We start from the raw sequence: 501,323 nt of genomic DNA on the forward strand, positions 1-501,323 counted from the left end.
CTATGAATTAACACATGTGGAATTATATACTTAACAAAAAAGTGTGAAACAACTGAAAATATGTCTTATATTCTAGGTTCTTCAAAGTAGCCACCTTTTGCTTTGATGACTGCTTTGCACACTCTTGGCATTCTTTGATGAGCTTCAAGAGGTAGTCACTGGAAATGGTCTTCCAACAATCTAGAAGGAGTTCCCAGAGATGCTTAGCACTTGTTGGCCCTTTTGCCTTCACTCTGCGGTCCAGCTCACCCCAAACCATCTCGATTGGGTTCAGGTCTGGTGACTGTGGAGGCCAGGTCATCTGGCGTAGCACCCCATCACTCTCCTTCTTGGTCAAATAGCCCTTAAACAGCCTTGAGGTGTGTTTGGGGTCATTGTCCTGCTGAAAAATAAATGATGGTCCAACTAAACGCAAACCGGATGGAATAGCATGCCGCTGCAAGATGCTGTGGTAGCCATGCTGGTTCAGTATGTCTTCAATTTTGAATAAATCCCCAGCAGTGTCACCAGCAAAGCACCCCCACACCATCACACCTCCTCCTCCATGCTTCACGATGGGAACCAGGCATGTAGAGTCCATGCGTTCACCGTTTATGCGTTGCACAAAGACACGGTGGTTGGAACCAAAGATCTCAAATTTGGACTCATCAGACCAAAGCACAGATTTCCACTGGTCTAATGTCCATTCCTTGTGTTCTTTAGCCCAAACAAGTCTCTTCTGCTTGTTGCCTGTCCTTAGCAGTGGTTTCCTAGCAGCTATTATACCATGAAGGCCTGCTGCACAAAGTCTCCTCTTAACAGTTGTTGAAGAGATGTGTCTGCTGCTAGAACTCTGTGTGGCATTGACCTGGTCTCTAATCTGAGCTGCTGTTAACCTGCGATTTCTGAGGCTGGTGACTCGGATAAACTTATCCTCAGAAGCAGAGGTGACTCTTGGTCTTCCTTTCCTGGCGCGGTCCTCATGTGAGCCAGTTTCTTTGTAGAGCTTGATGGTTTTTGCAACTGCACTTGGGGACACTTTCAAAGTTTTCCCAATTTTTCGGACTGACTGACCTTCATTTCTTAAAGTAATGATGGCCACTCGTTTTTCTCAGCCCTCTGGCTGTACCTGGCTTCGGACGCCGACTGTCTGCTCCTCCACACTATGGCGGGGATCCTGCTCTATGTCGGGAATTCATAAATCAGTGCACGCTACACTTCGAGCTCTTGGCCCATCAGTTTCCTTGAGACTGGGCCAAAGTGGCCTTCACGTCACATCTCACCGGTGAAGCTTTGGCGTGGCTTAATCCCCTACAGGAGAAAGGGGACCCTCTGGTGTCTAACCTTCAGCCTTACCTAGAGGCCTTCCGGAGAGTTTTCGATGAGCCCGGCCATGCGTCCTTTTCTCTCCTTTGACTGCGTCAGGGGAACCCAACAGTGGGCCAGTACGCTGTACATTTCTGCACTCTCTCATTGGAACTCGCCTGGAATAACGAGGCTCTGGTGGCTACCTTTTGGGAGAGCTTTTCTGAGCGAATCAAAGACGAGCTGGCCGGTGGTGACATACTCACCTCACTAGATGACCTAGTGTCTCTGGCCACGCGAATTGACATCAGGTTCCAGGAGCATTCCAAGGAGGTGATCCGTGAGAGAAGACGTTTACGCCTGGCACCTACCTTTCAAAGTTTGGTCTGACAGCAAGCCCCTGCCTCGGCATACTCCCCAGAATCTATGCAATTGACCAGGTGACGATGGTCAAGCACCGCCAGGAAGCCCGTCGTGCCAAGGAAAGATGCTTTTATTGTGGTATTTCAGAGCATATAATCTGCTCCTGTCCGGAGACTGGAAAATTCCAGAGCCTAGGGTCTGTTGGAGAGGTCACCCTGGGTTAGAATCATTCCTCTCCATCGATGACACTGTCATTGTCCGTATCCTGCGGCAACACCCATTTTGTCGAGTCTGCCTATCTGAACTCTGTCGCTGCAGGTAATCTCATCCACAGGCCGTTGTGGAGAGGTATCAGATCCTGATCCAATGTCTCACAGATTCATTGGCGGTTTCTTCAGTGGATGGGAAACCCCTTTCCGAGACCATCCTGTTCGCTACCAAGCCCGTGGACCTCTAGGTAGGAATGCTACACTCGGAGACTTCCTTCTATGTGCTGTCCACCCTCTGCTACTATAAAGAAGTACCCCCTGCCTCTCATCTCTGAGCTGTTCAATCACCTTAAAGGCTCTAGAGTATTCACAAAACTCGACTTTCGAGGGGCATACAACCTAATCCGAATTCGCCAGGGAGATGAATGGAAAATGGCATTTAATACTCGGGATGGCCACTACAAGTATCGTGTAATACCGTTTGGACTCTGCAACACACCAGCAGTCTTTCAGGACCTTCTCTACACGTGCATAGTAGTATACCTGGATGAAATCCTGGTGTTCTCTCCCGACCTGCCCTCACACAGAAGAGATGTTCGCCAGGTTCTGCAGAAGCTTAGGAAGAACCATCTGTATGCCAAATTCGAAAAGTGCATTTTTGAGCAGACTTCTCTTCCATTTCTGGGATACATAATCTTGGAGACCGGTCTGAAAATCTGAAAATGGATCTCGAAAAGGTGTCTGCCGTTCTACAGTGGCCCCAGCCACACGGTCTGAAGGCTATCCAGTGGTTTCTCGGTTTTACAAATTACTACCGCCTGTTCATTGCCCATTTCTCTTCCCAGGCTGCTCCTATCTTAGCCCAGACTCACAAAGGGGCCAATCCAAAGATATGGACTCCTGAGGTCGAAAGTGCTTTAGTGTCCTTAAAACAAGCTTTCTCTTCTGCTCCTGTGCTGCATTGTCCTAAAAGCAATAAGCAGTTCTTCCTAGAGGTGGATGCTTCTTCCTCAGGGAACGGAGCTGTCCTCACCGAGAAGTCCTCATCTGGTCACATGGTGACCTATGCATTCTTTTCTAAACTCTTCTCTTCTTTGGAGCGCAATTATTTTAGTGGAGATCGGGAACTGCTTGAAATTAAACTGGCGATGGAGGAGTGAAGATACTTACTGGAGGGGGCTTCGCATCCGGTGGTAATCTACATGGACCATTAGAATCTTGCCTACTTGCAGTCGGCATAACAGCTTAATCCTCGACAGGCCAGATGGTCTCTGTTCTGTTCCAGCTTCACCTTCACTCTCCACTTCCGGCCGGTGGATAAAAATGTCAAGGCATATGCACTATTTAGATCATATCTGTTGTACGATCAGGAGGAGGAGCCTCAACATATTATGGAGCCCTCCAAAATAATTACAGTCACTCTGTTTGATTTGTCTCATCCTCCCCCTGGTAAGATGTACGTTGCTGCACTAGATAGGAAGCAGGTCCTTCTCTGGGCTCATTCGTCTAGACTGGCGGGCCATGCCGGACAAAAAAAGACAGTTCTCCTTATTTCCCGACATTATTGGTGCCCTGCCGTGCGCAAGGATGTTGCAAATGTAGTCTCTGCCTGCTCCTCTTGTGCCTGAAATAAAACTCCTAAACAACCTCTGATCTGTCGGTTACCTACAGTGCCAGTACCTCCCACTCCCTGGTAGCATACTGCAATGGATTTCATCACAGATCTTCCTGTATCGGCCAGTTGTACCATAATCTGGGTGGTTGTGGATCACTTCTCCAAGATGGCTCACTTTATTCCTCAGTCCGGTCTTCCATCTGTGCCAGTGCTTGTTGAGAAATTCATTCTTCATATTTTCCATCTCCGTGGCCTGCCTCTTCATATTGTCTCAGATAGAGATGTCCAGTTTACTTCACGGTTCTGGAGGGCGACATGCAAGCTTCTGAATGTCACATTGGATTTATTATCGGCGTTATTATTATCATCATCAGCTGCAGTCCAATGGCAAGGTAGAGCGAGTCAATCAGATCCTCACTAACTTCCTCCGACACTTCGTCAATGCCCACCACAATGACTGGGTCGAACTCCTGCCCTGGGCTGAATTTTCCCTAACCATGTGAATGAATCCTCTGCCAAATCTCTGTTCTTTGTGGTATACGGTCAACATCCCAATATTCCGTCCCCTGTCTCCACTTCCGCCGAGATTTCTGCTGCTGAATCCCTAGTCAAAAGCATCTCTGTCATCTGGGAGGACACCAAGTCTACATTACTTATGTCCTCTGAAAAGACATGCAGACAAGAGAGGTCTGGATCCGCCTGTTTCATCCTGGGGACAAGGTATGGTTGTCGTCCAAGTATGTCCGTCTCAAGGTACCCTCATATAAACTGGGCCCTCAAACCCCCTGTCTCTTTATGGATCCCCAATTCCTTTCATGTGTCTCTGAAGACCCTGGTACCACTCCTGCTCCAGTCAGCATGGAAGACGTTTTTGAGGTACAGAATATTCTGGCTACTGGAAGGGTAAGAGGAAAGACCTTTTTACTAGTAGATTGGAAGGGGTTTGGTCCTGAGGAGAGATCCTGGGAGCCCAGGGAGAACATCCATACCCCTCACCTCCTGGAGAGATTTCTTGTGGGCTTGAAAAAGAGGGGGCATAAAGGGGGGGGGGGTACTGTGGCACCGGTGTATCTACCTCCCTCCCCCGGCAGAGACGCTGACCCCCTCAGCGCCGCGGCCACCGGCCGGAGTGTCCCGCTCCTCCGTCCTCCTCGCACATCAATGCTGCCCGTGGTACGTGCACAGCTCGCAGATCCCTTAGCACTGTGCTTAGGGCATGCATGCCCCACCTCTAGTCCTAAAGTGTTCCCGGCCAATGGCTGGAGGACACTGACTACTTAAGGCACCTCCTTCAACAAGGAGGTGCCTGTGCAACGTTGTAAGTTTGTTTCCTAACACTCTTGTTAGTTCTCAGGTCCCAGTGCATGTATTTCCATTTACCTGCTTGTTTATCAGCTGTGCCCGCCTGCCTGTCTATCAGCTGTGCGCACCTGCCTGTTTACCAGCCGTGCCAGGCTGCCTATCAGCTGTGAGAGCCTACCTGTCCATCTGCCGTGCCAGCCTGCCTATCAGCTGTGAGAGCCTACCTGTCCATCAGCCGTGTGAGCCGACCTATCCATCAGCCGTGCCAGCCTGCGCCTGCCATCCACTCGAGGTTAGTCTCGGAGTAGCACCTGGTCCACCTTTCTCTGCGGATCATGGAGTCGTCAAGCCGCCATACATCTGAGGTCGAGTTTGGTGAGGTCCATAGTTACGCCCTTCGGGGGCTCTCCTCGCACCATGCACAGTGGTTCCACCACCCGCCCTGTTACACCTTGTACAGTGAATTCATTATTGATTGGCCGATAGCTATTCTCCTATTGACTTCCAGTGTCGTAACTGCATCTTGAGTTATCATTGATACGAGTAGGTTGAAGTCCTTTACAACTTCCAGTTCGTCATCGTCCATCTCAAATGTGTCCCGGTCGTACCTGGCAGTAGTCAATATCTTTGTTTTCTTTGTATTGAGTAGAAGTAACATGTTCGAGCTTTCTATCTTGACACTCTGTAATACGTCCTTCATTCCATCCACGCTAGTTGCTATCAATGTTGTATTGTCTGCATATTTAAGATTATTGATGATTCGTCCAGCAATTTTGATTCCTTTTTCTTTTACCAATAGTCAAATCAAAGGTCCTATCACTATTAGGGTTATCTCCAGAAAGGAAGGTCTATTTTCTGGGTGACGTGTGATTCACTTTTTGGCTATAAGCATAATAAAAAAAAAGAGTCTGGTTTTCATTCAGAAAAAGCTAACCAAGTTATTAAAATTTACAAGACCAAATACAGCTTCCTGTGATAAAGAATTGCAATGTATCCATCAAAATCAGATGCTTTACGGATGATCTATATGAAACTTTTTGGGTTTTATTTTGCACACCCACAGATTTGAATTAACAAGTCTAATCTGAAATATGGAAGAGACTAGTAGAGGCTGCAATTTTTCATGTGGATATACAGCCCTCTGAATAACATTGGTCCAAGTGCTCAGTTTTCTTCACAGACAGACTAGGATTAAAAATATGTGAATGTTGCATGTTCATCTGCCGTCCATTCTTTTGTCGGACTCTGACTGTGTCACCAGTGAGGCTCAAAGTTTGTCCTAGTCTCATCAGTTTTGTGGATTAGAAACGGCCATTAACGCATACCTGTCAGCAGGATTGTGCGCAGTAAACTACATACATTGTCAGGTGGGCGATATTACACTGATTAAAATGATACCTTGGTTGATGAAATCCGTCCTGTGGTTTTTGTGTAATCTTTGCTTTCAGTTTGGAGATAATGATATGCCTGTGCTCCGGGGCGGTCTGTGGGGGGGCTCCATCTGGTGCTCTGCTTACATATGCATCTATATATGCTCATATGACAGCTCACTGTGCCTTCACTGACCAGCCTCCTATTTTATCTAGCTCTGCACTACTAGGGGCATTATGTAAAATAGGAGGGAGGTCAGTGAAGACACAGTGAGCTGTTCTAAGAGTATACAATTGAATATGCAAGCAGAGAGTCAGATAGAACCGCCCCAAAGCACGAACATATCATTATCTCCAAACTGAAAGTAAAGATTACACAAGTTCCACAGGACAGATTTCATCAACCAAGGTATCACGGTAATCAGTATAATGTTGCCCACCTGACAGTGTATGTAATTTACTGAGCACAATCCTGCTGACAGGTGCAATTTAAAGTCTATAAGGATCCTTTAGACATGGATGAGTCAAGGAAGACTCACTTTGTACTTCACTGGTCTCACCAAGGTTCATCCATTGTTAACTGATCCATTGCTAGGAGTCAATGGAAAAAAAAAATGTAGACAGTCAATCTTCTCCAGTGAGAAAAAAACAGATGAGGAAAATAACGGATGCAACTAGGAGGACATCTGAGAAAAAAAAAAGTCAGAATATTGGTTCAAATTTAGGCATGCAGAGATTTTCTTAGTCCGAGGAAAAAATCTGATATGTGCACAGTGTGACATGCAGAAGTAGTGCTGTTGCAGAGTGTGACATGCAGAAGTAGTGCTGTTGCTTTAAAAGCATTCATCAACTATTAGAAGTAACACAAGCACATGAGACAGGAAGTGTTGTGCTCCAGAAGCATCCAGCAACTAGAGGGGTTAACACACTCACAGGAGAAGGGGAGTGTTTTAGCAGAGCCCCAGGGGGATTGTGGGGAAGTTGTTTACTGTCTGGCTGGAGCCAAAGAGAAAGGTGGTGTGTGTGTTCTGTATCTCACAGAAGCGCCCCTGCAAGTGAAAAGGATTCAAGTCAGGAGTGAAGCTAAGCACAGGTCAGGTAGAGTTCCTGAACTAACAGTGCAGAGTATTGTCAGGCAGAAAGATAAGGACTGGAAGAAATGGTGTCACAGGGATCATCTCCCTCAGCAAATCCCCCCCCCCATCTCACTGTGCTGTAAAGAATGCTGTGTTCATTAATATGCCTTTGCATTAGAACTGTGCTGTCTTGTACTACTGGTAAGACTGTGAACTGCTGTGCTGCTAAGGAAAATGAAGGAAACTGTACTGTTTATCACTGGAGCCTGTTGCTCATAAGACTTAACTTGCACTGGCTGTTAAATGCTACTGTTCTACCGTTTATGAGGATTCTTGTCAAGTGTGTCTGGTCAGCAACTGAAACAACCTATGTGTCTGTGCCTGAGGGTCAATACCCCTGTGTGTCCGAGAGAAGCTGCAGCACATGGTCTATGGTCGCCCTGAGTAACGGTTCCTCCAGGATTCCAAAGAATTCATGTAACCTGTCTCGCCCCTATCTGAACCTAGCAGTGTGCGTGTAACAACAGCTAAATAGAATAACATTGGTCCCAGTGCAATTTGATGTCGGATCGCACTTGGACTGAAAATATGGCCATGTACATGAGCCCTATCCCATAATATCTCGGTCTGTGTCACAAGCATAGCGGCAATTCCGATCTTATTTTGAATCTCAGCTTCAAAATGAGCTCTAGATCACTTCTTTAGCCGCAAACCAGGCTTTGATACAGCCTTCTAAAAAGGTAGAGGGGGTGGCAGACTGGCATGCTGCAGGGACTGGAGGGAGATGATGTGTGATCTCTTCCTATCCCTGTGAATGCAAAGTGTATATTACAGCTGCAAAACAAATAAAAAAAAAACGGTAAGAAAATAAAAAGTTTTTTATTTTGGATAAATTTAGTGATACAACTATTTTTTTCCATTAAATATCGCATTTTATTGAAAAAAAAATGATAAAAAATAAAAATATATAGATACATATTTGGTATTACCGTGTCAGTAATGACCCAAACTATAAAATGCTATTTATCTCACTTAATGTAGGCCAGAATCACTGTGCCAGAAAAGATGAAAAACAAAAAGTGATCAAAAAGTCTCATATATGCATACTTGCGTCACAAGTCTACTAGAATCTAACATTTCTCTCCTTGTGGAGAGTGACATGCCAGTGTAAGTGTTATATGTTTTATTGTGCCATTTGTTAGTAACACAAATTTGAAGCAAAAAGTAAATGTCTACTTCCCTGGGTGAGTTTCTTGATGCTTAAGAAATTGTTTTTCTGGGCAAAACATTTCCACACTCCGAACCTAAAAATAGATGTGTTTTTCGTTCAAAACATTTTCCACATTATAAACATGAATATGGCTTCTCCACTGTGTGACTCTGTTGATGTCTAATAAGGCATGATTTTTGGCTAAAACCTTTCCCACATTCTGAACATGAATGTGGCTTCACCCCCGTGTGATTTGTCTGATGTGTAAAAAGAGAAAATTTTCGGCTAAAACTCTGCCCACACTCTGAACATAGAAATGGCTTCTCCCCTGTGTGAATTCTTTGATGTCTAACAAGATCAGACTTCTGTATGAAACAATTCCCACATTCCGAACATGAAAACGGCTTCTCCCCTCTGTGACTTTTCTCATGTCTGATAAGATTTGATTGACGTTTAAAACAGGCTCCACATTCTGAACATGAGAATGGCTTGTCCCTCGTGTGACTTATCTCATGTGAAATAAGATACTCTTTCTTTGTAAAACATTTCCCACATTCCGAACAAGAAAACGACTTCTCCATTCTGTGACTTTTCTCATGCCTGATAAGATTTGATTGACGATTAAAACAGGTTCCACATTCTGAACATGAGAACGGCTTCTCTCCAGTGTGACTTATCTCATGTGAAATAAGATATGCTTTCTTTGTAAAACATTTCCCACATTCAGAACATGAATATGGCTTCTCCACCGAGTGAATTCTCTGATGTGCAACTAGATTTGATTTCCGTTTAAAACATTTCCCACATTCTAAACATGTAAATGCAATGTCTACGTAACATCTTCCATATGCAATTTGATTTTCTTCTTTGGGAGATCTTTCATGTTCAATATCCCTTCTGTTATTTTTATTTTTCTGAAAAGAAACAGGAGATAGGTCCTGTTGAAAAGGATTACACGATAAATCTTCACTCTGAAGGGAAGATGGTATATCTGGGATACGGACATGCTCTTCATATGTATCTTGTAGGATAACATGATGAAAGGCTTTAAAATCTGAAGACATCGCATATCTTTTGGGGCTTCTGATACAGTCACCTGGGGAGGAAAAAAACTTTTATTTTTTATTTTGTGTATTATAAGCGTTTATCATTTTTCTATATAAAAACCTCTCATATAAATTGCAGGGCATGTAGCAAAATTTTATAGGATATAGAAAAACGTGACAAACACAGCCTTCTGATAGAAAAATGTGTAATGTCATGGAAGGTTATTAAAGGGGTTGTCTAGGTTTTTAGTATTGATGGCCTGTACTTAGGATAGGTTATCAATGTCTGATTGGAGGGGACTCACCCCCCCCAATCAGCTGTTCCCGGTAGGGCCAGGACAAGGAGTAGGCAGGGTAGGCACCTGCCTAGGGCGCTACCTCCTGCCTCCCCAAGGGTGGGTGCACTTTGCAGAAAAAAGCCCTGACACTGCTGAACGCCTGTGGTCGCCTAGCACCTTCTTCCGGCCGAAGGCATTCAGCACAACGACGGCCAGGGAGCGGGCACACAGGGGAGCACTTTCAGTCACTGACACCGCTCATCCATCGCTGACTCCCTTCACTGGATTGTAGACGCAAATACAATTGCTGTGAGAGCCACCCAGGACAGGAGCAGAGGAGCCGTTGGAGACGACCCATGCAGAGGGCATCAGATGGTGCAAGAGGATGGGGAGCCTGGACTAGGTGAGCTGTGTGCAGAGACTTCCGATCATGTGCAGCGCGCCTCTCTGAAGCCGGCACGGCATCTGAATGAGGCTTAAGAATGAATGGAGCAGCAGTACACATAATCAGCCTCCACTCCACTGACACAAGACTCTTTGTATTCCCAGTTTTCAGGGTCTATTGAGGGTCAGACTGTTTGAGATAGGTGATAAACTTTCAAATGTGAGAATACACCTGTAATAAGTCACTTATGCCACACAGTCAAAAGTTCACTATATAAACTTTAATTGGTAATTTTTGCTGAAATTTTACTCATCTGCTGCACATTCATTTCTTGAAGACATTTTCAGATCAAAATTGTAACTATACTCCTTGATAAATGCCTTGATGGGTATGATTTATAAAATGGTCATTTCTGGTCAGTTTCTTTTATATTGATACCTCTGCAAATTTAATTTGGTGGCAGAAAACCAGTGCTCCTTCCCCTTTGAGCCTCACCGTACGCCCAACAGTAGTGTATAACCACATATAGGGTACTGCCAAACTCAGAGAAAACTGAGTAATACATTATGGGTGAAAAATGTTGAGCTAATTCTACATAATATGGGGAAAAAAAAAAAAATTTTGCATTTTACCAAGCCTATGGTAAAGAAATATAGGAAACACTTATGAGGTAAAAATGTTCACAACACCCCTAGATGGATTTCTTAAGTGGTATCGTCTACAAAATGAGGTCACTTCTGGGGGTGTTTTCTTTGTCCCAACAAGTCAGAGGTTCTGCAAAAACGATATGGCGACTGAATATCTATCCAGCAAAATTTGGACTCCGCGAGCCGAATAGCGCTCCTTCCCTGCTGGGCCATGCTGTGTGATGTACAACCACACAAGTGGTATTGCTATGCTTGCCAGAAATTAGCTAACAGATTGTGGAATTTATTTTTCTGCTATTACGCTTTGAGAAAAATCACCCTTTTAGCCATTCATATCAACATTTATGCATTTATTTATAATTTTTTTTTTTTATCTTTGAAGGTGACTGCATGTATAAAGTGCTGCGTAGCATTTTGACAATGTGCCAAGTGTCTATTTTCCAAAAATATATAGGTGGGTGTGAGAGAAGTTTAATACCAATTTTTTATTTAGAAATTAGATTTTATTTGTACATGTCAAAAGTGCAAAAATTGTTCTGCCTATCAAAAGGCGCAAAATGAAAAAAAATTACTGGCAGCGAAAGGCTTAAAGGATTTGTTCACCATGCTCATTATGCGGCAAAAACTGACCTGGCAATATGATTCCCCAAAACCCATCTTTTCTTGTGTTGCCATTTTCTGAAACCCGCAATGCTTTAAATTTTCCGGATATGAGTGATGGCTTTATACAATGTTTCGATTTCCTCTTATTGCAATGTTACTTTGGAAAAAGAAACTTAATTGTGGAGTTTCGATTTCTTTCTCGTTACGCCGTTTACCAATCTGATTAATTTGCTTTATATTTTGATAGATCGGACTTTTACAAACGAGGCAATACCAAATATGTGTATATTTCGTTTTTTTATTTTTAATAGTACAAAAGGGGGGTGATCTCAATTTGTTTATTTTTTTCATATTTTTAAAAACTTTTCCCACCCACTTTTTACTGTATTCAATAGTCCCCTTAGGGGACTTGGAAGCTGCGATCATCTGATTGCTTGCGCTATACATAGCAGTGCTCCGCTCCACCCGTGGCTGTTAAGGGCACATGATGGCTGATTAATTCAGCCATCATGCTTCAGAAAATATGCGTGCTCGGCGTGCAAGCCCGCATCAAACACAGGGACATGACTTTTGACGTACATGTATGTCAAAGGTCACGAAGGGGTTAAAAAAACAGAGATATTTTGCTGTATATTCACTTGAGGTAAATCGGCTGCATTTTACACTGCTACCATAAAATAACATCAGATTTTAAGCAATGTCATGCACATACTGCAAAATATATCTGCAATATAAACAGACAAGATGTGCAAGTGCACCTTCCCCACACCTTTTTTTTTGCAAAATTTGCAGTATTATATACCACTGTGTGTATCACTCCAGGACCTCCGCTGACAGCAGTCCACAACAAACATGTTCTGTGGGAAAATAGCCAAAATGTTATATGTTTTATTGTACCATTTATTAGTAAAAACAAATTTGAAGCAAAAAGTAAATGTCTACTTCCCTGGGTGAGTTTCTTGATGCTTAAGAAATTGTTTTTATAGGCAAAACATTGCCGCACTCCGAACATAAAAATAGATGTGTTTTTCGTTCAAAACATTTTCCACATTATAAACAAGAATATGGCTTCTCCACTGTGTGACTTTGTTGATGTCTAATAAGACATGATTTTCGGCTAAAGCCTTTCCCACATTCTGAACATGAATGTGGCTTCAACCCCATGTGATTTCTTTGGTGTGTAAAAAGAGAATATTTTCGGCTAAAACGTTGCCCACACTCTGTACATAAAAATGGCTTCTCCCCTGTGTGAATTCTTTGATGTGTAACAAGATCAGACTTCTGTATGAAACAATTCCCACATTCCAAACATGAAAACGGCTTCTCCCCTTTGTGACATTTCTTATGCCTGATAAGATTTGATTGACGGTTAAAACAGGCTCCACATTCTGAACACGAGAACGGCTTCTCCCCAGTGTGACTTCTCTCATGTGAAATAAGATACGCTTTCTTTGTAAAACATTTCCCACACTCAGAACATGAATATGGCTTTGCTCCGGTGTGAGTTCTCTGATGTGCAACTAGATTTGATTTCTGCTTAAAACATTTCCCACATTCTAAACATGTAAATGCATTTTCTTCTGTGTGACTTCTCTCAGGTTTAACAACATTTGATATGTCTACGTAACATCTTCCATATGCAATTTGATTCTCTTCTTTGGGAGATCTTTCATGTTCAATATCACTTCTGTTATTTTTATTTTTCTGAAAAGAAACAGGAGATAGGTCCTGTTGAAAAGGATTAGGTGATAAATCTTCACTCTGAAGGGACGATGGTATATCTGGGATACGGACATGCTCTTCATATGTATCTTGTATGATAACATGATGAAAGGCTTTACAATCTGAAGACATCACATATCTTTTGGAGCTTCTGATACAGTCACCTGGGGAGGAAAAATAACTTATTTTTTTTTTATTTTTGTGTAATATAAACTTTTAAGCGTTTATAATTTTTATATGTAAAAACTCCCATACAAATTGCAGGACATGTAGCAACATTTTATAGGATGTAGATAAATGTGACAAACACAGCCTTCTGACAGAAAAATGTGTAATGTCATGGAAGGTTATTGAAGGGGTTGTCTAGAGACTTTAATATTGATGGCCTGTCCTTAGGATAGGTCATCAATGTCTGATCGGTGGGAACGAGACACTCGCACCACCCGATAAGCTGTTCCTGGTAGGGCCAGGTCAAGGGGCAGGGAGGGTAGGCACCTGCCTAGGGCACTACCTCCTGCCTCTCCGAGGGGAGCGCACTTCGCAGAAAAAAACCCTGACAGTTCTGAATGCCTGTGGCAGCCTAGCACCTTCTTTCAGCCAAAGGCATTCAGCATAGTGACGGCCGGGATGCGGGCATACAGGGTAGCATTTTCAGTCACTGACATCATTCACCCATCACTCACTACCCTTCACTGGATTGTAAACGCAAATAAAATTGCTGTTAACGCCACCCGGGACAGGAGCAGAGGAGCTGTTGGAGACAACGCACACAAGGGACATGGGATGGCGTGAGAGGACGGGGAGTCTGGATTAGGTGAGGTGTGTGGCTGTGTGCAGATAATTCCGATCATGCGCAGTGCACCTCTCTGAAGCCGGCACGGTTACACTCGACTTCAGGAGATCAATGAGGGCATTCGCAAGGCAAGTATAGCACTAGCGATGACGCTCGTGCTTGTAAGTCATGTTATTACGCCTACAGGGGCGACTAGGGGACACTAATGCTCCCTCGACAAGTCAAAGCCCTCATTTACATATCTTAAACTGACTTTAGAAATACTTTTTCTAAAGATCTGTTTATGTGTGTAATGTAATAAAGGGACTGTTAGACAGGGTGTTTATATATCCAGACCCAACTGCTGGTGGTTCAGGGGGCACGAGGGACCTGACAGATTCCCTTTAAGCTACATTAGTTTGACTGTCCTTTGGTCTAAAATTTAAAATATAGGACCTCTATATCTGACTTTGAAAACACACCACCTGTTGAGCCTCACCCCTAAAATACACCACTTTTTTTTTTTTTACTTTTGCTGGTATTTTTAGGAGAAAAAGGTGACAATTCTAGTGGTAGTGGTCCCCAGAAAGGGAAAAGGGGGCATTATAGGACCTGTTACCTTAGTCTCTGACCCATTCCTTTAATAATAATAATTATATTTTTATAGCGCCAACATATTCCACAGAACTTTACATTTTACAGGGGACTTGTATAGACAATAAAAGACATTACAGAATAACAATAATCACATAAATCAGATACCAAGAGGAGTGAGGGCCCCGCTCGCAAGCTTACAATCTATGAGGAAATAGTGGGAGACAGGAAAGGTGTATGATAACAATTGTTTGTATTGTACAATTCGGCCATCAATATAAAAAAATAGGGTGTTCACGTAATGCTGCATGAACCAGTCACCAACCAGAGGACTATTAAGTGCATGTAGGGTGTGTGAACAGATGATACGAGGGTCCTGGTTTTGAAGACAATTTTGTGTAGGCAAAACAGGGATAGTTAGATAAGTATGTTGAGACAATAGGCCAGTCTAAAGAAATGCCTTTTTAGGGCACGCTTAAAACTGTGGGTAAAAGGGATTAATCAAAGTGTCCTGTGTAATGCATTTCAAAGAATTGGCGAAGCTTGCGAGAAGTCTTGGAGACGGGAATGGGAGGTTCGGATTAATGGGGATATTAATCTTAGGTCATTAACAGAACAGAGGGCATGGGTAGGACGGTAGACAGACGAGGGAAAAGATGTAGGGTGGTGCTAAAGCATGGAGCGCTTTGTGGGTGAGAGTGATGCGTTTATATTGAACTCTATATTGGATGTGCAACCAGTGCAATGACTGGCACAGGGTATCGGTGTAGTGGTTGGAAAAGAATATGATTCAGGATGGATTGGAGAGGGAAGAGTTTATTAAGAGGAAGACCGATTAGTACAGTTGCAATAGTCCAGACGAGAATGAATAAGAGCAACAGTAAGAATTTTTGCAGAGTCAAATGTAAGAAAAGGTTGAATTCTAGAAATGTTTTTGAGGTGTACATGACATGAGCGGACAAGTGATCGGATGTGGGGAGTGAAGGAAAGATCTCAATCAATTATGACACCAAGACAGCGAGCATGTTGCTGGGGAGCAATGGTAGAACCACACACGAAAATGGCAATATTGGGCATAGGTAGGTTAGTGGAGGGAGGAAACACAAAGAGCTCAGTTTTTGACAGGTTCAGTTTCAGATAAAGCAGAGCATAGTGAGGAGGAGCTGGTGATCCACTGTGTTGACTGATGCAGAGAGATCCAGGAGAATAAGCAGGGAGTAGTGACCATTAGATTAAGTTGTCAGTAGATCATTAAAGATTTAGTGAGAGCAGTTTCAGTAGAGTGTAAAGAGCAGAAACCATGATTGTAAAGGGTCAAGAAGAGAGTTATCTGAGAGAAAGTCTATAAATTGGGAGTGGATCAAGCGTTACAGGAGATTCGACATTAAGGGAAGATTAGAGACAGGTCTATAGTTACCAGCACAGTTTAGGTTTTTAAGTAATGGATGTATGCTGGCGTGTTTAAATGAGGAGGGAAAGATACCAGACGAGAGAGCGAGAGGTTAAATATTTTAGTTAGGTGAGTGATGACAGCTGGGGAAATGGACTGGAGGAGAAGTGAGAGAATAGGGTCACTGGTGCAAGTAGTAGGGCGAGAAGATGAAAGGAGCCTGATCACTTCTTCTACTGTGACGGGTTCAAAGACAGAGAGTGAGGTAGATGCAGTGGAGGAGGGGAGGGGGGAGGACAGTGCATGATATTAAGGGATTGTGAGAAAATTTCCTGTTTGATATGGTCAATTTTTCTTTTAAATAATTAGCCAGATCGTCAGTGCTGAGGTTGGTGGTGGGGGCCTGTACTCTTGGATTGAGGAGGGAATGAAAAGTGTCAAAGAGTCGTTTAGGATTATTGGACAGTGAGGTTATGTGGGTGTTGAAATAGGTTTGTTTGGAGAGGTGAATGGGTGAGTTGTATATTTTAAGCATAAACTTATAATGAATGAAATCTTTGGCCAGACTGGATTTTCTCCACATACCGCAGTAGGAAACCTGTTTGCAGCATGTCCTAGGGCTCAAGCGCGCACGGACATTGAGTCCTTGACAACTGAGATCTTCTCATGCAGGGGAGATCACATCCAGATGCCAGTGTGCACGCGCCAGCGTCTATTATAGTGCCTGGTTCCCTTTGTCTTTTTTGTTGTGTGTTTTTTTTGCTCTTCTCCAGTAGCAGGCTCTCATTGTGTGCACATCCCTCCCCCCCAGAACGTCATCACAATCACTGGTAACTAATTACCACTAATTATATTGGCATTCACTTCCTTTTCTCACACACTTTCCCTGAAGAAGCTGTGAACAACAGTGATACGCATGAGGTGTCTGAGTTTTACCCCAACTCTAGTCCTGTATGGGTAATATTCTTAGCCCTTTTGACTCTGTAAATCTACCATGATAAGTATTATGTATATCACTTGAATTGGGGCATATGCATGAGCTTTACCATGTTCATTACATGCATATCTTGATGTTATAATAGAGCTCTAGAGAGTTTTTAGTGCCTATATAATGTTCTATTGTAGTCGTAGGGAGGAGGGAAAGGGAGATTTGAAAGCTTACCACGCTGCCAATGATCATAGCAATCTTTCAGCTGGAGGGATGACCTGAAAAGTACATTTTGTTGACAGGAGCAGACCAACACCTCCAACTTGTCTGCTCTCAGGTCTTGGGGTATGTGAAAAATGTAGGCCACCATACGAAAGAGCAGCAGCGGCAGTGGTGTCCGACTACTGTATCCAGGTTTCCGTAAGAGCCAGAAGGTTAAGGGAATTTGAAAGGAAAAAATCATGGATGTAGGAGAGTTTGTTACACACCGAGTGTGAATTCCAGAGGGCACAATTAAAAGAGACAGAAGGCCTGCAAGGAATATTAATGAGATTTGCAGGTTTTCTGAGTATAGCGGGGAGGGGTTTGACCTACTATTACAAGAAGGGCCGAGATTAGGAGAGATGTCCTGGGACTAGGAGAATAGAGAGAGAGAGAGCAGATGGTTAAGTGATTTGTGAGAGCGTTTCTTGTGTTGTATGGTGGGTGTCAATGGATCTGTGCAGTTTAGGATTGTGAAAAGAGCATGAGTGCTGTACATAGGAGAGGAGAGCTTATGTGGATGGAGTGCAAAGAGTTTGTGCAAGGATGGTGGATGTGAGTGAGTGCGGTAGCCAGAATATAAAATTACACAAATACATGTGGTGAATATTTGTTGCAATGCAAGTGTTGAGGAAGTAGGTTTCTTTGAATCTCTTACCTGTCTCCTGTCCTGTCTAACTGCCATGTTCAACTGGCAGGCACTATGAAAAAATGCACTTGGAATAAAATGTGCATAAATGCTTTCCCAAAGCTCTGTCTGAATATATAGGCGTTTTGTTCTTAGATCTATCACTAATTTAACCCGGTAACAATCAATCAACTAAATTAAGACAGCAGGAGACAATAAATGCAGAAATAAATAAACAAGTTTGCAGGCCAACAAGGATCCTAAAACTAATTGAGCAAATGAAATGACCTTACAGCATCTGGGAACAGCTCAGTAAGATGAATGAAATATATACCATTAACAGTCTTGCAAAGATGGAAATGTTGGAAATCAGGTTGCTGGATGTATGCAGCAGATGAATGAAATATATAACATCAACAGTCTTGCAAAGATGGAAATGAGGTTGCAGAATATATGCTGCAGATGAATGAAATATATACCATTACTTGGGGGCTCAGGATTAATGGGGCAAAGGCACCATTGGCTCCATCTGCTAGGGCACCAAAATACCTTGTCCCGGCCTTGGTTCCCTGTGTTGGAGGTGACCAAAACTGCTCAGTTATGAAGCTGCACATCTCATTAGGTGGAATAGTGTCCACGGCTGGATACTGCATATCAGTGGCGGATGTATAGTACCCAGCCACGGCCACTATACAATTGACTGCCTATCATAAGGATAGGCAATAAATGTTAACCCTTTTACCCCCGAGGGTGGTTTGCGCGTTAATGACCGAGCCAATTTTTACAATTCTGACCACTGTCACTTTATGAGGTAATACCTCTGGAACGCTTCAACGGATCCCGCTGATTCTGAGATTGTTTTTTTGTGACATATTATACTTCATGATAGTGGTAAAATTTCTTCTAAATCACTTGCGTTTATTTGTGAAAAAATCTGAAATTTGGCGAAAATTTTTAAAATTTCAAACTTTGAATTTTTATGCCATTAAATCAGAGAGATATGTTGTTACACAAGATAGTTAATAAATAACATTTCCCATATGTCTTGTAAGGTAGCGCTATTCATCACGCTGGGGGACACTCGCTTCACGGGGTTAATTAAAGCACACCAGCCACGTTTTCTGATAACACGACATCCAGCAGTTTATTACACTTCATAACTGCACATAACATAGTCCATCTCAGTGGCTCACCAGCATGGTTATACACATAACATCCAGGAGACCTTTCCAATGGCAGACATGCCCGCTTGGCTTTAGATACAGACTTCTGCAAGGTACAACATCAATGTCCATATAAAGAACCATTTTTACCTTTGCTGGGTCTTAGCTGCTTCTCTCAGCTCTGTTCTGCCAAAGCTGTGGCTTTAAGGCTTCCCAGCCGTGGTCTCCAAGCCACGTGCCTTCCAGGGCTACTGCGTCCCAAACACAGGCATTTAGCCTCTTGCCTCACCAGGCCTCTCTATTCCAGCCTCTCCAGGCACTCTGGTGTCCCTCATGCCTTTCACACCTGTTTCAAAACTACCAGGGTTTATATATCAGTCTGTGCACATAGGACCTGTGATGATGTCACAGTCATGTGATCAGTCACCTGAGGGGAGGTACATGGTCAGCTAGAACACACCCCCTGGACATTTTAGCATCTTCATCTGGTATCCAGTCCTGACGATCACGTGGACTGCTTACTTTCATCACCCCAGACTTCTTTACCAACATTTGCATGGTTCAGCCATTCCTCCCAATGAGCTTTCTTACCAGAACATGAGGCACCCGGATGACCTCTTCACGCAGATTTTGAGCTTTTCTCATAAGCTCCAGTTGTCTAATGGCTTGTTCAGTCTTCAACCGGACAAACCGCTTTGTGCGAATACATCGCCAGTGCATGTCACTTAGGATAGTCACCCTCTTCACTGTGACTTCGGTTGTGGACAGGACCACCAGCCGTTTAGCTTCTGGTGTCGAGTACACCTTACAGGCTCCCACGGCCTTCTTAAACTCTTCATGCACTGACTCTCTGGTGCACTCTTCTCTCAAATCTTCGGGTACATCTACGAGGCACTTGTACCGAGACGTTTCTGTCTCACCAGAGGTTTCCAAGCAGTCATCCGGCTCAGGTTGCAGGGACAACTGACTCTCAGCTTCTTCTTCCTGTATGCTTCTCCTGAGCCGACTCACAGCTACGACCTCAAGAATTCTCGTCTTGACCACTTCTATTTCATATTTATCTTCTTTTAACACTTTCTCAGCTCTCCTGTGGTCCACCTTCTCATGGTATAAAAGGAGTAAGTGCCACTTGTTTGCCCTTTTCCTTCTCCAAGGAGGCCTCGTTCACTGAGTGGTGCTTTGCCAGGCAACCTTTGAGCTTAACAACTTCTTCCTCTAGCTCAGCTACTCGCCTCTCAGCAGCTCATCTCTGAAGCACTTCCTGCTTCAACTGCTCTTTTAATAGTAGAGTTCTCTCAGACCTCTCTGTCTCCAATGCGCCTACTCGGCTCTCAACAGCCAGTCTCTCAAGCTTCTCTTGCTTCAAATGGGCTTGTAGCGTGTCCTTGAGCTACTTGATCTCGGTTCTTACATCCACCGAATCATCCGAGCTCGCATTATTCGAGTAGGTATTTGTTTCATACCTCCCATCTCCAGTGGCCAACTCCTGGCCCTGGTCTGTGGTTTCTCCGACAGACTCCTCCATCTTTTTCCACTCAGCTTCCATCTTGCTGATTCTTTCCTTAAGGCACATCTCTGCCCTCAGGAGATCATCACAGAATGTCTGCAGATCCTTCACCTGAGCTTCCAGACCTAGGGTCTTTCTGCGGAGATCATCATTTTCATTACGGGTGTTCTGCAGAGTGGTCTCAACCACTTGGCGCATGTGTTCTGCATCCGCCTTATCATCCTCTAGTTTTTCTTTAACCCTGAGGAGATCCTCATAGTCTCTCTTAATTTGTTGCAGTTCCCTATTGAACTTTTCATGCCTCATTTCAGCCTCTTTCAGGGTGGATAGCTCCTGGTCTCGCTGGTACAGAGAGTCCACCAGCAGCTCCTTCTCCTGCATTAGAGGCTTTACTTGGTCCTGGAATTTCTGCAGCTCCCCTTTTAAGGCAGATAGCTCCCTATCCCTCTGGAGTAGACCCTCATCCAGCATTTGCTTCTCCTGCATCAGCTCTAACTGTACCAGGGAGAAATGATCTTTCATCTCGCAGAGCTCATCTTCAGACATAGCTCTGTCAAACTGTAACCGAACAACCTCCTCTTGGGTTCTGAAGAGGTCCTCAAATTTTCTGGAACATCTGCTTCCATTTGTTGATTTCCTTGCTGCTTTCCTCCAGTTTTTGCTGCCCATCACTCTGACACTGCTGCCTGATAGGCTCCAGCTGTTGGTCATGACTGGCCACCTCCTCTTCAGGGCTGTCAGATCCTGATCCTTCTGTCTCAGTACTGTACCGGAGGTTGCTATTGGCAACGTCACCTGAACTTCTGCCTCTAAAGGAGGATCCACACTTGGAACAAAGGCACACCGCAATACATTTTCTTTATTTTCACTTTCAGCGAAGACTACAGGAGCAACCTTTTTGTGGCCCTTACGACGTTGACGATGAGAGGGGGACTCTCTCCCCTCGTCTAGCCCCTCCTGACTGAACTCTCCTTCTACTTTCAAAGTGTCACCGTCAGCTACGGGGTCTGTGTTACTCCCCATGGTGTCGTGGACCAATAAGTCACCTCCCACTTTGACGTCACCCCCTTCTACTGGAGCTACCCCGTTATCAACGGTCAAATTGTCATTTTTAGGCGGTACCAACCCACAACCAGTAACAAATTTTGGTTTTCTATACTCCACGCTCTTTTGGAAATCCGCCCCCTTTTTAGACTCCGCCCCCTTTTTGACACCCACACCTGTAGGAGAATTTTTACAAAAAAAATCAACAATAAACTTAGGACTCAATTCACAACATCTCTTACCACCTCCCCGGGCACTCTGGGACAATACTGGCGCCCCCGGAGAGTCCACAGAATGGTTCACTGCCGCCATTCTATACGGTGTCCACAGCTCCTGCGGTTCCTCCACCATGTCCTGTAGACGTTTCTCACATTCCTGCTGCGGTTTTAACCGGCACTTTAACTGCGCAAAAGCTTCATTTTCTTTTGCTGCTCCGTTCACAGCCATCGCGGTACACTATTCACACACACCGCTCTCCCCGGAAAATTTTCGTGGCCCCGCCGAGCCACAGCAAACCAGGTTTGAGTGCGACGACAATTTTCGTAACCCCTGCCGAGTTACAGCAAGATGCTTTAATCTTCGTTACCCCGCCGAGTCACAGCAAGATGCTTTAATCTTCGTGACCCCGTCGAGTCACAGCAAGATGCTTTAATCTTCGTGACCCCGCCGAGTCACAGCAAGATGCTTGTATCCACACTCGTCGTCCTGTGCCGTTGCCCCTAGCAACCGGGCTACAGTTGCCCCTAGCAACCGGGCTGCAGTTGCCCGCATTCTCGAACCACATGTAAGGTAGCGCTATTCGTCACGCTGGGGGACACTCGCTTCACGGGGTTAATTAAAGCACATCAGCCACGTTTTCTGATAACACGACATCCAGCAGTTTATTACACTTCATAACTGCACATAACATAGTCCATCTCAGTGGCTCACCGGCATGGTTATACACATAACATCCAGGAGACCTTTCCAATGGCAGACATGCCCGCTTGGCTTTAGATACAGACTTCAGCAAGGTACAACATCAATGTCCATATAAAGAACCATTTTTACCTTTGTTGGGTCTTAGCTGCTTCTCTCAGCTCTGTTCTGCCAAAGCTGTGGCTTTAAGGCTTCCCAGCCGTGGTCTCCAAGCCACGTGCCTTCCAGGGCTACTGCGTCCCAAACACAGGGATTTAGCCTCTTGCCTCACCAGGCCTCTCTCTTCCAGCCTCTCCAGGCACTCTGGTGTCCCTCATGCCTTTCACACCTGTTTCAAAACTACCAGGGTTTATATATCAGTCTGTGCACATAGGACCTGTGATGATGTCACAGTCATGTGATCAGTCACCTGAGGGGAGGTACATGGCCAGCTAGAACACACCCCCTGGACATTTTAGCAATGCAGCAAGGCGCTACATTACAGTCTACATCAGCACAATTTTGGAACCCAAATTTTTTTGGTTAGGAAGTTAAAAGGGTTAAAAGTTGATCAACGATTTCTCATTTTTCCAAAAAAATGTACAAAACCATTTTTTTAGGGACCCCATCACATTTGAAGTGACTTTGAGGGGCCTTTATGACATAAAATACCCAAAAGTGACACCATTCTAAAAACTGTACCCCTCAAGGAGGTCAAAACCACAATCAAGAAGTTTATTAACCCTTCAGGTGCTTCACAGGAATTTTTGGAAAGTGGAAGAAAAAAATTAACATTTAACTTTTTTCACAAAAATGTTAGTTTAGACCCAATTTTTTTACTTTTGCAAGGGTAACAGGAAAAAATGGACCCCAAAATTTGTTGTGCAATTTATCCTGAGCACAGAAGTTTATAACATTGAGCTGTAAAAATAAAATTTTCAAATTTTTCCCACAAAAATGTTTTTCAGCCGCCAATTTTGCACTTTCATGAGAGTAACAGGAGAAATTGCGCCATAACATTTGTTGTGCAATTTCTCCTGAGTAAGCTGATACCCTATATGTGGGGGAAAACCACTGTTTGGGCACATGGCAGGGGTGGGAAGGGAAGGAGCGCCATTTGACTTTTTGAATGTAAAATTTGCTTGAATAATTAGCGGATTCTATGTAGCACTTGGAGAGCCCCTGATGTGCCTAAACAGTGGAAACCCCCCACAAGTGACACCATTTTGGAAACTAGACCCCTCAGGGAACTTATCTAGATGTGTGGTGAGCATCTTGAACCCCCAGGTGCTTCACAGAAGTTTATAACATGGAGCCGTGAAAATAAAAAAATCTAACTTTTTCCACAAAAATGATGTTTTTGCCTCAAATTTTTTATTTTCACAATGGTAAGAGGAGAAAATAGACCCTAAAAACTTGTGTGTAATTTCTCCTGAATACGCCAATACCCCATATGTGGGGAAAATACACTGGGCGCACAGCAGTCCAGAAGGGAAGGAGCACTGTGTGACTTTTTGAACACAAAATTGGCTGGAATTGAGAGCGGACGTCATGTCATGTTTGGAGAGCCCCTGATGTGCCTAAATAGTGGAAACCCCCCACAAGTGACCCCATTTTGGAAACTAGACCCCTCAAGGATTTTATCAAAGGGTATAGTGAACATTTTGAACCCAGAGGTACGACACAGAAATTGATAACATTAGGTCATCATATTGAATAAGTTGTTATTAGTCTTGAGTGCACGTGCTCGCTACTTGAGTTTGCATCGGGTACTCAGGTATGCACCATGTATCTCGGGTGCTCGAGTGACATGCTCGAGTCCCCACCCCGCATGTTTCACGGTTGTTAGACACCCAAAAAAAAACATGCAGGGATCGCTCGTGCATGGCAGGTAATCCCCGCCAGTTTTTTTGGCTGCGAAGCATATAGGGCGGACACTCGAGCACATCACTTGAGCACCCGCGATACTCGGTGCATACCCAAGCACTCGATGCAAACTCAAGTAGCGAGCACTTGTGCTCAACACTAGTCTCCATATGGTCTTTTTTTTTCTTTACTTTTGAAAAAATCCCAATCCCAACACAACCCTATCCCTAGAACAACCCTAACCCTAGCACAACCCTAACCCTAGCACAACCCTAACCCTAGCACAATCCTAACCCTAGAGTTTATTTTTTACGCCTTTCCCTGTGCCGTATAAGTGATTAGATGACTTTATTCTTTGGGACGGTGCGATTACAGCGATACCAGATTTATAGCGGGTTTTTATTATTGACAGCTGTCACACACTAAAAGACGCTTTTTTTTTTTTTGCAAAGACTAGTTTTTGCATCGCCATATTTTGAGAGCTATAATTTGTCCATATTTCGGCCGACAGTCATGTGACGGCTTGTTTTTTGAAGGGACAAGTTGACGTTTTATTAGTACCATTCTCAGGCACATGATATTTTTTGATCGCTTTCCATTCCGATTTTTGGGAGGCAGAATAAACAAAAACCAACAATTCAGGAATAGTTTTTTTGTTTATGCCGTTCTGCGTGTGGTAAAATTGATTATTCTTCGGGTCAGTACGTTTACAGTGGTACCACATTTATATAGTTTTTTTATGTTTTGGTGCTTTTACACAATCAAAACTATTTTACAGAAAAAAAGAATATTTTTTGCATAGCTTTATTCGGAGAGCTATAACTTTTTTATTTTTCGTCTGGTGGAGCTGTATGGCAGCTTGTTTTTTGCGGGACAAGATAACGTTTTCAGCGGTACCATTTGTATTTACATTCGTCTTTTTGATTGCGTTTTATTCCATTTTTTGTTCGGCAGCATGATGATAAAGCACCGTTTTTTGCTTTTTTTTTTTTTTTTTTACAGTGTTCACTAAAAGGGTTAACTAATGGGACAGTTTTATAGGTCAGGTGGTGCCCTATGCGGCGATACCAAATATGTGTACTTTTATTGTTTTTTTTCATAATATTTATTGATGGGTACAATATATTTTTATTTTTTGGGGATTATTTTTTTAATTTTTTTTTAAATATTTTTAATATTTTTTTTTTTTCACTTTCTGATTCTTTTTTAACTTTTACATGTTGTCCCACTATGGGACTTTCACTTTATGCAGGCTGATCACCTGTATAGCGCAGGAATGCAGCACCAACCCTGTGCTATACATCCTGACAGCGCTGCAAAGGCAGAAGATACTGTGATCGTGCACTGCGCATGACACCCAAGGGACCCGGCCACAGACAGCACGGGATGCCGGTGAGGAGGTAAGTAACGGCGCTTACCTCCCCGTGCCACCGGAATGCTGCGATCAACTTAGATTGCAGCATTTCGGGGGTTAATGTGCAGGGAGCGGTGCGGGTCCGCTCTCTGCACATAGCACCGGGTGTCAGCTGTGACAATCAGTTGACACCCGGCGACGATTCCGCCCACACAACCTGTGTGTGGGCGGAATTGCCGACGCGTACTAATAAGTATCTGGTCCATAAGGCCCAGGGCGCAGATAAGTATTAGTAAGTATTATGTCAGAAAGGGGTTAAAGTCTCAGACAACCCCTTTAAGGCATATCCTACTAATCATGTAACACAAGTTTATATTTCTTTGAAACCACGGTTAATATGAATATGAAATGTATAAGAATTCCAAGCTCCGCTGCTCAGTTCTGTGCACTAGTTCATGGAAAAGATGTACTGAAGCTAGAAAAGGTACAGAGTCGCAAAGCTGATAAGAAGCATGGAGGATCTTGGTTATGAGGAAAGACTAAAAGAATTAATTTTATTTGTTTTGAGAAGAGACATCAATGTGGGAATATGAATAAATTGTACAAGTGCATAAACGGCCCATAGAAAAAGTATTGTCAAAAGCGGTTTCATATAAACCCCCTCAAAAGACAAGGGGGGAACACCCCATGCCTGGAAAAGTATAGGTTCAATCTCAGAGGAGACAAGACTTTGTCACCATAAGAACTATAAATCTGTGGAATACTCTACCTCAAAAGCTGGTCATAGCAGGAACTGTTGAGTATTTCAAAAAAGGTTTAGTGTGACACTGGGTCACTTCTCACAGGAAAGCCGTGAGGTGGGGAAGTCAAGGAGTCTGAGGTCAAAAGCCAGCAGGGTATGTCAAGAACAAAGGGATAAGACAAACGCATAGTCAGAGGCAAAGTCAGGCGTCAGGTAACTAAGGTCAGAGTGTGTCAAAGGCAAAAGAGGCAAAACAAATGAGTAGTCAAAATGCAAATACAAGGTCCGGCAACAAAGAGCAGAAAATCAGAAGACAGAGTATAGAGCAAACACACTATTGAGCAAAGATACAACTGGCAATGGTCTATCCATTGCCAACTAGCTAAATAGCAAGGTAATCACCCTGATCACCCAGAGGAAACCTCACGGGCCCGGCCAGATTGGACAGCTGGGCTGTCATTCATAATGCTGACAGTCTAGCGTAAAAATTGTGGAATCATGTCCAATTTTGATCTTAGCGTCTGATCAAAATCGGCAATGCAAGTCCACAGGTCCATGAAAACAATCGGACAGCACTCTGATGTCATTTCGTGTGTGTGGTCCGATTTTCACGTATTGTTAGATAGGAGAAGGTGGGGAAATGCTTGTTTGTTTTTTTACACATATGAGGTAAAGTGATGTAACTAGGATCAAACTGTGATGATACTGACCAAAATCACTGATGAAACTTGGTCAGTTTTTCTTGTACATGAAAAAAACTTGACGTGTGAATGAGGCCTAAGAGTGTTAACACACCAGAAATATGTCAGGTTCTTTATCTACCATGTGAGACTTTTTCTTTTTATGAATAAAGAGTATACATATTTTTAATCAAGTGAAAGTGTCAGTGACCCCTGTTATTTTTTCTCAAGCTTTGATGCTAATCACCAGCAGGATCTGGTTCCCATTAAAGGACTCCCAATTTAAACCAAATGCGGTAAGCTCACTACTATTTTTCACTTATCCATGGTTACCTGATCGCCTTAGTTACTTACTAATTGACTGACTAAAAAGTGTATGGGGGCTTCCGAAATCGCCTGTGACAGATAAGGTCAGGGGAGATAAGGCACTGTCATGCCAATCTTTTTGTTCTTAGTTGGATAAGCTGCCACCAGAGGATAGACAACAGGGGTATTCTGCAGAGCGGCAGAGATAGCTGCAGTCAATCAACCTCACTATTATGCTATGTGCCCACGATGCAGAAATGCTCGGGATTTTTTCCTGAGCGTTTCTGCATCTCCCTGGCAGAAAAAACGCATGCGGATTGTACATGCGGATTGTACATGCATTTTTCCTGCCAGGGACATGCGGATGTGAAGCGTTCTTCACATGGATTTATGCATGCGGGTTGACAAGCGCTTTCCAAGCGATTTTAGCATCACTTGGAAAGTGCTTGTCAACTTGGTCACACTATATAAATCCATGCAGCCGGCATGGATTTATATACTGTGACCTTAAAGAATGGTAAAAAATAAAAAAATAAATCTATACTTACCTTCTGATGGCCCCCGGAGTCTTTATTCGATCCGCCCTGGCTTGCCGGCAGCTCGCGGTACACTACACTGAAGGACCTGCCGTCACATGACTAAATGACATCAGCGCAGGTCCTTCAGTTCACCGCGATCTGCTGGCAAGCGAAAACAAGTGCACCGCGGGCCATCAGAAGGTAAATATAATATTTATTTTTTATAGGTTCTATGGTACCCGGGTCCGGAGGGGAGTCTCCTGTCCTCCAGACCCGGGTACCATCCGCACATTGAAACGTTTAGATTCCGCATGTACAGATCCAGTGATGCGGAATCCAAGCGTTCCAATGCAAGTCAATGGCCCCGAAAACGCAGCGCTTCCGCAAAATAATTGGTAGTGCTGCGGATTTTTCCGCAATGATAATCCGCAGCGGAAATTTCCGCAGCATGTGCATGCATTTTTTTAAGCATTTCTGCAGCGTTTTTGCCGCTGCGGAAACGCTTAAAAAACGCATCGTGGGCACACAGCCTAATTGTCCAACAGCTATCTATTGTGTATGGGATGCTTGGGATATATCAAAGTCATTAAACTATGACATCAAAAGGTCTATTTACTGTATCTTAAACAAACTTTTGCTTTAGTTTTTGATAAGCCCTATTTTAGCTTGAAAACCATTGAGCATTAATTAAAAGCACGAATTAAAAAGAAAACAGCTTGTTCCGGTCAACTTATCCAGCACATTTTGCTCCGTCTATTGATAAATTTCAGTAAATCCCTTATTTTATCGTCAATAACTATAACACATTTTCACCCATATTTATTTAGCATTTTGGCAGAAGAGGTGAATGTAAAGATGAAAAACATTGAAAGACCAAAGAGCTCACAACAAGTAATACAAAATGGTATTAGCCCGTGACTGGGAAGAATCTGTGTTTTCTCTGCATTTAGTGGTTACTACTCACCTGGGTAGTCATATGTAGGAATCTCCTCTTTACACCACTCATCACCCATCACATATGTCTCTGTAGTATTAATATGGGTCAGATCTTTACCCTGAAGGAAATATTGTAAAAGTCACAGACAGATGGAGATAATACTGTCTATAACAGTGGTCCCCAACCTTTTTTGCACCAGGGACCGGCTTGAAGCAAGATCATTTTTCCATGGCCCAGCAAGGAGGGGGTGGGGTGGGCGGGGCTTTGGTCATATGGGGGCGGGGTAATGGAGGGATTTGGAGTTTAGTGCATACTTATCATATAGTGTAGACCAGGTCCCCGCCAGGAGCTATGCCAGGAGCCCCACATAATGTGCTGTGCCAGGAGCCGCATCACTGAGGCCCCATCACGCCCTGCAGCAGGACAGGGCAGCTGTCCTGACAGCTGCTGTTCAGCTGCATTTACTTCATCCCAGGGGCGGACACAGACTGTAGTGGGCCCCTGTGCAAGAAATTTTTTGGGGCCCCCCCCGCCCTTCATAAGGCAACAAAGTTATGTAAACATAACCCCCCCATGTGCATCTCTCACCCCCCCATGTGCAGCTCACCCCCGTGCATCTCTCATCCCCCTCCGTGCATCTCTCATCCCCCTCCGTGCATCTCTCATCCACCCCCCGTGCATCTCTCATCCCCCCCGTGCATCTCTCACCCACCCCCCGTGCATCTCTCACCCACCCCCCGTGCATCTCTCATCCACCCCCCGTGCATCTCTCATCCACCCCCCGTGCATCTCTCATCCACCCCCCGTGCATCTCTCATCCACCCCCCGTGCATCTCTCATCCCCCCCGTGCATCTCTCATCCCCCCCGTGCATCTCTCATCCCCCCTCGTGCATCTCTCATCCACCCCCCGTGCATCTCTCATCCACCCCCGTGCATCTCTCATCCCCCCCGTGCATCTCTCACCCCCCCGTGCATCTCTCACCCCCCCCGTGCATCTCTCACCCCCCCGTGCATCTCTCACCCCCCCGTGCATCTCTCACCCCCCGTGCATCTCTCATCCACCCCCCGTGCATCTCTCATCCCCCCCCGTGCATCTCTCATCCCCCCCCGTGCATCTCTCATCCCCCCCGTGCATCTCTCACCCCCCCGTGCATCTCTCACCCCCCCGTGCATCTCTCACCCCCCCGTGCATCTCTCACCCCCCCGTGCATCTCTCACCCCCCCGTGCATCTCTCACCCCCCCGTGCATCTCTCATCCCCCTCCGTGCATCTCTCATCCCCCTCCGTGCATCTCTCATCCACCCCCCGTGCATCTCTCATCCCCCTGTGCATCTCTCATCCACCCCCCGTGCATCTCTCATCCACCCCCCGTGCATCTCTCATCCACCCCCCGTGCATCTCTCACCCCCCCGTGCATCTCTCATCTCTCCCCTCCCCCCATGTGCATCTCTCATCTCTCCCCTCCCCCCATGTGCATCTCTCATCTCTCCCCTCCCCCCATGTGCATCTCTCATCTCTCCCCTCCCCCCATGTGGATCTCTCATCTCTCCCCTCCCCCATGTGCATCTCTCATCTCTCCCCTCCCCCCCCATGTGGATCTCTCATCTCTCCCCTCCCCCATGTGCATCTCTCATCTCTCCCCTCCCCCCATGTGCATCTCCCATTCCCCCCACTCCTAGTTAATTGTATTTAAAAAAAAATAAAACTTGTTATACTTACCCCCATGCGATCCCTGCAGAATCCTGGCGCTCGTCCAAATCGCTGACACCAGGTTCTCCTGACTTCCGGCCATGTGACGGCGCCGTCACATGACTGGAAGTCAGGGGAATCATGAAGGTGCTGCCGCAGCAGCGCAGCGCTAAGATGTCCCGGACCCGGCGCTTAGCATGCGGCCGGGGGCCCCATGAGGAGAGAGACGCACAAGAGGGGGGCTCCGAGGGGGCTCCTACCGGCCGGGCCCCATACTGGAGTCAGGGCAGTCATGCCCTGATGGCGGCCCTGCTGGAGGCTGGAGGGGCCCCCTCTCCCCGCGGACCGGCTGAAAAACCCCAACGGCCCGGTCCTGGTCCGCGGACCGGCGGTTGGGGACCTCTGGTCTATAATACTGGTGAATACAACAAGACTGAGCACAAGACATTCACAGCCGTCTACACATCACAGGGGAGATCTCATGACACCTTCTCTCCATCTACCTGATGATCCTGAGGAACATTGGGATCTTCTTCTGTATAGTCCTGAGGAAGAAGAGGTCGGGGACATCTCTCTGGTGTTGTCCTCTTACTGGATACAACTGGAGGAAACACATACAGGGACTGAATTCATTCTTTACATACAGATAATTATAGGCCGTGTGTATATAGTCCTGTCTATTACCTGGTGATATGGAGGGCTGGGGAACCTCCATCATGACGTCCTTGTACAGATCTTTGTGTCCTTTTAAATACTCCCACTCCTCCATGGAGAAATAGACGGTGACATCCTGACACCTAACAGGAACCTGACACATACAATGATACCGTCATCCCCCCGATCCCTTCATAGTGTTACTGTGTTCCCAGCATTCCCAGCAGTGTCACCTCTCCAGTCAGCAGCTCAATCATCTTGTAGGTGAGTTCTAGGATCTTCTGGTCATTGATGTCCTCATGTATCAGGGGGTGAGGTGGAGGCCCCATGATTGAGCTCAGGGGTCTTCCCCATCCCTCAGACATAGAGGCCTGACAGCGCTCACTAGAGGTCTTCTTCACTACTGTGTAATCCTGGTTATGGAGAGACACATTAATAAATCTCACAGCAGACATTTCCAGAGTCCTCACCTCTCCAGTTCTGTCCATCTGTTATTACCATAGATAAGAATGATGTAATGTGACGTCATCAGAATCTCTCACCTCTCCAGTAAGCCGGAAGAGGATCTCTAGGGTGAGGTGTAATATCCTCTCCGACATCTTGTTCCTGTCTCTATCCATGATTTAGGGGTCAATCAGGACAATCCGAAATTGTAGGGATCTGAATGGGAAGAAGATAAGCTGATGGAAAATCCTGAAGATCCCATATAATAACACAATTACTGGAGAAAATAAGGGGAAACATATCAAGAATTAAAATGTGTAGATGTTGGATTCTCTCTTTTTGTTTGAACTGGAACATGAATTGAATATATTATCAGGGCAGCTCCTTCATGTTTAGGGTCACTGCACGACACTTCTTCGCATGAACACTACCGTTAATCCCTTGCTGCAAACATAATGCCATCATTTAATGGCACATGATCACTGAAGACTCCCAAGTCGTACATTCTGACATCACCACTGAAACCAATATTGTCTTTCCAGAAAAAAAACTTAATGGCACTACGGACTTGTGTAATAAATAAGTGATCTGTTGTTATGTACTGTAGAATGCAACCACCTTCACCACAGGTAAAAATCAAGGATGAACAACCTCACTTCTTTCAGGAGGAAAAGCTCTAATTCAGCTTTAAAGGGGTTTTCTCACGAACAAAAGTTCATTTTAGTCAATAGATCTTGGAATAATAATAAGTTCCACAATTGGATGTGTTTAAATAAAATGTTCCTGTGCTGAGATAATCTTATAAATGTGCCCCTGCTGTGTACTGTATAATGGCTGTGCCTGACTATACAGGAACATGGTCTGATCATACCAAATCTACTGGGCAGGGGAGGAAGCAAAGGAGTATACAGACATTACAGCAGGGGAACACAGCTGATTCTTTTTGTGAGGTAAAACATTTCCCTGCCTGTTTTACACAATGTTTTACTTCAAAGAAAGAATCAGCTGTGATCCCACGCTGTAATATCTGTATATTCTCTTGCTTCCTCCCCTCCCTAGGAGATGTGGTATGATCAGACCATGTTGCTGTATGGTCAGACACAGCCATTACACAGTACACAGCAGGGGCATATTTATAAGATTACCTCAGCACAGGAACATTTTATTTAAACACATCCAATGGTGGAAATTATTATTATTCCAAGATCTATTGATTAAAATCAACTTTTGTTCGTGGGAAAACCCCTTTAAGGGCTCAGAGTCAACAAGCATGGTAGGTCTTGTTCAGAACCCACACCTCCATTGATGGCCAAACTGTGACTGAAATTCTGCTCTGGCATTTGAAAGCACACAGGCCTCCCATGCGCCTTCTCATGATAATGACCCTTTTCCCAGGCGTCTCCTCATGATAATGACCCTTCTCCCAGGTGCCTCCTCATAATAATGACCCCTCTCCCAGGTGCCTCCTCATGATAATGACCCTTCTCCCAGGTGCCTCCTCATGATAATGATCCTTTTCAGTCTCAGGCACTCCCCATGATAAATAACCCTTCTCCCAGGCACCTCCTTACAATAATAACCCTTCTCCCAGACGCCTCCTCACGATAATAACCCTGTTCCCAGGTGCCTCCTCATGATAATGACCCTTCTCCCAGGTGCCTCCTCATGATAATGATCCTTTTCAGTCTCAGGCACTCCCCATGATAAATAACTCTTCTCCCAGGCACCTCCTTACAATAATAACCCTTCTCCCAGACGCCTCCTCACGATAATAACCCTGTTCCCAGGTGCCTCCTCATGATAATGACCTTTCTTTCAGGCACCTCCCCATAATAATGGCCATTCTCCCAGGAACCTCCTCATGATAATGACCATTCTCCCAGTGTCACGCAAGGTGTGGGAAAGACTAAGTGCAACACAAAGGGAAGAGGAGAAGGGAGCCCAGACTCTAGGGAAAGGGGGAAGTGGAGACCTCCTAGGCTGATCTGATATCACCCTGTCTCCCCTACCGTCCCTATATTGGTTCTTCAATCGCTGCACAGGAACCTACCCCTGTATTTCCCTAGCGCTTGGCCCTGGGTAGGGAAGGGGGGGATGAGCACTAGTCGATCCACACGGACAGCTAAAGACAACAAGGTAGACAGACACGAAGTAAACAGAATGCACTCGCTCCAAGCTTTCACAAAGAAACATGTGAATATCACCGGCACCACCCTGCAGCAAAGTGAAACAATTTAAACACCCAGGCTCGGGTGTCAATTAGAGAAGGAGGGAGGTAGCCGCTGGGTCCTAGAGTGAAACAGCTAAGAAGTGGTCTGTAATACCAAACGAAGAGATCTTCTGCAACCAACTGCAGGGCAACTGTCTATCACACCTGACACACCCGTGACACCCAGGTGTCTACTCACGATCTTGACCCTTCTACCAGGTGCCTACTCATGACAATAACCCTCTCCCAGGTGTCTCATGATAATGACTCTTCTCCCTCCCCGGCGCTCCCCATGATAATAACCATTCTCCCGAGATACTTCCTCATGATAATGACCCTTCTCCCAGGGGCTTCCCCATGATAATGACCATTCTCTCAGACACTTCCTCATGATAATGACTCTTCTCCCAGGCACCTCCTATAATAACCCTTCTTCTAGGCACAGTCTCATGATAACAACCCTTCTCTCAGGTGTCTCTTCACAATAATAACCCTTCTCACAGGTGCCTCCTCAAGGGAATAACTCTTCTCCCAGGTGCCCTGTCATGATAATGACCTTTCTTTCAGGCGTCTCCTCATTATAATGACCCTTCTCCCAGGGATCGCCTCATGAAAATGATGCTCCTCCCAGGCATCTACTCAGAATCATGACCCTTCCCCCAGGCACCTCCACATGATAATGACCCTACTCCCAGGCATCTACTCACAATAATGACCATTCTCCCAGGCACCTCCTCATGATAATGATCCTCCTCCCAGGCATCTACTCACAATAATGACCCTTCTCCCAGGTGTCTCCTCATGATAAAAGCCTTTCTCCCAGGTGCTCCTTATGATAATAACCTTTCTCTCCACTTGTGGCCTGTCTGAGTAAGCAGCAGAGTAGGAAGCCAATGGCTCTCTGCTCCTGTATAGTTTTAACTGTATCAGCTTCCTGAAGATGTACTGACAGTGTAACAGGACGATGCTGGACAGGCCCATGTAGCATTTGCCAAAATTGTCAGGTGGCCATTCAAACCCTGCTTCAATTCATCAAGGAACAAAACCCTACAGCAGTCTTTTCTTACATCTTTTTTTTCCTCATTTGTTTACATGTTGGTAAGTCTGTCTGACTCTTTCAACCCAAAAAGACTAGGTCAGACAGATTTGGCTTTAGCCACTCCCGTTGCAGAACTCAAAGGAACTTTGGCCTTCACCCTGTAACCTTTACACAGAGATCATCTGGACTGACAACGAAGACCCCTGGAGTTGAGTCCACAAAGTGGTTGCTGAACAGAGGATCAGCCTAAGGCAAGAGCATTCTAACTAATCTGGTCACTATCCAGAGGGACAGAATCAGGAGACAAAACTGTAGTCACGGAAATAGCTGGGTTCAGATACCAGGTGATCAGTAATTGTAGTCCAAGGAGATATCTAGGCATAATATCTAACAACTCCCAGCAGTAAGTGGTACTACCTCATTGGCTACAGCAGGAAGCAGATTATACCTGCTGGACAGTGTTTGCCCCAAAGAAGCGGCACACTTCATCTGGTAAATCTATACTCCAAACAGCTGTAGAGACTGGGGTCCAGAAAGGATCCTCTGGAGGGCCGGTCCGATGCTGTCTGTAACTGATAAAGCCCATGCACCACCCCGATGACTGCAAGTGAACGGCTGCAGGGAGGATATAATATATTTTTCTCCTGTAGTCGGTGTTCCTTTTCCATTCTTATATATGATTAATCTGCAGATAACACTAAGGGGGTAAGGGGGCGATTCTTCAAAGCTTTTTCGCCAGATCTCTGCACAAAAAAAAGCAACTATTGGCATGTTCATACTATTCTCGCCCCAGCTATGATGGAGTGGGGGGGAAGGGTGGGAGGCGAGCCCCACTCGTTAAATTCATGATGAATGGTGGAGTTTGCTACGTCACAAATCTTACTCTAGCATATGCTGGAGTAAGGTTTGTGGCGAAATGCACAGTGTCACAACCCTCTAAGCACCTCACTGCTTCAGCCTCTTAAAGAATCAGGAGTATCTGCTCCAAAACCAAGAGAATCGCTGGTCTTGATGAATCACCAGCAATGCCTTTAGAAACGTCTCATATTACTGTAAATATACACAGCTCTGGGGGGAAGGGGGCACCATCTCCAGGAATGGAGGGGTTAATGTCCCCTGTATACATGAGCACATCCAGCGTTATATGACTGTACATATACCCATGGCAGAACTGGGGGAAGGGTGCACTATCTCCGGGAATGGAGGGGTTAATGCCCCCTGTATACATGAGCACATCCAGAGTTATATGACTGTACATATACACATGGCAGAACTGGGGGAAGGGGGCACTATCTCCGGGAATGGAGGGGTTAATGTCTCCTGTATACATGAGCACATCCAGCGTTATATTACTGTACATATACACATGGCAGAACTGGGGGAAGGGGGCACTATCTCCGGGAATGGAGAGGTTAATGTCCACTGTATACATGAGCACATCCAGCGTTATATTACTGTATATATACACATGGTAGAACTGGGGGATGGGGGCACTATCTCCGGGAATGGAGGGGTTAATGTCCCCTGTATACATGAGCACATCCAGCGTTATATTACTGTACATATACACATGGCAGAACTGGGGGAAGGGGGCACTATCTCCAGGAATGGAGGGGTTAATGCCCCCTGTATACATGAGCACATCCAGCGTTATATTACTGTACATATACACATGGCTGAACTGGGGGAAGGGGGCACTATCTCCAGGAATGGAGGGGTTAATGCCCCCTGTATACATGAGCACATCCTGCGTTATATTACTGTACATATACACAAGGCAGAACTGGGGGAAGGGGGGCACTATCTCTGGGAATGGAGGAGTTAATGCCCCCTGTATACATGAGCACATCCAGCGTTATATTACTGTATATATACACATGGCAGAACTGGGGGAAGGGGGGCACTATCTCTGGGAATGGAGGGGTTAATGTCCCCTATATACATGAGCACATCCAGCGTTATATTACTCTACATATACACATGGCAGAACTGGGGGAAGGGGCCACTACCTCCGGGAATGAAGGGGTTAATGCCCCCCGTATACATGAGCACATCCAGCGTTATATTACTGTACATATACACATGGCAGAACTGGGGGAAGGGGGCACTATCTCCGGGAATGGAGGGGTTAATGCCCCCTGTATAAATGAACACATCCAGAGTTATATTACTGTACATATACAGTACAGACCAAAAGTTTGGACACACCTTCTCATTTATAGATTTTTCTGCATTTTCATGACTCTAAAAATTGTACATTCACACTGAAGGCATCAAAACTATGAATTAACACATGTGGAATTATATACTTAACAAAAAAGTGTGAAACAACTGAAAATATGTCTTATATTCTAGGTTCCTCAAAGTAGCCACCTTTTGCTTTGATGACTGCTTTGCACACTCTTGGCATTCTCTTGATGAGCTTCAAGAGGTAGTCACCGGAAATGGTCTTCCAACAATCCTGAAGGAGTTCCCAGAGATGCTTAGCACTTGTTGGCCCTTTTTCCTTCACTCTGCGGTCCAGCTCACCCCAAACCATCTCGATTGGGTTCAGGTCTGGTGACTGTGGAGGCCAGGTCATCTGGCGTCGCACCCCATCACTCTCCTTCTTGGTCAAATAGCCCTTACACAGCCTGGAGCTGTGTTTGGGGTCATTGTCCTGTTGAAAAATAAATAATGGTCCAACTAAATGCAAACCGGAAGGAATAGCATGCCGCTGCAAGATGCTGTGGTAGCCATGCTGGTTCAGTATGCCTTCAATTTTGAATAAATCCCCAACAGTGTCACCAGCAAAGCACCCCCACACCATCACACCTCTTCCTCCATGCTTCACGGTGGGAACCAGGCATGTAGAGTCCATCCGTTCACCTTTTCTGCGTCGCACAAAGACACGGTGGTTGGAACCAAAGATCTCAAATTTGGACTCATCAGACCAAAGCACAGATTTCCACTGGTCTAATGTCCATTCCTTGTGTTCTTTAGCCCAAACAAGTCTATTCTGCTTGTTGCCTGTCCTTAGCAGTGGTTTCCTAGCAGCTATTTTACCATGAAGGCCTGCTGCACAAAGTCTCCTCTTAACAATTGTTGTAGAGATGTGTCTGCTGCTAGAACTCTGTGTGGCATTGACCTGGTCTCTAATCTGAGCTGCTGTTAACCTGCGATTTCTGAGGCTGGTGACTCGGATAAACGTATCCTCAGAAGCAGAGGTGACTCTTGGTCTTCCTTTCCAGGGGCGGTACTCATGTGAGCCAGTTTCTTTGTAGCGCTTGATGGTTTTTGCAACTGCACTTGGGGACACTTTCAAAGTTTGTCCAATTTTTCGGACTGACTGACCTTCATTTCTGAAAGTAATGATGGCCACTCGTTTTTCTTTACTTAGCTGCTTTTTTCTTGCCATAATACAAATTCTAACAGTCTATTCAGTAGGACTATCAGCTGTGTATCCACCAGACTTCTGCACAACACAACTGATGGTCCCAACCCCATTTATAAGGCAAGAAATCCCACTTATTAAACCTGACAGGGCACACCTGTGAAGTGAAAACCATTTCCGGTGACTACCTCTTGAAGCTCATCAAGAGAATGCCAAGAGTGTGCAAAGCAGTCATCAAAGCAAAAGGTGGCTACATTGAAGAACGTAGAATATAAGACATATTTTCAGTTGTTTCACACTTTTTTGTTAAGTATATAATTCCACATGTGTTAATTCATAGTTTTGATACCTTCAGTGTGAATGTACAATTTTCATAGTCATGAAAATACAGAAATATCTTTAAATGAGAAGGTGTGTAAAAACTTTTGGTCTGTACTGTACACATGGCAGAACTGGGGGAGGGGACACGCTCAGGGAATGGAGGGGTTAATGCCCCCTGTATACATGAGCACATCCAGCGTTATATTACTGTACATATACACATGGTAGAACTGGGGGAGGGGACACGCTCAGGGAATGGAGGGGTTAATGCCCCCTGTATACATGAGCACATCCAGCGTTATATTACTGTACATATACACATGGCAGAACTGGGGGGAGGGGGCACTATCTCCGGGAATGGAGGGGTTAATGACCCCTGTATACATGAGCACATCCAGCGTTATATTACTGTACATATACACATGGCAGAACTGGGGGAGGGGGCTCTATCTCCGGGAATGGAGGTGTTAATGCCCCCTGTATACATGAGCACATCCAGCGTTATATTACTGTACATATACACATGGCAGAACTGGGGGAAGGAGGGCACTATCTCCGGGAATGGAGGGGTTAATGACCCCTGTATACATGAGCACATCCAGCGTTATATTACTGTACATATACACATGGCAGAACTAGGGGGAGGGGGGCACTATCTCCAGGAATGGAGGGGTTAATGCCCCCTGTATACATGAGCACATCCAGCATTATATTACTGTACATATACACATGGCAGAACTGGGGGAAGGGGGCACTATCTCCGAGAATGGAGGGGTTAATGCCCCCTGTATACATGAGCACATCCAGCGTTATATTACTGTACATATACACATGGCAGAACTGGGGGAGGGGCCACTATCTCCGGGAATGAAGGGGTTAATGCCCCCTGTATACATGAGCACATCCAGCGTTATATTACTGTACATATACACATGGCAGAACTGGGGGAAGGGGGCACTATATCCGGGAATGAAGGGGTTAATGCCCCCTGTATACATGAGCACATCCAGCGTTATATTACTGTACATATACACATGGCAGAACTGGGGGGAGGGGGGCACTATCTCCGAGAATGGAGGGGTTAATGCCCCCTGTATACATGAGCACATCCAGCGTTATATTACTGTACATATAGACATGGCAGAACTGGGGGGAGGGGGCACTATCTCCGGGAATGAAGGGGTTAATGCCCCCTGTATACATGAGCACATCCAGCGTTATATTACTGTACATATACACATGGCAGAACTGGGGGAAGGGGGCACTATCTCCGGGAATGAAGGGGTTAATGCCCCCTGTATACATGAGCACATCCAGCGTTATATTACTGTACATATACACATGGCAGAACTGGGGGAAGGGGGGCACTATCTCCGGGAATGGAGGGGTTAATGACCCCTGTATACATGAGCACATCCAGCGTTATATTACTGTACATATACACATGGCAGAACTGGGGGAAGGGGGCACTATCTCCGGGAATGGAGGGGTTAATGCCCCCTGTATACATGAGCACATCCAGCGTTATATTACTGTACATATACACATGGCAGAACTGGGGGGAGGGGGCACTATCTCCGGGAATGGAGGGGTTAATGTCCACTGTATACATGAGCACATCCAGCGTTATATTACTGTACATATACACATGGCAGAACTGGGGGAAGGGGGCACTATCTCCAGGAATGGAGGGGTTAATGTCCCCTGTATACATGAGCACATCCAGCGTTATATTACTGTACATATACACGGCAGAACTGGGGGAAGGGGGGGGCACTATCTCCGGGAATGGAGGGGTTAATGCCCCCTGTATACATGAGCATATCCAGCATTATATTACTGTACATATACACATGGCAGAACTGGGGGAAGGGGGGCACTATCTCTGGGAATGGAGGGGTTAATGCCCCCTGTATACATGAGCACATCCAGCGTTATATTACTGTACATATACACATGGCAGAACTGGGGGAGGGGGGCACTATCTCCGAGAATGGAGGGGTTAATGCCCCCTGTATACATGAGCACATCCAGCATTATATTACTGTACATATACACATGGCAGAACTGGGGGAAGGGGGCACTATCTCCGAGAATGGAGGGGTTAATGCCCCCTGTATACATGAGCACATCCAGCGTTATATTACTGTACATATACACATGGCAGAACTGGGGGAGGGGCCACTATCTCCGGGAATGAAGGGGTTAATGCCCCCTGTATACATGAGCACATCCAGCGTTATATTACTGTACATATACACATGGCAGAACTGGGGGAAGGGGGCACTATCTCCGGGAATGAAGGGGTTAATGCCCCCTGTATACATGAGCACATCCAGCGTTATATTACTGTACATATACACATGGCAGAACTGGGGGAGGGGGGCACTATCTCCGAGAATGGAGGGGTTAATGCCCCCTGTATACATGAGCACATCCAGCGTTATATTACTGTACATATAGACATGGCAGAACTGGGGGGAGGGGGCACTATCTCCGGGAATGAAGGGGTTAATGCCCCCTGTATACATGAGCACATCCAGCGTTATATTACTGTACATATACACATGGCAGAACTGGGGGAAGGGGGCACTATCTCCGGGAATGGAGGGGTTAATGCCCCCTGTATATATGAGCACATCCAGCGTTATATTACTGTACATATACACATGGCAGAACTGAGGGGAGGGGGGCACTATCTCCAGGAATGGAGGGGTTAATGCCCCCTGTATACATGAGCACATCCAGCATTATATTACTGTACATATACACATGGCAGAACTGGGGGAAGGGGGCACTATCTCCGAGAATGGAGGGGTTAATGCCCCCTGTATACATGAGCACATCCAGCGTTATATTACTGTACATATACACATGGCAGAACTGGGGGAGGGGCCACTATCTCCGGGAATGAAGGGGTTAATGCCCCCTGTATACATGAGCACATCCAGCGTTATATTACTGTACATATACACATGGCAGAACTGGGGGAAGGGGGGCACCATCTCCGGGAATGGAGGGGTTAATGACCCCTGTATACATGAGCACATCCAGCGTTATATTACTGTACATATACACATGGCAGAACTGGGGGAAGGGGGCACTATTTCCGGGAATGGAGGGGTTAATGCCCCCTGTATACATGAGCACATCCAGCGTTATATTACTGTACATATACACATGGCAGAACTGGGGGGAGGGGGCACTATCTCCGGGAATGGAGGGGTTAATGTCCACTGTATACATGAGCACATCCAGCGTTATATTACTGTACATATACACATGGCAGAACTGGGGGAAGGGGGCACTATCTCCAGGAATGGAGGGGTTAATGTCCCCTGTATACATGAGCACATCCAGCGTTATATTACTGTACATATACACGGCAGAACTGGGGGAAGGGGGGGGCACTATCTCCGGGAATGGAGGGGTTAATGCCCCCTGTATACATGAGCATATCCAGCATTATATTACTGTACATATACACATGGCAGAACTGGGGGAAGGGGGGCACTATCTCTGGGAATGGAGGGGTTAATGCCCCCTGTATACATGAGCACATCCAGCGTTATATTACTGTACATATACACATGGCAGAACTGGGGGAGGGGGGCACTATCTCCGAGAATGGAGGGGTTAATGCCCCCTGTATACATGAGCACATCCAGCGTTATATTACTGTACATATACACATGGCAGAACTGGGGGAAGGGGGCACTATCTCCGGGAATGGAGGGGTTAATGCCCCCTGTATATATGAGCACATCCAGCGTTATATTACTGTACATATACACATGGCAGAACTGAGGGGAGGGGGGCACTATCTCCAGGAATGGAGGGGTTAATGCCCCCTGTATACATGAGCACATCCAGCATTATATTACTGTACATATACACATGGCAGAACTGGGGGAAGGGGGCACTATCTCCGAGAATGGAGGGGTTAATGCCCCCTGTATACATGAGCACATCCAGCGTTATATTACTGTACATATACACATGGCAGAACTGGGGGAAGGGGGGCACTATCTCCGGGAATGGAGGGGTTAATGCCCCCTGTATACATGAGCACATCCAGCGTTATATTACTGTACATATACACATGGCAGAACTGGGGGAAGGGGGGCACTATCTCCGGGAATGGAGGGGTTAATGACCCCTGTATACATGAGCACATCCAGCGTTATATTACTGTACATATACACATGGCAGAACTGGGGGAAGGGGGCACTATCTCCGGGAATGGAGGGGTTAATGTCCCCTGTATACATGAGCACATCCAGCGTTATATTACTGTACATATACACATGGCAGTACAGGGGGAAGGGGGCACTATCTCCAGGAATGGAGGGGTTAATGTCCCCTGTATACATGAGCACATCCAGCGTTATATTACTGTACATATACACATGGCAGAACTGGGGGAAGGGGGCACTATCTCCGGGAATGGAGGGGTTAATGCCCCCTGTATACATGAGCACATCCAGCGTTATATTACTGTACATATACACATGGCAGAACTGGGGGGAGGGGGCACTATCTCCGGGAATGGAGGGGTTAATGTCCCCTGTATACATGAGCACATCCAGCGTTATATTACTGTACATATACACATGGCAGAACTGGGGGAAGGGGGCACTATCTCCAGGAATGGAGGGGTTAATGTCCCCTGTATACATGAGCACATCCAGCGTTATATTACTGTACATATACACGGCAGAACTGGGGTAAGGGGGGGGCACTATCTCCGGGAATGGAGGGGTTAATGCCCCCTGTATACATGAGCATATCCAGCATTATATTACTGTACATATACACATGGCAGAACTGGGGGAAGGGGGGCACTATCTCTGGGAATGGAGGGGTTAATGCCCCCTGTATACATGAGCACATCCAGCGTTATATTACTGTACATATACACATGGCAGAACTGGGGGAAGGGGGCACTATCTCCGGGAATGGAGCGGTTAATGTTCCCTGTATACATGAGCACATCCAGCGTTATATTACTGTACATATACACATGACAGAACTGGGGGAAGGGGGCACTATCTCCAGGAATGGAGGGGTTAATGTCCCCTGTATACATGAGCACATCCAGCGTTATATTACTGTACATATACACGGCAGAACTGGGGGAAGGGGGCACTATCTCCAGGAATGGAGGGGTTAATGCCCCCTGTATACATGAGCACATCCAGCGTTATATTACTGTACATATACACATGGTAGAACTGGGGGAGGGGGCACTATCTCCGGGAATGGAGGGGTTAATGCCCCCTGTATATATGAGCACATCCAGCGTTATATTACTGTACATATACACATGGCAGAACTGGGGAAAGGGGCCACTATCTCCGGGAATGGAGGGGTTAATGTCCCCTGTATACATGAGCACATCCAGCGTTATATTACTGTACATATACACATGGCAGAACTGGGGGAAGGGGGCACTATCTCCAGGAATGGAGAGGTTAATGCCCCCTGTATACATGAGCACATCCAGCGTTATATTACTGTACATATACACATGGCAGAACTGGGGAAAGGGGCCACTATCTCCGGGAATGGAGGGGTTAATGTCCCCTGTATACATGAGCACATCCAGCGTTATATTACTGTACATATACACATGGCAGAACTGGGGGAAGGGGGCACTATCTCCAGGAATGGAGAGGTTAATGTCCCCTGTATACATGAGCACATCCAGCGTTATATTACTGTACATATACACATGGCAGAACTGGGGGAAGGGGGCACTATCTCCGGGAATGGAGCGGTTAATGTTCCCTGTATACATGAGCACATCCAGCGTTATATTACTGTACATATACACATGACAGAACTGGGGGAAGGGGGCACTATCTCCAGGAATGGAGGGGTTAATGCCCCCTGTATACATGAGCACATCCAGCGTTATATTACTGTACATATACACATGGTAGAACTGGGGGAGGGGGCACTATCTCCGGGAATGGAGGGGTTAATGCCCCCTGTATATATGAGCACATCCAGCGTTATATTACTGTACATATACACATGGCAGAACTGGGGAAAGGGGCCACTATCTCCGGGAATGGAGGGGTTAATGTCCCCTGTATACATGAGCACATCCAGCGTTATATTACTGTACATATACACATGGCAGAACTGGGGGAAGGGGGCACTATCTCCAGGAATGGAGAGGTTAATGCCCCCTGCGCCCAGTAATGGGGGAATCTCCACATACCTCCACCTGCAGAGCCGCCACCACATATATGGCTGTTCTGTGCGCACAGGACCTGTGATGAGGTCACAGGAGGGGAGGAGTCAGGGGTCACATGATCAGGGGCCTCAGTGGATGCAGGACTCTGCTGTGCTGGTTGTCATGGTGCTGGATGAGGTGAAGGTTATGTGTGGGGTCAGGAGGGGTTTACAGTGTGGATGTAGCAGAGCCGCGTGTGTACGAGGTGTACGGGGCGGAGCCGCGTGTGTACGAGGTGTACGGGGCGGAGCCGCGTGTGTACGAGGTGTACGGAGCGGAGCCGCGCGCGTACGAGGTGTACGGAGAGGAGCCGCGCGCGTACGAGGTGTACGGAGCAGAGCCGCGCGCGTACGAGGTGTACGGAGCAGAGCCGCGCGCGTACGAGGTGTACGGAGCAGAGCCGCGCGCGTACGAGGTGTACGGAGCAGAGCCGCGCGCGTACGAGGTGTACGGAGCAGAGCCGCGCGCGTACGAGGTGTACGGAGCAGAGCCGCGCGCGTACGAGGTGTACGGAGCAGAGCCGCGCGCGTACGAGGTGTACGGAGCAGAGCCGCGCGCGTACGAGGTGTACGGAGCAGAGCCGCGCGCGTACGAGGTGTACGGAGCAGAGCCGCGCGCGTACGAGGTGTACGGAGCAGAGCCGCGCGCGTACGAGGTGTACGGAGCAGAGCCGCGCGCGTACGAGGTGTACGGAGCAGAGCCGCGCGCGTACGAGGTGTACGGAGCAGAGCCGCGCGCGTACGAGGTGTACGGAGCAGAGCCGCGCGCGTACGAGGTGTACGGAGCAGAGCCGCGTGCGTACGGAGCAGAGCCGCGTGTGTACGAGGTGTACGGAGAGGAGCCGCGCGTGTACGAGGTGTACGGAGAGGAGCCACATGTGTACGGAGCGGAGCCGCGCGCGTACGAGGTGTATGGAGCAGAGCCGCGCGCGTACGAGGTGTACGGAGCAGAGCCGCGCGCGTACGAGGTGTACGGAGCAGAGCCGCGCGCGTACGAGGTGTACGGAGCAGAGCCGCGCGCGTACGAGGTGTACGGAGCAGAGCCGCGTGCGTACGGAGCAGAGCCGCGTGTGTACGAGGTGTACGGAGAGGAGCCGCGCGTGTACGAGGTGTACGGAGAGGAGCCACATGTGTACGGAGCGGAGCCGCGTATGTACGAGGTGTACAGAGCCGAGCCGCGTGTCTACGGAGATTAACCAGCGTGTGTACGGAGATGAGCCGTGTGTATAAAAGGTGTACGGAGCGGAGCCACGTGTGTACTAGGTGTACGGAGCAGAGCCGCGTGTGTACTAGGTGTACGGAGCAGAGCCGCGTGTGTACTAGGTGTACGGAGCAGAGCCGCGTGTGTACTAGGTGTACGGAGCAGAGCCGCGTGTGTACTAGGTGTACGGAGCAGAGCCGCGTGTGTACTAGGTGTACGGAGCAGAGCCGCGTGTGTACTAGGTGTACGGAGCAGAGCCGCGTGTGTACTAGGTGTACGGAGCAGAGCCGCGTGTGTACGAGGTGTACGGAGCAGAGCCGCGTGTGTACGAGGTGTACGGAGCAGAGCCATGTGTGTACAGTCCGTGCGTTTCCGATACACTATGAGGTAATATGAATTAACTCATTCAAAAGTAGAACTCATCCCACAAAACACAATCCCTCATACTGCTATTTGGACAGAGAAATAAAAAGGCCCAATCTTTCCCTGCAACTCGACAAAAGCTGCTCATACATTATTTTTACTTCCCTTTTTTCTTAAAACAATTTCTCCCTTTCCAAAAAGGAGTGATAAAAAAATGCTAGCTAAACTAAACTCATCACCCAACAGGACCTCCTGTATACCGGGGGCACACCATAAGACCCACCATTTTAGAGTTGCTCTGTCCCAATCTTCCTGCCATCTGAACCTTATCAAAAAGTGTCAGATTTTTTATTTTTCTTGCTCATCACGACATCTTTCAGGAACAAATGAATGCTCATCCCAAGAACAAATACTAAATGTGCCCTCTGTAAGGATTATTTTTAGGTATAACATGTTGCCCCTTCAGAGAGGAAAATAACTTAAATTCTAGAGCCACCTATAGGAAATAGCGATCCTAAAAGTCAGTAGCGACCCTTTAAGAGCCTTGCTGCATGACTTAAGTATAACATGTTCAGAGTTGGCTACTGAAGCTTCATTATCCTCTCCTTCAGACAAGTCAGACATCCAGAGTAAATGAGTTAACAGCCGTAGACCGCCGGCATGGGACAACACTCCCCGAGGAGGGCGATTGCGCCCCAATGTGGTTGGTCCCTGTTCCGGTCTTGGCCAGGGAAGTCCCCGAGGATGAGCAGAAAAAGGTCAGGCCTGATGCCAGCAGGGCGGAGGTTAGACCAGGTGAGAGAAAAGTCCCTCATATTAACTAGTGGGGGATAGAGTGGGATATACTCAACTCCCCACCGACTGACAGCCCCCGACTACTGAACGCGGTGCTTGACCAAACGTCCACCCGAGATTAACGACTTGATGGCCCGTCGAAATTGGACCGATCTTTACCTGAGGGGGTGGCTGGAAAGGTCCAACAGTGCCCGACAGGAGGCAGTGGAAGATGTGCAGTCCAGAAGTCGAGTAATATAGTTTGACATCAAGAGGGGGTTTGGGTTCCTAGAAGAGGAGAGGACTGGGCACGAGGTCTGTGTGGGCCACGATGTGGTGAAACGAAAGTACCTGCCCTCCCGACTCCACAGTGTGTATCCGGGCAAGATTGTGGAGTTTAAGTGTGAGTGCAGAAGGGGCTGGTACGCGGCAGCCCTAGTAACATAGGTTGAACAAAGACATAGGTCCACCAGTTCAACCATTCTCTGTCAATTGTACTTCCTTCACTAACTTGCTGGGACTAGACCTCACAAATGTATTATTACCATTTTTATTATTGTTGCACTATTACAATTAAAAATGAACCCGTTTATAATTTTTGATTAGTTTTATATTTTGTATTACTCTTATGATTCCAATAATGATATTACTAAAATCCCTATGCCTAAATCTGTTGATTCAGAAGAAGGCCAAAAACCCAGGACACATTCAGCCAATTTGCATTACGGGGAAAAAATTCCTTCTTGACCCCAATAAAAGGCGATCAGTCCAAGAACCCTGGATCAAACCTAATTATGTTACTAGTTATGTAATTACTATTATTGTATTAAATGTACTACTATAGGTGTAAATTAACTGTAGCCCACAATGTTATATATATTGAGGAAATCGTCCAGCCCTTTCTTGAAAGCAGTTATAGTGTCGACCATTACTACCTATTGTGGTCGGCATTCCGCAATCCAACTGCTCTGACTGTAAAGAACCGTTTCCTATTGAGGTGCCGGAATCGCCTTCCTTCCACCCGTAATGAGTGCCCCCTGGTCCTTAGTATGGTCTTTGGAAGGAATAAGTCCTGTGCTAGTCCTTTGTACTGACCACACATACAGTGGTGGCCAAAAGTATTGGCACCCCTGCAATTCTGTCAGATAATACTCAATTTCTTCCTGAAAATGATTGCAATCACAAATTCTTTTGTATTATCTTCATTTAATTTGCTTGCAAGGAAAAAACACAAAAGAGAATGAAGCAAAAATCAAATCATTGATCATTTCACACAAAGCTCCAAAAATGGGCCAGACAAAAGTATTGGCACCCTCAGCCTAATACTTGGTTGCACAATCTTTAGCCAAAATAACTGCGAACAACCGCTTCCGGTAACCATCAATGAGTTTCTTACAATGCTCTGCTGGAATTGTAGACCATTCTTCTTTGGCAAACTGCTCCAGGTCCCTGATATTTGAAGGGTGCCTTCTCCAAACTGCCATTTTGAGATCTCTCCACAGGTGTTCTATGGGATTCAGGTCTGGACTCATTGCTGGCCACCTTAGACGTCTCCAGTGCTTTCTCTCAAACCATTTTATAGTGCCACAGGTAAGTTACAGGTGCTGTTAATTACACGAATTAGAGAAGCATCACATGATTTTTCAAACAGTGCCAATACTTTTGTCCACCCCCTTTTTTAGGTTTGGTGTGGAATTGTATCCAATTTGGCTTTAGGACAATTCTTTTTGTGTTTTTTCATTGAAGACAAATTAAATGAAGATAATAATACCAAAGAATTTGTGATTGCAATCATTTTCAGGAAGAAACGGAGTATTATCTGACAGAATTGCAGGGGTGCCAATACTTGTGGCCACCACTGTATATTTATACATGTAAATGAGATCTCCTCTGAGGCATCGTTTTTCTAAGCTAAACAGACTTAACTATTTCAACCTCTCATCATATGAGAGGCCTTCCATCCCTTGTAATAATTTAGTTGCCCGCCTTTGAACTGACTCTAACTTCTGAATATCTTTTTTAATATGTGGAACCCAAAACTGGATCCCATATTCCAGATCTGGCCTCACCAGTGATATATAAAGGGGTAACAATACTTTGGGATCGCGGGATTTTATTTCTCTTTTTATACATCGTAAAATCTTGTTTGCAACCAGAATACCCAAGTCCTTCTCCTGTTCTGTAGTCCCGAGTATACTCCCATTTAATGTGCATGCAGCAGGATTACTCTGTCCTAGGTGCATTACTCTTCATTTATCTACTGTACATTAAACCTCATATGCCAAGTGTTTGCTCATTTAGTCATCTTATGCAGATCGTTCTGCAATATCGTAATGTCAGGATTAGATTTTAATATCCTACATAGTTTAATGTCGTCAGCAAAAACTGACACTTTATTCTCCATCCCATCCCCAAGGTCATTAATAAAAAGGTTGAAAAGAATTGGTCCAAGCACAGGTCCCTGCGGCACCCCACTGCTGACTACATTCCATTTAGAGAACGTACCATTTATGACGACTCTTTGCTTCCTATCATTTAGCCAATTCCTTACCCATCTACATATAGTTCCTCCAAGTCCTTGCTTCTGTAGCTTCAGTATAAGGCTGTTATGTGGTACAGTGTTAAATGCCTTTGCAAAGTCCAGATAAATCTCATCAGTTGCATTACCAACATCCAGATTTTCACTCACCTCCTCATAGAACCCCAACATGTTGGTTAAACACGACCTATTTTTCATGAATCCATGCTGATTATCATTTATTAAATTATTCTCTGTGATATAACTCTGCAGGTCATCTCCTATGATGCCCTCAAAAACCTTGCACACTACTGATGTCAGACTTACCGGACGGTAGTTACCTGGATCCACCTTCTTACTTTTCTTAAAGAAGTTGTCCACTACTTTCACTTGATCAATGTATGATGGGCACGCGGCACCCCCGATCAGCTGTTATCGGTGCCGGCTGTGGCGGCGGTCGGAAGTCCTTACCTGCAGTGCTTGGCCGTCCATCTGTAGTGACCGCAGCGGGGTAGTACACATCCGCCTCCCATTCACATGAATGGGATGCGGATGTGCAGTAACAAGCGACGGCCACTGCAACTTGACGGCCAAGCACCGGAGGTAAGGACTTCCGGCCGGCAGCCGCCACCGCCAGCACCGATAACAGCTGATTGGCGGGGTTGCCACATGCGGGACCTCGGCCGATCAATGTGAAAGTAGTGGGACAACTCCTTTAAATATTGGTACCAATGGGCTATCCTCCGATCCCAAGGCACCACCCCTGTTACCAGAGAGTCTAAGAAAATGAGATTCAGTGGTTTGTCAATTACTGAGCTTAATTCCCTCAGTATCCGTGGATAAATAACATCTGGGACCGGGGGATTTGTCAATGTTCAATTTGCTCAGACGCAGGCGTACTTCTTTTTATGTTAAACTAGTTATATTAGGTGGTGAACTTTGATTTTTGCCCTGTTGAAAGATCTCTGGAACAGACTGTTTGTTGGTGAACATGGATGAAAAGTGCCTGTTTAATATCTCAGCCTTTTCTTTGTCCTCTATAAATATCTTATCGATAGATATAATTATGAGGATGTGAAGGAGAGGGACCGAGACGTCCTATGGCGGAGAGGTCAGAGGGAGGCTCAGCAGATGCGGGCAAAAGAAGTCCCTGAGGGGTTTGTGAAAATCATGAATACCAGTGACTCCAGTGGTGAGAAGAGGATGACCTCTGAAGAATCTATGACATGGCCAGGGCAGACCCAACAAGATCTCCCAGAGGGCTGTGAATCGGCTAAACTGCCTGATCAGGCGGGATCAAAGAGTTTGGGGAAGTCGTGAGCTGAAAGGTTAGGTCCGATGAAGCAGGGGCCAACTGAAGGAAACAGGGCCACAGTAGAACAGGTGGTCCAGAATTTCTAAGTAACTAGTTATGCCCCACTCAAGTGGGCTGTGGGAGTGCCATGTCCGGAGATGATCCTGGACCAACTAAGTTTCCAGACCAGCCCTGGAACAGGAAGAGGCCGCCTTTATGAAGGAGAGGCAGGATGCTGTGAAGACCCGGGGTCTTCCGTGGGCGTAACACTACTCAGACAAAACAGGGTGATGGTAAAACAGTTGGGCAATACTTAATTGAATCACAAAACAGGACAATAAACACAGAACAGTCCCAGCATATACCCAAGATGGTATAACATTACACAGTCTCACCCTTCCGCTCCGCCCGCCTGGGATAGAACAGCTGTGACTTTGGGACTTCCAGGGTCAACTACCTCAACCAGTGACCCGCTTCTGGTGGGCCCCCACAGAGAGAAGGTAGCAGCAAGCTTAGGAAGCTAGCAGTCCATAGAGATACAAGGCCAAGAGACCGGAAAGTCCCACCCTGGCCTCTCCGAGAGTTTCCATGGGCCCAGATGACTGGTGGGACCCAATATGGCTTCTTCGAATGTCTCCATGGGTTCCAGGTGACCGGATGGTCCCACCTGGCAACCCCAAACAACATATCCATGGGGCAAGGTCACTTCATTGTCCCAACCTGGTCTCCCCAAATGTATCCATGGTCTCTCTGATGGTCAATGGAACAGATCACTATCTTTCCAGTCAGGGCTATATACCCTTAGACTAGAATCAAGTAGAATCCAAATCTGTGTCTCTTTGGGTAAAGCCATACTACTAAGCTGATGGTGTGAAGAGAGTCTGAGTGTCCTCTTGCTTCTCCTTGATTCTCTGTTTTTAGTCTCTCTGCTACAGAAGCACATGTCCCTTAAATAGTTACAGATGTCCTTCAAGTACACATTCACCAGTAAGAGGATAGGGAGGGTGTGAAGACCCGGGGTCTTCCGTGGGCGTAACGCTACTCAGACAACATAGGGCGAGGTTAAAACAGCGTGGCAATACTTTATTGAACCACAAAGTGGACATTAAACAAGTAGAACAGTCCCAGCAAATACCCAAGATGGTGCAACAATACAGTCTCACCCTTCCGCTCCGCCCGGGATAGAACAGCTGTGACTTTAGGACTTCCAGGGCCAACTACCTCAACCAGTGGCCCCTCGATTCTGGTGGGCCCCCACAGAGAGAAGGTAGCGGCAAGCTTAGGAAGTTAGCAGTCCATAGAGGTACAAGGCCAGGAGACCCGAGAGTCCCACCCTGGCATCTCTGAGAGTTTCCATGGGGCCAGATGACTGGTGGGTCCCAATCTGGTTTCTCCGAATGTCTCCATGGGTTCCAGGCGACCGGTGGGTCCCTGCTGGCAACTCCAAACAACATATCCATGAGGCCAGGTGTCTTCATCGTCCCAACCTGGTCTCCCCAAATGTATCCATGGTCTCTCTGATGGTCAAATGGAGCAGATCCGTATCTTTCCATTCAGGGCTGTACGCCTTAGACTAAAATCATGTAAAATCAAAATCTGTGTCTCTCTGGCTAAAGCCATACTTCCAAGCTGATGTTCTCAAAGAGTCTTATCCTTTACTCTCCCTGAAGTGGAGCCATGCATGTACAATGTGTACAGGGTGGAGCTGTGTATGCATAACGTGTCTGGGGCAGAGCCATGCATCGACGTCATGTATGGGGTGGAGTTGTGTGTCTGAATGACATCTACAGGGTGGAGCCTTGTGTGTGTACAATGTGTATGGGGCGGAGTCATGTGTGTGTATGAAGTGTACAGGGCAGAGCTGTTTGTGTACAACATGCACAAGGTGAGGCAGTGAATCCATGGTTCCTATAGAACCGTGTGAGTGGAGTCGTGTGTATACAGATCTGATCTGTGTGTGAGTTTATGATGTGTACGGTGCGGAGCCGTGCGTGTGTACGGAGCAGAGCTGTGCAGATTTGATGCGTCTTTTATCCCCTTCTAGTGTTTTAATTTTTCCTCCTCTTTTTCCCAGAGCGACTTTGACACAGCCATATGTAGACTTGTTATTTGCAATGCGAGGTGCAGTTTTGTATGACACCATCTATTTTTCCTTATATTGTACTGGAAAAATGTAAAACATTTCCCATTGAGTTGAAATGGTGAAAAGCAACGTAATTCTGCTATTGTATTTGTGAGCAGCTTGGCTTGTTCTAAAGACTATTGGACCAAAGCACGTAGAGCGGAATCCACAACTCTAAAGGATGCAGACTTTTTCCAGCAAAGAGCACCGGCACATCGATCTTATTGTTGTGTTTTATTAGAGATGTGCTTGCTCATCAGTTTTAGGTGCATAAATCTCTCCTGGAAAGTGTTCAGCCTCACGAAGCAATGTTTCCATTCAGTGACAGTAAGCAGAGGAAGATATGCAGGCTGGATCTCATGTATACAAAAGGCTTACATGACCATTTCTGTCCTGCATCTGGTGGGGGCATGCGTGTTTTTGTTCTTCTCTGCAGAGGGCATCCATAATGCACAACCCTGTAGATAGGCAGGAGACTGGGCTTCTGGATCATTCTTCAGCAATTGTTTAAGGGTGAGGGTGTGAACACTTCTGCCCATCCAGGGGGCTGATCCCAGGAGTGGGAGAACAATAAGCCTTATGTTTAGTGGGGAGTTGGTGCAGTGACATAGAGGGAAAAGGTTCTGTGGCTGAGGTCCTGGTGCCCGGGGATGGATGGCCTATGGAGATTGGAGAGAAGTTGCCAGCTGGAGCTTGATACATGTTTTACGGTCGTGATATCTATCGTCTGGATGTGAGGAACTACCTTAAGGACTGTTGTTGCTGGCTGGAGTGGGATTCACGTGCTACAGATGTGATATCCATCAGTTGGAGGAGCATGGACTGTAACTACAGACTAGACTGTGGGGACCCCCAACCAAACCCAGACGCTCAGCCCCCCTACCGCCACCCCCTCCTTAACAATACAATAATGTAACTCTTACAACTGGATGGGTGAGGATCGGTCACAGCTTTATTAACTCTTTAACGCATTCCATTAGAAAGGCATTTTATTTCCAAAAATAATTCCGCTTGTTGCAGCATGCCCTGTGTCTCCACACAGGCAAGTTGGCCAACAAGAGTAACTTTCCAACATGTCCTTTCTATTTCAGGCCGCTGTGACTTGAAAAGTTTATGACTGTCGTCCTTGCAGTCTTCACATTTTTACGTTCGACTGCGGGACCAACAAAGAAAGGAAGTAACGTGGGACGGCTTGTAGCAGCCGTCCCTTTCGCTTCATTGGACCCTTCTGGGGGGCTTCAGGATCACTGGTCAGTAAGGGGCAGCGAAGGGGGGTCACCAATCGCCACGGCCCGGGGAGGGGCCACCACAGTCAGTGACTCCTTCCTTATTTAGTATGGAGTCTACCATACTGGAAGGAGATACAAAAGCTGTGGGCCAACCAAAAGTTGGGAGACAGTGGGTATCGCCTGGTACAGGTGCAGTGGAACTACTGGCGCGGAGTTCGGATCTTGTGGACCGGGGGGCATTGTATTGTGGCCATCTACCCGGAATTGTTGTAAGAACATGGACGTAAAGAATAAAAAATAGTTGTATCCTTACCCTGCCTAGATGATTAATACAATCCACAACCTCAGATCTTCACAGTATTTTTTTATGTTATTTTGTGTTAAAATTCACCTTCAAATAGCATTCTCCAGGTCAGTATAATTTGAGTAATACCAAATTTATCACATTGATTTTATTTAAGGAGTAAATGTAAAAAAAATAAAAAACCCACATAAATGATGAATCATGCCCAAAGTATCCTAATACAGTTCAGAATCTATGGTCTGACTTTATTTTCACTTTATATAATGTGTGTGTATATATACACATACATACAGACCATGCTCACCAGCTCTCCCTCAAGCCTATGGTATCTGAGGAAATATTTTACAGGGAATCTGTCAATAAGATGAATCCCCTAAACAGCATATAGGGGCATGTAATTTTTTGAAATGTAAAAACATCTTCATGTCTGTTGCTGCATTGTCAAGTAAATAGTGTTTTCATTCATATGAAAATGAGGTATTAAATGCAATGGGTGAGACTTCTGAGAGTGTTTCCTCACCGCGCACCATCCTTTTTGCTTGATTGATACTGAGCATGGCTTCTCTAATACATTGAATTATCTGAAGTATAACAAGAGCAGTTTTCATGCTAAAACCTTCACGCATTCTGAATGAATATGGGTTTTCCCCTGTGTAAATTTAATATGCATCATAACTTCTGATGTCTGGTTACAAAAAAATTTGAAATGAAAATAGATTTTACCTGTGTAAGTTTGCTGATGTGTAACGCGATATGATTTAGGGCTATAATTATCACATTTTGAACATAAAAATTACTTGTCCATGTCTGAATTTTCTCATCAAAATAGGAGTCGGAGTCATTTAATTCAATAATACACGTAATACTTTTTGTAAAAATGTAATTGCAGAAAAATGCCTTTCTACTCTTGAACTGATCATTCACTCTCTGTTCACTGGTAAAATCTGTCTTTAGTGAAGACAGATTTTCAGCACACATAATGAGGGGATGACAATTGCTACTCATAAAAATATGGAGAAGAGCTGCAGTAAGACAGGGGCAGGCAAAAAAGTACTACTGCAAGTTCACCTGCATCAAGTTACACTTTACTGCTATGTTTACCATATTCTGAACATGAAAATGGTTTCTCCTTTGTGTGAATTCTCTGATGTCTAACAAGACGTAATTTCTCTGTAAAACATTTCCCACATTCTGAACATAAAAATGGCTTCTCTCCTGTGTGATTTCTCTGATGCGTGACAAGAGTAGATTTACAGCTAAAATACTTGCCACATTCTGAACATGAAAATGGTTTCTCACCAGTGTGACTTCTTTCATGTCTAACAAGATCTGACTTCTGGTTATAAGAATTTCCACATTCTAAACACGAATACGGCTTCTCCCCTGTGTGAATTCTCTGATGTCTAACAAGACGTAATTTTTCTATAAAACTTTTCCCACATTCTGAACATGAAAATGGCTTCTCTACTGTGTGAATTTTCCGATGTCTAACAAGATGTGATTTATCTATAAAACATTTTCCACATTCAGAACAAGAAAATGGCTTCTCCCCTGTGTGCATTTTCTGATGCGTAACAAAAGTAGATTTGACGCTAAAGAATTTACCACATTTTGAACATGAAAATGGTTTCTCCCCGGTGTGAATTCTTTGATGTATAACAACATTGTATTTGTCCTTAAAACTTTTCCCACATTCAGAACATGAAAATGGTTTTGCCTCTGTGTGACTTCTCTGATGTCTAACAAGATCTGATTTCTGGTTAAAACCTTTACCACATTGTACACATGAAAACGGTTTTTCCTCTGTATGACTTTTCTGATGTCTAACAAGCTGTGATTTATGGTTATAACATTTCCTACATTCTAAACACGAAAATGGCTTCAGCCCTCCGTGAATTTTTTGATGTTTTACAAGATTTGGTTTACCGGTATAGAATTTCCCACATTCTGATTCTGAAATTGTCTTTTCTCCCGTTTGACTACTTTCAGATTTAAAAAGATTTGATTTGGTACTATTAGGTTTCTCACAATCCAGAAATTTATATGGCTTTTCCCCTGTATGAGCTCTTTTGTGATCATCACCAATTCTTGGACTTTTACTTTGCTTAAAAATCTGTGATGAATCAGAAGGTATAACATGTTTTAAAGTATAAGATGATAAATCTTCATTGTGAAGGGCTGATTGTATATCTAGTATACTGACATGCTCTTCATATGTATCTTGTGTGGTACCACGATCAGATGCTTTAAAATCCGAAGATATTGGATTTCTTGTTATCCTCTTGATGCAGTCATCTGCCAAAAGTAAACCTGATTTTTATTAATTTTGAATAATATAACTGAAATAGAAATAATCGCAAATCTATAAGCCATCTCAAGTGAATACTGAAGCAAGGCTATGCACTGCAGATGACCCCGGTGCAAGGCAGGACTGACAGAGGAATTCTAGGATACAACAGATTTATGACCAGTAGGGATAACCTATCACCTCTAGCATCAGCTTTGAACAGAAAGGCAAGAGGGTTACTTTAGAATCCTTTGGCCTCATTTTAGAGATTTTTATGAAGGCATAGATATGACAGATATGAAAGATCGTGATGAAGTGGCGAATGTAATGCATTGTCTTACGCTACAGGACGGTGGCGACAACAACTCCCAAATTAATACCGGTCAGATGGATGACGAACTGTATGCCATGTTTCCTCTCTATGGGTAGATAAAATCGTGATATGAAACATGACAGTAATATCTCCCGCCTGGGACCTCCAGGGGTGATGATATCGTGAAAGTTGGGGATCTCATCATTTTTTAAAGTCCAGCCACATCTCATCATTTTTTGAAGACCAGCCCTGTTATAGGTCACAAGAGGGGAGTTATGTGGGTGTTACCTGTGTTAATAAAAGCAAATGCCAAACTATAATCTTTGTCAGTCCCGGGAGATGCAGTTCACTTGTTCATAAAAGGCAGAGCCAATCCTGCAACATCAGCTTCAATACATTTCTTCTGTTTATCCTTTTTATTTTATGTAATTGTATATACTGTATTGTTTTGTCCATTTTTTAACATCTTTTGTATATTTTTATACACACAGCCTACTTTGTGGATTAAATATATAAAATTTAACAGCTTCATTCCTCTTGCTCTATAAACCGCACCCGTGAAGCAATACGCTATCTCAATGGATGTCCAATCGGCCTGTATAAACGATTGTGGTGGCAGCAAGTAGTTCCTTTTGTTATTGTGGAGTTGGCAATGATCGTATCTTGGATATATATTTTATGCATTGAAATCGGAGGTGTATATAGTATGCGCTCACTGTGATTTTGCCAATAACTGGCCTAGTAGGGAAAACAGCCATGGTCTCGTCCATCACTGGTTGGTCAATTGCGTAAATGTCCTGATGATTGGAGGCAGCGGAGTGTTGTTCCCTGACATATTGGTGTCCTTGATAAATTGATACCAGCCAGGAGATCTGTGTGATTCCCCCTGTTGGTTCCTTGACAATAACCTTTCAATTATATTGATTTTTTTTAACATTTCTAGATTTCAATAATAATTGTAAGGCATGTGGCAAAATTCAGCTAGCAACTGATTAAAGGTATCCTGTCATCTGGTTCATATTGCACAAAGTGTGGGCAGCATGAATCAGAGCCTGGCTGCTCAATTGTATCCTGATATTTTTTTTCTGAAACACTGCAGCATTTCAGATAAAATGTATTTTGAAGAGCCTGCCCAGAAATAAAGCCAGAGAAAAACTAGTTTGGCGCAATCCTTGGATGGCTTTTCCCAGCGCAGCTTCAGGTGATTATCAGGTCTCTTCCATTCTACACAAAGGGGACAGACCAGTCAATCAAATACAGCGATACAGAGAAAAGTAAGTTGGTTGGTGACAGACTAGTCACTTCTCTGGCTATTTTACCCCTCCAGCTCTTTAAACTATACCTTCTCTGAAATGCTGCAGCGTTTCACAGAAAAATATATCATACAACCAGGTTCTGCTTCATGCTGCCCGTGGTTAGGGCAACATGAATTAGGCGATATGTTCCCTTTAACATAGTTGTGGCTCAAGAGATCACAATCTAAGGTGAGATCTCACTGCAAGACAATGAGACTTCTGCATTTTTCCATTTTTGGGCTGAAGACAGCTTATTCATAAGTTCATGTTTTGATGTGCCGGTTACCAAAGCATTCTAGTAAAAATCTCACTAGAGAACAATAAAAGGGGCCTGTAACTCAATACTATTAGGTGGTGTCCATCTCACAGGATGTTTGTAAAGTACAGCTGAACAATCTTGCCCAGCTTCATGTGGATTCAGTATTTTATTTGAAGAAATATTAGGCAGTGGAGCTTGAAATTCTATTCTAATGATCAAGAACATGTAGTGCATCTGAAATATTCAAGCATTTGTGAACTCCTGAAACCAGTGTCTGTGGATTTTAATGTTCCTACAAATTGACACTATGGTGCAAAGACTTTCTCTGGGCTAGAAAGCCTTGTTTTACTCCTGTATGGTGTACACTTGGCTAGAGTAAGTTGCACACAATTTGAGCAAATGTAACTACAACAATATGTTTTTTTCTACCTCCCCGTATAAAAAATATGCATTTTGGAAATTGCAGATCTATAAGACAGATCTTAGAAGTCATCAGTCTAATATCCGGCTTCTCCACTCTGTATGTACATCACCATCAAATAAAGGTCAGTTACATCCATTGACCCACAGAAGCCACCTTCTTTGATTGCCTACTTTCCCTTTTCTTCTCTATCCCACCTAGACCATTATGAAGACTTTTCAGTCATTACTCTGCCCAAAGATTCCTCATTTTGCTGCCTCTACTAGTGCCCTTTCAGTATCTCATGAACATCAAATTGGCCACAAAAGGGTTCATTAGCACTGTACTACATTACAAAGTAATGATACAAAAAATTAATCCACAGATATGTCTCTAATCGATTAGGCTTAATTCATTCTTTACATATGTATAGGTTGTATGTATTTAGTCTTGTCTATTACCTGGTGATGTGAGGGGCTGGGGAACCTCCATCATGACGTCCTTGTACAGATCTTTGTGTCCTTCTAAATACTCCCACTCCTCCATGGAGAAATAGACGGTGACATCCTGACACCTTATGGGAACCTGACACATAGAATGATACAGTCATCACCTCAAACCGTTAATAGCATTACTGTATAATGTCCCAGCATTCCCAGCAGTGTCACCTCTCCTGTCAGCAGCTCAATCATCTTGTAGATGAGATCTAAGATCTTCTGGTCATTGATGTCCTCATGTACCAGAGGGTGAGGTGGAAGCCCCGTGATAGGGTTCAGGTTTCTTTCCCATCCTTCAGACACAGGGGCCTGACAGTGCTCACTAGAGGTCTTCTTCACTACTGTATAATCCTGTTTATAGAAAGTCACATTAATAAATCTTACTACAGACAATTCCAGGGTCCTCACCTCTCCAGTTCTGTCCATCTGTTATTCTCACAGATAAGAATGATGTAATGTGACGTCATCAGAATCTCTCACCTCTCCAGTTTTATCCATCTGTTATTACTAGAGATAAGTGGATCTTTTGAAACTTGAATTTGCCAGCTTCATCAAATTTTCCCCCCAAAAAATTGAGTTTGTGGGGAATAAATTTGCGCAAATTGCATAATTAAAAAAGCCTCTAATTGCCTGGAAAATATATATAGAACACTGAGTTACCTTTGGAGTCAATTGAACACATGTTGAGCTCTGTAATGCAAACATAGTCATTTTGGAGTTCAAATAACTTCAATCTATCTGGCGAGGAGAAAATAGATAGTAACCAGAGGTAACTAACAGCGTTTTTAACAACACTGTACAGTATCAGACACTTTAGGCTACCTTAATTGCATAAATGGTCTAAACATTATCCATCTTGTATGGGGTAAATTCATGCATTATTGTTGTATTTAAACTGGTGGTGCAAACGGAAGAAACCATGGCATTTTCACATGGTTCGGTGCAACAATTATCCCTTTTTGGGGTGCATAAACACTTTGCTAAATTAAGAAGAGATAGATTTTTCATAAGCCATCAAAAAATTATCCTTTTAAGTAGGAGACAAAAAAGGCGTACTGTACTATTTTAAATAGGAAAAAGTGATGGTCTCAACTGAGAGTGAAAAAATTATCCCTTTTTGGCAGTCTGCAACTGTTTTTCTAATCACCACATGATTAGGCAATTACAAAGGCTTTTTATCATGCCGTCCAAAAATTATTCTGAGACAAAAACTGTTGCTCTGTTTTGAACATCAACATGTTATGGCTTGTTGTTACCTGCCTTTTCAAACACTAGCCCTATTATCAAAGCTCTTTCTTGAGGGTACAAAAACATGAGTAGGTTTCCCAGCATCAGTAATACTGTCTAGCACTACAAAACACAGTGGGTGGCCACAAGTTGTGTAGGTGGCGTGGCTGCCGCATTAGAGGCACGGTAGAGAGTTAAGATGGGGCAGATAAAGAAGATGCTTGGCTGTTTAGGGCCAACAGCAGCAGCCCTGGCAGCAGCAGTACGTTTAACACTATGAAACACAGTGGGCAGCCAGAAGGTGTGTGGCTGTTAAGTGATTGGGGCAGGAGCAGCACAGTAGAAAGTTAGGATGGGGTGGGCCATGATATGCATTTTTTCCTTTCTGGATTTGCGATGTGCAGGGGCCAAACACTTAGGTAAGGGTTGACTCTGCCGGGAATGCATTATGAGCACCTGGTAATACATGCGGTTGGCAATTTTCGAATGTGCAAAAGCTTTTATCGATTATGGAAAGACAGATTTTCTTGCTAATATGTAATTTACACGTCCCCAAAAAATTTCTTTCTAAATAATTTTAGAAAAAAAATATTATTATTTTTTTTAAATTCCACTTATGAAGAAGGTCAAAGAATTTCGGTTGTATCATTTTCAAAAATATTGGTTATATAATTTTCAACAATTTTGCTCTTCCTGACCAGCCATGTGCAGGGGGCACACACACAAGGAAGTGTTAACTTTGCAGAGAGTGAAAGAATTCCCCTGGTCAGATATACTGTCAGCAAGAGTTCTATGCACAAAAACGTCACCGATTAGAGAACACATATTTTCCAGAAAATATGCCAATTCCATCGCCCTTAAAATTTCTGAACAATTTTGTAAAAAATGTATAATTAAAAAAAAATAATTCAAAGGGTCAAAGAATTTTGCTTGGATAATTTTCAACAATTTTGCCCTCTCTCACAATCCTGATTGAGTGCTACTGGGAAAATTCAACCCAGACGCAGTCACAATAATATTTATTTTCATTTTCACGTAAAATTTGAAAGAAAGGTGAGTTTGTTGTGTCGAAAAATTGATGCAGGTAATACGATAAATTTTGGTAAATAAAATGTTGCATTTTGTGGCCAAACCTGGCAGGGACGGCTTTTTGGTACAATAAATAATGTCGGCGAGGTATCTTTCATGGAGTCTGAGTGCATGTGCAATTCTTTTGCAAAGGACAATACAATCCAGGTGGCCTAGCATCAATTGGGGCGAGATTGGAAATATGGGAGTACAATTTCCATGGAATTGGACGACTGTACGCTCCTTTCTTGTGCACATAAAAGAAGAACTGAACATGCAATGGAGGAAGTGTATGGAAAGCAGTAGGTGAGGATCATCATGATGGGGCTGATGACAATGCCAATTGCGGATGCAGAATCGTTACCAAAAAGATGAGCATAAGGAGAGGAAGGAGTACAGCTTGGGTCTTTCTCATCTTCCTGGTCAGTTTGCTGTCTCCACATGAGCACGTAATGCTGTTTCACATGCTGACGAAGTATCATAGTTCCTATTTGATGTGTGCCAGGATGTATCCGGCTTATGTTCCAACAGCACAGCCGGTACAATGCAATAGACTGGTTCCTCAGCATTATGAATAAGAAGCCCACAAGTACGACTCGAACCACTGTGACTAGACCTTTCAGGTAGAAACTCCTCACCAACTGCGCCTTTACTGGCTCCAGAGCTGACGGCAGGAAAAGCTGATTTGGCCCCAAAGAATATTTTTGATGCACTTTGCCTGTGCTGTGCATTGCCGATGGCAGCAACCTTCTCCTATGATCCTCTCAACTCCTCGTCACTCGTCTGGTTCCCAGGTTTTGGCAAACACAGAATCAAAATCATCATCATCTTCACCCATTATTTGGCTGACAGATCCCTCTGTGTGTAAAATGGCCAGCGCTCCTTGCCTCCCCCTGTCCCTTGCTTATCTCACACCCTGAGGTTTGTCCTGACTCACAGTACTACTACCATGGTCAGTGTCCTACCACCTCGGCTTGTGGAGCCTGCAACACAGATTGGAATTAGAATGGGATTATCCATCTCCTACAGCACCATGTCTTCCAAGAGCAAAGGCTGACTGTTTAAGCTTTCCAAAATATCAACTGGAAGAAGTTTTTCTGGTTTAAATGACAAATGTCATTAACGAATTGCAAAATTCTGCTATGTACAACATTAACTGCTATGGTGACGGAGAAGGAGGACTGAGCAAATCTTTGACTCCAGCTGATGGTGTCGCTGTCAGAGGAATGATAATCCTGCTGTGATTGAGATGAGCAATGGGACAGATACTCCATTTTGCCCTCCACTTCCTCCCCGCTAATGCACTTACCAGAGTTTACAAAGGAGGCCAAATATGACTTTCGATTGGTACTACTACTGCCATGATGGTTGCTGCCAGCAACAACCACATTCTTATCCATGATATTAATTTTGTTTCTATCGCACTGCCATGTCCGTTGCACCTACCATGTTTGAGTTTAGCATACAAAATTATAACGTTTAATTTGTTTACAAACATTCTTAACAAACTTAATAAATTTTTGGTTTAAAATTCTCCCACCTTTCACAAAAAAAGCTAAAACCTAAATAAAGAGGTGGTTATATAAGTAAAAATATGAAAAGTAATTTGCTGCAATAGCCAGCAGTAATGCTGTGTTGCCTATAATTGTTAAATGTGACAAGTCAAACAGTTGCAGAACCATAACCACATATTGTTTTTTTTTTTTTAAATAATGTTGTTCAACCGAACTTAAAAGTAATTTAATGAAATCTAAAATGCCAGGTTGTTAAAGGGAATCTGTCACCACTTTGGAGTTATCAGACCTCTACTATGGGCATACAGGTTATAGAAAAGTAAGTCTATCCATACCTGTATGGCCCATAGTAGAGGTCTGATTGCAGAGAAATGTAGTTTTATCTCCTTGGTTTTTCACAGGCTATCCCCGCCCATCTGCTTATTATTCCACCAATTCCCCGCCTATGTCCACATTTACCATATTTCCCCCCCTCCCCGCATGTCACAGGGACAGTGCTCTAATGAGAATGCGCTAGGGAGTGTGACTGTGACTCCCCGGCGCCTAAGCAATAGAGCACTGCTGCACTGTGCTCAGTCAAACGGGCCCAGGAGGAAACAAAGCGTGCTCCCTGTGAGCCACGCTTTGTGCATGAGCCCGGAGGTAAGGGAAAAAAGCACACGTCACACGGACCTGTGATGTGCAGGGAGGGGGAAAATATGGTAAGCGTGGAAATAGGCGAGGAATTGGTGTAATAATAAGCAGATGGGCGGGGATAGCTTGGCGTCCAGGGGACGCCAAGACTGTGAAAAACCAAGGAGATAAAACTACATTTCTCTGCATTCTGACCTCTACCATGGACCATACAGGTATGTATAGATTTACTTTTCTATAACCTGTATGCCCATAGTAGAGGTCTGATAACTCCAAAGTGGTGACAGATTCCTTTAAGTTGCTACATGTAGGTCCACAAACAGTAACAAAAATGCAAAAACAAGGGCAGTATCGTCGTGGGGTGCACGGTATCTAGAGTAGATAATTAATACAAGTGTATTAAAAAATACAGAGATATTTTATATTAAACGTGGAAAAAAAGGCCCTGCAGCAATGCAATCACATGGAGTGACACAGCCAATCAGGGGGCTATCACAGGCAGTATAAAACATGGGGGCTAGCCAAGTACCTGTAACACGGGTACTTTAGATGCAGTGACACAGAAACACAGAGCAGCCAATACGGGTTAATAAACAGAGGAGGTTTATGATAACAGGGTCAACCTCCACGCAGGGAGTAACAGGGGAAAATATGGGGGAAAACAAGGGAAGTAGCAGGTAAAAGTCTATTACTGGCAGTTCACAGTTTAACTAGATGTAGCAGAGTCAAATCGGTTGTAATCGACAGTTTTTACACTTAGCTGACTCTTATCCTCCACAAGGCAGTTGCCAGCTGATGTCGGTGTTGATTTCTTCAGGTATCCCCACCCAAACAATGCTCCGTCTTCTGGTGGCAGCTGGCGGTCTCCGGTTTTACCCGCTGAGCCCCTAGTCCATAACACGGCACCTCACGTGCTCGGCTCCACAGACCCTGCGTCTCTTCTCCCTCGAGTCGGCTTGACTCCTCCGGTCCACTGCACTTGGATCTTGCTCCAAGTACTGTAGCCAGGAGCCTGGACCCTCTCACACTGCTCTGCTGAGCAGGACCCAGCTCCGCTTTTCCGCGCAAACGTCCTCGTCTCTTCCTCTCTCTAGCCACGCCACACCACCAGTTCCCCGGTCACCTGACCTCCCAGCTCTCACTCTGGACACACCCCCAGCTTCCCAGTCACCTGACTCCTGTGCTCGAAGTCTGTCTTCCCCCTGCAACCAGAGGCACGGCCCCGGCAGTTCCGGATCCCTTGCTCTGAAAGTACTTACACCCCGGTCTTCCCCCTTACATACCTAATCAAATTGCAGATTGTTTGAATTTGCTTTAAGCCGCAGATTTCAGAAAATTTAACTTAAATTCAATCATGCGCAGATCGATCCGCTCATCTCTAGTTATCACCAAAATCTCTCACCTCTCCAGTAAGCCGGAAGAGGATCGCTAGGGTGAGGTGTAATATCTTCTCCGCCATCTTGTCCCTATCCATCCTTGATGGGTTAGTCAGGAAAATTTTCTTATACAGAAGATCTCCACTGACAGGATCCGATATTGTAGAGACCTGAATGGGAAGAAGATGACGATGTAACATCATAAAGATCCCATGTAATAATGCAATTACTGGAGATAATAAGGGGAAACATGAGGAGATGGAACATGTAGATGTTGTTATCAATCTCTGTAGATCACCATAGTTCACACGTCGTACATTCTGGCATCACAACTGTAAACAAAGACTGACCAATACCATAAGAGCTGAGGAGATGGAATCATGAGGAATTTAACATGCATTTAGATGACAGATTTATATCTTTTCTAACTCAAGCACATAGAAAACAGTTAGCAGATGTATTTATGTTGCCTATTTTCCATACAGCATAGACTTACACTCACAGTCTTAAAATGTGACAGGCTAATAAATTTGGTGCATTTGTGCAAGCTCCTATTTAGCTTAGTTGACTTACTTTACTAAGACTAATTGGGTGTCGAAAACTGGTGCACACCATTAAAAGAATCATAGAATGTTACAGTTGGTAGGGACCTCCTGGGACATTGTGACCAACCTCCTGGGACATCGTGACCAACCCCCTGCTCAATGCAGTATTCACCAAACCATTTCAGACAGATGTCTGTCCAGCCTCTGTTTGAAAACTTCCATTGAAGGAGAACTCTCCACCTCTCATGGCAACCTGTTTCACTCATTGATCACCATCACTGTCGAAAAGTTTTTTTTCTAATATCTAATCTGTATCTTCTGCCTTTCAGTTAGGTAAAGTAGGTATATTTTACAAATACACTTTGCTGCCCCCCCCCCGTGCTATATACTATATAAAAGTGACGATTAACTATACCTCCCAAATTTCACAGAACAGAAAGAATGACAAATCATGGGGCTAATTTTGGTCACACCCATTTACCAAATGTCAGAGGGGGCAATTATTATTGCATTTTTTGCTGCATTTTATGCCTTTTCTTACTTATTTGATGGTTTCTTTTGTGCAGATGTGAAGCAGCATTTGTAATGTGTTTTTATAGTACAGAAAAGCTTTGATTCTGCACTTAAAAAATGCAGCTTTGATTTTTTTCAGGCTCCACAAGCCTTTAGAGAAAAAAACAACCAAAAGCACACAGCTCAGCAGCGTCTTTATACTTACAGAGGGCGGCATTTTCATGAAATCACCTGCACTTCGATTGCACAGTTAAACACAGCAGAAGGGAGATTGGGTCTGGAAGGTGGTGTGAGTGTGAGCAGAGTTGCATGAGAGAGTGACCCTTAGTGAGAGGAGACTAAAGCTGAGGGATAGTGAGATCCTAAAGAAAAATGACAGAAAGAGACAGAGTGGCCTTCCTGAGATGGGTCCTTGGAAAGAAAGCATTGCCACGAGACTTTGAGCTTTTAACACAGTAGGTAACTGGCCTTAGCAGGACTGAGAGACAGGGAATAGTGAAGGGTCCCGAGCGGTAGATCCAGAGCACCAGTAGTGGAAGAAATAGGACACGGAACAGCTGAGTAAGTAAAGGAGACTGGTGGGTGTGACCTGCTCTTGGCTGCTAGTAGTGGCCTGCCCTCTGTTTCTATTTGCTTGTTTGTGGTCCAATATTATCAGGGGGCTGGCTGCTGCTACTAACACCCCTTTAATCCTAACTGGAGATGAGCAAATCAATTTGAAGCTTTGAATTTTTCAAAATTAATGAAATACAAACTACTTTTGGAATTCAATTCACTTGAAATCAACAAAATAATAGTCATTTCTTTTTAGGGTCAGGAAGTAGAAATGAGTGAATAAATTTGCAGAACCCTGGTCCAACAGCCATGTGAATATCCTGTGGCTGCCAAAGACGCGCACTGGAAATCTACATGTTAGCATTCCCGGCCCATTTTCTGATTTGTAGGCCAGTCGTGCCGCAACAGTGATGTTGCACCGAGCCTAAAAATCAGAAGAGATGCTAGACACGCCAGTAATTAGTAGGTGGTTCACAGGACTCCCATCTAGTGACCACAAAATACTGAGTTGCTGCTCAACCAGAGTCCTGCAAATTTATTTGCTCATTTTCTGGAAGGAGTAAAAAAATAAGAAAAAATGCATTTACCTTTTCCCTCATCTGTCCCATTATCTTTTCTCCCCACCCGGTTCCCCTCTAGCTCCCATTGTCTTCTTTTCAGTCTTCAACAGTGCCTTAGAAGCTGAGGTCTAATCAGCACAGAGGATGATAAAGAATGAAGACTGCAGAGAAGAAGACCGGAGCAATAGGGAGAAAGCCAGTGGATGACAGGTGGGAAAAACCAAGTGAGGGGTGAGATGAAAATAATATTTTTTTATTTTTAAATGTATTTTACAAACAATCGGGGCACATTAAATTCACATTGCATAAATTTGATGCAAACTGAATGTCTGACTTGAATCTAAGCAAATCTGCAGAATTCAAACTTCTAAAGATTTGTAAAATTCTAGTCCCAACCCAATCAGTTATACTCAGAACCACAAAAGTCTGTCACTCTTCTCTCCAAAATTTCTAGAAATTGTTAAAAATCAACTACAGTGGGGAAAAAAAATATTTAGTCAGCCACCAATTGCACAAGTCCTCCCACTTAAAAAGATGATAGAGGCCTGTAATGGAGATCATAGGTAGACCTCAACTATGAGAGACAAAATAGGAAAACAAATCCTGAAAATCACATTGTCTTATTTGGAAAGAAATTTTTTTCAAATTTTGGTGGAAAATAAGTATTTGGTCAATTACAAAAGTTCATCTCAATACTTTGTTATATATCCTTTGTTGGCAATAACAGAGGTCAAACGTTTTCTGTAATTCTTCACAAGGTTGGCACACACTGTTGCTGGTACGTTGGCCCATTCCTCCATGCAGATCTCCTCTAGAGCAGTGATGTTTTGTGGCTGTTGCTGGGCAACACGGACTTTCAACTCCCTCCAAAGGTTTTCTATAGGGTTTAGATCTGGAGACTGGCTAGGACACTCAAGGACCTTGAAATGCTTCTTAAGAAGCCACTCCTTCGTTAACCTGGCGGTGTGCTTGGGATCATTGTCATGCTGAAAGACCGAGCCACATTTCATCTTCAATGCCCTTGCTGATGGAAGGAGGTTTGCACTCAAAATCTCACGATACATGGCCCCATTCATTCTTTCATGTACACGGATCAGTCGTACTGGTCCCTTAGCAGAGAAACAGCCCCAAAGCATAATGTTGCCACCCCCATGCTTCACAGTAGGTATGGTGTTCTTTGGATGCAACTCAGCATTCTTTCTCCTTCAAACACAAGTTGTGTTTCTACCAAACAGTTCTACTTTGGTTTCATCTGACCATATGACATTCTCCCAATACTCTACTGGATCATCCAAATGCTCTCTAGCAAACTTCAGACGGGCCCAGACATGTAATGGCTTAAGCAGGGGAACACGTCTGACACTGCAGGATCTGAGTCCCTGGCGGCGTAGTGTGTTACTGATGGTAGCCTGTGTAACGTTGATCCCAGCTCTCTGCAGGTTATTCACTAGGACCCCCCATGTGGTTCTGGGATTTTTGCTCAACGTTCTTGAGATCATTTTGACCACACGGGGTGAGATCTTGTGTGGAGCCCCAGATCGAGGGAGATTATCAGTGGTCTTGTATGTCTTCCATTTTCTAATTATTGCTCCCACAGTTGATTTCTACACACCAAGCTGCTTGCCTATTGCAGATTCAGTCTTCCTAGCCTGGTGCAGGGCTACAATTTTGCTTCTGGTGTCCTTCGACAGCTCTTTGGTCTTCACCATAGTGGAGTTTGGAGTGTGACTGTTTGAGGTTGCGGAAAGGTGTCTTTATACTGATAACAAGTTCAAACAGGTGGCAGTATAACAGGTAATGAGTGGAGGACAGAGGAGCCTCTTAAAGAAGAAGTTACAGGTCTGCGAGAACCAGAAATCTTGCTTGTTTGTAATTGACCAAATACTTACTTTCCACCAAAATATGAAAAAGATTTCTTTCCAAATCAGGCAATGTGATTTTCAGGATTTGTTTTCTCATTTTGTCTCTCATAGTTGAGGTCTACCTATGGTGTCAATTGCAGACCTCTCTTACCTTAAGTGGGAGAACTTGCACAATTTGTGGCTGACAAAATACTTTTTTCCCCACTGTATATCATGAAGTCACCTGACTGCAGCATTGTAGATCCATATACAGGAGTGCACCGACAGGCAGCTGCTGCCACCAGATCAAGGAAATTGTAATACAGCAATAATCACTATAATCTACAGAAAAAAAACAGTATAATACAGCAAGAAAAGAGACAAAGAACATGGTGGTTTATAGGGCAAAATTCAGAGGACAGGAGGCCGATAACTAATGGGGAGAATTTACAGTGAACCCAGGAAAAAGACTATGAAGGTGATTAGTATTTATACCACATTGTAATTAACATTGTTTTTTGCTCTTGTCTCCCATACTCTGCTCCACAATCTCCTCCTCCGGGATAAGTGTCCTCACTCCATGACTGGCGGCACAGACATTTCATGGGAAATCCCTTTATTCTAAACTATTACAGCTAAAATTAGGGAAATTTTACATTTCTCCTGATTTCTATGGATCTAAAAGCCAGACATTTCCATTCCCTCTAAATCCCCACCCCAGAGAGAAAGTGTCATCTGTCCCCAAACCAGAGTGACCTCCCCTGCATACATGAGCACATCCAGCGTTATATTACTGTACATATACACATGGCAGAACTGGGGGAAGGGGGGCACTATTTCCGGGAATGGAGGGGTTAATGTCCCCTGTATACATGAGCACATCCAGCGTTATATTACTGTACATATACACATGGCAGAACTGGGGGAAGGGGGGGCACTATCTCCGGGAATGGAGGGGTTAATGCCCCCTGTATACATGAGCACATCCAGTGTTATATTACTGTACATATACACATGGCAGAACTGGGGAAGGAGGCACTATCTCCGGGAATGGAGGGGTTAATGTCCCCTGTATACATGAGCACATCCAGCGTTATATTACTGTACATACACACATGGCAGAACTGGGGGGAGGGGGCACTATCTCCGGGTATGAAGGGGTTATTGTCCCCTGTATACATGAGCACATCCAGCGTTATATTACTGTACATATACACATGGCAAAACTGGGGGAAGGGGGCACTATCTCCGGGAATGGAGGGGTTAATGCCCCCTGTATACATGAGCACATCCAGCGTTATATTACTGTACATAAACACATGACAGAACTGGGGGAAGGGGGCACTATCTCCGGGAATGGAGGGGTTAATGCCCCCTGTATACATGAGCACATCCAGCGTTATATTACTGTACATAAACACATGACAGAACTGGGGGAAGGGGGCACTATCTCCGGGAATGGAGGGGTTAATGTCCCCTGTATACATGAGCATATCCAGCGTTATATTACTGTACATAAACACATGACAGAACTGGGGGAAGGGGGCACTATCTCCGGGAATGGAGGGGTTAATGCCCCCTGTATACATGAGCATATCCAGCGTTATATTACTGTACATATACACATGGCAGAACTGGGGGGAGGGGGCATTATCTCCGGGAATGGAGGGGTTAATGTCCCCTGTATACATGAGCACATCCAGGGTTATATTACTGTACATAAACACATGACAGAACTGGGGGAAGGGGGCACTATCTCCGGGAATGGAGGGGTTAATGTCCCCTGTATACATGAGCATATCCAGCGTTATATTACTGTACATATACACATGGCAGAACTGGGGGGAGGGGGCATTATCTCCGGGAATGGAGGGGTTAATGCCCCCTGTATACATGAGCACATCCAGCGTTATATTACTGTACATATAGAGATGGCAGAACTGGGGGGAGGGGGCACTATCTCCAGGAATGGAGGGGTTAATGCCCCCTGTATACATGAGCACATCCAGCGTTATATTACTGTACATATACACATGACAGAACTGGGGGAAGGGGGCACTATCTCCGGGAATGGAAGGGTTAATGTCCCCTGTATACATGAGAACATCCAGCGTTATATTACTGTACATACACATGGCAGAACTGGGGGAAGGGGGCACTATCTCCGGGAATGGAGGGGTTAATGTCCCCTGTATACATGAGCACATCCAGCGTTATATTACTGTACATATACACATGGCAGAACTGGGGGGGAGGGGGCACTATCTCCGGGAATGGAGGGGTTAATGCCCCCTGTATACATGAGCACATCCAGCGTTATATTACTGTACATATACACATGGCAGAACTGGGGGAAGGGGGCACTATCTCCGGGAATGGAGGGGTTAATGCCCCCTGTATACATGAGCACATCCAGCGTTATATTACTGTACATATACACATGGCAGAACTGGGGGAAGGGGGCACTATCTCCGGGAATGGAGGGGTTAATGCCCCCTATATACATGAGCACATCCAGCGTTATATTACTGTACATATACACATGGCAGAACTGGGGGAAGGGGGCACTATCTCCAGGAATGGAGGGGTTAATGCCCCCTATATACATGAGCACATCCAGCGTTATATTACTGTACATATACACATGGCAGAACTGGGGGGAGGGGGCACTATCTCCGGGAATGGAGGGGTTAATGCCCCCTATATACATGAGCACATCCAGCGTTATATTACTGTACATATACACATGGCAGAACTGGGGGAAGGGGGCACTATCTCCAGGAATGGAGGGGTTAATGCCCCCTGTATACATGAGCACATCCAGCGTTATATTACTGTACATATACACATGGCAGAACTGGGGGGAGGGGGCACTATCTCCGGGAATGGAGGGGTTAATGCCCCCTGTATACATGAGCACATCCAGCGTTATATTACTGTACATATACACATGGCAAAACTGGGGGAAGGGGGCACTATCTCCGGGAATGGAGGGGTTAATGCCCCCTGTATACATGAGCACATCCAGCGTTATATTACTGTACATAAACACATGACAGAACTGGGGGAAGGGGGCATTATCTCCGGGAATGGAGGGGTTAATGCCCCCTGTATACATGAGCACATCCAGCGTTATATTACTGTACATAAACACATGACAGAACTGGGGGAAGGGGGCACTATCTCCGGGAATGGAGGGGTTAATGTCCCCTGTATACATGAGCATATCCAGCGTTATATTACTGTACATAAACACATGACAGAACTGGGGGAAGGGGGCACTATCTCCGGGAATGGAGGGGTTAATGCCCCCTGTATACATGAGCACATCCAGCGTTATATTACTGTACATAAACACATGACAGAACTGGGGGAAGGGGGCACTATCTCCGGGAATGGAGGGGTTAATGTCCCCTGTATACATGAGCATATCCAGCGTTATATTACTGTACATAAACACATGACAGAACTGGGGAAAGGGGGCACTATCTCCGGGAATGGAGGGGTTAATGCCCCCTGTATACATGAGCATATCCAGCGTTATATTACTGTACATATACACATGGCAGAACTGGGGGGAGGGGGCATTATCTCCGGGAATGGAGGGGTTAATGTCCCCTGTATACATGAGCACATCCAGGGTTATATTACTGTACATAAACACATGACAGAACTGGGGGAAGGGGGCACTATCTCCGGGAATGGAGTGGTTAATGTCCCCTGTATACATGAGCATATCCAGCGTTATATTACTGTACATAAACACATGACAGAACTGGGGAAAGGGGGCACTATCTCCGGGAATGGAGGGGTTAATGCCCCCTGTATACATGAGCATATCCAGCGTTATATTACTGTACATATACACATGGCAGAACTGGGGGGAGGGGGCATTATCTCCGGGAATGGAGGGGTTAATGTCCCCTGTATACATGAGCACATCCAGGGTTATATTACTGTACATAAACACATGACAGAACTGGGGGAAGGGGGCACTATCTCCGGGAATGGAGGGGTTAATGTCCCCTGTATACATGAGCATATCCAGCGTTATATTACTGTACATATACACATGGCAGAACTGGGGGGAGGGGGCATTATCTCCGGGAATGGAGGGGTTAATGCCCCCTGTATACATGAGCACATCCAGCGTTATATTACTGTACATATAGAGATGGCAGAACTGGGGGGAGGGGGCACTATCTCCAGGAATGGAGGGGTTAATGCCCCCTGTATACATGAGCACATCCAGCGTTATATTACTGTACATATACACATGACAGAACTGGGGGAAGGGGGCACTATCTCCGGGAATGGAAGGGTTAATGTCCCCTGTATACATGAGAACATCCAGCGTTATATTACTGTACATACACATGACAGAACTGGGGGAAGGGGGCACTATCTCCGGAAATGGAGGGGTTAATGTCCCCTGTATACATGAGCACATCCAGCGTTATATTACTGTACATATACACATGGCAGAACTGGGGGGGAGGGGGCACTATCTCCGGGAATGGAGGGGTTAATGCCCCCTGTATACATGAGCACATCCAGCGTTATATTACTGTACATATACACATGGCAGAACTGGGGGAAGGGGGCACTATCTCCGGGAATGGAGGGGTTAATGCCCCCTGTATACATGAGCACATCCAGTGTTATATTACTGTACATATACACATGGCAGAACTGGGGGAAGGGGGCACTATCTCCAGGAATGGAGGGGTTAATGCCCCCTATATACATGAGCACATCCAGCGTTATATTACTGTACATATACACATGGCAGAACTGGGGGGAGGGGGCACTATCTCCGGGAATGGAGGGGTTAATGCCCCCTATATACATGAGCACATCCAGCGTTATATTACTGTACATATACACATGGCAGAACTGGGGGAAGGGGGCACTATCTCCAGGAATGGAGGGGTTAATGCCCCCTGTATACATGAGCACATCCAGCGTTATATTACTGTACATATACACATGGCAGAACTGGGGGAAGGGGGCACTATCTCCAGGAATGGAGGGGTTAATGCCCCCTGTATACATGAGCACATCCAGCGTTATATTACTGTACATATACACATGGCAGAACTGGGGGGAGGGGGCACTATCTCCGGGAATGGAGGGGTTAATAACCCCTGTATACATGAGCACATCCAGCGTTATATTACTGTACATATACACATGGCAGAACTGGGGGAAGGGGGCACTATCTCCGGGAATGGAGGGGGTTAATGCACCCTGCAATGGGGTCTCTCCACATACCTCCACCTGCAGAGCCGCCACCACATATATGGTTGCTCTGTGCGCACAGGACCTGTGATGAGGTCACAGGAGGGGAGGAGTCAGGGGTCACATGATCAGGGGCCTCAGTGGATGCAGGACTCTGCTGTGCTGGTTGTCATGGTGCTGGATGAGGGGAAGGTTATGTGTGGGGTCAGGAGGGGTTTACAGTGTGGATGTAGCAGAGCCGCGTGTGTACGAGGTGTACGGAGCAGAGCCGCGTGTGTACGAGGTGTACGGAGCAGAGCCGCGTGTGTACGAGGTGTACGGAGCGGAGCCGCGTGTGTTCGAAGCAGAGCAGCACGTGTACGAGGTGTACGGAGCAGAGCCGCGTGTACGAGGTGTACGGAGCGGAGCCGTGTGTACGAGGTGTACGGAGCGGAGCCGCGTGTGTACGAGGTGTACGGAGCGGAGCCGCGTGTGTTCGAAGCAGAGCAGCGCGTGTACGAGGTGTACGGAGCAGAGCCGCGTGTACGAGGTGTACGGAGCGGAGTCGCGCGTGTACGAGGTGTACGGAGCGGAGCCGCGCGTGTACGAGGTGTACGGAGCGGAGCCGCGCGTGTACGGAGCAGAGCCGCGCGTGTACGAGGTGTACGGAGCAGAGCCGCGCGTGTACGAGGTGTACGGAGTGGAGCCGCGCGTGTACGAGGTGTACGGAGCGGCGAGTGTACGTGGTGTGTACGGAGCAGAGCTGTGTGTGTATGACATGTACAAAGTAAAACAGAGTGTGTACGACTTGTACATCAATAAGTCCATCAAGGCGGTGGCTACCTCCAAGTCTCTGCACCCCTCCAACCAGGTGGAGGACCTCCAGTTGCCTCTTGAATCCTCCGGGGTGCTATCTGATAACAAATGGAGACAGACTTTTCTGCACCCTGTACCTGGTACTTCGCCCACTTCATTCAGTAAGCTTGGCAAAGTGTACGTCAAGGTGGTGGTTACCCCCGAGTCTCTGCACCCCTCCAACCCGGTGGAGGATCTCCAGTTGTCCCGTGAATCTTTTGGGGTGCTATCCGATGTTAACAAATGGAGAGAGACTTTCCTGTGTCTTGTTCCTGGTACTTCACTCACTTCATCTGTTGCTGAGGATGGCTCGATGGGAGGAAGCATCCTAGTCACCAAGATGGTGAGACCAGTTTCGTTCCCTCTAGTGGACAGAAGAGGTAATCGTCTTGAAGAGAAGGATCGGCCTCCAAATTCTCTGCAGAAAATCCTTGCAGGCTTGAAGAAGAGGGGGCGTAAAGGGGGGGTACTGTAACATCTCTGGCGGCGTGCTGGCATGGCTGGCTTACCACCTCCCACCATGCAAGACCGCCATCTTACCTATTAATCCAGGCTGCACACTTTGCTCCACTATCTGCTGTGTCTCTTGTCTGATTGCTTAGGGCGGCGGCGTGGCTACTGCCTGATTCTTATAGTTACTGTGTGTGCACTCCTAATGCCTCCCCAGCCTATTGCTGTGAGTCACTGGATACTTAAACCCCCTCCACCCAGTAGGGGGTGCCTGAGCAACACTTTTCTTCATTGTGTTCCTTGCAACTGAGTTTCTAGGTCCTGTCCTGTATCTTGTCTGTTCCGCCCCTGGGGGCTGTATACCCAGGCCTGTTACTTGTATCTGTGACTTCTAGTCTGTCTCCGCCACCCTGGGGGCTGAGTTTCCAGGCTCGTTCCTGTATCTTGTTCCTGGTTCAGTCCCTGTCTGAACTGTGTCCTAGCCCGTTATCTGTTTGTCTCTATGTCCGAACCTTCCCTTTTCCTTCACTGATTGTACCTGCACCTAACTCCAACTCGTTGTCTCTGAACTTCTGTTTGTGAGTTTTGTGTACACTCGCTACTTCATTGTAAGTACCTTGTGTGTATCTGGTTCTGCTTATTCACCGCACCTGCGGTTTTGCTCTGCTCCGCTTGTCCACCGCACCTGCGGTTTCGCTCCGCTCTGCTTGTCCACCGCATCGGCGGTTTTGCTCTGCTACGCTCTGCTTGTTCACCGCACCGGCTGTTTCGCTCTGCTCTGCTTGTTCACCGCACCTGCGGTTTCGCTCTGCTCTGCTTGTTCACCGCACCTGCGGGTTTTGCTCTGCTCCGCTTGTATACCGCATCTGCGGGTTTTGCTCTGCTCTGCTTGTCTACTGCACCTGCGGGTTTTTCTCTGCTCTGCTTGTCTACCGCACCTGCGGGTTTTGCTCTGCTCTGCTTGTCTACCGTACCTGGGAGTTTTGCTCTGCTCTGCTTGTCTACCGCATCTGCGGGTTTTGCTCTGCTCTGCTTGTCTACCGCACCTGCGGATTTTGCTCTGCTTGTCTACCGCACCTGCGGTTTTGCTCTGCTCTGCTTGTCTACCGCACCTGCGGGTTTTGCTCTGCTTGTCTACCGCACCTGCGGGTTTTGCGCTGCTCTGCTTGTCCACCGCACCTGTGGGTTTTGCTCTGCTCTGCTTGTCTACCGCATCTGCGGGTTTTGCTCTGCTCTGCTTGTCTACCGCTCCTGTGGGTTTTGCTCTGCTCTGCTTGTCTACTGCACCTGCTGGTTTTGCTCTGCTCTGCTTGTCTACCGCACCTGCGGGTTTTACTCTGCTCTACTTGTCTACCGCACCTGCGGGTTTTGCTCTGCTCTGCTTGTCTACTGCATCTGCGGGTTTTGCTCTGCTCTGCTTGTCTACCGCACCTGCGGCTCCGTTTCTGTATCCCAGTCTGTACTGGTCCCCATCCTGCCTGCGTTCCTACCTGCCAATACCTGCCTGTCTGCATGCCAGCTGTGCCTGCCAGTGCCCACCTGTCTGCATACCAGCCGTGCCTGCCAATACCCACCTGTCTGCCTACCAGCCGTGCCTGTCTGTACCCACCTGTCTATATGCCAGTCTAACCTGCCTGTTCCTGCACTCCCCGGTGTGGGTCAACAGCTGTGACCGGGGTCTGACCTGGAGTAGTACCTGGATCCTCTGCTCGGTTCCTCCCTGGTTCACGGAGTCGACTGAGCTGCCGTGCGACCTTGGTCAGACCGGGTTGATACTTAGTCACGCCCCTCCAGGCACTCCTCGGTTCATGGTCCAGTGGGATCACTCATCACGCTCACGCCAGTCAGTCCGGGCGTGTGCGTAACATTTCAAAAAGTCAATTATCAAAGATATTGCTTGGTTATAAATCAACATACATCAGTAACTCTGGCAATGCAATCAGCCAGCAATATACACAAATAATACCGACTAGGTGGCATGTTTTCAATACCACATTGCCCAGTACCCCTATGCGCGTTTCGCGTGTCGCTTCATCAGTGGGTACTGAGGCAGTATGCTGTCCAACATACTGTATATAGTGGGGAGAAGGGGAGGGAGATGGAGCTAAGCATCTGACAGTCCTATTATAATGATTATATATATATATATATATATAAATAAAGGTGCCTTGCCCATTAACCATCCCTGTCTAGGGTACATGTACATCAACTCAATGCAGCGCTGGAAAGACGGGAGCAATCTGGAAGTGTCTCGTACACTATCTGTGTGAATAGGCGCATCCATGCTGCTCACCGCGCATCGCCCTCTGTGGCCAGTGTCCCGGAAGCGCATACACGTGTAGCACGACATCCCATTGGACGCCGGGCAGGGAGAGAGAGGCCGCAGCAACACAGCACAGACGTGCACCCACAGGAAGTGCCAAGACGCCATGTTCTTTATGGGCACACCTGTTCTCATAGCCGACAGCATCTAAGATATAAATAAATACTCAGAAGAACTAGAATACATCATATCAATATAACATCTAAAGTCCAGGTATCATTATTTTCTTCAGTATTCTCTCATTCTCCCAAGTTCTTCTTTATCATTTTCCATTTATTAGGTTTGGTTGCCCTCTGGTGGTGATTTCTATTATGGCAGGTTTTCAATATTAAGGATCATATAGACTGTGGTGGATTCAATTACATTACAATATCAGTTATTAATAGTATGTTAAAGCAACATTATATTCATTCATCTTATTATATTATATTATTACCACAATATATTTCCATATCGATTTATTTATATAAACAAGGCAGTCAAGTTTTAATCATCCCCAATTTCCATAGCCAAATGGGTACTGAATCCCCTCTATAGCGATTAAACCCTCATTAATGTGTGAAAACACACATTACAAAACATATATTAAAAGTTGCCACTGACAGGTGCATTATTTGAATCTCAGAATCCTCCACAATAATCTTTTTACCCCCAGCAGCAGTGACATAGTTCTTGTAAGGAATGGGTCAAAACTAACCGTATCGTTTAGCCCTTTGGGTTTTACCGTATCCAAGATGGTGATCCACTTTATTTCTTTTTGTTCTAACACTTTTTTGAAATTTCCCCCTATAGCGCCAAGGCTAACTTTGTCAATACTCCGAAAACGTAATAACCTCCAATTAGTCTCTGAAGTGTTTTGGGATGTTTTTTAAGGCTGCTACATATATTAAATCACAAGGGCATATTGCCCAGTACATTACTCCAGTGGATTTACAATTAATAATTTGAAAGATTTTATTTCTTTTAGAGAAATCAAAAAATTCCATGGATCGATCTATTTGTGGGTCCGCATCACAAGACCCGCATAAAAAACAACCGCTTCTTGGAGACAAGGATCCAGTTAGTGGATTATACGGTGGCGGTGGCATGTAGTGGCTCCTTACCAAAATATCATTCAGTGTTTTTGACCTCCTAGGTGTAATCGAGGGTCTCTGTGGTATGACTCGATTCAGAACAGGGTCAGAAAGGATGGACCAGTATCTATTAAAAATATCATACATATCTCTTCACTGAGCATGATAGGGAATAATAAGTAACACCTGTTGATTTACTTTCTTATATTTAGGTCTCAGTAGTTCATCCCTGGTGGTAGATTTTGCCCTCTCATAGCCCTGTTAAATAATATCATCACGGTAATTGCGAGCTTTAAATCGTTATTTCAAATCGTCAGCCTGCTTTTCAAACAGGAGGTCAGTTGAACATATGTGTCGAGCCCTCAGGAATTGTCCTGTTGGTATTGACTTGATGACCTTTGGGGGATGGGAACATTTTGCATCCAAAAAGGCATTTACAGCCGTTTTCTTTCTGTAAATATCAGTGGTAATGATACCCCCTTCTTCCTTTCTAATTCTCAGTTCCAGGAAATCTATTTCCTCAGGGCTAGACGCATAAGTCAACCTGATGTTGTGTGGGTTAGACTTTAACCCCTGAAGGAATATATTCAAGAGGTCAACTTCCCCCTGTCACACAATAAACAAATAATCAATAAACCTTACCCACATTTGGACCGCTTCTTTTTCATCTTCTGGGTAGATAATGTTTTGCTCCCAATAACCAAGAAAGAGGCACGCATATGAGGGCGCACAAGATGCCCCCATAGCGGTCCCTCTTCCCTGCAGATATATTTTATCTTTAAATAAGAAAAAGTTATGTCTAAGTACAAAGCTTAGCAGCTGCAATAGCAGCTTAATCAAGTGGGGGTCCAAATGTGTCATCCCAAGATAAAATTCGAATGCCTTCAAGCCATCCTTGTGATTAATTGATGTACAGTCATGGCCAAAAGTATTGAGAATGAGACAAATAGTAATTTTCCCAAAGTTTACTGCTTCATTTTTTGTAATGGCAATTTGCATATACTCCTGAATGTCAAAGAGTGATCAGCTTAACAGCAATTACTGTACTTGCAAAGTCAATATTTGCCCAGAAAATGAACTTTAACCCCCAAAACACATTTCAACATCATTGCAGTCCTGCCTTAAAAGGAGCAGCTAACATCGTTTTAGTGATTGATCCATTAACACAGGTGTGGGTGTTGATGAGGACAGGGCTGGCGATCAATCAGTCATGATTAAGTAAGAATGACATCACTGGACACTTTAAAAGGAGGCTGGTTCTTGGTATCATTGTTTCTCTTCAGTTAACCATGGTTATCTCTAAAGAAACACGTGCAGCCATCATTGCACTGCACAAAAATGGCCTAACAGGGAAGAGTATCGCAGCTACAAAGATTGCACCTCAGTCAACAATCTATCGCATCATCAAGAACTTCAAGGAGAGAGCTTCCATTGTTGTCAAAAAGGCTCCAGGGCGCCCAAGAAAGACCAGCAAGCGCCAGGACCGTATCTTAAAACTGTTTCAGCTGCGGAATCGGACTACCAGCAGTGCCGAGCTTGCTCAGGAATGGCAGCAGGCTGGTGTGAGTGCTTCTGCACGCACTGTGAGGCGGAGACTCTTTGAGCAAGGGCTGGTTTCAAGGAGGCCAGCAAAGAAGCCACTTCTCTCCAGAAAAAACATAAGGGACCGACTGATATTCTGCAAAAGGTACAGGGAGTGGACTGCTGAGGACTGGGGCAAAGTCATTTTCTCTGATGAATTCCCTTTTCGATTGTTTGGGACATCTGGAAAACAGCTTATTCGGAGAAGAAGAGGTGAGCGCTACCACCAGTCTTGTCTCATGCCAACTGTAAAGCATCCTGAAACCATTCATGTGTGGGGTTGCTTCTCAGCCAAGGGAATCGGCTCACTCACAGTCTTGCCTAAAAACACAGCCATGAATAAAGAATGGTACCAGAATGTCCTCCAAGAGCAACTTCTCCCAACCGTCCAAGAGCAGTTTGGCGCACAACAATGCCTTTTCCAGCATGATGGAGCACCTTGCCATAAAGCAAAGGTGATAACTAAATGGCTCATGGAACAAAACATAGAGATTTTGGGTCCATGGCCTGGAAACTCCCCAGATCTTAATCCCATTGAGAACTTGTGGTCAATCATCAAGAGACGGGTGGACAAACAAAAACCAACAAATTCTGGCAAAATGCAAGCATTGATTATGCAAGAATAGACTGCTATCAGTCAGGATTTGGTCCAAAAGTTGATTGAGAGCATGCCAGGGAGAATTACAGAGGTCTTGAAGAAGAAGGGGCAACACTGCAAATATTGACTTGCTGCATTAACTCATTCTAACTGTCAATATAACCTATTGGTACTCATAATATGATTGCAATTATATTTCTGTATGTGATATAAACATCAGACAAACACTAATAAAAACCAGAGGCCAGCAGATCATGTGAAAATATAATTTTGGTGTCATTCTCAAAACTTTTGGCCATGACTGTAGGTGTAGTGACAATTTTGACTATGGGTGTTTTCCAGAAACAAGCAGCAGTAGATGTTGTTGAGTGAAAATTGCAAATGTGCCATTATAGTGCCAGTACACTGTAGTGCTAGTACATTCTAATAAAAATATACCCCCATAATTATATACATGACATAGTCAAGTAATTACAAAGGTAGAAATATTTATTAACCACAGCAAACAGAAAACCATTTAAAATTTATGCCCATAAAAATCCCATTAATAACTAAGGGGCAGTGTGGTACATAGATGGTAAATGTAACAGCATGGGTTTTTTGGTATAAATGTAGACAATTATATATGGCTACCAATAGTCACTAAGATATATAGATGACAAAATATACAGCTTATTTCAAAGTCAATTATCAAAGATAATGTTTGGTTATAAATCAACATACATCAGTAACTCTGGCAATGTAATTAGCCAGCAATATACATAAATAATACCGACCATGTGGCATGTTTTCAATACCACACTGCCGAGTACCCCTATGTGCGTTCCACGTTTGTACTGACATCACAACCTTTTCCAGAGACTGTTTACTTATCGCTTATTGCCTATACCCGCCTGCTATAATATATACTTGCCTGCTTCAATATATCCTGTTACTACGATATATCGTGTTTGTCTTCACTCCGACCCACGCTATCGATCTCCATAAGTATAAAGTATATATTTGACAGAATACACAAGCCTCAAAAGAATGGAGTTCGCTGGGTCTGATACTGTGGAGGTGCGTATAAAGAAAGTATGCACATATATCACAGGACTTCATGGGGACCTGCAGGCTACTAAAACAAAACTAACGGCATTAGAGACTCAAATTCATCATAATGCTAATGTGGCCAACTCGTCCATTCACGCATTAGCAAATCGCCTGTCAACTCAAGAGACTGCTGCTGCAGCTCCGGTTCCAGTATCAATGCCAACTCCGGCTCCGGCTTTTCCTAACCTCCCGCCATTCAGGTTTGGTGGAGAAAGAGAAAAATTCCGTGGGTTTTTAAATCAGTGCCAACTGTATTTTTCTACACAGGCAGCTCACTTCCCAACTGAATGAGCAAAAGTATTAACCATGATAATGCTGTTAACTAACAAAGCTCTTGCCTGGGCAAATCCTCTGACTGAAACTGATGATTTGTGTTTAAATTCGCTGAAAGACTTTATTGCTGCAATGGGTCAATTGTTTGGTGACCCCAATCGGAGTGCCACAGCAGAAGCCGCACTATTGACACTCCAACAGGGAAAGCGCTCTGTCGTAGAATATGCAATGGAGTTTCGGAGGTGGGTGCTGGACACTACGTGGTGCGATTCGGCAAGACATGCAGTGTTTAGGAGGGGTTTATCCGCTGCAATTAAGGATGAGCTGGCGCGAGGGGAGTCACCTGTTGCCCTGGGAGACTTTATCAACCATTGTGTTCGGACAGATGTTCGCCTCACAGAACATCGGCAAGAGAAATGGGCAGATACTAATCGTAACAACTTGCTATCTTTTTCTCCTCCCTCCAGAGAAACTCAAAGTAAATCCTCTCTTCAGGTGGAGTCGGAACCTATGCAGGTGGATGCAATTCAAAGAACTCGTCCTGACGCACGCAAGGAACATCGTTTCAGAGAAAATTTATGCTTCTATTGCGGAAAATCGGGTCACTATATTTCAAATTGTCCCAGTAAAATTCGCAGGACTACAGCTGCAGTGATCGAATACGACGTCTCAGATGAAGCCTCAGTAATTTCTCATCAAAGTCCTCCTCGGGATAAAGAAACCGACCAGGATTACGATTTCTCCGACTGTGCTTCTGAAACATCTTCACCCGTGAATGCAGCCGTTCTTTCAGTAGGCTCCACTACTTCGGCCTCGGAGAGCTCAAAGAAAAATTCACACTGCTACATTCCTCTCAAGATAAAGATTCAGTCCGGCTGGGTTACTAGCTCTGCTATGGTTGACTCTGGAGCCAGTGGTAATTTCATGGACATTGCATTCGCTAAAAAACACGGTATACGTCCACAGAGGAGAATCGCACCGGTATTAATGGAGACCGTGGATGGGTCCCCGTTAGCATCCGGGCCTGTTGACCTTGAAACAGCAGCATTGAAGGTTCGTATGGGGGCGGACCATGCAGAAAGACTGTCGTTTTTGCTGATCTCTTCTCCCCACTTTCCTGTAATCTTAGGCTTACCGTGGCTACAATTACAAAACCCTACTATCAACTGGGCAACAAAGGAATTGCAGTTTCCAGAACGGCAGATATCTTCCAGGGAATCAGCTTTAATCGGGTCAGCATGTGTAAGTGATCTAAAACTACCAATGGAATATCAAGATTTTGCAGATGTATGTGATAAAAAGAACGCGGACAAGCTGCCACCACACCGGCAGTATGATTGCCCCATAGAACTCTTACCTGGCGCCGCGATTCCGTTCGGTAGCATTTATCCTCTGGCCGGACCTGAGCTAAAAGCTCTCAAAGAGTATATCGATGAGAATTTAACTAAAGGGTTTATACGACCATCTTCCTCTCCAGCCGGTGCCCCAATCTTCTTCGTGAAAAAGAAGGACGGTTCACTCCGACCATGTATTGATTATCGTGAGCTCAACAAAATTACTGTCAGAAATTCTTATCCACTTCCACTAATTCCTGAATTACTTGAGAGGATATGACATGCCAAAATCTTCACAAAATTAGACCTTCGTGGAGCTTACAATTTAGTACGGATTCGCCCTGGTGACGAATGGAAAACAGCTTTCCGGTCACGTTACGGACATTTTGAGTACCTTGTTATGCCTTTCGGACTTCGTAACGCACCGGCTACCTTTCAACACTTGGCAAATGATATATTTAGAGACCTACTCGATATTTTTGTTGTGGTTTATTTGGATGACATTTTAATTTTTTCCAGCAACTTCGAGGATCATCAGCGGCATGTGAGAATGGTGTTGGATCGTCTACGGCAAAATCAGTTGTACATCAAGTTGGAGAAATGCGAGTTTCACAAATCGGAGATTCAATTTTTGGGGTATGTTATTTCTCCCCAGGGTCTCAGCATGGATACAAGCAAGACTCAAGCCATTCAGGAGTGGCCAATTCCCAACACACTAAAGGAGGTGCAACGATTTATTGGGTTCGCCAATTTCTACAGACGGTTCATTAAAAATTTCTCGGAGATTGTCTCACCCATTACCCAACTGACACGGAAAAAGACGCCGTTGGTCTGGTCGCCACAAGCGCAGACAGCATTTGACAGGTTGAAGTCTAAATTCACGTCAGCTCCCATTCTCATACATCCGGACCCGGATCGGGCCTTCATAGTGGAAGTGGATGCCTCGGACTGTGCGTGAGGGGCTATACTTTCACAGAAAACAGGTGAGAAAGATCTTTTGCATCCCTGTGCTTTTCTTTCACAGAAGTTATCACCTGCAGAAAGGAACTACGACGTTGGAAACAAAGAATTGTTGGCCATTATAACGGCATTCAAAGAATGGAGACATTTGCTACAGGGGGCATCCCAACAAATTGTCGTACTTACAGACCATCGTAATCTTGAATTCATGAGGTCGGCAAGGTGTCTAAAACCCAGACAGGCTCGGTGGAATCTTTTTCTTAATCAGTTTGATTTTGTTATCTCCTATAGGCCGGGTTCTCGTAATGGGAAAGCAGATGCACTATCCAGAATTCATTCGGTTGATATAAACCCGGCTGCACCTCCAAGAACCATACTCTCGGAAAACAACTTTATAGGTCTGTTACACAATCAAGATCTACTAACAGCTATCAGGGAAGCGTATGCTGCAGACCCGTTCCTGATTCAACCGTCCAGCCAGGTAAATCTAACCTTGAAAAATAGACTTTGGTTCCAGGGACAACGTCTGTATATTCCGGAAATGGTTACATTAAGGGTGCTAAAATTAATGCATGACTCTAAGATCGCGGGTCATAGAGGAGTTCAGAAGACTCAGGAATTCTTGTCTCGCTTCTGGTGGCCAACTTATCGGAAAGATGTTCAGCATTACGTCTCATCTTGTGAGGTATGTGCAAGATCAAAGGTTCCTCGCTCCTCACCTACCGGACTGTTGCAACCCCTTCCTATTCCATCCCATCCCTGGGGGCCTATTTCAATGAATTTTATTGTAGAGTTGCCTATGTCAAAAGGAAAGAACACTATCCTAGTAGTAGTTGACCGCTTAACCAAGGCTGCTCATTTCATTCCCTGTACCGGCTTACCAACAGCGAACAGACAGCGGATCTTATTGTACAAGAGGTTTTTCGCCTACATGGGGTTCCTGATGAAGTGATATCAGATCGAGGGGTCCGATTTACTTCAAGATTTTGGCAAAGCTTTTGTGCTGCTCTCGACATTAAGGTAAATCTGTCATCTGCTTTTTATCCGCAGTCTAACGGCCAAACGGAAAGGACAAACCAGACTTTGGAGCAGTATCTGCGTTGCTACGTGTGTCATTTGCAGGATGATTGGGTAAACTTACTTCCTTTGGCCGAATTCACGTATAATAATTCACAGAGTGCATCCACCAAACAGTCTCCGTTCTTTGCTAACAAGGGGTATCATCCCAGCATTCTTCCACGGTTTCCAATAGATACATCCGTACCCGCAGTAGCCGATCAGATTACGCTTCTTCAACAGAATCTAGAGGTCTTAAAAGAAACGCTGGGCACAGCTCAAGAAAGATATAAGAAGGCGGCAGAGAGGTTCCGCAAGCCAGCACCAACATACAAGGTAGGAGACATGGTTTGGCTTTCAACAAAGAACTTAAAACGAAGAACTCCAACGTCTAAATTGGGGCAGAAGTATGTTGGGCCATACAAAATCGGCAAATTAGTAAGTCCTGTAGCCTGCCAACTCAAGTTGCCAAAATCCTTGAAAGTACACCCTGTTTTTCATGTCTCTCTGCTCAAACCGGTAGTACCAAATCTTTTTCCCGGACGCATACCTGTTCCACCCGATCCAGTTCTTATTGACGGGCAAGAGGAATTCATCGTGGAGGGGATCATCGATTCTCGGATTCATAGAGGACGGCTCCAGTACCTGGTGAAATGCAAGGCTATCCATCGGAGGAGAATTCTTGGGAACCTCGGGAAAACATCCACGCTGCTCGTTTGATTGAATGGTTCCACAGCAGATACCCCAACAAACCGGCTCCAAGGTTGTCCGGAGGACACCCTTTAAGGGGGAGTAATGTAAAGAGCTGAATCATGTATCTGTTCTGTCCGGTTTGTGCCCTTATCCAAGATGGAGCCGCATGTATTTGTATTGCCCTTATCCAAGATGGAGTTGCATGTACCTGTTCTGTTGGTTCTGCCCTTATCCAAAATGGAGTTGACAGCCTCGGGGGCCATCTTGTTTCCGGTCTGATATCTCCTGTTACCTGTTTGCTATATATATAAAGAGACTCTGGCCAACTATACTTTGCTTGTGTATCTTACCTGCTGCCAAGCTTGAAGGACTTGCATCTTGCCTGTTGCTTCTCTACACTGGGATTCCCCACCTGTTACCTGCCTGCCGTTTACCTGGACTCTCACCTGTGTGCAAAGACCCGCTCTGCATCCACCTGCAGTTCAGCCTGCTCTCTGCAAGGAGCCTGGTCCGGGCTCGGGACCCTGTGGACTGTGCGTTTCTGGACCTGGGACATCTATCGGTTTGTACTGACATCACAACCGTTTCCAGAGACTGTTTACTTATCGCTTATTGCCTATACCTGCCTGCTATAATATATACTTGCCTGCTTCAATATATCCTGTTACTACGATATATCGTGTTTGTCTTCACTCCGACCCACGCTATCGATCTCCATAAGTATAAAGTATATATTTGACACCAGGCCACATTTCAGCATAGAACATTGTTGTGCCAATACAGTGCACCATGTAGGAGTACACCTTTGAAACTCTCATTTTTTTCTGTTACTACCGTGCTACATAAACAAGGCCACATCTGAGCTTATAATTGTTTTTCGCTGAGATTTTGCTGTATCCAGGGCTTCACATTAGAAAATCTAATTGTTTCTGGTACTATCGCGCTGCATAGAGCAGGCCACATCTGAGCATGTAATTGTTTTGTGCTGAGATTCTAGTCCATCCAGGAGTTCACATAAAAATTTAGTGACAGGTGACTGACAGGTCTGGGCCTAGAGTTCTGAAACAGCAGGTTACAAGAGGGAAAAGGTACATCCAATATAAGTGGGAAAAAGCGAGGTCGTGGTGGTAGGGGGAATAGGCTTGGTGTTCAATACGTGGTATACGTGGGGTAGGTGGTAATGTTAGTGAAAGCTCTGGTGAACAAACACCATCACGTCCTACAACTGACAACTTCTGTTACCGAATGGGCTACTCCATCCCCTTTCTTTGGCAGCCGCACAGCAGTACGCCTTGTAGATGAGGGCCAGAAAGAGCATGTGCTGCAGTGGATAGCAAGCGCTACATCAAGTGGCCTCTCCTCCTCTTCCTCCACCTCAACATTACACACAGTACAGAGGTGGTATCGCAATTACCCTTGATTCCCCTCGTGTCACAACTCATCAACTGGCCAACTGACTGTAGGGAACCACAGATGGGTGAGTCTGTAGAGATGTTCACACATTCTATGTGTTGAGATCTGCTACAAGCACTAAGGAAAGACAGGAGATCTGTCCCTACAATAGAACTAAGCTAGATCCCTACGATGTAACGGGGAACCTGATCCTGCGATCAGACCCGCTAAAGTCCTCAGCTAGTCTTAACGAAGACCTATAGATGTGAGGAAGGGATCCCTACAAGAACTAGGGACTGGGAGAAAGATGGACACCTCCTAGCAGAAATTGTAGCAATAAAAAGACAAACAAACAACATAGAACATAGAGGTCAAAAGACCTAGCTAAACTGACTGAGAAAGGTAACAAAGCACCTGGCTAGCTTAAGAGTAGAAATTACAATGAAGTACAGCAAGGCCAGAAGGGCGGAGCAGGATTAAATAGGCAAAAACGGTCATGTGACCAGCATACTAGAAAAAAACTAACAGGAGAGTTCTAACACTATGCCATGGGAATCAGAGGTGTGCTCCAAAGATTCACAGACTCAAGAGGAGGAAAGAATCTGCACCATTTTTCTCTGTTGGATCTGGGGCTGGACGAAAAGGGTCCGAGCAGAATCCTGACACTCGTCACCAGACATTAACCCCCGGGGGGTGATCCTAATGAGACTCAGATTCCTGAGACACACGTGGACTGTACTGTGCTGTCCCTAAAAAATTGGCTTTGTAAATTTTGTTGGAAAATCTTTTAACTGTTTTAACAAAAAAAATATATGTTTCAAAAATGATGCTGATGTGAAGTAGACGTGTGTAAAATGTTATTTATTAACTATTTGGTTTGAGGGTATAAAAATTAAAGGTTTGAAAATTGTGAAATGTTTCTTTTTTTAAATTTTAAGATATTTTCATAAATAGATGCAAATCATATCAACCCAAATTTACTACTAACATGTCACGAAAAAAACAATCTCACAATCACTGGGATATGTTGATGAGTTCCAGGGTTATTAACTAGATAAAGTGACACAGAAAGGCAAAATGAGCAATTGTAAGTACACAGTGCCATATAATATAATGATTGCAATATATTAAGGGGATAAAAACTTTGATGGGAGGAGGAGTGCTTCTTTTATCTGAGAATAGAAGTTCCAGCAGATATCCAGTGATAAAAAAATAGAAATGTATTCACAAAAAAGTTACACGGCAGCAACACGGCCAGCAGGTATGAAAACCAACGCGTTTCGACCTAAGCGGTCTTACTCATGGTTGTTTCCCAGCAAACAACCATGAGTAAGACCACTTAGATCGAAACACGTTGGTTTTCATACCTGCTGGTAGTGTTGCTGCCGTGTATTTAACTTTTTTGTGAATAAATTTCTATCTTTTTATCACTGGATATCCACTGGAATTTCTATTCTCACCTTCGTTTCCAAGCCTAGTCCCGGGTTTTCGGATCGGATCCCTGCAGCTGTGTCCGAACACTTTCTTGCTGGTGAGCTGATTTCCATTCCCCATCCTCCTTGTATACGTCGCTTCTTTTATCTGCCCCATGTTTACTGCTCTACTGTTCTGGTGATGGTGTCCCACCTTGGTCAACACCACCGCCACAATCTGTTATTCGGCATTTGAATTTACCCCTTATTTGAAGATGAGTATTTCAAAGCGATGGCTCTCCCCTACCAATTTCTCTCTTGATACCAAAGTGTAGATTTAAAACATTACTTGATGATTGTATGTATTTGTTGCGTTAATTGAAACTAATATGAAACTTGCCCATGTTTGAAAAAACTACTTGTTTCTGTTTGTGGTGATGAATGTGGTTGGTTTATATCCTCTCTATAAAGCAATTCCTGTGAGTATGTGACGAAAGCAACATTTTCACAAGTTTTTTTTTCTGTTCTTTAGGTGTGTTCTTTTTCATATTGGGTGTAAAGAGCTGTTTTGATTTGGATAGTTGACCTACTCTAGAGGACACCGATTTGCCCCCCTTGTCCAAGTACTTGTCTGTCAGGGTCAATCACGCTGCTGTGCTCTGAACAAACAGAATATGACGCAGCGCTGCATAGGAGCAGGGGGAAGGTAAGTACAAGCGTTTTTTTTTTTTTTTTAATATGCATTGAATATATGTGGGAGCATGTACCAAGATTAAGGACATATACCAGGATGCACTATATGGGGCCATTATACTGTGGAGAACATTATACTGTGGCGCACTATATGGGGCCATTATACTGTGGAGCAATATGTGGGGCACATTATAGTATGGTGCACTATATGGGGCATTATACTGTGGGGCACATTATACTGTGCGTCACTATATGGGGCCATTATACTGTGGAGCAATACTGTGGACAGAGCAGTGTCACACATTACACGACTGCTCCCTTAGAAGTGCACGGAGTGGTGTCACACACTTCGCTACTACTCCCATAGATGTGGACAGAGCAGGGTCACATTTCTGAGGGGGCAGTGGTGTAATGTGTGACCCCGCTCTGTTTACTTCTATCGGAGGAGTAATATAGTGGACAAAGCGGGGGGTCACACATTACACCACTGCTCCCATAGAAGTGGACAGCGCGGGGTCACACATTACACCACTGCTCCCATAGAAATGGACAGAGCGGGGTCACACATTACACCATTGCGTCCATAGAAGTGGATGGAATGGAGTCACATCTTGCACACATTAGATACTGCGTCCCTCCTGTGTGATACACTCCGCTGAGCTCAATATCTAATCCCATCATGTGATAAACTACACTTAACCCTATATCTAATCCCAGCGTGTGTTACTCTAAGCCATCTACAGTGACTGTAAAGGGAGAAGCGCACAATAGGGTAAAACTCTAATATAGGAGGTCGTAAAAACAATGTCTGCTCACCTTGGATGATTGTGTGAAGAAACAACCACTATAAAAGTTTAAATAACCAGCTGCCGCTGCCCCGTGGCTGGGGGAAGGATCCGCCAGAGGGGAATTACCAAAGGAGATTAAAAACACATTTAAAAATTGGCTGCACTGCTGGAAATAAGTCTCTTGCTGCGATATTCATTAGAAGGTTATTTATTGTCCACTATGCATTTCAATGCCGTACTGGCATCTTTATCAAGTGTAAAAAAAAAAACAATAAGCGTATCTGATCGTGCATGTAATACACTTTGCATATCTTACCCCAGGTTATGATACAGTGAGCAGCACCAACTAACAAAATCAGTATCACTGGCAGTCACTGACAAAATGGCTCATCACTGTGATCCTAAACTTCATCCTTTCTTATCCTGTTGCAAACGCCCAGAAGGGGAGGAGAGGAGCGATGTCACACACATGTGAGAAGATCCTGCCCACATTTTCTGCAGTCGTAATGTGATCTAGTTGTACACTAGGTTTTCATGGCAAATTTCAGTGGCTGAAATGTTTAAAACTGGAAATACCAAACCTTTTTAAATTATTTTTCATATTTTACTCAATTAAAAACAAATGATAATAATTAAAAAAAAAATTAAAACAATAATCCTTGTTTAATTGTTTTGATGGCACCTTCCCTTTAAATTTTAGATTTACAGTGCTTAAAAAGTTTCCAAAAGATGAAAAAATAAAGACATATACAGGCAAAAAACAGTAAAAAGTAAAAAGGACATAATACAGATAAGTCTTACGAATTGGATCAGTAAGAGCTTCTGGTGGAGGAGAATGCTGCAGTAAATATGGACAGATCTACAGTACTCGTTGCTCCTCCTGAGGTGTGACACTGATATTCTGTAGATGAAATGTTATAAAGGGGGTCTATCAAACCCTTCACTCATTCTTCAGCTGAGGTCAGAGAAGGACGGCAGATTAAATTCGACTAAACCTCAGTTTTGTCCCTAATTTCTACTGTCTGTCATATCTCCCCCAAGGAACTTCAAGAGAAACAATATGGCCGTCAACTTACCGAACACACTTGAAGCATTCTATACATACCATATATTAATATGATGTATCCATAATTCAGGGCAATATTGCGCTCCTGTTGGTTGCCAGCTACCAACACTTGTAATTTTACCCACAGATGCGATTATGCTCCCCGATCATGGGTTTATCTATGGATTTTGTAAAGCTAGAATTGTAATAAAAAACGCTTTAAAATACTGTTTTACCTTGTCTTGTCTATGGTGTACAGTCAGAGCGAGGTGATGTTTCCGCATTTAACTGCTGTGTGCCAGAGGACACTCACAGGGACACATTTGCTGGCCCATATAGTTATCCAAAATTGACAGCTACTTTTTAATTACTCCGTGTACACACTATATGTCTTATCTCTCTCAGATAATCTGCTTCAATTACTTGTTCACAGCAGGAGGGTGCAGGCAGAGATCCAATACCCCCAGCCTTTGATCTGTATAACTATAACTACATTTATGACATTGTCCATTCCTGATTCCGCAGGGACCTATTGCAGTGTTCTGTTACAATTGCAGGCTGGGTCACATGATCTGTTAGTGTAATGACAAGTTTGACAATTGCAAGATTCTTTTAACTCATCGCTGCATGACATGATCTCCACTGTTGATTCCTTTTCCCCAGTAGAATACGGAATTTCCTTTCCTCGTTCATGGATGGGAAGTCCGGGATGTGAGTGGAGAGTCTCTGGAAATGGGAGGCCCTCACTGCTGAGTATTTGTTGCAGTGCAGCAGGAAGTGCGCCTCGTCCTCCAGGGCCCCCTGCTGGCACAGACTGTTCACTCGCGGCTTGTATGTCTGTCGGTGCCGCCCTATTCCCACCTCTAGGTTGTGGGCACTCAGTCTGTACAGACTCAGGGTCTGCCTGTCTTTGCAGTGGTGTAACCTCTCCAGATATGGGGCCAAAGTGTACTCTCTCTGCGGTGCCCGGTAGATGGTGAGTTTCTGGGTTTTCTCTAGTTCACTTTTCCATCCCTTTATATATTGCTTCTTTCAGCTCTCCAATGTCCCTTTTATTTGGCCTTTTGTCAGGGTGTGTTGCTGACTTTGGCTGGACTGGCTGCCGGGGTTCCTGGTTTGCTCTGGGCTCCGGCTCAGCAGGGCTTTATGATGGTAGGAGCTGGGGTTGCTGCTCTGTATGTGTGCCTGCAGTGATAGCGCCCTCTTGTGTATAGTGAGCCAAATGGGGAATCGGCCCAGCTCAGCCCTACAGGCTATGTTTGAGGTGCTACGATGGACCTGGAGGAGATATTTTCAGAACTCCAGGTGGAAGACTTCAGTTGGGCTGAGATCCCACTTTGTCTGATCTGGGTAGGTCTCTGGGCCCCATACTTCACTGCCATACAGCAGTATAGGGGTGATGATGCTGTCAAATATCTTGAGCCAGACTCTCACTGGTGGTTTGAGGTGGTACAGTTGTCTTCTGATGGCGTAGAAGGTTCTGCACACTTTTCTTTTCAGGGCTTCTGCTGCTTGCTTGAGGCTTCCGGTTTGGCTACGCTCCAGACCAAGGTAGGTATAGCTGCTGCTCTTCTCCAGCCTGGAGCCATTTAATGTGAGGGAGTGGGGGCTTTGTTCTCGTTCCTTCTCTGAAACACCATGACTTTGGTCTTCTTTTGGTTGATGAGCAGAGCCCATGTGGTGCTGAATGTTTCCAGCACTGCCAGGCTGTCTTGAAGGCCTCTCTTGGTTGGGGAGAGTAGCAGGAGGTCATCTGCGTACAGCAAGAACTTCACCTCTTGGTCGTGCAGACTGAGGCCTGGGGCGGAGAATTCCAGAGCTGCAGCCAGTCCATTTATGTAAATGTTGAATAGGGTTGGGCTCAGACTGCATCACTGAGTCCGCGGCCCTGTCTGAAGAAAGCAGTCCTTTTCCCATTCACTTTCATGCTGCAATGGTTCTCAGTGTACAAGCTCTTGATGACGTCATAGGTTCTGCCGCCTATTCCACTCTCTATGAGTTTCAGGAACAGGCCAAGATGCCACACTGAGTCAAACGCCTTCTTGAAGTCCACAAAACATGCAAATATTTTACCTTGTTTGTTGCTGTGGACATGGGTCTTGATGAGGCTCTGCAGGGTGTAGATGTGATCGGTGATGCGGTGGTTCGGCATGAACCCAGCTTGGCTTCTGCTGATGATGTCATGTTGGGTGAGGAAGGTGGTGATGCTTTTATTAATGATGCTGTTAAACAGATTTCCCAGAATGCTGTTGACACAGATCCCTCTCTAGTTTGCTGGATCGTATCTGTCCCCATTCTTGTAGATGGGCGTTATGAGACCTTGATTCCAGCTTTGAGGGAAGTAGCCGGCACTCAGGACGTAGGTGAATAGTTTTGACAGTGTTGCATGTATGTCTAGGGAACTGTATTTGATCATCTCTGGCAAGATGCCATCACTGCCCCCAGCCTTCGTGCATTTCATCAGTTTGATTCTGTCTTTTATTTCCATCACACTGATTGAGATGTCCAGAGGATTTTGGAAGTCCTTGATTGTCTTCTCCATGTCCCTCAGTTTTGTGATTAGGTGCTCCTGTTCTGGGGTTAGGTCTTCTTCTGGTATGTTCCTGTAGAGGCCCTCAAAGTAGCTGTGTCAGATGTTGCCATTCTGAACGTGGAGGGTGCGTTGCCTGGGCTTTGTGCCGATGTGACTCCAGGTCTCCCAGAATGAGTTGTCCTGGAGGGAGTCTTCAAGCTGCTGTAGTTTGTGGGAGATGTTTTTTCTCCTTGAGGATGCTCTTGTATTGCTTCTGTAGGATTTCATGGGCCGCTCTTAGGTCTTTGTTGTTGGGGGTCTCTGTGTATTTGGTTTGAGGCTACCCTTAGGGAGTTGTGTATTGTCTTGCTTTCTTTGTCATACCATTTTTGGCACTGTTTATTTGAAGGTCTCTTGGAGTTAGTCCTTCTGAGGTCTGCAAGTTCTGCCATGGTATATAGGATGTTATTAAAGTTGTTCACTGCCAGGTTGACCCCTTGCTGATTTGGTGTATAGAGACTTGTGTTAAAGTTTACAAGTAGCTCTTGAATCTTGATTCTGTTGGTCATGTTGTTGTATTCAGTGGCTAACTGTTTGTGCCACTTGAAGGATGATGGCAGGTTGTGTAGACAGCTCAAGTGGGGCTTTTGAGTGGGTGACTTGTCCATGGATCTCATGTACAGCAGTGTCTGGTTGTGGTCTGACAAGTGGGTTTCAGGAGTGACTATGAAGGCATTTGTTTGCTGGGTCCATGTCGGTAATGGCGTAATCTACCACACTGCTGCCTGTGTGGGAGTTTAGTCTAAATCTCCCTAATGAGTCCCCTCTGAATCGCCCATTCAGTATATACAGCCCGAGGCTCCGGCACAGGTTCAGCAGTGTCCTGCCGCTTTTGTTCACGATCCTGTCGTGGCTGTTTCTTGTTGTCTGTACTGAGTCGCTGTAAAAGGACTCGTCTCCCAGTACGTATGTATTGCCATCAGGTGACACGTAGTCTTTCTCTGTACCCGTCCTGGCGTTGAGGTCTCCACAGACGAGCACCCTGCCCTTGGACTGGAATTGGGCTGCCTCCCTCTGTAGGATCTCGAAGATGTCCGGCTTAAAGAATGGGGATTCTGATGGAGGGATGTAAGCTGCGCAGAGGTAGATGCCCTGCTGAGATGTGAGGATGGAGCTTCTTATCCTCATCCAGATGTAGCTATCTCCTCTTTTTATTGCCTTGATGTGTTCTTTGCTCTCCTCCTTGTACCAGATTAGCATGCCCCCTGAGTAGCGGCCCTGTTTCGTGTTCTTGTTTTTCTGGGCGGAGACAGATAATTCCCTGTATCCCATGGGGTGCAAGGGATTTCCCCTCTGCTTGGGTCCATGTCTCCAGGAGGATCTGAATGTCAATGTTTTTTAGCCTTTGTTTGAAGTCTGGGTCGTTTGTCTTGGACCCAAAAGCTGAAGCACTCAGTCCTTGAATGTTCCAGCTGCTGATAACGAAGGATGTCATGTTTTGTCGTTATACCTTATAATAGACATTTTCATAGGATATAACTGGTTTTAGTGGCGAGTTTGGGTGGCATATTTTACTGGGTGTCCCACAAGTTTGCTGCACAATGTGTTGAGCAATGTCCTTATTTCTGCCATGTTGCTGCCCTCTGTTACTTTGTGTTGCCATTGTGGGGTATGTGGACTCCTATACTTCTGTCCCCTCAGTGGGCTCTGTCAAGGGATCACTGTGGGTTGCCATCTGTTTGAAGGGTGTCTTGCTTGTGGCCTCGGAGGTCTGTTTAGAACCATGTCCTTTAGCTCTTTTGCTAGTTGGCTGACTCCTTGTTTATTGAGATGTTTGTCATCATATAGATGACGGAGCATTATTTCAGGGTGTCTTGCCAGCTGTATGTTTGGTGTTGAGATAATGCTGGCTGCCAGCTCTGTGTTGATTCGTTAGGCTACCTGTTGGCGTATGTCTTTCCTTGGGAGCAGGGCAGACAGGATTATTTTGCTTCTGGGGAAGTTTTGCTGGGCCACTATTGCGAGTTTTGATAGGTCTTGTGTGACTGCCTCTTCGTGGATATGGTTTAAACCGGTGTGTAGTGTGAGGTGTGTGGGCTCTGAGAAGTATGGTTTATTGATCACCTCCTCTGTTTATGGAATTGTTGAGCAGCGGATTTTTAGGACCCGTGCCCCTGGGAACAGTCTCTTAGTGTCCAGGTATTTCCCGTTTGAGTCTATTAATAGGACAATGTCAGGGTCTGGTGTTTTATTTGGACCATTGGCTTTCTGTGTGTCGTTGGGTCTTTGGGTATCGGTTGCCCTGGGTTGCTGTGATGATGGGACTGAATTTTCGTTGCTGGGAATGAGGGTAGAGTTTATTTTGGTGTTGTTGGGTCCAGGGGTGCTGGTTACCTTGGTTTCCTTTCCGTCTGTATTTTTATTGCTGATATATTGTGTAGAGTCCATCTGGCTGAGGCTGTCACAGGTCTGTGGTGTGTCAGGCACCGAGGTAGTTGGTGCAGGCATCAGGTTTTTTTTTTTTTGGGGGGGGGGGGGTGATTGTACTTTGTGGTGCCTTCTCCGGTTTTTGTTGCAGGTTTGATGATTTTAGCTCTGTTATTTCTTTTTTGAGCTGTGAATTTTCTTTCTGCAGCATTTGAAGGGATTGTTGCATTTCACACAGGTCTGTTTTCACCCTTGCTATTTCCTCCCTCAGTTGATCATTAGCATTTTTCGCACCTTGGCTTCTTTGAAATTCCTCTTTGAATTGGATAAACTTGCTTTCTATTTGGGAAAGGCTGTCTCTTGAGTATATCCATCTGGGGTTGTGATGTGGATGGGGCTGGGGGGGCGGCTGGAGACCTTGCCTGTTGTGATCTAATCGGGAGTGGTAGTGCTTTCTCTCTGCCTCAGGGTTATAACTTGGTTCTTAATGTGCTGGAATTGTGGATAAAATTCCTCCAATTTGGGTCCCGTTCCTTGTACAATGATTGTTCCGTTGCTATAAATATTTATGTAAAGATTAAAACTCTCAGGGTCCTCCTCATCCTGTACTCTAATTTGTTTGCCCCTGTTGATGCCACGCCTTTTGACATTCTTGTAATATTTGCTGAGAGTCGGGTCCCAGCTTTTGTGGTGCCCTGAGTAGAATAACACATTTGTTTTTCCCCCCTGTTCGTTAAGGTCTATCAATAGGATTTCTGGATTTTTCCTGATTGAGTCCATTTTTATGAGTTTTCTTGCTTTCCTGGATCTGGCATTTTCAAGGAAGGTTATCACTAGTGTGTCAGGCCCCCTGCTGTCTCCAGGTCTCCTGCCTTGCCTGCAGAGCTATCCCTGTGTTGTTTCATTTTGAAATGCTTTCTCTTATATTTTCTTGTGCGTAATATACGGTCAGTTCTTATTTTAGCAATGTTTTGTTTTTCTTTAGCTCCATTTTCACAACAGGAGACTGACCACTGTTTGCCGTGGTCACTTCAAAGAAAATTAGTTTCCAGTCCTGACAACTGCACTGCTCAGTCAGTGACACTGCAATATCAGTATCACAATCAGAACACAGCCAGACCTTAGCATCACCTATATGAGTAGTTACTTATCTCTTCTTTGTTTGCTGGCAGCAATGACTGACTCTTGGTGCCAGATTTTGTCGGGATTTGCTGGAAGAGCTTACAGTTTGTTTTCCCTCCAGTCTTGGCAGAGAACTATACCTTCTGCTTCTGTAGGTGGGTCCAGCACTGTCTCTGTGATGTACTCCTCAGGGGTGGTGAGTGATGATTGCTGGTGTACCTCCTCTGTGGATGTGCTCACTGTCAAAATGGCTTTCCTGTACTTTCTGTAAGAGGTGCAGTGACCTATTCTGATGGCGGCTGCCTCACAGTTCTCTGGTCGCAATCAGCCTCTGTGGACTTCGGAGTAGTTTTTGTACCCCTGTTGTGCACTTCTCCACCCTCTGGCTCACTTTTGATCGTTTTGAGTTATTTTAGAGAGTTACAGGAGCCATGATAAAATGTGGCCATCCATGGATACACCGTTTCCGGAAGTCACAGAACATCAATTAGTCTTTAGTCTACGTTGATCGACTATCTTATAAGATTTGGCCTCAGGCTTTGATGTAAAATGCTTCATATTATATTTTTGGGGTAGTGCAGATTTTCTCTGTATCTCACAGTTGTTTGCTACACTGGCTTATTATTTATTATTATTACCTCGAGCCATGGCGCCTTGATGAATGAGTGCTCTTGTAGGAAGATCAATCTTGTGCAAGCCTAGATAGGTCCACCAGGGTCTTCTCCGCCGTTATCTTGTATCAAGCCATCGGGTTGCTGGTCTTCCACGTCGCCTTGCTCCTTCTAGTCTACCGACCATGATGTCCTTTTCCAGTGATTGCTCTCTTTGTATGATATGTTCAAAGTGACAAGTTGTAGCTTGGTGATCCTTGCTTCGAGTGACATGTCTGGCTCGAAGGCGTTGATTCTTCTTCTGTCTTGTGTCTTTATTGTCCAGGTTTGACATCCATATGTTACTACAGAAAAAAAACAAACTATGTAAGAGTGTTGCCAGTGAAATGTTCCTTGATTTGAATACCTTGTCCAGTGACTTCATTGTTGATTTCCCCATAGCTATTCTCCAATTCACTTCTGGTGTCATAGCTGCATCTTGAGTTATCATTGATCCGAGTAGGTTGAAGTCCTTTATAACTTCCAGTTCATTGCCATCCATCTCAAATGTATCCCAGTCGTACTTGTAGTCAATATCTTTATCTTATAACATCTTTCTACATTTGTTGAAAATCCTTACTAAACCTTATTAAAAAAATTTATTACGTAAAACCAAGATTTTCCATCTCCTGTATGAGCACAGCAATAGCAAATTTATAAAGTTTTTTAATTGAATAGATTAAAAAGATTCAAAACTTTGTTAAAAAAAAAAAATGTTTGTGACCCCATTTTCATATCTTTTTAATACTTCTGCCACAAGGTGTTGTGGGCTCGTGTTTGCATGGCAAGCTGTTATTATTATTGATAAAATTTGGGGGTACATACAGTGGTGAACTGAGGTGCCAAGGCCCCATCAGTAACATTGACTCTGGGGGCCCACTATTCATTTACATGCAAATGTTACCTTACACTCAGTTAAGATATTTGCATATACTTCTAAATAATAATAAACTTGGCAATTACATTTTCTCTTATTTTACAGAGTTTACTGTATGTGATAATTTTCCATCTTCATACAACTACATAAGTTCAAAAAAGACTCAGGTCCATCAAGTTCAACCTTCTTCAACCAATTACACCTTCATTATCACTTGATTATTTATCACCCACAATTTCATTTGTGGGTTATAAATCCAGCCCTTCTATAAAAGCTGTTATAGTGTCGGCCATTACTACCTCTTGTGGTCAGGCATTCCACAGCCTGACTGTTCTAACTGCAAAGAACCTTTTCTTATTTATCAGCGAGAATCGCCTTTCCTCTACTCATAAAGCATGTCCCCTGGTCCTTGTATGGACTTTGGAAGAACTAAGTCATGTTCCAGGACTTTGGAAGGACTAAGTCATGTTCCAGTCCTTTGTATTAACCACACATGTATTTAGTATTTATACATATAAATGAGATCGTTGCTGAGGCGTTTTTCTTCTAATGTAAACACGCTCAACTTTTCTAACCTCTCATTGCATGATAGGCCTTTCCATTCCATGTACTAATCTAGCTGCTTTCCCTTGAATTGACTCTAGCTTTCCAATATCTTTTTTTAGAATATTGAGCCCAAAACTGGGACCCTTGAAGATGTGGCCTCACAAGTACCGTAATATTACACTAGGATCAAAGGATTTTATCTCTTTTTTTATACACTCCAAAAACGTATGTGCTTTTGTAATTGCTGCTTGACATTGAGTACTGTTGGTTATTAGCTGCCTTGTAGCCAGGATAAGTCCTTCTCCCGTTCTATAGTCCCGAATATATTTCTATTTAATATATGCGACCACGGTGCATTACTATACTTTTAGCAATATTAAACTTCATCTGCCATATTTTTGCCCATGCAGACATCTTAACCAGATTGTTTTGTAATATTATACAGTCAAGTTCAGTTTTTATTATCCTACAAACTTTTGGGTCATGAGCAAAGACTGACACTTTACTGTTTCATGACCCTTAACCAGTTTTTTACCCATGCACATATAGTGTCCCTACAGTATAGCCTGGAAATTTGTAAAGCCTTCAGAAATTTCAAAAATTTAGCATATATTTGACATAAAACTACATGGTATTTTAGCACAAGTCTCGAGCATAATGGAGCACACTATCACAAGGCAAAAGTGATAACTAAGTTATTGGGTATAGAAAACATTGAAATTTTGGAACTATCCCCAGATCTTAATCCCATCTGAAACAAAAACACAGATAAACTCCAGACAAGAATGCATTGCCATCAGTCAGGATTTTGGGCCAAAAGCTGATATCTTTGGACAAGACTGCATATGTTAATGTAGACAAATGCCTCGCTCTACCCCTGAACTGATCGTTCACTCGAAAAATGTGTGATTTATAAAGATTGGTTTTCAGCACACAGAGGGAGGAGATAACAGTTGTTGATAATAAAAATTTATGGAGAAAAGCTACAGTAGATTAGATGCGCAGCTGCCTGAAACAATAGTTACACTTTACTACTATGAACACCACATTCTGAAAATGGTTTCTCCTTTGTGTGAATTCTCTGATGTCTAACAAGACGTAATTTCTCTGTAAAACATTTCCCACATTCTGAACATAAAAATGGATTCTCTCCTGTGTGAACTCTCTGATGTGTAACAAAAGCAGATCTACTACTAAAATGTTTGCCACATTCTGAACATGAAAATGGTTTCTCACCAGTGTGACTTCTTTCATGTCTAACAAGATCAGACTTATCAATATAAGAATTTCCACATTCTAAACACGAATATGGCTTCTCCCCAGTGTGAATTCTCTGATGTCTAACAAGGCGTAATTTCTCGATAAAACACTTACCACACTCAGAACATGAAAATGGCTTTTCCACTGTGTGAGTATTCTGATGTCTAACAAGACGTAATTTTGTAATAAAACACTTTCCACATTTAGAGCATGAAAATGGCTTCTCCCCTGTGTGCATTTTCTGATGTGAAACAAGAACAGATTTAACACTAAAATGTTTCCCACATTCTGAACATGAAAATGGTTTCTCCTCTGTGTGAACTCTCTGATGTGTAACAAGATGTGATTTCTCTGTAAAACATTTCCCACATTCTGAACATGAATATGGCCTCTCTCCTGTGTGGCTCCTGTGATGTCTTACAAGATCTGATTTTTGGATAAAACATTTCCCACATTGTGAACATGAAAAAGGCTTTTCCCCAGTATGACTTTTCTGATGTCTAAGAAGCTGAGATTTATCGTTAAAACATTTCCCACATTCTGGACAAAAAAATGGCTTCAGTTTTCCATGATTTTTTTGAAGTGTTACAAGGCTTGATTTACCACCATAGCGTTTCCCACGGTCTGAATCTAAAATAAGCTTCACTCCTGTTTGACTATTCTCAGGTTTTCCAAGATTTGATTTGGTGCTATAATGTTTCTCACAATCTAAACTTGAATACAGCTTCTCCCCTGTGTGAGCTCTGTGATGATCATTAACTCTTCTGGGACATTTACTTTGCTTAGCAGTCTTTGATAAATCAGAAGATAGGACTTTTTCAAAAGGATCAGATGATAAATCTTTGCTGTGAAGGGATGATGGTAAATCTGTGATAATGGTATTCTCTTCATATGCATCTTGTGTTTTACCACAATCATCGCCTTTAAAATCTGAAGATATCAGATATCCCCCTGAACTCCCGATACAGTCATCTGCCAAGAATAAAACAGAATTTATTATTTTTCCATAATATAACTCTACAATTATACAGATATGTTATAACACTTCTATAAAAAACATTTTCAGAATAATTGATAAATATCTAGTAAAATGAATCTAGTAATAGATTAAGACAGCTGGCAAGCAACAGCTCACAATCTAAGAGTAGACCTCACTGCAAAACCACCAGGTTGATCTGCAGTTTTCCATGTCTGTGTTGATGTCAGGATCTTCAAAGGCTTGAGCTTCAATGTGCTGGTTACTGATGTTTAAATGCCAAAAAATTTGTGAAAAATTAAAAAGGGCCCTGTGATTTAAAGTTTTAGGTGATTTCCATCTTACAGCCTGTCTGTAACATACAGCCGAAGAAAAGGGATCTTGTCCAGCATCATGTGGATTCAAATATTTTATTTGTAGAAATATTAGGTTGTAGAGCTTGCAAATGATATAGCAATGAACAAGTGAGAAGGTATTTGTGAACCTCACAACCTGATGTCTATGGATTTTAATATTATTTCAAAATTAAACTTTGTATGAAGAATACTTACTGAGAATAGGAACGGGGGAACATACAGTACACAAAAACAGAATACAGATAGTAACACAGTTAACGTAACAAAGTAGAAGCCGGTGACTGAGCAGAATCTGTGACTCTGCATTTACTGGTTACTACTCACCTGGGTAGTCATATGTAGGAATCTCCTCTTTACACTGCTCATTATCCCTCACATATGTCTCCATAGTATTAATATGGATCAGATCATTACCCTGAAATGAATATTGTAACAGTCACAGACAGATGGAGAAGTCACATCTATGATCAGCTCTAATCCTGCCATCTCCACAGTACTCATTAAGTATAAAACATATACCATAATTTTAGGACTATAAGACGCACCGGACCATATGACGCAACTAGGTTTTTGAGGAGGAAAACAGGAAAAAAAATGTAAGAAAAAATGTGGTCATGACGCACTGTTATGGAGGGAGGGGGTCTGCTGCTGACACTGTTATAGGAGTAATGTCCCCCAATTCTGTACTAATATCCCCCATCCTGGTATATATGGCCCCCATCCTAATCATGGTATGCATGGTCCCCTAATCCCCATCCTGGCATGCATGGCACCCCTCTCCCCATGCTGGTATGCATGGCCCCCCTCTCCCCATGCTGGTATGAATGACCCCCCATCCCCATCCTGGTATCCATGGCCCCCCATCCTGATAAGCATGGCACCCCTCATATCCATCCTGATATCCACAGCCCCTCATCCCCACCCTAGTAAGATTTGCCCCCATCCTGGTATACATGGCTCCCCATCCCTATCCTGGTATGCATGGCACCCTCATCCCTAATCCTGGTATTCATGGCCCCCTCATCCCCATCCTGGTAAGATTGGCCCCCATCCTGGTATACATGGCTCCCAATCCCTATCCTGGTATGCATGGCACCCTCATCCCTAATCCTAGTATTCATGGCCCCCTCATCCCCATCCTGGTAAGCATTGCCCCCCATCACCAATCCTGGTATGCATGCCCCACCCCCATCCCTGTCCTGGTATGTATGGCCCCTAATCACTGCACACATGAAAAAGAAATAAACACTTCTACTCACCTTCTTTCCCTCTGCTCCACCGCTGCGTCCTGTTCTGCTGCCAGCAGTTGTTCTCAGCTTGCCAGCAGCACATGAAGTCACTGCCATGTGCTTTTACACTCTGATATCAGCTGCCGGAATATTCCCGCCTCTCCATGCCAGGACTATGGGCGTTGAGAGGAGTGCATATTCATTTTCTTTAATAGCGCACATTGTCAATCGCAACCACAGCTTCCAGCTGCGGCTCGGCGATGACGTGTGCCAGCTATTAAAGAGAATGCATATTCATTCCTCTCCACGCCCTTGGGAGTGGAGAGGAGTGAATATTCATTCTCTTTAGTAGTGGGCACATGTGATCGCTCCGCTGTCGCACCACTCCCCACCATCCACAGCCGGAATGTATTATCTGGACTATAAGACGCACTCTCCAACTTTCCTCTAAAATTTTGGAGGAAAAAAGTGCGTCTTATAGTCCAAAAAATACGGTAATAATGGTGGATAAAACAAAACTGAGCACAAGACCTTCACATCTGTCTATACATCATAGGGGAGATCTCGTGTCACCTTCTCTCCATCTACCTGATAATCCGGAGGAACATCGAGATTTTCTTGTTTACAGTCCTGTGGAAGAAGAGGTCGGGGACATCTCTCTGGTGTTGTCCTTTTACTGAATAGAACTGGAGGAAACACATACAGGGACTGGATTCATTCTTTACATACAGATAATTATAGACCGTGTGTATTTAGTCCTGTCTATTACCTGGTGATGTGGGGGGCTGGGGAACCTCCATCATGATGTCCTTGTACAGATCTTTGTGTCCCTCTAAATACTCCCACTCCTCCATGGAGAAATAGATGGTGACATCCTGACACCTTATAGGAACCTGACACATACAATGATACCGTCATCCCCCGATCCCTTCATAGCATTACTGTATAATGTCCCAGCATTCCCAGCAGTGTCACCTCTCCAGTCAGCAGCTCAATCATCTTGTAGGTAAGTTCTAGGATCTTCGCATCAATGTCCATATGTATAAGGGGTTGAGGTGGAGACCCCATGATTGGGTTCACGGGTCTTCCCCATCCCTCAGACACAGGGGCCTGACAGCGGTCACTAGAGGTCTTCTTCACTACTGTGTAATCCTGGTTATGGAGAAAAACCTTAATAAATCTCACTACAGACATTTCCAGAGTCCTCACCTCTCCAGTTCTGCCGATCTATTATTCCCATAGAAAAGAATGATGTAATGTGACGTCATCAGAATCTCTCACCTCTCCAGTAAGCCGAAAGAGGATCTCTAGGGTGAGGTGCAATATCCTCTCTGCCATCTTGTCCCTGTCCTTATCCATCTTTGACAGTCAACCAGGAAAATTCTCTCATACAGAAAATCTCCACTGAGAGGATCCAATATGGTCGGGACCTGAACAGAAAGAAGATGAGCTGATGTAACATCATAAAGATTCCATGTAATAATTCAATTATTGGAGATAATAAGGTGAAACAAGTGAGATATAATGTGTAGATGTTGTAATTGCTCTCTGTGAACCATCAGAGGTCACAATTTGGAAATTATAGCATCACCACTCAAAACAATTTAAATAGAGACTGACAGGGAGCACAAGGGTGTGGTGAGGTGAAAGATTTAACATGCATTTAGATTTTTCTTCAACAGCGTTACACTCGTAAGCCCTACCAAGTAGTAACCAAATCGATATGAAGCAAATCGAATCTGCTTCAAAGCTCCACAAAAAAAAAGTCAAATTCACTAGAATTCAGGTTTTTGATTTTTTTTTCCAATTTCATTCACTCCATCTGGTTGTAGTCTTATTCTCTTCAGTTTTAAGTGCCACGCTGAAGAATGAAGACTAAAGAGAAGAAGACCATATTCAGTGGAGGACAGGGTGGGGGTCTGCAGCTGGACAGGTGAGGGGTAATATGAGTAAAATATTTTTTATATTTTTTTTAAACCCCTTTCTGATGTGTGACCTAATAGTCCATCATGGTGACCTGGGTCGATTGGACCATTGACGTACTATTAGGTCATGGTCTTTAATGTGGTCCTGCGACTAAAGTAGCAGTGATCGCATTAAATTTCCACCGCCATCCTACCTCAGGGTAGATGACGCTGGCATCCCGGGGGGTGTCGCAGCGCCCCTCACCCACGATTGTGGTGATTGGTTGTTCAATTCTGAACAGCCAATCACAACATTCTCACGGTTTCCGGCAATCAGATTGCCGGAAATTGTGATGTGCAGCCTAGGATCGGTGCTCCTAAGAGTACCAATCCTAGCCTGTTGCTAGGAGACCCCAGCCCTGACCCCAAAGCGCTATGATCGGTGCGATCGCCAATCACATTGATCGCACCGATCATAGCGTGACCAAGCGTTGACAAGGCGGTCATGGGTCGGTGACCGGCTTGTGACCTGCCTGTCACCGCCCCATGACCCCCTGTAATATGATGAACACCCCCAGACTGTTCTGATTGGAGCAATCAATGATGGCATCGATCACTCCAATCAGAGTACCTGAATACAGGTGACTGGCCGGTCACAGGGAGGTGTCACCTCCCTCTGACCCCCTGTGGTGCATGCTCTGCCCCAGCCATGTCTGATTGGTGCAATCAATGTCACCAATCAGATGGCTGGGGCAGAGCATGCACCACAGGGGGTCACAGGGAGGTGACACCTCCCTGTGACCGCCCGGTCACCTGTACTCAGGTACTCTGATTGGAGCGATCAATGTCATCAGAGTACCTGACCAGGAGGTGACTGGGTGGTGACCGGCCTGTCACCACTCTATCACCCCCTGTGACCGCCCTGCAGACCCTCACACTTGGTGAGGATTTCTACAGAGAGGAAATCTGATCTGTCTGTCGCTAGGCCTTGTAGTGCCACAGAATCTTCTGTGACACTACAAGAAAGTCTTCTCACCTGCTCCAGTCGCTGCTTCTGCTGCTCTGCTCTCCTGGATCTTCTGCTCCGGCATCCTGGGTCTCCTGCTCCTGACCTGCTGCGGTTCCTGCTCCAGATCCTGCTTTGGTAAGTCCATCTCTGTTCTCCACCGCAATCCCCCCTCTCCCCTCTTTTTACCTCCCTTCCCACCAGTTTTTTTTTCGTGCGTCCTGCAGCGGCCGTGCGCTGACCAGTGACTACTTCACTGATCAACATCCGTGCTTGCTGCTTTTCAGGATTTTTTTTGTTAATTATCTTGGTTCTGGTCTCCAGCTCCAGCTTCGGTCCTGGTTTCTTGCTCTGGGCTCCAGTTCCTGCTCTGGGCACAGTCTCCTGCTCAGGGCACGGTCTCCAGCTCCTGTCGTCTTCCTCTTCTTCCTCCTCAGTCGTTTCAGGAGAGAAGATGAACCAGCGCCCCCCACTACTGACCCCATATGGACCTCGTCCCCTGAAAATTATGAGCCACTGATTCCTGATTTCGTGGCGGAATCAGGAATCAAGTTTGACACCAATGGCCTCACAGAAATAGACTTTTTCAAAGTCTTTTTCTCTGAGGATTTTATAAACCTCATGGTGGGCCAAACTAATTTGTACGCTCATCAGTTTTTGGAACAAAACTCCTCTTCATCATTTTCTAACTGGTCTCCTGTAGATGCAGTAGAAATGATGAAGTTTTGGGGCCTGGTGCTTCATATGGGGATCCTGAAGAAGCCAGAAGTTCGGCAATACTGGAGTGTTGAAGTTTTGTATAACACTCCAGTGTTCAGCATGGTCATGACCCGGACACGTTTTGAGGCCATCCACAAGTTCTTGCATTACAACGATAATGCAAGGTGTCCTACACGCGATGACTTGAACTTTGATCATCTTTTCAAAGTTCAGCCGGTCATCGAACACTTCAACAACAAGTTTGCTGAAGTGTAAATGCCCCAAAGGGACATCTGTGTGGATGAGTCCTTAATTGCTTTTAAGGGGCATCTGGGATTCCGGAAGTACCTGCCCAGTAAGAGGGCCAGGTACGGAATCAAGCTGTATAAACTTTGCGAGAGTACCTCAGGGTACACTCACAAGTTTAGAGTTTATGAAGGGAAGGACTCCCGTATTGAACCCCCTGAATGCCCCCCTGTTCTGGGAGTGAGCCTACTGTCCGGAAAAATCAGAGAGACCTCCCAAAGAGGCTAATTGGGCAGCTGCTCAGAAGGGGTGAGAGCAGAGCCCAATGAAGCGACCACCTACTGGTGGTCAAGTACAAGGACAAGAGGGATGTCCTTATCTTGACCACCATACATGGTGATGGCAGCCCCCTCAGAACTGTACGAGGTTCCACTACACAGATCGTCAAACCAGACTGTGTATTGGGGTACAACAAGTACATGGGGGGAGTTGATCTCACTGATCAAGTCCTCCAGCAATACAGTGCTTTGAGAAAGGCCAAGGTGTGGTACAAGAAGTTGGCAGTGCACCTTGTACAGATGGCAATGCACAACGCTTTCCTTCTGTCACAATATGCAGGCCAGACTTCTGCATCATACCTTCACTTCCAGGAGACAGTTATTAAGGCCCTGATATTTGGGAGCGGTGACGTAGCGGGCCCCAGTACTTCCGAAACTGAAGGACCTCGAATTGTACCAGGCCAGCATTTCCCAGGGGAGATCCCTCAAGCCGCAAAAACAGATAAGTCACAAAAGAGGTGCCGAGTGTGTTATAAAAGGGGAATACGCGAGGACACCATTTATCCATGTGACACCTGCCCCGACAAACCTGGCCTGTGCATGAAAGAATGCTTCAAAAAGTACCAAACTTCCATGGACTACTAAATTCATTTCTGATGTATGACAACCTGATGAACACTACACAACTGACGTAGTGTTCGTCAGGTTGTCATTCGTCAGTTGTGTAGTGTTCGCGAGGTTGTCCTACACAACTGATGTATGACGCTACATTATAAACTTCACAAATCAGGTATCCGTTCCAAAATGGGGTCACTTGTGGGGGGTTTCCACTGTTTAGGCACATCAGGGGCTCTCCAAATGCGACATGGGGTCCGCTGTCAATTCCAGGGAGTCTTGCATTGAAAACGTCAAATGGCGCTTCCGAGCCCTGCCGTGCGCCCAAAAAATTGCTTTCCCCCACATATGAGGTATCGACGTACTCAGGAGAAATTGCACAACAACTTTTGGGGTCCAATTTCTCCTGGTACCCTCGTGAAAATAAAAATATTGCGGAAAAAAGATCATTTTTGTGGAAAAAAAATGTTTTTTTTTTCCACGGCTCTACATCATAAACTTTTAAAACACACTTGGGGGTTCAAAGTGCTCACCACACATCTAAAGAAGTTCCTTAAGGCAGTGGTCCCCAACCTTTTTTGCACCAGGGACCGGCTTGAAGCAAGATCATTTTTCCATGGCCCAGCAAGGAGGGGGTGGGGTGGGCGGGGCTTTGGTCATCTGGGGGCGGGGTAATGGAGGGATTTGGAGTTTAGTGCATACTTATCATATAGTGTAGACCAGGTCCCCGCCAGGAGCTTTGCCAGGAGCCCCACATAATGTGCTGTGCCAGGAGCCGCATCACTGAGGCCCCATCACGCCCTGCAGCAGGACAGGGCAGCTGTCCTGACAGCTGCTGTTCAGCTGCATTTACTTCATCCCAGGGGCGGACACAGACTGTAGTGGGCCCCTGTGCAAGAAATTTTTGGGGGCCCCCCCGCCCTTCATAAGGCAACAAAGTTATGTAAACATAACCCCCCCCAATGTGCATCTCTCACCCCCCCATGTGCAGCTCACCCTCCGTGCATCTCTCATCCCCCTCCGTGCATCTCTCATCCACCCCCCGTGCATCTGTCATCCACCCCCCCGTGCATCTCTCATCCCCCCCGTGCATCTCTCATCCACCCCCCGTGCATCTCTCATCCACCCCCCGTGCATCTCTCATCCCCCCCGTGCATCTCTCATCCCCCCGTGCATCTCTCATCTCTCCCCTCCCCATGTGCATCTCTCATATCTCCCCTCCCCCCCATGTGCATCTCTCCCCTGCCCCCCATGTGCATCTCTCATCTCTCCCCTCCCCCCATGTGCATCTCTCATCTCTCCCCTCCCCCATGTGCATCTCTCATCTCTCCCCTCCCCCCCATGTGCATCTCTCATCTCTCCCCTCCCCCATGTGCATCTCTCATCTCCCCCCCCCCATGTGCATCTCTCATCTCTCCCCTCCCCCCATGTGCATCTCTCATCTCTCCCCTCCCCCCCATGTGGATCTCTCATCTCTCCCCTCCCCCATGTGCATCTCTCATCTCTCCCCTCCCCCCATGTGCATCTCCCATTCCCCCCACTTCTAGTTAATTGTATTTAAAAAAAAAATAAAACTTGTTATACTTACCCCCATGCGATCCCTGCAGAATCCTGGCGCTCTTCCAAATCGCTGACACCAGGTTCTCCTGCCTTCCGGTCATGTGACGGCGCCGTCACATGACCGGAAGTCAGAGGAATTATGAGATGTCCTGGACCCGGCGCTTTGCATGGGGACGGGGGCCCCATGAGGAGAGACACGCACAAGAGGGGGGCTCCGAGGGGGCTCCTACCAGCTGGAGTCAGGGCAGTCATGCCCTGATGGCGGCCCTGCTGGAGGCTGGAGGGGCCCCCTCTCCCTCGGGGCCCCCGTTCAATGAACCGGCTGCACGGGCGGTAGTTCCGCCCCTGCTTCATCCTGCTTCAGGACCTGTGGTGACATCACAGTTATGTACCTTGATGTCATCACAGGTCCTCTACAGGTCTACCCTGCGGGAGTCTAGAACAGCGGGCAGCATCCACCCCACACAGTGTGCTCTGAGCCACCGCAGACCAGAGCACACTGTCAATGTTTAGTGATTGTCTGTGGCGGTGCCGCGGACCGGCTGAAAAACCCCAACGGCCCGGTCCTGGTCCACGGACCGGCGGTTGGGGACCTCTGCCTTAAGGGGTCTAGCTTCCAAAATGGGGTCACTTGTGAGGGGTTTCCACTGTTTAGGCACATCAGGGGCTCTCCAAACGCGACATGGGGTCTGCTGTCAATTCAAGCGAGTTTTGCATTGAAAACGTCAATTGGCGCTCCTTCCCTTCCGAGCCTTGCCATGCGCCCAAACAATGGCTATCCCCCACATATGAGGTATCAGCGTACTCAATTGGGGTCCAATTTCTTCTGGTACCTTTGTGAAAATAAAAAAATTGGGGTAAAATAAAATTTTAGTGAAAAAAAGTTATATGTTAATTTTTTCCTTTCACGTTCAATTAATTGGTGTGATGCACGTGAAGAGTTAATAAACTTCTTGAATGTGGTTTTGAGCACCTTGAGGGGTGCAGTTTTTAGAATGGTGTCACTTTTGGGTATTTTCTGTCATACAGGCCCCTCAAAGTGACTTCAAATGTGATGTGGTCCCTAAAAAAAAGGTTTTGTGAATTTTGTTGTAAAAATTAGAAATTGCTGGTCAACTTTTAAACCTTATAGCTCCCTAACCAAAAAACATGTTGGTTCCAAAATTGTGCTGATGTAAAGTAGACATTTGGGAAATGTTATTTATTAAGTGTTTTGTGTGACATATCTCTCTGATTTAAGGGCATGAAAACTGGAAATTTTTCGACAAATTTCCATTTTTCACAAATGTGTTAACGAAGAAATTTTACCACTATCATGAAGCATAATATGTCACGAAAAAAACATCTCAGAATCGGGGATCCGTTGAAGCGTTCCAGAGTAATTACTTCATAAAGTGACAGTGGTCAGAATTTTAAAAATTGGCCTGGTCATTAACGTGCAAATCACCCTCGGGGGTAAAGGGATTAAATGTCTTTTGCAGGCAATTGGGGAACATTAGACTTGCACTGCAAAAATCTGACGTAAATTGAATTGCTCATCAAAATTGTAGAAAATTCGCAACATTTGAATTTCAGCAGTGATGCATCTGTACATACTCTTGCATAACTTTACACCAACACTTAGTTGAATTACACCATTTTTTTTGTCAAAAAACTAGCACACACCACTAGTAAAATTGGTATATTTGACAAATACATTTATCCACCAATTTTTTTCTTGCCATTTACAAAATCATCGAAAACCCTTTATAATTGAGGCTGATGGAACGTGTTAGAAATCTGAAGCAACTTGAGACATAATTCTAGTGCAAATATCATAGTAAATTAAATTAGCCCCAGAGTTCACCAGCATTAAGCACCTAAGTCTTAAGACTTAGATGACAGATTTGATTTGAATTCACTTAAAATTTAAAAATAAATTCCAATTTGCTAAATGGCCAACATTTATCTGAATTCTTCTTAGGATCAGGAAGATCTAAAAAGGAAAAAAAATAAATATACCTTACATTTTCTCTCACCTGTCTCCATGCCACAGCTCTCCGACCGGTCATATACTAGCTCATATCTGTTATGTCATCTGTCTCTTGTCTGTGTATCTGGACACTGTGAATGACAGTTTTGCTGTCCAATCTGGGAATGGCGCGTGCTGAGCTGTCAGTGTGGTGATAGACAGCTCAGCCGTCCAATCAGATGCTTGGGCGTGCTGAGCTGTCAGTGTCTGAAGTGACAGTTTAGCCGTCCAATCAGGGCTAGGGTGTAGCAGGGCTTCATCCATGTGTTCTTTGTCCAGAGTAACTACTTGACTATTTAACTGTCTCTCTGCCTTAGATTGCTTCCAATTGTAGCTTTGCTCATGAGGTGTGTGTTTTGTGAGCCTTGTCTGGTATTCTGATCTTTGATGCTCTACCTAGGATTTGCCTTGACCATTCGTTTGCCTAGCCCTTTTGTCGTGATCCGCTACCTTCTTGGAATATTCACCTTGGACTGTTTCCTACTTTCGTCTCACCCCTTTGTCTATGACGTACTCTCTTAGCTTTTGACCTCAGATCTCTTGACTACCCAGCCTCATGGCTTATCCGTGAGTAGTGACTAGCATCACACTTTCCTTTGGTATTCTCTTTATTCTTGATTTTTCGACGATGTCACGCCGTTGAGTAAGGGCTAATCAGCACATGAAGTACTGAAGAGCAGAAGATTGCAGCTAAAGGGAAAGATTTAGCGGATGACTAGGCGGGGAGCTGTGTCATCAAGATAGGTGATGTGTGAAGTAACTATAATCTATAAAAACATTTTTTAATTATTTTACAATTGGGGAGCATTCAATTCACATTGCATGTGAAATCAATTTCTGAGCTGAATTTAACTGAATCTGTCAAATTCAAAATTTCAGCAGATTTGCTCAGATCTAGTGCTAACCCACCAGCTCCCAATCAGTTATACTCAGAACCAGAAATCTTTGTCTGCCTCCTCTCCACATTTTTATGACTTTTTTTTTATGTTTTATTTACACACAATAAAATCTGAAGTATTTTCAAATTTTCTGTCCCTTTATTTGAATACAGTACATTCTTTTGTACCTTCAGATCTGTTTTAAGATGTGACGTGGCCCCGGCATTTTACACTGTGGGGAGATGGTCCTCTCCTTCATCTATATAACGTAGTCACATGATTGCAGCGGCGTAGACCAATAGAGAGGCGTTCATCCAAATCCAGCTGACAGGTTCTCGATAAATAATGATAAAAAGACTTCAGGAATTCAAATATTTATATCACATTGTGGTTAACAGTATCTTATACTCTTGTGTTTTCTCCCGTATACTGCTCCACAATCTCCTCCAGGACAAGTGTCCTCATTACAGGACTGACGCCACAGACATTTCATGGGAAATCCCTTTATTCTAAACTATTACAGCCAAAATTAGGGAAAAGGTTTTACATTTCTCCAGATTTCTATGGATATCAAAAAAGACATTTCCATTCCCAGCATCATCTGTCCCCAAACCAGAGTGACCTCCCCTGTATACATGAGCACATCCAGCGTTATATTACTGTACATATACACATGGCAGAACTGGGGGAAGGGGGCACTATCTCCTGGAATGGAGGGGTTAATATCCCCTGTATACATGAGCACATCCAGCATTATATTACTGTGCATATACACATGGCAGAACTGGGGGGAGGGGGCACTATCTCCAGGAATGGAGGGGTTAATATCCCCTGTATACATGAGCACATCCAGCGTTATATTACTGTACATATACACATGGCAGAACAGGGGGAAGGAGGCACTATCTCCGGGAATGGAGGGGTTAATGTCCCCTGTATACATGAGCACATCCAGCATTATATTACTGTACATATACACATGGCAGAACAGGGGGAAGGAGGCACTATCTCCGGGAATGGAGGGGTTAATGTCCCCTGTATACATGAGCACATCCAGCATTATATTACTGTACATATACACATGGCAGAACTGGGGGAAGGGGGCACTATCTCCAGGAATGGAGGGGTTAATATCCCCTGTATACATGAGCACATCCAGCATTACATTACTGTGCATATACACATGGCAGAACTGGGGGAAGGGGGCACTATCTCCAGGAATGGAGGGGTTAATATCCCCTGTATACATGAGCACATCCAGCGTTATATTACTGTACATATACACATGGCAGAACAGGGGGAAGGAGGCACTATCTCCAGGAATGGAGGGGTTAATGCCCCCTGTATACATGAGAACATCCAGCGTTATATTACTGTACATATACACATGGCAGAACTGGAGGAAGGGGGCACTATCTCCAGGAATGGAGGGGTTAATGTCCCCTGTATACATGAGCACATCCAAGGTTATATTACTGTACATATACACATGGCAGAACTGGAGGAAGGGGGCACTATCTCCGGGAATGGAGGGGTTAATGCCCCCTGTATACATGAGCACATCCAGGGTTATATTACTGTACATATACACATGGCAGAACTGGAGGAAGGGGGCACTATCTCCGGGAATGGAGGGGTTAATGTCCTCTGTATACATGAGCACATCCAGCGTTATATTACTATACATATACACATGGCAGAACAGAGGGAAGGAGGCAGGGCCGTAACTACAACCGGGGCACTGCCCCGGGGCCCCAACCACACAAGGGGCCCCAAACTGATGGTAAAAAATTGTATTTTAATACTTTAATTTCTCATAAAATACCCAGCTCCTATATTCCTGTCAGACAATGTCACCAAGAGGACAGGAGAGACTATCATTTCAATAATTTCCAGGAGCTCTGCCAGCTGTCAATGAATGGAAACCTGCACTGGCCTGGAGAGTCTCATAGCACAAGATTTGTAACAATATGTTAGTCTGGAGATCACAGAGAGTTGGCAAGGCCGGCACAGTGCACACTGACTGTAAGGCTGAGTTCACACGATGCGTTTATCATGCGTTTCCGCGGCGTTTTTGCAGTTGCGTAAACGCCGCGGAAACGCATGAAAAACGCATGGTAGAAGGGCAGCAATGTTCCCCAATGGAAATCCGCATGTGCTGTGCCCATGATGCGGATTTTTCCGCAGCGTAAATGCTGCGGTCAAAAATCCGCAGCATGTCAATTAATTTTGCGGAAACGCTGCTCTTTTGCCGCCATTGACTTGCATTAGACCGCATGGAATCCGCATCACTGTATATGTTGATGCGCTTTTCATGCGGTCTAATGTGCGGATGGTACCCGGGTGTGGATGAGAGGACTCTCATCCAGACCCAGGTACCAAAAGAATAAAATAAAAAAATATATATATTCTCACCTTCTGACGGCCCGCGCTGCGTCCTGCCGGCTTCCCGGGCACTTCGCGTTTGAATGAAGAAGGACCTTCGCTGACGTCAGAGTCATGTGACGGGTCACGTGACGCTGACGTCGGAAGGTCCTAAAGTCTTCACTGCCGGCAGCCGGGACCGATGAAGCAGGACACCGGGGGCCATCAGAGGGTAAAGTATAGATTTATTTTTTATTTTTTGACATCACACACTATATAAATCCATGCCGGTTGCATGGATTTATATAGTGTGAAGTTGACAAGCACTTTCCAAGTGATGCTAAAATCGCTTGGGAAGCGCTTGTCAACCCGCATGCGGAAATGAAAGTGAAGACCGCTTCATTTCCGCATGTCCCTGGCAGGAAACCGCATGTACAATCCGCATGCGTTTTTTCCTGCCAGAGAGATGCAGAAACGCTCAGGAAAAAATCCTGAGCATTTCTGCATCGTGTGCACATACCCTTACAAACTCTCAGCATCATTGAGAGGAGACAGTCTCAGCAGACACAAACTGTGAGAAGCCCTGCTATTTAATAAACATATACAGTTATTTGAAAATTGTACAAGATTTGGAATTATTCACCTTATTAATTTTCCAAACATATTTACTGAATATTTAACTTCTAAAACTTGCATCATAAACAACAAAATCTATTAAAGGTCTTGCGGAAAGTGGTGAAGCCTGTGTGTTGTATACAACAATGCGTAGCAGGCTTTACCACCTTCCGCACAACCTCTAGTAATTGAAATGTTGAGGGGCCCCACTATGAAGTTTTGCCGCGGGGCCCCGAAGTTTATAGTTACGGCACTGGAAGGAGGCACTATCTCCGGGAATGGAGGGGTTAATGCCCCCTGTATACATGAGCACATCCAGCGTTATATTACTGTACATATACACATTGCAGAACTGAGGAAGGGGGCACTATCTCCGGGAATGGAGGGGTTAATGTCCCCTGTATACATGAGCACATCCAGCGTTATATTACTGTACATATACACATGGCAGAACTGGGGGGAGGGGGGCACTATCTCCAGGAATGGAGGGGTTAATGTCCCCTGCATACATGAGCACATCCAGCATTATATTACTGTACATATACACATGGCAGAACTGGGGGGAGGGGGCACTATCTCCGGGAATGGAGGGGTTAATGATCCCTGTATACATGAGCACATCCAGAGTTATATTACTGTACATATACACATGGCAGAACTGGGGGAAGGGGGCACTATCTCCGGGAATGGAGGGGTTAATGTCCCCTGTATACATGAGCACAACCAGCGTTATATTACTGTACATATACACATGGCAGAACTGGGGGAGGGGGCACTATCTCCGGGAATGGAGGGGTTAATGTCCCCTGTATACATGAGCACATCCAGCGTTATATTACTGTACATATACACATGGCAGAACTGGGGAAGGGGGCACTATCTCCGGGAATGAAGGGGTTAATGCCCCCTGTATACATGAGCACAACCAGCGTTATATTACTGTACATATACACATGGCAGAACTGGGGAAGGGGGCACTATCTCCGGGAATGGAGGGGTTAATGCTCCCTGTATACATGAGCACAACCAGCGTTATATTACTGTACATATACACATGGCAGAACTGGGGAAGGGGGCACTATCTCCGGGAATGGAGGGGTTAATGCCCCCTGTATACATGAGCACAATCAGCGTTATATTACTGTACATATACACATGGCAGAACTGGGGAAGGGGGCACTATCTCCGGGAAAGGAAGGGTTAATGTCCCCAGTATACATGAGCACATCCAGCGTTATATTAATGTACATATACACATGGCAGAACTGGGGGAAGGGGGCACTATCTCCGGGAATGGAGAGGTTAATGTCCCCTGTATACATGAGCACATCCAGCGTTATATTACTGTACATATACACATGGCAGAACTGGGGGAAGGGGGGCACTATCTCCGGGAATGGAGAGGTTAATGTCCCCTGTATACATGAGCACATCCAGCGTTATATTACTGTACATATACACATGGCAGAACTGGGGGAAGGGGGCACTATCTCCGGGAATGGAGGGCTTAATGCCCCCTGTATACATGAGAACACCTAGCGTTATATTACTGTACATATACACATGGCAGAACTGGGGGAAGGGGGCACTATCTCCAGGAATGGAGGGGTTAATGCCCCCTGTATACATGAGAACATCCAGCGTTATATTACTGTACATATACACATGGCAGAACTGGGGGGAGGGGGCACTATCTCCGGGAATGGAGGGGTTAATGCCCCCTGTATACATGAGAACATCCAGCGTTATATTACTGTACATATACACATGGCAGAACTGGGGGAAGGGGGCACTATCTCCGGGAATGGAGGGGTTAATGCCCCCTGTATACATGAGCACATCCAGCGTTATATTACTGTACATATACACATTGCAGAACTGAGGAAGGGGGCACTATCTCCGGGAATGGAGGGGTTAATGTCCCCTGTATACATGAGCACATCCAGCGTTATATTACTGTACATATACACATGGCAGAACTGGGGGGAGGGGGGCACTATCTCCAGGAATGGAGGGGTTAATGTCCCCTGCATACATGAGCACATCCAGCATTATATTACTGTACATATACACATGGCAGAACTGGGGGGAGGGGGCACTATCTCCGGGAATGGAGGGGTTAATGATCCCTGTATACATGAGCACATCCAGAGTTATATTACTGTACATATACACATGGCAGAACTGGGGGAAGGGGGCACTATCTCCGGGAATGGAGGGGTTAATGTCCCCTGTATACATGAGCACAACCAGCGTTATATTACTGTACATATACACATGGCAGAACTGGGGGAGGGGGCACTATCTCCGGGAATGGAGGGGTTAATGTCCCCTGTATACATGAGCACATCCAGCGTTATATTACTGTACATATACACATGGCAGAACTGGGGAAGGGGGCACTATCTCCGGGAATGAAGGGGTTAATGCCCCCTGTATACATGAGCACAACCAGCGTTATATTACTGTACATATACACATGGCAGAACTGGGGAAGGGGGCACTATCTCCGGGAATGGAGGGGTTAATGCTCCCTGTATACATGAGCACAACCAGCGTTATATTACTGTACATATACACATGGCAGAACTGGGGAAGGGGGCACTATCTCCGGGAATGGAGGGGTTAATGCCCCCTGTATACATGAGCACAATCAGCGTTATATTACTGTACATATACACATGGCAGAACTGGGGAAGGGGGCACTATCTCCGGGAAAGGAAGGGTTAATGTCCCCAGTATACATGAGCACATCCAGCGTTATATTAATGTACATATACACATGGCAGAACTGGGGGAAGGGGGCACTATCTCCGGGAATGGAGAGGTTAATGTCCCCTGTATACATGAGCACATCCAGCGTTATATTACTGTACATATACACATGGCAGAACTGGGGGAAGGGGGGCACTATCTCCGGGAATGGAGAGGTTAATGTCCCCTGTATACATGAGCACATCCAGCGTTATATTACTGTACATATACACATGGCAGAACTGGGGGAAGGGGGCACTATCTCCGGGAATGGAGGGCTTAATGCCCCCTGTATACATGAGAACACCTAGCGTTATATTACTGTACATATACACATGGCAGAACTGGGGGAAGGGGGCACTATCTCCAGGAATGGAGGGGTTAATGCCCCCTGTATACATGAGAACATCCAGCGTTATATTACTGTACATATACACATGGCAGAACTGGGGGGAGGGGGCACTATCTCCGGGAATGGAGGGGTTAATGCCCCCTGTATACATGAGAACATCCAGCGTTATATTACTGTACATATACACATGGCAGAACTGGGGGAAGGGGGCACTATCTCCGGGAATGGAGGGGTTAATGCCCCCTGTATACATGATCACATCCAGCGTTATATTACTGTACATATACACATGGCAGAACTGGGGGGAGGGGGGCACTATCTCCGGGAATGGAGGGGTTAATGTCCCCTGTACACATGAGCACATCCAGCGTTATATTACTGTACATATACACATGGCAGAACTGGGGGAAGGGGGGTACTATCTCCGGGAATGGAGGGGTTAATGTCCCCTGTATACATGATCACATCCAGCGTTATATTACTGTACATATACACATGGCAGAACTGGGGGAAGGGGGCACTATCTCCGGGAATGGAGAGGTTAATGTCCTCAGTATACATGAGCACATCCAGCGTTATATTACTGTACATATACACATGGCAGAACTGGGGGAGGGGGCACTATCTCCGGGAATGGAGGGGTTAATGTCCCCTGTATACATGAGTACATCCAGCGTTATATTACTGTACATATACACATGGCAGAACTGGGGGAAGGGGGCACTATCTCCAGGAATGGAGGGGTTAATGCCCCCTGTATACATGAGAACATCCAGCGTTATATTACTGTACATATACACATGGCAGAACTGGGGGGAGGGGGCACTATCTCCGGGAATGGAGGGGTTAATGCCCCCTGTATACATGAGAACATCCAGCGTTATATTACTGTACATATAAACATGGCAGAACTGGGGGAAGGGGGCACTATCTCCGGGAATGGAGGGGTTAATGCCCCCTGTATACATGATCACATCTAGCGTTATATTACTGTACATATACACATGGCAGAACTGGGGGGAGGGGGGCACTATCTCCGGGAATGGAGGGGTTAATGTCCCCTGTACACATGAGCACATCCAGCGTTATATTACTGTACATATACACATGGCAGAACTGGGGGAAGGGGGGTACTATCTCCGGGAATGGAGGGGTTAATGTCCCCTGTATACATGATCACATCCAGCGTTATATTACTGTACATATACACATGGCAGAACTGGGGGAAGGGGGCACTATCTCCGGGAATGGAGAGGTTAATGTCCTCAGTATACATGAGCACATCCAGCGTTATATTACTGTACATATACACATGGCAGAACTGGGGGAGGGGGCACTATCTCCGGGAATGGAGGGGTTAATGTCCCCTGTATACATGAGTACATCCAGCGTTATATTACTGTACATATACACATGGCAGAACTGGGGGAAGGGGCACTATCTCCGGGAATGGAGGGGTTAATGCCCCCTGTATACATGAGTACATCCAGCGTTATATTACTGTACATATACACATTGCAGAACTGGGGGAAGGGGGCACTATCTCCGGGAATGGAGGGGTTAATGCCCCCTGTATACATGAGCACATCCAGCGTTATATTACTGTACATATACACATGGCACAACTGGGGGAAGGGGGCAATATCTCCAGGAATGGAGGGGTTAATGCCCCCTGTATACATGAGCACATCCAGCGTTATATTACTGTACATATACACATGGCAGAACTGGGGGAAGGGGGCACTATCTCCGGGAATGGAGGGGTTAATGCCCCCTGTATACATGAGCACATCCAGCGTTATATTACTGTACATATACACATGGCAGAACTGGGGGAAGGGGGGCACTATCTCCGGGAATGGAGGGGTTAATGTCCCCTGTATACATGACCACATCCAGCGTTATATTACTGTACATATGCACATGGCAGAACTGGGGGAAGGGGACACTATCTCCAGGAATGGAGGGGTTAATGTCCCCTGTATACATGAGCACATCCAGCATTATATTACTGTACATATACACATTGCAGAACTGGGGGAAGGGGGCGCTATCTCCAGGAATGGAGGGGTTAATGCCCCCTGTATACATGAGCACATCCAGCGTTATATTACTGTATATATACACATGGCAGAACTGGGGGGAGGGGGCACTATCTCCGGGAATGGAGGGGTTAATGCCCCCTGTATACATGAGCACATCCAGCATTATATTACTGTACATATACACATGGCAGAACTGGGGGAAGGGGGCACTATCTCCGGGAATGGAGGGGTTAATGTCCCCTGTATACATGAGCACATCCAGTGTTATATTACTGTACATATACACATGGCAGAACTGGGGGAAGGGGGCACTATCTCCGGGAATGGAGGGGTTAATGCCCCCTGTATACATGAGCACATCCAGCGTTATATTACTGTACATATACACATGGCAGAACTGGGGGAGGGGGGCACTGTCTGCGGGAATGGAGGGGTTAATGTCCCCTGTATACATGAGCACATCCAGCGTTATATTACTGTACATATACACATGGCAGAACTGGGGGAAGGGGGCACTATCTCCGGGATTGGAGGGGTTAATGCCCCCTGTATACATGAGCACATCCAGCGTTATATTACTGTACATATACACATGGCAGAACTGGGAGAAGGGGGCACTATCTCCGGGAATGGAAGGGTTAATGCCCCCTGTATACATGAGCACATCCAGCGTTATATTACTGTACATATACACATGGCAGTACTGGGGGAAGGGGGCACTATCTCCGGGAATGGAGGGGTTAATGCCCCCTATATACATGAGCACATCCAGCATTATATTACTGTACATATACACATGGCAGAACTGGGGGAAGGGGGCACTATCTCCGGGAATGGAGGGGTTAATGCCCCCTGTATACATGCGCACATCCAGCGTTATATTACTGTACATATACACATGGCAGAACTGGGGGAAGGGGGGCACTATCTCCGGGAATGGAGGGGTTAATGTCCCCTGTATACATGAGCACATCCAGCGTTATATTACTGTACATATACACATGGCAGAACTGGGGGGAGGGGGCCACTATCTCCAGGAATGGAGGGGTTAATGTCCCCTGTATACATGAGCACATCCAGCGTTATATTACTGTACATATACACATGGCAGAACTGGGGGAAGGGGGCACTATCTCCGGGAATGGAGGGGTTAATGCCCCCTGTATACATGAGCACATCCAGCGTTATATTACTGTACATATACACATGGCAGAACTGGGGGAAGGGGGCACTATCTCTGGGAATGGAGGGGTTAATGTCCCCTGTATACATGAGCACATCCAGCGTTATATTACTGTACATATACACATGGCAGAACTGGGGGGAGGGGGCCACTATCTCCAGGAATGGAGGGGTTAATGTCCCCTGTATACATGAGCACATCCAGCGTTATATTACTGTACATATACACATGGCAGAACTGGGGGGAGGGGGGCACTATCTCCGGGAATGGAGGGGTTAATGTCCCCTGTATACATGAGCACATCCAGCGTTATATTACTGCACATATACACATGGCAGAACTGGGGGAGGGGGGCACTATCTCCAGGAATGGAGGGGTTAATGTCCCCTGTATACATGAGCACATCCAGCGTTATATTACTGTACATATACACATGGCAGAACTGGGGGGAGGGGGCCACTATCTCCAGGAATGGAGGGGTTAATGTCCCCTGTATACATGAGCACATCCAGCGTTATATTACTGCACATATACACATGGCAGAACTGGGGGAAGGGGGCACTATCTCTGGGAATGGAGGGGTTAATGTCCCCTGTATACATGAGCACATCCAGCGTTATATTACTGTACATATACACATGGCAGAACTGGGGGAGGGGGGCACTATCTCCAGGAATGGAGGGGTTAATGCCCCCTGTATACATGAGCACATCCAGCGTTATATTACTGTACATATACACACGGCAGAACTGGGGGGAGGGGGCCACTATCTCCAGGAATGGAGGGGTTAATGTCCCCTGTATACATGAGCACATCCAGCGTTATATTACTGCACATATACACATGGCAGAACTGGGGGAAGGGGGCACTATCTCCAGGAATGGAGGGGTTAATGTCCCCTGTATACATGAACACATCCAGCGTTATATTACTGTACATATACACATGGCAGGACTGGGGGAGGGGGCACTATCTCCAGGAATGGAGGGGTTAATGCCCCCTGCGCCCAGTAATGGGGTCTACACATACCTCCACCTGCAGAGCCGCCACCACATATATGGCTGTTCTGTGCGCACAGGACCTGTGATGAGGTCACAGGAGGGGAGGAGTCAGGGGTCACATGATCAGGGGCCTCAGTGGATGCAGGACTCTGCTGTGCTGGTTGTCATGGTGCTGGATGAGGTGAAGGTTATGTGTGGGGTCAGGAGGGGTTTACAGGGTGGATGTAGCAGAGCCGCGTGTGTACGAGGTGTACGGAGCGGAGCCGCGTGTGTACGAGGTGTATGGAGCGGAGCCGCGTGTGTACGAGGTGTACGGAGCGGAGCCGCGCGTGTACGAGGTGTACGGAGCGGAGCCGCGCGTGTACGAGGTGTACGGAGCGGAGCCGCGCGTATACGAGGTGTACGGAGCGGAGCCGCGCGTGTACGAGGTGTACGGAGCGGAGCCGCGCGTGTACGAGGTGTACGGAGCGGAGCCGCGCGTGTACGAGGTGTACGGAGCGGAGCCGCGCGTGTACGAGGTGTACGGAGCGGAGCCGCGCGTGTACGAAGTGTACGGAGCGGAGCCGCGCGTGTACGAAGTGTACGGAGCGGAGCCGCGCGTGTACGAGGTGTACGGAGCGGAGCCGCGCGTGAACGAGGTGTACGGAGCGGAGCCGCGCGTGTACGAGGTGTACGGAGCGGAGCCGGGCGTGTACGAGGTGTACGGAGCGGAGCCGCGCGTGTACGAGGTGCACGGAGCGGAGCCGCGCGTGTACGAGGTGCACGGAGCGGAGCCGCGCGTGTACGAGGTGTACGGAGCGGAGCCGCGCGTGTACGAGGTGTACGGAGCGGAGCCGCGCGTGTACGAGGTGTACGGAGCGGAGCCGCGCGTGTACAACGTGTACGGAGCGGAGCCGCGCGTGTGCGAGGTGTACGGAGCGGAGCCGCGCGTGTGCGAGGTGTACGGAGAGGAGCCGCGCGTGTGCGAGGTGTACGGAGCGGAGCCGCGCGTGTACGACGTGTGCGAAGCGGAGCCGCGCGTGTACGACGTGTGCGAAGCGGAGCCGCGCGTGTACGACGTGTGCGAAGCGGAGCCGCATGTGTAAAGGTGAGCGGAGCCGCGTGTGCACGACGTGTACGGAGCGGAGCCGCGCGTGTACGAGGTGTACGGAGCGGAGCCGCGCGTGTACGAGGTGTACGGAGCGGAGCCGCGCGTGTACGAGGTGTACGGAGCGGAGCCGCGCGTGTACGAGGTGTACGGAGCGGAGCCGCGCGTGTTCGAGGTGTACGGAGCGGAGCCGCGCGTGTACGAGGTGTACGGAGCGGAGCCGCGCGTGTACGAGGTGTACGGAGCGGAGCCGCGCGTGTACGACGTGTACGGAGAGGAGCCGTGCGTGTAAGAGGTGTACGGCGCGGAGCCGCGCGTGTGCGAGGTGTACGGAGCGGAGCCGCGTGTGTACGAGGTGTACGGAGCGAAGCCGCGTGTGTCTACGACATGTGTGGAGAGGAGCCGCGTGTGTACGAGGTGTACGGAGCGGAGCCACGCGTGTACGAGGTGTACGGAGCGGAGCCGCGCGTGTACGAGGTGTACGGAGCGGAGCCGCTCGTGTACGAGGTGTACGGAGCGGAGCCGTGTGTGTACAACGTGTGCGAAGCGGAGCCGTGTGTGTACGACGTGTGCGAAGCGGAGCCGTGTGTGTACAACGTGTGCGAAGCGGAGCCGCATGTGTAAGAGGTGAGCGGAGCCGCGCGTGCACGACGTGTGCGGAGCGGAGTCCCGTGTGTACGAGGTGTACGGAGCGGAGCCGCGTGTGGCTACGACATGTGCGGAGAGGAGCCGCGTGTGTACGAGGTGTACGGAGCTGAGCCGTGTGTGTACGAGGTGTACGGGCGGAGCCGCGTGTGTAAGAGGTGAGCGGAGCGGAGCCGCGCGTGCTGTGCAGAGTCGCGTGTGGAAGAGGTTAGCGGAGCCACACGTGCATGAGGTTTGTGGAGCGGAGCCGCGCTTGTTGGTGTACGAAGCAGAAATGTGCTGGTTTAATGTATATATGTGAGTGTTTTATCCCCTTCCCGTGCTTTCATTTTTTCCCCTTTTTATAATTCCGTGCATGTCGCGATTTTATAGATTGTTATTTGTGAGATTACTTATTGTTTTGAATGACATCTTATTTTTATTACTGATAATATTTGGGGGAACATACATATCGTACAATGCTTTGATCTCCTTTTTATTGCATTTTCTGGCGGAAGGTGCAGGGACCCAAAAATGACAATTTGATTTCTTTTGCTTTATAACGTTTACTGTATGAGGTTATTTTAACCTCATTTTCATTTTATGGATGTGGAAATACCAAATATACTTATTTTTAATTTGGAAGGGAAAGGGGTATTCAAACGTTGGTTTTGTATTTTTTTCATACTTTCCTTAAACTTTTCTTTTTTTTTCAATTTTTACGCTAACGTTTAGAGTTTCTAGGACACTTGATAATGATTTTTTTTGTGATTATTTTTTCTATAGTATTACAGTATATAGTAAGATTTCCATATGTCCTATGAAGCCTTCAGATGGTCACAGGCTGCCATGTCAACCCATAAGTAACCCATGTACATGGAGTGGTGCTGGTAGTGAGGGGAAAATGGGAATTGGATCAACTGTGCCAGTGAATCGCTCCATTTAAATGCTGCTGTCAAAGATTAACAGCGGCGTTTAAATGTAGGTGCTGGCTGGATTACAAAATTGGCACCTGACTTATGTGGAGCAGGCTCAGCTCCTGAGCACGTTCCATACACCTGAATCCCACATAGGACTTAGAATTATTACCCATGCCATGATGGTGTTAAAAAGGGAACCGTTCACTTTTGAGAGAAACACCAAAAATAACAGAAGATGAAATTATAATATCTTTCTCAAATACAGTGGTGGTTAAAAGTCTGAACTAGTGATGAGCGAGCATGCTCGTTACTCGAGATTTACGAGCATGGTCGGGTGTTTTCCGAGTATGTTCAGCGTGCTCGGTGTTATGTTTGAATCACTCCCGTGTGCATGATTTGCGAGCGACTGTTTGACAGCTTTATTACATGTGAAAAATGCCTAAGAAACAGACATTCCTCACATGTAATAAAGCTGTCAAACAGTCGCAAATCATGCACACGGGAGTGATTCAAACATAACACCGAGCACGCTGTAAATACTTGGCGAGCACTTGTTCATGCTCGCCGAAAGGGTTAACAGAACATACTCACTCATCACTACTGTGAACCCTTCTGAATTTTTCATATTTCTACATAAATTGGACCTAAAACTACATGGGCTTTTTACACAAGTTTTGAAACTGGACAAAGTTTGCAAAATGAAACAAATGAGCCAAATAATAATTTCCATATATACTCGAGTATAAGCCGACCCGAATATAAGCCGAGGCACCTAGTTTTACCACAAAAAGCTGGGAAAACTTATTGACTCAAGTATAAGCCTAGGGTGAGAAATGCAGCAGCTACTGGTAAATTTCCCCATCCTGGTAAGTATTGTCTACTCATCCCAAATCCTGGTATGCAAGGCCCCATCATCCCCAATCCTGGTATGCATGGCATCCCTCATCCCCAATCCTGGTATGCATGGCATCCCTCATCCCCAATCCTGGTATACATGGCCCCCTCATCCCCAATCCTGTTATGCATGGCTCCCCTCAACCCAATCCTGGTATGCATGACCTCATCATTCCCAATCCTGGTATGCATAGACTCATCATCCTCAATCCTAGTATGTATGGCACCCCTCATTCCCAATCCTGGTATGTATGGCACCCCTCATTCCCAATCCTGGTATGTATAGCACCCCTCATTCCCAATCCTGGTAATGTATGGCACCCCTCATTCCCAATCCTGGTAATGTATGGCACCCCTCATTCCCAATCCTGGTATGCATGGCACCCCTCATTCCCAATCCTGGTATGCATGGCACCCCTCATTCCCAATCCTGATATGCATGGCCCCCCTCATCCCCAATCCTCGTATGCATGGCCCACCTTATCCCCAATCCTGGTATGCATGGCCCCCCTTATCCCCAATCCTGATATGCATGGCCCCCTCATCCCCAATCCTGGTATGTATGGCACCCCTCACCCCCAATCCTGGTATGCATGGCCCCCCTCATCCCCAATCCTGGTATGCATGGCCCCCTCATCCCAAACCTAGTATGTATGGTCCCCCATCACTGCACACATTAAAAAAAATAAACAACATACTCGCCTTCCTCCCCTGTACTCCAGCGCTGCTCCTGTTCTACCGTCACTGCCATGCGCTGTCAGACGCCGAGGTGAGCTGCGGGGATATTCACTCCTCTCCACGCCAGGACTATGTGCGTGTAGAAGAGTGAATTTCCCTGTTCTTTAATGACGTGTGCAGTGTCAGCAGCGCCGCAGCTACCGCTGCGGCTCAGCTGTCTCTTATACCCGCTACTAAAGAGAATGCATATTCACCCTTCTCCACGACCATGGGCGTGGAGGATGTATATACAGTACATTCTCTTTATTAGTGGGCACAGAGGATCACTGAGCTGCAGCGGGAGCTGCGGCACTGCTGACATTGTGCACACGCCATTAAAGAAATGAATATTCACCCCTCTCCACTCCCATCTGCTTGGAGAAGGGTGAATATTAATTTCCCTTTAGTAGCTGGCACATGTGGTAGCTGCAGCAGCTGGCCACTGCGTGTGCCCCGCTCCTCCGCCACTGCAAACCCCCCACTATCCACCACTGGACTATGTATATACTGAGTATAAGCCGAGGGGGGCTTTTTCAGCCTAAAAAATGGGCTGAAAAAGTGGGCTTACAATCGAGTATATACGGTACTTACCAGTAATTTGATTTTCCGGAACCCACGGTAGCACCACAGAGAGAGGATCCGCCCCAAGGACAAGAAGCCTACAGATTGAAAAGGCAGAGCCTCGCCTCCCACTTCAATGGTTTATAAAGAAGCACACACACATATTACATGATAAATTGTGTGTATATATTACATATACACAGAGTGGAGGAGATAAGTATTTGATCCCTTGCTGTTTTTGTAAGTTTGCCCACTGACAGACATGAACAGTCTAGAATTTTAAGGGTAGGTTGATTTTAACATTGAGAGATAGAATATCCCCAAAAAAAACAAAACAAGAAACACATTGTATAAATTAGATAAATTTATTTGCATTTTGCAGTGAGAAATAAGTATTTGATCCCCTACAAAACATTATGAGTTCTGGGTTACACGCTCCTAATCAACTCGTTACCTGCATTGAAAACAGCTGTCTTACATAGTCACCTGTATAAAAGACTCCTGTCCACAGACTCAATTAATCAGTCAGACTCTAACCTCTACAACATGGGCAAGACCAAAGAGCTTTCTAGGAATGTCAGGGACAAGATCATATACCTGCACAAAGCTGGAATGGGCTACAAAACCATAAGTAAGATGCTGGGTGACAAGGAGACAACTGTTGGTGCAATAGTAAGAAAATGGAAGAAATATAAAATGACTGTCAATCGACATTGATCTGAGGCACCATGCAAAATATCACCTGATGGGGTATCATGAGGAAGGTGAGAGATCATTGCTGTCTCCTCTTGGTTAGGTGAACAATGTTGTTTGTTACTATGCTAATTACATATTATACTAAGTCAGCTGAAAGTTTATTTACAATAGCCCCTGTGATGCCAACTATGTAAATTGATTAGCTCAAACAATGAGACCTGGTGAGCCATGCACCTTTACCTCGTACCTGTGACTGATGACCTTACACAGATGTAAATATAAACAGGGATGTCTGTAGTACTGCAAGCAGAATCAAGGATCATCAGAAAGACTTTACAAGGAGAATGAGAGACATCCTTCAGGAAAGCAAATAGATAGCATGGCATCCAAAGAGACACAGATTTGGATTTTACATGATTCTAGCCTACGGGTATTAGCCCAGACTGGAAAGATTCGGATCTGCGCCATTGACCATCAGAGAGACCACGGATACTTTTGGGGAGACCAGGGTGGGACGAGGAAGTCACCTGGCCCAATGGATATGTTGTTTGGGGTTGCCAGGAGGGACCCACCGGTCGCCTGGAACCCATGTAGACATTCAGAGAAGCCAGATTGGAACCCGCCGGTTATCTGGCCCCATGGAAACTCTCAGAAAGGCCAGGGTTGGACCCTCGAGTCTCCTGGCCTTGTACCTCGATGGACTGCTAGCTTCCTAAGCTTGCCGCTACCTTCTCTCTGTGGGGGCCTGCCAGAAGCAGGGGGCCACTGGTTGAGGTAGTCATTCCTGGAAGTCCCAAAGTGCAGCTGTTCTATCCCAGGCGGGCGGAGAAGGAAGGGTGAGACTGTAATGTGCCATCTTGGGTATTTGCTGGGACTGTTCTATGTGCTTATTCTCTGCTTTATTCCACCACAAAGTATTGCTATGCTGTTTTACCCTCACCCTGTGTTGTCTGAGTAGTGTTACGCCCACAGAAGACCCTGGGTCTTCACACCCACACTCCTATGGACTGTGCGATCGTTTATCTTTTGTTTTTCCGTTATGCCAGAAAAGCCATGCTTATTTTGTTGAACCTGCAGAGTTTTATGCTGTGCAATAAACCAGCAGAGGAAACAGTGTCCCAGTCTACTTCTGGAAGCAGCCGAGTGAGTCATCTTGCCACAGTTGATGAGAGAGTACATGTAAGATTCCAGGAACACGTGTATCTGCCACAGAGAACGGTGGATGTCCTGGGTAAAGACCGCCAGCCAGCCAAAGAAGCCCGGCAGCATGGAGGAGCTCATTAAGCACCTGGTGCAGAGCCAGCAGCACATGCAGCAGCAGCACCGAGAGCAGCAACAGCAGGTGTAACTAGTAGCAGGGGAGGTCCCCACCAGAGAAACCGCCCCTCCTCCAACTCCAGATGATATCTCATACGTACAGAAGGCGGTAAGGTGAGCTATGCAAAAGAAGACCCCAGGGGATGATGTTGACGTATTTTTGACTGTGTTCGAAAGGGTAGCAGAGCGGGAAAAGCTGCCGCTGGAGCAGTGGGCAGAGGTCTTGGCTTCCTATTTGACGGGTGAACCCTAAAAGGCTTATTATGACTTGGCCCTGCAGGATGCACAGGAATATTCCAAGTTAAAAACTCAGATATTGGCACACTCTGGAGTGACTATGTCTGTTAGTGCTCAAAGGGTCCACCACTGGGCGTATGCTGGCGACAAACCCCCTCGATCACAGATGTTTGACTTGTTACTACTAGTCCAAAAATGGTTGCAGCCAGAGTCTTCCACTCCTGCCCAAATGGTCAAGAGCATGTGGTGATGGACAGATTCATCCACTCCCTTCCCAGGCCGGTGCAGACCTGGGTTGCCCAGGGTGATCCTCGGAAAGTGGACGACCTGGTAGGCCTAATAGAGTGGTACCAGGTTGTCGAGAAATCCCACGGGAAACTGAAAATCGTCACTTCCCCGTACTGGAATACCCAAAGGGAGGGGAGTTCACAACGTAAGGGATTTAGAGTCACAAACTTGGGTCGTCCAAATTCCGCTGAGGGCTATGCAAAGACTGTTGTTAAGGACATGGTCTGTTGGTGTTGTCATAATCCTGGACACATAGCCGCTCGGTGCCATATCTCCCCTGAATCAATGGACTGCAGCTTAGGCCGGCGTTGTTCCTATTATGCCTATCCGGCCTGTAGCATGGATGGCCAACCTGGTGAGGAACCGCGGCATGTGCCGTGTCCATCAATGGGGTGATGGTGCTTGGACTATTGGACTCAGGGAGTCTGGTGACCCTAATCAGTGCCACCCTTCCCCACCAGCTGATCCCTGCCAAAACTGTAGGTGTACATTGCATACATGGGGACTACCCGGTGGCGAGAGTGACAGTGGGAACAGACAGTGGTGCCCAATCCCACGAGGCCGGGGTGGTCAAGGACCTGATACATCCCATCATACTGGGGTGCGATTTTCCTTTTTTCTGGGACTTGTGGGGAAAGGGGACCGGACTGAGTCACGTGAACCTGGCGTCCCTAAGGAAATACCCCGGTCGACATCTGAAGTGGACGAGTTCCCACTGTGTGTCCTTGCCGGAGACGATGATGAGGCTGTGACTGAGGAGGCCGGCCTCCCTGTGTTAGAAAGTGAAAGAACTTTGGGTCTGCTCAAGTTTGGGACTTGACCTTGAAGGTGGCGTGGGACAATGTTACTGTCTGTAATGGGGTTGCTCAGGAGCCGGGGGCAGACACCAGGTACCCACACTTTTCAGTTCAGGGGGAGCTATTATACCGGGTGACCAAATTAAAAGGTGAAGAGATAGTGGAACAGTTGTTAGTCCCAGGGCCATACCGACGGAGGGTATTATATATGGCCCACTCACATGTTCTTGGGGGACACCTGGGGGTTGAGAAAACCCAGGAAAGGATAACGAGGAGATTCTATTGGCCAGGATGTTACCGAAAGATCCTAAACTATTGTAGGTCCTGCCCCAACCCTGCCAGATAACCGCGCCCTCCTCCCACTTCCATAGTCCCTTAGTTCCACTACCAGTGATAGAGGTTCCCTTTGAGAAGATTGCCATGGACCTCGTGGGTCCCTTAGTTAAATCGGCCAGGGGCCACCAATACATCCTGGTGGTCATGGATTATGCGGCCCGGTACCCCGAAGCGATACCCTTAAGGAGCTCGTCCAGTAAGAGCATAGCCCGGGAGCTGGTCCATATTTTTGCTCGGACCGGTCTGCCAAAAGAGATTTTGACAGACCAGGGAACTCCCTTCATGAGCAAAATGATGAAGGAGCTATGTAGAGTCCTTCAGATTGCCCAGATACGGACATCAGTTCACCATCCACAGACGGACGGCCTGGTGGAACGCTTTAACAAAACCTTAAAAGCGATGCTCAGTAAGGTCGTTGAAAAGGATGGGCGAGACTGGGACTACCTACTTCCATTTCTACTTTTCTCCATCAGAGAAGTCCCTCAGCCTCCACTGGCTTCTCTCCGTTCAAGTTCCTATATGGCCGACATCCAAGAGGTCTCCTAGACATCGCTAAGGAAACCTGGGAGGCCGAGGTCACCTCCCCACCGGAGCATCATTGAACATGTCGCCCAGTTGCAGGAGAGAATGGTGAAAGTGATGCCCATTGTAGCGCCGGCGTCCCTGCCCTCTGCTAGGCAGGGACGCTGTTCCCCTCACCTCTCTGCTCCGTGCCCGGCGTCCTCCTCCCGCTCTGCTGGCAGCGCGCGCTCCTTCCCGGCCACTGTGCTTAGGGCGCGCGTGCTCTCCCTCCCTCTTAAAGGGGCCGCGCGCGCCGTCCTAAGGAGTCCCCGGCCAATGGCCGGAGGACTTCACCATATATAAGGCACCTCCTCCAAAATGGAGGTGCCCGAGCAATGTTGTTGCACTGTTCACTACTCTGCTTCAGCCCTCAGGTCCCGTTGCCAGTTACCTGCCAGATACCTGCCAGATTCCTGCCAGCTTGCTGTCTTATTCCTGCCTGATATTCTGCTACCTGCCTGCTAGCCTGAGGTCCGACGGTCTGCCTTACAACTCCTGTCAGTCTGTCTAAGGACCAGCTTGCCCGCTCACCTGGGAGCGCACATCAGCTACCTGCCTGCTTGCCTGAGGTCCGACGGTCTGCCTTCCAACTCCTGTCAGTCTGTCTATGAACCAGCTTGCCCGCTCACCCGGGAGCGCACATCTGCTACCTGCCTGCTAGCCTACCTGGAGGCTCCGCTGTCACGTGCTGTGACCACCTGCCTGTCCAGTGACTCCTGCCCGCTCACCTGGGAGCGCTCATCTGCTGCCTGTCTGCTAGCCTACCTGGAGGCTCTGCCGTCACGTGCTGTGACCACCCGCCTGTCCAGAGACTTCTGCCCGCTCACCTGGGAGCGCTCATCTGCCGCCTGTCTGTTGGTCTTCCTGGAGGCTCCACCGTCACATGCTGTGACCACCCGTTTATCCAGAGACTCTCGCCTGCTCACCTGGGAGCTCACGTCTACCATCAGCCGCCACAGGTCGTACCAACCCTTTACCCAGAGACTGCCCCGGTCACTTGCCGTGACCATCTGCCCGTTCATCCAGAGACTGCCCCGGTCACTTGCCGTGACCATCTGCCCGTTCATCCAGAGACTGCCCCGGTCACTTGCCGTGACCTCCTGCCCGTTCTTCCAGAGACTGTCCCGGTCACCTGCTGTGACTGACTGCCTGCCTGGTCGCCACCCGCTCCCTTACAAGGACCGCCCCCTTGTATAGTAGCTCAGAGGTTCCGCCTCCCAGACCCGTTACAGTTTGCTCGGGCCATGGAACCCGGTGGCACCCAAGCTCTCTCGCTCTCGGACCTGTGTCATGAACTGTCCCGTCAGAGGTCCCAACAGGAGTCCATCCTGGGTCACCTGCGGAATGTCAATTCTCGCCTGGACACTCTGACTGCTCCGCCAGCAACCTCCGCCAGTGCCATGACTCGCAATCCGGCAGCTCCGCTGCCCACTAATACCATGGTATCCTAACCCGGACCCCGGCTTTCTGCACCTCCTCGCTTCGGAGGCGACTCCGCCCAGGCTCGGGGCTTCATAAATCAGTGCACCCTGCACTTTGAACTATTGTCCCACCAGTTTAACTCCGACCGGGCCAAAATTGCCTTCATCATGTCCCATCTCACCGGGGAGGCCCTGGCCTGGCTAAATCCTCTATGGGAGAGAGGAGACCCCCTGGTGTCCGACTTGCCTGCCTTTCTCACGGCTTTCCGGAAAGTCTTCGACGAACCCGGACGGAAGACCTCATCCGCATCATCACTGCTACGCCTCCGTCGGGGAAGTCTCACCGTGGGCCAATATGCCATACGGTTCCGTACCCTTGCCTCGGAGCTGGCCTGGGATAACGACGCTCTGGTATCCGTCTTCTGGGAGGGTCTGTCCGGCCGTATTAAAGATGAACTTGCCGGTCGGGACATTCCTACCACTCTCGATGACCTAATAACTCTTGCCACCCGGATTGACCTACGGTTCCAGGAGCGTGCCAAAGAGGTCACCCGTGAGAGGAGGTTTCCACGTCTAGCTCCTACTTTTCAGAAACCCGTCACTCCCTCCATCTCTCCCCAGGTACACTCTCCTGAGCCTATGCAGGTCGACCAGACCAAGATGGTCAAAACCCGTCAGGACTTACGCCGTGCCGAGGGGAGCTGCTTCTACTGTGGCAGTAAGGAGCACCGGATCCGTGCCTGCCCGGAGAGGTCGGGAAACGCCTGTGTCTAGGTTCACTCAGAGAGGTCGACCTAGACAAGAATAAATCCTCTCCATCTCTGCTGCTGTCAGTCTCAATCGTCTGCGGGGAGAACCGTTATTTCGAACTAGCCCAACTTGACTCTGGAGCAGCCGGGAATCTTATTTCACAGTCCCTGGTAGAGAAATACCGCATCCCCACCAAACCTCTGGCTGTACCCTTGTCTGTTGCTGCTGTGGATGGGGGTCTCTTACCACGCCCCATCCAACTCATCACCGAATCCATTACTCTGCAGGTGGGAATGCTGCATTCTGAGAGTATCTCCTTTCATGTTCTGCCTGGACTCTCTCACGCCCTCTTGCTAGGTCTACCTTGGCTCCAGAGACATGCACCCGTGCTTGACTGGCAGACCGGAGAGGTCCTTCGCTGGGGACAGGACTGCCATAAGACCTGTCTGGTTCCCGTCCATCCCGTCCGTCCTTCTCCTACCCCAGCTAATCTACCTGGACTTCCGATTCCTTATTGGTCTTATGCTGAGGTCTTTAATAAAAAGGAGGCAGAGACACTACCCCCTCATAGACCATACGACTGCCCTATCGACCTGTTACCCGGTACTACTCCTCCCCGTGGGCGTATTTATCCATTATCCGCTGCTGAGACCCGGTCGATGTCCGAATATATTGAGGAGAATCTGGCCAGGGGATTCATCCGGAAATCTACCTCCCCGGCGGGAGCAGGCTTCTTTTTCGTCAAAAAGAAGGACGGCTCTCTCCGTCCCTGTATAGACTATAGAGGCCTTAACCAGATCACGGTGAAGAATAAGTACCCCCTTCCGCTCATTCCGGAGTTATTTGATCGTCTGAGGGGGGCTAGAATCTTCACCAAACTGGACCTCCGTGGGGCGTACAACCTGGTTCGTATCCGTCAGGGGGATGAATGGAAGACGGCATTCAACACCCGGGACGGCCACTATGAATATCTGGTAATGCCCTTTGGTCTCTGTAACGCTCCTGCCGTCTTTCAAGAGTTGGTCAATGACATCTTCCGGGACCTTCTCTACTCCTGCTTAGTGGTGTACCTGGACGACATCTTGGTCTTCTCTCCGGATCTCCAGACTCACCGGAGGGACGTTCGTCAGGTCCTGCTCAGGCTCAGGCAGAATCACCTCTTCGCTAAATACGAGAAGTGCCTCTTTGAGCAGACCTCGCTTCTGTTTTTGGGCTACATTATTTCTCAGACCGGCCTACGAATGGATCCAGAGAAACTGTCTGCCATCGAGAAATGGCCTCGACCAGAGGGGTTGAAGGCCATTCAGCGGTTCCTGGGCTTCGCCAACTACTACCGCCTCTTCATACCACACTTCTCTTCCCGGACTGCCCCAATTTCCGCGCTCACCCGTAAGGGTACTAATCCCAAAGAGTGGCCGCCCGAAGCAGAGGAGGCCTTTCTTTCCTTAAAACAGGCCTTCTCTTCCGCCCCGGTGCTGCATCGCCCGGACGGCAACAAGCAGTTCTTCCTGGAAGTTGACGCCTCCTCCTCTGGAGCCGGAGCGGTACTTACTCAAAAATCATCTTCCGGGAGGATGGTAACTTGCGGCTTCTTCTCTAAACTCTTCTCCTCCTCAGAGCGCAATTATTCCATAGGAGACCGAGAGTTATTGGCCATCAAACTGGCATTGGAGGAGTGGCGTTACCTGCTCAAGGGGGCTCTTCACCCGGTAATAATTTACACTGACCACAAGAACTTGGCTTACCTCCAGCATGCCCAGAGACTTAACCCGCGCCAAGCCCGGTGGTCCTTGTTTTTTGCTCGCTTTGATTTTGTTCTTCATTTTCGCCCGGCTGACAAAAACGTCAAGGCGGACGCCTTGTCTCGATCCTTTCTGGTGTCTGATCTCGAGGAAGATCCGAAACACATCATCGATCCCGCCAGAGTAATGCAGGTGGCTCCCGTGAGTCTAAATCGTCTCCCTCCCGGAAAGACGTTCGTATCAGTACCTGATCGGGAGAAGATCCTTCACTGGGGTCACTCGTCTAAACTGGCTGGCCATGCCGGTCAGAAAAAGACCCTCCAGCTTATTACCCGGCACTACTGGTGGCCTACCCTGCACAAGGACGTAATAGACTTTGTTTCTGCCTGTGTGTCCTGCGCCCGCAACAAGGTTCCGAGACATCTGCCAGCCGGTCGCCTCCTTCCGCTTTCTGTACCTGCTGCCCCCTGGCAGCATATAGCAATGGACTTTATAACTGACCTCCCAGTCTCTGCCGGTTGTACGGTCATTTGGGTGGTCGCTGACCGCTTCTCCAAGATGGCTCATTTCGTTCCCCTGCCAGGCCTCCCGTCTGCACCCGAGCTAGCTAAAGACTTTATTCGTCACAATTTTCGTCTTCATGGCCTGCCCCTCCACATCGTGTCGGATCGTGGGGTACAGTTCACCTCACGCTTCTGGAGAGCCACTTGTAAACTGCTAGACGTCACCCTGGACTTCTCTTCCGCTTACCACCCACAGTCCAATGGTCAAGTGGAGCGGATCAATCAGAACCTGACCAGTTACCTCCGGCACTTCGTTAATGCCCATCATTCAGACTGGGTGGATCTCCTACCATGGGCCGAGTTCTCTTATAACAATCACGAGAGCGAATCCTCCTCCAAATCCCCGTTTTTTGTAGTCTTCGGTCAGCATCCTCGGATTCCTTTTCCTGTCTCCACCTCTGTGGACAACCCGGCTGCGGAATCTCTCGTTAGCAAATTTTCCTCCATTTGGGAGAGTACCCGATCCGCACTCCTTCAGTCGTCCGAACGGATGGAAAGACACGCTGACAAAAAACGCCTGGATCCTCCACAATTTCGTCCTGGAGATAAAGTCTGGCTCTCATCTAAATATGTCCGACTCAAGATACCTTCTTACAAGTTAGGGCCTCGGTTCATCGGTCCTCTGGAGGTCATCAGTCAGATCAACCCGGTGGCCTATAAATTGAAACTCCCGGCCAACTTACGGATCCCTAACTCCTTCCATGTATCTCTCCTCAAACCTGTGGTACTTAACTCTTTTTCCAAGTCTACAGGTACGCCTCCTGCTCCGGTTTCTGCTGAGGACGAGTTTGAGGTAGAGAACATTCTTGCCACCAAAAGGGTAAGAGGAAAGACCTTTTTTCTAGTAGATTGGAAGGGGTTTGGTCCTGAGGAGAGAACGTGGGAGCCCCGGGAGAACATCCATGCCCCTCTTATCCTTGCTAAATTTCTGTCTGGCCTAAAAAAGGGGGGGCCTAAAGGGGGGGGGGGGGTACTGTAGCGCCGGCGTCCCTGCCCTCTGCTAGGCAGGGACGCTGTTCCCCTCACCTCTCTGCTCCGTGCCCGGCGTCCTCCTCCCGCTCTGCTGGCAGCGCGCGCTCCTTCCCGGCCACTGTGCTTAGGGCGCGCGCGCTCTCCCTCCCTCTTAAAGGGGCCGCGCGCGCCGTCCTAAGGAGTCCCCGGCCAATGGCCGGAGGACTTCACCATATATAAGGCACCTCCTCCAAAATGGAGGTGCCCGAGCAATGTTGTTGCACTGTTCACTACTATGCTTCAGCCCTCAGGTCCCGTTGCCAGTTACCTGCCAGTTACCTGCCAGATACCTGCCAGATTCCTGCCAGCTTGCTGTCTTATTCCTGCCTGATATTCTGCTACCTGCCTGCTAGCCTGAGGTCCGACGGTCTGCCTTACAACTCCTGTCAGTCTGTCTAAGGACCAGCTTGCCCGCTCACCTGGGAGCGCACATCAGCTACCTGCCTGCTTGCCTGAGGTCCGACGGTCTGCCTTCCAACTCCTGTCAGTCTGTCTATGGACCAGCTTGCCCGCTCACCCGGGAGCGCACATCTGCTACCTGCCTGCTAGCCTACCTGGAGGCTCCGCCGTCACGTGCTGTGACCACCTGCCTGTCCAGTGACTCCTGCCCGCTCACCTGGGAGCGCTCATCTGCTGCCTGTCTGCTAGCCTACCTGGAGGCTCTGCCGTCACGTGCTGTGACCACCCGCCTGTCCAGAGACTTCTGCCCGCTCACCTGGGAGCGCTCATCTGCCGCCTGTCTGTTGGTCTTCCTGGAGGCTCCGCCGTCACATGCTGTGACCACCCATTTATCCAGAGACTCTCACCTGGGAGCTCACGTCTACCATCAGCCGCCACAGGTCGTAACAACCCTTTACCCAGAGACTGCCCCGGTCACTTGCCGTGACCATCTGCCCGTTCATCCAGAGACTGCCCCGGTCACTTGCCGTGACCATCTGCCCGTTCATCCAGAGACTGCCCCGGTCACTTGCCATGACCTCCTGCCCGTTCTTCCAGAGACTGCCCGGTCACCTGCTGTGACTGCCTGCCTGGTCGCCACCCGCTCCCTTACAAGGACCGCCCCCTTGTATAGTAGCTCAGAGGTTCCGCCTCCCAGACCCGTTACACCCATCATGAAGGAACATCTCCAGGCGCAGGAAGCCCAGGCAAGGGTGTATAACCGGTTGGCAAGGCTGAGACAGTTCCAGCCTGGGGATCGTGTTCCGGTTCTCATTCCCACCGTCAAAAGTAAGTTCCTGGCCAAGTGGCAAGGCCTGTATGAGGTAGTGGAGAAACTTGGTGAAGTGAACTACAGAGTCCACCAGCCTGGCCGAAGAAAGTCGCATCAGGTGTACCATGTGAACCTTCTTCAGCTGTGGCGAGATCGGGAACCCATGGGAGCTCCTTGCCTGGGAGCCACTCCCGAAGGCCAGGTGGCAGATGTCACAATAGCAGAGACTATCACCAGCCCAGAAGCAACAGTGTCAAGAACTGCTACAGTGGAATCGTGACCTGTTCTCAGAGTTGCCGAGGCGTACACAGGTGGTAGAGCATTACATCCTAACAGAGCCGCACATAAGGGTGAACCTAAATCCCTACAGGATTCATAAAGCACGCAGAGAGGTGATCTTAATTGATCAGGTCGAGCCCCATCGTCCTCATGCCAAAACTCAAGGGGGAGTGGAGGTTTTGTAACAACTACCGCCGGCTGAATGAGGTGTCCAAGTGGGACGCATACCCGATGCCCCGCGTCGACGAACTCATCGAGAGGCTTGGACCGGCGAGGTATATTACCACCCTCGACCTGACGGGCTACTGGCAGATCCCCGTGTCCCAGACGGCGAAGGAGAAGACGGCTTTCTCGACAACTGAAGGTTGTTTCCAATACACTCGGATGCAGTTTGGACTGCAGGGGTCCCCAGCCACCTTCCAGAGCGCTATGGATTGGATCCTAGGCCCACATAAGCAGTATGCCGCAGCCTACTTGACAACATTGTAGTCTTTAGCCCAGACTGGGCTAGTCATCTGCCTAAGGTACAGGCGATTCTGGATGCTCTGGGGAAGGTGGGGTTTACTATAAATCCAAAAAAATGTGCTGTTGGAAAGGAGGAGGCCAAGTACTTGGGCTATGTTGTTGGGAGAGGCGAAATAAAGCGACAAGTCAATAAAGTGGAGGCAATCCAGAACTGGTCGCAACCGCTCTCCAAGAAGCAGGTGAGAGCATTCCTGGTAATTGTGGGATATTACTGGCGGTTTTATCCAAAATTTTGCCATGATGGCCGTGCCACTTACGCATCTCCTAAAAGGCACCAGATCAACGATGGTGAAATGGACGAAAGAAACAGAGATGGCGTTCCCACGGTTGAAGCTGGCACTATGTAAGCAGCCGGTCCTAGTCGCACCAGACTTAGAGAAAGAATTTGTGGTCCAGACAGACGCTTTAGAAGTTGGCCTAGGAGTCGTACTCTCTCAAGACATAAATGGGGAAGAACATCCCATTCTCTATCTGAGCTGGTAGCTCTCGTCTGGGAAGGCAGAGTGACTCTCCGGCGCCTGCGCACAAGTTCCCTGCTGCACAACACTACACTGACAGCAGGTAGAAGAGCGCCGTCCGTACAGAGGAAACAGGGCAGGCGCGGGATCCGGCTAGGAACTGCACGTCACAGGGCCCTGGATTGTGCAGGGGAGGTGGGGTGAATATGGAAATAGGGCTAGTAAGCAGGCATTTCTTGGCGTCTGGGGCTTAGCTTTTTTATTAAATTATTTCTGCTATTACACAGCAACCAGACCGCTAATATGGGCCATACAGGTAAGTATAGATTCACATTTCTATCACCTGTATGCCCATATTAGCGGTCTGAAAAGTCCCAGGGGATGACAGATTCCATTTAAAAGGGAATATATCACATATATATTCTATATCCTTAGAATAGCCGGTTCATTCCCATTTACACATTCCTTTAATCTCCAGACTCTGAGGCACCGAAAGGAAATATGGAATAGCGCAATTTGTATAATTCCGATTGTGATGGAATATATATTTTTAGTGGCAGGGCTAATTGGGGAACAGTATGCTTATTTTTTCATATCTGTGAGCCCTGCCGGTGAGCTGTAGCGCAATGGTGAAGAGATAAATGACTGCAGCCATGTCATGTTTGATGTCTAAGGAAAGGTAAAATCCCAATAAAAAACATGGCATCGCTTGCTAACTTCTGCGATCATCGAACGAGGAGATATCATAGAAATTAGAGATTTAATAAACCAATGAAGGGCGGAGACCAGCCCACGTGAGGTCATCACAGGGGAGTGTGTGGGCAGAGCCCAATTCGGCATAAAAGATCAAGCCGAATATTGATCTGCGTTCGTGCTGGGAGATACATATTTTCGTGTAAGCAAGGGCCACGTTCTCAGAACAGCCAAAATCGGGGTGCTCTCTTCCGGCTACACAGAATCGTCTCTGCGATCGGTATAGTAAGTGTCACGGTTCCACCCCTCACTGTGTCTGGGATATAGTTACTGACAGCTCAGACATCCAATCTTGTAGAGGGGCGTGCTGGAGCTGTCAGTACTGTGATTGACAGCTTGACCAACCAATCTGGCACAGGGGCGTGCTGTCCAATCTGAGACTGGGAGGCATTGGCTATCTTCAGGTGTTCAATATCCCAGTTGAATGCCTGGCTACTTAACTGAGCTGTTTCCCCCAGATCTCTGCCAGAGGTACATTCAGCTAGTGTGTGATTTGTTCTCTGTGCCTTGAGTTCTCTTTATTGATCTACTGTTGCCTGACCTTGGACCTTGTTCTGACCATCCGTCTGTTTTACCCCTTCAACTCTGATCTGCTTTTCTCCTGGTATTCTGATCTACGAACGTTACCTGACTTCGACTTTGCCTCTTCCCTCTGTTTATGACGTACCCTCCTGGCTTTGACTTTGGACTCCTTGACTATACCGTCTCACGGCCTGGCCGTGAAAAGCGACTCAGCGTCGCAGTAAGTTCTTCTGTAATCCCTTTTATTTTCTGTAACTGTATATGCTGTATTGTTTTGTTGCCCTTGTAAAATCTTTTGTATATTTTTTCATAAACACTGCCTCCCTTTGGAGTAAACATAAAATTTAATAGTTCTGTTTCTTTTGCTCTGTAATCGTGCCTCCCCCGAAGCCACACGCTACCTATAAGGCAGCCAATAGGCCCAAACTGATTGGTGGTGGCAGCTAATAATCTTCTTGGGTTATCGTGAAGTAGCAGCGATCGTACGAGGGCATATACATATATTCCATGTGTTGGAAGGTGGTGTGTATGTTGTACGCTCACTGTTAGCTTGCCGATAACTACTTAGTGAGAACATCCTGCAGCCTCCTATATTGATCGTCGGCCAATCGTGCAATTGTCCGGATGACAGGGGGCAGCAGAGAGCTGTTCGCCCCAGAGATCACAGTGGGTGGTCTCTGTGAGTAATCAGGATCATGTGAATCCTTGACACTAGTTTATCTGTATCTTCTGCTGAAAACAAGGACGGCCTTCATTATCATCTGAGGAGCAGGATGAAGATGAAACATCTGAATAGAATTCTTGTAATTCCCCATTTTTCAAGACCTCGTCGGAACTTGTATCCTGCTTCTCAGTAGGAACATAAGGGGTCTTACTCTTAAGTCCCTTAAGTGAATTCCTGCCCTCTGTTTTAATGCTGTTTATTGCTTTCAGGTTTTCATAAGGATGAGGATTCTTTTGGAAATACACTACCGTTCAAAAGTCTGGGGTCACCCAGACAATTGTGTTTTCCATGAAAACTCATACTTTTATTTATCAAATGAGTTGCAAAATGATTAGAAAATATAGTGCAGATATTGACAAGGTTAGAAATAATGATTTTTATTAGAAAGAATAATTTTCTCCTTCAAACTTTGCTTTCGTCAAAGAATGCTCCCTTTGCAGCAATTATAGCATTGCAGACCTTTGGCATTCTAGCTGTTAATTTGATGAGATAATCTTGAGAAATTTCACCCCATGCTTCCTGAAGCCCCTCCCACAAGTTGGATTGGCTTGATGGGTACTTTTTGCGTACCATACGGTCAAGCTGCTCCCACAACAGCTCAATAGGGTTGAGATCTGGAGACTGCGCTGGCCACTCCATTACAGATAGAAAACCAGCTGCCTGCTTCTTCCCTAAATAGTTCATGCATAATTTGGAGGTGTGCTTTGGGGTCATTGTCCTGTTGTAGGATGAAATTGGCTCCAATCAAGCGCTGTCCACAGGGTATGGCATGGCGTTGCAAAATGGAGTAATAGCCTTCCTTATTTAAAATCCCATTTACCTTGTACAAATCTCCCACTTTACCAGCACCAAAGCAACCCCAGACCATCACATTACCTCCACCATGCATGACGGATGGTGTCAGGCACTCTTCCAGCATCTTTTCAGTTGTTCTGCGTCTCACAAATATTCTTCTGTGTGATCCAAACACCTCAAACTTTGATTCGTCTGTCCATAAAACTTTTTTCCAATCTTCCTCTGTCCAATGTCTGTGTTCTTTTGCCCATATTAATCTTTTCCTTTTATTAGCCAGTCTCAGATGTGGCTTTTTCTTTGCCACTTTGCCCTGAAGGCCAGCATCCCGGAGTCGCCTTTACACTGTAGACGTTGACACTGGCGTTTTGCGTATACTATTTAATGAAGCTGCCAGTTGAGGAGCTGTGAGGCGTCGATTTCTCAAACTAGAGACTCTAATATACTTGTCTTGTTGCTCAGTTGTGCAGCGGGGCCTCCCACTTCTCTTTCTACTCTGGTTAGAGCCTGTTTGTGCTCTCCTCTGAAGAGAGTAGTACACATCATTGTAGGAAATCTTCAGTTTCTTGGCAATTTCTCGCATGGAATAGCCTTCATTTCTAAGAACAAGAATAGACTGTCGAGTTTCACATGAAAGTTCTCTTTTTCTGGCCATTTTGAGAGTTTCATAGAACAAACAAATGTAATGCTCCAGATTCTCAACTAGCTCAAAGGAAGGTCAATTTTATAGCTTCTCAAATCAGCCAAACCGTTTTCAGCTGGGCTAACATACTTGTGCAAGGGTTTCCTAAACATCCATTCTAAACATCCATTAGCCTTCTTACACAGTTAGCAAACACAATGTACCACTAAAACACTGGAGTGGTGGTTGTTGGAAATGGGCCTCTATACACCTATGTAGATATTGCAATAAAAACAAGATGTTTGCAGATAGAATAGTCATTTACCACATTAACAATGTAGAGCGTGTATTTCTGATTCATTTAATGTTAGAGTCATTGAAAAAAAATGTACTTTTCTTTCAAAAATAATGAAATTTCTAAATGACCCCAAACTTTTGAACGGTAGTGCATGTTTTTTCATTGCAATGTTGTCACAACTTTTTATCATATGATGGTAATAATTTAGCTCTACAAAGGGCACACTCTTTATTCTGTTTTATTCTGTGCTTTCCTAGGTCTGTTTTATAACAAAACCTATTCACAGGGAGAGAGCATTAGTCCTGAAGTCAGAAGGGAATTTGACTTACCCACGTCAGTAGGCAGGAACTACCATGCACGGAGGGGCTGCTTTCTTCACAGGATCCCTGGCTTGGCTTTCTTCTTCCATTCTGCAGGCGAATGCACGTATGCATTGACCTAGAAACCATTACCGCAGCCGTTGGGAAAGGAAGGGGAGACTTCACCGCATCTTCCTGAGCCAGGCCTCACTGGACACAGGCTCTGCAGCCGGCATCATGCAAGTCGCATCGTCTCACCTGGGTGTTCTGCCGAGAACCCCCGCGTTGACTGCTCCAGAATCCACCCTAAGTCCCGAATATCCCTGGCACTGGCAGGGGCTGTAGGTCTTCCTCCAAAGATAGGAAACCACTGAAGTGGGAGGAGAGGCCCCGCCTTTTAAATCTGTAGATTTCCTGTCCTTGGGAGCAATCCTCTCTCTCTCCCTCTCTGTGGTGCTGTTCTGAGGATGGGAAAATATTAGATTGTCATTTTTTTATTGAGGAAAATGATCCTATATCACGTTTGTGAGTGGCAAAAATTTGTGAACCTTTATACACCCTATGTGGAGTAGTTTTAACCCTTTCCCTCCCAAATCTCTAAAGCAGAACTGTGCACTCTGATATCCTCTCTAAAACATGTAACACTGCATTACCTGCCTCAGCTTTTATAATGGGTCTCATGATAGCTGCAAGACATTATGGGGAAGCCCTATGGCTGTGCTTGAAGTTACGTGAGCCCTCTCTAGCTGATGCAATCTTCAGCAATGTGGTAAATGGCACTGGGCTTTCTTTTTTGGGCAATTGCCACAAACTGAATTGCAAATTGTTCGAAATTGCCAGGACATGTGAATTTCAAGAAATTTGACATTAAGTCAATTATCATTGAATCACTTAGCTGAAGGACTCTGAAGCTACATGGTCCTTAAAACAAACATGACATGGCATAAGTAGAAAATAATCTGGTTTTCTGTGTCTGCTTACAAGGACTTCCAGTAAGTGAGAGGGAAGATATTAAACTGTAGCTTTTTCTGGTTTTGCACCATGAAAAATCAGGTGTCACAGAAAGTCTTAGTTCCTTACCGGTAACAGGATTTTTCGGAACCCATGACCGCACCACTAGAGAGGGGATCCGCCCACCAAGGAAACCTACAGGTTTAAAAGGGCGGCACCTGTCTCCTTGCCTCAGTTTGGTTTGCAGAGCATGAGAGGACCGCCAAGGTTAGTACAACAACAATCCAATTCACAACAATGTACATACCCATATATATATATACACATATATATTTTTTTTCATCCTATAAACGTGAGATATGATATACCTAAAGGAGTGCTCCCACAAATGTGAAGGGAGGGAATATAAGGGTGCTGTCATGGGTTCTGAAAAATCACGTTACCGGTAACTAACTAAGACTTTATTTGTTCACACATGACAGCACCACAAGAGAATTACAGAGAAGAAATTCCTAGGGAGGGACCACAATCTGGAGCACCCTTCTCCCAAAGGTGAGATCGGTAGAGACATCCGTATCTAACCTATAGTGCCTGTAAAAAGTAGAGGGAGAGGACCAGGTAGCTGCCTTACATATCTCCTCTATTAAGAAGTCTGTCTTCGCCCAGGAGGTCGCCACTGCCCCAGTTGAATCGGCTTTCAAACCTTCGGGTACTTCCTCACCAGTTGACGAATAGGCAAGAGCGATAGCGTCTCTTATCCATCTGGCAATAGTGGATTTAGAGGCCCTATAACCTTTCCTAACCCCCTGGTAACATAAGAAAAGGGACCTATCTTTTCTGTAACCCTCCGAGATTGCAAGATATTTAATAACGCATCTCCTAACATCCAATGTGTGTAATTTTTCTTCCTTCTGATTTTTAGGGTTTGTACAGAAGGAGGGCAAAACTATCTCTTGGGTTCTGTGAAAACGAGTTGTCACCTTAGGGAGATAGACCGGGTCTGGTTTGAAGATTATTTTATCCTCTAATATTTGAGTGAAGGGGGGATGCCGTGGAAAGTGCTTGGATATCTCCTACCCTTCTGGCTGAGGTTAATGCGACAAGAAGAGATGTTTTAAAGGGAGATCATTTTTAGGGATGCTAACTCTAAAGGTTCAAAAGGAGGGTTGGTCAGTGCATTTAGAACCAAGTTCAAGTCCCAAGGAGCAAGCTTAGATTTTACAACAGGCCTGGATCTAAATGAAGGTTTAATGAATCACGAGATCCAGTAGTTCCCTGCCAGATCACAGGAAAACAAGGTGCCTAATGCGGAGACCTGAACCTTTAGAGTACTAGTAGCCAAGCCCAATTCCAGGCCTTTTTGAAGGAATTCTAAAATCTTTCCTATAGGTGCCCTTCCTCTATTTTTGCACCTGAGAAAGATAGAAATTTTTTCCAGGTTCTAGCATAAATACGTGTGGTAACCGGCTCCTACTACACAAAAGGGTTTCTATTAGGCTGGATGAGAACACTTTTCTCTTTAATAATGCCCTTTCAAATTCAACGCCGTCAGAAGTAATCCTGGAGCTGGTGGGTGGAGAAAGGAGGACCGGGATCTCTGGCAGGATCCACGGATCTGTCACTGACATTTCCTTCAGACATGCAAACCAGGGCCTCTTGGGCCAGAAGGCTGCTATGAGCAATATTCGTGCTCTGTCTGTCCTGACTTTCCTTATGACCGCTGGAAGCAGGGACAATGGGGGAAAGGCATAGGCCAGACTGGATGTCCATGGAATTAGAAGAGAGTCCACAACCATGGGGATCTTCATTGGGATTCAGGGAGCAGAATTCTCTTACTTTCTACTTTTGTCTGGTGGCAAATAGGTCCACCACTGGAAGACCCCACATCTGGTTCATCTGAAAAAAGAGTTATTGACTCAATACCCATTCTCCCTCCCTTAACCCCTTTACCCCCGAGGGTGGTTTGCACGTTAATGACCAGGCCAATTTTTACAATTCTGACCACTGTCACTTTATGAGGTAATTACTCTGGAATGCTTCAACGGATCCCCCTGATTCTGAGATTGTTTTTTCGTGACATATTGTACTTCATGATTGTGGTAAAATTTCTTCGATATCACTTGTGTTTATTTGTGAAAAAAACGTAAATTTGGTAAAAATGTTGAAAATTTTGCAATGTTCAAAATTTGAATTTTTATGCCCTTAAATCAGAGAGATATGTTACACAAAATAGTTAATAAATAACATTTCCCACATGTCTACTTTACATCAGCACAATTTTGGAACCAACATTTTTTTTTTATTGGGGAGCTATAAGGGTTAAAAGTTGACCAGCGATTTCTAATTTTTCCAAAAAAATTTACAAAACAATTTTTTTAGGGACCACATCATATTTAAAGTCACTTTGAGGGGTCTTTATGACAGAAAATATCCAAAAGTGACACCATTCTAAAAACTGCACCCCTCAAGGTGCTCAAAACCACATTCAAGAACTTTATTAACCCTTCAGGTGCTTCACAGGAATTTTTGGAATGTGGAAGAAAAAAATTAACATTTAACTTTTTTCACAAAAATGTTACTTTAGACCCAATTTTTTTTATTTTGTAAGTAAGCAGATACCCCATATGTGGGGGAAAACCACTGTTTGGGCGCACGGCAGGGTTCGGAAGGGAAGGAGCGCCATTTGACTTTTTGAATGTAAAATTTGCTTGAATAATTAGCGGACGCCATGTTGCATTTGGGGAGCCCCTGATGTGCCTAAACAGTGGAAACCCCCCACAAGTGACCCCATTTTGGAAACTACACCACTCAAGGATTTTATCAAGGGGTATAGTGAACATTTTGAACCCAGAGGTACGACACAGAATTTGATGACATTAGGTCATCATATTAAATAAGTTGTCATTAGTCTTGAGCGCAAGTGCTCGCTACTTGAGTTTGCATCGGGTACTCACCATGCATGATGGGTGCTCAAGTGAAATGCTCGAGTCCCCGCCCGCATGTTTCACGGTTATTAGACACCCCAAAAAAAACATTCGGGGATCGCTCGAGCATGGCAGGCAATCCCCGCAAGGTTTTTTTGGCCGTGAAGCATATGGGGCGGAGACTCGAGCACCCGCGATACTCAATGCATACCCGAGCACCCGATGCAAACTCAAGTAGCGAGCACTTGCGTTCAACACTAGTTGCCATATCGTCATATTTTTTTTTTTTATAAAAAAAAACCAACCCTAACCCTACCCTGACCCCAACCCTAACATTAGCACAACCCTAACCCCAACCCCAGCCCTAGCGTTTATTTTTTACGCCGTTCCTCGTGCGGTATAAGTGATGAGATTACTTTATTCTTCGGGTCGATGCGACTACAGAGATACCAGAATCATATCGGGTTTTTATGACCGACAGCTGTCACACACTAAAAGACACATATTTTGTAAAATCTAGTTTTTTTCATCGCCATATTTTGAGAGCTATAATTTTTCCATATTTTGGCCGACAGAGTCATGTGACGGCTTGTTTTTTGCGGGACAAGTTGACGTTTTTATTGTTGCCATTTTCAGGCACATGACATTTTTTGATCGCTTTGTATTCCAGCTTTTCGGAGGCATAATAAACAAAAACCAACAATTCAGGAATTGTTGTTTTTTTTTTATTTTACTCCACGTGTGGTAGAATTGATAAGGCAGCTTTATTCTTCGGGTCAGTACGTTTACAACGGTACCACATTTATATAATTTTTCTATGTTTTGGCGCTTTTACACAATAAAAGCTATTTTATAGAAAAAATTATTTTTTTGCATCGCTTTATTCTGAGAGCTATAACGTTTTAATTTTTCGGATGATGGAGCTGTATGGCGGCTTGTTTTTTGCGGGACAAGATGACGTTTTCAGCGGTACCATTTTTATTTATATTCGTCTTTTTGATCGCGTGTTATTCCATTTTTTGTTTGGCGGAATGATGATGAAGCATTGTTTTTTGCTTCGTTTTTTATTTTATTTTTTTACCGTGTTCACTGAAGGGATTAACTATTGGGACAGTTTTATAGGTCGGGTCGTTCCGGACGCGGCGATACCAAATATGTGTACTTTTATTGGTTTTTTTTTTTCATAATATTTATTGATGGGTACATTATATTTTTATTTTTGGTGGATTATTTTTTTTATTTTTTTTTAAATATTTTTACAATTTTTTTTTATTTATTTTTTTTCACTTTCTGAGAGTTTTTACACTTTTTTACTTTGTCCCACTCTGGGACTTTCACTTTTTTTATTCTGATCGCCTGCATAGCATAGGGATGGAGCACCATCCCTGTGCTATGCAGGCAGTCAGTGCTGCACAGCGAGACGATTGTTTGCTCATGCACTGCGCATGAGCAAACAATCTTCCTGCTGTCTCGTGACCCGGATGTTGTCATGACGACATCGGGTCGTCATGGCAACACCCGGGAAGCCACGGCAGACAGCGCTGGAGGCCGGAAGAGGAGGTGAGTATTGCGGTCACCTCCCCTTAGCCACCGCAATGCTGTGATCGACTTCGATCGCAGCATTGCGGGGGTTAATGTGCCGGGAGCGGTGCGGGACCGCTCCCTGCGCATAGCTGATTGTCACAGCTGACACCCGGTACTGACACCCGGCGGCGATCGCACCCGCACAGCCTGTGTGCGCGCACTATCGCCATGACGTACTAATACAGGCTCTCAAGTCCCAGGGCACAGACGCGTATTAATACATCATGGGCTGTAAAGGGCTTAAAGTACTGCGGCTCAGGAAATCTGCCTTGGTGTTTTCGCTTCCCTTTATATGTAGGGCAGTAAGGGAGAGTAGATGTATTTCTGCCTTCTGCAACAGCTTGTCTGATACCTTCATTAGAGATTTTAATCGGTACCCCCTTGGTGGTTTATATAGGCCACACGGTTGTCCGAGAACATTCTGACGTCCTGGCCCTGCAAGGATACAAGGAATTTGCTTACTGCTTTATCAACTGCCAATAGCTCCTTGGCATTAGAGGAGAAATTTCTCTCTTCTTCTGACCAAACCCCCTGCACCAGTTCTTCTTCTAGATGGGCTCCCCAACCCAAAGGACTTGCATCAGTGACTAACACCCAGGAGAGGCTCACCCCCCCCGGGAACCCCTCTGGACAGGTTTTGATCATCCAACCACCAGCCCAGGGACTGTGTCGAGCTGGGGGATAAAGTTAATTTACCTTGTAATCCAGCTGCCCCCCTAGAACCGACTCATTATATAAACACATCCCACTGTAGCCCTCTCTAGTGGAATTGAGCCCATCAGACTGCAGGGAAACAAGATGTTAAGGTACCCAACAGGGACATGGCACTCCTAAGTGACAAAGAGGGGTCATCTATGGCATTTTTCACTTGCTGCCGAATCGCTTTGAATTTTTGAGGCGGTAGGTAAGATTCTTGCTTTTTAGAGTCTAGCATGACTCCCAGGAACTGCTGGACCCCTGAAGGAACTAGCTTAGACTTTTGTAAATTTAACAACCAACCCAAACTCTGCAAGGTCGACATTACTTCCTTCAAGTGAAGTTCACAATCATAGAAGGAACTCCCAACTACCAGGAAATCGTCCAGATAGGGGATGATGAGAATGTCCTTTTCTCTAACATGAGCCACAGCCTGGGCCACCACTTTAGTGAAAACACTGGATGCTATGACTAGCCCGAAGGAAGGGGATGTGTACTGGAAGTGTTTAATTACAGCCCCCATATTCACCGCCACCCTTAAGTACTTTTAGAAATCCGTATGAATGGTATGGCTGTGTGCGCACGAAGCGTTTTTTAAGCGTTTCCGCAGCGGCAAAAACGCTGCAGAAACACTTAAAAAACGCATGGTAGAAGGCCTGCCATGTTCCCAAATGATAATCCGCATGTGCTGTGCACATGCTGCGGAAGTTTCGGCTGCGGGTTATCATTGCGGAAAAAAACGCAGCACTACCAATTATTTTGCGAAAGCGCTGCGTTTTCGCCACCATTGACTTTCATTGGAAAGCATGGATTCCGCATCACTGCATCTGTACATGCGGAATCCAAACGTTTCAATGTGCGGATGGTACCAGGGGCTGGAGGACAAGAGACTCTCCTCCGGACCCGGGTACTATAGAACCTGTAAAAAAAAAAAGAATAAAATAAAAAATAAATATTATAATTTACCTTCTGATGGCCTCTGGTCAACTTGTCTTCGCTTGCCGGCAGATCGCGGTGGACTGTAGGACCTGCACTGACGTCATAGTCATGTGACGGCAGGTCCTTCAGTGTAGTGTACTGCGAGTTGCCGGCAAGCCAGAACGGAGCGAAGCAAGACTCCGGGGACCATCAGAAGGTAAGTATAGATTTATTTTTTACCATTTTTTAAGGTCACACTATATAAATCCATGCCGTTTGCATGGATTTATACAGTGTGACCAAGTTGACAAGCACTTTCCAAGTGATGCTAAAATCGCTTGGAAAGCGCTTGTCAACCCGCATGCATAAATCCATGTGAAGAACGCTTCACATCCGCATGTCCCTGGCAGGAAAAACGCATGTACAATCCGCATGTACAATCCGCATGCGTTTTTTCTGCCAGGGAGATGCAGAAAAGCTCAGGAAAAAATCCTGAGCATTTCTGCATCGTGGGCACATAGCCTAAAACGCATCTTTGAGATCTAAGACCGCCATATAACAACTGTTTTCAGCGTTTCCATTTTAAAAGTATACACCTTTAGGTATTTATTCAGGGCCTTCAGATTGACTATTGTCCTGAAGGAGCCATCGGTTTTGGATACCAGAAAAAGAGGGGAGTAAAACCCTTGCCCTCTCTCTGCCACCGAAACCTCCACCAGGACTGCCTTGACAACTAAGTCATAAACCTCCTGCTGTAGGGAATGCTGCTGATCTGGAGAGGAGCGATAGGGAGTAATCATAAATCTACCCCGGGGTAGAGAAGAAAATTCTAACTTCAGTCCCAACTTCACCAGACCGAGGATCCATCCGCACGCAGTGATGCACTCCCAGGCTGGGAAAAAGGAGGAGAGCCCCCCCCCCTCACCTGGGCGAAACGTCATTGACCTGACTTTCGGACTCCTTGGGAAGAGGATCAGTAGTCCTCTACCTCTCGGCTTGCACTCCTCGTACTTGTCCTGGTCCTTTGCTGGACTCCTGCGGATAAACTTCTTCCGAAATGACCGTTTGTAACTAGGCATACACACTGATGGAAACCCTTTTTTAGAATCTTCTGCCTCTATAGTATCTCATCCATCATAGGACCAAACAGATATTCTCCCTCACAAGGGATTGAACACAACCTGGACCTGGCCTAAATGTCCCCCGGCCAACATTTTAACCATAAGGCTCGACGAGCAGCATTTGACAGGGCGGCCGATCTAGCTGCTAATCTTACAGAGTCTGCTGACGCATGAGCAAGAAAGGCTGCAGTACCCTGAACAAGAGGTATTGAGGACAAGATCTGACTTCTTGCTTCTCCCTCCTTTAAAGGTGATTCCTACTGCTCCATCCAAATCATTAGAATCCTGGAAGTGCAGGTAGCTGCTACTGCTGGCTTTAAGGCCCCCGCTGAAGTCTCCCATGTGCCTTTTAGAAAGGTCCTTCTATCAAACGGATCCTTTAACGCCCCGTGTCATCAAAGGGTAGAGATGATTTCCTGGATGCTTTGGTTATGGCCACATCTAGCTTAGGGGCTTTGGACCAAGAGGAGCATGATGCTTCATCTAAGGGATATTTCCTCTTAAATGAAGGTGGAAGAGAGCCTTTTCTTTCTGGCTTCTTCCATTCTCTCTGGATTAACCCTTGAATTTTACTATTTAAGGGGAACCCTTTCTTCTTCTGGCCTAGACCCCCAAACATCCTATCCTCAACAGATTTCTTAGAGTTCACGATACCCATTGTGGTATGGACGGCTTTAACCAGGGCGTCAACTTCGTTCAGGGGAAAACAGTGACGGCCTGAGTCGGTATCTGAAGAGGATGCAGTAAGGGAAGAATCATCCGAATACTCGGGATTAATAGGAACTGAGGAGTCTTCGGATACCGGAGAAGGTTACCTTCTCTGTTGTCCTGATGTATTTTTGGAGAGCGCCTTGCCTATTTCTTCCTTAAATTAAGGATCTTAATCCTGAGGAGAAATCAGGGGTCTCTTCAGCCACAGTCTGATCAATACATGATCTACAGAGATTTTTAAAGGTAAGCGTCTGGTAGGGGAATTTTACATAAGGCACACTCCTTGTGCTTGGATTTTGTACCACATTTCTTTTCCTGGAAATTTAAACAAGGAGAAGGGACAATCACCAAGTGAACCTTCACGAAGATCACTTACCCTTTACTCAGACATACGGTACCAGGTTAGCCAAAGGATCTTTCTCAGCCAAAGGGTTCTCTCTTTGGGTTGTAGAAATTTTCCTCCTGCCTGAACTTTTCTCGCTGGACCTTGTAGATCCATGTCTGCTTGTGGAACGGCCGCTTACTCCATTACAACAAGGGCAACGCTGGACCACTAGTTCTTGGGGCTCTCCCCAGGCAGCAGCTGATCTTGTTGCTGCTTCTGCTCCGGCTGCGGTGGCGACTGCTGCTTACAATGGCTCCCCAGCAGTGGAGCCAACCTTTTTTATATTGGCCACTGCCCGGTACCATCGGGTCACTAGACCCTCTAGGTGGCCCTGGATAGGTTCCTTGGTGGGGAACCCCTCCCCCGAGCACACCCATCCGGCGTGTCTACAGCCGTCATCGTCCGGTACTTCCGGGTGACCATATGGGTTATCTTGGATTTGTGTCATCAGGCCGCACCCGCTGCATCACCCGGCCGCGCACTGCGTGACACGGCCTCCTGCGTCACCCGCCGACACGGCTCACCTTCCTGCTGTCTCACCGGAAGTAGATATTCTGATTGACACAAGCCGAGCTGCAACCCTGTAATACAGATCTGAGGTGGGAGAGAAGAGGGTGGGGAGGGAATCAAAGGCTCCCCCGCATCCAAGCCACGCTGAACGGTCCATCCCCAGGCACGGGAGGCCAGCTCATTTCGCCATCGCTCACGGAGCAGGCCCCCTTGAGCCCAACGTAGCGCCTCCAGGGATCCCGCACCGCCCGAGGCAGAGAATGCATCCCTGCCTGAACCGGCCTGTCGGGTCTGGGACAGGAAGGTCTTCTATCTTCTCACAGAAGCCTAACAAGTTCCCCCATCAATGACAGGAAACCAAACTGAGGCAAGTAGAGAGGTGCTGCCCTTTTAAGCCTGTAGGTTTCCTGTCCTTGGTGGGCAGATCCCCTCTCTCGTGGTGCTGTCATGGGTGAACGAATAAAATATGGTTGGCAAGCTTATGAGCACATGGCTAGGGAGTTTCATTTTTTATCATTTAGAAGTCTGAGTTGCTCACTCGGATGATCAGAGGAGCCCTCCCAAAGGCTGGTGGGATTTTGGGACCTCAGACAGTCCTCTATATGTGTAGCAGGATATTGCTGGAAGAGATGTATACATTTTGGAAGGCTCACATTCTATGAAGAAATTCATAATTGTCCCGCCTTACTCTTTCTGTTTTTAACCATCTCTGTTGAGATTTCGGTAGTAAGGGGTCCAAATTATGTTTTAGGATACAAATATTGACCTATATGCTTATTAGTAGCTATTTGCCTCCAGTTGAATGGATCTCTGAGATTGTAAATTCATCGTAGCTCCTTCTCAGTTATGCTCCACTTGTAACTTTCCACTTGAGTATGACTGTTTGGTATTCTTAACAAGCCGCAGGAAGCACATCATAACCATATTTTAAATATGCTCACATGCTCTTCTCCAATCATTATTGGACTGCAAAGGACGGGGGTAAAGTTATTTTCTCTAGGCGGGGAAGGGGGGGTGGTTGCTTGGCTGCAGTGTAGGAGGATGCCCTATGACTGAGCTCTGCTTCACAGGATTTAATCTATCAGAATCCTTCTTTCCTCTCGATCTAAAATAAAAAAAATCGGCAACAGATTCTTTACAAGCGAGGACTACACTACAATCTGAGCCCATGATTGTGCCAATTGGATAGCTTTGAAAATTGCAACCTACTGTCCAGAATGAGACTAAATTAGTGGCCTCAGCTTGATTGTCAGCTTGGAGGTTCCATAGGCTGTGAGAAACAGTCCTCTCCCTTTTGCAAAGAGCCCCAAGCACGTATTTGGAAGAGCTCTCTGCTGCATGGGCTGAAAGCCTTGACATCTATCGACCAATACCATACTCTTTGGGAAGGACTCAGTAGGGCTTGGTAGACATCAGGTACATTCATAAACTTAGGAAACCTATACCAGTGCAAGTCTCGGCATTTTCTACTCAAGAGCACATCATTTGAAGGAAAGGCAACAGCTTGGTCTCTATGCAGGTATTATTTCTGAACTAAATCTGTGCATACTATGCTGCCATCGTGTTGCGAATGTGAAACCTCCAGACTTTTTTGTCTCAGCATTTAAAATAAAACTCTCAGTATCCTAACCTGTGTGAAGTACTCCACTCCCATACTCTAATATATGTGATATTGGCTACATTGACTGCGACTCTGTGGGAATAATACTCCCCAATCCCTTGTTATTATTCAACTTATTATTTTTACTTTGGCTACACATGTCAGAAGTTAGAGTCAGTTCAAAGGCGGCAACAAGATTAATACAAGGGATGGAAGGCCTCTCATATGATGTCCTGTGTGATGAACCTGTAGCCGCCATCTTGGTAATGATAAATCATATCCAGGGATGGCCACACTTCAGCAGCCCCCACCCTTGGGACCTTCTGTTAAAACGTCAACTAGATAGTTTCCCCCCATCCAGGCTCCTGTAAGATAAGAAGCCTACTTAACACTTGAATGCTAGGAGCTTCAAAGACTTCGAGAGGAAACACAGCCAGCAGGGGGGGGTGCTTCGTCTATCTGTACCTGACCATTTGTCCCATAGGACTAGTTTCTTTGTCTGTCACAAGCATGGAGGCATAAGATATAGAAACATGAATAGTACACGCATGTTGCGTGGGATGGGCCAATAAAAAAATATCACGGCGTCCCGGAGCCATTGCGCACACAAGCCTCCGCGGTAGACGTTTGTACGTGCTCTGGAAGCCAAGATATAGCGCGGAGCCATTCCTGAGGACCGTATGGTATCATAATTGATATCAAAAGGTCGGTTACGGCGGCCCGAATCCATGGGAACCCCTGGGGGTATCATGAGACCATCCCAGAAGAAGTTATTGGGTTCCATAGAATTTGGGCTTCTGATCGAAGTTAGACCTGAGGGTGGAGACTGAGCCAGCTGACCTCACCAGCAGTGGGCGGGACGGGGCAGGTAAGATAGCAGGACAGACAAGAGACAAGTCAGTCTTGACCCAAGAGTGGTGTGCTGAACATCTGAGCACCAGCTGAGGCCACCAAGGGGAGGAGCAGTTTGACCATGCGGTGGTAGGCCTCAGCCTGTAACAAAGAACCGTGCCTGCGACCGCAGAATCCTCTCCCTGCGTCACAAGAAAATCAAGAAACCGGTAACTGATATGCTGTGGTGATTCTGTGTGTTGTATTCCATTGTTGTATAGTTTAGCCTGACCTTATACCTGTGTATATTTAGTTGTATATCGTGTATCTAGTGTATTATTATAATCAATTACCTCAAGTAATTGTGGGCCTGCCTTTTATTCTGCATAACGAACGCACGTCCGTGTGAGCTCGGCTCAAGCCAAAAACGCTACCCAGGGTTGGTTCCTGACCCGATATAGGCCCATTCACGGACTGGGCGTATATCTAAAATAGGGACTGGTGGCAGCATACCAACTGGGGATTGGGGAAGGCTGGTAGTGACGGTCGGAGGTTCAGATATATATATTCCTGGCGCGGCCAAGGAAGATATATATACCGCCCTCACTACAGAGGGCCCCGATACCCAGTAGGTTACAGGACAGTCTCCCTGGCGACCGCTTATCCTAGGTGCAGTACCTTGACTGACCTGAGAGGTAAGGGGGCGCCAGAGAGCTGCACCCACTGGGGATTGGGGAAGGCTGGTAGTGACGGTCGGAGGTTCAGATATATATATTCCTGGCGCGGCCAAGGAAGATATATATACCGCCCTCACTACAGAGGGCCCCGATACCCAGTGGGTTACAGGACAGTCTCTCTGGCGACCGCTTATCCTAGGTGCAGTTCCTTGACTGACCTGAGGCTAAGAGGGCGCTAGCGAGTTGTGCGGTGTAGTGACGTTGAAGGGATAACACACTACCGTGTTCCCTGCGCTGGTTGCAGCTACCTGGCACTACTTTCTCTAGGTGCAGTACCTTGACTGACCTGAGAGGTAAGGGGGCGCCAGAGAGCTGCACCCACCGGCCGGCTTTCATCACATTGGTGGCAGAGCGGTGGGATTGCAGAATAATAGTGTTGTGGGACCCCTACTCCCAGGCACTAAAGACTGCCAGTGGTAACTTCCACTGCTGGAGTCTTAAGGTCAGCCCAACGTTAGACGGTCAGGCTAAAAGTATAACAAGGTGTGTGCAAACTCAGGGTTGCAGCGGTGTCGGTTACCAAGATGGCAGACGGCACCAGGAGCAAGACCCTGCAGGAGGCTAATGCTACGGTCCGTGTGGCAGGAGGGGAGGACATTGTTACTCATGGCGAGGAGGAGTCCAGCCCGGGCACCTCAGGGAGCCAGTCCCCAGTATACGGTCCCGCAGTGGGCTGCCCACCACCTACCCAGCCCAGCCTGTCCAGATCACAAGCCCTTTTACAAGCGGCTATGGCAAGTCTCCAGTCTCATGGCGATGCCGTCTACAAAACCCTCCTGGCAGCATCAGAGAAGGCAGCGGAGGAGGAGCGTGAAGCTGCAGAGCGCCGGGAGGCTGCGGAGCGTGAAGCTGCAGAGCGCCGGGAGGCTGCGGAGCGTGCAGAGCGAGCTGCGGAGCGCCAGCACCAACTGGACCTGGCCCAGCGGGGGCTTCCGCTAGAGCAACCAACCCATCAGGAGACCAAGTCGTCCAAAGTCCGAGCTGAGGACTTCCCTCTACTGGAGAAGGATGGGGACCTGGACTCCTTTCTGGTGGCATTTGAACGGACCTGTCTTCAGCACCATCTGGCCCGGGATCAGTGGGCCAGATACCTGACCCCCCGTTTGAGGGGTAAGTCCCTGGATGCCTTGGGGGACTTACCTGCCGGGGAGGTACAGAACTACGACTGCATCAAGCGGGCCCTGATCCGGCAGTACAACCTCACTCCCGAGTCGTACCGCCAGAAGTTCCGGAGCCTGCTGCGTGGCCCCAATGACACCGGGACCGATCATATGCGGGCGCTGTTGAGAGCCGCAGAGCACTGGACCTCGGGTCTAGCGCTTACTACCCGCCAGGAGGTCCAGGAACTGTTCGTCACGGAGCAGTTCTTGTGGAACTGCCCAGAGGACCTCCGACAGTTCCTCCGTGACCGAAAACCAACAGGGGCTTCTGCTACAGCCGCCCTGGCAGACGAGTATGCCAATAACAGGGCGCCTGAGCTGAAGAAGTCTGCCAGCAGCACCTGGAGAGGGGGTAAGCCCAGTCATGCCCCTGTTTCCCCGGCCCCTAGAACACAAGGGGTGTATCCCCCTGTTGCCCTCTCCAGGCAAGGACCAGACGTAAGACGTTGTCATCTATGCAACAAACCAGGACACTTTAGGGCTGAGTGTCCCCAGCGCCAAAAGACCCCATCCCAGTCCCAGAGAGCGCCCAATGTTTTGTGTGTGGGAGGGGGTGGTGGTAGGTCCCTGGACAACATCCAACCCGTCACCATAGGCCGTTCTGCGGTCATGGGACTGCGGGACACGGGCGCTGAACGAACACTGGTACGGCCTGAGGTGGTGTCCCCCCAGGACTTGGTACCAGGAAAGACTCTTTCCGTCTCCGGGGTTGGAGGCGTGGAGCCGGCACTTCCCGTTGCCATGGTGTATTTGGACTGGGGTGCCGGAAGGGGGATGCGGGAGGTGGGAGTAACGCCAAATATTCCCGCAAATGTTTTATTAGGGACCGACTTGGGGCGTCTAGTATCGCAGTATGTACCCTCTGAACCCCCAAGTTCGGCCCCCCAAGAGTGTATTGATTTGTCTGCTGCTAATGCCAACCATGTTGTATGTAGTGTGTGTCCTGCTGAGGAGGAGGGAGTGAAACCTGAGGGTAACACCTGCACAGACACAACACAAACAGGGTTAGTGAAAGCAGGTGGGGAGTGTGGGGATGCCCGCAGAGGTGCTCAGCCGGCGTGCCGTGACCTCTTGTCCTCCGGTGAGGGAGGGGGCGGGCAGGATTCTGTAGAGGGAAGCTCAGGGATGGAGAGGGGGGCAGCTACCGGCAGTGTAGGGCTCCCAGGGGTATCCAGGCTGCTGAGTATAGGCCCACTGCAGGGGGAGGAACAGGCCATGGGAGGTGGGGGTGTCCCAAGAGAGGAGCCGCCAGGTAAGACCCCAGGGCAGGAGTTCCCCACATCCGAGATGTCCAAAGGCCTAGGAAGCCTGCCTGATCGGGCGGCTTGGTCAGAAACAGAGGGGAAGCAGGCACTACCCACGGTCACAGCGGTCATAGCCGCTGTCACCAGGAGTGGGAGCGCCGGAGCCCAAGGAGCCTTGCAGAGGTCCGACGGCTTCCCCACTTCTGACCAAGTGTCTGCCGGGTCAGACAGCGGCCAGGTGACATGCCCGGAGGGGCTGACAGAGGATGTGGCAGTTTCGTCGATTCTGGCCACATCAAGTCAGGAATTTCAGGCTGCGTTGGAAGCAGACGACAGCCTGAAAGCTCTCAAGGAACAGGCGGCACAGCCTCCCATGGAGTCAGACTGCGAGCGTGTGGTCTGGGACCAGGGACGGCTGTACCGGGTAACGGTCCAGCAGGGTTCACCGGAGGCGTGGCCCAGGGACCGACAGTTAGTGGTACCCTATCCGTTCAGGGCGGAATTGTTGCGGATCGCACACGAGATTCCGATGGCCGGACACCTAGGGATCGCTAAAACCAAGGCCAGGATAGCTCAGCATTTCTACTGGCCTGGGATGGGAGCCGCGGTGGGTGCCTACTGCCGTTCGTGTGACACCTGTCAGAGGGTGGGGAAGGCGGGGCCGCGCCCCAAAGCCCCACTGGTAACTCTGCCAATCATCGAAGAGCCTTTCTCGAGGGTCGCTGTGGATCTTATTGGACCTCTGTCCACTCCCAGCCACTCCGGGAAATGCTTCATACTCACGGTAGTGGACTATGCCACCCGGTACCCGGAAGCGGTAGCTTTGTCGTCCATTCGGGCCGACAAGGTGGCTACCGCCTTACTGGAGATCTTCTCCAGAGTGGGTTTCCCCCAAGAAATGCTCACCGACCGAGGGACCCAGTTCATGTCGCGGCTGATGGAGTCCCTCTGTAAGCAAATGCAGGTGCAACATCTGGTGGCCAGCCCGTATCACCCACAGACTAATGGCCTGTGTGAGCGGTTCAATGGCACCTTAAAGCAGATGCTTAAGATGTTGGTCGACTCCCACGGGAGAGACTGGGAGCGTTACCTCCCACACCTCCTATTTGCTTACCGGGAGGTTCCGCAGGCCTCAACGGGGTTCTCCCCCTTTGAGCTCCTGTACGGGCGACGGGTACGGGGCCCCCTGGCTCTGGTGAAGGAAGCATGGGAAGGGGATTTGGCCACCCCCGAGGTGTCGGTCATCGAGTATGTCGTGCGCCACCGGGACAGGATGATGGCCTTGGCAAAGCTGGTGCAGGACAATATGGCCCAGGCCCAGGCCGACCAGAAGCGGTGGTACGACCAGAATGCTTGTGAGAGGACCTACCAGGTGGGTCAAAAGGTGTGGGTACTGGTCCCCGTACCACAGAACAAGCTTCAGGCAGCCTGGGAAGGTCCCTACTTCGTGCACCAGAAACTCAATGCCGTCACCTATCTGGTCACCCTGGATCACGCCCGTGGAAGGAGGAAGGCCTTCCACGTGAACATGATGAAGGCTCATCATGAGCGGGAAGCGACTGCCCACCCAGTGTGCAACCTTCCCGAGGAAGGAGAGGTAGAAACCCTCCTGGATCTGCTCACCCAAGCCAAGGCGGGTGGGTCCATCGAGGATGTGGGGGTTGGCCACCAGCTCACGGAGGACCAACGGTCCCAGCTGGGGACCACCCTGCACCCCTTCCGGGGGCTGTTCAGCAGCCTGCCCGGAAGGACTGAGATGGCTGTCCACGACGTGGACACTGGCGATCACCCGCCGATCCGGCGTTCAGCATATCGGGTCTCTTTCGAGGTGCAGGGAAACATGCGCCAAGAGATAGACGAGATGCTGAAGCTGGGGGTGATCCAGGCATCCAGCAGCGCGTGGGCCTCGCCTGTAGTCCTCGTACCAAAGAAGGACCGAACTACACGGTTCTGCGTGGACTACCGGGGGCTCAACGCTGTAACGGCCACCGATGCGTTCCCCATACCACGCATCGATGACCTGCTCGATCGGATGGCCGGGGCTAAGTACCTGACCATCATGGATCTGAGCCGGGGGTACTGGCAGATTCCTCTGACCCCCGCGGCAAGGGAACGCTCTGCCTTTATCACCCCTTTTGGACTGTACGAGTCCACAGTGATGCCATTCGGCATGAAGAATGCCCCTGCCACTTTTCAGCGGATGGTCAATACGCTGCTTGAGGGACTTGAAGGGTACGCGGCTGCGTACTTGGACGATATTGCAGTCTTCAGTCCCACTTGGGAGGATCACCTAGAGCACCTGCGGCAGGTGCTCGGTCGGATCCACCGGGCAGGCTTGACCATCAAGCCGGAAAAGTGCCAGCTGGGCATGAGTGAGGTCCTCTACCTGGGTCACCGGGTAGGCGGGGGGGTTCTGAAGCCAGAACCGGGGAAAGTGGATGCCATCGCATCCTGGCCCACTCCTAGGACCAAAAAGCAGGTGATGTCCTTCTTGGGGACCGCCGGGTACTATAGGAGGTTCGTCCCACACTATAGCACCCTGGCCAAGCCCCTGACGGACCTCACCAAGAAGAAGCTGCCCGTCGCAGTCGACTGGACAGTCGCCTGCGAGACAGCTTTCGGGGCACTCAAAGCCGCCCTAAGTAGCTCCCCTGTACTGCAAGCTGCCGACTTCGACCGGCCGTTTGTGGTACAGACCGACGCCAGTGACTTTGGCCTCGGTGCTGTGCTAAGTCAGGTCAACACGACAGGCCAGGAACATCCTGTCTTGTACCTGAGCAGGAAGCTACTGCCCCGGGAGGTGGCTTACTCCACGGTGGAAAAAGAATGCCTGGCAATTGTATGGGCCCTGCAGCGTCTGCAGCCCTACTTGTACGGGAGCCATTTCACCGTGGAGACGGACCACAACCCCCTCAGCTGGTTACACACGGTCTCTGGGTCGAATGGCAGGTTGCTACGCTGGAGCCTCGCTCTCCAGCAGTACCACTTCTCCATTCGCCACAGAAGAGGCCGTGACCACGGTAACGCTGACGGGTTATCCCGGCAAGGGGAGGGTGCAGAAGGACGCACGGGGGAACACAGGAATGTGCTACCCCCTCGCGCCCTCGTATAGGGGGAGGTGTGATGAACCTGTAGCCGCCATCTTGGTAATGATAAATCATATCCAGGGATGGCCACACTTCAGCAGCCCCCACCCTTGGGACCTTCTGTTAAAACGTCAACTAGATAGTTTCCCCCCATCCAGGCTCCTGTAAGATAAGAAGCCTACTTAACACTTGAATGCTAGGAGCTTCAAAGACTTCGAGAGGAAACACAGCCAGCAGGGGGGGGTGCTTCGTCTATCTGTACCTGACCATTTGTCCCATAGGACTAGTTTCTTTGTCTGTCACAAGCATGGAGGCATAAGATATAGAAACATGAATAGTACACGCATGTTGCGTGGGATGGGCCAATAAAAAAATATCACGGCGTCCCGGAGCCATTGCGCACACAAGCCTCCGCGGTAGACGTTTGTACGTGCTCTGGAAGCCAAGATATAGCGCGGAGCCATTCCTGAGGACCGTATGGTATCATAATTGATATCAAAAGGTCGGTTACGGCGGCCCGAATCCATGGGAACCCCTGGGGGTATCATGAGACCATCCCAGAAGAAGTTATTGGGTTCCATAGAATTTGGGCTTCTGATCGAAGTTAGACCTGAGGGTGGAGACTGAGCCAGCTGACCTCACCAGCAGTGGGCGGGACGGGGCAGGTAAGATAGCAGGACAGACAAGAGACAAGTCAGTCTTGACCCAAGAGTGGTGTGCTGAACATCTGAGCACCAGCTGAGGCCACCAAGGGGAGGAGCAGTTTGACCATGCGGTGGTAGGCCTCAGCCTGTAACAAAGAACCGTGCCTGCGACCGCAGAATCCTCTCCCTGCGTCACAAGAAAATCAAGAAACCGGTAACTGATATGCTGTGGTGATTCTGTGTGTTGTATTCCATTGTTGTATAGTTTAGCCTGACCTTATACCTGTGTATATTTAGTTGTATATCGTGTATCTAGTGTATTATTATAATCAATTACCTCAAGTAATTGTGGGCCTGCCTTTTATTCTGCATAACGAACGCACGTCCGTGTGAGCTCGGCTCAAGCCAAAAACGCTACCCAGGGTTGGTTCCTGACCCGATATAGGCCCATTCACGGACTGGGCGTATATCTAAAATAGGGACTGGTGGCAGCATACCAACTGGGGATTGGGGAAGGCTGGTAGTGACGGTCGGAGGTTCAGATATATATATTCCTGGCGCGGCCAAGGAAGATATATATACCGCCCTCACTACAGAGGGCCCCGATACCCAGTAGGTTACAGGACAGTCTCCCTGGCGACCGCTTATCCTAGGTGCAGTACCTTGACTGACCTGAGAGGTAAGGGGGCGCCAGAGAGCTGCACCCACTGGGGATTGGGGAAGGCTGGTAGTGACGGTCGGAGGTTCAGATATATATATTCCTGGCGCGGCCAAGGAAGATATATATACCGCCCTCACTACAGAGGGCCCAGATACCCAGTGGGTTACAGGACAGTCTCTCTGGCGACCGCTTATCCTAGGTGCAGTTCCTTGACTGACCTGAGGCTAAGAGGGCGCTAGCGAGTTGTGCTGTGTAGTGACGTTGAAGGGATAACACACTACCGTGTTCCCTGCGCTGGTTGCAGCTACCTGGCACTACTTTCTCTAGGTGCAGTACCTTGACTGACCTGAGAGGTAAGGGGGCGCCAGAGAGCTGCACCCACCGGCCGGCTTTCATCACATCCTGGTTTTAGCTTAGAAAAAAGACATCTCATTTATATGTATAAATACACTGCTCAAAAAAATAAAGGGAACACTTAAACAACAGAATATAACTCCAAGTAAATCAAACTTCTGTGAAATCAAACTGTCCACTTAGGAAGCAACACTGATTGACAATCAATTTCACATGCTGTTGTGCAAATGAAATAGACAATAGATGGAAATTATTGGCAATTATCAAGACACACTCAATGAAGGAGTGGTCCTGCAGGTGGGGACCACAGACCACATCTCAGTACCAATGCTTTCTGGCTGATGTTTTGGTCACTTTTGAATGTTGGTTGTGCTTTCACACTCGTGATAGCATGAAACAGACTCTACAACCCACAGAAATTGCTCAGGTAGAACAGCTCATCCAGGATGGCACATCAATGCGAGCTGTGGCAGGAAGGTTTGTTGTGTCTGTCAGCGTAGTGTCTAGAGGCTGGAGGAGCCACCAGGAGACAGGCCAGTACACCAGGAGACATGGAGGGGGCCGCAGGAGGGCAACAACCCAGCAGCAGGACCGCTACCTCCGCCTTTGTGCAAGGAGGAACAGGAGGAGCACTGCCAGAGCCCTGCAAAATGACCTCCAGCAGGCCACAAATGTGCATGTGTCTGGGCAAACGGTTAGAAACCGACTCCATGAGGGTGGTATGAGGGCCCGACGTCCACAGATGGGGGTTGTGCTCACAGCCCAACACTGTGCAAGACGCTTGGCATTTGCCACAGAACACCAGGATTGGCAAAGTCGCCACTGGCGCCCTGTGCTCTTCACAGATGAAAGCAGGTTCACACTGAGCACATGTGACAAGAGTCTGAAGACGCCGAGAAGAGCGATCTGCTGCCTGCAACATCCTTCAGTATGACCGGTTTGGCAGTGGGTCAGTAATGGTGTGGGGTGGCATTTCTTTGTAGGGCCGCACAGCCCTCCATGTGCTCGCCAGAGGTAGCCTGACTGCCATTAGGTACCGAGATGAGATCCTCAGACCCCTTGTGAGACCATATGCTGGTGCGGTTGGCCCTGGGTTCCTCCTAATGCAGGACAATGCCAGACCTCATGTGGCTGGAGTGTGTCAGCAGTTCCTGCAAGATGAAGGCATGGAAGCTATGGACTGGCCTGCCCGTTCCCCAGACCTGAATCCCATTGAGCACATCTGGGACATCATGTCTCGCTCCATCCACCAACATCACGTTGCACCACAGACTGTCCAGGAGTTGGCGGATGCTTTAGTCCAGGTCTGGGAGGAGATCCCACAGGAGACCATCCGCAACCTCATCAGGAGCATGCCCAGGCGTTGTAGGGAGATCATACAGGCACGTGGAGGCCACACACAATACTGAGCCTCCTTTTGACTTGTTTTAAGGACATTACATCAAAGTTGGATCAGCCTGTAGTGTGTTTTTCCACTTTAATTTTGGGGGTGACTCCAAATCCAGGCCTCCATTGGTTAATAAATTTGATTTCCATTGATGATTTTTGTGTGATTTTGTTGTCAGCACATTCAACTTTGTACAGAACAAAGTATTCAATGATAATATTTCATTCATTCAGATCTAGGATGTGTTATTTGAGTGTTCCCTTTATTTTTTTGAGCAGTGTATATGTGTGGTCAGAACAAAGGAACATGACTTATTCCTTCAAAAAGACCTTACAAAGGACCAGGGGGCACTCATTATGTGTGGAGGAAAGACTATTTCAGCAGCTAAATAAGAAAGGGTTCTTTACAGATAAAGCAGCCAGACAGTGGAATGCTCTACCGCAAGAGGTAGTAATGGCAAACAATATAACAGCATTTAAAAAGGGCTGGATGCTTTTCTCACAACAAATGTCAATGCGGGTAATAAATGATCTAGTGTTAGATAATTTGTAACTGCTGGAGAAAGGTTGAGATTGATGGACCCAAGTCTTTTTCAACCTATATATGTAACTACGTCTGAATTATTGTGCACTCATTTCCATTGTGACTTCCTCCTCACCCCATCACTAACTTATTTGAGTTTTTAGTTGGTATTTATTCAATGGTGAGGCTTTCTCAGAGGAAACCTGTGAGATCCATTCTCTTGTTGTGGACTGACCTCCATTAAAAGGGGAGATGTGGTTGCAATTCTTTGTTGTGCTCCATTTGTATCCACATATTAGTAGCACAGTTATTATTCTTTTCTACATTTTTTAATTGATACTTTTGTGCCTTCTTAAAATGCCTGATAATGACCCAACCACTACCTCTTAGCATAGTAATCATTCAGACACAGATTAAGAGACCAGGAAAATATTGCAGAACCAATTCCACTGAGGGGACAGCGGTGTTCATATCCCCAAGCGAGCCCTCATGTAACTCACAGAATTATGCCCAAAAAGTCTTCTTGACTATCCATCAAATCCACATGGTGTTAACTAGAATTGATGAGCTCAAAGTTGACATATCTATTTTACGTCAAGATGAACAGAAAGAAAGAGAACAGGCGACAGAGGCAGAACACAGAATAACCAAAATGGAAGATCGTCTTTCTCCTGTGGATCAAACCTCTCATCCATCAAGAGTCAACTCGTTACTCTTCGTCTCTTCGTGAGAGAATACAGGACCAGGAAAACAGTATTTTCAGATGCTACCTGTGATTTGTGTGTCTTAATCAATGGGGAGAGGGGTGAGACACACATCTCTTCATTGAGAATCTTTTGATCTCCACCTATGGCCAGAATAGTTTTTAGCTACGTTCACAGATGAGAGAGTTAATCGTGTCTTTGCCCAATCCTTCTCCCAGGGGCTCAGCCTTGCGCCTTCATCATGACATTTTTTAACTACAGGAACAGAGATATCTACCTTCGGCTGTCATGGAGAAAAACGCTGTATCCTGTTAAAGAATTACAGGATTCATTTATGCCTAGACTTTTTGGTGGAGGTGCAGTATAAGAGGATTCAATTCCCTTTTGTCAAGAAATGCCTTATGAATTCAAACTTAAATATGTCATGTTCTATCTGTTTCACCTGAAGGTTACTACTGACATCCGATCTTATTTCTTTGAAACATCTTAGTAGGTGCATTACTAGCTGGAATGGAGGAGTCTCGGTAGAGTATCTCCTCGTCAGGGACAATAAGTTTGGTTGGGGCTTATGCTGGGGGGTTCTTGGCCCCTCCACAATTTTCATCTGTTTGACCATACCGTGACAGGCACTGTATCCTTTTTGTACTAAACTAGATATAATTGGATGCAACTGCATTATGCTGATTAACCTATTTCCTTTTCAATAAAAGTATAAAAGTGGACTTTATCAGCATGTCCTTAGTCCAGAATTATCATTGTTATCTTTGTTCTGTTGCAAACAAAAGAGGAAGAATCCAGCGGGGAGACATTATTCCAGGTAAATGTATAAAACTTGACTTTTATTTCACCATTAAAAATATCCAGGAGCAGTAACTGACTGGTCAGCTAGATAAAAAAGGTATCGGAACGGACATACAAGTTTCGGCGGTAAGCCTTATTCATGGTCCATGGATCCATAGGTCCATCCCGCTACCTATTTTATCTTGCTGACCAGTCAGTTACTGCTCCAGGATCACCTCTGGATTCCTCCTCCTTTGTATACATAAAGTTGTTGCTCTGACACTATCCGTGCGGGTCCATCCAGTGTTGGACAGAATTATCTCTGTGTGGTGATCAGACTAGCATTTTCTATTCTTATTTGTTTTGTTGCACTTATATTTGTTCATGAAGTGGGTCTTGCTTTGTTTGGGAAGTGAGACAGGGTGGGCTGGGAACTCTGTTTTTATCTCTACAAATTTTGCTGTCTTTGGCTTCTGTGATGCTGAGTCACTACTCACGGGCAGGCCGTGAGACAGGGTAGTCAGGAGGTCCGAGGTCCGATATCATGAGGGCTCGTAGTACAGAGGGGTAAGTCAAAGCTGTAGTCAGGAGACAGTGTGCCAGGGGGGTACATCAAAACCAGCGGGTACAACAAACGGATAGTCAGAGGTCAAGTTCAGGCTCAGATGCCAGGAGGTTACATCAAAACCAGAAGGGGGAATCCACAAGAATAGTCACAACAAATACAAGGTTCGACAACAAGGCCAGAGGAAAGAGACAGATCTAAGCAAAGCACAACTGACACAGACTACTTGCAGCTAGCCAGCTAAATACCTTGCAAATGATTAAGGATGGGAGACAACTGGGGGAAACGCCCAGAGCCTAAACCAGATACGACAGCAGGACTGTCAATCAAAATGCTGACAGCCCAGCACCCTACAGATTTCATAGGGCAGCTGAGCTGTCACTCACAGCGTCCTTAGGCCACAGTCAGTTATGAAGCCGTGACGGCTCCATTTTTTGTTATATGGCGGGGGGTTGTTCATGGTGTAAGCTTTATCCCGTTTATTCCTTCACTTCTATATCCCCACAGCTCATACATTGATATCAACTCAGAGAAGCACTGGATCGGTTACATGCCTATCCTGTAATCTGTTGGGATTGACAGAATTAAGAGACGCCTGGTGTTAAGGTGCCTACACACTAGACGTTTTGATGTCTCCAAGAGACCCATCCTATTAAATCCAAAATGACTATTCTGCAAAAACCATGTGTGGGCTCAGCTTACCATTAAGTATTCTCCACATATGCCTAGGGAATTTCATTCCTAGTAAATTGTATCCTAAATTTCACCCTTCATAGCACTGAAATCGATAAAGAGGGTACACATGTTTTTTATATGGTACAATGTTTACCTCTCCCATTATACTTCTGGGAATATATTTTCCTCCCACATTTAGAACATTAGTCATACATAAAGCTATTGCTTTCATCTTACAAAATAGTACCCAGCTAGTGTTCTGGCTCAGGGATTTTAACTGTACCTAGGACAAAAAGTAGGGACTGGGTATGGCCGACGAGTCCTGCTACTGACATAGATAACGCTTTGATGTTGCAAAGAATGGTGGCTGACCTGGGTCTATGGGACATCTAGCGTTCCCTTAACTGCTTATATACAAAATATTCTTGCTATACTGCCATACATGAGTCCCTCTCCTGCATAGACCTTGCCATTGCACCAGCCCTGACTAAGACCAGGTTTTCTTCCTGTGATTCCTCACTCGATCTCACATCACGCTTCACTTACTGTTTTCTTCTCATGGGAGGGCCCATTTTCAAGACCTCTGTGTTATATGAACCCTTTTTTCTTAAATTTCTTTGGGTTTAATGAAGAAAAAAAAAACAACATATACGCCATTTAGGGTTTTTTTCTTACACCATTTACCAATCTCTGTAATTAATCTGTTCACTGTATTGAACAGGTTGTTACGATTACAATATGTCTGTTATTTGCCGTTTATGATGTTTATTTAAAAGAAAAATAGGATTAAAAATGTCAATTTTAACAGTTTTTAATTATATTTTAGTAATTTTATAGGAAGAAAAAACTCTGATTTCTAGAACACAAGTAAATTAAAATGCACAGGTATACAGAGATGTATCTGTATATACCAATACATTGAACCTGTATTGAAGGCGCATGCATTGCACTTTCACATACAGAGATTTCTCCTGTCGTTCACAGGTTTTGCTGCTGCCTATAATGTTGCAGAATGGGGTTTGATTATCAGGAAGACCAGACTTCAAGAATTATTTATATAAAGGTCTGTAAATATAAAGAGAGAAGAAAGATGACAGCCGCGACACCTAGAGTGAGAGGAGGAGGAGGAAGAACAACGGAAAAGCAATAAACACACTGAAGACATGAGTAAAGCCTTCACTGTAGGAGACTTCGAGGACAGCATGACAGAAAGTTGAGACATAGCTCTGACCTCGTCGGACAGCTCCCCAAATCGGAACAGTCCAGCTGGATCCGGAACGATGAGGCGCTATGTTTATTGCAGAAAAATGCCTCATTCTACTCCTGAACGCATCATTCACTTTCAATTCCCTGTTAAAATTTGTCTTTAGTGAAGATACTTTCCAGCTCACAAAGGAAGATGATAGTTGCTGCTCATAAAAATCTATGGCGATGTTATGGCAATCACGAATACATAAAATAAGAGTTACACTTTATTGCTATGATTACCACATTCTGAAAATAGTTTCTCCTTTGTGTGATTTCTCTGATGTCTAACAAGACGTAATTTCTCTGTAAAACATTTTCCACATTCTGAACAAAAAAATGGCTTCTCCCCTGTATGAATTCTTTGATGTCTAACTAGACCTAATTTCTCTGTAAAACATTTTCCACATTCTGAACAAAAAAACGGCTTCTCCCCTGTGTGAGTTCTCTGATGTGTTAGAAGAACAGATTTACTACAAAAATGTTTCCCACATTCTGAACATGAATATGGCTTCTCCCCAGTGTGAATTCTCTGATGTGTAACAAGATGTGATTTCTCTGTAAAACAAATTCCACATTCTGAACATAAAAATGGCTTCTCTCCTGTGTGAATTCTCTGATGTCTAACAAGATGTGATTTTTCTGTAAAACATGACCCACATTCTGAGCATAAAAATGGCTTCTCTCCTGTGTGACTCCTCTGATGTCTAGCAAGATCTGATTTTTGGAGAAAACATTTCCCACATTGTGAACATGAAAATGACTTCTCTCCAGTATGACTTTTCTGATGTCTAGCCAGCTGAGATTTATCGTTAAAACACTTCCCACATTCTGCACAGGAAAATGGCTTCAGCTTTACTTGAAGTCTTTGATGTGTTACAAGATTTGATTTATCACTATAACTTTTCATACATTCCAAATCTAAAATTGGCTTCTCTTTTGTTTGACTAAACCTTAGTCTATCAAAATGTGATTTAGTACTATGAAGTTTCTCACAATCTAGAAATGAATACTGCTTCGTCCCTGTGAGAGCTCTTTGATGATCATCACGCTTTCTGGGACTTTTACTTTGCTTCACAGTCTTTGATGAATCAGATAATCTGACATGTATAAAAGGATTAGATGATAGATCTTCGCTGTGAAGGGCTGATGGTAAATCTGGGATAATGATATTCTCTTCATATGTATTTTGTGTGATATCACAATCATCACCTTTAAAATCTGAAGATATCACATGTCCCCCTGACCACCTGACACAGTCATCTGTCAAAAATAAAACTGTATTATTTTGGAATAATTTAACTTGAAAAATTATATAGATATTTTATAACATTTTTATATAGAACATTTCCATAATTAAAGTACCGTATTTTTCGGACTATAAGACACACCTAGGTTTTAGAGGAGAAAAAAAAAATGTAAGCAAAAAATGTGGTCATGATGCACTTTTAAGGGGGAGGGGGTCTTTCACTGATACTGGTATAGGGGTAATGTCCCCCAATTCTGACAATATCCCCCATCCTGGTATATATACCCCCCCCTTCCTTTTATACGTGGTCCCCATCCCCATCCTGGTATGCCTGGCATCCCTCCATTCTGGTATGCATGGAACCCCTCATCCCTATCCTGGTATGCATGGCACCCCTCATCCCTGTCCTGGTATGCATGGCACCCCTCATCCCTGTCCTGGAATGCATGGCACCCCTCATCCCTGTCCTGGTATGCATGGCACCCCTCATCCCTGTCCTGGTATGCATGGCACCCCTCATCCCTGTCCTGGTATGCATGGCACCCCTCATCCCTGTCCTGGTATGCATGGCACCCCTCATCCCTGTCCTGGTATGCATGGCACCCCTAATCTCTATCCTGGTATGCATGGCACCCCTAATCCCTATCCTGGTATGCATGGCACCCCTCATCCCTGACCTGGTATGCATGGCACCCCTCATCCCTATCCTGGTATGCATGGCACCCCTAATCCCTATCCTAGTATGCATGGTCCCCTAATCCCCATCATGCTGCACATAAAAAAAATAAACACTCCTACTCACCTCTCTTCTCTCCTCCAGCGCTGCATCCTGTCTGCCTGCACTGATCTCTCCATGTGACACTCGCATGACGTCACTGCCATGCGCGGCTCACAAGGAGAGAGATCAGCTGCCGGAAGTCACTGCTCCCCACGCCGGGACTGTGTGCGCAGGGAGCAGTGACTTCACTCTCCTTCATAGTCGGCACACAGCGGAGCCGCGCTGCGGCTCCTGCTGCTGCCGGCTATCGCGCGTGCCCGCTCATTAAAGGGCATGAATATTCACCCCCTCCCCACGCCCATGGGCGTGGAGAGAGGTTGAATATTCATACCCTTTAACAGCGGGCACAGGCGATTCCGGCAGCAGCAGGAGCCGCAGCTCGGCTACACTGTGTGCTGCTATTAAGGAGCATGAATATTCACTGCTCCCCACGCCCCATAGGCGTGGGGAGCAGTGAATATTCATTTTCTTTAGCTGCGGGGACAGTGTAGGCTGCAGCGGGTGGCTGATGCCTCCTGTGCCCCTCTCCTCCACCGCTACCGCTCCCCCCACACACACACACACACATTATATATATATATATATTATATACACACGCACCCCCCATTTTCCTCCAAAATTTTGGAGGAAAAAAGTGCGTCTTATAGTCCAAAAAATACGGTATTTTTAGGTGGTGTCCATCTCACAGCCTGTCTGGAAAGTAAATATTTTTCTTTGTAGAAATATTAAGTTAATATAGTCAACATAAAATTGTAGCAGCCAATAACTGGGAACAATCTGTGACTTCTCTGCATTTATTAGTTACTACTCACCTGGGTAGTCATATGTAGGAATCTCCACTTTGCACCACTCATCACCCATCACATATGTCTCCATAGTATTAATATGGGTCAGATCATTACCCTGAAACAAATATTGTAAAAGTCACAGACAGATGGAGAAGTCCCATCTATGATCAACTCTAATCCTACCATCTCCACTGTTCTCATTACACAAGTATAAAACATATAATACTGGGGGATAAAATAATACGGAGCACAAGACCTTCACAGCCGTCTACACATCATAGGGGAGATCTCATGACACCTTCTCTCCATCTACCTGATGATCCTGAGGAACTCTGGGATTTTCTTGTTTACAGTCCCGTGGAAGAAGAGGACGGGGACATCTCTCTGGTGTTGTCCTCTTACTGGATAGAACTGGAGGAAACACATACAGGGACTGAATTCATTCTTTATATACATATATTTATAGGCCAGAAGTATTTAGTCCTTGATATTACCTGGTGATGTGAGGGGCTGGGGAACCTCCATCATGACGTTCTTGTACAGATCTTTGTGTCCTTCTAAATACTCCCACTCCTCCATGGAGAAATAGACGGTGACATCCTGACACCTTATAGGAACCTGACACATACAATGATACTGTCATACACCCGATCCCTTCATAGCGTTACTGTATAATGTCCCAGCATTCCCAGCAGTGTCACCTCTCCAGTCAGCAGCTCAATCATCATGTAGGTGAGTTCTAGGATCTTCTGGTCATTGATGTCCTCGTGTATCATTGGGTGAGGTGGAGGCCCCGTGATTGGGCTCAGGGGTCTTCCCCATCCCTCAGACACAGGGGCCTGACAGCGCTCACTAGAGGTCTTCTTCACTACTGTGTAATCCTGGTTATGGAGAGACACATTAATAAATCTCACTACTGACATTTCCAGAGTCCTCACATCTCCAGTTCTGTCCATCTGTTATTCCCATAGATAAGAATGATGTAATGTGACGTCATCAGAATCTCTCACCTCTCCAGTAAGCCGGAAGAGGATCTCTAGGGTGAGGTGTAATATCCTCTCAGACATCTTGTCCCTGTCCCTATCCATCCTTGATGGGTCAATCAAGAAAATTCTCTGATATAGAAGATCTCCACTGAGAGGATCCGATATTGTATTGGCCTGAATGGGAATAATATATAATAATAATTTTTATTTTTATAGCACCAATATATTCTGCAGCACTTTACAATTTTAGGGAGAACATGTACAGACAATAAAGATGTTACAGAATAAGCATAACTCAGATATCAAAAGGAGTGAAGGCCTTGCTCATAAGCTTACAATCTATGATGAAATAGGGAAGACACAAGAGGTAAATGGTAAAATGTACTCATATTGTATGGACGGCATGGATTTATATAGTGTGACCAAGTTAAAAGTAAAAAAAAAAAGACTTTAAAATAAAAAATAAACATTATACTCACCTTCTGATGGCCCCCAGTCTCCTTAGCGATGCGTCCTGGCTCCCCGGCAGCTCGTTATGATCTAAAAGGACCTTCCATGACGTCAGCGGTCACGTGACCTGTCACATGACTAAATTATGTCATGGAAGGTCCTTTTAGACCATCGCGAGCTGCCGGGGAGCCAGGACGCATCGCTAAAGAGACCGGGGGCCATCAGAAGGCAAGTATAATTTTTATTTTTTATTTTAAAATCTTTTTTTTTTTTTTACAGGTACTATAGTACCCGGGTCTGGAGAAGAGTCTCCTCTTCTCCAGACCCGGGTACCATCCACACATTGAATTGCTTAATATCTGCATGTGTCCATGTAGTCATGCGGATATTAAGCGATTCAATGCAAGTCAATGGCGGCAAAAACGCAGTGCTTACGCAAAATAATTGGTAGTGCTGTGGATTTTTCCGCAATGATAATCCGCAGCGGAAATTTCCGCAGCATGTGCACAGCACATGTGGACTATCATTGGGGAACATTGCAGACCTTCTACCAAGTGTTTAAGCGTTTCTGTGGCGGAATTGCCACTGCGGAAACGCTTAAAAAACGAATAGTGGACACACAACCTTAGGTTTAGCTGTTAGTAGATCATTATAGAGACTTTAGTGAGTGCAGTTTCAGTAGAATGTAAAGAGCGGAAACCAGATAGTAAAGGGTCAAGAAGAGAGTTATCTGAGAGATAGCCGATTATATGGGAGTGGACCAAGCATTCCAGGAGTTTAGAGATAAAGGGAAGATTGGAGACAGCTCTGTAGTTAGCAGCGCAGTTCTGATTGAGGTATGTTTTTCAACCCCTTTTTGACGTGGGGTGTATTAGCATGCCCTACGTCAGATCCCCTGTTCAGTGCGGGTTCCGAATCTGAGCCCGCGCTAAACGTGCACATGTCAGCTGATCTATACAGCTGACATGTGCCTGCAACAGCTGCGGGTGAAATCGTGATCCACCCGTGGCTGTTAACTAGTTAAATACCGCTGTCGATCTCTGACAGCAGCATTTAACATCGCAGCACCGGAAGCGCATCACCCCGCCCATCGGTGACCCAGTCACATAATCGCGGGTAACCAATGGGTTGGCATGACAACCCGGGGTCTGAAGGAGACCCCTGTTGTAGTCATGTACAGATTGCTGTGAGCGCCGCCTAGTGGTCAGCGTTCATTGCAACTGAGGAAATCTGCTACACAGAGGTGATCTGATCATCGCCTGTATGTAGCAGAGCTGATCGGACAACTGCAGCTTCTAATCTCCCATGGAGACTATTGAAGCAAGCAAAAAGTTTAAAAAAAAAAAATTTTTTTTTAAATATTATATATATATATATATATATATATATATATATATATATATATATATATATATATATATATATATATATATATATATATATATATATATATATATGTTTAAATCACCCCCCTTTCGCCCCATTCAAAATAAAACAATAAAAAAAAACAACACATATTTGGTATCGCCGTGTTCAGAATCGCCGATCAATATATAAAAAAAAAAGAATTAATCCAATCAGTAAAGGGCGTAACGAGAAAAAAAATTCTGAACACCAGAATTACGTTTTTTTGGTCACTGCAACATTGCAATAAAATGCAATAGCGGGCGATCAAAACATTGTATCTACCCCAAAATGGTATCAATAAAAACGTCAGCTCGGCGTGCAAAAAATAAGCCCTCACCCGGCTCCAGATCCCGAAAAATGGAGACGCTATGGATCTCAGAAAATGGCACAATTTTTTGTTTTTTTTTAGCAAACTTTGGCTTTTTTTCACCACTTAAATAAAAAAGAACCTATACATGTTTTGTATCTACAAACTCGTTATGACCTGGAGAATAATAATGGTCAGATTTAGCATTCAGTGAACGTGCTAAAAACAAAACAAAAGAAGAAAACAACTGTGGAATTGCACTTTTTTTTGCAATTTCACTGCACTTGGAATTTTTTCCTGTTTTCCAGTACACGATATGGTAAAACCAGTGATGTCGTTCAAAAGTACAACTCGTCCCACAGAAAATAAGCCCTCACACGGCCATATTGACTGAAAAATAAAAAAGTCATGGCTCTGGGAGCAAAAAACGAAAATGCAAAAAAGGAAAATGCTCCGGTCATGAAGGGGTTAAGTAATGGATGTATGCTGGCATATTTAAAAGAGAAGGAAAAAATACCAGATGAGAGGGAGAGATTAAATATTTTAGTTAGGTGAGTGGTGACAGCAGGTGAAAGGGATTGAGGTAGATGTGAGGGAATAGGGTCACTGGTGCAGGTAGTAGGGAGAGAAGATGCAAGGATCCTTGTCACTTCTTCTTGTGTGACTGGTTCGAAGTCAGAAAGTGAGCAAAATGCAATGTAGGAGGGAGGAGAATGCATAACATATGGGGATTGGGAGAAAATTTATTTTCGGATATGGTCAATTTTTTCTTTGAAATAATTGGCTAGATCATCAGCGCTGAGGTTAGTGGTTGGGACCTGTACTGTTTGAGTAAGGACAGAGTAAAAAGTGTCAAAGAGTCGTTTAGGATTATTGGATAGTGAGGTGATTATGTTGTTAAAATAGGTTTGTTTTGAGAGGTGAAGGGCAGAGTTGTATGTTTGAAGCATAACTTTATAATGGATGAAACCTTCAGCCAGACTGCATTTTTTCCACAGACGTTTTGCGCACCTGGAGCACCGCTGCAGCGTGTGCCAGGGTTGTCGCCATCTGTGCCGAGTTGTTCTATGTGTAGGAGTTGTAGTTTTATCCAGGGCACATTGCAGTGCTTCATTATAATGCTTCAGTGTAGAGTGAGGACATGAGAGGGCGATCGATCCAATGATATTTGCAACTTCTTCATAAAGTTCTAGGTGTTAACGGCACATATATTTCTATATGTGTATGTGTAGAAAGTAGGGATGTCTTGAGCGGGGTGACAATTCTTGACAGATAATGAAAGAAGGTTGTGATCAGAGAGAATAAGAGGGAGGTTAGTTAACTCATGAGGTCCAGAGTATTCCCATCTTCATGCGTTGGAGTTAGTAAGCTGTGAAAGGCTGAAGGAGGAAGTTAGAGATAAAAGATGAGAGGTAGATGGGGAGAGGGGATCGCCAATGGGGATGTTAAGGTCCCACATAATGAGAGTGGGGATGTCGCAGGAAGAAAAAGTTTGGAAGCCAAGTGGCAAAGTGATCCAGGAACTGACAGGAGGAGGCCGGAGGGCGACGCACAACCGTCACGCGCAGGGAGAAGTGCCACTAGAGTCTGACAGTGTGGGCCTCAAAAGAAGGGAAGATAAGGGAGGGTACTAGAGGGATGACCTGAAAAGTACATTTTGTTGAAAGGAGCAGGCCAACACCTCCACGTTATCTGTTGTCAGGTCTCAGGGTATGAGAAAAGTATAGGCCACCATATGATGGACACCACCGCCGCTGCTCTAACTACTGGATCCAGGTTTCAGCTAGAGCCAGAAGGTTAAGGGAATTTGAAAGGAAAAAGTCATGGATGTAGGAGAGTGTGTTACACGCTGACCACACGTTCCAAAGGGCGCAATTAAAAGAGACAGAAGGCATGCAAGGAATATTAATGAGATTAGCAGGGTTTCTGAGTGTACCAGGGAAGGAGTTAGTCCTATTATTACAAGAAGGTCCTGGATTAAGAGAGATATCACCTGCGACCAAGAGAAGGAAAATAGAGAGAGTGAGCAGATGGTTGAGTGTGAGAGTGTTTCTTGTGTTGTATGGTGGGAATGAATGGATCTGTGCGGTTTAACATTGTGAAGAGGACGGTGGATGTGAGTAATTGTAGCAGCCAGAACATAAATAACAGAAATACAAATAATAATAATTTTTATTTAAATAAAGCCAACATATTCTGCAGCACTTTACAATTAAAATGGGACATATACAGACAATATAAACAATACAATGTATCACATTTCAACAGTTACAGGAGGAGGGAGGGCCCTGCTCACAAGCTTACAAATTATATGGAAATGGGGGGACACAATAGGTAGAACATGGTCCTCAGCCAGTATCTGTCTAAGAGCAGTTACCGTGTGCTATTTGGTGCATGGGGGATGTGGAGACAGATGAAAAGGCAGAGACAGATTAAGATTAACATTTAGGAGGGGACAGGGGAGAGTTAGGTTGGTGAGTTGAAGTGATAGGCTTGTCTAAACAGATGTGTTTTTAAAGCATGTTTGAAGACATGGGGGCTAGATATTAGTCAGATCATTTGGGTCAGTGCATTCCAGAAAACTGGCGCGGCACAGGAGAAGTCTTGGAGACGGAGGTGTGAGGTTCGTATTAAGGAGGATGTTAGTCTTAGATCAGTTGCAGAACAGAGAGCACGGGAGGGGTGATAGACAGAAATGAGGGATGTGATATAGGGCGGTGCAGAACTGTGGAGAGATTTGTGGGTGAGAGAGATGAGTTTGTATTGTATTCTGTGGTGAATGGGTAACCAGTGCAATGACTGGCACAGGGTAGAGGCGTCGGTAAAGCGGCCTGATAGAAATACGACCCTGGCTGCAGCAATCAGAATGGATTGGAGAGGAGAGAGTTTGTTTAGAGGGAGACCGATTAGAAGAGAGTTGCAGTAGTCCAGCGAGAGTGAATAAGAGCGACAGTAAGAGTTTTTGCAGTATCAAAGATGAGAAACGGTCGGATTCTGTAGTTGTTTTTAAGATGCAGGTGACATGAGAGAGTGAGTGATTGTATATGGGGAATAAAGGAAAGTTGTGTGTCAAATATGAGTTATGGTAGCGCCACCCAAGGTAATTGAAAAGTCAAGTATAGGTAGGTTAGTAGAGGGAGGAAAAACAAGGAGTTCAGTTTTGGAGAGATTCAGTTTCAGATAGAGGGAGGACATGATGTTAGAGACAGCGGACGGACAATCACTGGTATTTTGTATTAGAGTGGGGGTGATGTCAGGTGAAGAGGTGTATAGTTGGGTGTCATCAGCATAGAGATGATACTGGAAACCAAATCTTCTGATGGTTTGTCCAATAGGGGCAGTATACAAGGAGAAGAGGAGGGGACCTAGGACTGATCCTTGTGGAACCCTGATAGTAAGGGGAAGATTAGAGGAAGAAGAGCCGGCAAAAGATACTGTGAAGGAGTGGTCAGAGATATAGGAGGAGAACCGGGAGAGAGTGGTTTCCTTGAGGCCTATAGAGCGGAGCATAGTGAGGAGGAGCTGGTGATCCACAGTGTTAAAAGCGGCAGAGAGATCCAGGAGAAATAGCAGGGAGTAGTGCCCATTAGATTTAGCTGTTAGTAGATCATTAGATACTTTAGTGAGGGCAGTTTCAGTAGAGTGTGAGGAGCGAGGAGCGGAATCCGGATTGTAAAGGGTCGAGAAGAGAGTTATCTGAGAGATAGCGGATTAGACAGGAGTGGACCAGGTGTGCCAGGAGTTTAGAGATGAAGGGAAGATTAGAGACCGGTCTGTAGTTAGTAGTGCAGTTCTGGTCCAAGGATGGCTTTTTCAGTAAAGGGGTGATGATGGCATGTTTGAATGAAGAGGGAAAGGTATCCGAAGAAAAAGAGAGGTTAAATATTTTAGTTAGGTGGGTAGTAACAGCTGGGGAAAGGAACTGAAGGGGTGTGAGGGAATAGGGTCACTGTTGCAAGTTGTAGGGCGGGAAGAAGCGAGGAGTCTGGTCACTTCTTCTTCTGTGACCGGCTCGAAGATGGAAAGTGAACTTGAGGTGCGGGAGGGAAGGGGATTGTGTAAAAATGTCTTGACGGATAAGATTGATTTTTTACAAATGGTGAATACTCTTTGCAAATCAGATTACCTGGAAGCAAGTTTGTTTAATTGAGAAGAAGATGAGCCGATGTAACATCATAAAGATCCTATGGAATAATACAATTGCTGGTGATTATAAGGAGATATAATGTGTAGATGTCATAATTGCTCTGTAAACCAATGTCGGTCACTCATCATACTTACTGGCAACACCATTGCAAACAGAGACTGACAGAGTACATTGAAGCATCAGAGCTGGAGTGGTGAAAGATTTAACATGGATTTATATGTTTTCTTCAACAGAAAACACTTGTAAATCATAACTAGACATCACCAAATCAAATTTGCTTCGAAATTCACAAGAAATTCAGATTTACCACAATACAGTTGTTTTGCAATCTAATTTACTTGAATTCAGCAAAATGGCAGCCACTTAGCCACTAATTTTGCTGGATTCTTTTAAGGGCCTAAAACGATTTAAAAAAATAAATAAATTATACATACTTTGTCCTTCATCTGTTCTATCTCTTCAGCTCATTGCCTGGTCCCCTTCAGGCTCCCTTAATCCAGATCAATACTTCAGCGCCTTAGTCACTGATTAGACCTCAAACAGTGTCATGGTGTCAGGTGACAGTGATGTTGTATTGAAGAATAAAGGAGAAACTGAAGAAGGCCATAAAGAAAGGGACAGAGCCAGTGGAGGACCGAGTGGAGACCTGTGGACGGACCAGTGAGTATACAGTACACACCTTCTCATTTAAAGATTTTTCTGTATTTTCATGACTATGAAAATTGTACATTCACACTGAAGGCATCAAAACTATGAATTAACACATGTGGAATTATATACTTAACAAAAAAGTGTGAAACAACTGAAAATATGTCTTATATTCTAGGTTCTTCAAAGTAGCCACCTTTTGCTTTGATGACTGCTTTGCACACTCTTGGCATTCTCTTGATGAGCTTCAAGAGGTAGTCACCGGAAATGGTTTTCACTTCACAGGTGTGCCCTGTCAGGTTTAATAAGTGGGATTTCTTGCCTTATAAATGGGGTTGGGACCATCAGTTGTGTTGTGCAGAAGTCTGGTGGATACACAGCTGATAGTCCTACTGAATAGACTGTTACAATTTGTATTATGGCAAGAAAAAAGCAGCTAAGTAAAGAAAAACGAGTGGCCATTACTTTAAGAAATGAATCAGTCAGTCCGAAAAATTGGGAAAACTTTGAAAGTGTCCCCAAGTGCAGTTGCAAAAACCATCAAGCGCTACAAAGAAACTGGCTCACATGAGGACCGCCCCAGGAAAGGAAGACCAAGAGTCACCTCTGCTTCTGAGGATAAGTTTATCCGAGTCACCAGCCTCAGAAATCACAGGTTAACAGCAGCTCAGATTAGAGACCAGGTCAATGCCACACAGAGTAATAGCAGCAGACACATCTCTACAACAACTGTTAAGAGGAGACTTTGTGCAGCAGGCCTTCATGGTAAAATAGCTGCTAGGAAACCACTGCTAAGGACAGGCAACAAGCAGAAGAGACTTTTTTGGGCTAAAGAACACAAGGAATGGACATTAGACCAGTGGAAATATGTGCTTTGGTCTGATGAGTCCAAATTTGAGATCTTTGGTTCCAACCACTGTGTCTTTGTGCGTCGCAGAAAAGGTGAACGGATGGACTCTACATGCCTGGTTCCCACCGTGAATCATTGAGGAGGAGGTGTGATGGTGTGGGGGTGCTTTGCTGGTGACACTGTTGGGGATTTATTCAAAATTGAAGGCATACTTGTAACATACCTGGCGGCGTCCTTGCATGGTGGTCCATCTCCCACTGTGCAAGAGCGCGCACTTGATCTCCAGTCCAGAATGTCTCTCTGGCTTCCCTCCATGCTGTCTGTTTGTGTCTGTTTCTGCTGCTTAAGGGCGGCGCCCGATCACTTCCTGCTTTTTGTACCTGCTGTGGGTCACACCCCTTGTGCGTCCTCAGCCTATTGCTGTCTGTCACCTGGTATATAGCTCAGCTGCTCCCATCTATTCCTGCCTGAGCATAGTGTTTCATTCAGTGTGTGCTTGCACTCTGAAGGTGCCAGGTTCCGTTCTGTGTTCTCTTGTCTGCCTATCCTGGAGGCTGTATTTCCAGGCCTGTCTGAACACGCTCCTAGCCTGTTCCTCCTGCCTTCTAGGGGCCGATTACCTAGACCCGTTCCTGTATCTTGTCTGACCTGTCTGAACACGCTCCTAGCCTGTTCCTCCCGCCTTCTAGGGGCTGATTACCTAGACCCGCTCCTGTATCTTGTCTGTCCTGTCTGAACACGCTCCTTGCCTGTTCGTCCTGCCTCTCTGGGGGCCGTATTCCCAGACCCGCTCCTGTATTCCGCTGCAGTGTCGGTCTCCTCCGTACACTCAGTTCCAGTCTGAACTCTCTCCTATCCTTTACCTGTTTTGCCTCTATGTCCGTTCCCTTCCTTTTTCTGCAGAGTCTGAACTCGTACCTAACTCCTGCTTGTTGTCTCTGTACTCCCGTTTGTGAGTTTGTGGTCCACTCGCTACTTCTCTGCTAGTACCCTGTGGGTGTCTGGCTCTGCCTTTCCCTTCCTGTCTGTTCCGTGTGAACAGAGCCCTGTCCCCCCTACTCAGCCTAGCCTGCTCTGACTCCTTTGCTCACCGCTCCGGCGGTTCTAGCCTGCTCTGATTCCTTTGCTCACCGCTCCGGCGGTTCTAGCCTGCTCTGACTCCTTTGCTCACCGCTTGTCACACTGTCACAGAATACTGGAGGTAGGGGGCCTAAGCTGACCCTAAGCTGGGGCCCTGACTAATCCCTCATCCTGGAGGTACTGTTAAAGGTACAGAGGTCCAGGCCGCCAGCGTAACCCCTACCTCCTGAGGATCCCTGCACCACAGTAATCTAGTCCTGAGAAGGACCCTGATCACAACAATTGGGAACCAGCAATAATATGCCCACACACAGTATTTAGACGAACGAGACAGTACAAGGGAAAAACCAAAACCACCTTGCATACAACTTCAACAAAACTACAACAGAGGGAACACCAACGGGAAAGGAGATAAATGATAAAGCGAGGAAAGGGAAATAACACTTTCAAATACACTTATCTCAGCAACTCCAAACACCACGATCCGCTCTGTAAGTCTGAATGAAAAGCTATCACCGACACCTCACAAACAGACCTGCAGGAATATAAAGGAGTCTCACTAACGAAGCATTGATTGCAGCTGGGCGAGGCTGGACCTCAGCTAGCCCAGAGAGAGAGAGAATTAACTCCTTCACTGCCGAGAAAACACAAAGCACCAACAAGTCAGCTGCGAGAAGTCAGGCTGTGTACTCGTGACGATCTTCGTGGCAACACACCCGTGACAGTACCCCCCCTTCTACGAGGGGCCTCCGGACCCTCAGGGCCAGGTTTATCCGGGTGAGTCGTGTGGAAGGCCCGAACTAATCGGTCTGCGTTAATATCCGACGCAGGAACCCACATCCTCTCCTCAGGACCATACCCCTTCCAATGAACCAAGTACTGAAGGGACCGGCGATTAAAGCGTGAATCAATGACCCTCGATACCTGGAACTCCAAGTTACCATTGACAACCACAGGAGGGGGAGGTAAAGGTGACGGTACCACCGGCGCCACATACCTCTTAAGCAATGATCTGTGAAACACGTTGTGAATTTTAAACGTAGGGGGGAGGTCAAGACGGAATGCCACCGGATTAATAACAGAACTGATTCTGTACGGCCCGATGAACCTGGGACCCAGTTTCCAGGAGGGAACCTTAAGTTTAATATTCCTGGTAGACAACCATACCTGATCGTTCACACTTAAGTCCGGACCAGACACTCTCCTCCTATCAGCCATACGTTTGTATCGGTTCCCCATAGTATTCAGATTCTTCAGCACCCCTCTCCATACTGAAGCGAGAGATGAGGAAAATCGTTCCTCCTCCGGAACCCCCGAAGAGCCCCCCCTACTGAAAGTACAAAACTGGGGGTGAAAACCATATGCCCCAAAAAACGGGGACTTACCAGTGGACTCGCTTCGCCTATTATTGAGAGCAAACTCTGCCAGAGGTAGGAAAGAAGCCCAGTCCTCCTGGTTCTCTGACACAAAACACCGAAGATATGTCTCCAAGCTCTGGTTCATACGTTCCGTCTGACCATTGGTCTGAGGATGAAAAGCCGACGAGAATGACAAATGCATCCCCCGCCGTGCACAAAACGCCTTCCAGAACTTGGACACAAACTGAGACCCCCGATCAGACACCACCTCGGAGGGTACCCCGTGAAGCCTCACAATCTCCCCAATGAACACCTGCGCAAGAGTTTTAGCATTAGGGAGAGCCGGAAGAGCGATAAAATGTGCCATCTTGCTGAACCTGTCCACTACAACGAGTATGACCGTTTTACCCGAAGACGGAGGGAGGTCCGTAATAAAGTCCATAGACAGATGAGTCCAAGGACGCTCCGGGATCTTCAAGGGTAAGAGGGCCCCAGACGGACGGGTATGTGAGGTCTTTGAGCGCGCACAAACCCCACAGGACGCGACAAAAGTTACCACCTCTTTATGTAAGTTAGGCCACCAAAACCGACGCGAGAGGAGATCCACAGTTGCTTTACTCCCCGGGTGTCCTGCAAAAACTGAGTTATGGTGTGCCTCGATCACCTTTTGTCGCAACTGATCTGGAACGAACAGTCTCCCCGGAGGTCCAACAGGGGCGTCCCCCTGAGCCTCCAATATCTCCTCCTCCAGCTCAGAGCATACTGCCGAAACCACCACCCCCTCCTGAAGAACAGGAATCGGGTCGTCCGTATTCCCGGCCCCAGGGAAACTACGAGATAAGGCATCCGCCTTTACATTTTTAGACCCAGGACGATATGTAACGACGAAATTAAACCTGGTAAAAAACAATGACCACCTAGCTTGTCTGGGATTCAGACGTTTAGCGGACTCCAGATATAGCAGGTTCTTGTGATCGGTGATGACGGTGACCGGATGAACTGCCCCCTCCAAAAAATGGCGCCACTCCTCAAAAGCTAACTTAATGGCCAGGAGTTCCCTATTGCCGACATCATAATTCCTCTCAGCGGACGACAATTTTTTAGAGAAAAAGGCGCACGGATGCCACTTACCAGGGGACGAACCCTGTGACAATACTGCTCCCACCCCTACCTCGGAAGCGTCTACCTCTACAAAGAATGGCTGAGACGCATCAGGTTGAATGAGTATGGGTGCCGAGGCAAAACATTTTTTCAAGGAGGAAAATGCTTGACAAGCCTTGTCAGACCACCTAGAAAAATCCGTCCCCTTTTTAGTCATGTCTGTGAGAGGCTTAACCACGGACGAGAAATTACGAATGAACTTCCGGTAATAGTTAGCAAACCCCAGGAAACGTTGTAGTGCCTTAAGATTCTCCGGCCGATCCCACTCAAGAACTGCCCGCACTTTCCCAGGGTCCATACGAAAACCGGACGCAGAAACCAGGAAGCCTAAAAACTGGAGTTCCTGTACGGCGAACACACACTTTTCCCACTTGGCATACAGTTTATTATCCCGCAAGATCTGTAACACCTGTCTAACGTGCTCCTGATGAGACACCAGATCCGGCGAGTAAATTAAGATATCATCCAGATATATGACAACAAACTGTCCCACCAGGTGGCGAAAAATATCATTAACAAAGTGTTGAAACACCGCCGGGGCATTAGTCAGACCGAATGGCATGACAAGGTTCTCATAATGCCCCTCCGGAGTGTTAAAAGCCGTCTTCCACTCATCCCCCTCCTTCATCCTAATCAAATTGTACGCCCCCCTGAGATCCAACTTAGAGAACCATTTGGCGCCCACGATCTGATTAAAGAGATCGGGAATAAGTGGGAGCGGATACGGATCTCGGACCGTAATCCGATTAAGTTCACGGAAATCCAGGCAAGGGCGTAGGCCTCCATCTTTCTTCTTAACAAAGAAGAACCCCGCGGCCACCGGTGAAGATGAAGGTCTAATATGCCCCTTAGCCAGACTTTCAGAAATATAATCCTTCATGGCCTGCCTCTCAGGACCAGAAAGGTTATACAACCTAGCTTTAGGTAACTTGGCCTCAGGGAGCAGTTTTACAGAACAGTCATACTCGCGATGAGGAGGTAGTTCCTGACACCCATTCTCCGAGAATACATCCTCAAAGTCTGCCAGAAATGGAGGTAAGACCCAAGGAGTAACCGCACCGATGACCGTGTTCATGCAGTTTTTATTACAGAATTTACTCCATTGGCTTATCTCTCTGGTTTGCCAATTAATAACAGGGTTATGCTTAGCTAACCAAGGAAGGCCCAACACTATAGGAGTGGGAAGACCCTCCAACATGTAGCAAGACAACAGTTCTTTATGTATTGCCCCCACTTGAAGTTTTACGCCATGCACAGCTTGCAAAAAACTTCCCTGACCGAGAGGCCTGGCATCGATCGAGAATATGGGGATGGGTTTAGCCAACTCACTCAATCGCATACCTTGAACCCGGGCAAACCGAGCATCAACCAGATTAGCCCCGGCCCCACTATCCAGAAGAACAGATATCCTCACAGTTCTCGTACCCACCACCACCTCCGCCGGTACGAGAAACTGAGACGAACCTAGGGACGAAATACCTACTCCCAGATTGCCGTCCACCACACAACCTGGGATCAACAGTTTTTTCGACGACTCTTTACTCAGCAAGGGGCGGGATGGACACCCCCCAATAAAATGTCCCTTTTTCCCGCAGAGGAAACACCCTCCTGTCTTATGGCGCACCACCGGTCCCCTTCCCCGAAATGATGTCCCCCCTAATTGCATAGGCTCCTCCGGACTGACCAGGGGAACCACCATATGAGGGGACCTTGTAAGAGGTGGAGACATTACAGGGGGTAGAGTTATCCCGCACCTCTCCCGAAGCCGTCTGTCAACGCGAATAGCAAGGGCCATAGCGGCTTCCAGTGACGCGGGAGAGTCATACTGTGCCAACACATCCTGTAATTTGTCGGATAAACCATGACAAAACTGGCTCCTAAGAGCCGGGTCATTCCACTGGGTGTCCGTGGCCCACCTACGGAACTCCGAACAGAATTCCTCCGCCGGACGATCTCCCTGCTGAATCCTACGTAACTTAGACTCAGCAAGGGAGATCCGATCTGGGTCATCATATACGAGTCCCAAAGCAGCGAAAAACCTATCCACTGACTGGAGAACTGGGGAGCTAGGGGGAAGACAGAACGCCCAAGATTGTGGGTCCCCTTGTAGGAGCGAGATGACAATTCCCACCCTTTGTTCTTCACTGCCCGATGACCGAGGCCGCAGCCGAAAGTACAATTTGCATGCCTCCCGGAAAACAAAAAACTTGTCCCGCCCCCCAGTGAACCTGTCAGGGAGAGCTACTTTAGGTTCTGGTCCGGCTTGCTCCAGAGGATGCAAAACCTTGGACCTAACGTCCGCCAGCCCCATGGACAAACTCTGCAACTGCTGAGCTAGACCGGCTACTGGATCCATGGTAGCAGGAGAAAAACTAAGTTGGTCGGTGAAAATGTCACACTGTCACAGAATACTGGAGGTAGGGGGCCTAAGCTGACCCTAAGCTGGGGCCCTGACTAATCCCTCATCCTGGAGGTACTGTTAAAGGTACAGAGGTCCAGGCCGCCAGCGTAACCCCTACCTCCTGAGGATCCCTGCACCACAGTAATCTAGTCCTGAGAAGGACCCTGATCACAACAATTGGGAACCAGCAATAATATGCCCACACACAGTATTTAGACGAACGAGACAGTACAAGGGAAAAACCAAAACCACCTTGCATACAACTTCAACAAAACTACAACAGAGGGAACACCAACGGGAAAGGAGATAAATGATAAAGCGAGGAAAGGGAAATAACACTTTCAAATACACTTATCTCAGCAACTCCAAACACCACGATCCGCTCTGTAAGTCTGAATGAAAAGCTATCACCGACACCTCACAAACAGACCTGCAGGAATATAAAGGAGTCTCACTAACGAAGCATTGATTGCAGCTGGGCGAGGCTGGACCTCAGCTAGCCCAGAGAGAGAGAGAATTAACTCCTTCACTGCCGAGAAAACACAAAGCACCAACAAGTCAGCTGCGAGAAGTCAGGCTGTGTACTCGTGACGATCTTCGTGGCAACACACCCGTGACACCGCTCCGGCGGTTCTAGTCTGCTCTGACTCTTTTGCTTACCGCTCCGGCGGTTCTAGCCTGCTCTGACTCCTTGCTCACTGCTCCGCAGCCTTGCTCCGCTCTGACCCTTTTGCTCACTGCTCCGGCAGCCTTGCTCCGCTCTGACCCTTTTGCTCACTGCTCCGGCAGTCCTGTCCTGCCCTGCTTCTGCCCGCTGCTCCGGCAGTCCTGTCCTGCCCTGCTTCTGCCCGCTGCTCCGGCAGTCCTGTCCTGCCCTGCTTCTGCCCGCTGCTCCGGCAGTCCTGTCCTGCCCTGCTTCTGCCCGCTGCTCCGGCAGTCCTGTCCTGCCCTGCTTCTGCCCGCTGCTCCGGCAGTCCTGTCCTGCCCTGCTTGTGCTCGCTGCTCCTGCAGCCCCGTCTTGCTCTGTTCTTGCCCACCGCTTCGGGCGTTCCCTCTCTGCTGTGGTTGTCTACCGCATCTGCGGTTCTGTGACCCAGTCTGTACTGGGTCTTAACCTTTCTGTGCTCCAGCCCGTCCTTTCGGCCAGTACCTCCCTGCCTGCATACTCGCCTGTATCCACCCATCTGCATACCTGCCGTGTTTGCTTACATCCACCAGTCTGTGCCAGCCTAACCTGCCTGTTCCTGAGTCCCAGTGTGTACTGGGTCCTATCCCGCCTGTGTTCCTACCTGCTAGTGCCTCCCTGTCTGCACTCTAGCTGTGCTTGCCTGTACCCCTCTGCCTGTATTGTTCCTGAGTCCCAGTGTGTACTGGGTCCTATCCCGCCTGTGTTCCTACCTGCTAGTGCCTCCCTGTCTGCACTCTAGCTGCGCTTGCCTTTACCCGCCTGCCTGCATACCAGTCGTGCCTGCCTATACCCTCCAGTCTGTGCGCCAGCCTAACCAGCCTGTTCCAGTAATCCCTGTGTGGGTCAACCCCCGTGTCCGGAGTTTGACCTGGAGTAGCACCTGGTCCCTCTGCCCGGTTTCTCCCTGGTGCACTGGCGTCGTATGCCGTCGTGCCATCTTGGTCGGATCGGCCAGATACTTAGTCACGCCCCTCCAGGCACTCTCCGGTTCATGGTCCAGTGGAACCACAACACTCGCACACGCCAGTCAGTCCGGGCGTGTGCATAACAATACTGAACAAGCATGGCTACCACAGCATCTTGCAGCGGCATGCTATTCAATCCGGTTTGCGTTTAGTTGGACCATCATTTATTTTTCAACAGGACAATGACCCCAAACACACCTCCAGGCTGTGTAAGGGCTATTTGACCAAGAAGGAGAGTGATGGGGTGCTACGTCAGATGACCTGGCCTCCACAGTCACCAGACCTGAACCCAATCGAGATGGTTTGGGGTGAGCTGGACCGCAGAGTGAAGGCAAAAGGGCCAACAAGTGCTAAGCATCTCTGGGAACTCCTTCAAGATTGTTGGAAGACCATTTCCGGTGACTACCTCTTGAAGCTCATCAAGAGAATGCCAAGAGTGTGCAAAGCAGTCATCAAAGCAAAAGGTAGCTACTTTGAAGAACCTAGAATATAAGACATATTTTCAGTTGTTTCACACTTTTTTGTTAAGTATATAATTCCACATGTGTTAATTCATAGTTTTGATGCCTTCAATGTAAATGTACAATTTTCATAGTTATGAAAATACAGAAAAATCTTTAAATGAGAAGGTGTGTCCAAACTTTTGGTCTGTACTGTATATATATTTTTTTTAATGTCTTTTTCAAGCAATTGGTGCTCATGAAACTAGCACTGAATAAATGTGATGCAAATCAAATTTTATGTCCGAATTCAAGAAAAACATTGGCATTTCAGCAGATTTGCTAATTTCTAGTCTTAATCCACTTGTTCCCAATCAGTTATACACATGACTATATATGTTTGTCTTTCTTTTCTTCAAATTGCTTAGAAATTGCTAAAAATACCCACTTCTGTTCACTGTCATTCCATACGAGATCGCTGTCTCCTCAGTCACAGAGGTGCAGATTTGAATGTGTTAAGCCAGTTCATTTGTGACAGTGATGCAAGAAACAATGGATTTCTCACTTTTGATGGGCATGAGAGAAAAGCTGTGCGCAGTGATTAATTTTTTGTAGTCTGAGGGCATGTCTGGTTCCGGTATTTATGAAAAAATAGCAAGGGTCTGATAAAATGTGGCAAACCTGTAAGGAACTCTCAGTAAATACATCCAAAGCCAGCAGGGAGAGAATATTAAATATAATATAAAATATAACTTTTAATGATATACCTAAAAGAACCTACAGCTACCCACTCAGTACATAATTCTCCATTTCATTTCCGAGCCTAAGTGCATAGCATTAGTGCATCCAGCTTACATAAATCCCTCTGTAATATTATTCTCCTCAGTGTTGATTACCTTGCAGAGTTTAGTATCAGCTGTAAGTATTGTAAGCTGTAAATATTGAAATTCTACTCTGTATGTCCTCTACAATGTCATTAGTTATTATTTATTTAACAGCCTTCGGCTCAATCTCGAGCCATGGCAACTTGATGGATGAACGATCTGTAGGATGATCAATTAGTAAAAAGAAGATGGCCCAATATTGACTCATTTGGTACCCACTCTTAAATATGACCCAATCAAGAGTGTGAGCGATTAAAAATCTCTGTCTGTTTCCTATCACTGAGCCAGTTGTTATTAATGCTTGTCTTATTTCTCTCATTTTGTGCAATCTTTTGTGTGGCACGATATCAAACGCCATCATTCACTCCTCGTAGAAGCTGATTAAATTAGTCTGACAGGACCAATCCCTCATGAACTCATGTTGATGCTGGGTCATGACGTTATTCTTATTGAGATACTCCAGAGTAGCATCTCTCAAAAAACCCTCAAAATATTTAGCTTTATACATTATGTACTACTAGTCCAACATTAATCTCCATCTCCAAGAGGAACATAAAGCATCATCTGTTTGTAAACCCAGAGTGACCTCCCCTGTATACATGAGCACATCCAGCGTTATATTACTGTACTAGTTATGAGCGAGTATGTCTCATTAACCCTTTCGGCGAGCACACTCGGGTGGTCGCCGAGTGAGGCTATGTGCCCACGTTGCGGACCTGAAGCATATTTTTTACGCATCTCCCTGGCGGGAAAATCGCATGCGGATATTACATGCGGTTTCCCCGCCAGGTAGAAGCGTTTGTGAGGCGTCTTTGCATGCTTTTCCGCATGCGGGTTATCAAGCACTTCTCCAAGTGATTTAAGCATCACTTGGAAAAGTGCTTTGACAACTTGTTCACACTATATAAATCCATGCAACCGGCATGGATTTATATAGTGTGACCAAGTAATAGTTAAAAAAAAGAATCAGAATGGTAAAAAATAAAAAAATAAAGTTTATACTCACCTTCCGATGCATTCTCTGCCCCGTCCGGAGTCTTGAGCGGCTCACGCTGTTGTGTGCAGGACCTGCGGTGACATCATTGAGTCATGTGATGGGTCACATGACTCAATGACGTGGCAGGTCCTTCAGACAACAGCGCGACGGAGGGAAAACATCAGAAGATAAGTATAAACTTTATTTTTTCTTATTTTTACAGGTTCTTTCGTACCCAGGTCTGGAGGAGAGTCTCCTCCCCTCCAGACCTGGGTACCATCCGCACATTGATTCCGCAGCGCTTCCGCAAAATTAATGAACATGCTGCGGATTTTTGACCGCAGCATATACGCTGCGGAAAAATCCGCAGCATGGGCATTGACATTGCGGAATGCCATTGGGGACCATGGGGTGCGGATATACATGCGTTTTACAAGTGTTTACGCTGCGGAAATTCCGCAGCATATACGCTTGAAAAACGCTACGTGGGCACACAGCCTGATTCTTATCACTATACTGTACATATACACATGGCAGAACGGGGGAAAGGGGGCGCCATCTCTGGGAATGGAGGGGTTAATGTCCCCAGTATACATGAGCACAGGCGCGGCGACAATGAATGAAACGCCAAGCACCCCAAAATACTCAGCGAGCACCCAAGCGTGCTTGCCGAAAGGGTTAATGAGACGTACTCGCTTATAGCTACACTGTACATATACACATGGCAGAACTGGGGGAAGGTGGCACTATCTCCGGGAATGGAGGGGTTAATGTCTCCTGTATACATGAGCACATCCAGCGTTATATTACTGTACATATACACATGGCAGAACTGGGGGAAGGGGGCACTATCTTCGGGAATGGAAGGGTTAATGTCCCCTGTATACAGTACAGACCAAAAGTTTGGACACACCTTCTCATTTAAAGATTTTTCTGTATTTTCATGACTATGAAAATTGTACATTCACACTGAAGGCATCAAAATTATGAATTAACACATGTGGAATTATATACTTCACAAAAAAGTGTGAAACAACTGAAAATATGTCTTATATTCTAGGTTCTTCAAAGTAGCCACCTTTAGCTTTGATGACTGCTTTGCACACTCTTGGCATTCTCTTGATGAGCTTCAAGAGGTAGTCACCGGAAATGGTTTTCACTTCACAGCAGTGGCGTACCGTCCATAGAGGCAGACCACGCGACTGCTATGGGGCCCCAGCGTTCAGGGGGCCCGGAGCCGGCTGCTCTGTCCACAGACACGCCCCTCTAGATCACTGCGCTGCGTGCACAGCAGAGAGGAGCTGAGCACCCGGAGGGTGGTGATCATTGGAGCCTGGCTAATGGAGACAGAGGGAGCCGTCCTGGATGCAGGGGTGACACTCAGCTGACACTGCAGGTTAGCAGGGCAGAGCTGGGCTCTCTGTGTGAAATGACTCAGTCAGATGAGTTTCCACCTGCATGCTGATTGTTGGATGTGCGGGTGTTAAGGCAGGGGGAGGGGTCGTAAATAGAATTCTGCTAACTAGTTACAGGTTTATGGGGAGGAGGGCTGTGATTGTGCACAAAGAGAGTCAGGAAGCCTCCTTCACACCGAGCTAGAGCTACTGTCACACTGTCCTGTGTCGGTCACCAAAAGGCTTGAGGAGGAACTTCTGGGACCAGAGGGGATTACAGCTGAACATTAATAGATTGTATAAATTACTGCTTTACACACATTTATCTGCACGGCAGCTCATGCTCTCCTAGTCAGGACTTGTAAGGGTCTGTGGGGTCTTATACTGTGATGGGGACTACTGAAAGGGGGTCATCATATTGTGGTGGGGACTACTGTGGAGGCCAATATTATTTATTTATTTTATTTTACTCACCGTATTTTTCGGATTATAAGACACACTTTTTCCCCCCAAATTTGGGAGGAAAAAGGGTGTGCGTCCTATAATGAAAAGTTATGGTTACTTGGGGGGCGGAGTCGGATAGGGGTCCCAAACACAGGAGGTTGGTGGCGGCTGCGGCAGTAGCGGAGCGATTCTTCGGCCCCGCCCTCAGAAGAAATGTCAGTGATTCAAGGCGGTGGTGGTGGCGGCGGGAGCTGGCCGAGTTCTCTACAGATCTCGATCAGCGCATGCTCCGGCGGCCATTTTACAAAAGCATAGCGCAGGGCTATGTACAGGATAGGGAACCTCGCCTCTGCTCACCGCCGACTTCTGAGGACAGGGCTGCAGCATCGCCTCGCTAAACTCGCCTAGCTCCCGCTGCCACCACCACCGCCTTGAATCACTGACATTTCTTCTGAGGGCGGGGCGCAGAATCGCCAGTCTCCTGCCGCAGCCTCCTCTGCCGCCAGTCTCCGGTATGTGTGAGCCTGGCTCCTGTGACCCCCCCCCCCTCCACTACCACTGCCCCCAGGTAAAAAGGATTATAAGGCGCACCATTTTATTTTAAAAAAAAAAACAACAAATATTTTTTCCTATTTTGCACCCCAAAATTTGGGGTGCGTCTTATAATCCGCAAAATACGGTATATATTTATTTTACTCACTTATATAGTGCCATTAATTCCACAGCTCTTTACAGACATTATCAGCACTGTCCCCATTGGGGCTCACAATTTACATTCCCTATCAGTATGTCTTTGGAGTGTGGAAGGAAACCGGAGAACCCGGATGAAACCCACACAAACACGGGGAGAACATACAAACTCCTTGCAGATGTTGTCCTTGGTGGGATTTGAACCCAGTACCCCAGCGCTGCAAGGCTGAGGTGCTAACCACTGAGACACCATACAGTGCTAACTGCTGAGCCACCATGCTGCTTACTGTGTGTGGGGGAAATGTGCTGACCATCATATTGTGGGTACCTTCATCATATTGTTTGGAGGTCCTATGGAGCCATCAAGCTGTGTGAGGATCATCATACAATGTGGGTCTGTGGGGATCATCATACTTTGCGGTGACCTTCATACTGTGTGAGGGGGGGTTGCTGTGGGGTGTGTGTGTGGACCATCAAACTGTGTTTGGGTGCTGTCAGACCTATCATATTGTGTGGGTGGTTGTGTGGACATAATACTTTGCTGGGGGGACTATGGAGTCATCATACTGTGCATGTGGGGGTTACAGTAGGGGAATTTACTGTAGGGGTTATCATACAGTGTATTGGATGCATTTTTGTGGGTATTTAAATCTATAGGGTGATAAAAGGGTTGAGAACACTAAAAGGCTTCAGTATGGGTACATTTACTATGTATATGCTACAAGACATGTCCATTTCCCTGTCTTCAAAAGTAGATGCCTATGTCCTTTTGTGACTGCGCCTATACACTGTAATTCCAGTTACGTTGCAGATTTTTTTTTTACGGGGAAGGGGGGCCCAATTTGGACTTTTGCTATGGGGCCCCATGATTTCTATGTATGCCCCTGCTTCACAGGTGTGTCCTGTCAGGTTTAATAAGTGGGATTTCTTGCCTTATAAATGGGGTTGGGACCATCAGTTGTGTTGTGCAGAAGTCTGGTCGATACACAGCTAATAGTCCTACTGAATAGACTGTTAGAATTTGTATTATGGCAAGAAAAAAGCAGCTAAGTAAAGAAAAACGAGTGGCCGATCATTACTTTAAGAAATGAAGGTCAGTCAGTCCGAAAAATTGGGAAAACTTTGAAAGTGTCCCCAAGTGCAGTTGCAAAAACCATCAAGTGCTACAAAGAAACTGGCTCACATGAGGATCGCCCCAGAAAAGGAAGACCAAGAGTCACCTCTGCTTCTGAGGATAAGTTTATCCGAGTCACCAGCCTCAGAAATCGCAGGTTAACAGCAGCTCAGATTAGAGACCAGGTCAATGCCACACAGAGTTCTAGCAGCAAACACATCTCTTCAACAACTGTTAAGAGGAGACTTTGTGCAGCAGGCCTTCATGGTAAAATAGCTGCTAGGAAACCACTGCTAAGGACAGGCAACAAGCAGAAGAGACTTGTTTGGGCTAAAGAACACAAGGAATGGACATTAGACCAGTGGAAATATGTGCTTTGGTCTGATGAGTCCAAATTTGAGATCTTTAGTTCCAATCACCGTGTCTTTGTGCGACGCAGAAAAGGAGAACGGATGGACTCTACATGCCTGGTTCCCACCGTGAAGCATGGAGGAGGTGTGATGGTGTGGGGGTGCTTTGCTGGTGACACTATTGGGGATTTATTCAAAATTGAAGGCATACTGAACCAGCATGGCTACCACAGCATCTTGCAGCGGCATGCTATTCCATCCGGTTTGCGTTTAGTTGGACCATCATTTATTTTTCAACAGGACAATGACCCCAAACACACCTCCAGGCTGTGTAAGGGCTATTTGACCAAGAAGGAGAGTGATGGGGTGCTACGCCAGATGACCTGGCCTCCACAGTCACCAGACCTGAACCAAATCGAGATGGTTTGGGATGAGCTGGACTGCAGAGTGAAGGCAAAAGGGCCAACAAGTGCTAAGCATCTCTGGGAACTCCTTCAAGATTGTTGGAAGACCATTTCCGGTGACTACCTCTTGAAGCTCATCAAGAGAATGCCAAGAGTGTGCAAAGCAGTCATCAAAGCAAAAGGTGGCTATTTGGAAGAAACTAGAATATAAGACATATTTTCAGTTGTTTCACACTTTTTGGTTAAGTATATAATTCCACATGTGTTAATATACAATTTTCATAGTCATGAAGATACAGAAAAATCTTTAAATGAGAAGGTGTGTCCAAACTTTTGGTCTGTACTGTACATGAGCACATCCAGCGTTATATTACTGTACATATACACATGGCAGAACTGGGGGAAGGGGGCAATATCTCCGGGAATGGAGGGGTTAATGCCCCCTGTATACATGAGCACATCCAGCGTTACATTACTGTACATATACACATGGCAGAACTGGGGGAAGGGGGGCACTATCTCCGGGAATGGAGGGGTTAATGCCCCCTGTATACATGAGCACATCCAGCGTTATATTACTGTACATATACACATGGCAGAACTGGGGGAAGGGGGCACTATCTTCGGGAATGGAAGGGTTAATGTCCCCTGTATACAGTACAGACCAAAAGTTTGGACACACCTTCTCATTTAAAGATTTTTCTGTATTTTCATGACTATGAAAATTGTACATTCACACTGAAGGCATCAAAATTATGAATTAACACATGTGGAATTATATACTTAGCAAAAAAGTGTGAAACAACTGAAAATATGTCTTATATTCTAGGTTCTTCAAAGTAGCCACCTTTAGCTTTGATGACTGCTTTGCACACTCTTGGCATTCTCTTGATGAGCTTCAAGAGGTAGTCACCGGAAATGGTTTTCACTTCACAGGTGTGCCCTGTCAGGTTTAATAAGTGGGATTTCTTGCCTTATAAATGGGGTTGGGACCATCAGTTGTGTTGTGCAGAAGTCTGGTGGATACACAGCTGATAGTCCTACTGAATAGACTGTTACAATTTGTATTATGGCAAGAAAAAAGCAGCTAAGTAAAGAAAAACGAGTGGCCATTACTTTAAGAAATGAATCAGTCAGTCCGAAAAATTGGGAAAACTTTGAAAGTGTCCCCAAGTGCAGTTGCAAAAACCATCAAGCGCTACAAAGAAACTGGCTCACATGAGGACCGCCCCAGGAAAGGAAGACCAAGAGTCACCTCTGCTTCTGAGGATAAGTTTATCCGAGTCACCAGCCTCAGAAATCACAGGTTAACAGCAGCTCAGATTAGAGACCAGGTCAATGCCACACAGAGTAATAGCAGCAAACACATCTCTACAACAACTGTTAAGAGGAGACTTTGTGCAGCAGGCCTTCATGGTAAAATAGCTGCTAGGAAACCACTGCTAAGGACAGGCAACAAGCAGAAGAGACTTTTTTGGGCTAAAGAACACAAGGAATGGACATTAGACCAGTGGAAATCTGTGCTTTGGTCTGATGAGTCCAAATTTGAGATCTTTGGTTCCAACCACTGTGTCTTTGTGCGTCGCAGAAAAGGTGAACGGATGGACTCTACATGCCTGGTTCCCACCGTGAAGCATTGAGGAGGAGGTGTCATGGTGTGGGGGTGCTTTGCTGGTGACACTGTTGGGGATTTATTCAAAATTGAAGGCATACTGAACAAGCATGGCTACCACAGCATCTTGCAGCGGCATGCTATTCCATCCGGTTTGCGTTTAGTTGGACCATCATTTATTTTTCAACAGGACAATGACCCCAAACACACCTCCAGGCTGTGTAAGGGCTATTTGACCAAGAAGGAGAGTGATGGGGTGCTACGTCAGATGACCTGGCCTCCAGAGTCACCAGACCTGAACCCAATCGAGATGGTTTGGGGTGAGCTGGACCGCAGAGTGAAGGCAAAAGGGCCAACAAGTGCTAAGCATCTCTGGGAACTCCTTCAAGATTGTTGGAAGACCATTTCCGGTGACTACCTCTTGAAGCTCATCAAGAGAATGCCAAGAGTGTGCAAAGCAGTCATCAAAGCAAAAGGTGGCTATTTGGAAGAAACTAGAATATAAGACATATTTTCAGTTGTTTCACACTTTTTGGTTAAGTATATAATTCCACATGTGTTAATATACAATTTTCATAGTCATGAAAATACAGAAAAATCTTTAAATGAGAAGGTGTGTTCAAACTTTTGGTCTGTACTGTACATGAGCACATCCAGCGTTATATTACTGTACATATACACATGGCAGAACTGGGGGAAGGGGGCACTATCTCTGGGAATGGAGGGGTTAATGTCCCCTGTATACATGAGCACATCCAGCATTATATTACTGTACATATACACATGGCAGAACTGGGGGAAGGGGGCACTATCTCCGGGAATGGAGGGGTTAATGCCCCCTTTATACATGAGCACATCCAGCATTATATTACTGTACATATACACATGGCAGAACTGGGGGAAGGGGGCACTATCTCCGGGAATGGAGGGGTTAATGCCCCCTTTATACATGAGCACATCCAGCATTATATTACTGTACATATACACATAGCAGAACTGGGGGAAGGGGGCACTATCTCCGGGAATGGAGGGGTTAATGTCCCCTGTATACATGAGCACATCCAGCGTTATATTACTGTACATATACACATGGCAGATCTGGGGGGGGGGGGCACTATCTCCGGGAATGGAGGGGTTAATGTCCCCTGTATACATGAGCACATCCAGCGTTATATTACTGTGCATATACACATGGCAGAACTGGGGGAGGGGGCACTATCTCTGGGAATGGAGGGGTTAATGTCCCCTGTATACATCAGCACATCCAGCATTATATTACTGTACATATACACATGGCAGAACTGGGGGAAGAGGGCACTATCTCCGGGAATGGAGGGGTTAATGTCCCCTGTATACATGAGCACATCCAGCGTTATATTACTGTACATATACACATGGCAGAATTGGGGGAAGGGGGGCACTATCTCCGGGAATGGAGGGGTTAATGTCCGCTGTATACATGAGCACATCCAGCATTATATTACTGTACATATACACATGGCAGAACTGGGGGAAGGGGTACTATCTCCGGGAATGGAGGGGTTAATGCCCCCTGTATACATGAGCACATCCAGCGTTATATTACTGTACATATACACATGGCAGAACTGGGGGAAGGGGGCACTATCTCCGGGAATGGAGGGGTTAATGTCTCCTGTATACATGAGCACATCCAGCGTTATATTACTGTACATATACACATGGCAGAACTGGGGGAAGGGGGGCACTATCTCCAGGAATGGAGGGGTTAATGTCCCCTGTATACATGAGCACATCCAGCGTTATATTACTGTACATATACACATGGCAGAACTGGGGGGAGGGGGCACTATCTCCGGGAATGGAGGGGTTAATGTCCCCTGTATACATGAGCACATCCAGCGTTATATTACTGTACATATACACATGGCAGAACTGGGGGAAGAGGGGCACTATCTCCAGGAATGGAGGGGTTAATGTCCCCTGTATACATGAGCACATCCAGCGTTATATTACTGTACATATACACATGGCAGAACTGGGGGAAGGGGGGCACTATCTCCGGGAATGGAGGGGTTAATGTCTCCTGTATACATGAGCACATCCAGCGTTATATTACTGTACATATACACATGGCAGAACTGGGGGAGGGGGCACTATCTCCGGGAATGGAGGGGTTAATGTCTCCTGTATACATGAGCACATCCAGCGTTATATTACTGTACATATACACATGGCAGAACTGGGGGAAGGGGGCACTATCTCCGGGAATGGAGGGGTTAATGCCCCCTGTATACATGAGCACATCCAGCGTTATATTACTGTACATATACACATGTCAGAACTGGGGGAGGGGGTACTATCTCCAGGAATGGAGGGGTTAATGCCCCTGTATACATGAGCATATCCAGCATTATATTACTGTACATATACACATGGCAGAACTGGGGGAAGGGGGGCACTATCTCCGGGAATGGAGGGGTTAATGCCCCCTGTATACATGAGCACATCCAGCGTTATATTACTGAACATATACACATGGCAGAACTGGGGGAGGGGGCACTATCTCCGGGAATGGAGGGGTTAATGCCCCTGTATACATGAGCATATCCAGCATTATATTACTGTACATATACACATGGCAGAACTGGGGGAAGGGGGCACTATCTCTGGGAATGGAGGGGTTAATGCACCCTGTATACATGATCACATCCAGCGTTATATTACTGTACATATACACATGGCAGAACTGGGGGAGGGGGTACTATCTCCAGGAATGGAGGGGTTAATGCCCCTGTATACATGAGCATATCCAGCATTATATTACTGTACATATACACATGGCAGGACTGGGGGGGAGGGGGCACTATCTCCAGGAATGGAGGGGTTACTGCCCCCTGTATACATGAGCACATCCAGCGTTATATTACTGTACATATACACATGGCAGGACTGGGGGGAGGGGGCACTATCTCCGGGAATGGAGGGGTTAATGCCCCCTGTATACATGAGCACATCCAGCATTATATTACTGTACATATACACATGGCAGAACTGGGGGAAGGGGGCACTATCTCCAGGAATGGAGGGGTTAATGTCCCCTGTATACATGAGCACATCCAGCGTTATATTACTGTACATATACACATGGCAGAACTGGGGGAAGGGGGCACTATCTCCGGGAATGGAGGGGTTAATGCCCCCTGTATACATGAGCACATCCAGCGTTATATTACTGTACATATACACATGGCAGAACTGGGGGAAGGGGGCACTATCTCCGGGAATGGAGGGGTTAATGTCCCCTGTATACATGAGCACATCCAGCGTTATATTACTGTACATATACACATGGCAGAACTGGGGGAAGGGGGCACTATCTCCGGGAATGGAGGGGTTAATGTCCCCTGTATACATGAGCACATCCAGCGTTATATTACTGTACATATACACATGGCAGAACTGGGGGAAGGGGGCACTATCTCCGGGAATGGAGGGGTTAATGTCCCCTGTATACATGAGCACATCCAGCGTTATATTACTGTACATATACACATGGCAGAACTGGGGGAAGGGGGCACTATCTCCGGGAATGGAGGGGTTAATGTCCCCTGTATACATGAGCACATCCAGCATTATATTACTGTACATATACACATGGCAGGACTGGGGGGAGGGGGCACTATCTCCGGGAATGGAGGGGTTAATGCCCCCTGTATACATGAGCACATCCAGCATTATATTACTGTACATATACACATGGCAGAACTGGGGGAAGGGGGCACTATCTCCAGGAATGGAGGGGTTAATGTCCCCTGTATACATGAGCACATCCAGCGTTATATTACTGTACATATACACATGGCAGAACTGGGGGAAGGGGGCACTATCTCCGGGAATGGAGGGGTTAATGCCCCCTGTATACATGAGCACATCCAGCGTTATATTACTGTACATATACACATGGCAGAACTGGGGGAAGGGGGGCACTATCTCCGGGAATGGAGGGGTTAATGTCCCCTGTATACATGAGCACATCCAGCGTTATATTACTGTACATATACACATGGCAGAACTGGGGGAAGGGGGCACTATCTCCGGGAATGGAGGGGTTAATGTCCCCTGTATACATGAGCACATCCAGCGTTATATTACTGTACATATACACATGGCAGAACTGGGGGAAGGGGGCACTATCTCCGGGAATGGAGGGGTTAATGTCCCCTGTATACATGAGCACATCCAGCGTTATATTACTGTACATATACACATGGCAGAACTGGGGGAAGGGGAGCACTATCTCCGGGAATGGAGGGGTTAATGCCCCCTGCTTCCAGTAATGGGGGAACTCCACATACCTCCACCTGCAGAGCCGCCACCACATATATGGCTGTTCTGTGCGCACAGGACCTGTGATGAGGTCACAGGAGGGGAGGAGTCAGTGGTCACATGATCAGGGGCCTCAGTGGATGCAGGACTCTGCTGTGCTGGTTGTCATGGTGCTGGATGAGGTGAAGGTTATGTGTGGGGTCAGGAGGGGGTTACAGGGTGGATGTAGCAGAGCCGCGTGTGTACGAGGTGTACGGAGCGGAGCCGCGCGTGTACGAGGTGTACGGAGCGGAGCCGCTCGTGTACGAGGTGTACGGAGCGGAGCTGCGCGTGTACGAGGTGTACGGAGCGGAGCCGCGCGTGTACGAGGTGTACAGGGCGTAGCCACGCGTGTACGAGGTGTACGGTGCGGAGCCACGCGTGTACGAGGTGTACGGTGCGGAGCCGCGCGTGGACGAGGTGTACGGAGCGGAGCCGCGCGTATACGAGGTGTACGGAGCAGAGCCGTGTGTGTACGAGGTGTATGGAGCGGAGCCGCGTGTCTACGAGGTGTACGGAGCGGAGCCGCGTGTGTACGAGGTGCACGGGGCGGAGCCACGTGTTTACGAGGTGTACAGAGCGGAGCCGCGTGTGTACGAGGTGTACGGGGCGGAGCCACGTGTTTACGAGGTGTACGGAGCGGAGCCACGTGTGTACGAGGTGTACGGAGTGGAGCCGCGTGTGTACGAGGTGTACGGAGCGGAGCCACGTGTGTACGAGGTGGACGGAGCGGAACCGCATGTGTATCGGGTGTACGGAGCGGAGCCGCAAGTGTACGAGGTGTACGGAGCAGAGCCGCGTGTGTACGAGGTGGACGGAGCGGAACCGCATGTGTATGGGGTGTGCGGAGCCGCGCGTGTACGAGGTGTACGGAGCAGAGCCACGCATGTACGAGGTGTACGGAGCGGAGCCGCGTGTACGAGGTGTACGGAGCGGAACCGCATGTGTATGGGTTGTATGGAGCAGAGCCGCGCGTGTACGAGGTGTACGGAGCAGAGCCACGCATGTACGAGGTGTACGGAGCGGAGCCGCGTGTACGAGGTGGACGGAGCGGAACCGCGCGTGTACGAGGTGTACGGAGCGGAGCCGCGTGTACGAGGTGTACGGAGTGGAGCCGCGCGTGTACGAGGTGTACGGAGCGGTGCTTGTACGAGGTGTACGGAGCGTAGCGGCGCGTGTATGAGGTGTATGGAGCGGAGCGACGAGGTGTACGAAGCGGAGTGGCACGTGTACGGAGCGGAGCCGTGTGTGTGTACAAGTTGTACGGAGCGGAGCTGTGTGTGTATGACATGTACAAAGTAAAACAGTGTGTACGACTTGTGAGTTGCCAGGTTCGTCACAATCGTCACAGGAAGTACATAAAAAAACACATTTAAAGATTAGATACGGAAGGTTATGAACATGCTGCCCACTTTTCCCCCTTGAAGAGACAAGTTTTATTGTTGTGTGATGTGCTGTATTGTGATATAATGTGAATAGTGCTAATGACATGTAATGTGAATTGTGATGTTTGCCTGTGTAGTGTATAGCATATAATAGGGTTATAAGATAATGTTTTGTAGGGAAGCAGCAGACAGCAGGGACAGAATGAGTTACTGTTTGGGACTAGCCCATAGTGAGAGGGGAAAGTCTTAGGGAGAGTGTTTCCTGCCAGGAAAGGAGATTAGGTCTGGAAGGTGAAGTGAGCAGAGTTGCATGAGAGGGTGACCCTGAGTGAGAGGAGACTAAAGGCGAGGGATAGTGAGATCCTTAAGAAAAATGGCAGAAAGAGACAGAGTGGCCTTCCGGAGATGGGTACTTGGAGATTAAGCATAGCCACGAGACTTTGAGCTTGTAACGCAGAAGGTAACTGGCCTTAGCAGGACTGAGAGATAGGGACTAGTGAAGGGTCCCGAGCGGTAGATCCAGAGCACCAGTAGTGGAAGAAATAGGACGCGGAACAGCTGAGCAAGTAAAGGAGACTTAGCTAACCAAACATGGGAAGATCAGTTAAATATTTTGAGGTATCATGTAAAGAAGGTATATAAAAACTTAATAAACCCCCAGGGAACAGATCAACTTAAAAAAGTATAAGGAGGCACAATATAAATATCAGCAAAGTTTACTTTATTAAACATATAATTACATAAATCAAAACAGTGAACAGTCTGTTAAAAACCGTTATTGAAAGACCACAGTTTAACTCGCTGTGATATAACATACCCAGCTCCGAGCAGGAAAGAAAAATATAGAAAAAGCTTCATAAAGTTAATTCATAGGTTACCAAACAAACCCTTATCTGTCTGTCAGACAGGCTATCTCTGCATGTGTCACATCTGTCAAACAGTCGTGACACTTGCAGGTGCGGCGACACCGCGATACCTGAGGTCATGTCTCAGAAAGGGTTCGTTGCTGAAGCCGGTGACACGAGAAAACTAAATCACCTCAATGAGGTTATAATTAAAATTATAGCTCTCAAAAAGTATTTTCAAAACAATAAAGCGTCTTTTCGTGTGTGACATCTGCCAAACATAAAAAGCCGGTATGAATCTGCTATCGCTGTAATTGCACCATCCCAGAGAAAAGCGCCCTCTAATCACTTATACCGCACGAGAAATGGCGTGAAAAATAAATGAAACCAATTCTTGACCTGCGGTTGGTTGGTTTATTCCATCCTCCCAAAGATTGCAGTAGGGCTTGGCTCAAATCTAGCCTTCGCTCTGCGCTGAGCGCTTACACCGGGTTGTCTGTGAATCCGGCGATAGAACCCCCGGCGGAAGATTCCCTAAAATGAGACAGATTGAAACACTGTGGACTCTGTCTGGCCTATGATCCAGTGGTGTCCTTGTTTTTAAGAGTCCATAACAGTTCAGTCGGCCTCAGTTTTGTGCACATTTCAAAAGAAACCGCTGAATGGAGTCTAGAGTAACTCTGCTGCCTGATTATAGTGAATGGATCCTTTGAGGGTTTCATCTGAATCACGTCATTCAGAGATTTAGATGAGCGTTGCGGCTTTAAAAGTCTCCTCACTTTGACATGCTTAACATGTCGCTCTCCGCAAAGAGAAATGTTACCCCTGAGATACCGGTCTGACGCCTCTCACCCAACCAAACCAGAACCCACTCTTTGCACTGACGAGGGGCAGTACCCCGAAACACAGTGTCTACAAATTGAGTTTCTGGTTCTGGCTTATATCCTAAATCATGTGATAAGGCTCGTTAAAGGGTCACTATTGACTTTTAGGATTGCTACTTCCAGTAAGTGGCACTAGAGTTCTGGTCCTCTTCCTCTCTGAAGAGACAATTTGGAGATTTAGATGGAAACTCTAATGTAAGTGCTCAGCGTAGAGCACAGGATAAACATGATCCAAAATGTTATGTAAAATGTTCCCTATAAAAGCTTCATCTTAAACCATAAAAACAGTCCCCACTCAAGTCCATCATCCGTCAATGGAAATATAGGCGGCTTTCACGTTACTGGTAGCACAAAGGCTCTGGAAAGGGGAAATAACTCCTCATCCCCCAAAAGAAATCCAGTGAATTCTGCACTCCCAAATCCAATTACCCCCTTCCTTCTGAGCCCCCCAGGGTGCCTAAACCGCATTTAGCATCCACATATTTGGCATCTCTGTAGTGATGAGAGCCCGCCTAAATAACGGGGTCCATGTCCCCAGAAGCACAAGCTGGGTACAATGTATGGGCACTACAATGTACTGATTAATAACACAATTTGGATATACAGATCCATTTAACAGTTTAAAGGGCGTACCCCAAACTTGATCATGACCAAAAATATACCCCTGTGGCACCCCAGAGGGTCTGGTTGCCACAGTGGTAGTAATACCTTGTCTGGGAGCAAAACAGGGGTTTCCTGGTCAGGAACTCATTACATGCAATACCTCCTGCCACAGACCAGAAAGGGGAGGACCCTGCCCTTTATAACTGGGTCTAGAGGCGGGGTTAGGTTAGTCAGAGTCTGGAGGCAGAGTCTAGTGTCAGGAGTCAAGTAGGACACGAAGGAGCAAGGAGCTGAGGACTGGAGCTGGCAGAGCTCGTCCTAGCCGGAGTACATACAAAGAACCGGACACCGGAGTCCGAGGCCGTGGGGATTGTATATCCAGCAGCAGAAACCGCACGGCAGGAGATTGTAGGTCTCCTGGCCCATCAGAAGCCCGGAGGCTCAGCCACACGAGAGAATCAGTGCCGCCACAGAGGAGCGAGGAATACACGGGATCCGAGTCGCCAGCCATACGGGTGAGCACAGCACGTTACACTCAGGGACGTGGGCTACCACACGACTATAAGCGGGATAGCCAAAGAGTACAGTCAGAACGGCAGGCCTACAACTCCACCTGGCCAGGAGGATTCTAGGATTGCTCCCAGACTGACCAGGCCCTCATCCCTAGCACCAGTAAAGAAAACCTAGGACTGCACTGCAACGACTCCATGTTGTCATTACTGATCCCGGCACTATCACCACCATCATCCATACACGCTACCCTGAAGCTCCACTCTTCCTGTGGGGAGTCACATCACCTTGCTGCACACACCATCAGCTTCAGTGGACTGCTCCGCAGCGGCGGTTCCCAATAACCGCATCCCACAGGTGGCGTAGTCGGACTATATATAACAGAGACACATAGACTACCCTGGTTTGACCGCCCCGAGTCATGGACCGGGTCACCGCCACGGTGACTACAACCCCCAGCATCCACAAGGCCCGGCTCCGGGTACCCCACGGGCGCGTCAACTTTGGCGTAGTCGGCAGGATTTCGTGCCCGCGACCACCGGGTACTGCGCGCCTTCACAGAACTGTGTCGCATACCGTGGTGAAGATTTCCCGCCATCTGCTGCCGTTTTCCCGCCATTGTCCACCATTTTCGGGTCGCCGCCGGGAAGAAGAGGGGCGTTATCACTGAAAACGCGGGAAGTCCAAAGCCCCGCCCCACGCACTGATGCAGCGCCAGGTCCTGGAAGGAGCCACCGCGAATGCTGACATCAGACGCGTGCGACGCCAGGTCCTCGACGGAGACCCTCGCCTGCGTAACTGCGGCCTACGGAAGGAAAGAGAAGGAAGGTAGGCCACGGTTCACTAGGGAGGGGGGGACACCCGATATGGAGGGAACTACAACCACCGGCGCGGCCGCTGCCGCCATAATGCCATTCATAATGCCATATATACCGGGGGCGGCGTGGTTGCCCCAGTACTCAGGAGAGTCACACACCCTGAGTGACTTTAAAGAAAGACTGAGCAGCTTATTTAAAGTATACCCCCTGTCCAAGGAGCAGAAAGTGAGCATCCTCATAGGCTAGTTGATTGGTGCAACCCAGAGAGAAGTAAAGTCCTGGTCAGCCAGGGACAAAGGAACTGTAAAAGAGATACTGGCCCGCCTAAAGGACACTTTTGACCACCCGCACTACGGCCGAGATAAAAATGAAGTTTTACAGGTGTAAACAACGGGCGCAGGACAGTGTACGGGACTATGCTTTAAACCTGCAGGAGGCGCTGAGGGCCATCAAACAGGTAGACCCCGACAGTGTGCGTGATGAAAACAGACTATTAACTGAGCAGTTTATTGAGGGCCTACTGTCCAGCGCCCACCGGACACAGCTGCGCATAATGGCTCTGCAAAACCCTGATCTGGACTTTGCTCAATTTAAGGACAGAGCCATCCGGGTGCTGCGAGAACCGGCACCAGGTGGCGCTATATCTCACCGGCACCAAGCTATCACCTACCACCAGGAGGTGGCTCCCTTTTCCCCAGAGCCTGTAGGAGCTGATGCACAGACTCTGGACAATGCCCCGTCTACAGACCTGCACCTTCAGGTCCAAGAGCTAACTAAAAGTGTCGCTGCGCTAACCAAAACTGTGCAATCCTTGCAGATGTCTCCCAAAGGAAAGATCCAGCTGGCTTCCAGTCCGGAGGACGTCGCGTGGCGCCGACAGAAGAGGATTCCACCATCCAGAGAGAGGAACAGCGACCGCTACGACCAGGACGGACAACCCATCTTCCGCCGCTGTAACCAGCCAGGACATTATGCAAAGTACTGTCATTTAAACGAACAAAACCTGGGGCAGAGGGCCAACCCCCAGGCATAAGATCACCAGGCCCACGCAGCTGGCGAGACAAGTACGTGGGAGGACGACCGGTCCTACCAATCGTGGTTGATGACTTCCCCATGAGCGCGTTGCTGGACACTGGATCACAGGTGACCACTATCCCCCACGTTCTTTACCAATGATACTGGACTGATTCAGATATCATGCGCCGTCCAGATGAACATTTGAGTATTTATGCCAGCAATGGTCAGCCCGTACCTCAGGTGGGGTACAAAGAAGTGACCATAAAGGTTGGCAAAGTGGAACTGCCTGCGCAAGGAATGATAATTGTTGACATTGATCGCCGAGAAAGTCATCCCATGATAACCTTAGGCACTAATGTCATTGAAAATTGTCTTTCAGAAATAATTGTATTGTTACAGCAGGTTGCGGAGACCGCCAGTTCCAGTCAGCAGCGAGTTCTACAGAGAGAGATCAGAGCCCTGATGAAAAGACAACAGGTAGAACTGTCTGGTGGTGAAATTGGCAGTGTCAGGATGAGTGACCCATTCCCTATTGCCATGCCCCCAAGAAGTGAAATGCTGGTATGGTGCCGTGCAGCCATTGGCCTCAGAGGTAGAGATTACCAGGCCCTGGTAGAGCCCGTCTACTCTGACAGTAGGCCCACCATCTTGACAGCCCGGGGGGTGGTTGATGTCCGCCATGGGAGAGTGCCCGTCCGCATCCTGAATATTGGGGAAAGAGAAGTCCATTTGCCCCGGTATGCTACCCTGGCCAAACTATTCACCGTCAGTCAAAATTCTATAAAAACAGTGGAACCCTTACCTCCATCCCAACAGGCGGAGGATAATGGCTCCAAGGGACAGATGGAGGACTGGTGTCAGAAGCTGCATGTGGGCACTGACTCTACCCCTCAACACCAAAAACATGGAGTATACCGGGTGGTCCAGGAGTATGAAAGGGTCTTCAGTAAACACCCATTAGATTTCAGGCAAGTAAAAGGGGTTCAACACCATATCCCCACGGGAGACCACCCACGAATCAAAGAAAGGTACCCGCCTGTACCACCAGCACATTACCAAAATGCCAAAGGGATGTTACGAGAGATGAAGGAGGCTGGGGTAATAAGAGACAGTTGTAGCCCCTGGGCAGCTCCATTAGTTCTTGTAAAGAAAAAGGATGGCACAATGAGAATGTGTGTAGACTACAGGCAAATTAACCGCATTACACATAAAGATGCATACCCGCTGCCCAGGATAGAGGAGTCACTAGCTGCATTAAAATCTGCTAATTGCTTCTCTACTTTGGATCTTACTAGTGGGTATTGGCAGGTTCCAGTAGCAGAGGCGGATAAAGAAAAGACCGCGTTCACAACCCCGATGGGCCTCAGTGAATTCAACTGCATGCCGTTCGGGCTCTGCAACGACCCAGGAACCTTCCAGCGTTTGATGGAGTGCTGTTTGGGACATAAGAACTTCGAGACAGTCCTGTTGTACCTGGATGACGTCATAGTATACTCCAGGTCGTATGAAGATCATCTGAAGCACCTGGCAGAAGTGTTTGAAGCCCTAGCTGGTTTCAACCTGAAGGTGAAGCCGTCAAAATGCCACCTGTTGAAGCCCAAGGTACAGTACCTAGGTCACGTGGTAAGCGCTGAAGGTGTAGCACTAGACCCTGACAAGGTCACAGTAATCAATTACTGGCCAAGACCCTCCACGATCAAGGAAGTGCGGCAGTTCCTCGGGTTGGTGGGCTACTACCGAAGATTTATCCCAGGCTTCACCAAGATGGCAGCACCCATGCAGGACCTCCTAGTAGGACAGTCCAGGAAGGCTAAAAACCTGAAGCCTCCATTCAAGTGGGACAAGCTGGAAGATGAATCCTTCATCAGATTGAAGATGGCCCTCACAGGAGAGGAGATCCTGGCCTACCCCGATTATGGTCAACCCTTCATCCTCCATACGGACGCGAGCAACGCAGGGAGATCCAGCAAGTCAGGGAGAGAGTAATTGCCTACGCCAGCAGGAAGCTCCGGCCTACAGAAAGAAACCCCAAGAACTACAGCTCCTTTAAGTTGGAATTCCTCGCCATAGTCTGGGCTGTGACAGAGCGCTTCAAGCATTATCTCGCCTCCTCCAAATTCACCGTCTTCACAGATAACAACCCGCTGACACACCTGGACACTGCAAAACTTGGTGCCCTGGAGCAAAGATGGATGGCCCGACTGTCTAATTTTGAATTCACCATCAAGGACCGGGCTGGGCGCAAGAATGCAAATGCTGATGAGCTGTCCAGGATGCCTAACTTGCCAGACGGGGGAGAAGACCCAGAGGAGCTGGAAGAGATAGAGATCCCCGCTTTCCACCGCCATGGGATAAAGCAGTGCTCCCATTGTGTGAAGAACAGGTGCTCTGCCAACAGGGAGGCCACATTTAATCCATTGCCCCACCATGGATGGGCAGAAACACAAGACAGTGACCCCGCTGTCCGCCTAGTCAAAGAGTTGCTGACACAAGCTGACTCATACCCTGATTCAGATGCTCCAGAAGAGACCAAACAGCTGTGGAAAGAAAAGAGCAAGCTGTTCATCTATGAAGGGAAGCTGTGTCAAAGAACTGTCAACTCCCGGACACATGAGCTGGTCTGGCAGATGGTAGTCCTGAGGTGAGATGCGTCTATGGTCCTGGAAGCGTACCACGATGGAGCGGGACATTTTGGATGGAAGAAGCTGGAAGTCCTGCTATGTGAATGGTTCTATTGGGTTGGCATGAGGAAAGCAGTCGAGAGGTGGTGTCGAGAATGCGGACCATGCAACCTGAGAAGAAGAGACCGTGACAGCCAGAGGGCTCCCATGCAGCCCATTATCACCAAGCAGCCACTCGAACTGGTAGCCCTAGACCATGTGAAGCTATCCCTGCTCTCACCATCGTAGACCACTACTCCCGGTTCCTGGTAGTAGTGCCAGTCAAGGACCAAACGGCTCAGACAGCAGCCAGAGCGAGGAATACACGGGATCCGAGTCGCCAGCCATACAGGAGAGTACAGCACGTTACACTCAGGGACGTGGGCTACCACACGACTATAAGCGGGAAAGCCAAAGAGTTCAGCCAGAACGGCAGGCCTACAACTCCACCTGGCCAGGAGGATTCTAGGATTGCTCCCAGACTGACCATGCCCTCATCCCTAGCAAGTACTCCCGTTGGGGCCTATATAATTGCCACCAGTTAAGAAAACCTAGGACTGCACTGCAATGACTCCGTGTTGTCATTACTGATCCCGGCACTATCACCACCATCATCCATACACGCTGCCCTGAAGCTCCACTCTTCCTGTGGGGAGTCACATCACCTTGCTGCACACGCCATCAGCTTCAGTGGACTGCTCCGCAGCGGCGGTTCCCAATAACCGCATCCCACAGGTGGCGTAGTCGGACTATATATAACAGAGACACATAGACTACCCTGGTTTGACCGCCCTGAGTCACGGACCGGGTCACCGCCACGGTGACTACAACCCCCAGCATCCACAAGGCCCGGCACCGGGTACCCCACGGCCTAGGGGGCGCGTCACCCCCATAATTAAATAGAGAATTATACAAGGTGGTCCAAAAGTAGGTGGACAGAAAGTGTAATAAGGTTATGAAGGGGGAGATTTATCAAACAAAATCTAGTAATTTTAGATAACATTATGTGGAGTGATGAAGCTTCTTTCAAATTATCCGGCCATATTAACAGACATAATTGTATTTACTGGTATAGTGAGAACATGCATTTAACATTAGATCAACAACTAAATGAGCCCGGTGTCAATGTTTGGGGTGGTATTTCAAGTTTTGGTGTTTTAGGACCAATATTTTTTGATGGAACAGTCACAGGATATAAGTATATCGAAATTCTAATGAATCAAGTTGTTCCCCAGTTACAGCAACAGCCTAATTCAAATGACCTTTATTTCCAACAAGATGGAGCCCCTCCACATTATTCAAGAGTAGTCCGCGAGTATCTTGATGAAACATTTCCTAATAAATGGATTGGCCGAAGAGGCCCACTTGATTGGCCGGCACGTTCACCAGACTTGACCCCAATGGATTTTTTCTTTTGGGGAGTACTCAAGGACAAAGTTTATAGTCGAAAACCAAAAAGTGTCAGTGATTTGAAAAATTACATAAGAGTAGCATTTCAAGAAATTAATACCCAAAGAGACTTGTGCAAAAAAGTTTGTCGAAGCGTAAGAGGCAGACTTCAAAGCTGTGCAAATTGTAATGGAAAACAGTTTGAGCACCTGCGTTGATAAAATTTAAGGGCTTTTGTATTATTGTTCAGAATAAAATTTAATTGTCAATGTTATGCTTGTGTTAGTAAATATAATTTTATATATAAATCAAAATAAATGTTATTATTTTCTGGCCACCTACTTTTGGACCACCCTGTATACAGTACAGACCAAAAGTTTGGACACACCTTCTCATTTAAAGATTTTTCTGTATTTTCATGACTATGAAAATTGTACATTCAGGCTAAGTGCCCACGTAGCATTTTTCAAGCGTATATGCTGCGGAATTTCCGCAGCGTAAACGCTTGTTAAACGCTAGGTAATCCGCCCCCCATGGTCCCCAAGGGGATTCCGCAAGTTCTATGCCCATGCTGCGCTCAAAAATCAGCAGCATGTTCATTAATTTTGAGGAAGCGCGGCGTAATCGCCGCCATTGATTTGCATTGAGACGCACATAATCCGTGTCAGTACATTGCGTTTCAATGTGCGGATGGTACCCTGTTCTGGAGGAGAGGAGACTCTCATCCAGACCTGGGTACCATTGTACCTGTAAAAAAAAGAATAAAATAAAAAATAAAGTTTATATTCACCTTCTGACGGCCCCCGGTCTCCTTCCCTGTGCTTGCGGGCAGGACTGTAGGACCTGCGGTGACTTCACAGTCATGTGACCGCAGGCCCTTCAGTGCAGTGTCCCGCGATCAGCTGGCAGACAGGAGCGAGCGCAGCTACACACGCCGGGCCATCAGAGGGTAAGTATAGGTTTATTTTTTTATTTTTAAACATTCTTACGGTCACACTATATAAATCCATGCAGTTTGCATGGATTTATATAGTGTGACCTAGTTGTCAAGCACTTTCCAAGTGATGCTAAAATCGCCTGGAAAGCGCTTGTCAATCCGCATGCAGAAACGCATGTGAATAACGCTTCAAATCCGCATGTATTTGGCAGGAAAAACGCATGCACAATCTGCATGCGTTTTTTTCTGCCAGGGAGATGCAGAAATTATGCAGAAATTTTCTGCTTCATTTCTGCATCGTGGGCACATAGCCTCACACTGAAGGCATCAAAACTATGAATTAACACATGTGGAATTATATACTTAACAAAAAAGTGTGAAACAACTGAAAATATGTCTTATATTCTAGGTTCTTCAAAGTAGCCACCTTTTGCTTTGATGACTGCTTTGCACACTCTTGGCATTCTCTTGATGAGCTTCAAGAGGTAGTCACCGCAAATGGTCTTCCAACAATCTTGAAGGAGTTCCCAGAGATGCTTAGCATTTGTTGGCCCTTTTGCCTTCATTCTGCGGTCCAGCTCACCCCAAACCATCTCGATTGGGTTCAGGTCTGGTGACTGTGGAGGCCAGGTCATCTGGCATAGCACCCCATCACTCTCCTTCTTGGTCAAATAGCCCTTACACAGCCTGGAGGTGTGTTTGGGGTCATTGTCCTGTTGAAAAAGAAATGACGGTCCAACTAAACGCAAACCGGATGGAATAGCATGCCGCTGCAATATGCTGTGGTAGCCATGCTGGTTCAGTATGCCTTCAATTTTGAATAAATCCCCAACAGTGTCACCAGCAAAGCACCCCCACACCTCCTCCATGCTTCACGGTGGGAACCAGGCATGTAGAGTTCATCCATTCATCTTTTCTGAGTCGCACAAAGACACGGTGGTTGGAACCAAAGATCTCAAATTTGGACTCATCTGACCAAAGCACATATTTCCACTGGTCTAATGTCCATTCCTTGTGTTCTTTAGCCCAAACAACTCTCTTCTGCTTGTTGCCTGTCCTTAGCAGTGGTTTCCTAGCAGCTATTTTACCATGAAGGCCTGCTGCACAAAGTATCCTCTTAACAGTTGTTGTAGAGATGTGTTTGCTGCTAGAACTCTGTGTGGCATTGACCTGGTCTCTAATCTGAGCTGCTGTTAGCCTGCGATTTCTGAGGCTGGTGACTCGGATAAACTTATCCTCAGAAGCAAAGGTGACTCTTGGTCTTCCTTTCCTGGGGCGGTCCTCATATGAGCCAGTTTCTTTGTAGCGCTTGACGGTTTTTGCAACTGCACTTGGGGACACTTTCAAAGTTTGCCCAATTTTTCGCACTGACTGACCTTCATTTCTTAAAGTAATGATGGCCACTCGTTTTTCTTTACTTAGCTGCTTTTTTCTTGCCATAATACAAATTATAACAGTCTATTCAGTAGGACTATCAGCTGTGTATCCATCAGACTTCTGCACAACACAACTGATGGTCCCAACCCCATTTACAAGGCAAGAAATCCCACTTATTAAACCTGACAGGGCACACTTGTGAAGTGAAAACCATTTCCGGTGACTACCTCTTGAAGCTCATCAAGAGTGTGCAAAGCAGTCATCAAAGCAAAAGGTGGCTACTTTGAAGAACCTAGAATATAAGACATATTTTCAGTTGTTTCACACTTTTTTGTTAAGTATATAATCCACATGTGTTAACTCATAGTTTTGATGCCTTCAGTGTGAATGTACAATTTTCATAGTCATGAAAATACAGAAAAATCTTTAAATGAGAAGGTGTGTCCAAACTTTTGGTCTGTACTGTATGTATATATATATATATATATATATATATATATATATATATAAATAAAGGTGCCTTGCCCATTAACCATCTCTGTCTAGGGTTCATGTGCATCAGCTCAATGCAGCACTGGAAAGAGGGGAGCAGTCTGGAAGTGTCTCGTACACTATCTGTGTGAATGGGCGCATCCATGCTGCTCACCGTGCATCGCCCTCCATGGCCAGCGTCCCGGAAGCCGGACTGCGCATGCACGCGTAGCACGACATCCCATTGGACGCCAGGCAGGGAGGGAGAGGCCACAGCAACACAGCACAGACATGCACCCACAGGAAGTACCAAGACGCCATGTTCTTTATGGGCACACCTGTTCTCAGAGCCTGCAACATCTAAGATATAAATAAATACTCAGAAGAACTAGAATACATCATATCAATTATAACATCTAAAGTCCAGATATTATTTTCTTCAGTATTCTCTCATTCTCCCAAGTTCTTCTTTATCATTTTCCATTTATTAGGTTTGATTGCCCTCTGGTGGTTGTTTCTATTATGGCAGGTTTTCAATATGAAGGATCATATAGACCAGGGGTCCTCAAACTTTTTAAACAGGGGGCCAGTTCACGGTCCCTCAGACCATTGGAGGGCCGGAATATCGTTTTTTAAAAAACTATTAACAAATTCCTATGCACACTGCACATATCTTATTTTGAAGTAAAAAAAACAATACAGGAACAAATACAATATTTAAAATGAAGAACAAGTAAAGTTAAATCAACCGGTATTTCAATAGGTAGGTAACTGTAGGCAGCATAGGTCCCCAATAGGCAGGTAAATGTACCCAATAGGCAGCATAGGTCCCCAATAGGCAGGTAAATGTACCCAATAGGCAGGTAAATGTCCCCAATAGGCAGGTAAATATCCCCAATTGGCAGTATAGGTCCCCAATAGGCAGCATAGGTCCCCAATATGCAGCATAGGTCCTCAATGGGCAGGTAAATGTTCCCAATAGGCAGGCTGTTTCCCCCTTATAATGCCATATGCAGGCTGTCCCCCCCCCCCCCCTTATAATGCCCCATGCAGGCTGTTCCCCCCTTATAATGCCCCATGCTGGATGCCACCCCCCATATAATGCCCCATGCTGGATGTCCCTTTCTCACACCATATAATGCCCCATGCAAGATATCACTCCCCTGTCTTTATAATGCCCCATGCAGGATGTCCCTTTCCCCCCCATATAATGCCCCATGCAGGATGTCACCCCCCATATCATGCCCCATGCAGGAGGTCACCCCCCATATAATGCCCCATGCAGGATGTCACCCCCCCATATAATGCCCCATGCAGGATATCACTCCCCTGTCTTTATAATGCCCCATGCAGCATGTCACCCCCCCATATAATGCCACATGCAGCATGTCACCCCCCATATAATGCCCCATGCAGCATGTCACCCCCCCATATAATGCCCCATGCAGCATGTCACGCCCCATATAATGCCACATGCAGCATGTCACCCCCCCCCATATAATGCCCCATGCAGCATGTCACCCCCCCATATAATGCCCCATGCAGCATGTCACTCCCCCATATAATGCCCCATGCAGCATGTCACCCCCCCATATAATGCCACATGTAGCATGTCACCCCCCCATATAATGCCCCATGCAGCATGTCACTCCCCCATATAATGCCCCATGCAGCATGTCACCCCCCCATATAATGCCACATGCAGCATGTCACCACCCCATATAATGCCACATGCAGCATGTCACCCCCCCATATAATGCCCCATGCAGCATGTCACCCCCCCATATAATGCCCCATGCAGCATGTCACCCCCCCATATAATGCCCCATGCATCATGTCACTCCCCCATATAATGCCCCATGCAGCATGTCACCCCCCCATATCATGCCCCATGCAGGATATCATCCCCCCCATATAATGACCTATGCCTCCATACATAAAAACAACAAAAAAAAATCCAATACTCACCTCACTTCTCACTTGCTGCCGCTGCTCTACTCTGGTCTGGACTCCAGCGTCACGGCGGCGTTGTCCCGCTCTGCGCTGCCTGTGACGGCACTCGGGAGGGCGCGGTGTTAAGACGTCACCGCACCCTCTGACCTGAGACGTCACAGGAAGCGCAGAGCAGGAAGACAGCGGATCTGTGGAGGCACGGGGAGAGGTAAGTATCCGCCTGCCGGGGCCCTGAGCAAGAGGGGGAGAAGGGTGGGCGCTGACACCGCTCCCCTCTCCTCCGCCCATAGCCTGGCGGGCCGGATAAAAGTCCTCCGCGGGCCGCATGTGGCCCGCGGGCCGTAGTTTGAGGACCCCTGATATAGACTATGGTGGATTAAATTACATTACAATATCAGTTATTAATAGTATGTTAAAGCAACATTATATTCATTCATCTTATTATATTATATTTTTACCACAATATATTTCCATATCGATTTATGTATATAAACAAGGCAGTCAAGTTTTAATCATCCCCAATTTCCATAGCCAAATGTGTTAGAACCTTGCTGTTAGGTTTTTTTTCCTTTGCTGGTCACATGACCTTGTTGGCCTATTTAGTCCTGCTCCGCCCTTCTGGCTTTGCTGGACTTCATTGTATATCTACTTTCTAGCTAGCCTGTGCTCTGTATCTAACTCTGTTAGTTTGCTTGGTCTACGGACCTCTATGTTCTATCTATTTTGTTTGTTCGTCTGTCTGCTACTATTTCTGTTAGGAGGTGTCCCATATTCCTCCCAGTCCTTAGTACTTGTAGGGATTCCCTCCCCACATCTATAGGTCTTCGTACAGACTAGATTAGGACTTTAGCAGGTCTGATCGCAGGATCAGGTTCCCTGTTACATCGTAGGGATTCAGCTGAGTCTCATAGTAGGGACAGATCTCCTCTCTTTCCTTAGCTTTGGTAGCAGAACATAACAGTAAGTCCAGCCAGCAAATTCTCTAAGGAAAGATTTTTCTGTTCCATCATGGTGTCGGTTCAGGATTTGGCTCATCGCCTGAAGGGACTCTCTCTGGAGGTGGCCGAGCTCCGTCAGCACGTGAGTAACTGTCCTGGAGCACATTTCTTGGAGCCTAAGGTATGTTTGCCGGATTTATTTTTTGGTGAACACCCAGAATTTTTTTCATTTAAAAATGCTTGCTTATTGTATTTCCGTTTGAGACCTAAGTCCTCTGGGGATGAATCCCAGCGCGTAGGGTTCATAATGTCACTTTTGCGCAAAGAGCCTCAGGAGTGGGCCTTTTCTTTGCAACCTAGTGATTCATGCTTCAGATCAGTGGATAGTTTTTTTTCTGCTTTGGGACTATTATATGATGATCCTGACCGTGTCGCATCAGCTGAGACTGAGTTGAGACGTCTAAAACAAGGATCGGGTAATGTGGAAAAATATTGTACACATTTTCGTCGTTGGTCCACTCAAACAGGGTGGAACGATTCTGCTCTGAAAAGTCTATTTCTTGCTGGGCTCAGTGAAAGGGTTAAAGACCTGCTAATTGCTTATCCTACACCTGAAGATTTGCAACAGGCTATGCAATTAGCTATACGGGTGGATAGAAGACTGCGTGCTAGGGTTAATGAGAGCAAATCCTCTGCTATGTCAGTTTCTGGTTATGATAATGTGTGTACTAACAGTGGTGAACCGATGGAGATTGGATCGGTGGCACCTCGCTCTCAAGAAAAAGACCGTCGTTTTTCGCAAGGCTTGTGTTTCTATTGCGGAAAATCTGGTCATTTGATTAAAGGCTGTGAGCTTCGTATGAAGAAAGAAAAAAAAATGGTCAGTCACGCCCGTATTGCCTGTTTAAATTCCAAGGGTATATTTTTAGCTGCTTCCACGATTGCTCAGGAAAAATTAATGGAATTTCGGGTGTTTGTTGATTGCGGGTCTACACTGAATGTAATTGATGGGGGATTCGTGGAAAAACTCAATTTAAAACCTGAACCTTTGTCATCCCCCATTGCTGTGGTTTCTGTGGATGGCTCCCCTTTGAAGAATATTACTCTCAAGGTCAGTGAATTTCCTCTCACTATTAATGGTGTTCACCATGAGAAATTGGATTTGGTAGTGTTGAATAACTTGCCTTCTCCAGTAATATTGGGTTTGCCCTGGTTAAAATTTCACAATCCTGTACTGGATTGGTCTACCAGTGAAATTAAATCCTGGAGCCATAAATGTTATGACAAGTGTTGTAACGGGCGTATTGCAGCTTTGGATAGGGGAGAATTGCCTGTTCCTATTCAGGATTTTTGGAGAGTTTTTTCTGAGAAGGATTCGCAGGTTTTGCCTCCCCATAGAGACTATGATTGTTCTATTGAATTTGTCCCTGGAGCGACTCTTCCTAAGAGTCGTTTATTTAACCTTACTATTCCTGAGAGGAAGGCTTTGGAGGAATACATACAGACAAGCTTGGCCGCCGGTCACATTAGGCCCTCTAAGTCTCCTGTGGCGGTTGGATTTTTTTTTGTAAAAAAAAAGGACGGCGGTTTACGTCCTTGTCTGGATTTTCGTGAGATTAACAAAATTACGGTACGCAATCCTTACCCACTGCCATTGATTCCTGATCTGTTTAACCAGTTATTGGGGGCCAAGTGGTTCTCTAAAATTGACCTTAAGGGGGCATACAATCTGTTGCGCATGAAGGAGGGTGATGAATGGAAGACTGCTTTTAACACTCCTGTGGGTCATTTTGAGAATCTGGTTATGCCTTTTGGTCTTACTAATGCTCCTGCATTTTTTCAGAATCTGATTAATGACATCCTTAGACCTTTGATCGGTAAAAATGTGGTTGTGTATTTGGATGACATTTTGATTTATTCGCCAGATCTGGAGTCTCATTGGCGGAGCGTGCGTGAGGTATTACAGCTATTAATGGACAATTCGCTTTTTGCTAAGCTGGAGAAATGTGAGTTCGCTGTACAGAGAATTAGTTTTTTGGGCTACATTATCTCCAGCAAAGGTTTTGAGATGGATCCGGTTAAGGTTCAGGCTGTGCAGGAATGGCCTAGGCCTATTGGTTTGAAATCGATACAGAGGTTTTTGGGTTTCGCCAATTACTATAGAAAGTTCATAAAAAATTTTTCTAGTATTGTCAAACCTCTGACTGATCTCACCAGGAAAGGTGCTGATGCGGTTCAGTGGTCTTCTGAGGCCATTGAAGCTTTTGTGTATCTCAAGGAGAGGTTCACCTCTGCTCCCATCCTTATGCAGCCTGATGTTACTAGGCCGTTTTTGGTTGAGGTTGATGCTTCCTCTGTGGGGGTTGGCGCAGTATTGTCTCAGGATAACGGGGATGGATTACATCCCTGTGCCTTTTTTTCAAAAAAATTTTCGGAGACTGAATTGAATTACGATATTGGTAATCGGGAATTATTGGCTATTAAACTCGCATTTGAACACTGGCGCCACTTCTTGGAAGGTGCGGAATTTCCCGTTCAGGTTCTTACGGATCATAAAAATCTGATATATCTTGATGCTGCCAAGCGCCTGAATGCCCGTCAGGCTAGGTGGGCACTGTTTTTCTCGCGGTTTAATTTCTCCGTTACTTACATCCCTGGTACTAAGAATGTTAAGGCGGATGCCTTGTCTCGCAGTTTTTCTCCCATAGTCGGTGCTGAGAAAGAGGAAAACATTTTACAAGAAGGTGTTGTGATAGCTGCTTTAGACTCCGTTTTGGAAGATGAGATTCTTAAAGCTCAGGAGAATGCCCCATCTAACACTCCTCATGGGAGGTTGTTTGTGCCTGAGACCTTTAGGAGAGATTTGTTTGTTGAGTGTCACGAATCTCGGTTGGCAGGTCATCCCGGAATCTCTGAGACCAAGAGACTGGTGGGTCGCAGTTTTTGGTGGCCTGGATGGCAGAAGGAAGTCATTAAGTGGGTGCGCCAATGTACTATATGTGCTAGATCTAAGTCCTCACATACTCCTGCTGCGGGGTTGCTTTGTCCTTTGGAGGTCCCCAGTGCTCCTTGGACACATTTGGCTATGGACTTTATAACTGACCTTCCCCCCTCTGAGGGTTTTACTGTCATCTGGGTGGTCGTGGACCATTTTAGCAAGATGTGTCACTTGGTTCCCTTCGTCAAACTGCCCTGCGCTAAAACTCTCGCTAAGGCCTTTGTCAAGGAAATTGTCAGACTTCATGGCGTTCCTACTGACATTGTTTCTGATAGGGGTCCTCAGTTCGTGGCTCGTTTTTGGCGTGCCTTTTGTGACAGGTTGGGAATTCATTTGTCGTTTTCGTCCGGATATCATCCTGAATCTAATGGCCAGACAGAAAGGAAAAACCAGGATGTTGAGCAGTTCTTGCGTTGTTTTGTGGCAGACAATCAAGAGGGGTGGTCTGAGTTTCTGCCACTTGCTGAATTTGCTCTGAACAATCATACATCTTCTTCTGCTGGTTGTTCGCCTTTTTTTTGTTGTTCTGGGAGACATCCGTCGTTTGGGTCGTTCTCCAAGTTGGGATCTGCCGTGCCTGAGGAGGAGAATTTTTCCGGTGATTTGGAAAGAGTTTGGACGGATGTGCGTGGTAATCTTCAGGAGGCCAACAGAAAATCTAAAGACTACTTTGATAGGAAACGACAGGAGGTTTTGTTCGCTGTTGGTGACATGGTTTGGTTGTCCTCTAGGAATCTGCGGTTGAGGATTCCTTCTAAGAAATTGGGTCCCAAGTTTGTAGGGCCCTTTAAGGTGCTTCAGGTTGTCAACCAATCTGCTGTTAGGTTGGAGGTTCCTACCTCCTGGAGAATTAATCCGGTCTTTCATGTCTCTCTGTTAAAAAAAGCTTTTGTGTCGGATGGTGACGCCTCTGCCTCTGTTCCTCCGGTGGTGGAGGACGGGGAATATGAAATTTCTCGCATCCTTGACTCTAGACGGTATAGAGGTAGTTTGCAGTATCTTGTGGCCTGGAAAGGTTTCGGACCCGAGGATAACTCTTGGGTGAGGTCAGATGATGTTTCCGCGTCCAGACTTATCAGAGCGTTTCACAGGAGATTTCCTGATAAGCCTGGTCCTAGGGGATCCGGAGGATCCTCTTAGAAGGGGGGGTACTGTTAGAACCTTGCTGTTAGGTTTTTTTTCCTTTGCTGGTCACATGACCTTGTTGGCCTATTTAGTCCTGCTCCGCCCTTCTGGCTTTGCTGGACTTCATTGTATATCTACTTTCTAGCTAGCCTGTGCTCTGTATCTAACTCTGTTAGTTTGCTTGGTCTACGGACCTCTATGTTCTATCTATTTTGTTTGTTTGTCTGTCTGCTACTATTTCTGTTAGGAGGTGTCCCATATTCCTCCCAGTCCTTAGTACTTGTAGGGATTCCCTCCCCACATCTATAGGTCTTCGTACAGACTAGATTAGGACTTTAGCAGGTCTGATCGCAGGATCAGGTTCCCTGTTACATCGTAGGGATTCAGCTGAGTCTCATAGTAGGGACAGATCTCCTCTCTTTCCTTAGCTTTGGTAGCAGAACATAACAAAATGGATACTGAATCCCCTCTATCGCGATTAAACCCTCATTAATTTGTGAAAACACACATTAAAAAGCATATATTAAAAGTTGCCACTACATTATTTGAATCTCAGAATAGTTCATAATAATCTTTTTATCCCCAGCAGCAGTGACGTAGTTCATGTAAGGAATGGGGCAAAACTAACCGTATCGTTTAGCCCTTTGGGTTTTACTGTATTCAAGGTGGTGATCCACTTTATTTCTTTTTGTTCTAACACTTTTTTGAAATTTCCCCCTCTAGCGCCAAGGCTAACTTTGTCAATACTCCGAAAATGTAATAACCTCCAATTACATCTATGATAGTCTCTGAAGTGTTTTGGGATGTTTTTTAAGGATGCCACATATATTAAATCACAAGGGCAGATTGCCCAGTACATTACTCCAGTGGATTTACAATTAATAAAAAAAAATTCCATGGATCGTTCTATTTGTGGGCCCGCACCACAAGACCCGCATGAAAAACAACTACGTCTTGGAGCCAAAGATCCAGTTAGTGGCTTATATGGTGGCGATGGGATGTAGTGGCTCCTTACCAAAATATTGTTCAGTGTTTTTGACCTCCTAGGTGTAATCGAGGGTCTCTGTGGTATGACTCGATTCAGAACAGGGTCAGAAAGGATGGACCAGTATCTATTAAAAATATCATACATATCTCTTCACTGAGCATGATAGGGAATAATAAGTAACACCTGTTGATTTACTTTCTTATCTTTAGGTCTCAGGAGTTCATCCCTGGTGGTAGATTTTGCCCTCTCATAGCCCTGTTAAATAATATCATCACGGTAATTGCGAGCTTTAAATCGTTATTTCAAATAGTCAGCCTGCTTTTCAAACAGGAGGTCAGTTGAACATATGTGTCGAGCCCTCAGGAATTGTCCTGTTGGTCTTCTTCTGGTATGTTCCTGTAGAGGCCCTCGAAGTAGCTGTGTCAGATGTTGCCATTCTGAATGTGGAGGGTGCTCTGCTTGGGCTTTGTGCCGATGTGACTCCAGGTCTCTCAGAATGAGTTGTCCTGGAGGGAGTCTTCAAGCTGCTGTAGTTTTTGGGAGATGTGCCTCTGTTTTTTCTCCTTGAGGATGCGCTTGTATTGCTTCTGTAGGATTTATGGGCCTCTCTTAGGTCTCTGTTGTTGGGGTCTCTGTGGTTTTGGTGAGGCTACCCTTAGGGAGTTGCGTATTGTCTTGCATTCTTTGTCATACCATTTTTGGCACTGTTTATTTGTAGGACTCTTGGGGTTAGTCCTTCTGAGGCCTGCTAGTTCTGCCATGGTATATAGGATATTATTAAAGTCGTTCACTGCCAGGTTGACCCCTTGCTGGTTTGGTGTATAGAGACTTGTGTTAAAGTTTACAAGTAGCTCTTGAATCTTGATTCTGTTGGTCATGTTGTTGTATTCAGTGGCTAACTGTTTGTGCCAACTGAAGGATAATGGCAGGTTGTGGAGACCGCTCAAGTGGGGCTTTTGAGTGGGTGACTTGTCCGTAGATCTCATGTGCAGCAGTGTCTGGTTGTGGTCTGACAAGTGGGTTTCAGGGCTGACTATGAAGGCATTTGTTTGCTGGGTCCATATCGGTAATTGCGTAATCTACCACACTGCTGCCTGTGTGGGAGTTTAGTCTAAATCTCCCTAATGAGTCCCCTCTAAATGGCCCATTCAGTATATACAGCCTGAGGCTCCGGCACAGGTTCAGCAGTGTCCTGCCCCTTTTGTTCATGATTCTGTCGTGGCTGTTTCTTGCTGTCTGTACTGAGTCACTGTAAAAGGACTCGTCTCCCAGTACATATGTATTGCCATCAGGTGACACGTAGTCTTTCTCTATACCCGTCCTGGAGTTGAGGTCCACAGGTGAGCACCCTGCCCTTGGACTGGAATTGGGCTGCCTCCCTCTGTAGGGTCTCGAAGATGGGGATTCTGATGGAGGGATGTAAGCTGCGCAGAGGTAGATGACCTACTGAGATGTGAGGATGGAGCTGCTTATCCTCATCCAGATGTGGCTGTCTCCTCTTTTTATTGCCTTGATGTGTTCTTTGATCTCCTCCTTGTACCAGACTAGTATGCCCCCTGAGCAGCAGCCCTGGTTGGTGTTCTTGTTTTTCTGGGTGGAGACAGATAATTCCCTGTATCCCATGGGTGCAAGGGATTTCCCCTCTGCTTGGGTCCATATCTCCAGGAGGATCTGAATGTCAATGTTTTTTAGCCTTTATTTGAAGTCTGGGTCATTTGTCTTGGACCCAAAAGCTGAAGCATTCAGTCCTTGAATGTTCCAGCTGCTGATAACTAAGAATGTCATATTTTGTCGATATACCATATAATAGAAATATAACTGGTTTTAGTGGTGAGTTTGGGTGGCATATTTTACTGGGTGTCACACAAATTTGCTGCACAATGTGTTGAGCAATGTCCTTATTTCTGCCATGTTTCTGCCCTCTGTTGCTTTGTGTTGCCATTGTGGGGTATGTGGACTCCTATACTTCTGCCCTCTCAGTGGGCTCTCTCTGGGGATCACTGTGGGTTGCCATCTGTTTGGAGGGTGTCTTGCTTGTGGTCTCCGAGGTCTGTTTAGAACCATGTCCTTTAGCTCTTTTGCTAGTTGGCTGACTCGTTTATTGAGATGTTTGTCATCATATAGATGACGGAACATTATTTCAGGGTGTCTTGCCAGCTATATGTTTGGTGTTGAGGTAATGCTGGCGGCCAGCTCTGTGTTGATTCGCTGGGTTACCTGTTGGCGTCTTTCCTTGGGAGAAGGGCAGACAAGATTATTTTGCTTCTAGGGAGTTTTTTCTGGGCTGCTATTGCAAGTTTTGATAGGTCTTGTGTGACAGCCTCGTGGTGGATATGGTTTGAACCAGGGTGTAGTATGAGGTGTGTGGGCTCTGAGAAGTATGGTTTATTGATCACCTCCTCTGCTTGTGGAATTGTTCAGCAGCGGATTTTTAGGACCCGTGCCCCCGGGAACAGTCTCTTAGTGTCCAGGTATTTCCCGTTTGAGTCTATTAATAGGACAATGTCAGGGCCTGGTGTTTTATTTGGACCATTTGTTTGTGTGTTGTTGGGTCCTTGGGTATTGGTTGCACTGGGTTGCTGAGATGATGGGACTGAATTTTCGTTGCTAGGATTGAGGGTGGAGTTTATTTTGGTGTTGTTGAGTCCAGGGGTGCTGGTTACCTTAGTTTGCTTTGCGTCTGGGGCTGTATTTTTATTGCTGGGTATTGTGTAGAGTCTGCCTGTCCGAGGCTGTCGCAGGTCTGTGGTGTGTCAGGCACCAAGGTAGTTGGTGCAGGCATCGGTTTTTTGGGGGGGGGGTGATTGTACTTTGTGGTGCCTTCTCCGGTTTTTGTTGCAGGTTTGATGATTTTAGCTCTGTTATTTCTTTTTTGAGCTGTGAATTTTCTTTCTGCAGCATTTGAAGTGATTGTTGCATTTCACACAGGTCTGTTTTCACCCTTGATATTTCCTCCCTCAGTTGGTCATTTGCATTTTCTCACACCTTGGCTTCTTTGAAATTCCTCTTTGAATTGGATAACCTCAATTTCTAGTTGGGACAGGCTGTCTCTGAGTTTTTCCATCGGGGTTGTGATTTGGATGGGGCAGGTGGGCGGCTGGAGACCCTGCCTGCTGTGATCTGATCAGGAGTGGTTGTGCTTTCTCTCTGTCTCAGGGTTATAACTTGGTTCTTAATGTGCTGGAATTGTTGATAAAATTCCTCCAATTTGGGTTCCGTTCCTTGTACCATGATAGTTCCGTTGCTATAAATGTTTATGTAGAGATTAAAACTCTCAGGGTCCTCCTCATCCTGTACTCTAATTTGTTTGCCCCTGTTGATGCCACGCGTTTTTACATTCTTGTAATGTTTGCTGAGAGTCTAGTCCCAGCTTTTGTGGTGCCCTGAGTAGAATAACACATTTGTTTTTTCCCCCTGTTCGTTAAGATTTCTGGATTTTTCCTGATTGTGTCCATTTTTATGAGTTTTCTTGCTTTCCTGGATCTGGCATTTTCAAGGAAGGTTATCACTAGTGTGTCAGGCCCCCTGCTGTCTCCAGGTCTCCTGCCTTGCCTGCAGAGCTATCCCTGTGTTGTTTCATTTTGAAATGCTTTCTCTTATATTTTCTTGTGCGTAATATACGGTCAGTTCTTATTTTTAGCAATGTTTTGTTTTTCTTTAGCCCCATTTTCACAACAGGAGACTGACCACGGTTTGCCGTGGTCACTTCAAATAAAATTAGTTTCCGGTCCTGACAACTGCACTGCTCAGTCAGTGACACTGCAATATCAGTATCACAATCAGAACACAGCCAGACCTTAGCATCACCTATATGAGTAGTTACTTATCTCTTGTTTGCTGGCGGCAATGACTGACTCTTGGTGCCAGATTTTGTCGGGATTTGCTGGAAGCGGTTACAGTTTGTTTTCCCTCCAGTCTTGGCAGAGAACTATACCTTCTGCTTCTGTAGGTGGGTCCAGCACTGTCTCTGTGTCTGGGATGTACTCCTCAGGGGGGGTGAGTGATGATTGCTGGTGTACCTTCTCTGTGGATGTCCTCACTGTCACAATGGCTTTCCTGTACTTTCTCTGAGAGGTGCAGTGACCCATTCTGATGGCGCCTGCCTCAAGATTCTCTGGTGGCAATCAGCCTCTGAGGACTCCTGAGTAGTTTTTGTGCCCCTCCTGTGCACTTCTCCACTCTCTGACTCCCTTTTGATCGTTTTCAGTTATTTTGGAGAGTTGCAGGAGCCATGATAAAATGTGGCCATCCATGGATACACCGTTTCCGGAAGTCACAGAACATCAATTAGTCTTTAGTCTACGTTGATCGACTATCTTATAAGATTTGGCCTCAGGCTTTGATGTAAAATGCTTCATATTATATTTTTGGGGTAGTGCAGATTTTCTCTGTATCTCACAGTTGTTTGCTACACTGGCTTGTTATTTATTATTATTACCTCGAGCCATGGCGACTTGATGAATGAGCGCTCTGTAGGAAGATCAATCTTGTGCAAGCCTAGATAGGTCCACCAGGGTCTTCTCCGCCGTTATCTTGCTTGTATCAAGCCATCGGGTTGCTGGTCTTCCTCTTCGCCTTGTTCCTTCTATTCTGCCGACCATGATGTCCTTTTCCAGTGATTTCTCTCTTTGTATGATATGTCCAAAGTAGACAAGTTGTAGCTTGGTGATTCTTGCTTCGAGTGACATGTCTGGCTCGAAGGCGTTGATTCTTCTTCTGTCTTATTTCTTTATTGTCCATATGTTACTACAGAAAAAAACAAACTATGCACGAGTGTTGCCAGTGAAATGTTCCTTGATATGAATACCTTGTCCAGTGACTTCATTGTTGATTTCCCCATAGCTATACTCCAATTGACTTACGGTGTCATAGCTGCATCTTGAGTTATCATTGATCCGAGTAGGTTGAAGTCCTTTATAACTTCCAGTTCATTGCCATCCATCTCAAATGTGTCCCGGTCGTACTTGGCAGTAGTCAATATCTTTATCTTATAACATCTTTCTACATTTGTTGAAAATCCTTACTAAACCTTATTTAAAAAATAAATGACGTAAAACCAAGATTTTCCAGCTCCTGTATGAGCACAGCAATAGCAAATTTATAAAGTTTTTAATTTAATAAATTAAAAAAATTCAGAACTTTGTTAAAAAAAATAAGTTTGTGACCCCATTTTCATATCTTTTTAATACTTCTGTTAATAAAGAGGTGTTGTGGGCTTGTGTTTGCATGGCAAGCTGTTATTATTATTGATACAATTTTGGGGTACATACAGTGGTGAACTGAGGTGCCAAGGCCCCATCAGTAACATTGACTCTGGGGGCCCACTATTCATTTACATGCAAATGTTACCTTACACTCAGTTAAGATATTTGCATATACTTCTAAATAATAATAAACTTGGTAGTTTTTTAAATGAATATAGAGATTCTGGCTTTGATTGCACATAGAGAATCAAATGTAGTGTGACAACTGCTGCTCATAATGAGGGGTGAGGACCTACCGGGGGATTCACCTGTTTCCCTGTGTGCCACTCCGAGCCAGGGTGCATATCATGTCTTGATCTCATTATATTTATTTTTGGGGGGAGAGTCAACTACCGAAAAATGGCAATTAAATTTTCTCTTATTTTACAGTTTACTGTATGTGATAATTTTCCATCTTCATACAAGACCTGAAATAACAAGCACTTTTCACCTATTGTGTCCCCCCATTTCGTTGTAGAATGTAAGCTTGCGAGCAGGGACCTCACTCCTAATGTAGCTGTTTAAACTGTCTTAAATTGTATTGAATTTATTGTCTGTACATGTCCCCGCTTAATTGGAAAGTGCTGCGGAATATGTTGGCGCTATATAAATAAAAATTATTATTATTATTATTATACAACTACATAAGTTCTAAAAAGACTCAGGTCCATCAAGTTCAACCTTCTTCAACCAATTACACCTTCATTATCACTTGATTATTTATCACCCACAATGTCATTTGTGGGTTATAAATCCAGCCCTTCTATAAAAGCTGCTATAGTGTCGGCCATTACTACCTCTTGTGGTCAGGCATTCCACAGCCTGACTGTTCTAACTATAAAGAACCTTTTCTTATTTAGCTGCCGTAATAGCCTTTCCTCTACACATAAAGCATGTCCCCTGATCTTGGAATGGACCTTGGAAGGAATAAGTTATGTTCCAGTCCTTTGTATTGACCACACATGTATTTATACATATAAATGAGATTGTTGCTGAGGCATTTTTCTTCTAATGTAAACGCGCTCAACTTTTCTAACCTCTCATTGCATGATAGGCCTTTCCATCCCATGAAATAGTCTATCTGCTTTCCCTTGAATTGACTCTAGCTTTCCAATATCTTTTTTTTAGAATATTGAGCCCAAAACTGGGACCCATATTGAAGATGTGGCCTCACAAGTACCGTAGTATTACACTGGGATCATAGGATTCTCTTTTTTTATACACTCTAAAATCGTATGTGCTTTTGTAATTGCTGCTTGACATTGAGTACTGTTGGTTATTAGCTGCCTTGTAGCCAGGATACTCAAGTCCTTCTCCCGTTCTATAGTCCCTAATATATTTCTATTTAATATATGTAGCAATATGATTACTGCGACCACGGTGTATTACTATACTTTTATCAATATTAAACTTCATCTGCCATATTTTTGCCTATGCAGACATGTTAACCAGATTGTTTTGTAATATTATATAGTCAAGCTCAGTTTTTATTATCCTACAAACTTTTAGGTCATGAGCAAAGACTGACACTTTACTTTCAATGCCATTGACAAGGTCATTACAAGAGATTAAAAAGAAAAGGGCCTAATGCTGATCCTTGTGGCCTCCACTGCTCCTAGTACAGACTCTTGTGGTCCCCACTGCTGACTTTATCCCATTAAGATAATGTACCATTTAAAATGACTGTTTCATGACCCTTAACCAGTTTTTTACCCCTGTACATATAGTGTCCCTACAGTGCAGCTTGGAAACCCTTCAGAAATTTCTAAAATTTAGCATATATTTGACATAAAACTACATGGTATTTTAGCACAAGTCTCCAGCATAATGGAGCACACTATCACAAGGCAAAAGTGATAACTAAGTTATTGGATATAGAAAACACAGAAATTTTGGAACTACCCCCAGATCTTAATCCCATCTGAAACAAAAACACAGATAAACTCCAGACAAGAATGCGTTGCCATCAGTCAGGATTTTGGGCCAAAAGCTGATATCTTTGGACAAGACTGCATATCTTAATGTAGACAAATGCCTCACTCTACCCCTGAACTGATCGTTCACTCTCAGTTCACTGGAAAAATGTGTGATTTATGAAGACTGGACTTCAGCACACAGAGGGAGGAGATAACAGTTGTTGATAATAAAAATTTATGGAGAAAAGCTACAGTAGATTAGATACGCAGCTGCCTGAAACAATAGTTACACTTTACTACTATGAACACCACATTCTGAAAATGGTTTCTCCTTTGTGTGAATTCTCTGATGTCTAACAAGACGTAATTTCTCTGTAAAACATTTCCCACATTCTGAACATAAAAATGGCTTCTCTCCTGTGTGAACTCTCTGATGTGTAACAAAAGCAGATCTACTACTAAAATGTTTCCCACATTCTGAACATGAAAATGGTTTCTCCCCAGTGTGACTTCTTTCATGTCTAACAAGATCTGACTTATCAATATAAGAATTTCCACATTCTAAACACGAATATGGCTTCTCCCCAGTGTGAATTCTCTGTCTAACAAGGCGTAATTTCTCGATAAAACACTTACCACACTCAGAACATGAAAATGACTTTTCCACTGTGTGAGTATTCTGATGTCTAACAAGACGTAATTTTGTAATAAAACACTTTCCACATTTAGAGCATGAAAATGGCTTCTCCCCTGTGTGCATTTTCTGATGTGAAACAAGAACAGATTTAACACTAAAATGTTTCCCACATTCTGAACATGAAAATGGTTTCTCCCCTGTGTGGCTCCTGTGATGTCTTACAAGATCTGATTTTTGGATAAAACATTTCCCACATTGTGAACATGAAAAAGGCTTTTCCCCAGTATGACTTTTCTGATGTCTAAGAAGCTGAGATTTATCGTTAAAACATTTCCCACATTCTGAACAGGAAAATGGCTTCAGTTTTCCATGATTTTTTTTAAGTGTTACAAGGCTTGATTTACCACTATAGCGTTTCCCACGTTCTGAGTCTAAAATAAGCTTCACTCCTGTTTGACTATTCTCAGGTTTTCCAAGATTTGATTTGGTGCTATAATGTTTCTCACAATCTAAACTTGAATACAGCTTCTCCCCTGTGTGAGCTCGGTGATGATCATTAAATATTCTGGGACATTTACTTTGCTTAGCAGTCTTTAAGGAATCAGAAGATAGGACTTTTTCAAAAGGATCAGATGATAAATCTTTGCTGTGAAAGGATGATGGTAAATCTGTGATAATGGTATTCTCTTCATATGTATTTTGAGTTATACCACAATCATCGCCTTTAAAACCTGAAGATATCAGATATCCCTCTGAACTCCAGATACAGTCATCTGCCAAGAATAAAACAGAATTTATTATTTTTCCATAATATAACTCTAAAATTATATACACTGTGTGCATAATTATTAGGCAAGTTGTATTTTTAGAGAATTATTTTTATTATTGATTATTTTTATTATGAGTCTTTTGTATGTTCTCAATCAACCCAAAAGACTCATAAATATCCAAGCTTAATATTTTTGGAAGTTTTTTTTTAAGATTTGGCTATCTTAGGAGGATATCTGTTTGTGCAGGTAACTATTACAGTGCAGAATTATTAGGTAACTTAATAAAAAATAAATATAATCCCATCTCACTTGTTTATTTTCACCAGGTAAACCAATATCAGTGCACAAAATTTAGAAATAAACATTTCTGACATGCAAAAACAAAAAACAAAAAAATTAGTGATCAATATAGCCACCTTTCTTTATGATGACACTCAACAGCCTTCCATCCATAGATTCTGTCAGTTGCTTGATCTGTTTTCGATCAACATTGCGTGCAGCAGCCACCACAGCCCCCCAAGACACTGTTCCGAGAGGTGTACTGTTTTCCCTCCCTGTAGATCTCACATTTTATGATGGACCACAGGTTCTCTATGGGGTTCAGGTCAGGTGAACAAGGGGGCTATGTCTTTATTTTTTCTTCTTTTAGACCTTTACTGGCCAGCCACGCTGTGAAGTAGTTGGATGCATGTGATGGAGCATTGTCCTGCATGAAAATCATGTTTTTCTTGAACGATACCAACTTCTTCCTGTACCACTGCTTGAAGAAGTTGTCTTCCAGAAACTGGCAGTAGGTCTGGGAGTTGAGCTTCACTCCATCCTCAACCCGAAAAGGTCCCACAAGTTCATATTTGATGATACCAGCCCATACCAGTACCCCACCTCCACCTTGTTGGCATCTGAGTCGGAGTGGAGCTCTCTGCCCTTTACTGATCCAGCCTCTGGCCCATCCATCTGGCCCATCAAGAGTCACTCTCATTTCATCAGTCCATAAAACGTTTGAAAAATCAGACTTAAGATATTTCTTGGCCCATTCTTGACGTTTTATCTTATGTTTCTTGTTCAAAGGTGGTCGTTTTTCAGCCTTCCTTACTTTGGCCATGTCCCTGAGTATCGCACGCCTTGTGCTTTTTGATACTCCAGTAACGTTGCAGCTCTGAAATATTGTAAAACTGGTGGCGAATGGCATCTTGGCAGCTTCATGCTTGATTTTCCTCAATTCCTGGGCAGTTATTTTGCGCCTTTTTTGGCCAACACGCTTCTTGCAACCCTGTTGGCTATTTGCCATGAAACGCTTGGTTGTTCGGTGATCACGCTTCAAAAGTTTGGAAATTTCAAGACTGTTGCATCCCTCTGCAAGACATCTCACAATTTTGGACTTTTCAGAGCCCGTCAAATCTCTCTTCTGACCCATTTTGCCAAAGGAAAGTAAGTTGCCTAATAATTAAGCACACCTTATATAGGGTGTTGATGACATTAGTCAACACCCCTCCTCATTACAGAGATGCACATCACCAGATTTACTTAATTGGTAGTTGGCTCTTAAGCCTATGCAGCTTGGAGTAGGGCAACATGTATAAAAAGTATCATGTGATCAAAATACTCATTTGCCTAATAATTATGCACACAGTGTAGATATGTTATAACATTTCTATAGAAAACATTTTCAGAATAATTGATAAATATCTAGTAAAATGAATCTAGTAATAGAGTAATAGATTAAGACAGCTGAGAAGCAACAGCTCACAATCTAAGAGAAGACCTCACTGCAAAACAACCAGGTTGATCGGCAGTTTTCCATGTCTGTGTTGATGTCAGGATCTTCAAAGGCTCATGCTTTAATGTGCTGGTTACTGATGTTTAAATGCCAAAAAACTTGTGAAAAATTAAAAAGGGCCCTGTGATTTAAAGTTTTAGATGATTTCCATCTTACAGCCTGTCTGTAACATACAGCCGAAGAAAAGGGATCTTGTCCAGCATCATGTGGATTCAAATATTTCATTTGTAGATATATTAGGTTGTAGAGCTTGCAAATGCTTTAGCAATGAACAAATGTGAAGGTATTTGTGAACCTCACAACCTCATGTCTATGGATTTTAATATTATTTCAAAATCAAACTTTGGTATGAAGAATACTTACTGGGAATAGGCACGGGGGAACATACAGTACACAAAAACAGAATAAAGATAGTAAAACCATTAACGTAGCATAGTAGAAGCCGGTGACTGAGCAGAATCTGTGACTCTGCATTTACTGGTTACTACTCACCTGGGTAGTCATATGTAGGAATCTCCTCTTTACATCGCTCATCACCCCTCACATATGTCTCTGTAGTATTAATATGGGTCAGATCTTTACCCTGAAATGAATATTGTAACAGTCACAGACAGATGGAGAAGTCACATCTATGATCAGCTCTAATCCTGCCATCTCCACAGTACTCATTAAGTATAAAACATATACCGTATTTTTAGGACTATAAGACACACCGGACCATAAGACGCACCTAGGTTTTTGAGGAGGAAAATAGGAAAAAAATTGCAAGAAAAAATGTGGCCATGACGCACTGTTATGGAGGGAGGGGGTCTGCTGCTGACACTGTTATAGGGGTAATGTCCCGCAGTTCTGTACTAATATCCCCCATCCTGGTATATACATGTCCTCAACCTGATATATATGGCCCCCATCCTAATCATGGTATGCATGGTGCCTTAATTCCTATCCTGGTACGCATGGCCCCCCATCCCCATCCTGGTATGCATGGCACCCCTCTCCCCATCCTGGTATGCATGGCCCCCCATCCCCATTCTGATATACATGGCTCCCCATTCCTATCCTGGTATGCATGGCACCCCTCATATCCATCCTGGTATCCACGGCCCCTCATCCCCATCCTGGTAAGATTGGCCCCCATCCTGGTATACATGGCTCCCCATCCCTATCCTGGTATGCATGCCACCCTCATCCCTAATCCTGGTATTCATGGCCCCCCCTCATCCCCATCCTGGTATGCATGGCCCCCTTCACTGCACACATGAAAAAGAAATAAATACTTCTACTCACCTTCCTTCCCTCTGCTCCAGTGCTGGGTCCTGTTCTGCTGCCAGCAGCTGTTCTCAGCTTGCGAGCAGCACATGACGTCACTGCCATGCGCCCTTACACTCTTGATATCAGCTGCCAGAATATTCACTCCTCTCCATGTCGGGACTATGGGTGTTGAGAGGAGTGAATATTCATTTTCTTTAATAGCGGAACTCCTGCTGATACCCGCGTCCTATCTCGGCCATACCCGGCTGCTTACCGCTTCACCCTCCGGGAACAACACCGAGTAGACGTCAGGAGTCGGCGGAGACGTCGGGTGTGAGTCCGGAGCTCTTGAGAGGCCGTTGTGGAACACCGCGGAGTCGGAGGTCTGGTCGGGCAGCCTCCTGGATCACTACTTCCCCCCGCTCTCCCCCCGGAGCGGTCCGTCACTCGGTGAGCTCTACGGTCTCTGGGAGATCAGCGGTAACGGAGGTGACCACGGGGACCGGCACCGGAGTCCTGTGTTCTGAGTCGGTGGTGAGTGAGGGAGTCAGCCGGGAAGGAAGAAAAGACGGCGGCCATCTTACTCAGTCCCTCTCCTCTGGATACGGAGAGCAGGGTTTGCGACACTCCGCTCCCCATTCCTCAATAAGGGCTAGACGGGCCAGAACTGTAATTGCAATTTAACCCCACATGGGTTGGACCCCCACTTTGTTTTTTATTTACACCGTGGTTCCATCCCTGTGGAGACAGCTGCGTGGAGTTACCTATGCTATAAGCTATAGTCTCTACTCTACTGCTGTGAGATTCTTCCCCTGTGTTTTCTAACGCAAGTCTGCCATCTGCTGGAGCTTTTGGGAAAAGTAGATAACACCAAGTCATTCCCAATATATAGTAACATGACTTTGTCCGGTGCTTAGCCCACTATGTTAGCCCCAAGATGAGGTGACTCCTACTGCATAAACCTCTAAAAAAGCAGCACGACGCATTTCTTCTCACAGAGAACAGTGAAGCTAAGCTAATACTCCAAGACAGAGAACACGCTTAATACTTTTATATCTTGATCCCATTAATAAAACCAAAAATGACCAGGGGCAGACCTCGTAAAACAGCGTCCCCTACTAAACTGACTGAATTTTTCTCACGAGGAGCGGCAGAATCTACATCCAATCTGAGCGAATCCCAACGAGTCTCCTCGCCACCCTCTGGTCGCTCCTCCCGTGAAAGTTCAACTACGGGAGAGGACCCAGGGATTGCAGATGCTCCATTAACCAAAAACACGATGCAAGAACTACTGAGCACTCTGCGCAAGTCTTTAAAAGATGACATGAAACAAATGGTGAGTGCCTTGAAAAAAGATGTGAAAAACCTGGAGGAGCGTACCTCACGGTTGGAGGACAAAATGGTGGATTTTGCGGATTCTCACAACTCTCTGGTCGATGCATACTACGAACTAAAAGATACCTCAGAATATCTCAGAAATAAAATAGGAGACCAGGAGGACAGGTCTCGTAGGAATAACGTGAGACTTCGTGGGATTCCTGAAAGCGTTAAAAACTCTGATTTATCCCATTTTTTTCACAATCTTCTGCAGTCCGTACTCCCAGACGCATCAAACTCTGAGTTGGTAGTGGACAGAATTCACAGGGTTCCTAAACCTAAACATGTAAATCCCTCACTGCCTAGAGACACTTTGGCAAGGATTCATTTTTTCACCAAAGAAAAATTTCTACGCTGCATCAGAGATAAACCAGATCTACCTGCTCCGTTTCAAGGGATTACTATTTTTCAAGATCTGTCAGCCGTCACTTTAGCAAAACGCAAAGAGTTTGCTCCTTACACAGCAATTTTGAGAAACGTCGACATTCCCTACCGCTGAGGTCACCCGGTCAAATTGTTAATCATTAAAGATGATGACGTGGTGGTCTGCCTATCACCGCGACATGCAGAAAAACAACTCGCCAAATGGAAGCTCCTTCTGGAGGGGTTTGTTTCACCTCTCCCCTCAGAGCAACAGTATAAAAAAATTCCAACTGAGTGGATCACTGTAAATTGTTGAGGTCTGCAATTTTTCCTTTTTAGGAGTTCACCTCTAATCTCTGAATCTGTACTTGCTGTTTCCTCTTGTTGCCTTCCGGCACGGGAGTACGGTCCTGACAGCCTCGGTTGTCCTCTTCTGTTATGTCCGTGCTCTTTGAATACCCCCACTCGATAGCATATATCCAGATGGTTCGCTATCATTTGAACATTTATTCCATATATGTGTTTTTAGTTGTTCTATTTTATCTAAATGTGTTTATGTTTGGTTAATTAACCTTCAACCATTGGGTCCTTATTCTCCAAATGCACGATATTGTTGTAATGCACACGCCCGGACTGACTGGCGTGTGCGTGTTTAGTGGTTCCACTGTGCCATGAACCATAGAGTGCCTGGAGGGGCGTAACTAAGTATCTGCTCGATCCGACCAAGGTCGCACGACGGCATACGACGCCAGTGCACCAGGGAGGAACCGATCAGAGGGAACAGGGTCTACTCCAGGTCAGACTTCGGACACGGCTGTTGACCCACACCGGGGAATACAGGAACAGGCAGGCTAGAGCGCAGGCTGTGTAGGGTCCAGTACAGACTGGGAGACGAGTTCAGAGCCGCAGATGCGGTAATCAAACAGAGTAAAGCGAAACCGCAGGTGCGGTAGACAAGGCTGAGCAGAGCGAAACCGCAGACGCGGTAGACAGGGCTGAGCAGTGCGAAACCGCAGACGCGGTGGACAAAGCTGAGCAGAGCAAAACCGCAGACGCGGTAGACAAGGCTGAGCAGAGCAGAACCGCAGACGCGGTAGACAAGGCTGAGCAGAGCGAAACCGCAGACGCGGTAGACAAGGCTGAGCAGAGCGAAACCGCAGACGCGGTAGACAAGGCTGAGCAGAGCGAAACCGCAGACGCGGTGGACAAGGCTGAGCAGAGCAAAACCGCAGACGCGGTGGACAAGGCTGAGCAAAGCAAAACCGCAGACGCGGTGGACAAGGCTGAGCAAAGCGAAACCGCAGACGCAGTGGACAGGGCTGAGCAAAGCAAAACCGCAGATGCGGTGGACAAGGCTGAGCAGAGCGAAACCGCAGGCGCGGTGGACAAGGCTGAGCAGAGCGAAACCGCAGACGCGGTGGACAAGGCTGAGCAAAGCGAAACCGCAGACGCGGTGGACAAGGCTGAGCAGAGCGAAACCGCAGACGCGGTGGACAGGGCAGAGCAGAGCGAAACCACAGACGCGGTGGACAGGGCTGAGATAAATCGCCGAAGGGGAAAACAAAGACAAAGCAAAGGGAATAGGGCTCTGTTCACACGGAACAGAAAGAAAGGCAGAACCAGATACACACTAGATACTTGCAAAGAAGTAGCGAGAGGACTCCAACTCACAAACGGAAGTACAGCGACAACTAGAAGGAGTTAGGTGCAGGTTCAGACAACGCAGGAAAAAGGAAGGGACGGACATAGAGATGAAACAGGTAAAATGTAAGGAGACAGTTCAGACAGGAACTGTAACTGCAACAAAATACAGGAACGAGCCAAGGCAAAGCCAAGTGCTGGTTTAGACAAAGCAGGAGAAAGGGAAGGTAAGGACATAGAAAGAAACAGGAAGCAGGTTAGGAGACAGTTCAGACAGGAACTGTACTGCAACAAATACAGGAGCGAGTCTGGGTATGCGGCCCCCAGAGGGCAAGACGAACAGGCTAAGAGCATGTTCAGACTGGTCTGGAAATACAGCCTCCAGGAAGGCGGACAGACAACAGGCTAGAGTGCACAGACAGGACACAGTTCAGACACGGGAACTGATACTGATAGGCAGGAAACATAGACAGGACCTGGCATGTCAGCGACCAGAAGCCAACTGACAGAACAAGATGCTCAGGCAAGGATTCCAAGGAGGAGCTGAGTTAAATACCAGGTGACAGACAGCAATAGGCTGAGGACGCATCAGGGGAGTGTCAGCAGCAGCTACAAGAAACAGGAAGTTTAGCGGGCGTCGCCCTAAGCAGCAAGAGCAAAGCAAAGCAGACAACATGGAAAGAAGCCAGAGTGACAGTCTGGACTGGAGATCAAGTGCGCGCTCTTGCAAAGTGGGAGATGGACCACTATGCAAGGACGCAGCCAGGTATGTTACAATTGTATTGTTCTATTTCTCTCCATGTCAGTAATATGCATTGATGTTAAAAATGCTTTATTCTTTGATCGTATTCGAGAACTTTGAACTCCACTATGGGTATTAAGATCTTATCTCTTAATGTAAGGGGTTTAAATTCCCCCTTTAAAAGGTCTCTCCTTTGGAAAGAGATAGGATCATCCAAATGCGAAGTTATCTGTTTACAGGAGACCCATTTGCTTTCCCAAGACGCACCTAGATTATCCAATATTCACTTCCCCACAATAATTCAGGCTAATGCTCCACATAAAAAAGCGGGTGTTGCGATACTCATAAAACATACCATATCATACTCCATGTTGTCCCTTTATACTGATCCCAGAGGGAGATACATAGTCCTATCCTGTTTACTAAATAATTCCCAATACACGATTGTGAGCATATATAGCCCTAATGATAAGCCCAAAACTTTCTTCTCTAAAGTTCTTAAAAAAATTTGTTCCGTTTCTCAGGGACCATTGATAATTTGCGGAGATTTCAACGCCCCTGTATCTAGAGATTTAGACACGGACTCGGATCGAAATACGGGTCAGGAGGATTTAAAAGGTATTATATCAGAAGAAGCTCTCCATGATGTTTGGAGATACCATCATGCCAACGAAAGGGACTATACGTACTTTTCCCCTAGATTTTCATCATTTTCTCGAATAGACTATTTTTTAGTAAATAAAACAGCCTTACCATTATGTAAATCCTCACATATAGGTGCGATAACCTGGTCTGATCATGCCCCAATTACATTGGAACTCGCTGATGGCGGCACTCCACCCTCTGCGTTTACTTGGCGTTTGAACACTTTTCTTTTAAAATCTGCTCATAATAAGGAATATCTCTCTAATGAACTGAAACATTTTTTCGAAATTAATGACAATAGAGAAGTTTCCGATGAGACTTATGGTTATCGCAAAAAGCATTTATGAGAGGTTTATGTATAAAATTGGCTTCACGAGAAAAGAGACGCAGAGAGTACGAAGTGCAATCGGTCATAAATAAAATTAAAATTTTGGAGATCAACCAAAAACAAAACAAGTCCCCGGCAGTTAATAATGCTTTGCTGGAGAGTAGAAATGACCTTCGGAAACTCTTATTATTCAACTATGAACATAATCTAAAGCGGGTTAAAGCAAAATACTATGCTTTGGGTGATAGAGCAAGCGCTGTACTGGCCCGTAGAGTGAAAAAACTGACTGCTAAGGGGAGGATTGACCATTTGCTCCAGCCGAACGGGGATAAAATTTATGACCCAATAGAGATTGCCAACGCATTTGCAGACTATTATTCTCATCTGTACAATCTGAACACGGACCATACCATCCGTTATCCCTCGACTCCACATATAGAACAATTTCTAAAATCTATAGACTTACCGAAAATATCACAATCCCAACTTGAATCTTTGAACTCGCCTATACAGGTTGGTGAAATAAAAAGTGCAATTAAAGCGTCTAAACTACACTCCACTCCAGGGCCAGATGGCTTTGCTAACAAATTTTATAAACTGCTTTCGGAGCAGTTATCCCCATACTTGCAGCGTTTATTTTTACACTGGAGAAGCAAGGGTAAAATCAACCCATTATTCTTGGAAGCAACTATTGTTACCCTCCCAAAACCAGGCAAACCCCCAAATAAACCTGAGAATTTTTGACCTATTTCACTACTGAACTGTGATCTTAAATTGTATTCTAAGATCCTAGCTGAAAGAATTAATACGGTCCTCCCTCAGCTGGTAGCGCCAGATCAAATGGGTTTTGTGCCGGGGAGGCAAACCAGAGGTGCCACTCGACGGGTTCTAAACCTGATCCACAGAACAGAAAAATCTGGGGTCCCCAGTGTGCTCGTTTCGTTAGACGCAGAAAAACCGTTTGATCGAGTACACTGGGGATACCTCCAAGCAGTCTTGACTAAATTCGGGTTAATTGGACACATACAGAAGGATATAATGGCGTTATACTCCTCCCCGAGTGCGAAGGTATTAGCAGCAGGCTTTAGCTCAGACCAGTTTCATATGTCGAATGGAACCCGCCAGGGGTGCCCGTTGTCGCCTGCAATTTTTGCATTGGTAATGGAACCCTTGGCGCAGGAGATTCATACTTGTAAAGATATCTTTGGAATAAAAATAGGGTCCGTGGCTCACCTAGTTGGTCTGCATGCAGATGACGTAATTATCTCTGTAACACACCCCGAAACTTCCCTCCGAGCACTGCTATCCATTCTCTCTCAGTTCTCAGAAGTTTCCCTTTACAAATTGAACTCCGCGAAATCAATGGCCCTTCCAATTGATTGTCCCCCAGGATTAATTTCCAATTTAAAAAAATCTCTGCCATTTACATGGGCTAAAAACTCTATTATCTACCTAGAAATTCACCTAATCTCCCCCTCAAAAAACTTAGTCACTAAAAATATTTCAGAGCTACTAAATTCAATCAAGCCAGAGCTCAAAAGACTGAGCACCTTAGAACTTTCTTGGATGGCCCGTATACAAACGTGTAAAATGACCTTTTTACCCAAAACTCTTTATCTTCTAAGATGTATACCACTTCCCATACAAAAAAAACTACTAGACGAAATCCAAACTCTACTACTTCGTTTTATTTGGGGTGGCAAAAAATCCAGATTCCAGAGCTCCTTGCTGTTTTATAAATTGGGAGAGGGAGGTTTGGGACTACTGAATATCCACCTTTACTATAAAGCATGCACGATCGATGCTCTTAGAGAGTGGTGGGACACTAAGTCCAATCTCTCTTGGGTTCAAATGGAAAAATCGGATACCAAATTTCATTCCACTAGACTCATGTTGGAAGCGGAATTTCTGCTCCCGAAGTCTCAATCTTGCTCCCTCCCTACAATGACACATGCTCTTAAAATGTGGAGAGAGCTGATTTTTAAAAAGATTATACACATTCCGTTGAAATATATCTCGCTTAGGAGCGTTGATTTGGTGATCCCATTCTCTCACTTCCGCCGTTGGGAAGATTACGGCATTCCTAATTTACAATCTATGTTCTCAGCTAGTTCTATCAAAACGTTTGACGAATTATCCTCCATATACCAACTCCCCGGTAATCTTCACTTTTCCTATGTTCAACTGAAGAGTTTTCTATCTTCTACAACAATTGTGCCACGGCTAGCTCCATCCACAATACAACACTTTATTTTGGGGAAGAAAGGATTCTCCAGGGGTGTTTCGGTAGCATATAACTTTCTCAACTCTCCCTCTAATAATACTAAGCTCCCGTACATGGTTAAATGGGAATCGGATTTGGCAACTTCGTTTACTCTTGACCAATGGCAATTAGCCTTATCATGGCCCCTTAAAAGTTCATCATGCATAAACCACCTAGAAATTGCAAAAAAAATCCAACTCCGTTGGTATTTACCACCAAACCGTATAGCTCACCTATCTCAGGGAACATCTCCCTTATGCTGGAAAAAATGTGAAGGAATAGGTTCACTTTTGCACTCTTGGTGGTCATGTTCTAATCTAAATAGTTTTTGGAAAGATGTATTTAAGATATTATCATCCTGTGCGGGAAATGACGCCCCAATGAATCCAGCATTGGCCCTACTGAACATATATTGTTGGTATATAAAATGAGAATGCTTGGTCTGGGTGATAATGTGTGCAAGTGGGTAAATAGCTGGCTGAGTGATAGAAAGCAGAGGGTGGTTATCAATGGAGTAAGCTCAGGGTGTGTCAGGGTTACTAGCGGGGTGCCTCAAGGGTCTGTCTTGGGCCCTATATTATTTAATATATTTATTAATGATCTTGTGGAAGGGTTGCATAGTAAAATAACAATATTTGCAGATGATACTAAACTTTGTAAAGTAGTTAATACAGATGAGGATAGGGCACAGCTACCAGAGGATTTAGATAAATTGGGGAGTTGGGCCAAAAAATGGCAAATGGGGTTCAATGCTGATAAATGTAAGGTCATGCACATGGGAAAGAAAAACAGCAGTCATCCATACATATTAAATGGGAAACCGTTGGAGAAATCTGACATGGAGAAGGACCTGGGCGTCTTGATTAACAGCAAATTAAATTGGAGTGCCCAGTGTCAGGCAGCAGCTGCGAAGGCAAATAGAGTCATGGCATGCATCAGAAGAGGAATAGGGGCATATGATGAGAACATTGTTCTTCCTCTGTATAAAGCGCTGGTAAGGCCGCACTTAGAATATTGTGCACAGTTCTGGGCTTCGGTGCTCAGGAAAGACATATTGGAGCTAGAGAGGGTACAAAGGAGGGCGACTAAGGTAATAAAGGTAATGGAGGAACTAGAATACCCAGAGAGGTTGTCAAAATTAGGCCTATTTACGTTGGAAAAGAGAAGGCTTAGGGGAGACCTCATAAACATGTATAAATACATCAGGGGGCAGTACAGAGATCTCTCCCATGACCTGTTTATACCAAGGATGGTGACAAAGACGAGGGGGCACACTATGCGTCTGGAGGAAAGGAAGTTCCTGCACCAGCATAGAAGGGAATTCTTTACGGTCAGAGCAGTGAGACTCTGGAACTCTCTGGGAGAGGAAGTGGTGATGTCCAACTCACTTAATGAGTTCAAGAGAGGCCTGGACGCCTTTCTTGAGAACAATAAAATAACATCTTATGCTTAGTGATAGTTAATTAATCCAGGGATTTAATCTGACTGCCAGATTGGAGTCGGGAAGTGAATTTTTCCTCAATGATGTAAATTGGCCTATACCGCATGTTTTTTTTTGCCTTCCCCTGGATCAACGCTGCGGAATAGCTGCAGTGCACAAGAAATAGGCTGAACTGGATGGACGCTTGTCTTTTTTCGGCCTTATAAACTATGTAACTATGTAACATTGGCATTACCGACCTCCCGTACAAGAACAGATGGCTCTGCTCTTTTGTATTAACTGCGGCCAGACAAGCCCTTGCTTCCAAGTGGAAATCCCAATCTGCTCCATCAACGGATGACATCTGGTGGAGAATGGACTCATATAACTCTTATGAAATGATTTTGTCATGGGACGCTTCGAAAAAAGACAAGACCCAACAACGGTGGTGCGCATGGCCGGAAGTTAAAGCACTTTTTCTTGGTCAAAAATCTTAGGTGTAATTTGTTCACTGTTACCGGTATACCATATTTTGCTTTTCCATGGAAACAAGTTCTGACGGTATTTATTTTGGAGAATATACCCTTTCCTGGTTTTCCCCCTCCCTTCCCTTCTCCCCTGCTGAGAGGTTGGCGTATATTTTGCCGCCCTTCCTCTCTTGTTCCCCAGGTTCATGACTCTAGAAGTTTCTTGATATTTTCTCTCAGATGCTTTATTATACTCTAAATGTCACATGTGATGTACCTGATACCCTTCTCCTATGTTATGTTGAAAAACTTCAATAAAAATCTTATTGTTAAAAAAAACTATTTGGAAATTATAGCATCACCACTCAAAACAATTTAAATACAGACTGACAGGGAGCACAAGGGTGTGGTGAGGTGAAAGATTTAACATGCATTTAGATTTTTCTTCAACAGCGTTACACTCGTAAGCCCTACCAAGAAGTAATCAAATCGATATGAAGCAAATCGAATTTGCTTCAAAGTTCCACAAAAAAGTGAAATTCACTAGAATTCAGGTTTTTGATTTTTTTTTCAATTTCATTCACTCCATCTGGTTGTAGTCTTATTCTCGTCAGTTTTAAGTGCCACGCTGAAGAATGAAGACTAAAGAGAAGAAGACCGTATTCAGTGGAGGACAGGGTGGGGGTCTGCAGCTGGACAGGTGAGGGGTAATATGAGTAAAATATTTTTTATATTTTTTAAATGTCTTTTGCAGGCAATTGGGGCACATTAGGCTTGCACTGAATAAATGTAAAAATTTGAATTTTTTCTGGCCATTTACAAAATCATCGAAAACCCTTCATAACTGAGGCTGATGGAAAGTGTTAGAAATCTGAAGCCACTTGAGACATAACTCTAGTGCAAATATCATAGTAAATTAAATTAGCCCCAGAGTTCATCAGCATTATACTCCTAAGTCTTAAGTAGAGATGATTTGAATTCACTTAGAATTTCACAATAATTTCCAATTTGCTAAATGGCCAACATTTATCTGAATTCTTTTTAGGATCAGGAAGATCTAAAAAGGAAAAAAAAATATACCTTACATTTTCTCTCACTTGTCTCCATGCCACAGCTCTCCGACCGGTCATATACTAGCTCATATCTGTTATATCATCTGTCTCTTGTCTGAGTATCTGGACACAGTGAATGACAGTTCTGCTGTCCAATCTGGGAATGGGGCATGCTGAGCTGTCAATGTCTGAAGTGACAGTTTAGCCGTCCAAAAAGGGCTAGGGTGTGCCGGGGCTTCATCCATGTGTTCTTTGTCCAGAGTAATTACTTGACTATTTAACTGTCTCTCTGCCTTAGATTGCTTCTAATTGTAGCTTTGCTCATAAGGTGTGTGTTTTGTGCGCCTTGTCTGGTATTCTGATCTTTGCTGCTCTACCTAGGATTTGCCTTGACCATCCGTTTGCCTAGCCCTTTTGTCGTGATCCGCTATCTTCTTGGAATACGCACCTTGGACTGTTTCCTGATTACAACCCCTGGCAAAAATTATGGAATCACCGGGCTCGGAGGATGTTCATTCAGTTGTTTAATGTTGTGGAAAAAAATCAGATCACAGACATGGCACAAAACTAAAGTCATTTCATTTCAAATAACAACTTTAGGGCTTTAAGAAACACTAAAAGAAATCAAGATTAAAAATGTAGTACTCAGTAAGGGTAATTTTTTTCAGACCCAGCAGAGGGAAATAATTATGGAATCACTCAATTCTGAGGAAAAAATTATGGAATCATGAAAAACAAACACACAAAAGAACACTTCAATACATCACTAGTATTTTGTTGCACCACCTCTGGCTTTAATAACAGCTTGCAGACTCTGAGGCATGGACTTAATGAGTGACAAACAGTACTCTTCATCAATCTGGCTCCAACTTTCTCTGATTGCTGTTGCCAGACCATTTTCTTCAACTTCCACCAAAGATTTTCAATTGGATTGAGATCCGGACTATTTGCAGGCCATGACATTGGCCTTTTGTGTCTTCTTTCAAGGAATGTTTTCACAGTTTTTGCTCTATGGCAGGATGGATTATCATCTTGAAAAATGATGTCATCATCCTCAAACATGCTTTCAATTGATGGGATAAGAAAACTGTTCAAAATATCAATGTATACTTGGGCATTTATTGAAGATGTAATGACAGCCATCTCGCCAGTGCCTTTACCTGACATGCAGCCCCATAACATCAATGATTGTGGAAATTTGCATGTTCTTTTAATGCAGTCATCTTTATAAATCTCATTGAAACGGCACCAAACAAAAGTTCCAGCATCATCACCTTGCCCAATGCAGATTCGCGATTCATCACTGAATATGACTTTCATCCAGTCATCCACAGTCCATGATTGCTTTTCCTTAGCCCATTGTAACCTTGTTTTTTTCTGTTTAGGTGTTAACAATGGCTTAGGTTTAGCTTTTCTGTATGTAAATCCCATTAAATTTAGGCGGTTTCTTACAGTTCGGTCACAGAGATTGACTCCAGTTTCCTCCCATTCGTTCCTGATTTGTTTTGTTGTGCATTTCCCATGAAGGCCTGCTGTACAAAGTCTCCTCTTAACAGTTGTTGAAGAGATGTGTCTGCTGCTAGACCTCTGTGTGGCATTGACCTGGTCTCTAATCTGAGCTGCTGTTAACCTGCGATTTCTGAGGCTTGTGACTCGGATAAACTTATCCTCAGAAGCAGAGGTGACTCTTGGTCTTCCTTTCCTGGGGCGGCCCTCCTGTGAGCCAGTTTCTTTGTAGCGCTTGATGGTTTTTGCAACTGCACTTGGGGACACTTTCAAAGTTTTCCCAATTTTTCAGACTGTCTGACCTTCATTTCTTAAAGTAATAATGGCCACTCGTTTTTCTTTACTTAGCTGCTTTTTTCTTGCCATCATACAAATTCTAACAATCTATTCAGTAGGACTATCAGATGTGTATCCACCTGACTTCTGCACAACACAACTGATGGTCCCAACCCCATTTATAAGGCAAGAAATCCCACTTATTAAACCTGACAGGGCACACCTGTGAAGTGAAAACCATTTCCGGTGACTTACTCTTGAAGCTCATCAAGAGAATGCCAAGAGTGTGCAAAGCAGTCATCAAAGCAAAAGGTGGCTACTTTGAAGAACCTAGAATATAAGACATATTTTCAGTTGTTTCACACTTTTTTGTTAAGTATATAATTCCACATGTGTTAATTCATAGTTTTGATGCCTTCAGTGTGAATGTACAATTTTCAAAGTCATGAAAATACAGAAAAATCTTTAAATGAGAAGGTGTGTCCAAACTTTTGGTCTGTACTGTACTTACCCTCCGATGGCCCCCGGTGTCTTGTTTTCCTCCGTCCAGGCTGCCGGCAGCGGTACCCTGAAGGACCTGCCGACGTCAGCGTCGCGTGACCCGTCACATGACTATGACGTCAGCGCAGGTCCTCCAGTCCATCGCTAGCTGCCGGCAAGTGAAGACAAGGAGAGCGGGGGCCGCCAGAAGGTAAATATAATCTTTATTTTTTATTTTATTCTCTTTTTCACAGTTTTCTATGGTACCCGGGTCCGGAGGAGAGTCTCCTCTCCTCTAGACCAGGGTACCATCCGCACATTAGAATGCATGCATTCCGCATGTCCTTATCTAGTGAAGCGGAATGCACGCGTTCTAATGCAAGTCAATGGCGCCAAAAACGCAGCACTTCCGCAAAATAATTGGTAGTGCTGCGTTTTTTTCCGCAATGATAATCCGCAGCGGAAATTTCTGCAGCATGTGCACAGCACATGCGGATTATCATTGGGGAACATGGCAGACTTTCTACCATGCGTTTTTTAAGCGTTTCTGCAGCGTTTTTGCCGCTGCGCAAACGCTTAAAAAACACATCGTGGGCACACAGCCTTAAACCCAAATTTGGCAAGGGTAAGTTTGAGGAATCTCCAGTTTAGTCTATCAAAGGCCTTTTCGGCGTCTAAGGAAAGGATGATAGATGAAAGATTAGAGGTATTAATTTTATTTATAATATTTAGAAGTCTCCTGGTACCATCGGTCGATTGACGACCCACAATGAATCCTACCTGATCGTTATTAATGAGTTTAGGTAAGATTGTTTCTAATCTATTTGGTAATATTTTTGCATATATTTTTAAGTCGGAATTAATTAAAGAGATCAGTCTGTAATTTTTAACGTGGTCAGGATCTCCTTTAGATTTGTAGATGAGAATGATTGTAGCTTCCAGCATTTCTGTTGGAAAGGAGCGCTGAGCCGAGGCCAAATTAAAGACTGTTGCAAGATAAGGAGCAAGGAGGGTGCCAAAATTTTTATAATACTCGGTTTTGAATCCGTCAGGACCAGGAGACTTCATAGATTCAAGTTTTTGTATTGTGGCTAGAATTTCATCAGTTGAGAAGGGAAGATTAAGAGATTCTAGGTCTAATGGATTGATTTTAGGGAGATTAATACTGGAGAGAAAGTTGTTAATGGATTCCTCGTTTGGGGGTTTAATGGAAGGGTCAGAATCAAGATTATATAAGTTTGAGTAATATTTGGCGAATGATTCAGCAATATCTTTAGGATGATATTTAATTTCGCCTGATGGAGATAGGATTCTATCAATTCTTTGTTTGATTCTGGTATGTTTAATTCTCTGGGACTTGAATTTAGATGTTTTGTTAAGGGAATAATAAGATTTAAATTTACATGATTTTACGTATGTATCGTATGAGGAAAAGAGTTCTTTTTTGAGTTTTTGTCTGAGTGTAATTATTTCTTGTTGAAGGGTGGGCGAGGGGAGGCTAAGTTAGATTGTGAGGCTAGTTTAACATTTAATTGGGTTTGTAAATAGGAAAATATTTCTCTGTATTTCTTCTTATGAACGTAGGATAATTTCATCAGGATACCTCTTATAACCGCTTTATGAGCGTTCCAAATATGGAACGGGCTTACTTCATCAGACGTGTTTTCAATAAAATACTGTTTAATAGATGATTCAATTTCAGATTTATAGGAGGGGAAATGTAGGAGGGAGGAGTTACATCTCCATAATTGTTTGTTTAGTAGATTAGGACCAATTAGAATTTTTCCCAAAACTGGTGAGTGATCAGAGTTGGAGTTTGGTAGGATTGAGAGCTCTACAAATTTGGAAATAGAGAAGGTGTTGGTAAGCAGTAAATCAGTTCTAGAAGAGGAGTTGTGGACATCAGAGAAATGTGTGTATTCTCTAGAAGATGAGCTGATACATCGAAAGACATCAAAAAAATCATTTCTTGTCAACCAGGAATTTAGACTAGGGGAAGATTGTCTTTTGGAAGAGGAGGAGTCAATAAAGCAATCAGGTACTATATTAAAGTCACCGAGTAAAATTAGATCGCCTTTTCTTATTAGTTGAATTTTTTTAATAAGTTTATCCAGGAATTTGAAAATTCTTTTGTTAGGGACATAGATATTGACAATGGGGTATGGGCAATTAGTAAGATAAGAAACTAATATGTGGAATCTACCCAAGTCATCCCCTAGTTCCTCTATCAAATTGAAAGGGATAGTGTTCTTTATAATTGTAATAAGTCCTGCTTTTTTACTATCATTGAGAGCTTTAAAAATATGGGGAAAGTCTCTTCGATGGAAAGATGGGTGGTTAGATTTACTAAATTTGGTCTCTTGAAGGCAAATTATGTCGGCACGGCTATTTTTGATCTCTCTCCAAATTGTGAACCTTTTCATGGGACTATATAGGCCTCTGACATTGTATGAAAGAAAATTGGTACTCATGACTGGGTGTAATGTATTTGTGGGTAAGAGGATATTAATTAAATAATGATGGAACTTAGCAAAATTAAGTCAAATTAAGAGATGGAATTTAGGCAGTAAGTTCTGTGAAGAACGGTGAAACTATCAGACTTCAGAATAAACAGGTTCTGAATCGCAGAGTGAGACCGCAGTAAGTCACAGCAGTCACAGTGTACAATAGAAATTTATTTAAATATGAAATATAAAATCTTACTTGAGATATTTAAAAGGAAACAAACATAGAAAAAAAGTTCTCCTGAAGGAGCACTGCCAAACAAAGAGATCTCTCCTCTTGGTGGGGGAAAGTTCAGTGAAGAGGTCCGTGAGGGACATCCCGATTAACTTTTCGGAAGCCTTGTAATGTAATTTGAAATAGAGAAAAATACAAACAACATATAGCTAAAATTACATTAAAGACCTGCGTAACAAAAAATATCTAACTACGCAATATGTCAAGTCAAAGAAACTAGATCTGGAATGCAAAGTTCAACAAGTGAGGAAACATAGTGGATTGTCAAAGGTTAGCAATGACATGAAGGGTGTTATCAATGCCAAAAATGTTTATAAATGGTGGTGAGGAAGTCCCCCAAAAAAACCAAAGTCTCACTCAGCAATTCACTCAGGTTGGAGAGACAGACTTTAATCAAGAAATAAATTTGATGCCTTCTTCTGGAGTGAATAGGGGTATAGTCTTTTTTTTGAAGGAGCTTAGTAGGAAAGCCCCACCTGTAGGAAACCTCCAAAGATCTCAGTGAAGAGGTGACTTCACCGACGGATTTCTGAGCGTTTATAGTGTCTTTAGATAGATCCGCAAACAACCACTGCAAAGGACAGGCAACAAGCAGAAGAGACTTGTTTGGCCTAAAGAACACAAGGAATGGACATTAGACCAGTGGAAATATGTGCTTTGGTCTGATGAGTCCAAATTTGAGATCTTTGGTTCCAACCACCGTGTCTTTGTGCGACGCAGAAAAGGTGAAAGGATGGACTCTACATGCCTGGTTCCCACCGTGAAGCATGGAGGAGGAGGTGTGATGGTGTGGGGGTGCTTTGCTGGTGACACTGTTGGGGATTTATTCAAAATTGAAGGCATACTGAACCAGTATGGCTACCACAGCATCTTGCAGGGGCATGCTATTCCATGCGGTTTGCGTTTAGTTGGACCATCATTTATTTTTCAACAGGACAATGACCCCAAACACACCTCCAGGCTGTGTAAGGGCTATTTGACCAAGAAGGAGAGTGATGGGGTGCTACGCCAGATGACCTGGCCTCCACAGTCACCAGACCTGAACCCAATCGAGATGGTTTGGGGTGAGCTGGACCGCAGAGTGAAGGCAAAAGGGCCAACAAGTGATAAGCATCTCTGGGAACTCCTTCAAGATTGTTGGAAGACCATTTCCGGTGACTACCTCTTGAAGCTCATCAAGAGAATGCCAAGAGTGTGCAAAGCAGTCATCAAAGCAAAAGGTGGCTACTTTGAAGAACCTAGAATATAAGACATATTTTCAGTTGTTTCACACTTTTTGGTTAAGTATATAATTCCACATGTGTTAATTCATAGTTTTGATGCCTTCAATGTGAATGTACAATTTTCATAGTCATGAAAATACAGAAAAATCTTTAAATGAGAAGGTGTGCCCAAACTTTTGGTCTGTACTGTATATATTTATTTTTTTATTTTTAACCATTCTTTTCGGTCACACTATATAAATCCATGCCATTTGCAGGGATTTATATAGTGTGACCAAGTTGACAAGCACTTTCCAAGAGATGCTAAAATCGCTTGGAAAGCGCTTGTCAATCCGCATACAGAAATGCATGTGAAGAACGCTTCACTTCCGCATGTCCCTGGCAGGAAAACACATGTACAATCCGCATGCGTTTTTTTCTGCCAGGGAGATGCAGAAACGCTCTGGAAAAAATCCTGAGCATTTCTGCATCGTGGGCACATAGCCTAATAATAAAAGTCTGTTTTTGCACTATTCTTCCCTTAGGGCCAAAGTATATGCAAACAATCACGTTTCAAACCCAATTCAGATATCAAATGGCACTAGGCAGGGTTGCCCCATATCTCCACTATTATTTGCCCTTGCTCTAAGAGATAATCCTGCTATCAAGGGTATCTATACTCCTACTCGTCACTTCAAAATCAGACTTTTTGCAGATGATTTGGACTTTATTTGGAATCATAAAAAAATTAGAGTAGCTTCTAAGGTTCTGTATAAAAACAAACTTCATGGTGGATTGAGTCTACCAAACCTTCACGCATATTACCTCGCTAATTTAGTTAAACAAAGTAACGGGTGGTTTAACCTTAAATTCACTCCTGCTTGGCTAGACCTAGAATTATCTCATAACAATTACCAACCCTTGAGAAACCTTCTATTTAAACATTTGCTTAATCCAAAGACTCACGAACCAACCCATCGCATTCTACAAGCTACCATCTTCGCTAGGTAAACATTGGCCAAACCTAGAAAAAAAATAAAATCAGACCAAATCAAAAACCTCTCCTTCCTGTCAATTTAATTCTTGATCAACAGTCACTCCTTTCGTGGAATTCAGTTGGCCTCCAAAAAATAAAAGATATTTATAATGGCTCCAGTATTACTCCCTTCAAAGATTTAAAAAAGAAACATAATCTTTCTATGACTGATTTTTTTATATTATACATCTCTGAAGGGTAATATAAACACTATCTTATCTAACAAAGCTCCTCTATCTGAGGCTACATTTAACCTAATTAATGATAGGGATCACAAGGTATTCTGGAGCACTAAATATCTTTACAATACTTTTAATGACGACCCTTCTTTTTTCAAACTTTCCTACATGCACAAGTGGGAAACAGATCTAAACAAAATATTCACCCCTGAACAATGGGAGAATGCAATAGATTACTCCTATTCTTCAAATATCTCTATGCTCCTTCATGAATCTTTCTTCAAAATTTTATCCAGATGGTACCTCACCCCTGTTAGACTCGCTCATTTTTCTAATGATGGTTCCTCTCATTGTTGGAGAAACTGTGGCCAACCACATTTTTTGGAGCTGCCCCAAAATTAAATCGCTTTGGAGCCAGGTTTTCTCTCTGATAACAAATTTCTTCAATAATAATTTCTCAATTACTCCTCAAATGGCCCTCCTCTCTCTAGATTTAGAAAATTTTGAACCTTTTCAAAGACAACTTCTGATGCACATCTTTCTCGTAACCAAGAATTCTATTGCAGCCCTTTGGAAGTATTTTCAACCTCCTAAACTTTGTGACATCATTGAAAAAATCTCTCTCCATAGCTCATTAGAATCTAGATATGCCCTAATCAATAACTATCTTCCTAAATATCACAAAAAATGGAACTGCTGGACCTCAAAATTCCCTTGATTCTCTTCTCTGTGACATTGTTATTTGAATACTTCTCTTTTTTCAATTGGTACTCTCATGGGTAATTTAAATATTGATTATATATAGCATAAACCTAATGATAATTCTCAAACTTTTTTTTTTTTTATCTCTAATTTGTTCACTGCAATACTGCTCTTGTTACTATCTACTTTGTAACAAATTAAGTTCTCCCTTTTTCCCTACCCTCCCTCCTTCTTTTTTCTTGTCCCATGGAAAAGTAAATAAATTTCTCACCTCCCCTCACTTTCCTTCTCCTCTTTATCATTCCCTTCCCTTTGTTAAATCTAAATTTAATAAAAATTATTGGAAAAGAACTGGGGGAAGGGGGCCACTATCTCTGGGAATGGAGGGGTTAATGCCCCCTGTATACACGAGCACATCCAGTGTTATATTACTGTACATATACACATGGCAGAACTGGGAAAGGGGGGCACTATCTCTGGGAATGGCACTATCTCTGGGAATGGAGGGGTTAATATCCCCTGTATACATGAGCACATCCAGCGTTATATTACTGTACATATACACATGGCAGAACTGGGGGAAGAGGGCACTATCTCCGGGAATGGAGGGGTTAATGCCCCCTGTATACATGAGCACATCCAGCGTTATATTACTGTACATATACACATGGCAGAACTGGGGGAAGGGGGCGCTATCTCCGGGAATGGAGGGGTTAATGCCCCCTGTATACATGAGCACATCCAGCGTTATATTACTGTACATATACACATGGCAGAACTGGGGGAAGGGGGGCACTATCTCTGGGAATGGAGGGGTTAATATCCCCTGTATACATGAGCACATCCGGCGTTATATTACTGTACATATACACATGGCAGAACTGGGGGAAGAGGGCACTATCTCCGGGAATGGAGGGGTTAATGCCCCCTGTATACATGAGCACATCCAGCGTTATATTACTGTACATATACACATGGCAGAACTGGGGGAGGGGGGCACTATCTCCGGGAATGGAGGGGTTAATGTCCCCTGTATACATGAGCACATCCAGCGTTATATTACTGTACATATACACATGGCAGAACTGGGGGAGGGGGGCACTATCTCCGGGAATGGAGGGGTTAATGTCCCCTGTATACATGAGCACATCCAGCGTTATATTACTGTACATATACACATGGCAGAACTGGGGGGAGGGGGCACTATCTACAGGAATGGAGGGGTTAATGCAGCCTGCGCCCAGTAATGGGGGATCTCCACATACCTCCACCTGCAGAGCCGCCACCACATATATGGCTGTTCTGTGCACACAGGACCTGTGATGAGGTCACAGGAGGGGAGGAGTCAGGGGTCACATGATCAGGGGCCTCAGTGGATGCAGGACTCTGCTGTGCTGGTTGTCATGGTGCTGGATGAGGTGAAGGTTATGTGTGGGGTCAGGAGGGGTTTACAGTGTGGATGTAGCAGAGCCGCGTGTGTACGAGGTGTACGGAGCGGAGCCGCGTGTGTACGAGGTGTACGGAGCGGAGCCGCATGTGTACGAGGCGTATGGAGCGGAGCCGTTTGTGTATGAGGTGTACGGAGCGGAGCCGTGTGTGTATGAGGTGTACGGAGCAGAACCGCGTGTGTACGAGGCGGAGCCGCGCGTGTACGGGGTGTACGGAGCGGAGCCGCGCGTGTACGAGGTGTACGGAGCGGAGCCGCGCGTGTACGAGGTGTACGGAGCGGAGCCGCGCGTGTACGAGGTGTACGGAGCGGAGCCGCGCGTGTACGAGGTGTACGAGGTGTACGGAGCGGAGCCGCGCGTGTACGAGGTGTACGGAGCGGAGCCGCGCGTGTACGAGGTGTACGGAGCGGAGCCGCGCGTGTACGAGGTGTACGGAGCGGAGCCGCGCGTGTACGAGGTGTACGGAGCGGAGCCGCGCGTGTACGAGGTGTACGGAGCGGAGCCGCGCGTGTACGAGGTGTACAGAGCGGCATGTGTACGAGGCGTGTGGAGCCGCGTGTAGGATGCATATGGAGCGGTGCCGCGTGTGTACAACGTGTACGAAGCAGAGCCGGGTTTGTAAGACGTATACAGGGTACGCAGCAGCCGGGCCTATGGATGCTGGTGGGGGATAGGTCACAGTGGCTGGCCTGGTCCGTGGCCCAGGGCGGTCAACCAAAAAGGGGACCTCCGGGGGGTGATGGGATGGCAGCTGGGATGTTTCCGCTCCCCACAGGTGGAGCGGGCCCCCGGGGCAGTGTGGAGTTTGATGGTGGTGATGCTGGGACTTGTAGTGCAGGCGGATGGCGCAGCAGGAGTAACTGACAGAGACAGGGGATTCGCTTCAATACCTTTACTGGTGCGGATGTCAGGTACGGTCCAGGGTACTCAGTAGGATGGGTGCACTTCAGGACTTCTCCCCAGTGAGCGGGTATAAGGCCTCCTGGTCTGTGTCTGCCTCTCTGCATGCTCCTGGCCAGCCTGCAACTGGGCCTAGCTTATGTGTCGTGCTGTTCCTTCACCTGTCGCTCGGTAGTAGGACCTTCTGTTGGCAACCACTCTCCCTGGACGCTGGGGCCTTGTGGTTCCTGGTCCTGTAATGGGTCTAGCTTCAGGTCAGCCAGGGACTTGTAGTCCTCCTGGGATGCCGGTGATCCCTACTGGGTATAAAGGAACCCTGTAGGCGCGGACCCGGTGTCCGGTTTGTATACTGGGGTGAGCCTATGATGCTCCTCTGCCCCCTCAACTCCTCTCTCCTCTTGCCTTCAGCCACACTCGGGACTTCAGAACTCAGCAGCAGACGCGCTGCGTTTTCGCTGCTCTCAGCGTCAGCACGCTCTCCAACAACTAACTGAACTGCCTGGCTCCACCCTCCATATATATATCCCTAACGGGCTCCCTCTGGTGGTATGAGGTGGAAGGGTGAAGGTGTTTGTATGTAGTGAGGGCCTCTTGTGGAGGAGTCCATCCATGCACCCTGGGTCCTGCGGTACCTGTGCGCAGCAGGGTGCCACATTCCCCCCTAGTACAATTCAGTACTCCTGGACTGAAGCATTTTTTTTTTCAAAACAGGTTAACAACAATAATAACAATTATAATAATAACAACAAGTATTAATAGAGTTACAGTATGTCCCGTAACCTGGTGTCCATTTCACCGGTGAAAGTGTAACAGGGAGAAACATGAGGGACCCGCCTGAAAACCCTCAATGTAGGCCCTGGGCGTGGCTACAGGGCATAAGTGATCCAGGTGCTGGACCACGTCTTCGGCCACGCCAAACGGGTTTTTGTTCTGTGGTCTTATAAGGGGGCACTTTTTATGAGTGCAACTATTTACAAGATCAGTTCTTGGCTGCTCACAGTCCTCAGCCTATAAGTCTCTGTACCCTGACGGGTAACTAAAGGCACATATTAATTTCAGTTTACATAATAAACAATATGCAATACCCTACTCGTAACTATTTACAGTGTAGGCACTTTATGCTTATTCCCTAAAGCGGGCAGGGATTTGTCCTTGTGTGCTGCGTGTGGACCTTCGTAGCACTGGGGTGTCACTAGTGTCTGTGCGTACCCTTTCTGTTAATCTAGCAGGTGTACGTGCTGGTAGATTATAGAACTGCCTTAATCTCTCTATGGGACTGGCAAGTACACTGTCCACTGGGCCTTCAGTCTCTGCTTCAACGGGTGATTCTCCTCTTACTGGGGACTCTTCCTGTTCCTGAGCAGGCTCTTCCAGGGCGCTTACAGGTTCTTCTGGTTGTTGATAGAAGTGTATCACCGGTACTATAACTGCTCCATCAAGTTGAGGTCAGTCCGCAGGGAAATCTCCTAGAACTGTGTGAAGCACTTCTTCCTTGGGTTCTTCTGGTGCTATAGGAGGCACTTCTTCTTCCGTTGTCTTCAGTAGACCTGGGCACACTTTCAAGTAGTCTCTTGAGACTGTTGCAGTTGTTTTATCTCCATCTTTGCTAATTAGGCAGGTTTTACTGTTGTCAAACTTGGAGTTCAACACTGTGTAGGGCTCTCTTTCCCACTGGTCATCGAGCTTGTGACTTCTTCTCTTCCACTTTAGCACTATCTCTCCAGGTGCCAAGGGTTCGGGTGGTGCATGTTTATTGTACTGTTCTTCCTGTTTTTCCTTTGCTTGGTTCAGACTGTCTTCGACACAGGCCTGTACTCTCCTGTACTGCTCTTGCCGATTTGTATCCCAGTCTTCAGTGGACATATCTGCTTCAGGTTCTACCACTCCGAGTTCCAGGTCCATGGACAACTTTCCAGGTCTTGCTCTCATAAAGTACGCTGGGGTACAATTAGTAGAACTCGCAGGTATGTGATTGTACAGATCTACCAGGTCAAGTAGTGTGTCTGGCCACTGGTTCCTTTCTTCCAAGGGTAAGGTTTTCAGCAGGTCTATGACGATGTTGTTCATTTTCTCACACAAACCATTGGTCTGAGGGTAGTACGACGTAGTCCGGATCTTTTTGCATCCGTACAGGTGGCAGAATTCTTTACACAGCTCGGCTTCAAAGGCAGGGCCTTGATCCGTCAGCACTTTGTCCGGGTATCCATGGGGCTTGCAGAAATATGCTTGGAACGTTCTTGCTGCAGTTTCTGCTGTCAGATCCTTGACAGGGGCTACCACCAGGAACCGGGAATAGTGATCCACCATGGTCAGGCTATAGGAGTAGCCTGACCTGCTGGGTGACAACTTAACATGATCCAGAGCGACGATCTCCAGGGGCTGGGTTGTCTTGATGGACTGCAAGGGTGCTTTCTGGCTGCCGTAGTCTTTTCTTCTAAGGCTACAGGGCCCACAATTCCGGCACCACCTCTCTATGGAGCTCCTCATTCCAACCCAGTAGAACCGGTCCTTCAGCAGGGTTTCCAGCTTCTTCCAGCCAAAGTGACCTGCTTGATCGTGGTAGGCTTCCAACACCATCTGGATATCGGTCCTGGGTACAACAATCTGCCACACCATTTCATGGGTCTTGGGGTTGACATATCTTCTGCACAGCTTCTTTCTGTAGATGAACAGCCGGCTTCTTTCATTCCACAGTTGCTTGGCTTGTGGAGGAGCATCCTTCTCCAGGTGAGAACCTTCCTGGGTGATCAGTCTTTTGATAAGGCTGACAACCGGGTCACTGTCCTGGGTCTCCTTCCAACTGTGGTGGGGTAGAGGATTCAGCATCCTTCCCTGACGTCTTCTGGTGACGTGTTGCTCATGGACCACTCCGCTTTGGTGGAAAGCAGGTAATTCAACTTCCTCTAAATCATCCACTTCATCCTTGGTGTCTGACTGGTGAGGCATCCTTGACAGGGCATCAGCATTGGTGTTCTTGTGACCTGCCCGGTACTTGATGGTGAACTGATAATTTGACAGTCTGGCCACCCAACGCTGTTCCATGGCTCCCAACCTGGCTGTCTCCAGGTGTGTCAAGGGATTGTTGTCAGTAAAAGCTGTAAACTTAGTTGAGGCTAGGTAATGCTTGAACCTTTCAGTGATAGCCCAGACCAAGGCCAGGAACTCCAGCTTGAAGGAACTGTAGTTCTCCGGGTTCCTCTCGGTGGGGCGTAGCTTCCTGCTGGCATACGCAATTACCTTCTCTCTTCCATTCTGCTTCTGGGACAGCACAGCTCCCAGTCCCTCATTGCTGGCGTCGGTGTACAGCGGGAAAGGCTGGCTGTAGTCAGGGTAAGCCAGGATTTCTTCACCAGTCAGGATTTCCTTCATTGCTGCAAAGGACTCAGTCTGCTCCTTGCCTCACTGGAATGGGGGACTTTTTCCTCTTTTGGACTGTCCTACCAGGAGGTCTTGTAGGGGTGCTACCTTCTTGGTATAGTCCTTTATGAAACTCCTGTAGTACCCGACCAGTCCCAAGAATTGCCGTACTTCTTTGATGCTTCTCGGTTCAGGCCACTTCTGGATGGCAGTGACCTTCTCCGGGTCTGGTGCTACTCCCTCTGAGCTGACTACATGCCCCAGGTACTGAACCTTCTGCTTGAACAAGTGGCATTTAGACGGCTTTAGTTTCATCCCATACTGGGACAATGCTTCAAATACCTCCGCCAGGTGCTTCAGATGGTCCTCATATGTCCTCGAGTACACGATAACGTCATCCAGGTACAGCAGCACTGTCTCGAAGTTCCGGTGTCCCAAGCAACACTCCATCAGCCTCTGGAACGTTCCGGGTGCATTGCAGAGTCCAAACGGCATACTGTTGAACTCGCACAGTCCCATCGGGGTGGTGAAGGCCGTCTTCTCCTGGTCTTCCTCAGCAACAGAGACTTGCCAGTACCCGCTAGTGAGATCCAGTGTAGAGAAGTAATTGGCAGATTTTAGTGCAGCCAGGGATTCCTCTATACGGGGCAAAGGGTATGCATCTTTATGTGTTATGCGATTAATCTGTCTATAATCTACACACATCCTCATGCTACCGTCCTTTTTCCTGACCAGGACCAGGGGAGCTGCCCAGGGGCTACAGCTATCCCTTACTACCCCTGCCTTTTTCATGTCGTGTAACATTTCCTTGGCTTTCTGATAATGTGCTGGTGGTATGGGTCGGTAACGCTCCTTGATGGGTGGATGGTTACCGGTGGGTATGTGGTGTTGTACCCCTTTAACCCTTCCAAAGTCAAGTGGGTGTTTACTAAACACTTGTTCATATTCCTGAACCACTCTGTAAGCACCGTGTTTCTGATGGACAGGAGTGGCGTCAGTTCCAACATGGAGCTGTTGACACCAATCCTCCAGCTGAGCTTCAGAGTCATTGTCCTCCTCTGTGTCTGGTGGGGTCAAGTATTCCACTGTGTGTATAGCATCATCATTCACAGTATACAATCTGGCAACAGTGGCGTATCTTGGTAATTTAACTTCCTCCTCTCCACAATTTAGGAGACGTATGGGTACCCTCCCATTGCGTACATCAACTACCCCTCTAGCAGTTAAGAGTGTAGGTCTGTGCTCCAAGCTAATGGGCTCCACTACTGCCTGGTAGTTCTGTCCCCTGAGACCTATTGCTGCCCTACACCAAATCAGCATCTCACTCATTGGGGGAATCACAATAGGTATCGGGTGTGTCACCCGTACATTACCAATCTCACCACCTGTTAGCTATACCTGTTGCTGGTACAGGAGGGCTCGAATCTCTCTCTGGAGCACCTTCCTCTGCCCTGGTTTGGCAGTGTCAGCAATCTGTTGGAGCAAAAACAACACTTCTCCCAAACAGTTACCAACAATATTTGTACCAAGTATCATATACAAGTCTGTATCACCAGGGTTAGATTCCACTACAATCAGTCCTTGGTCCTTTAGTTCCGCTCTCCCCACCTTCACTGTCACGTCCTTAACCCCTACAAGGTTAAGAGGAAGGCTGTTAGAGGCATACACAGAGAGGTTCGGGGCTGGCGGCTGGAGTTCATCTACGGACCAGTACCTTTTGTAGAGGACATCAGGTATGATGGTTACCTGTGAGCTGGTGTCCAGTAACGCAGGTGTTGCTATCCCGTCCAGCACGATGGACAGGAAAGGCCTTCCTCCTACGAACCGGGGTTACCAGCTTGATGGGCCTGGTTGATTTACTCCTGGGTGTCGGCCCTCGGCCCCAGGGTTTGCCCGTTTAAAGGACAGTTCCGCGCTGTGTGGCCTGCCTTGTGGCAACGGTAGCAGATGAAGTCTCCTGGAGGGCGACGTTGGTCCTCCCATGGGGTGGCGTTGTCCTCCTACGGGGTGGCATTGTCCTCCTTCTCGTCATCCAGGGGACATCCTCAGGGCTGTCGGCGAGTAGGATCCTTCCTTCCGGCTCGGGCTCCGTCTGTAGCTGCAGGGTGTTCAGGACAGTGGCCAGGGTTTTACTTAGCTGACGCACTTCAGAGCGCAGGCTGTCCAGCTCGCTAGGAGGCACTGTTTGCATTTTTGTTTCAGCCGTTAATGAAGGAGCAGTGGGTGCTGCGGGCACTGTGGTGGCCCCACCCTGGTAACGCTGGATAGCAGTCCCTGATGTTTCCAGGGGCTGTAGACCCTTAATAGCCATGTCCTTCAGGGTGTCAAAGGTGGCGTCTGGATGATCTAAAGCCCACCACCGTACAGTTCTGCTCTCCTCCTGGGACCTCAACCCCCGGATGAACTGTTCCGTCAGCATTTTATTCTCACCTTGTATGCTGGCTGGACTAACCTGTTTCAGGGTCCGCAAGGCTTCCTGTAAGCGTCAGGCATAGTCCCGGATACTGTCCTCAGGTTTCTGGGTGCAGTGGTAAAACCTCATCTGGAGATCTGTCTCAGTGCGGTTTTCAAAGACAGTTTGCAGTCTCTTAAAGATAATGGATACGGATTCCTGGTCTGCGGCTGGCCAGGTTTCAATTTCCCGCTCTGCGGCACTATTCAATTGTCCCAGCACAACAGCGGCTCTCTGCTTACCAGTCATTGAGTACATATCCAGTACACCGCATATTTTTCTCTTGAACCCAGACAGGGTGTCTGGTTTGCCATCAAACTGGGGAAGTCATTTTGCTCCAGGGATATATGGCAGGGCCATGGGTATCAACGGAGTCTCGACCCCTGCTGGTGGGGCGGCCGCTCCGGCCTGTGCAGTGCCGGGCGCAAGTTGGGCATCAGGAGCATTAACCGGTGCTCCGGCGGCTTGCTGGTCGTCGGCCATGGTTGCGCCCCCCTAGTAAACCGTAGCCTACCTTCTTTACTTGGATCGGGTAGGCCGCAGCTTCGCAGGCGTCGGTCTCCTTCCAGGACCTTGCGTCTCCCTCGCGGCTGACGTCAGAGCGTGTGCTTGACAACGGTCTCCTTCTAGGACCTGACACTTCCCAATTCGGCGTCAAGGCGCGAGGCGGGGCCTGGGCTTCGCGCGCTTCCAGTGGTTACGCCTCTCCGATTCCCACGGTTACGCCCCTCTTCTTCCCGCGCGTCGACAGGAAAATGGCAGATAATGGCGGGAAGCCTTGGGAATGGCGGGAAATCTTCACCACAGTAAGTGTTACAGTCTTTTAAGGCGCACAGTACTCGGTGGCAACGGGCTCAGAATCCTGTTCGTGACACCAGAAGTTGACACGCTCCCAGGGCAATGGGGTACTCGGTAGCCGGGCCTATGGATGCTGGGGGGGGGAGGGGAGGTAGTATTATGTCACAGTGGCTCGCCCCGTCCGTGGCCCAGGGCGGTCAACCAAAAAGGGGATTGGAACTTGGATAGATAAAAATAAAATAAATAGTTTGTGACTCCACCTGTGGTACCTGGTAAGGATTACCAGCGCTGCTGCAGACCTCCGGGGGGTGATGGGATGGCAGCTGGGATGTTTCCGCTCCCCACAGGTGGAGCCGGCCCCCGGGGCAGTGTGGAGTTTGATGGTGGTGATGCTGGGACTTGTAGTGCAGGCGGATGGCGCAGCAGGAGTAACTGACAGAGACAGGGGATTCGCTTCAATACCTTTACTGGTGCGGATGTCAGGTACGGTCCAGTGTACTCAGTAGGATGGGTGCACTTCAGGATTTCTCCCCAGTGAGCGGGTATAAGGCCTCCTGGTCCGTGTCTGCCTCTCTGTATGCTCCTGGCCAGCCTGCAACTGGGCCTAGCTTATGTGTCATGCTGTTCCTTCACCTGTCGCTCGGTAGTAGGACCTTCTGTTGGCAACCACTCTCCCTGGACGCTGGGACCTTGTGGTTCCTGGTCCTGTAATGGGTCTAGCTTCAGGTCAGCCAGGGACTTGTTGTCCTCCTGGGATGCCGGTGATCCCTACTGGGTATAAAGGAACCCTGTAGGCGCGGACCCGGTGTCCGGTTTGTATACTGGGGTGAGCCTATGATGCTCCTCTGCCCCAACTCCTCTCTCCTTTCTCTTGCCTTCAGCCACACTCGGGGCCCTCAGAACTCAGCAGCAGAAGCGCTGCGTCCTCGCTGCTCTCAGCGTCAGCACGCTCTCCAACAACTAACTGAACTGCCTGGCTCCACCCTCCATATATATATCCCTAACGGGCTCCCTCTGGTGTTATGAGGTGGAAGGGTGGAGGTGTTTGTATGTAGTGAGGGCCTCTTGTGGAGGAGTCCGTCCATGCACCCTGGGTCCTGTGGTACCTGTGCGCAGAAGGGTGCGAGGCGTGTGGAGCCGCATGTAGGATGGATATGGAACGGTGCCGCGTGTGTACGACATGCACGAAGCAGAGCCGTGTTTGTAAGACGTGTACGGAGCGGAGCCGTCTGTGTAAAATGTGTTGTAGTAATCGCTTCCAGCATTGAAAAAAATCTCATCATTGCGATTCTTGTTTATTATATGAACCATTTGTAATAACCTTTTTGGACTGTAAATGGAAGTATCTTACCTTTGAGATTATAGTAAAGCCTGTTTGAGACAATGTTATTTGATATGCAGTCTAGCAGTCAGGTGTTTTCAGTGAAATAAGTCACTACCTACCTATTCCAGTCCAGTATATTGTGTAACTATGTCCTGTCATCTAGTCAGGTGAGGTGGAGACTGGAGAGGATGGGGGTTGAAATCTTTAAATTCAACGATGGTTAAGGATGAGCTAACCCAAACTGTAAAGTTTGAGGTTCGTACCGGACACTAAGTTTGGTACTGAACCCTGTACAAGGACTTTTTACTGGAAGTCCGGTTTACTGTTTGGGTTCGGATGCCAAATAAAGTTTGCAATGCAGCCAATCACAAGGCAAAGTCGACCTGTCATTGGCTACAGCTGAATAAAGTGAAGGTTCTGGAGTGGCCATCTCAGTCTCGTGACCTCGATATCATTGAGCCACTCTGGGGAGATCTCAAGCGTGCAGTTCATGCTAGACAGCCCAGGAATTTACAGGAACTGGAGGCTTTTTGCCAAGTAGAATGGGCAGCTTTACCATCTGTGAAAAAAGACTTCAAGCAGTCATAGATGTTAGAGGGGGCAATACACGGTATTAAGAACTGGGGTATGTGAACTTTTGATCAGGGTCATTTGGATGCTTTTGGGTGTCATTAAGATTTAAAAAGAGAAAACACAGTAGTTTGACAATAAGTAGCTTCACCCAACCAATAACCATGTGTAGCGAAAAAGTTTTTTTGTTATCATTCTTTTTCTCTGAAACAAGGCCAAGAAAGGAAAAATTCTGCCGGGGTATGTAAACTTTTGAGCACAACTGTATATGTGTATTTTTAAATGTCCTTGTGTCTTTGTATGTGTATAATTTTTAATATTAATTTGCTTAATAAAGATGACAGTATGATATAAAAGCCTGTTGTGGCTACCCTTTTTGTAGGTTTTCAAAAACATGCAGATCATTAATGCCGAGTCTGTTGATTTTCTTGGAATCTACTGCACCAACTGGTAAATTGTTTGACATGTGGTAACATAATTTATACCAAAAACAGTTATTAATCTGGTTAGTCGTATTGGACTGCTATTATTTTGAACACTACTGTAAATGTTCTGAACCTGAGCACCACCTGCATGACGAGGCATATGAATTCCAACCACGAGGTGCAGTGGAGTACAGACTAGGGTTGAGCGAGTATGTTCTGTCCGAGTATGTTCTGTGTAAGAAATAGATATTCCTCACATGTAATAAAGCTGTCAAACAGTCACAAATCATGCACACGAGAGTGATTCAACCATATCACCGAACAGCTGTAAATACTCGGATCTCGGCCATAGCATTCTCGGCGAAAGGGTTAATAGAACATACTCGCTCAACACTAGTACAGACCTTAAAAAGCATGACAGATATGAGCCTCCTCCTGGCTCCCTCTTCTGCTGTGGTCTCGGCCTCTTCCTCCTGCTTACGATCAACAGGGCCACCTGTCTCCTCGCAAAGAGAGGATGTGACAGCACCACCACCAGTGTCACCGAGCATTTCCACAGCGTCCCATGAACATGTTCAGCTCTCCATCCCCAAACCCTCGAGAGAAATAGGAAATACCCCATAGCCACCCATGAGCTGTGGTCCTGAATGACAGCATTTCCAAATTACTGGCATTTGAAATGCTGCCATTCCAGTTGGTTGAGATAGACAGTGATGTTGGTGGCTGTCCTGCAGTAAGTTGATCCCAGCTGCCACTCCTTTTCCCGGCAGGCCGTCCCTGCCCTGCACACACATGTTGCAGACCAAATCAAGTGTGCACTGCACAACGCCATCAGTGGTGAGATCCACATAACCACTGATACGTGGACCAGTTAGCATGGCCAGGGATGTTGCATCTCCCTAACTTCCCACTAGGTAAATGCAGTGATGGCTGGGACAGAGGTGGAAGGCATACTAGCGCATGTCCTACTACCACTGAGGATTGCTGGACATTTGTCGGTCCATGTTGCCTCCTCCTCTGACTCCACTGCCTTCGCATCCAGTCACAGTAAAACCTGCACTATCAATTTCACAGCCACGGGGAAACGACAGCAGTCTGTTCTGAAACTCATCTGTTTGGGGGACAAATTCTACACTGCCAGGAGCTGTGGATGGGGGTCAAACAGCAAACAGATCAGTGGTTAGTGCCAGTAAACCTGAAGCCAGCCAGGTGGTGTGCTATAACTGGTGAAATTTCGTAGCAGCTCTAGCCGGTTTGACGTACATCCCTTGCCTAACCTATGTACTGAATTCTGTGGTGCAGGGCGTCCTTCAAGCATTTTGCACTTGATATGGATATGTATTGACCTGAATGAATTTTAACCATGAACTAAATAAATCTTGGCTTTTATTTACCTTTGGTGTCCGGTGAGCTGGATCAACCCCTTTCCCAGTCTTCCTGAAAAATTACTCACATATGTCAGAGCTGCTGCTAAAAGTGGAGGAAGTGTGTGCATGCTTTCGGCATTCACACCGTGAAGCTGCTCACCCATCTGCGCTGCAGCATTACTTCTGTCTTCCCGCTCACCGACTCATATGTGACGTACCAACAAGGTGGAACTTCACCTTGCATATGCTGGAGAGACTGTGCTAGCAGCAGGCAGTAATGGAGTTTCAGCTGCAGCACGCACGGGTGAGTCGCTTTGCAGAACAACACCCCATTCGGGACGTGTGTTCCGTTTTGAGCGTTACTATACCACTTCTATGCCTGCTGGTAAAAACACTTCAAACCATGATGGATGAGATAGATGGTTTTAACAGGAGGAAGAGGAGCAGGAGGAACAAGGACCATTCACACTTATCGGGTCTGTCATCCACACATGGCTTGGAGGGTGGGTTCCTGTATCAAAATTGGCAAGGTACACAATTGTCCTGCCAGGAGACAGTTTTGGAGGAGGAGAAAAAGTGTTCACAGCCGGGTGGCACTCACAGCAGCACAAGCAACACTGGAGCGTGGGATACAGAGGACTCAGACCGTACACCTCCCACCGAGGACAGCTTGTTGTTGCTTCTGGGCAGCCTGGCACACATGAGCCAATAACTTGTTATTGTTACCAGTGCTGATTACTAAGTGGCCACCCTGCTGGATCCTAGCTACAAGGACAACATACCATCATTACTGGAGTGGGATCGCAAAATCCATTAATACAAGCACACACTGGTAGAGGCACTACTGAAGGTGTTCCCACCTGTAATTGGATGCTTAGTCGAAGTACAAGGCAGAGGAGGAGGAAGTCGTCAACGCAGCTGGGGCAACACCATTACCTCGAAAGACAAAGTTAGCTTAGCCAAAATGTGGCAAAACTATCCCAGCACGCCACAACAATGGATTCCTCCTCCCCTGGAACAGTCATACCATCTGCTCCATTCACTCTCTATCAGACTGCCGGATATTGCAGAGTATGAAGCACAGCTATCACCATCAGTGTCATTGAGAATGAATGGAACGGAAGAACGCATGCTCAGTGGTCATGTTCCAAGCGATCAGGAAGTTATTCCCTATCTTGTCTTGGAGATACTATCCCCTATCTTGGAGCTCTATGTTTCCCTGTGACATTGTTTATTCCACGAGAGTGCTGCAGCCGATCAGCAGGTGAACAAAATTTTGACAGGGAGGACAATTGCTTTTTTTAAGACACATTTTTGTTGTGAAAGATTTACTTTTTTTTCGAAGTTAGAAGCAATGGCTTTTTTATCGCTGTAAAAAAAGGTTTTCTTTTGGCAGCTCTTTCAATTTTTTTTTTTAATTATATTTTTCCTGTGCAGAGTAGAGTTGTCAAGCAAGGTGTGGGAAAGACCAAGTGCAACACAAAGGGAAGAGGGAAAGGGAGCCCAGACAATAGAGTAATGGGGAGTGGAGACCTCCTAGGCTGAACTGATATCACCCTGACTCCCCTATCGTCCCTATATTGGTTCTTCCCCAATCGCCGCACAGGAACCTAAGCCCTGTATTTCCCTAGCGCTTGGCCCTGGATAGGGAAGGGGGGGATGAGCACTAGTCAGTCCCACTAACAACTAAGCAGACTGCAGCAGCTCCAAGCCTTCACAAGGAAACATGTGAATATCACCAGCACCACCCTGCTGCAAACAAAGTATTTAAACATCCAGGGCTGGGTGTCAATTAGCAGGAGGGAGGTAGCTGCTCGGTCCTAGAGTGAGACAGAATCAAGAAAGTGCCTGTAATGCCAAATGAAGAGATCTTCCGCAACCAACTGCAGGGTGACTGTCTGTCACATCTGACACACTGTGACAGTACCCCCCCTTTACGAGTGGCCTCCGGACACTCAGAACCAGGTTTCTCATTATAAGGGGTGAGAAATGAAGGAACCAACCTGGGAACGTTCACCTCTGATGCTGAAACCCACATCTTCTCCTCTGGACCATAATCCTTCCAGTGCACCAAGTATTGTAGGGAACGACGTTGGGGACGAGAATTTACAATCCTCGAAATCTGAAACTCCAGATTACCATCAACCAGTATTGGGGGCAGCGGGAGGGGTGAGGGCTCAAGAGGTTCCACATTTTTTGAGTAAGGACATGTGGAAAACATTGTTGACCATAAAAGCCTGAGGAAGCTCAAAACGAAACGCTGCTGGGTTAATGATGGCGGTTATTTTATAGGGACCAATAAACCTAGGACCCAGTTTCCAAGAAAGGACTTTCAACTTGATATTCTTTGTAGACAACCACACAAAGTCATTCACATTCAGGTCCGGACCTGGCAAGATTTTTCTGTTAGCCATACGTTCATAATTGTCTCCCATGATCTTTAAATTACTCAGAACAACCCCCTCACCCCCCGTCACAGCAAGGAGAGCGAAGAAGAAAAACGTTCCTCCTCAGGAAGGCACGAATCTCCTCCTATAGTAAAAGGTACCAAACTGTGGATGGTAACCGTATGCACCAAAGAACGGTGACCTGCCAGTGGATTCTTGACAAGTATTATTAATGGCAAATTCTGCCAGCGGTAAGAAGGAATGTCCAATCCTCCTGATTTTCGGAGATGAAACGCCTGAGGTAGGTCTCCAGATTCTGATTGATGCGCTCGGTCTGTCCACTCTATTGAGGATGGAAGGCTGAGGAAAAGAACAGCTGAACCCCCAGTCGAGAACAGAATGTTTTCCAGAACTGGGAAACAAACTGGGTACCCCGATCTGACACCACATCGGAGGGAACCCCGTGAAGCTTCACGATTTCATTTATAAACACCTGAGCAAGTGTCTTGGCATTAGGAAGTGCAGGTAATGCGATGAAGTGAATAATTTTACTGAACCTATCTACAACCACCAGAACCACCGTTTTGCCTGCAGAAACTGGTAGGTCAGAAATAAAATCCATGGACAAATGTGTCAATGGCGTGCTAGGGATAGGTAGCGGAAGAAGAGTACCAGACGGATGGGTATGTGATACTTTAGAATGTGCATAAATACTACAAGCAGATACATGTTCAATCACATCCCAATGCAACCCCAGCCACCAAATACGACGAGAGAGGTGCCTTACTACCTGGCTGACCAGCAAGCACGGAATTGTGATGTTCCTTAATTGCTTTGTGGCGCAAATTAGATGGTACAAATAACCTTCCTGAAGGTCAGTAGGCAGGGGCGTCCCCCTGAGCCTCCAACACCTCACCCTCCAGTTCAGGAAACAAAGCCGAAAGGACTACCCCCTTCAGCAATATCGGGGCAGGGTTCTCATGGTCACCGCCACCAGGGAACCTCCAGGACAAAGCATCAGCCTTGACATTTTTGACCCCTGGACAAAAAAGTGACAACAAAATTGAACCTAGTAAAAAAACAGGGAGAATCTGGCTTGCCTGGGGTTGAGACATTTAGCGGATTGGAGATATTACTGTTGTAACTGACCATAAGAACCTGTCATAGGATGGACAGCCCCCTCCAACCAATGTCGCCATCTTCGAACACTAATTTGATCGCCAAAAGTTCCCTATTACCCATGTCATAATTTCTCTCAGCCGAAGACAATTTTTTAGAAAAGAAAGCGCATGGACGCCATGTACCTGGGGACAGACCCTGAGACAACACAGACCCATCCCCCACTCTGTCGGGTTGACAGAGTATAGGTGCTGTGGCAAAACAATTCTTTAAGGAAGAAAAATCCTGGAAAGAGGCATCCGACCATTTGGAAAAATCAGACCCCTTCCTAGTCATATCAGTAAGGAGTTTCACGATTACTGAGTAATTTTGGATGAATTTCTGGTAAAAATTTGTAAAGCCCAGAAATCGCTGTAGAGCCTTCAGGTTCTCAGGACGGTCCCAATCAAGGACTGCACTGATCTTCTCTGTATCCATCCGAAAACCCGAAGATGACAACAAGTACCCCAAAAACTGCACCTCCTGAATGGCGAAAATAAATTTTTCAAGTTTGGCAAATAGTTTATTATCCCTTAATATCTGGAGCACCTGTTTAACATTGTGTCTCAAAATCAGGTGAGTAAACCAAAATATTGTCCAGATAGACCACCACCAACCTCTCCACCAAATGACGAAAAATGTAATACATGCTGGAACACCACAGGTGCATTGGTGAAACTGAAAGGCATAGCCAGACTCTCGAAATGCCGTTCAGGGGTATTGAACGCTGTTTTCCATTGATCCTCTTCTCTGATTCTAACCAGATTGTAGGCTCCCTTTAAATCCAACATGGAGAATACCTTAGCTCCCACAACCTGGCTGAACAAATCTGAAATCAGAGGAAGAGGGTATGATCTTGGATGGTAATTTGGTTCAATTCCTGGAAATCTAAACAGGGACGTAGGCCGCCTCTTTTTTCTTCACAAAGAAGAACCCTGCAGCCACGTGCGAAGATGAGAACCTAATGTGTCCAGACTTTCCACAAGGAAATCCTTCATGGCTTGTCTCTCAGGGCCAGAAAGATTATACAGTCTGGACTTTGGTAGTTTAGATCTGGGGGTCAGGTTAATAGGACAGTCACATGCACGATGAGGAGGCAAATCCTGATACCTCCTCTCAGAAAAAAACGTCCTCAAAACCAGACAGAAAAGCAGGTAATATTTCAATAGAGACTGTAGCAAGGGAAATATCTAAAGTTATCATGGCAATAATCTCCCCATTCAATAATCTCCCTGATTTGCCAATCCACCAACAGATTATGCTTCACCAACCAGGGAAGACCCAAAACAATTGGGGTGGGAAGATCGTCCAGGACACAGCAAGGGATTATCTCACAATAAACCGACCCCACCCTCAGTTTTACATTATGTACAATCTGAGTAAGTGCTTTCTGTGCAAGTGGCATTGAGTCTATGACGAAGACAGGAATGGGCTTAGCTAAAAGCAAGCAAGACCATGAGTTTTCACAAACTCTGCATCAACCATGCTGACTCCAGCTCCACTGTCAACAAACACAGAAATTTTCTCTGTTTTGCTCTCTAGCACCACCTTTTCTGTCAGGACAAACCGGGAACTGCAGGTTGGCGATAAATGTACCCCTTGCTTATCCAACTCCAGACTACCAAGGGTTAATAGAGTCTCCTTTTGCTTAGGAATCGAAGGACAGGCCCCGATAAAATGTCCCTTTTTCCTACAGAAAAAACATACACATTTTTTCTTGCGAATCTCCGGGGAAATATATGAAGCAGAGGCACCCCTTAACTGCATAGGTTCCTCCACCTCCCCAGTACTGGTTCACCACCAGACCGCTCCCCCGGCAGAGGTACATAACCCCGACAAAATAACCCCGGAGAAGGTGGTCTCACCCGCCTATCCCGAAGGTGTTTATCAATCTGTATTAGCCAACGAGTCAGCGACATGGCAGCCTCCATTGACTCAGGGGTTTCATATACTGCCAAAGCATCTTTCAACCTTTCAGTAAGACGCTCATAAAATTGGCTTCTAAGGGCTGAATCATTCCATTTAGAATCAGTTGCCCATCTACGGAATTCAGAACAGTAGGTCTCCACTGATCGATTTCCCTGCTGAAGGCGACTTAGCCTCGACTCAACCAAGGCGACTCGGTCAGGGTCATCATAGATGAGGGCCAGGGTCCCAAAAAAACCTCCACAGACTGGAGACAAACCGAATCCTGCGGTAAAGAAAAAGCCCAGGATTGAGAATCTCCCTGCAGCAATAAGATCACAATTCCCACTCGTTGCTCCTCATTTCCAGAGGAGTAAGGACGAAGTTTAAAGTACAGTTTGCAGGTCTCCTTGAACACAAAAAAACTGTCCCTACCTCCTGAAAACCTGTCCAGGAGGGCAACCTTAGGTTCAGGCTTGACAGGCCTACCTGCAGAGACCCCCACATTAGCGACCAGTAGATGCTAATGCTGTTGCTGAACCTCACCGCGGAAGTTATTCACCTCCAGAGACAGACAGCGGAACTGCTCTGTGAGGTCTGCAACAGAAACCATACCAAGGCGAAAAAAAAGCACAAATAAACCCAAGTGTCAGTTTTTGTTTTTTTTCTCTAAAATGTGCACAGCCGGTGATAATGTCACAGAAGGTGTGGGAAAGACTAAGTGCAACATGAAGGAAAGAGGGAAAGGGAGCCCAGAAACTAGGGTAAGGGGGAGTGGAGACCTCCTGGGCTGAACTCATATCACCCTGACTCCCCTATCGTCCCTATATTGGTTCCTCACCAATCGCCACAGAGGAAACTAAGCCCTGTATTTCCCTAGCGCTTGGCCCTGATAGGGAAGGGGGGGGATGAGCACTAGTCAGTTCCACTAGCAACTAAAGACAATAAGGGAGACACACACGGGGACAAGTAACTTAGCTTGAGCCGACTTCAGAAAGATTACACCAAATGTCCCCCTAACACCAGAGAGAAAGTAAACAGACTGCAGCAGCTCCAAGCCTTCACAAGGAAACATGTGAATATCACCGGCACCACCCTGCTGCAACAGTAAAAGTATTTAAACACCCAGGGCTGGGTTCAATTAGCAGGAGGAAGGTAGTCGCTGGATCCTAGAGTGAGACAGAATCAAGAAGGTGTCTGTAATGCCAAACGAAGAGATCTTCTGCAACCAACTGCAGGGTAACTGTCTGTCACATCTGACACAGCCGTGACAAGAGTTCCTCCAAGCAGCAATAGAACAGTATGGAACATGGTGGACAGGCAGTCAGCAACAGTGGGATCATTGGCCAATGATACATAGCCAGTTTCAACAGTCAAAAATAGCCAATCTGATCATTCATGAGACAATGCTTTGTGAAAACCCTCATTTGCACAAATGTAATGTTCACTTCAATGTGATGATGCCAAATTCTGTGCTGAATACCTTTTCTAACATTATACTGCACAAGTTCTCCTAGTTCCACACCCTCCTCCTATAAATGACATTGTTCATGCCGGTCTCCAACAACCCCAGGACGGCTAGCAGTATGTGAAAGCTGTTTTTTAATCAATCTATTCTTTCATCAGTGAAAGAATAGAAATTCAGGGGGATGATATTGTTGATGCGATAGTCGAACCTACTGACAGATCTGGTAGTTTCTTCGAAGGACCTAAATAGGTGACAATTGTCTTGGATGAGCAGCCAGAAGCTGAATTCAAAGTAATAGGTCTTCTGTTCTGGTAAGTGAAGTAATAATTTACCTCTTTCCTCTACTCGTACAGACTGTCCAGCTTGTGCTAGCTATTCCATCCACAGCTGGAATGTCGCAGATAAGTCTCACTGCAAGATCATTCTATAACTGTAAAACCATGAGATGATTCATAGCCAAGTAATCTCGACTCTTCAAGTCATAAGCACAATCAGCACCAGCCCATTTTGGACATAAGCCATGCAGGGCAAATGGAGAAATGGGCTAAACACTGGCTCAAAGTCACAGTGTGATCAAAGGTAACGTCATCCTGCTGTGGCATGCGTTTTCTATACAACATCCATTGCCACTTTTTCTTTTACTGGACTTTTTTAAATAATGCACCACTAATCCTGCACTGGTTATTGACTTTCGTTATTCCCTAATTTGTAACAGACTGATCAACATTAAACATTAGTGTCTGTTGCATTTACATCCTGTTACTATTACTTTTTTACTAAAAAATGCCCCAAATAATATTGGGTCATGTTTTTTTTAACTTGAAAAAGGCACCAGTCTGTCGCCAAAATGCGTTGGTGTAATAAAAAAACCCTTAATTTTATACCATCGAGGATTCTTCCAAATTTCTTATATATTTCTGTGGGAAGCCCATCAAGTCCTGGTGATTTGTTATTAGCCAAGCCATAGAGGCTACTGCCATTTGTAACTCCTCCAGCAGTAATGGTCTATTTAAAAATTCTTGATCTTTACCGCTGAATGTCAGTAGTTTGATTTCCCTCGAGTAAGATAAGATCTGTTCTCTATTAAATTGAAGTTTGGATGTATATAGATCTTTATAAAAATTCTAGCAGAGTGTTTGAGATCTGGTCAGTCTGGTTTACTACCACACCATCAAGAATTATTAATTTCCACAAACCCAGCATAGGTACCGTGATCTCTCCACTAAAGTGAAATATTGGGTAGGTGCAGCAAAACTAAGAAACTAGCCCAAAGCCTAAAGTTGTAGAGTGGTCTTAGGTTTCATACATATTGCATAGCCTGCCAGCTGAGATACGGGAGACATTGTGCCCAATAGGAAAGCGCATCTTGTCCATTCCCCTGCAGCCAACAATAAAAGTATTTGGCTATACGTGTCCACCAATGCTTTGTTACTTCTCACTGTTAAAACATTTCAGAATCTTTAGAGTTACTACATCTCGTAGATCGCAGGAGATACAGTAGACACTCATTTTATGCATCTTAGTCTAGTTCTGGTATTCAAACTTGTTAGACTGAAATAATCGACCTTCTTTTTTAGGGGATTAGATTTTTACTACCAGCTACCCTAGAACATGCTTGCTAAGTATCAGAAGAGATAGCTTAAAGTGTTCAAAGCAAACATTTAATAACAATTGGTAACAGGTTTTGAATTACAATTATAGCCACAAATATAAAATACACGTTAGATTCCAAATAAATACCTATATATCACTTTAGAGAGCCAATGTTACTCAGTAATTGCAAATATTTCTTAATCATTGTTTAGTGGTCTAGACTGTGTTCCCTTTCTTTTTCTCTCAGATTGCTATAGCCTTACTGTATCTGCTATACAAGCCTGATGGCAAAAAAAAGTGTCGGTCGAAAATGTAAAAAAAATAATGCAATCATTTAGAAATCTCTTTTTGCCATATTTTATTCACAATAGTACATAGTAGATAGATCGAATGGACTGAGGCAAAATGGAAAACTGTCCTGTGGCCAGATGGATCAAAATTTGAAATTGTTTTTGGAAACCAAGAATGCAGTGCCCTGCAGACTCAAAAGGAGAGGGACCTTCCAGTTCAGAAGCCTGCATCTCTCATGGTATGGGGGTATATCGGTGCCTATGTCATTGGCAGCTTAGACATATTGAAAGGCACTATCAATGCTGAGCAATATATCAAGGTTTTAGAACAACATTTGCTGCATCCAGACAACATCTATTTCAGGGAAGGCCTTGTATATTTCAGCAAGACAAAACTAAACCACAAACTGCATTCAGCACAACAGCATGACTTATCAGAAGAAGAGTTCTGGTGATGAACTGGCCGCCTGCAATCAAGACCTTTCACTAATTGGTGTGTTTGGTCTTATTAATTTATTTGTAATCCTGCCTGAAGAAGGAGCCTCTGTGCGTCGAAAGCTTGCATATATATTCTTTTTTAAGGTTAGCCAATAAAGGTGTCACTCCGAGAATACTTTTGTCATTTTTGGGCATAAAAGTATTTACACATAAAGAAAAAAAATCCAACAAAAAAGACTACATGTTGTTGAGCAGCTAGAGTCCTATATATGACAAGAAAGGGACACCATTCATTTTCTAAAACTGAACCAATTGTTCTCTTCATCTCCCAGATGTTTACAGACTATTGTAAAAAGAAGAGAGGGTGCTGCACAATTGCAGACATAGCCCTGCCTCAATTTTTTTGAGATGTGTTGCCCCCATCAATTTCTAAATTTGTTAATTTTGTCAAAGAAATGGAAAAATATTTAACATTCATCTTGTGATCTGTGTTCTATTGGGAATAAAATAGGACTTTAAGAGATTTCAAAATTATTGCATTCTTGTTTTCTTTACATGTTACCCAGCGTCCAAACTTTTTTGGAATTTGGGTTGTTTGATATATTGCACTATTTGAAATAAAAGTAAATGACTACTTCCCTTTGTGCATTTGTTGATGCTTAAGTAGATTTTTTTTGTGAACAAAACATTTCCCACATTCAGAGCATAAAAGTGGTTTTGATTCTGTGTGAGTTTTTTCATGGTCAACAGGACTGGATGCCTGATGCCTAACAAGGCCTGATTTCTGGTTAAAACATTTTCCACATTGTGAACATGAATATGGCTTCACCCCAGTGTGACTTCTCTCATGTCTAATAAGATGTGATTTCTGAATAAAACGTGTTCCACATTGTGAACATGAATATGGCTTCTCCCCTGTGTGACTTTTCTCGTGTCTAACAAGATGTGATTTCTGAATAAAACAAGTTCCACATAGTGAACATGAATACGGCTTCTCCCCTGTATGAATTTTCTGATGCCTAATAAGATGTGTTTTTTGGTTAAAACATTTTCCACATTCTGTGCATAAGAATGGCTTCTCACCTGTGTGAATTCTCTGATGTGTAATCAGATCAGATCTCTGTTTACATCGTTTCCCACATTCTGAACATGAAAAAGGTCTCTCCCCTGTGTGAATTCTTTCATGTTTAACAAGGCGTGATTTTTCTGAAAAACATTTCCTGCATTTAGAACATGAATATATATTCTCACCTGTGTGACTTATCTGATGTGTAACAAATTCTGAAGATGAAAATTCCTCTACTTCTGTGTCACTTTTCTCATGTTTGACACTATCTGATCTATCTATAAAAAAATCTATACATGAAAATGGCTTCTCCTCTGTGTAAGTACTTTGATGTTCCAAAACACCTTTTCCGTTGATTCTATATTGCATAATAGTCTGTAATGAATCAGAAGATAGGAACTGTTGAAAGGGTTCAGATGATAGATCTTTGCTGTAAAGCTCCGAATGTAGGTCTGGGATAATTGCATGCTCTTCATCTTCATATGCACCTTGTGTGATACCATGATCATTTGCTTTAAAATCTGAAAACATCACACATCCCTCCGAGCTTCTTATAGAGTCATCTAAGGAGAAAGAAACTGAGATTTTTTTTTAATACCACTTTGATATTATATAAATATTGTATAATATTTTTGTATGAAAATCAGCACATACCGTAACTAACAAAATGTAATTTAAAAGTACTTAATAACCACCTTTTGATAAACACTGCGTGGTGTCACATAGTATTATTGAGTTTGTGTTATTAACGCATGTTCTTATAATCACTGTGATTTTGAAACCACTATGAATACATAACAAAAACTGTATAATAGTTCAAAGCTTAGAATAGTGAAACAAAAGTGTAAATTATGTAAAGTATATAAATGGAGATTCAGATAGGATATTTCCTGGCCATTATCTGGCTACACAGAAAGGGATGAACTTTTCCCTTTCTAGTCAAAGAGAATTAATAGGTTAGGTAGTAATAATAAAGTAATTGAATTCCCCAACTCCTAAGAATGGCGTTATATTGACACAACACTGGATCTACATTCCTAACTGCAGAGTGACTGTATTATGGTCAAAAGCTTGAAACTTTGACACTGACTAGACTTATGTGCAGAGTCTAAAGTTGGCCATATACTGTAGATGGCTAACAGTCAAACAATGTTTCGACCAATCTTCCAGCCCACAGCTATCTCAGCTGTCTCTTCCATGCACAGGCTGAGCACTCCTATGTTCTCTAAGAAAGCCTTCAAGGAAGCACAGTATCTACTTTGCGTCAAGAACATCTGCAGTTAGTTGTCTCGTAATTAGTGAATAGATTGACACTGAGCAGCCTAAGGCGAGAAGTCAATGTAGTAGCTCATATGAACATTTTTATTTTTTTTTTACATGGACCAATGTTCCACGTGTAAAAAATCGCATCACGCAATACTTTTATCCAAATTTCTAAGTCAATAGGGCCGCAAAAAAATACATCACATACTGCTTTCCTGAGAGCCCTGGGTAGGGCTGTCTGCTATTTGAACCCATGACTTCCACTGCCAGTCAATAAGTTCTGCTTACCTGGTCTATAGTCCTAGTCCTTACTCCTACACTTGTGTGTAGACTTGTGCCTCCCGATTTATCCCGTTTTCTGACCTCACCTTGTATTTTGATCATTGATTTTTTTCCCTGATGTGACCTCGTAGTATGAATTCTACGTGATGACCTTTCTTGCTGTCAGCTTGCTCCACCAGTCAGCAGCTGACTCTGTGACCTCAGCCCAGGCGTCCCTGTGTAAGTCCAGATGACTGTACAGGAGTTAAAGGGTGAAGGCAAGGGCAAACTCTGTCATCTGGTAAATGGAGTAGCGTGCGCAAAACCTGTCCGTGGAAGCAGCTGCCAGGCTTCCACGAACAGTGCAACCGTGACAAAAGTAGCAGATTTAAGAGAGGCAGCGACAATTTAAGACAGTAAGTAACTTGGTTATAAAACCGAACCTTCCCTATACAGTCATGGCCAAAAGTATTGGCACCCTTGAAATTGTTGCAGAAAATCAAGCATTTCTCCCAGAAAATTAGACATGTTTTGTTATACACGTTTATTTCCTTTGTGTGTATTGGAACAACACAAAAAAAACAGAAGGGAAAAAAGGGCAAATTGGACATCATTTCACACAAAATCCTAAAAATTAGCCAAACAAAATTGTTGGCACTCTCAACTTAATATTTGGTTGCACACCCTTTGAAATAAATAGATGCAATCTCTCATTTCCTATAACCATCAACAAGCTTCTTACACCTCTCAACTGGAATTTTGGACTACTCTTTTGCAAACTGCTCCAGGTCTCTCATATTTGAAGGGTTCCTTCTCCCACCAGCAATATTAAGCTCTCCACAGGTGTTCAATGGGATTTAGATCCGGAACAATTGCTGGCCACTCTCCAGCACTTTGTTTCCACCCATTTCTGGGTGCTTCTTGAAGTATGTTTGGGGTCATTGTCCTGCTGGAAAACCCATGACCTAGGACGCAAACCCAGCTTTCTGACACTGGAACACTGGAAACTACATTGAAACCCAAAATCCATTGGTAATCTTCAGATTTTATGATGCCTTGCACACAGGCAAGGCACCCAGTGCCAGAGGCAGCAAAGCAACTCCAAAACATCTTTGAACCTCCACCATATTTGACTGCAGGTACTGTGTTTTTGTTCTTTGTAGGCCTCATTCCATTTTCAGTAAACAGTAGAATGATGTGCTTTACAAATACGTTATATCTTGGTCTCATCTGTCCACAAGGCACTTTCCCAGAAGGATTTTTGGCTTATTCCTGTACATTTTGGCAAACTGCAGTCTAGCTTTTTAATGTCTCTGTGTCAGCAGTGGGTCCTCCTGGGTCTCCAGCCATAGTATTTCATTTCATTCAGATGTTGACGGATAGTTCGCGCTGACACTGATGCACCCTGAGCCTGCAGAACAGCTTGAATTTCTTTGGAATTTGATTGGGGCTGCTTAGTCACTATCCCGACTATACTGCGTTGCAACCTTTCATCAATTTTTTCTGCCGTCCAGGGAGATTAGCTACAGTGCCATGGGTTGTAAACTTCTTGATTATGTTGCGCACCATGGAAAAGGGTACATCAAAATCTCTAGAGAGGGACTTGTATACTTGAGACTGTTGACATTGTTCAACATTTTTGATTCTCAAGTCTTCAGACAGTTCTCTTCTCCTCTTTCTGTTTTCCATGCTTAGTGTGGTACACACAATGCAGAGATTGAGTCAACTTCTTTCCTTTTTTTATCTGGTTTTAGGTGTGATTTTCATATTGCCCACACCTGTTACTTGCCACAGGTGAGTTTGAATGAGCATCACATGCTTGAAAGAAAGTTGTTTACCCACAATTTTGAAAAGGTGCCAACTATTTTGTCCGGCCCATTTTGGGGGGTTTGTATGTTATTATTTCCAATTTGCCTATTTTTCTTCAGTTTTTTTTTCTGTGTTGTTCCAATACACACAAAGGAAATAAACATGTGTGATTGCAATAATTTTCTGGAAGAAATATTTAATTTTATGGAACAATTTCAAAGGTGCCAACACTTTTGGCTATGACTGTAGATGTTTTTATAGACAACCAAAACCTATATTTTGAAAAAAAATATTGTGACTTGAATATCAATATTTGTCAGGAAACCTTCATATGTTAACAGCAGCTACCAAATTCTTGTGGTCCTCTATCCAGATGTCCTTGATATTTATTATTGTATTTTATTTACACTTTTGTTATAGCATTGAGAATAATTGAGAGGAACCAACTATTTAAGATGGACTTATCTACCAGATTTTCTTTTTCTCGTTCGCGTAAATTGCATTGCTGAAGTTAAGTTTTTTCTACACAGATATATTTCATGTCCATGTTTGTTTTTTATCATCTATAGCAATATCATTCATATTTTCATCCATATTTAGTATTTTGGCAGAAGGGGTGAATCTAAAGCTGAAAAACTGACAGACCACAGAAATCACAACAAATAACACAAAAAGCTACCAAGTCAGTGAATGAGAAGAATCCGTCTCTGCATTTAGTAGTTACTGCTCACCTGGGTCATTATCTTTAGGAATCTCCTCTTTACACCACTCATCATCCCTCACATATGTCCCTGTAGTATTAATATGGGTCAGATCTTCACCCTGAAACAAATATTGTAAACGTTACAGACATATGAACTCACATCTACAGTGGATATAAAAAGTGTACACACCCTTGTTAAAATGCCAGATTTTTTGCCATGTAAAATAAATCATACCATCAAAAATGATTTCACAGATTTTTCCACCTTTGCCTCCCATAGTCTGTACAATTCAATTAAAAAATACACATTTTTGGATGGAAAAAGAAAAATAATAAACTAAAATAATGTGGCGGCATAAATATGCACACCCTTAAACTTTTACTTTGTTGAAGCACTTTGAATTTATGAGGACTAGTATCGGCAATCTTTGCTCACTCTTTCTTACAGTATCTTCAAATTTCTCATATGAGAGATGTGTGGGCATTTCCTGTGTACAGCGTACCTGCTTATTATGCTTAGGGTCATTGTCATGCGGAAAGGTGAAAATCATCTTTATCTTAAGCTTTTTAGCAGAGGCCTTATGGTTTTGTTGTAAAATTGACCGATACGTGGAATTGTTCATAATTCCCTTCACCCTGACAAAGGCCCTAGTTCCAGCTGTCAAAAAACAGTCGCAAAGCATAATGCTGCTTTCACCTTGCTTCATTGTGGGGATGGTGTTCTTTTGGTGATGCACAGTGTTAACTTTGCGACAAACATACTTTGTGTAATTATGGTCAAAAAGTTCAACCTTGGTCTCATTAAACCACAACACTTTTTCCCACATGCTTTTGGCAGACTTGATATAGATTTTGACAAAATATACAGTGCCTTGTGAAAGTATTTGGCCCCCTCGAACTTTTCTACCTTTTGCCACATTTCTGGCTTCAAACATAAAGATATAAAATTCTAATTTTTTGGGGAAGAATCAACAACAAGTGGGACACAATTGTGAAGTGGAACAAAATTTATTGGATATTTTAAACGTTTTAAAAAAATTAAAAACTGAAAAGTGGGGCATGCAATATTATTCGGCCCCTTTACTTTCAGTGCAGCAAACTCACTCCAGAAGTTCAGTGAGGATCTCTGAATGATCCAATGTTGTCCTAAATGACTAGTGATGATAAATAGAATCCACCTGTGTGTAATCAAGTCTCCGTATAAATGCACCTTCTCTGTGATAGTCTCAGGGTTCTGTTTCAAGTGCAGAGAGCATCATGAAGACCAAGGAACACACCAGGCAGGTCCGAGATACTGTTGTGGCGATGTTTAAAGCAGGATTTGGATACAAAAAGATTTCCCAAGTTTTAAACATCTCAAGGAGCACTGTGCAAGCGATCATATTGAAATGGAAGGAGTATCAGACCACAGCAAATCTACCAAGACTCGGCCGTCTCTCTAAACTTTAATCTTGAACAGGGAGAAGACTGATCAGAGATGCAGCCAAAAGGCCCACGATCACTCTGGATGAACTGCAGAGATCTACAGCTGAGGTGGGAGAGTCTGTCCATAGGACAACAATCAGTCGTACACTGCACAAATCTGGCCTTTATGGAAGAGTGGCAAGAAGAAAGCCATTTCTCAAAGATATCCATAAAAAGTCTCGTTTGAAGATTGACACAAGCCACCTGGTAGACACACCAAACATGTGGAATAAGATGCTCTGGTCAGATGAAACCAAAAATTGAACTTTTTGGCCACAATGCAAAACGATATGCTTGGCGTAAAAGCAACACAGCTCATCACCCTAAAACACCATCCCCACTGTCAAACATGGTGGTGGCAGCATCAAGGTTTGGGCCTGCTTTTCTTCAGCAGGGACAGGGAAGATGGTTAAAATTGATGGGAAGATGGACGGAGCCAAATACAGAACCATTCTGGAAGAAAACCTGTGGAGTCTGCAAAAGACCTGAGACTGGGATGGAGATTTATCTTCCAACAAGACAATGATCCCAAACATAAAGCAAAATCTACAATGGAATGGTTCAAAAATACACATATCCAGGTGTTAGAATGGCCAAGTCAAAGTCCAGACCTGAATCCACTCGAGAATTTGTGGAAAGAGCTGAAAACTGCTGTTCACAAACGCTCTCCATCCAACCTCACTGAGCTCGAGCTGTTTTGCAAGGAAGAATGGGCAAGAATTTCAGCCTCTCGATGTGCAAAACTGATAGAGACATTCCCCAAGCGACTTGCAGCTGTAATCGCAGCAAAAGGTGGCGCTACAAAGTATTAACTCAAGGGGGCCGAATAATATTGCATGCCCCACTTTTCAGTTTTTATTTTTTTTTAAAAGTTTAAAATATCCAATAAATTTCATTCTACTTCACGATTGTGTCCCACTTGTTGCTGATTCTTCCCAAAAAAATTAGAATTTTATATCTTTATGTTTGAAGCCAGAAATGTGGCAAAACGTAGAAAAGTTCAAGGGGGCCAAATACTTTCACAAGGCACTGTAGCTTGGCTTGGACAGTTTTCTTTGTAAGAAAAGACTTCCGTCTTGCCACACTATCCCACAGGCGAGACATATGAAGAACGCGGAAGACTGTTATCACATACACTACACAATCATAACCTGCTAGAAATTCCTGAAGACTTTTAAATGTTACTGTAGGCCTCTTGGCAGGACCCATGACGAATTTTCCTCTCTTTTCATCAATTTTTGGGGGACGTCCAGTTCTAGTTAATTTCACTTTTGTGCCAAATTTAAGCCACTTCTTGATGACATCTTCACAGTGTTTCATTGTATATCTAATACCTTGGAAACTTTTTGTACCCTTCTCTTGACTCATAACTTTCAACAATGACTTCCTTTTGCTGTGTTGTAAGCTGTTTACAGACCATGGCTTTTGCTTTAAAATGCAACTAAGAAAGTGTCATGAAAATCCTCCTAGAACAGCTAAACTTTACATGTTATTAATCAGCTTCAATATAACTGATGGCAGCTGTGTACTGACTTCTATTTACCATTAATGGAAATGTGATTGGCTAATTCTGAACACAACAACATCCCCAATTATAGGAAGGTTTTCACACTTATGCAACCACAATTTTTTAGCTTTGTTTTTTTTATTTCCCCCCCAGAATGATTTTAGTTAGTTTTTCAATTAGTTTCAATAGATTAGAGGTGTCATTAAAAGGAGGACAAACTACTGAAATGGTCTTCTTGGTATGAAAAAAAACGGGCATTTTAACAAGGGTGTGTAGACAATTTATGTTTACAGTACATTCAGCTATAATCTTGCCATCTCTACCGTTCTCATTACACAAGTATAAAACATATAATACTGGTGGATAAAATAAGACTGAACACAAGACCTTCACAGCCGTCTACAAATCATAGGAGAGCTCTCATGGCACCTTCACTCCATCTACCTGATGATCCTGAGGAACATTGGGATCTTCTTGTTTACAGTCCTGTGGAAGAAGAGGACGGGGACATCTCTCCGGTGTTGTCCTCTTACTGCATAGAACTGGAGGAAACACATACAGGGACTAAAATCATTCTCTACATACAGATAATTATATGCCGTGTGTATTTAGTCCAGTCTATTACCTGGTGATGTGAGGGGCTGGGGAACCTCCATCATGACGTCCTTGTACAGATCTTTGTGTCCTTCTAAATACTCCCACTCCTCCATGGAGAAATAGACGGCAACATCCTGACACTTTATAGGAACCTGACACATAGAATGATACAGTCATCCCCCTGATCCCTTCATAGCGTTACTGTATAATGTCCCAGCATTCCCAGCAGTGTCACCTCTCCAGTCAGCAGCTCAATCATCTTGTAGGTGAGTTCTAGGATCTTCTGGTCATTGATGTCCTCATGTACCAGGGGGTGAGGTGGAAGCCCCGTGATTGGGCTCAGGGGTCTTCCCCATCCCTCAGACACAGGGCCCTGACAGCGCTCACTAGAGGTCTTCTTCACTACAGTGTAATCCTGGTTATGGACAGACACATTAATAAATCTCACTACAGACATTTCCAGAGTCCTCACCTCTCCAGTTCTGTCCACCTGTTATTCCCACAGATAAGAATGATGTAATGTGACGTCATCAGAATCTCTCACCTCTCCAGTAAGCCGGAAGAGGATCTCTAGGGTGAGGTGTAATATCCTCTCCACCATCTTGTCCCAGTCTCTATCCATCCTTGACGGGTCAATCAGGAAAATTCTCTTATATAGAAGATCTCCACTGAGAGGATCCGATATTGTAGGGACCTGAATGTGAAGAAGATGATGAAGTAACATCATAAGGTATACCATGTAATAACACAATTACTGGAGATAATAAGGAGAACATACATGAGGAGACAGAATATGTCATATTCACGTTCTCTCTCTTTTTTTGTGGTACTTCCCTTACATTGTTACATGCAGATGGGAGAAATGTGAAAACGGGTCTGGTAATTATGAACTGCAATATCTCCGGAAATGGAGGGGTTAATGCCCCCTGCACCCAGTAATGGGGGTCTCCACATACCTCCACCTGCAGAGCCACCACCACATATATGGCTGTTCTGTGCGCACAGGACCTGTGATGAGGTCACAGGAGGGGAGGAGTCAGGGGTCACATGATCAGGGGCCTCAGTGGATGCAGGACTCTGCTGTGCTGGTTGTCATGGTGCTGGATGAGGTGAAGGTTATGTGTGGGGTCAGGAGGGGTTTACAGTGTGGATGTAGCAGAGCCGCGTGTGTACGAGGTGTACGGAGCAGAGGCGTGTGTGTACGAGGTGTACGGAGCGGAGCCGCGTGTGTACGAGGTGTACGGAGCGGAGCCGTGTGTGTACGAGGTGTACGGAGCGGAGCCGTGTGTGTACGAGGTGTGCGGTGCAGAGCCGCGCATGTACGAGGTGTACGGTGCAGAGCCGCGCGTGTACGAGGTGTACGGAGCGGAGCCGCGTGTGTACGAGGTGTACGGAGCGGAGCCGCGTGTGTACGAGGTGTGCGGAGCGGAGCCGCGTGTACGAGGTGTACAGAGCAGAGCCGTGTGTGTACGAGGTGTACGGAGCGGAGCCGCGTGTGTACGAGGTGTGCGGAGCGGAGCCGCGTGTGTACGAGGTGTACGGAGCGGAGCCATGTGTGTACGGAGCGGAGCCGTGTGTGTAAGAGGTGTACGGAGCGGAGCCACGTGTGTACGAGGTGTACGGAGCGGAGCCGCGTGTGTACGAGGTGTACGGAGCGGAGCCGCGTGTGTACGAGGTGTGCGTAGCCGCGTGTGTACGAGGTGTACGGAGCGGAGCCGCGTGTGTACGAGGTGTACGGTGCAGAGCCATGTGTGTACGAGGTGTACTTAGCGGAGCCGTGTGTATACGAGGTGTACGGAGCGGAGCGCATGTGTACAAGGTGTACGGAGCCATGTGTGTACGAGGTGTACGGAGCGGAGCCACGTGTGTACGAGGTGTACAGAGCGGAGCCGCGTGTGTACGAGGTGTACAGAGCGGAGCCGCGTGTGTACGAGGTGTACGAAGCGGAGCCGCGTGTGTACGAGGTGTACGGAGCGGAGCCGCGTGTGTACGAGGTGTACGGAGCGGAGCCGCTTGTGTACGAGGTGTACGGAGCGGAGCCGCGTGTGTACGAGGTGTACGGAGCGGAGCCGCGCGTGTGCGAGGTGTACCGAGCGGAGCCACGCGTGTGCGAGGTGTACGGAGCGGAGCCGCGCGTGTGCGAAGTGTACGGAGCGGAGCGCGCGCGTGTACGAGGTGTACGGAGCGGAGCCGCGCGTGTACGAGGTGTACGGAGCTGAGCCGCGCGTGTACGAGGTGTACGGAGCGGAACCGCGCGTGTACGAGGTGTACGGAGCGGAGCCGCGCGTGTACGAGGTGTACGGAGCGGAGCCGCGCGTGTACGAGGTGTACGGAGCGAAGCGGTGTGTGTACGAGTTGTGCGGAGCCGCGCGTGTACGAGTTGTGCGGAGCCGCGTGTGTACGAGGTGTACGGAGCGGAGCCGCGTGTGTACGAGGTGTACGGAGCCTAGCCGCGTGTGTACGAGGTGTACGGAGCGGAGCCGCGTGTGTACGAGGTGTACGGAGCGGAGCCGCGTGTGTACGAGGTGTACGGAGCGGAGTCGCGCGTGTACGAGGTGTACGGAGCGGAGTCGCGCGTGTATGAGGTGTACGGAGCGGAGTCGCGCGTGTATGAGGTGTACGGAGCGGGGCCGTGTGTGTATGAGTTGTGCGGAGCGGAACCACATGTATACGAGGTGTACGGAGCGGAGCCGCGCGTGTATGAGGTGTACGGAGCGGCGTGTGTACGAGTTGTGCGGAGCGGAGCCGCGTGTGTACGGTGTGGAGCCGTGCGTGTACGAGGTGTACGGAGCGGAGCCGCGTGTGTGCGAGGTGTACGCAGCGGAGCCGCATGTGTACAAGCTGTGCGGAGCGGAGCCGCGTGTGTACGAGGTGAGCGGAGCGGTGTGTGTACAAGTTGTGAGGAGCGCAGCCACGCGTGTACGAGTTGTGCCGAGCGGAGCTGTGCGTGTACGAGTTGTGCGGAGCGGAGCCACGCGTGTACGAGGGGTACGGAGCGGAGCCGCGTGTGTACGAGGTGTACGGAGCGGAGCCATGTGTGTACGAGGTGTACGGAGCGGAGCCGTGTGTGTACGAGGTGTACGGAGCGGAGCGGTGTGTGTGCGAGGTGTGCGGAGCCGTGTGTATATGAGGTGTACGGAGCGGAGCCGTGCGTGTACGAGGTGTACGGAGCGGACCCGTGTGTGTACGAGGTGTACGGAGCGGAGTAGTGTGTACGAGGTGTACAGAGCGGAGCCGTGTGTGTACGAGGTGTACGGAGCGGAGCCGCGTATGTACGAGGTGTACGGAGCGGAGCCGCGTGTGTACTAGGTGTACGGAGCGGAGCCTCGTATGTACGACTTGTACGGAGCGGAGCCGCGTGTGTACGACGTGTACGGAGCGGAGCCGCGTGTGTACGACGTGTACGGAGCGGAGCCGCGTGTGTACAAGCTGTGCGGAGCGGAGCCGCGTGTGTACGACGTGTACGGAGCGGAGCCGTGTGTGTACGAGGTGTGCAGAGCCGTGTGTGTACGAGGTGTACGGAGCGGAGCCGCGTGTGTGCGAGGTGTATGCAGCAGAGCCACATGTGTACAATCTGTGCGGAGCCGTGTGTGTACGAGGTGTGTGTACAAGGTGTACGGATCGGAGCTGCGTGTGTACGAGCTGTGCGGAGCGGAGCCGCGTGTGTGCAAGGTGTGTACGACGTGTACGGAGCAGAGCTGCGTGTGTACGACATGTGCGGAGGCGTGTTTGTACGAGCTGTGCGGAGCGGAGCTGTGTGTGTAATTAGAAATGTAAGCTATTCTATGTGAAAAAATGAAATGGGACAAACATCTAAAGGGAACCTGTCATGTTATTTGTACTGTTTACACTGCCCCCATTGCATTGTTAGTGATGCAATATGCATTACTAACACTTTTTTCATTAAAATCGTCGCTATAATCTTTTGTAAAAAGCACTTTATATACTTATATCTTACCTGCTCGTTTAGTTATAGGGGTGTACTTCATGACGTTCAGTTCGGCTTGTCGCCACCCACGCCATTTCAATTCTGTTCCCGGGTTTGCGCCGACGTCACTACGGAGCGGAGCGGCGTGTGTACGAGTTGTGCGGAGCGGAGACGCGTGTGTACGGTGTGGAGCCGTGCGTGTACGAGGTGTACGGAGCGGAGCCGCGTGTGTGCGAGGTGTACGCAGCGGAGCCGCATGTGTACAAGCTGTGCGGAGCGGAGCCGCGTGTGTACGACGTGTGCGGAGCTGTGTGTGTACGAGGTGTACGGAGCGGAGCGGTGTGTGTACGAGTTGTGAGGAGCGCAGCCACGCGTGTACGAGTTGTGCCGAGCGGAGCTGTGCGTGTACGAGTTGTGCGGAGCGGAGCCACGCGTGTACGAGGGGTACGGAGCGGAGCCGCGTATGTACGAGGTGTACGGAGCGGAGCCGTGTGTGTACGAGGTGTACGGAGCGGAGCGGTGTGTGTGCGAGGTGTACGGAGCGGAGCCGTGTGTATATGAGGTGCACGGAGCGGAGCCGTGCGTGTACGAGGTGTACGAAGCGGACCCGTGTGTGTACGAGGTGTACGGAGCGGAGTCGTGTGTGTACGAGGTGTACGGAGCGGAGCCGTGTGTGTACGAGGTGTACGGAGCGGAGCCGCGTGTGTACGAGGTGTACGGAGCGGAGCCGCGTGTGTACTAGGTGTACGGAGCGGAGCCTCGTATGTACGACGTGTACGGAGCGGAGCCGCGTGTGTACGACGTGTACGGAGCGGAGCCTCGTGTGTACGACGTGTACGGAGCGGAGCCGTGTGTGTACGAGGTGTGCAGAGCCGTGTGTGTACGAGGTGTATGCAGCAGAGCCACATGTGTACAATCTGTGCGGAGCCGTGTGTGTACGAGGTGTGTGTACAAGGTGTACGGATCGGAGCTGCGTGTGTACGAGCTGTGCGGAGCGGAGCCGCGTGTGTGCAAGGTGTGTACGACGTGTACGGAGCAGAGCTGCGTGTGTACCACATGTGCGGAGGCGTGTTTGTACGAGCTGTGCGAAGCGGAGCTGTGTGTGTAATTAGAAATGTAAGCTATTCTATGTGAAAAAATGAAATGGGACAAACATCTAAAGGGAACCTGTCATGTTATTTTTACTGTTTACACTGCCCCCATTGCATTGTTAGTGATGCAATATGCATTACTAACACTTTTTTCATTAAAATCGTCGCTATAATCTTTTGTAAAAAGCACTTTATATACTTATATCTTACCTGCTCGTTTAGTTATAGGGGTGTACTTCATGGCGTTCAGTTCGGCTTGTCGCCACCCACGCCATTTCAATTCTGTTCCCGGGTTTGCGCCGACGTCACTAGAATCGGCATTTAAATCCCGCGCTTGCGCATTGTCGATCTGTGAGCCACAACGAGTGGCTCACCGCGTGTGCGCAGTGAAGCTGTGTGTAGTTCCACAGCTTCAGTGTGCGAATGCGCCAGAGCCGCTGCGTGTCACAGTCTGTGAAGCTGTGGAACTACACACAGCTTCATTGAACACACGCGGGGAGCCGCTCGTCGCGGCTCACAGATCGACAATGCGCAAGGGCGGGATTTAAATGCCGATTGTAGTGACGTCGGCGCAAACCCGGGAACAGAATTGAAATGGCGTGGGTGGCGACAAGCCGAACTGAACGCCATGATGCACACCCCTATAACTAAGCGAGCAGGTAAGATATAAGTATATAAAGTGCTTTTTACAAAAGATTATAGCGCCAATTTTAATAATGCATCACTAAAAATGCAATGGGGGCAGTGTAGACAGTACAAATGATATGACAGGTTCCCTTTAAGCAGTGAATTCCATTTTTTCCTTCAGTCCTATTGCCACATTGAAATAACATCCATCTCCCCTGTACAGTGTCAATTTTAGGACATGATGAGATATCAAAATCAGACATCAGAATGATGTCAGTTTGAGGCTAAATACCCTGTCTGAGAACTGATTCTGACAAGTTATTTTGACAAGTGACTTTTACAACTGTAATAATTAAAAAAAAAAGTCACTGTTCACTGATGGGACTTGAACCCAAAATTCTATGTTCAGAAGTCAGTGCACTAACCACTGAGCTACATACTTAGTTGTAAAAACCTGAGAGTTCTATTTGGTTATATGATTTTTAGTGCAAATCTGATTGAAACTCATTGGGACTAATGCACAGACTGCAAGCAAGCCAAATTCAAATGATGTTTGATTCTGATGTGTGAGTCTGATGTGTGACTTTCTTCAAACATCAGAATCACAATGACTTTTAGTCACCCTGAGTATTTTCATGGTTGATCTCATAAGACAAGAAAAGCTACCAGCTACTATCACTTGACTGGATAGTGCAATGGTAAGGTGTCAGCCTCTGAAACTACAGTGTCAGAGTTTCAAATCCCCATAGGAATAAGATTTTTTTTTTATATATATAATTATGCCTATTTAGCACACAAACTACAGGGGTGTTTTACTTTTAATATCTGACATTCTGATTGTCATCCTGATGTGTTAAGAGTTTCAGACATGCTGTCTATTTGCATGGTGAATTACATAGCCAAAGTAAATTGGGAGGCACTAATTTACTACATATCTATTTCCAAGTGACTTTATATTTGCATAATTTCTTAAAGGGGTCTAATGATCAAATTTCTTTATTGTAAATTTTTATTTCCATCCACCCAAGTACTGGCTGCAAACTCACAATTTACTTTGGCTATGTAATTTACCATGCAAATAGACAGCGTGTCTGAAACTCTTAACACATCAGGATGACAATCAGAGTGTCAGATATTAAAAGTAAAACACCCCTGTAGTTTGTGTGCTAAATAGGCATAATTTAAAAAAAAAAAATTCTTATTCCTATCAGGATTTGAACTCTGACACGGTAGTTTCACAGGCTGATGCCTTACCATTGACTATCCAATCAAGTGACTGTCTTATGAGCAGCTTTTCTTGTCTTATGAGATCAACCATGAAAATTCTCAGGGTGACTAAAAGTCATTGTGATTCTGATGTTTGAAGAAAGTCACACATCAGACTCACACATCAAAATCAAACATCATTTGAATTTGGCTTGCTTGCAGTCTGTGCATAAGTCCCAATGAGTTTCAATCAGGTTTGCACTGAAAATCATATAAACAAATAGAACTCTAAGGTTTTCACAACTGAGTTTATAGCTCAGTGGTTAATGCACTGGCTTTAGGACACAGAATTCTGGGTTCAAGTCCCATCAGTGAAAAGTTACCTTTTATTATTATTACAGTTGTAAAAGTCACTTGTCAGAATCAGTTCTCAGACAGGGTATTTAGGCTCAAACTGACATCATTCTGATTTTTGATTTTGATATCTGATCATGTCCTAAAATGGACACTGTACCCCTGCCGTGTAACAAAATGGCTGTGAGTGATATTATTGAGCAGTGGAAGGAACTTGCTGCAAATCAGCCACAAAGTAACATTAGAGAGTGGGGTCACCCAGTGTTGAGGTACAAAGGACATAAAAGTCACCAACCCTCTGCTGACTCCATAACTGCAGAGTCCAAACATCCTGTGGCATTAACATTAGAGATGAGCGGATCAGGCTAAATTTGAATTTCCCTATTCACACGTATTTGCCAGGAAACTCAATTTGTGGCGAAGAATTGAACATCCCATATTATGTTCATGGTCTTTCCAGACCCCATAAAATAAATATAACTTGAAAAAAAAAAAGGCTTATGCTTTGCTCACCTTTCCGGCCCCTCGTTCTTCACTGTCTCCCTTCAGGTCCTCATTGGTTCTTTTTATTGTGTAAGGTTGCTAATGGTCGTGTAGTTCAGGGTTCCCCAACTCCAGTCCTCAAGGCCCACCAACAGGTCATGTTTTCAGGATTTCCTTAGTATTGCACAGGTGATGTAACTATTGCCTGTTCTGATGATGGAATTATCACCTGTGCAATACTAAGGAAATCCTGAAAACATGACCTGTTGGTGGGCCTTGAGGACTGGAGTTGGGGAACCCTGGTGTATTTGATGGGAGGTATGTATCACAGAGATGGCTGGTCTCTGTGGTGTAACCCGGTATATTTTCTCTAGTGCACACATGCACTAAGAGGATTAATTGGTGCACCTGGGAGCCGGGGTACGGGTTGCTAGGAGAGAATGGGCGGGTCCAGCAACCCACATACCTCACCTCTGGGTGTGGTTACCAGCCTATATAATGGAGGCTGTTGTTTGGCACATGGTTTGTGTGCTTGGAGGGAGAAGTGTGTGGCACCCCAGGGGTCTGGTCTCCACAGTAATAGCAATGTTATGTCTGAGAGCAGGTGGGAGGTCTCTTGGTCAGGAATCCTATGCATGCCACACCTCCTGCCCAGTCCTGGGAGGGGAAGAACTTCCCCTATATAAAGCTGGGGCTGAGGCAGGGTTAGTGAGTAGAGTAGAGAGAAGAAGAGGAGCAGCATAGGAAAGAAAGATCAGGAGCTCAGTGGGAGCAGTGCAAAAAGGAATCAGGGGCTGGCAGCTGAGGAGCTCGCCCTGATTGAAGAGTTACCACCGGACCCAGAGTCCGAGGCTGTGGGGATTAACCCAGACCCAGCAGCAGAAACCGCCCGGCAGGGGATTTCAGGTCCTCTGGCCAAGAAACCCGAAGGCACGGTCACACGCGTGGGACCAGCACCGCCGTCGTGGAGCGGAAGCCACTAGAAGGCCCCGAGTCACCGGCCATACGGGTGAGCACCACACGGTACACTCAGGGACGTGGGCTACCTTTACCCGCCTCTAGCAAGGAAGCCAGAAGAGTACAATTAGTTGGGGAGGCCTACAACTCCGCCTGGCCAAGGGGGATCCCATCTGCTCAAGGACTGACCAGGCCCCGACCGCTAGCCAGTACTCCGGGAGGGTCTATCTTTGTCACCAGTAAAGACCCTGAACTACACCGCATCGTCTCTGAGTGGTTCCTACTACCCCCATCATCCACGTCGGCTGCCCTGAGGCCATACCCCTACCGTTGGGGGTTATACCATCCACGCTGCACCATCCTTCCACCGGCCTCAGCGGTCTGCCCTGCAGCGGCAGCTCCATAGCTGCATCCAACGGGTGGCGTAGTCGTCCTACATCTACTGCTAATATACCGCCACTTAGTCTGACTCCATTGCACGGACCGGGTCATCGCCACGAGACTACTACCCCTATCCGATCCGGCTCCGGGTAGGCTCCCGCGTGCGCAACGCTGCGCGACTCAGGCCCAGGGGCACGTCAGCTTTTGGCGTAGTCGGCAGGATTACGTGCCCGCAACCGCCGGGTACTGCGTGCCTGAAAAAGAGACTTTTAAACTAACCTGTGGTGAAGATTCCCGCCATCCGGCGCCATCTTCAGCCTTCTTCCCGCCATCCGTGAAGTTTTCCCGCCATCCGGCGCCATTTTCAGCCTTCTTCCCGCCTTCCGTGGAGTTTTCCCGCCGTTGGACGCCATCTTGAAGACGCCGCGCGGGAAGAAGAGGGGCGTGGACTCCAAAAGCGCGCGAGAACTGAAGCCCCGCCTCACGTCCAGACGTCGCGTAAGGTCCTGGAAGGAGCCCAGCAGACGCTGACGTCACAGGAGCGCGACGGTAGGTCCTCAACCCTGACGATCCACTGCGGAGCCGCGGCCTACGGAAGAGGATCATCGCAAGGTAGGCCACGGTCCACTAGGGGGGAGGAAGATGTCGGATACGGAGGAGAGCTTCACTGCCTCAACCCCCGCCAGCGCTGCTGCAGTCATGCCTTTTACCATGCCCTATATCCCGGGAGCAGCCTGGCTACCCCAATACTCAGGGGAGTCACATACCCTGAATGACTTTAGAGAAAAGCTGGATAGCCTCTTCCAGGTGTACCCCCTCACAGAAGAGCAAAAAGTGAGCATCCTGGTGGCCCAACTAACCGGGGCAGCCCAAAGGGAGGTAAAGTCCTGGCCACCTGGGAGGAGGACTGTCGCGGGGATACTAACCCGGCTGAGGGACACCTTTGATACCCGCACCTCAGCCGAGATTAAGCTTAAATTCTATGGGTGCAAGCAGCGAGCACATGAGAGTATAAGGGACTATGCACTAAACCTACAAGAGGCCCTGAGAGCCATTAAGCAGACCGACCCCGACAGCGTGGGAAACGAGGACAGGCTGTTGACCGAACAATTTATAGAGGGACTATATTGCAATGTCCACCGAACCCAGTTGCGGGCCATAGCCTTACAGGATCCTCATCTGGACTTTGCACAGTTCAAGGACAGAGCCATCCGGGTGCTCCGAGAACCGGCACCGGGTGGCGTTGTGACCCACAGGAGCCCAGCTATCACTTACCACCAGGAGGCGGCGCCCTTGTCGGCAGGGCCTGTGGGGGCTGATGCGCAGGCTTTGAACAATGACCCGGCTCCAGACCTGCACCATCAGGTCCAAGAGCTAGCTAAAAGCGTTGCTGCGCTAACCCGAACTGTGCAGTCTTTACAGGTTTCCACTCCAGGGAAGATCCAGCTGGCATCCGGACCGGAGGACATCCCGTGGCGTCGACCAAGGAGGACCCCACCGGCCAGAGGAAGACCCAGCGACCGATACAACGAGGACGGACAACCCATCTGCCGCCGCTGCAATCAACCCGGACATATGGCAAGGTACTGTCCTTTAAACTGGCACAACCTGGGGTAGAGGGCCAACCCCCAGGAAAAAGACCACCAGGCCCATCGAACTGGCGCGACAAATATGTGGGAGGACGTCCAGTCTTGCCTGTGGTACTGGATGGCATTCCTATGAGTGCCCTACTGGACACCGGGTCACAGGTCACCACCATCCCGTACGTGCTCTTCAAGCAGTACTGGAATGACTCGGATATAACCCGCTACCCTGACGACGACTTGAGTATCATCGCCAGCAATGGTCAACCCGTGCCGCAGATCGGATTTAAAGAGATGACCATTAAAATCGGTAGAGTCGAACTGGCGGCACAGGGACTGATCATTGTGGACATTGACAAGCGCGAGAGTCACCCAAAGATAACTCTAGGAACTAATGTGATTGAAAATTGTCTTGCAGAGGTGATTTTCATTTTACAGCAGGTTGCCAAGAACGCCAGCTCCGGCCAGCAGCGAGTGCTCCAGAAAGAGATCCAGGCACTGATGCGACGGCAACAGGTGGAACTCTCCGGTGGTGAGATTGGTAGCGTAAGAATGTGTGACCCTTTCCCTATTGCCATGCCCCCGAAAAGTGAAATGATGATTTGGTGCCGGGCAGCTATTGGTCTGAGAGGTAGAGATTACCAGGCCATGGTAGAACCAGTCTACTCAGACAGTAGGCCCACCATTTTGACAGCACGGGGGGTAGTTGATGTACGCCATGGGAGGGTACCCGTTCGCATAATAAATATTGGGAAAAGGGAAGTATACCTGCCCCGGTATGCTACGCTAGCCAAATTATATACTATCAACCAAAATTCTATACAGTCTGTGGAACCCTTGCCTCCATCTCACCCGGAGGAAGGTAACGGCTCTACGAAAATAATGGAGGATTGGTGTCAGCAACTACATTTGGGTACTGACTCCACTCCCTCCCACCAGAAACAGGGAGTCTACCGGGTGGTTCAAGAGTACGAGAGAGTGTTTAGTAAACACCCGTTAGACTTCGGGCGAGTCAAGGGGGTAGAACACCACATCCCCACGGGAGACCATCGTCCCATAAAAGAGAGGTATCGGCCCGTACCCCCTGCACACTACCAACACGCCAAGGGGATGCTTAGAGACATGAAGGAGGCTGGGGTAATCAGGGATAGCTGTAGCCCCTGGGCAGCTCCACTAGTCTTGGTCAAAAAGAAAGACAACACCATGAGAATGTGTGTAGATTACCGGAAAATTAACCGTATCACACACAAAGATGCGTACCCCTTACCAAGAATAGAGGAGTCTTTGGCTGCTTTAAAATCTGCTAACTTCTTCTCCACCTTGGATCTCACTAGCGGGTACTGGCAGGTTCCTGTAGCAGAGGCGGATCGGGAGAAGACCGCATTCACCACCCCGATGGGACTTAGCGAGTTTACCTGCATGCCGTTTGGACTCTGCAACGCACCAGGAACCTTCCAGCGATTGATGGAGTGCTGTCTGGGACACCGGAACTTTGAGACGGTCCTGTTATACCTGGACGATGTAATCGTCTACTCCAAGACCTACGAGGACCACCTGAAGCACCTGGCGGAAGTGTTTGAAGCTCTGGCAAGTTACGGCCTAAAGGTGAAACCTTCCAAGTGTCACCTCCTGAAGCCAAAGGTGCAGTACCTGGGACACGTGGTGAGTGCTGACGGAGTGGCTCCCGACCCTGATAAGATCACCGCAATTAAGGAATGGCCAAGCCCCTCCAGCGTAAAGGAAGTGAGGCAGTTCCTCGGGTTGGTAGGCTACTACCGAAGGTTCATTCCCGGTTTCACCAAAAAGGCAGCTCCTATGCAGGACCTCCTGATAGGCCAGTCCAGGAAGGCCAAGAACCAGAAGCCACCCTTCAGATGGGAGAAGCTGGAAGAAGAGTCCTTCCGCCAGCTGAAGATGGCCCTCACGGGGGATGAAATCCTGGCGTACCCTGATTATAGCCAGCCCTTTATCCTCTACACCGACGCCAGTAACAACGGGCTAGGAGCCGTACTGTCCCAGATCCAGCAGAGGAAGGAACGGGTAATTGCTTACGCCAGCCGAAAACTGCGACCCACCGAAAGAAACCCTGAGAATTACAGCTCATTTAAGCTAGAGTTCCTGGCAGTGGTGTGGGCAGTCACCGAACGCTTTAAGCACTACCTCGCTTCTTCCCGGTTCACCGTGTACACGGATAACAACCCGTTGACACACCTGGACACTGCAAGACTCGGTGCCCTAGAGCAGAGATGGATGGCCCGCTTGTCCAACTATGAGTTTACAATCAAATACCGGGCAGGACGCTCCAATACCAACGCAGACGCCCTGTCCAGGATGCCAAACCTACCGGACGTAGGGGAAGATTCAGAGGAACTGGAAGAAGTTGAGCTCCCCGCGTTCCACCGTCATGGGACTATCCAGTATTCCCACCGTGTAAGAAGTAAGCAAACCGCTACGTTCAACCCCTTACCTCATTACAACTGGGTGGAGACGCAAGACAGTGACCCTGCCGTCCGTCTGGTAAAGGAGATGCTGACTCGGCCAGATGCACGCCTTGACCCAGACGCTCCGGAGGAAGCCAAGCAACTGTGGGCTGAGAAGAGTCGACTGTTCCTTTATAAGGGAAAGTTGTGCCGCAGAATGGTTAACTCCCGGACGCATGAACTAATCTGGCAAGTAGTGGTGCCAAGAAGAGACGCAGCTATGGTGATGGAGGCATACCACGACGGAGCTGGGCATTTCGGATGGAAGAAGCTGGAGTTTCTGCTGCGCGGGCGGTTCCATTGGGTAGGCATGAGAGGAACCATCGAGAGGTGGTGCAGAGACTGTGGCCCATGCAACTTAAGAAGGAAGGATCGTGCCAGCCAGAAGACTCCCCACTCCCCTGCGGTCCATCATCACCAGACAGCCGTTGGAACTGGTAGCCTTGGATCATGTAAAGCTGACCCCAAGCAGAAGTGGCTACGTCTACGCGTTAACCATCGTGGATCACTACTCCCGATTCTTGGTTGTCGTCCCCGTCAAGGACTTAACGGCTCAAACAGCAGCTAGAGCCTTCCAGCAGCACTTCTGCCGTCCGCACGGATACCCGGAGCAGGTGCTGACGGACCAGGGGCCTGCCTTTGAAGCGGAAGTCTTCCAGGAGTTCTGCACCCTGTATGGCTGCCGGAAGATTAGAACAACACCCTATCACCCGCAAACTAATGGACTTTGTGAGAAAATGAACCAGGTGGTGATTGATCTTCTGAAAACATTGCCCCTGGAAGAACGTAGTCTGTGGCCTGAAAAGCTGCCCGACCTGGTGGACCTATACAACCACATCCCTGTAGGTTCCACCAACTGTACCCCGGCTTACCTAATGAGGGCAAGACCTGGTAAGCTTCCTGTTGATCTGGAGATGGGAGTCCTGACACCCGAGGACACTTCACCAGAAGCAGACTGGGACACAGAGAGGCAGCAGCAGTACTGGAAAGTACAGGAGAGCGTGGAGCGAAGTCTCTGTCAAGCTAGGGAAAGACAAGAGAAAACTTACAACCAGTATGCTCCCGCTGTTCCCCTGGTGCCCGGAGAGCAGGTCTTGAAGAGGAAAAGACGGCTCCACAAGTTGGACGACCAATGGGAGAAGGACCCGTACACCGTACTGCCCTCAAGCCACGACAACCCGAAGATCTGTACAATCAGTAAAGACGGAGGGGAAACCACAGCCATTGTATCCCGGGATCACCTAAAGAAGTGTCCCGAACAGCTACCGAACCCTGAAGAGGAACAAGAGGACCCTCGACCCGTAGAGGAAAGGGAAGATATGGTTAGTACTGTGCTCGGAGACTTCCCTCGGTCTTGGACTCAAGTCAATGGTGCTGTTGTGGTACCCGTCCTCACGTTCCTCCAACCAGCATCCCAAGTGCCTACGGAGACGCAGGTAGAACTGGAAGAACAGCCGGTCCAGGAGGCAGAAGGCCCCACACAAGCAGACCAGGAAAATCAACCCTCTGCTTATAGTGAGCCTGCCATACCCCTAGTGAGCCAAAGAGTCCGTAGACGGCTGCCCAGTTTACCCTTGACAGCTCCTATACCCTGTAGCTCAGGACCAATCAACCAGCTCCGTAGGTCCACTAGGGTCACTAGAGGCCAGCTGCCCATACGGTGGAGGATCTAAAATGTTCAAGCTATTTTATTAATGTTTACCTGTTTATTGTTGCTTGTGTATAATTATGTGTTTCTAGTTATTTATAGGAGTCTTTGGTGGATTTACCGGGAATCCTTTGTGCATATAGTTGGAGCGTAACCCAGGACGGACTGAAAGACTGTTAAGGACTCGGGGCAGGACAGACCCCTACCTGGTTACGTCTCCCTGTGTTGGTGAAATGGACACCCTTGTTTTCCTCAAAAAGTTACACCCGGTTGCGGACACGCCGTGACCACCTTATGTGTTGTCTCTATTAGAATGTTATTGTTTGCACCTTGTTATGTTTACAAAAGTATGTTTAGTCCCGGAGTACTAACTTTCACTAGGGGGGAATGTGGCACCCCAGGGGTCTGGTCTCCACAGTAATAGCAATGTTATGTCTGAGAGCAGGTGGGAGGTCTCTTGGTCAGGAATCCTATGCATGCCACACCTCCTGCCCAGTCCTGGGAGTGGAAGAACTTCCCCTATATAAAGCTGGGGCTGAGGCAGGGTTAGTGAGTAGAGTAGAGAGAAGAAGAGGAGCAGCATAGGAAAGAAAGATCAGGAGCTCAGTGGGAGCAGTGCAAAAAGGAATCAGGGGCTGGCAGCTGAGGAGCTCGCCCTGATTGAAGAGTTACCACCGGACCCGGAGTCCGAGGCTGTGGGGATTAACCCAGACCCAGCAGCAGAAACCGCCCGGCAGGGGATTTCAGGTCCTCTGGCCAAGAAACCCGAAGGCACGGTCACACGCGTGGGACCAGCACCGCCGTCGTGGAGCGGAAGCCACTAGAAGGCCCCGAGTCACCGGCCATACGGGTGAGCACCACACGGTACACTCAGGGACGTGGGCTACCTTTACCCGCCTCTAGCAAGGAAGCCAGAAGAGTACAATTAGTTGGGGAGGCCTACAACTCCGCCTGGCCAAGGGGGATCCCATCTGCTCAAGGACTGACCAGGCCCCGACCGCTAGCCAGTACTCCGGGAGGGTCTATCTTTGTCACCAGTAAAGACCCTGAACTACACCGCATCGTCTCTGAGTGGTTCCTACTACCCCCATCATCCACGTCGGCTGCCCTGAGGCCATACCCCTCCCGTTGGGGGTTATACCATCCACGCTGCACCATCCTTCCACCGGCCTCAGCGGTCTGCCCTGCAGCGGCAGCTCCATAGCTGCATCCAACGGGTGGCGTAGTCGTCCTACATCTACTGCTAATATACCGCCACTTAGTCTGACTCCCTGGGCACGGACCGGGTCATCGCCACGAGACTACTACCCCTATCCGATCCGGCTCCGGGTAGGCTCCCGCGTGCGCAACGCTGCGCGACTCAGGCCCAGGGGCGCGTCAAGTGCGTGCGTGCGTGCGTGCGTTTTCAGACCAAGCCAGGACACAATACCCCAGCTTGTGTGCCACACAGGCCTGAGTGAGCAGAGACTTGCTAAGGATATTTTCTTTGTTTGCCTGAACTCAAGGCCCATTTGCTTTTCCGTTTTGTTTCTGGGTTTATGAAGCATTAAACCCACATGAACTTTTAAAGGAACATGACTCCTGTTTTCCTCCCGTCGCACCCCAGCGAGTAAAACCCCTAAAATTGCCATCAGTCAAGCTGAAATGCATACCTAGGCCTCTCACGCTAGGCCAGGGCTTTCGGGTTTTATAGGCCTGGGAGAGTTCTGCGCATGTGCCTGCAAAGGTCAAAGCACATGTAACTTCATGACTTGCTGTAACTTTGTGGGTTCAATTGCAGAACTGGGGACTTCAGCACAACGTAAAGCGATCGGAAGATGCGACGAGAACTGGACGGGTGATGATGAGGAGCGGAGTGGCCAGTAACGTGAGCGTCGAGGTAAGTATAAGTATTTTTTTTATTTTTAACATTTTGATGGCCTTTTACACTACAGAAAAGAAGCACCCCGTGGCCACCATTTGGCTGAATCTGTGAGGAAGCCAATTACAAAAAATCCGCATTTTAGCAAAGGCAGATTTTTGTAAAATTATTATTTACTATAATTTATTTATATAGCACCATTGATTCCATGGTGTGTACATGAGAATGGGTTACATACAAAAGACATATCACAGTAAGCAAACTACCAATGATAGACTGGTACAGAGGGAAGAGGACCCTGCCCTTGCGGGCTTACATTCTACAAGATGGTTGGGAAGGAGACTGTAGGTTATGGGGTTGCAGCAGCTTCGGTGTTGATAAGGCGGCAGCTCCGGTGGTGGTGAGAAGGCAGCGGGGTCATGGCAGCCTGTAAGCTTTCTTGAAGTGGTGGGTTTTCAAGTTCCGTCTGAAGGATCCAAATGTGGCAGATAATCGGACGTGTTGGGGAACAGAATTCCAGAGGATGGGGGATATTCAGGAGGAGTCTGGAGAAAATGAGGTCTTTGGAGGCCCGGAGATTACGTGAGGGAAGATATCGGGAGATTAGTTCAGAAAAATACAGAGGAGACAGGTTATGGATGGCTTTGTAGGTCAGTATTAGTAGCTTGATCTAGATACACTGGGGAATTGGGTGCCAGTGAAGAGATCTGCAGAGGAGAAAAACGGAGGAGTAGCGAGGAGAGAGATGAAATAGCCGGGCAGCAGAGTTAAGAATGGATTCAATTCCGCTCAAACATATTTAGTCATTTCTAATTAACATCAGCACAAACACTGTGTTCCCACTGGGAACTTCATAGCCAAGCAGCTGCATGCAGCATTGCATCAACAAACACAATGTCAAGCGTCTGATGGAGTGGTGTATAGCAGCCACCATTGCACTCTGAAGCAATTGTAGCATGTTCTGTAGAGTGACGATCACATTCTCTAGCTGGTGTCTGATGGAAAATTCTGGGTTTGGTGAATGGCAAGAGAATGTTACCTGTCTGACTGCATTGTGCCTGCTGTACAGTTTGGTGGAGGTGAATGCTATGGGCTTGTTATTAAGGGTCGATCTTGGCCCTTTAGTGCCAGGGAAGTATATAAGATATTGTGGATAATTGTAGCTTCCAGCTTTGTGGGATCTGTTTGGGGAAGGTCCTTTTGTGTTGCCCATGACCATGCCCCACTTTACAAGGTCAATAAATACATAGTTGTTTCTTTTTTTTTATTATTATTATTAATAATTTATATAGCGCCATTGATTCCATGGCGCTGTACATAAGAAGGGGTTACATACCAAATACAGATATCACTTACAGTAAACAAACTAACAATGATAGAACGGTACTGAGGGAAGAGGACCCTGCCCTTGCGGGCTTACATTCTACAGGAAAGGGACGGAGACAGTAGGTTGAGGGGTTGCAGTAATTCCGGTGTTGTTGGTTGAGGTGGCAGGAAGCAAGGTCATGGTAGGCTGTAAGCTTGTTTGAATAGATGGGTTTTCAGGTTCCGTCTGAAGGATCCAGGTGTGGTGGATAATCGGACGTGTTGAGGCACAGAATTCCATAGGACGGCGGATATTCGGGAGAAATCTTGGAGGCGATTGCGTGAGGAACGAATAAGTGTGGAGAAGAGAAGGAGGTCTTGGGAGGAACGGAGGTTACGTGAAGGAATATATCGGGAGATTAGTTCAGAGATGTACGGAGGAGAGAGGTTGTGGATGGCTTTGTAGGTCAGTGTTGGTAGTTTGAACTGGATACGCTGGGGAAATGGGAGCCAGTGAAGGGATTTGCAAAGGGGGGTAGCAGAGGAGTAGCAAGGCGAGAAATGAACGAGTCGTGCACCAGAGTTGAGGATGGACTGGAGGGGTGCGAGAGTGTTAGCAGGTAGGCCACAGAGGAGAATGTTGCAATAGTCGAGGCAGGAGATGATGAGGGCATGCACAAGCAGTTTAGTAGATTGAGGGGTGAGGAAAGGACGAATTCTGGAAATATTTTTGAGCTGGAGGCGACAGGAGGTGGTGAGAGCTTGGATGTGGGGTTTGAAGGACAGGGCAGAGTCAAGGGTTACTCCGAGGCAGCGGATTGTCGGTACAGGGGAAAGAGTAATGTCATTTATTGTGATAGAAAGATCAGGTGGGAAAGATATGTGAGATGGGGGAAAGATAATGAGTTCAGTTTTGTCCACATTGAGCTTGAGGTAGCGGGAGGAGAAGGAGGATATGGCTGCTAGACATGCTGGGATTCTGGACAGCAGAGAGGTGACATCTGGGCCAGAGAGGTAGATCTGGGTGTCATCAGCGTACAGATGGTACTGGAAGCCATGGGATTTTATGAGCTGTCCCAGGCCAAGGGTATATATTGAGAAGAGTAGGGGTCCTAGGACAGAGCCTTGAGGGACTCCAACAGAGAGGGGGCGGGGTGAGGAGGTAGTGTGGGAGTGGGAGACGCTAAATGTGCGGTTAGAAAGGTATGAGGAGATCCAGGATAGGGCAAGGTCTTTGACGCCAAAGGAAGAGATGATCTGTAGTAGAAGGCAATGGTCAACAGTATCGAAAGCAGAGGACAGGTCAAGAAGAAGGAGTACAGAGAACTGTCTGTTAGCTTTGGCTGTAAGTAAGTCATTGGTGATTTTGGTAAGGGCAGTTTCGGTGGAATGGTGGGGGCGGAAGCCGGATTGTCAGTTGTCGAAGAGAGAGTTAGATGAAAAGTGGGAGGAAAGATCAGCGTGAACGTGTTGCTCAAGGAGTTTGGAGGCAAATGGGAGCAGCGATATGGGGCGATAGCTGGACAAGGCGGTTGGGTCGAGGGATGGCTTTTTGAGGATGGGTGTGATTGTGGCATGTTTGAAGGCAGCGGGGAAAGTACCAGAAGATAGTGATAGGTTGAAGAGATGGGTTAGGGGTGGGATGAGTGTGGGGGTGACGTTGGGGAGGAGGTGGGTGTCACGGGTGTGTCGCCACGAAGATCGTCACGATTACACAGCCTGACTTCTCGCAGCTGACTTTTTGGTGCTTTGTGTTTTTCAGCAGTGAGGGAATTAATTCTCTCTCTCTCTGTGCTAGACGAGGTCCAGCCTCGCCCAGCTGCAATCAATGCTGCTGTAGTGAGACTCCTTCAAATGCCTGCTGGTCTGTTAGGGAAGTGTCGGTGAAAGCATTTCATGCAGACTAACAGAGCGGATCGTGGTTTTTGGAGTTTCAGAGATAAGTGTATTTGGAGAGTTTTTTCCCTTCCTCGCTTTATCATTATCTCCTTTCCCGTTGGTGTTCCCTCTGTTGTAGTTGTGTAGTTTTTGTATGCAAGGTGGTTTTGGTTTTTCCCTTGTACTGTCTCGTTCGTCTAAGTACTGTGTGTGGGCATATTATTACTTGTCCCCTTTTGTTGTGATCGGGGTCCTTCTCAGGACTAGATTACTTTGGTGCAGGGATCCTCAGGAGGTAGGGGTTACGTTGGCGGCCTGGACCTCTGTACCTTTAACAGTACCTCCAGGTTGAGGGATTAGTCAGGGCCCCAGCTTAGGGTCAGCTTTGGCCCCCTACCTCCAGTATACAGAGACAGCGTGACATTTTCACCGACCACTTAGTTTTTCTCCAGCTACCATGGATCCAGTAGCCGGTCTAGCTCGGCAGTTGCCGAGTTTGTCCATGGAGCTGGCGGACGTTAGGTCCAAGGTTTTGTATCCTCAGGAGCAAGCCGGACCAGAACCTAAAGTAGCTCTCCCTGACAGGTTCACTGGGGGGCGGGACAAGTTTTTTGTTTTCCGGGAGGCATGCAAGTTGTACTTTCGGCTGCGGCCTCGGTCATCGGGGAGTGAAGAACAAAGGGTGGGAATTGTCATCTCGCTCCTACAAGGGGACCCACAATCTTGGGCGTTCTCTCTTCCCCCGGGCTCCCCGGCTCTCCAGTCAGTGGATAGGTTTTTCGCTGCTCTGGGACTCGTATATGATGACCCAGATCGGATCTCCCTTGCTGAGTCTAAGTTACGTAGGATCCAGCAGGGAGATCGTCCGGCGGAGGAATTCTGTTCGGAGTTCCGTAGGTGGGCCACGGACACCCAGTGGAATGACCCGGCTCTTAGGAGCCAGTTTTGTCAAGGTTTATCCGACAAATTACAGGATGTGTTGGCACAGTATGACTCTCCCGCGTCACTGGAAGCCGCTATGGCCCTTGCTATTCGCGTTGACAGACGGCTTCGGGAGAGGTGCGGGATAACTCTACCCCCTGTGATGACTCCACCTCCTACAAGGTCCCCTCATATGGTGGTTCCCCTGGTCAGTCCAGAGGAGCCTATGCAATTAGGAGGGACATCATTTCGGGGGAGGGGACCGGTGGTGTGCCATAAGACAGGAAGGTGTTTCTTCTGCGGGAGAAAGGGACATTTTATTGGGGGGTGTCCATCCCGTCCCTTGCAGAGTGAAGAGTCGTCGGAAAACTGTTGATCCCAGGTTGTGTGGTGGACGGCAATCTGGGAGTAGGTATTTCGTCCCTAGGTTCGTCTCAGTTTCTCGTACCGGCGGAGGTGGTGGTGGGTACGAGAACTGAGAGGATATCTGTTCTTCTGGATAGTGGGGCCGGGGCTAATCTGGTTGATGCTCGGTTTGCCCGGGTTCAAGGTATGCGATTGAGTGAGTTGGCTAAACCCATCCCCATATTCTCGATCGATGCCAGGCCTCTCGGTCAGGGAAGTTTTTTGCAAGCTGTGCATGACGTAAAACTTCAAGTGGGGTCGATACATAAAGAACTGTTGTCTTGCTACGTGTTGGAGGGTCTTCCCACTCCTATAGTGTTGGGCCTTCCTTGGTTAACTAAGCATAACCCGGTTATTAATTGGCAAACCAGAGAGATAAGCCAATGGAGTAAATTCTGTAATAAAAACTGCATGAACACGGTCATCGGTGCGGTTACTCCTTGGGTCTTACCTCCATTTCTGGCGGACTTTGAGGATGTATTCTCGGAGAAAGGGTGTCAGGAACTACCTCCTCATCGCGAGTATGACTGTTCTGTAAAACTGCTCCCTGAGGCCAAGTTACCTAAAGCTAGGTTGTATAACCTTTCTGGTCCTGAGAGGCAGGCCATGAAGGATTATATTTCAGAAAGTCTGGCTAAGGGGCATATTAGACCTTCATCTTCACCGGTGGCTGCGGGGTTCTTCTTTGTTAAGAAGAAAGATGGAGGCCTACGCCCTTGCCTGGATTTCCGTGAACTTAATCGGATTACGGTCCGAGATCCGTATCCGCTCCCACTTATTCCCGATCTCTTTAATCAGATCGTGGGCGCCAAATGGTTCTCTAAGTTGGATCTCAGGGGGGCGTACAATCTGATTAGGATGAAGGAGGGGGATGAGTGGAAGACGGCGTTTAACACTCCGGAGGGGCATTATGAGAACCTTGTCATGCCATTCGGTCTGACAAATGCCCCGGCGGTGTTCCAACACTTTGTTAATGACATTTTTCGCCGCCTGGTGGGACAGTTTGTTGTCATATATCTGGATGATATCTTAATTTACTCGCCGGATCTGGTGTCTCATCAGGAGCACGTTAGGCAGGTGTTACAGATCTTGCGGGATAATAAACTGTATGCCAAATGGGAAAAGTGTGTGTTCGCCGTACAGGAACTCCAGTTTTTAGGCTTCCTGGTTTCAGCGTCCGGTTTTCGTATGGACCCTGGGAAAGTGCGGGCAGTTCTTGAGTGGGATCGGCCAGAGAATCTTAAGGCACTACAACGTTTCCTGGGGTTTGCTAATTATTACCGGAAGTTCATTCGTAATTTCTCGTCCATGGTTAAGCCTCTCACAGACATGACTAAAAAGGGGACGGATTTTTCTAGGTGGTCTGACAAGGCTTGTCAAGCATTCTCCTCCTTGAAAAAATGTTTTGCCTCGGCACCCATACTCATTCAACCTGATGCGTCACAGCCATTCATTGTAGAGGTAGACGCTTCCGAGGTAGGGGTGGGAGCAGTATTGTCACAAGGTTCGTCCCCTGGTAAGTGGCATCCGTGCGCCTTCTTCTCTAAAAAATTGTCGTCCGCTGAGAGGAATTACGATGTCGGCAATAGGGAACTCTTGGCCATTAAGTTAGCTTTTGAGGAGTGGCGCCATTTTTTGGAGGGGGCAGTCCATCCGGTCACCGTCATCACCGATCACAAGAACCTGCTATATCTGGAGTCCGCGAAACGTCTGAATCCCAGACAAGCTAGGTGGTCATTGTTTTTTACCAGGTTTAATTTTGTCGTTACATACCGTCCTGGGTCAAAAAATGTAAAGGCGGATGCCTTATCTCGTAGTTTCCCTGGGGCCGGGAATACGGACGACCCGGTTCATATCCTTCAGGAGGGGGTGGTGGTTTCGGCAGTATGCTCTGAGCTGGAGGAGGAGGTATTGGAGGCTCAGGGGGACGCCCCTGTTGGACCTCCGGGGAGACTGTTTGTTCCAGATCAGTTGCGACAAAAGGTGATCGAGGCACACCATAACTCAGTTTTTGCAGGACACCCTGGGAGTAGAGCAACTGTTGATCTCCTCTCGCGTCGGTTTTGGTGGCCTAACTTACATAAGGAGGTGGTAACTTTCGTCGCGTCCTGTGGGGTTTGTGCGCGCTCTAAGACCTCACATACCCGTCCGTCTGGGGCCCTCTTACCTTTGAAGATCCCGGAGCGTCCTTGGACTCATCTGTCTATGGACTTTATTACGGACCTCCCTCCGTCTTCGGGTAAAACGGTCATACTCGTTGTAGTGGACAGGTTCAGAAAGATGGCACATTTTATCGCTCTTCCGGCTCTCCCTAATGCTAAAACTCTTGCGCAGGTGTTCATTGGGGAGATTGTGAGGCTTCACGGGGTACCCTCCGAGGTGGTGTCTGATCGGGGGTCTCAGTTTGTGTCCAAGTTCTGGAAGGCGTTTTGTGCACGGCGAGGGATGCATTTGTCGTTCTCATCGGCTTTTCATCCTCAGACCAATGGTCAGACGGAACGTATGAACCAGAGCTTGGAGACATATCTCCGGTGTTTTGTGTCAGAGAACCAGGAGGACTGGGCTTCTTTCTTACCTCTGGCAGAGTTTGCTCTTAATAATAGGCGGAGCGAGTCCACTGGTAAGTCCCCGTTTTTTGGGGCATATGGTTTTCACCCCAGTTTTGTTCTTTCAGTAGGGGGGGCTCTTCGGGGGTTCCTGAGGAGGAACGATTTTCCTCATCACTCGCTTCAGTATGGAGAGGGGTGCTGAAGAATCTGAATACTATGGGGAACCGATACAAACGTATGGCTGATAGGAGGAGAGTGTCTGGTCCGGACCTAAGTGTGAACGATCGGGTATGGTTGTCTACCAGGAATATAAAACTTAAGGTTCCCTCCTGGAAACTGGGTCCCAGGTTCATCGGGCCGTACAGAATCAGTTCTATTATTAATCTGGTGGCATTCCGTCTTGACCTCCCCCCTACGTTTAAAATTCACAACGTGTTCCACAGATCGTTGCTTAAGAGGTATGTGGCGCCGGTGGTACCGTCACCTTTACCTCCCCCTCCAGTGGTGGTCAAGGGTAACTTGGAGTTCCAGGTATCGAGGGTCATCGATTCACGCTTTAATCGCTGGTCCATTCAGTACCTGGTTCATTGGAAAGGGTATGGTCCTGAGGAGAGGATGTGGGTTCCTGCGTCGGATATTAACGCAGACCGATTAGTTCGGGCCTTCCACACGACTCACCCGGATAAACCTGGCCCTGAGGGTCTGGAGGCCCCTCGTAGAAGGGGGGGTACTGTCACGGGTGTGTCACCACGAAGATCGTCACGATTACACAGCCTGACTTCTCGCAGCTGACTTTTTGGTGCTTTGTGTTTTTCAGCAGTGAGGGAGTTAATTCTCTCTCTCTCTGTGCTAGACGAGGTCCAGCCTCGCCCAGCTGCAATCAATGCTGCTGTAGTGAGACTCCTTCAAATGCCTGCTGGTCTGTTAGGGAAGTGTCGGTGAAAGCATTTCATTCAGACTAACAGAGCGGATCGTGGTTTTTGGAGTTTCAGAGATAAATGTATTTGGAGAGTTTTTTCCCTTCCTCGCTTTATCATTTATCTCCTTTCCCGTTGGTGTTCCCTCTGTTGTAGTTGTGTAGTTTTTGTATGCAAGGTGGTTTTGGTTTTTCCCTTGTACTGTCTCGTTCGTCTAAGTACTGTGTGTGGGCATATTATTACTTGTCCCCTTTTGTTGTGATCGGGGTCCTTCTCAGGACTAGATTACTTTGGTGCAGGGATCCTCAGGAGGTAGGGGTTACGTTGGCGGCCTGGACCTCTGTACCTTTAACAGTACCTCCAGGTTGAGGGATTAGTCAGGGCCCCAGCTTAGGGTCAGCTTTGGCCCCCTACCTCCAGTATACAGAGACAGCGTGACAGTGGGATGGGATGGGGTCGAGTGCACATGTGGTGAGGTGTGATTTGGAGAGGAGACGAGTAAGGTCTCTTTCCGTGATGTTGGGAAGGAAGGTTATGGGGGTAGGGAAATGCTGTGGAAAACAAAGCGGTTGTGGTGGTCGGACAGTAAAGACTTACCGTGTTTGGTCAATCTTGTTTTTGAAGTGTGTGGCAAACTCCTCAGCAGAGATGACCAGGTCAGAGGGGGCAGTGGAGGGTGGAGGAGAGAGTTAAAAGTGTTGAATAGCTGTTTGGGGTTGTAGGATAGGGAGGATATGAGGGTTGTGAAGTAGGCCTGTTTAGCAGAGGTGAGTGCTGATTTGAATGCAAATGTTGCTTGTTTGAATGCAGTGAAGTCATCTTGAGTATGTGTTTTCTTCCAACGCCGCTCCGCAACCCTGGACGCTTGTCGAAGCTGTTTAGTGAGGTTGTTGTGCCAGGGTTGCCTGTTGACTCGTCGCGCTCTGCCATGCACAAGAGGGGCGACCCAGTCAATAGCTGATGCGAGAGTGGCATTGTAGAAAGCGGTGGCGCTGTCTGTATCATGGAGTGAGGATATGGATGTCAGTGGTAGAACAGAGTCAGAGAGTGTGTGAGTGTCTAGATGTGCAAGGTTTCAGCGGGGGTGTGCTAGTTGCCGGACATGGGTGACAGGTGGGGAGGACAGGGATGAGAATGTGAGTAGATGGTGGTCAGATAGGGGTAGGGGGGAGGTTGTGAGGTTAGATAGGGAGCAGAGTCGGGTGAAGATCAGGTCTAGTGTGTGTCCGTCTGTGTGGGTGGCTGAGGAGGACCACTGAGTAAGTCCAAATGATGAAGTAAGCGACAGGAGTTTGGATGCTGTTGAATGGCGAGTGTCAGTGGGGATGTTGAAATCGCCCATGATGATTGTGGGAAGGTCAGCAGAGAGAAAGTAAAGAAGCCAGGAGGAGAATTGGTCAATAAAGGCAGAGATCGGGCCTGGAGTTCGGTATATCACAGCCACTTGGAGGTTGGAGGGAGAGTAAATGCGGACAGAGTGGACTTCAAAAGAAGGGAGAGTAAGGGAGGGAAGAAGAGGAGTAGGGCTAAAGGTGCAGTTGTTAGAGAGGAGAAGACCCACTCCATCATGTCTGTTTCCAGGGCGAGGAGTGTGGGTGAAGTGGAGGCCACCATAACACAGCGCAGCAGGGGAGGCAGTGTCAGAGGGTGTTAGCCATGTCTCTGGAATGCCCAGGAAGGAGAGATGACGAGAGGTAAAGAGGTCGTGGACAAAATGGAGCTTGTTGCAGACAGAGCGGGCATTCCAGAGTGCTCCAGAGAGAGGGAGCAGCGGGGTGGGAGTCAGGGGGACCGGTTTTGCGTAAGAGAGGTTGCGGTAGTTTGCAGTTGGCTTGATGCGATAGGTGGGGGAATTGGTGGAGGGTGCAAGCTTTGGGGGTCCAGGATTGGGTGATATGTCTCCAGCAGTGAGGAGAAGCAGAGAGAGGGAGAGCAGGTGGGAGAAGGAGAGTGTCCGGCTTGTTTTATGTTGGAGGGAAGGAGAGATGATGATTTGGTTAGAGGGTGCTGGGGTTTGGGGATAGCGAAGGAGAGTGAGGATTAGTGGGGCAAAAACAGTAAGGGCATATGTAAGCATGACGAAAGTGTAAGGGAGAATGAGAAAGAGAATCTAAGTACAAAAAGTAGATAGTTATCCGTACGTTCTGGTCACTTCTGGCATATTTCATTTTCAGCCCCTTAAAAAGCAACCCTTTAAAAGCCAGACCGTCTGTGCCAGGCTAGGCTTGCTTGATTTATGGAGCTCTGACCAGCACATTAGGTGAGTCAGGTGTGCAGGAGGTGAGGAGTCGCAGGGACACTGCTCACAAAAGCATGGGTGGAGGGGGGGGGGTAATTAGGACACAGAAGCTAAATGAATTCAGGAAACAGACAGATAGGGACCAGTGTGTATTGGGATCAAAGGATTGAGATGCAGATTGGACAAAACATATCAAGGACAGATAGAATGAAATTAGCAGGTATCAGTGGATACACAGCAGATAATGGATACAGGGAACGTACCGGGAGACAGATAGAAACAGTTTTTAAAGACTGGAAGAACATGACCGGCCTCATTGATCTTGGACATCAGCTCCATCCAACACTAGAATAGAGATTGTGAGCCCGGCCTCTCCTCCAATTTCAGTGTCAGACCTTATAAATGGTCTTCTGGATGAATGGGCAAAAATTTCTAGCAAAACAAGCCAAAATAATGGAGAAAGGGTTCCTAGAAAAGCCAATGGTTTTTAGGTTACAGTCTTGCTTTCTGCTTGTCTGTTGTTTTCCTTAAGGGCAGAGACAGATGGCCGTATTACTCGTGCGAGGATCGCATCATAAACCGTACTGGCTGTCTATTCTCCTGACCTGTGGTTGACAGCTGCATAGATCACTCTGTCATTCTCAGGTCAGGAGAGGTTCTGGGCTAGTCCGTTCAGTGCGATACGATCATCGCACAAGTTATACAGCAGTCTGTTTGTGCCCTAACTGATACAAATGTAAGCAGACATATCCTTTTTACTGTTGTGGGGGTCCTTCTGGGTTCCAATACGTGTCAGTTTGTAGAATGGAATAAAAAGTTGTGCATAATATTCTCTCTCTTACATTCTAGAACAGGCTGTTGTAAATGGAGATATGACTTTTATCAACCAAAGGCTTATTTCGTGTGAAAATCGGCAGTTCCCCCATATATGAGCAGGTAATTGAGACTACCCCAGATAGATAAAACATCGTGAGTGTGTATATAGAGTAATAAGAAAATAGGTGTCAATTCTAGATAATGAAACAAACGAGCAGATGCTTCCCACATGCTTCCTTACTATAACCTAAGTGCTAAACGAAAGGTGATAAAATGGCCTGAGAAGCTACAGACACTATGTTGCTTCCGGCCTGGTCACTCTACAGTGACTTTTTGCTTCTCTCCACCCTGCCCCCCCCTCCCCCCCCAAAAAAAGCCATACTGTATCTCACGAGATTACACTGAGCGCACACTGAGTCCGATTGCTGCTCTCTTTGTCTCACATTGTAATGGCACACTTTTCCTCCTCTCACTGTTTTTCTGGAACTTTGCATCCTTTCCTCTTGAGGTTGGGTTTCCAATAGTCTGGATTAATTCTTCACTAGGCACCGCACCAGTGTATCACTGAACATACAAATGCATCTTGTTCTATTCCTCTGCTTTCCAGTGGGCAGAACTGATTGCAGCCAAGTATGTTTTTCTCTACAATGCTCCAGTGTTTAAAAAAAAAACATAGTTTGAAGATCGTATGGGGACTATAGGTAGAGCCCAGAATAGTCCATTGACACCCCCGGTCAGCTTCTCACCACACCTCACTAGTTGATTCACAGGTCTCTAGCTATGTACACAGATTGACGCCTGTCAATAAACTAAAATGGTGTGGGGAGAAGCAGTCCAGGGTGGTGCCAGATTAGTCTGGTCTCTCACTATGGGCCACAGCCGCGTACACCAGAGTGTATCTGAGAAGGACATATATGGAAGCAATCGTACAGCTAGGCTGTGATTAATGAGTGACAGTTATTTTTTTAACTTCCTTACAACCAGTGTAAATCTTGCAGTACCAGAGGGAACTGTATAACCAGTACATACTATAATAATTACTTTGTAATGGAAGCACAAGGGGTCACCACTTCCAAAGAAATTTTGTGTCCAGCATTCAGCTAGAAAGGTCATGGCAACAGTTTTTTTGGGATAGAGAAGGCGTTTTAATATACTTCATGCCACACAAGACAACAATTATTGGAGACACCTATGCTTCAACAATGAAGGCATTATCTGTAGGAATCAAAGAGAAATGCTGTGGGAAGTTGTCGGCAGGTGTGATTTTGCTTCACAACTGTGACAACGGTTGGTGTAGACCCACTGCGACACTGGCGTGCTTACCCTGGAGGGGCATGACTAAGTGACTACCTGTCCTTCACTAGGACCTCTGATGGTGAGGATAGGCTTGGGCCAATAGGGAAGTCAACAGGTGCCACTCCAGGGCAGTACCCGGAGCTGAGATGCATAAATACGAAAGTACAGAAGGCGAAGACAGAGATGTGGTCAGAAAGTTCGAGGTCAGCGCGGGCAGCACAGGTTCAAAATATGAAGCAGGGGTCAGAAGTGGAGAGATCAGACAAAACGAATAAACAAGCAGGGTCGGTAACGTCAGAGTCTAAACAATAAAGCACCTTGAAAGGGTATTAGAGACAAACTGCAACTAGAACCTAAGCCCAGGCAATGTGTGGAGGGAGGAGCTGCCTAATATATCCACTGCTGGCAGGGGATATGCCAGGGAAGCAAAACTATGCAGGACACAGTGGTTTTAAATTCCTAAAGTCTGGCCATGCCTCCTTATAGCCGAGTGGAGACTCTCCAGCAAAGGGAGGATGTAGCAGTGCTGAAAGTTTGCATGAAGCAGCTCAGAAAGATGGTTTGACACTTGGAGGAGCAGAGCATCGCACACAGCGAGGAGGTTAGCGCTTACAAACCGTGCGAGTCACTGGCATGACTATGATAATATGGCAGCTCACAAGTCTTGCAAATCAAAAGCTGCTATCAGTTAAAGAGGCAGTAACAGGGTTCTTGCAGCATCAATAAGTCCCATTCTATTCTGAGGGTATCCGATCACTGGAGACAAAGTGGAATAAGTGTTAATGAAGTTACATTGAAATGTAGAAAGTTCAATTTTCTCAGAAAATTTTATTTTCATATTCAGGTAGGTAAATTATTGAACACCCCTCACACAATCTTTAGCGTTGCAGATGATCTTCCACTCCGCTTCAGTCATGCATCCTTCTCAGCTCCCACTTGGCCTCCGGCAATCTGTAAGGATTTTGAGAATTTGTGCACCTTACAATGTGTGGACACATACAGTATGTTATGCAACTACTATGGGCCTGTCCTGATATTTCTACCTTTTGAGCTGAAATAAATGCACTTCCTTATGAGGTGGTCTAATCTGAAGTACCAGCTTCATCCTGAATATGCCTGTTAAGTCTTCTTAAGGGGCAGTCATAACTAGGGATGAGCGGACCCGTGGATGGTCGGGTTCAACTGAAGTGTAGTCCAAAGTTTGGTTCGGGTACCAGAAATCTACCCGAACTTGAACCCGAACCCCGTAGAAGTCAATGGGGACCCGAACTTTTGTGCTGTAAAATGGTTGTAGTAAGGGCTAGGGGGCTGCAAAAGGAAGCAAAATAGGGGTATGAGCAGGACAATTGCCCTGCAAACAAATGTGGTTAGGGAATTTAAAAAAAAATGTATTTTAATAATTTTGAACCAGGAGACGGAGGTGCAAGTGGAGGGAGATGTTGAGGAGGAGGTAGATGTGGTGATGTAGGTGGAGGAGGTAGCCAACACTGTTTTTGTGGGGGAAGGGGGGTTTATTTGGGGAAGTTCCAAAACATTGCGAATGACAAACAGATCGAACAAACTGCAGTGGAGTATAACAATGGCTGGATGTGGCTGGTATATTTCTCTAGTCAGCCAAAGGTACGGACAAGTCCTGTGGGATCAATGCCAGGCTCATTTTAATAAATGTGAGCTTGACCACGTTGGCTGTGGACAGACGGATGCGCCTGTCTGTGATCACCATCCCTGCCGTGCTTGCCGCAAGGCAAGCCAGCACCTTCAAGGCATAAAAGTCAAGCTCAGGCCATGTGTCCAATTTGAAGACCCAGAGGTTAAATGGGGCAGATCCATCACACAGTATGGGGAGACGTGTGGACATATACTCTTCCACTATGTTGTTGAAACGCTGCCTCCTGCTAATATGGGCCATATCAGATGGTGGTGCTGGAAGTTGTGGCGTGCTGTGGAAGGTTTTCCACATTTTGGCCAGGGTAACTCTCCCTTCCGAGGTGGTGCCGGTGCCCCAGCCGAATTGGCGACTTCCTCCTCTGCCTTGTGCTTCCAATGAGCCCCTGCTGTCAGGTGGGGACACCGTCAGTAGTGCGTCTACCGGCGTGCGCTTGTATCCCCGCATTATCAGATCACACTCCAGTAATGGAAGTAAGGATGGCACGTTGACCTTGTAGCGGGGATCCAGCAGGGTGGCCACCCTTTAATCAGCACTGGCAACAATCCAGGCAACTCAGTGATCGTTGCGCATGTATTCACTCATGTGTGCCAGGCTGCCCAGAGGTAAAGACAAGCTGTCCTCGGTGGGAGATGTATTTGTCTGTATCCCCCAACCATGCTCCTGTGATGCCTGTGAGTTGCTTTGTGTGCCACCCTGCTGTGAACACAGTTCCTCCTCCTCATCATCCTCCTCCAAAAAACTGTCCCCTGGCTGGACAGTTGCGTACCTGTCCACTGTTGATACAGGAACCTATCCTCCGAGCCATGTGTGGAAGACTGGCCTTATAATGGTGCGAATGGTCCCTGTTCCTCCTCCTCTTCCTCCTATGTCACCACCTCATCCTTCATTGTCTGAAGGAGGCATAGAAGTGGGATAGTACTACTGATGGTGGCGTCATCAGAGCTGGCCATGTTCGTGGAGTACTCGAAGCAGCGCAACATGGCACACATTGGAGGCCCACTTGTTGGTCATGAAGTGGTGTTATTCTCATCCGTGCATGCTGCAGCTGAAACTTCACTATCGCCTGCTGATGCTCACACAGTCTCTCAAGAATATAGTATGCAAGGTGGAGTTCCACCTTGTGGGTACGTCGCATATGAGGCAGCGAGCAGGAAAGCAGAAGTGATGCCACAGCGCAGACATTGGCATTGCGCAGTGCACACCTGATTTTGTCCACATCATATTCATGCAGGGATGGCCCGCCTGGAAAAGTAGTGGCGGCTGGGCACTACATACTGTGGGACAGCTACCGCCGTAAGTTTTTCAAAAGTGTCCGTCTCTACCAGCCGGAAAGGCAGCATTTCAAAGTCCAGGAATTTTGAAATGCTGGCATTCAGGACAAGGGTTTGTGGGTGGGTAGTGGGGTACTTCCTCTTTCTCTCCAGTGTTAGGGGGATGAACAGCTGAACGCTTCCATGGGGCAGTGTGAAGATGCTCGGTGACACTGCTGGTGGTGGTGCTGTCACATCCTCTCTTTGCTGGGAGCCAGGTGGCCCTGTTGCTCATGAATGGGAGGAAGAGGCGGAGACCGCAGCAGAAGAGGGAGCAGGAGGAGCCTCAGATTTTACCTGTTTTTTCAGGTATGTACTCCACTGCAGCTCGTGCTTTGCATTCATCATGCAGGTGGTGCTCAGGTTAAGAACATTTATGCCTTGCTTCAGGCTCTGACGGCACAGCGTGAAAACCACCCATATCTTGTCAACACATTGCCTGTAGAAATACCACGCCAGTGATCTCCTTTGAGCTGGCTTTGGTGTGCTCAGTTCGTTGTGCGGTGGGCAGTAGCAGCCAACGTACTGGCTAGGGGGCTTTTGCACTCTGCTCCCCCTTTTGCTGTGCAGGTGGGGTAGCGTGACCACCACCTCTTCCTCCAAACTGCGCATGTCACTTGGATGGCCTTGACTCCATGTGGGGTCTAGGACCTCATCATCACTTGTGATCCGGTGGTTATACAGGCCGCGTCACGTGATGCACCGGCCAATCACAGCCATGCCAATACTCCGCATGGTTGTGATGGCAAGGAATTGCCCACACTCGAAAAACTTGTTGTTTGGCTGCGCTGCAGCCTTTCAACGAACTTCATCTAGCATCCGAACTCAGAACTAAAAACGGACTTCTGTGAACAGTGCTGAAATCTGAACATGGACTTGACACTAGGTGTCCGGTACGAACCCCGAACTTTACAGTTCGGGTTTGCTCATCTCTAGTCATTACATCATACCGATTTGCTGAATAAGACTGTGAAGATCCGGGGTCTTCCGTGGGCATAGCCCTACTCATACAACAGAGGGTGAGGGTAAAACAGCATCCCTTATTGAACTACAAAGCGGACAATAAACACACTGAACAGTCCCAGCAAATACCCGAGATAGTACAACATTACACAGTCTCACCCTTCCTCCTCCGACCGCCTGGGATAGAACAGCTGCAACTTTGGAGAATTCCAGGGCCGACTACCTCAACTAGTGCCCCCCCGCTTCTGGAGGGCCCCCACAGAGTGAAGGTAGTGGCAAGCTTAGGAAGCTAGCAGTCCATCAAGGTACAAGACCAGGAGACCGGAGGGTCCAAATCTTGCCTCTCCGAGACTTTCCATGGGGCCAGTTTACCGGTGGGTCCCTCCTGGAAACTTAAAATGTCTACATGGGATTTAGGCGAACGGTGGGTCCCTCCTAACAACCACAAACAACATATCCATGAGGCCAGGTGACTTCTTTGTCTTCTCCTGGACTCCCCAAAATGTATGTATGGTCTCTCTGATGGTTAATGGAGCAGATCCGTATCTTTCCAGTTAGGGCTGTACCCTTGGGTTAGAATCATATAGAATTCAAATCAGTGTCTCTTTGGATGCCATGCAATCCATCTGCTGTCCTAAATAATGTCTTTCATTCTCCTTGTAAAGTCTTTCTGATGCTCCTTGATTCTGCTTGCAGCACTACAGACATTCCTGTTTATATTTACAGCTGTGTAAGGTCATCAGGCACAGGTAAGAGGTAAAAGTGCATGGCTCAGCTATCATTGTTTGAGCTAATCTATTTACATAGTTGGTATCACAGGAGCTATTGTAAATAAACATCTAGCTGGCTTTTAGTAAAATTGGTCATTAGAATAGTAAACATGATTGTTTCCAAAGGAAGAGAATTCAACATTCAGGGTTATACAAATACTGGTCTGTTCTTATTGACCAGACATAAATACACAAAGATAATAGGGTATTTCTCTTGGATTAACAAATCTAAACATCTGGCTTATTAAGATTTTACTCTGTATCATCACAGAGACTTTTCTTAGCACAAAATAGTACAGCAGTATTTTGGATACGCAAATGATAAGCTTGGCTCAGGGGGTGTAAACTTATTTTAACAGGACAATCCTATTAACTAGATATTGCCTAACCACTAGATTGGCGACAATTTGTTACCGGTGGGGGTCCAACCACTTGGTCTTGCGCCAATTGGCAAAACGTGGAACTTTTAACCTCATTAGAATGGAACAGCAGTGTTACACATGTTCTGGGAGTGGAGGAGATTGGGCTCCTACTGGAAAAATACACTATCTTTTAAAAAAAAAAAAAGGGTATTTGGTGTGCAAATCCAAGCAGACCCCAAAAATATGCATATTGTTATATTTGGGGGATTCTGTCGATTTTGAATCCACGATGGCTTTAGGTCTTTTGCGAACATTGTATCAAGCATGCAAACTTATTGCACAACATTGGCTAGACGTTCAATCACCGACAGTTAATGAGTTAATTAGTAAGCAAAAAAATATTATTTGGTTGGAAAAAGGGGTATATAGAAAGAGAATAGCGATCAAGAAATTTGACAACATCTGGGGACCCTGGTTGAATGTTTCAGGTCTGCCATCTGGAGTACTCCTGAGAGATAGCATATGGCAATTTATGGTTTCATGAACACTTGTGGTATGATCATTCCAGGTTAAATATTATAAGTATGGTCAGTACACATGTAAGCTAATTATTATAACTGAATGGCAGATATTCTAACGTATATACATCATAAAAAAAAAAATAGTACTTTGGAGTGTGGGGTGGAGAGGGTTGTATTAGCTTGTTTGAATGGAAAAAAATCGAATCCTTAAAAGATGACAACTTTATTGTATAACAATAATATATAATGATACCATGTAGCATTGAATATCTCTTTATTCAACTGACCTTTTTTTTGCAAAAACGTTATTGTGTAATTTTCTTAATAAAAATGATTAAAAAAAAAAAAGAAGAATGGAGCAGCATTGTGCAGGCAAGACCCGCGCTCCATTCATTCACTATGAGTCTTTTTCCAGCAGCCCTATAGAGAATGAATGGGGCAGCAGCAAAGCATTCGAACTGCTGTACCAATTTGTAACGTTGATTATAAATTCCCCGATCTTCTGATCAATGAGGGTCCAGACATCAGCAAGTTATCAGCTATCCACTGCTCTAACTGGACAACCCATTTGATATGATTACAATAAAATAATCATTATCTAATAAAGAAAGTACCCTAAAATAAGTCTCGGATTGAGGGTGTGACTATTCTCACTATATACCTTCATTATGTGATATGATATATATTTTTTTAATATGTAAGGAAAAATTATGTAAAAATGACTTGACCCCTGTGTGAATTAGCTGATGTCTATCAAGATTTGTCTTAATGCTGTAATGTTTCCTTTTTTCAATATTAAGAAGTTTTCTCCTCAGTGTGGCTTCTCTGATGTCTAATAAGATCCCATTTCCTAATAAAACAATTCCCACATTCTGAACATGAATATGGCTTCTCCCCTGTGTGTATTCTCTGATGTGCAACAAGAGTGGATTTAATGTGAAAAGATTTCCCACATTCTGCACATAAATATGGCTTCTCCCCAGTGTGAGTTCTATGATGTACAACAAGAGAGTGTTTAAAACTAAAACATTTCCCACATTCAGAACATGAATATGGTTTCTCCCCGGTGTGACTTCTTTCATGACTAAAAAGATCTGATTTATTGTAAAAACATTTCCCACATTCTAAACAAAAGTGTGGCTTATCCCCAGTGTGAATTTTCTCATGTCTAACAAGATAGGATTTATGCTTAAAACATTTTCCACAATCTGAACATGAAAATGGGTTCAACCCAGTGTGAATGCTCAGATGTCTAAAAAAATGTGATTTGTGGCCAAAACATTTACCGCATTCTGAACACGAAAATTTCTTCTCCCCTGTGTGAAGTCTCTGATGTTTAACAAAAGAGGATTTAGCGCTAAAATGTTTCCCACATTCTGAACATGAAAATGGTTTCTCACCTGTGTGAATTTTCTGATGTAAAATTAGACTGTATTTCTCCTTAAAACATTTTCCACATTCTGAACATGAAAATGGTTTTGCCTCTATATGACTCCTCCGATGTCTAACAAGATCTGATTTCTGGTAAAAACATTTCCCACATTTTGAACATGAAAATGGCTTCTCCCCTGTGTGCCTTTTCTGGTGTCTGACAAGATCTGATTTACGGTTATAACATCCTCCACATTCTGAACAGGAAAATGACTTCAGCCCTCCATAAATTCTCTGACGTGTAACAAGATTTAATTTACCACTACAAGGTTTCCCACATTTCGAATATGAAATTGACTTCTCCCCAATTTGACTATTCTCAGTTTTAACAAGATTTGATTTGACGCTGTAATGTTTGCCACAATCTGAAAAAGAATTCGGCTTTTCCTCTGTATGAGCTTTTTGATGATCATTACCCATTCTGGGACTCTTACTTTGCTTAACAGTCTGTGAAGAATCATAAGGTAGGACTTGTTTTACAGGATCAGATGACAAATCTTTGCTGTGATGTGTGCACGGTATTTTTAGGATAATTGCTTTTTCTTCACTTGTATCTTGTGTGATCCCATATTCATCATCTATAAAATCAGAAGACATCCCATATCCCCCTGATCTCCTGGTACAGTCATCTGTCAAAAATAGAACTGATTTTATTATTTTTGAAGAACATAACATAGAAAATTTCTATCGAAATTGCAAGGTATATAGTAAATTTCAACTAGGAACGGACTGTTTTGGAATAAACCATCACAATCTAACAGGAGACCTCAGAGTAAGACCTGCAGACTGATCTGCAATTTTTTACTTCTATGTCAGTGTAATCATTTTTATAGGTTTATCGTGTCTGTAACCGTTTTATGGTAAAAAGTTTGGTGGAGAATCATAAAGGGACCTGTGACTTAGTGCTATTAGATGGTGTCCATCTCACACAATTCCTGAAAGCTGCATAGACTTTAGCACAGAGCAGGATAGACAGGAGAAGTCTGATAATGTAATTATAAGCCACGACTTTGGTGCACGTGCAGAGTGAAATTAGTACCAGGGTTCATGATTCAAAATTTTAGCTCGAGCTCTTCCCAACCAATGCGCACACAACTTCTCTCCAACACCACTGGCTACGACCAGTCTGTAGCTTTGAACAGGAGCCCTTCGTATCAAATAGTTTATTAATAAAAATATCAGATTGTCATAATATTTTCAAACCACACAATCAAAAACACAGAGACCCCAATTACTCAAAGGGATTACACCAGAATTCTGGCATAAATTGTTTGAAAAGTTAGAAAAATTGTTGGACTTTTGGCGTTTTCATGTCAGTTTCGCCAAGCTATGCCAAAATGGGTGGAATGGGGGCTTGACGCAACAGATTGTCTAATTCATGATGAGCGGTGGCATTCCTCATGCCAGAAATCTTACTCCAGTGCCGGACTGGAGTAAGATTTGTGGTGATGCACATGGAGGTGTGTGCGTCTTAATGACTCCAACACGCCCCCTTCATCAAGACTACTCCACTGCTGAACTTGAAGAATCGTGACCAGAGTGCATCTGAAAAGTGTACACGTTTTAGAATAATACAATTTCTTTTCATTTCCTGTTTCTTCAAGTTAAAGTTTCTGGTGCAAATATACCATTGGTACGGCTAGGGAGATTTGATTTATTCCTATGTTGTGCAAGCTGTGATAAATTAAAGTGTGCACACCTTGAGTAAAGTGACGTCACGCAGGTCCTAAACATCCGCCGTGTGTACAGCGCAGGTCCTTGCGCACCACAGAACACAGGCGCCCGAAGAAAGAGGCACGGAGCAGCGGTTTCCGGCCGGGACCCTGCTCCTCCCCTCTCCCCACTAAGAACATACTTCTGCCACAGGAGTAATCTCTCCTCTCTCCAGACCACGACGATCTGCAGACCTTGAACGCCAAACAGTGAGTTGCCTGACCACCACATTGGTGAAGTTCAGTTAGGTCCATATATATTTGGACAGAGACAACATTTTTCTAATTTTGGTTCTAGACATTACCACAATGAATTTTAAACAAAACAATTCAGATGCAGATGGAGTTCATACTTTCAGCTTTCATTTGAGGGTATCCACATTAAAATTGGATGAAGGGTTTAGGAGTTTCAGCTCCTTAACATGTGCCACCCTGTTTTTAAAGGGACCAAAAGTAATTGGACAATTGACTCCAAGGCTATTTCATGGACAGGTGTGGGCAATCCCTTCGTTATGTCATTCTCAATTAAGCAGATAAAAGGCCTGGAGTTGATTTGAGGTGTGGTGCTTGCATTTGGAAGGTTTTGCTGTGAAGTAAACATGCCGTCAAAGGAGCTCTCCATGCAGGTGAAACAAGCCATCCTTAAAACCCAATAGCTACCAATGTCCTTTTTTTGGGAAGCCTAATTTTTTGCTTCTAGCAACTAAGATTTTCTAATTAGGTCCAAAAAACAAAAAATGAAAATTGCTAATTTGGCAAGTAATGGGTTAAGCTGCAAAAACAGAAAAAACCCATCCGAGAAATTGCTACAATATTAGAAGTGGCAAAATCTACAGTTTGGTACATCCTGAGAAAGAAAGAAAGCACTGGTGAACTCATCAATGCAAAAAGACCTGGGCGCCCACAGAAGACAACAGTGGTGGATGATCGTAGAATAATCTCCATGGTGAAGAGAAACCCCTTCACAACAGTCAACCAAGTGAACAACACTCTCCAGGAGGTAGGCATATCAATATCCAAATCTACCATACAGAGAAGACTGCATGAGAGTAAATACAGAGGGTTCACTGCACGGTGCAAGTCACTCATAAGCATCAAGAATAAAAAGGCTAGACTGGACTTTGCTAAAAAACATCTAAAAAAGCCAGCACAGTTCTGGAAGAACTTTCTTTGGACAGATGAAACCAAGATCAACCTCTACCAGAATGATGGAAAGAGAAACGTATGGCAAAGGCATGGTACAGCTCATGATCCAAAGCATACCACATCATCTGTAAAACACGGCGGAGGCAGTGTGATGGCTTGGGCATGCATGGCTGCCAGTGGCACTGGGTCACTAGTGTTTATTGATGATGTGACACAGGACAGAAGCAGCCGAATGAATTCTGATGTATTCAGAGCTATACTGTGTACTTAGATCCAGCCAAATGCAGCCAAACTGATTGGTCGTCGTTTCATACTACAGATGGACAATGACCCAAAACATAAAGCCAAAGCAACCCAGGAGTTTATTAAAGCAAAGAAGTGGAATATTCTTGAATGGCCAAGTCAGTCACCTGATGTCAACCCAATTGAGCATGCATTTCACTTGTTAAAGACTAAACTTCAGACAGAAAGGCCCACAAACAATCAGCAACTGAAAACCACCGCAGTGAAGGCCTGGCAGAGCATCAAAAAGGAGGAAACACAGCGTCTGGTGATGTCCATGAGTTCAAGACTTCAGGCAGTCATTGCCAACAAAGGGTTTTCAACCAAGTACTAGAAATGAACATTTTATTTACAATTATTTAATCTGTCCAATTACTTTTGATCCCTTCAAAAACAGGGTGGCACATGTTAAGGAGCTGAAACTCCTAAACCCTTCATCCAATTTTAATGTGTATACCCTCAAATGAAAGCTGAAAGTCTGAACTTCAACTACATCTGAATTGTTTTGTTTAAAATTCATTGTGGTAATGTCTAGAAACAAAATTAGAAAAATATTGTCTTTGTCCAAATATATATGGACCTAACTGTACATATCCTGGACTAAGCACAGCTGCACTTTTGTATGCACCAATGAGTTTTTCTACTCGGCATACCTTATACTTTGCCCAGAGATAAACGGTTTTTAACCTTGGGCGAACCCCTCTGCATCTCTCTGTATCTCCCTGCACCCTGAAGAGGACCATAACTACAGAGGTACATCACCTATCCACCAAGTCTGGTATATTCCTAATTTATCATTTAACCAGAGACCCTAAAAAAGCTAATACAACTATCCACAGCTCCAGGGGAAGTCCAACACTAAACTGGACCAAAAACTATCCTTCTACCACCAATTCAGGTAAATATACTTCGAGAAATAAGAACCTAAATCCTAAACATCCATTTTGATTTTTAGAACAGAATCGTCCTGCAAACTGATCCTCTACTGACCTATCATATCCCTCCAACCCCAATTTCCAGGTAAAAATCTTCTTATAATTTCACCCCCAATTAGGCCACCCACTAGAATACTTTTATTTATTATCTTTCTTTCCTCCCATAGGATATTATCTCCATGTGGAACCAACCACTACAAAACTAAGAAGCACAACGCACTTTACTTAGGATCATCAGGATTTGCATATAACTCTATTTATCCTTTGCTCTTATCAAAATATTTTTTATCCGATTATTATTGTTCTAAATAAATTCGTATTTTATACAGCTAACATCTCCTCTTTTATTCTTTAGAATTAAGCACTTATATGTTACAAACTTTGAGACTAGCACAGGTTTATATATAATTCTATATATATTTCTTCCATCTGTTATTTACCCACAAGACAATTGTGGTAGTTGTCTCCCTTGCAGCAGATCAAAGTTCTACCTATTAGCGCCACCACTCCCCTTTTCTCCTTACAATAAGAATAAGAGTTAAAAAAGAAAAAAAAAGAAAATTGTATACTCACCTCACTAAACAACTGTCTCGCCCAGACCTCCGCTTGCTTCCTCTGGCTCCAGTCTCTTCTGATCTTCCTCCACTCTGTACCAGTGCTTCCTTTGCTGTGTAAGCTTCAGGTGATGCATGTTGAGATGTCATGGTCTGCATCACCCAAGGCCTACTTGGCAGAAAAAATGCCAGCGCAGAGTGGAGGAAGACCAGAAGAAACTGGAGACTTGTTCAAAAGACACAGCTCCCACCCGGAGCCAGCGGAGGACAGTCCAGAGAGCTGTGGTGGTGTGTCAGGTGAGAGACGAGTTGAGTATATTATTTTTTAACCCCTTCCTGGTGCCCTACTATCCATCAAAATTGTGCAGGCTGACATTTTACTTCTTATGTAACAAAGATCACAAAAGAATTTGGACTAAGGTGAAATTCGAGGTGAATTTGATTTGTTTCAAATTGATTCACTAATCTCTATCTGTGTTAACAGACAGTAACTTCATATGGGTCTTTAAGAGGCTAAAGGTTCCAAATACTGGAAAAACACTTTTTTCCTCTTCACTACTGATAGCAGATGATGAAGCAATAGCCTTGTTCATTTATGAATATTCTGTGACCATATTCCAAGTTTGGTTTTAAATTTATATTCATGATATCACATTTTCATCATTATTATATCTCTATTTTACCTGAAGAGGAGGAATATATAGCTAAAAACCTGACAGAATACAGAGCGTTAAATATTCAACAAACAATTGTAGCAGCCTGAGAAGAATCTGTGACTTCTCTGCATTTAGTGGTTACTCCTCACCTGTGTGGTTATCTGTAGGAATCTCCTCTTTACACCGCTCATCACCCCTCACATATGTCTCTGTAGTATTAATATGGGTCAGATCTTCACCCTGAAACAAATATTGTAAAAGTCACAGACAGATGGAGAAGTCACATCTATGATCAGCTCTAATCCTGCCATCTCCACCGTTCTCATTACACAAGTATAAAACATATAATACTGGTGGATAAAGGAAGACTGAGCACAAGACCTTCACAGCCGGCTACACATCATAGGGGAGATCTCATGACACCTTCTCTCCATCTACCTGATGATCCTGAGGAACATTGGGATCTTCTTGTTTACAGTCCTGTGGAAGAAGAGGACGGGGACATCTCTCTGGTGTTGTCCTCTTACTGGATAAAACTGGAGGAAACACATACAGGGACTGAATTCATTCTTTACATACAGATAATTATAGGCCGTGTGTATTCAGTACTGTCTATTACCTGGTGATGTGAGGGGCTGGGGAACCTCCATCATGACGTCCTTGTAGAGATCTTTGTGTCCTTCTAAATACTCCCACTCCTCCATGGAGAAATGGACGGTGACGTCCTGACACCTTATAGGAACCTGACACAGACAAAGATTCCGTCATCCCCCGATCCCATCATAGGGACAATGTCCCAGCATTCCCAGCAATGTCACCTCTCCAGTCAGCAGCTCAATCATCTTGTAGGCGAGATCTAGGATCTTCTGGTCATTGATGTCCTCATGTATCAGGGGGTGAGGTGAAGGCCCTGTGATTGGGCTCAGGGGTCTTCCCCATCCCTCAGACGCAGGGGCCTGACAGCACTCCCTAGAGGTCTTCTTCACTACTGTGTAATCCTGGTTATGGAGAGACACATTAATAAATCTCACTACAGACATCTCCAGAGTCCTCACCTCTCCAGTTCTGTCCATCTGTTATTCCCATAGATGAGAATGATGTAATGTGATGTCATCAGAATCTCTCACCTCTCCAGTAAGCCGGAAGAGGATCTCTAGGGTGAGGTGTAATATCTTCTCCGCCATCATGTCCCTGTCCCTATCCATCCTTGATGGGTCAATCAGGAAAATTCTCTTATATAGAAGATCTCCACTGAAAGGATCTGATATTGTAGGAACCTGAATGGGGAGAAAATGAGCCGATATAACGTCATAAAGATCCCATGTAATAATATAGTTATTGGAGATTATAAGGGGAATGATATAATGAGAGATAAACTGTAGGTGTTGTATTCTCTATCTTTGTTTAGACTGCATCATTAGGCAGATCTTTTATGTTTTAGGTCAGAGTACAATGCATCTTTCCATGAATGCTACACCCAATCACTGGCCACCAAAGTGATACCAGCATGTATAGCATATTACCCCAGCATGTATAGCATATTACCACTGTAAATCATCATAGGGTAAACAGCGTAAATAATGGGATCCCATTGTAAACAATGTGGAAGTTGCTGTGATGTAAACAGAAACATACTATAAGAGAGTGACACCTCGCTATCCTATTATAATAATACGGTATGCAACACGATTTGCAGTCTGGGGGCAGGAAGTGTCAGGACACTGTTGCTGCATATACAAAAATTACAATATATCCATAAAAATCAAATGCTATCCATAAGTCATATGATTTTTTTTTTGTGCACACATAGACTTGAATGGGTGAGTCTCCAATTTACGGTAGAAACTAGTCCAAGCTGCAATTTTTTCATAGGCAGAGTCAACTTCTCTTCTCCACTGCCCGACTGAATAACATTGGACTGAGTGCTGTCTGTTTTTTTTTCACGGACAGCACTCAGACCAAAAACACTTTTGTGTGAATCATGTGAATGAGACCTTACGGTGAGTGAATCAACCAAATTTCTAAATCCGATTTGATCAAATAAGGCCAGGAAAAGCCTATGTTACTTCTTTTTCTATCCTGCTGTGGTTATCCTTTGGCTCCTGGTATCTTCAGAGCTGACTAGACCCCATGTCAGCATTATGTTACAAGACCTATTCAGTGCTGAAGATACCAGGAGCCGGTGGAAGGCACAGCATCGGTCGGAAGAGGCTGCAGCAAGCCAAAAAACACCAACCTACAAAGCGAACTACAAAAATTTGGATTCAAGCGGATTCCATTCTTTTGTAAAATTCAAGGCGAATTCTCTTCACCTTGAACAGATTTGTTCATCTCTATGATACAAGATTCTTGAATTTTAAACACTAAGGGAAGGTTTTGACACTGAACCTCTTGCGATATTGACTTCACCATCCAAGGAATCCACATTTCTCATTAACCTCACTTCTGGGCCTATCTACTTTTGATAATTTTGCCACATTGTCTGAGAGATCTATTGCTCCAGGGACATTAGTCAGAGATTCTAAGTTTGATGATGGCTATGTAATGTAATTGCCTTGTGAAGGTAATGTCTATTACCTTTCTCTTCTAAATCGGCGCTGACCTCCTGCTCATCGCAATCAAGTGACCACTCCACATAGAGATCTTTCTAAAACATATTTCTTGTGTAGATATTGTTACAAAATTTCATAATCAATGGTAAACTAGGGCTATAGAGGTTTAGACTTCGAGCAAGACCATCCAGTATAAAAAGTGTTTCCAATTTCCTCACACCCTCTTAAAGGGAATAAACAGCACTGCACTAGCGCATAGTGACGTCATTCACATCAATGATAGCCAGAAACTTGCGCAGGGCTGTTTTATGCTCTGCTCACAGTATGGCAGCGCAGAGTGCCCCTGCTCGGTCAAGTGAGGCTACTGCGCAGGCGCGATATCACAGTTCGCAATGTTAATAATGCGTCCACATCAATCAAAGCAGGAGGACGTGATTAGGAGCAGAGAGGAGGGACAGACACCGCAGCAAGGACATCCATCGTACCAGACTACCCTCATTTACATACAGCGTGGGAGGAGTTAAAGGTGGTGGCATTTATTCATAGGCCCAAAAACTGGTGACAGGTTCCCTTTAAAGGCAATGGTGCTCAATAGAAAAAAACTTATTCACCTCCTACAAGTCGTTCCGGGGATGTCGGCAAGCACGTGACATTATGTTATTCTTTTGTCTTGTGTTGCTGTTTTGTCTATCAGTTCTATTTCTTTTTTTTCTATTGATGGATATCGGTGAAGGCATGTTTCTTTCTGTGTGACGATGTATAGATTTTAATTATACTATATGTTTTGAGAGATCTGATTTTTGGGGATATGGGAATTGCAAATATTTTATTTTTCTATTATTTTTTGTTTTAACTTCTTTATTTTTGCATTGGGAAAAGAGGAATACATTAAACTTTTATTGTTTTTAAATCTTCCAAACATTTACTATTTACTTTTCTTTTTAATTTCCCTAGGGGACTTAAACCTGTAATAGCTTCTACTCTATGGCCTCAAACCCAGAGTGACCTCCCCTGTATACATGATCACATCCAGAGTTATATTACTGTACATATACACATGGCAGAACTGGGGGAAGGGGGCACTATCTCCAGGAATGGAGGGGATAATGCCCCCTGTATACATGAGCACATCCAGCGTTATATTACTGTACATATACACATGGCAGAACTGGGGGAAGGGGGCGCTATCTCCAGGAATGGAGGGGTTAATGCTCCCTGTAAACATGAGCACATCCAGCATTATATTACGGTACATATACACATGGCAGAGCTGGGGGAAGGGGGGCACTATCTCCGGGAATGGAGGGGTTAATGCCCCCTGTATACATGATCACATCCAGCGTTATATTACTGTACATATACACATGGCAGAACTGGGGGAAGGGGGCGCTATCTCCAGGAATGGAGGGGTTAATGCCCCCTGTATACATGAGCACATCCAGCGTCATATTACTGTACATATACACAAGACAGAACTGGGGGAGGGGGGCATTATCTCCAGGAATGGAGGGGTTAATGCCCCCTGTATACATGAGCACATCTAGCGTTATATTACTGTACATATACACATGGCAGAGCTGGGGGAAGGGGGGCACTATCTACGGGAATGGAGGGGTTAATGCCCCCTGTATACATGAGCACATCCAGCGTTATATTACTGTACATATACAGTGCCTACAAGTAGTATTCAACCCCCTGCAGATTTAGCTGGTTGACACATGCGGAATTAACTTGGCATTGTGACATTTGTACTGTAGATCAGCCTGGAAGTGGGAAATGCACTGCAGCAAATTTTTTTTTTTTTTTTTTTAAACGTAAAAAGTTAATTCAGAGTGTCATTTATTATTCAACCTCTCAAATCACAAGAATTCTGTTTGGTCCCCCTAAAGTATTAAGAAGTAGTTCAGGCACCAAGAATAATGAGCTTCACATGTGTGGATTAAAGATCTCTTTTGCCAGCCTTTTCTGACTATTTAAGACCCTCCCCAAACTTGTGAACAGCACTCAGACATGGTCAACATGGGAAAGACAAAGGAGCATTCCAAGGCCATCAGAGACAAGATCGTGGAGGGTCACAAGGCTGGCAAGGGGTACAAAACCCTTTCCAAGGAGTTGGGCCTACCTGTCTCCACTGTTGGGAGCATCATCCGTAAGTGGAAGGCTTATGGAACTACTGTTAGCCTTCCACGGCCAGGACAGCCTTTGAAAGTGTCCTCCCGTGCCGAGGCCAGGCTTGTCCGAAGAGTCAAGGCTAACCCAAGGACAACAAGGAAGGAGCTCCGGGAAGATCTCATGGCAGTGGGGACATTGGTTTCAGTCAATACCATAAGTAACGTACTCCACCGCAATGGTCTCCGTTCCAGACGAGCCCGTAAGGTACCTTTACTTTCAAAGCGTCATGTCAAGGCTCGTCTACAGTTTGCTCATGATCACTTGGAGGACTCTGAGACAGACTGGTTCAAGGTTCTATGGTCTGATGAGACCAAGATCGAGATCTTTGGTGCCAACCACACACGTGACGTTTGGAAACTGGATGGCACTGCATACGACCCCAAGAATACCATCCCTACAGTCAAGCATGGTGGTGGCAGCATCATGCTGTGGGGCTGTTTCTCAGCCAAGGGGCCTGGCCATCTGGTCCGCATCCATGGGAAGATGGATAGCACGGCCTACCTGGAGATTTTGGCCAAGAACCTCCGCTCCTCCATCAAGGATCTTAAGATGGGTCGTAATTTCATCTTCCAACAAGACAACGACCCAAAGCACACAGACAAGAAAACCAAGGCCTGGTTCAATAGGGAAAAAGTCAAGGTGTTGGAGTGGCCTAGTCAGTCTCCTGACCTTAACCCACTTGAAAACTTGTGGAAGGAGCTCAAGAATAAAGTCCACATGAGACACCCAAAGAACCTAGATAACTTGGAGAAGATCTGCATGGAGGAGTGGGCCAAGATAACTCCACAGACCTGTGCCAGCCTGATCAGGTCTTATAAAAGACGATTATTAGCTGTAATTGCAAACAAGGGTTATTCCACAAAATATTAAACATAGGGGTTGTATAATAATTGATCCACACTTTTATGTTTAAAATTTAATAAAATTCAACTGAGCAACATAACTTTTTGGTTTGTAAGATTTATGCTTCTGTTCATAAAACCTACTCTCGTTTGCAGTTTGAAGGCTCTAACTTATTTGCATCTTATCAAACCAGCTAAATCTGCAGGGGGTTGAATACTACTTGTAGGCACTGTACACATGACAGAACTGGGAGAAGGGGGCACTATCTCCAGGAATGGAGGAGTTAATGCCCCCTGTATACATGAGCACATCCAGCATTATATTAATGTACATATACACATGGCAGAACTGGGGGAAGAGGGCACTATCTCCGGGATTGGAGGGGTTAATGTCCTCTGTATACATGAGCACATCCAGCGTTATATTACTGTACATATACACATGGCAGAACTGGGGGAGGGGGGCACTATCTCCGGGAATGGAGGGGTTAATGCCCCCTGTATACATGAGCACATCCAGCGTTATATTACTGTACATAAAGTACAGACCAATAGTTTGGACACACCTTCTCATTTAAAGATTTTCCTGTATTTTCATGACTTTGAAAATTGTACATTCATACTGAAGGCATCAAAACTATGAATTAACACATGTGGAATTATATACTTAACAAAAAAGTGTGAAACAACTGAAAATATGTCTTATATTCTAGGTTCTTCAAAGTAGCTACCTTTTACTTTGATGACAGCTTTGCACACTCTTGGCATTCTCTTGATGAGCTTCAAGAGGTAGTCACCGGAAATGGTTTTCACTTCACAGGTGTGCCCTGTCAGGTTTAATAAGTGGGATTTCTTCCCTTATCAATGGGGTTAGGACCATCAGTTGTGTTGAGCAGAAATCAGGTGGATACACAACTGATAGTCCTACTGAATAGACTGTTAGAATTTGTATTACGGCATGAAAATAGCAGCTAAGTAAAGAAAAACGAGTGACCATCATTACTTTTAAGAAATGAAGGTCAGTCAGTCCGAAAAATTGGGCAAACTTTGAAAGTGTCCCCAAGTGCAGTTGCAAAAACCATCAAGTGCTACAAAGAAACTGGCTCACATGAGGACCGCCCAAGGAAAGGAAGACCAAGAGTCACCTCTGCTTCTGAGGATAAGTTTATCCGAGTCACCAGTATCAGAAATCGCAGGTTAACAGCAGCTCAGATTAGAGACCAGGTCAATGCCACACAGAGTTCTAGCAGCTGACACATCTCTATAACAACTGTTAAGAGGAGACTTTGTGCAGCAGGCCTTCATGGTAAAATAGCTGCTAGGAAACCACTGCTAAGGACAGGCAACAAGCAGAGGAGACTTGTCTGGGATAAAGAACACAAGGAATGGACATTAGACCAGTGGAAATCTGAGCTTTGGTCTGATGAGTCCAAATTTGAGAACTTTGGTTCCAACCACCGTGTCTTTGTGCGACGCAGAATAGGTGAACGGATGGACTCTACATGCCTGGTTCCCACCGTGAAGCATGGAGGAGGAGGTGTGATGGTGTGGGGGTCCTTTGCTGGTGACACTGTTGGGGATTTATTCAAAATTAAAGGCATACTGAACCAGCATGGCTACCACAGCATCTTGCAGCGGCATGCTATTCAATCCGGTTTGCGTTTAGTTGGACCATCATTTATTATTCAACAGGACAATGACCCCAAACACACCTCCAGGCTGTGTAAGGGCTATTTGACCAAGAAGGAGAGTGATGGGGTGCTACGCCAGATGACCTGGCCTCCACAGTCACCAGACCTGAACCCAATCAAGATGGTTTGGGGTGAGCTGGACCGCAGAGTGAAGGCAAAAGGGCCAACAAGTGCTAAGCATCTCTGGGAACTCCTTCAAGATTGTTGGAAGACCATTTCCGGTGACTACCTCTTGAAGCTCATCATGAGAATGCCAAGAGTGTGCAAAGCAATCATCAAAGCAAAAGGTGGCTACTTTGAAGAACCTAGAATATAAGACATATTTTCAGTTGTTTCACACTTTTTTGCTAAGTATATAATTCCACATTTGTTAATTCATAGTTTTGATGCCTTCAGTGTGAATGTACAATTTTCATAGTCATGAAAATACAGAAAAATCTTTAAATGAGGTGTGTCCAAACTTTTGGTCTGTACTGTACACACATGGCAGAACTGGGGGGAAGGGACACTATCTCCGGGAATGGAGGGGTTAATGCCCCCTATATACATGAGCACATCCAGCGTTATATTACTGTACATATACACATGGCAGAACTGGGGGAAGGGGGCACTATCTCCGGGAATGGAGGGGTTAATGCCCCCTGTATACATGAGCACATCCAGCGTTATATTACTGTACATATACACATGGCAGAACTGGGGGAAGGGGGCACTATCTCCGGGAATGGAGGGGTTAATGCCCCCTGTATACATGAGCACATCCTGCGTTATATATTACTGTACATATACACATGGCAGAACTGGGGGAGGGGGCACTATCTCCAGGAATGGAGGGGTTAATGCCCCCTATATACATGAGCACATCCAGCGTTATATTACTGCACATATACACATGGCAGAACTGGGGGAAGGGGGCACTATCTCTGGGAATGGAGGGGTTAATGTCCCCTGTATACATGAGCACATCCAGCGTTATATTACTGTACATATACACATGGCAGGACTGGGGGAAGGGGGCACTATCTCTGGGAATGGAGGGGTTAATGCCCCCTGTATACATGAGCACATCCAGCGTTATATTACTGTACATATACACATGGCAGAACTGGGGGAAGGGGGGCACAATCTCTGGGAATGGAGCGGTTAATGCCCCCTGTATACATGAGCACATCCAGCGTTATATTACTGTACATATACACATGGCAGAACTGGGGGAAGGGGGCACTATCTCCTGGAATGGAGGGGTTAATGCCCCCTGTATACATGAGCACATCCAGCGTTATATTACTGTACATATACACATGGCAGAACTGGGGGAAGGGGGCACTATCTCCGGGAATGGAGGGATTAATGCCCCCTGTATACATGAGCACATCCAGAGTTATATATTACTGTACATATACACATGGCAGAAATGGGGGGAGGGGGCACTATCTCCAGGAATGGAGGGGTTAATGCCCCCTATATACATGAGCACATCCAGCGTTATATTACTGTACATATACACATGGCAGAACTGGGGAAAGGGGGGCACTATCTCCGGGAATGGAGGGGTTAATGCCCCCTGTATACATGAGCACATCCAGCGTTATATTACTGTACATATACACATGGCAGCACTGGGGGAGGGGGCACTATCTCCAGGAATGGAGGGGTTAATGTCCCCTGTATACATGAGCTCATCCAGCATTATATTACTGTACATATACACATGGCAGAACTGGGGGGAGGGGGCTCTATCTCCGGGAATGGAGGGGTTAATGTCCCCTGTATACATGAGCACATCGAGCGTTATATTACTGTACATATACACATGGCAGAACTGGGGGAAGGGGACACTATCTCTGCGAATGGAGGGGTTAATGCCCCCTGTATACATGAGCACATCCAGCGTTATATTACTGTACATATACACATGGCAGAACTGGGGGAAGGGGACACTATCTCTGCAAATGGAGGGGTTAATGCCCCCTGTATACATGAGCACATCCAGCGTTATATTACTGTACATATACACATGGCAAAACTGGGGGAAGGGGGGCACTATCTCCGGGAATGGAGGGGTTAATGCCCCCTGTATACATGATCACATCCAGCGTTATATTACTGTACATATACACATGGCAGAACTGGGGGAAGGGGGCACTATCTCCAGGAATGGAGGGGTTAATGCCCCCTGTATACATGAGCACATCCAGCATTATATTACTGTACATATACACATGGCAGAACTGGGGGAAGGGGGGCACTATCTCCGGGAATGGAGGGGTTAATGCCCCCTGTATACATGAGCACATCCAGCGTTATATTACTGTACATACACACATGGCAGAACTGGGGGAAGGGGGCACTATCTCCGGGAATGGAGGGGTTAATGCCCCCTGTATACATGAGCACATCCAGCGTTATATTACTGTACATATACACATGGCAGAACTGGGGGAAGGGGGGCACTATCTCCGGGAATGGAGGGGTTAATGCCCCCTGTATACATGAGCACATCCAGCGTTATATTACTGTACATACACACATGGCAGAACTGGGGGAAGGGGGGCACTATCTCCAGGAATGGAGGGGTTAATGCCCCCTGTATACATGAGCACATCCAGCATTATATTACTGTACATATACACATGGCAGAACTGGGGGAAGGGGGGCACTATCTCCAGGAATGGAGGGGTTAATGCCCCCTGTATACATGAGCACATCCAGCATTATATTACTGTACATATACACATGGCAGAACTGGGGGAAGGGGGCACTATCTCCAGGAATGGAGGGGTTAATGCCCCCTGTATACATGAGCACATCCAGCATTATATTACTGTACATATACACATGGCAGAACTGGGGGAAGGGGGGCACTATCTCCGGGAATGGAGGGGTTAATGCCCCCTGTATACATGAGCACATCCAGCGTTATATTACTGTACATATACACATGGCAGAACTGGGGGAAGGGGGGCACTATCTCCGGGAATGGAGGGGTTAATGCCCCCTGTATACATGAGCACATCCAGCGTTATATTACTGTACATACACACATGGCAGAACTGGGGGAAGGGGGCACTATCTCCGGGAATGGAGGGGTTAATGCCCCCTGTATACATGAGCACATCCAGCGTTATATTACTGTACATACACACATGGCAGAACTGGGGGGAGGGGGCACTATCTCCGGGAATGGAGGGGTTAATGCCTCCTGTATACATGAGCACATCCAGCGTTATATTACTGTACATATACACATGGCAGAACTGGGGGAAGGGGGGCACTATCTCCAGGAATGGAGGGGTTAATGCCCCCTGCGCCCAGTAATGGGGGTCTCAACATACCTCCACCTGCAGAGCCGCCACCACATATATGGCTGTTCTGTGCGCACAGGACCTGTGATGAGGTCACAGGAGGGGAGGAGTCAGGGGTCACATGATCAGGGGCCTCAGTGGATGCAGGACTCTGCTGTGCTGGTTGTCATGGTGCTGGATGAGGAGAAGGTTATGTGTGGGGTCAGGAGGGGTTTACAGTGTGGATGTAGCAGAGCCGCGTGAGTACGAGGTGTACGGAGCAGAGCCGCGTGTGTACGAGGTGTACGGAGCGGAGCCGCGTGTGTACGAGGTGTACGGAGCGGAGCCGCGTGTGTACGAGGTGTACGGAGCGGAGCCGCGTGTGTACGAGGTGTACGGAGCGGAGCCGCGCGTGTACGAGGTGTACGGAGCGGAGCCGCGCGTGTACGAGGTGTACGGAGCAGAGCCGCGTGTGTGCGAGGTGTACGGAGCGGAGCCACGTCTGTACGAGGTGTACGGAGCGGAGCCGCGTGTGTACGAGGTGTACGGAGCGGAGCCGCGTGTGTACGAGGCGTACGGAGCGGAGCCGCGTGTGTACGAGGCGTACGGAGCGGAGCCGCGTGTGTGCGAGGTGTACGGAGCGGAGCCGCGCGTGTACGAGGTGTACGGAGCGGAGCCGCGTGTGTTCGAGGTGTACGGAGCGGAGCCACGTCTGTACGAGGTGTACGGAGCGGAGCCGCGTGTGTACGAGGTGTACGGAGCGGAGCCGCGTGTGTACGAGGCGTACGGAGCAGAGCCGCGTGTGTACGAGGCGTACGGAGCGGAGCCGCGTGTACGAGGCGTACGGAGCGGAGCCGCGTGTGTACGAGGTGTACGGAGCGGAGCCCCGCGTGTACGAGGTGTACGGAGCGAAGCGGTGTGTGTACGAGTTGTGCGGAGCCGCGCGTGTACGAGGTGTACGGAGCGGAGCCGCGCATGTCCGAGGTGTACGGAGCAGAGCCGAGTGTGTACGAGGTGTACGGAGCGAAGCGGTGTGTGTACGACGTGTACGGAGCAGAGCCCCGCGTGTACGAGGTGTACGGAGCGGAGCCGTGTGTGTACGAGGTGTACGGAGCAGAGCCGCGCGTGTACGAGGTGTGCGGAGCAGAGCCGCGCGTGTACGAGGTGTGCGGAGCAGAGCCGCGCGTGTACGAGGTGTGCGGAGCAGAGCCGCGCGTGTACGAGGTGTACGGAGCGGAGCCGCGCGTGTACGGAGCAGAGCCGCGCGTGTACGAGGTGTACGGAGCAGAGCCGCGCGTGTACGAGGTGTACGGAGCAGAGCCGCGCGTGTACGAGGTGTACGGAGCGGAGCCTCGCGTGTACGAGGTGTACGGAGCGGAGCCGCGTGTGTACGAGGTGTACGGAGTGGAGCCCCGCGTGTACGAGGTGTACGGAGCGAAGCGGTGTGTGTACGAGTTGTGCGGAGCGGAGCCGCGCGTGTACGAGGTGTACGGAGCGGAGCCGCGCGTGTACGAGGTGTACGGAGCGGAGCCGCGCGCGTGTACGAGGTGTACGGAGCGGAGCCGCGCGTGTACGAGGTGTACGGAGCTAAGCGGTGTGTGTACGAGGTGTACGGAGCGGAGCCGCGCGTGTACGAGGTGTACGGAGCAGAGCCCGGCGTGTACAAGGTGTACGGAGCGAAGCTTTGTGTGTACGAGGTGTACGGAGCGGAGCCGCGCGTGTACGAGGTGTGCGGAGCAGAGCCGCGTGTGTACGAGGTGTGCGGAGCAGAGCCGCGCGTGTACGAGGTGTACGGAGCAGAGCCGCGCGTGTACGAGGTGTACGGAGCGAAGCTGTGTGTGTACGAGGTGTACGGAGCGGAGCCGCATGTGTACGGAGCAGAGCCCGGCGTGTACAAGGTGTACGGAGCGAAGCGGCGTGTGTACGAGGTGTACGGAGCGGAGCCGCGCGTGTACGAGGTGTGCGGAGCAGAGCCGCGCGTGTACGAGGTGTGAGGAGCAGAGCCGCGCGTGTACGAGGTGTACGGAGCAGAGGCGTGCGTGTACGAGGTGTACGGAGCGAAGCGGTGTGTGTACAAGTTGTGCGGAGCGGAGCCGCGCGTGTACGAGGTGTACGGAGCGGAGCCGCGCGTGTACGAGGTGTACGGAGCGAAGCGGTGTGTGTACGAGGTGTACAGAGCAGAGCGGCGCGTGTACGTGTTGTGCAGAGCCGCGCGTGAACGAGGTGTACGGAGCGGAGCCGCGTGTGTACGAGGTGTACGGAGCGGAGCCGCGCGTGTACGAGGTGTACGGAGCGGAGCCGCGTGTGTACGAGGTGTACGGAGCGGAGCCGCGTGTGTACGAGGTGTACGGAGCGGAGCCGCGTGTGTACGAGGTGTACGGAGCAGAGCCACGCGTGTACGAGGTGTACGGAGCTGAGCCGCGTGTGTACGAGTTGTGCGGAGCGGAGCCGCATGTATACGAGGTGTACGGAGCGGAGCCGCGCGTGTATGAGGTGTACGGAGCGACGTGTGTACGAGTTGTGCGGAGCGGAGTTGCGTGTGTACGAGGTGTACGGAGCGGAGCCGCGTGTGTGCGAGGTGTACGCAGCGGAGCCGCAACGGTACAAGCTGTGCGGAGGGGAGCCGCGTGTGTACGACGTGTGCAGAGCCGTGTGTGTGCGAGGTGTACGGAGCGGAGCATCATGTGTGTATGAGGTGTACGGAGCGGAGCCGCATGTGTACGAGGTGTACGGAGCGGAGCCGCGTGTGTACGAGGTGTACGGAGCAGAGTCGCGTGTGTACGAGGTGTACGGAGCAGAGCCGCGTGTGTACGAGGTGTACGGAGCAGAGCCGCGTGTGTACGAGGGGTATGGACAGAGCCGCGTGTGTAAGAGGTGTACGGAGCGGAGCCGCGTGTGTACGACGTGTACGGAGCGGAGCCTCGTGTGTACGACGTGTACGGAGCGGATCCGCGTGTGTACGAGGTGTACGGAGCGAAGCCGCGTGTATACGAGGTGTACGGAGCGGAGCCGCGTGTGTACGACGTGTACGGAGCGGAGCCGCGTGTGTACGACGTGTACGGAGCGGAGCCGCGTGTGTACGACGTGTACGGAGCGGAGCCGTGTGTGTACGAGGTGTACGGAGCAAAGCGGTGTGTGTACGAGGTGTACGGAGCGGAGCCGCGCGTGTACGAGTTGTGCAGAGCCACGCGTGTACGAGTTGTGCAGAGCTGCGCGTGTACGTGGTGTACGGAGCGGAGCCGCGTGTGTACGAGATGTACGGAGCGGAGCCGCGTGTGTACGAGGTGTACGGAGCGGAGCCGTGTGTGTACGAGGCGTACGGAGCGGAGCCGCGCGTGTACGAGGTGTACGGAGCGGAGCCGCGCGTGTACGAGGTGTGCGGAGCCCCGTGTGTACGAGGTGTACGGAGCGAAGCGGTGTGTGTACGAGGTGTACGGAGCGGAGCCGCACGTGTACGAGGTGTGCGAAGCAGAGTCGCGTGTGTACGAGGTGTGCGGAGCAGAGCCGCTCGTGTACGAGGTGTACGGAGCAGAGCTACGCGTGTACGAGGTGTACGGAGCCGCGCGTGTACGAGGTGTACGGAGCGGAGCCCCGCGTGTACGAGGTGTACGGAGCCGAGCCGCGTGTGTACGAGGTGTACGGAGCGGAGCCACACGTGTATGAGGTGTACGGAGCTGAGCCGCGTGTGTACGAGTTGTGCGGAGCGGAGCCGCATGTATACGAGGTGTACGGAGCGGAGCCGCGCGTGTATGAGGTTTACGGAGCGGCGTGTGTACGAGTTGTGCGGAGCGGAGTCGCGTGTGTATGGAGCGGAGCCGAGCGTGTACGAGGTGTACGGAGCGGAGCCGCGTGTGTGCGAGGTGTACGCAGCGGAGCCGCAACGGTACAGGCTGTGCGGAGCGGAGCCGCGTGTGTACGACGTGTGCGGAGCCGTGTGTGTACGAGGTGTGCAGAGCCGTGTGTGTGCGAGGTGTACGGAGCGGATCCGTGTGTGTGCGAGGTGTACGGAGCGGAGCCGTGTGTGTACGAGGTGTACGGAGCGGAGCCGCGTGTGTACGAGGTGTACGGAGCGGAGCCGCGAGTGTGCGAGGTGTACGGAGCAGAGCCGCGCGTGTACGAGTTGTGCGGTGCAGAGCCGTGTGTGTATGAGGTGTAGTGAGCGGAGCATCATGTGTGTATGAGGTGTACGGAGCGGAGCTGCGTGTGTACGGAGCGGAGCATCGTGTGTGTATGAGGTGTACGGAGCGGAGCCGCGTGTGTACGAGGTGTACGGAGCGGAGCCGCGTGTGTACGAGGTGTACGGAGCGGAGCCGCGTGTGTACGAGGTGTACGGAGCAGAGTCGCGTGTGTACGAGGTGTACGGAGCAGAGCCGCGTGTGTACGAGGTGTACGGACAGAGCCGCGTGTGTACGAGGTGTACAGAGCAGAGCCGCGTGTGTAAGAGGTGTACGGAGCGGAGCCGCATGTGTACGACGTGTACGGAGCGGAGCCTCGTGTGTATGACGTGTACGGAGCGGATCCGCGTGTGTACGAGGTGTACGGAGAGAAGCCGCGTGTATACGAGGTGTACGGAGCGGAGTCGCGTGTGTACTAGGTGTACGGAGCGAAGCGGTGTGTGTACGAGGTGTACGTAGCGGAGCCGCGCGTGTACAAGGTGTACGGAGCGGAGCCGCGTGTGTACGAGGTGTACGGAGCGGAGCCGCGTGTGTACGAGGTGTACGGAGCGGAGCCCTGCGTGTACGAGGTGTACGGAGCGAAGCGGTGTGTGCACGAGGTGTACGGAGCGGAGCCGCGCGTGTACGAGGTGTACGGAGCGAAGCGGTGTGTGTACGAGGTGTACGGAGCGGAGCCGCACGTGTACAAGGTGTGCGGAGCAGAGCCGCGTGTGTACGAGGTGTACGGAGCGGAGCCGCGTGTGTACGAGGTGTACGGAGCGGAGCCCTGCGTGTACGAGGTGTACGGAGCGAAGCGGTGTGTGCACGAGGTGTACGGAGCGGAGCCGCGCGTGTACGAGGTGTACGGAGCGAAGCGGTGTGTGTACGAGGTGTACGGAGCGGAGCCGCACGTGTACAAGGTGTGCGGAGCAGAGCCGCGTGTGTACGAGTTGTGCGGTGCAGAGCCGTGTGTGTATGAGGTGTAGTGAGCGGAGCATCATGTGTGTATGAGGTGTACGGAGCGGAGCTGCGTGTGTACGGAGCGGAGCATCGTGTGTGTATGAGGTGTACGGAGCGGAGCCGCGTGTGTACGAGGTGTACGGAGCGGAGCCGCGTGTGTACGAGGTGTACGGAGCGGAGCCGCGTGTGTACGAGGTGTACGGAGCAGAGTCGCGTGTGTACGAGGTGTACGGAGCAGAGCCGCGTGTGTACGAGGTGTACGGACAGAGCCGCGTGTGTACGAGGTGTACAGAGCAGAGCCGCGTGTGTAAGAGGTGTACGGAGCGGAGCCGCATGTGTACGACGTGTACGGAGCGGAGCCTCGTGTGTACGACGTGTACGGAGCGGATCCGCGTGTGTACGAGGTGTACGGAGAGAAGCCGCGTGTATACGAGGTGTACGGAGCGGAGTCGCGTGTGTACTAGGTGTACGGAGCGAAGCGGTGTGTGTACGAGGTGTACGTAGCGGAGCCGCGCGTGTACAAGGTGTACGGAGCGGAGCCGCGTGTGTACGAGGTGTACGGAGCGGAGCCGCGTGTGTACGAGGTGTACGGAGCGGAGCCCTGCGTGTACGAGGTGTACGGAGCGAAGCGGTGTGTGCACGAGGTGTACGGAGCGGAGCCGCGCGTGTACGAGGTGTACGGAGCGAAGCGGTGTGTGTACGAGGTGTACGTAGCGGAGCCGCACGTGTACAAGGTGTGCGGAGCAGAGCCGCGTGTGTACGAGGTGTACGGAGCGGAGCCGCGTGTGTACGAGGTGTACGGAGCGGAGCCCTGCGTGTACGAGGTGTACGGAGCGAAGCGGTGTGTGCACGAGGTGTACGGAGCGGAGCCGCGCGTGTACGAGGTGTACGGAGCGAAGCGGTGTGTGTACGAGGTGTACAGAGCGGAGCCGCACGTGTACAAGGTGTGCGGAGCAGAGCCGCGTGTGTACGAGGTGTGCGGAGCAGAGCCGCGCGTGTACGAGGTGTACGGAGCAGAGCCGCGCGTGTACGAGGTGTACGGAGCGGAGCCGCGTGTGTACGAGGTGTACGGAGCGGAGCCCCGCGTGTACGAGGTGTACGGAGCGAAGCGGTGTGTGTACGAGGTGTACGGAGCGGAACAGCGCGTGTATGAGGTGTGCGGAGCAGAGCCGCGCGTGTACGAGGTGTACGGAGCGAAGCGGTGTGTGTACGAGGTGTACGGAGCGGAGCCGCACGTGTACGAGGTGTGCGGAGCAGAGCCGCGTGTGTACGAGGTGTGTGGAGCAGAGCCGCACGTGTACGAGGTGTACGGAGCAGAGCCGCGCGTGTACGAGGTGTACGGAGCGGAGCCGCGCGTCTACGAGGTGTACGGAGCGGAGCCCCGCGTGTACGAGGTGTACGGAGCGAAGCGGTGTGTGTATGAGTTGTGCGGAGCGGAGCCGCGCGTGTACGAGGTGTACGGAGCGGAGCCGCGCGTGTACGAGTTGTACGGAGCGGAGCCGCGCGTGTACGAGGTGTACGGAGCTGAGCCGCGTGTGTACGAGTTGTGCGGAGCGGAGCCGCGCATGTATGAGGTGTACGGAGCGGCGTGTGTACGAGTTGTGCGGAGCGGAGTCGCGTGTGTACGGAGCGGAGCCGAGCGTGTACGAGGTGTACGGAGCGGAGCCTCGTGTGTGCGAGGTGTACGCAGCGGAGCCGCAACGGTAAAAGCTGTGCGGAGCGGAGCCGCGTGTGTACGACGTGTGCGGAGCCGTGTGTGTACGAGGTGTGCAGAGCCGTGTGTGTGCGAGGTGTACGGGGCGGAGCCGTGTGTGTGCGAGGTGTACGGAGCGGAGCCGTGTGTGTGCGAGGTGTTCGGAGCGGAGCCGTGTGTGTACGAGGTGTACGGAGCGGAGCCGTGTGTGTACGAGGTGTACGGAGCGGAGCCGTGTGTGTACGAGGTGTACGGAGCGGAGCCGTGTGTACGAGGTGTACGGAGCAGAGCCGTATGTGTACGAGGTGTACGGAGCAGAGCCGCGTGTGTACGAGGTGTACGGAGCAGAGCCGTGTGTGTACAAGGTGTACGGAGCAGAGCCGCGTGTGTACGAGGTGTACGGAGCAGAGCCGCGTGTGTACGAGGTGTACGGAGCGGAGCATCGTGTGTGTATGTGGTGTACGGAGCGGAGCTGCTTGTGTACGGAGCGGAGCATCGTGTGTGTACGAGGTGTACGGAGCGGAGCCGCGTGTGTACGAGGTGTACGGAGCGGAGCCGCGTGTGTACGAGGTGTACGGAGCAGAGCCGCGAGTCTACGAGGTGTACGGAGCAGAGCCGCGAGTGTACGAGGTGTGCGGTGCAGAGCCGCGTGTGTATGAGGTGTACGGAGCGGAGCATCATGTGTGTATGAGGTGTACGGAGCGGAGCTGCGTGTGTACGGAGCGGAGCATCGTGTGTGTATGAGGTGTACGGAGCGGAGCCGCGTGTGTACGAGGTGTACGGAGCAGAGTCGCGTGTGTACGAGGTGTACGGAGCAGAGCCGCGTGTGTACGAGGTGTACGGAGCAGAGCCGTGTGTGTACGAGGTGTACGGACAGAGCCGCGTGTGTACGAGGTGTACAGAGCAGAGCCGCGTGTGTAAGAGGTGTACGGAGCGGAGCCGCGTGTGTACGACGTGTACGGAGCGGATCCGCGTGTGTACGACGTGTACGGAGCGGATCCGCGTGTGTACAAGCTGTGCGGAGCAGAGCCGCGTGTGTACGACGTGTACGGAGCGGAGCCGTGTCTGTACGAGGTGTGCAGAGCCGTGTGTGTACGAGGTGTACGGAGCGGAGCCGCGTGTGTGCGAGGTGTATGCAGCGGAGCCACATGTGTACAAGCTGTGTGGAGCCGTGTGTGTACGAGATGTGTGTACAAGGTGTACGGAGCGGAGCCGCGTGTGTACGAGCTGTGCGGAGCGGAGCCGCGTGTGTGCAAGGTGTGTACGACTTGTACGGAGCAGAGCTGCGTGTGTACAACATGTGCGGAGGCATGTGTGTGCGAGCTGTGCGGAGCGGAGCTGTGTGTAATTATAAATGTAAGCTATTCTATGTGGAAAAATGAAATGGGACAAACATCTAAAGGGAACCTGTCATGTTACTTGTACTGTCTACACTGCCCCCATTGCATTGTTAGTGATGCAATATGCATTACTAACACTTTTTTCATTAAAATCGGCGCTATAATCTTTTGTAAAAAGCACTTTATATACTTATATCTTACCTGCTCGTTTAGTTATAGGGGTGTGCTTCATGGCATTCAGTTCGGCTTGTCGCCACCCACGCCATTTCAATTCTATTCCAGGTTTGCGCCGACGTCACTACAATCGGCATTTAAATCCCGCTCTTGCGCATTGTCGATCTGTGAGCCACAACGAGCGGCTCACCGCGTGTGCGCAGTGAAGCTGTGTGTAGTTCCACAGCTTCAGTGTGCGAATGCGCCAGAGCCGCTGCGTGTCACAGTCTGTGAAGCTGTGGAACTACACACAGCTTCACTGCGCACACGCGGGGAGCCGCTCGTAGCGGCTCACAGATCGACAGTGCGCAAGAGCGGGATTTAAATGCCGATTGTAGTGACGTCGGCGCAATCCCGGGAACACAATTGAAATGGCGTGGGTGGCGACAAGCCGAACTGAACGCCATGAAGCACACCCCTATAACTAAACGAGCAGGTAAGATATAAGTATATAAAGTGCTTTTTACAAAAGATTATAGCGCCGATTTTAATATTGCATCACTAAAAATGCAATGGGGGCAGTGTAGACAGTACAAATGACATGACAGGTTCCCTTTAAGCAGTGAATTCCATTTTTTCCTTCAGTCCTATTGCCACATTGAAATAACATCCATCTCCCCTGTACAGTGTCCATTTTAGGACATGATCAGATATCAAAATCAGACATCAGAATGATGTCAGTTTGAGGCTAAATACCCTGTCTGAGAACTGATTCTGACAAGTGACTTTTACAACTGTAATAATAAAACAAAATGTCACTGTTCACTGATGGGACTTGAACCCAAAATTCTATGTTCAGAAGCCAGTGCACTAACCACTGAGCTATATACTCAGTTGTGAAAACCTGAGAGTTCTATTTGGTTATATGATTTTTAGTGCAAATCTGATTGAAATTCATTGGCACTAATGCACAGACTGCAAGCAAGCCAAATTCAAATGATGTTTGATTCTGATGTGTGAGTCTGATGTGTGACTTTCTTCAAACCTCAGAATCACAATGACTTTTAGTCACCCTGAGTATTTTCATGGTTGATCTCATAAGACAAGAAAAGCTACTAGCTACTATCACTTGACTGGATAATGCAATGGTAAGGTGTCAGCCTCTGAAACTACAGTGTCAGAGTTTCAAATCCCCATAGGAATAAGATTTTTTTATATATAATTATATAATTATGCCTATTTAGCACACAAACTACAGGGGTGTTTTACTTTTAATATCTGACATTCTGATTGTCATCCTGATGTGTTAAGAGTTTCAGACACGCTGTCTATTTGCATGGTGAATTACATAGCCAAAGTAAATTGGGAGGCAATAATTTACTACATATCTATTTCCAAGTGACTTTATATTTGCAAAATTTGTTAAAGGGGTCTAATGATCAAATTTCTTTATTGTAAATTTTTATTTCCATCCACCCAAGTACTGGCTTCAAACTCACAATTTACTTTGGCTATGTAATTTACTATGCAAATAGACAGCGTGTCTGAAACTCTTAACACATCAGGATGGCAATCAAAGTGTCAGATATTAAAAGTAAAGCACCCCTGTAGTTTGTGTGCTAAATAGGCATAATTTAAAAAAAAAAAAAAAAAACATTCTTATTCCTATCGGGATTTGAACTCTGACACTGTAGTTTCAGAGGCTGATGCCTTACCATTGATTATCCAGTCAAATGACAGCAACTAGCAGCTTTTCTTGTCTTATGAGATCAACCATGAAAATACTCAGGGTGACTAAAAGTCATTGTGATTCTGATGTTTGAAAAAAGTCACAAATCAGACTCACACATCAAAATCAAACATCATTTGAATTTGGCTTGCTCGCAGTCTGTGCATAAGTCCCAATGAGTTTCAATCAGGTTTGCACTGAAGATCATATAACCAAATAGAACTCTAAGGTTTTTACACCTGAGTTTATTGCTCAGTGGTAAGTGCACTGGCTTTGGGACACAGAATTTTGGGTTCAAGTCCCATCAGCGAACAGTTACCTTTTATTATTATTATTACAGTTGTAAAAGTCACTTGTCAAAGTCACTTGTCAGAATCAGTTCTCAGACAGGGTATTTAGGCTCAAACTGACATCATTCTGATTTTTGATTTTGATATCTGATCATGTCCTAAAATGGACACTGTACCCCTGCCGTGTAACAAAATGGCTGTGAGTGATATTTTTGAGCAGTGGAAGGAACTTGCTGCAAATCAGCCACAAATTAACATTACAGAATGGGATCACCCAGTGTTGAGGTACAAAGGACATAAAAGTCACCAACCCTCTGCTGACTCCATAACTGCAGAGTCCAAACATCCTGTGGCATTAACATTAGAGATGAGTGGATCAGGCTAAATTTGAATTTCCCATTTCACACAAATATTCCAGGAAACTCAATTTGTGGAGAATAATTGAACATCCCATATTATGTTCATGGTCTTTCCAGACCCCATAAAATAAATATAATTTGAAAAAAAAAAGCCTTATTCTTTGCTCACCTTTCCGGAACCTCGTTCTTCACTGTCTCCCTTCAGGTCCTCATTGGTTCTTTTTATTGTGTAAGGTTGCTAATGGTCGTGTAATTGACGGGAGATATGTATCACAGAGATGGCTGGTCTCTGTGATGTAACCCGGTATATTTTCTCTAGTGCACACATGCACTAAGAGGATTAATTGGTGCACCTGGGAGCTGGGGTACGGGTTGCTAGGAGAGAATGGGCGGATCCAGCAACCCACATACCTCACCTCTGGGTGTGGTTACCAGCCTATATAATGGAGGCCGTTGGTTGGCACATGGTCTGTGTGTTTCGATGGAGAAGGCCTCCTGTGTGTGTGTTTGTCTTCAGACCAAGCCAGGACACTGGACACTACCCTAGCTTGTGTGCCACACAGGCCTGAGTGAGCAGAGACTTGCTAAGGATATTTTCTTTGTTTGCCTGAACTCAAGGCCCATTTGCTTTTCAGTTTTGTTTCTGGGTTTATGAAGCATTAAACCCACATGAACTTTCAAAGGAACATGACTCCTGTTTTCCTCCCGTCGCACCCCAGCGAGTAAAACCCCTACAATTGCCATCAGTCAAGCTGAAATGCATACCTAGGCCTCTCACGCTAGGCCAGGGCTTTCGGGTTTTATAGGCCTGGGAGAGTTCTGCGCATGCGCCTGCAAAGGTCAAAGCACATGTAACTTCATGACGTGCTGTAACTTTGTGGGTTCAATTGCAGAACTGGGGACTTCAGCACAACGTAAAGAAATCAGAAGATGTGACGAGAACTGGACGGGTGACGATGAGGAGCGGAGTGGCCGGTAAAGTGAGCATCGAGGTAAGTATAAGTATTTTTTTTTATTTTTAACATTTTGATGGCCTTTTACGCAACAGAAAAGAAGCACCCAGTGGCCACCATTTGGCTGAATCTGTGAGGAAGCAAATTACAAAAAATCCGCATTTTAGCAAAGGCAGATTTTTGTAAAATTACTATAATTTATTTATATAGCACCATTGATTCCATGGTGCGTACATGAGAATGGGTTACATACAAAAGACAGATATCACAGTAAGCAAACTACCAATGATAGACTGGTACAGAGGGAAGAGGACCCTGCCCTTGCGGGCTTACATTCTACAGGATGGTTGGGAAGGAGACTGTAGGTTATGGGGTTGCAGCAGCTTCGGTGTTGATAAGGCGGCAGCTCCGGTGGTGGTGAGGAGGCAGCGGGGTCATGGCAGGCTGTAAGCTTTCTTGAAGAGGTGGGTTTTCAAGTTCCGTCTGGAGGATCCAAATGTGGCAGATAATCGGACGTGTTGGGGAACAGAATTCCAGAGGATGGGGGATATTCAGGAGGAGTCTGGAGAAAATGAGGTCTTGGGAGGCCCGGAGATTACGTGAGGGAAAATATCGGGAGATTAGTTCAGAGAAATACAGAGGAGACAGGTTATGGATGGCTTTGTAGGTCAGTATTAGTAGCTTGATCTAGATAAACTGGGGAATTGGGAGCCAGTGAAGAGATCTGCAGAGGGGAAAAACGGAGGAGTAGCGAGGAGAGAGATGAATTAGCCTGGCAGCAGAGTTAAGAATGGATTCAATTCCACTTAAATTTATTTAGTCATTTCTAATTAACATCAGCACAAACACTGTGTTTCTACTGGGAACTTCATAGCCAAGCAGCTGCATGCAGCATTACATCACCAAACGTGATCTGATGGAGTGGTGTATAGCAGCCACCATTGCACTCTGAAGCAATTGTAGCATGTTCTGTAGAGTGACGATCACCTTCTCTAGCTGGTGTCTGATGGACAATTCTGGGTTTGGTGAATGCCAAGAGAATGTTACCTGTCTGACTGCATTGTGCCTGCTGTACAGTTTGGTGGAGGTGAATGCTATGGGCTTATTAAGGGTCGATCTTGGCCCTTTAGTTCCAGTGAAGTATATAAGATATTGTGGATAATTGTAGCTTCCAGCTTTGTGGGATCTGTTCGGGGAAGGCCCTTTTGTGTTGCCCATGACCATGCCCCACTTTACAAGGTCAATAAATACATGGTTGGGGGGGTTTGGTGGAAGAACATGACCGGCCTCACTGATCTTGGACCTCAGCTCCATCCAACACTAGAACAGAGATTGTGAGCCCGGCCTCTCCTCCAATTTCAGTGTCAGACCTTATAAATGGTCTTCTGGATGAATGGGCAAAAATTTCTAGAAAAACAAGCCAAAATATTGGAGAAAGGGTTCCTAGAAAAGCCAATGATTTTTAGGTTACAGTCTTGCTTTCTGCTTGTCTGTTGTTTTCCTTAAGGGTAGAGACAGACGGCCGTATTACTCGTGCGAGGATCGCATCATAAACCGTACTTGCTGTCTATTCTCCTGACCTGAGGTTGACAGCTGCATAGAAATACATCACCCTGTCACTCTCAGGTCAGGAGAGGTTCTGGGCTAGTCCGTTCAGTACGATACGATCATCGCACAAGTTATACAGCAGTCTGTTTCTGCCCTAACTGATACAAATGTAAGCAGACATATCCTTTTTACTATTGTGGGGGTCCTTCTGGGTTCCAATACGTGTCAGTTTGTAGAATGGAATAAAAAGTTGTGCATAATATTCTCTCTCTTACATTCTAGAAAAGGCTGTTATAAATGGAGTTATGACTTGTATCAACCAAAGGCTTATTTCGTGTGAAAATCGGCAGTGCCCCCCATATTTGAGCAGGTAATTGAGACTACCCCAGATAGATCAAACATCGTGAGTGTATATAGAGTAGTAAGCAAATAGGTGTCAATTCTAGATAATGAAACAAACGAGCAGATGCTTCCCACATGCTTCCTTACTATAACCTAAGTGCTAAACGAAAGGTGATAAAATGGCCTGAGAAGCTACAGACACTATGTTGCTTCCGGCCTGGTCACTCTACAGTGACTTTTTGCTTCTCTCCACCCTGCCCCCCCCCCCCCCCCCCCAAAAAAAAAGCCATACTGTATCTCACGAGATTACACTGAGCGCACACTGAGTCCGATTGCTGCTCTCTTTGTCTCACATTGTAATGGCACACTTTTCCTCCTCTCACTGTTTTTCTGGAACTTTGCATGCTTTCCTCTTGAGGTTGGGTTTCCAATAGTCTGGATTAATTCTTCACTAGGCACCGCACCAGTGTATCACTGAACATACAAATGCATCTTGTTCTATTCCTCTGCTTTCCAGTGGGCAGAGCTGATTGCAGCCAAGTATGTTTTTCTCTACAATGCTCCAGTGTTTAAAAAAAAACATAGTTTGAAGATCGTATGGGGACTAGGGATAGAGCCCAGAATAGTCCATTGACACCCCCGGTCAGCTTCTCACCGCACCTCACTAGTTGATTCACAGGTCTCTAGCTATGTACACAGATTGACGCCTGTCAATAAACTAAAATGATGTGGGGAGAAGCAGTCCAGGGTGGTGCCAGATTAGTCTGGTCTCTCACTATGGGCCACAGCCGCGTACACCAGAGTGTATCTGAGAAGGACATATATGGAAGCAATCGTACAGCTAGGCTGTGATTAATGAGTGACAGTTATTTTTTTAACTTCCTTACAACCAGTGTAAATCTTGCAGTACCAGAGGGAACTGTATAACCAGTACATACTTTAATAATTACTTTGTAATGGAAGCACAAGGGGTCACCACTTCCAAAGAAATTGTGTGTCCAGCATTCAGCTACAAAGGTCATGGCAACAGTTTTTTGGGATAGAGAAGGCGTTTTAATATACTTCATGCCACACAAGACAACAATTATTGGAGACACCTATGCTTCATCAATGAAGGCATTATGTGTAGGAATCAAAAAAATGCTGTGGGAAGTTGTCGGCAGGTGTGATTTTGCTTCACAACTGTGACAACGGTTGGTGTAGACCCACTGCACCACTGGCGTGCTTACCCTGGAGGGGCATGACTAAGTGACCACCTGTCCTTCACTAGGACCTCTTATGGTAAGGATAGGCTTGTGCCAATAGGGAAGTCAACAGGTGCCACTCCAGGGCAGTACCCGGAGCTGAGACGCATAAATATGAAGTACAGAAGGCGAAGACAGAGATGTGGTCAGAAAGTCCTAGGTCGGGGCGGGCGGCACAGGTTCAAAATACGAAGCGGGGGTCAGAAGTGGAGAGATCAGACAAAACGAATAAACAAGCCGGGTCGGTAACGTCAGAGTCTAAACAATAAAGCTCCTTGAAAGGGTATTAGAGACAAACTGCAACTAGAACCTAAGCCCAGGGAATGTGTGGAGGGAGAAGCTGCCTAATATATCCACTGCTGGCAGGGGATATGCCAGGGAAGCAAAACTATGCAGGACACAGTGGTTTTAAATTCCTAGAGTCTGGCCATGCCTCCATATAGCCGAGTGGAGACTCTCCAGCAAAGGGAAGATGTAGCAGTGCTGAAAGTTTGCATGAAGCAGCTCAGCGAGATGGTTTGACACTTGGAGGAGCAGAGCATCGCACACAGCGAGGAGGTTAGCGCTTACAAACCGTGCGAGTCACTGGCATGACAATGATAATATGGCAGCTCACAAGTCTTGCAAATCAAAAGCTGCTATCAGTTAAAGAGGCAGTAACAGGGTTCTTGCAGCATCAAGAAGTCCCATTCTATTCTGAGGGTATCAGATCACTGGAGACAAAGTGGAATAAGTGCTAGTGAAGTTGCATTTAAATGTAGAAAGTTCAATTTTCTCAGAAAATTTTGTTTTCATATTCAGGTAGGTAAATTAGTGAGCACCCCTCACACAATCTTTAGCGTTGCAGATGATCTTCCACTCCGCTTCAGTCATGCATCCTTCTCAGCTCCCACTTGGCCTCCGGTAATCTGTAAGGATTTTGAGAGTTTGTGCACCTTATAATGTGTGGACACATACAGTATGTTATGCAACTACTATGGCCCTGTCCTGGTATTTCTACCTTTTGAGCTGAAATAAATGCACTTCCTTATGAGGTGGTCTAATCTGGATGGTCGGGTTCAACTGAAGTGTAGTCCAAAGTTTGGTTCGGGTACCAGAAATCTACCCGAACCCCGTAGAAGTCAATGGGGACCCGAACTTTTGTGCTGTAAAATGGTTGTAGTAAGGGCTAGGGGGCTGCAAAAGGAAACAAAATAGGGGTATGAGCAGGACAATTGCCCTGCAAGCAAAGGTGGTTAGGGAAATGACTTAAAATAACAGAATTAAAAAAAAATGTATTTTAATAATTTTGAACCAGGAGAAGGAGGTCCAAGTGGAGGGAGAGGTTGAGGAGGAGGTAGATGTGGTGATGTAGGTGGAGGAGGTAGCCAACACTGTTTTTGTGGGGGAAGAGGGGTTTATTTGGGGAAGCTCCAAAACATTGGGAATGACAAACAGATCGAACAAACTGCAGTGGAGTATAACAATGGCTGGATGTGGCTGGTATATTTCTCTAGTCAGCCAAAGGTACGGACAAGTCCTGTGGGATCCAAGCCTGGCTCATTTTAATAAATGTGAGCTTGACCACGTTGGCTGTGGACAGACGGATGCGCCTGTCTGTGATCACCATCCCTGCCGTGCTTGCCGCAAGGCAAGCCAGCACCTTCAAGGCATAAAGGTCAAGCTCAGGCCATGTGTCCAATTGGAAGACCCAGAAGTTAAATGGGGCAAATCCATCACACAGTACGGGGAGACGTGTGGACACATACTCTTCCACTATGTTGTTGAAACGCTGCCTCCTGCTAATATGGGCCATATCAGATGGTGGTGCTGGAAGTTGTGGCGTGCTGTGGAAGGTTTTCCACATTTTGGACAGGGTAACTCTCCCTTCCGAGGTGGTGCCGGTGCCCCAGCTGAATTGGCGACTTCCTCCTCTGCCTTGTGCTTCCACTGAGCCCCTGCTGTCAGGTGGGGACACCGTCAGTAGTGCGTCTACTAGCGTGCGCTTGTATCCCTGCATTATCAGATCACACTCCAGTGATGGAAGTAAGGATGGCACGTTGACCTCGTAGTGGTGATCCAGCAGGGTGGCCACCCAGTAATCAGCACTGGCAACAATCCAGGCAACTCAGTGGTCGTTGCGCATGTAATCGCTCATGTGTGCCAGGCTGCCCAGAGGCAACGACAAGCTGTCCTCGGGAGATGTATTTGTGTGTATCCCCCCAGCCATGCTCCTGTGATGCCTGTGAGCTGCTTTGAGTGCCACCCTGCTGTGAACACAGTTCCTCCTCCTCATCATCATCCTCCAAAACTGTCCCCTGGCTGGACAGTGTACCTGTCCACTGTTGATACAGGAACCTATCCTCCAAGCCATATGTGGAAGACTGGCCTTATAATGGTGTGAATGGTCCCTGTTCCTCCTCCTCTTCCTCCTATGCCACCACCTCATCCTTCATCGTCTGAAGGAGGCATAGAAGTGGGATAGTACCACTGATGTTGGCGTCATCAGAGCTGGCCATGTTCGTGGAGTACTCGAAGCAGCGCAACATGGCACACATTGGAGGCCCACTTGCTGGTCATGAAGTGGTGTTGTTCTCATCCGTGCATGCTGCAGCTGAAACTTCACTATCGCCTGCTGATGCTCACACAGTCTCTTCAGAATACAGTACGCAAGGTGGAGTTCCACATTGTGGGTACGTCACATATGAGGCAGCGAGCAGGAAGGCAGAAGTGATGCCACAGCGCAGACATTGGCATTGCGCAGTGCACACCTGATTTTGTCCACATCATATTCATGCAGGGATGGCCCGCCTGGAAAAGTAGTGGTGGCTGGGCACCACATACTGTGGGACAGCTACCGTCATAAGTTTTTTAAAAGTGTCTGTCTCTACCAGTCGGAAAGGCAGCATTTCAAAGGAATTTTGAAATGCTGCATTCAGGAGCAGGGTTTGTGGGTGGGTAGTGGGGTACTTCCTCTTTCTCTCCAGTGTTTGGGTGATGAACAGCTGAACGCTTCCATGGGGCAGTGTGAAGATGCTCGGTGACACTGCTGGTGGTGGTGCTGTCACATCCTCTCTTTTCTGGGAGCCAGGTGGCACTGTTGCTCATGAGTGGGAGGAAGAGGTGGAGGCCGCAGCAGAAGAGGGAGCAGGAGGAGCCTCAGATTTTACCATTTTTTTCAGGTATGTACTCCACTGCAGCTCGTGCTTTGCATTCATCATGCATGTGGTGCTCAGGTTAAGAACATTTATGCCTCGCTTCAGGCTCTGACGGCACAGCATGAAAACCACCCGTATCTTGTCGTCAACACATTGCCTGAAGAAATGCCACGCCAGTGATCTCCTTTGAGCTGGCTTTGGTGTGCTCAGTTCATTGGTGCGGTGGGCAGTAGTAGCCAACGTACTGGCTAGGGGGCTTTTGCACTCTGCTCCCTCTTTTGCTGTGCAGGTGGGGTAGCGTGACCACCCCCTCTTCCTCCAAACTGCGCATGTCACTTGGATGGCCTTGACTCCATGTGGGGTCTAGGACCTCATCATCACCTGTGATCCGGTGGTTATACAGGCCGCGTCACGTGATGCACTGGCCAATCACAGCCATGCCAATACTCAGCATGGTTGTGATGGCAAGGAAGTGCCCACACTCGAAAAGCTTGTTGTTTGGCTGCGCTGCAGCCTTTCAACAAACTTCATCTAGCATCCGACCTCAGAACTAAAAACGGACTTCTGTGAGAAGTCCATGTTCAGATTTCAGCACTGGACACTAGGTGTCCGGTACGAACCCCGAACTGTACAGTTTGGGTTTGCTCATCTCTAGTCATTACATCATACCGATTTGCTGAATGAGACTGTGAAGATCCGGGGTCTTCCGTGGGCATAGCCCTACTCATACAACAGAGGGTGAGGGTAAAACAGCATGGCAATCCTTTATTGAACCACAAAGCGGACAATAAACACACAGAACAGTCCCAGCAAATACCCGAGATAGTACAACATTACACAGTCTCACCCTTCCTCCTCCGACCGCCTTGGATAGAACAGTTGCAACTTTGGAGAATTCCAGGGCCGACTACCTCAACTAGTGGCCTCCCGCTTCTGGCGGGCCCCCACAGAGTGAAGGTAGTGGCAAGCTTAGGAAGCTAGCAGTCCATCGAGGTACAAGACCAGGAGACCCGAGGGTCCAAATCTGGCCTCTCCGAGAGTTTCCATGGGGCCAGTTGACTGGTGGGTCCCTCCTGGCAACTTAAAATGTCTACATGGGTTTTAGGCGAACGGTGGGTCCCTCCTAACAACCACAAACAACATATCCATGAGGCCAGGTGACTTTTTCGTCTTCTCCTGGACTCCCCAAAATGTATCCATGGTCTCTCTGATGGTTAATGGAGCAGATCCGTATCTTTCCAGTTAGGGCTGTACCCTTGGGTTAGAATCATATAGAATTAAAATCAGTGTCTCTTGGGATGCCATGCAATCCATCTGCTGTCCTAAAGAATGTCTTTCATTCTCCTTGTAAAGTCTTTCTGATGCTCCTTGATTCTGCTTGCAGCACTACAGACATTCCTGTTTATATTTACAGCTGTGTAAGGTCATCAGGCACAGTTAAGAGGTAAAAGTGCATGGCTCAGCTATCATTGTTTGAGCTAATCTATTTACATAGTTGGTATCACAGGGGTTATTGTAAATAAACATCTAGCTGGCTTTTAGTAAAATTGGTCATTAGAATAGTAAACATGATTGTTTCCAAAGGAATAGAATTCAACATTCAGAGTTATACAAATACTGGTCTGTTCTTATTGACCAGACATAAATACACAAAGATAATAGGGTATTTCTCTTGGATTAACAAATCTAAACATCTGGCTTATTAAGATTTTACTCTGTATCATCACAGAGACTTTTCTTAGCACAAAATAGTACAGCAGTATTTTGGATACGCAGATGATAAGCTTGGCTCAGGGGGTGTAAACTTATTTTAACAGGACAATCCTATTAACTAGATATTGCCTAACCACTAGATTGGCGACAATTTGTTACCGGTGGGGGTCCAACCACTTGGTCTTGCGCCAGTTGGCAAAACGTGGAACTTTTACCCTCATTAGAATGGAACAGCAGTGTTACACATGTTCTGGGAGTGGAGGAGATTGGGCTCCTACTGGAAAAATACACTATCTTTAAAAAAAAGGGTATTTGGTGTGCAAATCCAAGCAGACCCCATAAATATGCATATTGTTATATTTGGGGAGTCGGTTGATTTTGAATCCACGATGGCTTTAGGTCTTTCGCGAACATTTTATCAAGCACGCAAACTTATTGCACAACATTGGCTAGAGGTTCAATCACCGACAGTTAATGAGTTAATAAATGAGCTAAAAAATATTATTTGGTCGGAAAAAGGGGTATATAGAAAGAGAAAAGCAATAAAGAAATTTGACAACATCTGGGGACCCTGGTTGAATGTTTCAGGTCTGCCATCTGGAGTACTCCTGAGAGATAGCATATGGCAATTTATTGTTTCATGAACACTTGTGGTATGATCATTCCAGGTTAAATATTATAAGTATGGTCAGTACACATGTAAGCTAATTATTATAACTGAATGGCAGATATTCTAACGTATATACATCATAAAAAAAAAAAATAGTACTTTGGAGTGTTATCGGGCGTGGGGTGGGGAGGGCTGTATTAGTTTGAACGGAAAAAAATCAAATCCGTAAAAGATGACAACTTTATTGTATAACAATAATATATAATGATACCATGTAGCATTGAATATCTCTTTATTCTACTGCTCTTTTTTTTGCAAAAACGTTGTGTAATTTTCTTAATAAAAATGATTTAAAAAAAAAAAAGAAGAATGGAGCAGCATCGTGCAGGCAAGACCCGAGCTCCATTCATTCACTATGAGTCTTTTTCCAGCAGCCCTATAGAGAATGAATGGGGCAGCAGCAAAGCATTCGAACTGCTGTACCAATTTGTAACGTTGATTATAAATTCCCCGATCTTCTGATCAATGAGGGTCCAGACATCAGCAAGTTATCAGCTATCCATTGCTCTAACTGGACAACCCATTTGATATGATTACAATAAAATAATCATTATCTAATAAAGAAAGTACCCTAAAATAAGTCTCGGATTGACTATTCTCACTATATACCTTCATTATGTGATATGATATATATTTTTTTTAATATGTAAGGAAAAATTATGTAAAAATGACTTGACCACTGTGTGAATTAGCTGATGTCTAGCAAGATTTGTCTTAATGCTGTAATGTTTCCTTTTTTCAATATTAAGAAGTTTTCTCCTCAGTGTGGCTTCTCTGATGTCTAAGAAGATCCGATTTCCTAATAAAACAATTACCACATTCTGAACAGGAATATGGCTTCTCCCCTGTGTGTATTCTCTGATGTGCAACAAGAGTGGATTTAATGTGAAAAGATTTCCCACATTCTGCACATAAATATGGCTTCTCCCCAGTGTGAGTTCTATGATGTACAACAAGAGAGTGTTTAAAACTAAAACATTTCCCACATTCAGAACATGAATATGGTTTCTCCCCGGTGTGACTTCTTTCATGACTAACAAGATCTGATTTATTGTAAAAACATTTCCCACATTCTAAACAAAAGTGTGGCTTATCCCCAGTGTGAATTTTCTCATGTCTAACAAGATAGGATTTATGCTTAAAACATTTTCCACAATCTGAACATGAAAATGGGTTCAACCCAGTGTGAATGCTCAGATGTCTAAAAAAATGTGATTTGTGGCCAAAACATTTACCGCATTCTGAACACGAAAATTTCTTCTCCCCTGTGTGAAGTCTCTGATGTTTAACAAAAGAGGATTTAGCGCTAAAATGTTTCCCACATTCTGAACATGAAAATGGTTTCTCCCCTGTGTGAATTTTCTGATGTAAAATTAGACTGTATTTCTCCTTAAAACATTTTCCACATTCTGAACATGAAAATGGTTTTGCCTCTATATGACTCCTCCGATGTCTAACAAGATCTGATTTCTGGTAAAAACATTTCCCACATTTTGAACATGAAAATGGCTTCTCCCCTGTGTGCCTTTTCTGGTGTCTGACAAGATCTGATTTACGGTTATAACATCCTCCACATTCTGAACAGGAAAATGACTTCAGCCCTCCATAAATTCTCTGACGTGTAACAAGATTTAATTTACCACTACAAGGTTTCCCACATTTTGAATATGAAATTGACTTCTCCCCAATTTGACTATTCTCAGCTTTAACAAGATTTGATTTGACGCTGTAATGTTTGCCACAATCTGAAAAAGAATTCGGCTTTTCCTCTGTATGAGCTTTTTGATGATCATTACCCATTCTGGGACTCTTACTTTGCTTAACAGTCTGTGAAGAATCATAAGGTAGGACTTGTTTTACAGGATCAGATGACAAATCTTTGCTGTGATGTGTGCACGGTATTTTTAGGATAATTGCTTTTTCTTCACTTGTATCTTGTGTGATCCCATATTCATCATCTATAAAATCAGAAGACATCCCATATCCCCCTGATCTCCTGGTACAGTCATCTGTCAAAAATAGAACTGATTTTATTATTTTTGAAGAACATAACATAGAAAATTTCTATCGAAATTGCAAGGTATATAGTAAATTTCAATTAGGAACAGACTGTTTTGGAATAAATTATCACAATCTAACAGGAGACCTCAGAGTAAGACCTGCAGACTGATCTGCAATTTTTTACTTCTATGTCAGTGTAATCATTTTTATAGGTTTATCGTGTCTGTAACCAACGTTTTATGGTGAAAAGTTTGGTGGAGAATCATAAAGGGACCTGTGCTATTAGATGTGTCCATCTCACACAATTCCTGAAAGCAGCATAGACTTTAGCACAGAGCAGGATAGACAGGAGAAGTCTGATAATGTAATTATAAGCCACGACTTTGGTGCACGTGCAGAGTGAAATTAGTACCAGGGTTCATGATTCAAAATTTTAGCTCGAGCTCTTCCCAACCAATGCGCACACAACTTCTCTCCAACACCACTGGCTACGACCAGTCTGTAGCTTTGAACAGGAGCCCTTCGTATCAAATAGTTTATTAATAAAAATATCAGATTGTCATAATATTTTCAAACCACACAATCAAAAACTCAGAGACCCCAATTACTCAAAGGGATTACACCAGAATTCTGGCATAAATTGTTTGAAAAGTTAGAAAAATTGTTGGACTTTTGGCATTTTCATGTCAGTTTCGCCAAGCTATGCCAAAATGGGTGGAATGGGGGCTTGACGCAACAGATCGTCTAATTCATGATGAGCTGTGGCATTCCTCATGCCAGAAATCTTACTCCAGTGCCGGACTGGAGTAAGATTTGTGGTGAGGCACATGGAGGTGTGTGCGTCTTAATGACTCCAACACGCCCCCTTCATCAAGACTACTCCACTGCTGAACTTGAAGAATCGTGACCAGAGTGCATCTGAAATGTGTACACGTTTTAGTATCCTACAATTTCTTTTTATTTCCTGTTACTTCAAGTTAAAGTTTCTGGTGCAAATATACCATTGGTACGGCTAGGGAGATTTGATTTATTCCTATGTTGTGCAAGCTGTGATAAATTAAAGTGTGCACACCTTGAGTAAAGTGACGTCACGCAGGTCCTAAACATCCGCCGTGCGTACAGCGCAGGTCCTTGCGCACCACAGAACACAGGCGCCCGAAGAAGAGGCACGGAGCAGCGGTTTCGGGCCGGGACCCTGCTCCTCCCCTCTTCCCACCAAGAACATACCTCTGCCACAGGAGTAATCTCTCCTCTCTCCAGACCACGACGATCTGCAGACCTTGACCGCCAAACAGTGAGTTGCCTGACCACCACATTGGTGAAGTTCAGTTAGGTCCATATATACAGTGCCTACAAGTAGTATTCAACCCCCTGCAGATTTAGCTGGTTGACAGATGCGGAATTAACTTGGCATTGTGACATTTGTACTGTAGATCAGCCTGGAAGTGGGAAATGCACTGCAGCAAATTTTGATTTTGTTCTTGTTTTTTTTTAAAACGTAAAAAGTTAATTCAGAGTGTCATTTATTATTCAACCCCTCAAACCACAAGAATTCTGTTTGGTCCCCCTAAAGTATTAAGAAGTAGTTCAGGCACCAAGAATAATGAGCTTCACATGTGTGGATTAAAGATCTCTTTTGCCAGCCTTTTCTGACTATTTAAGACCCTCCCCAAACTTGTGAACAGCACTCAGACATGGTCAACATGGGAAAGACAAAGGAGCATTCCAAGGCCATCAGAGACAAGATCGTGGAGGGTCACAAGGCTGGCAAGGGGTACAAAACCCTTTCCAAGGAGTTGGGCCTACCTGTCTCCACTGTTGGGAGCATCATCCGTAAGTGGAAGGCTTATGGAACTACTGTTAGCCTTCCACGGCCAGGACAGCCTTTGAAAGTGTCCTCCCGTGCCGAGGCCAGGCTTGTCCGAAGAGTCAAGGCTAACCCAAGGACAACAAGGAAGGAGCTCCGGGAATATCTCATGGCAGTGGGGACATTGGTTTCAGTCAATACCATAAGTAACGTACTCCACCGCAATGGTCTCCGTTCCAGACGAGCCCGTAAGGTACCTTTACTTTCAAAGCGTCATGTCAAGGCTCGTCTACAGTTTGCTCATGATCACTTGGAGGACTCTGAGACAGACTGGTTCAAGGTTCTATGGTCTGATGAGACCAAGATCGAGATCTTTGGTGCCAACCACACACGTGACGTTTGGAGACTGGATGGCACTGCATACGACCCGAAGAATACCATCCCTACAGTCAAGCATGGTGGTGGCAGCATCATGCTGTGGGGCTGTTTCTCTGCCAAGGGGCCTGGCCATCTGGTCCGCATCCATGGGAAGATGGATAGCACGGCCTACCTGGAGATTTTGGCCAAGAACCTCCGCTCCTCCATTAAGGATCTTAAGATGGGTCGTAATTTCATCTTCCAACAAGACAACGACCCAAAGCACACAGCCAAGAAAACCAAGGCCTGGTTCAATAGGGAAAAAGTCAAGGTGTTGGAGTGGCCTAGTCAGTCTCCTGACCTTAACCCAATTGAAAACTTGTGGAAGGAGCTCAAGAATAAAGTCCACATGAGACACCCAAAGAACCTAGATAACTTGGAGAAGATCTGCATGGAGGAGTGGGCCAAGATAACTCCACAGACCTGTGCCGGCCTGATCAGGTCTTATAAAAGACGATTATTAGCTGTAATGGCAAACAAGGGTTATTCCACAAAATATTAAACATAGGGGTTGTATAATAATTGACCCACACTTTTATGTTTAAAATTTAATAAAATTCAACTGAGCAACATAACTTTTTGGTTTGGAAGATTTATGCTTCTGTTCATAAAACCTACTCTCGTTTGCAGTTTGAAGGCTCTAACTTATTTGCATCTTATCAAACCAGCTAAATCTGCAGGGGGTTGAATACTACTTGTAGGCACTGTATTTGGACAGAGACAACATTTTTCTAATTTTGGTTCTAGACATTACCACAATGAATTTTAAACAAAACAATTCAGATGCAGTTGGAGTTCAGACTTTCAGCTTTCATTTGAGGGTATCTACATTAAAATTGGATGAAGGGTTTAGGAGTTTCAGCTCCTTAACATGTGCCACACTGTTTTTAAAGGGACCAAAAGTAATTAGACAATTGACTCCAAGGCTATTTCATGGACAGGTGTGGGCAATCCCTTCATTATGTCATTCTCAATTAAGCAGATAAAAGGCCTGGAGTTGATTTGAGGTGTGGTGTGGTGCTTGCATTTGGAAGGTTTTGCTGTGAAGTAAACATGCCGTCAAAGGAGCTCTCCATGCAGGTGAAACAAGCCATCCTTAAGCTGCAAAAACAGAAAAAACCCATCCGAGAAATTGCTACAATATTAGGAGTGGCAAAATCTACAGTTTGGTACATCCTGAGAAAGAAAGAAAGCACTGGTGAACTCATCAATGCAAAAAGACCTGGGCGCCCACGGAAGACAACAGTGGTGGATGATCGCAGAATAATCTCCATGGTGAAGAGAAACCCCTTCACAACAGCCAACCAAGTGAACAACACTCTCCAGGAGGTAGGTGTATCAATATCCAAATCTACCATAAAGAGAAGACTGCATGAGAGTAAATACAGAGGGTTCACTGCACGGTGCAAGCCACTCATAAGCATCAAGAATAAAAAGGCTAGACTGGACTTTGCTAAAAAACATCTAAAAAAGCCAGCACAGTTCTGGAATAACATTCTTTGGACAGATGAAACCAAGATCAACCTCTACCAGAATGATGGCAAGAGAAAAGTATAGCGAAGGAGTGGTACAGCTCATGATCCAAAGCATACCACATCATCTGTAAAACACGGCGGAGGCAGTGTGATGGCTTGGGCATGCATGGCTGCCAGTGGCACTGGGTCACTAGTGTTTATTGATGATGTGACACAGGACAGAAGCAGCCGAATGAATTCTGATGTATTCAGAGCCATACTGTGTGCTCAGATCCAGCCAAATGCAGCCAAACTGATTGGTCATCGTTTCATACTACAGATGGACAATGACCCAAAACATAAAGCCAAAGCAACCCAGGAGTTTATTACAGCAAAGAAGTGGAATATTCTTGAATGGCCAAGTCAGTCACCTGATCTCAACCCAATTGAGCATGCATTTCACTTGTTAAACTAAACTTCAGACAGAAAGGCCCACAAACAGCAACTGAAAACCACAGCAGTGAAGGCCTGGCAGAGCATCAAAAAGGAGGAAACACAGCGTCTGGTGATGTCCATGAGTTCAAGACTTCAGGCAGTCATTGCCAACAAAGGGTTTTCAACCAAGTACTAGAAATGAACATTTTATTTACAATTATTTAATCTGTCCATTTACTTTTGATCCCTTTAAAAACAGGGTGGCACATGTTAAGGAGCTGAAACTCCTAAACCCTTCATCCAATTTTAATGTGGATACCCTCAAATGAAAGCTGAAAGTCTGAACTTCAACTGCATCTGAATTGTTTTGTTTAAAATTCATTGTGGTAATGTCTATTTTTTATCCGATTGTTCTAAATAAATTCATATTTTATACAGCCAAGATCTCCTCTTTTATTCTTTAGAATTAAGCACTTATATGTTACAAACTTTGAGACTAGCGCAGGTTTATATATAATTCTATATAATATTTCTTCCGTCTGTTATTTACCCACAAGACAACTGTGGTAGTCGTCTCCCTCGCAGCAGATCAAAGTTTTACCTATTAGCGTCACCACTCCCCTTTTCTCCTTACAATAAGAATAAGAGTTAAAAAAGAAAAAAAAAGAAAATTGTATACTCACCTCACTAAACACCTGTCTCGCCAACACAGCTCCCTGCCCAGACCTCCGCTTGCTTTCTCTGGCTCCAGTCTCTTCTGATCTTCCTCCACTCTGTACCAGTGCTTCCTTTGCTGTGTAAGCTTCAGGTGATGCATGTTGAGTAGTGTTGAGCGATACCTTCCGATATCGGGAAATATCGGATCGGATCGATACCGAAAAAGTATCGGATATCGCCGATTCCGATATCGGAAACCAATGCAAGTCAATGGGACAGAAATATCGGAATGAAAATAAACCCTTTCTTTCCTTGTAGGTTAATTCTACATGAAGGAAAACAACTAAGAATAATGTAGAATGTATTGGGGGAGGCGGAGGAGACAATAAAGGCATAGAGGTTTAGCCCAATCAAATGGAATAGCAGGAATTAATATTTTTTTTAAGACGTTCTGAGTTACGGAAATATTGACTATGTTAAGTATTTTTATATTTTGTCAGATATTTATGTTTCACTACTTCCATGCTCTTCACCTTTTTTACTTCTCCCACACTTTCTCCTTCATCATCCTCAGCATCTTTTTCATCCACTTCTTCTTCACCTTCTTCATCTTCTTCTTCTTCACCTTCTTCGTATTATTCTTTTTTTTTCATTCTTCATATTCTACTTCTTCATCTTCTTCATATTCTTCTTCTTCATCATATTCTTATTTGTGACAGGCATTCCTGTAGTTGTTATCTATAAAAGGTTGGACATTACACCTTTCGTTCTGCCCGTCACAAAAGATTTACAACAGGATTTGTCCACGTTCAGTTTGGCCTACAGCAGCAGGTCTTTTCCAGGGACACCACGAGGAGGAACGGACTCACCCCCATACACTGCTTAGTCATCTTCTGCTTATAATTTAGATATTATCTTTTGCTCTGATTTTTAGTCTTATGCTTAATGTTCTTCCGCTTTTTGTTCTGCAGCTTCTTGTATTTCTGCTTCTTGGTTTTCTGTCTCTTGTTCTTCTGTATCTTGGTGCTTGTCTTCTCTTCTTTGTCCTCTTGGTCAACTTCTTCAGGGTCATCTTCTTGGTCTTCTTCGGGGTGGTCTTCAGGGTCGTCGTCTTCGGCGGTCCTCGTCTTCTTCGGGTTGGTCTTCTGGGTCCTCGTCTTCTTCAGGGTGGTCTTCAGGGTCCTCGTCTTCTTCGGGGTGGTCTTCAGGGTCCTCGTCTTCAGGGTCGTCGTCTTCAGGGTCGTCGTCTTCGGGGTCCTCGTCTTCTTAGGTTTGGTCTTCAGGGTCCTCGTCTTCAGGGTCCTCATCAGGGAGATCCAGAGTGATTACCAAGAACCATTTCAAAAAGCTTGAACTTGGAAATGTAGCAGAAGGTACAAGAAAGCTGAGGAACTACCGAGGACCAGCTGACGGTACTGGAACCCGGATGGGTAGCAGAATGTACAAGAGCCAATGGAACTGCCGAAGACCAGCTGACGGTACTGGAACTCGGTTACTAAGCAGGAGGTACCTGTGCCAGAAAGCACTACCAAGGACCAGCAGAAGTTGGTGGAACTTGGATACCGAGAAGGAGGCACCTAATCCAAAGGCACTGCCGAGAACCAGCTGACGGTACTGGAACCCGGATGGGTAGCAGAAGGTACCCATGTAAAAAAAAAGTTCAAGGCCGCGAGCCGGCCGCAGTTACGAAAACCCACAGTCCTACAGGGGGTGCTTGTCCTATTGGCACTATGGAACCAGCCTTCATTGCCAGATCCCGCAGCCCACATAGGAGTCACCTAAACTGCAGGCACCATAGAGTCGGCTAACCCGACCGCAACACGACAGGACAACGCATTGGAGGCAAAGTGACGTTGACACTACCCGGAAACAGCTGGCGTGCTGGAACCAGGCTGGGCAGGAGGGAGTACCCGTGCCAAAGTCACTGCCGAGAACCAGCTGACTGTACTGGAACCCGGATGGATAGTAGAAGGTACAAGAGCAAATGGAACTACCGAGGACCAGCTGACGGTACTGGAACCCGGATGGGTAGCAGAAGGTACAAGAGCCAATGGAACTGCCGAAGACCAGCTGACGGTACTGGAACTCGGTTACTAAGCAGGAGGTACCTGTGCCAGAAAGCACTACCAAGGACCAGCAGACGTTGGTGGAACTTGGATACCGAGAAGGAGACACCTAATCCAAAGGCACTGCCGAGAACCAGCTGACGGTACTGGAACCCGGATGGGTAGCAGAAGGTACCCATGTAAAAAAAAGTTCAAGGCCGCGAGCCGGCCGCAGTTACCAAAACCCACAGTCCTACAGGGGGTGCTTGTCCTATTGGCACTATGGAACCAGCCTTCATTGCCAGATCCCGCAGCCCACATAGGAGTCACCTAAACTGCAGGCACCATAGAGTCGGCTAACCCGACCGCAACACGACAGGACAACGCATTGGAGGCAAAGTGACGTTGACACTACCCGGAAACAGCTGGCGTGCTGGAACCAGGCTGGGCAGGAGGGAGTACCCGTGCCAAAGTCACTGTCGAGAACCAGCTGACGGTACTGGAACCCGGATGGGTAGTAGAAGGTACAAGAGCAAATGGAACTACTGAGGACCAGCTGACGGTACTGGAACCCGGATGGGTAGCAGAAGGTACAAGAGCCAATGGAACTGCCGAAGACCAGCTGACGGTACTGGAACTCGGTTACTAAGCAGGAGGTACCTGTGCCAGAAAGCACTACCAAGAACCAGCAGACGTTGGTGGAACTTGGATACCGAGAAGGAGGCACCTAATCCAAAGGCACTGCCGAGAACCAGCTGACGGTACTGGAACCCGGATGGGTAGTAGAAGGTACAAGAGCAAATGGAACTACCGAGAACCAGCTGGCGGTGCTGGAACCCAGGGTAAATACTAAAAACAGAGTGGAGCCAGAGGTGTAATTGGAGCAAGTTTTAAATCAGTAGTACAGTGGATGTGGACAAAGCAGGAGAATTTGCAGGACACACAGCAGGGGAACAGCTGACGTTACTGAACCCCAATAACACGGCAGCAAACGTTGACAGTGCAGACGGCACTTCTGAGCAGCAACTAGCGGTATTGGAGCCCAGGGTAAATACTAAAAACAGAGGAGCCAGAGGTGTATTTGGAGGAGGTTTTAAATCAGTAGTACAGTGGATGTGGACAAAGCAGGAGAAATTGCCGTCCGCACAGCAGGGGAACAGCTGACGTTACCGAACCCCAATTACACGGCAGCAAGTGTTGACTGTGCAGACGGCACTGCCGAGCGCCAACTGGCGGTGTTGGAGCTCAGGGATAATACTGAAAACAGAGGAGCCAGAGGTGTATTTGGAGGAGGTTTTAAATCAGTAGTACAGTGGATGTGGACAGAGCAGGAGAAATTGCCGTCCGCACAGCAGGGGAACAGCTGACGTTACCGAACCCCAATTACACGGCAGCAAGTGTTGACTGTGCAGACGGCACTGCCGAGCGCCAACTGGCGGTGTTGGAGCTCAGGGATAATACTGAAAACAGAGGAGCCAGAGGTGTATTTGGAGGAGGTTTTAAATCAGTAGTACAGTGGATGTGGACAGAGCAGGAGAAATTGCCGTCCGCACAGCAGGGGAACAGCTGACGTTACTGAACCCCAATAACACGGCAGCAAGTGTTGGCGCTCGGAAGTGCCGTCTGCACAGTCAACTGGCGGTGTTGGAGCTCAGGGATAATACTGAAAACAGAGGAGCCAGAGGTGTAATTGGAGCAACTTTAAAATCTGTAGTAGTGAGAATGTGGACAGAGCAGGAGAAATAGCCGTCCGCACAGCAGGGGAACAGCTGACGTTACTGAACCCCAATGACACGGCAGCAAGTGTTGACTGTACAGACGACACTTCCGAGCGCCAACTGGCGGTGTTGGAGCTCAGGGATAATATTGAAAACAGAGGAGCCAGAGGTGTAATTGGAGCAACTTTAAAATCTGTAGTAGTGAGAATGTGGACAGAGCAGGAGAAATTGCCGTCCACACAGCAGGGGAACAGCTGACGTTACTGAACCCCAATAACACGGCAGCAAGTGTTGGCGCTCGGAAGTGCCGTCTGCACAGTCAACTGGCGGTGTTGGAGCTCAGGGATAATACTGAAAACAGAGGAGCCAGAGGTGTAATTGGAGCAACTTTAAAATCTGTAGTAGTGAGAATGTGGACAGAGCAGGAGAAATAGCCGTCCGCACAGCAGGGGAACAGCTGACGTTACTGAACCCCAATGACACGGCAGCAAGTGTTGACTGTACAGACGGCACTTCCGAGCGCCAACTGGCGGTGTTGGAGCTCAGGGATAATATTGAAAACAGAGGAGCCAGAGGTGTAATTGGAGCAACTTTAAAATCTGTAGTAGTGAGAATGTGGACAGAGCAGGAGAAATTGCCGTCCACACAGCAGGGGAACAGCTGACGTTACTGAACCCCAATAACACGGCAGCAAGTGTTGACTGTGCAGACGGCACTTCCGAGCGCCAACTGGCGGTGTTGGAGCTCAGGGATAATACTGAAAACAGAGGAGCCAGAGGTGTAATTGGAGCAACTTTAAAATCTGTAGTAGTGAGAATGTGGACAGAGCAGGAGAAATTGCCGTCCGCACAGCAGGGGAACAGCTGACGTTACTGAACCCCAATAACACGGCAGCAAGTGTTGACTGTGCAGACGGCACTTTCGAGCACCAACTGGCGGTGTTGGAGCTCAGGGATAATACTGAAAACAGAGGAGCCAGAGGTGTAATTGGAGCAACTTTAAAATCTGTAGTAGTGAGAATGTGGACAGAGCAGGAGAAATTGCCGTCCGCACAGCAAGGGAACAGCTGACGTTACTGAACCCCAATAACACGGCAGCAAGTGTTGACTGTGCAGACGGCACTTCCGAGCGCCAACTGGCGGTGTTGGAGCTCAGGGATAATACTGAAAACAGAGGAGCCAGAGGTGTAATTGGAGCAACTTTAAAATCTGTAGTAGTGAGAATGTGGACAGAGCAGGAGAAATTGCCGTCCGCACAGCAGGGGAACAGCTGACGTTACTGAACCCCAATAACACGGCAGCAAGTGTTGACTGTGCAGACGGCACTTCCGAGCGCCAACTGGCGGTGTTGGAGCTCAGGGATTACAGTTCAGGTGGTAGAAACATGAACAGAACAGGAGACCTGGATACTGTTGCCAACCAATTATTTATTCTGGAAGAGGACTGGCAAATTCATGAGAGATCCAGGCCTTGTTCATTTTGAGAAAAGTAAGCCGGTCAACGTTATCGGAGGATAGTCGCATGCGACGGTCTGTTAGTACACCACCTGCGGCACTAAAGACGCGTTCCGATAATACACTAGCAGCAGGGCAAGCTAGCACCTCCAATGCATACTGACTAAGCTCTGGCCATGTATCCAGCTTACAGACCCAAAACTTGAAGGGAGAAGAGCCGTCTGGGAGTACACTAAGAGGGCAAGACATGTAGTCTGTCACCATCTGACGGAAACGTTGCCTCCTGCTGACTGGAGCAGTCTGTGATGGTGTAGACATTTGTGGCGGCGGGGACACAAAACTTTGCCACATTTCGGCCATACTGGTCTTGCCTTGTGCTGAGGCGCTGCTTCTGCTCCCTCTTTGTGCAGAGCTTCCTCCACTGCCTCGACGCACTGAGCTGCTTTGTAAAGCACTAGCAGCACTGCTCTCGGTTGGAATGGATAACATGATGGAATGCACCAGTGCGTCTTGGTACTCCCGCATTTTACGCTCCCGGTTCAACGGTGTTATGAGGCTTTGTAAGTTGTCCCGGTAGCGAGGATCTAGGAGGGTGGACACCCAATAATCAGCCGTGTTGAGAATGTGGGCGATGCGGCGGTCGTTTCTCAGGCACTGCAGCATGAGATCAACCATGTGCTGCAGACTGCCAACTGGCCAAGAAACGCTGTCCCCTGCTTGAGGCGTGATCTCTGCCTGCTCTGCATCACCCCACCCTCGCTCTAGATACTGACTACTAGAGCATTGTGTACCTCCCTCCTCTGGACCGATGTCTTCCTCATCCATTGACTCCTCCTCATCCTCCTCACAAAGTGTCCCCTGCCTAGGCCTTTGTGAGGAACCACGTTGCGCAGACTGTAGAGAAGCAGATGGCATTGTGACTCCTCATCCTCCACCTCTTCCAAAACCTCGTCCCTTAGTGCTTGCAGTGTTTTTTCAAGCAGGCAGATAAGGGGGATAGTCATGCTGCACTCGCCATCCGCGTGGAATAATCAAAGGCACGCAAAACGTGGCAAATGTCCTTCATAGAGGCCCACTCAGTGGTGGTGAAGTGTGAACGGCGCGCACTGCGACTTGTTTGCGCCTGCTGCAGCTGGTACTCCATTACTGCTGCCTGCTGCTCACACAACCTCTCCAACATATGTAACGTTGAATTCCACCTGGTGGGTAGGTCACATATGATGCGATGTTCCGGAAGACGTAATCGGCGCTGCAGAGCTGCAATGCGTGATCTTGCATTGCTGGAACGCCGCAAGTGAGCGCACTCTATGCGGACCTTGTGAAGCAGTGCATCAAGATCCGGATAGTCCCTCAAAAAACTCTGCACGACCAAGTTGAGCACATGTGCCAGACATGGGATGTGAGTGAGGTTGCCTAGGCCCAGAGCTGCCACCAGATTTCGGCCATTGTCACACACTACCATACCTGGCTGGAGATTCGCGGGCACAAACCACACGTCGCTCTGCTGCTTGATGGCATTCCAGAGCTCCTGCGCTGTGTGGCTTCGATTCCCCAAAGAAATTAATTTTAATACGGCCTGTTGACGTTTGGCCACGGCTGTGCTCATATTGGTCACCATAACAGGTAACCGTTCACGGGTCGATGTGGAGGTAGACCGTGACGGCTCCTGCAGCGCTGATTCAGAGGAACTGGAGTATGAGGAGGAGTCAATGTGTACAGACTGGATTCCTGCAATCCTTGGAGTTGGCAGAACACGTACAGCGCCACTCTCAAGATCTGTACCTGGCTCCACAACATTTACCCAATGGGCAGTGAGGGAAAGGTATCGTCCCTGTCCATGCTTACTGGTCCACGCATCAGTGGTCAGGTGGACCTTGCTACTGACGGCGTTTTGTAGCGCATGTTTAATTTTTCCCTCCACATGATGTTGCAGGGCAGGGACGGCTTGCCTGCTGAAATAAAAGCGGCTGGGCACGTTGTATTGTGGGACTGCCAATGCCATAAAGTTACGGAATGTGTCAGTCTCCACCAGCCTGAATGATAGCATTTCAAGGGCCAGTAGTTTAGCAATGCCAGCATTCAGAGCCTGTGCTCAGGGGTGGTTTGCCGAGTATGGGCGCCTTTTCTCCCATGCCTGTGCTAACGATGGCTGTAGACTGGCCTGGGAGTGTGAGGATGACTGGGAAAGTGGTGCTGTGGGTGGAATTACACTGTGTCTCTGTACAACAGTGTCAGAGATTCTTCCATGGCGATTCTGTGAGGAAGCCGAACCAGCTGTGTGTGTGAGCTGGAGGAAGAGGCTACAACACGAGCTGAAGAGGTGGTAGGTGGCGCTGTAGGTTGGCCTAGGTCTTCAGTGTGTTTTTGTAACTCCACCACGTGCTTGGTCCGCACATGTTTCCACATATTTGTGGTATTGAGGTTGCTGACACTTTTCCCTCTTTTCACCTTCTGATTACACAGCTTGCATTTGACAAAGCAAATGTCATCTGCAACTGTGTCAAAAAAGGACCAGGCACTGCAAGTCTTGGGAGCGCCCGCTTTGGATTTTGGAAGAGCCATGCTCCTAATGGGTGCCGAAGTGGAGGCTACAGGCAACCAAGTCTGCCCCCTCCCTCTCCCTCCTTTTTGGGCTGTTCGGGAAATCTCTTCCTCAGAGCTGCTCCCACCACCTTCCTGTCCCTCACGCCATGATGGGTCAAGGACCTCATCATCTACACCACCCTCTTCAAACAACTGCTTCTCCTGGGTAGTCTCGACAGCACAGTACGCACCTGTCCAGGGCTCTCTGACTGCCTGGGCAATTTGGCAGGTGGTGAAGAGACAGATGGGTGCTCTTCAGTGCTCAGGACCTGAGAGGATCTGGAACTAATTGAAGTCGATGCGTTAGCTGCCATCCATCCGACAACGGCTTCAATTTGGTCCTCCCGCAGCACTGGGGTACGGCTAGCTCCTACAAAGCTGCGCATAAAGGACTGTTCCCTGGTAAAACTGGGGGATCCTGAGTCACTGGTGCCCGCAGCAGGCACAGAATCCCCACGTCCTCTCCCTGCAGGCACAGAATCCTCACGTCCTCTCGCTGCAGAAACTCCACGCCCACGCCCACACCCACGACCACATGCCTTACTCCCTGCCTTCTTCATCTTGGTAGACTGATAAAGATAGGCAGAAAAGTACTAAGGGCTTAGTGTGCTTATTCCTGAACAGCTGCTAACAGGTATAAGAAACACTAATTTTATAAAGTATGGACTAGACTTTAATATGAGCTAATGTGGCCTACACAACTGTAAAGTGGAGTGTTTGGTGAACTTTATTTAGGTTTTTTTTGTCACAAAAAGACACTGGATGTGCCTAAAGATGTAATAACGATAGTATCACAAACTTTTTGTAGCTATTACAATGTAGGAAGGTAACCTACAATGCAATAGATGAGGCTACAAAAAATAGGCTAATACTAATCTGGCTGGGGCTGCAGGGCCCAATGCTGCAGACAGGCTCCTCTAACTACTCCTATATAGTGTGTTTGGAACCAATTTAGCTGAATACGGATGGAACCACCACACTAATAGGAGAAATCAGGAAAAATTATGAATTGTCAAAAAAGGACAATGTATGAGGCAGTGACACACACCGAGTGCACTACAACCAGACATGGTTGAAGCACACACTACAGGGTGAGCTGCACTCACACACCAGACCTTGCAGACAGCGGTGAACAGTACAGATGCAGAGCACTGTGCACTAGTGCTGCAAGACCAAAAAAATTTCTCTATCTACTCCTATATAGTGTGTTTGGAACCAATTTAGCTGAATACGGATGGAACCACCACACTAATAGGAGATATCAGGAAAAATTATGAATTGGCAAAAAAGGACAATGTATGAGGCAGTGACACACACTGAGTGCACTATAACCAGACGTGGTTGAAGCACACACTACAGGGTGAGCTGCACTTGACTCGCCCCCTGGGCCGTGGGGCACGCGGATCCGGGCGATAGGGGAACAATGGGGGTAGTAGTGGCGGCCCGGTCCCGCGGCTCAGGGTGGTCAGACCAATGATAGTCTGCTACGTGCTTCAGATAATGTCCGACTACGCCACCCGTGGATTGCGGTTATTAGGAACCGCCGCTGCAAGGCAGTCCGCTGGGGCTGATGATGAATGCAGCTGGAATGGTGTGACTCCCCACGGGAAGAGTGCGGCCCCAGGGCAGTGTAGTGGATGGTGGGAGTGATGGTGGTGAGAGTCCCAGTACCGGTAGTGCTGGAGGCGCGAAGGAGCACACAGACAACAAGTTACAGTCCAGGGTCTTTACTCACAGTTCATTTGTTCCGGGTCACTTCTGTCAGCAGTGACCGCCCAAGCCGTGCTGCGTCCACCAGGTGTGGGGCTCGGTCAACTCCCAGGCAGTTCAGGAGCATGGCACAGGACCCCCTTTAATCCTTTCTCTGGCCTGCCTCACCAGTGACCCACTTTTGTCCAGCTACCGCGGACTTGTGCGGTTAAACGTGGGCCCCGTCCCCCGCTGTCCTATATGGTGCCTTCCTAGCAGGTTTGATGAGGTGTCACACCAATAGATGATCACGACGACCGGTCTTTGGCTGAGGGTAGTTTCTCCTCCACCAACTTGGGATCCGGTACCCTTAATCTGCCTGACCCTGCACCCTGGATTATTGTGGGTTCTTAGGGTCCCTTCCACCTTCTTGTTCCTGAGCCCTTCTGTTTCTCTGTCTCTCCTTCTCTTTCTCTGTTCCTTTTTGTTCCTTTCTCGTGGAGCTGGGATGAGACTTAATCACAGCTCCCTTTCACCTCCTCTCTCTCTCTTCTCCGGCCTCTCTCTAGGCCCGCTCCTGAGTGGAGCTCCTACAGAGCCTCCACTCCCGGTCTTCTCCTCTGACTGAACGAACCTCTCTTCTCTTAGACTGAACCCAGATCTAAGATGGCTCCTCCCTTTTATACCTCCCTCTGACCATGAGCCCAGGTGACCAGCAACCAATGGGCTCCTACCTACGCTCAGGAACCAACCCCTATCTGCCCCTACAGCACTGGGTGTTCCACCCCCCTCCCCACTCCAGGCAGGGACATAGTCGGTCGTGCCTGCACTTCTGTCTAGTGGGAGCACCGTTGAGCTGTCCCTCGGAAATGGGGTGTGTGTGCTGTATGCAGCTAACTGAGCCCTGATCCATACTCCATCCTTACCTGGGAGTGGAATATCACACCTCTGGTCTGAGGTGCAATACCCCTGTAGCGGCCGAACCCTCGGGGCGCTACACACTCACACACCAGACCTTGCAGACAGCGGTGAACAGTACAGATGCAGAGCACTGTGCACTAGTGCTGCAAGACCAAAAAAAATTCTCTATCTACTCCTATATAGTGTGTTTGGAACCAATTTAGCTGAATACAGATGGAACCACCACACTAATAGGAGATATCAGGAAAAATTATGAATTGGCAAAAAAGGACAATGTATGAGGCAGTGACACACACTGAGTGCACTACAACCAGACGTGGTTGAAGCACACACTAGAGGGTGAGCTGCACTCACACACAGAGACCTTGCAGAAAGCGGTGAACAGCACAGAGAACTGTGCACTAGCACTGCAAGGCACAGCGATTTATAAAGTAGCTTGGGTAAAGCAGAATAGACCAAATAGGTAGCTAAAACTGTCCCTCAGAACAACAGCATCCTATCCCTAACTGAATTCACAGCAGAGTGAGCTGAAAATGGCGGCGGCGGCTTTTATAGTGCATCATGACATCATTTCAGCAGCCAATCACAGCCATGCCATTAGTTAAGATGCCTACATGCCTAACAGGATGTGCCCACACTTCTTAGGATCCTCATTAGCTGAATAAAATGAAAATGGCTCATTGCATTATTGGAACTTCCGATTCCGGTATACGATATTGCAAAAGTATCGGAATTAAGTATCGGAATTCCGATACCGCGAATATCGGCCGATACCCGATATTTCAGTATCGGGATGCTCAACACTAATGTTGAGATGTCATGGTCTGCATCACCCAAGGCCTACATAGCAGACAAAATGCCAGCGCAGAGTGGAGGAAGACCAGAAGAAACTGGAGACTTGTTCGAAAGACACAGCTCCCACCCGGAGCCAGCGGAGGACAGTCCAGAGAACTGTGGTGGTGTGTCAGGTGAGAGACAAGTTGAGTATATTATTTTTTAACCCCTTCCTGGTGCCCTACTATCCATCAAAATTGTGCAGGCTGACATTTTACTTCTTATGTAACAAACAAAGATCACAAAAGAATTTGGACTAAGGTGAAATTCGAGGTGAATTTGATTTGTTTCAAATTGATTCACTAATCTCTATCTGTGTTAACAGACAGTAACTTCATATGGGTCTTTAAGAGGCTAAAGGTTCCAAATACTGGAAAAACACTTTTTTCCTCTTCACTACTGATAGCAGATGATGAAGCAATAGCCTTGTTCATTTATGAATATTCTGTGACCATATTCCAAGTTTGGTTTTAAATTTATATTCATGATATCACATTTTCATCATAATTATATCTCTATTTTACCTGAAGAGGAGGAATATATAGCTAAAAACCTGACAGAATACAGAGCGTTAAATATTCAACAAACAATTGTAGCAGCCTGAGAAGAATCTGTGACTTCTCTGCATTTAGTGGTTACTCCTCACCTGTGTGGTTATCTGTAGGAATCTCCTCTTTACACCGCTCATCACCCCTCACACATGTCTCTGTAGTATTAATATGGGTCAGATCTTCACCCTGAAACAAATATTGTAAAAGTCACAGACAGATGGAGAAGTCACATCTATGATCAGCTCTAATCCTGCCATCTCCACCGTTCTCATTACACAAATATAAAACATATAATATAATACTGGTGGATAAAATAATACTGAGCACAAGACCTTCACAGCCGGCTACACATCATAGGGGAGATCTCATGACACCTTCTCTCCATCTACCTGATGATCCTGAGGAACATTGGGATCTTCTTGTTTACAGTCCTGTGGAAGAAGAGGACGGGGACATCTCTCTGGTGTTGCCCTCTTACTGGATAGAACTGGAGGAAACACATACAGGGACTGAATTCATTCTTTACATACAGATAATTATAGGCCGTGTGTATTTAGTCCTGTATATTACCTGGTGATGTGAGGAACTGGGGAACCTCCATCATGATATCCTTGTACAGATCTTTGTGTCCTTCTAAATACTTCCACTCCTCCATGGAGAAATGGACGGTGACGTCCTGACACCTTATAGGAACCTGACACAGACAAAGATTCCGTCATCCCCCGATCCCATCATAGGGACAATGTCCCAGCATTCCCAGCAGTGTCACCTCTCCAGTCAGCAGCTCAATCATCTTGTAGGCGAGATCTAGGATCTTCTGGTCATTGATGTCCTCATGTATCAGGGGGTGAGGTGGAGGCCCTGTGATTGGGCTCAGGGGTCTTCCCCATCCCTCAGACACAGGGGCCTGACAGCACTCACTAGAGGTCTTCTTCACTACTGTGTAATCCTGGTTATGGAGAGACACATTAATAAATCTCACTACAGACATTTCCAGAGTCCTCACCTCTCCAGTTCCGTCCATCTGTTATTCCCATAGATAAGAATGATGCAATGTGACGTCATCAGAATCTCTCACCTCTCCAGTAAGCCGGAAGAGGATCTCTAGGGTGAGGTGTAATATCTTCTCCGCCATCTTGTCCCTGTCCCTATCCATCCTTGATGGGTCAATCAGGAAAATTCTCTTATATAGAAGATCTCCACTGAGAAGATCTGATATTGTAGGAACCTGAATGGGGAGAAAATGAGCCGATGTAACGTCATAAAGATCCCATGTAATAATATAGTTATTGGAGATTATAAGGGGAATGATATAATGAGAGATAAACTGTAGGTGTTGTATTCTTTGGAAGTGCATTGAGGTGAAGGGTGCATTGCTGGAAAAGGAAAAAAAAAAAAAAAAAAAACTTCTTTAAATCTCTTAGTTTGCGAGTGTGAACGAGCTGCGTGTGTCCGGAGCGTAAGTGCAAATGAAAGTAAGTGTGTGACTTGTTTTTCAGTGAAGAGGTATTGGGAATCCTGCAGAAAATACCTGTGAATTGCGGTGAGTGCTGCATTGTGACCTGCTGAGTGCTTTTCTACCTGTTTAGATTTATTTGGCTTTTTAAAACCTATTTTCTCACTACAGTTTTAGTTTCTTAGTTTACTACCTGTGTATTTAAGGGGTAACTACATTGCACTAAAATCCTGAGGTGTAGCTTTACTCACAAGGGGTTAATTAAGGGTTTATAAGGGGCAGCTGGTTGGGCATTCAGTCATTGCTGGAAAAAAAAAAAAAAAACCTCTTTAAATCTTAGTTTGCGAGTGTGAACGAGCTGAATGTGTCCGGAGCGTAACTGCGAACGAAAGTAAGTGTGTGACTTGTTTTTCAGTGAAGAGGTATTGGGAATCCTGCAGAAAATACCTGTGAATTGCGGTGAGTGCTGCATTGTGACCTGCTGAGTGCTTTTCTACCTGTTTAGATTTATTTGGCTTTTTAAAACCTATTTTCTCACTACAGTTTTAGTTTCTTAGTTTACTACCTGTGTATTTAAGGGGTAACTACATTGCACTAAAATCCTGAGGTGTAGCTTTACTCACAAGGGGTTAATTAAGGGGAAGGGGTCATAATTAAGGGTTTATAAGGGGCAGCTGGTTGGGCATTCAGTCCTTTGGAAGTGCATTGAGGTGAAGGGTGCATTGCTGGAAAAGGAAAAAAAAAAAAAAAAAAAACTTCTTTAAATCTCTTAGTTTGCGAGTGTGAACGAGCTGCGTGTGTCCGGAGTGTAAGTGTGAACGAAAGTAAGTGTGTGACTTGTTTTTCAGTGACTTTGTATTCAGGGAGTTTGGACGGGAGGACTTAGGACTGAATTGCTGACTGTATTTCATTAATTCTTTACTTTACTTTTTACTTAACATTTCTGTCTAGTGCAATCCCCATTAGGAAATGAGCTCCATTATTGACAATGCGATCCAGTGTACATCTTGCCACATGTATGTATTCCTTGAACAGCCGGTTGTGGGTGCATACTGCTGTGCGAGATGTGTGCACGTTGTGCGTTTGGAAGCCCAGATACTGGATCTAAATGAGCAGCTGGCAACACTGAGATCCATTGACAACATGGAAAGGAGTCTGCTGCTCACTGAGCAGCAGCTCACTGGGGTAGATGTGGGGGAGGGTGGTAGTCGGGAGCTGCAGGACAGTGAGGTCGCTAGTTGGGTGACAGTTAGAAGGGGTGGTAGAGGGAAGAGTGCCAGGGAGGCTAGTCCTGATCTGTCACACCCCAATAAGTTTGCAAAGTTGGCAGATGAGGGGAGTGATGGTACAGGGGTAGCACTACTGCAGCATGTCCCCTGAAAGCCGGAGGAATGTCAGCTCCAGTAAAGAGGGAAATAGGAGAGTAGGGCAGGCCAGATAGGTGCTGGTAGTGGAGGACTCAATTATTAGAGGAACAGATAGGGCAATCTGTCACAAAGACAGGGATCGTCGAACAGTGTGCTGCCTACCTGGCGCTCGAGTCTGGCACATCGCTGATCGGGTTGACAGATTACTGGGAGGGGCTGGTGAGGACCCAGCGGTCATGGTGCACATTGGCACAAATGACAAAGTTAGAGGTAGGTGGAAGGTCCTTACAGATGATTTCAGGGAATTAGGCTGCAAGCTGAAAGCAAGGACCTCCAAGGTGGTATTCTCTGAAATACTACCGGTACCACGTGCCACGCCAGAGAGGCAATGGGAGATTAGGGAGATAAATAAGTGGCTCAAGAACTGGTGTAGGAAGGAGGGATTTGGGTTCCTGGAGAACTGGGCCGACTTCTCAGTTGGCTACAGACTCTACGCTAGGGACCGGCTGCACCTTAATGGGGAGGGTGCAGCTGTGCAGGGGGAGAAAATGGCTAGAAGGTTGGAGGAGTGTTTAAACTAGGGATTGGGGGGGAGGGTATAGTGCAGATAGTGACCTGGGCACAAATAAAGAAATTGGGGGTGGGGTTAGAACAGTCAATAAAGTAAGAAGGAATAGAGGTACAGAGAGATACATAAAATGCATGTACACTAATGCCAGAAGCCTCACCAACAAAATGGAGGAGTTAGAATTAATTTTGTTGGAAAATAATTATGACATGGTAGGGATATCTGAGACGAGGCTGGACGAGAGACATGACTGGGCAGTTAATTTACAGGGCTATAGTCTGTTCAGAAATGACCGTACAAACAAGCGAGGGGGGTGTTTATATGTAAAATCATCCTTAAAACCTGTCTTGCGGGAGGATATATGTGAATCTAATGAAAATGTAGAGTCCCTGTGGGTGGAGATAAGGGGAGGGGGAAAAAATAATAAATTACTGATAGGAGTTTGTTATAAGTCTCCAAAAATAATGGAGGTAGCGGAGAATATCCTCGTAAAGCAAATAGATGAAGCAGCGACTCAAGGAGAAGTCATTATTATGGGAGACTTCAACTACCCTGAAATACATTGGGGGACAGAAACATGTAGTTCAAGCAAAGGAAATAGGTTTTTGACTACTATGAGAGACAATTACCTTTCACAACTGGTACAGGACCCAACAAGAAGGAGGGCACTGCTAGACCTAATATTAACCAATAGGCCAGACCGCATATCAAATATACGAGTTGGGGGTCACTTGGGTAATAGTGATCACGAAATAATACGTTTTCATGTAACCTTTAATAAGATGTGAAGTAGAGGGGTTACAAGGGCACTAAACTTCAGGAAGGCAAATTTCCAACGGTTAAGAGATGATCTTAGTGCAATAAACTGGGACGATATCTCGAGACCTAAAACTACACAAAGCAAATGGGAGACATTTATTAACATCCTGTATAGGACCTGTGTACAATATATACCCTATGGGAATAAACATGCTAGAAATAGGAGGAAACCACTATGGCTAAATAGAGCTGTAAGGGGCGCAATAAGTGACAAAAAGAAAGCATTTAGAGAACTAAAGCAAGTAGGTAGTGAGGAGGCATTAAATAAATATAGAAAATTAAATAAATTCTGTAAAAACCAAATCAAGGCAGCAAAGATTGAGGCAGAGAGAATCATTGCCAGAGAAAGTAAAAATAACCCCAAAATATTCTTTAACTACATAATTAGTAAAAAACTAAAAAATGATAGTGTTGGCCCCCTTAAAAATAGTCTGGGTGAAATGGTGGATGAGGATGAGGAAAAGGCCAATATGCTAAATGATTTTTTTTCAACCTTATTTACACAAGAAAATCGCATGACAGAAAACATGATTAGTGATAACAAAAATTCTCCAGTAAATGTCACTTGCTTAACCCAGCAGGAAGTACGGCGGGGTCTAAAAATCACTAAAGTTGCCAAATCCCCGGGCCCGGATGGGATACACCTGCGAGTACTGCAGGAATTAAGTAACGTCATAGATAGACCATTATTTTTAATCTTTAAAGATTCCATAATAACAGGGTCTGTACCACAGGACTGGCGTATAGCAAATGTGGTGCCAATATTCAAAAACTGAACTTGGAAATTATAAGCCGGTAAGCTTAACCTCTACTGTGGGTAAAATCCTGGAGGGTTTCCTAAGAGATGCTATACTAGAGTATCTGAAGAAGAATAACCTCATGACCCAATATCAACATGGGTTTACGAGGGACCGTTCCTGTCAAACTAATCTGATCAGTTTTTATGAGGAGGCAAGTTCTGGACTGGACCAAGGAAATGCAGTGGATGTTGTGTATATGGACTTTTCAAAAGCTTTTGATACGGTTCCACACAAAAGGTTGATACATAAAATGAGAACAATGGGGATAGGGGAAAATATATGTATGTGGGTTAAGAATTGGCTCAGTGATAGGAAACAAAGGGTGGTTATTAATGGAACACACTCAGACTGGGTCTCAGTTAACAGTGGGGTACCACAGGGGTCAGTATTGGGCCCCCTTCTTTTTAACATATTTATTAATGACCTTCTAGGGGGCATACAGAGTAATATTTCAATATTTGCAGATGACACTAAACTCTGCAGGGTAATCAATACAGAGGAGGACAATTTTATATTACAGGAGGATCTATGTAAACTAGAAGCTTGGGCTGATAAATGGCAAATGAGCTTTAATGGGGATAAATGTAAGGTAATGCACTTGGGCAGAGGAAATAAAATGTATAATTATATGCTTAATTGTAAAACACTGGGCAAAACTGTAACTGAAAAAGACCTGGGTGTATTTGTGGACGACAAGCTCACGTTTAGTGGCCAATGTCAGGCTGCTGCTGCAAAGGCAAATAAAATAATGGGATGCATTAAAAGAGGCATAGATGCTCATGAGGAGAACATAATTTTACCTCTATACAAGTCATTAGTGCGACCACGCTTAGAATACTGTGTACAGTTCTGGTCTCCGGTGTATAAGAAAGACATAGCTGAACTAGAGCGGGTGCAGAGAAGAGCGACCAAGGTTATTAGAGGACTGGGGGGTCTGCAATACCAAGACAGGTTATTACACTTGGGGTTATTTACTGTGGAAAAACGAAGGCTTAGGGGTGATCTTATTACTATGTACAAGTATATGAGGGGACAGTACAAAGACCTTTCTACTGATCTTTTTACTCTGAGGCCTGAGACGGGGACAAGGGGGCATCTTCTACGTCTGGAGGAAAGAAGGTTTAAACATAATCACAGATGGGGATTCTTTACTGTAAGAGCAGTGAGACTATGGAACTCTCTGCCGCATGATGTTGTAATGAGGGATTCACTGTTAAAATTTAAGAAGGGCCTGCATGCCTTTCTTGAAAAGTATAATATTACAGGTTATAAATACTAGATTCCTTGATAGGGTGTTGATCCAGGGAACTAGTCTGATTGTCGTATGGAGTCGGGAAGGAATTTTTTTCCCCAATGTGGAGCTTAGTGTTTGCCACATGGTTTTTTTTTGCCTTCCTCTGGATCAACAAGTTAGGCTATGGGTTGAACTAGATGGACTTAGTTTTTAAGGTTGAAGGAAGACTGTTACTATGTTCTCTATCTTTGTTTGGACTGCATCATTAGGCAGATCTTTTATGTTTTAGGTCAGAGTACAAAGCATCTTTCCATGAATGCTACACCCAATCACTGGCCACCAAGGTGATACCAGCATGTATAGCATATTACCCCAGCATGTATAGCATATTACCCCAGCATGTATAGCATATTACCCCAGCATGTATAGCATATTACCACTGTAAATCATCATAGGGTAAACAGCGTAAATAATGGGATCCCATTGTAAACAATGTGGAAGTTGCTGTGATGTAAACAGAAACATACTATAAGAGAGTGACACCTCGCTATCCTATTATAATAATACGGTATGCAACACGATTTGCAGTCAGGGGGCAGGAAGTGTCAGGACAATGTTGCTGCATATACAAAAATTACAATATATCCATAAAAATCAAATGCTATCCATAAGTCATATGATTTTTTTTTGTGCACACATAGACTTGAATGGGTGAGTCTCCAATTTATGGTAGAAACTAGTCCAAGCAGCAATTTTTTCATAGGCAGAGTCAACTGCTCTTCTCCACTGCCCGACTGAATAACATTGGACTGAGTGCTGTCTGTTTTTTTTTCACGGACAGCACTCAGACCAAAAACACTTTTGTGTGAATCATGTGAATGAGACCTTACGGTGAGTGAATCAACCAAATTTCTAAATCCGATTTGATCAAATAAGGCCAGGAAAGGCCTATGTTACTTCTTTTTCTATCCTGCAGTGGTTATCCTTTGGCTCCTGGTATGTTCAGAGCTGACTAGACCCCATGTCAGCATTATGTTACAAGACCTATTCAGTGCTGAAGATACCAGGAGCAGGTGGAAGGCACAGCATCGGTCAGAAGAGGCTGCAGCAAGCCAAAAAACACCAACCTACAAAGCGAACTACAAAAATTTGGATTCATGCGGATTCCATTCTTTTGTAAAATTCAAGGCGAATTCTCTTCACCTTGAACAGATTTGTTCATCTCTGATACAAGATTCTTGAATTTTAAACACTAAGGGAAGGTTTTGACACTGAACCTCTTGGGATATTGACTTCACCATCCAAGGAATCCACATTTCTCATTAACCTCACTTCTGGGCCTATCTACTTTTGATAATTTTGCCACATTGTCTGAGAGATCTATTGCTCCAGGGACATTAGTCAGAGATTCTAAGTTTGATGATGGCTATGTAATGTAATTGCCTTGTGAAGGTAATGTCTATTACCTTTCTCTTCTAAATCGGCGCTGACCTCTTGCTCATCGCAATCAAGTGACCACTCCACATAGAGATCTTTCTAAAACATATTTCTTGTGTAGATATTGTTACAAAATTCCATAATCAATGGTAAACTAGGGCTATAGAGGTTTAGACTTTGAGCAAGACCATCCAGTATAAAAAGTGTTTCCAATTTCCTCACACCCTCTTAAAGGGAATAAACAGCACTGCACTAGCGCATAGTGACGTCATTCACATCAATGAAAGCCAGAAGCTTGCGCATGGCTGTTTTATGCTCTGCTCACAGTATGGCAGTGCAGAGTGCCCCTGCTCAGTCAAGTGAGGCTACTGTGCAGGCGCGATATCACAGTTCGCAAAGTTAATGATGCGTCCACATCAATCAAAGCAGGAGGACGTGATTAGGAGCAGAGAGGAGGGACAGACACTGCAACAAGGACACCCATCCTACCATACTACCCTCATTTACATAGAGCGTGGGAGGAGTTAAAGGTGGTGGCATTTATTCATAGGCCCAAAAACTGATGACAGGTTCCCTTTAAAGGCAATGGTGCTCAATAGAAAAAAAACAAAAAAACTTATTCACCTCCTACAAGTCGTTCCTGGGATGTCGGCAAGCACGTGACATTATGTTATTCTTTTGTCTTGTGTTGCTGTTTTGTCTATCAGTTCTATTTCTTTCTTTTCTATTGATGGATATCGCTGAAGGCATGTTTCTTTCTGTGTGACGATGTATAGATTTTAATTATACTATATGTTTTGAGAGATCTGATTTTTGGGGATATGGGAATTGCAAATATTTTATTTTTCTATTTTTTGTTTTAACTTCCTTATTTTTGCGCTGGAAAAAAGGACTAAATTAAACTTTTATTGTTTTTTAAATCTTCCTAACATTTACTATTTACTTTTCTTTTTAATTTCCCTAGGGGACTTAAACCTGTAATAGCTTCTACTCTATGGCCTCAAACCCAGAGTGACCTCCCCTGTATACATGAGCACATCCAGCGTTATATTACTGTACATATACACATGGCAAAACTGGGGGAAGGGGGCACTATCTCTGGGAATGGAGGGGTTAATGTCCCCTGTATACATGAGCACATCCAGCGTTATATTACTGTACATATACACATGGCAGAACTGGGGGAAGGGGGCACTATCTCCGGGAATGGAGGGGTTAATGTCCCCTGTATACATGAGCACATCCAGCGTTATATTACTGTACATATACACATGGCAGGACTGGGGGAGGGGGCACTATCTCCGGGAATGGAGGGGTTAATGTCCCCTGTATACATGAGCACATCCAGCGTTATATTACTGTACATATACACATGGCAGAACTGGGGGAAGGGGGGCACTATCTCCGGGAATGGAGGGGTTAATGCCCCCTGTATACATGAGCACATCCAGAGTTATATTACTGTACATATACACATGGCAGAACTGGGGGAAGGGGGCACTATCTCCGGGAATGGAGGGGTTAATGCCCCCTGTATACATGAGCACATCCAGCGTTATATTACTGTACATATACACATGGCAGAACTGGGGGAAGGGGGCACTATCTCCGGGAATGGAGGGGTTAATGCCCCCTGTATACATGAGCACATCCAGTGTTATATTACAGTACATACACATGGCAGAACTGGGGGAAGGGGGCACTATCTCCGGGAATGGAGGGGTTAATGTCCCCTGTATACATGAGCACATCCAGCGTTATATTACTGTACATATACACATGGCAGAACTGGGGGAGGGGGGCACTATCTCCGGGAATGGAGGGGTTAATGCCCCCTGTATACATGAGCACATCCAGCGTTATATTACTGTACATATACACATGGCAGACCTGGGGGAATGGGGGGTACTAACTCCGGGAATGGAGGGGTTAATGCCCCCTGTATACATGAGCACATCCAGCGTTGTATTACTGTACATATACACAAGGCAGAACTGGGGGAAGGGGGGCACGATCTCCGGGAATGGAGGGGTTAATGTCCCCTGTATCCATGAGCACATCCAGCATTATATTACTGTACATATACACATGGCAGACCTGGGGGAATGGGGGGCACTATCTCCGGGAATGGAGAGGTTAATGCCCCCTGTATACATGAGCACATCCAGCGTTATATTACTGTACATATACACATGGCAGAACTGGGGGGAGGGGGCACTATATCCGGGAATGGAGGGGTTAATGTCCCCTGTATACATGAGTACATCCAGCGTTATATTACTGTACATATACACATGGCAGAACTGGGGGAAGGGGGCGCTATCTCCGGGAATGGTGGGGTTAATGTCCCCTGTATACATGAGCACATCCAGCGTTATATAACTGTACATATACACATGGCAGAACTGGGAGAGGGGGCACTATATCCGGGAATGGAGGGGTTAATGTCCCCTGTATACATGAGCACATCCAGCGTTATATTACTGTACATATACACATGGCAGAACTGGGGGAAGGGGCCACTATCTCCAGGAATGGAGGGGTTAATGTCCCCTGTATACATGAGCACATCCAGCGTTATATAACTGTACATATACACATGGCAGAACTGGGGGGAGGGGGCACTATATCCGGGAATGGAGGGGTTAATGTCCCCTGTATACATGAGCACATCCAGCGTTATATTACTGTACATATACACATGGCAGAACTGGGGGAAGGGGGCGCTATCTCCGGGAATGGTGGGGTTAATGCCCCCTGTATACATGAGCACATCCAGCGTTATATTACTGTACATATACACATGGCAGAACTGGGGGAAGGGGGCACTATCTCCGGGAATGGGGGGTTAAAGCCCCCTGTATACATGAGCACATCCAGCGTTATATTACTGTACATATACACATGGCAGAACTGGGAGAGGGGGCACTATCTCCGGGAATGGAGGGGTTAATGTCCCCTGTATACATTAGCACAGGGTTCCCCAACTCCAGTCCTCAAGGCCCACCAACAGGTCATGTTTTCAGGATTTCCTTAGTATTGCACAAGTGATAATTACATCACCTGTGCAATACTAAGGATATCCTGAAAACCTGACCTGTTGGTGGGCCTTGAGGACTGGAGTTGGGGAACACTGCATTAGCACATCCAGCGTAATATTACTGTACATATACACATGGCAGAACTGGGGGAGGGGGCACTATCTCCGGGAATGGAGGGGTTAATGTCCCCTGTATACATGAGCCCATCCAGCGTTCTATAACTGTACATATACACATGGCAGAACTGGGGGGAGGGGGCACTATATCCGGGAATGGAGGGGTTAATGTCCCCTGTATACATGAGCACATCCAGCGTTATATTACTGTACATATACACATGGCAGAACTGGGGGAAGGGGGCACTATCTCCGGGAATGGAGGGGTTAATGTCCCCTGTATACATTAGCACATCCAGCGTAATATTACTGTACATATACACATGGCAGAACTGGGGGAGGGGGCACTATCTCCGGGAATGGAGGGGTTAATGTCTCCTGTATACATGAGCACATCCAGCATTATATTACTCTACATATACACATGGCAGAACTGGGGGAGGGGGGCACTATCTCCGGGAATGGAGGGGTTAATGTCCCCTGTATACATGAGCACATCCAGCATTATATTATTGTACATATACACATGGCAGAACTGGGGGAGGGGGCACTATCTCAGGGAATGGAGGGGTTAATGTCTCCTGTATACATGAGCACATCCAGCATTATATTACTGTACATATACACATGGCAGAACTGGGGGAGGGGGGCACTATCTCCGGGAATGGAGGGGTTAATGTCCCCTGTATACATGAGCACATCCAGCGTTATATTACTGTACATATACACATGGCAGAACTGGGGGAGGGGGCACTATCTCCGGGAATGGAGGGGTTAATGTCTCCTGTATACATGAGCACATCCAGCATTATATTACTGTACATATACACATGGCAGAACTGGGGGAAGGGGGCACTATCTCCGGGAATGGGGGATTAATGCCCCCTGTATACATAAGCACATCCAGCGTTATATTACTGTACATATACACATGGCAGAACTGGGGGAGGGGGCACTATCTCCGGGAATGGAGGGGTTAATGTCTCCTGTATACATGAGCACATCCAGCATTATATTACTGTACATATACACATGGCAGAACTGGGGGAAGGGGGCACTATCTCCGGGAATGGGGGGTTAATGCCCCCTGTATACATGAGCACATCCAGCGTTATATTACTGTACATATACACATGGCAGAACTGGGAGAGGGGGCACTATCTCCGGGAATGGAGGGGTTAATGTCCCCTGTATACATTAGCACAGGGTTCCCCAACTCCAGTCCTCAAGGCCCACCAACAGGTCATGTTTTCAGGATTTCCTTAGTATTGCACAAGTGATAATTACATCACCTGCACAGGCAATAATTCCATCACCTGTGCAATACTAAGGATATCCTGAAAACCTGACCTGTTGGTGGGCCTTGAGGACTGGAGTTGGGGAACACTGCATTAGCACATCCAGCGTAATATTACTGTACATATACACATGGCAGAACTGGGGGAGGGGGCACTATCTCCGGGAATGGAGGGGTTAATGTCCCCTGTATACATGAGCACATCCAGCGTTATATAACTGTACATATACACATGGCAGAACTGGGGGGAGGGGGCACTATATCCGGGAATGGAGGGGTTAATGTCCCCTGTATACATGAGCACATCCAGCGTTATATTACTGTACATATACACATGGCAGAACTGGGGGAAGGGGGCACTATCTCCGGGAATGGTGGGGTTAATGCCCCCTGTATACATGAGCACATCCAGCGTTATATTACTGTACATATACACATGGCAGAACTGGGGGAAGGGGGCACTATCTCCGGGAATGGGGGGTTAATGCCCCCTGTATACATGAGCACATCCAGCGTTATATTACTGTACATATACACATGGCAGAACTGGGAGAGGGGTCACTATCTCCGGGAATGGAGGGGTTAATGTCCCCTGTATACATTAGCACATCCAGCGTAATATTACTGTACATATACACATGGCAGAACTGGGGGAGGGGGCACTATCTCCGGGAATGGAGGGGTTAATGTCTCCTGTATACATGAGCACATCCAGCATTATATTACTGTACATATACACATGGCAGAACTGGGGGAGGGGGGCACTATCTCCGGGAATGGAGGGGTTAATGTCCCCTGTATACATGAGCACATCCAGCATTATATTATTGTACATATACACATGGCAGAACTGGGGGAGGGGGCACTATCTCAGGGAATGGAGGGGTTAATGTCTCCTGTATACATGAGCACATCCAGCATTATATTACTGTACATATACACATGGCAGAACTGGGGGAGGGGGGCACTATCTCCGGGAATGGAGGGGTTAATGTCCCCTGTATACATGAGCACATCCAGCGTTATATTACTGTACATATACACATGGCAGAACTGGGGGAGGGGGCACTATCTCCGGGAATGGAGGGGTTAATGTCTCCTGTATACATGAGCACATCCAGCATTATATTACTGTACATATACACATGGCAGAACTGGGGGAAGGGGGCACTATCTCCGGGAATGGGGGGTTAATGCCCCCTGTATACATGAGCACATCCAGCGTTATATTACTGTACATATACACATGGCAGAACTGGGAGAGGGGGCACTATCTCCGGGAATGGAGGGGTTAATGTCCCCTGTATACATTAGCACATCCAGCGTAATATTACTGTACATATACACATGGCAGAACTGGGGGAGGGGGCACTATCTCTGGGAATGGAGGGGTTAATGTCTCCTGTATACATGAGCACATCCAGCATTATATTACTGTACATATACACATGGCAGAACTGGGGGAGGGGGGCACTATCTCCGGGAATGGAGGGGTTAATGTCCCCTGTATACATGAGCACATCCAGCATTATATTATTGTACATATACACATGGCAGAACTGGGGGAGGGGGCACCATCTCAGGGAATGGAGGGGTTAATGTCTCCTGTATACATGAGCACATCCAGCATTATATTACTGTACATATACACATGGCAGAACTGGGGGAGGGGGGCACTATCTCCGGGAATGGAGGGGTTAATGTCCCCTGTATACATGAGCACATCCAGCGTTATATTACTGTACATATACACATGGCAGAACTGGGGGAGGGGGCACTATCTCCGGGAATGGAGGGGTTAATGTCTCCTGTATACATGAGCACATCCAGCATTATATTACTGTACATATACACATGGCAGAACTGGGGGAAGGGGCACGATCTCCGGGAATGGAGGGGTTAATGTCCCCTGTATATATGAGCACATCCAGCGTTATATTACTGTACATATACACATGGCAGAACTGGGGGAAGGGGGCACTATCTCCGGGAATGGAGGGGTTAATGTCCCCTGTATACATGAGCACATCCAGCATTATATTACTGTACATATACACATGGCAGAACTGGGGGAAGGGGGCACTATCTCCGGGAATGGAGGGGTTAATGCCCCTTGTATACATGAGCACATCCAGCGTTATATTACTGTACATAAACACCTGGCAGAACTGGGGGAAGGGGACACTATCTCCGGGAATGGAGGGGTTAATGTCCCCTGTATACATGAGCACATCCAGCGTTATATTACTGTACATATACACATGGCAGAACTGGGGGAAGGGGGCACTATCTCCGGGAATGGAGGGGTTAATGTCCCCTGTATACATGAGCACATCTAGCGTTATATTACTGTACATATACACATGGCAGAACTGGGGGAAGGGGGCACTATCTCCGGGAATGGAGGGGTTAATGCCCCCTGTATACATGAGCACATCCAGCGTTATATTACTGTACATACACACATGGCAGAACTGGGGGAAGGGGGCACTATCTCCGGGAATGGAGGGGTTAATATCCCCTGTATACATGAGCACATCCAGCGTTATATTACTGTACATATACACATGGCAGAACTGGGGGAAGGGGGCACTATCTCCGGGAATGGAGGGGTTAATGTCCCCTGCATACATGAGCACATCCAGCGTTATATTACTGTACATACACATATGGCAGAACTGGGGGAAGGGGGCACTATCTCCGGGAATGGAGGGGTTAATGTCCCCTGTATACATGAGCACATCTAGCGTTATATTACTGTACATATACACATGGCAGAACTGGGGGAAGGGGCACTATCTCCGGGAATGGAGGGGTTAATGTCCCCTGTATACATGAGCACATCCAGCGTTATATTACTGTACATATACACATGGCAGAACTGGGGGAAGGGGGCACTATCTCCAGGAATGGAGGGGTTAATGTCCCCTGTATACATGAGCACATCCAGCGTTATATTACTGTACATATACACATGGCAGAACTGGGGGAAGGGGGGCACTATCTCCGGGAATGGAGGGGTTAATGCCCCCTGTATACATGATCACATCCAGCGTTATATTACTGTACATATACACATGGCAGAACTGGGGGAAGGGGGCACTATCTCCGGGAATGGAGGGGTTAATGCCCCCTGTATACATGAGCACATACAGCGTTATATTACTGTACATATACACATGACAGAACTGGGGGAGGGGGCACTATCTCCGGGAATGGAGGGGTTAATGTCCCCTGTATACATGAGCACATCCAGCGTTATATTACTGTACATATACACATGACAGAACTGGGGAAGGGGGCACTATCTCCGGGAATGGAGGGGTTAATGCCCCCTGTATACATGAGCACATACAGCGTTATATTACTGTACATATACACATGGCAGAACTGGGGGAAGGGGGCACTATCTCCGGGAATGGAGGGGTTAATGTCCCCTGTATACATGATCACATCCAGCGTTATATTACTGTACATATACACATGGCAGAACTGGGGGGAGGGGGCACTATCTCCGGGAATGGAGGGGTTAATGCCCCCTGTATACATGAGCACATCCAGCATTATATTACTATACATATACACATGGCAGAACTGGGGGGAGGGGGCACTATCTCCGGGAATGGAGGGGTTAATGTCCCCTGTATACATTAGCACATCCAGCGTAATATTACTGTACATATACACATGGCAGAACTGGGGGAGGGGGCACTATCTCCGGGAATGGAGGGGTTAATGTCTCCTGTATACATGAGCACATCCAGCATTATATTACTCTACATATACACATGGCAGAACTGGGGGAGGGGGGCACTATCTCCGGGAATGGAGGGGTTAATGTCCCCTGTATACATGAGCACATCCAGCATTATATTATTGTACATATACACATGGCAGAACTGGGGGAGGGGGCACTATCTCAGGGAATGGAGGGGTTAATGTCTCCTGTATACATGAGCACATCCAGCATTATATTACTGTACATATACACATGGCAGAACTGGGGGAGGGGGGCACTATCTCCGGGAATGGAGGGGTTAATGTCCCCTGTATACATGAGCACATCCAGCGTTATATTACTGTACATATACACATGGCAGAACTGGGGGAGGGGGCACTATCTCCGGGAATGGAGGGGTTAATGTCTCCTGTATACATGAGCACATCCAGCATTATATTACTGTACATATACACATGGCAGAACTGGGGGAAGGGGGCACTATCTCCGGGAATGGGGGGTTAATGCCCCCTGTATACATAAGCACATCCAGCGTTATATTACTGTACATATACACATGGCAGAACTGGGGGAGGGGGCACTATCTCCGGGAATGGAGGGGTTAATGTCTCCTGTATACATGAGCACATCCAGCATTATATTACTGTACATATACACATGGCAGAACTGGCGGAAGGGGGCACTATCTCTGGGAATGGGGGGTTAATGCCCCCTGTATACATGAGCACATCCAGCGTTATATTACTGTACATATACACATGGCAGAACTGGGAGAGGGGGCACTATCTCCGGGAATGGAGGGGTTAATGTCCCCTGTATACATTAGCTGCCCCAACTCCAGTCCTCAAGGCCCACCAACAGGTCATGTTTTCAGGATTTCCTTAGTATTGCACAAGTGATAATTACATCACCTGCACAGGCAATAATTCCATCACCTGTGCAATACTAAGGATATCCTGAAAACCTGACCTGTTGGTGGGCCTTGAGGACTGGAGTTGGGGAACACTGCATTAGCACATCCAGCGTAATATTACTGTACATATACACATGGCAGAACTGGGGGAGGGGGCACTATCTCCGGGAATGGAGGGGTTAATGTCCCCTGTATACATGAGCACATCCAGCGTTATATAACTGTACATATACACATGGCAGAACTGGGGGGAGGGGGCACTATATCCGGGAATGGAGGGGTTAATGTCCCCTGTATACATGAGCACATCCAGCGTTATATTACTGTACATATACACATGGCAGAACTGGGGGAAGGGGGCACTATCTCCGGGAATGGTGGGGTTAATGCCCCCTGTATACATGAGCACATCCAGCGTTATATTACTGTACATATACACATGGCAGAACTGGGGGAAGGGGGCACTATCTCCGGGAATGGGGGGTTAATGCCCCCTGTATACATGAGCACATCCAGCGTTATATTACTGTACATATACACATGGCAGAACTGGGAGAGGGGTCACTATCTCCGGGAATGGAGGGGTTAATGTCCCCTGTATACATTAGCACATCCAGCGCAATATTACTGTACATATACACATGGCAGAACTGGGGGAGGGGGCACTATCTCCGGGAATGGAGGGGTTAATGTCTCCTGTATACATGAGCACATCCAGCATTATATTACTGTACATATACACATGGCAGAACTGGGGGAGGGGGGCACTATCTCCGGGAATGGAGGGGTTAATGTCCCCTGTATACATGAGCACATCCAGCATTATATTATTGTACATATACACATGGCAGAACTGGGGGAGGGGGCACTATCTCAGGGAATGGAGGGGTTAATGTCTCCTGTATACATGAGCACATCCAGCATTATATTACTGTACATATACACATGGCAGAACTGGGGGAGGGGGGCACTATCTCCGGGAATGGAGGGGTTAATGTCCCCTGTATACATGAGCACATCCAGCGTTATATTACTGTACATATACACATGGCAGAACTGGGGGAGGGGGCACTATCTCCGGGAATGGAGGGGTTAATGTCTCCTGTATACATGAGCACATCCAGCATTATATTACTGTACATATACACATGGCAGAACTGGGGGAAGGGGGCACTATCTCCGGGAATGGGGGGTTAATGCCCCCTGTATACATGAGCACATCCAGCGTTATATTACTGTACATATACACATGGCAGAACTGGGGGAGGGGGGCACTATCTCCGGGAATGGAGGGGTTAATGTCCCCTGTATACATGAGCACATCCAGCATTATATTATTGTACATATACACATGGCAGAACTGGGGGAGGGGGCACCATCTCAGGGAATGGAGGGGTTAATGTCTCCTGTATACATGAGCACATCCAGCATTATATTACTGTACATATACACATGGCAGAACTGGGGGAGGGGGGCACTATCTCCGGGAATGGAGGGGTTAATGTCCCCTGTATACATGAGCACATCCAGCGTTATATTACTGTACATATACACATGGCAGAACTGGGGGAGGGGGCACTATCTCCGGGAATGGAGGGGTTAATGTCTCCTGTATACATGAGCACATCCAGCATTATATTACTGTACATATACACATGGCAGAACTGGGGGAAGGGGCACGATCTCCGGGAATGGAGGGGTTAATGTCCCCTGTATATATGAGCACATCCAGCGTTATATTACTGTACATATACACATGGCAGAACTGGGGGAAGGGGGCACTATCTCCGGGAATGGAGGGGTTAATGTCCCCTGTATACATGAGCACATCCAGCATTATATTACTGTACATATACACATGGCAGAACTGGGGGAAGGGGGCACTATCTCCGGGAATGGAGGGGTTAATGCCCCTTGTATACATGAGCACATCCAGCGTTATATTACTGTACATAAACACCTGGCAGAACTGGGGGAAGGGGGCACTATCTCCGGGAATGGAGGGGTTAATGTCCCCTGTATACATGAGCACATCCAGCGTTATCTTACTGTACATATACACATGGCAGAACTGGGGGAAGGGGGCACTATCTCCGGGAATGGAGGGGTTAATGTCCCCTGTATACATGAGCACATCTAGCGTTATATTACTGTACATATACACATGGCAGAACTGGGGGAGGGGGGCACTATCTCCGGGAATGGAGGGGTTAATGTCCCCTGTATACATGAGCACATCCAGCGTTATATTACTGTACATATACACATGGCAGAACTGGGGGAAGGGGGCACTGTCTCCGGGAATGGAGGGGTTAATGTCCCCTGTATACATGAGCACATCTAGCGTTATATTACTGTACATATACACATGGCAGAACTGGGGGAAGGGGGCACTGTCTCCGGGAATGGAGGGGTTAATGTCCCCTGTATACATGAGCACATCTAGCGTTATATTACTGTACATATACACATGGCAGAACTGGGGGAAGGGGGCACTATCTCCGGGAATGGAGGGGTTAATGCCCCCTGTATACATGAGCACATCTAGCGTTATATTACTGTACATATACACATGGCAGAACTGGGGGAAGGGGGCACTATCTCCGGGAATGGAGGGGTTAATGCCCCCTGTATACATGAGCACATCCAGCGTTATATTACTGTACATATACACATGGCAGAACTGGGGGGAGGGGGCACTATCTCCGGGAATGGAGGGGTTAATGCCCCCTGCGCCCAGTAATGGGGAATCTCCACATACCTCCACCTGCAGAGCCGCCACCACATATATGGCTGTTCTGTGCGCACAGGACCTGTGATGAGGTCACAGTCATGTGATCAGTCACATGGAGGGGAGGAGTCAGGTGGATTCTTTGACACTATATAAAGCGTTTCAATGTGAGAGAAATCTCTCAAATCGGAAAGAGATATACAATTTCTGTTTTACACCAAGCCCCTTCTCTAACCTCGTCCAGTCCTTTATATGCGCCCATACAGACATATTCTGCTAGTGAGGCCTACCTATTAGTGTTATCATACAGTGCACCCCACAGTTCCTATCACGGTATGATGCCCCTTACAACAACCCAAGTGTACAATACAAACGGTATGATGCTTTACGCATTTATTCTCACATAGTATAATGCCCCCAGTGTCCTCCACAAACTGCATGTTGTTTCCCACAGTCCCCCACCTCCTCCAAGCACACTGTATAATGCCCCACCACAGTCCCCCACCTCCTACCAGCACACTGTATAATGCCCCACCACACTCCCCCACCTTCCTCAAGCACACAGTATAATGCCCCACCACACTCCCCCACCTCCCTCAAGCACACAGTATAATGCCCCACCACAGTCCCCCACCTCCCCCAAGCACACTGTATAATGCCCCACCACAGTCCCCCACCTCCCTCAAGCACACAGTATAATGCCCCACCTCAGTCCCCCACCTCCCCCAAGCACACAGTATAATGCCCCACCACACTCCCCCCACCTCCCTCAAGCACACAGTATAATGCCCCACCTCAGTCCCCCACCCCCCCCCCCACACACACACACAGTATGATACCCACACAATTAACCAACCACATACAGTGGGGTAAATAAGTATTTGATACACTGCCAATTTTACAAGTTTTCCCACCTACAAAGAATGGAGAGGTCTGTAATTTTTATTGTAGGTACACTTCATCTGCGAGAGACAGAATCTAAAAAAAATCCAGAAAATTACATTCTATGATTTTTACATAATTAATGTGCAGTGTATTGCAAGAAATAAGTATTTGATACAATAGAATAACAGAACTTAATATTTGGTATTGAAACCTTTGTTTGCAATTACAGAGGTCAGGTGTTTCCTATAGTTCTTTTTTTTTTTAAATCAAATAATTTTTTTAAACATTTTCCAAACAGATCTTTCCACCCCCATCCCGCCCTTCCCTACCCAACTCAACTCTCAGATTCAGAAAGTAAATCCAATTGAATGTTCCAGGTTCTTTCAAGGGAGTGTCAATGTGTCCTTTCTCTCCTGTGATACAATAGTTCTTCTGTTCCGGTCTCCTCCCCTTCCCACACCCCTCTCCCAAACAATGTACCGTATACCCCACATTATAAAATAAAATACATAATAAAATCTTGTACGTAACTTTTGCTTTGTTTGTTACTTTCTTTCTCTCCCTCCTTTGTGCAAATATTACTGTTATTCCAAAGTTTTATTATAAACGCACACACCATTTAAGATGCCACAATGTATCCCCCCCAATACACAATGGGTATTATATTTGTCTAGCTAGCCATTATAAATAACTCCTATAGTCTGTACTAAGAAATAATGTCTGAAAGATCTGTTCATACTTGACTATTTAAGTCTAAGCCTTCTCTATCCGACAAGTGCATTTACCAGCATTCTCGACCATATTAGTGTTATGGGGACTAAACCTGAGAAATCCATCCACGGAGCCCATAATTTTTTAAATTTGAGATCAGTTCCCCTTCTTTGAAGCACAAACTTCTCTAGACGAAGCATACAGTTTATTCTAGGGATGTATTCTTGGATACTGGGAGGCTCGGTGGCCTTCCAATGAAAGACAAAGACGTTTTATAGCTTGATACAACAAACAGAGAATGGATACCTGATGGGCATCTTCGGTTGGCGGGCCATTTACGTGGCCCAGGAAACAAACAATAGGGTTCACACTCAAATACTTTAGATATGAGATCTAGAATCTCTTTCCGGAATGTCCCAAGTTCAGAGCAGTTCCACATTACGTTGCATCAGGATTCCCACTTCTATAACACTTTAAGTCCATTTTATAATCAAAGGTGTGTAAACGCAAGGGGGTATTATATACTCTATGGATCAGGTAATATTGTCTTTAATTAGTTGGTGATCCTGGAGAACCCTTTCCCTGCCATTTATTAAATTCTGGGTAATTAAAATTGTTCCATATGGGTGAATACATTGGATACAGTGTGATAGTCCTGGATTTGGGTCTATTCCCTGCAGTCTACTGGGCGGGCTGCTGAATGTCCTTAACTGCCACTGCACCCTCTGACATCTCCTGCCAGGGCATGGTCAAAATTTGTCACAGCGCACTGCATAGTTTCACTCTTTCTGTTCTGTAAAAGTTGGGGGTTTCTTTAAAGTGGTTATCTGGGGCTTTTTTTCTCATGGGCTAAGCACTTATAGGCAGCTAGTTGTTAACTACCTGCCTTTTCTGCCTTGTGAGAATCTCTTCCGGCTCAGATTTAGGCAGAAAGGAGTTAGTTGTCAATCAACATGACATAGCCAGTGACGTCCCGTCTACAGACCAGAGTTGAAAAGAAGGAACTGCTCCGCCATGTCAAAATGAATTCACAGGAAGCAAGAGAGTCGCTGGCAGGAGCTATCCGTGACCACTCTGAGCGTGGAGAGATCGTGGTGGGACAGAACAGGCAGTTAATTAGCAACTACCTAGTGATAAGTACTCCGCCCTATAGGGAAAAAAGTCCTGGATAACCCCTTTAAGGACTTGCTTAGATAGGCCATCCGCACTTCTTTAAGCACAGAATAATCACTAGCAGGATAGTTCAGTGAGCATAGAACATCATGTTATCAACAGCAAATGCCCTGTTTACACAAAAATGATATGCTGCCGAGAACTATGATTTTTAAGCTTGCTATTTAGGTTCAAATACCCTAAGGGAGCTAAAAAATAAGAGTAAAAAATATTAAGAAATATATATAAAAATTCAAAACACCTCCATTAAAAAAATGCATATCTGGCATCGCTGCATCTGTAAAAATCTGGTTTATCAAAATGTAAATGAATTAATCTGAATAGTAAACACCGTAACAAGAAAAAAATCAAAACGCCAAAATTGCAGTTTTTCGGGCACCCCATTTCCCCCCCCAAAAAATATAAGAAGCAATGAAAACACAGTATCTACCCCAAAATGGAATGATAAAACTGTCAGCTCGCCACACAATAAATAATGCCTCGCAGAGCTGTATCAACAGAAAAACAGGTATTGGAAAATGATGACCGAAAAGCATTTTATTTTCTTACAAATTTCAGAATTTTTTTTTATGACTTAATCAAAAAAGGTCTATTGTAATTATACTGACTTAAAGAATTTTGTTTCTTGTTTCCTGGTCATTTTTCTCCAGCAATGAAGATCGTAAAAACAAAACTCAAAAAAACTATAGCATTTTTTCACCATTTCATGCCATTCTGAATTTTTTTCCTATTTTTCAGTACATTAAATGGCAAAATGCCATTCAAAACTACAACTCGTGCTGCAAAAAAACAATCTCTCATATGTCTATTTCGATAGAATAATGAAAATATTATGGATCTTAGAAGTAAGGGAGTAAAAAAACGAAAGAGCAAAATCAATTAATTGCCCGAGTGTTGATGGGTTAAGGCAAAATTTGCACACCTTTTTTTTTTTCTCATATCCAAAAAATTGGGCTGATTTTTATCCAGTTTTCCCCAGCTTTTAGGGCTCTTTCACATGTCCTGATATTTATGGTACCGGAAAAAACAGTACCGCATCAGGAGCACACGTACTGACGCTGAGAATCAGGTACAGGTAGCGCTGTTCCCAAGCGTCGGGTGTTGAATGCTGCCCTCATCATTGTCTCATGCCGGCACTGCGATCAGCACCAGCAGGGGACCATGATGAGAGTAGTAGTCTGCAACTCACGCAGAGGAGTCGGGGAGAATGAAGCGCTGCAGCGAGCGGACCCTTTTTAGCCCCAAATTTTTTATTTTCACATGGGTAACAGGACAAAATGGACCCCAAAATTTGTTGTTCAATTTCTCCTGAGTACGCCAATACCCCATATGTTGGGGAAAACTATTGTTTGGGCGCACAGCAGGGTTCGGAAGGGAAGGAGCACTGTTTGACTTTTTTAACGCAAAAATGTTTGGAATCGAGAGCGGAAGCCATGTCGTGTTTGGAGAGCCCCTGATCAGTGGCATATCACCAATGGTGGCAGACCACGTGGCTGCTATGGGGCTCGTGAGCCGGGAGGGCCCGGCCGGTGTCAGTGCCTGCATTGGGCCCCCCTGCATCGGGCCCCCCGCTTTTCTGGCCAGTCAGCGCCGCACACCCCACTCCGGGGCAGACGCCGATACAGTTAAAAGCAATGATGAAGGAGGGAGCGTCATGTGACGCTGACGCTCCCTCTCCCATCATTCTTCCTCTGCGTCTGACACAGTGGCGTGATGATGCGCCACGCTAGGTCAGGCAGTGGAGCTGGCAGCTGCTGAAGTGATAAGAGACGCTCTGAAGAGACTGAAGCAGCAGGGAACGAGGAGTGGTAAGTATGTATTTGTTTTTTTTCTTCAAATCAGTGAGTACTGATAATACTGGGGGCTGCATTTTACCCTATGAGGGGTTGCATTTTACTCTATGGGGGCCACATTTTTACCTTATGGTGGTGGCTTCATTTTTACCCTATGGTGGGGGCTGCATTTTTACCTTATGTGGGGGGCTGCATTATACTGCATGGTGGACCATGGGGACTGCATTATACTGCATGCAGGACCATGGGGAGTGCGTTATACTGCGTACAGGACCATGGGGAGTGCATTATACTGCGTACAGGACCATGGGGAGTGTATTATACTGCGTGGAGGACCATAGGGAGTGCATTATACTGCGTGGAGGACCATAGGGAGTGCATTATACTGCGTGGAGGACCATAGGGAGTGCATTATACTGTGTGGAGGACCATAGGGAGTGCATTATACTGTGTGGAGGACCATAGGGAGTGCATTATACTGTGTGGGGGACCATGGCGAGTGCATTATACTGTGTGGGGGACCATGGCGAGTGCATTATACTGTGTGGGGGACCATGGCGAGTGCATTATACTGCGTGGGGGACCATGGCGAGTGCATTATACTGCGTGGGGGACCATGGCGAGTGCATTATACTGCGTGGGGGACCATGGCGAGTGCATTATACTGCGTGGGGGACCATGGCGAGTGCATTATACTGCGTGGGGGACCATGGCGAGTATATTATACTGCGTGGGGGACCATGGCGAGTGCATTATACTGCGTGGGGGACCATGGCGAGTGCATTATACTGCGTGGGGGACCATGGCGAGTGCATTATACTGCGTGGGGGACCATGGCGAGTGCATTATACTGCGTGGGGGACCATGGCGAGTGCATTATACTGCGTGGGGGACCATGGCGAGTGCATTATACTGCGTGGGGGACCATGGCAAGTGCATTATACTGCGTGGGGGACCATGGCGAGTGCATTATACTGCGTGGAGGACCATGGCGAGTGCATTATACTGCGTGGGGGACCATGGCGAGTGCATTATACTGCGTGGGGGACCATGGCGAGTGCATTTTACTGCGTGGGGGACCATGACGAGTGCATTATACTGCGTGGGGGACCATGGCGAGTGCATTATACTGCGTGGGGGACCATGGCGAGTGCATTATACTGCGTGGGGGACCATGGCGAGTGCATTATATTTTTTTGGGGGGTAGGGTGGCAATTAGAACTTCTGCTATGGGGCCCCATGATTCCTATGTACACCCCTGCCCCTGATGTACCTTAACAGTGGAAACCCCCCTCTAGTGACCCAATTTTGGAAACTAGACTGCTCAAGGATTTTATCCAAGAGTATAGTGAGCTTTTTGAACCCACAGGTACTACACGGAATTTGATTAGGTCATCCTATGGAAAATGTGCATTTTTTTCATGAAAATGTTTTAGCCCCAAATTTGTGATTTTCACAATGGATAATAGGGGAAAATGGACCCCATAATTTGTTACGCAATTTCTCCCGAATGCGATGGTACCCCATATGTGGTCAAAACTTCTGTTTGTGCACACGGCAGGGCTCGGAAAGGAAAGAGCGCTATTTGACTGAAATAAATTGTGAATGCTATGTCGCATTTGGTTAGCCCCTGACAAGTGAAAACAGCAGAAACTCCCCACAAGTGACCCCATTTAGGAAACTAGACCCCTCAAGTAATTCATCTAGGGGTGTACTGAGCATTTTTAACTTACAGGTGATTCACAAAACTTTATAACATTTAGATGTGAGAACAAAAAATAAATAAATACTGAATACTAAAATACTGGTTTAGCACCAAATTTATAATTTACACAAGGGGTAATGGGAGAAATTGGACTGCACAAATCTTACACAATTCCTCCTGAATGTGGCAGTACCCCATATGTGGTTGTACACTACTGTTTGAGCACACGGCAGGGATCGGATGGGAAGGAGCACTACTTGGCTTTCAGAACGCAGATTCCGTTTGAATAGATTGCAGGCTCTATTAGCTGAGCCCCTGAGATGCCATTGACGCGCCCCCTGGGCCGTGGGGTACTCGGTAGCCGGGCCGGTCTTCGGGGCTGGGGGATGTCACAGTGGCAGTGACCCGCTCCGTGACCCAGGGCAGTCAATAAAAAGGGGATTGATTTAATAAAGGGGATTGAAAGTTATTTTAATGTTCGTGACGCCACCTGTGGTTTGCGGCTATATAGGGCCGCCGCTGTGGTGCAGATCCTCTGGAGCTGGTGATGACGCAGCAGAGTTGGTTCAGCTCTCCACAGGTAGAGCTTGGCTCCAGGGCAGTATAGTAGTGATTTAATGAGGTAGATGTTGCTGTGCAGTGCAGTGCAGGGCTGGTGATGGCGCAGGTAATAACTCTGACACAGTGGGGTGCAGTCTTCAAGGTTTACTCACGATTATCACGTTGCTCCTGGTTACAACGGCCAAATTATCACCACCTACGTCGTTCTGCGTTCACCGAGGCAGGGGTTCAGCAAACTCCCAGGTATCTCAGGAGTACTTGACGGGACCCCGTGTTGTGTGCCTTTCGCGGTCGTCTTCCTGCGCTGGCTCTCACCCTCCTGCCCTGCACCTCGCAACCAGTGTCCCAAGCCAGTAACCTCAGATCTTGGCGGGCAACCTGAAGTTCCCTGGATCCTGTGCGGCTACCTTTTCGGTGATTAGTTGCGGCTGTGAGCAACTACACCCTGAAAGTGTAGAAGCCTTCGGTTTCTAGCTGAATGTTGTAATTCCCACTAGTTAGGGGCCGGTCCCCTTTGCGGCCTGATCACTCCACGTCCTGGTAGATTCGGGCATATGGGTGGCCTCCTGCACTTCCTGTACCCCTGGGATCCCCTCTTTCTCTCTGGAGCCTTCCTCTCTGCTCTTCTCTTCTCTTCAGTCTCACCTCTCTCACTCAGGCCCGCTCCTCCTGAGCAGAGCTCCTGCAGAGCTTCTGCTCCTTTCACTGTCCTCTCACTGATCTGTCTCCTTCCCAAGATGGTTCCCCCTTTTATACCACTACTGAAGTGCTCCCCTGTGCTTTTTCCTCCACCCACACCCACTACATGGTTCCACCCTCCAGCCAGGGACCAGGGACTGTGCTCTCCCTTAGGAGAAATCTCGCCCTTCCCTTCTGAAGTGTAATGGATGCAATTGTGTGGGTCCCGGGCAGTACTCTATCCTTACCTGAGAGTGAGATACCACACCTCTGGGTGAGATGCAGTACCTCTGTGGCGACTGAACACTCAGGGGCGCCACACCAGAACAGTAGAACATCCCCAAGCGACCCCATATTGGAAATTTCACTGCCTAAGGAATTCATCTAGGGGTGTAGTGAGTATTTTGAACTGATAAGTGCCTCACAGAATTTTAGAACATTGAGACGTGGAAATATGACATTTTAGTGGCAAAAATTAAATTTTTGTATTTGCTGCAATTTCTTCAGGTACACAAGGGTTAATAGGTGAAACTGGACCCCAGAATTTATTGATCAATTTCTCCAGAATACAATGATGCCCCATATGTAATCAGAAATTACTGTTAGCCCACATGTCAAGGCTGGGAAGTGGGAGCGCTATTTTGCTTTTGGAGCACACATTTTGGGAAAATAGTTTGCGGGCGACATTTGTGGAGCCCTGAATGTGTCAGAACAGTGAGTGGTTCCGTCCGGGATTTTGTCTGAATCGCGGTTTTGGAGAATTTACACGGAAACCCCAACGTATGCGCTCAGCAGAGAGCGCATGATAAATGTGAGCTGAGCAGTATTCCGATTTTTGGGAGGTAGAATAGAAGAAAGAAATAGAAGGCAGTACCAGAAAAGTTCATATTTTTATATTTGCAACGTTTTCCGTGCAGTACAAATGATAAGGCAAATTTATAGTTCGGGTTGGTGCGATTACAGTGATAGCAGATTTATGGGGGTATTTTTAGGTTTTGCTGCTGTCACAGTAAAAATGCTTTTTTTATAAAAAAGTATTTTTTTTCTCGCCATATTTTGAGAGCTGTAACTTTTTAACTTTTTGGTGAATGGAGCTGTTTGAGGGCTTATTTTTTGCAGGACAAAATGCACATTTTTTTGGTACTATTTTGGGGCACATAATATTTTTTTGATTACTTTTTATTCAGATTTTTCAGACACAGAATGAACAAAAAACAGTAATTCAGTTATTGTTTTTATTTTTCGCGCAGTTCACTGTGCGGTAAATGTGATGAGTCTGAATGGGTCGGTACGATTGCAGCAATACCAGATTTATATTACTTTTTTTAGGTTTTGCTATTTTTACAGACTTTTAAAAACAATATTTTACAGAAATGAATTTGTTTTTGCATCGTCATATTCTGAGAGCAGTAACTTTTTTATTTTTTTGCCGAATGAGCAATATGAGGGCTTGTTTTTTTGTGGGATGGTTTGGTGTTTTCATATATCCTTTTTTTTTTACTTACAACTTTTGAATCACTTTTTATTTGCTATTTTGTGAGTCAGTATGATGAAAAAGCGACATTTTTTACGGCGTGCACCAAACGGAATAAATAACATTCTGATGTTATAGACGTTCCGGATGCAGTGATACCAATTATGTGTACTTTATTTTATTTATTTTGTTTTATCACAAACTCTGTGGTTTGAGTTGCGAAACTGATTTTAATGATGTGTGCGCTTTTTTGTGTTTTTTTTTTACATGTTTTATTTCACTTTTTTAACTTTTTCACTTAGTCCCACTGTGGGACATGTATATATATTTTTTTATTATGATTGCTGGGCTCATACACTGCAGCACTCCTGTACTGCGTGTGAGACCTGTCAGTGAGTCACTGACTCAGCCTGACTGTGCCTGTGAGACCCAGCACATAATCTCAGGGTACCATGGTAACCATTGGGACCCACGATTCTCATTGCTGGGGTCCAATGGTTACGAAGGGGGTCTTGCGAACCCCTTGTAACCACTTAAATAGCACTGTCACGATTGACAGCGGTAATTAAGGGGTTAACCGACCCTGATCCGCATCAAAACCGGCCGATACTGCAGGGTGTCACAGACACAGTGCCATTTTCTTATTCCCATTGCCGTTTTAAAACGCCCACCGTTTTAATGCGTATCGGCAGTCGTTAAGGGGTTAACAACACAAGGAAATAACAGACTTTTTATGCCTTTTAAACTAAAAAAATATCAGTTTTGGAGGGCAGATGCCTATTTTGACAGTGTGTATATACTGTTGGTGTACATTATACCTATTTGGGGAGCATAAAAAAGGTTTGTCATTTGTTGAATGAAAAAGCTATAGCTATTTAACAAGCTTTTCAAAAATTATCCTTTTTTCGGAGCAGCAATAGGCTTGAAGTTTGGAATAAGAAAAAACAATGGCTTTCTATAACATGCAGTCTAAAAAGTATCTCTATTTTCGGATCAGAATGGGATTTGATGTGTTCAAAGAGAAGAAGTAAATGTTTTTTCTTTCTTATTAAAAAGCTGTCCAAACAATATGCCAATTTTGGGATCAGCAATAGATTTTCTGTTTGGAAAATGAAGAAGCAATGTATTTTTACCATCTGTGAACTAATTATCCCCTTTCATGAGAGCATATCTCCACAAAAAAAGAGTGAAAGGAAGACAGAGAGCGCACCAATCTAAGTGTAGTATATAGCGGTAATATGAATATTTATAATGGTCTTTTGCACTCACCTTTATTTGGTCTTTCAATTCAGCTAACCGATCTCTAAGGATCACAAAGAAAGGGATTTTCTCCTTTCAGTTGGTTTGCTGCATACACCTGGTGACTATTCAATAGCCCTGATCAGGTTATCATAGGAAAGAGATTTAACAATAATGTTCATCCAGGCCAAATGCGCTCCCAAGAAGCCAGTGAATAATGTGGGTATATATTCTCCAAACGATCTTTATTCCTCAAGTAAATACAACACGTTTCGACAAGATTGTCTTCCTCAGGTATATTCTCAGCCTGAGAATATACCTGAGGAAGACATAATCTTGTTGAAACGCATTGTATTTACTTGAGAAATAAAGATCTTTCATGAGAGCAGCAATAGGTTTGCTGTTCTGAAAGTGAAGAAGCAATGGCCTCTTAAAAGCTATGTACAAAATTATCTTATTTTGGGAGCAGTTTCAGATTAATTTACCATGTACAAGGTAGGATTCTCATTAGCAGTACAGTATAACTATAAAACCCAACGGACAAGCAGGAAATGTGTGATTGTCTTTGGTTAGTGATGGCAGGAGTGGCAGCAACTGCACAATGTAGAATATGAAGGAGCAGGCAAGAAGATGTCTTGCTGTGTAGTGCCAGCACTGGCTGCAACAGTACAGTAAAGCTAATAAACACTTTGGACAGGAGTGTGTGGATGTTTGTTGGGAGTGGCAAATAGATGTTTGGCCTTCTGGGGCTAGTGCTGGCAGCACTAGCACCAACAGCAGCACAGTGTAACTAGAACATGATGGACAGGCAGGAAATGTTTGGCTGGGTGGGGGCATCAACACTAGTGGCAGAACACAATTGAAAGGCAGGCAGATGATGCGGACAATCTGCTGCGCTGAATGCTAATAGTACATGGGAGGCTGGCAAAAGACAATATGCCATGGCAAACTGAGCCAGTTCTTGCCTCTAGTTCATTTTGCTGGCCCAGAAGTCCATGAAGTTAGTGTTCAGAGTATAAGCTGGAGAAAGAACACAAAGCAGATATGACTGTACTGGCAGTTAAGGCGGTAAACCTCTGTGTGCTGAAGTGTGTCAGGTTGGTATAGTGGCAGATAAAACATCATGTCATATTTACTGTAACCATTGCTGCTGCCTCTGTTACTTGTTGTAGCCTTAGCACTGGCACCAGTGAGGAAGCATTGAATTTGCAGGTTGCTGAGGTTTTCCTGTTTAGACATGCAGTTGACAGACGACTTCTCATTGACAGTTTTCCTGAGAAGGGAACACAGCTTATCTGGGTAATGTGCCAATTTTGACTTCCATTTGGAATCTGGAAAAAAAATAGTACTTCGCTATGAAAGAAAATTATCTGGCAATTATTTCATAGTTTTGCCTTTGCCTGATGCTAACAATATGCCTGTCATCTCGCAAGCAATCAAGCATTCAGTTTGTCACTCTACTCAGCATGACTCAAGGCCCTGTTGATTCACTTTCTGGACCCTGCTGCAAAGGTTAGTCGTCGTGGCTAACGTCATCATCATCTATTTCACAGTGACTCTAAGCCTCATTCCTATCCTGTGCCTGGCATAACTCAACATCCCCCGACATCCGACTGCTAACATCCTCCACATTTTATTGCATCTAATATTGACCTTGAGGGTCCCCAACAACCCAGGTTGGTGATAAACATTTGGATGTTTTTCCTCCATCCTTGTGTTTTTCCAATATACATATAGATGACATCGCACCACAGTTATTCCTATTGACAATTTAGTAGACTCTTCGAGGAGTTCAGTAGGTGCCACATTGTCCCTCATCAGCTACCAATAGTGGATTTCTAAGTAACCAAGCTCCAGTTTGCCTGCTGCATTTTGTAACCATACAAAATTTAACATACAACGTTTTCATTTGTAATTTTAAAATACAATTATTCTCCCCCTTAACGAAAAGGATTGCACAAGAAATGAAAAACGCAGTACATTCACTTGTGACAAGCACACTTTCTCAGACAAACCGTTCAGATTTTTTTTTTCTATAAAAAATAATTGTGTTGACATACTGCTTTCTAGTGCATTAAGAATTAAACTGAATCTGTCAATAAGTTTGGGCCCTCTAAGCCAATTATCTATGCATGAAGCCCAGTGAAAGTTGAACTCCCTGGTACCTTTATATTGTCATTCTGTTGACTGAATCTTGATAAATCCCCAATATTGAAGGTATACTAATGCTAATGAGTTGTTAAGTGCAGTGGGGAGAGAATGTACTAATTGAAACTCAGCCTCCTTGGTTATTAACATTCTTGATGCCTCCTTCTGTCTCTTGATTAATAACTAAATTCACCCCACAACTGTACAACATTTTAGATTGAGTAGAGTTCCTAAATCAAAGTGTCATAGCAGCCAGGAGATGGACACTAATTGTTTATATCTAATATAGTCAGCACCTGATAGACTGAGATAACCGACTTTAATTCTGAGGTGATTCGATTTCCAATACCAGCTACTTTGGGGGATTATTGTAAAGAATAATGAAAGATAGCCCAAAGTTTTTCAATTACACATTTATTAATGATGAGTAGGAAAAACTTCAGAAATGCAGTTTTTATGAATGCCAAAATTATATATGCAAAGCTGATAAATAGATGTTATCTGGTTTATATTTGCATTTCATAATAAGCTTTTTATTGGTGAAATATTTTACTGCTCTAAATTGCTTTTCCTTTCTCTTGAATGACAAATGATTTTACTTGATTATAACAGGTGTATGTTCTGTTGTATTATTTGCCAATAACACAAATCTGTAGCAAAAAGAGAATGGCTCCTCCTCTGTGTGACTTCTCTTATGTCTAACAAGATGTGATTTCTCGGTAAAACATATCCCACATTGTGAACATGAAAATGGCTTCTCCCTTGTGTGACTTCTCTGATGTGTTACAAGATGTGATTTCTCGATAAAACATTTCCCACACTCTGAACATAGAAATGGCTTCTCCCCTGTGTGAATTCGCTGGTGTGTAGCAAGATGTGATTTCTGGTTAAAACATTTCCCACATTCTGTACATGAATATGGTCTCTCCCCTGTATGAATTCTCTGATGTCTAACAAGATGGGATTTTTCAGTAAAACACAGCCCACATTCTGAGCATGAAAACGGCCTCTCCCCTGTGTGAATTCTCTGATGTGTAACAAGATGTGATTTCTTGGTAAAATATTTCCCACATTCTGAACATGAAAATGGCTTCTCTCCTGTGTGAATTTTCATGTGAGCAATAAGATGTGATTTCTCTGTAAAGCATTTTCCACATTCTGAACATGAAAATGTTTTCTCCCCTGTGTGAAGTCTCTGATGTCTAACAAGATGTGATTTCTTTGTAAAACATGTCCCACATTCTGAGCATGAAAATGGCCTCTCACCTGTGTGAATTCTCTGATGTTTAACAAGATATGATTTTAGGTTAAAACATTTCCCACATTCTAAGCATGAAAACGGTTTCTCCCCTATGTGAATTTTCTTATGTGCAACAAGATACGATTTCTCTGTAAAACATTTCCCACATTCTAAACAAGAAAATGGCTTCTCTCCTGTGTGAATACTCTGATGTCTAATAAGATAGGATTTCTTGGCAAAACATTCCCCACATTCCACACATGAAAATGGCTTCTCTCCTGTGTGAATACTCTGATGTCTAACAAGATATGATTTTTTATTAAAACATTTCCCACAGTCTGAACATGGAAATGGCTTTGGTTCTCTGTGAAGTTTCTCATGTTTAACAAGATTTGATTCATCTTTAAAACATTTGCCACATTTTATACATGAAAATGGCTTCTCCACTGTATGAGCATTTTCTTCTTTCCCTTTACCCTCCTTAACATGTTGTGAAAAGTCATAAGATAGGAGTTGTTGATAAGAATCAGATAATAGATCTTCACTGCGAATAGCAGAGGGTATATCTTGGAGAATGTCACTCTCTTCATATAGAACTGGTATGATATCCTCATCATCATCTTTAAAATCTGTAGACATCACATATTCCTCTGAGCATCTGATATAGTCACCTGCCAAAAATAAAACTAAGTTTAACTTAATGATCTAAGTCTTTCACTACTTTGAAGAAGCCAGCTCTTACATAAGTTCCTGTTTTACTGTGCTTTTTTTATCAATCTTTTCTAGTGAAATGTTCAGTAAAGAATCATAAAGGGACCTATATGTCAGTCCTATTAGGCAACGTCCATCTTACACACTCCCTAACCTCTGTAATCACTTTAATGAAGAAGCACGCAGTGGTATACATGGGATAAAACCAAATGGGCATGTAGGAAGAACTATAGCCATTCTAGCCAGCATAACTCAGGGCCCTATTAGTTTGCTTTTCTGCACCCCACCACAATGGTTGGTCATCATGACCAACATAATCGTGTAATGCTGGATTTGCACCTGTAGTTTTTGACTTTTTTTCATGAAAGGTAAAGAAAAACTATGCCACCATTTTGACTGGAATCTAAGGGGTAACATTTCTCCTTGCGGAGAGTGACATGTTAAGCATGTCAAGGTGAGGAGACTTTTTAAGCCGCAATGTTCCTGTGGGAAATATGCAAAGAGACAATTACCATTTTGACTGTAACGTCATGATGCTTAAACAAGAACATAATGAAACATTTTTCTCTATTCAGGGAAATATTGCTTATGTCTATAAAATATTATTACATCATTTTTACATTGCTAAGATGTAGTTGTAGAAAGAACCCTTTTACATAAAAGGATAAATTAATAAAGAATCCAAAGTTGTCCAGTGTCCAAGAGAAAACAGAGACTTAATACCTAGATGCCAATTCTGAATTCTAAAATTAAAGAGGCATTCCCATCAAAGTGTTTATCCTCTTAATATATTGCAATCATCATATTATATAGCACTGTGTAATTACAATTGCTCATTTTGCGTTTCCACCCAGTTAATTATTCTCTTTTCTCTGCTCTATGTGGAAACAGGAAGTCTCTTATCCCTGCATGACTCATTCTCCTCTTCAACTGATGACCCAGCTTCTCCGCTCCTCCCCTCTGCCAGGGACTTTTGCAGTGACTCATGACTTGGGCAGAGAAAATTGACCTCCTGTTTCTACATAGAGCTTAGAAGGATTCAGCTAGTCAATTTTTAATCACGTGATGTCATATACGATATACCTAATGGAAAACAGAAGTAATAACTGAGTAGAAAGGCAAAATGAGCAATTGTATGTACACAGTGTTATATAATATGATAATTGAAATATATTAAGAAGATAACAATTTTGATGGGAGTGCTTCTTTAAGGTACAATATGATTAGGCAACTTGTAAGTCTACTGCTAAATAGATTCTTCTTCTTTGACGGAGATATACATATTCACGATATAAATGTCAGCTAATAATTTAATTCTTCTGGAAAGCTCTTACAAAAAAATAATTACCTTCAGATATGGTCAGCTGTTTTACATTAGGATATAAACGAAAAACAGGAGACTGTTTTTAGTAGTTAGTGAAAAACCTTTACTTCTCATTCGCTCTCCTTCCTCTGGTATCTTGTCTCGCAGTTCTCTGTCATGACTGTATGAGTCCACAATTTATGGTGCCAAAACACGGGACCCAAAAACATCAGGAACAAGAGATAGGAAACAGAACCTGTGCCACTTATGACTAATAAATCTTTATTTCTTATTTTTCTTCCTTCACTGGTCCCCTCTCCCCCAGTTCTCCATCATAAATACAGCTTCATGATTTTTTATGTCAAAACTCCTACTACTACTCACCTGTGCAATTATCTGTAGAAATCTCCTCTTTACACCGCTCATCACCCTTCACATATGTATCTGCAGTATTAATATGGGACAGATCTTCACCCTGAAACAAAGATTATAGAACTAATCCTGCCATCTCCACCGTTCTCATTATACAAGTATAAAACATATAATACTGGTAGATAAAACAAGGCTGAACAGAAGACCTTCACAGCCATCTACACATCGTAGGGGAGATCTCATGACACCTTCTCTCCATCTACCTGATGATCCTGAGGAACACTGGGATTTTCTGGTTTACAGTGTTGTGGAAGAAGAGGACGGGGACATCTCTCTGGTGTTGTCCTCTTACTGGATAGAACTGGAAGAAACAAATACAGGGACTGAATTCATTCTTTACACACAGAAAATTAAAGGCCATTTGTATTTAGTCCTGTCTATTACCTGGTGATGTGAGGGGCTGGGGAACCTCAATCATGACATCCTTGTACAGATCTTTGTGTCCTTCCAAATACTCCCTCTCCTCCATGGAGAAATAGACAGCAACATCCTGACACCTTATAGGAACCTGACACATAGAATGATACAGTCATCCCCCCGATCCCTTCATAGCGTTACTGTATAATATCCCAGCATTCCCAGCAGTGTCACCTCTCCAGTTAGCAGCTCAATCATCTTGTAGATGAGTTCTAGGATATTCTGGTCATTGATGTCCTCATGTATCAGGGGATGAGGTGGAGGCCCTGTGATTGGGTTCAGGGGTCTTCCCCATCCCTCAGACACAGGGGCCTGACAGTGTTCACTAGAGGTCTTCTTCACTACTGTGTAATCCTGGTTACGGAGAGACACATTAATAAATCTCACTACAGACATTTCCAGAGTCCTCACCTCTCCAGTTCTGTCCATCTGTTATTCCCATAGATAAGAATGATGTAATGTGACGTCATCAGAATCTCTCACCTCTCCAGTAAGCTGGAAGAGGATCTCTAGGGTGAGGTTTAATATCCTCTGTGCCATCTTGTCCCAGTCTCTATCCATCCTTGATGGGTCAATCAGGAAAATTCTCTAATATAGAAGATCTCCACTGAGAGGATCTGATATTGTAGGGACCTGAACGGGGAGAAAATGATGATGTGACATCATAAGGAATCCATCGTAATACAATTACTCTAAGTTATTAGGGAAAACATATGAGGAGACAGAAAGGGTAAATGTCATATTATTTCCTTTCTTGATGGACTGGAGCATAAGTGTAATATCTTATTAAGGCCATGGTCCCACTATCAGTATTTGGTCAGTAGTTTTTCTCGGGAGCGGGAGCCAAAACCAGGTGAGGAACAATCAGAGAAAAGGTATAATAGAAACAAGTCACCAATTCTGCATTTATCACCCACTCCTGGTTTCGCCTTCCACTCCTGAGAAAAAATACTGACCGAATACTGATAGTGGGGCCGAGGCCAAAGGCAGCTTCTCCATGTCTGAAGTTAATGTATGTCATATCTTCACAAGAACGCTACAATCAGTCTCTGGACTCAACACCTAGAGAACCCAGAGACCTATGCAGGGGAACCTTTCCCTCTACTTCATTTATTAAGCTTTTTGATTTGGAGAGACCTCACAGCGTAATAAACACCTTTACATGCCATTTTGGGCAGTTTCAATTTGGAACAATTTTATTCAGATATAATCGAATTGACTGAATCAGTTGCATTCATTTTGAGATTTTGGGAGATTTTCTCATCTCTATCAGTTATCATTATTAATTGATTTGACTTTTTGCCATAAATTTCTATCACGGTATAAAATCCGCAATCCGATTCTATAATGTGACGTCTCTTGTGTTTTTTTCCCATCTGCTAAACAATCTCCTCCTCCAGGATAAGTGTCCTCATTCCAGGACCGACACCACAGGCATTTCATGGGAAATCCCTTTATTCTAAACTATTACAGCCAAAATTAGGGAAATTACAGGTTTTACATTTCTCCAGATTTCTATGGATATAAAAACTGGGGGAATGGAGGGGTTAATGCCTCCTGTATACATGAGCACATTCAGCATTATATTACTGCACATATACACATGGCAGAACTGGGGAAGGGGGGCACTATCTCCGGGAATGGAGGGGTTAATGCCCCCTGTATACAGGAGCACATCCAGCGTTATATTACTGTACATATACACATGGCAGAACTGGGGGAAGGGGGGCACTATCTCCGGGAATGGAGGGGTTAATGCCCCCTGTATACATGAGCACATCCAGCGTTATATTACTGTACATATACACATGGCAGAACTGGGGGGAGGGGGCACTATCTCCAGGAATGGAGGGGTTAATGCCCCCTGTATACAAGAGCACATCCAGCTTTATATTACTCTACATATACACATGGCAGAACTGGGGGAAGGGGGGCACTATCTCTGGGAATGGAGGGGTTAATGTCCCCTGTATACATGAACACATCCAGCGTTATATTACCTTACATATACACATGGCAGAACTGGGGGAAGGGGGCACTATCTCCGGGAATGGAAGGGTTAATGCCCCCTGTATACATGAGCACATCCAGCGTTATATTACTGTACATATACACATGGCAGAACTGGGGGAAGGGGGGCACTATCTCCGGGAATGGAAGGGTTAATGCCCCCTGTATACATGAGCACATCCAGCGTTATATTACTGTACATATACACATGGCAGAACTGGGGGAGGGGGCACTATCTCCAGGAATGGAGGGGTTAATGTCCCCTGTATACATGAGCACATCCAGTATTATATTACTGTACATACACACATGGCAGAACTGGGGGAGGGGGCACTATCTCCGGGAATGGAGGGGTTAATGTCCCCAGTATACATGAGCACATCCAGCGTTATATTACTGTACATATACACATGGCAGAACTGGGGGAAGGGGGCACTATCTCCAGGAACGGAGGGGTTAATGTCCCCTATATACATGAGCACATCCAGCGTTATATTACTGTACATATACACATGGCAGAACTGGGGGAAGGGGGCACTATCTCCAGGAATGGAGGGGTTAATGTCCCCTGTATACATGAGCACATCCAGCGTTATATTACTGTACATATACACATGGCAGAACTGGGGGAAGGGGCCACTATCTCCGGGAATGGAGGGGTTAATGTCCCCTGTATACATGAGCACATCCAGCGTTATATTACTGTACATATACACATGGCAGAACTGGGGGGAGGGGGGCACTATCTCCGGGAATGGAGGGGTTAATGTCAACTGTATACATGAGCACATCCAGCGTTATATTACTGTACATATACACATGGCAGAGCTGGGGGAAGGGGGGCACTATCTCCGGGAATGGAGGGGTTAATGTCCCCTGTATACATGAGCACATCCAGCGTTATATTACTGTACATATACACATGGCAGAACTGGGGGAGGGGGCACTATCTCCGGGAATGGAGGGGTTAATGCCCCCTGTATACATGAGCACATCCAGCGTTATATTACTGTACATATACACATGGCAGAACTGGGGGAAGGGGGCACTATCTCCGGGAATGGAAGGGTTAATGCCCCCTGTATACATGAGCACATCCAGCGTTATATTACTGTACATATACACATGGCAGAACTGGGGGAAGGGGCCACTATCTCCGGGAATGGAGGGGTTAATGCCCCCTGTATACATGAGCACATCCAGCGTTATATTACTGTACATATACACATGGCAGAACTGGGGGAAGGGGGCACTATCTCCGGGAATGGAGGGGTTAATGCCCCCTGTATACATGAGCACATCCAGCGTTATATTACTGTACATATACACATGGCAGGACTGGGGGAAGGGGGCACTATCTCCGGGAATGGAGTGGTTAATGCCCCCTGTATACATGAGCACATCCAGCGTTATATTACTGTACATATACACATGGTAGAACTGGGGGAAGGGGGGCACTATCTCCAGGAATGGAGGGGTTAATGTCCCCTGTATACATGAGCACATCCAGCGTTATATTACTGTACATATACACATGGCAGAACTGGGGAGGGGGCACTATCTCTGGGAATGGAGGGGTTAATGTCCTCTGTATACATGAGCACATCCAGCGTTATATTACTGTACATATACACATGGCAGAACTGGGGGAAGGGGCCACTATCTCCAGGAATGGAGGGGTTAATGCCCCCTGTATACATGAGCACATCCAGTGTTATATTACTGTACATATACACATGGCAGAACTGGGGGAAGGGGGCACTATCTCCGGGAACGGAGGGGTTAATGCCCCCTGTATACATGAGCACATCCAGCGTTATATTACTGTACATATACACATGGCAGAACTGGGGAGGGGGGCACTATCTCCGGGAATGGAGAGGTTAATGCCCCCTGTATACATGAGCACATCCATCGTTATATTACTGTACATATACACATGGCAGAACTGGGGGGAGGGGGCACTATCTCCGGGAATGGAGGGGTTAATGCCCCCTGTACACATGATCACATCCAGCGTTATATTACTGTACATATACACATGGCAGAACAGGGGGAGGGGGGCACTATCTCCGGGAATGGAGGGGTTAATGCTCCCTGTATACATGAGCACATTCAGCATTATATTACTGTACATATACACATGGCAGAACTGGGTGAGGGGGGCACTATCTCTGGGAATGGAGGGGTTAATGCCCCCTTTATACATGAGCACATCCAGCGTTATATTACTGTACATATACACATGGCAGAACTGGGGGAAGGGGGCACTATCTCCGGGAATGGAGGGGTTAATGCCCCCTGTATACATGAGCTCATCCAGCATTATATTACTGTACATATACACATGGCAGAACTGGGGAAAGGGGCCACTATCTCCGGGAATGGAGGGGTTAATGCCCCCTGTATACATGAGTTATATTACTGTACATATACACATGGCAGAACTGGGGGAAGGGGGCACTATCTCCGGGAATGGAGGGGTTAATGACCCCTGTACACATGAGCACATTCAGCGTTATATTACTGTACATATACACATGGCAGAACTGGGTGAGGGGGGCACTATCTCTGGGAATGGAGGGGTTAATGCCCCCTTTATACATGAGCACATCCAGCGTTATATTACTGTACATATACACATGGCAGAACTGGGGGAAGGGGGCACTATCTCCGGGAATGGAGGGGTTAATGCCCCCTGTATACATGAGCACATCCAGCGTTATATTACTGTACATATACACATGTCAGAACTGGGGGGAGGGGGGCACTATCTCCGGGAATGGAGGGGTTAATGCCCCCTGTATACATGAGCACATCCAGCGTTATATTACTGTACATATACACATGGCAGAACTGGGGGAGGGGGCACTATCTCCGGGAATGGAGGGGTTAATGCCCCCTGTATACATGAGCACATCCAGCGTTATATTACTGTACATATACACATGGCAGAACTGGGGGAAGGGGGCACTATCTCCAGGAATGGAGGGGTTAATGCCCCCTGTATACATGAGCACATCCAGCGTTATATTACTGTACATATACACATGGCAGAACTGGGGGAAGGGGGCACTATCTCCGGGAATGGAGGGGTTAATGTCCTGTATACATGAGCACATCCAGCGTTATATTACTGTACATATACACATGGCAGAACTGGGGGAGGGGGCACTATCTCCGGGAATGGAGGGGTTAATGCCCCCTGTATACATGAACACATCCAGCGTTATATTACTGTACATATACACATGGCAGAACTGGGGGAAGGGGGCACTATCTCCAGGAATGGAGGGGTTAATGTCCCCTGTACACATGATCACATCCAGCGTTATATTACTGTACATATACACATGGCAGAACTGGGGGAGGGGGCACTATCTCCGGGAATGGAGGGGTTAATGCCCCCTGTGCCCAGTAATGGGGAATCTCCACATACCTCCACCTGCAGAGCCGTCACCACATATATGGCTGTTCTGTGCTTACGGGACCTGTGATGAGGTCACAGTCATGTGATCAGTCACATGGAAGGGAGGAGCTGCGTGGAGCGAAGCTGTGAGTGTTCGATGTGTATAAGTTGGACCGTGTGTGTAAGATGTGTTAAGAGCAGAGCCACTTGTGTGCAACTTGGGGAAACTTCATTTGCATTGAACTGTTGGTCTCTGAAATTAGTATTGTATATAGAGTATAGGGAACAGTATATAATTGAGGTGTGAATAGGATTCAGGCGGTTTCTGGAATCTTATGGCTGTGAACATCACTAGAGATGAGCAAACCTCTCAAGGTTCGATTTGTTTCAGATTGGCGAACTTCCCGATGTTCTCCGAACAATTCGCCGAACAGTTCATCGAACATATTCGAATCCCATTGCATTCAATGAGAGGCAAAACCAAACGCATCCACAACACCTCCAAAGAGGCCCAGAAGCTGCTAAAACAGCTCAAATTGAGGGCAGACACCAGGAAAAGTGGCATCAATTGACCCACAGTACAAATTTTATAATGGCACAGCAGCAGTCAGCCATGGGCCATGCATGAGGTATCAGGGTCTGGGCCAGCATTTACAGCTTTGAATTTAACTTCAAATTAAAACGAGGTGGCTGAGGGACCGGTGTAGGCCTGCTGTGCTGAGAGCCCTGATACCTCATGCAACATCTCAAGCTGCTTTCTGCTCAGCCAAAGTCAGGTGACAAAACATCAGTTTCATACTATTGTTAGAAAAATTTAAGGATAGTAACACGGTTAGTTGACTGAAGGTAAGTGCAGGCTTGCCGGTCTTGGAGGCCTACTCCTACAGGCAACACACATGAAGGAGACCCAACTTGGGAGTCTCCACATTTAAAAAAAAATTATTGCCATACACCACTAAAGTGGTATTAATTTCACCAGAGTAGAAATAGTATTATGAGGACCAACACCCCTTCCACTACAGCCAACACACCAGATGGAGACCCAATCAGGAGTCTCCACATTTCCAAAAATTAGGGGCAGACACCACCAAAGTGGCATCAATTTCACCAGAGTAGAAATCGTATAATGGAGACAGACACCTCTTCCACTACAGCCAACCCAGCAGATGGAGACCCAATCAGGAGTCTCCACATTTACAAAAATTATGGGCAGACACTACCAAAGTGGCATAAATTTCACCAGAGTAGAACTAGTATAATGGGGCACTGACATTCCTTTCAGTACAGCAGATGGAGACCCAATCAGGGATCTTCACGTTTCCAAAAATTATTGTTAACATCAGCAGCAACAGCAGGCACATAAATCACGACAAAGATATTACACACTGCAATAACACGGGATCAATGCAGCACACTAAAAACAACACCATTGTCTAGTCTGCACAGTCTGCAGCCTTGGAGATCCATTACTTGTTCATCTTTATGAAAGTTAGGCGGTCTACACTTCCAGGGGACACACCCGGATGCGCTAATACACCTCCAGCAGCCTGAAGACACGTTGTGAGAGAACGCTGACTGCGGAGCATGATAAAACCTCCATGGCGTGACTGGCGAGCTCAGGCCACTCTTCCCTTTTTGAAGACCAAAATGTTAAAGGGTACAAACCCTCCCTGATGGCATTGATATTGAGCTCGAGATACTCCTGCACCATCTTCTCCAGTTGTTCACCACGTGTCAAATTTATACTCTGTTGTGCTGGTGGAGCTGGTCTAAAAAAATGTGTGAAAGGAATCACAGAAATTGCTTCTGCCGCTTACACTCCTGCTGCTGCTAATGTTTTTGCGTTGACGAATTGATGTTCCTGAGGTTGGAAGTCTAGAGTTGCTGTCTTGGGGAAAACTTGTCTTAAGGTTGTCTAAAAGCGTGTTTTGAAACTCCAGCATACACAGGTCCCTTTCCAGAGCGGGAAGCATCTGGCAAAATTTACTCTTGAATCTAACAGAGTAGCAACCCAGTAGTCAGCACTATTTAAAATCATAACTATACGGGGATCATGTTGCAGCAAGAAGGTGCTCATGTTTCGAGCTCTTCCATGCATTCCAAGCCCATGGTGTGTTGGTGGCTGGGTAACACTCACACTGGTGCTCGTTTCCTCGTCCCCTTCTGCCAACCATGGCGAACAGAGAGGGGATCATTATCCTCTTCATCTCCTGACTGTTGCTCACCCATCACATCTCCCTCCTTGTCCTCCCCCATTTGATCTTCGGCTCTTTCACCTTCACTAACAGTTTGTCTGGTAACATGAGCCCCCCTCGATCGCTGTAATACACTCCGCCTTGGCATCCACATATGTGACGACAGTCTGTAACTTAGAGACATTGTTATTCCTTCCGCATCCTCCTCTGTTTCCTCCTCTTCCTCTGGGAACACCACCTCCTCCCGCAGGCTATTCAAAGTCTGCTCCAGCATGTAGATCACCGGAATAGTGATGCTGATGATGGCATCGGCAGCGCTAACCATCTTAGTAGCCATTTCAAAATTGTGCAGAAGGGTGCAGAAATCCTTAATCTGTACCCAGTCTGCAAACGTGATTTGCACCACATCCATACTGCTTTGGCCCAGGCCATACGACATGAGATACCACATCAGGGGTCGACGCTGCAGCCACAGTTGCTGCAACATGTGCAGAGTGGAATTCCACCGTGTCGGCACATCGCATATTAACCGGTTAACTGCCATGGACAAAGACCTCTGTATTCATGCAAGTCGATTACTTGTGGGGTGCGAACGGCAGAAGTGAGCACACAGCAACTGTGCTTTCTGCAGCAGCGCATCCAGGCCAGGATAGTAGCGGAGAAATTGCTGTACCACCAGCTGCAGTGGCTGAGAGAGGGCAGAGCAGGGTGAACATGACAAACTGCTGGACCGTGAGGTGCAGGCGGAGATGTTACAGTGGATTGAGAAAGATTTGGTGTGCTCAGTGAAGCTAAAACAGCAGGCATGTCCACTTCCGTTACAGCTGACAGGCTCTCACTAAGCCTGACTGGAGCGGGTAAACGAATGGAGGTTCTGAAGCTAGTGACCTGTGTGACAACACTTGGAACAGTGACAGAGGAGGAAGAAGCAGCAGATGCGGTTACTTGAGCGGCCGATGGTTGGTGAGGCCCGCATTTTATCGCAGTGAGGTTGCTAGAGTAACGCATGTTGATCGCGCATGTGATGGTTCATGCATGTAGTAGTCAAATTATTGCAATTATTCCCTCTACTGATTTTTTTTGCAATGTTGGCAAATAACGTGGGTTGGCTCATCCTTTGCAGGCTCAAAAAAGGCCCAGGCTAGGCAACCATTGCCACTCCTGCGAGCTGCAGACCCGTGACCGCTGTGGCCAAAGCCACACCTGTGGCTGATGATTCAGTGCTCAGTATGGTTGTATCACTCAGAGTCTGTGCGGTAGGCCGCAACGTAACCTCCTCGTCTTCCTCCTCCTCAACCACATCGGATGAGCTACTCAGCTGCGTGCCTCTGGGTTCACACCAAGTGGGATCTACAACCTCATCATCATCCTCTCTGTTCTCTCTTTCCTCACCCTGAAAGTTACCCTCCTCCTTTTCCTGCCCTGACAGCACATTACAGTCTGCGTACGCCTCAGGTATCTGAGTCTCATCAGGATCAACTTCCCCCACAGGGGTTAATGTCTGGTGATGAGGGTCAAGATTCTGATCTGACCCTACTTTGTCCTGCCCCAGATCCAACATAAAAAAAAAAAATGGGCCTTGGTGCAGATCGTTTCCTCCTCTTGAGTCTGTGAATCGTTGGAGCTGACCTCTGATGCCCATGGCATAGAACAGCTCTTCAGACTCGCCCGTCTGTGGTTCCCTACAGTCATTTGGGCGGTTGGAGAGTTGTGACGCCGGGGGAAAGAAGGGTAATTGGGGTGCCACCTCTGAGGACTGTACTGTGTGTGATGTTGAGGTGGAGGAAGAGGAGGAGAGGCCACTTGATGCAATCTGGCCCTCATCTACAAGGCGTACCGCTGTGCTGCTGCCAAAGAAAGGGAGTAACCCGTCTAGTTAAACAGACGTTGTCAGTTGTCTTTGGATAGGACGTGACGGTGTTGGTTCACTTGAGCTTTCACAAACATTACCACCTACCCTACATACACCTTGAACACCAAGCCTAGTCCCCCTTCCACCACGACCTCGCTTTTTCCCAATCATGTTGCTCAGATAATGTGGTTGGAGCACGCTGTTAGCAACAAAAAAATAGATTTTTTTTACTGTGGAGCCCTGGATATAGCAGAATCTCAGTGCCAAAAAATTACAAGCTGAGATGTGGCCTCCTGTATCACGTTAATAACAGAAAAAATTAGAGTTTTTACTGTGGATGAGGCCTGGATACAGTAGAATATATGCGCCAAAAAATTACAAGCTGAGATGTGGCCTGTTATATCACACTAGTAACAGAAAAAAATATTTTTTTACTGTAGACGAGCTCTGGATACAGCTGAATTTCACCGCCAAAAAATTACAATCCGCGATGTGTCCTGCTGTATGAAGCACGGTAGGAACAGAAAAAATTAGAGTTTCAAATGTGTACGCCTGCATGGAGCACAATATCATCAGTGCATCACAGAGTTCTATGCTGAAATGTGGCCTGCTGTCTGTCTTGACCACACTAATAGCAAAAACAATTAATCTGCTGGAAGGTCGATTTCCCAGCCACACAGGATCCTATCTATTTAAACTATGTGACTTAGAAGCAACCGCCTAGCTAACTATCTCAAATCTCTCAGAGATTTGCAGCATTTCTGCGCTGTTACACTGACAAAATGGTGCTAAAACAACATGCCCGCTCTTTATATTGAGAGGCACAAGTGACTTCAGCAGCCAATAACAGAAGCCCTTGTGTCTGGGTGTTGTGGATGGTTCCTGCATCCTGATTGGCTTGCAGGAATCTGCACACATTAAGTTAAGAAAAAAAAAAAAGATTAATAGTCCGCCGCTACTCTGACCTCTCCGACCCCCTCCCCTCATCAAACACGTCCTCCCGCTCATCATACAGCACCACTACCCTAACCAAGTCCTAATAAATACAGAAGAGGAAATGCAGTCATTTCTTGCACTTTTGCCGAATTGGCCCGATTTTCAGTAAAAACGCTCGGGTGTCCGATCACGAATCCGAATGTGCAATGTTCATGCCGAATTTTAAAAACATAAATGTTTTCAGAACATGTTCGATCTTCTCTAAACATTACCCCTTCGTTAATATACAAAAAAAAATCTTTGCCAAAACTTTACTTGTTATCAGGTATTGGTTTTGGCTGTAAGTGAGAATGTCTTGTGATGATCTTGAGGGCTGGCAGCTTTATTCAATGATATATCGGCAATTCTGATGGGTAATTGTTTCAAAACTTGCTATTATTTCTACAATGCTCAAAAAATTCTGAGAACACTTACATATCACAGCATAGTCAATTAGGGAATATCAGTTTTTCTAGTTATGTCACAGCCTTACTTTGTGGCTCGTCACAAGGCCAAAGCTTTGTCTACTCATAGCGAGCCAATGGCTGCATAATTATCAAAATTGTGGCTTTCCGTGGGTGGTCAAAAATTCTGCAGCGCGGTCAGTCACACCTCGTTGCTGCATCCTAATGAAATATAAGTGATTGTTATTGATTTTCACTGCTTTCATGAAAATTAAAGGTATAACTGGGGCACTGGGTAGGCAACAGTAAGACCATTCCTGAAAAGTGGTGGTCACAGACAATTACACTCTCCTTATCATTCCTGATTGATTCTCCAGTTTTGCTAGTGTCCTTGTCACCATTGGTTGCACGAGGCCGGACCTGGGCAGCATGAATCACCTGACAACTTCCCTTTAATTCTTACACTCACTAATTATTGCTTTTGCTGATTTAGTTTGCTAAGTTTTTGTAGATTATTGCTAATGTATTACATTTTTAAGAAGATATTTCTGACTCGTTCAAACAATATGGACACACCATTGTTGCAATTTTGAAACATCACTAAAAATCTCTATAATGAAAGGTTTTGGAATAGAATCTCCTGCTGTATTGACCTCACCATCCAGGAAGTCCACGTTTCTCAGTTGCCTAACTCCAAATCTACTTTTGAAAATTCTACCACAGCTTCTGAGAGATCAGTTCTTTCAACTGTAAGAGGAAGCGAAGGTGTCTCTGAAGAGTTCCTGCATGATGTGACACTAGTGAGGAAAGACTGCTGGCTGGACAATTGGCGGAACCAATTTGCACCAGAAGAATTGCAGGAGGAGTGAGTTCTTGTGCCGGACCTGGTCAGGTTCTTTGCATGACAGAGTTCCGGGAAATAAAAGCCCTCCATGCCAAATCGCAGGAGACTTTGGCGCCAAGAGAGAGCAAGGTGCAGATGTGCACAGGAGAAGACGCTGCAGCCAGAGTGACAGGCCGCAGCTGGAAGCGTGTGCCTGCAGGGCGCTGGATGCTTGCAGACAAGATCCAGATGACCAGAGTTCAGACTGCACCAGTCAAGACCAGGACCTGTGCCCTACACCCTTCAAGAGCTGAGGCCCAAGTCCTCGCCCCAGACCCAGGAAACATCGCTGACGGTCAAGCAGCGAAGATCCCCTAGGAGACAACGACTAGAGAGGCATGCCTGGGGTTGCAGCACGAGTGAGCAGGGCCTTCACTTCCAGCTATAACATATAGTACCGGGGTTCGCGGGGTCAAGATAACAGGTTGGGAGGGGGCCGGTTGGTGCATGGGGGGCTCAACGCACATTAATAGACTTCGTTAGAAAGATTTGCGGTCTAGCGGGAAAACCCGGTGACCCCCACTAGGGCCAGAATTACAGCAGGAACTTAAGTGGTAACTCCCATGAACGGGTGTACCACCTTTGTAAAGAGAACATTAGCCTTATATAGTGAAGAACTTTCATTGTTCTTTCATTTGCATCGTTATTTGGTTCATTGTTGATTTGCCTTGTTACTATCACCAATTGCTTATAGTTACTGTAAATTACTACTGCATTTAAACATAATTATACTTTTGTCATGCAAGGTGTGGGAAAGACTAAGTGCAACAAGAAGGGAAGAGGGGGCGGAAGCCCAAACACTAGGGAAAGGGGGAGTGGAGACCCCTAGGCAGATCTAATATCACCCTGCCTACCCTACTGTCCCTATATAGGTTCCACACCTATCACCGCGCAGGACCCTAAGCCCTGGATGTCCCTAGAGCTTGGTCCTAGATAGGGAGGGGAGGGTTGAGCACTGGTCAGGCTCCACTGCAAACTAAAGACAACAAGGTAGACAAACAAAGGGGATAAACTTAGCTTGAGCAGACACCAGAGGAATAAAGCCAACTGTCCTCCAAGGGCACCAGAGAAGAAGCTAGCCGACTGCTAGTGCTCCAAGCCTGCATAAAGGTACATAGAAGTATCACCGGCGATTCACTGGAGCAAACTGAGTGTTTTTAACTCCCAGGCAAGGGTGTGTCAATCAGCAGCAGGAGAGTAGTCGCCGCTGGGTCCTAAAGGAAGAAGGATTAAGAAGGTGTCTGTAATGCCAAGCGTGGTGATCTTCTACAGCCTGATCCAGAGCGACTATTACACCTGACACACCCGTGACAACCGTTCACTGACTGTTCCTGCCTTGTGTCCTCTGTGCGTTGCATCCAGTCACCTGCTTTACACAATCATAGATTTACAACAAAGGTTAATGTTAAAATGGGCTCATTTTATCAAACACCTAGTGAGAGGAGCTAAGCTAAGATATTGATAAATGTTTACATTTTTAACATCTTATACCTTTATTTTCTTAATAGCCACATTCAATTGGGTTTGCGGTCTTTTTATTATGTTCTTTTTCAGGAATGTTTCAAGTTTCTGGGATAAAATCTTAAAAACAAGCACATGTAGAGCACCAAAAATAAAGAAAAACATTGCTTAATAGTGCATTTTATATTTATATACTTTACCATTGGGCTCTGAGGAAATATCTAGCCCCGGAAGCTTGAAGAAAACTCACCATGTAAGAATAAACTTGGGCTAAAAGGATGAAAGGTTTAGATTTGGATTTTTGTTTTGTACAAGACCACACAGTATCAAGAGTGCTTCCATTTTCCTGACACCATGTAAGGCCTCATTCAAGTGATTGTTTTTTTCCTAAGTATGTGAAAGAATTGGACCAATTTTAAACAGTGTTTTAGATAAGAAATATATCCGAGCTTACTCAATGTGTTAGTTTACCATCAGGGATTTTCTAGTATGCAAAAAAAGAAAAAATTGCAAACCTTCCTCCACCCATTGCAATGTTAAAAAAGGATAGAACATGGATGGCAGCTGTGTGCTGGCCATGATTTTCACAGACCAATACACTTATAGCTAAATGTGGTTGTCCTGAGGAAGGAGTCAGGCTGACGTTGAAACGCGTTGACAATTAAACCACTTACATCCCAATGAATGACAGCTTAAACAGAGATGAGACCACCATGCAGATTTGGTGTAACATAGATGAGATCCTTCATGTTCTCCACAAGGTTCTCAATGCCTTTACTGATCACTGCACATCACTTATAGGTTTACACCCCCTATCAGTTGACTTAATTTGCAAAAATATTTTCTTTACAGATTCTATTTTTTTGCTCTCAACCCTCTCAGCTCCCTGCTCAACACCTTCGTGACAGAGGCAATTTTCTATTTTGTGCTTTCGTTTCATGACATAGAAACATGATTCTCAAAAACAATAAAATATTTTTAATTTTTAATCCCCCTAGAGGGACTTGAACTTGAAATTATTTGATCATTTATAGTAAAATAATAAAATGAATGATCTCCTATGAAGCCCAGCATAGGGCTTATGGTAATGGAGGACTTCAGAGGGCCTTTGACTGCCATGGAAACCCATCTGCATCCTACAATTGTGTTGCATTCAGTCGTTTAGTGCTGGTACAGATGCTCGGGATCATGCTACTTATCCCTTTACTGTTTTTGCATTTTTGTTTTTTCCTCCCCCTGTTCCAAGAGCCATAATTTTTTGTATTGTTCTGTCAACATAGCCATATGAGGGCTTGTTTTTTTATTTATTTTATTGAATGAGTTGTAGTTTGGATAGATAGCTTTACCATCCAATGTACTGAAAAACAGTCAAAAAATTCCAAGTGCTGTGAAATTGAGAAAAATCACATTCCAGCAGTTTTTGGGGTTTTATTAAGCCAGTGAGATGCCTGCCATATGTAGCACACTTGTAGATACCCACATCTAGCTTTCCTAAGCACCTGACAGGTACACTGACTCTGGCATACACAGGGAAACACAACCAGGCTATGCTTTCCTTCTCTGAGGTTGTAGGCACGTTTTAGAGGAGCAAGCAGCAAACTTGCTAGATTTTAGATTACATATATGAAAATGTAAAGCATGCTCCAGCACGTATAGTGCTGAGAGAGATAATAGGGCGTATCAGGGCCGGGTTTTACAAGCAGTCAAAGAGATGGATGTGACTGGCTGCTCACATATCCCCACCCCGGGGGTGTGGTTTGGTAGATAAAATGAAGATCAAATGTCTCATTGAGTGTCTGGGTCTGGAGATGTGTAGACTCTCCAGCGTGTTGGTCTGTGCTGAGGATTTAAGAACTGGACCCTAACCTGAGCATGCGAACCCACAATACTGTATGGTATTTTACTTTGTGTTTTCACTTTGTGCCAAAAAAGACTGTCTTTTGTTTGGTTTCCTGAGCGGTTTATGCAGTTTTAATAAACCAGCCTGGACAATCTAATGAATTCGCTTCCTGTGCCTACCTCAACTGCAACCAAGTAAGTCAAAATCCTATAGTTGATATTAAATTTCTATGGTTCATCAAGGCCACATTCACACACATTCAGTATTTCATATCAGTATTTGTAAGCCAAAACCAAGAGTAGGTAAAAAATTCAGAAGTGGTGTACGTGTTTCTATTATACTTTCAGCAGCAGAAGGGATGGAAGTGAGACACAGATCCATTACTAGTGGGTAGGCGGAGCCCCACAGGGATAGTTCACCTCAGATTAGAAAAAGTGACGACCGGCCCCTCCAGCTTAGGCTCCTCCTACTCCCATGTTCCTCAGTCTAAAATTTGAGGTCGCAGAGGATAGTCGCTGCCTTTGCAGCTCCTCAGAAGAATTTTTTATTTTTACCAGGAGACCTGGACCCCCCGTGGTCTAGAGGTCTCAGGGGGTCTCAGCGCTGCTGGGACCCCTGGCGGATCTGCGTACCCCCTAAGGAGGTCCCCGCAGAACGCTCATGTGGGGTCCCTGCGCGCTCCGCCGTGGGGGGGAGCGAAGGGCCATGTCGCCACACATCCCTGGGGGTCCCTGTGGCGCTCAGCTGGGTAAGTGCCCTCTGTGTGTGTGGAGTGCTTCAGCGGCTGCAGCGGCAGCCGCTGTTACTGACAGAATGGTGACTGCCTTTTTGTCCTTGCAGGCAGAGGGGTACGGCACCCCGGAGGCTTCGGAATCACCGACAAGCTCTGCTGGTGAGATCTCCGATTCTGATGAAGAGGATCGGCAGGGTCACTCTGCTTCGCTTTCGGGCCGCGTGGATGCTCTTATTGGAGCCATGCGGGAAGCGTTACAGCTGTCTGAAGAGGTGGCGAGGCCTGGCAAGTCGGCCCATCTGTATCAGGAGTCGCGTCGGGCTCGTTCGACACTGCCGGCGCATGATGAACTTAACGAGGCGGTGGAGAAAGAACGCCTGTGTCCCGATAAACGCTTCAAGGGGTTGCGGTTCTTTGATGCCCTGTATCCCTGCTCCACGGAGACAATCGCTAATTGGGTCCCCTCTCCTGTAGCGTGCCATTGTCTCAGCTGAGCGAATCCTCCTTGCTTCCTGTTAAAGGGAAGGCGAGTCTACAGGAACCGCTAGACAGAAGGACGGAGTTAGCGGCGAGTTCCATCTACGAGGCCGCGGGTCATGGACTCCGAGCGGCCTTGGGGGCCATGTGGGCTAGTGAGGCTTCTCTGCGGTGGTTGGATCCGCCGTCTGAAGTGGAAAGACTCTTCCAGCTTTTGGAAGAGGCGGCCCAATATGGCAGGGACGCAGTGCTGGATACTACTTCGGTTCTGTCCAGGGCTCAATCCTCGGCCGTCACAGTCAGTAGAGCACTGTGGCTTAAACAGTGGACTGGAGACACAGTATCCAAACAAGGTTTGCTGAGTCTGGCGTACAAGGGCGGTCAGCTTTTTGGTTCAGACCTCACGGAGCTGATTGCCAAGGCAAAGGCCAAGGATTCGGCTTTGCCGCAGCGGAAGGTAGCGGCTTCTACGTCTGGCAAGTCAATTGCAGGTAGTGGTCGCCGGTCCTTTCGGCCCAGGGGACAGTTCCGTCAGCCCTCTTGGAGATCGGGTCGTCCCTCGTCTTCCGGGAAAAAGACCACCCAGAAATCCCATACTCCCTGGAAACAACACTTCCGTCAGGACAAACAGGAGGTTGACAAAAAGCCCGATAAGGCAGATTGACGCCAGGAACCCGCCCCAGGGCTCTCGGGTGGGAGGTCGTCTGCTACAATTTGGGTCGTTTTGGGCGTCCCACGTATCGGACGCCTGGGTGACGCGGGTTATGTCGGCAGGCTATTTCATAGAGTTTCATTCTCGACTCCCGGACAGGTTTCGCCAGTCACGCATCCCGTCTGAGCCCAAGCTGGCTGCCGCACTGCTGCAGGAGATCGACACTCTTCTGCAGCAGGGCGTGGTGGTTCCGGTTCCGCCGGAGGACCGGGAAAGGGGGTTTTACTCCAACCTTTTTGTGGTCCCCAAAAAGGAGGAAAAGTTTCGCCCCATTCTGGACCTCAGGGATTTGAATTTTTATGTCCGGACCCGGAAATTCCATAGGGAGTCTCTTCGCTCTGTCGTGGCGGCCCTGTCGCAGTATGATGTCTTGGTGTCGATCGACATCCGCGATGCCTATTTGCATGTCCCTATCGGCAGGGCTCACCAGCGTTTCCTGCGTTTCGCCATAGGTCAGGCCCATTACCAGTTTGTGGCCCTACCATTCGGGTTGGCCTCGGCACCCAGGGTTTTTACAAAGATTCTGGCGCCGCTCATGGCACTCCTTCGAAGGCAAGGAGTTGCAATTCTCCCCTACCTGGTCGACCTGTTAATTGTGTCGCTCACAGCGGAGGAGGCGGTGACAGCCCGCGATCTCTCCCTTCAGCACCTGGAGGACTTCGGGTGGCTGGTCAATTGGAAGAAGTCGTTTTTGGAGCCTTCGCAGTCAATCCTTTTCTTGGGGATGCATTTCGACACGGTACGGGCAGCGGTGTCCCTACCTCCGGACAAACAAGCGAACCTTCGTCACCATGTCCAGGCTATGAGGTCGGCGATGACGATGTCCCTTCGGGAGTGTATGCGCCTTATGGGTCTGATGGTGGCGGCAATGGAAGCAGTACCGTTTGCACAATTTCATTCCCGGGGTCTCCAAGATCTTATTCTGACCCGTTGGGATCGAACGCCAGCTTCGCTGGATCGCTGTGTCGGTATTTCCCGGAGGGTGCGAGAGTCTCTTGGATGGTGGTTACGTCCGGAGGCCTTATCCCTGGGGAAATCCTTCCTCCTCCCACGGTGGTCGGTCTTTACCACCGATGCCAGCCTGTCTGGCTGGGGGGGGGTTTGGAACGATCTCTGGGTTCAGGGGGTCTGGTCGTCAGAGGAGTCGTCTCTGCCGATCAGCATCCTGGAGTTGAGAGCATTTTTTCTCTGTCTCCGACATTGGACGGTCCCTTTGAGCGGTCTGCCGGTCCGGATTCAGACGGACAATGCGACAGCTGTTGCGTATATCAACCATCAGGGCGGGACGAGGAGTTCCAGACTCATGATGGAGGTCTCTCGGATCCTGGTTTGGGCCGAGTCCAGGGTTCCAGCCATATCCGCGATTCACATCCCAGGAGCGCTGAATATCACTGCGGACTTCCTCAGTCGCAAGCAGGTGGATTCCGGAGAATGGAGCCTTCATCCGGAAGTTTTTGCACTGCTGTGCTCCCGTTGGGGGACTCCCCAAGTGGACTTTATGGCATCCAGGTTGAACACCAGGATCCCGACCTTCATGTCCAGGTACAGGGACCCGGAAGCTGTGGCGGTAGATGCTCTAGTGGCCCCGTGGGACCAGTTCGAGCTGATCTACGTGTTTCCGCCGCTATGCTTACTCCCTCTAGTGCTCCGGCGGATCAAACTCGAACAGATCTCGACGATTTTGGTAGCGCCGGATTGGCCGAGGAGAGCGTGGTATTCAACGCTGGTGTCTCTTCTGGCGGCGCCTCCGTTTCCACTGCCTCTTCGTCTGGACCTGTTAACCCAGGGGCCCTTTCGCCATCCGGACTTGAAGTCTCTTCATTTGGCTCTTGAGACCGAGATCTTGACCCGTCGTGGGTTTTCAGCCGATGTCATTGCCACCTTGCTGGCGGCCAGAGGTCCAGCTACGGCTAGGATTTATCACAGAACTGGGGAGGCCTTCAATTCATGGTGTTCTGGTTCATCAAGAAACCCGAGGGTTTTTTCCATTCCCAACTTCTTAAGCCTTTCTGCAATGTGGTTTGGTCAAGGGTCTGGCAGTTAGTACCTTGCGGGGTCAGGTATCTGCACTGTCTGTGCTTTTTCGGAAGGCTATTGCCTCGCGCAGAGATGTGCGTTCATTTTTTCGCGGGATTGCACGTCGGAGGGCGTTTGTGGCTCCTTGGCAGCTCAATCTAGTCTTGGAGGCTCTTCAACATGGGCCGTTTGAGCCTTTGGATTCAGCTACGCTTTACTTGCTTTCTTGGAAGGTGGCCTTCCTGGTGGCGGTCACCTCCTTGAGAAGGGTTTCTGAGTTGGCGGCACTGTCTTGCTCGCCCCCTTTCCTGGAATTCCACTCGGATCGTGTGGTGCTTCGTACCCGTGGCGATTTTTTGCCTAAGTTGGTATCGAGTTTCCACGTCAATCAGGATATCGTGTTGCCCTCCCTCTGTCCGAAACCGAAGAGTCCAAAGGAGCGGGCCTTGCACTCGTTGGATTTGGTGCGAGCATTGAAGTTCTATCTTTCAATCACCCAAGGGTTTCGGAAGTCGGACTCTCTTTTTGTGATTCCTGCTGGTCATCGGCGTGGTCAGCGGGCTTCCAAGGACACTATAGCTCGGTGGTTACGTTCGTCTATCCTGGAGGCGTACCGGCTCAAGGGCGAGCCTTGTCCGGTTAAGGTTCGAGCTCATTCCACGAGAGCTGTTGGTTCGTCGTGGGCTTTTCGTCAGGGGGCCTCGGCAGCGCAGCTCTGCCGGGCGGCCACCTGGCGCTCCGTCCACACTTTTACTAAATTTTATAAAGTGGACGTGAGTGCTTCCGCCGATGCGGCCTTGGGACGCAGGGTCCTGCAGGCGGCGGTCGTTTAGGTTATCTCTTTATCTCCTTTTCGGCGCTTGTTGCGCACTTGACTAAGTTGTTGGGGGGTTGGCGATTCTGCCACTGTTTCCCACCCTTGAGTTCTGGACTGCTTTGGGACGTCCCACTAGTAATGAATCTGTGTCTCCCTTCCTTCCCTTCTGCTGCTGAAAGACGGATTTTGGTAAGACCTTACCTGTAAAATCCTTTTCAGCGAAGGAAGGAAGGGAGACACAGCACCCTCCCAGTGCAGAAGTGTATTATTGTTTTCCAGATGCGGCTCGACCCCTCTCTGATGGCAGTCATCGGGACTGGGGTCGGCGCGCTAGGGCTCTGTTCCAGCATTGCCAGCTCATCGCAGTTGTCAGGTCCAGTGAGTAGTGCCTGGGACTGTGTGTTCTTTCTGTTATATGCATAACCTGTTCTCTCGCATTTCTGAATTTTCAGAAGGGGTTGTGTTGTTCCGCTGGTGTTGTCTGCTCTTCCTTAGCTTGTGTACGGACTGGAGAACATGGGAGTAGGAGGAGCCTAAGCTGGAGGGGCCGGTTGTCACTTTTTCTAATCTGAGGTGAACTATCCTGTGGGGCTCCGCCTACCCCACTAGTAATGGATCTGTGTCTCCCTTCCTTCCTTCACTGAAAAGGATTTTACAGGTAAGGTCTTACCAAAATCCGTCTTTTCCTCTGATTGTTCCTCTCCTGATTTTGGTTTCCAAATACTGATGTAAACTACTGACCAAATAATGAATGTGAGAAGTTGCCCAAGACAGAAAATCCTGGAGCATGGAACCACAGGAGTGATTATGTCCCCCAATCACAGATATATTAGGGGATTGTGTTGACAGCAGATTATTATCAATATGACATGGAAATATTCCATTTCCATTGTGCCAAGAGATGTCCCTGGTATGAACTGGAGACGTCCAGTCTACCTCACTGCAATATCTTCCCTATGTCTATTGGCACACCTTTGCTAGCGAGAAAAATACAGGAGAAAGTTTTCTCTTCTTGGAACCATTGGCTCCTTGCTAATTTAATTATCTACTCACAGGAGATGCTGCCAGAAATATTTGATTTGTATTTATCTAATCCATAATACAATTCATAACATCATGTTAATAAAGCTTTTTATTGGTGATTGCAAATAGTTTAGTACCGTAGATACCATAATTTTTTTCCTTTTTCTCTGCATATGACTTTACTTGACTGTAACTGGTATATATTTTGTTTTACTACCTGTCAATAACATAAATCTGTAGAAAAAATAAAATAGTTCTCACCTGTGTGATTTCTCTGATGTCTTGCAAGATGTGGTCTCTAGTTAAAACATTTACCACATTCTGTACCTGAAAATGGCTCTCTCCTGTATGAATTCTATGATGTCTAAGAGGATGTGGTTTTGTTGTGAAACATTTCCCACATTCTGAACATGCAAATGGCTTCACCCCTGTGTGACATCTCTGATGTGTAACAAGATGTGATTTCTCGATAAAACATTTCCCACAATCTGAACATGAAAATGGCTTCTCCCCTGTGTGACTTCTCTGATGTCTAACAAGATTTGATTTCTCGTTAAAACATTTCCCACATTCTAAACATGAAAATGTCTCTCCTGTGTGAATTCTCTGATGTCTAACAACATGTGATTTCTTGGTAAAACATTTCCCACAATATGAGCATGAAAACTGCTTAACCTCTTTGTGATGTTTCTCATGTTTAAGTAAACCTTTTTCACATTTTATACATGAAAATAATTCCTCCACTATCTGAGCTCTTTGATGGTCAACTTCCTTCCTTTTATTTTTCTTAACATTCTGTGATGCATCAAAACATGGGAGTTGTTGAAAATGATCAGATGATAGATCTTTGATGTGTGCAGCAGAAGGTATAGCTGCTTTAAAATCTGAAGCCATCACGAGTCCCTCTGAGCTTCTGAAATAGTCACCTGCCAAAAAATAAAACTGAGTTGAACCTATGTTAGGATGAGGGTGTCTGTCAGTAGCATCAACCTTAGTAATCCATCTGTATAGGTAAACAGGATATAAAAAGTTGAATAAAAATATACATTTGATACCTGCGGTCCAATGTTTTATTCCAGAGAAATCTACTTTTTTCTCATTATCTAAATGAGATGTTAAGACATATGGGTGGACATACACATCCCGGAGAATCTGCCTCCAGAACATATTTTAAATGAAAGAGGGTGTTACTAGTGTGAGACATGTAATGACTGACATTCAGCTCTCTTGATCTACATGTCTTATGCTGGTAATGGAGAGATCTATGTCTGACCCATATACAGTATCTTAACAGCTCATTTACATTTTAAGAATAACGTAGGTTTCTGGGAAAAAAGACATCAGATCACAAATATTAAAGTACCACTCCAGCGGTTTGTTTTTTTCAGCGCTGAAGTGGCGCTTTAAATGTAAGTCCTCCGCCCCTGTTTTTATACTCACCTTATACCGACGCCGCTCCAGTCACATGGCAGTATCTTTGGCTCTGGTGAAAAGTAATATGCCGGCAGCTCTAGTGTTTCCTGGTGCAGGCCTGAGGTCACTTTTCAATACTTCTCTTTGAGAGCCTCATTATGGCTCTCACAGACTTGAGCTTTTGTGAAGTAACTTCTGACTGGCCGAAAGTCAGAACTCCTGGCGCAGGCCTGAAGTGACCTCAGGCCTGCACCAGGAAACACTGGAGCTGCCGGCATATTACTTTTCACCAGAGACCGACGAGGGCAATGCTAGAAAAGGATGAATATGGCGGCAGGTGAGTATGAGACAGGGTGCAGGGGAATTACATTTAAAGCACCCCTCCAGTGGTGCAATAAAAAAAAAAGCTGGAGTAGGGCTTTAAAATCGTTTCCGCATTTAGTGGTTACTACTCACCTGGGTAGTCATATGTAGGAATCTCCTCTTTACACCATTCATCACCAATCACATATGTCTCTGTAGTATTAATATGGGTCAGATCTTTACCCTGAAACAAATATTGCAAAAGTCACAGACAGATGGAGAAGTCACATCTATGATCAGCTCTAATCCTGCCATCTCCACCGTTCTTATTACACAAGTATAAAACATATAATACTGGGGGATAAAACAAGACTGAACACAAGACCTTCACAGCCGTTTACACATCGTAGGGGAGATCTCATGACACCTTCTCTCCATCTACCTGATGATCCTGAGGAACATTGGGATTTTCTTGATCACACACCTGTGGAAGAAGAGGACGGGGACATCTCTCTAGTGTTGTCCTCTTACTGGATAGAACTGGAGAAAACACATAAATGGACTGAATTAATTCTTTACATACAGATAATTATAGGCCGTGTGTATTTAGTCCTATTACCTAGTGATGTGAGGGGCTGGGGAACCTCCATCATGATGTCCTTGTACAGATCTTTGTGTTCTTTTAAATACTCCCACTCCTCCATGGAGAAATAGACTGTGACACCTTATAGTAACCTGAAACATACATAATGATACCGTCATCCCCCCGGTTCCTTCATAGCGTTACTGTATAATGTCCCAGCATTCCCAGCAGTGTCACCTCTCCAGTCAGCAGCTCAATCATCTTGTAGGTGAGTTCTAGGATCTTCTGGTCATTGATGTCCTCATGTATCAGGGGGTGAGTTGGAGGCCCCGTGATTGGGCCCAGGGGTCTTCCCAATCCCTCAGACACAGGGGCCCGACAGCGCTCACTAGAGGTCTTCTTCACTACTGTGTATTCCTGGTTATGGAGAGACACATTAATAAATCTCACTACAGACATTTCCAGAGTCCTCACCTCTCCAGTTCTCTCCATCTGTTATTCCCATAGATAAGAATGATGTAATGTGATGTCATCAGAACCTCTCACCTCTCCAGTAAGCCGGAAGAGGATCTCTAGAGTGAGGTGTAATATCCTCTCTGCCATCTTGTTCCTGTCCCTATCCATCCTTGATGGGTCAATCAGGAAAATTCTCTTATTTAGAAGATCTCCACTGAGAGGATTCACTATTGTAGGGACCTGAATGGAAAGAAGATGACGATGTAATATCATAAAGATCCCATGTATTAATACAATTACTGAAGGTAATAAGGAGAAACATATGACGAGACAGAACGTGTAGATGTGATATTCTTTCTTTATTTTGATGGACTGGAGAATGAGTGTAATATCTTATTAAGGCCGCTCCTCCATGTCTGAGGTCAATGCATTTTGTGCGTTCACAAGAACGCTACAACCAGTCTATGGACTCACCAAGTGGAGAACTCGAATACCTACGCAGAGGAACCTTTCTCTCCCCTTCATTTATTAAGCTTTGGGATTTAGAGAGGTCTCATTGCATAATAAACATCTTTACATGCCATTCTGGGCAGTTTTTATTTGGACTCATTTTAAGCAGATATAATCGAATCAGCTGAACTGAGCGCAAGATTTTGGGAGATTGGCTTATCTGTATAAATAATCATTATCAGACAGCAAAACTAAAATCATGGTAGTACGATAGCCAATAGAGGTGGTGGTTTATAGATCAATATTCAGCTGCAATAAAGACAGTTTATCTTTCAGAAATCTTCCAAAACATTTTATGCATTTCAACTTTTTTCTCTATAAATTTCTATGACGGTATAAAACCCACAATCTGATCCCATAATGTAACGTGCTCTTGTATTTTCTCCCATATTCTGCTCCACATTCCCCTCCTCCAGGTTAAGTGTCCTCATTGCAGGACAGACGCCGCAGACATTTCATAGGAAATCTCTTTATTCTAAACCAGGGGTGCACAACATTGTTTGGTCCAAGGATCAAATTGGCATGCTGAACTGATCCCAAGGGCCTCAATTTTTTTTTAAAGGGATAGTTACATAAATACTTCACCAGAATCATCATCAGTACATTAATACATCACATAACCAAATTTTGAGTATTTGAGAAGGATTTGAAGAGTTTCCGTTCAGTTTCTGCTCAAAAAAATCAGTGTGAACACACACTTAAACTAAGTTTTTGGAGCAGAAACTCTGCAAATCCTCCTCATAATCAGAAATCTCTAAGTTTTGACACTGTTTAACCCCTTCATGACCTTGGACGTATCCACACATCCTGGTTGGTAGGTACTTCACTACTTTGGGCATAAAAATTAGAAATTTGAAAATTGCTACATTTTCGCCAAATTTCAGATTTTTTCACAAATAATAATAATAATCTTTATTTATATAGCACCAACATATTCCGCAGCACTTTACAATTCAGAGGTTCATATACAACAGTCATATGTAACATAGCTAAAGATAATACAATAATTAAAGCAAAAATAATGACGACCCTGCTTGTTAGAGTTTACAATCTACAATGAGGTGGGGATGACACAAAGTACAGGGGCTTATTTACAATGATGGTTCAGCCATCTTGAGGGGATGAGGGAAAGATAAAGGTTGCATGATCTCGTCACCAGATAGTATTTGTAGTGCTTTTGGGGGCGGTGGAGTTTGGTGGAGACTTATGTTTGGAGAAATAATGAATGGGCTATAAAAATATAAAAGAACTTTGATTTTGGAATGTGATAGGTGTGTTTTTAGGGAGCGCCTAAAATTGTGTAAGTTGTGGTTTGTCCTAATTTCTTGGGGTAGAGCATTCCAAAGAATAGGTGCAGCTTGGGAGAAGTCTTGGAGCCGGGAGTGGGAGGTACGGATTAGTGGAGATGTTAGTCGAAAGTCTCTTGCGGAGTGTAGAGAACGAGTAGGCCGATAAACAGAAATGAGGGAGGAGATGTAGGGGGGTGCCGCACTATGAAGAGCTTTGTGGGTGAGAACAAGCAATTTAAATTGGATCCTATAATGTAAGGGCAGTCAGTGTAATGACTGGCACAGAGCGGAAGTGTGGCGCCCCAGCGGGTTCAGTCGCCACCGAGGTACTGCATCTCACCCAGAGGTGTGGTACCCCACTCTCAGGTAAGGAGGGAGTACTACCCGGGACCCACCCACCTGCATCCAACACTACACCATTCCAGACCAGAAGGCGGGGCAAGATGCACGTGTACAATGCTGAGTCCTGTCCCTGGCTGGAAGGGGGGATCCAAGAGAGGGGGAACCATGTAGTGGGTGTGGGTGGAGGAAGAAGATCAGGGGAGCACCGTCAGTAGGAGTATAAGAAGGAAAGGAACCAACTAGAAGGAGTTCAGTCTGAGGAAAGAGTCAGAAGAGAGAGAGAGTGTTGGGAGCAGGAGCTCTGTAGGAGCTCTGCTCAGGAGGAGAGGAGGAAGGAGAGGGCCTAGACTGAGAGGCCCAGGAGGACAGACAGAGAGGACGGGAGCAGAGGAAAGGCTCCAGGAAGACAGAGGGGATCCCAGGGGCACAGGAAGTGCAGGAAGCCACCCGTGCGCCCGAATCTACACGGACGTGGAGGGATCAGGCCGCAGAGAGGGGACCGGCCCCTAAACTAGTGGAGAACAACCAGGCTCAGCTAGACAACTGGAGGCTACTGTACTTTCAAGGTGCAGCTGCTCACTACCACAATTATATCGCCGAAAAGGTGGCCGCATAGGGTGCAGGGGACTGCATGTCGCCCGACAAGATCCGAGGCTACCGGCTTGGGACACTGATTGTGAGGCGCAGGGCAGGAGGGTGAGAGCCAGCGCAGGAAGACGACTGAGGAAGGCACATAGAACGGGGTCCCATTTAAGTACTCCTGAGATACTTGAGAGATTGCTGAACCCCTTCCTTGGTGAACACAGGACGACATGGGAGGTTACACACTGGCGCTGGTAACATGGAGTCTTGAACAACTGTGAGTAAAACCTTGAAGACTGCACCCCACTGTGTCTGTGAATAATTGCTGCGCCACCAGCCCTGCACTACACAGCACCAGCAAAATCTACTTCACAGCATCATCATACACTGCCCTGGAGCTAAGCTCTGCCTGTGGAGATCTGAACCAAGTCTGCTGCGTCACCATCAGCTCCAGAGGATCTGCACCGCAGCGGCGGCCCCATATAGCCGCATACCACAGGTGGCGTCACGAACATTAACTATAAAAACTTTATTCCCTTTTTACTTTTGCCCTTTTATTGACCGCCCTGGGTCACGGACCGGGTCACTGCCCCCGTGACATCCCCCAGCATCGACCGGCCCGGGTGCCGAGTACCCCACGGCCCAGGGGGGCGCGTCAGAAGCGTCCGAGTAATGATTAGCCAGATAGATGACCCTGGCTGCATCACTAAGGATGTACTGGAGAGGGGAAAGTCGAGTGATGGGGAAGCTAATTAATAGAGAGTTACAGTAGTCAAGGCGGGAGTGGATCAGGGCAACAGTGAGGGTTTTTGTTGTTTCCAAGGTGAGAAAGGGGCGGATTCTAGAGATGTTCTTCAGGTGCAAGCGACAAGAGCGGGCAAGAGATTGTATATGGAAGGTGAAGGAAAGATTGGTGTCAAACACAACGCCCAGACAGCGCGCCTACTGGCTCGGCATTATTGTGGTGCCACACACAGCGAGAGAGATGTCAGATTTAGGGAGGTGAAGATGGCAGGAGCAGAAGAAGTTCAGTTTTGGAAAGGTTCAGTTTCAGATAGAGAGCAGAGAAGATGTTGGAAACTGCGGCCAGACGGTCACTGGTGTTCTGTAGTACAGTGGGGGTAAGGTCAGGGGATGACGTGTATAGTTGTGTGTCATCAGCATAAAGATGGTACTGAAAGCCAAATTTGCTGATTGTCTGTCCAATTGGGGCCGTGTAGAGAGAGAAGAGGGCCAAGGGCTGAACGCGGAGGAACCCCATTAGTGAGAGGAGGGGGAAAAGAAGTGGAGCCAGCGAATGATACACTGAAAGAGCGGTCAGATAGGTAGCAGAAGAACCAGGAGAGAGCAGTGTATTTTATGCCGATTGAGTGGAGCATAGAGAGTAGGAGGTGGTGGTCAACGGTGTTGAAAGCTGCAGAGAGGTCAAGAAGAATGAGCAGAGAGTAGTCACCATTACGTTTTTCTGCCAGAAGGTCACTGATTACTTTGATGAGTGCAGTTTCTGTAGAATGTAGGGGACAGAAGCCGGACTGTGATGGGTCTAGAAGAGAGTGGAGAGGTAACGGGTACGGCAGGCGCTCCAAAAGTTTAGAGATGAAGGTGAGATTTGTGCAGAAAGGGTCAAGAGAGGGCTTTTTTAATAATGGAGTAATGATGGAGTGTTTGAAGGAGGAGGGGAAGATACCAGAAGAGAGGGGGAGGTTGAAGATTTTAGTTAGGTGAGTAGTGAAGAAAGAGACTGGAGTAGATGTGAGGGAATGGGGTCAGTGGTGCATGTATTGGGATGAGAAGATGAGAGGAGCCTGGAGACTACTTCTTCTGTGACTGGGTCAAATGTGGAGAGTGATCCAGAGGAGATGAGGGGAGGGATGGGAGTCACGGCACTTGGTGGCTGAGAGCTGATTTCCTGACGGATGTACTCTATTTTCTCTATGAAGTAGGAGGCCAAGTCCTCAGCACAGATGTTCGTAATAGGGGCCTGTGCTTTAGGACTGAGGAGGGAGTGAAAGGTATCGAAGAGTTTTCTTGGGTTGTTGGATAGTGAGGATATCAGGGTGGTGAAGTATGTCTGCTTGGTGAGGTGAAGGGCTGAGTTATAGGTTTTTAACATAAATTTATGGTGGATAAAGTTTTTTAGTGTGCGAGTTTTCCTCCATAGGCGTTCGGCACTTCTAGAGCATCCCTGGAGAAATAGGGTTTGCGTTGTGAGCCAGGGCTGTTTTACTGTGTTTAGAGGTTCTGAGGGTGAGGGGCGCTACTTGGTCCAGGTGCTTCTGAGAGTGTCATTGTAGTGGTTTGCAGCCAGATCAGGACAGGAAAAAGAGGAGATTGGGGACAGTGATGAGTGTAGGGAGTCTGTAAGTGTATGAGGGTTAATGGCTTGTAGATTTCTGAATGTGTAATAGGTAGGAGTGTGCTGGGGTGGGTGAGGATTTATGAGAGTGAAGGAGAGAATGTTATGATTAGAGAGGGGAGTTATCTAAGTAGGGGATTGAACAAAGCCAGACAAAGACCAGATCAAGGGTGTTTCTGTCTTTGTGTGTCTCAGAGGTTCAAAGCTGTGAGAGGCCAAGAGAAGTGGTTAAAGATAGAAGCTGGGATGCGGATGGGGAAGTGGGGCTGTTTATGGGGATGTTGAAGTCTCCCAGGATAAGGGTTGGTAAATCTGAGGACATGAAGTGCGGCAGCCAGGCAGAAAAATGGTCAATGAATTGGGTGGTTGAGCCTGGGGGATGGTATATGACCGCTACTCTGAGGGAGAGGGGATGGAAGAGCCTGATGGTGTGGACCTCAAAAGAAGGGAATGAGAGTGATGGAACTGGGGGATGACCTAGAAAGTGCATTGTGGGGACAGGAGTAAGCCGACTGCACCACCAAGTCTGTTCGCAGGTCTTGGGGAATCGGAAAATGCAAGCCGCCATGAGAAATAGCGGCAGGGGAGACAGTGTCAGAAGCCTGAATCCAGGTTTCAGTGAGGGCCAGCAGATTGAGAGAGTTGGTCGGAAAGTAGTTGTGCAGGAAAGGAAGCTTTTTGCATACAGACCGAGGATTCCACAGTGCACAATTGAAGGAGGGAGACAAAGGAGTACAGCTGATGTTAATAAGGTTATCAGGGTTTTGGATGTGAGGTGGGGGAGGGGTTGAGGTTGGCGGAGGGTGGACCGAGTTTAGGAGAGATATCCCCTGAAATGAGTAGTAGCAGTAAAAAGAGAAAGAGCAGATAGTTTTTGGATTTGTGACATGGTTTCTTGTGCAATATCTTCGGATAAGATTGAGTGAGATTTTTCAGGAAATTAAAAAGAGCATGGGAGAGAGTGGCAGATGTGGATGAGTGGTGTTGGAGGGGGAGTGGGGCGGTGAATGTGGATGAATAAAGCACACAGGAATATGGATGCCGGAATAAAGTACATAGTTAGAAGAGAGTACAAAGTGTGAGTTACCTGACTCCTGCCCTGAATGACTGCCATTGAAATGACTGTCAGAGACACTTGTCGAATAGGACACTTTGCTGAAGAAGGTACGTGCATGCACCCCACACCACATGCACCCCTTATGATGTGTCTAGATTTATAGGAAGGACTATAGCATCAGGTGAGAGGGATTATGGGAGCTGCTTGTGGATAAATTAACAGCTGGGAACCACACCAGGGGGTTGAGAGCTAATCAAAGACACAGGCCTAACACCCTATGCCTGACATAGTATATCACCTTCCATCATATAAAGTCTACAATGATGAAAGGACAGACATATATCAGTAAATATTGAATACAGTGCAACAGATAACATAGCAGAAATACAGCAAGCAGAGATGTTATACCATTGAAGCGTTCCAGAGTCATTACCACATAAAGTGACAGTGGTCAGAATTGTAAAATTTGACCTGGTCATCAAGGTGAAAATAGGCTTGGGGGGGGGTTGTGAAGGGGTTAAGATGTAAGATGTAACAGTCATGAAACACGTTATGGACTGCTACATGTGTACACGATCAGAACTAGGGATGAGAGGACCCGTGTAAGTGCGAGTTAGGCCAAACTTGAATCCACAGTTCGGTTTGGGTACCCGAACTTGACCCCAGACCCGAACCCCATATAAGTCAAAGGGGACCCAAGCTTTGGTGCTGTAAAATGGCTGTAAAATGCTTATAGTAAGGGCTAGGGGCTGCAGAAGGAAGCAAAATGGGGTAGGCGCAGGAGAATTTCCCTGCAAACAAATGTGGATAGGAAAATGACTTAAAATAACATAGAATAAAAAAATATATAATTTTGAACCAAGAGGCGGAGGTCCAAGTGGATCAGTGCCTTGCGTGTGTATTTTACTGTACTTGATAAATAAATAAACAAAAAAATATGTGGGGTCTCCCGTATTTTTTAATAACCAGCCAAAGGAAAGCAGACAGCTGTGAGCTGGTCTTGTTATGCTGGGAAGGAGCTAATATCCATGGCCCTTCCCAGCCTATTAATATCAGCACCCAAATGTCTACTTTGCCTTTGCTCGTTATTAAAAATGGGGGGAATCTTACAAAAAATGACGTGGTGTTCCCCCTATTTTTAATAACCAGAGAGCTGTGGGCTGAATTCAAGGCTGTGAAGTTGGAGTCGTGGAGTAAGACTCGGAGTCCATTTTGGTTGAGTCGGTAGTAAATGGACCGACTCCGACTCCTAAAATATATAATAAATTGGGTACAGTAGTACAATGCAGTATGTTCTGTAAATGTTTTCATAAGAATTTGGGAAAGTTATGAAATGTCCTATAAATGTCTGTTCTATTCCTGATCTAAGGATTTAGGCTTTTTAGTTGAGATGAATCTGTGTTGCACTTTATGTACATGCTCAGTAGGGAGGCAGTGCTGTGGAGTCAGTTGTGGAGTTGAAAGTCATGGAAATTGAGGAGCCTGAGTCGGTGGTTTGGCTTACCGACTCCACAGCCCTTGGGCTGATTGCTGCATAATGTCTAAAATTACCACATTATGTGCCCTTGTAGTAATACAACCTCCCCTCCCCGGCCTCATCTAAAATAACAAGATATTTAATCTTAAGCTCTTCCTGGAGCGATTTCCAGTGCCGATGTCTCTCTGCTTGTGCAACCCTGGCAGCAGTGTGCTGACCTCATCACTCTGCTGCACGTCAGGACGGGGCTGACAAGCACTCCACTGCCCCTGTCCTGGCGCCGCAGTGTTCAAATATATTCGTGTTTGAGAGACGCGAATACATTTGAATGCAGGAAGAAGGAGCCGTTGCATCTCGGATAGCTCCGCTGCCCGCCCAAAATCCTTCGGCAGGCCATATGTTGTGTGGGCCTGTTCTAAACTATTACAGCCAAAATTAGGAAAAAAACATTTTTTTCTAGATTTCTATGACTATAAAAACCAGACATTTCCATTTCCTCTAAATCTCCACCACAGAGAGCTTTCTGTCCCCATCATCTGTCCCCAAACAAGAGTGACCTCCCCTGTATACATGATCACATCCAGCGTTATATTACTGTACATATACACATGGCAGAACTGGGGGAAGGGGGCACTATCTCTGGGAATGGAGGGGTTAATGACCACTGTATGCATGAGCATGTGGCGCCCCTGAGTGTTCAGTCGCCACAGAGGTACTGCACCTCACGCAGAGGTGTGGTGTCTCCTCTCAGGTAAGGAGGGAGTGCTGCCCGGAACCCCAACACCCGCATTCAACACTACACTGCTCCAGGCCGACTGGAAGGGCAAGATGCACTGTGTTCCTGCTGAGCCCTGTCCCTGGCTGGAGTGGGGGGAACCAAAGAGAGGGGGAACCAGTAGTGGGTGTGGGTGGAGGATGCAGAACAGCACTTTTATAGGAGTATAAAAAGGGAAGCCATCTTAGGGTGGCAGTGCAGTGGGTAGAGTGAGTAGCAAGGAGAGGATGGGAGCAGAGTCCCTTTAGGAGCTCTGCTCCATAAGTGGGGCCTAGTAAGAGAGGGCCAGGAGGGGAGCAGAGGAGGAAGGCTCCGTTGACAGAAGGGATCCCAGAGGGTACGGTGAGTGCAGGACGGCACCCGTACGCCCGAATCTGCCAAGTGTCAGAGGGATCAGGCCGCAAGAAGGGAACCGGTCCCTGGACCAGCCGTGTTACTCCAGGTCTCGGCTGGAAAACCGGAGGCTTCTGCACTTCCATGGTGCAGTTTCCACAGTCTCACCCTAGTCACCGTGAAGGGCCTCAAGTAGGTCCAGGAACTCCAGGTTGCCCAGAGGGACTTCAGAGTACCCGATCGGGACTGTGTGTGGGGAAGCGCAGGGAAGGAGGGAAAAGACCCAACGCGAGAAGTCGGTCTAGTAAGGAACATAAAGAAAGCGGGGTTCCGTCAAGCGCTCTTGATATACTTGAGAAAGTGCTGGACCCCTTAGACGCAGTGCGATGCGGGAGGCTGACACCCGTACAGTGTACCTGAGGAACCTGAACAGAACTGTGAGTAAACTCGGATGACTGCACTCCACTACCTCCGTCAGTTATATCCGCTACGTCATCTCTCCTGCACCACAAGCCCCAGCATCACCATCATCTGCACCTACACTGCCCTGGGGCCCGCTCCACCTGTGGGGAGCCGTTCCAACTCAGCTGCCCTACCAACCGCCCCAGAGGTCTGAAGCAGCGCTGGTATCTATTACCACAAACCACAGGTGTCGTCACAAACACTTTCTAAGAATTACAAATCCCATATAAATATATTCAATCCCCCTTTTTGTTTACCGCCCTGGGCCACGGACCGGGTCGCCGCCACTCCCGTCATCTACAGGCCCGGCACCGAGTACCCCACGGCCCTCGGGGCGCGTCATCTTTGGCGTCACGAACAGGATACGTGACCAGCCCGTTATCAGCGGGTATTGTGTGCCTAAAGAACTGTTTTTCCACATTGAATGTGGCACCCGCCCCAGAAGAAAGGGCGCCATTATGTGCGTGATCAAAGACAACAATATGGAACCTCCCATCGTGGGCCGGGTCCCAGAGTGACGCCAAAAGCACAACCCGCCCCTCACAACTGTGACCGTCCGCATAGATGTGTCCGTCAAGGCGGGGAGGACGTCCCTGGGAGTGACCGACAGTAGGCTGCCATGGAACCGCCCCCGAAAAGGCAGGAGGAGAGAAGGAATGGAGACAGGGTGTGGTCTTAACCAGTCTAGGCAGACCGCACCCTGCAGCCAGACTGGAAGGAGGTCAGGACCAAACCTCTGCCTCTGGCCTGCAGGAGCTGGCAACCCCTCTCACCCTGGAGGAGGCAATTGTTAAGCTGTCCCCGGAGGAAACCGAATTCCTCCAGGGCGAAGTAATGGAGTTGAGCCAGCAGCTGGAAAAAGCCCAGCAAACAACGATCGCCAGGTGGAAAACGGAGCTGCTGGCGAAAATCACTGCCAGGTGGCAGTCAGCGCTGCATGCCACCTGCAGCACTCCAGCCCCGGCGGAGCATGATGAGCGCCAGGAGGCCGCATCCAGCACAGGAGCAGGTAGGAGAAGTTCCCCTGTCCCGGGCGCTGCAAGTGCCGACCTGCTCCTGGGCCTCTTACAGCACCCTCCGTCCCCAGCCACGTACACCCTGGAGCAGCTGCTAAGCCTGGAACCTCCACCCCCGGGCGCTGACTCCGCGGACCTCCTGCTCGGCTCCCTCCCGAAACCACCAGCCCCGGCACCCAAATGGGTGTACGGAGCACCCTCGTTCGACTGGTCCGCCAAGTTCGAGGACCAGCAGCAGCGCCCTATACTCCCAGTACCAGCGCCCCCGGCTGCCCGCCATGAAAGAGAGGAGTATAGGTGGGACAACCGGGGGAGCGACCTGATGGGGTTTCCACAGGAGAGCCAGGCCCAAGCCCTGCAGAGAGAGGAGTTCTGCAGAAGGGAGCTCCAACAGCTAGCAAAAGAGCGGCGCACCCGGCGGGTGCGCATTGAGCAATTAGAGGCCAGAAACAAGGCCGCCAAGGCGCAGGAACGCCAAAACGAGACCATTCGGCCTAGTCCCCGGGAAGTGGGACTAATAATCAAATTCAACCAAGAAGCCGGATAGGGCTTTATACGTGACCCAGAATTTGACCGGGACATTTTTGTGAACAGGTGGGATGTCGAGTCCCACCTACAGCAAGGACACCCTGATCGGAACTTATATCCTGGTGACTATGTCTCCTACACCAGGCACCATGGGGTACGCGGGTGGTACGTCCTCCAAGTCCATCGCATGTTTAAGGAGGACGAGGACATGCCCCTGCAGCCTGAGGCTGATGACTCGGCTGGGTCAGCCAGCAAAAATCAGGAGTACCCCTGGCGGGGATACCATCACTAAGTGAGAGTGAATGGACAAATTGTATATAGTCACCCGTAAGGGTACATCTTTGTTTGAGTGAGCTAAAAAAGTTTTGTGTGCATAATTACCCGGTAAGGGTATACAGACTTCAGGCTGAGGACTCTGAGCAGCCAAGAACTGATCTTGTATATAGTTTGCACTTATTAAAATGCCCTCTATTGGTTTTATATTTGCAACCACAGACCTCAGAACAAAAACCCATTTGGCGTGGCCGAAGACGAGGTCCAGGACCTGGATCATCTATGCCCTGCAGCCGCGCCCAGGGCCTATGTTGAGGGTTTGCGGACGGGTCCCTCATGCTGCTCGATTTGCACCTTTACCAGTGAGATGGACACCCTGTTTGGGATCTCACTACAATTTGCTTGAAAAAATGTTGAAAGTGTTTTACATGAGAAAATATGTATATGCAAGTGAAAAGTTTTATATTGTTCTTGATAATGTTAACCTGTAATGTTCAAGAAATGTGCCTCCCATAAAAGGAAGAAAGAGTTGTATAATCTTCTAAGTGATGCATATAAAAATTTTGTATGTCTAAAATACCGTGTTTTTGCTCAGTTCCAGCCCGCGGACGTGCTGTGTTTTACCAGGGGGGAGTGTGGCGCCCCTGAGGGTTCAGTTGCCACAGAGGTACTGCACCTCACCCAGAAGTGTGGTGTCTCCTTCTCTCAGGTAAGGAGGGAGTGCTGCCCGGATCCCCAACACCCGCATTCAACACTACACTGCTTCAAGCCGGCTGGAAGGGCAAGATGCACTGTGTTCCTGCTGAGCCCTATGCCTGGCTGGAGTGGGGGGAACCAGTAGTGGGTGTGGGTGGAGGATGCAGAACAGGGGAGCACTTTTATAGGAGTATAAAAAGGGAACCCATCTTAGGGTGGCAATGCAGTGGGTAGAGTGACTAGCAAGGAGAGGAGGGGAGCAGAGTCTCTTTAGGAGCTCTGCTCCATAAGTGGGGCCTAGTAAGAGAGGCCCAGGAGGGGAGCAGAGGAGGAAGGCTCCGTTGACAGAAGGGATCCCAGGGGGTACGGTGAGTGCAGCACGGCACCCGTACGCCCGAATCTGCCAAGTGTCAGAGGGATCAGGCCGCAAGAAGGGAACCGGTCCCTGGACCAGCCATGTTACTCCAGGTCTCGGCTGGAAAACCGGAGGCTTCTGCACTTCCATGGTGCAGTTTCCACAGTCTCACCCTAGTCACCGTGAAGGGCATCAAGTAGGTCCGGGAACTGCAGGTTGCCCAAAGGGACTTCAGAGCACCCGATCAGGACTGTGTGTGTGGAAGCGCAGGGCAGGAGGGAGAAGACCCAGCGCGAGAAGTCGGTCTAGTAAGGAACATAAAGAAAGCGGGGTTCCGTCAAGCGCTCTTGATATACTTGAGAAAGTGCTGGACCTCTTATCTGGTAGACGCAGTGCGACGCGGGAGGCTGACACCCGTACAGTGTACCTGAGGAACCTGAACAGAACTGTGAGTAAACTCGGATGACTGCACTCCACTGCCTCCGTCAGTTATTTCCGCTGCGCCATCTCTCCAGCACCAAAGTCCCAGCATCACCATCATCTGCACCTACACTGCCCTGGGGCCCGCTCCACCTGTTGGGAGCCGTTCCAACTCAGCTGCCCTACCAACCGCCCCAGAGGTCTGAAGCATTATATTACTGTACATATACACATGTCAGAACTGGGGGAGGGGGCCACTATCTCCAGGAATGGAGGAGTTAATGTCCCCTGTATACATGAGCACATCCAGCGTTATATTACTGTACATATACACATGGTAGAACTGGGGGGAGGGGGCACTATCTCCGGGAATGGAGGGGTTAATGCCCCCTGTACACATGAGTACATCCAGCGTTATATTACTGTACATATACACATGAGAACATCCAGCGTTATATTGCTGTACATATACACATGGCAGAACTGGGGGAAGGGGGCACTATCTCCGGGAATGGAGGGGTTAATGCCCCCTGCGCCCAGTAATGGGGGATCTCCACATACCTCCACCTGCAGAGCCGCCACCACATATATGGCTGCTCTGTGCGCACAGGTCCTGTGATGAGGTCACAGGAGGGGAGGAGTCAGGGGATTCTATAACGCTCTTGGAGGGGAGCCGTGATTGTGCAATGTGTGCAGATCCGTGTGTGTACGGAGTTGTCTGTAACTTGTGTTCTGATATCCAATTAGTTTTGGTTGTTTCTGGTTCAGCCATCCGTATTATCCAGTTCCTTCCATCCTGTGCAGTGCGGAGTATGATTGTTGTGTGTTCTGCTGAATAATGAACAACTTGGGGAAACCTTATTTGCATTGAACTGTTGGTTTCTCAACTTAGTATTGTATATAGAGTATAGAGATCAGCATAGAAAGTGAGGTGTGAATAGGGTTCAGGCGGCTCCTGGAATCTTCTGGCTGCCAACATCACCCCTTTGTTAATATACAGAAAAAAAAATCCATCCAAAACTTGACTTATTATTAGTTTTGGCTGTAAGTGAGAATATCTTGTGATGATCATGAGGGCCACCAGCTCTATTCAATGATAACCAGGCTATTCTGATGGGTAATTGTTTTGAAACTTGCTATTATTTCTACAATGCTCAACAACTTCTGAGAACATTTACACATCACATCACAGCATAGTCAATTAGGAGACATCAGTCTTTCCAGTTAGGCACAGTCATACTATGTTACTCATCGCACGGTCAAAGCTTCCTCTACGCATAGTGAGCCAATGGCTTCATGATTATCATAACCTTGGCAACATTGGCTTTCCATGGCTGGTCAAACCTTCTTCAGCACGGTCAGTCACAACTTATTGCAGCATCCTAAAGAAACATAAGTGATTGTAGATGATTTTCATTTCCTTTAATGAAAATTAAAGTCACAACTCGAGCACAGGAGAGGGAATGGTTTTATAGCTGGTGTCCACAGACCATTACGCTCTCCTTTTCTTCCTGATTTATTCTTCTCCAGTTTTGCTAGTGTCATTGTCGTAACTGAGGCTGTATCTTCAGCCAATACAGGTTGCACAGGTAGTCCAGCTTCTCCATACATTCTGTCTCAAGAAGGTTGGTTGTGTGCCCAAGCACAGTCTCAAGAGCATGGACCAAATACCAGGAAATGGACCATGAGGAGAGTCCACCAGGGCCATAAAAGGACATAAATGTAGACGCTGGCCCCATATCTACTCATTTGTGCTAGGTGTAACAGGATGATTCCTACCCAGAGCCCTACAAGATGACCTGCAGCAGACTACTGGTGTGCAGCTCAATTGCCATTTGCCAGACATCAAAATAAAGTCAAGTAAGGCATTGGCACTATGTTCTGTTTACAGACGAGAGCAGGTTCATACTGAGCAAGTGACAGATATGACAGAGTCTGGAGACGATGTGGTGAACATTTCTGTCTGCAACATCAACCAGCATGATTGATTTTGGCAGTGGATCAGTGATGATCTGGGGAGACAAATTCTAGCCAACATTACAATGACTGCTCTTAGGCACCGGGATAAAATCCTCATAGCCATTATCAGACCTTACAGAGAAGTGGACTCTGGGTTTCTCCTGGTGCAGGAAAATACCCAGTCTCCTGTGGTCATTGTGTGTAGGCAGTTTGTGGATGATTTAAGGCATAGATGCCATTGACTGCCTTTTACATAATGTCTCGTAAGGTATCCACTGAATTCAGGTCCAGGGAATGTATCAGTACATTTGACACCACCAAGTAGCTCCACAGTCCAGGAGGTCACTAATCCCACATATGGCAATCAAACTAATTCCATGAATCAACATCTCATCACAGAAATCTAGTACTTATAACTAGTAATATTGTATTTTTTGAAGCAAGGTGTACAAGATTCCTTAAACCTGTTTAGTGAATCAGCCATTACAACATTATGTGGAGTTCTGTAGTTTCACTGGTGGAGAGAAGCTGAACTTGATGGACCTGTGTCTTTTTTCAACCTATGTAGCTATCTGGTACAATAAAATATCATCATCCATGATGGTGATGATGATGATGATGATGATGATGATGATGATGAAACCTTATTTCCGCAAGATGTAGATGATATCCCTGTATCATTATTCGAGAACTAGGTATAAAAAAATTAGAAAGATCCTGTATATAAGATAAGATACGTATGTCGCGATGATGTACAAGTACGGCTCAGGATGGAGCTGTTCCATACAACTGGGCTCCCTCTACCATGGCCATGATTACAACTATGTGCGATCTCCACTGTTTAACGCTGTATATGTCTCAATCAATATTGACCATTGAAAGAGTTTGACAGAGGAAGAGAACTCCCTCTGTAACCCCATCACCCGCCCCTCCTCTCCGCAGAATGATTGTGGGGTGATGATGGTTTTCAGTGGCAGCCTGATATCTAACATTGGCCTCTATGTCTACCATATTCCATAATCTATCATATCTTGCCATGGCAGAGTCTGATAGGCTACCTGTCAATCTTACACTGACATGATGAGATACTCGTACATACAGTGGGTACGGAAAGTATTCAGACCCCTTTAAATTTTTCTCTCTTTGTTTCATTGCAGCCATTTGGTAAATTCTTAAAAGGTCATTTTATTTTATCATTAAAGTACACTCCGCACCCCATCTTGACTGAAAAAAAAGAAATGTAGAAATTTTCTGCAAATTTATTAGAAAAGAAAAACTGAAATATCACATGGTCAAAAGTATTCAGACCCTTTGCTCAGACACTCATATTTAAGGCACATGCAGTCCATTTCTTTGTGATCCTCCTTGAGATGGTTCTACTCCTTCATTGAAGTCCAGCTGTGTTTAATTAAACTGATAGGACTTGATTTGGAAAGGCACACACCTGTCTATATAAGACCTCACAGCTCTCAGTGCATGTCAGACCAAATGAGAATCATGAGCTCAAAGGAACTGCCCAAGGAGCTCAGAGACAGAATTGTGGCAAGGCACAGATCTGGCCAAGGTTACAAAAGAATTTCTGCATTACTCAGGGTTCCTAAGAGCACAGTGGCCTCCATAATCCTTAACTGGAAGAAGTTTGCGACCATCAGAAGTTTTCCTAGACCTGGCCGTACAGCCAAACTGAGCAATCATGGGAATAGAGCCTTGGTGAGAGAGGTAAAGAAGAATCCCAAGATCACTGTGGCTGAGCTCCAAAGATGCAGTAGGGAGATTTGAGAAAGTTCCACAAAGTCAACTATCACTGCAGCCCTCCACCAGTCAGGCCCTTATGGCAGAGTGGCCCGACAGAAGCCTCTTCTCAGTGGAAGATGTATGAAAGCCCGCATAGAGTTTGCTCAAAAACACATGAAGGACTCCCACACAATGAGAAATAAGATTCTCTGGTCCGATGAGACAAAGATAGAACTTTTTGGTGATAATTCTAAGTGGTATGTGTGGAGAAAACAAGGCACTCCTCATCACCTGCCCAATACAATCCCAACAGTGAAACATGGTGGTGGCAGCATCATGCTATGGGGGTGTTTTTCAGCTGTAGGGACTGGACGACTGGTTGCAATTGCAGAAAACATGAATGCGGCCAAGTACAGAGATATCATGAATGAAAACCTCTTCCAGAGCGCTCTAGACCTCAGACTTGGCTGAAGGTTCACCTTCCAACAAGACAATGACTCTAAGCACACAGCTAAAATAACAAAGGAGTGGCTTCAGAACAACTCTTGTCTGGCCCAGCCAGAGCCCTGACCTAAACCCGATTGAGCATCTCTGGAGAGACCTGAAAATGGCTGTCCACCAACGTTCACCATGCAACCTGACGGAACTGGAGAGGATCTGCGAGGAAGAATGGCAGAGGATTCCCAAATCCAGGTATGAAAAACTTGTTGCCTCATTCCCAAGAAGACCCATGGCTGTACTATCTGAAAAGGGTGCTTCTACTCAATACTGAGCAAAGGGTCTGAATACTTATGACCATGTGATATTTCAGTTTTCTTTTTTAATAAATTTGCAAAAATTTCTACATTTCTGTTTTTTTTTCAGTCAAGATGGGGTGCAGAGTGTACTTTAATGAGAAAAAAATGAACTTTTTAGAATTTACCAAATGGCTGCAATGAAATTAAGAGTGAAAAATTTAAAGGGGTCTGAATACTTTCCGTACCCACTGTAGTTACATAGAATTGTTGAAAAAAGGCATACAGTAAATGGGATGGACGAGGGTACAGGGAATGGGTAAAAGGAACATTCATAAGTAAATAAGTATTTCTATTTTTTTTTTCTAAAAAAGCATCTAAGCGCTTTTTAAAACCATAGATGGTTCCCCTATGACCAGCTCCTGAGGTCCGCTGTTCCACAAATGTTGGCAAAAAAGCCTTATCTCCTTTGGAAATTGAAAAGTAACATATGAAGTGAGAAAAATACCAGCTCACCCAGACTCAGGCGTCCTGAAGCTCGGAACTCGAGGAACCACTCGCAGTAAAATTCCAAGGCAAAACAGGATTCCAGCAAAAAATTTGCAAAAAGTTTATTATCATACAGTATGATGTCCAGGCTTGGACTGGCTCACAGGAGAATCCGTCAGAGTAGCAGTCACTCACCACAACTCTCTGGGTGTGATCTTTGGCCAATTTTTGATCTAAACACAAGCCTTAGTTTCGAAACCCATAGATCTTAATTTACCCATTAGGCATCTATGTGGGACAGTGTAACATGCTTTTGCAAACACAGCTGCTCCTATGTCCATTTTATACTTGCTAAAACAGCTTGATTTGACAACTGTTTTCCTTAGTAAAACCGTATTGGATATCCCTTAAAATCAGGGCCACATTTTACCTCCAGCGGTGCTGTCAAGTATTTCTTGGGGGGCAGCAATATACTCCTGCAGCAGGTGCATTGTGCTGTCCCTGACAAATATCACCCAGCAGGGAGGCACTGACTTCCCAGAGTCAGGAGTAGTCCTAACACGATAAAAGAACTCACCCTAACCCGTAATCAGTTGCGGAGCCATGGCGCAGAGCAGCTGATCCCTCCTCTGCTAACAGCGTTACAGCGGTCAGCCTTTCCGGAGGGCCGTCGGCATGGTCAGGAAATGAATGAAAGAGAGGGGCTGAAGGTGGGGGGCAGAGCCAAAATGAAGCAGGTAGAAAGGAAAGACAGAAGGAAAGAAGAGGGTGGAAGTGAGGAAAGAAAATAAGCTCTATAGACGAAAATCAAAAAAAACGTTTTTTTTTTCACTTTTTGCATGCTTCTATAGTCTCCATAGGAGACTAGAAGCAGCAACTATCCGATCGCCTCTGCTACATACAGGGGATCAGCAGATCCCCTGCATATAGCAGAATTGGTCCTGTGCTATTAGCGCCGACCACTAGGTGGCGCTCATAGCGACCAGCTCATGACAATCGCAGGCGTCTGCTGCAGACCCTGGGTTGTCATGCCCACCCATCGGTGACCCGCGATCACGTGACGGGGTCGCCGATGGGCGGGGCTTAGGACGCGCTTCCCGGAAGCGCGCGTTAAATGCCGCTGTCGGAGATTGACAGCGGCATTTAACATGTTAACAGCCGCGGGTGGATCGCGATTCCACGCGCGGCTGTTGCAGGCACATGTCAGCTGTAAGAATCAGCTGACATGTGCTCGGTTCAGTGCGGGCTCAGCGCCGGAGCCCTCACTGAATCGGGGGAGGTAACCTATGACATACTAAGACATCATAGGTTGCAAAGGGGTACTATTTGGTGTTTAATAGTGATGAGCGAACGTGCTCACCACTGCTCGGTACTCGCCTGAGCATTACTGTGCTTGAGAAGCTCGGCGAGTATTTGCGGGTTGCTCGGGCGGGAACTCGGGTCCCCTCCCTGCATGTTTGGTGCTCTTTAGAGAGCCAATGAACATGAAGGGATTGCCTGCCGTGCACTGTAATGCCGTAGCCATGTTGGTTGTGGGCATTAAAGTGATTGGCTGGCCGCACAGCATCATCAGGTGTATATAAGACCTGGTGCCGCTATGCTCGTCAGAGTCTACCCCGGAATCAGGCAAAGTAGGGAGAGGTGTCTAGTGGCCTTTTATGAACATGTATTTACATTTTGCATGCACATCAATTTACATTTGAGTTCAGACTCCCAGGTTTTTTCTTTGTAGTTTAGTGTGCTTTAGTACATATAAGGGTGTGGCCGCCCTTTGTCTGAGCTGAAAGGTTCATTCTGCCTCAAAGGTCTATGTTTCTACTAGGGGTTCAGTCTCTCTGCCCTTATCCATATGTAAGTCACTTGCCAAATGGTAAGGTTTTAATATTAGAGTTAGGACTGTCCCATAAGGGTTACCGTGACGTGGTGCGATGGCTTTTACATTATTTTGATCAAAATTATGTTAACTAAATACCCTTTATTATTTATTATTATTTTTGCACTGTGCGATTTATCCATTTACTTCCAGTTATTTGGGTATTTTGCTTGTCTTTGGTTTTTCTCTGTCTAGTGGCCTTATGTGAACATGCATTTACATTTAGCATGTGACTCGCCCCCTGGGCCGTGGGGCACTCGGATCCGGGCAGTAGGGGAACGATGGGAGTAGTAGTGGCAACCCGGTTCCGTGGCTCAGGGAGGTCAGGCCAGTGGTAGTCCGTTATGTGCTGATGATTATGTCCGACTACGCCACCCGTGGATTGCGGTTATTAGGAACCGCCGCTGCATGCAGACGCCTGGGGCTGATGAGGTGTGCAGCTAGGGTAGTGTGACTCCCCACGGGAAGAGTGCGGCCCCAGGGCAGTATAATGGATGGTGGGAGTGATGGTAGTGAGAGTCCCAGTGCTGATAGTGCTGGAGGAGCAAAGGAGCACACAGACAACAGGTTGCAGTCCAGGGTCTTTACTAAAGCAGGTAAACTGACCCATAAACAGTCCCGGCTAGGAGGGGACCTGGATGTCTGAGTGCAATTGGGAAATTGGCCCTGGTCAGGGTGAGGGTGTAGGCCTACCGTGCTTTCTGTGCTCCTTCTGGCTATCTCCTCGTTATAGGGTAACAGCCCACGTTTCCGAGCTTTCCGTGTATTCTCGCCTGTATGGCCTGCGACGTGGGTTCCTTTCTGCTCCCAGCCTTGTACAGCTTTGCTGGTCCCTTCTGTTGTGGCAGGGCCTCCAGGCTTCTTAGGCCAAGGAATATACAGTCCCCTGCGGACTGGTTATCTGCTGGAGAATGTGGAATCCTCCCAGCCTCAGACACCAAAGTCTGGTAAATTAAGTCCGTTATCTGCCAAGACAGGCTCTCTTCGCCTCTTGTCTCTGGCTTGTGGCTCTCCTCCTGCCACACTTCCTCTTAGGTGCAATACAACTGTCCCTCTCTGCTCTGGGACCTGAATCCTGAGACAGGTCGTCCAGCTCTCTCTAACCCTGCCCCCAGCACCAGCTTTTATAGGGACAGCCTGCTCCCCCTACTGGCCTGAGACAGGAGGTACTGCATGCTAATGTTCCCCTGACTAGAGAACCTCCCCCTTGCTCTCAGACACAGCTTTAATACATTTTGTGGCATCCAGGCCAGGGTGACACACATGCACATCAATTTACGTTTCAGTTCAGACTCCCAGGATTTTTCTAAAGTAGGGAGAGGTGCTGCTGCATCAGGGAGAGATTTGCTTGTTTATAGTTAGTATAGGTATTCCACAACATATATATATATATATATATATATATATATATATATATATACATACACACACACACACACACAGCTCAAAAAAATAAAGGGAACACTCAAATAACACATCCTAGATCTGAATGAATGACATACTCTCATTGAATACTTTGTTCTGTACAAAGTTGAATGTGCTGACAACAAAATCACACAAAAATCATCAATGGAAAGCAAATTTATTAACCAATGGAGGCCTGGATTTGGAGTCACCCCCAAAAAGAAAGTGGAAAAACACACTACAGGCTGATGCAACTTTGATGTAATGTCCTTAAAACAAGTCAAAATGAGGCTCAGTATTGTGTGTGGCCTCCACGTTCCTGTATGACCTCCCTACAATGCCTGGGCATGCTCCTGATGAGGTTGCAGATGGTCTCCTGTGGGATCTCCTCCCAGACCTGGACTAAAGCATCCGCCAACTCCTGGACAGTCTGTGGTGCAACGTGACTTTGGTGGATGGAGCAAGACATGATGTCCCAGATGTGCTCAATCGGATTCAGGTCTGGGGAACGGGTGGGCCAGTCCATAGCTTCAATGCCTTCATCTTGCAGGAACTGCTGACACACTCCAGCCATATGAGGATTGGCATTGTCCTGCATTAGGAGGAACCCAGGGCCAACCGCACCAGCATATGGTCTCACAAGGGGTCTGAGGATCTCATCTCGGTACCTAATGGCAGTCAGGCTACCTCTGGCAAGCACATGGAGGGCTGTGCGGTCCTCCAAAGAAATGCTACCCCACACCATTACTGACCCACTGCCAAACCGGTCATGCTGAAGGATGTTGTAGGCAGCAGATCGCTCTCCACGACGTTTCCAGACTCTGTCACGTCTGTCACATGTGCTCAGTGTGAACCTGCTTTCATCTGTGAAGAGTACAGGGCGCCAGTGGTGACTTTGCCAATCCTGGTGTTCTGTGGCAAATGCCAAGCATCCTGCACGGTGTTGGGCTGTGAGCACAACCCCCATATGTGGACTTCGGGCCCTCATATCACCCTCATGGAGTCGGTTTCTAACCGTTTGTGCAGACACATGCACATTTGTGGCCTGCTGGAAGTCATTTTGCAGGGCTCTGGCAGTGCTCCTCCTGTTTCTCCTTGCACAAAGGCGGAGGTAGCGGTCCTGCTGCTGGGTTGTTGCCTTCCTACGGCCCCCTCCATGTCTCCGGGTGTAGTGGCCTGTCTCCTGGTAGCGTCTCCAGCCTCTGGAAACTACGCTGACAGACACAACAAACCTTCTTGCCACAGCTCACATTGATGTGCCATCCTGGATGAGCTGCACAACCTGAGCAACTTCTGTGGGTTGTAGAGTCCATCTCATGCTATCACGAGTGTGAAAGCACAACCAACATTCAAAAGTGATCAAAACATCAGTCAGAGATGTGGTCTGTGGTTCCCACCTGTGGTCCCCATCAGTCAGAGATGTGGTCTGTGGTCCCCACCTGCAGAACCACTCCTTTATTGAGGGTGTCTTGATAATTGCCAGTAATTTCCATCTATTGACTATTCCACTTGCACAACAGCATGTGAAATTGATTGTCAATCAGTGTTGCTTCCTAAGTGGACAGTTTGATTTCACAGAAGTTTGATTTACTTGGAGTTATATTCTGTTGGTTAAGTGTTCCCTTTATTTTTTGAGCAGTGTATATATCCAACTGAACTAACAGTCCTTCTGAGGACTAATTCAACTGCATATAATCAGTGCTAGGCAGGCAGGCAGTGTATGTGGCAGACTGCAGTGTATGATACAGCACAAGAGGGTCCATTGAACGTCCTGCCTGCTGCTGCAGTAATAATTACAGATATTTGTAGACTAGCCCCAGATATCAGGGGCCAGGGCAATTTTTTTTTATCTTAATCCTGGTTATTTGCTTAAAAAGCAATCCACAGTACACCATTTTTCTGCTCCATTTCCTTGTTCTCACTGCAGAATAAAGCCAGATCTGTTCCATATTTCAGCAATAAAAATCCAGAAATTTAAACTGAATGTGGAAAATATTTGCCTCTTTTTCCATTCTGTTGCAGAGTGTCGGTCAAGATATTTACACTAGGTGTCTGTGAAGAATAGTATTAGTAAATTACAGGCCTGCTATTTAAAACCATGGTTGTCTGTCAGACATATCACCTATAAGACTGTTCCAAAATCAGACATTTCTTCCATTTCAATTCTGTTGCAGTGTGTCGGTCAAGCTATTCACACTAGGTGTCTGTGAAGAATAGTATTAGTAAATTACAGGCCTGCTATTTAAAACCGTGGTTCTCGGTCAGACATATCACCTATAAGACTGTTGCAAAATCATCCATTTCTTCCATTTTCATTTCGTTGCAGTGTGTCGGTCAAGCTATTCACACTAGGTCTCTGTGTAGAATAATATTAGTAAATTACAGGCCTGCTATTTAAAACCGTGGTTCTCTGTCAGACGTATCACATATAACTGTGTTCCAAAATCAGCCATTTCTTCCATTTTCATTTCATTGCAGTGTGTCAGTCAAGCTATTCACACTAGGTCTCTGTATAGAATAATATTAGTAAATTACAGGCCAACTATTTAAAATCGTGGTTCTCTGTCAGACGTATCACATATAACTGCGTTCCAAAATCAGCCATTTCTTCCATTTTCATTTCGTTGCAGTGTGTCAGTCAAGCTATTCACACTAGGTCTCTGTATAGAATAATATTAGTAAATTACAGGCCAACTATTTAAAATCGTGGTTCTCTGTCAGACGTATCACATATAACTGAGTTCCAAAATCAGCCATTTCTCGTGAACAAGGAAAATATTGTCCTCCATTTAAAATGGGCAAGGTGCGTGGCAAGGGACGGGGAAGTGGACATGATGGGGATGGTGCATGCAGAGGCCGAGGACGTGGCCGTGGGCAAGCTGAAATTGTGCCACAACAAACACCCACATCTTGTCGCATGACCTTCCTGTCCCAATTACTAGGGGACAGCAGAACACCACTATTGAACACAGAGCAGTGTCAAAAGGTTGTTGCTTGGATAGCAGATAAAACTTCCAGTCACTTTGCCACCACCACCACCACCCTGTCTTCCACATGGTCAAGTCTCAGAAGCCATGAGTCTGGACCACATATTCCTCACCCTGATCCTCCTTCCTCCCACCATGCCGAGTGCCGGGAGACAATTGATCCCACACTTGGACACTCAGAAGAGCTGTTCGCTTTTCCATTTCTAGATTCGGGCCTCTCGCCCGGCCAGCTTCAAGCGAGTCAAAAGGAGAACACATGTAGCGATGCCCAAATATTGGAGAAGCCACGGTCACATGAAGGTGACGGTGGGAAAATGCCATTACTGTCGCAAGAGGTGGATGATGATGATGATGAGACACAATTGCCAGAAAGTCAGGAGGAGGATCAGGGTTCGGAAGTGGAAGACAAGGTGGTGGATGATGTAGTAACTGACCTAACCAGCAGGGGGACATACAGTGATGGCAGCAGCACACAGGGGGAGGGAGGCATAGCACCACAACAGGCAGGAAGAAGCAGTCTGGTGGCCGCAGACACAAGGCGGGAAAGCATTCCTCGTAACACCAACACGACGGAAGTTGTCAGTTCAACTGTTAGGTCTTCCAAGAGTCTGGCTATTTTTTAAAGACTCTGCAGATAACCCCAAAAAGGCCATTTGCACCACCTGCCAAGCCAACATCAGCAGGGGTAGCAAAACTAGCAGCCTGACCACCACCAGCATGATCAGCACCCGACTAAGTGGGCCGAACCCCAGGTTCCAGGATTAGTGTCTGCAGGTGACACCACTGCTTGTTCTGCTGTTGTGCGTGCATGCCAATCCTTTGCCCATGATGCATGCCAAGATGCCTCCCGCCCAGCACCTTTCGTTGAACATTCTCAACTAGCACCATCAGCAAGCACATCCACGTCCTTGTCCCATCGCAGCGTTCAGTCCTCCAGTCCTTGGAACGCAAGTGCAGATATGCAGCCAATGCCCCACAGGCCACACTACTAAATTTACACATTTCGCTAATGCTTGCACTCAAAATGTTGCCTTTTAGGCTCGTGGAGACAGAATCTTTCGCAACCTGATGGCGGCGGCTGTCCCTCTGTACTCGGTCCCCAGCCGCCACTATTTCTCCCAGTGTGCTGTCCCCGCATTACACGAGCACGTGTTCCACAACATTAGACGTGCCCTCAACAACGCAGTTACTGGGAAAGTCCACCTAACCACGGACACAGGGGCAAGTGCATGTGGGCAGGGAAGGTACATCTCGCTGATGGCACACTGGGTTAATATAGTGGAAGCCGGGACCCAGTCGGACCTTGGGACGGAACATGTCCTCCCGACGCTGAGGATTCAGGGCCCTGGATCAATCAGGGTTGCCCCCACATTCTACAGCTCCTGCACCTCCTCCTCCTCTACAGCCTCATCTCCAAAATGACCACATCAGTCACAAGCTGGAAGCACTGCAGCACTGCCTCGGCCAAGCGGCAACAGGCTGTGCTGAAGCTAATATGCTTAGGTGACAAACCGCACAGTGCTGAAGAGTTGTGAACAGCTCTGAAAGAGCAGGCAGATCTGTGGCTGACACCGCTGACCCTACAGCCAGGCATGGTCGTGTGTGACAATGGCCGGAGCCTGGTGGCGGCTCTGAGGCAAGCTCACACACGTACCATGCCTGGCCCATGTGCTTAACCTCGTGGTTCAGTGGTTTCTCAAAACCTACCCAAATATGCCAGATCTGCGTGTCAAAGTACGCCGCCTGTGTGCCCATTTTAGAAAGTCAGCTACAGCTTCCGCCTCCCTTGCCGTGCTTCAGCAGCGTTTGCAGCTTCCAGCTCACTGACTGATCTGCAATGTCCCCACGCATTGGAACTCTACATTGCAGATGTTGGGAAGGATTTGTGAGCAGAAGATTTGTTGACTACCAGCATCAACAAGGTCGTCGGTATTCAGGTCAGACTCCACACATAAAACCTCAGGAGTGGACATGGATGTCAGACATATGTACCATCCTCCAAAACTTTGAGGACTCCACCAAGAGAGTGAGCAGCGATGACGCCATAATTAGCGTCACCATCCCGCTTCTCTGTCTTCTGAAACGCTCTCTGCTCACAATTAAAGAGGATGCATTGCAGGCAGAGCAAGATGAGATGGAGCAAGGAACCATACAGGGTGAGTGCATACAGCCCAGCCTCATCTCATCCCAATGTGAATTGGGTGACAATGAGGAAGAGGAGGAAGAACAGGAGCTAGTTTCTTGCGCTAAAGACGGTACTACCTGCACAACTGTCATACCGTCTGTTCAACGTGGATGGCCTGAGGACAGGGAGGAGGAGGAAGAGAAGGAGGATGAAGAGGAGAGCATGGTCAGTTGTCTTCTTGGTGAGGACACGGAAGTCTTGCCTCTTTGCAGTCTGGCACACATGGCTGAGTTTATGTTACACTGCCTTTCCCGTGACCCTCGCGTTGTCCAAATTTTGGGTGAGTCATTATTGATAGGTAACACTTCTAGACCCACGCTACAAGGAGAACTTTCTGTCTCTTATTCCCTTGCGGAACAGGCCTACTAAAAAAAATTTCCATCTGAAAACGCTAGAGGCAGAGGTCACAGTTCGCTGGACAACCAAGGAGTACAGGCGAGAGAGACACAAATGCAATCCAGAAGAGGCAGAGGAACACTGTCAAAGTTCTGGGACAGTTTTCTCAGACACTCCCATCGCACAAGCCCTGATGCGTGGGTTGTTAAATATTAATTATGGATATTCATTTTATTCTGAATTCTGTACCATACATTGCATAAGATTGCATCAGCCATCGGGCTAGGGTTTCTAAATGACATACGCGATTTGTGTATTTTTAGTTAGTACCATAAGTAGAAGAACAGCTGGTAGGACCGGCTATATAACCAATACATGAAAGGGGGCTCGGGGGCTCTAGCCATTTCACAGGACACTGGACGAGGATCTATGGATCCTGACACACATACTGGACACAGACAGACGCAACCTACCATCCAGCATCTCAGGAAAAGATGGGTGAATCTCAACTATTAAGCTATTTATGATGGACAAATGGACAATCATTTTGTAACTATTTAACTATTTTATGTAACTACTGCAATCATTCTTTTTAATGGACAATCCAAGAATAAATCAATACATTTTTTTTTATAAGAATATCATGATAGTCATTGACCGATCGCATCTGATAAGAAGTCCTCGATAGAAAAATATACGGAAATAAGTATTTTGTTACACGGGGTACTCTTCCAAGGAGGGAAAAGTTGCGGAAGATACTGAGAGAGTACCTTGCCGACCATAGCAATGTCTTCCATGATTCTTCTGTGCCTTATAATTATTGGGTATCTAAGTTGGACACGTGGCATGAACTGGCTCTCTACACCTTGGGGGTCCTGGCCTGCCCTGCCTCTAGCGTTTTGTCAGAGCGGGTTTTTAGTGCCGCTAGTAGAATTATAACCGACAGGCACATCCACCTGTCAACTGAAAATGCTGACAGGCTGACTCTTATAAAAATGAACAAGGGCTGGATTGGGCCAGACTTCTCAACACCAACGAATGATAGCAGCGTGACATAAACTCAAATACAGTGTCTTTTCTTTGGGAGATCTAACTCTACAGTATGGGAGACCCACTTCCTAATAATGGGAACATTGTTTTCAGGAGGCCCTCCGACCTCTACGTCTCTTGCAAGGGGCATTGGAGTTCCTCCTCCAAATTTTTGGCAGCCGTTGCTTCACTGCATAGGCAAACAGTATGGGAGACCCTCTTCTTTCCAATGGGAATATGTCGTTACTGAGGCTCAGCTCTATGTGTCTTTAAATTGTTAGTGGAGTTTTTCCTAAATTTTGGCAGCCGCTGGACTCACTGCATACCCTATATCTGAATAGCAGACCCTCTCCTTTCTAATGGGAACATGTCGTACTCATTACTGTGACCCAGCTGTATGTGTCTTTAAATTGTTAGTGGGGTTTTTCCTAAATTTTGGCAGCCGTTGGACTCATTGCATACTCTTTAACTGTATAGCAGACCCTCTCCTTTCTAATGGGAACGTGTCGTTACTGTGGCCCAGCTCTATGTGTCTTTAAATTGTTAGTAGGGTTTTTCCTAAATTTTGGCAGCTGTTGCACTCACTGCATTCCCTATAACTGAATAGCAGACCCTCTCCTTTCTGGGAACATGTCGTACTCATTAATGTGGCCTAGCTGTATGTGTCTTTAAATTGTTAGTGGGGATTTTCCCAAATTTTGTCAGCCCTTGCAGTCACAGCATGGGCATTACCACTATAGGAGACCCGCTCCTTTATAATGGGAACATTTTTTTTTCCTGAGACCCTCCGCTTTGTCTTTTCAAAGTGGTATTGGGTTGCGTCCAAACTTTTGGCAGCCCTTGCAGTCACTCCATACGCAATAACAGTATAGGAGACCCACTCGTTAATTATGGTAACAACAAAGCATACAGTTAGGTCCATATATATTTGGACAGAGACAACATTTTTCTAATTTTGGTTCTAGACATTACCACAATGAATTTTATACAAAACAATTCAGATGCAGTTGAAGTTCAGACTTTCAGCTTTCATTTGAGGATATCCACATTAAAATTGGATGAAGGGTTTAGGAGTTTCAGCTCCTTAACATGCGCCACCCTGTTTTTAAAGGGACCAAAAGTAATTGGACAATTGACTCCAAGGCTATTTCGTGGACAGGTGTGGGCAATCCCTTCGTTATGTCATTCTCAATTAAGCAGATAAAAGGCCTGGAGTTGATTTGAGGTGTGGTGCTTGCATTTGGAAGGTTTTGCTGTGAAGTAAACATGCGGTCAAAGGAGCTCTCAATGCACGTGAAACAAGCCATCCTTAAGCTGCAAAAACAGAAAAAAACCATCCAAGAAATTGCTACAATATTAGGAGTGGCAAAATCTACAGTTTGGTACATCCTGAGAAAGAAAGAAAGCACTGGTGAACTGATCAATGCAAAAGACCTGGGCGCCCACGGAAGACAACAGTGGTGGATGATTGCAGAATAATCTCCATGGTGAAGAGAAACCCCTTCACAACAGGCAACCAAGTGAACAACACTCTCCAGGAGGTAGGCGTATCAATATCCAAATCTACCATAAAGAGAAGACTGCATGACAGTAAATACAGAGGGTTCACTGTACGGTGCAAGCCACTCATAAGCATCAAGTATAAAAAGGCTAGACTGGACTTTGCTAAGAAAAAATCTAAAAAAGCCAGCACAGTTCTGGAAGAACATTCTTTGGACAGATGAAACCAAGATCAACCTCTACCAGAATGATGGAAAGAGAAAAGTATGGCGAAGGCATGGTACAGCTCATGATCCAAAGCATACCACATCATCTGTAAAACACGGCGGAGACAATGTGATGGCTTGGGCATACATGGCTGCCAGTGGCACTGGGTCACTAGTGTTTATTGATGATGTGACAGGACAGAAGCAGCCGAATGAATTCTGATGTATTCAGAGCCATACTGTGTGCTCAGATCCAGCCAAATGCAGCCAAACTGACTGGTCGTCGTTTCATACTACAGATGGACAATGACCCAAAACATAAAGCCAAAGCAACCCAGGAATTTATTAAAGCAAAGAAGTGGAATATTCTTGAATGGCCAAGTCAGTCACCTGATCTCAACCCAATTGAGCATGGATTTCACTTGTTAAAGACTAAACTTCAGACAGAAAGGCCCAGAAACAAACAGCAACTGAAAACCACCACAGTGAAGGCCTGGCAGAGCATCAAAAAGGAGGAAACACAGCGTCTGGTGATGTCCATGAGTTCAAGACTTCAGGCAGTCATTGCCAACAAAGGGTTTTCAACCAAGTACTAGAAATGAACATTTTATTTACAATTATTTAATTTGTCCAATTACTTTTGGTCCCTTTAAAAATAGGGTGGCACATGTTAAGGAGCTGAAACTCCTAAACCCTGCATCCAATCTTAATGTGGATACCCTCAAATGAAAGCTGAAAGTCTGAACTTCAACTGCATCTGAATTGTTTTGTTTAAAATTCATTGTGGTAAAGTCTAGAACCAAAATTAGGAAAATGTTGTATCTGTCCAAATATATATGGACCTAACTGCAGCCGGCTGATGGCTCTCTAACAATAGCGAGGACCGACTGCTGACCCTTTAAGAATAGTAAGGGCAGCCTGATGGCCCTATAAAAATAGTCTTTGTGACTTTTAGAGTCCCTCCATCATAAATGAAAAAGGATGTGTCTGATGATGTGTCACACCACATGGCCAGATAAGGTTGCAAAATGTTAAAATGACATTTCCTGGTGAATGCATTTGTTTTGGTTGAAAGCAAAGCAAAAGTGCAAAAACGCTACGTGTGAACATAGCCCAAGGTGTGGAGGAGCATTTTTGTTTTTGGTTATTTATTTTGCCTTATATACAAGTCATTACCCTGGAAAGGATGTTCCTTTACATATTTCCCAGGAAAATCCATTTTGTTTTCGCTTTTGTATGTTTTATTGGGAGTCCGTAAAAGTGGCATAATACCTCTGACAACATTGTTGACAGCATTGACCTGGGAGTCAGAAATGATTCCAGGGGTCTTCCCCATGCTGTTCCCATGTCATTTGAGCGCTGTTCCCATCGATTTGGGCAATTTTTAGGCCTTCTGCAGACCACCGGGGGGGAGCCGCCGGAAAAATGCTCGAGTTTCCCATAGACTTTCATTGGGCTCATACTCGGACCGAGCACTCGAGCATTCCAATTTGCTTGACTCGAACAACGAGTACCCAAGCATTTTAATGCTCGCTCATCAGTAGTGTTTCATTTCTATGGGCAACACAGCTTTCCGTGTATACTTCATACAAGTGCAGGTTGTCCATGTCTGATAGGACAGGAGACTTGGTTATATTTCTTTGTTTAGGAATTTTTATTGTTTTTAAGTTTTGAGTCCGTTTTTTTGGTATTAAAAGATATAGGCCTTGGTTCAACAGACAGATTTCTGGCGAAAAACACTTTGAAAAATTGCAACATTTTTGTGCAAACAATTTTGACTTTTGGCATTTTCATGCAACCTCTCTGAGCACACAGTGTTAACCGCACACAGTATGATGCCCTCACTCAAGTATACCACTCTCCTGCATCCTGCTTTTCTGCTACTGAGCTGGTCTCTGCTGTCAGTACATGACAATGTCACATGACTAGAAGGCCATTGTGGGTCTTCAGTCCGAGCAGGGATCTATCTGTTCCCTCCATCACTATTGTATTCAACTTAATCCTTAGAACACAGACACAGTTTAAGTTGAGACAGACGCTTATCCTCCCAGGACAGCTGGACAAACTCTAGACCAGTGTTTCCCAAACCCCATCCTCACGGCCCCCCACAGGTTATGTTTTCAGGATCTCCTTAGTATTACACAGGTGATTGAAGTATCATCAAGGCATCAGGAATTCTCTCACCTGTGCAATACTAAGGAGATCCTGAAAACATAACCTGTGGGGGGCCGTGAGGATGGGGTTTCGGAAACACTGCTCTAGACCGTCCCAAGCTGGGACAGACGCTTATCCTCCCAGGACAGCTCCCTTAACTCTAGACCGTCCCACTGGATCCGGGCCAGGTGGTAGACATGCTAAATTAGAGTGCTTAATTGTGTACAAGACAGTAATGTACAACTATTTGTAATTTACATCTAGGAGAACACAGAATATCATATGCTTATATCAGAGCATGTTTATGATATATACATGTAGCAGAGCTGTGTGAACTGTGTGTAGTTGTAGCAGATCTGTGTGTGTAACTATTATCACTTATGTTATTACATTATTATCATTCGTTTCTTGACCTGTTTGAACAGGTCATCTACACTTCCTTGGGCACAGCGTAATTTATAAAGGATAGGTCTATGGGCACAGAAGATCATGTTTTCCACACGATGATGTACTGCTGAGAACGATGATTTTTACGCTTGCTGTTCATACAGACCAATAATCAGAAAAGGAGACAGTCAAAAAGAGCCCTATCTCGTCCGCCTCCTAGAGGAGGATGGATAATTGTATGCAAGTAATAGGTGCAGGGGACATAATTGTAATTTGTGTGTTATTTTCCCACAGGCATTTCCTAGTGAAATAATATGACTGCCATATTTCCAAGCATACTTTCATCTTCCTAGACACACCAACCTTGACTATGATATATCCATATTTTGGGTTGATATTAACTTTCTGTGGTTCCCCAAGGCTGGAAATCCTGGAGCTTGAAACCACAGACTTGATTATGTTCCCCAATCACAGATATACAGTGGAGGAAATAAGTATTTGATCCCTTGCTGTTTTTGTAAGTTTGCCCACTGACATGGACATGAATAGTCTATAATTTTAAGGGTAGGTTAATTTTAACATTGAGAGATAGAATATCCACACAAAAAAAATCAGTAAAATCACGTTGTATAAATTAGATAATTTTTTTTGCATTTTGCAGTGAGAAAGAAGTATTTGATCCCTCTGGCAAACAACATTTAATACTTGGTGACAAAACCCTTGTTGGCAAGCACAGTAGGGTTGCGCACATGTCAGGAGGAATTTTAGTCTACTCCAAAAGGAGGCTGTCGCTTGGCAACTTGAAGCTTTAACTCCCTCCATAAGTTTTCTATGGGATTAAGGTCTGGAGACTGGCTAGGCCACCCCATGACCTTACTGTGCTTCTTTATAAGCCACTCCTTTGTTGCCACGGCTATATGTTTTGAGTCATTGTCTTGCTGGAAGACCCAGCCACGACCCATCTTCAATGCTCTTACTGAGGGAAGGAGGTTGTTGGCCAAAATCTCGCGATACATGACCCCATCCATCTTCCCTTCAGTACGGTTCAGTCGTCATGTGCCCTTTGCAGAAAAGCACCCCCAAATGTTTTCCCCCACCATGCTTCACGTTTGGGACGATGTTCTTAGGGTCGTGCTCATCCTTCTTCCTCCAAACACGGCGACTTGAGTTAATGCCAAAGAGCTCAATTTTTGTCTCATCTGACCACAGCACCTTCTCTCAATAACTCACAGAATCATCCAGGTGTTCATTGGCAAACTTCAGACGGGCCTGCACATGTGCCTTCTTGAGTGCACTGCAGGATTTTAAAGCTTTAAGGCATAATGTGTTACCAATGGTTTTCTTGGTGACTGTGGTCCCAGCTGCCTTGAGATCATTAACAAGTTCCTCCCGTGTAGTTTTAGGCTGATCTCTCACCTTCCTCATATTCAAGGATACGCCACGAGGTGAGATTTTGCATGGTGATCGATGTCGATTGACAGTCATTTTGTATTTCTTCTATTTTCTTACTATTGCACCAACAGTTGTCTCCTTCTCACCCAGCATCTTACTTATGGTTTTGTAGCCCATTCCAGCTTTGTGCAGATCTATGATCTTGTCCCTGACATCCTTATAAAGCTCTTTGGTCTAATTGAGTCTGTGGACAGGAGTCTTTTATACTATGTAAGACAGCTGTCTTTAATGCAGGTAACGAGTTGATTAGGAGGGTCTAACTGGTCTGTAGGAGCCAGAACTCATAATGGTTTGAAGGGGATCAAATACTTATTTTTCATTGCAAAATGCAAAACAATTATCTAATTTATACAATATGATTTTCTTGATTTTTTTTTGGATATTCTATCTCTCAATGTTAAAATTAACCTACCCTTAAAATTATAGACTGTTCATGTCTTTGTCAGTGGACAAACTTACAAAAACAGCAAGGGATCCAATACTTATTTCCCCTCATTGTATCAGTAGATTGTGTTGACTGCATATTATTATCGATATGGCATGGAAATATTGCATTTCCATTGAGCCATGTGATGTCCCTGGTATGGACTGGAGACGTCCAGTCTACCTTAGTGCAATTATCTTCCCTGCATTTATTAGTACACCTTTGCTAGCAAGAAAAATGCAGGAGAAAGTTTGCTATTCTTTGGATCATCAGCTGCTTGCCAATTTAATCATCTACTCACAGAAGATGCTGGCAGGTGTCCAGAGAAATTGGATATTTATCTAATCCATAACACAATTCATAACATCATTGTAAAACATTTTATTGGTTATATGCAAATAATTTAGTGCTCTAAGTTGTTTTCACTTTCTTTTCCTTGACTGTAAATGGTATGTCACGACTCGGTTGTTGGGTATCCCGGGAACAGGGGCTCCTTCCCTGTCCCTAACACTAGGGGGCGCCCGAGCTATCCTTGTTCCCCGGATTACTTCTAAAGGTGAAGACGCCGGGGCCACGTACCAGGTTTAGCTCCTGAATCTGCCCTCAGTTTGTTCCCTCTCCCCACCCAGGGAAGAGGGGAGTAGTGGTACACCAACAGTGTACACCAACCAGACTAACAAGGTAATAAATACAGGGATGAAGGAAAATACCAATCATACAAATATGCACACACAAACAACAGAGGAAAACAGTGGGGAGTAGAGGATGGGGGGAAAACCAAAGTAGGAGAAGGAGAGGATTTAAACACAACCAAAAGCACAGAACTGTCTTAGATAAATCCACCAAACACCTTCTCAAACAACAACTCTCCACCAACTCCTGAACCATGCAGCAATGAAGCTAGCTCTGGCAATGACTGCTTGCCAGAGCCCAGTATATATAGGAGAGGGGAGTGTCCAACAGTGAACAGCTGAGAGCTTTAATGCAGGTAAATTTCCAGGAGCTTTCAACAGAGAAGATTAACCCCTGCACTGCAGGAAGAAACCAGCACCATTTAATATGAAGGAAAAGTGCTTCTAGTCAGTGCAGGAGTAGAAGAAATCAGAAAATGCGGTCTACTGGCTCCTCTCTGTCGCGGTAAACCCGTGACATGATATTTGTTCTGTTGTACTTCTCATTGACATAAATCTGTAGCAAAAAGAAAATAGTTCTCTCCTGTGTGATTTCTCTGATGTCTTGCAAGATGTGATTTCTGGTTAAAACATTTACCACATTCTGGACATGAAAATGGCTTCTTCCCTGTATGAATTATATGATGTCTAAGAAGATGTGGTTTTGTCATGAAACATTTTCCACATTCTGAACATGAAAATGGCTTCTCCCCTGTGTGACTTCTCTGATGTCTAACAAGATTTGATTTCTCGTTAAAACATTTACCACATTCTAAACATGAAAATGTCTCTCCTGTGTGAATTCTCTGATGTCTAACAACATGTGATTTCTTGGTAAAACATTTCCCACAATATGAGCATGAAAATTGCTTTGCCTCTTTGTGATGTTTCTCATGTTTAACAAGATTTGATTTATCTGTAAAACTTTTGCCACATTTTCTACATGAAAATGGCTTCTCCACTTTGTGAGCTCTTTGGTGGTCAGCTTTCTTCCTCCTATTTTTCTTAACATTCTGTGATTCATCAAAAGATAGGAGCTGCTGAAAAGGATCAGATGATAGATCTTTGATGTGTGCAGCAGAAGGTATAGCTGCTATAAAATCTGAAGACATCACGAGTCCCTCTGAGCTTCTGAAATAGTCACCTGTCAAAAATAAAACAGAGTTGAAGGAAGCTAATAATGTTAGGATGATGATGTTAAAGGAAATTTGTCAGTTGGATCAACCATGGTACACCATCTATATGGGCATACAGGACATAGAAAGTTGAATAAACTAATACCTTGATGTTTGCGAAACAATGTGTTTTTCACGAGAAATCCACATTTTTCTTAATATGTAAATTATCCGTTAAGATCTATGGGTGGAATACAAATCTAACTGAGAATCTGCCTCCCGAGATTATTTTAAAAGGGGGCATTACCAGTGTGAAATACATAATGACTGACAGTCTGTTCCCCAGATTTACATTTCTCACACTGGTATCTCCCCTTTTCATTTAAAATAAGCTCTGCAGGTAGATTCTAAGGGAGATCTATGTCAGGCCCATAGATATTAACAGCTCATTTAAATATTAATAATAACATGGATTTCTTGGGAATAAGACATTGGATCACGGATTTTAAGGTATCATTTTAATCAACTTTCTGTGATTTACATGACCATATAGATGGCATATGGACCATTTCAGAACTTTTAACGCCTTTAATGTCACGCAAAATTGTACAAATCCATTGAGAAACAAACTGAAATCATTTTGAGGGGGAAATAAAAGTAACAAAGCTAAATTAATATGTTTTCCATAAGTGTGAATGCCCTTGTATAATTGTGGACTTGGTTGTGTTCAGAATTAGCCAATCACATTTAAACTCATGGTAAACAGTAGCCCGTACACAACTGCAATAGTGATGTCGATTAACCCCCATATAAAGTTTGGTTGTTCGAGTAGAATTCTCCTGACATTTTCTTAGTTGAATTTTAGTGCAAAAGTCATGGTCTGTAAATAGCTCACAACACAGCAAAGGGATATTATTTTTGAAAGCTGTCAGAAGAAGGGTGCAAAAATATTTCCAAGGCATTGGATATACAATGAAACACTGTAAAGTTATTATGTTAATTTATTATACTGAGGTGTATATAAACACCATACGATTGTTTCTCCCTCACTGGGTTCTATGATTAAGGGTGCACCTTGCAGCAGAAACCGGTCAGGGTGAGGTTTCTATTTTTAACTTTTTAACTATGCACCAATAAAGTTTTTCAACGTTTTATTTTACAATCTGAATGGATGTGCCGTTTTTTTCACCTTTTCTTCATACTATTTGGCTGTACTCACCAGTGGGTGCGGTACTCTCCAGTTAGACTCCAAACAGAACCGAAGCAAGCTTCTCTCAGCGGGTGAGCTCCTACAAATCCCCTCTCCTTCACCTTACTTTGGTCGCAATTTTTGTGTACTGCATGTGACAACAATCTCCCATATCATAAGTCTGGCCTGTGGAGTAGGGTGGTACGACACAAGCCTTTTATATTTTACCAGAAAAACATCCAAAACCTGGCTCTGTTTTGTGAAAGTCTACATCAAGTCTGCCAAAAGCATGTGGGAATTCATGTACTGGTCTGATGAGATCAAGTTTGAAATTTTTGGCCATTATTCCAAAAAGTATGTTTGGGGCAAAGCCAACATTATGCATAATCAAAAGAGCATCATCCCCACAGAGAGACATTGTAAAGGCAGCATTATGCTGTGGGGAAGTTTTTTAGTAGCTGGAAGGAGAGTTTTAGTCAAGATTGAGGGCATTATAAATCAATCCAAATATCAGTTAATTTTGAATCAAAATCTTTAGGCTACTGTAAAAAAGCTGAAGATGAAGTCGAATTTCACTTGTTAGCAAGAGAATGGTCCTAAGCATACCTCCAAATCAACAAAGGAATGGATTCGCCAAAAGAAGATGGGAGTTGAGGAATGGCCCAGCCAGATATCAGTCCTGAATCCAATAAAAAAATCTGTGGGTGACATGAAGAGAGCGCTACACACAGGAGACCCCCTTGCAATCTGACAGATGTGGTGCTACTGCAATGAAGAGTGAGCAAAGATTGCAAATTCTAGATGTGGCATGCTGACAGATTCCTACCCAAAAAGAATGAATACTGTCATAAATCCACAGGGGGCATCACCAAAGTATTAGATTAAGGGTGTGTGCAATAATACAGTTTGATTATTTTAGTTATTTTTTTTTCTTTTTCCACCCAAAAAGATTTAAGGTTTTTTTTCAATGGATTTGTACAGGTTATAGATGACATTGAGTGGAAAAAGTTCTGAAATGATTCTTTTTGGTATGATTTTTTTACATCACACAAACCTGGCATTTTTACAGAGATGTGTAGAATTTTTTATATCCATTTTATGCCCGTTTTTATTGTACGAACTGCATCTGTATGCCTGAGGGCCATCCATATGCCTGTTTATAACATCCAGGTGCCATCCTTATGTCCATTTTGTGCATGTGTATGTAAAACAGTTTTTAAGTGAAAAAAATTAATAAGTCGGTTAATGGCCGCAGTGTGAATGTGCACCTACACAACGGATGCACGGCTGAGTTAGCTGTCAGTAAGTACTGGGGCACGGTTACTGCTGCCACTTACTGTGTACTGAGCAGTAACTGAAGCTGCGCCTCTATGACTAACGTCCAGAGGCTGCTGGGAGGAATAAAGTTAATTTCCTCCTGGTAGCTGGACTTTTCATATGTCTTTAGAATGCTATTAACCTGCAAATTAATCCCTTTATAGTATAACAATTACGCAAGCCAACAATGGTTCCAGCGGACTAATGGAAAGAATTTGGGTTTGCTCAGTGAACAGATAATTGAACTGGTTAAAGTGGTTTCTTGTGAACCTCTATACAGATATTTTGGATATTTTGACATTTATAACATCAGGTACAAAAAACTGAGCGGGAATTGGCAGAGGAATACTCGGCTCCATCATTAGCCTGTCTCGATGGTGATTTACTAGTGGATTCAGAGATGTGACCAATACAGCAAAGCATGTACTTTTACTTGATCACTTGATATACAGACTGGCTGAAGCTATGCAGTCATAGTTCATGTCCATATTTGAACTGAATTTTTATTGCTATATTTTGTAATCTATAACAGTATCACATTTTCATCCATCATTAATTAGTAGTCTGACTGAAGGGAGCATATACAGAGTTTTTTTATGTGAACAACAGCTCATGTGGTTTCCGTCTGCATCTGAATCAACGGGTCGGAATTCTAGATTAAACGCGATAGACCAGTGTTTTTCTATTTCAACAAATTCTCTGCATTTAGTAGTCACTACTCACCGGGGTAGTCATATGTAAGAATCTCCTCTTTACACCGCTCATCACCCATCACATATGTCTCTGTAGTATTAATATGGATCAAATCTTCACCCTGAAACAAATATTGTTAAAGTCACAGACAGATGGAGAAGTCACATCTATGATCAGCTGTAATCCTGCCATCTCCACCGTTCTCATTACACAAGTATAACACATATAATACTGGTGGATAAAACAAGACTGAACACAAGACCTTCACAGTCGTCTACTCATCATAGGGGAGATCTCATGACACCTTCTCTCCATCTACCTGATGATCCTGAGGAACATTGGGATTTTCTTGTTTAAAGTCCTGAGGAAGAAGAGGACGGGGACATCTCTCTGGTGTTGTTCTCTCACTGGATAAAACTGCAGGAAATACATATGGGGACTGAATTCATTCTTTGCATACAGATAATTATAGGCCATGTGTATTTAGTACTGTCTATTACCTGGTAATGTGAGGGGATGAGGAACCTCCATCATGACGTCCTTGTACAGATCTTTGTGTCCTTCTAAATACTCCCACTCCTCCATGGAGAAATAGATGGCGACATCCTGAGACCTTATAGGAACCTGACACATACAATGATACCGTCATCCCCCCGATCCCTTCATAGCGTTACTGTATAATGTCCCAGCATTCCCAGCAGTGTCACCTCTCCAGTCAGCAGCTCAATCATCTTGTAGGTGAGTTCTAGGATCTTCTGGTCATTGATGTCCTCATCTATCAGGGGGTGAGGTGGAGGCCCCGTGATTGGGCTCAGGGGTCTTCCCCAACCCTCAGACACAGGGGCCTGACAGCGCTTACTAGAGGTCTTCTTTACTACTGTGTAATCCTGGTTATAGAGAGACACATTAATAAATCTCACTACAGATATTTCCAGAGTCCTCACCTCTCCAGTTCTCTCCATCTGTTATTCCCATAGATAAGAATGATGTAATGTGACATCATCAGAATCTCTCACCTCTCCAGTAAGTCGGAAGAGGATCTCTAGGGTGAGGTGTAATATCCTCTCCGCCATCTTGTTCCTGTCCCTATCTATCCTTGATGGGTCAATCAGAAAAATTCTCTTAAATAGAAGATTTCCACTGAGTAGATCTGATATTGTAGGGACCTAAATGGGAAGATGATGAAAAAATGTAAAATCATAAATTATCCCAGGAAATAATACAATTACTGGAGATAATAACAGGAAACATATGAGAATACAGAACGTATATATGTCATATTTTTTCCTTTTTTATGGACTGGAGCAGGTGTGTAATAGTTAATAAAGCCATCTGAGGTTAATGCATGTCATACCTTCACAATGTTGTAATCAGTCTCTGGCTTCAACACCTGGAGAACCCGAAGACCTACGCAGAAGAACCTTTCCGTTTCCTTCATTTATTAAGCTTTGGGATCTGGAGAGACCAGGGGCGGTGATATCATTGCTGCAACCTGTGCAGCCGCACAGGGGCCCATTTCAACTTCCAAAGAAGGTGGAATTGTGCATTATGATAAACTATTGGACTGCAAAGGGACCATATGCTGCTCTTGCACACGGGCCCTCTTCGGTTTGTGTCCGCCAGTGGGAGAGACCCCACAGCGTAATCAACATCTTTACATGCCATTCTGGGCAATTTCAATTTGAAACAATTTTATTCAGACATAATCGAATCTATAGAATCAGTTGAATTGAGCTCGAGAGTTCGGGAGATTTGTTCATCTCTATAAATAATCATAATCAGACAGCAAAACAAAAACCATAGTAGTACAAACACCATAATAGGAGGTGGCTTATAATGCAAAATCCAGCTATAATATAGTCAGTTTATCCTTTAGACAGTTTCAGAAATATTCCAAAACATTATTTTCACTGTGACATATTCAGGATTACACAACAAGCTATTATTGTCCTCTTTGGGGTTTGTAGGTGTGTTTAGAGCAGCAAACAACAAACTTATAAAATGTTAGATTTAATATACAAAAAGAGTGCATTGCTTAAAAAAGGTTACAAAAGATGAAATAATAAAAAGACATACCGTACATACAGGAAAAACAGTATAGAATAAAAGGGATAAAATACACATACAGATACCTCTTACAAATTGGATCCGTGAGCGCTTCTGGTGAAAGAGAACATTGCAGCAAATATGAACAGACCAGCAATACACATTGCTTTTCCTGGGGTATTACTCGGATGACATGTTATTAAGGGTCTCACCAGACCCCTTACTCCTCCCTCAGCTGAAGTAAGAGGGGGGTGGCTGATTAGATTCTAATCCCGTTATAGCCCACATTCTGCTGTCGATCATATTTTCCCCCAGGAACCTCTTACAATATGGCTGTCATCTTACGGAACATCCTTCAATTATTCTATACATACAACACATGAATATGATATATCCATAAGTCAGGAATATATTGTGTTCCTGTGGGTTGCCAGCTACCAAAACTTTAGCAATTTTACCTACAGATGCGAATATTCTGTCCGATATATCCATGGAATATATATCCATGGATTCTGAAATTCTAGAATTATAATACAAAAAAAATCAATAAAATATTGTTTTCCTTGTTATAACTACGCAGTACAGTTAGAATGGCTGCCAAAGGTGAAAGCATTGACACCTGATATTTAACACCAAGTGGAGGCATACAGGACACATCTACTGGCCCAGATGGTTATCCAACATCCATAGCTAGCTGTTAATTAGTTTAAATACACACTCCATGTCTGCTCTTCATCAGATAATCCGCTTCAATTACTTATTTTCAGAGGGTGAGGTTCAGGCAGTGATCAAAAGCCCCCAGCCTTTGACATGTTTAACTTAGAACTTCACTTATGACACTTTTCACATGTCCGTTTTTCTCCGATATCATGGATGAAAAGAGACAATACAAGTCTCTGGGTCCATGAGAAACACGTACAGAACATGGATGGAGTTAGTATGTAATCTGTGTGTAGTCTACATTTAACATTGCAAAGGATAGGAGAAGCTTTGTCGTTTATTTATCATTTTACATGGACAAAACACTTATTCACAGCCGTGTTTAAACACGGACATGTGAATGAGGGCTTAGATGTAATAATGTATCCGATATTCTGCTCCACAGTCACAACCTTCACCTCCATAATAAATGTCCTCATTACAGGACCGACGCCACAGACATTTCATTGGAAATCCCTTTATGATGTTATTTGAATTAATGTGTTTTTCTTTGAGCCGTTAAGTATGAGGACCCTTAGCGTGGGTTGCGAGCTTGCGTATTTTGGCCAACATATCGACCAGTACCTCAAGTACTGTATTTCTCTTATACAATATTCTTCACTGTTTTAGTGCACATTATGCATTTTTTTGCAGGATCCAGCCAGGCCCTATAGTGTTGGTTGGGTGAACTGGGGCTTCTGTCTTGTGGGCTGCACGTATATACTGTTGGAGAGCCCGCTTGATTTAAAATTATGAGCGTCATTAATAGGCTGTAAGCTAGACACTGTGCATCACTCCTATCTGTGTGACTGGCGTCCTATGCAAGCCCCATCTGTGTGCCTTTTTAATACTACACAGCCACTCCCTCCATGAATTGATAGGTTTGTGAGTGGCTATTTGCATCAGTATTTTGCACCTGTGCCGCCCCCGCCTTTATCATGGAGGTCTGCTGCATCCTGCTAGTGCATTGGTAATCTGACCTGGTGTTGGTAAGGCTATGTGTGCGCAATCCGTATTTGAAACAGAAATTTCCTGAGTATTTCTGCATCTCCTTGGCAGGAAATTGTGCGTTTTTAACGCTTTTTTATGCGTTTTTTGAAGCATTTTTGTACATCAATGAATGCTTTTTGGAGCTAAATATAGTTATTTGCTGGGACATTAACCTTGGATTACCGTCACAACTGGGGTGAGTATATAATTTTAAATGAATAAAGAATGTGTCTGCTGTATTTCAAATCAAGTGTTTACTCTGTGTCTGTGTGTTTATTTAACTCTTTACCTTACTTTAATTAACTTTGGTCATGAAAAGATCTGATTGACACCTTATTATAACCAAACAAAAGAGCTGGGAGTCAGCTAGTCCCATTCACCCAATCTTCATTAGCATTTATATTCATGTAATTTTTAGCCTGGGAAGGTGCCATTTTCAAACATGAAACGCTTTGTGTGCACATAGCCTAAGGCTGTTTTGTTTTCTGTGATGTTTTTTTTCTTTAAATCCCTTTATTCTAAACTATTACACCCGAAATTAGGAAAATTACATTTAGGCTGTGTGCCCACAATGCGATTTTTAAGCGTTTCCGCAGCGGCAAAAACGCTGCAGAAACGCTTAAAAAATGCATGGTAGAAGGCCTGCCATGTCCCCCAATGACAATCCGCATGTGCTGTGCACATGCTGCAGAAATTTCCGCCGCGGATTATCATTGCGGAAAGAAACGCAGCACTACCAATTATTTTGCAGAAGTGCTGCGTTTTCGCCGCCATTGACTTGCATTAGAACGCGCCAATTCCGCAAGACTGCATCTGTACTTGCGTAATTGGCGCGTTCTAATGTGCGGATGGTACCCGGGTGTAGAGGAGAGGAGAGTCTCATCCACACCCAGGTACCATTAAAAAAGCTGTAAAAAAAGAATAAAATAAAAAATAAATGTATACTTACCTTCTGGCGGCCCGCGCTGCACTCCTCCTTGCTTCCCGGCACTTCGCGATGGAATGAAGGACCTGCGCTGACGTCAGAGTCATGTGACGGGTCACGCGACTCTGACGTCGGCAGGTCCTTCAATCCACCGCTGCCGGCAGCCGGGACAGTGAAGAAAGACAGCGCGGGCCATCGGAGGGTAAGTATACATTTATTTTTTTTATTTTTTGACACTCTCTCGGTCACAGTATATAAATCCATGCTGTTTGCATGGATTTATATAGTGTGACCAAGTTGACAAGCACTTTCCAAGTGATGCTAAAATTGCTTGGAAAAGCGCTTGATAACCCGCATGCGGAAATGCATGTGAAGAACGCTTCACAAACACTTCTACCTGGCAGAAAAAACGCATGTAAAATCCGCATGTACAATCCGCATGCGTTCTTTTCTGCCAGGGAGATGCAGAAACGCTCAGGAAAAAATCCTGAGCATTTACGCATCGTGGGCACATAGCCTTACATGTTTCCGGTTTTCTGGGACTATAAAAGCCACATTTCAATTCCCTATAAATTTGTACCCCAGAGAGAAAGTTTGATCCGTCCCCAAACTCAGATCTGCCCTGTATATATGAGCACATCCAGCATTATATTACTGTACATATACACATGGCAGAACTGGGGGAGGGGGCACTATCTCCGGGAATGGAGGGGTTAACGTTCCCTGTATACATGAGCACATCCAGCGTTATATTACTGTACATATACACATGGTAGAACTGGGGGAAGGGGGCACTATCTCCGGGAATGGAGGGGTTAATGCCCCCTGTATACATGAGCACATCCAGCGTTATATTACTGTACATATACACATGGCAGAACTGGGGGAAGGGGGCACTATCTCCGGGAATGGAGGGGTTAATGCCCCCTGTATACATGAGCACATCCAGCGTTATTTTACTGTACATATACACATGGCAAAACTGGGGGAAGGGGGGGCACTATCACCAGGAATGGAGGGGTTAATGCTCCCTGTATACATGAGCACATCAAGCGTTATATTACTGTACATATACACATGGCAGAACTGGGGGAGGGGGCACTATCTCCGGGAATGGAGGGGGGCACTATCTCCGGGAATGGAGGGGTTAATGCCCCCTGTATACATGAGCACATCCAGCATTATATTACTGTACATATACACATGGCAGAACTGGGGGAAGGGGGCACTATCTCCGGGAATGGAGGGGTTAATGTCCCCTATATACATGAGAACATCCAGCGTTATATTACTGTACATATACACATGGCAGAACTGGGGGGAGGGGGCACTATCTCCGGGAATGGAGGGGTTAATGCCCCCTGTATACATGAGCACATCCAGCATTATATTACTGTACATATACACATGGTAGAACTGGGAGCACTGCTCTGGGTGAGAACTGTTACACTATCGTAAAGGAGTGGAAAAGCAGCCCACACACCCCCTTAGAGATCTTATCGTTATCTGGTTTTGTCATACAACACTTGGTTAGCTACAGATAGGGTTAACTATTGGAGCCACCCCATAGTGGGAGGAGTTAAGTGGCAAAAAGAACCTAGTCCCTGCTGTGGGGCAGATATAGAATAGTATTCAGAAGAAAATAAATGGTCCTGTTGCTGGCAGATCTTCACTGAAAAGGGTGTTCATGTACAAAGAAGGGAGACCATACTGGATAGTACTTTCTGAAAGAAACCATGACTAAGTGGCAGAAGGATTCCTTGTCTCGGGTAAGCAGGTCTAAAGCTAACATTATTTATACTGGATAAGAAGCTAGAGTGTAGCCAGGCCTGAGCGTCACAGAGGGGAAGATGGCCAGATGGGGAGACAAGTGGCACGGCAAGGAGCATGTGGCGAGGAGTCGTATTGATGCATCTCAGACAGTGTGGTCTTCACAAATCAACTGGAAGTTCAGACTGTTAGGGGCCCATGGGCGTGGGGAGCAGTGAATATTCATTTTCTTTAGCAGCGGGCACAGTGTAGGATGCAGCAGCCCCGCTCCTCCGCCGCTGCCGCCCCCCACACCCACAACCCCAACTACCCACAGTATATACGATATATATATATATTCGGACTATAATACGAACCCCCCACTTTCCTCCAAAATTTTGGAGGAAAAAAGTGCGTCTTATAGTCTGAAAAATATGGTATGTATAGATTTACATGTCTATCACTTGTATGCCCCTGTTAGAGGTCAGGTAAGTCCCAGGAGGTGACAGATTCCCTTTAAAGTGTTGTGCCTGCTATCTGATGTACAGTACAGACCAAAAGTTTGGACACACCTTCTCATTTAAAGATTTTTCTGTATTTTCATGACTATGAAAATTGTACATTCACACTGAAGGCATCAAAACTATAAATTAACACATGTGGAATTATATACTTAACAAAAAAGTGTGAAACAACTGAAAATATGTCTTATATTCTAGGTTCTTCAAAGTAGCCACCTTTTGCTTTGATGACTGCTTTGCACACTCTTGGCATTCTCTTGATGAGTTTCAAGAGGTAGTCACCGGAAAAGGTCTTCCAACAATCTTTTTTCTTTACTTTGAATTTGTATTATGGCAAGAAAAAAGTCTATTCAGTAGGACTATCAGCTGTGTATCCACCAGACTTCTGCACAACACAACTGATGGTCCAAACCCCATTTATAAGGCAAGAAATCCCACTTATTAAACCTGACAGGGGACACCTGTGAAGTGAAAACCATTTCCGGTGACTACCTCTTGAAGCTCATCAAGAGAATGTCAAGAGTGTGCAAAGCAGTCATCAAAGAAAAAGGTGGCTATTTTGAAGAACCTAGAATATAAGACATATTTTCAGTTGTTTCACACTTTTTTGTTAAGTATATAATTCCACATGTGTTAATTCATAGTTTTGATGCCTTCAGTGTGAATGTACAATTTTCATAGTCATGAAAATACAGAAAAATCTTTAAATGAGAAGGTGTGTCCAAACTTTTGGTCTTTACCATATATAGTTCTTATGAAATTGTTCATAAAGAAAAGTTTATTCTTGGCCTCTGGTCTCTCTCATTCATCTCCATTCCATCTGGTCCTGGCCTGCCATATGAAGAGGCAGAATGCAGTCTACAGATGCACATCACCAAGGTAACAGCACACACACTGCACGGATCCCAGTTGCAGGGCATGGAGGATTCCCACCTCTGCCGCCAAGGCCTTTACATAATCTCCGGTCCTGAAAGGGTTAATGCCCCCTGCGCCCAGTAATGGGGGATCTCCACATACCTCCACCTGCAGAGCCGCCACCACATATATGGCTGTTCTGTGCGCACAGGACCTGTGATGAGGTCACAGGAGGGGAGGAGTCAGGGGTCACATGATCAGGGGCCTCAGTGGATGCAGGACTCTGCTGTGCTGGTTGTCATGGTGCTGGATGAGGTGAAGGTTATGTGTGGGGTCAGGAGGGGTTTACAGTGTGGATGTAGCAGAGCCGCGTGTGTATGAGGTGTACGGAGCGGAGCCGCGTGTGTACGAGGTGTACGGAGAGGAGCCGCGTGTGTACGAGGGGTACGGAGCGGAGCCGCGCGTGTACGAGGTGTACGGAGCAGAGCCGTGTGTGTATAAGGTGTACGGAGCGGAGCCGCGCGTGTACGAGGTGTACGGAGCGGAGCCACGCGTGTACGAGGTGTACGGAGCGGAGCCGCGCGTGTACGAGGCGTACGGAGCGGAGCCGCGCGTGTACGAGGCGTACGGAGCGGAGCCGCGCGTGTACGAGGCGTGCGGAGCCGCGTGTGTACGAGGCGTACGAAGCGGAGCCGTGTGTGTACGGAGCGGAGCCGCGCGTGTACGAGGCGTACGGAGCGGAGCCGCGCGTGTACGAGGCGTACGGAGCGGAGCCGCGCGTGTACGAGGCGTACGGAGCGGAGCCGCGTGTGTACGAGGCGTACGAAGCGGAGCCGTGTGTGTACGGAGCGGAGCCGCGCGTGTACGAGGTGTACGGAGCGGAGCCGTGTGTGTACGGAGCGGAGCCGCGCGTGTACGGATTGGAGCCGTGTGTGTACGGAGCGGAGCCGCGCGTGTACGAGGTGTACGGAGCGGAGCCGCGCGTGTACGAGGTGTGCGGAGCGGATCCGCGCATGTACAATGTTGCAGAGCGGAGTCGCGCGTGTACGAGGTGTACGGAGCGGAGCCGCGCATGTACAATGTTGCAAAGCTTAGCCGCGTGTGTACAATGTTGCAGAGCTGAGCCGCGTGTATACAATGTTGCAGAGCGAAGCCGCGTGTGTACAATGTTGCAGAGCGGAGCCGCGTGTGTACGAGGTGTACGGAGCAGAGCTGCGTGTGTACGGAGCAGAGCCGTGTGTGTACAATGTTGCAGAACGAAGCCGCGTGTGTACAGTGTTGCAGAGCGAAGCCGCGTGTGTACAGTGTTGCAGAGCGGAGCCGCATGTGTACAATGTTGAAGAGCAGAGCTATCTGTGACTTGTGTTCTGATATCCAATTAGTTTTGGTGGTTTCTGGTTCAGCCATTCGTATTATCCAGTTCCTTCCATCCTGTGCAGTGTGGAGTACGATTGTTGTGTGTTCTGCTGGATTTGCTAATGAGCAACTCTAGGAAACCTCATTTGCATTGAAATTTTGGTCTCTCAAACTAGTATTGTAGGTAGAGTATAGAGATCAGCATACAATTGAGGTGTGAATAGGGTTTAAACGGCTCCTGGAATCTTATGGCTGTGAACATCTCCCATTCATAGATATATAAATAAAAAAGCGAATCCATCAAAGGCAAATCCATCTCTTGACCTTTATCAGGTATTGGTTTTGGCTGTAAGTGATGGTCCTCTCCTGTTGTTTGTAGCTTTTGCACTGAAATGAGTGGTCCATTCTCAAATTCCAGCTACCCCCTTGAATGTGCCTGTTGGGCTTTCTTAAGAAGGAACATAAGCAAAAATCATACACATAACATTCCTAGCATCAAAAGTAGCGCAATAATTTGGACAGGAAACTCACAAGCCTTTCTAACAGGTGTAATATGGTTAAAAAAAAAGGCAAACATCTTTTAGAGTTTAGCATATTTATCCAGATGAAGGCAAAAACCCCATAAGGCAAATGCTAATTGTCAAAATGGCCATATAAATCGGACAGAGAACGTAACGCAATGCTTGGACTGGCGAGCCGGTTTCCCGACATGAGAGTGACAGCTGCATAGAAATATATGAAGCGATCACGCTCGGGTTGGGAAACCAACTGGACAGTTTGAGCATTGCATTATGATCTCTGTTCGATTTATACAGCCGTCTGACTGCGCCCTTAGGAGGAAAATTAATTTCCAATTCCACATCTTAGGCCACGGCCCCACTATCAGTATTTTGTCAGAATTTTTTTTCAGGAGCGGGAGCCAAAACCAGGTGAGGAACAATCAGAGGAAATGTATAATAGAAACAAGTCACCACTTCTGCATTTTGACCCACTCCTGGTTTTGGCTCCCACTCTTGAGAAAAAATACTGACCAAATACTTTTTATCGCAGAAATCTAGTACTTACAACCTGTAATATTATAGTTCTCAAGAAAGCAGCAGTGCTCCTGCCACTGAGAGCCTGATGTCTCCTATGGCTGGACTCCCTACTACCACAACCTGGATTGCAGCTATGTGCGATCCTGACTGTTTAACAGGCCTCAGTCAATTTAGATCATGTAAACAGTTTGACAGAGGAAGAGCACTCCCTCTGTCATAAAGACTTGCTGTGATCACTTGTACTTTATACTGCAATACTTCATTATTGCAGTTTACAGTGAAATTATTGATCTATTATGAAGCCCAACCTAGGGTGATAACAGGGGCCTTCAGTGGGCCCCCAACTGCCATGGTAATCCATCCGCACCTTAAGATGGTACTATGGTGCCAGTACAGATGCCCCACCGGGATCATGTTACTTAGCCCTTTAAGTACCTGGACATATTTAGCGTTTACTTTTTTTTCCTCCCGTTGTTCCAAGAGCCAGAATATTTTTCTGTCTGTATAACCATATCAGTGCTTTTTTTTTTACGGAATGAGTTGTAGTTTTGATAGACATATTTCAATGTACTAGAAAACGCTAACAAAATTCCAAGTGCAGTGAAAAAAATCACAATTACAAGATAAGTATCAAGTATTTGTGAAGTGTAAAGGAAACTATACAGGGTTTTCTACATATTTTAAAAATATAAATCTGAAAAAGGGACAACGCCTGTTGCCGTAGAGTACAGAGGAGGAGGTAGGAGTGGGGATTCCCCGACCTCCGGAGCAGTGTGTGAGTGCTTTCTGTGCTCCCCTTCTACCCAGCCAGCAGTGTAGTGATAGCCTGCTGCCCTGAGAGACTGCCTGTGCCTCTTGCCCAGCTGCATTCATTATTTGGCAGTTTCTGGGACTCACATCACCCCTAACTTTTTTTTGGTGCCAAAATCCGCCATCTTGTAAAACTGCTGTACTGTCATCTGGGGACCCCCCCACACACACCCTTCTCCCTCTCACTGTCATCACAGAAGCTTGAAAGCAGAGAAACTATATGCTGATCCTGAATAACTTCGCTCTCATGCTGAGATCCGCAGATTAAATATCCTCAGTTTATCTGCCTTAGCCACACATCTACCACCTAGATACCCTTGTGTGATAATAACTGAAAATGCTATTGACTGTTAAAGAGACATGCAAGGGGCTTCCTCCTACATAAGGCTTCAGGATCTGCACATCTTCGTTTGGCTTCCCCATCCCTTCGTTACAGAGGTTCTAATAACAGTGGAACACTAATCATCTTTTCATTTTTACAAATCATAGTGTTCTCACATTCTGCTGTTTTACTCATAACCCTCTGCTGACATCTGGTGGTGACTTTCTGAATATACGATACTATATAATATCAGTCTTAACCTTACTGCATGCAACTTTGAAATAATTAAGACTAATGTGAACTGGACATGATGGAGTGAGAATAATCCACCTATGCCCTAAGGCCTCAGACACCTGACAAGGACTAACGCTCTTAGTGTATTCTTATTTACTTTGGGAATGCCCGGAAAACGCAGAGACCTGGACATAAGATCTACCATACCAGCTACACTTACTGAAGAAGTGCAGAATAATACCATCGGGTGGTTTTTCACATGTGCCAACCACTCTTTACCTAAGATGGCATCAATGCCCAGCTCATCAATCAGTTCACGGGGAACTCCCAAGCATTCCAGAGACACTTCCCGCAAGGCTTCAAATGATTTTCAAAAATAGTCACCCTCTACCTCACAATCGCCAGATGACTCTGAGCATTCCTGTGATACAGAGAGATTAGAGGCGTTGCAGTCTACACAAATAAGTCAGTTTTGCCCTACAATTCAACATGGACACTCAGCTTCCTCCTCATCTACGTTGCATCCGGACCTACACGGATTACAGGAATTAATACAGGCTTTACCAATGAAACAAGAAATTGACTCCTTAGCACAGGAGTATACCAGCCCTTGACTCTTTACGAGAGGAAATCAACCATCTGGCCTCTAGGACAACAGTCACGGTGGGTACCTCTAAGGACCTCTCGGACCGGATCCAAATCTTGGAAGCTAAGCAAGAAACCCTCAACTCCCAGGTACTAAACATGTCCCTTCTTCTCAACGACCAAGAAATAAGGGGAAGAAGAAACAATATTTGTATAAAGGGTTTGACGCGCCCGCTGGGCCGTGGGGTACTCTGTGCCGGGCCGGTCGTTGCTAGGGGAGATGTCACAGTGGCGGTGACCCGGTCCGTGACCCAGGGCGGTCAATCAAAAGGGGAATATTTACAGGGGATTTATAGTCTTATATATAGTTCGTGACGCCACCTGTGGTATGCGGCTATATGGAGCCGCCGCTGCGAAGCAGGTCCTCTGGAGCTGGTGTAAATGCAGCAGAGTTGTTTTAGCTCTCCATAGGTAGAGCTTAGCTCCCAGGCCTGTGCTGAGTTGTTATGGATGTTGCTGTGTAGTGCAGGGGGTGATGGCGCAGCAATAATTTCACAGAGACGGTGGGGTGCAGTCTTCAGGGTTTTACTCACAGTTGTCAAGTTCCTCAGGTTGCACTGTCCAGCTTACAGCCTCCCACGTCGCGCTGCATTCACCAGGCAGGGGTTCAGCCAACCCTCAGGTACCTCCAGAGTACATAGCGGGACCCCCTTCGGTGTGTTCCTTCTGGCCGTCTCCCTGCACCTCACACCTAGTGTCCCAATCCAGTGACCGCAGACCTTGTCGGGCGACATCTTCTCTGTCCCCTGGGTCCTCTATGGCTACCTTCTTGGTGAGACTGATGTGGATTTTGGCTGCACTACCTGAAATACTGCAGCCTCCGGTTTCCTATTTGAGACTTGAAGAAATCTACTAGTTTAGGGACCGGTCCCCTTTGTGCGACCTGACCTCTCCACCGCCTGGCAGATTCGGGCGCACGGGTGGCCTCCAGCACTACCCGTACCCCTGGGGTCCCTTCCTCGTTCCTGGAGCCTTTCCTGCTCCTCTCTCTCTCTCTTCAGTCATTGGCCTCTCCTCAGGCCCTCCTCCTGAGCAGAGCTGCTACAGAGCTCCTGCTCCCAACTCTGCCTCTCACTGAAGAACCCTTCTAGATTGTTCCACCCTCTTTTTATATCACTCCTTCAATGCTCTCCTGATCTACATCCTCCACCCACACCCACTACATGGTTCCCCCTTCTTTGGTTCCCCCCACTCCAGCCAGGGACAGGGCTCAGCAGCAAGCGCGACACATCTTGCCCTTCCAGCTGGTCTGGAGTAGTGTAGCGTTGGATGCAGGTGTTAGGGTCCCGGGCTGTACTCCTTCCTTACCTGAAAGTGAGACACAACACCTTTGGGTGAGATGCAGTACCTCTGTGGCGACTGAATCCGCAGGGGCGCCACAGGATTACCGGAGGGTTGAGGCCAGGAGGACCTTAAATCTTTGCTCATGACCATATTCAACAAGGTCTCACGAAGACCCATAGATGCCACCTTTATTATCGACTGAGTCACTAGAATGGGCCCCATTGATATTAACAACCCGAGAGACGTTTTGTGTAGACTCCACTACTTCACAGACAAGGAGGATATCTTGCTGGGCGCTTGGGTTGCTGACCTTATATACATGGATGGAGTGGAGATCAAGCTCTTCCCAGACGTATCAGGTCGCACTCTATACATGAGGCGGCTCCTACAACCACTACTGATAAAGATTCGTGAGACTGGTGCCTCTTACAGATGGGGTCATCCCTTTCACCTCATTGTAAAAAAAGAGAATGCTACCTTCTTCCTCAAACAACACACAGACCTGCCCGCTCTCTTCAAATTCCTGGGACAGGACCCAATTCCTATTCCCAACTGGCTCTCATTAGACGGATATCCTCCACTGCCACAACGATCATGCCAAAGAAGGCACGACCGCCCGACACAAGACACTACCTGAGTCGATCCTGTCGTTCCTTCTTCAACCAACACATCTGATGGCCTTCCTCCTGTACTGAACTTTCTTACAACACCCACCAAACTGAGAAGACTCATTTGTGACGTCCAAGTTGCTATATCCTTTTTTTTGTATATAAGTTAATATAACCATATTGACTGATACGCTGAGATTCTGGGTTTTCCCTTGTTGTGTATTGTTCTAGAAACAGACTTAAATTAGCAGACAAGGGCCAGGCCCTGCAAGGTAGTGTTTTAAGAAATACTAGCAGTGCCACGTGCGTCACTAGTTAGACAGCGGGAGCTTAGGGAGATAAATAAGTGGCTTAGAAATTGGTGCAGGAAATAAGGGTTTGGGTTCATAGAGAACTGGGCCAACTTCGCTGTCGGTTACAGTCTCTATGGTAGGGACGGGCTGCATCTCAATGGGGAGGGTGCAGCTATGCTGGGGGAAAAATGGTCAGATGGATGGAGGAGCTTTTAAACTAGGATCTAGGGAGAGGGAGGGTATGTGTGCTTACAAGGGAATAGATAGAGTAGACAGAGATAGTGGGAAAGCAGGGATTATAGAGGATATAGGGGGGGCTGGGATATGCAAGGAAAGTAGGGAGCTGAGTAGGAGTAACAAATGTGCTAATTGTATTAAATGTCTGCTCGCAAATTAAAGAAGTCTCACAAACAAAATGGCTGAACTGGAGACTTTTTTGTCGGTCACAGAATACGATGTGGTGGGTATTATGGAAACCTGGCTGGATGAAAGCCATGACTGGGTGACAAACAAACTACATTTAGAAAGGACAGGAAAGACAAAAAAGCTGGAGGGGTGTGCATTTTCATAAGATCCAACTTAAAACCTGTGCTCAATGACAACATTGGGGGGGGCTGCAACAATGTAGAGTCAGTCTGGGTTAATGTACATGGGGATGGCAATAATGGAAAGCTGCTAATTGGAGTTTGTTACAAGCTTCCTAATATAGCTGAACTGGTAGAGGATGAAATGCTGGAACAAATTAAAAATGCAGCAAATAATAATAGGGTTCTTATTATGGGGGATTTTAACTGTCCAGATATTCAATGGGACATAGAATCTTCCAGTTGTGCTAAAAGCTGCAAGTTTTTATCCACATTGCAGGACAACTACCTCTCTCAGCTCGTAGATGAACCAACCAAGGGAGGTGTGACGATACAGAGTAAAATCTTAATTATGCGAGACATACTTTCTGATGGCAAGAGCAGCATACCTTTATTTTTATGTTGACTCTTTAATCTGTGTTCTTCTTTAGTTGATTAACATAGACTATTTTTCGGATAACACTGAATGCTATCTGTTCTTTGATTGTGAAACGATGATGTGTATTTACAAGAGCCCCTGTGATAAACTTTGTAAATAGATTAGCTAGAACAATGAATGTTTGCTACATATGTTAAATACCATTGTAGGGTGTTTGCCAATCAATCTTGGGGGATGAGCTGTGGATACTCTAGCCCTGTGGAATAATATCATCCCTAATTCTTAACCTGTGGATGTATATTTAAAAAGGAGATGTGCTTCTGTAGCAATGAGACTTGGGACAGAGAATCAAGGAACATCAGAAGGACTTTAGAAGGAGAATGAGAGACATCCTTCAGGATAGCAGATGGATTGCATGGCATCCAAGGAGACACAGAATTGAATTCTATATGATTCTAGCCTAAGGGTACCAGCCCTGACTGGAAAGATTCGGATCTGCTCCACTAACCATCAGAGAGACATGGATACATTTTGGGGAGTCCAGGAGAGGACGAAGAAGTCACCTGGCCCCATGGACATGTTGTTGGGGTTGCTAGGAGGGACTGTGTCACCCTGGCCTGGATGCCACAAATATAATAAAGCTGTGTCTGAGAGCAAGGGGGAGGTCCTCTAGTCAAGGACCATTAGCACGCAGCACCTCCTGTCCCAGACCAGTAGGGGGAGCAGGCTGCCCCTATAAAAGCTGGAGCTGGGGGCAGGGTTAGGGAGAACTGGACAACCTGTCTCTGGATTGAGAGGTGTCCCAGAGCAGGCACAGGCAGTTGTGTTGCAGCCTAAGAGGCCGTGTGGCAGTAGGAGAGCCACGAGCCAGGGACAAAAGGCGAAGTGAGCCTGTCCTGGCAGATAAAGAAACTAATCTACCAGACTTTGGTGTCTGAGGCTGGGAGGATTCCAGGTCCTACAGCAGATAACCAGTCCGCAGGGGACTGTATGTTCCTTGGCCTAAGAAGCCTGGAGGCTCCGCCACAGCAGAAGTGACCAGCAAAGTCGTACCAGGCCGGGAGTAGAAAGGGACCCAAGTTGCAAGCCATACGGGTGAGAGGACACGGTGGGAACGTGGGCTGTTACACTACAAGGAGGGAACTAGCCAGAAGGAGCACAGAGAGCACGGTAGGCCTAGACCCTCACCCTGACCAGTGCCAGCCTCCCACTTGTTCTCAGACATCCAGGCCCCCTCCTAGCCGGGCCTGTTTCTGGGTCATATTACCTTTTCTAATAAAGACCCTGAACTGTTTAAGAGGCCTCCGTTTCCTGGCTATCGCGGTCGGAATCATCCCCTCCATCATCCATTATATATACTGCCCTGGGGCCATACTCCTCCCATGGGGAGTTGAACTATTCAGTGCTACACATTTATATCAGCCCCAGCGGTCTGCACTGTAGCGGCGGTTAGCCCTGACCGCAATCCACGGGTGGCGTAGTCGGACATTACCTACAGCACATAGCAGACTACCACTGGTCTGACCACCCTGAGCCATGGAACCGGGTCGCCACTACTACTCCCAGCATTGCCCTGAAGCCCGGTTCCGAGTGCCCCACGGCCCAGGGGGCGAGTCAGCTTTGGCGTAGTCGGCAGGATTGTAACCAACCCGCCACAAACTGGTATTGCGTGCCTGAAAAAGACTGTACACGTACCTGAAGAAGAGTTTCCCCACCATCCGGAGCCGTCTCCCGCCATTTTCAGCCGTCTCCCGCCATCTTCAGCCGTTTTCCCGCCATCGGACGCCATCTTCAGGACGCCGCGCGGGAAGAAGAGGGGCGTAGACGTCCAAACCGTGCGAGACCCGAAGCTCCGCCCCACGCACCGACGCTGCGCAAGGTCCTGGAAGGGAGAGAGAGCGACGCTGACGTCACCAGGACGCGACGCAAGGTCCTCGTCCGGAGCAGCACCAGTGGAGCCGCGGCCTACAGAAAAGGATCGTCGGAAGGTAGGCCACGCTTAACTAGGGGGGAGGACGATGACCTTCTACCACCAGCGCCGCTGCAGCAGCGGTGATGCCATTTTCCCTGCCCTACATCCCTTGAGCGGCCTGGCTGCCTAAGTATTCAGGGGAGCCCCATGCCCTAACTGACTTTAAGGAAAGGCTGTACAGTTTGTTCCAAGTTTACCCCCTGACAGAGGAACAGAAGATTAGCATACTGACAGGGCAGTTAACTGGCGCAGCCCAGCGGGAGGTAAAGTCAAGGCCCGCTGAGGAGAAAAGGACCGTAAAGGACATTATGGCCCCGCTGAGGGGTACCTTTGATACCCGTACCTCCGCTGAAATTAAAATGTGGTTCTACGGATGTAAGCAGCGGGCAAAGGACAGCATCAGAGACTATGCCCTAAATTTGCAGAAAGCCTTGAGAGCCATCAAACAAGCTGACCCTGGCAGCGTGCAGGATACGGATAAGCTACTAACAGAACAGTTCATAGAAGGTCTGCTGTCTAGCGCCCACAGGACCCAGCTGCGCCTCATGTTCTTTCACAACTCTGACCTGACCTTTGCCCAATTCAAGGACAGGGCCATAAGGGTCTCCGTGAACCCGCAACAAGTGGCGCTATAAACCCCCAGCGCCCTGCTCTCACCTACCACCAGGAGGCGGCGCCCTCCTCTATGGACTCTGTGGGGGCCGATGCACAGGCCCTGAACCAAGCCCCGTCGAAAGATCTGCACCACCAAGTCCAGGAGCTGACCAGGAGCGTCGCGGCGTTGACCAGGACCGTCCGGGCGTTGCAAGTGGACCAGTCAAGACCCATCGAGTTGGCCTCAAGTCCGGAGGATGTCCCGTGGCGTCGACAGAGGAGGATTCCGTCGTTCCGAGGGAGGCCCACAGATCGCTACGCAGAGGATGGACAGCCCATTTGCCGTCGATGCAACCAGCCCGGACACATCTCCAGGTACTGTAATTTAAAAGGGTCCAACCTGGGGCAGAGGGCCAACCCCCAGGCATAAGATCACCAGGCCCTTATAATTGGCGTGATAAGTATGTTGGGGGGCGCCCGGTTTTACCCGTGGTGCTGGACGGCATCCCCATGAGCGCCTTGCTGGATACCGGGTCGCAAGTAACTACTATCCCTTATGCACTTTTTAAGCAGTATTGGACTGATGCTGATATAACACGGTATCCGGACAGTGACTTGAGCATCATCGCCAGTAATGGCTTGCCCGTGCCGCAGATGGGGTTCAAGGAGATGACCATTAAAAATGGTAAAGTTGAACTACCGGCACAGGGAGTTATTATTGTGGACATTGACCGTCGTGAAAGTCACCCTAAAATAACCGTGGGTACTACCGTGATTGAAAATGGTCTTTCAGAGGTAATTGTAATTCTACAACAGGTGGCGGTGAATGCTAGTTCCAGCCAACAGAGAGTCCTCAACAAGGAGATAAAAGCCCTGATGAGACGGCAGCAGGTAGAACTGTCTGGTGGTGAGATCGGTAGCGTAAGACTGAGTGACCCATTCCCCATTTCCATGCCTCCCAAAAGTGAAATGATGATCTGGTGTCGGACTGCAATCGGGTTTAGAGGTAGAGACTACCAAGCCATGGTAGAACCCGTGTACTCAGACAGCAGGCCCACCATTTTGACAGCCCGGGGGGTGGTTGATGTCCGTCATGGGAGGGTGCCCGTTCGCATTCTCAACATTGGGGAGAGGGAGGTACACTTACCCAGGTACGCTACACTTGCCAAACTGTTTGCTGTCGAACACAAAGCTATCAGGGCCTTGGAGCCTTTGCCTCCATCTCCACAGGCGGAGGGTAATGGCTCCCAGAAACAAAAGGAGGACTGGTGCCAGAAACTCCATGTGGGTGCTGACTCCACTCCCCTGCACCAAAAACAAGGAGTCTACCGGGTGGTCCAGGAGTACGAGAGAATTTTTAGTAAGCACCCGCTAGACTTCGGCAGAGTAAAAGGGATAGAACACCATATCCCCACGGGGAGCCACCCACCAATAAAAGAGAGACACAGGCCTGTACCCCCTGCACATTATCAGAACGCCAAGGGCATGCTAAGAGAAAAGAAAGAAGCTGGGGTCATTAGAGATAGCTGTAGCCCCTGGGCAGCCCCCCTGGTTCTGGTAAAAAAGAAAGACGGCACCATGAGAATGTGCGTGGACTATAGACAAATCAACCGTATCACCCACAAAGACGCATATCCGCTGCCTAGAATAGAGGAGTCTTTAGCCGCACTAAAATCAGCTAACTTCTTTTCTACTTTGGACCTTACTAGCGGGTACTGGCAGGTTCCTGTGGCAGAGGCTGACAAGGAGAAGACCGCCTTCGCCACTCCGATGGGACTGAGCGAGTTCAACTGTATGCCCTTCGGGCTCTGCAATGCACCAGGGACCTTCCAGAGGCTGATGGAATGCTGTCTAGGGCACCTAAACTTCGAGACGGTCCTCCTTTACCTGGACGACGTGATCGTCTATTCGAAGACTTACGAGGACCATCTAAAGCACCTGGCCGAGGTGTTCGAAGCCCTGGCAGGCTATGGCCTGAAGGTGAAACCTGTTGTCACCTGTTGAAGGTGTCACCTGTTGAAACCGAAGGTCCAGTACCTAGGGCACGTGGTAAGTGCGGAAGGAGTAGCCCCCGACCCTGACAAGGTCACGGCAATCAAGAGCTGGCCAAGCCCCTCGAACATCAAAGAAGTGAGGCAGTTCCTCGGGTTGGTAGGCTACTACCGAAGGTTCATCCCCGGGTTCACTAAGATGGCAGCTCCTATGCAGGACCTCCTGATAGGACAGTCTAAGTCCAAAAGCCACCCTTCAAGTGGGATAAACCGGAAGAGGAGTCCTTCCGCCAGTTGAAGATGGCCCTCACAGGGGATGAGATCCTGGCCTACCCTGATTATGGCCAGCCTTTTATTCTCCACACAGACGCCAGTAATGTGAGACTGGGAGCCGTACTGTCACAAAACCAACAGGGCAGAGAAAGGGTGATCGCGTACGCCAGCCGGAAGCTGAGACCCACCGAGAGGAACCCGGAGAATTACAGCTCCTTCAAGCTAGAATTCTTGGCGGTGGTGTGGGCCGTAACGGAACGCTTCAAGCATTACCTGGCCTCCGCAAAGTTCACTGTGTACACGGACAACAACCCGTTAACACACCTAGACGTTGCAAGACTTGGTGCCCTGGAACAGCGGTGGGTGGCCCGTCTCTCCAATTATGACTTCATGATCAAGTACCGGGCAGGCAAAACCAATGCCAATGCTGACACCCTGTCGAGAATGCCTCACTTACCTGAAGGTGACGAAGACCCAGAAGAGCTGGAGGAGGTAGAACTCCCCGCGTTTCACCGGTATGGGGCCACTCAATACTCCCACCGCGTGAAAGAGGAAGATTTAACAACTGTTATGATCAATCCCCTACCTCACCACAGCTGGGCCGAGACCCAAGATAGTGATCCTGCGATCCGCCTGGTGAAAGATCTGCTGACCCAGGAAGACGCCCGCTTAGATCCGGATGCTCCAGAGGAAGCCAAGCAGCTATGGAAAGAGAAGAGCAAGCTGTTCCTCTATGAAGGCAAGCTGTGCAGAAGACTTGTCAACCACTGGACGCACGAGCTGACCTGGCAAGTCGTGATTCCAAGGCGGGATGCAGCTATGGTCCTGGGGGCTTACCATGACAGAGCGGGGCACTTCGGTTGGAAGAAACTGGAGTTCCTGCTAAGAGGACGGTTCTTTTGGGTCGGCATGAGAGGGGCTGTAGAGAAGTGGTGCAGGGACTGTGGCCCTTGTAACTTAAGGAGAAAAGACCGCACCAGCCAGAAGACACCCTTGAAGCCCATCGTCACCCAGCAGCCTCTAGAGCTGGTAGCTCTGGACCACGTCAAATTGGCTCCAAGCCGGTCAGGATACATCTACGCCCTAACAATCATGGACCACTATTCCCGTTTTCTAGTGGTGGTCCCGGTAAAAGACTTGACAGCCCAAACGGCGGCCAGAACCTTCCAGCAATACTTCTGCCGTCCACACGGGTATCCGGAACAAGTTCTGACAGACCAGGGTCCAGCATTCGAGGCCGAAATCTTCCAAGAGTTCTGCAACCTCTATGGCTGTAAGAAGATTCGGACCACGCCTTACCACCCACAAACCAACGGGATGTGTGAGAAAATGAACAATATAGTCATTGATCTCCTGAAGACGTTGCCCCTGGAGGAACGCAGCCTGTGGCCAGAAAAACTGCCGGACCTGATAGACTTATACAACCATATCCCGGTGAATGCTACAAACTGCACCCCGGCTTACCTGATGCGAGCCAGACCAGGTAAGCTGCCCATGGACCTGGAGATGGGAGTCCTAACACCTGAGGACACCTCCCCGGATGCGGACTGGGATACGGAAAGGCGACTGCAGTACAAGAAGGTACAGGAGAGTGTGGAGAAGAGCCTGGCCCAGGTGAGAGAAAGGCAAGAAAGACTCTTCAACCAACACGCCCCTGCTGGTCCCCTAGAACCTGGTGAGCAGGTCCTGAAGCGAAAGACAAGGCTACATAAGTTGGACGACCAGTGGGAAAGGGAACCCTACACCGTACTGCAGTCTGATCACGACAACTTGAAGGTGTGCGTGATCACCAAGGATGGAGGAGAAACCACTAGTACCGTCTCCAGAGACCACCTAAAAAGGTGCCCCGAGCAACTCCGCAGTGCAGAAGAGGATCAAAGTGACCTTGAACCCGCAGAGGACAAGGAAGAAATGATCAGCACCGTTCTCGGAGAGTTCCCTCAGTCCTGGACTCGAGTAAACGATGCCATAGTGGTACCCGTCCTGCATTTCCTGCAACCAGCTCAGCAACAACCTACATCAGAGCCGGAAGGTGAAGAAGAGCAAGCGGTTCCAGAGGCAGAAGAGCCTGTACCAGCAGCCCAGGAGAATCAACCCTCTGCTGACAGTGAGCCTGCCATGCCTGCGGTAAGCCAGAGGACCTGCAGACAGCTACCTGTCCTGCCTGTAAGTCTAGCCAGTGACTGTACCCTAAATGGTAGTGAAGAAAACCAGGTCGGTCCACCACCAGACAGTGGGTTACGCAGGTCAACCAGGAGCACAAAGGGGCAGATACCCGCTCGCTGGAGAATATAGGGTGCACTAAAACTGTAAATAACCCTGTTGCCAAGTGTTGAAATGTTTGCAAAGTTACCTGCATGATTAGTAATTGTGTATTTCAGTTTCTTACAGTTACCGTACGGACTCAAAGGTTATGGACTTTTAATAACCGGGACTTTGTATGGACTGCGTTCGGAGCCTAACCAAGGAATGAACTAAGACTGTAAAGGACTTGGGGCTAGGACAGACCCCCACCTGGTTAAGGCTCCCCGTCGTGTTGGTGAAATGGACACCCGGTCACAGACCACACTGTGACCTTAAGAACTCAACCTGTGTGTCGTTTGTCTACTGATGTTTTACGGTCATGCCTATTATCTTTGTTTATTGTTTAGTCCCGGAGTACTAAATTTTACTAGGGGGAAATGTGTCACCCTGGCCTGGATGCCACAAATATAATAAAGCTGTGTCTGAGAGCAAGGGGGAGGTCCTCTAGTCAAGGACCATTAGCATGCAGCACCTCCTGTCCCAGACCAGTAGGGGGAGCAGGCTGCCCCTATGAAAGCTGGAGCTGGGGGCAGGGTTAGGGAGAACTGGACAACCTGTCTCTGGATTGAGAGGTGTCCCAGAGCAGGCACAGGCAGTTGTGTTGCAGCCTAAGAGGCCGTGTGGCAGTAGGAGAGCCACGAGTCAGGGACAAAAGGCGAAGTGAGCCTGTCCTGGCAGATAAAGAAACTAATCTACCAGACTTTGGTGTCTGAGGCTGGGAGGATTCCAGGTCCTACAGCAGATAACCAGTCCGCAGGGGACTGTATGTTCCTTGGCCTAAGAAGCCTGGAGGCTCCGCCACAGCAGAAGTGACCAGCAAAGTCGTACCAGGCCAGGAGTAGAAAGGGACCCAAGTTGCAAGCCATACGGGCGAGAGGACACGGTGGGAATGTGGGCTGTTACACTACAAGGAGGGAACTAGCCAGAAGGAGCACAGAGAGCACGGTAGGCCTAGACCCTCACCCTGACCAGGGCCAGCCTCCCACTTGTTCTCAGACATCCAGGCCCCTCCTAGCCGGGCCTGTTTCTGGGTCATATTACCTGTTCTAATAAAGACCCTGAACTGTTTCAGAGGCCTCCGTTTCCTGGCTATCGCGGTCAGAATCATCCCCTCCATCATCCATTATATATACTGCCCTGGGGCCATACTCCTCCCGTGGGGAGTTGAACTATTCAGTGCTGCACATTTATATCAGCCCCAGCGGTCTGCACTGCAGCGGCGGTTAGCCCTGACCGTAATCCACGGGTGGCGTAGTCGGACATTACCTACAGCACATAGCAGACTACCACTGGTCTGACCACCCTGAGCCACGGAACCGGGTCGCCACTACTACTCCCAGCATTGCCCTGAAGCCCGATTCCGAGTGGCCCACGGCCCAGGGGGCGAGTCAGCTTCCACCGGTCACCTAGAACTCTTGGAGACATTTGGAGTTGCCAGGAGGGACCCACAGGTCGCCTGGCTCCATGGAAACTCTCAGAGAGGCCAAGGGTCTCCTGTTCTTGTACCTCGATGGACTGGTAGCTTCCAAAGCTTGCCCCTACCTTCTCCCTTAAGCGGGGTGGGGCGGGGCACTGGTTGAGGTAGTTGGCCCTGAAAGTCTCCAAAGTTGCAGCTGTTCTATCTCAGGCGGGTGGAGAAGGAAGGGTGAGACTGTGTAATGTTGTACAATCTTGGGTATTTGCTGGGACTGTTCTATGTGTTTATTGTCTGCTTTGTGGTTCATTAAAGTATTGCCACCCTGTTTTACCCTCACCCTGCGTTGTCTGAGTAGTGTTACGCCCACGGAAGACCCCGAGTCTTCACAGGAGATAATCTGTTAGAGCTGGTGCTGTCAAATAGACCAGATACAATTTCAGATCTACAGGTCCGGTAGCATTTGGGAAACAGTGACCATAACATGGTAAGTTTCAATGTAATATTCAATAATACAATTCAATAAAGAAATGCAAAAACCTGGAACTTTAGGAAAGCTTATTTCAACAAATTAAGGGAAGAGCTTAATCGTGTAGACTGGGACCATATCATGGTAACTGGGAATACCGAACGTAAATGGGCCATGTTTAAGGAAATACTACTAGAATCCTGTAGAAAATTGATACCCTCTGATAATAAAATGTCCAGGACTAAAAATAAACCATTATGGATAAATAAGACAGTACAAAGATTAATAAGACAAAAACAAAGGGCATTCAAAATCTTGAAGGCCGAGAATACAGAAATAGCATATCAGGAGAATAAAGACCTAAATAAGAAATGTAAAGAAGAAATCAAGCTAGCAAAATTATCTACAGGGCAACAAATTGCCAGTGACATTAAAATAAATCCCAAATTTTTTTTATACATACATCAATTCCAAAAGAGAAAATCAGATGGTATCGGCCCCTCAAAAGACGATAATAACAAGATAATTATAGAGGACAAAGAAAAGGCTGAGATATTAAACAGACACTTTTCATCCATGTTCACCAACAAACAGTCACTTCCAGGGATCTTTCAGCAGTGCAAAAATCAAAGTTCACCACCTGATATAACTAGTTTAACACAAAAAAAAGTACACCTGCGTCTGCGCAAATTAAACATTGACAAATCCCCTGGCCTAGATGGTATTCATCCACGGATACTGAGGGAATTGAGCTCAGTAATTGACAAACCGCTGTAGGTCGGATTCTTAGACTCTCTTCTAACAGGGGTAGTGCCACAGGATTGGAGGATAGCCAATGTGGTACGATATTTAATAATGGTAAGAATGTGGATCCAGGTAACTACGGTCCAGTAAGTCTGACATCAGTAGTGTGCAAAGTTTTTGAGGGCATCATAAGAGATGGCCTGCAGAGTTATGTCACAGAGAATAATATAATAAATGATAATCAAATAGGTCATGTCTAACCAACATGTTGGGTTTCTATGAGGAGGTACCGTTGTGCTCAATAGTTTACATACCCCGGCAGAATTTTTGCTTTCTAGGCCTTGTTTCAGAGAATATAAATGATAACAAAAAAACTTTTTCTCCGCTCATGGTTATTGGTTGGGTGAAACCATTTATTGTCAAACTACTGTGTTTTCTCTTTTTAAATCTTAATGACAACCAAAAACATCCAAATGACCCTGATCAAAAGTTCATATACACTGGTGATTTTGGCCTGATAACATGCACTGAATTTGACACAAATGGGTTTGAATGGCTACTAAATGTAACATCCTCACCTGTGACCTGTTTGCTTGTAATCAGTGCGTGTGCATAAAAGCTGAGTGAGTTTCTGGGATCCAGACAGACTCTTGCATCTTTCATCCAGCCACTGAATTGAATTTCTGGATTGTGAGTTATGGGGAAAGCAAAAGAATTGTCAACGGATCTACGAGAAAAGGTAGTTGAACTGAAAAAAACACAGGAAAGTGATACAAAAAGATATCCAAGGAATTGATAATGCCTGTCAGCAGCGTTCAAACTGTGATTAACAAATGGAAAATCAGAGTTTCTGTGAAAACCAAACCATGGTCAGGTAGAACAACAAAAGTTTCGGCCACAACTGCCAGGAAAATTGTTCGGGATGCAAAGAAAAACCCACAAATAACATCAGCTGAAATTCAGGACTCTCTGAAAACTAGCGGTGTGGCTTTTCAAGATGCACAATAAGGAGGCACTTGAAGAAAAATGGGCTGCATGGTCGAGTCGCCAGAAGAATGCCATTACTGCGCAAATGCCACAAAGTATCTTGGCTACAATACGCTAAACAGCACAGAGGCAAGCCTCAAAACTTCTGGAACAAGGTAATTTGGAGTGATAAGACCAAAATTGAACTTTTTGGCTACAACCATAAACGTTACATTTGGAGAGAGGTCAACAAGGCCTATGATGAAAGGAACACCATTCCTACAGTAAAGCACGGAGGTGGATCGCTGATGTTTTGGGGATATGTCAGCTACAAAGGCACAGGAAACTTGGTAACAGTTGAAGGAAAGATGAATGCAGCACTTTATCAGCAAATACTGGAGGTAAATTTTCACTCATCAGCCCAGAAGCTGCGCATGGGACATACTTGGCCGTTCCAACATGACAACGATCCAAAACACAAGGCCAAGTCGACCTGTCATTGGCTACAGCAGAACAAAGTGAAGGTTCTGGAGTGGCCATCTCAGTCTCCTGACCTCAATATCATTGAGCACTCTGGGGAGATCTCAAGAGCGCAGTTCATGCTAGACAGCCCAGGAATTTACAGGAACTGCAGGCTTTTTGCCAAGAAGAATGGGCAGCTTTACCATCTGAGAAAATAAATAACCTCATCCACAACTACCACAAAAGACTTCAAACTGTCATTGATGTTAGAGAGGGCAATACACGGTATTAAGAACTGGGGTATGTGAACTTTTGATCAGGGTAATTTGGATGTTTTGATTGTCATTAAGATTTAAAAAGAGAAAACACAGTAGTTTGACAATAAATGGCTTCGCCCAACCAATAACCATGAGTGGAGAAAAAGTTTTTTTTGTTATCATTCATATTCTCTGAAACAAGGCCAAGAAAGGAAAAATTCTGCCGGGGTATGTAAACTTTTGAGCACAACTGTAAGTGCAAATCTGGATGTTGGTTATGTGGCTGATGTGATTTATCTGGACTTTGCAAAGGCATTTGATACTGTACCTCATAGCAGCCTTATACTGAAGCTACAGAAGCAAGGACTTGGGGGAACTATATGTAGATGTGTAAGGAATTGGCTAAATGATAGGAAACAAAGTCATCATGTATGGTACATTCTCTAATTAGGATAGAGTCAGCAGTGGGGTGTCACAGAGATCTGTGCTAAGACCGATTCTTTTTAACCTCTTTATTAATGACCTTGAGGATGGGATTGAGAGTAAAGTGTCAGTTTTTGCTGCCAATACCAAACTATGTAGGATATTAAAATCTGATCTTGACATTCCGATATTGCAGAATGATCTGGATAAGATGACTGAATGGGCAATCACTTGGCAGATGAGGTTTAATGTAGATAAATGTAGAGTAATGCTCCAAGGACGGAGTAATCCTATTGCTGCATACACATTAAATTGGAGTATACTGGGGACTACTACTACAGAACAGGAGAAGGACTTGGGTATTCTGGTTACAAGTAAGCTGAGCTGCAGTACTCAATGTCAAGCAGCAGCCACAAAAGCAAACAAGATGTTAGGATGTATAAAAAGAGAAATAAAATCCCGCAATCCCAACGTATTGTTACCTCTTTATAAATCACTGGTGAGGCCACATCTGGAATATGGGATAAAGTTTTGGGGCTCCACATTTTAAAAAGGATATTCATAAGTTATTTCAAAGGCGGGCAACTAGATTATTATAAGAGATGGAAGGCCTCTCATATGATGAGACGCTGAAAAAGTTGAGCTAGTTTAGCTTTGAAAAGCGATGCCTCACAGGGGATCTCATTTACATGTATAAATATATGTGTGGCCAGTACAAAGGACTAGCATATGACTTATTCCTTCCAAAGACCACACTAGGACCAGGGGGCACTCATTACGGTTGGAAGGCGATTCCTGCACCTAAACAGGAAAGGGTTCTTTACAGTCAGAGCAGTCGGACTGTGGAATGCCCTACCACAAGAGGTAGTGATGGCAGACACTATAACAGATTTCAAAAAAGGGCTGGATGATTTCCTCGATACAGGCAACATTGTGGGTTACAGTTAAATTAGACAAAATGTTACACGTATAGTAGTACACTTGATCCAGGGTTCTTGTACTGATAGCCTTTTCTCGGGGTCAAGAAGGAATTTTTGCCATGATGTAAATTGGCTGAATGTGTCCTGGGGTTTTTGCCTTCATCTGGATCAACAGATTTAGGTATAGGAATTTTAGTAATACCATAAATAGAATCATAAGAGTAATACAAAAAATAAAACTAATTAAAAAAATTACAAACTGTAATTGTAATTGTAACATAGTGTCACGAGTGTGTCAGAGGTGACAGACGCCCTGCAGTGGTTTGCAGGAGATCTCCTCATTTGGCAATGCAGACAGCTGCCTAGATAGGAGGCTGTGTTTAGGACCCAGCGACTACCTCCCTTTAGTCTATGTGTATATATACCTGGTGTGTCTAGGTGGGCGTCGCCGGTTATACTCATTTCTACTTGGAACTTGGCTGAAGCAGCATCGCATCCTCTCTGGAGTCTTGAGGCCGTGTGCCCTGTTGGAGTTCTTCTAAAGCCAAGTTGTTATTCCCCTGTGTTGTCTTCCCCTTTTGTCTTTAGAGTGCTAGCAGAGGTTGACTAGTGCTCATCTCCTTCCACACCCAGCTATAGCCTTACGCCAGGGATAGTAGGGCGAGGCACGTG

The 501,323-nt window shown here is 46.4% G+C and overlaps 2 protein-coding genes and 3 pseudogenes across 3 annotated transcripts; all 5 read right to left on the minus strand.

Annotated features, from left to right (window-relative positions):
- Positions 1-8,204: 8,204 nt before the first annotated feature.
- LOC141271431 (uncharacterized) lies at positions 8,205-74,717 on the minus strand (annotated as a pseudogene).
- A 26,201-nt stretch (positions 74,718-100,918) lies between these two features.
- Positions 100,919-335,926, minus strand: LOC141271883 (uncharacterized). 2 transcript variants are annotated; one of them, XM_073682092.1, is made up of 8 exons: positions 335,868-335,926; positions 113,537-113,682; positions 105,433-105,581; positions 105,127-105,303; positions 104,921-105,044; positions 104,740-104,837; positions 103,247-103,337; positions 100,919-102,562 (listed from the first exon to the last, which is right to left on the minus strand). In XM_073682092.1, the coding sequence occupies exons 3-8, from the start codon at positions 105,508-105,510 to the stop codon at positions 101,352-101,354; spliced, it is 1,779 nt and encodes a 592-aa protein (XP_073538193.1). In that variant the 5' UTR covers positions 105,511-105,581; positions 113,537-113,682; positions 335,868-335,926; the 3' UTR covers positions 100,919-101,351. The 2 variants fall into 2 exon arrangements, with proteins under 2 accessions (XP_073538193.1, XP_073538192.1); XM_073682091.1 differs by lacking the exon at positions 335,868-335,926 and adding an exon at positions 123,691-123,759.
- LOC141271432 (uncharacterized) lies at positions 170,007-480,532 on the minus strand (annotated as a pseudogene).
- On the minus strand, positions 407,020-416,189 carry LOC141271874 (uncharacterized; annotated as a pseudogene).
- On the minus strand, positions 467,935-480,500 carry LOC141271892 (gastrula zinc finger protein XlCGF66.1-like). Its single transcript, XM_073682110.1, has 7 exons — positions 480,389-480,500; positions 473,542-473,691; positions 473,233-473,412; positions 473,026-473,149; positions 472,845-472,942; positions 472,556-472,646; positions 467,935-469,355 (listed from the first exon to the last, which is right to left on the minus strand). The coding sequence occupies exons 2-7, from the start codon at positions 473,596-473,598 to the stop codon at positions 468,715-468,717; spliced, it is 1,191 nt and encodes a 396-aa protein (XP_073538211.1). The 5' UTR covers positions 473,599-473,691; positions 480,389-480,500; the 3' UTR covers positions 467,935-468,714.
- Positions 480,533-501,323: the final 20,791 nt, after the last annotated feature.

The sequence above is a fragment of the Phyllobates terribilis genome, unplaced genomic scaffold (genome assembly GCF_046119375.1).
Source record: "Phyllobates terribilis strain yellow unplaced genomic scaffold, ASM4611937v1 Scaffold_5__5_contigs__length_657084704, whole genome shotgun sequence".
Classification (NCBI taxonomy): domain Eukaryota; kingdom Metazoa; phylum Chordata; class Amphibia; order Anura; family Dendrobatidae; genus Phyllobates; species Phyllobates terribilis.

Coding starts and splice junctions, on each gene's coding strand:
- LOC141271892 (XM_073682110.1), bottom strand. CDS start 473,598: ATGGCGGAGAGGATATTACACCTCACCCTAGAGATCCTCTTCCGACTT. Junction 473,413..473,541: donor TCTTCCGACTTACTGGAGAG/GTGAGAGATTCT, acceptor CTCTATAACCAG/GATTACACAGTAGTAAAGAA. Junction 473,150..473,232: donor TTGAGCTGCTGACTGGAGAG/GTGACACTGCTG, acceptor TGTATGTGTCAG/GTTCCTATAAGGTCTCAGGA.
- LOC141271883 (XM_073682092.1), bottom strand. CDS start 105,510: ATGGATAAGGACAGGGACAAGATGGCAGAGAGGATATTGCACCTCACC. Junction 105,045..105,126: donor TTGAGCTGCTGACTGGAGAG/GTGACACTGCTG, acceptor TGTATGTGTCAG/GTTCCTATAAGGTGTCAGGA. Junction 103,338..104,739: donor ATGTTCCTCCGGATTATCAG/GTAGATGGAGAG, acceptor TATTCATTTCAG/GGTAATGATCTGATCCATAT.